The sequence below is a fragment of the Netta rufina genome, assembly GCF_964035555.1.
Source record: "Netta rufina genome assembly, chromosome: 6".
NCBI lineage: Eukaryota > Metazoa > Chordata > Aves > Anseriformes > Anatidae > Netta > Netta rufina.
Window position 1 is genome coordinate 32,866,264 of NC_140129.1, and position 544,223 is coordinate 33,410,486.

Consider the following 544,223-nt stretch of genomic DNA (forward strand, 5'->3'; position numbering starts at 1 on the left):
GCCTGCAAGGTCTGGGATAAGGAGACCGAAGCAGAGCTGGGATAATCTGGGAGGTGGGGGTGTTGCTGAGCACCCCTGCTTCTCCCCAGCCTGCTCCTGGCCATGGGGAACGTCAGACAAGAGTGGTGGCAGCCTGGCATCCTCCCCCCTGCACCCCCAGGAAAGGGGGGTGAACCCCTATGAGCAAATTGGTTAAGGACTGAGGGTGCAGCCTGCCTGGGGACGAGGTGCTGAGCGGCGTGCTGGGGCTGTCCCCGCTGTTGTGCCGTGCCGGGGAGCCCCAGGGCAGGATGTTCTGTGCTCTGCCCTCGCCTGCGCTGCCTCCTGATAGCTGCTGGAGGAGGGGAGTTGCAGCTGCCAGGCTCTCGTGCTGCTGCCTGGATGAGTGTCAGCCCGGCTCGGGATAAAAAAAAAGAAGCCGACAGCTTTGCTGGTGCCCTGCCTCTGTCCTGCAGCTCCCCAAGGCACCCCCTGTTCGTTCAGGAGTGAGCCTCACCCGCTCCTGCCTGGCTATCCCCAGCACGGCCAGCTCCGGAGGTGCTGCAAGGCTTTTGGGGTCACCCTGGCTGTCCCCAGACACCTGCAGCTCAGGGGAGAGGATGAGCACAAGGTCAGGCAGGATCTTGGCCAGGCACGGGCTGACCTGGCACCTCCTGGGTCCGAGGGAAGGGGGAAAACCCAAAGACAACTCAAAGAAACCCAAATCTTTGCAGCCAGCACCCCTACGGCAACCCCCCGGTGCTGTAGGGGAAGCTGGGACGTGGGATCCATGCTTAACCCATGGCACCCACGGGGACATTTGGGGTTACAGGCAAGAGGCTGGCAGCAGCAGGCTCCATTTCAGGTCAGGATCAGCCCCTTTTGGGGCAGCACGGCCGGGTTTTGTCCCGCTGTCGGGGCCGGGCTGGCGCGGGGCCGCAGCACTTGCCAGCTGCTCGCAGGCAGGCTGTAATCCACAGGCAGGAGGTGAGCAGCTGGCGGAGCCTCCCTGACCTTCAGGTGGGATTAATCCCCATGGGAACAGCGGGGAGCAGGCAGGTGAGGCCACGGCTCCCTGCGGCAGCGTGGGGACCCGGCAAGGCTGCCGGGGCTGGGGGGCACCGAGCGTCCCCAAGGCGCTGGGGACAGCTTGCCACCACGCTCAGGCAGGGCAGGTGCTGGGTGAGGGGCTGAGCGTGGCCCCCAGGAACCCCAAGCTCCTTGGGGTGGCCGCTGGGGACAGCGGGTGGCCAGCTCCGGGGCGCAACGGGGACGGGAGCGGTGATGCCCAGGGGACCCCCGTGCCTCAGGGGTTTGTGGTGTGAGTGCTGCGTGTGGGAGCTCATCCCAGGCACATCTGCGGGGCTGTTTGCCACCCCGGGGAGTTTCCAGCTGTGGGGACGGGTGTGTAGGGAAGACGGGTGTGTGGGGTGTGTGCCAAGGCTCCTGCTGCACCAGGGCGCACGGCTGGCAGCCGCCTGGTGGGTGCCCGCACGCGTGTGCCTGCGGCCAGCACGGAGAGGGGGCAACAGGCAGCGGGGTGCAGCAAGCATCAGCTGCAGGGTTTGGGTGCTTTTGGGTTTGTAGGGACCCCACTGGGATTTACACATCCTCCTGTGGCTGTGTTCAGAGCAGCCCTGTAGGGGAGATGCCCGGGGAGGGTTGTGTGCCGAGGAGGATTTCCCCCAGCCTCGTTTCTCTGGGGGAAAAAAGGAAGAAAGAAGGAGCAGCGGGGCTGGGTGGGGGGAACGACGCGCTGCCCCTGCTCTAATCAGCCAGCCCCTGCAAATAAAAGCCACCTGTTTCAGGCCTGGCAGCAGGAAGCCATCCCCAGAGCAAACAGAGCGCCAGGCAACTGGGAAAAAGGCAAACAGGGGCCGGCACCGGCTCCATCTGCTCCCTCCCGGCCCCAACCCTGGGTCTCCAGCCCCTGGGGGCGACAGTGCAGCCCCGAGTGGGGTGACTCCAGGGGTGGCTGTCCCGGTTGCCAGCCCAGATGCCCACAGGGACAGCGGGAAGGGCTGCCACGAGCCCCAGATGTGGTGGCAGCACCGGGATGTCCGGGCAGAGCCGCGTCCCCTCCTGTGGGGCCGTGCCCGAACGGCTGGGGACCGCAGCGGGGGAGCGACCCCATCCCCGGGGCTGGTGGAGAGAAACCCGATGGGGCTGGCGGAGGGAAACCCGATCTGTTTTGCTGCTGCAGGGAACAGGCTGAGCCGGGAGGGACGCGGGGACCTTATTAAATTAGCCTATGCAGCAGGCCCTGGGCGAGCAGCTGCCCTCCTGCAGGCTCGCTGCCTGCGCCCCACAGCCCCTGTCCCCCTCCTGCTGGGGGTCCCGGGGGCTGTAGGGTGACCGAGCTGCCACCTGGGGATGCTGGGTGGGGATGGGGAGCACCCAGCACCGCCGGGGGTGCTCAGTGGGGCGCAGGCTGTGTCAGCACCCTGGGGTGCCCGGGGGAAAGGGCTCCGGGCACGGGGAGCCCCCCACCAGCTGCGCCCTTCTGGGGGTGCCGAGGGGGCGTGAGGCACATCCCAAAGTGTGGGACAGGGCAGAGAAGCAAGGATATGGGGCACAGCCTGCAGCTGGAGGTGGCTTTCTCCTCTCTGCCCTTCTCCAGATGCTTTTGCTTAAAGGTTTGTATGGGGCTGCCTGTTAGGGCACAGCACCAGTGCCCTGCAGATCCTACAGCACCATATCCAGCATCCCACACGCTCCACAGCACAGCTCACACCCCATATATCCCACAAAACCCATTGCAGGGGCAGGGTCTCCATCACATACCTCACAGTGCCCCCCACCCCGTCACCTCAGGCTGTCCCCACACCCCATAACACCCCATAACACCGCCCCACACCCCTGCTCTGCATCCTGACCCATCCTCCCCCAGGCGATGGGGCTGCCCAAATCCACCCCACAAGAGGATTTGTCCCCCCACAAGGGGACAAATGGGGACGTGAACGGGGGCAGGGAGGTGGATGGAGAGGTGCGGGGGACCCAGATGGATGGACCCCAGCGGGATGGGGTTGGGGTTTGGGGTGGGGAATCGCTGCCATCCCCAATCCTTCCCCCACCCTCTGCTCCCCCCGCAGCTCCCATCCAAGGTGGCGCAAGCGGAGGGGGTGTCGTGTGTGTGTGTGTGTCCCCCGCCGCCACCTCCTGTCCCTCTGCTGCAGCCAGCTCCAAGCGCTGCCAGGCTGCACCCTCTGCTGGGGACAGGAGGCAGCGGCAGGGGACAGCCGGGGGGGGACACGGGGGCAAACTGCAGGGAAAGAGGTGCTGCCGGTGCCTGGGGGGGACGGGGACACGAAGGTGACCGGGGGTCCTGCTCCCTGCTGTCACCCCTCGGTCCCCAGCCCTGGCTGAGCAGGGGACGGAGCCGCCAGGTGCAGCCGTGCGGGGACACCGCGAGGAGCACTGCCACCAGGACCCCTGTTTGGTCCTCAGCCAGCCCTGGTGGGGCTGGGAATGTCCCCGTGGCACCTCTGTCCCGGCTCTGGTCCCCTCCTGCCGTGTGCCATCCCCTGCTTGGGTGGGAGCTGCGGGGACCCTTGGGCACGGGGACGCGCCCGGCGCATTGCAAGCGAGGAGCGGGCGGCAGGGCACGGGGCTGGAGGAGGGGGGGCTGCACGGCTCCCCGAGCCCACACCGGCCAAACGCTGGCAGTGCCACGTCCTCACCCAGCTCCTGGGAAAGGCAGCAGCCCCTAATCCCCGTGCCGAGCGGGGGCATTGTGCGGGGGCAGAAAGGAAAGCGGTGCGTCAGGCCCTCGGCCCATTGTGCCCCTGAGCCCCTGCGCAAACACAGCCCGGCTCTTGCATTGTCAGCGCTGGGAAGGGGGGGGGGGGAAACAGGGGGGGAGCCGCTCTCGCCACGCTGCCTGAGTGGAATGGACAGCGGGTGGGCACCCCGGCACCCCCCCACCCCGCTGACACAGCGCCTGCCCCCCCTGCCACCCCCATTTCGCCTATATAGGGCCTGGGGAACAGCCGGCCCCCGGCACCGCCACCTTCGCCTCTGTGCCCTGCGACCGAGTAAGTACCAGGCTGTGCGCCCCCCCCCATGCACAGCCGCTGCCATGCCACCTCTGTGCCCCCCCCAGGAAGCCCCCGACCCTTTGTGCACCCCGGGTGCGGGGTGCTGCGCTCCCTGCGTGGGTGCAGGGGGGGTCAGCCTGGCGAGAGGTGCTGTGATTTGGGGTCACGGCCACCCCCCCGCTGGGTTCGGTGAGCAGGGTGGCAGCACCCGGCTAAATCTCATCACGGGGGGGGAGCAGAGAAGTGGTGGAAGCCCCCCAGGCACCAGGGGTATCACACGGAGAGACGGGGTGCTGCGAGTGCAGCGGGAGGGAAGGGGGCTGGTGGCACGGGATGGGGACGCCCTGCCCGGGTGACGCCGGGGCTCTGCCCGCAGCCGAGCTCCCCGCATGACCAGCGAAGCCATGGACACCCTGGGGCAGTACAAGATCACGGTGTGGGAGGAGGAGAGCTTCCAGGGCAAGCGCTGCGAGTTCCTCATGGAGTGCCCCAGCATCATGGAGCGCGGCTTCCGCAAGATCCGCTCCATCAAGGTGGAGTCGGGCCCGTAAGTGCGTCCCCCCCTGCACCTCCCCGGCACCTTCCCTGCCACCGGGCTCCCCCGGGGGGGACTGCTCGGGAGCTGGGATCATCCAGCTCCTCCCTGGGCCTCACCGTGCAGCCTCCCCGCCTTGCGCCGTGCCTCGGTTTCCCCGTTTGCCGAGCGGGGCCGCGTCCCTGAGCGCCACCCCCCCCATCTCCTCTCCCCTGCAGCTGGGTGGGCTTCGAGTACCCCGAGTACCAGGGCCAGCAGTTCATCCTGGAGAAGGGCGACTACCCCCGCTGGGAAGCCTGGAGCGGGAACAGCGGCTACCGCACCGAGCACCTCCTCTCCTTTCGGCCCGTCAAGTGTGCCGTGAGTGGCGGGGGGCTGGGATGGGGACAGCGGGGACAGGGGGTGGGTGTGGGACGGACAGGGGGACGTGGGGATGTGGGATGGAGGGGTGGCTGTGCGCATTGGCTCCCTGCAAGCATCCTGAGACGAGCTTCGGGTCCAAAACGCAGCCCCCCAAACCATCCCAACTCCTGCTCCGCGTGTTGGGGACCCGCCTCCTGGGATGGGGTCCCCATATCTCACCTCCCCCCCCACAACCCTGGCTTTTTGGGGGGAGCAGAGAGGAGCTGAGGAGATGCTCGGGGTGCATCCTCCTCCCCCCCGGGGTGCCCGAGCAGGCGCAGCCTCTATCTCTCCATCTGCAGCGGTGCGGGTGCTTGCGATGCCGGCATGTCTGCGCCTCGGCGCGGGGCGCATCGTCACCCCCCCAACCCCCCCAACTTTTAATAATCCCCAGGCAGATATGCTCGGGCTTTAATAAAGGGGCCGAGATAAGATCGCTCCTTGCTGGCAGGGCTGCTCCGCGGTGCAGATGGATGCGCATGGGGGCTGGGAACATGGTAAGGGGGGGGATAGGATGGGGAAGGGGGGGACAGTGCGCATCGCTCAGTGTCCCAGCTGTTAACTCCTGGGTTCCCAGCGCCCAGCCAAACCCTACAGAGCTGGGGGGGGGCTTTTTCGGCAGCCTGCATTGCCCTGCAGCCTCGGGGAGCGGGAGGATGCTGGGGGCAGGAGCCCGTGTGGGTGCAGGGGATGTGGCTGCCGTCACCAAAGCCTGGTCCCCCCCCCGGTGCTATGCTTGGGGACCACAGGGACACAAGGGCAGCATCCTCTGGGCAGCCCGGGGGTGTCCTGGCGAGGCTGAAGCACCCCCCCTGTGGGCTCACAGCCTTGCAAAAAAGTTGGGCACGGCCCCGAGGTGCACCCGGGCGTAAAAAAACCCCAGTGCCACGTCCCCAGCCGCCCCGCTGAGCCCAGCCCCGCTCGCCCCGCAGAACCACAACGACAGCAAAGCCACCCTGTACGAGGCCGAGAACTTCCAGGGGCACAAGTTCGAGCTGAGTGACGACTACCCCTCGCTGCAGGCCATGGGCTGGGGCAACAAGGAGGTGGCATCCATCAAGGTCAACGCTGGAGCGTGAGTCCTGCTGCCGGGGAGGGGCGCAGAGGGAAGGGGGTCGGAGAGCACAGCCCCACGGATGGGGGACCCCAAAATGAGGGGCACTTTCCTGCTCCCCTCCCCTTGGAAATCCACGCCCTGGGGGTGTTTCTGTGCTCCCACCATGGGGACGGAGAGGATGGGAAGGGGGAAGGTGGGAGCGGGGCTCTGAGCCCGGGCTGTCCCCGCAGGTGGGTGGCGTACCAGTACCCGGGCTACCGGGGCTACCAGTACGTGCTGGAGCGGGACAGGCAGAACGGCGAGTACAAGAAGTACAGCGAGTACAGCAGCCAGGCCCACACCAACCAGATCCAGTCCATCCGCCGCATCCAGCACTGAGCAGGGGCAGGGCGCGCGCCCCGCAGCCCCCCCCCGGCTGCCGTGCCAGAGACCCGTACCTGGTAGCGAATAAAGGCATTTGTCAAAAAAAAAAACAACAAAAACACAACAAAAAACACACAAAAAGGGGTGTTCCTGCCTTTGCTCTGCTCCTCGGGGGCTGTGGGACCCCCCCCGTGGGGCAGGGTGCCCCCACCCTGGGCTCTCCGCACCCCACCTGGGTCCCCTGGTCCCCATAAACTGGGGGGCGGAGGGGCTACAAAACGGCTCCTACCCCTCGGATGGTCCAGCTGGGGAGATGGGGGCATGTTGGCCTTACTGGGGGGGGGGGATTTGGGGGGGTCGTGGTGCTCCCAGGGTGTGTGCTGGGGAAGGTGACGGCCACAAAGCCTTTGGGCACCAGGTCCCCAGGGTGGGAGAGGGGTCCCCAGTTGGGGCAGCGCTGGGGGTGCTGGCTCACAGAGGGGGTGTCCTGAGGGGTGCTGGGGGCCAGCAGGAGGGGGCGCAGGGCAATGTCCCATTCGAGGTGGCAAAACCCAGGGCTGGGGGGACGTGGGGGCAGGCGAGGGGGCTCAGCTCGCTGCTGCCAGCACCCTGGGGGCCGGGTCCCCCGTGTCCCCCCCCCCAGCCCGGCCACGCCACCACATCCGTGCCAGCATCCGGCTCCGGCTCCGCCTGGGCACACCGGGAGCCCCACCCTGCCTCCTCCTCCTGCACCCTTTCCCAGCCTCCTCATCCTCTCCCATCTCACCCCACAAGCTGTCCCGGGGGCGCACAGCTCCCCTCGGCACCCCGAGGTGCCCCCCACACCCAGGGCACGGCAGAATCACCGGGTGCCGGGGTACCCACATGGGTGGCCTTGGGGTTGCGCCCAGGGGAACGTGGGGCTGGGGAGGGGCTGGGATGGGTTTGGGGTCTCAGTCACCCCGATATCGATGTGCACACCCTGTACCCACACCCCCCTGCATGCGTGCACGTGCATAACCATGCGTGTTGCACGCGTGAGCTTGCACACCAGCGTGCACCCCCCGTGCGACCCGTGCCAAGGTGCCAGCGCCCCACACGTCCCCCCAGGGCCACGCTGTGGGGCTGCGTGGCCGCCACCAAGCCTTTCCCAGCCCTCCCCTGTCCCCACCCCGCCACGGCCCCACGCAGCCCGGCCTCTCCCCCCTGCACAAACACATTCCTGCACACCGGCCGGGCTGCGGCCAGCCCAAGGCCACGTCAGCTCGGCGCTCTGCTCCACGCCGCCGGCACCGCAGGTGAAGCTGTCCCGGGCTCCGACCCGCAGGGCTGACACGGGGGAAGATCCGGGAGGGGGGCCCAAGGAAATGTGGGGGCTGCTCTGCCTTGTCCTCAGGGGGTGAGAGAGCTGGGGGGGGGGGAATCAGGGGGTAAACTGCCCGGGTGCCGCTGTGGGTACGGTCCCCAAATCCCCCCCTCCTTGATTTTCTTTCCCCATCCCTTGGGTCCCCATCCTCCTTGCCCCTAAGCCCCCAGGCCGCCCCCAGCCCCCAGCCCCATCACACCCCAGGTGTCCCGCAGCCCCCCACACCCAGGGGTCCCCATCTCATGCCCCCAGCCCCCCCCTATTTCCACCTCCCCCGGCCCTAACACTGCCCAGCACGTTCCCTCTGCCACGCAGGTTCCCTGGAGCGGGATCCTCGCCACCGGGGCCAGCTCCCGAGGCTGCCGGAGGGGAGTTGTGGTGGCCGTGCCCCCCGTCCCCACCCCACCCCGCCGTGTCCCGGGCTTGTTTTCCGTTGCCTGCGGTTTGTTGCAGTGACTCAGGCAGCGAAAGCAAGTCTGGGGGGCTGCGGAGAGGCTGCACGGTGTGTTGGGAGGGGATCGGGGGGCTGGAGATCACCCTAAAAAGGCTGGGGGAAATTTGGGGAGGCGTACAGGGGGCTGCGCTCATCTCTCCCCACCAGCGTCTGCTCTCTGTCCCCGATGGGGATGGGAACTGGGGTGGAGGGAGGGGGCTGGCTGGGCACCCACGGGAAGCCCAGTTTCAGCCCGGTTCCCAAGTAATAACCATGGGTCTGGCATGAGCGCGTCCCCCTTCCCATCGGGTTCATGCCTCACGAGGAACATTTTGGAGAAATCCTGCCGAGCCTGGAGCCAGAGCTTTAACAGACATCAGCGAAACACCGCGGGAGGCTTCGTGGGCTGACCACTGGCTCAGTCCTGGCCGTGGGGACGGAGGTGGCGCTCGGAGGTGGCCCCGGTGGCCACGGGTGTCTGTTGGGAGCCAGCTTGCCCCAGCCCCTTTCCCTGCTGCGAGTTTCTCCCCGAGTCACCCTCCTGTCCTCGCAAGGCACCCGAAACACCTCTGTCCCTGCACCAAGCTGGCCAGAGAGCGCTGGCATCTCCCGGAGCCCACAAAGCCCGATGGCAACAGGACCCTGCGGGTTCGGGACGGTGCGCGGAGCCGCAGACCCTAACCAAGAGGGGCCAGAGGTCGGGACGGGACCGGGGACCCCAAGGATGCGCCAAGGCCGGGGGGCACGGGGGTGACGCTGGGGGGTGACATGGGCACGGGGGGGCCGTGGGGAGGCCGTGGGGAGGCCGGGGAGGGGAGGCCGGGCCACGGCGGTCTCCAGGCAGTGCGGGAGCCCCGCTCGCAGCCGGGATGGCAGCGCCGTGTTTGCCAAGAGTTAAGGAGGCGGAAGAGGCAGGAAGCGGCCCGAGCCGCTCTCCATAGAAACCCGCGGCCGTGATTAAAGTCTGATGCGGGCCCGATAGCGGGCTGGGGTAGGGGGGGGGGGAAGGACAGCGCCCGCTTTAATTACAGCGGAGGAAATTGCTGGAGCCGGGGCCCCGAGCCCCTGCGAGTTGCTTGGAAACTCCCCCCCCCCCCTCCCCTACACCTCCCGCCTCCCCCCCCCCCCGGCCCCTGCCCGTCCCCTGCCCGTCCCGCTGCCATTTATTCGCCATCAGCTGCTCCCTGATAAAGTGGAATAATAATAATAATAATAGGGGCAGGAATATTAAAACATGCAGCCCGCGGGCCGCCCCCACAGCTGCCATGAGACGCGGCGCCGGAGCGGTGCCACTGCTGCTCAACATGTACCTGCCAGGTACGGGCGGACCCCCCCCCCCGCACCGCAGCGCACCCCGGCCCTCGCCCGCCCTGCCCCGCCGTGGCCCCGCGGCCCTTCCCCAGCCCCAGCACCCACCCGCCCACCCACCCATCCCTCCGTCCCGCTTTCCGTCCCCTCCATCTACCCGACGGCCCTTCCATCGCGCCGTGCTCCCGCCGCCCTACCCGTTGCCTGCTCATCCATCCTTCCACCCTTCCACCTCCGCCCGCCCTTCCCTCCATCCCTCCGTCCACACGTCCTCCCTCCTCGCCCCCCGCCACCCGCCTCGCCTCCTTTCCACCCTACTTTTCTTTCCCTTTCCCCACCCGTGCGCTCCCTTCCCTCCGCGCTCGTCCCTCCGTCTCCCCCGTCCAGCCACCTCCTCCCCGCAGCTCTCTCCCTCTCTCCCTCCCACCGCCCTACCCCAGCCCGTGGGATTTTCTATTCCTATTTAAAAGCTTCCCCGGCTCTGTCGGAAATCGGATTTCCTTTTTCCTGGACGCGTTTCCTGGCTTCGCCGCCGCGGCGGGGCAGGCGAGGGGGAGCGGCCGCCCGGGGGTGGGCGCCGGGGGGTCTCGGTTCCCCTCCCCACCCCTCCCCAGCACCCGCTCCCCTTTTTGTCCCGCAGATCCAGTCGGGGAAACTTTGTTCAAAGACGGCAAGAGCCAGGCGTGGGGGTCCCTCAACCCAGGCGTGCAGAAAGGTAAGAGCCCCCCTGCCCCTTCCCCACAGCAGCAGGGACCCCCTGGGCACACGGAGCCCCCCGCGCCCCGTGGCCAAGCCACCTTCCTCTCCGTGTGCCCCATCCATCGGGGCTTCCAAAGCTCAGGCCGGGATGATTGCCACCCAAAACCAGACGGGGAAGGGGCCGAGCCCCCTGACAGCCGTCCTGGTGCACCAGCGGTGCTGCCAAAGCCCCATGGGGCAGAGCACGGTGACCCCGGGTCCCCCCCCCCGGTGCTCCGGGAATATCTGATGGAGAGGGAGCTGCCGGCCAGCCCTGGAGCTGAGGGGGCTCCTCCGGGCTTGGGAGAGCTGGTTCGGGGAGCAGGAGAACGGGGGTGCAACTGGGGAGGGGGCTGCTGGGGCATGGGGCGGCTGGGAAGTGATGGATCCCCCAGGAGCTGGAGCCTTCCCCTGGGAAAAGCCATCCAGGGACACGAGGAGCAGCCTGGAGCCTCCTGGGGGGGCGTGGGGTTATGTGGGGCCAGCACCCGTTCACCTGCCTGGAGAGGGGATAGGGCTCGGGGCTTGCTCTGAGCTGCAAAAGGGGGGCCCTGGGTTCGGGGTGGGAGCAGGGCGAGGCTGGGGCTGGGGGGAGCCCTTTACCTCCGCATTGCGGACTCTGCCCGGCCATGCCATGAGAGCAGAGCCTTTTAGGATCGCTGCAGGATCCCCCGGGGAGCCGCAGAGGCAGGACTGAACCTCGCCACCCCACCCCAGCCCACCCCACCCAGCCGCACCCCCAGCACAGGGTGGGCGCACCGGAGAGGGGAGAAACACCGAGAGGTGCAGGGGGCGAAGGCGTGGGGTGGTTCCTGGTGAAGGCACGGCCTCGGGGGGTCCTGCAGCGGGGTGGCTGAGCGGGGCTGGGGGTGCGGTGACCCCAGAGGGGACAGTTCCCCTCTGGAAACAGGGGACATTGGTGCCCGATTCAGCCCCACGGAGGGTCCCGTCTCACCTGCTCTCACCTTCCCCTGCACCCGCTGGGCAGCCAGGGCTTGGCTCGGGGCAGCATTGCTCCCTGGTGTCAGCTCCCCCAGGGGGACCCGTGCCCTTGGAGGTGTCCCGTGGCACCAGCCCATCTGTGGGGACACGGGATCAGGCCCCGCTGCGGCTTCTTTCGGCCTCCAGAGCCCCCGTGGGGTCCTCTCCTCCTGCCTCGGGGCGCAGGATGCCGCGGGGATGCTGCGAAGGAGATGCCAGGATGCCAACACCCGCGCCCCGAGCGCAGGAAAAACGCACCTGGGGGTGGGAAGGGGGGCGACGTGGCAGGGGGCGAAGGGGCACATCCCGTCCCCGTGCCCTGACGGGGAGCTTTGACCTCTCCGGGGCAGGCAGCGGGCAGATCCAGCTGTGGCAATTCCTGCTGGAGCTGCTGTCGGACCGGGCCAACCTCAACTGCATCGCCTGGGAAGGCACCAACGGGGAGTTCAAGCTGATCGACCCCGATGAGGTGGCGCGGCGCTGGGGCGAGCGGAAGAGCAAGCCCAACATGAATTACGACAAGCTGAGCCGGGCGCTGCGCTACTACTACGACAAGAACATCATGACCAAGGTGCACGGCAAGCGCTACGCCTACAAGTTCGACTTCCACGGGCTGGCCCAGGTCTGCCAGCCCGCCGCCCCCGAGCACGCCCTCTACAAATTCCAGGGCAACCTGGCCCCGCTGCCCTTCTCGGGCATCTCCAAACTCAACCTCATGACCTCCGGGGTGACGCCGGCTGGTTTTTCCTACTGGCCCGGCTCCAGCCCGTCCCTCTACCCCGGGCACAGCCTGCAGCCCTCCGCCCCCTTCAGCGCCGTGGCGGCCTCCCACCTCAACAACATGAACAACCACTACCATTAGGGGCTCGGCCGCTCCAGGAGGTCCCCGTCCCCATCCCGGTGCCGTCCCCGGGCGCTGTGGGGCTCGGGGAGCTCGGCGGGGTTATTAGAGGGGTGCAGGGGGGTGGGATGCTGCGGCTCTGCTGGCGGTGCGGTTGAGGTTCGGAGAGGGGCGCGGGGTGGCCGCGGGGCAGTAGGGTTTCTTCTCCCTGCTGTGGGTGGTTGGAGGGCAGAAGGCGTCTGGATTTTAGGGTGAGGGGGGAGCCACGGTTGTGGGAACGCACAGGGATGCCTAAAAGAGGGGTGTGAACGGGAGGGAAAAGCGTGGGTCCTTCCCCAACCACCCCCCAACCCACAGCCCCCGCTGGTGCTTAGCTCTGCCCCCAGCCCATGCCCACCCTCCTCCCTCTCCTCACCTTGCCCGGGGGTGAGGGGCCCTCCCTGCAGCCCCTTGGCCCCCCCCAACCCATCTCCAAGGCACGAGGCTGGGTGGAGATGGAGCAGGAGAAGGGACCCGAGCAGGGCTGGGAGCGCAGGGCACCGAGGGGTGGGCTTGGGGCTCTCCCCCCACCCCGTGCCCGAGGAGCTGCCCCCCTTCCAGAGCAGGACTTTGAGCCAGTGGCTGGAGAAGAGCCGGGCTCTGCCAGGCAGGGAGGGATCTGGCTTCAATAAAACCGAGAGGTGCTGTCACCGTGTCTGCTCGTGCGCCCAGGGGGCTGGAGAGGGGGGCGCAGCCCGGCACACCCCTCCTTGGCAGCCACAAGGTGTCCCCCAGCCCCAGGCAGGGCCACCAAGCCCCAAAGTGCTCAAGGGGACAGCCCAGCCTGCAGCTGGGTCCTGGGGGAAGCCCCCAGCCCCTTGGGGAGGTGGCCAGCCCCCCCAGATCAGGGCAGCCCCATGGGTGGTGGCTCCGTGCTGACCCCTCTGCGTCCCTCCGGTGTCCGGTCACACTCGTAGCCCTGCTGGCATCTGCTCAGCATCATCCTCGCGGCCCTAATCAGCTTAAGGGAGGGGGAGCTGATGGCAGAGTCTCCTCCGAGGAGGGCACCGGGGACTGGTGCTGCCGGCACGGAGCCCACGCGTGGCACGGGGGGGAAGGAAGATGCAGGGGGGGCGGGGGTCCCTTCTTCTGGTGCCCCTGAGCCCTGCACAGGCTGGTCCCGAGGGGACCAGCTGCAGGGCTTAGGTAACAGCGTGACGCAGGGCAGGACGGGGATTAAGGGATGTGGGTCACTAGGAGCTGCCCCCCCCGCCACCATCCCGCTCCTGTCCCTCTGCCAGTGCCTGCGCTGGGGAAGCCCAGGTGAGCCCCTGGCCCCAAAAGCTCCCCGCTGGATCAAATCTGGGGGCTCCACACCGCACCCCGACGCAGCGGGCTGATGCTGAGGGCTCGTCCAGCTCTGCGCTGTCCCCAAAAGCTGGGAGGTCCCCCCGCCCTGTCCCCAAACGCACCCGGCGGTGACGGCAGCCGGCAGGAAGGTGGGGGCACCCACGCAGGACCCGGCGATGCTCTGCCCGAGGATGCAGCCAGCATCACCATGGCAACTCGGGATGCTCCCAGCGCACGCAGCCCCCTCCACATCACACTTTTTTTTTTTTTGGGGGTGGGGGTGGTGTGAGGAGCATCGCCCCCACCCCGGCGCCCTGGGCTGACCCTGCCCAGCAGCAGCGCTGCTCTCATCGCTCCCCCGAACCGTGGCTCGGAGCAGACTGCAGCAAAATCCTGCCAATGGGCGAGCGGGGCCGAGCCCGGCACGGCTCCGGTGGGCGGCAGGGACCGGCCCCGGGGTGCTTGGCCCGGGGGGGTGATGTGGGAGCATCGCCCTGGGCAGTGGGGGGCTCGCGGGGGGCACAGCCCGGGTGGCTCGGTGCGCCCACCAGACCTACCCGCTCCTCCCTGTGCCCAAATACACGGCACGGGGAGGGATCGGTGCCTCATGGAGGTGGCTGAGAGGATGGGGATGAGCTGGAGGGGGGCACAGCGCTGCCCCCCAGCTCTGCTGCTCATCCAAAATGTGCCCCCAGCTTGCTGGAGGGTGGTGCTGGGAGCCCTGCGTGGGGGAGCGGGGTCCCAGAGGGCTCATCCTGCGCCGAGCTGGGAGCAGAGCACATGGCCTGGGAGCTTTTTGTGCTGCTTTGTGATTAAAGGCAGGAGGGTTTTTTATATATATTTTATATATATATATTATATATCTTTTTGTCTGGCTTCTCTTAGCCAGCAGGAGGGCAGGGCTGAGCCTCGCCTCGCTCTCAACACCTTGCCCAGGAGGCATGGGGACCCCTGCGGTGCCCCCACATCCTCCCAGCCCCACAGCAAGGGATCGGAGCGGGGGTGCTGAGGAGCCCCTCTCCTATTTTAGCCGACGTGCATCATTCCCCGTGACGTGTATCGAGCCCCTCTCCTATTTTAGCAGCTCCCCCATCACACGTATCCTTCCCCATGCTGCCCAGAGCCTTCGCAGCACCGCCAGGTCCCGTCTGCGCTAGGGAACCGTGGGCTGGCCGCGTCCCCACCCTCCTCCCCCCCCCAGCTTTCCAAATTCTCACTCCTTTACCCTCCTCCCCGCCCCACACAGCACCCCCCGGCAGGCTGCTGACTCACATCCTCTCTCCAGACGCCACCTCCCCTCCGCCTGGCTCCCTGCGCACGCTTCGTGACTTAGCGGGGCTCTGCAGGAGCAGGCGCTGGGGCTCCAAAACCTCCAAACCCTCCAGGGAAGCAACCCTGGGGTTTCCCAAAGGGTGCTGCTCTCCCCCTGGCATGGCGTTGGGGTGCTGGGGTCTCCCCGAGGCAGCCCCTGGAGCTGAGGGGTGCTCGTGGGCACGGTCCCAGCGCCTCCTGTGCCGGGGCTGGGACCCCCCTGTCCTCCCCAAAGCACCACCTCGCTGTGGCTGCTCTCCCCCTCACCCCATTGCCCAGAAGGAAGGGAAGGAGGCCAGCCAGCACCCAGGTTTTTGGGCAGGGACCGCTGGGGAGCTCCTCGGTGCTGCTCCTGCCCCGCTGTGGCGCTGAGACCTTGGGCCGGACTCCGCCGAGGGCACGGGCTGGGCTGCGGGGAGGACTGGATTAAGGCGCTAATGCCAGATTAAGCTGTAACGCAGGACTTCTGACGAGGGAGAGGCACCCGCTCCAGCCCTGCGCCCCTCCAGGGCTTCAGCTGTGTGAGGAGCTGGCTCCTCGGGGTGGCACGGGGCAGGGAGAGGGGCAGCGCACGGCCACCGCTCTGCTGCGTGTCACAGCAGGGCTCCCCGGCTCTCCCCACATGCCCCAAATTCTCTGGGGCCAAGCAGGCATCCGTGGGGCTCACCTCCACCCACAAACCCTCCCCGGTGCAGCAGAGCAGCAGCTCGAAGCCGTGATGCCCAGGCTGCTCCCGCAGGGGCAGGCACCCTCCTTCTCCAGCTGCCCTCAGGAGCACCTTATCCATCGTCCTCGCAGCCCACCTGGGCACGGGTTCAGCTCTGGGCAGAAAAAACCCTTTTTTGGGGTGCTACCAGCCCTATGGCTCATCCCCCCTTGGCCTGGGTGGCAGCAGGAGCTCCCCGCTCCCCCCGGCAGCGGCACGAGGTCCCCTGGGGGAAGGGAAAGGCAGACATCTCTCCCCCCAGCAAGGCTCCTGCTCAGCCACGCTGCGTATTGAAATGCACGGGAGCACCCGAGCTCGTCTCTCATTCCTTGACATTTCCAGAGACTCCAAGCTGGCTTCAATTACCAGCCTGCAATTAGCTCTTCCTAAATCCCCCGGCGAGGGCCTGGCACTCTTAATCAATGAAACACAAGGGAGGAGGGGAAGGACGCGGCCTCTCTGCAGCTGGAAGCGTTTTAAAAGGCCAGGACTTGGGGCTGGAGGGACCCCGAGAAGGTCTCTTAGGGGATTTGTAGGGTGGGAAACCTCTGTGAGCGTTAGCGCTTGGTTCGGCTCCGGAGCAAGAGGGGCTGAAGCCCCGCTGCCAGGGTAGAGGAAGGAAGGGGGATAGCCAAAAGTGGGGTGGGGAGGGCTGGTGGGCATATTTTAGTGCAGAAATCTCCCCATAAGGTCACCGAAATGTGGAGATGAAGGAAAAAAAAAGCACAGGGGAGGGACGGGGAGGGTGGGAGCAGCGCAGGGTGCGCGCAGCACCCTGCCAGGTCAGGCGCCGTCACGGGGACATCTGTGCCGTCTTCCTGGCCGTGCAGCTTTGGCTGAATGAGCCAGATTGGGCCTAATTAGCAGCTCTGCTGATGCACACAAAGGTAGGGAATCCAGCTTACCCTCCGTGACCTGCAGAGCCAGCACAGCCCTTCCTGGCTGAGGGGGGAGGACAGGATGGGACGCGAGCGCCTGGGGAGCACCGGGTGCCGACCCCACCAGGGGAGCAGGTGCTGGGGATCCTGCTAAAGAGACCCCAGAAAAATGGGTACCTGGAGTGGCAGCAAGCAGCTGGGAGGAGGAAAAATAAAATAATAATAAAAAAATAATAATAATAAAAAAAAAAAAACCTTCCCTTTCTCCACCCTTTCTCCCCGGGGTGCGCAGAAGCGCAGGGCTGGCAACTGGGCTGGCACCAGAGCTCGCCCGGCCCTGCGGAGCAGAGCAGAGCAGAGCAGAGGCAGGAGGCGAGGGTGGGGTTGCTGGAGGCGAAGGAAAGGAGGTGACGTGGGCCCTGGGATCCGGGTTAAATTCGTCGCAGCAGGCAGCCGCCAGGCGGTCCCATCTGCCACGCAGGAGGCACGGAGAGCGCCCGGGGAGCCAGGGGGGCACCCGGGAGGAGCAGGGCTGGGCTCGGGCACGGCAAACAGCAGGGATGGTGTGTGTGTGTGTGTGTGTGTGTGTGTGTGTGACCCCACAGCTCGCACCGGGGAGGAAGGTTCCCTCTGAGAATGGGCTCCCCGCGCCCCCCCCCGGGCAGGGGTCACCCCCCAGCACCCCCCCTTGCACCCCAGCAAGTCCAGGGAGCCACCGCCAGGCCCATCCAGGCCGCCTCTTTATTCTCCAGTGAAGCAAAGCAAGAGGAGAGGGCCCCCCCCCTCCCCAACCCCAGCAGCCCCCCCCTCCCCAGCCCTCCTCTGGCACATACACCTTTCCCCGCAGCAAGCCGAGGTGGGGAGGGGAGGGGGGGCGAAGAGGGAACAAGGGAACACCGCTCACCCCACAGGTGCCCTGGCTTTGGGGAGGGGGCTCAGCAGCAGGGTGGGGGGGGGGGGGGGCGAGGAGAAGGGATGCTGCAGCCCCCCCCTCAGCATCTCAAACAAAGGGGCGAGCGGGCTGCTCCCCCCAGCTGAAGGACCCACCGGATGGGGGGGACCCCCCCACACCCCGCTGCCTTCCCCCAGCAGGGATGGAGGCGGCAGCAGGGACACAAAGCCCCGCGCCCCCCCCCGTCCCCCCCCCCTTTCCCCGCCGCCCTTTGTCTGCCCGGCTCCGCCGCGGCGGCTCCAGCACCGCGGACAGCTCCGGCGGGGGGGGCCCGGCGCTGCCGGGGGGGGGTCCTTGGGGTGCACGGGTTACCAGGAGCACCCCCTAGCCCCCCCCCCCTCCTTCCCCTCCCCACCTATATATATATATATATATTTTTTTTTTCCAAAGAAAACATCGGCAGCCTGCCCCCCCCATCCCCACCCCATCGCCCCCCCCCGGTTGCCCCCCCCCAGCCTCCATCCCGGTCTTCTCCGCCGTGTGGATGTCCCGGAGAGCTGGGGATGGAGAGAGAGGAGGAGGGGGGAAAAAGCGGCCGGATCCGGAGCAGGGAGGGTCCAGGCAGCATCTCCACGGGGAGGATTTTTTTTTTGGGGGGAGAGGATCTTGAAGGGGGGGGGGGGGGATCCAGCAGTCCTTTTGTCCTCCCCCGCCGGGGGCCCGGTACCTCCCTAGCGGTCCAGGCTGATCGTCCAGTGCTTGGCCCCGTCTCTGGCCTCGCCCTCGCTCTTGAGGTCCTGGAAGAGCTGCGTGAAGTAGTGGGGGTCCGCGTTGATGCGCAGCATCTTGGCGCTCAGGCGCTGGATGATGCCCAGGCAGCGCTCCCAGAAGCGGCCCTTGTCGCCCTCCACCAGGAAGGGCTTGAGCGGGTAGGAGATCTCGTTGCCCATGTAGGAGTAGGCGAGATAGAGGCAGGTGAGGAAGGCCGCCTGCAGCTCGGCCTGGCTGCCGATCTCCTCGCCGCGCAGCGCCTCGCGGCACAGCAGGTAGACGAACACCAGGTTGGCCGGGGTGATGAAACCCTGGTCCTGCCAGCCCTGCAGCAGCAGCGAGCGGTCCACGCTGCGGAACCAGGCGATGAGCTCGCCGGGGCTCAGCTCCTTCAGCCGGTAGCAGCGGCGGCACACGAAGTCCCCCAAGCAGCGCAGCAGCTCCCCGGTGGACGCCTGCACCACCACGCGACGTGGCGAGCCCGGAGCCCGGCTCCCGGCCGGCGGCGGCGGCAGCGGTGGAGGTGGCGGAGGGGGGGGCGGCGGCTGCTTGGCCCCCCCGGAGCCCGGCTGCAGCTCCTGGGGCGCCGCCGAGGGCACGGTGGGCACGGGCACGGCCAGGGGGCCCTGCTTGGCTCCGTCCCCCAGCGACTTGCGCAAGTTCTCGCGGTTGCGCTGAGCCACCAGCGGGTCGGGTTGGCCCCCCGGGACCCCCCCCGGGGCTCCACCGCCGGGCTTGGGCGTCACCTTCTTGGTGCTCTTCTTCTTCTTGGCCGAGGCGGCCACCAGCCGCTTCCAGGTGAGCGCCGAGATCAGCACCCCGGGCCTCTTCAGCCGGCTCTCGCCCTTGCCCGGCACCCTTCCCGGCTGCGCCTTGTCGCCCAGCAGCCCCCCGCCGCCTCCGCCGCCGCCCCCCTTGCCCGAGGAGGCGGCGGGGGACAGGGAGAGCACCGTGCCCATGCTAAGGCCGAGCGGGGCCCATAGGAGGCCGGCGGCTGCGGCTTCGGGCTGGGGGGGGGATGCCGGAGAGGCGGCCGGCACCGGAGCCGCGGTACCCGAGGATGCTCCGCTTCTGGGCTCCGTGCCCGCCGCTGCAGCCAGCCGCGGCCCCGCCGCTCCCCGCCTCCCCGCCGCCAGCCAATCCGTGCCGCACCGGCTCCCGGTGGGTTCCGCCTCCCCCCGCCGCTAGGAGGTGGAATTGGGGAAGGGGGGGGACCGGGGGGAGCCGGCCCCGAGCGGCCGCCGCCCCGCCGTGACCTTCACGGGGCGCTCCCGGTCCTTGCGCTAAGGGGGGACCCCGAGGGTTAAGGGGGTACCCGGGGGGGTTGGGGGCATCGCTGAGCCCTGCCTGGTCCCGTTCTGGTGGGGTTGGGGAGGGGCACGGCTGGCTGCAGGGGTGGGGGAGAGCCCCCCCAACGCACACACAGCACCCTGTGCTCGCACCCTGCCTGGCTCCCCAGGGCTCAGCGCCTGCTGCACGAGCAGCTCGGTGCCCCCCCCCCCGCCCCACCCTGCGTTTTCAGCCCTTTTTGGGGGAGATTTCCCACCACCGGCATCAAGAAAAGTCGGGGATTTTGGAGAGAGGGGGGCAGGAGGGAGGGGACGCTGCGCTCCCCTCCCGCAGCGCTGCAAAATGGTGCGTGGCGAAGCAGGGCTGCTTCTCCCCCTCCGGATCTGAGCGTGGCACTGATGAATCCTGCCCCCCCCTGCCTCCGTGCCCCTCGCAGGAAGGTCCTGCTGTATTTTGGGTGAGCTGGAGCGCGGCTCCTGCAGCTCAGACTGCCAGGCAGCCCTCAGGAACAAAGCGCCCCGCTCGTGTGCAAAGTGCCCGAGAGCAGCTGGGGAAGGTTTCGGGGGAGAATATATCGATGATGGGCTTTGATACAGCGTTTTATCTGTGAAATGAACACGTGTCAGTGCCAGGATGTGGCGGCGGCTGGGTGGATCCGGGCTAACAGGCGGTGATGAATTATCAGCCAGGAGGAGCTAAAGGAGCCCCCCCCTTCCTCCTGCGCTGCTGATGCTGGAGGTGTTGGAAATGGAAGCGCAGGCTCAGAGCTGGGTCTCGTCCTTCCAGCGGGGCCTGGGGCTGATGTGGCACGTCTGGGGCAGGGCGGAGGCTGTGCCCTTTGTGCCACGGCAGGGAAAAGGGCAAAGCCCCGTTCCCGTGTATCGCCCGCTGCAGCCGGCCTCACGCTGCTGCTCCCTTGCAAAAAGCCTCTGCAACAGCACGCACGTGTGCAGAGAGGCACAGGCATGAAGATTTGCTTTGGGAGAGGCCGGAATCAAAGAGGAACTGGGCCAGCATCACCAGGCCTGCTCAGGGTGGGCTGAAAAAAAAATCAAAATCAAAATAATAATAATAATAATAATAATAATAATAATAATAATAATAATAATAAAAATACGAGAGCATTTGGTGTCAAAACAAGAATACAGGGTACAAATGAAAAGGAACAAAGTCAGGACAAGCTTCCTGATGAAGATTAAGGCAGCTTTTCCGGACGTACAAAGCCTAGCAAAGAAGATGGAGGAGCCCTAGTCCTCGGGAAGGGATCAGGAGCCCGTGGCTCTTCGCACGCATGAGGATGGGCTGATTTGCCGTGCACAAACGCGGTCTCCCGAGAAACCCGCAGCTGAGTTTTGCAGGTGAGGAAGCAGAGCCCTCCCTGCCTGCTGCCTGCTCCTGCTGGAGCCAAATTGCTCGCAGATCGTTTCATCTGAAGCGCATGAAACCGCCCCCGCCTTCCACCAGCGCTCCCAAATTGGCTTCCCCGAACTCGTTAGGAAGGGCTATTTGTATCTGGCTCCGACCAGCCGGGCTCTGCAGCCTTTTCCATGGAGGAGCATGCAGAGAGCTCCCCTGCCTCCCCCAGCTGGGCTCCTGGTCGCCAGCCCCGAGCAGTTTCCCTGCGTGTGAGCCTCCTGCTGCTCCCAGGAGGGGAGATTTGCTTGAAACCTGTATAAAACCCCCCAGCCTGGGGCCGTTCGGTGACACAGCTCGAGGAGGCTTCAGCTGGGAGCAGCAGACGAGCTCCAGGACCTGCTTGTGTCCTGCTGCGGGGTCTGGTCAGCGAGCACGTTGTCCTTCCCCGGGCTGGTGGCCCCAAGGTGGCCAGCAGTGTGGCAAGGGCTTCCTGCAAGCGCTGCGGAATTACCCAGGCCCTGCAAGAGCAGAGGGACGTTTCTTATGCAGGTAAGGAAGCAGCTTTGCAGCTTACTTGGGAGGCAGCTGCTCTTCCACGTGAAAGAGGAGGATCTTTTCTCCCCCCCCTTCTTCAGTTTTACTCTTCAGGCTCCAGCCCCGAGGCTGCCAGGCGATGATACAGCACCAGCTGTGTCCTCGGGCCCATCTCTGCTTGGCTTCTCCTTCGGCTGCTCCCTTCCCAGCAGTTTGGGGCAGCTGTGGAAGGCACGGCGCAGGAGGAGAGGGCAGCACACGGCCGGTCCCAAAGCTGCTCTCAGCATCCTCCAGCCGTGGTGGTTTGGCTTTGCCGGGCCACCACGGGCACACAGAGGTCCCCTCCTCCTAGGGGTCACCCCAGCTAGCCCAGCATACACAGCAGCTGTGGGCTAGTGCCAACGAAGGGATGGCTGCCTGTCGATTTTGCCCTCGATTTTGAGGGCACGAGCCTTGTGTCGGGTGCTGGCTGGAGGCAGCTGGCACGTCCTCCTGCCTGCTCCAGGATGATGAATGAGCGCCCGCCTGCAGGCTGGCTGGCTGGGGCTGCTCTTTAATGGCTCGCTTGCTGTGCCGAGGTCTGTCTGCACTGGCAAAGCCAGCCGGGGACAAGGGCTGCGTCGCCCTGGCAGCGGCTGGGCTGCGGTACCCGTGGAGACGCAGCTCGCAGCCTCAGCCCGTCTCTGGCAGGCATCTCTGATAGCTCTGCCGCTCCTCCCCGAGCCCGTGCAGCACGCAGACAACCTCTGGCAGAGCTCCTGGCTCAGCTGGCTGCCCCTTGGGGCTGGGGAGCCCCAGAGAGCCTGGCTGGCAGCTCGCCTGCAGCCCCCAGGGAGGAGAAACCTGCTCGTGCCGCCAGGTACCCCAGCACCTCTCCATCTCTGCTTCCCCCTCCAGCCTTCAGCCCTTTTCTGGTCCCCACGGGAGAAGGGCTGCAGCTGTGGCTCCCCAAATACTTCAGCAGCTCGGGGTTCACCCCGTGGTACCCCCTTAGCGTGGAGCTCGTGCAGTCCCTGCCCCGAGGTGAGCCCCGGGTTCAGGCAGCGGCACGGAGCGGAGCACGGCAGCCCCAGGGGAGCAGCTATTTCTGGCCTGCCATTTGCCCAACAGCAGCGCTGGAAACAGCTCCGAGGCGGCGAAACGCAGCTCCTCTGGGTGGAAACCGTGAGACGGAGCCAGGCCTCGAATCGATGAGGCAACACCTCCGGATCCCTGGGCAGAGAGAGGGGCACCGGGCAGCCCCCAGGCTGCCCCTCACTGCCATGGGGCGAGGATGGGGATCGCTGCTGGGGCCACGCTTGCAAACTATCCCCCCCCCAGGGCAAATGCTGTTAAAGCCACCGAGAGGAGAAGCTCCCAGCTGTGCACAGGACAGGATGACACACCCCAAAAAGCCCAAACGTAGCCGCAGGTGCCCAAACACCCGTCAGAGCATCCCCGCAGCCTTGCAGCAGGAGGAAGCCCACCCAGCTGCAGCTGGGCAGTGATTAACGGAGGGGCTAATTACCCCCACACCCTGCAGACAACCAGGAGGAGCCGGGCCCCCCCAGAACCCCCCAAACCCCCCGAGACCCCCCCAGCAGCCGCTGTGCGCCCCGCCGCAGCCATGCCGGGTGCCGCAGCCCCGGGCCGGTGCTGCCCTCTGGTGGCACCCGGCCCCCCTCCGAGGGTCCCGGGGGGGCCTCGTACCGTGATGGATGAAGGGGGGGTCCCCGTGGGAGGGGTGCTGCCGGGTGCTGTGTGCAGGGAGCATCCCGGAGCAAAGGGGTTTTGGGGTGCGCACCCGCAGGCAGGCGCTGCCCCGGCACCCCCAGGCGCAACGCAAGCCCCGGGGTGAGGCTGCTGTCACCCCCCCCCGCCCTGTTTGTCAGCGGGGACAGGGAAGGCAGAGCCGCAGGGTCCAGCTCTCGGGGTCCCCCTGTCCCCTGGGGTGGTGGGCAGAGGGAGCCGGAGGCGCTGGGGGGCCGGGGGGGGTCTCGCTGCCCACCAGGTGGAGCTGCGCCCCGCGCTTTGCTGCTGCTGCCGGGTGGCTCTGGGCCAGCTCCGGGCTCCTGCTGCTCGGCCCTGAGCTGCGAAGGAGGGATCCTGGCTTCCCGGTGGGTAAAAGGCTCCCATCCTGCACCGATGTGCTGGTGCCAGGCCCCCAGTGCTGACCCCACTATCTCCACCAGCTCAGCAGCACAGCCAAGGTGCTATTCCCCCCGGGGAGGGGGTCCCAAGGAGCTGCCAATTTAACCCCTGGGGATTGTGAAGCTGGGGTTAGGAAGACCCCTGGCCAACAACCCAGCTCCTTCCCCAGCCCCGGGCAGGGTGGGAGCTGTATGGGGTCTGTCCTGTCCTCGCTCACGGCCCCCTGCCCGCTGGGATGCCGGCGGTGCGAGGGAGGCAGCTGTACAGGAAATAATCGCGGCTCGTTGGAGATTAAATCACCGGCGGGAGCGCGCGAGGGGATAAAAGGAGCCGTCTGTCGTTAGAGGGAATATTAACCCGGCCGGGAGGGGGGAGAGTTTTGTCCCCTGTGTGCTCAGGGCTGGGCGCTGACAGCAGCTCTCAGCGGGACACGCGGCTCGGCCCGGCACGGGGGCGAGGGAGGGATGGGGATGATGCTGCGGGCACGGAGGGCTTGTTGGGGAGGTGGGGAAACTGAGGCAGCACCCGGTGTCATCCCGCTGTGTGCCTGGCACTGCCCGGAGGCGCCGAGCCCCCCGGATCCTCCTGCATCGCTCCTGCTCTGCCCCGGCTTCGTGGGGCTCTTGGAGATGAGCTGAGCGTGGCACAAAAGGTTCTTGTTTGGTCTGGCCCTTATCAGGGACCTGCCTCGGGGTCCTTCAGCGGGGAGCTGCAGCAGGTGGGGCCGGGCAGCGAGGGAGAGGGCAGGGAGAAAACAAGAGACCAGCTGCAGAGGGGTGAGCCGGCGGGGAGATAAGATAGAGGGAGAAATGCAAAATATGACGGGTGGCGGGCGGGAGGGAACGTGGGAAACTGCGGGGCACCTTGGGGCAGAGACGTTGCGGGGGTGCCAGCCGGCCGGCCGTGGTGACAGCTCCCAGCCCCTTGTCCTTGGGCTGGGACCTGCTTTGGGGTCCGAGACTCAGCCCCTGAGACCCCAGCGCTGCTCATCTGCTGCGGGGATGTAGGTGTGAGGGCAGGGACACCTGCCCCTGCGCACCTTCTGCTGGTGCCCATGCCCCCGTTCCCCTCTCCACAGCCCCATTCCCCTCTCCACAGCCCTGTTCCCCTCTCCACAGCCCTGTTCCCCTCCCTGCAGCCCCATTGCCCTCCCCGCAGCCCCGTTCCCCTCCCTGCAGCCCGTCCCAGCCCCGCTGCAGCCAGGCAGAGCAGCTCTCCACGGGCCAGCTGGGGGCTGTGCTTTATGGGCTCTCGTGCGCCAGGATAAACAGAGCCGTGGGGTTTGCAGCGAGCGGTTCATGAAAGCCTGCAGCATTTTGCTCAGGGTTTCCTTCCCTTTGATGGAGGAGCCCCGGTGGTTTCCCAAGCAAGATTCCCCCCTCCTTTCCCCTCGCCCCCTTTCTTTCTCCCCCCCCAGCCTGCTCCCCCTCCAGCTGAGGCTGGAATAGGACGATCAGCCATCCTTGGCTGCCTCCCCATTCCCAGCCCTGCGGTACCCCGCAGAGCCAAGCCCTCCCCTCTGCACAGGGCCGGATTTTGCCACATTATCATCCTGCTGCTGCTCCGGGGAAGCCATCTGAGGAGGGGCAGCGTTGGGAATGGCCCCGCACTGGGGCTGGATGGGGCTGGACGTGCCCCACAAGAGACACTTGTTGCATCCTCGGTGTGCCGGCGGTTGCTTCTGGTGGCTGTCCTGGCCAGGCTGACCCCAAGCACCGGCCCCAAAACTTCTTCCCCTCTGCTCGGGGGTGGATGGAAACCCTCCAGGCTCCAGCGGGGGCTCGTGCAGGCACCTGGGGAAGGGCTGGCCCCGCTGCACGCTAGCCCCAGGAGGCAGCCGTTGCCAGGACGCTGCGATTTCCAGGCTGACATCAAAAAGCAGCTGGGGATCGGCTGGGGAAGGCTCCCACACAGCACATCCTGCGCGTTTTACGGGCCGTGCTTTACAAGGCGAAGCGCTGCTATATTAAGCCACGCGTCCAGCTGGAAAAGCAGGAGGCGGCGAGGCGAGCGGGGCTCCCTCTGCGCAGGCTGCTGCAGAATGGGGCCGATTCCCGGCCTTTTGGGTCGGCTGCGGGATTTCAGGGGCTTCGGGCAGGTGCTCGGCCTCAGCCGGGCTCTGAGCAAGGGCTGGGTGTTTGGGGAGGTGTTTGGGGAGGGGTGAGAAGGGGCTCCCTTCCCCAGGAGAGGGTGCTCGCCACCCGCAGCTGCGCCGCCGCCCCGCCCCGGGCTGGCAGGAGGGATGCTTTGGGCTAACCCAGCCTCTCTCCGCTTTTCCTTCAGTCTATTGAAGATTTTGCCCAAATTGGATCTGGTTATCGGGACCCTGGCCCCCCAGCCCTTGGCTGTGGGGACGGATGCAGCGTGGCCGTGCTGTGCCCTCCCCGGGGATGGCAGGGGGCTCGCTTCCTGCCTCGCACCCCTTGGCAAGCCGGGACCCCTTGCAAGCGAGCGGTGGGGGTGATTTATGCTCCTGACATCTCTCTCCCGCTCGGGCAGGGCTTTTAATAAAGAGTGAGTGATTTATGGCTCCTTTTAAGTGGGAAGGAATGTTACCTAAGGCAGTCCGCCCCCCTGACACCCCCGCCTCGCTGTCTCGGTGAACCCCCCAGCATCTGGGCTAGCGGGAGATGAGCGGAGAGGGTCTGTGCTCCCATCTCTGCCCTCCCCACAGCCCCAGCATCCCACCCCATCCCTGCCCCGGGATGCCCCCAGTACCCTTTTGGGGCCAGCGCTGTGTCCCCCGTGAGCCTGCCCCGGCAGCAGCGGTCTGGGGGCATGCAGCAGCGATCCAAGGAAAGCTGCTGCCCCCAAACCCCTCCGTGAGGACCCCTGTGGTGGCTGGCCTGGGGACGGGATAGACAGCTCCTGCCAGTTGTCATGGTTACTGGGTATTAACGGATGCGGGCAGGAGCGCTCCTCCGCGATGAGCAGCCCAGGAGGGACGGGCTGCCCCCTCCCAAGGGGGGTCTTGGTCATGCAGGACCCTCCCCAGCCCCTCCAGCCCCCGAGCCAGCGCTGGCCAAAGCCAGGAGTGCCACCAGCTTGCTGCTAAAGGGGCTTCTTGGGGCCTCGCACGACTGCGGGGTCTCCCAGAGCGGATCAGGGAAGGGAGCTGTCCCCTCTCCTCCCAGTCCCGCTGCCTGGAGAGGGCTGCAGGAGGCCACGGGGCTGAGGGACGTGGTGGCCAGCGGGAGCAGGGCTGGAACAGAGGCAGAGGATCCTGCCAGCCAGCCCCTTGCCCCTCTCGGAAGGGCTAATGAGTGAGGACAGGGGATAAGAGCAGGGGCGGAGGAAGCAGCGCCCAGACAAAAGCCGCCCCGAGAGGCTCCCAGCTGCTAATGAAGATAAAGCGCCCGGCTCCTTTTCTCCTCCGAGTGAAATCTGGTGGCTAAGGGGGAAAAAATGCTTTCAAGTGTGCTCATCTATAACACGGCCTGGGAGGCAGGGATTCCAGCAGCCGGAGCGGCGGCCAGCTGGGACACTGATCTCACCCCAAACACACGTGCGCACACGCATGTGCACGCACGGACACACACACACACACACACACACACAGGGAGGCGCGGCGTGCGTGAAATACCTGCAGAGCCCAGCACGCGCAGACATCAAACGCACGGGCTCTCTCTCTCTCCCTGGATCCAAACCGCCGCGGCAGATGAAGGCGTGTGTTGAGCAAAAACACGGCCAGCCCACGCAGAGCACGCGCGCCCGCGCCGGGGCTGCCGGCTGGCACACGTGCCCGGCCGTGCACGTGGCAAGCGCGGCGCAAACACAGGCGCGCGGCACGCCAAGGACCTGGCACGGGCGCGTGCACGCACGCACGCACGCACGCAGGCAGGCGGGTTTTTCCCCGTCCTCTGCCTGGTGGTTGTGCAAACGCAGCCGCTGTCGTGGCACCGCGGTGGGAGCTCCTCTGCCCATCGTCCTGGAGCAGCAGGGCTGTGTTGCCGCAGTGCCCATCGCCAGGCGCTCCGGGATGGGTGCTCTAGGCACAAAAGCTGTTATACGATAAATGAAATAAGCCCGGGGTTGTTCTCTGCCCCAGAGGGCCTCTGCCATGGAGCTGCCCACCTCCAGGGTGTTAAACACATCCTGCAAATGGTGTGCCAAGCCCTGCCGGGACTGTCCCTAAGCCGGGCTAGTGCCCAAACCTGGAGCAAAAAATTGCCTGCATCAGCGGGAGCTGCCCCAAGCCAAAATCACGCCAGGGCAGTGCTACAAATTCCCATGTGGACAGTCACGCTGCCGTGCCTGGGAATGCCCTGGGACTGTTTGCTTTGCAAGTGCAGACGTAACCAGAGATTCCCCCTCTCCTTTCCTCCAGAGGCTTTGAATTAAGCGGCCCATTTTCAGAGCGGCCGCAAGGGAACAGAAGGCAAGGCGGGGAGGGGGAGCGGCTCCTCCCCAGCACATTCGGCAGCTCGATGCACCCTGAGACCCTCCCGAGGCCCTGCAGGGAGCCAAGCACTTGCTTGAGACCCCCAGGTGAACAGGGGTGCTGCGGGGAGAGGCTGATCCGGCCTCATGGACACACCACTGCCCTGTGCCAGCATCGCTGTGGTTATTAATTAAGCTCCGGCTCCTGGTTATTAATTCATACGGAAGTGTTTGGCTGGGGCTAGGAGAAATCAGCACTGGCTGGATAATTACACAGCTCCCCCTCCCCAAAGCAAATAATGGGGAGGGGGAAGAGGAGCCCGCGAGAAAGGAAAAAACCACGAGGTCTGGGAGCATCTGGGAAGCTCTTGGCATGGAAAAATGAGCTCAGAGCCAGGGGCCAAGGGATGGGGGGCAGAAAATAGCCCCCCAGTCAGAGCATAGCAATACCCATGGAGGAGAGTGGGTGGCACGGAGGAAGGAGGCAGCTGTGGGGTGTGTGGGGTGGAGGGAGGCAGAACCAGAGCTTCCCAGAGCTCTGATGGGGGCTGAGCTGCCCGGGCTCCCTCAGCAGAGGGCAGTGGATGCACACACACGTGCACACCTGTGCTGCACACCCGTGTCTGCGTGCGTGCAGGCGCACGGAGCCCTGGCACGACCTGGCACACGGGCCACCAGCCGGACACCCTGCTCTGCCCTGCAGCCACGGGGTGTGAAGGGGCTGCTCAGGTGGGACCCCAGTGCCCCCCAGGGGGCAGCAAGGGCAGGGGAGGGCAGGAGCAGGGGGTCCCCATCGCTGCGCTGGCCTCACTGGGCTGGGTCAGCCAAGGACACCGTGCTCTTGCTGGAGGTGATGCGTGCTCGTGGCAGGAGGAGGCTGGCACGCTTTCGGCACCTCTCCCCATTGGGGACCGTGCTGTGGGCACGTGGCCACCCTGCGTGCCCTGCAGCAGGGCTCCAGGAGAGGGGCTCTGCCCCTCGCTCTCCCTTCCCCGCGCACCCCAGCCTCTCCCTGCCAGCCCCAGCACCCCAGCCTCGCCGCTGCCAGCCCCAGATGTGCTGGGCAGAGGGAGGGAGCAGCCCCGGCAGCTGCAGAGCACCCGGGCCAGATGCGCCGGGCGCACTTTGCAAGCCCTGCGGAGGCTGCCGAGCCCCAGGCCTGTACTTATCCAGCCGCGACGTGGCACGGGAAGAAAGGACATTCCTCCCGTAGGAACAGCCTGCACGCATGGCGTCATCCCCTCCTCACTGCGAGGGAAGCCACAGGGAGGGTGTTCCCGGCCCCCCAGCCCCTCCGCAGCCCGGGCTGGCCCCAAGGAGCCGTGCTGGGATGCTGCCTGTGCCACCCCATCCCCAGCGGTCGCTCCCAGCCCCTGCTGGCTGCCAGGGCAGGAGCCGTCCTGGCCCGGATTCAGCAGACTCAGCGTTTTGGGGCTGAGCCCGGCTGTCACCAAGCCCAGCTACGGCAGGAAGAGCGCATCAGAGCCTCGCTGGATGCCGGGGTGCCTTCGTTTGCTGCCCCACTGCAGCCTGTCCGCAACGGGCACGGGCAGCACTGAGCCTCCAGGAATGGTTTTCCCGTCTAAATGATGCAGGGGAACCAAGCTGCCCCACCAGGGGGACTGCTCGGAGCTGTGCTGAGATGGGAAATGTGCTGTGAAATGGGATGGAGCAGTTTGGCTTTGGAGCCAGGATTTAAAAGCTCGGAGAGGTTTGCAGAGATGGGGAAAACCGGGGAAACCTGGAAAGCAGGCGTGAGGGTTTGCTCCTGGCTCTGCTGGGGAAGGGTATCAGCTCCCAGGAGGCAGACTCGGTGATTCAGAGCAACAACAGGGGAGGGAAGCTTGGATATGTGATAGGACTTGCCTGAAGCCAAAGGATGCTCGGGAGCCGTGAGACAGAAGGGAAGGGCAGCGCATCGCCGCGCTCTTTGGAGCCGGTTTCGTCCTGTCTGAAGCAACGCCGCCCGGGTTCCCCGTGCGAAAAACACCCCACGTGCTCGCTGTCTCACGGCCCCGCGCCCTGCCGAGGGCAAACCCCGAGCCGATACCCGCAGGTGGACGCCGAGGTCCTCGGCTGACAGCTGCCGTGCGGGGAGGAGCGAGGCCAAGCCCTGCGCGAGCGCTTCCAGAGACCACAAGCCGGCAGCCGCGCCGGGTGTCGGGCAACATCAGAGCACGTGTCTCCTGTCCGCACAGGCGAGAGCGGCGTGTGGGCGTCGGGACACGCCTGGCCAAAAGAATCCCGGCAAATTGCTGCTCCTTGAAGTCTGCCGGCTCGTCACGGCACAAAAACACGGCGCGCAGGAGGCTGGGGTTGGGAGAAGCGCCGAGGGAAGCCGGGGCCGGGCTGCTGCCAACTCACCTGTCACCCCTCGCCTGCGCCCCGGGGCCAGCGGTCTGGGGGAGGCAGGTGCTGGGAGCCGTGATGCCTCAGACCAAAGGGGCTCGGAGCCAAGCAAGCTGGCACACTCCTGGCCCTTTTTTTGTAGGGTTTTAGCTCCGAGACGCGCGTTGTGCCTGGGTCACGGCAGGGGATGTGCTGGGGATGTCCCCGCAGCTCGGGGAGGGGGCTCGGAAGGCAGCGCAGGGCTCTTGGCCCCTTGCTGGAGGGTCCCGAGGACATTTGTGGGTTTGCGTGGGGCAGGGCAGGGAGGTGACACCTCTGCTGGCGGTGAGCAACGCAGAGCCACCGCGGGTGTGCGAGGCAGCGCCGGGGGCGAGGACGAGGGCAGGTTCTACCTGTGGGACAGGAGGCTCCGCTTCGGTGACGTGTGACACTGCAAAGGGCAGCCCAGGAGCCAGCACAGCACGGCGGGCACCCCCTGCACCAGGCTGGGGCACAGCAGGGCTGTCGGGAAGATGGGGTGGCCGAGGGTGCCCCATGGCCGGCTGTGCCTTGGTGCATAACCCAGGTGTCCGTGGACCCCGGCGCTGAGATTTGGCACAAGAAACCTGCTCTGTTTGTCCAGGGGATGTGGCGGCGATGGGTCTTCCCTTCCTGGTGGTGGCATGACATGCAGAAAAGTCCTCCCCTTGCAGGGAGAGGCCACGTCCCAGCCCCGTTAGCCATCGGGATGTCACCTCCCGTGGGCACAGGGACTTACTGGGAGGCCTGAAGGCTGAAGGACCTTGCTGCAGCTGCCGGCACCTGCCTCCTGGGCACCCCTCACCTGCCCATGTGCTTCCAGGGGACCCTGGGGACTGGGGATGCTGTGAGCTCTTGTGCTCCTTGTGGGACCTTATGCCCTTGTGGGACCTTGTCTGTCCCCTCCGAGAGGCCCGAGGCTGCTGTTTCACAGCGGGTTTGGGGCCGGCGTTAGGGATGCACCTGCCGTGGCCCTGCTGTGCCCCTTCCCCTGCCCGCCGCGTCCTGCTGAGGCAAGGGCGCTGGGGAAGGTTTTGCAAGGCTCTGCAAAGCAGCCGCCCGGCTCCCTGTAATCAGAGCAGCACGGGGTGTTAACTCACAGCCACGAAAGCCCGAGGAGATAATGAACAAAGCCCAGCTTGTGTAAACCAAGCCAGCCCCGGTGAGGTGTCTGCCACCTCCCTGGCCTCCTGCCCTCCCCGCTCAGCCTATCTCAGCCCACATTTAACAATTACCTCCTCTCCGCGCGGCTCCCCGAGTGCTCCCGGTGCTGCGGGCCAATTCCCCGCTGGCAGCTCCCAGCACTTACGTCAGCGGGGAGCCGGGCGCGCATCCTCCCCGCAGCACCCAGCGGCACCCTCCCGGCAGGCTGGGGGCAGGCTGCGCCTTCCCGGGGTGCTGAGGTGGGCACGGGTGCTGGGAGAGCATCCCCGGGAGGCGACGGCTTCCCGTCCGCCCCCAGCCAAGGGAAAGAGGGCGTCCTGCTCTGGGATTGCAAGGAAGGGGGCTCGGACGGGTGGCCGAGCTGGATGTGGTCTGGAGCGGTGGATTGAGCACCCATGGGTGCATGAGAGCGTGGAGCCAGTGGGGCATACAGCAGCGTTTCCCCTCCTGCCACTCTTCGGGGTGGTGCCGGCCACCACCCTTGTGCCCAGTGCTGTCCCCTTGCACGCACGCTGGGCACGTGGTGGCTGACGAGCAGGAATCGCTCCCCCAAAACCAAAAAGCGAGTGTCCTGCGAAAAGCAGTGCCCGGAGCTGTGCCTGGCTGGCTCACGAGTGCTCAGCCTGGCAGTGCCACGGGTGGCGGTGGCAGCATGTGCTGTCCCCTCCCTCCCTCTCCCGGCTCTGGCACAGCTCCTCCTGCCCTGGCAGGACACGTGCCACCTCCTTCCCCACAGGGACCCGGCTGCACAGGGCTCAGTGCTGGAGGCTTCCCGTGCGAGTGGCAGCAGCAGGGCACGGAGGAGAGACAAGGAGGTGCGTGGTGATGGTGAGCCGGCATTTGGGCTGAGGGTCCCAAAGCTTGGGAGCAGCCATGCACAGGGTTGGCACCTCGGGGAGAGCTGGAGGGGCTGGGAGGTGAGGGGCTCCTGTACCCACCTCTCCCATCGCCTCTCCCAACCCTGCACCCACCCAGCCTCTGTCTTCTACTCCCCATGCATCTCCTCACCCCTCCAGCGGTGCCCGAGGGACCTCCAGGTAGGGCTGAGATGGGCGCAGGGGTCAGGACAGAGGGGTGCAGCCGGGATGTGGCATCATCGTGCCAAGGGTGCCCATCACCGAGGTGCCCTTGCTCTTGGTCCATCGGCTCTGGAGCAGCCGCAGCCCTGGAAGTGGTGGTTTGAGGGAGCTCCTGGGCGTCTGGGGCAGCCCTGGCCTGACTCCTGCCCTGCACCTTCACCCATCCTGGCGAGGCAGAGGGAGCTGGTGGCTGGCCCAGGGGCTGGGAAGGGTGAGGAGGCTTCAGCGCCCCACCGGGAGGTGGAAAACGGCCCCGAGCAGGCGGTGCAGCGAGGTGTGTTGTTGCCAGCTGCCATCTTCTACCCCTGCCCTGCATCAAAAGGCCGAGATGAAAGTCTCCGGCCGCAGCCCTCGCCGCAACGACGCGCGGAGCCCCCCTCCCAAAATTGGAGGTTGCTTTTGCCCGAGCGGCGGTGGAGGAGAAGGCCGTGTTTACACACCAGGTTTCAAGCACGGCTCGCCAGCTGCCTGGCTGTAATTACAGTTGTTAGGAGAAGATGAGTTGCTGGAGCTCGGCGTTTGTTTGTTTGTGTGCGGCCCCGTGCGCAGGCAGCTGGCGAGGGAGCCCGCTCTGCCAGCAGCTGGGAACCAGGCTCGCTCCCGCGGCACGCCAGGAGGACGGGGATGGAGCCGAGTCCCCAAATCCTAAAGGGTTCTACCCACAGCAGCAGGAAACCCACCCGTGGCAGTGACGGGGGGTCACAAACTGGAACCATCCCGTGCGCATGGTGTGGATGTGCCGGTGGCACCCCACCGTGGGTACCCAGCGTGATGGGAGGGCATGGCTGGGGACAGCGGGGGTCGTGGGGAGGATGAGCAGGGTTTGGGCAGAGCAGTCGCGGTTTTGGGGGCTCCTACCCCTGGTACTCACGCCCTGCCTGCTCCTGGTCCTCAGGTGAAGTGACAGAAGCGTCCCAGTTCCTGGCTGAAAGCCCTCCGTCGTCCTCATTGCTGGGAACGTGCCTTCTTGCCAGCCCCTAGGAATCCAGCTCGAATCCTGGCTTCCAGGAGAAACAGGGAGGTCTGGAGCACACCAGTAGCCAGCACAGGGCTTCCAGCAGCACTCCAGCCTCAGCTGCCCCCCAGCAAAATCCCCTTCCTCCAGCAGGTACTGGAGACCCAGCCACGGAGCACACGGCTCAGAGCTGGAAGTCCTGGGGAGATGCTGTGCCCGGGGCTGTGCCCGTGGGCTCTGCGCTGCCCGGCTCGCAGGATGCTGCTGGCAGCCCCATGGCACCACCTCGCTGCACGCAGATTCGATGACCTGACACTACCCAGCAGCTGGATGTTTTGGGGTGAGGATGGAGCCCAGCAACCCTCACTGTGTGCACTCCAGACCAGCTCTGCTCGTGGCAGAGGCTTTGCACTGGCCGTGCAGTGGTCCAGTCCCACTCATGGACAAGCAGCTGGAGACTTGGGCTTATTTCCTCGTTCTCTAATTGGGTCAGCCCTTCAGGGTGCCCCGGGGATATGTGCCTGCACCAAAACCACAAGTGAGCAGGGGCTGGGGGCTTCTTGGGAAGACAAGGACCTGGCTTGGTGCAGAGGGTGAGAATCACCAGCAGCAGCAGGTTGCAGCCTGGCACGCACCTTGGTGTCCTGCAGGGCCACGGGGAGCAGCAGGGACGAGGCTCACATGGCTGCGTCCCCCTGCCTGTGACAAGCATGCTGTCCATGGTGGCCAGGCGCACTGCAAGCAGCCAACGGAGACACGTTCCCAGGGATTGCCACTTCCACTTCTCCATTCTTGTGCTGCCTTGCACGGCTCCTGCTTTCTGCTCCTAGCGCAGCAGCTCCCTTGGCAGCTCATTCAAGCAGAGATGCGAAGGCTGGAGGGACCCGGCGAGGCCACCCAGCCCAGCCCAGTACCCTCCACCTCGGGCCAGGCCCCGTTGCACCCCATTTTCCGGGGAGAAAAGGGGCATTCCCCCCCACGAGGCCCGTGCGTTACGTGCGGAGTGTGATGGAGCAGCGGGTCGCGGGCGGGGGGAGCTCGCCATCCACCCGGAGTGGGAGGGCGCACGGGGAAGAGCCTCCTCTCCTCTCCTCTCCTCTCCTCCGGAGCACCGCCGCCCAGGCTTGACGAGGCGTGTGCTCCCGCGCCACCCGTACACGCCTTGGGTGCCTCCAACCGCCTGGGACAGGTATTCATGGTCCGGCGGAGCGTGCCCTATCATGCCTTCATGCCACGGCGCTCTGCAAGCGCCTCCCCTCCCTGCAGCTGCAGCCGTGCCGGAGCATTCCTCTGGGGAGGGCTGGCTGCTGCCGGCCACCCCCTGCACCCCGGGCGCTGCGCTCTTCCCTGCCGTGGCACCCCGCAGTGGACCGAGGTGGCCGGTTTATCCCCTGAGCTGCTGGCTGGCACGAGGAGCAGCTCCTGGCGGCGATGGCAGGGTGTCACCCGTGCAGGTGTGCGGAGCACCCCGGGACGGCTGCGCCCCTGCTTTCATGTGCGTGTGGCTGAGGGTGGTGTGAGCCTCTGCAGAGGGCGTGGAGCCCAGCTGGGCATGCGAAGCAGGAGCAAGGATAGCAAGGAGGGTGCGTTAGGGCTGGGCAGGACCTTGGTCCCCCAAGGAGAATCCCTTTCCTTGCTGAGGGAAGGATTGTGGAGGGAGCTGGGGTACTTCCCCAGGTACCCAAACGGATGGGGGTCGTGGGGATCTCCGTGGAGGGACAATGCCCATGGGGATGAAATCACCAAGCCCAATGAGAACCTTTGGAAGGGGAAGGTCCTATGGGGGATTAAATTCTCCCCGGGGCTCAGGTGAGCTCTGCTGCCAAGCACCCATCTTTTGTCCTGAAGGAGCGCAGAGGCAGGAGGGCCAAGGCAGCTTCTGGTGCTGCTCAAGCTCAGCCAGGGTCACTTCCATCAGAGCCCACCATGCTCACACGGGTGCACAGGAGAGGGTTGGCACAGGCAAACCTGAGAACAGGGGAAGGGAGAGGTGTGGGGGACCCCCATGGGAACCAGCTCTGCTGCCCCCGATGCCCCAGACTGAAGGAGAGAGCCCAGCATCTCCACGGAGACATCCCTGCAGTGCTGGGCGAGTGCTGTCCAACAGCAACGTCCCTTTGTGAGGGCAAAAACCCTGCTCCAGTGGCCTGAATTGGGCACAGAGAACAGAGGTATCCCAAATCATGAGTCTCTTGGAAAGGCTGCTTCAACTCCTCTTGTGGCATGGGCTCCTGGGTTGGTTTTGAGCAGTAACACCAGTGACCCGGTGACCCAGCAGGATGGGTGCCAAGTCCTGCTTCATCCCTGGTGCCCAGCGCCAAGCCTGGGGAGCAGGGGGTGCAATTCAGCACTGGAAGCAGGGGACAGGGAGAGGCACAGGGCACACGGAAGCCCCCCACTCCCCATATCCATGCCCTGAGGGGGTGCCCTATGGGACCAGCACGACGTTGCCGTGAGCGACGTCTGATCCGGGCTCATCCCGACCCTTGCACACGTGCGTAACCACCTTGGAGCAATGCCCGTCGGGGTCATACCCCTTCCCCTTCCCCGCTGCTCCCCGGGGCAGGAGGCAGCGTGCCTGCGGCTGGCCCTGGCCCTGGCGGGGTGTGCGCCGGGGTGCCCCCGGACCCTGCATGCGCCGGGCTTCGCAGGCGATGGTTAAGTCATGTGTTTTGTGTTGGGCTTCTCCCCCTCCTGGAAAGTCCCTGTGCGGAGCGGTGGGGCTGAGCCGACCGCACACAGCTGCGGGCCACCACATGAGAGGAGCCAGCTCCCCGGGGATTACAGAGCCCCGGGAGCCGTGGGGAGGAGGCAGGAGCACCCGCGCCGTCGCCCTTTCATCTCTCCCCTGCCTCGCTCCCCCTTTCATGTCTGCCTCTCTGGCCACGCTCTCTTTTCCTCCGCCGCCTTTGCTCTCTTTGCACTTGGCCTCTTTTCCCTGCCTTCCCCCCACCCCTTCCCCGCTGCACCTGGCTGTGCTGGCTGCCTCTGCGCCTCTCCTGTGTGTCCCCCCCCCAGGACCCTGCGCTTTCATCCCCCGGCCACAGCCGCCTGCTCCCACCTCCCCTGCTCTGGCTGCCTGCCCCTCGCCGGCTGTGCCCCTCTGTGATCTCCCTCCCCATCCCCAAACCTCCCGTTGCTTTGGTGGGAAGGAGGGGGTGGCACAGGCAAAGTCCCCTCTGGAGTTCTCCCTTCTCCATCCGAAGAGCTTTCCTCCCTTTCTCCCATCCTTCCCCTTGTCCCCACCAGGCTGCCTCTAGGGCCGTGTGTGTCCCAGGCACCCCCTTACCCCATCTGCCACGTGGAAGGAGTACACTGGGGGTGCTGGGGGACCCCGATGTCCCTCCCTGTCCCTGGAACCCACCTTCTTCTTCTTCAGCCCCAGATGGAGACCAAGCGAGGGCACCCTTCCTGCAGCAGCTGGTGTCGGGCACCCCTTGCCCAACCAAGGAAAGTCTTCGGTCAAGGGATAAGGGAAAGAAGCAGGTGTCCTATTCTCTTGGCTCACAGACCCATGCCCGGGACTGCTGTGCGCTCCCCAAAAGGCCTGGGGAGCTTCTGGTGTCAGCCAGGGGCAGGGGGCCGTGTGTGCTCCAAACCTACCCAAAACCACTGCAGCCGGGTCTCACCTCGAAGAGGTGAAATGATGCTCTTAAAGCCTTGCCTTTGAGACCACGGGCACCCCGAGGAGCCCTGGTGCCCCCCGCCTGCCCGGCTGGGACCTCAGCCCCCTAATTTTGGGCTGTGAAGGTGCGTGGCAGCGCCGTGCCCCAGGCCACCCAGCTGAGCCGTGGTGCCTTGGAGGCTGAAGTCCTCCCGGGCGGCAGGGGCAGCACGGATGGAGAGCAGCCTGCATGTCCGCTCCCTCAACGAGCCCGACACGGCGGTGGCTGCAGATTAAGGCCACTTTTTGTAGGCCAATGCCACCGGGATGCTGTGCCAGGGGCCGGCGGGCAGGACCCTGGATCACAGGGCTGCTGGGCTGGGCTCCCGAGCCAGCTGCTGCCTCCCTGTAGGTACTCTGCCTCGCCAAGCAGGTCAGTTAGGGCCAAACTTTTTTTTTTTCCTATTTTTTTTTTGTTCAGGGGGTTGCACGGGTGCCGGTGCCAACACAACATGTTGGGGCTGAACTCCAGGAAAGCCTCGGAGCAGCGCCGTGCCGCTCAGGTTGCAGCACGGTGCCGGGCGGGCTCTGGGGAAGGGGCTCAGGGCACGGCCACCTGCCTCCCAACCCGAGCAGGGGCAGCATGGGGGCACGCTGCCCACCCCAAGGCCATTTGGGGTCTGCCCAGTAGCCCAGCAGCTAGATATTGCTCTCTGGTGGCTTCCCAGAGAGCAACGTCAAGAGCCCAGCACGCTCCGGGTGCCACCAGTGGCAGCGCTGCCAGCGGGTGCTGGTGGCCGTGCCCATGTCAGCCCGGCGTGGGGACAGGATGGGACGGGGAGGGGGGACAGGGAACCGTTCCCTCGTGGCTTTGCTTCACGGCTCTGCTGGGAGCAGGAATGGAATTTGGATGGGGCTGGGCGTTCCCGGGTAGCGATTCCCCCGGGCAGGATCTGGCTCCGATGACTGTTCTGCGCGGGGAATAAATACCAGAGGAGTTACTCACGGCTCACTGGGGCATGATGTAGCAACTCCTCGCTGGTTCCCCCCACCCTCCAGCCAAAGTTCCTCCTGTGATCTCTTGGGGAAAGTCCCAGCCCCCCCGTTTTTCCCCCCCTGCCACCCCCAGAGACCTTCCCCACCCTTGCTGGAGCTTTCCAGAAGCAGGAGACGAGCTGGGGCTTTGGAGAGCCGGGAGAAAGGACCGGAGCGACCTGCCACACCGGAGGGCACCCACTGCCCCCCGGCTCTTCCACGCCGTGCCTGCCGATGGGCACAGGGCCCGGGCTGAGATAGCATCGGCTATCCCGGGGTATCCGCACCCGGGCAGCCACGCAGCCGGCTTCAGCCCTGGCAGAGGCACGGGGGTGAGCGCACCGGTGCTCAGGGCTCTCTCCTGCCCTCTCGGCGGTCACACCAAGGTCAGGTTTCCCCATCGCTCTCCCCAGCCGCACGGGCGAGGAGTTGCATCTGCTTTCAGTTTGTTTGAGGGAGCTGGGGAGCTCTCCTGCTGCTGGGGCTTCAAAGTTTGGGGAAACCACCAGGCTTTGCACGGCTCTGCCAGAGCCACGCGGCTGATGGTCCCTCTGCAGGGACCCCCGGGGTGGAGGGACCTCCCAAACACTTCATGGCACTGGGGTAAATTCCATCTGTCCTTGCCAGCATGGGCCCTCTGCCATCTTTGGAAGCCTTCACTGCCCTTTTTGTGCACGTGAAAGCAATGTCCATTTTTTTTTTTTTTTTTTAAGTTGGGAGCTTCCTTATTAATTTGCATCTGAGGACAAACGGGAGAGCCTTGGAAAAATTTGGCCTCCTCTGGAGGAAACCACCTCAGCCATCTACCAAAGCTCATCTACTCTGGCGTTCATCCCTCAGTCCTGGGCAAAGTGCCTCCAATTTTCCCATTTCAGCAGCATCTCTCTGTGCAGTGCAGGGGGACCATGGACCAGGAGGCGCAAGGCTGGAGCAGCCCAGTCCCCCCACATGTGAGAAAATGGGGCGTTTTGGTGGGACTGGGGCCACTGCCACTTGTGGGCCAGGAGTGAAGCATCAGACATCACCCCTTTCCCCTGAGCTTTGCCAGGACACACAGGGCATTTCTTTTCCAGGGAAGGAGGGGAGATTTGGGATGCAGAGAGCCCGGTGCTGCCTTGCAAATGGCTCTGGAGGCTCAGCTCCATGTGGCGAGGAGGTGTCCTGGATAGAATGGGTGCTCGGAGGCTGGTTACCAGTTAGCAAAGCACAGGGACACTGTCCCTGCAACCACAGGCTCTCTCTGCTGCCTTGCCTGCGGCTCGCAGACACTCAGCAAGGGAAGCCGCAGAGCGGATCCCGAATATTGGTTTGTGCTGGGAGCCAGCTGGCCCCGCCAGCAGAGGAGCTGCTGCGAGCAGGCAGCCCGTGCCTTGGAGCCGCCTGCACCCCGAGCACGCTGCCTGCAGACCCCCGGAAAGGAGGGTTTGGAGAGGGCAGCTGGGCACCCGGAGAGCACACGGCCCCTCAGCTGCCTCTGCAGGATGCTCAAAGCAGCCCCGTTGGGGCTGGAGCCAGCTGCCAGGGACAACGGCGCAGCACGAGGGATGTGCAGAGCCCCACCGCCCTGCCCTGGGGAGCACAGCTTGGGGACACGGGGACTGGGACAGCCTGGGAAGGAGCAGGGAGCTGGGGTGGCCAGATGGCCACACGTGGGTGGGTCTCCAGGAGCTCCCACGCTTACCTCCATCACCTCCACCACCCTCCTTTGCTCCCGAGCCCCCAAAACGCAGCCAGCTCCGGGGCAAGGACCTCATCCAGCCAGTCCCTCCTCGAGGGGCAAAGCCAGCCTGGGCACCATCACGTCTGGGATGGCAAGGACAGGCACCGTCCCACCCAAGGACACGGAGCTGGGCTCTCCTGGCGTGCTGTGGCAGTGCCACCACGGCTGTCCCACAGCCTGGGGACAGCGGCTGCACGGGTGCCCAGAGGAGCGTTATGAAACAAGGGCGCAGGGCTCCTCCCCGCTGCACCTGGGCCACTTGCTTCCTCCCAGCCTGCTATTTTCCTCCTCGATTTGTGTTTTGCTTTTTTTTGTTTTCTTTTCTTTTTTTTTTTTTAATTCTTCACTTGTTCTGTTATATTTTTTGCATAGCCCCGAGGGGTGCAGAGCTGTGGGAGGAGCGGGGAGGTTATCAGCCGGCAGATACCAGCGCCGTGATTCACTGCAGGTCCCCGCGGGCTGCCACGGCCGGGTGGGTGCCCCCCTGCCACCAGCACGGGGCTCAAATGCCACCAGGGAGGGACAAATTCAGCCCCCAGCGCCTGGCCCTGCCTGGTTGCCTGCTCCTCTCCCTGCTCCCTGCCCCGAGCATCTCTCCAGCGGCGCAGGGGGCAGCGGCACAGCCACAGGCATGGGGCCAAACGCAGGGATCCCCGCGGGCTGGAGCGGGTGCAGGGCGTGCTTGGCCTCCTGCCCGTCCCCAGACAGCTGCCAGGGCTGTCACTTTGGGATGAAGGTCACTATGGGGTGAGGGTTTTGCGCACCGGGGTGGGCAGTCCAGAGGGTCCCCGAGAGCAGGGCGCCGCGCCCCTAAACACCCAGCGCTGTCTCCAATCCACTTTTATTCACAATCAGGAAATAACTTACCATACAATAACACAGGCACGCACAGCACAGCCCGGGCACCCTCCCCTCCGGCCACGACAGCACCCCCCTGCACTACAGCTCCGTCCTGGCAGAGGTGAGCTCCAGCTGGGGGGTGCTGAGCCCCCGATGGATGCCCAGCCTCCATCCCCACCCCACCGGGAGCGCAACGTGGCCGGAGGAACCTGCGCACGGTGCCGGTGCGTCCCCCCACCCTCCCACCCCGTGCCCCGCTGTCCCCACCCCACCCCACCCCGTCCCACCGGGTGCCCCCCCAGTGCCCACCCTGCGCCCCCCGCGCGGTGCTGGTGTCGGCGCTCTGTACAGCGTGGCCGTGCGCTCCGGGGGCCGCCAGCCCCGGTGCCTCGGTGCGGGGCTGGGTGGGCACCCTCCCCGGGTGACAAGAAGCCCCCACCCACCCCGGGTGACGACAAAGTGCTGGTTTCGGAGGGCCGGGCCGCCCTCGTGCTGAGCATCTCCTCTCCGGCTCCGGAGCGGAGGGAAGCGGCCGCCGCGGCTCCATCACCCCCCCCAGCGCCGGTCCCCGGGGCGGGCGCGCTTTGTCCCTGGCACCCCGGGGCGGGCAGGGGGCTACTTGCAGACGCTGACCCACTCGGTGATGCGGCACTCCTCGCAGGCCACGAAGCAGCACCAGTGGAACTTGCAGTTGCAGCGCTCGCTGCGGGTCTGCCGCAGGATGTTGTGCCCGCGGCCGCAGCACAGGCTCTCGCAGTTGTCCATGCCCGGGCTGGTCTTGTTGCACAGGCGCCCTTGGGTGCCCAAGGAGTCCAGGGCCGGCTCCCTCTCGCAGAAATCGGGCGACTTCTCGAAGTAGACCAGCTCGCTGATGCCGGCGCGGCGGCGGTGCCGAGCGTGGCCCGGCTCCAGCTGCCCCGCGTTGCGGTTGTGGGGCCGGATGAGGGTGGCCCCGTAGAAGCGGTCCTTGAGCAGGGACCCCACGAGGCGGAACTCGGGGGTCACCTGCCAGCAGGTCTTCAGCTGGCAGCTCCCCGAGGTGCCGTGGCACTTGCATTTCCTCCTCATGTTGTCCATCACCACCTGGGCGGGGAGGGGAAGGCGAAGGGGTTAGCGGGGAGGATGCGGTGTCTGGGTGATGGAGAGGGGGACGTGGAGATCCCGGTGTATGGGCCATGTGGGATCACCACGGCACACCAGGAGGTGAATTTCAAGCAGGAACTGGAGATGCTTGCGGTCCCAGCTTGTGGTTTTGGGAGGCTGCAGCAGGGCCATTGCCACACGTCCGCCCCCGCGAGGGACGGCGCTGTGGTTGGGAGTGTGGCCGACAAAGGGACGAGAGGGACCACGGTGGTTATGCCAGGAGGAGGGGACGGTGCTGGCATCCAGGGCAGGCGCTGAAGGGTCACCCAAAAATGCGAGGGATGCTGATTTGGCCGCACCAAGGCAAAGAGCTCGAGCCCAGCGACCTCCAGGGGCACAGAGCACACCTCAGAGGGCCGCACTTGGTGCCACCCTCTGCTCTGACCCCACAGGGGGACAGGGCTGCCTGGCTTGGGGACCGAGCATCTCCTCCGAGCCGTGCCTGAGAGCAGCAAGGAAGGCAGCAGGCCTGTCTCCCATCCTCCCCCTCCGCACCCCTTTGCCCGAGAGTAACAACGTAATAAGGGAAATTAGCCCCAAATTACAGAGCGCGGAGAGATTGAAGGCAGCAGGCGCTTTGAAGCGCTTTGCCACCAGCTTTGTGGTGGTTGGGAGACAATTTCCTGCCCGGCCCCAGCCTCAGCGAGCAGGGACAGGGATTCCCCATGGGACTGCCTGCCCCCAGCCCCACGCACTTGCGTGGGCTCCAGCAGACCCCCTCCCACGGAGACCCCCGGACCCCTCGGGGTGCCTCAGCGGGGCTGGGGCTGGCGCAGAGCAGCCCAGACGTGCTAATGCAATCCCAGGCTGGTGCCCCCCGGGGGCTGGGGGACACGCAGCCCCACATGAGGTTTCATCCCGTGATGTCCCTGCCGGCCTCCTGGCTTCGTGCCTGTCACAGGTCCCCTGTTCTCACCCCCTCCCTGGTTGGGGGCAATGCAAGAAGTGCCTTGTTTCGGTAGGGGCGGGTATTTTTTTGCTGCTTGTTTGCTTGTTTTTGAGTAAATCTCCCCGTTGCTAAGCACTTATGTTAATGAAGGCAGGTCAGGGAAACACGCCTGGAGCTCGGGGCACACGGCAGAGAGGTCTGGGCTGGGCTGGAGTTTGGCTTTCATCCTGCTGAGAGCCCTGTCTCCTGCCGGGAACAGCCTCCACCTCGCAGGTAATGAGCTGCCCGTCCTCTCCGCCGTGCCCTGGGCGTGCCGGCGGGGAACACCAGCTGCCTGGCATCGGGATCCCATCTTCTGCTGCCTCCCCTCCCGGGCCTGGACCAGGGAAATCCACACCGAGTGCCGCAAGGTCCCCGCTGGGACGGAGGGGATGGGATGCTGGTGTCCCCATCACCCAGCGTGGAACATCCGAGCCGTCACAGCACCGGGCATCCCAAACCCCTGCGCCGCAGCATCCCTGCCCGTGGGCAGCCTCTTCTCCATCCTGCTTGGGGAGCAAGACCCCGCCAGGCCCCGGAGTGCCTTCGCCACCACCTCTCCTCGCACACCCCTGCCCAGCCAGGTCCTTCTCCCATCTCACAGACACCCGGGTTCGGCACATGCCTGAACTCGCTGGTGCTTTCTTTCACACATTCCCAGCTCCTCCCAGACACGCTCATAAGAGCTTTATCGGAGCCCTTTGTTGTGAGGGTAATGGGTAGTTCCAGGCTCCCTGCCTTTCATCCTCTTGCTCTCTGATCTGGCGGGCGAGGAGGGCTCGCAAAGCCTCCTGCGTGCGTGCTGGGGTCTTGAGTTTGCACGGGAAGCCTCACACTGGGGGGGGTGTGAGCTTTTTTTTCCTTGCCCCCGTGGCTTCCTGCGCAAAGGCAAGGCAGCGAGATGCCCACGAGGATGCTGCTGTGCTGTGCATCCCCTCCCCGGCTTCGGAGCTGGATTTAAAAGGGCATGTTTCTGCCTGGTTTCGAACCAGGGACCTTCCGCGTGTCAGGCGAACGTGATAACCACTACACTACAGAAACCCGCGTCCCTGGGCCACCAGGGCTGGCTGTCGCTGGGTTTGTCACCTCCCCGGGCACTGCGGGGTCCGAGCTGGGAGCCAGGCACGCGTCGGCCCTACAAACATGCAGGGTACCCTCGGGGGGCACGTGGACCTCGGGGAGGATGCTCGGGGCTTGCCCCTGGTAGAGGAGAAGCGCACAGAGCTGCTGCACCTGCTCCTTTCCTGGGACAGCAGATCCTAAAGGCGCTGCGTGGTGACATCCCCCATCTCTGGGGTTTCCCTTGGCGTTGTGCACCCGGGAACGGCAAACACCATGCTGCTGGGGTCCCCCCTGCACCTGCTGGCAGCGCGGCCGGGCAGGGGAGCGCAGCCAGCTTCTGGTCCCCTCCTGCTTTTAAACACCACTTCCCAGACAGAGAGCTACTAATTAGCACCTTTAACGAGACCTGACATCATGAGAACGGAGGGGAGGCAGCTCTGCTCGCCTGGGCGTCCCCACGGAGCTGGGGGACAAGGCTGCCAGCCGCCACCCCGGCTCCCCAGGGGATGCCACCCTTCTTGGGTGCCTGCTGCCCGGCTCAGCCCAGCCTCACCTTGCCCCATCCATCCTGCTGCACTGCCAGGGACAAACTGGGGGTGCCTTGGGGACAAGCAGCCTCAGGCACTTGTGCCACCCCAGCACCAGCCCCTGCATCCTCCTGTGCGTGTCCCAGGGATGCCGTCCCCACTGGTGTCCCCATGTCCCCCCCAGTGGTGCCGCTCACCTGCCGCCCCACGCGGTTGTTGTGCAGCCTCATGCGCGAGTGGATGTCCCGGTAGGTTTCCCGGGAGTCGAGGAAATCCTTGGAAAACTTCTCCCCATAGTCCACGTCGGGGCTGCACCCCCCCCACTCCCAGGAGTCCTGGAGGCCGGGGGTCTCGGCCGGCATGTGCTCCATGTGCACGCCGTGCACCATGCCCTTGCCGCGGTTCATGGCCTCCAGCTGGAGCCGGTGCAGCTTGCGGCGAAAAGCCTCCTCGTCGCCCCGCCGCTTCTGGTCGCAGCCGCAAGCCTGCAGCTTGCCCAGGGCGCAGGCGTTGGAGACGGCGTGCACCACGCCGGCCGCCGCGATGGCGTAGGCGAAGGCGCTTTCCCGGAAACCTGCGGGGAAGGAGAAAGAGGGGGCTCAGGCCAGGCTCCTGCTCTGTCTGGACCACGAGCAAAACCCCTCCGGGTGCCCTGAGTGCCGTTGCCAAGCAGGGCACAGCGCTGCGCCAGGTGCCAGCCCTGCCCGGTGCTGGGTGCAGATGGCAGGACCGCCACCTGCGCTCGCATCGCCCTGTGGAGATGCCACCGCGGCATCTGGGGCTGGTGGGAGAGGAAGTTATTGCCTTCCATCACATCTGAGCTCCCCAGTGTATAAAAAGAAGGAAGGAAGGAAGGAAGGAAGGAAGGAAGGAAGGAAGGAAGGAAGGAAGGAAGGAAGGAAGGAAGGAAGGAAGGAAGGAAGGAAGGAAGGAAGGAAGGAAGGAAGGAAGGAAGGAAGGAAGGAAGGAAGGAAGGAAGGAAGGAAGAAAAGGAAAGAAAGGAAAAGCAAAGCAAAGCACATTGGCTGAGGAATATTTCTGGAAGGAATAGATCCCACACAGCTGGGCAGCACAGAGTGGGTGCAGGCGTCCTCCCCAAACAGGCGGCTGTGCCGACAGCACTGCCCAGACAGCAGCAGGCAGGATTTGTCCCTGGCTGAGGCGGGCAGCAGCACTCCCCACCAGCTGTGGGTCCCCACGCACAGCACCAGGACCCCAAATCACGGCCCCGGGGCGTGCGGCACTGCCCGTCCTGCCCTATCCATCTGCGCCAGCCCGCTCCTTCCCCGAGCCCCGAGCCCTGAGCCCTGCTGCTTCCTGCTGAAACCTCCTGTAAATGTGATACGGCGCTGGAAAAATTGCACATCCCCGACCGCACCGTGGGCTGCCAGGGCCGGCAGCTGGTTGTCGTTAAGCGCCGGGGAGCGAGGACACCCGCCAGTGCCATTAGCAGCCGGTGGGGCGGACGGGGACAGGGACGGGTCCCGTGGGGCTGCGGGCAGGGGCTGCTTGAGGGCTGCTCGGCTTCGCTGCTGCGCAGGGACACAGCCTCCCCTACCTGGGACCGTCTCTTTTCGTTGTTGTTTTAATGCTAACTATTATTTTCCTTCCTGCTGGTGCCGGGCCAGGCGGGGAGCCCCCAGCACGCTTCGCTTCGCTGCGCCCTGACCGGCCCAGGAGCAAGGAAGGAGGGAGGGACAGACTTTCTGCGCTGCCTTCCCACGTGAATAAATACACGGATGGGCTTTGCAAGCCCCTCTCCCTCCTTTGGACAAAAAGACCTTGGACAGCCCTGGGTTTGCTGAACGTTCAGGAGGTTTGGGGGGCTTTTCCCAGCGAAGGCTCCCCGGCGGGCGCGCTTGGCGCGGGCGATGCTCGGCAGCACGCATGTCTCCTCCGTGGTTCCCTGCCGCCTGCTGAGCCAACGCTATGATCTTATTAAAGGGAAACGAAAACGCATCTCGGAAACCTGCATTTAAAGCCGTGCTGCTCTTTTGTGTGCTAATTTGACACTGGTGCATTTAAAAAATTAACGAGGCGCTGCTTAAAAGCAACCGGGAGCCTCTCCCAGCTTCCCCTCGGTGTCGGACAAGCTTGCTCTGAGCCTGTCTCTTCCAATGCACAAGTTGAACAACATTTTTCACTGGGCAGGTAATGGGGCAGCTGGTGCGCACGCTGTGCAGCCTCCCCGGGGGTGGCAACACACCCACGCCACGATCAGCCCCCGCCACAGGGGCTGGGTCAGCCCCTCTCAGCCCCATCCCTGGCCGGGGAGCATCTCCACATCCAGCCAGGGAAGCTCTTGATGCACAGCAGCAGCTTGTCTTTACTACAAGGACCTCATCTTCCCCTCTCCACCAGCCTGCGCCACCTCCCTGCAAGCTTCCTCGAGAAGCAGAGCCCAAATCTGGGCACTTCATCCCTCGGGCGTGCAGTGCAGGATGGAGAACGAGCCCCCGGCACCCCCAAACCCCATACATCACCCTATCAGCTCTGCATCCCGCTGCTGCCACCCGCTCGCTGTCCCCGGCTGCTCTCCCAGCCCGTGCCCAGGGATGGCAGGAGCAAAACCCTCCACCCGGTGCCACGCTCTCCTCTCCAGCCCTGCCTTTCCGTTAGCCTCTTTCTCACCCGTTTCCCCAGCCTAACTAATAATTTCCCATGCGGCATCTCCTTCAAATCCCTCCTGGAGCCCAGACAGAAGCTCTACCCCACCCACGGTGTCTAGCAAGCCCGTCTCCTTGCTGGTGAGGAGGCCAAGTTGCTTTGGTGCCCTCCATGGCTGGGAACCCCTTGTGGCCAAGCCCCAGCCCTTCTTCTTCCCCTGCTGCTCTCCAACCAGGCGTGAGCTGATGGACAACGCACGGGTGCACGTCCCTGGAGCCTCCTTCCCTCGGCAGCCGTGGAGCCAACGCGTTTCTGAGCCCAGGACCAGCTCTGCCCAGGCCATGCCAGAACCTGGAGGATGCAGCAAAGCAGAGAGCGAGGTGGCTGCAGGTGACAACCCTGGGCATCGCGGTCTCGGCAAGGGTGGGATGTTCCAGGAACCTCAGCCAAGCACGGTGAGCATCAGCTGCTCCCCGAGCCCTTTGGAGAGAGGGACCAGCTGCCCAAGGCTCCTAAGGCCTTGGTGGTGATGCCCGAGTCACCAGGTCCCTCTGGAGAGTACAGAGGAGGTCGTAGCTGCAGGAGATGCGAGAGGGGCTGTGGGAAGTATCCTGCTCTGCACTCTTGCTGCCTGGTCCGGGGGCACCGTAGGGTACCCTGGGGATGCCCAGGGGGGCTGCCAGGCCCCCGTCCCCGCTGGCTGGCGAGGCGGAGGAGCGCTTCTCCCGCGAGAGCCAGCCGGTCCCGACACGCCGCCTCTCCCCCAGCCCCGCTCCCTCCCCTCCCCTCCCCTCGCCCTAATTAAACTGCAGGTGAACCTGCCAGGCTCTGGCCCCGCGCCAGGCACTAAACGGCTCCCTGCAGATCGCGACTTGCCCTCCCTGCACCTCCCGAGCGTGCCGGGGACAGCCTGGAGCCCTCGCTGCGAGCACGCGGCTCCCCGTCCGCCCACGGCGCTGCGGGCCAGGAGCTGGAGCTGCTCCTCGGTCTCAGCCCTGCGCCTCCGGGGATGCTGCCCGCTCCCCGAGGGCACCGCTTTGTGCCCGTGCACCCGGGGGGCACGGCCGGGGGCTGCGGGCACCCGCAGGGCTGCAGCTGAGCACCCGAAGCACCTGCGTGCGCGCGCGCGTGCGGGTGCGCTTCGGGGCCGGGTGGGCAAAGCCCGCAGCTCGCCTGGGGGCACTGAAAATCCCTGCCAGGATCCCAGCTGCAGCTGTGCTGGGCTGGGAGCTGCGGTCTGCGGGCGCCAGAGCTTGGCTGGGGCTCTGCAGAGCTGGGCGCCGGGGTCCTGTGCTCGGCAGCATCCCTCGGGATGGCCCTAACAGCACCAGGCACCCGGCCCTGCCGGCCTCCAGGGAGTTCCCCCTCTCCTCGCCAGGCTTTGGCCGGGCCCCCACAGACCCACAGCAGCCAGGAGGCTTTCTGAGGAGGGCACAGGCTGGCAAACCTCACCCTGCCTCCAAACCCTGCAGAAGGAACCGGAGGGATGCTGCGCTCCAGGACAGCCCAGCCACAGACAAATGGGGTTGGGATGAGCCATGGGCACAGGGAGCTTCTGTGCCCCACAGCACCCCTCAGGGCTGCACCCCGCAGCCCCCCCAGCAGCACACCCCACCATGGATCCACTTGGAGAGGCCAGGACAAGGGCTCAGCACCCCTTTGCCACCCGCAGTGGGTTTTGGGCACGCAGCCAGGCACAGTCCTGCCCAGCCAATTCCTGACAGCCCTTGGACACCAGGGGAACCCACAGCACTGCTCCATCCCTTTCCATCAACCCCTGGAGCCCACCAGCATCCCTCTCCTCAGCTCTTCTGCCCAGAAACCCCCTTCAGACTCCCACCAGGTCCTGTTTGAAGCCTCCCTGCTCCTCCCTGGCTCCCCAGGGCTTGCATCAAGCTGCTGGGATCTGCCTTGTGGGCTCTGCTGCGTGCCTGGATGCGGGGCAGGAGCTGGGATGCTGCCACCTCACTAGGGGAGATGTGTGGGGTGCGGGGGGACAGGGCGGAGGCGGGAGCCGAGCAGAGCAGGGAGAGAGGGAGAGAGGGAGAGATGGAGGGAGGGAGAAAGCAGCTACAAATAATTTAAAGTGAGGTTCACGCACGGCTGAACTGATGGCAGAAGAAGTGGGAAAAGGAATGAAAGATTAAAGGGGTCTGTCACTTCGGGTTACAAACCACGATCCTGCCAGCACGCCGCGTTCCCAGGCACGCCAAGGATGGGGCAGGGCGCGGAGCGGAGACCCGGACCCCGGGGACCAGATGCATCAGCGCGTGTGGCACGGAGCCTGCACCCCTCGCTTCGCCTCTCCTCCCAGCTGCATCCCTGCTCTAATGGCTCCCCTCTTCGTGTACAGAGCTGTACGGAGAGGGGGACATCCCCACGGTGCCTGGCGCCCTGGGGCTGAGGACCTTGGGGCAGCTCCTTCCCCGCTGGGCTTTGCACCCTGCTGCTGCTGGAGCATCTCGCCCGGCTCTGGGGGTGGCTTGAGACAGCGAACTGGTGTCTCCCGCTGCCCGAGGAGACTGGAAATACCACGATGCTTATCAGGGCTGACGGTCCCCACCCTCCCTGCCAGGCCCTACGCTCGGTGCTGCTCCTCCAGGCACCCGCACCTGCCCGCAGGCAGCACCCCCTGCCCCTCTGCCCTGGATGTGAGGGGCTTCCTGGCACCCACAGGCTGCTGCGTGCCCTCTCCAGCCATCCCCCTACCCTGCCCGTGCATCCCTTCAGAGGGTTGACACCTGCTTGCCGGGGGAGCCAACACGAAGGCAGGACAGCAGGGCGATGTGCTCACCGACCTACAGCCCGTTGTGCTTCTGCTCGCCGCGCTGCGCTGAGACACCATCCCCAAAATCCAGCACCAGAGCGGGAAGGAGCCAGGACGCGCGGTGCATCCACCAAACCGAACCCCAGAGCACAGCACACACCTTCACACCCACCCCAAGGTGCTCCCTAAGGCTCCCCATGGCACCACCAGCCTACAGCACGCGGGGGGAAGATTTTGGAAAGTGATGGGACCTCGGAGGAGTCTCAGGACAAGCTGGGCATGGGCACGTAGCTCAGGACAAGGGCCAGAAAAAAGGTGCACAGGGAAGAGCCCAATTTGCTGCTGCTCGGTCTGGCAGATCCTAAGGGTTTTAGGATCCAGCTATTTCTGCCTTCACCCATGGGGATGCTGAAGACCTGTCCCGGTGCCCTGCTCCAGGAAGGAGTTGTGCTCACTGGGAGCCGATGTGGGCCCCCGAGAGCGGAGTCTGGGCAGAGGAGGAGGAAGACGAGGGGTGCCTTACCTCTGCTGAAGATGATGCTCTCGTAGGGGATCTTGTTCTTGGTCTCGAGGCTGGAGCAGTTCCAGCGCTGGTCCCGGAACTGGTGCTGGCACTCGTGGATGGCGATCTGGATGCCCTGGATGGCCGAGGCCGTCACGTCGGGGTGGCGCACGCACACCTCCAGCTGCCGCCGCGTCAGCCCCGGCAGCGTCAGGCACACCGTGTTGGCGTTCAGCACCGGCTCCGACGGCAGCTTCAGGCCCAGGATCTCATTGGAGCAGGAGCTTTGGGGGAAAACGGAAAGCCGTGAGCCCAGCGGATGCTGCAGAGGCTGGGAAACCCTCGGGCTCCGTCCCTGCTGCCGGCAGATCTGTGTCTCCTGGAGGAGAGGGGGGAAGCAGAGGGACCGTCCTTTTCCCAGCAGCTCAGCTGGGAATTTCGGAGCTCAGCACCCTGCTGAACGCTCCCAGATCCATCCACAGGCACAGCCCCGTGGCTGTGGTGCTGTCACCGCCAGGAACAGGAGGCTGGCAGGTGGATGGGGGCAAGAGGAGGCTCCGTTTGGGGGTACGGGGTCCTTACACAAGCAGAGGTGCTGTCTGGGGAGAAGGGAGGTGGATGGAGCGTGGCGAGATGGAGAAAGCACGTCCAGGGACATGGCTGGAGGTAAGAGAGGGGCAGGCAGGACAAGCAGGCATGAGGAGGGAGACGGATGAGGGAAAAGAGTTGCCTCACTCCAGGGCACAGCCTGGGGGCCCCTGGCACCCACAGAGCCCACGCAGAGCGAGCAGCAGGCAGCGGGGTGCCGAGGAGCATCCTGCACCTTGCAGCAGGGTCCGCCAGGGGCTGAGCACTGCCCCTCTCCTCGCTCAGGACAGCTCCATCCCCGCGGGAAGCTCTCCCTGGGCAGGGCTCCCTCTTCCCCAGGAGCTGGGTGCCAGCAGGAGCAGGGCGCAGGAGCCCTTCGAGCCTCGATCCGGGGAGGGAGGCTCGGAGGAGGATGCTGGAGGAGGGACTGCAGCTCCCTGCTGGAGCAGCCAGGCCCCGGGGAGAAGGATTGCTCCCGCTCTGCTCCCCCAGCTCCTGCTGCAGGTACGTGGAGAGAAGCAGCTCAGGGGACAGGGGCTGCCTCTGAGCCCTGGAGGAAGGGCTCAGCCCCAGCATCCCCGCTGAATTACAGCTCGCTCGGGGCGGGGGGGGGGAAGGGAGCTGTCAGCGTCACGCTGCTGCCGTCTCCAGCTTCCCAAGTGCCTTCATACCCATCCCACCACTGCCATGGGGCGAGCTGCGCGGCTGCCACGGCGCGAATCCACGGGGACTGCGACGGGGGGAGAGGGAGAAGAAGAAGAAGGGCAGAGGGGGAGCACAACCCTCCAAAGCCCCTGCCCGCGAGGGGAATCCTCTGCTCCTCGCCCCAAGGATGGGCAGCAGCCCTGCAGCCACCCCAAGGCCACCACAAGCTCCCACCCCGAGCGCTGCGGTGACCTCGTCCCCTGCCTGTCCTCCGCCAGCCCCAGCGCCTGCCACCTTCACCCACCAGCATCCCGGGGGGGAAAACAAGGGGGTAATGCGGTCGCTGTCCCCGTTGCACGGCAGGGAAACTGAGGCAGGGGCCTTCATCCAGGGCCCAGGGAGCAGAGGGCAGGTCCTGCTGCCTCTCGCTCCTCCCAGGGCTCAGGGGACCCGCACGGGGCTGTCACTGTCACCGTCCCTAGGAGGACGCGGCGCTCTCCCCCCCCCCCCCCCAGCTCTCTCTCTTCCCCCCTTGAAATCTGGATTTAAACTTGATTTCACGGTGACAAGCCCCCAGGTCACAGGCTGCAGCGGCTGCCGCTTTAATTAATACAAGTCCCAACGTTAACAAATTATATTTAAAGGGGGCTGGAGGCAGGGGGAAGGGCGGGGGGACCCCCACACCCCCCCCCCTTTTCTCAGCACCACGGTTAACCCCTGGCTGCCTGCGGCGCACAAGTTTCGGAGCAGGCAGAGGGGAGCTCCCAGTCACCCGGGGGAGATGGAGACGGCCGGGGGTGGTGAGTGAAGGAGGTGAGGGGGGGCGATTTCTGGGAACCAGGAGGCCCCCACCTGCCCCCCAACCCCCCCTAGGAGGCCTTCGGGCTCGGCAGAGCCAGGGATGGGGGGATGCTGCTGGATCCCGGCTGCGGGGTGCCGGGGCTGGGGGCTGCGCTCCCCCCCCCCCCCGCTGCTGCAGCGGCACCGGGCGCTGCTCCCGCATCCCCAGGCCTCCTCCGGGCACAGCGGGGAAACTGAGGCAGGCCGGGCCGCGCCGGGGTGGCTCCGGCCGGGGAGGAAAGCGCAAAGCTCCGCGTTTTGGGGAGCCGCGCATCCCGGCGGGGAAAAGAGGGGGGAGCAGCAAAACTGGGGGGGGGGACGACGGCGGCCCTGACAGCGCCCCGAGCGCGGGGAGCCGGCCGTGAGAGGCCACCGAGGGGTCGGGGGGGACCGGGGGGAGCCGTGCCGGGGAGAGAGGGACCCCGCGGAGCCCCCTCGGCCGCCCGCCCCCGCTGCGGGGCTGCGCGCAGCGGCTCCCCGGAGGAACCGGGGCGCCGAGGGTTTGGGGGGCCGCGGGGCTGCGGGAGGTGGGGAGGGGGGGGGGGCGTAGGTCCTACCTGGGTACCCAGAGGCTGAGCAGCAGCGAGCAGAGTCCGTGGGCCAGGGCCGGGCGCATCTTCGCTGGGGCAGCGGCTGTGCGGGCTGCGGGCGGGCGGGCGCCTTTGGGGCAGGGGCGGCGGGGCTCGGCGCTGCTCTCTGCCCGCTTTGTTTGTTGTGGGTTGTTTGCTTGTTTGTGTTTTCCCCTCTCCTCCCTCTCACTGGCTCCCTGCGCGCCGGGGCTCGGCTCGCCGGGGCGGCTCTGCCATCCTCCCGGGATGCCCCCCCCGCCGCCTCCCGCCGCCCCAGCGCCCTCCGAGGGCTGCGCGCCCCCCCCGGGCTCCCTGCCCTCCGCCGCCGCCTCGCCAAGCTCCGCGCCCCCCCGGCTCAGCCCCCCATGGCCGGACGGGCCGGGGGGCCGGGGGGGCCCTCGGCCCTCGGGGCGCGCTCCCCCGCCGCTCCCCAGGGCGCCCGGGGGCTCCGGGGCCGCGGCGGGCGTGGGCAGGGCGCCCGGGGGGTGTCGGGGGGGGGCTGGCCGGCCGAGGGGCGCTGCGGCTCCCGCGGGGCCCGCAGGCACATGGGGAGCCGCGGGCCCCCCGCCGCCCCCCGCCGGTGTCGCCGGGTGGCCGGCGGAGCGGGCAGGGTCGCGGCCGGAGCGCCCCGGGAGCGCTGGGCGCGGAGCGGCGGCGGCGGCGGCTCTGGCTGGGATCGCGCTGCGCCGAGCATTACTCAGCGCCCGGAGCCCGAGTCCCGACACGTCCAGACAGGAGCCCGCGGGGGAAGGACGGGGCAGAGAGGGTGGCAGCGGGGCGGGGAGGCGGCGTGTCGCACGCAGGCTGCCGGGGAGGGAGCGGCCGGGGGGGGCGAGCGGCGGGCGTGGGGAGCGGGCACGGGCGGCGGGGGAGCGCTGGGGAGCCGGGCAGGGCGCGCGGAGTGGGAACCGAGGGCGTGGGGGGGGGGCGTGGGAGGGAGTAGGGGGCGCGGGGAGGGGGTGCGAGGGGAGCGGGGGGCGTGGGGATGGAGCGCGGAGGGGGGCGAGTGGGCAGGGGGAGCGCGGAGCACGCGTGGAGTGGGGCGAGTGCGCGGCGCGGGGTGGTTTGGAGCCGGGGTGCTGCGCGCAGCCTGGGGAGGGGGGTGCGCACGGAGATTTGGGGGGGGTACGGGGTGCGGGAGCGCGTGGAGAGCCCGGTTTTGGGGCGAGGGTATCGGCTGCGGGGGGAGCGTGCACGAGGGGGTGTGCAAAAAGTGCAGGTGAGTGCGCAGCGGGATGGGGGGGAGTGTGGGGTGGGGGGTTGCGTGTGGTTTTTGTGAGTAGGGGGGAGTGGGTGCGGCACGGGGGGTGTGCAGCACGTGGGGGGGATGCGCAGGGCACGGGGGGAGTGTGTGTGGAAAGTGTGAGTGCACGGCGTGGGGGAGAGTCCACGCGGAATGAGTGTGCACGGCACGGAGGGTGCGCAAGGTGCGTGGGGAGGGGGTGTGCACAGTGGGGTGTGTGTGGAGAAAGTGTGAGCAGTGGGGCTGCGAGCGCACCGAGTGTCAGGTGACAGCGGGGTGAGTGTGCACGGGGCTTGGGGTGAGCGTGCAAGGGGTGAGGGAGTGTGTAAGGAGCGTGGGGAGTGTGCCTGGTGGGGGGTGCGCACAGGGCACGGGGTAAGTGGTCAGTGTGCACGGGCCAGGTGGGTGTGGGCTGGGTATTTAGGGTGCGGGGTGAGCGTGCATGGCAGAAGTTAAATCCGTGGGGCACGGAGCGAGTGTGCGCACGGTGTGGGGTGCGCACAGGAGGAGATGTGGTGGGGTGTGCACGGGGTGGCAGGGGACGTGCGCGGGGCTGGGCTGTGCAGGCAGGCAGGTTGGAGCGCCCCGTGCCTCAGTGTCCCCACAAACCTTCCTAGGAGAGCAGCCGGGACCCAGCTGCAGCATCCTTGTCCCCACGCCCTCTCCCAGCTCCCCGGTGTCCCCAGCCACCGCGTCCCACGCCAGGATGCAGTCCCCTTGCTGCAGGCTGGCTGATGGCAGGCGTGATGTCTGTGCTGGACAGAGCACACCAAGGGGCTTGGGGTGGTGGTGACGCACACTGGGCTCTGAAACAGGGTCACTGCTCCTGCCAAGACCCCGTTCCTGCGCTCCTTTTCTCCCCAGACCCCAGCACAGGCAGCACCCTGGTCCATATGGACCAAGCGCGATGCCCTTGGGGCCGGGGAACTCCCCTTGGGGCTCCCCCAGTGGCAGCAGGGCTCCTGCAGCTCTGGGGATCTCAGCAGCTGGTTCCTGGTTCCAGATGTCTGTGTGCTCCTGCGGGGGATCCGGCACACAAACAAGTGCCAAGGCAAACTGGAGGGGGGACGCTGGCACCCTCCTGCAGCCCCTAAAAACATCCCTGCTTCCAGCCTGGCCTTGAGCACCTCCAGGGAGGTTCTTCCAGGCACTCTTTGGAGCGCTGGGTCACCTCTCCGGGGCTCTGGGACATCCGAGGGCAGCCTCCCAGTGGTGTGGGAGGACGAGGCAGCTCTGCCAGCTCAGATAGAGGTGCAGGAGAAGCACCAGGAGCATGGTGCAGCTGGAGGACGGGCAGGGATGGAGCACCAGCGGGACAAACACCCAGCCTGACACCACCAGGAGGGCACGGCTGCCACCTCGCACCGTGCAACGGACCCCACCGCCCCGCTGGGAGGAGGAGGAGGAGGAGGATGGCGAGGAAGGAGCCCATGTGTCTCAGCATTCCCCATCTCCCCAGCACCCACGGGACCGGAGCCACGGCCACGAGTGAGTCAGGGCTCGGGGCGGGGTGGGGGGTTACTCAGCGGCGGCAGAGGAGCCCCCAGCACCGCTGCCCTCCCGCTGGCACGCGGCCGGCGACCTGCCCGAGTCTGCTCGCCGTGACTCAGGAGCGCACCGCCCGGCCACCCGGCCGGCCCGGCCTGTCTTCCTGGCTGCCCCGGGCTGGGGAGCTGGCGAGGAACGGGGCGGCGGGTGCGTGCCCAGCTCCTGCACCCTGCCACGGCCACGCTGCCCCTCGCGTCGGGGCGGAGGAGCAGGAGGCGGCCGTCTCTCCCCAGGAGCATCCTCGTGGGGATCCCCAGGAGCTCCTCCGCTCCTCCTCCCGGCAGCTGGCAGGGGATGGAGGCAGCTGGAGATGCTCAACAGCGTCAGACCCGCATCTTTTTCTTTTCCTCGCTCCCACCCGGCAGGTTGTCTCCTGCCTTCCCCCAGCGAGGTGCAAGGATGGGGAGATTTGGGGACGTTGCTGTGGGTGTCACCAGACAGTCCCCATGGGGACTGGTGGGACGGCGCCCAGCCTGGGGCCACGCCAGGAGCTGGGGGTGGCAGGGAGGTGACCAGATAGGGATTGACCAAGCACATCAGTGCTCCAGGTGCCCCCGCCAGGGCAGGATGAGCGTGCCCGGGGTGGGTGGAAGGTGCTGGTCCCCAGCCGGGGTGAGGACATGGAGCGCTGGGACACGGTGGGTGGCTCGGCACGGATGGGACCCCACGGGTGACATCTGTCCCTGCGGCTGGAGGGAGCAGGGACAGAGCAGGGCGGCTCCCTGGGGAAAAGCAAAGGCTGGAGCAGGGGGTGGGAGGGCGGGGGGGGCACGGCAGGAGCCCTGGCCACAACTTGCTGGAGGTTTCGGGTGGTTTCGGGTGCTGCCCTCCGAGTTTTCCCTTGGCTCAGCTGCTCTCCGGGTTTCTCAGCCTCCCCCTCGCGGGCCTATCTGTATTGGTCCAAACTTTCCTAAAAAGCTTCTTTTTTTGGAAAAAGAAAAAAAAAATCTATTTTTGGTCTCGGTCCAGAGGGATTTTTTTTCCCTGAGTTTGCTTGAATTAATCTGTCCGGCTGTTTTCAACCCGAGCGATTGAAGGGGAAGTCGTGCTCTTCCCATTGAAACAAAAATAAAAATAAAATAAAAATAAAAAAATGAAGCCATTCACATTACAGACTTCGGGGGTTTATTTTTTTTTTGACCCAAATTTTATAAACTTCCCTTTTTCCCTTGGTAGCTTCTGCCCAAGCCCCAGCATCTCTCCGTGCACCGTGGCACAAATCGCCCCCCGTGCACACGCTGTGCCCCCCACACGTGTACGTACCCCCCGTGGACACCCCGGGACGCCCCCCGGCTCCCCCCCACGCCCTCCCCAAGCCTCCCCCGGACCCCCCCGGGCCGTTCCCGGCTCCCCCTGGCGGCCTCGGGGCGCTGCGCACAGCGGCCCCGTCCCGCATCCCGCGTTGCCACGGCGACCCAGGGGATGCTGCGGGCTCCCGGGGGGGCTCCGAGGGTCTGGGGGTGTCCCCAAGGGGGTCCGAAGGTTCTGGAGAGATAGGGGACTTCTAGGAATCGGGGGGGGCTGGGGAAATGAGGGGGTCCCAGGGCATGGGTCTGGCTCTGCCAGCTCAGTGCCAGAGGGAGTGGTGCCCCCAGTTGGTGTCCCCCCTAAAGCCGGGCAGGGTGCTTGGAGATGTGCTGGGGGTGCTGAGGAGTCACCCCACAATCGGTGGCCGTGTGTCTGTCTCCTTGTCCCTGCCCTCACTCCGTTTTCCAGCTTCTTTTCCTCCGCGTTTTTGGCTTTCGTGGTTTCCAGCCTCCGGGAGCTGTAATTTTGGCAACGGCACGGAGGCCACACAGGTCAGAGCCCCCGCTCGCAGAATTACCTGCCTTGCCCAGGCTTTAGCCGTGAGCCAGCACCAGCCCAGGGTGGGGAAACTGGGGCAGGGCCCAGCGAAGGAGCTGACTGAAGGCCGTGGCTGGGATGGAGCAGGAAACATTGCCCCCAGCCCCAGGCACAGCCCCTGCACTCCGACATCTCCCGGGGAGATTCAGCATCCCCTGGCACAGCTGCCCACAGCCTGGCATGCTGCAGGGGCAGAGCAGAGCAAGACAAACCAACACGCTTGCACACAGGCACGCAGGGGGACAGGGTCACCGCCAAGCACCCTGACGATTCGACCCACGTACATGAACAGACGTGCACGAAGACACGTGGGGAAAACTGCTTGCACACCCACGAGGGGCTCACGCACGCGGCGGGGGGGGGACGTGCACACGAGATCAAAAGCCCACGGCGAGCAGTGAACATGCAGCAGCGTGTTACCTGAGCGTGCACACACACACACACACACACACACACACACACACGGAGCTGCCTGCACGCACAGGCGCCTTGGCACGCACCCTCACACGCACCCGTGTGTGCTCCTACGCGCATGGCCGGGAGTTCCCGGGCGCCCCGCGTGCCTCCCCTCTCCCCGGGCCAGGAGGGAATTTCCAGCTCTAAAGCTGCAGCTGACAGATTTAGAGGCTCCCGCCCCAGCGCTCACCAGGCCATGTTAATGCTTCGCCACCACCCTGTTTCGTCCTCGCTGCCAGGGCTGGGTGAGGAGGGACCCACCGGGGTATTTTTTCGGCACCGCAGCCCCCTTCGCCTCGCAGCGTGCCCACGCCACGAGCCCTGCTCCTGCCCTGCCTGGCAGTGCTCTCGCTGCTGCTCCTCGTCCCGTGTTTGCCCAGGAGGGTACGGGCTGATCGTGTTACCGAGCCCTGCCTGGCGCCGTGCCGGCCAGGTGAGGCTGCACGTGGCCCACGGCATGCCAAGAGAATGCCTCGCATGCCACCAGCCCCACGGTGCCAGCGCCACGCGGGGCTTTGCTATGCCAGGTCCCCGCGGCAGGGACCGCAGCGGAGAGAAAAGAACAGGGGCCACCAAAAAGTCCCAGCTCGTCACCGTGGTGGCTGGTGGGAGGGGAAGGGATGGCCGTCAGCGCTTCCCAGCCCTCCCCAGGAAGCGCTGGAGCACTCCGGCTTTAAATAGCTTTATTAGTGGAAGCTCTGCACCCGCAGCCCCCCCGAGGGGCCGTGGGGACGCCGGGCAGCCCCGCAGTATCCCCAGGCAGCGGGAGCATCCCGCACGCAGAGCTGGGCTCCCCCTCCACCAGCCCAGCCTGCTGCTCTCGGGGACCCACCGGGTCACCTCTCCGTGTCCTGGTGCTGCAGCGCGCCCGCGGCACAATCCCAGGGGGGTGTCCCCCGAAGTGTCCTCACCCCGCGGGGACCAGCGGGGCGGCGGAGGCCGTCAGACGCAGAGGCTGAGCTCCTGGCGGACGGAGCACTTGCGGCACTGCACCACGCAGCACCAGTGGAAGCGGCAGAGGCAGTTCTCCTCCAGCACCACGGTCTCGTCGCGGTGCCCGCGGCCGCAGCACAGCAGGTCGCAGCCGCTCGTGTCCATGGCCGTGCTGTTGCAGACGCGGCCCCGCGTGCCCAGCGAGCCCGTCTTGCGGTTGGCCGAGCAGAAGTCGGGCGAGTCGGCCGAGTAGATGAGGTCCTGCTTGTCGGGGGGCTTGATGTTGTCCCCCACCGGGATGAGGGTCTTGCCGTCGTTGCCCCCCATCACCTTGAAGGCGCCGTTGAAGCGCTCCAGCAGGCGGTCCCCCACCTCGCGGAAATGGGGCATCTTCCGCCAGCAGGTCCGCAGGGTGCAGGAGCCCGACAGCCCGTGGCATTTGCACTCTGTCCTCATGTAGCTGCGCACCGCCTGCGGGGAGACAGCGGCGCTGAGAGCCCCATCCCCTCCCGGTCCCCTCCTGGCCCCCTCCCGGTCCCCTCCCGGTCCCCTCCCGGTCCCCTCCCAGCACCCCTGCCCGGCATCCCCAGCCCATCCGCGCCACCCTGGTCCTGGAGAGGACGCTGAGGAGGGGATGAGGGGCTCCCAAAACACCTCCAAACGGCCTCTGAAATGTTCTGGGGTGTGTTTCACCCAGGGGTGCTGCGTCCTGCCCGCAGGGAGCCTTACCAAGCGCCCGGCTTCGTTGTTGTGCAGGTCGATGAGGGCGCGGATGTCGTTTTTCCCTTTCTTGCTCTTGGCGTCCATGAACTGCTGGGACTTCTCGTAGCCGAACTGCACGTCGTCCCCGCAGCCCCCCCACTCCCAGGCCGTGCCCTCGGTGCCCGGCCCCGCCGTGGGCGAGGGGGGGGCCCGGCTGCGGGTCAGCTCGCAGCCGCACTGCAGCAGCTCGCCCATGCTGCAGGCCTGCGTGATGGCGTGGCTGACGCCGGCCGCCGTGATGGCATACACGAAGGCTGTCTCGCGGATATCTGCAGGGGAACAGCAGGGCTGGGACTTGGGGTCAGCTCTGGGTAAGGCTCTGCAAGCAAAGCACCCCCTCGCCTGCGCCCGTGGGTGCTCGGATCTCCCCCTCTGCTTGGTGCTGCTCCCTGGTGATGCGCCCGCCCCAAAGCAGGTCCTAGGGGCTGCCGGAGGGACACCAAAACTCACACCTACCCAAGGATGGGGCCCTAAAAAGGAGGGCTGGCTGCAGGCAGGGAGGCCTGGGTGCCCAGCTTGTACCAACAGCGTCCTCACAGCACCCTGCAACGTCCCCCCAGACAGCAAAATGCCCTCCCTGGTGGCACCCGGGGAGCAGAGCTGTGCCACAAGGGACACCCCGGGTGCCACACGCGCTCTGTCCTGCCTGCTCTCCCCCCCTGTACCCACTTTGCCACAGGGCGATGCCTGCTCCCCCCCCCCCTTTCCCTGCACCGGCGCAGCCTCCACCCTGCAGGATTATTTATTATTAGTATTTGCTCCTGTCTCTCTCTGCTCCGGGACACAAATTCCAAGCATCCTTCCCCTGCCCGGACCTGCCGCTCGCAGCCGCAGCCAGCGGGGGATTCTGGCAGCGGGGGCGCGGCGCCCTGCTCGGGGGGATCCCACACGCACCCCCCCCATGCCAGGCGGGCCCCTGGGTGCCCGGGCAGGGGTGGCCTGGGGTAGTGACACCCAGGATGTGACCAGGGCACTGAGGGTGGCACAGGCTGCACGGGGGTGGGCAGGGGAGACGGGGGGGTGTCTGCAGCCCATGGACAGAGGGGCTGGGGGAGATGCTCTGGGCTGGAGCCAAAGATGGTCACCGGGGTCACTCCTGATGCCAGGCGAGAGGCTGAGCATCCCCTTCCCTCAGCCCCGTGGCAGGTTTTAGGGGTTGATCCTGCCCCACTGCTCTGCCCTGCCCCACACAGATCCTGACCCAGGCGTGTGCAACACGTGTGTGCGTTGGAGACGTGCCACACACGCACGTGCAGCACAGGGTGCCGAGCCCACAGCCGTGCGTACAGAGGTGTGAGAGCACGGGTACACCTTCACCCTCATCCTCAGGAGCTCTCAGGTTGCCAGCACAGCATCCTCGCTGGGAGAGAGGCTGCCCCCAGCAGCAGGCAGCTCAGCCTCCAGCCACCCCGCCGTGGATGGAAGGTGCTGTGGGGAGGGTTTCCCGGGGAGCCCTGTCCCCCTGGGGGCACAGCTTTGCTCTCGGCTGATGCCTGCAGCTGTGGGGTGCCCAAGGTGCCCTGCCCTTGCCCGTCCCTCCAGAAAGGAGGAGGAAAACAGCAAAATGCTGTCCTCGGGGCACCGCCACCCTGACCGAAGGGTGTACCTGCTCTCTTCTGGTGCATGCCAGGGAGATGCGGTGGCCAAGGAGACCGGGGCTTGTGCCAGGACCTTCACAGGGAGCTGACAGTGAAGGACCCTTAGCATCCCCTCCACCCCCAGCCCCCCAAAGCCTTCGGGCATGGGAAGTGCGTGCAGGGCGATGTCAGGGTGCCCACCCTGCTCCGAGGGGTCTGCAGGCTCTGCACACCCGCGGGGTGAGGGGCAGCTCCCCAGGGCCACCTCCCCGCCAGGCCCCTTCCCTCCCTGCACGCAGCGGGGTCCCGGGGGGGGAGCAGTAAATCACTGCCAGACGAGGGTGCATTCTTGGGCTGCGTGAAGCCCCGCGCTGTCTGGGAGCATCGCTAATTGCTTCATTACAACACGGGGAGACATGTCCCGGCAGTAAAACCTCAGGAGGAGCACCGAGCGAGCCCCTCTGCGCGCGCACACACACACACACACACACGCACGCACACACAGAGCTGTGCACGGGGTGCTTTTTGGGGGAGCAGCGAGGCAGGGGAAGAGGTGGCCTTACCCTGCTGCAGGATCTTGCCGAAGTACTTGCTGTGGCTGGTGCAGTTCCAGCGGCGGAAGCGGAATTGGTACTGGCACTCCCGCACGCCCAGCTTGGTGCCCTTGGCCACCTCCTGCACGATCTCCGGCTCCAGCTGGCACAGCTCCGCCTGCTTCCCCGCCAGCCGCTTCGTCTTGCGGCAGATGCTGTTGGGGTCCATGACCAGGGGGCTCCCCACTGCCCTGCAGGAGGGACAGGGAGCAGAGCAAAACCAGCACCCGAGCTGGGGGGGCACGGCCAGACCCACTCCCGGGGACGTTGTGGGGCCACGGGGCAGTGCCAGGAGTGTCCCGCACACCCCAAGGCACCTTGGATAGCCCTGGGGGTGATGGTGGTGTCCCTGTGGGGTGGCAGAGATGCTGTGCTGCTCCCCAACTCTGGCACCGACCCGGCACAGCCCTGGCTCCTCAGCACGAACAATGCCCCGGGGTGGTTGCTGCTCCTGGCACCCCACGGGCATCACCTCCCCGGCTCAGGGCTTTCTCTCTGCTTCACCCCACGGGATATGAGCCCAGAGACTTTGCCGGAGATAAAACCCACGGGCTGCAGGCCAGGCTCCCTCCCCAGCTCCCACGCTCGCCTCCCCTTCCCGGGCACCCACCCCGGGGAACGTGGCCGCGGGCAGGTGAGGGAGGGATGCGCGCGGCATCAGCCCCGACGATCCCGGTGCGGGAGGGCAAGTCCCGGCTGGGGCCCTGCCAGAGCTCCTGCTCCTGCTCCAGCACAGCTGGAGAGAGCTGCTGCCTCTCCGGGCTGCGAGGCAAAGCCTGAGCACGACGGCACGCCGCTGGCTACAGAAACCTCCTGTACTTCCCCCACGCCTTTTGCCCGGTGCCGGGGCGGGCGCTTGGCGCAGCGGTGCCGCGGGCAGAGGGCAGGCACGCCGCGTGCCGCCAGCCTCCTGCCCACGCCGCCCGTCCTGCAGTGCTGAGCTGCCTGCAGACGGCGTGTGGCCCCGGGCTGCCCGAATTCAGCCTGCCCCAAGGTGCTTCGCCAGGCTCTGCGTGCCCCCAGCAGTTTGGGGTGCGCCAGGGCTGTGAAAAGAAGAGCGCAGATATCCCAAGGCTGCACGCAGGGATTTTTTTTGGGGGGTCTCGTGCACACCAGAGCTGCTTTGCCCCAGGGATGCTGCGAGCTGTGTGCCAGCAGCCTCCCAGTGCTGCGCCAAGGATGCTGGGCTGGGCCAGCAGGGCCGGCAAGGTCCCATCCGTGGCACCGAGGGAGCCGGGCAGAGGTTCCCCGGCCACATTTTCGGGTGCAGCAGCAGGGCTGCCCCGTGCTGCTGGCGGCCCCGCTCGCTGCCGAGCACCAGCTGCAGCGCCGCTTCCAAACCCAGACAGGCCTTTATAGTCTGGCCAAGCCCCAGGGGCTCGAAAAATCGCAAGATGAATCTCTGTGTGCAAGTACGCTCTGGGTTTCCTTTCCTCTCTCCCTCTCGCTCAGCTGGGGGGCTGTGCTCAGGACACCGGGCTGCGGATGCCAGGCTGCGGGAGCCACGAGCCCCCTCCTAGCCCCGGATTTTCAGCTCGAAGCCCTTCCCAGGCTCCCCCTGCTCCACGGCAGGCTGCCAAGCCTGGACCAGGCTAACCCATCGCTCGCTGCTCGCCCTGGGCTCCCCCTGGGATGAGCGGGAATGGGGCCGGGCCGGGAACAGCCCTGCTGGATGCGTCTGCGAGGGAGGCAGGGTTTGGGAGGATGTGTCCTCTCGGCCTGGAAAAGGAGCCCTGATGCTTTGGCTGGGGGTTTGAAGGCTTAAAGAGACGCAGAGCCTGGAAAGGTGACCTCCCGCAGGGGAACGGAGGAAAGCGTTGCTGGGGAGCTCGCAGCTTCGTTTCTTCCCCACAGCCCAGCATCCCCATGCTGGCACGGCACGCTGCAAACTGGGGAGCAGCTGGGGAAGCACCGGGGGGACCCGATGCCCTCCCTGATGCCAGAAACAGCCCAGCGCGTCCCAACACCACTGCTGGATCAGGAAACGGAGCCTGCCCCGTGTCCCAAACCACGCCGTCCTCAAGGGCATCGCCACCTCCGTGCCGGGCTGCGCCGGGGCCGCTTGGCTGGCGGATGGGGCAGGGTGGGGAAGCAGGGGAGCCGGGGCCGGGACTTTCATTAAGAGAGGACTCTTTGTACTTGTTATAAAAACGATGCGCGAGCCCTCGGGCCCTCAGATCAAATGCTGAACTGCGGCTCACCCCGGATCAGACGGGGCCGGCAGGACGGGGAGAGCTCGGCCCCGGAGGGCTGGGGGCTGGCGGCACCGCGGGGGTCCCCACCCCGGCCGGGCTGTGGGGTGGGCTCCTTAAGCCCCGCGCGATATTAATTTCCGCTGGGCTCTGCTTTCTCGCCAGGGGAGGCTGCCGGGAGCCCGAGAGCTGTTTTTGCTTTGTAGGATTGAGGTGGGGGGGGGAAGCTCGTGAAAGGGGGGGGGGGAGACGAGGGCAAGAAAAATGCTGCCAAACTGCTACTGCTTTGGCAAGGGCTTCGGCGCGGGGCCCAGATCTGCCTGAGCTTGTCCTGCTCCAAGGCCTCCCACATCTACAATTAAGGTGCCCCACCTCTGCCGCCGGGCACTCCTCCCCCTGCCCTGGTGATGGAGCCGGGTCGCCAGCGTGGAAAGGGGAAACTGAGGCAGAGGAGAGGACCTGGAGCTGCCCTATAAATCCGCACCCCTGCCAGCTCCTGGTGCGAGCCCTGTGCTCCAGCACGGCCGAATGGGATGGGCTGTGCAGCAGGGAGAGGCAGCCCTGGAGGAGGGCGCAGGTGCTAGAGCCGCCTGCTCCTGGGTCGGGTTAAATCCCCCGCACAGCCGTGCCTCAGCTCGCTTCAGAGAAACCCAGCTGCACCCCAGCGATGTGCTCGGCGTCCCTGATCCCCAGCCTTCCCCTAAAACCCACGTCCCCAGCCCAGCAGGCTGGTGCCACCCTGCCCGCGTGCCCTAGCAGAGGTTGCCGGCCATGCCTTGGGTTTCAGCGTGCAGGGTGACGTGATTTCCTGCAGCTTGCTTGGAAAAATGGGGGGCCTGGCTGTGGGGGAGCAGAGGCACGGCTCACCTCGCAGCCAGGTCTCCATCCCTGCCTCTGGATGCCTTGGGCTGCGGGGACGCAGCACCCAAGGGTGCCCAGCCACCCCCCTGAGCCCAGAGGTGTTTCTCCACCTGTTTGGAGAGGCGAGATCTGCAGGATGTGAGCCCAGGGATGCAGAGACCCTGCCACCCCACGGCTCCATCACCTCCCAAGCCACAACCACCAACCCCCAGCTCACGCCCAGGGGCCGTCCTGCAAGGAAATCTCAGCCAGGAGCCCAACCTTCACCCCAGCAGCGTGCCCATCTCCTGTGCAAGCAGGGTGAGGGGGGGACGTGGGTTTTCCCCAGCCTACCTTCCCTTCTTCCCCACGCAGATGCCCTGCGAGTGCCCGGCTCCTCCCCTGGGGATGCGCGTGGGTGCCTGGAGCTGGGTTACTGACCCGGGAGGGCTGGGGGGGTGCTGGAAGCCGAGCAGGAGGAGCACAGAGGGGTGAGTAAGCAGCAAGTCACCAGCCTGGGGGGCACAGCCAGGGCTTGGCTGCCGAGCAGCGCCGGGGGCATCACGGGAGCTGGAAATCCCATGGGCATGGCAGAGCTGCGGCACCCCTCCCCTGCCCTCCTCGGGGCACCAGGGGCAGGGATGGGATGCAAATCTCTGGAGAGGAGGCTCTCGCACGGCAGGGACCTGCTGGCTGCGGGGTCACGCTAGGCTGAACATTTTCATGCTAGGCAGGAACGTTTTCCCTTTGGAAACCCCAGCGTGGCTGCCCCAGAGGGTGCCACGGGGCAGGGCTCCCGTGCCAGGGCAGCCGGGGCCGGGGCATGCCCGGGACAGCCTGTGGGCACCCTGGGGGCTGTGGGGTGGCGGGCGTGGGTCAGCGGGATGGCAGGTGACTCACGGCTCAGCCAAGGGCATGCCAGCCAGCAGCCTGCCCTTACAGGCTCGGCCATGCTTCGTGGTGCTGGGGGTGCTGGTTGGGGTGGTGGAGGAAAAGGGGAGGCCAGTGGGGCACATGGGACAGAGGGTGGGCATGGGGACACACGGCAGTGTGAGGGGCAAGGGACAGCCGGCTATGATGCAGTGCCTGAGCAGTCCAAGGGACACGGCCACAAAATATCTCAGCCCAAATCCTGCCCCGAACATGCTCGGGGCTGCCAAGACACCAGGTTTGCCCATGTCCCTGCTGTTCTGGGAGCCCCAAATCATCCCCACCTGCCCTGTTCAGGGAGGAATGGTTACACGAGGAGCTGGGTGACAAAAGTGAAAAAATGGAGGGAGGAGGAAGAAACAGATTTTCCAGGGGTGGTGTGAGCCAGGGGAGCTGATTCCCTGCAGCCTGGTGCAAGCCAAGGGCCCTGCAGCACGTGAGCAGCCCATTTTCCCCCTCTGCCACGGGAAGGTACGTGCCCATCCCTCTATCCCTCTGCCTCAACTCCAACACGGGGGCTCAGGGGGTGGAGGATGTGGGTGCCTGGATCCCCAGCGACCCACCTGGGGACACCCTGCTGCAGCGAAGAGGCTCTTTCTCAGGCTATGAAGCCATCAGGGACACAGAGCATCCCTCCTCTGACACCGCACCAAACCAGCACCTGTCTGTCAGTGCAGACGGACCCACCAGCCACCCGCTCCCACAGGTCCTTTGTCACCAGGATGGCAAAAAGCACCTCAAACAGGCAGCTCCTGCACTGCGCCCGCAGGTGGGCCAGGGAGAAGGGTGAATGAAGCCCTCCCTTCCCTGCTGGGGGGAACGTGCCCCTTGGATAAGCACCCACGGGTGCCCCTGCGGCACCTTGCAGCCAGGCGAGTGCGCACAGACGGAGAAACGAAGGCACGGCACCGAGATCCCCATGTGCTGGTGACAGGGACAGCAAGGGATGGCTCTGCGGGGTGGCTCTGCCACTGCCAGCACCCCCTGGGTGCTCCAGGAGCCCAGGCACAGCTGCACCAGGACGCAGCCCCCTCCTGGGAGGTGGCCGGGTCACGGCAGCAGGTGCGTGGGAAGGTGCCTGCCCGGAGCCTGCTGCCAGGGCCGGCAGCGCCGGGGCTCTCCCCCAGATGAGGAGAGCTCCCTGGATGATCTCAGCCGGGCAGGAGACCCAAGCTCTGCCCCAGGGGAAGCAGCTCGTGAATCAGCCACCTGCCCCATCCTGGGAAGCCCGCCACATCCCTTCGGTGGGCTTCGCCTCCCCCTGTGCGCACCGGTGACCCCCCTGCGCTGCCCGGCGCGCTCGGCCACGCTGCTCGCAGCTGCCTTATTATTCTTAAATTAGAGGTTCCTTTTCTCTTTCTTTTTTTTTCTTTTAAGGGAAGAAAAAACAAGTCTGACCCCTTGCCCTCCCCTGCCAAATCCTTCTAATCTCCCCAACGCCGGCGCTGCCAGCGCACGCAGGGCACAGTCGCAGCACCAGCGGGACCCGTGCGTGGGGTGAGACGCGGCTCGGAGCGCCCTGCCCGTGCTGGCCCCATCAACCCCCCCCCAAACCGAGGGCAAAGCGAGCTCCGTGGGGCTTGTGCCACCGCCGCCCCACAGCTGGGGTGCGGGCCGCGAGCTTGGGGGCGAGGGGAGCAGCGGGTGGGTGTCGGTGGGGCCGGGGTGAGGCCAGCGGGGACGGCCGAAGGGGCAGCCTTTGCGTGCGCAAAGAGAATTAGCCAAGGAAAAAGAACGCAGCTCGCAGCCAGCGGGAGGGAGCGCGCCCCGGGATGGCGCAGATGTCCGGAGGCGAGCGGCGGGGAGCGAGGGATCCCCGGCACAAACCCTGCCCGGCGGGGCCACCCCGCTCAGAGCCACGTTAACCCCTTCCCCACGACCCCAGCCCCGGGGAGGGCAGGATTTGTACCCAGCCAGGCCCCCCCCCTTGTCGCCCCGCGTCCCCGCAGCCGGGGCTGGAGAAGGGGATGGAGCCGGGGAATAAATCAGCGCCGGGCGGGCGGGGGAACGGGAGGGGAAAGGCTTACGGCGAGCTTTATTTTAGGGGTCAAAAGAGTGTGACAATGTGGAGACGAATAGCCGCAGATAATGAATGATAGCCCGGACGGCACGCCGGGGAGCTGGAATCTAAGCACTTAAAACCGGATAAAGACAGGCCGGGTGAAATTCTTAATAGATTTAAATAGTTCATGTTTCGACAGATACCTGGGCTTTCCAAGGCTGGGTCCCGGCTCTGCGCCTGTAATGAATCCCCCACCCCCTCCGGGATCCTGCGGAGCACTGTCCCTGCCTTTGATGAAGGCACCATTACAAACAGGGGTTTTGTCCCCGCCGCGGCCAGGGCACCTCTCGGGGAGGGGACGCCGTGGGGACCCTCGGGCTTTTAATTAAAGTTGACTTATTGGAGGGGTCTGGAGGCCCCCGCTCCCCCTCCCCGCCCCACAGGCACACAGCCCTGCCGGGCGGAGGGCTTGTAGGGCGGCGGGGAGGCTGCGGCTCCTTCTGTAGGATCGGGGTGCCCCGTACCCCAATCCCTCCCCCCCCTTAGCCCTCTGCCCCCCACCGGTCTCCGGCACGCTGGGGTGCCCGGGGGGAGCCCGAACCCACCCTGTGTGCACCCCAAAGCTGGTTCTGCCCCCCCGCCCCGGCGACCCCCGGTCCCCACCGTCGGGGTGTCAGGGGTGCGGGGGCTCTGTCCCCAAGCCGGGCGCACCCCTAAAGGGCTTCGGGACCCCGTCGCCCACCTCGCGCCCACCCCCGGGCTGCCCTTACTCACCACCAGAGCCCGATGATGTTGGCGGGGCAGAGGAGGATGAAGAAGAGCCCCAGCTGGGTCCGGGAGGGGGGCAACATCCTGCCAGGGGCTGGGGGGCAGCGAGGAGAGCCGAGCCCCCCTCCGAGCCCCCAGGAGGAGGGCGGCGGGGCTGGCCGGGGCCCCGCGGCTGGGTGCCCGCTGCCTCCCTCCGCCAGCCCGGGGCCGGGCCGTGCCGGGCCGGGCCGTGCCGGGCCGGGCTGGGCTGGGCTGGGCAGGCACCTCCGGGCGGCTGGAGCGCGGCGAAGGAGGCTGCTCCGCAGAAGGAGGAGGAGGGACAGGGCTGCGAAAGCATCTGCCTCCGACAGGGAAACCGGAGCCCGGGGGGACGGACAGGGCGGGCCGGGCGGGGGGACTCCGGGATGCCAAGCGCAGCGCCCTGCGCGCTCAGCCACGGCCACGGGCACGGCTCCGGCCACGGCTCCGGCCATCCTCCGGCCACCGGGAAGCACCCACGGCTCGCCCGGCCCCGCCGCCTTGCTTGGCACGGCCCTGCCTCACCGTGTCCCCCCCCCCCCGCCACCTGCCCACCTGCACGGCCCCGGGGGTCCCTTGGCCGAGCCTGGCATCCCCGCACCACCCTCTGCTTGGTGTCCTTATTAAGGGCTCTGCCCCGCTCCCTGGCACCCCATCAGGGTGTCCCAGCGGGGGACGCTGCCCAAGGGACACCCCCAAGCATCTCTCGGCACCCCCCCCCCCTCCTCACAGGCAGGTGGGTGAGGAGCGAGCAGAGCGGGGAAGGAGACAGAAGGAGAGGGTGCCCGCAGGCTGCCACCCCAATTTTCACCCCTCCTGGGCTTCCCCTGAGGTTCCCCAGCCCCAGCATCCTCCCCCCCTTCACCTGGGCACGCTGGCTCCCACCGGCAGCATTTGGTGGCGAATGACTCAGGTTTTCTCTGCGGCTTGGCACGGCTCTCCTCTCCCCGTGGGTGCAGGAGGGAAGAGATTCCCACCACCTCCTACCCACCTGCTCCCACCCTGCCCTCCCACTCGGGCACCGGCCTCCAGCTCGGCATCCGTGGCGCTGCCACCAGCCTCGAGCTGCCCTCACCCTGGCATGGGGACACGGGGACCTTCCCCGAGCTGCACCGGGGCTGCTGCATCACCCCTGGGGTCTTCTGCTTTCACCCAGCAGCCTCCATCCCCCCTGCCCCGTGGCTCCCCCACCGCCTTGGGTACAGGGGGCACTCGGCACCAGGCAGCTCCTGGGCAGGGGACATCCCAGCCGGGGCTGGGGACAGGGTGACACCGTGCCCGCAGCACGCAGCTCATCCGCCGGCGTGTTGAAAGTGCCTGTTGTCCCCCCGCCCCGAGCGCCGTGGCCGCCTCCGTCTGCACCGCAAAGGGAGCGCGGGGCAGGTGAGAAGCCTTTATCTGATTTCCTACGGGCAGAAAAATCCCTTTGATTTCAGCCCCAAGAGGGGAGCAGGGAGGGAGGGGGGGGCCCCGTCCCGGCAGCAGGTGCGCCTGGCACACAGCGACTCGCCTTGTCACGTCCCCTGCGTGCGGCGGGGGCTGCGCTTTGTCCCCCAGCCACACGGAAATCCGAGGGGAAACTGAGGCACGGAGCTGCTGGGAGCAGCTCGGAGAGCTGGGGCTGAGAGCCCTGCTCCTTCCTCCTCTGCAACGAGACCCGCGGGCCACATCCTTCGGGGACGAGGTCCCGGTGGAGGTGCTGAGCCGGGGCTGTCCCCACCGCCACCACACCGCAGCCTTCCCCGGCCCTTTGCCTCTGCCTTCCCTCGCCTCTCACGGCTTCCCCCCTGCCCCCCCTCCAGCTTTTGTGTTATTACAAATTATAAAACAATTTTTTCCTGCCGTCCCGCATTCTTCTGCCTCCTGCAAGAATTTTAATGTATTTATTTTTGCTATCAGGGGAAAGCGCCGTGTTCCTCGGCCACCCCTGGCCCCGCTTGGCCACTGATGGAAATTAATGATGTGGGGGGGGGGGGGTGCCAAGGGGATGCGGGCGCCCCTGTGCTCCTGCAGAGTAAATGTGGGGGTCTGGCTGCCCCCCCGACCAGCTGTGGGGTCCCAAGCAGCAGTGACAGACCTGCCACCGGCTGTAGGGAAGCGCACAGATGGCTATGGGGCGTTTTAGGGTCCAGCCTGGGGACGCAGCCTCCCCGCATCGACACCACTCTGCCCCTTCCACCCACCCCAAAGCGCAGGGATGGGGATCTGGGGGTCCCCAATCCCCCACCACCCCCCCCTAGCCACAAAGTGGGGGCTGCGGGAGGGGAAGCTGGGGGGAGGAAGGGCACCGTCCCTCCCCGCTGCGGGGAAAGCGCGGCCACTTCCAAGCCAAACACGGCGGCGCGCTGCGGCCGCATACTTTCCCAGCTTCCCTCCCCTCCCTGGCCGCCCAGGACCCCGGTGATCCAGCCCGGCTTGGCCCCATCCCCTTGCTCCCGCCGTGAGGTCATCGCGGTGCCGGTGACATCGCGGCGTCCCCATGGCAGCGCCGTGTGATGTCACCAGCCCCGGGTTGTGGCCTCGCCGCGGGAGCAGAATGAGCTTATTAAGTCAACACCGGCCCCATCCGCGGCACGGAGGGGCTGGCGAAAAACAGAGGGGGGGGGGGGAGGCAGCGTGGGGACAGCCCCCAGCCCGTGGGGCGCTGCCACCAGTGGGAGCCGGAGGGGACGGGGGCACCATTCGGTGCGCCGAGCAGGGCGCTGAGCTCCCCGACGCATGGTGATGGGGAATTTGGCCATGGGCTGGCTGCGAGGGGTCCCCGCGGGCTGCCCCCGGGATCAGCCGTGGCGCTGCCACCACGGGGCCGCCCGCCTGGGGCCTTATCGGGGCGCAGAGCCCTTTCATGTCAGGCCGGCGGGCGGCGAGCGGAGCTGACGAGGACCTGTCCCCAGATCAGAGCGCCGCCCGCCACTGACAGCGACCGCGGGGCCCCGTCTTAAATTAGACAGGTTTCCCCCCCCCCCGGCCAGCACTCACGCAGCCTCAGCCCCTGCCCCACGGCTGGCCCCATAGCCAGCACCGGGAGATGGTGGGCACAGCCCCAGGAATCCCCTCTGCACCCCCTGCCCGTGGTGCTCCTCATGGCCAGCGTGTCCTGCACCCGAGCACGCTGCGCCCCCGGGGCCCCACTCTGGGCACCCGTGGGCACAGAGAACCTCGCAGCCTCCTGGTGTGGCCGTGGGGGACCCCAAAAGGTCCCCAACATCGGGGTGCGAGCGGTTCCCAGCTCTCCATCGCTGGCCTCGGGGAGCCCCGCACCGGAGAGGTGAGAGCAGCTGGGCCCCAGGGGGGACAGCAGCACTGACAGCACAGTGATGGATGGATGGACGGACGGACGGACGGACGGACGGATGGATGGATGGGGGGAAGGCTAGCTGAAGGGGTGGATAGATAGGTGTGAGGATGGATGGGAAGATGGATGGATAGATGGATGGATGGATGGATGGATGGATGGATGGATGGATGGATGGATGGATGGATGGATGGATGGATGGATGGATGGATGGGTGGGTGGGTGGGTGGGTGGGTGGGTGGATGGAGAGACAGACGGACAGCTGGAAGGATGGATGGCCCTAGCACTCCACAGCGAGCCCCCGTGGCTCTGGATGCTGTTGCTCTTTCCCGACAGCCTCAGTTTCACGCAAGAGCAGCGCAGCCCCAGCTCTGTCCTGGGAGAGCCGGGAACATCCATGTCCCAAGGGGAGAAGATTTGCCTTTCCCTCGGAGCAACAGCTTGAGGGCCTGACCTCGTGCCGCCGCAGCAGCCCACACTCAGCGCTAGCACGGCATCCACACTCCAGAGGGGAAACCGAGGCTGGGGAGGGGGGGACCAGCAGATCCGAAAGCACCCCCCAAGGCAGGAATGATGCCGGGGTCGGCCCCGCTCCCCCCAGCTCCCCCTGCGCCGTACTGCCCGGTGCAGGGAGCACGGGATGCTGTGCAGCTGCGGGCTGGGATGGACACGCAGGGCTCGGGGGGGGCTGGGAGCAGGGAGGGGGTGTCCTTGGGCCCCCGCGGGCCGTAAACATGATGTCATGTGGCGGCGTACACAGCCCGCTCTGTGCGCGGGTCCCCCAATGGGCTCCGCAAGTGCTGCGTAGGAGGCATCGGCCGTGGCCCACGGCCAAGGGAACTGCAGCCGGGAGATAAAATCAGGTTTGCTTTGGGGCTGGAGCAAACAGCCTTTTGCAGCGGGAGGAAGGGACGGAGAGGGGCGGCCGGAGCAGGGGAGCACCCCCTTGCCACGCAGGGCTGCTTGGGGCCGCGGGGAGCAAGGCGATGGGGTCGGCCGGGTCCCAGCCCTCCCTCGCCCGACGCCGGTCCCAGGCTGGTGAGGTCGGCTCCCTTCGCGCCTACTTGACTTAGAATAACTCTGTAGGCACTTGAAGGCACTAATCAGCCTGGCCCACTTGAGAGCAGCCCGGGCTGCCTCCCGTCTCCCCGATAACAGCCTGCCTGCGCGCCCGGCCGGCAGCCCCAGGGCTGCCCCAGCCTCCGGCCCCACGGCCTCGGGGCAAGGTCCCGGCACCCCGGGGCCCCCAGGGCACCAGAGCTGGCTGCTGGGAGCTGAGCCCTGCATGCTGGGGCTATCGTGGTGCTTGGTTCGAGGCTTGTTTCCAAAGCTTGTGCTGTCCCCTTGGTCACGAGGGGGCTGTCCTGCCTCTCCACGGGAACGGGTTCCTTAGGGAGAGGGGCGAGAGGGCCCTGCTTGGGCACCTGGTGAGGGGGGACAGCAGCTGACTGCAGACCTGGGACGTGTCCCGGTCCTCCCGGATCTCCCCGTGTCCCCCCAGCCAGCTGTGCAGCCCCGCTGACCCCGGCACAGCCCGTGACTCAGGCGGTGTCAGCGCGGTGACGCACGGCTGGCGTGACGGCAGAGCAGTTATGGGGACCCCATGCGCAGCCTTCTCACAGCCTGGGCTCTCCTGGGGTGACTCAGGGGATGCCCTCCCAGGGGATCAGCCCGCTCCCAGCTCGGGGACAGCAAAAGGGGGTGAGGCGGATGCAGCCCTGGGAAAAGTTTCCAGCTCCTGGGTGACTCTGTGCAAGTCACGTAAGGAGAGCTGTCCCTCTGCCCCGGCGGCCAGGACCCACCGCGTTGCGAGCAGCAGCTGGTGGCTGGGTCAGGGGGACAGAGCGGGGCAGGGGTCCCACAGCGCCTGTCCCTGCACCCACAGGTCCCATCCAGCGTGGGGAAGGGTGGCCCGTGGCCACCCCCATCTCTGCGTCCCCACGGATGAACGCTCTGCTGCCTCTGCCCTGCCCGCCGGGATCGATCCCCGGTGCAGGGACACCCCACGACGCCATCCCCACCAGCACGGCCCCCGCTGCAGCCCCCTGCCCACCCCAGCGAGACGAGGGACCCCTACAGCAGCCGCTGAGCTGTCCCTGGAGCTGGAGAAGCCCCAGGACCCCTGCGGCACCCTCCGGCTGGGGATGTGTCATGGCCCAGCCACTTCCTTTTGGAAGTCCCCGCCAGGCCGCCGACGGCGCAGCCTGACTCACCCGACCCCCCTCCTTCCCGCACGCCCACCCCCACAGCCCCCGCAGCCCTGGCAGCCATCCCCGTGGCCTCGGGCCTCTCGCTGTCCCCTCCGCCTGCTCCCCCCCGGGTGACTCAATGCGCGCCCCCCCCTGCCACCGGCCCCCGGGGCTGGGAGACCGGGGCAATACCGGGCTGGAGAGGGGGAGCTGAAGGAGCACCCTTGGGTGCCGCCACCCAGGGCTGCTGGGGGCTCAGGCGGGGACCCCCCCGGGGCTGCGGGGCCGCATCCTGATGCGGGCAGGGCACGGGGCTCGGCGGCGCTGCCGGTGCCCGGCGGCTCCCCGCGGTGGGAGAGGAGGGAGCACAGCCTAGCGGCTGCGGCGAGAAGGAGCCGGGCACCGGGGTCCCCCTCGGCTGGGCCGGATTTGGGGACAGGGGCTCCGTCAGACCCCACGAGGTCGCCCCCTGCCCTTTGGGGTCCCGCGGGGGCCGTTTCCCGTTAGCAGCTCCCCGCTGCGGGGACGGGGAGCACCCGAGCCCCAAGAGCTCCTGCGGGGTGCCCGGCACCCGAGCCCCCCCAGTTTGCAGGACAACAGCTCTGCAGGGACCTCAGGAGCTGGGCGTGCTGCAGGAACACCCCGCAGGGACAGGGGCAGAGCTGTGGATTCAGCAGCCTCCTTCCACCCCGGGGAAGCCCCCAGCCCCACCAGCAAGCCCCCCCCGGGACGTGTCTTGGCTCTGAACACCCCCCCCAGCAGCCAGCCCCAGCGGTTGGGGTCCCCCAGCTGGCGTTTGCCAAGGGAAAGAAGGGGGCCAAAAAGCACTCCCCAGCAAGGGGACACGGGCGAGGCTCTGGGGGGGCGCAGCCCGGGCTGGAAACCCCCCCGTGGTGCCGGGGGTGTGCGCCCAGGCTGGGCAGCACAGGCTGCGCGCAGCCATGAGATGGCGGCAGGCGCTCACACTTGTGCGCCCCGGCTCTGCCGGGTGTCTGCTGGCTCACGGGGGCCCCTGCCCAGCGCCCCCACAGCCCCCCGGGACCACCCAGCCCCGGTCCCGCTGCTGCAGGGCACGTCGAGCACCTGGAGCCCAGCCTGGGGTAGCTCTCGTCCCCGAGGGGGACAAGGGACACTGCCACCCCCGGGGCTCTCAGGTGTCTGCCGGCCCTGGGGACAAAATGTGCCCGTCCAGGACTTTGACCTGATAAGGGCGGTCGATGATCAGCAGTGGGGCGGCCCAGTACGGCACGGGGCCCCGCTGCGGGCAGAGCAGAGCCCCCAAACCCGGTGGCAGCGCCAGGCCGGGCAGAGGGAACGCGTCCTGGGCACCGCCGCAGCAGCGACAGCCCGTGGGCTGGCAGGAGCCGGTGCCACGCTCCCACTGCCGCGGTGACAAAGCAAAGTCGTCCCTAAAAAGGTGCCACAGCCACGCTGGGTGTCCCCATCCGGCTCCCTTGTGGGGTGGCTGCGCCCTCCCCGAGCTCCCAACCCTTTCCCCAGGGGAGGGATGAGTGCCAGCACAGCGCAGCCTCCCAGCACCTTCGGCACTGTCCCTGTGGCCTGGAGCAGGTCCTCCCACACCACACGGCTGCACCAAGGGACACTTCGGGGGGACCGGAGGGGAGCACACAGGGGCGGGGAGCGACAAGGGCAGGGAGAAAGATGGGGAGAAAAATGGGGCAGGAACAGAAACAGGGAGAGAGAACGGGGACGGGGACCGATGGGCGAGGTGTCACCGTGCCCGGTGCCGGTCCCGGTGCCATCACCCGGCACTCTCCGCACGGTGCCCGGGGCGCTGCGCCTCCGGTGCCAGATCGGGGGCCACGGTGGTGCCTTTACGCACCCCCCCCGGTGCGCGGTGCCCGGCTCCCGGCGCGCACAAGCGGCTCCCGGTGCCCGCTCCCCGCTCCCCGCTGCCGGTGCCGCCCCCGCGCCGCCCCCCGGTGCCTCCCCCGGTGCCGCCCCCCGCCGCCCCCCGGTGCCTCCCCGCACCGCCCCGTCCCGTGCGCTGCCGACGGAGCATGGCGGGCCCGAGCGGCGGGGCTCGGCGGCCGCTGCTGCCGCTGCTCCTGCGCCCTCGCCCTTCGCCGCCGCCGCCGCCGCCTCCGCGCAGCCCGGGGCCGCCGCGCAGGGCCGGGAGCTCGGCGGCGGCGGCGGCGGGGCCGGCTCGGCTGAAGGGCCCCGCGGAGCTGCCGGGGCCGGGTTTGCTCAGGACTTTCTTCTGGCTCTTCCTGCGCGGCTACCTGCTGCACACACACCGGCTCCAGGTGCCCGGGGCGCGCGCGGTTTGGCCGGCTCGGGGGATGCGGGATGCCCCCCGTGAGGTGGGGGGGGGGGTTGGCTGCGGGTCCCCGAGGGTGAGAGGGAGGTGGGGAGGATGGCACGATGAGCTGGGGGGGGTTTGGGGATGGGTGGTGGGGATGGGGTCGCGGCGAGCTGGGTGCCCGCGTGGGGGTGAGCCCGCGAGTGACAGGGTGGGGAGCGCCCCGGCACCCGTGGGGGGATACTGGGGGGGGCAGCGCGCAGAGGGGCTGGTGGAGAAGCGGGTGGCACCCAGAAGAGCCCACCGGCTGCCTCGGAGTGCCCGAGCCGGGCAGGGCCACGCGTGCCTTGGCTTTCCCCCGAGGGCCAGGGGCTGCTCGTGGGGTCCCGGCACCCCCGGCCAGCTCCAGCTGCAGCGAGCAGCAGTTTGGGGGGCAGATGCGGGGGCATGTGGTGCCCGGGGATGCAGGGGAGGAGCAGGCAGCTGTTTGTTTCCTTCTGTCGGCACTTCCTCATACGTCGGATGAAGCAAGCCATGGGCTTGGCTGGCCAGGAGCCAGGCGGGCAGCCTCCAGCACCCTGGAGCTCCGACCCACCACGGCTGGGAGGAGAGTGCAGGATCAGGCCTCCGGGCACCGCAGAGCAACGGGCAGGGGCTGTGGCAGGGGAGCAGGGGCTCGGGGAGAGCAGGCACAGGTCCCTGCTGCTCCCCTGGGGCTCTGAGCGTGGCCCAGCTTTGCAGACAGCTCCGGAGGTGCCTTCCCCTGATCCCAGCAGCTTCTCCCAGCCCTGCGCTCCAAGGCCCGAAGCCGTGCCGGGTCCTGGCCATGAGCTGGCATGGTCCTGGCAGCAGGCTTCGACCCAGGGTGCAGCCACCCGCAGCCCCGTGTTCTCAGGGTGCACCACGCCTGCGGCACCGGGGCGGCCGTCCCTCCCCCTCCTCCTGCCACCGCGCGCGAGGAACGTCTCCCCGCGGTGACGAATCCAGATGAATCCGGGCTCAGGCTGCGATGCAGTCAGTCACCAAGGGAGATTGTACCACGTGCATCCCTGCAGCCACGGGGAACCGGGACCACGGCTTCCCTGCTGGGTCCCCGCAGCCTCCTGGGCTTGGTCCCGCTCTGCGGGGGCTGTGGCGGTGCCCGGCGAGGTGCCACAAGCCCTTTGGAAGTGGCCCTGTGGCTTGCAAGGGGCTGATGCTGGTGGATGTCCCCTGGGTGGTACGGGAGCCCAAGGCCACATGTGGCCCCAGCGCTTGGACACCTGCCCCGGGAGCAGCCCGGTGCTGATCATTAACCACCCCTTATCGGCGCCGGGTTCAAGGACCCGCTCCCGAGCGGAGCATGGATGGCCAAGCCCCGTGTGCGTGGCAGCTGTCCCTGTCCCTGCTGTCCCCTCCTGGTCTGTGCCACCCTACAAGACCCGCCGGGCTCCCCACACATCCCTGGGATGGCTGAGGGAGGTGCCTGCAGGGGGTCGGTGCCTCCTGTGCCCGGGCACTGATCCAGCCCCGGTGCTGAGCGCTGCCCCCACCCTGATGCCCCCTTCACCCTGCCTTGCTCTGCTGCCTCGCAGCTGATGTCGCGGCGCATTTACGGCCCCATCTGGAAGTCGACCTTCGGGCACTACCAGAACATCAACATCGGGAGCCCCGTGGTGCTGGAGCAGCTGCTGCGGCAGGAGGGCAAGTACCCGATGCGCAGCGACATGGCCCTGTGGAAGGAGCACCGGGACACCCGGCGCCTGCCCTACGGACCCTTCACCGAGTGAGTCCTGCCCTGGCCGTGCCCTGCGGGGCAGCAAACCCCCTGCCCCCTTGCCCCGGGGTGCTGCGGGGTCGGGGCAGGAGCTCCCAGCGCTCCCTTTGCCGGCGGGCGGAGAGCCTGGCAGGGCTCGGGGCGAATTTGGCACGGCGCCGGCTGAGCCCGGCTCCCCTTGCAGGGAAGGGGAGCGCTGGTACCGCCTGCGCCAGGTCCTCAACAAGAGGCTGCTGAAGCCCTCGGAGGCGCTGCTGTACGCGGACGCCATCGGCGAGGTGGTGTCGGACCTGATGGTGCGGCTGCGCGAGGAGCGGAGCCGCAGCCCCTCGGGGGTGCTGGTGGGGGACGTGGCCAACCTGCTCTATCGCTTCGCCCTGGAAGGTAAAGGGGGGGGGCCCGGCCCTCGCCCCCGCCCCGCTGCGTCCCCGCGGGGGTCTGGATGCGGTCTGTTCCCGCAGGGATCTCCTATATCCTCTTCGAGACCCGCATCGGGTGCCTGAAGCAGCAGGTCCCCGCCGAGACGCAGCACTTCATCGACTCCATCAACCTCATGTTCAAGAACTCCATCTTCGCCACCGTCCTGCCCCGCTGGAGCCGCAAGGTGCTGCCCTACTGGGACCGCTACCTGGACAGCTGGGACACCATCTTTGCCTTCGGTGAGCCCTGGGGATGGGGTCAGACCCCACAAGGACCCTCACGAGGGGGGCAGCCCCCCCAAAGAGAGCCGCCGAGCATGGCCAGGGCGCGTTCCTTTTTGGCCACCCGGGGTCTGCCCGCCTCTCCGTGCACTCTGGGTCACCTCCTCGTGGCCACCTCTGTCCCCGCAGGCAAGAACCTGATTGATCGGAAGATGAAGGAGCTGGAGGGGCAGGTGGAGAGGGGCAAGGAGGTGTCGGGCTACCTGAGCTACCTGCTGGCCAGCGGCAGGCTCAGCCTGGACGAGGTCTACGGCAGCGTGGCCGAGCTGCTGCTGGCCGGCGTGGACACGGTGAGGGCCAGCCCCACACTGCCCCAAAGGGCTCAGGGAGCCGTCGGTGCAGCCCCTGTGCTCCCTTCTGCCACCCACCCGGCTCCGTGCCTCAGTTTCCCTCCCGCTTTCCCTGCGCACGGGGCTGTCTGGTGCCACGCTGCTGCACCGCCAGGGTGTTCTGGTGCCAGCCCCATCTCCCTCCCTCCCCTCTGCTCCCCCAGACCTCCAACACCCTGTCGTGGGCCCTGTACCACCTCTCCCGGGACTTAGGCATCCAGGAGACCCTGTACCAGGAGCTGAAAGCCGTCGTGCCCCCGGACCGCTTTCCTCAAGCCGAGGACATCCCCAAGATGCCGATGCTCCGGGCCATCATCAAGGAGACGCTGAGGTACAGCCTCACGGCTTTTGGGGGTGCTGGTGCTGGGGACACCGGCCAGGCAGGGCGCAGAGCTGGGTTGCAGCCCCCTGGGGCCCACCCACATCCTCCCCGGGGTGGGACGGAGCCGCCGGGCAGCGGGAGATGTTCCTCCTGGCCCTGCCTTGGGGCCCAGGTGGGAGCAGCTCCCGCACCAACTCTCCCCACATCCCGGCCCAGGGTCTACCCCGTGGTCCCCACCAACGCCAGGGTCTTTTACGAGAAGGACATCATCATCGGAGACTACCTCTTCCCCAAGAACGTGAGTTAGGGTCACTCAGGGAGGGGACCCCGCTGTGCCCCGCGGGGCATTGACCCCCTTCCCACCCCGCAGACCCTCTTCGTCCTGGCGCACTACGCCATGTCCCACGACGAGACCTACTTCCCCGAGCCCGAGCGCTTCCTCCCCCAGCGCTGGCTCCGGGGCTACGGCTCCCCCCACCACCCCTTCAGCTCCATTCCCTTCGGCTACGGGGTCCGCGCCTGCGTCGGCCGCCGCATCGCCGAGCTGGAGATGCACCTGGCCCTCGCCAGGGTGAGTAGGGCCCCCCCCAGGCCGTGCTGGGTGTTTTTGGGGGGGGTCTCGAGGCACCGCCACTCTCCTTTTTTCCCCCCTCCAGATCATCCAAGCGTTCGAGGTGCGGCCGGACCCCCGCGGCGTGGAGGTGACGTCCGTGTCCCGCATCGTGCTGGTGGCCGACAAGCCCATCAACCTGGAGTTCATCGCTCGCCCGGGGGCCCCCTGAGCAGGAGGCTGGGGGCTTTGCTGTGCCTTTCACACGCTGCCAGGGGTCCCCCCACCCCCAGCCCCAGCCCCGTCCCGTTCCATCCCGTGCCCCCCCGGGCTGCGGCGGGGACCCAGGAGCTCTCCCTGCCGGGGTTGGGGGGCGCAGGGAGGGGGCTGGCGGCCGTGGGGTGTCTCCTTCGTCCCGTGATCGTGTCGCTGCGCGTGGATCTGTGCCTGGGGCCAGGACGCCCGGGTCCTGTCTCAATAACTGACCTTGGCCCCAGCCCCTTCTCCGTGCCTCAGTTTTCCCCCCACACGCACACCTCGCGGGGCAGGATGGAGCCGCCAGCGGGGTTTTGGGGGTTTTGGGGAGGGACAGAGCCAGCCCCGGGGAGTAAAACTGCAGCTGGCAGCAGGTCCCCACCGTGGGGAGGGGGCTGGCACCGTGCCCCCCGGCAGTGCCAGCCAGCGCAGGGGGCGTGCATCACACGGGACCTCTCGCTATCAGTTGTTCCTCCCCGGAGATGCTGATAAGGGGGCACGGGAAGGGGCAGGGTGAGGCAGCAGGGGGGGAGGATGGGCTCAGCTCCCACTGTCCCCAAAGGCCACCGAGCTGCGTGCCTCAGGGTGTCCCCATGGGGGCAGAGGTGCCACCCATGGCTGTCCCCAAATGGGCACCCCCCAGCACCCCCTCCCCAGCCCCAGGGAGCTGTGCCAGGCTGTGTGCTCAGACAGGCGAGGACGCCCGCGGTGCCTGGGGCAGGCAGCTTTATTCCAACAAGGCTGAGCAGACCGGCACATAAATAAATACCCCCCCCAAAAAAAATAGTGTGCAAGGTCCCCTTGCAAGCACCGCTGCCGGGGCGCTCCAGCCCTAGGAGACCCTACAATAAACAAGGCTGTGTGTGTGCAGCTGAGCCACGCCACCACCGTGCCCCCTCCTGCGCCCGAGCCCAGCCCCCAGTGCCGCTGCAGCCAGCAGGACCCAGCTCACCGGGGGCTGAAGCACTCGGATCTGGCAGCAGTTTGGGATGGGACGGGTTGGAGGTGGCCAGGAGGGTCCCTGCACCCGGCTGCGCAGCCCTTCACGGCACGGTGCCCGTCAGGCAGCCCCACGTGCTCGCCCTTGGTCCTCCGCGAGGCTGGAGGGAGCTGGCCCCGGGCTCAAGACGAGTCCCAGGAGTGGGGCGGGTGGGCAGCACCCCCGTACGGAGAGCCCCCGGGGCCTGAGCCTCCTTCCACGGCCCTGCCAGTGCCTGGGCCGGGCCAAGCAAGAGGCCCCGAGTGGGACGAGGCGGCGGCAGCACGTCCCCGGTGTCTTCAGTCGATGCCTGTGGGGTGAGAGAGGGCACAAGGCCATAACCCCATAACCCCAGCAGGCGCTGGTGCAGGGCTGCGCACCCTATGGCATGGCACTCTGTCCTGCCCCGGTGGCCACAGGGCATGGGGATGGCACAGGGGACATGGGGACAGTGCAGGGGACAGCAGGGACTTGCAAGGGGACGGGGAAGGCACCGTGCTGGGGAGGTCCCAAGCCTGGTGTGTTTAGCACCCTGCCTGCACGGGGCAACTGGGCGCTGCTGGGATTGTGTGTGTGGAGGCATCCCAAACCCATTCCCGACCCAAAAAGTGCCTCAGTGGGGTGTGTGCGGTGACAGGGACCCAGCGGTGGGGAGGGGGCAGGCACGCAGTGGCGGGGGAGGGCAGCGCCTACCTGAAGTGGAGAGAAATGGAGGGTGCGAATGGAGGAAGATGGAGCGTCGTGGGCTAAGAGTTAAGAGCATCGATACCTGCGGGAGTGAGCACCAGGGCCTGGAGGATGTCGGAGAGGGAGACGATGCCCCGCGGGTACTGGTTCTCGTCCACCAGAACCAGGCGATGGACCTGCGGGCACGGGCAGAGCGTCACGGGGTGTGTGTGTGTGGGGAGGGGGACAGAAGGCAGGGAGGGGGCTGGCGGGCAGCAGGGACGCTGCCCGGGAGCTCACCTGCTCCTTGGCGATGCGGTCGATGATGTCCTCCATGGTCTCGTGGGGGTAGCAGGTGAGGACCCCCTCCAGGCACACGGTGCGCTGCCGCAGCGCCTCGCGCACGCTGATGTCCAGGTTGTTGTAGGTCTTCTGGGCAGCCAGGTGCTGCGGGAGAGGCGGTGCCCGGGTGCATGGGGTGCCGGCACGCGTGGCCACCGCACGTGGGATGGGTGCCGGGGTGTGAGTGCCCCCACAGCCCGCTTTTTGGCACGTCCCCACCGTCCCCACGTGCAGGCTCGTGCCACCGCGCTGGCGCACGGCCGTGCAAGCCTGCCCGGTACTCACAATGACATCGAACCTGGAGTAGAGCCCGACCACCTGCCCTGCGAGGAGACAGAGCAGGGGGGCTCAGGAGGGGGTTTTGGGGCAGGAGGCACCGCAGAGGGGGTGAGCAGGGGGCTCTCCGCCCCGCGTACCGGCGGCGTTGATGACGGGCAGTGCGGAGACGCGGCGGTCCACGAAGATCTCCAGGGCCGTGTAGATGGGGGCGGTCTCGGGCACCACGGCCACGTCGCGGAAGGTGCCGACGCACAGCTCCTGCACCGTTTTCTTCAGGAAGCGTGGCTTGGGGATGGTGGAGCCCTGCTTTGGGGCAGGGCACACGTGTGTCTGTACGCGCTACGCGACCCCGGCGAGCAGCGCGCGCACCCTGCGCCCCCCCCGTGCCCGCTGCCCCCCCCTGCACTCACGAAGATGTGGAGGAATTTGAGGATGCGTTTGTGCGTCAGGATGTGCAGGACGTTGCCCGAGGTGGGCTCGATGACGGGCAGGCGGTGGATCTTGTGCTTGATCAGGGAGTAGACGGCGTCGAAGAGGCTGCAGGGGACGGCGCGGGGGGACACGGCTGTGCCTGGAAGCCCCCCCGGCACCTCCCCGTGGGGAGCAGGGCTGCATCGAGGGCAGCCGGGTGGGCGTCCCAGCAGCTCTCCCCCGCTCACCTATTGCTCGGTGAGATGTAGACCAGCGGCTTGAAGGAGCCCTGCAGGTACACCTCTGCGAAGGGAGAGCGGTGGGAGCGGGACCCCACATCCCCAGAGCCACCTCCACGCCGCCCCCAGCCCGGACACCCCCCGTCACCTCCCCCTTTTACCTCTCCACGTCTCAATCTTGTGCTCCTCCACCTCGTAGATCTGAACCTGAGGGCAGGGAGAAGCCCCGGTCAGGGGGACCCAGCCGGGTAGGGGGGGGGGGGGTTGGGGGGCTGCCCCTTTCCCCAGCATCCCTCCCCACGGGGTCACATCACGGGGACCCTTTTGGTGCCCCGAAGCGACACCAATCCCTGGGATGCTCCAGGGCAGCTCCTGGGCTGCCCACGCAGCTGGGGAGCGGGAGAAGCAGCGGCCACCCCCTGCCCTGCCCCGTGCCCGACCCCGTGGCACTCACCAGGGGCGAGCGGTAGTAGCGGTGGAGGATGTTGATGAAGTCGGTGATGGTGAGCATCCCTGCGGAGACACGGGGTGCTGGCCGTGCTGCCCGCACCCCGCAGCGGGCCCGGCAGCACCCCGGGGCTCCCGGCACTCACCCACGAAGCTCTGAGTCTTGCTGTCCCACAGCGGGGCGGCGCGCACCCCGTTGGCCACCAGCGCCACAAAAGCCTTCTTGATCTGGCAGCAGAGCGGGGAGGGAATTGGGGTCAGGGGGTCCCCGATTCCTCTCTCCCCCACACCCTGGGCTGGTCCCCTGTGGCCTCACCTCCAGGCTGGTGTCGAAGACGACGAGCTTGCAGCTGGTGGGGACGGCGTCGTAGCAGCAGTGGCTCCGCAAGAAGTGCATGTAGACCTCGGCGTCGGGGGTCTGGAAATCCCCCTCGGGGCCCAGCCCCAGCACCTCGGGGCCCAGCGTGAAGGTGACGGGCCTGGGGCTCCTCCGCCCGTCCTCCTCCTCCTCCTCCTCCTCTTCCTCCTCCTCCTCCCTGGGGACCTCCGGGAACCCTAGGGGCAAACCTGCCCCGGCTCTGAGCCCCGCTGCCAGGTCCCGGTGCCCCCAGACCCCTTGGGGCCAGCAGACCCCCCCCAGACACCCACCTTCGTCCTCGGGGCGGGCGGCAGCATCCAGCAGCGCCATCTGAGGGGGCACGGAGAGATTGGGGGGGTCAGCAGCACCCTGCACAGCCTCGCCCCCACCCCAGGGTGCAGGTGGGGGGCACCCGGACAGCACAGCCCCTTTTGGGGGGGCAGCGGGGGTCCCCGGGGAGGGCAGGGGATGCGGGGCCGTGTGGGTGCTCCCCGTGCCGTGGCAGCCCTGCCCCGGCCCCCAAGGTGTAAATCCTGCTCCGGCTTCCTCCGATGCTGGGAGCCTGCAGGTATCGGAGGGTCTCCGCGCCAGGAGACCCTACAATAACAAAGGGGCAGCCCCTACAATAACAAAGGGGCAGCTCCAAGCGGGAAGGGGGGCGAGCAGGACGGACCGCCTGGCCCCACGTTCTCCCCTAATCCCCCGGGAGACCCTACAATAACAAAGCAGCACGCACCGCGGGCAGGGCCAGCGGCAGAGCCAATGTTTACATGCCACCCTACCATAACAAAGCTGCGTGGGCTGCTCCCTAAGGACACCACAGCTATCCCCGGCGGGGAGGTGACCCTATACAAACGCCCCCCACCCCAACCATTCCCTGGGGCTGGCAGCACCGGGGCAAGCAGGCGGCTCGTGCCCTGCTCCGTACCCTTGCCTGGCTATGGGAAGGTGCCAGCAGCCCCCCCGGTGCCCCCCACCCGCTGTGGCCGGTCCCCAGGCGGTGCCTTCCCAGCCGTGCCCCCCGCCCGTCCCGGGGGTACCTGCGGAGCAGCGGGGCCGGGGAGCTGCTCCATGCTGACTGCAGGGCAGCGCTGCTATTCTGGGCCCGCTGCTGGCCGGGCCCTGGCAGATAGGGTGTCACTGAGCAATGCCAGCCGTGCCCCCGCCGCCGGGGGGGCCACCAGGCAGCGCCACCCTGCCACCCCCAGACAGGCACCTGCAGGGCGCTGAGGCCCCCGGGGGTTTGGGGAGGCGAGGGGAGGGTGACGGGGCTGGGGACATGGGGACGGGGTGGGGAAGCTGCCCCCTGCCCGGCCCCCGAGGGATGAGGCAGGAGGAGCAGGGGGTTTCGGCACCCCGAAGCCCTGGGGATGCTGGAGGAGGGATGGCCCCGGTGGCAGCCAGCAGCTGTGGGGACACGGGGACAGCCGGGCCGGGCGCTTTGTCCCTGTGGTGGTGTCCCCAAGCTGTGTCTGCCCCAAAACCTCCTTCCTGGGCCACCCCTCCTGCCCCACGCTCGCTCCCGGCTCCGTTTCTATTTCAGGAAGGTTGAAGGAACGCCTGGACTGCTGCCGGGCCAGCCCCGGGCGAGCAGGCATGGGGCTGGCTGTAGGGACGGAGCGGCTCCGTGCCCCCCATGGGACGGGGTGGGGAGCACAGCCGTGAGCCCCCCCAGGTCAGGACCCATGCGGGAGATGCTGCCAGGCAGGGCCAGGCGGAGGGTTTTAAATCACGGCCGACAGCTTCCCAAAATACCCGCGGGATGCTGGGGCCAGCTGCGAGCACCCCCGTGCACCCCGTTAAGGAGCAAAGGCCTCGCTCCCGGAGCGCTACGGCAAAGGCAGGGCCCAAAAACAGGGAGGAAGAGGAGGGAGGAGGCAGGGGGCTGGGTGCTAGGCACAAACCAGCAGGGCCGGGGTGCCCCGAGGGCCCCCCCCAGAGCCACCCCGCTCCCCTGTGGCCCCGGCACGCAGCTGGGCAGCCTGGCTCCAGGCTGGGCGCTGCGGCGGTGCTGGCAAGAGGCAGCTCCGCTTTCGGTGGCTATTTTCAGGTGCTGGAGAGAAGCCGAGGAGTGATGAGATTGTCACCAAGGAGACCAGAAAACAGGGCCCAGCTCCGGGCACGGGGGGCTGCGGGGAGAGGGGAAGGAAGGGAAGGGGTTTCTGCCAGCCCCAGGGCAGGCTGAGGGGGCTGCCAGGGGTGGGGAGGCAGCAGCTGGAGACAGAGAGAGGCCACGAGAGCAGCCGAGTGCTGAACTTTAATGGAAATCCTTGATAAAAACGAAGGGAAAAGAGACCAGAGCCCGGGAGAACAGCACCTGCCTGCAGCCCCCACGCACTGCAGGTGCCCCCGGAGGAGGGACAGCACCGAGGGGATCCTCCTCCAGCACCACCGCTGCCCTCGTACCGCCGGGAGCCAGGCAGGAGAAAAAAAGGGGCAAAAAGCCCAGCTTCTGCCCAAAACCCAAGGCTGGCAAGGGGCAGGAGGGTGGCACAGGCATTCAGAGAGGATAAAACACATGGGCTAGGAGGGCCAAGCCCTGCTCCTCCCAGAGGAGCAGTGTGGTGGCCAAGGACTTCTCTCCAGGGCTCTCCCCGCTCTGGCCTGCAGTGAGAGGGGAGCAGACTCAGCTCCCTGGGGCTCCCAGGGGCTCGGGGTCAGTGCAGGGTGACCCAGGCAAGCACAGGCTCAGCCCATGCTGGTCGGGGAAGGGAAGACCAGGCTGACTCCAAACTCACTCGCAGCTCCCATGCAGCAAAGAAACCGCCCCCCCCATCCGGCTCGAACATCAGCCACAAGCCCAACTTCAGCAGCTCCTGCCGTTTGTTTTAAAAAAAAAAAGGAAGTCACACAGCTCTCCCCAGCAAAACATCCCTCCCTAAAAACAGCCTGCAGGCAGGCGTGCGGCTCAGGGGGCTCCGGAGCCAGCTCCTGGCTCTTCCTTTGAGGTAGGTTGAGGCGTCCCCAGGGAGGGACGGCAGCTGCCCGGTCACAGCAGCAGGGCAGCATCAGAGGCAGGCGGCAGGCTTCTGCTCGGCTGCAGCAGCGTGCTTGGAGAGAGGTAAAGTTGGAGCAGGGCTGGGCTCCAGGCATCTCCTGAGGTCCTCGTCGGCTGGAGGCAGGAGTTTGCTGCAGGAGAAAGGAGAAGCTGTTTGAGACAGAGATGGGATGGCCACGGCAGCCACTCCCCAAGCACCAGGCAGCCCAGTACGCACGGGGCGTACGGCGCCAAAGAGACAAGTTTGGTCTTGCCAACACCCCGCCAGCCCGACCCCGTTGGCTCTGCAGAAATCAGGTGCTGGCGTCAGACCCCGTAAGCCTTCTTCCTCTCCCCCTCAGACAAAGCTGGCCTCCCTGCTGCCAGGGTGTCGGCCCCAAAGCCACGCTGCGAACAGCATGGCCAACGCCAACTCACCCCAGTCCTCCCAGTTCCAGTTTGCTGAAGCCATTTGACTGAACGCCGCTTTTCTGGAGGAGGAAGGACTTCGGGAAGGACCACTGCAGGAGGAGAGAAAGACGAGCAAATGGCCCTTTTGCAAAATCCCCTCAGCCCGCTGTGCCCAGAGAATAGGCTGGGATCTGCAGTGGGCTGCCCTGCCGTGCTTCAGCTTCAACTGCCTTACACTGCTGCGCATCGTCACTGCCACCAGCCTGTTCCCAGAATAGCAAACGGAGCAGTCTCTGCTCTCTGCTTAATGAATCCCTCTGCTGGAAGTGGGAGCAGAGCATCTTGAGGTCAGGAGAGTGGGTTTCTTCGCTAGATCAGCCTGCTCCAAGGCACAGGAGTGACAGACGGAGATTGTTCCCTCACCAAGGGGAATAAAGGGCAGGCGGGATGCTAAATTTGTAAGGCTGTGCCCAACGCATCCAAGGAGCCTCAGATGCAGAGTACTTGCAGATCTGATTTACTGCATGGACTTTATGTTAGCGAGGGATGGAGAAGTGTGGGTTTTTCCAGACTGCTGGAGGCCTCGGCAGCGAGGGAAGAACAGTGCAAACAGGTAGGGCAGGAGCGGAATGCGCAGCCAAGTGCTTCTGAACCAGACAACTGCAGATTTGTGGGCTCTCTGCTCCCCTCTTCACATGCTTTGGAGCACAGAACCACCTCTCCCTGGCTTACCCGTAGCCATACTCACCATCTGGGCCAGATCCGTCCCCGCCCCGGTGTGGTACCCTTTCACACACCAGTTCTTCAGCAGCTCCAGACCTGGGCAGCGACAGAACAGACAAGAAGCAAGAATGAGCAGCAACCAGGCAAAATCTCCCCCAGCTTGGGGCTCACAAATACGCTGCAGAGCGTGAACTCACCCCGCAGTACAATGGCACGCAGTAACTGCCTGAACACGTGCCTCAGCCCCAGCAAACACGGGGTAAAGCGAGGGCGTTCACCCTTTGTAGGAGCAAACAGCGCCGAGCGCCAGCACGTGGGCTGCCGCAGTGCTGCCTCGCTGCCGGGGAGCCAGACGCACCGAGCAGCAGGCTGAGCCAGGCAGGGAAACTGGGGCAAGGCAGGATTTGCTGATTTGGACCAGACTGGCTGTCCCCCAAGCCCGCTGCCTGCCGACAGCAGCTCAGGTAGCCTCCTCCTTGCACAGCAGCGGCCGCAGCAGCTCGGTGCATCACCTCCTACCTGCCTGGAGACACCACAGACACGCTCAGCTCAACGTGGGCTCCATCCCCGGCAGGTGCCAAGGCTGAGGTGCCGTGAGAGTTAAGAACCTGAGGACCAATGGCCAGGAACTTGATGCTGCCCCAGCTGGGGTTACTGTGGCTTGCTATACGATACCAGCCCTGGCTATAGGAGGAATCCTTGCTGCCCAAACTGTGCTCCTCGCTGACCTTTCAGCGAGCCCCAAGACCTCAGGGGGTAAAAAATAAATAAAATGTTGGGGGCTGAGGGCAGCCGGACAGCCCTGCCCCAGCTCTGTGCACCAGGCAGGGCTCTGCACCTTGCTGGCCAGGGAGAGAAGAGGACAGCGAGGAATGTATGCCGCTGGGAAGGGGGCACGGGGAGATTGGGTTTTACTCAGGGGAAGGCAACGGGGCAGAGCAAATCTGCTTGCCGGGCTGCCAAGGGGATGCTGGAGCTCTGAACCAGGACCCAGCCCGAGCAGGGCAGCACTTCAGTGCGGATGATGACAGGACCTTTCCTCCAGCTGATGGAAGAGCATCCTGAAAAGGCATTAGCGAGGGAAAGAGTGACACATGCTGATAGCACAGCTGGAGAGGGCTGCGAGGTTGTTATCGCTGTGTGAAGGACAGTCGCTGACCCCTTTGATATTTGCTTAAACAGCAGTGAAGAGTGACAAAAGCGCTTTTTTTTCCCCCTTTTTTTCTTTCCTCTACATTACAGCCACACCAGGAGCGCACATACAGCTGTGTCAGTTGAAGGCTGACTCCTACAGAAACATCTCCAGCGAAGTCAGGAGCTAGATGAGCCACAGGCTCACTCCTTTGCGTTCTCCAACTCCTCACACTGGAACTCTGCTAGTTCTCTCTCCTCAACAGCCTCTCCCACTGTCCTGGGTGAGAAGGAATCGGTCTGGCCCAGCAAGCCTCACTAAAGGCCAGTTTTTCTTAAAATACAGAGCTGTCCTGGAAAGATGGAAATGACAGCTAAATTTCCAGGGTTTAGGAAAAACACCCCTTTCGCCTGCATGTAGACACTTTTTCATTGACTAAAAAGCAGCAGAAGACCAGGGAATAGGCCCAATTTTCCCTTCACTTCACAGATCAGCTGTAAGGAACAAACCCCAGCAAGCCCAGCTGTTTCTCCCTCAAAAGAAGGAGGAGGTATGCACCAAGAGGCCTACAGGTTGAAGGCAGAATCCAGCCTGCTTCGGTTGGATACCAGGAAACCCTGAGGCCCCTAGAAGTGCTGGTACTGAGTTTAGCACAACCAACATCTGTGATCGGCTCGGAATAAGCTTTTCCTGGCATGCGAAGCAGCCTGGGAGGGGAACATATTTCCTGGGTTAGTGTGGAGGCAGGCAGCTCCCTCTCAAAACGTTCAGAAGCCTCCCACGACCGCAGGCTGGAGCCTGCCTGACTCGGGTAACCACGCCAGGCCCTCGGGTGGCACTTACCTTTGTGTTTGTTCGAGTAGTACTTGAGCTCCCACTGGGTCACCAGGATGTTGAAGTAGCGAGGCTGCTCGAAGAAGCGCAGATACCGCATGGAGATGTGGGTGGGGAACACCCGCTCAAACTGCCCGCGCCGCGAATACTCGTCCTCCGTTTCCACGAGAACGCGGACGTCATCTGGGGTCAAGATGTCCAAGACAGAAGAATAAAAATCCTGCAGACAAGAGCAGCCCGGGGTCAGGGGGAAGCGAACTACGTTTTGCCAGTCCCCTTTCCCACCTCCCCTACTCCCCAAACCCTTCCAGGCAGAGGTAAATATGTGCCTGTGCAGTAGTTTAAGCAAACCTGACTTATTTCTGATCAGCTCTCCTGCAGAGATCACGCCCAGAGGGGAGCAATCAGAAAAAGGGCATAGGATGGACACGTGGGATCGTTTGGAAAAGTGGCTTGGCAGTACAAATAGCAGAGGAGGTTGTGTCATACCTGGTCAGGTACCTTCTGTGTCAAGTAATAGGCCTTCTTCATCTTCTCTGCTGTGAAATGCTCAGAGGCTGGCCTGGGCTTCTCCTTCAAAGCGCTGCCCAGACTGAGGACACACACACAAAAAAAAAAGTGGTAGAACATTTAAGCAGACAAAGCCAAGTACTGCTGTGGCAGGGCTGCTCCCAGCAACTTTGGTGTGATCATGACACCCTTGGGAAAGTGCTGTGGAGGACAGAATGTTTTCTCCACGGATTTCACTAGTTCTGAGATCAGTGATGCATCCGCAGCCTTGTGCATCGGCACAGGACCCAGGCAGGATGTGGGCTAGGCAACGAGGAGGATCCTGCCAGCTCCTCACCGAGGCACTGCAGCATTCCTTCATCTGAAACGTTAATGACCACCTCGTACCCACAAAGGATGCGAGAGGACCTGATTCAGAGCACACACAGCCTGGAGGGATCACAGATGTACATCCCACTGGGGATGCAGCTCCCTAAGTGCAGGGACAGGCCTGGGTGTCCTGGTACTCAGCACTGGGACTGCACGAGGCAGGAGAGCACCGCTGGCTCCAAGACTTCCTTATGCAACGCCCGAGAATTCCCAAGCCTTGGTTTCAGCCACAGCTCCACATGCCATGGGAAATCCTGGCCTTTTGTATGATCTGACCAGCAACCATCCGAACTATTCGAAGCACCCAAATGAACCATTTGGGGATGCCAGAGCCTGGGAGATACTTGTCCAACACCTTTTAACACTTATATCAACACAGCTAATTTGTTCTGCCGCCACAAAAATAATTAGAAGTGCGCAGATCCAAACAGGAAGAGCAGAGCCCTGGGGCTGCGCTGCACGGTTCTTGGGAACATCCAGATCTACTGGAATTATGCCCGAATGCAAAAAAAAAACCCCCTTCGTATCCTTCCCAGGGCAGGAGATACAGTTTAGCAAGGCTGACTCTGGATGCAGGAACTCTGGTAATGCATCATCTGAACCATGTTAAGGATCTGGTTAATCCCCCGCAGGTCCCTCCAAGGACACCTGCCCTTCAGCACCTCTGTTGCAAGCCGCAAATGAGCGCGTGATCAAAGCGCCGCGCACGAGCTGGCGAGAGCTCCCTGGGCTGGAATGGGCCCGCGCTCCAAGCTTCTCCCTTCGCTCAGGGCACACAGCAGGCAGGAGGCAGGAGGCCCCTCTTCCTCCGTGTCTGCACATCACCCCTGCAAGCTGCCCCTTGGGTGATACAGGGCCAGCAGCCTCCCTGCTACTGCAGGGCACAGGACTGGTCTTCCCCACCCTCTGTCAGGTCTGGAACCAGTGAAAGCCCCAAAGCGTGGTAAAATGCAAAAGGAAAAGGGGCTTGGGTGGGCACATGCCCAGGAATGAGCCTAACGCAAAAACAAAAAGAGAAAAAAAAAGAAAAAAAAATAATAGTCACTTCTATTGCAAGACAAAACTGCACACCCACAAACATGTTCTCCATCCTCTGACACCTGTAATTCTGCCTAAGGAACAAATTGCTCCAGCCTTTGCAAAATAACAGGTGCTCCTCCAGCTCAAGGCGGCAGCACGTCAGCTCTGGGGGATGGGGTAAGTGGATCCAGCCCCAACACAGCCAGCCAGCCCTCCAAGCAGATGGAGAGGCAGCGTGGCTCAGCATCACGTTAGTTCTGGCAGGGGGGAGGAAGACTCGACTAACTGCAGAGCAAGCACGAATTACCCTGGCCGGGCCTCACTTCCAACTATGGACTTGCAGATGGGGCATAAATCCTTCTGCCTGGAAGGGACCGCAGGAACCAGATACCCATGTGATGATGCAAGTCCCTCAGACCCACAGCTGAAGGACCAGCAAGCACGGGCTCTTAACAGCACAGAAACCAGCATCTACTGGGCTGAAAACAGCCCCCAGATGAACTGCCCCGGGAGAAAAGCCTGCTTTGCCCTTCTGCCCTGACAGAGAAGGGGGCTGACCTGCAGGTGGAGTCACTCCTGGTCTGCGGCCTCGAGGCTACGCTGTCCGTGCTGGGCAGAACGAAGCCAGCGAGGTTGAGCAGGTCCCGGATCATCTGGCCCTTGATGCTCACATCCAGAGGGGAGTTGGAGTGGAGGCTGCGGGAAGGAAGCATCACAGCAGTCAGAGCTAAAACAAGAGGTGCTGAGCCCCGTGTCCCCCAACATCACGCCCTCCTTCACGGGGGCTCCCCACCAGAAATGGTTTGCTTCACTGCCTCTGCCCAGCGGGCTGCTGGAAGGGAGGACTTTGCAGCAGGATTGCTGCAATCGGGAGAGGGAGGCTTCAAAGCCCACCACCGTTCAGCACAGGGTGCAGGGGGCATCACAGGCCGAATTCCCTTGGTGATAAAAAAAATTCGTCCACCCTGCACCAGCTCCAAGGCAGACTTTGGAGGAGAAACTGCTTTACCTCGGGGAAATGTTGACCTCTAAGATCCAGGGCTTGAGGTTTTCATCCAGCATGATATCAAACCCAAAGAGCTCATGGCAGCAGTAGGGCCGCCGCACGTACATCTTCACCAGGCTGTTCACGTAGGGCTCAGATCTGCAAGCCAAGTGAAAACGCTCGTTTCCACCAGGCAGGCAGCAGAGATCTGCCTGTTCACAGCACACTGCCGCTTCTGAGAGCGCACGCAGCCACACGCTGCGGGAACGGGTGGGCTGAACGCCTGCAAGCTGCTGCTGCACTGCGTATGGAGCCGCCATCAGATCCTGAGCGACCTCCCCGCCCCCCCCAGAGCTGCCCCCACCCCAGCCTTTGTCACACAGGGCCTGCTTCTGAAGGCAAGGATTCCCCCAGCCCCGAGGGACTTTTATTCTCAGGCGTCCTGCGCAAGTGGTGCAGCGGGTGGCAGGCACGGGGCAGAGTGCCAGGTACGCTGCGCCCTCCTGGGCACCACCCCTGCGCCGCAGGCAGAGCCAGGAGCTATGCACCCCTTGCAGCTACTGCAGAAAGAATGTGGGTAACACGATAAAAGGAAGGATCTGGAGAGAAATACTGAAGCCAACGGCGGTGGCAGCATTTAGATTAAGAGGAAAAGGACCAGGTTGAGAGGGAGCTGAGAGGAACAGAGCAAGGGGTGGCAGGACTCACGCAATGATGGTTTTGATAACGATGTCCTTGATCTTCTCCCAGATGGCCTCGCTGTTAACTCCTTTCTGGGTCAGGTAACTCCAGAGAGCTTTGAGTGCCCTGGGAGACAGAAAGCAAAGGAGATGGCTTTGTTGCCTAAACCTGCTAGGGAAGTGATAACAGCAACGGGGAGCGTTGACAAAGCTCTTCCTCAGCAGCAAGCCAGGGGGCAAATTTCCACCTTTCCTGAGTGCAGCCATCCTTCTGCCATCCCCAAACCAGTCAACTCCTGGTTGCAGCCCTCCCCAGCCTGGCACCTCATCTTGCAGGGCCAAGCTACCAGCACCATAAATCTGTCATAGACTTGTCCCAGCATTGGAGTAATAAGTCCCAAATTAGCACATGAGCGAGGTACATCAGCCCCAGATCTTCTTTTCCCTCCCCCTCCGTGTCCTTAGCAAACCTCCCCTTCCTGCAGGCCTTCTCCAGGAGCACTGCAAAGCAGCTCAGCAGGAATCCAGCAAGACCCCCGTAAATCTTTTAGCTCGAGTCATTTCGCTGAGGCTCTGGGGGTGGAGAGATTTCATTTATTTTTATTTTTATATTGTGGAGAAAAGGATGGTGGGGGAGAGTCTCTCTGCTTTTTATGAGTTTCCCACACCACACCAAGCGCTGCGAGTTGCCCTGACATTAAGCCAAGGATGCTCAGATGTTGCTTAAATGAGACCGTGTGGCCAATGGCCAGGAATCCAAAGGTCACGCTTCCTGCATACAAGATGGAGTTGATTACAGCCACTCTCATCTTCAGCGTGGGAGCAGCCAGCTTGGATTTGCGTGGCGGGACCAAAAAACCACACGATCCCACCGCCAGGGGATGCCAGCTGCTGGGGGACAGCAGCCCCTTCTCAGTGCACCTGTGGAGGGACAGACCACCGGGTCCAGGTCCAAGAAAGCAATCCTCTCACAGCAAAGCACCTCTCGCAGCTTCCCTTTGAAGTGAACCAAGTAGCCCAGCCCAGGCCCACAAATCGAGAACTCTAACCTGCACTATTTTTAAAAGAGTTTAAACACCACTGTGGAATCAGAGACAAGTGCCTGAGCACTTGGATCAGTCCGCCCGTGGGACAGCGGGGAACAGAAACTCCTGCAAGACTGCAGCCCTGCTCTGAAGCGCCTAGAAATGCACCACTGCTCCTTAGCAGCATGTCCCCTTCACGCCGATTAGCACACACATTACCCATTTTGTACCAAACCTGCTCCGTTCCCTGGCTCCGCAGAGAAGCGTGCGATGGGCAGAAGCTCCCACCCAGCCCACCTAGCTAATTTAAGCGTCAGAACTGCCTATCAAGTTTCTAACAGGAAAAAGAAATATATCAGACTCAGCCTTAACCACATCCCATCAACCCCACACCAGGACAAGAAGATGAATGAGCACAGATGAGAGCAGAGCTTGAAGCAGGGAACAGTGCAGGCAACAACCACAGCTGAAGCAGCAGTGGACAGGATAAATCACAGGCCAGGACAAACTCATTCCTCCAAGCAGGAGGAGAAAATACAGGAAGCACCTTCGAGTTTTGGGTACAAATACCAAAAATAAGGCTGACTTAACAGGAAAAAGAAAGAGCTGCCCCTGTGCCCTGAAAGCTCCCCCCCCAAGCACCTACCATTTGTGCCCCTGACAAGCAGTCTCATCCGAATTGGACTTGTACTCCGTGTTCTTCTTGTTCACGCTGTAATTGGTCAAGTGCACGAATTTGTTGCTGAGGCTCTTCATCGAGGAGGAGTACCTGGAGGAGATGAGAGCAGGACGAGCAGTCTGCAGCAGCTCTGCTACCTTTCCTCTCGGCCACCCGCTAGCTCTGCTGCTGCCCTCTCCCAGGGTGCCTGGAGCAAGGCCTCCTCCACAACTTCTATCCCCACAGACCCAGAGCTGACTGGATTAAGGATGAGGCACAGAGCAGGCTGCCTTGGGGCCGAGGGATGCAAAAGATCAGAGCATTGCTGAGCAAAAGCAGTGAAGGAACTGCAGCAGCCCAGTGCGATATAGCCCAAACTGGATGGGACATCTTAATTTATGGTACGTCAACTCCCAGCACAGGCAGCACGTTTATCTTGAGCTGAGCTTGCTTTGGGAAAGGTGGATGAATGAAGCATCCTCTCTGCCACGCAACCTACTTGCAGCTAGCGAAGCGAACCAATCCGTCCTTGAACAGGTAAACCCTGAGGGGATCGTAGCAAGTGACATACACGTAGATCCTCAGGTCGAATTTCCTCCCGCCAATGAGGTAGGGTTTGTGCAGGTACCTGCAAGGGGAAGCAAGCACCAGGAGAGGGTTACAGCTTCTGCGGATGTTCTGGGAACATTTAAGAGGTACAGCGGGCCACAGATGGTTTGGTTCAGTGAGCAGAAACAGCTGGAAGTTTTCGCCCGAACCATTTCATTATTCACCCCACCCCAAAAGTTCATGATTTTCCATAAAAGAGCCTATTGCTTCACATGGGAGGCAGACAAGCCAACACAGCAGCTCCCCGCCTGCCAAACAGCACAGTGCTCCTGCCCTCAGGAGAACCTTCCCAGAAAGCAGGCACAAACCAAGATGAGCTACTCCATTTTTCTGCACAAGGAGAGATTTTGAGAATCCTCTCATTTCAAGACAACCCTTTGGCCAATTCCCAACTCCTCCCAGTGGGCTTCTGGGCACCGGGTAAGGTTCGTGTGCCTCTAAAGACACCAAACCCCAGAGGTCAAAGCAGTGGGAGTGGGATCCCAGCAGAGCTGAAGCTGGCTCACCTGCCAGACAGAAGCTCCAGAACACCTGTGGAGCCAAACTAAGATCTAGATTGTACCCAAGACCACAAAACTTCCTGCAGGGACAGCAGCACTCCTGTAAGCCCAGCTGCAGCTGACAGAGCCAGGCTTCCAGCAGCAGCATTACGCCCAGGCAGCAGAGAAGTTTCCAGATGCAAATCAGATGCTTCTGCTCTGCTGGCTAGTGGCCAGATCTGCCCAGATCTGGCCTGAGGGGTGAGGCACTAGGAAGTCGACCTGTCAACCTTGTTTTTCTTCCCTCACCTCTGCACCAGCAGCGGTCTCCTTTTGGGGAGCTGGCTCCATTTGTGGATAACCTGAATGCCAATGCCTCTTGCTGATGCTGGCTGCAAAACATTAACGAGAAGGGATCAGACGTTCTCCCTGCAGCTACACAGGGACAGGGAATCGTGTGCAGCTTTGCCCTTACTGGTTTCACAATCCATTTCTGCTGGCTAGCTCCTTCCTCCCATGCTTTCCTGAGTAATTTGATGTCCTGGGGCAGGATGAAGGACTGGGGGAAGAAATTAAACTCCTTCTTTCCACAGCGAGTCTGCATCTTCAACAGGTTGCGCCACAGCCGGTCTTTTCTCCCAATTTGAAACGAACCAGGGAAGTGGTTTAGCTGGAAAGGAACCCAGATCCCGTGAGATCTCCCCGACACCCCATGCTGCTCCCTGGCCAGGGGATACATCCTCCCTCAACCCAGTGCAAGGAGGCATCTTCCTTCCTCCCCCAGCAGGCCTGCACCAAGGCAGGACCCGCCTGCTCTTGAAGCTTCGCAGTGACAAACAGTTCTGGCTCCGTTCTGCCAGTGGGAAGATTACTTTAAACAGCAATAACTGGGTTTTATTAGGCAAAACCACAAGCAAACAGAGCTTAGCTGCAGCCTTGGTCTGTAGCTGGCCAGCAGAGCTGTTCGCTCAGCTCCCATTTGTGCCTGTCTCCTGGGCTCATCTCCCAGCACAAAAATACCAGCTGCCACGCGGGGAAAGGGACAGGGCAAGGACAGTTTGCACAGCAAACACCTGGCCCCGAAGGGAGGACTCCCAAACTGCTCCCAGCACACTTCCCACCTACGTGGACGGGGTCAGCCCACACCATCCCCTACCTTCTGGTGCTCCCGGATGGCTCTGAAGCCGGGGGATTTCATGTGGTGGCCCCAGCAGCCCAGCCAGTCATTGCTCTCTGCAGGAAAACCAGAAAAGTCCGTGACCAAGCACCCTGCCACCCACAACACCCTCTCAACCCAACAGCACCCCGTTTCCTTGGGCTGCTAGAAGTGTTCCAGGGATAGTGCACAGCGATAGCTCAAAGCAATCACAGTGGTTATGGCAAAACTGCCCAACCAAAGGCTGTGAGTGGGATCCAGCCAGCCAGGAGGGTCACATCCCTACAAACAGGACTGCTGTAAGGGTCCGTGCAGACATGGTCAAAGAAATAGCTTTGAACCCCCAATATCCTATCCTTACCTTCCTTTTTTTTTTTTCCAGCAGGCAAATAAAGCAGTTAACTAATCAGATCTGCTCTGCAGAGGGATGTGTAGGATTGCACGACCTGTTAGGTCTTGGTCTGCCCAGCGTGTCTCATTCTATCCCTAAAATTAACTGAGCAGAGGTCTCCCGATACACACAGGAGTCCTGTAAATACTTTTGGGAGCTCACCCTGCAGGGGAGGGATAAAAGCTGCGAATGCACAGCGCTTCCTCAGCCCCCTCCTACACATCTCTTCGGTGCCAAGATCCCACCCCAGAGAGCTCGCCAGCTGAGGTCAGAGAGAAGGCCATCATCTTCCTCAGCACGTGGGGACGAGGGGCAGCGGTGCTGGGCTTGGCACCAGGAGAGCGCCAGCCTCCTTAGCGTGGCAGCACCATCTAGAGGCGCAGCTCAAACAAGCCAGATCCCGGCTCTGCTGCCCCACATGCTGCCCCAGCTCCTCCCAACATAGGAGGATGCCCCCGTGCTCCACACCAGGGACAAGCCAAAAGGGAGCCTGGGTTCTGCCGGGACCCACAGAGCTCAGATATAGCGGGTCACGCAGGCAGAAGCAGGAATCCAGCACCCTACAGCACCCAGCCTGTATCCTGCTCTGCAGGCTGCCTCCTCACACCCACAGGCTGGAGGCGAGAGAGGCCACGCCGCATCAGCTGCTGCCAGCCTCCCACAACTTACTTTTGCTGACTCTGAAGTGAGACCTGCCAATGGTTTGCTTCACGATGTTCGGCGTGACCGTGCACATTTTCCACCGCAGCAGCTTCCTCTGCTCCCAAGGCAGCTTTTCCACTAGGGAGGCAAAAAGTTGAGGACAGGAGGAAACCAAACACGATACCTCGATTTTCTGCAGCTGTATCCAGGGCAATTCTTATGTTTGGTTGCAGGTCTGCAGGGAGGGGGTGTAATCGTGTAATCCGCTTCCAGAACTAGCATGGAACAGAAGACCCGACGGCTGGGGGAGGTCCGGGATGCTGGAACACGGCCTGGCAACACGCCCCAGCTCACCTCTCTCATCCCGCGTACTGAAGTAGATGGTTGGAGGCACATTAGGGAACAAACTGCAGACAAGAGCTGGCTTGAGCACCTTCTCCTGATCCTCTGTGGGCTGGGCCAGGCACTCGATGCATTTCCTAGGAGAGATGAAGCAGCAGGCGGATGGCTACAGGTGAGAAACAGCACCGGGAGCATCTACACGGGCAGCTCCACAGAGGCCAGTTTACATCTCAACACCCATAAACTATTGTCCACAGTTGCCATGAACCAAGGAGTTTCTGGTACCTTTGCAAAAATATATTGCAAAGAGGGCAGTAAATACAAGAACAACATCAGAGACAGGAAAAACACTAGAGCCAAACCAGACACCCAGGCAGGAACCAAGAGGAAACTCAGGAGGAGGTTATGACCCTAAAGGGACCGTGCCTGTGGAGGAACCTACACCAGAACAGTCAAGTAAGGAGCTAGGAACAGCAGAAGAAATGGAGGCACATCACACTGAGCAGCCTCCTGTGCTGCCCTCCTCCACAAGAGAAACATGCAACAACACGTCTGGAGATCAGAAAAAGGAGAGAGCTGGGCTGTTCTTCCTAAGTGGCTATTTCTATCCATCCATTATTTTCACTGCCAGAACCAGTACAAGTTTATTCACCAGCAATAAAGCAAACTGGTTGCAATTCCTCGACAAGAAACTGTTCTGCTGTGGCCCAAGACTGCAGCAATCAGGAATTTGCATCATTGCAGCGCGGTGCAAGCAGTGGGCGTAAAGGCCAGCAACCAATCTGCAGGGACAAGGGGTGGAGTTTGCACCAAATGCGTGTGCCAACTGTTGTTATCTCCTTCTGGGTTTTGCAGGGGCACGGGGTGGGGTTTGTTACACAATAAAACCTATAACCAGGTCGACAGGAACGTGGGGTAGAGGCTGTAATGAACACGTGGTTAAGATGTTGTAACCCTCTTGGTTTTGGTGTGTTTAGATTAGATATAAGGAAGAAAATCTTTACTCTGAGGGTGCTGAGGCACTGAACAGGCTGCCCAGAGAAGCTGTGGATGTCCCAGCCCTGGGGGTGTCCAAGGCCAGGCTGGATGGGGCTTTGGGCAGCCTGGCTTGGTGGGAGGGGTCCCTGCCCACGGCAAGGGGGGTGGAATTAGGTGGGCTTTGAGGTCCCCTTCCAACCCAAACCTTTCTATGACTCGATGTCAATCCCTAATAGCTGGGAGGAAAGGGAGCACCGATAACACACCTCTTGCTACACACACGACGATGCTATCAGTAGGGTTTATAACGAACAAGATTCCCACAGAAGTTCTGAAGTGTTTTGCAGAGGTGAGGTCTGGGATGGACGGAGCATAATTGGCAGGGCTTTGGTAGCAGGTGGCCTCGGGAAGGAGGCGAGGGACTGCCCAGTGCTGAAGGCATCTGCCTGAGTGATGCAGGCTCCTTCCCGGGGGCCAGCTGCTCCTCGTGTTGCCTCCCCAGGATGTTTTGCTGTCAGCTGGGTAATAGAGAGCTCAGAGTTCACCTGGCTTGACCTTTGTGGACTGTTGCTATCTTCACTCCATTCCCTCACACATTACAGCTCTCCTCTGTCACCGGAGAGGACAAAGACGGCCCAGTCTGGACAAAGATGCCAAGTTGCAGGGCACTATTTACAGCTACTAACCTGGACGGGAGAGCCCCAGAGCCACGAGATGGCATGCCAGCGACAGAGGAAGCATCCGAGTCACCTGCAGGAGGAAAGAGAGCCGGGTTTTGCCTCCGTGGGGAGTGAGTGCACACACAGTTAGAGAGGGAGGAGAGAAAACAAACGGTCCTGGGGACAGACAGACCCTTCTCTGCTGCCCCGAATCCTGGGGTCCCAAGTTTTATCTGCTAACTGAACTGGTGGCACAAAGCACAGGGCAGGGGGTGGAACCAACTGCCCTGCACGCAAAGAGCTGGGCAAGTGTTGCAGCAGGACAGTGCTGAACCCTAGCCCGTTTCCCAGAGGAACCCACACAGCTCCCCCTTGCTGCTGAGTCACATTTGGGTTCAGCACAATCTCTAGGGTCCCAGGCAGCCCCCCCTGCACTCCCCACCCTGCTGAGGCACGGGGCACAGCTCCCTCGGGAACGGGCACTCACTGTCCTCTTCCTCGTCTGTGCCACAGCTCTCATCCAGCCCATCGGGAAGCTCTTCCTCCACATCGTCCTGGGGGTGGCTTGGCTCCAGCAGCGCCTCCCCAGCAGCGACACTGGGACAGAGGACATCAGGTTAGAGGGAGCAGCACGTGCTTTCTGGCTCCAAGAAGCCCAGCACCCACAACGCAGCAAGAAATATTTGGCCAGAGGAGTGACAGCTCTCCTCTCCCCAGTGCTCACACGATCCCAAGCTAATAAGATGGACAGGCCCCAGGGAACACCAAGACAGAGGCACCAGGACCCCCTCTCCCAGCGGGATGAACGCTGGCAGCACCACAGCAACTGGGATCGTGCCTCCCCCAGAGCTCTCGTGGCCAAAGGAGGAAGGTTTCGCCACCACGGCCAGCCCAGCTCCCCTCACCACAGCCTTCCTCCCCTCCTCTACTCACTCGGGCTTCCCTGGGAGCACAGCCTGGGGCCGCTTCTCCTCCTTCCCCAGCGTGACAGCAGACATCTGAGCCGCCACCTGGGAGATGGCAGCCGGGTGCTGAGGCTCCGCCGCCCGCTCCCTGCCTCCCAGCGGCCGGCAGTCAGTGCCACGCTCGGGAGAGGCAGCTCGGGAGGCCAGGAGGTGGAGGCCGATCCTCTTGGTGCACGCAGCGGCACCCTCGCTGCCCGTGAGGCCCAAAGAACCGGCAAGGCGGCGGCTGCTGCCCGGCTCCAAGTTGAGGGGGGCGATGGTTTCCTTGGGGGCGAGCTGCGCTGCCATGTGATGCCCCCACCTGCTCCCGAGGGGCACCCCGCCTGCCATCGTCCTGCCGGGGCTTCTCACTTCCCTCCCAAAGCTGCAGGAGGTGGCCGTCTGCCCGGCCAGCCGCTGCGCAGCCCTTCTGGGGCTGAGCTCTGGCTCCTTCTCGCCGAAGCCGCGCGCTCTCCTCTCGGTGTCCCCCAGCGGCCAGGAGCAGCGCTCCCTCCTCAGGGTCAGGCTCAGGGAGGGGACGCAGCTTTGCTCCTGCTCGCTGCTTTGCGCCACGGGGGTGCTGGGGCAGCAAGCCCCCTCGTCCCTGGAGCAGGGCCACGAGACAGCAGGGAAACCGGGGGCGTTCTTCAGCTTCTTGATCTCCGGTGGCTGCAGCGAAGGCACTTGGGTGCTGAGTGGCCGCAGGAAGGAGTTGTTGTTGAGCACCGGGCGGTAGGAGCCGGCCGCCTGCCGAGCCGAGCTGAGGGCAGAGCCCTTGACTCCAGAGCCTTTGTGCTCCTCGGGCAGCGCAGGCAGCAGGCAGGGCTCCATCAGCACGGAAGACATCGCCCCTGCCGTGGCAGAGCCGCTGTCCCGGGGGTTTTGGAAAGGAAACCTGGAGCTTTCCAAGCCCGGCTTGGCTCTCAGGCAGGAGCGGCGGTGGAGCAGCGCGCTGCCACACAGCTCCGGGCAGGGCTGCGAGCGTTCAGCGGGGTGCGTGGGGCATGGCGAGGGCGGGTACAGGGAGCTGGACTGCTGCAAAGGGACCCCCGAGGGCGGGGGGCTGCGCTCCTGGCAAACGCCCCCGTGCTGCCCCTCCAGAGCCCAGATGGGTTTCGCCTGCTGAGGAGCGCTGCGCCAGGCCTGCTGGGGTTGTGTGTGCTCTGCTGCGGGGCTGAAGCTCTTCTGTTTGGGGCCCAGGTTAGAGGGTTGCGGGCCTGCAGAGGCCATGGACAGCCATAGCACGTGGGGCGAGAGCCAGGCGGTCATCTACGGTCATCTACAGCGGCATTCTCGCTGGCCTGAAAAGAGAAGAGAGCACAAGGGGCACGGTGAGCCCAGCAGCCGGCGCCGGGAGGAGCAGGGGCAGCGTCAGAGACAGAGCTGGCAGCTCAGGCGAAACCAAAGCACAAAGAACGACTTGCAAAAGGCCCTGGGAAAAAAAGTCCTGTGCACACAAAAGCTTTGACTTTGCAAACACAAAAGGTTTCCCTGGCTGCCACAGCAAGCCTGGCCTCAAGGCGAGACAGCTCCCTGCCTGCCTCAGGGCTGGCACCACAGCCAGGGCCCATCCGTGTGGCCCTGCGCCTCCAAATCCCACTGTGCCACCTCTCTGGCCTGCACGGAAAGCCCCTAAATGCTTCTTTCTTTCTTTTTTTTTTTTTTCTTTCACTTCTCGTTCCCTTAAAGCTTCAGCTGCCCAGGTTACATACAAAAAAAAAAAGCACGGGGCTGCTCTACCATCAGCCCTGTGGTGGCACCGCACACGTGCATCCCCCTTAATCTCAGCCCTGCAGAAGTCTCTCCGAGCGGCAGCCGGCAGCCCACAGACCTGCACAGACGTCCTAAATCCTGCTGAAAGTGTTCTGCCACACCTGCACGATCCCTTTGTGCCTGAGGAGAAGGGGAAGAGGAGAGCTGTGCGCCAGGTATGCGGCTTGCCTTAGCACGTGCCTGGAGGGCACGCTGAGATCAGAAATTGTATCCCGAGCAGGCTGAGGTGCTGCCTTCCTCTGCAGCCAGCCTCTCAGCTCGCGCGAGCCTGCAGGTTTAAAGCAAAAAAAAGGATAAAAAGAAGGGGAAGCAGAGCATTAACCACCCCCCTGAGTCTCCTTGTGATACGCACACCTCCTTTGTCACCTGCAAACCAAGCGTGGGCTGCGGCAGCTGAGGTGTTGCTGCCAGACCCCAGCCTTGCTCGGGGGCACCAGGAAAGCACCGCGGGGCTCGCTCAGAGCGAGCTGCAGCCCTCACACACCTCCCCGAGCTACGAACCGGGCCCCTGAGCTCCAGCACAAGCTCCCACGGGGCCAGCAACCCCCCCGCCCTGACCAGATGAACCCCGGCCGTGCTGTGACATTCGCAGCGATTAGCACAAAGCGGCTCGGATGCCGCGAGCCGCCCGGCTCGAGTTTCCCCGGGTCAACAAGAGCTCGGCGTCCACACCAAGCCGCCGCGTTGTGCCCAGAGCACGAGTGCACTTGAACGCAGCCCGGCCCTGCCGCCAGTCCCCAGCCCCACAGCAGCAGAGGGGACACGTGCTGTCACCCAGGGGCTGTGTGACACACCAGGGCTCGCCGAAAGGACACCTTGAAGCAGCCAGGAGAAGCAGCGGAGACGCAGGCACCCTCACGTGCCAGGTACACCCCCGTGGGACGCAGCTCAGGGGGGTTCTCCTCGTGTTTGGCTCACCCGTGCCTCCACCCGGGAGGAAGGTGACAGCTCGGTCACTGCTTCTGCCAAGCCAACCCTCGGGCACCAGCTCTAGAAGGATGCTCGGCAGGTTTTTTTTGTAGAAACAGGAGCTGGGAAAAGCCCAGCTCCGCTCCCAGGGCGAATTGGCAGGGCTGGGAGTCAAACCCAAACATCGTTACCCATAATTAATGCATTTTGGCTTGGCCTTACTGCCGCACAACAAATATCAAGGCCAAGGTTGTCGCTGCTAGCGGACGCCCAGCTGCACCTGCTCACAACTCTTGGGTTCGCACCTTTTATTACAGCCACAGCCCTGACAAATGTCACCTTGCCCCGACCCCAGGGCGCTCCACCGAGCCTCGGGGGCTGGAGGGAGCTTCTCCCCGCTGCACCGCCCCAAATTACGGGCGCACAACCCCAGCCCCCGTCACGTGAGTGGAAGCAGGGAGGTTATTTTAAGCCCGGCTGCGGTGACACGCTTAAAATAACGAGAGCTTGCAAGGGGATGAGCTGCACGCTGACCTGATAACGCGCCGTCAGCCTCGCGCATCCACGAGTCACAAGAGGGGTAAGAAAAAAAAAAGAAAAAGAAGTCAGAAAAGTGTGATCTGCTGTGATTTCCTACGCCACTGCAGGGCAGAGCTGCAGTGCTCTTTGCGATGAGAAAAGGTAAGACTGGTTTCTAAAGGAGATCTGAGCTCACGCCACATCCCTCCCTTGGAGCTGCGGGGCTTTGATTAATGCTTGAACAGGAGAGTTCGCATCAACGCAACACAACCGGGTTTTAAAACCAACAGTTTCAAAATCAGGGCTTATTCCCCTTCCAAAAATGAGAAAGCTTTCAACAAAGCCCAACACCTGAATCCAAGAGCAATGTATGGAGCGTGCCCAAGCTGCTCGCACGCCTGGTAACGAGACGCAAGCTCCAGCAGCAGGGAACCCACCCTCGGCTCCAGCAAACAGGCAGCCTCGGCCCCACGTGGGTCACACAGAGGCACCCGAGCCAAAGCAGCACGAGGCCCCACAAAAACCAGGCGACGAGGACAAGGCGGCACAGCGACAGCTCCGTCACCGCGGGGACGCCTGCGTTATGGGGGCTGTCCCAAAGGAATTCATTCTGGGGGCAAACCCAGAGGCACGGGACGATGATGAGCAGCCTCTCCCCTGCTCTGCACAGACTGTAACGTGCCAAGTTTGTGTTTGGCCACTTGGGTCAAAAAAAAAAAAAAGACCAGTGAGAAGCCACGGCCATGAGGGCACGTTGGCAAATTCCCCTGCATCCAGGGCCACCTCTGTGTTTCTCGCTGCCCTCAGGACGTCAGCGCCCGGTGCCAGCTGAGCTCAGGGACTCCGGCGTGATGAGGCAGAAAAGCTGTGGCTGCGTCATGGGGGGACGGCCGAAATCAAGGGCTGGCCCGACCCGACCCGCAGCCTGCCTCGGGCTGGCTGCCCTCAGTCACACTTTCTTATCCTCTCAGCTATGCCACGCCACCAGCCTGAGCAGGGCGATGACTCTGGGTTAAAAATAAGCAGTTCCAGCGCGGGGTGTTGTACAGCTTTGCGTTTCAAAGCGGCACAGGGGCAGCGTTCTTCATCCAGCCGGGCGTTTGGGGAATTTTTTCGGCTGGAGCTGGGGATTTCGGCCAGCAGAGGAGGCGGCAGGCGGGCAGCGCAGAGCAGCGTGGTTGGAGCCAGCCCGTCCGCGCTCAGCCTGGGGCGCGGAAACAAACCGGAGGTGGAAAACTCACCGGGAGCGCTGCAGGGACAGAACAGCACGGCAGAACGAGCAAACGAGAAGCGTGCGGTTCATTTACAACCCTCCAGTGCTTTATCCAACCTCATTTCTGTGTCATTTTCCTCTGAAAAACAGCTGGGAGTGGAAAAAGCCGCCTCCGGCACACAGCCGGGCACAGCCCTGCCGGGACGGGACACCCCCGGGTGAGGCCTCAGCGGGGCCCAGCAGGCCCGACAGGCCCGGGGCCTGCAGGGGGAGGGCCGGCGGGCGCCCCCCGGCCCAGCCCCGGGTTTGAGGCCGTGCTGAGGCCGCTCCCGGTGCTACCGGAGCCCGGCTGGTGCAGGGGGGGGTGCAGCGGGGCCCTCCCACCCCCATCCCGGGGGTCTGGGCCCCCCCCTCCCGGTACTCACCCCCGCGCCGCCGCCCAACCGCCCGCCGTTGCCATGGCGACCCCGCGCCACCACGTGACCGGTAGGCCCCGGCGGGAGGACTACAACTCCCAGCATGCCCCGCGCTGTTCCCTCCCCCCCCTTCCCACCTACAGCGCCCCCTAGCGGCGGGGAGGGCCGGAGGGGGGCAGCAAGGGCAGGGCCCTGCTGTACGGGAGGTGGTTATGGGGTTAGGAGATTCCAGGCACTTTTTTTCCCTAAAAAGCCACAAAACCCAGAGTGTTACGGTCCCAGTGAGGGCATAAGATGCGTCTCCGTCCAGCCCTGAGTGCTACGCCCCGCTTATAGGGCTGGGGACGTGCAGGGTGCCCTTGGGGTTGGTGGGGAGCCACTCGGGGTCGGGGCTGGAGGAAGCCGTGTCCCTGCTGTCCTGTCCCCGCTGTGGGGGTCCCGCAGGTGCCGCCGCGTCCTCAGCTGCTGTGCGAGGCCGCGAGGAGGCGGAGGAGCTTCTGGCAGTGCCGTGCAGAAAGCCAGGGGCTGCCACCAGGCGCTGCGTGCGCCGCCAGCTTCTCGCCAGCCCCCAGCGACAGCAGCACCTGCGGGGCACACAGAGGCACGGGAGCCACCAGTCAGCCCAGTAGCATCCCCCCAGTGCCACCAGCAGCCCCACAGGAGGGCGAGCGGTTACCTGCTGCACCCCAGGGTGCCGGCTAGCAGCCCGCAGCGCCAGCAGGGCTCCCTCCCGCACGCTGGCCTGGGGGTCCCGGCAGGCCACCTCCAGCAGGACACGGGGGGCTCGGCTCTCCAGCAGCAGCTCCCCCAGCTCCGCCGAGCAGCAGCACAGGTTCCCCAGGGCCGAGGCGGCGTTGCGGCGCGTCCTGGGGTTGGGGTCGAGCAGCAGGCGAGTCAGCCCAGGCACGGCGCCGCGCAGGGTGCGGGGCGGGGAGGCCGGGTGGCAGGCGGCGTTGCCCACGGCGAAGCTGGCTGCTCTGCGGACGTCCCGGTCCCGGTCTGCCAGGCACGCCAGGAGGCTCTCCAGGAGGCTCTCCAGCTGGTTCTGCAGCGCCCGAGGCAAGCCGTGGCCGTGGCGGAGCAGGTTGCCCAGCAGGCTGCAGGTTTTGGCACGGATGGGGGGCTCCCGGTGGCCGAGCAAGCGGGTTAGAGGCTGGTGGGACGCGTCCGAGCCCCCCAGGACGCTCTGGAGGAAGGGCAGGTGCTCTGAGGAGACCCGCGCCACGTGAGTCAGGAGAGACAGGAGGTCGGTCAGCAGCGGGAGGCTGTCTGAGAACAGGACGGTGGTGAAAAAGGCGAGGATGGGCTCCGAGGCAGCAGCCTGCTCTACTACTTGAGCCACGACCCGCTCGTCGGACACAACGAGGTGGCACAAGAGGCTGACGGGGAGCTCCGCGGCAGGGAGCGGCAGGTGGTGACAGCAGGCCTGAGGAGAAAGGAGACACGGCAGGGCTGAGCTCCTCGTCCTGCCACGAGGGGCAGGGAGCAGCTGAGGGCTGCCCGAGGCTCAGCGCGGAGCTGCGTGGGGCCAGGGGGTACCTGCAGGAGCCGGGCGGGGAGCTGGGAGTCTCTCACTGCTGCCACGACCGAGGCCAAGGTGTCTCCATCCACATCCAGGGCGAAAGGGAAGCAGAGGAGCTGGCAGGCCTGGATCACCACTGCTGGGACGAGTTCTGTGTCCCCGTCCTCTCCTGCTTGCCTGAATTTTTGAGAGAGACTGGGCTTGATACAGGCAATGAGAAAAAAATCATCAGAGGCAGAGAGCAGTCCCTGAGGAGAGGCTCTGCCGGGGAGCTGTGCCCTGCAAGAGCCAGCTCAGGAGCTCCTCAGCCCTCTCCAGCCCTCCCAACTCACGTCTGAGCCAGGCAGGCCAGGAAGGCAGGGGACAGCAGGCTCCTCAGCGTCACCATGAGGATGCTGTGGGACTGGGTGAGCTGCGGCAGGCAGCGGTGGGACTCGCGAGTGAAGAGGAAGAGGGCCAGGCTGAGGAAGAGCAGCGTGCCTGCAGGGGAAACAGTGCAACGGAGCCAAAACGAAGGTTGAAAAACCTCCTCTTCTGTCTGCTGGTGCTGCAGACAGCCCTCATGCCGTGACACAGATGGTGAGAAGAAAAAGGAGAAGAAAAAGGAGAAGAAAAAGGAGAAGAAAAAGGAGAAGAAAAAGGAGAAGAAAAAGGAGAAGAAAAAGGAGAAGAAAAAGGAGAAGAAAAAGGAGAAGAAAAAGGAGAAGAAAAAGGAGAAGAAAAAGGAGAAGAAAAAGGAGAAGAAAAAGGAGAAGAAAAAGGAGAAGAAAAAGGAGAAGAAAAAGGAGAAGAAAAAGGAGAAGAAAAAGGAGAAGAAAAAGGAGAAGAAAAGCCCCTGAGCCACTCTGGCTTGAGGGCAGAGCATGGAGCAGGCTCCAGAGCAGACGCTGCTCACCCCACAGCTCCTACCTTGAGGGGAGAGGAGGTTCCAGTCTGGCTGTGCCGTGGGGCACTGTCCCCCCGGGGCTTCTCCCTCGGGTTCTGCCCCCACGCGAAGCACCGCAGCCACGCCGTGCCACAGCACGCTCCACAGCTCGGAGGCAGCAAAGCCCTGCTCCACAGCCCTGTCCTCCTGCAGGCGGGGAGGGGGCGTTGAGGGGCTCTGGTCTGTGCCCCTGCCAGCCCCAAAGATGGACACGGAGCCAGCAGGGGATGAGGAGAAGGGAGAAGGGAAAACTGGTACCTGGGCGAGCAGCTTCAGCAGGAGGAAGATGAGCCCATCGTAGAGACCGGCACCCAGTGGTGGGGGGAGCTGCAGCTGTAAGAGAGCGTGGGGCAGGCTGGAGATGAGTCTGAGGGCAGCAGCACCAGGCCCGCACCCTTCTGGCCCCATTTTTGCCTGTATTGGGGTGAGAATGTGGCCTCTCTGCCCCTCTGTCCCCACCCCAGACCTCAGCAGGCGTCCTCAGGGCGTTGGTCAGCGCCGGTAGGACCTCTTCTTCCCTAAGCACCACGTCCACCCCGCGCTGACCGAGCTGTGCCAGGAGGAAGGCTGCAGCACCCTGGGGGAGCAGAGATCGGCACCTTTGGGACCTTGCTGCCCACTGGTGGCTCAGCACCTGCCCCAGCCCGCACTGCCTGACCACGAGGAGGGCCCCGACAGGGTGTGGGGCTCCGCAGCCCTCCCCGTGGTGCCTCTGGCAGCACACTCACCACTCGGGAGGCGACAGGAGACTGGGTGAGGACATCCACGGCCAGGGAAAGCACCTCCTCGAGCCTGAAACACAGGGAGCAGGGGAAAGAAACACCCCCAGGGCTGGGCAGTAGCCACCGTGTGGGAGGAGGGCGAGCCCTGCATCCCAGAGCTTCCTTGGCCATGCTGGGTGTCAGGATCGGAGGGGACAGCAGGAAGAGGAGCCCAGCTCTGGGCAGGACAGGCTTTGTTTGGGGCAGGAAACGTTTTTATCTCGCCCACGGGTGCTTACCTGGGAGGGCAGGCCTGGGGCTGCAGGGTGAGCAGGGCCAGCAGGTACAGGGAAGCCTCGCAGGACACCCCCTGGGCCGCCTCTGCCACGGGGACCTGCCGAGGGAGCGGGAGTCACAGGGCTGGGAGGGGAGGAGGGGATGTTTCGAGGCTCCAGGAGGAAAATAGCACCCACTCCCTCCAAAGCGAGCTTCCCCTGGGTCTTTTCTCCACGCAGCGCCCAGAGGAGCGGCTCCTGGTTGCTGCCCTCCCTCCCTCCCCACCTGCAGCCAGCCCTACCTTGCCCTGTGAGAGCTGCAGGAGGCAACCCCACGCGTGCTGGCTCCTCCCCAGCTGCTGGCACAGGCTCGGGCTGGCGTGGCAGGCGGCGTAGAGGATCTGCGAGGCGGAGGGGAGAGATGCAAGCAGGCACCTCCGTGCACAGATGGAAAAACAGGCAGAGCTCTTACCTTCAGGACGTTCAAGGAGCAGCCTGGGTGCTCCAGCCTTCCCAGCAGCCTCCCAAGCTGTCGGTTCTCTCCATCCGTAAGCTTTTCAGCTACCCTGCGAGCAACCTGCAGAAAGCACAGCCTGTTGGGCACCCCGGGCGCAGGAAGCGGTGCACAGACCTAGCAAGTTTCATACTCTGCTTTCCTCACAGTTCAGGGTAATGATCAAATGTAAATCTATTCCTGAATTCCCTCTTTGTCAGTGTCATTCAGCTTCAGATTCCCTACAGCTCCTATCACAGACGTTTAGGAACTCTTCGTGCCTTCTCTGCATTGCCTATTTATTTAGGCAATAAATATTTAGGCAATAAACATTTAGGCTTCCCCAGTGTGAGTCTTTTAATAGATTCAGGAGCCCTCAAACTCCTGAAGCTCAGCTCTTGGACTTCAAATCTTGGACAGCAAAGTTGGAGAACCCCGGCCCTGCACTTCACTGCTGAAAAAGAGATTCTCCTGCTGCCTCCAGGGAGGCTGTACACCCGTGCCCTGCAAAGAGAGCTGGCCTGACCTGCTTCTTGGCATCCCGATTGCAGTTCCTCGCCAGGGGGATGCTGCAGGCAGCAGCCAACGCGGCCGTGTAAAGGTCTGCCACACGCTGGCTCTGGTCATGGGCTGGTTTGGCCTCCATCGCTGCACCTGCACAGGGACAGAGCCTGGCTGAGGGGCAGTTTGGGATGGGGCTGGAGGCCAAGAGAGGAAAAGTCAGGCTTGGGTGATGAGAAGGGTGAGATCTGGGAGTGGGGGAGAGAAGAGAGAACAGGAGAGCCCTGGGCAGCAGGGGTTTGAGCAATTTGGGCAGCCACTTTCTGCTGGAAATGGCGCTGTCAGTGCTCTGGGGGAACTAAAGGGCTGGAGGGAGAAGGGAAACCCTCGGAAGCCCCAGGAGGAGAGGGAGAGCTGCCACCAGTGCTACCTGGCAAAGCGTGATGCTCTGAGAGGGATCCCTGGAGAAGCCTGTCCAGCAGGGGCTGATGCTCCTCTTGCAGGCTGGCGTAGAAAGGAGCAGAGACAGAGGGGCACGTGGCATCCAGGCTGTCACAGAGCAGCGTGAAGCACTGGGGGAGACACGGGGATTGCCGTCACAGCGGGTGGAGAGTGAGAGCAGAGAGACAAACAACCGTGGAGGAAGCTAAGCGGGGAGAGCAGAGGTGGGAAAAGGGCCCAAATTCAGGCACCAACGTCCCCTGCAGCCACCTCAGCCCCACTGCTGCCGTGTGGCAGCCACAGGCTGGCTGCGGGAGGGGTGCACGTGGAGGCGCCCCCCCAGAGAATTCCTTTCTGAGATCCCCACAAAACAAACAAAACAAAACTACCAAAACCAGGGGCTCAGACAGCTTGCCCTGACTAGGATGCATCAGGTCACACAGCTGGCAGCGGGCTCCTCAGCCTGCTCTCCCCCTAGGATGCACGCCCAGCCCCACAGCTTCTGTGAGGGGAGGAGAAGGTGGGGAGAAGGAAGACAGGGGCACCCTTACCAGGAGGCTTTGCTGGCAGAGTCTCATCTCACCGTCGGCTGGCTCAGCCAGCAGATCCAGCAGCAGGGCTAGGAAGTGGCTGGCACTCTCCTGGAAGGCCTGCAGGCTTGGCGAGGCAGCAAGAGCAAAGGAGAGCAGAGAAAGGTGGTCGCTGACTGGAAGGACAAGAGCTGGCCGTGTCCCTACAGCCCTGGCTAACGGAGCAGGCAGGGCACATCAGCACCGTGAGCAGGCAGCACGACTGGGCTCATCATTTGCCTTCCCCACTCGAGGGAAGCACTTCTCTGACAGCACAGTGATATTAGTTGGTGCTGCTTCCTCACGGGACAGTTCCTCTGCCCTGCCTACTGCTGGGTGCCCACGGTGACCACAAGAGAACACCGCCTTGTCCCTACCTGTCCTTCTGCCCGCTCTCCTCCAGGCTGCACGCACTGCCGAAATAAACCGTGGTCACCCTGACGAGGTCTGTCAGCACTGCGACACACCAGGGCTGCTGCAGGAGAACAGAGAGAAACAGCAAGAGGCAGATGCCTGCTGGCCATTCCAACACCACCGCAGAGGCTTCCTTCCTGGCCACGACCTCTCCCTCCTCAAGGGGGCCAGGAGGAAGCACAGTGCCTGTAAGCCAGCACCTGTAGGACACAAGGAGCTCCCCAGCATCCCCTAATACAGCCACGCTGCGGGACTGAGGGAGCTTCAGGCTGCCTGGGGCCATCCACCCACCTGCTTCGTGCGTCCGCTTTGCAGGATCTGCTTGGTCAGCTGCAACAGGGCCAGCGGCACGTTCAGCTCCAGGCACAACCTCTCCAGCAGCTCGGAGTCGCAGTGGGTAGCCAGGAGGTTGCCCACAACACGGAGCACGGGGCGGAGGTGGGAGGCTCCCTCTAGCATCCCTTCTAGCACCTGAGCACGGAAAGCCAAAAAGGCTCGTGCTCAGCAGCAGCCCCAGCCTCTCCATCACCCTCTGAGGCAGGGGAGCGGCTGATAAGTTAAATATGAGGCAGCTCCGCTTCCTGAGGAAGCCGCGAGACTCTCCAGGACAGAGTGGGGGCTCTCCTAGTGCTCCTGCCCCAACCCCAGGAAGGAAAAAGGCCTCCACGCCCCTCACCTGCTGAGCAGAGGCTGCAAGGCGGGCCCGGAGGCGGTGGCGGAAGGCTGTGTCCCTCAGGAGGCTCAGCGGCGTGGCCGAGGGCTCGGTGGCCTCGATCAGGTGCTGCCACTCCTCATCGCTCTCCAGCTCCTGACCCCGGAGGAGAGAAGGCTGGAGCCAGGCCCCGCCTGCTCCAGGGTCTCTGCAGCAGTCCCTAGGCAGCGGGCGCTGCCGTCCTCGCTGCCAGACCCCCACTCACCTCGCTCTCCAGCTCCACGGCCTCAATGCTGCGCCTGCCGTGGGGCTCGGCCCTGCCAGCAGCAGCGTGCGGAGGGACTCCTGCTCTGCCGAACTCCTGCTCGTAATCGTGAGTGATGCTGTGCTCCCTGGCAAAGGAAACGACCCATTAAGTGAGCTTTCCCCTCTTCCTCCTCTCCCAGCCCCAGCCCTGCCTTACCACGGGCCAGGAGGAGGCTCCTCCAGCTGCTGCTGTGCCACGCTGCTCCTTCCTTGCAGGACAGCGGAGTTCTTCTCTTTGGAGGCAGCTGCTGGCTCCCCCTCCCCTAGGGCTGCCTTCCCAGGAGCTGCTCTGGGTTTATGCCCAGCGTTTCCTTTGCCAGAATCCTTCAGACATGCAGTATTTGCCTTTAGCTGCTCCTGGGTGACGGCAGAGACGTTTGGTCAGGGTTATTCAGACAGCCAGATGAGCCCCTGATGCCCCCCCACACACCAAGGATCCCACATCCTGCCTTATATAGGGCCAATAAATACCCCCATCATGACCCTGCACCTTCTGTCTTTCCCACCAGGCCCTGTTCCAGTGCCCCTACTTTGCCATAACAATGGGGCACAGTCCAGGGAACCCCACACTTTCTTCTACCTTTTTCTGTGCCTCCTCAGCCATCTTCTGCCGGGCCTTTCTCAGGATCCTGGACTGGCCGCTCCTGGGGGCCAGGGAATGAGCTTGCTGCTCCTTCAGGGCCTGCAGCTCCGGGGGCAGCTTGGTGGTGAAGGGGTTTGAGATCCCATGCTCTTCTGTGTCGTCGATCACTGCGAAGGTGAAGGCAGATCTTCAGCAGCAGATCTCCCCTGGGACACCAGGAAAGTGACCGGCTCTGTGATCCCAGGGGAACCCCGGGGGACTCTGAGCAACCCCAGGGGCAGGAGCTAGGGGTTGGTGACTGGAAGAAATTGGGAAGAAGGAGGAAAAGACCAGAGAAATACAAGAAATCAGGGTAGGGTGGTGGTCCCGTTCTGCAGGCAGTACTCAGAGGAAAAGGCCCTGTCCCAAACTGGGAAAAACAAACTTGGTGCTCACCAGTAACCCGGCCAGCAATGAAGGGGTGGGAGAGCAGCTCCGGCCACGACAGGCGCTGCCGGGGGTCCTTCATCAGCAGCCCCTGCAGGAAGCTCTACGGACAGCACAGCGCCAGGGTCAGACGTGCTCAGCGTGACACAGCGCTTCCCCCGGCCTCAGAGAGGGAGCCCAGGGCCCCTGGGTTCTCTGCACCGTTCTGAGAAAAAGTGGGGCTGGTGCCAAGGGTAGGTGTGCTGTGGGAAGGCGCTTTCCCTTCCCAGCCCACTAAACCACTGCCCTGCTGCCTGCCTCAGTTTCCCAACTTAGGAAGGGGCAGCAGATATGATAAGAGCCCCCAGCCCAGGAGGCCAAGCCCTCAGCCCTTCACTGTGCTCTCAAATCCCTGCTAGGGGGAGAGAAAAACGAAGCGTGAGCCACCGGTGCAGCACACGGGGCCATCAACTCCCCAGCGGGTCTCACCCCACAGGCAGGGCTTCGTCCCTTTTGTCCCCTTACCTTGAAGACCGGGCTTATGGCCTCGGGCCATTTGACAGGGTCCTTGACGATGAGGCTGACGAGCTGGAAGATGCTGCTGGTGTAGAAGGGAGGGGTGCCCACGAACAGCTCGTACAGGATGCAGCCCACCGACCAGAGGTCCGCCGTGTGGTCGTACGGCTTCTCCTCCACCAGCTCAGGGGACATGTACAGCGGGGTGCCCTTGATGGAGGTCAGCACCATGGTGTGGATGCTCATGGCACGGGCAAACCTGCTCGGAGCAAAGCACAGGTGCCTATTTCGGGACACACAGGATCCAAATCCCCTTCCAGACGCCCCCTTCTCTTCTACAGCACCCTTTGGCTGCCACCAGCTCCACGTGGCCCCCTCAGCTCGCCGCCAGCACCCACCCGAAGTCGCAGAGCTTGATGACGCCGTCTTTGCCCAGCAGGATGTTCTGGGGTTTCATGTCGCGGTGCAGGATGCGGTGGGAGTGCAGGTAGTAGAGAGCAGAGACCAGCTGGGCAGCTATGGCCTGGACCTGCAGAGACACGGGAACCTCACCCTGCAACCCGTGGACCAGCCCCAGCTTCGGGCTGGCTTGGCTGACACAGGAGGTGCCAGCAGCTGAGGCAGCAGCCTTGTGTTGTGGGAAACCTGCTGTCACCCGCTGCCACCTGGCCCTCTTTGCATCCCTTCAGCTCTGCCAGGCAAAGCCTCGGAGCCCCTCTGCCTGCTGACAGACAAATCCCATTCCCTATATCCTGTGGCAAAGCATGGCCACTGCCTTGCCACTCACCTGCTCCTCGGGCAGGCTGCCGTCGTCCTCCAGGATCTGGAAGAGCTCTCCCTCTGCGTACTCAGTCACCACCACCACCTGGGGGGGGAGAACAGCGTGGTGGCAGCGGGCACATCCCCACCGAGCCCTTGGGGCTCTGTTTGCCTCGTGCCCAGCCAGCGGGAGCCCTAAAGGGCTGGGATTGGGGTCTGTGCTCACCCAACCCTCACCTGGTGGCCCTGGGGAGATGGGGAATGCCCTGAGGGCTGAGGACCCCAGTGTGATGAGCTGGGGGAGGGATAGTGATATTGTATAAACTCACTTTAGGACTGAATAAATCTTGTGGTTAAAAAATAATGAGAATAAAATAGATGTCATCTTGTTATCTGTCAACCTTCTGTTATGCTGAAGCACCTTGTTAATTGACACATCCCGTTATCTGCCGACCCTCAGTTAGGCTGAAACTTGAGGTAGCTTGAGCCAACTCGGCATTTCTGCAGCTTGGAGAACAACTGAGTCAGCCAACCTGGCGTTATTTACGCAAAAGGTGCAAAGTGCATCACGAGGAAGACCTACGGTCCCAAAGACCACCGCCCACGTCCCGAAGACCCCGGCCCACAATTCTTGGAAGGCTTCGTGCAAGCACAAGGACTGATAAGCTAATTAGCATACGAAGCGAGAGTAGGCGGGGTTAGGTAATGAATATGTATAGGCATTGATGGAATAGTCATTGTTTCACTGTATAAATATGAGATGGTTTGTCACTTCGAACATGCATGTTAGGTGGAGAGCTCCCCCGTGCATCCAGCGCTGCAATAAGGAATTAAAGGAATTTCGGCTTCGATCTTTGAATCGATGGGCGTGTGGTGGGAGCGTGGCATTCAGTAGGGACGGGGACAGAACGGGGCAGGGTGGCTGGAAGGAGCTCGGGAGGTGCCACCAAGCCGTGAGGGGCGGCAGGTGACAGCCCTTAGGGTGTCACATAACCAAGGAGAAAGCATCAGCCCGGTGTGTGCTGCCTCACCTCCTGCTCGGTCTCGAAGCTGTCGAGCATCCGCACGATGTTGGGGTGCCGCAGGCCCCTCATCACCTCCATCTCTCGCCTCAGGCTCCTCAGCTCCTGCCGGGAGCGCCCCACCTTGGGGATGAACTTCATGGCCACCACCTGCCAGATGGGGCTGCGTTAGGGGAGGGGGGGGGGCTGCGTTCCTCGCCCCCTCACACCCCCTACACCCCACGCACCCCCCCCCAAAACCCCGCAGCGTGTTGTTTAAGGGCCGGCAGCCTCTCACCTGGGCGCTGTGCCGCCTCCTCGCCTTGTACACGGTGCCGAAGGAGCCTCCCCCCACGGCGCCCAGGACGCGGTACCCCTCCATGGCGGCGCCGCGCCCGGCAACCGCCGCTTCCCGTTCCGGGCCGGCCCTAAAATGGCGGCGGCCGGCGAGGAGGAGGAGGAGGAGGGCTGGTAACGGCGCCCCTCGCTTTTCTTTCCTTCTTCTCCCATCCCTTCAGAGCCCCTCTGAGTGTCTGCTTCTCTCCCTGCAGGGCGCTGCCTGCCGAGGTGGAGGTGCTGGAGTCCATCTACCTGGAGGAGCTGCGGGTGCGGCGGGGCCGTGGCAGGTTGGTACCGGGCTCCCCCTCCCTCACAAACCCACCTCAGCCCCGGTTCTCAGCCCTCGGTCCTGGGTCCCTGAGCCCGGTGCTGCCCGCAGGTCGGAGCCCTGGGAGGTGAGCATCACCCTGCACCCCGCCACAGCACAGGACCAGGACTCGCAGTTCGTGTGCTGCACGCTGCTGCTGGCCGTGCCCCCACAGGTAGGCCCATGGCAGCGGTGGGCACCCCCCCCCCCCCTTTTCCTTTCCCCTTTCCTCTTTTTCCTCCTTTTTTTTCTTTTTTTGTTCGTTGTGTTCTTTTCTAGTATCCCAACGCGGCTCCGGACATCGCCGTCAGGAACCCGCGGGGGCTGTCGGATGAGCAAATCCAGAAGTGAGCGGTGGGAGGGCAGCACGGGGGGCAGGGAGGGAAAAACCCGAGCCCAAACCCCGCCTTGCGGCCCCTCAGCTCGTGTGTGGGGCCCAAAACCACCGTAAATGTGCAAAAATCCTACACAAACCACTCTGTTGGACACCGGGGAATGGGTGCTTCCCCTCTGGCCCACCTGCAAGGTGACCTAAATCTGCTGGGCCTTCAGCAAACTGAAGGGCGCTGGGGGAACTCAATCTCGGGCAGTTTGGGACAGATTTGGGACAGTTTCAGTCCTTTCAAGACAACAGCTTCCTGAGCACTGGTCACGGGGAGCTGGGAAAGCCCAGGGGTGTGTGCTTATATGTGTGTTCATCCCACACCATAGGCAAAGCCCCAAGGCCAGCGCCTTTTCTGTGTATTATGGGGCAGGAGGTATGTGAAAGAGTGCAAAGGGGCGCCTAAGACCGTGTTTAAGTATTTCTGCTGCTTTGCTTCAGGATTTTGCAGACCCTCAGGAATATTGCTGAAGCCCGACTGGGGACAGAGGTGCTGTATGAGCTGATTGAGGTGAGAGTTGGGGTGAAAGGGGGTGGCCAGACACAGACACTGCTCTCTGACACCCCATGAGCTGGGAAAGCCCTCAGCCTGTGCAGGGGCAAGTGAGCAACGTGCTGGCTTCTCTGCTTCAACAGAAGGGGAAGGAGATTCTCACTGACAACAACATTCCTCACGGCCAGTGTGTGATCTGTCTCTACGGATTCCAGGTAGGAATGCGTGTCCCAGCCCTGCCAGCTGGCTGAGAAGAGAGACAGGAGGAGGGGGAGCCGGAGATAGCTGCTGGGGCATCTCGGTTGGTCTGTGCTGGTCAGACCCGACCTGGAATTCAGCACACAGGTGGTCGGGAGAGACTGGGGCATGCTCATGTGGGTGCAGAGGTCTGTGGGCTCAGGGGAGCTTGTCTTGTCCCAGAATGTGAGGAGAGGTGATGCCTGCCTAGGAAGGAGAACGTGTCAGATGAGAGGATTGCTGCAGCAACACGTGCGGGGAAATAGGTCACAAAAACCTTGCAGCTGGATACTAGCGGTGTTTCTTACTCTCAGAGCAGGGGCTGGTGGCCCAGTAAGAGCTCAGAAAGCAGAGATGAGGCCCAGTGGAAAAAGTTCCGTGCCTCTACCATCAATAACACCAGCTCCCGGCTGCCAGTGCTGACACTGGTGTGAAAACCTGCCTTAGCTGGGAAGGTTACACCACACTGTGCTCAGAAACCCTTTAAAGCTGCCCTTTCCCCTCTGCAGGAGAGGGAAGCCTTCACAAAGACCCAGTGCTACCACTACTTCCACTCCCACTGCCTGGCCCGCTATGCCCAGCACATGGAGGAGGAGATCCTCACGCAGCAGGAAGAGAGAGAGCAGCACCTGGCTCCTTCTCCCAAACAGGTACCGGGAGACACTTTTTCTGTAGCAGTCGGTGAGATCCGGACATTTTCGTGGTGCTGGAGCCTCCCTGCTCTGGCAGGAGAGTGTTTGTGGTCAGCTGAAGCGGGCTGCCCTGTTGCACTGGGGATGCTCTGGCAGCGTGTGGGCTGGGGGGCTGCCCGGGCTTGGTGTCACCTCTTGCCTCCCTGCAGGACGCCGGCGTGCAGTGCCCTGTCTGCAGGGAAACCCTGGTCTACGACCTCTGTGCCCTGAAGGCAGCGCCACCCCCGCAGCACACGCTGGTAAGAGGCGAATCTGCCCAGCTCTGCCCTCTCTGGGGAGCTTCAGCTGGGATGTTTTAACAGAAGAATGACCAATATTGGCTGGAGCCAATTTATCTGTGCTGCTGCTGACACACACGAGCACCATTTCCATCTCGTGTGCTTCTCAGAAGGGATCTTTGCAGCCCCTCTGCCCTGGGAAGGAGGGCTCGCCCTGGAGGATCCAGCTTTGAGGGCGATAGGTCAGAGGGAAGCAAAGGACCTTGGCTGTCTCGTGAGGAAGGGGCAAGAATGTGTGGTGTTATCATCCCGACGGCCCTAAGCAGATGTGGTGGGGGAGAGGCGATTCTGTCAAGGGACAGGGAGTGCCTGCATGGAATTTCTGTTTTTTCTGCTCTAAGAGAATTACTGTAGCTCTCCTTAAACACCTCCCTGTGCCCCCTGGGATGTACTCAGGGTGATGCAAGCGATCCTAGCTCACAGCAGAGTTCTGTGCTTCCTGATTTTAGCCGCTCTGCATCTCACGCTGAAGCAGGAGGTCCCAAGGCAGTCACTGCAGGGAACAGCAGCTCGGTGGCAGCGTGTTCCCCTTCCACCCAGGCAGTGTGCGGGGGTCTGTAAGCCTGGGGAAATCAAATGCTGCAAGCAGACAGGTTGCCAGGGTGCTGCGTGATCAAAGCAGGGTTTGGGGAATCGCTCGTAGTGCTGAGAGAACCCTGAACCCCTCTGTCCTCTGCCGCTCAGGAGCCATACAGGCCGGACGCCAAGACGCTGCAGCACCAAGAAGAACTGCGCTTAATTTTCAAGAGGCAGCAAGAGAAAGGGGGCATCATCGACCCCGAAGCGGAGAGGAACCGCTACTTCATCAGCCTCCAGGCGGTAGGGCGCCGAGGGCAGGGATCTGCTGAGCTGCAGGGCCAAGCGGCGCCTGCTTCGGGACCCTCCTCTCCCTTTCCTGAGCTCTCGGCTTCTTTCTTTCAGCCTCCAGCTGCCGCTGATCCAGGCCAGGCAGCCGCTGCCTCCGAGCTGGTGAGCGCGAGCGCCGTGGATGCGCCCCAGGCACCCTGCCAAGCCTCGGCCCCGGAGCCAGCCAGGGCAGCGCCTGCGCAGCCCGAGAGGCCTGCGGTGCCCGGGGAGCCCCAGAGCAGGAGGGAAAGGCACAGAGGGGAGAGGCCAGGCCCCAAAGGCCCGGGCAGGCAGACGTGCAGCGGGTCCCAGGAGGCTGCCGAGGAAGCCTGTCAGCAGCTCCACGGCTCCAGAGCACCCAGGGGCTTCAGTCGGAGACCAGAGAGGAGGCCGGGGGGGAGGCACAGCCACGAGGCTCCAAAACATCCCAGCAGAAGCAGGGCCGCTGCCTTGGCCGAGAGAAAGGAGCTGTGCCCTGAAGCCCCCTCACCAGAAACGGAGGCGGCGGATTTGAAGGAGGAGCAGCGCGACGCGGAGAGATGGACCCCGGAGCAGGGCGCTGAGGCCCAGGGCGGGGAGAAGGAGAACCTGGCCTTCAGCTGCAGCGACCGCCGCTGGCAGGGCCACCCCCGGCCCTGGGACTGCGGGAGGTGGGAGAGGTCCAGGGCGCAGGAGCGTGGATCCTACCCCAGAGCGCCGAGAGGCCGAGGGGCGCTCCGTCCCAGCGGGCGCCGTGAAACCCAGCTCCTGGAGAAGGAGAGCGGCTCCTAGCAGCTTGCGGAGGGGCTGGGCTGCGGGGAGAGCAGCAGCAAGGAGGCACCGCACACCTGGGACGGAGGAGGCAGTTGGAGTGTGGCACGGCTTGGGACAGGCGTCTCCAGGGGTTGCGTGGAGCGAAGCAGCCCGGGGTGAGAGCAGCTGGCGGTCACCACCCGTGGAGGAGCTGATTTCTGGTGGCTCGCAGCAGCCGCGGTGTCAGAGGAAGCCTGGAGCAGGGAGCGGCACCCAGCGCCCCTTCGTGTGAGCCAGGAGGACAAACAGCGAGCCCCGCGTGGTGCCACGGCACAGCCGAGGACCTCGCCTGGATCTGAGCGTCCCCCAGAGCCGTGGGGGCAGCTGCTGGACATCTCCCAGCTCCGGCCAGAACGAAATTCAGCTCCAACAAATCCATCAGCAGGTCGGGACTGTCCAGGCGTTGAGGCTTTGCGCTGGCTCCTCTTCACCCCCCAGGAAGCTTGAATTTAGCTGCAGCTCCCACCCCGTCCTTCTGCTGCCACTTCAAGATTTAGACCGCGTCCACCTGCAGAGACATGACAAGACCCCGAGCCTCCGAAGCGGGACGCTGCGATTAAACCAATTCCTTTGGCCTTCTCTGGAGCCCTTTGTTTTCTCTGCTGTGTTCCGAGCAGCGTCGATCCTTGGTGTTGCTCCCTTCCCTCCCAGCACCCAGGGGCAGGCTCCTGGGAGCAAAAATCACCGTGCTCTCAGGGACTGGCCGGAGCTTTGGGCGAGATCCCGAGGAAAGCAGGAGGGCACCTGCTGCCTGCTCGATTCCCTTCTCACATGAACGGCACAGAAAAGCCTTAACCTGCCTGGCACCCGCTGCTCTGCACCCCCCTCTCTTGTCCTCGTGGTGTTGGTTTAACCCGCTGCTGGTTTTTTGTGTTTTGAAGACCCTTGCTTAGATTTTCCAGCACTCTCGTGCTCTACCAGGCATCCTTTTCTCTGGCTTGAGCCTCTGCTGCTTGTCCTGGGCTTGGGGAGCTGAAAATCGGCCCTGGAGGGGACAAGCACTGAACGCTCCCCGGAGCATGCCCTAATTTCTCTTCAGCACTTGTTCAGTCCTCGATTTAGCCAGTTTTTGGGTGAGGGGCCTGTCTGCATTTGGGTGAAAAGGTGTAAACTGAATTTGCTGCTGGTGCTGTGAGGTCCCTGCCCCTCGCAGAGCTCTCACTGAAGCTCCTGGGCTTCCTCCAGCGAGTCAGATTTTCCCTCTCCTCAGTCAAAAAGCCCTCGAGGCGTGTTCGGAGCACAGGAACTCAACCATAGCAAGCTGTTTGAGGTCTCCTGCACCCTCACGCTGTCCCGTGGGGCTTGGCAGAGGGGAGTTTTTGCTCCTGGGAGCAGGCCCTGAGGAAGGGCTCTCACGTTTCTGACTCGCTGCTGTTAGTCTGGAGCAGAGGAAATTTTGCACCAGTGTGTGGAAATTGATTTGAGTTGAATAAAAATTCAGAAAAAGCCTCGGTGGCTGCAGTTAGAAGCTGCCGAGGCTGTGCTGGGAAGGATGGGAGGAACTCCTGGAACCCAGCCAAGGGATTTTGGGGTGCTGTGGGTCTGAGCCAGCTGCGAGCAGCAGCCAGCATTGGGTTTTTCAGGGGGTTATTTGGGATGAGGGAGGAGTGGAGCCTGCACCGAGGCTCCTCGCTGGGCCCTACCTTACGGGGCTGTTGTGAGGCTCAGCTGGCAGAAAGGCAGCATGCGGGGCTGTGGCACTAACCCCATTAAAAGCAAGCAGAGTGACGTGGTGCTGCCTGTGCTCTCGGGGTCGGGGCCAGCACCAGGCAAAGGGACAAAGCTGACCCTCAGCAGCACGCGCACAGAAGGGACGGGAGAGCCAGGAGCTGTGTTTTACGTTTCACTGAGAATATTCACAGCTCCGGGAGCTGCTGTCCCGTCAGAGAGCAGCAGCTCTGTCCAGCAGCACATCACCTCCGTGTCCTGCCCCGGGGATGTTCCCCTTAGGGCTCTCACCCCCTTTGTGGGGTGGATGTGTCCCGGCTCCACCTCCAGCAGCCCTGCACAGTCCCAGCACGAGGGAGGCGAGCGGGGTAGCGCCCAAACCCACCCTGGGGTGGCTCCATGTTAATAAAACACCGAGGCAGAGGCGAGCAGACACCCAGGCAGTGTCCCCATGAGGATCTGGTCCTTGCGGCAGGGCTCACAGCAGCATGGAGCCCACGTTCTCGACAGCTCCCTCGGGGTCCTCCTTGTAGAGCATGAAGTGGCCCTGCACCTGCGCGGCGCTCAGCTGCTCGCACACCCCCAGCGCCCGCTGGGCGAAGCGCTCGGCCGCGGCGGGGGGCTGCTGGGGGTAGAAACGCAGGAACATGCGGGCGAGCTGCCGGGGGGAGCAGTGCCCCACGTACTGCTTCAGGTCCACGCGGCCCGGCCGCACCAGGGCTGGGTCCAACCTGCCGAGAAACACGGGGCTGCCTCAGCAACCAGACCCCAGGGGCTCAGCAGCGCCATAAATACGGGGAGCAGCTCTGTCCCTGGGGTCTGAGGAGTGAAACAGACCCGAAAGAACCCAGTTTTCCCCCTGGGTCAGCAAAAAAAGGCTGCCAGAAGGATGGTTTTACCCGCGTCCCACCTCCCAGGGGGGCAGCTCTGACCTGTCCACGTAGTTGGTGGTCATGAAGACAATCCTGGCCTCCGTGGAGGCCACGCCGTCCAGGGCGTTGAGGAGGCCGCTGAAGGTCAGGCGCCCCATGCCTTGGTACACGGCGGGGTCTGGGGACAGAGAGGGCTGAGCTAACACCCACCCGCACAACGCAGGGCTGAAACCGAGCTCCCTGCTCCCTCCCTCCCTCCCACAGACCCTCTGAACCCAAAAGGAGGATGGGGGAAGGCCGCCTCCTTCCTCACGCTGGGCAGGACAAGTGTCTTTGCCCAGAATAACACACCCACTGCTCCTCTCCCACAGCCTAGCCAAAAGGGGGTGAGCTCCAGCTCGGGGCTGCGCCACCCCAGCCCCTGTTGGGGCCGATCTCCCCCCGCTGTTTGCCCCGGGGACAGGGCCGCCGCTCACTCTCAGCAGCGAGGTCCCGGCTGACGAAGGCAGCGTCCACGTCCTCCAGGAGGATGATGCTCTGCTGCGGCGCCACGCTCAGCAGGTGGTTGAGGCGGTCGTCGGAGAGGCTGCGGTCGCTGAGGCTGAGCAGGCAGATGCTGTACTGCAGCTCCCCGGCCAGGGCTGTGCTGGGAGGGACACAAAACAAGGCGCTGAATCACAGCGAGAGCGCCCGGAGCAGGGGGAGGCAGGGCAGGCTGCGGAACGGGCGCTCCCTGCCCGCTGCCTTCCTCCCCAGCCGGGAGCAGATACAGCACCTGACCTGCAGCAGGGTGAATGCTCCCTCCTGGCACGGTGCAGGAGGCAAAACCTGCTCCTGTCCCGCTTCATTTCAACCCCCATCCCACCCAACTCTCCCTCCAGAGGCTGCTGCACCTCAGAGGAGGCAGCAGGCAGAGGCTGCTGTTGCCCAGCCGGTGATACTCACATGAAGCTGCTCTTCCCGCAGCCCGGAGGGCCGTACAGCAGGTAGCCCCTTCGGTACGGGATCCCTAGGGAGACAGGAGCCTTTTAGGAACCTGCTGGGTTGCTCCGAGCCCTCTCCCTCAGAGCCACGGGGCCGGGCGGAGCACACACAGGGGATGCACAAAGCAGCAGGGCTCTCTGCAGCTGTCCCAAGGGGCTTCGCAGCCCCCAGCCGTGCCTGCAGAGGGTAAGAAGCCGCAGCGGGCACTAAGGGAGCCTTGCCTCTCTCGCTGTACCACTTGGGGTTGTCGATGAACTCCTTCACGTCCTGCACCAGCCTCTCCGACACGCCTTCCTCCAGCACCACGGAGCTGAGGGGCCGGCGGCGGCGGGGGAAGCCGAACTGCCGCCACTCTGCCCCCACGGCCGTGTACATGATCGTCCTCCCCTCCTGCTGCTGCAGAGCCAGCTCCCGGGCTGCGGAGAGAGGCAGAGGGCAGAGCTGGCAGGGAGCAGGCTCTCTCGTGAAGCGCCTCCGGGAAGCCTCCTACAGACCTTCCTGCAGGATGTTGAAGAAGATCTCCCGGTCGGTGCCCAGCGCCGTGAAGGTGACAGACTCCCAGGGGGTTCCCGTGTGCAGGTCGATCATCTGCTTCTCCCGGCTGCGCTCGATGCGAATCCACTTCCTCCGATACCTGGGGCAAGAGGACGGGGCTGGGGGACAGAGCCCACGCTGGCGAGTCCCCAGCCTGCCTTTCCCTCTGCCCTCGCTCCCCCTTACCAGATGAAATGGTTCCCGGGGCTGGGGACGAAGTCAAACTTGGTGCTGATGCGCCCGCTCTCGTGCTGCAGGTACGACGTCTCCACGCTCAGGTGCTGCGTGTGCTTGGCGTGGTGCGAGATCCAGTTCAGCAGCCAGTGGTAGCTCTTATCCTTGCTGGGCACCTCCAGCGTGATCATATAATGGCGCCTGAAGGCCACCAGGCCGAACTGAGCCCCTTTCCTCGCCAGGGCCAGGGCCGTGCCCACCCCCACCAGCCCGAAGCCGGCCCCGAAGTAGGGGTTGTCCTTGAGGGCCACGACGAAGTCGGAGAACGGCATGGCGGGGGCTAGGGGGCTGCCTCCCGCAGCATCGCCCCGGCGGCTTGCGAGCAGGCCTGTGCGGGCAGGGACAGAAGGGAAGCAGCGAGGTAGGGGGGGGCAGCAGGGAGGGGGGGGGGGGGCAGCCCCGGGCCCGTCCCCGTGAGGCGCCCCCGGGCCTGGGGGCTCGGAGCAGGCCCCGGGCGGGGGGAGGCCCCCAGGGCGCACCCGCCGCCCCCTCAGCCCCTCAATTCTCACCCCGCTTCTCCTAAATCCCTTATAACCCACCCTCCGCCGCCATTATCCCAATTTATCCCCAAATTTACCCCCCTGAAGCGCCGCCCCGCTGCCGCTGCCGCCGCCCCTCACCCTCGCGCCGCTCTCTATGGTTCCCCCCTCACCCCCTCCAACTTCCGGTGCCGCCGCTTCCGGCCGGCTCGCAGCGCGCACCATAGAGCGGAGCCGGGCGGGTGGTGGGGGGGGGTAGAGCGGCCCCGCCGGCCGCGCAACAAAGGGCGGCGCTCTAGGCCGCGGGGCGAGACCATAGAGATGAGGCCGGCCGGGCCCGCAGGTGGCGCTGGGGGGGGGGAACTGGGAGCACTGGGAGGGAACTGGGGGGCACTGGGGTGTTGGGGGAGAGCTGGAGGGCACTGGGAGGTACTGGGGGAACTGGGAGCACTGGGAGGGAACTGGGGGGAACTGGGGTGTTGGAGGAGACCTGGAGGGCACTGGGGGGAACTGGGGGGCACTGGGAGGTACTGGGGGATACTGGGATACTGGGAGGGTACTGGGGGGCACTGGGGTGTACTGGGGGACACCGGGATGTACTCGAGGACACTGGGGTGTTGGGGAGAAACAAGGGGTACTGGGGTGTTGAGGGGCACTGGGATATACTGGGTGTAACTGGGGGGCACTGGGAGGTACTGGGGGGCACTGGGATATTGGGAGGGTACTGGGGGACACTGGGATGTACTGGGGGACACTGGGGTGTTGGGGGGAGTACTGGGGAGCGCTGGGATGTAATGGGGAATACTGGGGGACACTGAGATATTGGAAGGGTACTGGGGGACACTGGGATGTACTGGGGGACACTAGGGTGTTGGTGAGCAACAGGGGGTACTGGGGTGTTGAGGGGCACTGGGATATACTGGGTGGAACTGGGGGGCACTGGGATGTACTGGGGGCACTGGGGCATTGGGGGAGAACTGTGGGAATCTGGGATGTACTGGGAAGCACTGGGATGTACTGGTGGAACTGGTGGATCCTGGGACATACTGGGGGACACTGGGATATTGGGAGGGCACTGGGAGGTACTGGGGGGCACCGAGACGTACTGGGGAGCATGGGATTGGGGCACGGGATGGGGGCTGGGGCCGAGCCCCCGCTGGGTGCTCCCAAGCATTTGGGGCCGGGTGCGGGCCCCTCACAGAGCCACCCCTCCCCGGGACCCCCTCCCCTTATTGTCCTGTTCCTTTTTCCAGCTCCGGAGCCCCCCCTGCCCGGTGCCAGCAGCAGCTGAGGGGCCATGAGCACCGAAAAAACGCCCACCCCCGGGGCTGCGGGCGAGGAGCTGGATGCCCCCTGCCCCGAGCTGCTCCTGCCCACCCCGGGACGGGCAGTGGGGGCCACGGGGAGCCCCCCCACAGCCGGCAGCGACCCGGAGGGGGCTCCCCCACCGGCCTCCAGCCGGGAGATGCTGCTGGCCGAGGCGTCGATGCCCGGGGAAGGGGCTCCTGGTGATGGAGGCGAGGTGGAAATCTTCATCCAGGCCGTGGCCGGCAACGTGACGCTGAGCAACGCGCCCAACGCCGCCGGTACCGGGCATGGGGAGGGCGCTGGGGGGTGGAGATGGGAGGAAAAAAGTGGGGAGGGGGCTGCGGCGCCCCCCTGCAACACCCCCGCGTGCTGCCCCCAGGTACGGCTCGCTCTGGGGGTGACCCCGGCTGGCGGCTGCCTCCTGCTGCAGCGTGGCCGTCTCGGTTTTTCTCCCCCGAAGCAGGAGGGCAGGAGGTGGCGGAGAGTCGCCAGCCCGGCTGGGGAGACGCAGAGGAAGGAAAACCAGCAAAACCTTCAGGCACTGCGGAGGAGGATGTGGAGGAGCTGGAGGCTGGAGAAGACTCGGACAGCGGCGGGGATGAGGCCCTGGGGGAGAACGGGGAGAGCCCCGGCGAGGACAAGCAGCATGGGAAGGAGGCTCCTGAGGAAGCCAAGGGGCCCCAGGCGCAGCGTTTCAAAGGTAGGAGCGTGCTGGGAGCTGCCGGGGCCTTTTGGTTATGAAGGAGCGGGGTTTTTTGTCTAGGTGGGGGCTGCCTGGCTCTGATTTAGGCTGTGCTGGGCCACCCCAACCCCGATGGTGGCTCAGGGTGGGGACAGCCCCTCCGAGTCCTCGTCTTCTGCACGATTCAGCCCAGCCCGGTGGGATCAGGAGGGAAATACCCGCCTGTGCTCATCCTCTCCCTCCCCTTGCTCGCAGGGGACGTGGCGGAGGGCTGCGAGCCCCTCTACAAGACCCACATGTGCCCCGAGTGCAAGCGGTGCTTCAAGAAGCGGACTCACCTGGTGGAGCACCTCCACCTGCACTTCCCCGACCCCAGCCTGCAGTGCCCCAACTGCCGCAAGTTCTTCACCAGCAAGAGCAAGCTGAAGATCCACCTGATGCGCGAGGCGGGCCAGAAGGCTCACCGCTGCCCGCTCTGCCACTACAGCTCGGTGGAGAGGAACGCCCTCAACCGCCACATGGCCAGCATGCACGAGGACAGCTCCAACTTCTACTCCGACGTCTACTCCTGCCCGGTCTGCGAGGAGAAGTTCCGCCTCAGCCAGGCCCTCAAGGAGCACCTGAAGAGCCACAAAGCCGAGCCCAAGAGGCTGAGCTGCTTCCAGGGGGGCTGCGACTACTGCGCCGAGGACCGCAGGGAGTTTGTCCGCCACCTGAAGGAGGCCCACGGCGTCAAGGCGGTGGAGTGCCGGCACCACGCCTGCTCGCTGCTCTTCGGCACGGCCGAGGCCATGGAGGCTCACCGCAAAACCCACTACGCCTTCCACTGCCAGCAGTGCGACTTCATCTGCTCCAACAAGCACCTCTTCCGCAAGCACAAGAAGCAGGGGCACCCGGGCAGCGAGCAGCTGCGCTGCGCCTTCTGTCCCTACGCCACCTTCAACCCCGTGGAGTTCCACGACCACGTGGGCAAGATGCACGCCAACGAGAAGGTCCACAAGTGCGCCCAGTGCGCCTTCGCCACCGCACACAAGCGCGTGCTCATCCGCCACATGCTGCTGCACACGGGTGGGTGTCTGCCGCGCCCCAAGCCAAGCCGGCAGGTCGGGGTGGAGGTCGGGGAGGGCTGGGTGAGGGTTTCTGGGCTTCCGTCCCCATCCTTGTCGTTACCCCAACCTCCTGAGCTGATTTTCCCTGCTATGCTGCCTCGTCCTGCCGCGGCACCCAGTCTGCTCGTGTCCCCCCCCGCAGGAGAGAAGCCCCACAAGTGCGAGCTGTGCGACTTCACCTGCCGCGACGTCAGCTACCTGTCCAAGCACATGCTGACCCACTCCGACGACAAGAACTTCATGTGCACCGAGTGCGGCTACGTCACCAAGTGGAAGCACTACCTCAACGTCCACATGCGCAAGCACACCGGAGATCTCCGGTACTGCCCCCGGGCTGCCCGGCCTGGCAGCAGCGTGAGGGCTCCCCAAATTCTGCTCCGGGAGCTGCGTCAGGTTCCAGCCTCCCCCTTCCTGGCAGTGGCTGCTGCCTGCTCTGTGTGGCACGTGGTAAACGCGGTCTGAGCTCGTGGGTGCTGTGCAGGTGAAGCTCTGGTGTCTCGGCACCCCCACCACGTTGCTGCAGTTCTGAGCTCGGCCTCACGCACTCTGCTGGTGTTCGTGGGCCGAGGGCAGCTTGGGTTCGTGCAGGGCTCTGCCAAAAACGTGGCTTTACTCCTGTGTTGCCACCTCGCTGTGCTTTGACCCAGCTGCTTGCTGGGGTGCCCAGGGACTCCTGTCCAAGGGCTGGGGATGTGGAGCACCAGCAGTGCAGCGGGGAGGAACTGCTTGTGGTTAGAGCTGCCCAGATCACAGTTCCCCGCTCCTCCTGACCGATTCTGCTCTCCCCACAGGTACCAGTGCAACCAGTGCTCGTACCGCTGCCACCGTGCCGACCAGCTGAGCAGCCACAAGCTGCGGCACCAGGGCAAGAGCCTGGTCTGCGAGGCGTGCGGCTTCGCCTGCAAGCGCAAGTACGAGCTGCAGAAGCACGTGCAGGCCAAGCACTCGCAGAACTACCAGGTGCCCAGCTTCCAGTGCCGCTACTGCGCCTACCAGACCAAGTACAAGCAGGCGCTGCTCAACCACGAGAACTGCAAGCACACCAAGCAGAAGGAGTTCCGCTGCGCCCTCTGCTCTTACTGCACCTTCAGCAACACCAGCCTCTTCTTCCACAAGCGCAAGGTGCACGGCTACGTGCCCGGTGACAAGGACTGGCTGGAGAACTACGCCAGCAAGGAGCTGGAGATCTCCTCCTCCTCCGAGGCGCTGCTCGGCTCTGAGCTCGGTGCTGCCCTGCGTGTGGACTCCAGTTCCCCTCTCTCTGGCAAAGAGCAGTGGGCGAAGGCAAAGCCAGCCCAGCTGGAGCCCCAGGGGGATGAGGGCTACCAGCAAGTGTTCGTGGTGCCCCTCCTCGGGCAGGACACGGCGCTGCCAGGGGACAGCAGCAAGGTGCAGAGAGCTACGGGCCAGGGGGAGCAGAGCTGCCCAGTCACCGGTGACGCCCTGGGAGATGCCTGCATGCAGAGTGGTGCTGCCGCGGGCTCGGCTGAGCTTGCTGCTGCGGGGGAAGAGGCAGAGAGCTGCACGTTGCACCTAGAGACGCTGAACGTCTCCTCTGACCCCATCCTGGAGCACCTGGCTGGAGGAGCCTGCACGGCGCAGCCCCAGAGCGTGGAAATGCTGAGCTGCAAGGAGCCTCCTGCAGCCTACCAGGTGCTGGGTTCCCGGGATCACCTCGGCTTGGAGGACAGCGACGGTGCTCTTGGAGACATCCCGGGCTACAAGGAAGAGGAGTCAAATGTCCACGAGGACGAGGAGGTGAGGCAGGAGGACAGCGTAGCACCGGGTGCCGGCCAGGACAAAAACCCCATCAGGGAGGCCGTGGGCCACCTCCAGGGCGCTCCTTCAGCCCCCTGCAAGCTGGTCCCAGACGCGGAGCTGAGAGAGACCGGCCCAGCTGAGTTGCCAGAGGCCTGGCTCAGCGTGCTGAAGACCCCTGAGCAGAGCCCCCCACTCGTCCCGGGCGCTGCGGCCACCTCCAGTGACGACGCCAGGAGCGGCTCGGAGTCGGTGCTGAAGGCGCTGCGGAAGCAGGACAAGGAGCAGGCGGAGACGCTGGTGCTGGAGGGCAGGGTGCAGATGCTGGTGGTGCAGTCGGAGAGCAGCCAGATCTTTCGGTGTGAGAAATGCTCCTACGTAACCCGGAGGGAGAAGTCCCTGTCCCTGCACTCCAAAGCCAGCTGCCAGAGCCGCCGCGCCCCGCTCGTCTGCTGCGAGTGCGGCGCCACCTTTAAGCAGCAAAGGGGGCTCAACACCCACCTCCTCAAAAAGTGCCCCGTCCTCCTGAAGAAGAAGAACAAGATCCCCAAGGCTCAAGTTCAGGAGCCACCTGGCTCGCACCAGCTGGGTGACAACGGCACAGGAGCAGCAGAGAGCGACAGGGGGGGCACGGAGGAGTCAGGACATCCTGACCCCAGCTGGGGAGCAGGAGTGCTGGCTGATGAAACGCAGGCACCGGACAGTCCCTCAGCTGGGGAGCAGGCTCCGGGCTGTCCTTCCCCAGAGCAGTCCCTCCCGGGTGACAGCAGGGAGGTGCCAGAAGAGCTTTGGCAGCGAGGGGATGGGGCTGAGCCCAGCGGAGCCGCTTGTCCCTCCCAGCCCGGGAAGCCCTCCGAGAAATACCGGCTGGAGGGGGGCAAGCTGCGCTGCAACGCCTGCTCCTTCGTCTGCTCCCGCGTCTCCACCATCACCTCCCACGTGGAGGACGGCTGCCGGCGCCTGGAGCAGTTCTGGTGCTCGCAGTGCCCCGAGGCCTTTCGCTCCCAGCGGGCCCTGAAGAGCCACCGCGCCGAGAAGCACCTCGCGCCTCCCGAGCGGGACGGACCCCAAAACACCCCGATCCCGGGGGGAGACTCGCTCAACGGCGAGCCCCCAGCGGGCGCAACCGCCCCAAAAACCCCGCTGCCCAAGCGGAGGCGCCTGTCCTGCCCCAGCTGCCCCTTCACCTGCCAGCAGGAGCGGGCCATGAGGACGCACAAGCAGCGGGGCTGCGTGGCGCTGGGCGAGTTCCGCTGCGCCTCCTGCCCCTTCACCTCCCAGGCAGCCAAAGCCTTGAGGCTGCACCGCCGGCTGCACCGCCAGCACTACGGCAAGCGGCCGCAGCTGCAGTGCCGGCAGTGCGAGTTCACCTGCAAGCAGGCCCGCTGCCTGCGGCAGCACGTGCGCATCAAGCACGAGGGGGTGAAGCCCCACCAGTGCCGCTTCTGCGAGTTCAGCACCACCCGGCGCTACCGCCTGGAGGCCCACCAGTCCCTGCACACCGGCGTGGGGCGCATCGCCTGCGGCAGCTGCAGCCAGACCTTCGGCACCAACTCCAAGCTGCGCATCCACCGCCTGCGGGTGCACGAGAAGACGCCCACCCACTTCTGCCCGCTCTGCGACTACGGCAGCTACCTGCAGAACGACATCACCCGCCACGTCAACAGCTGCCACCGCGGCGAGCTCAACTTCGGCTGCGCCCGCTGCGAGGCCCGCTTCAGCTCCGAGACGGCCCTCAAGCAGCACGTCCTGCGGCGGCACGAGGAGAAGGTGGCCTACGGCTGCCCGCGGTGCGGCTTCGTGTGCCACAGCGAGGCCACGCTCAAGTGCCACCTGCAGAAGCAGCACCCGCACCTGGAGTGCGGCACCTGCAAGGAGAGCTTCCCCAGCCGGGAGGCGCTGGAGGAGCACAAGCGGCAGCACTTCGGGCACCGCTGCGAGCTCTGCAGCTTCGCCGCCAAGGAGCGGCAGCAGCTGGTGCGGCACTACGTGGAGAGCCACGAGCCCGCCGCCCCCCAGGACAAGCCCCTGCGCTGCCCCTTCTGCGACTTCGCCTGCCGTCACCAGCTCGTCTTCGACCAGCACGTCAAGGGCCACGGCGGCACCCGCGTCTACAAGTGCTCGGACTGCGCCTACAGCACCAAGAACCGGCAGAAGATCACCTGGCACATCCGCATCCACACCGGGGAGAAGCCCTACAAGTGCCACCTCTGCAAGTACGCCTGCGCCGACCCCTCGCGCCTCAAGGTGAGCGCCCTGCTCGGGCTGGGGGGCGCAGACCCGGAGGTTCGGGGAAGGATGGGTGGGGTTCTGAGCTACACCCTGCTTCCCGCTGCTGGAAACGAAGGGGGTGGCAAAGCGAGACTTGAGCAGCTGGCTGAGTTCATTTCTCTCCCTGCTGGCAGCTCTGAGTGCTCGTGGCCGTGCCCCCGTCGCGGGGCAGCCTTCGTTTCTGGAGGAGGTGCCCGTTCAGGGCAGCGTGGCGCTAGGGGACGGTGTCTGCATGCTCTTTCTGCTCAGCTTTGTAGGGGATGATCACCCTCCCACGCAGTAAAGGGCCTTTCCTAGAACAAGGGAGCCGGGCGTGGGGTAATGGAAGGAAAATGGGCTGTCTTTGCTAAAAGAAGTATCGACTTTTTTAATGGCCAGGCTGTGCTGGAGCCCTCGAGGGCCTCCTGGGCAAGGCTGCCGTGATGCACTCTGCTCTGCCGGGCTCTTTCTAAACCTGCACTTAGTCCTAAATGCCAAACGTAGGAAGAAAAGCCCGTGGAGGCCACGGGCTGGGACAGAACAAGCCCTGCGTGCCCCCGGGGCAGGCGGCACGGCCTCCCCCTGACCGTGCCCCGTGTCCCTCCCCTCTGCCCAGTACCACATGCGGATCCACAAGGAGGAGCGCAAATACCTCTGCCCGGACTGCGGCTACAAGTGCAAGTGGGTGAATCAGCTCAAGTACCACATGACGAAGCACACGGGTGAGTGTGGCCACGGGGCACCACCAGCACTCCTGGCAAGGAGGGGGGGGCGTGGGGACACCCCGCAGAGCACGTCCCTGAGTGCTGGAGGGTTGGGGACAACGCGCTGTGGAGGCTGTGCCTCCCCAGAGCCAAGGAAGGGGTGTGGGGAGGGACAGAGAGCCCCGCAGAGGTGCTGGGCTGGAGGCGTTGTCCCCACCTGTGCCCCCTGTCACCGCAGGGCTGAAGCCGTACCGCTGCGACGAGTGCGAGTACCGCACCAACCGGGCGGACGCGCTGCGGGTGCACCAGGAGACGCGGCACCGCGAGGCGCGCTCCTTCATCTGCGAGCAGTGCGGCAAGGCCTTCAAGACCCGCTTCCTCCTCAAGACCCACCTGAAGAAGCACAGCGAGGAGAAGCCCTACGTCTGCAACGCCTGCGGGCGAGCCTTCCGCTGGGCGGCCGGGCTGCGCCACCACTACCTCACCCACACCGACCAGCACCCCTTCTTCTGCCGCTACTGCCCCTACAAGGCCAAGCAGAAGTTCCAGGTCATCAAACACATCCAGCGGCACCACCCCGAGCGCGGGGCCGCCGAGGGGGTGGGCAAGGACCCCAGCACCCCCACCGTCCACCTCCACGCCGTGCAGAGGGACGGCCCGGCCGCGGGGCGCCCCGAGACGGAGCGGGAAGGGGGGTGCCCCCCCGGGAAGGAGGGCGCCTTGGCGTGAGGGGGAGGTGGAGGTGTGTGTATAGGCATCTGTGTATATGGGGTGTAGGATACGGCTGTATAAAAGGGATCTCTCGGCTCCTTGTAGTGCTCTTGGTCGGGGCTGGTTGGGGTCCTGCTGGCTGCGCTGGGGTGGGGGGGGTGTGAGCTATGGGACAGCTCCAGCTGGAAACCCCTCCTTGTGTCCAGGACCCCAGAATCAGGCTAGGAGCAGCCCCTGGGGTTTGTGCTGAACCTGAAATCCTCTCCTCGGGATGCTGGCAGGGGCAGAGCAGCCCTGGTGCTTGCACAGCGGGGTCAGGGTGTCCCATACACCAGCAACACCACCACACCCAGACCCGTGCCTGCCTGCCACTGAACACTTTATTAGGGTGCTTACATCGAGAGGACACGGCCAGGGTTAATAACGTGGTGCTGGCCAGGAGCATCCCTGGGGCTGTGGGGGCCGGGGGCTCTGAGGGCGCTGCAGGACGGGGGCAGTGAGCAGCGGCTCCTCTCCCAGCTCTGCCCAGCCCCGGGGTTTGCTTGGCTCCAGCCTCGCTTCCCCTGGGTGGGGGGGGACCAGCCCCCGGCAGAGCCTGGGCGCCCTGCTCCAGCTCTCCTCCTCTCCACCCTCTCCCAGAGGGTGGGAGAGATCCCAAAGCACCGCTGGAGACACCAGTGCCTGTCCCCAGCCCCCAGAGGCCACTGCAAACACGGGCACAGCAGCGACGACGACACAGGGACGACACAAACGGAGCGACGAGGGGGTGGCGTGCTCAGCCCCGGGGCCCCAGCTCTATGGGGCCAGAAGCGGGCCGGCCCTATGGCTTCTATCCCGATCCCACGGGCCCCGCGGGTCAGTCCTGCTCGGGGCCGGGCGGCTCGGTGATGCGGATGTGGACGAAGAGCGAGGAGGGCGGGATGCTGGTGCCGTCCTTGGAGAGGAGGTGGATGTGGCGGTAGCCTGCAGGGGGGGGGACAGCGAGGCCGTGGCTGAGCACCCCACTCCCTAGCACCCTTCCCCAGCACCCTACACCACCGGGCAGTGACCTCTCACCGGGTTTGATGTTGGCGAAGGCCAGGGTGAACTGCCCCACGAAGTCGTTCCTGGACGTCTTGTCGTAATCCTCCACCACGAAGCGGACGAGGGCCAGCTCGGGCACGTGGAGCTGGAACTGGAGGGTCTCATCCCAGCGGGGATTAAACCCTGGGGAGGGAGAGAGAAGGGGTGCTGGGGGGTGGCGGAGGGCAGGGACGGGGCATGGAGGGGTCCCCGGGACCCCCTGCTCACCGTTGTTCTCGATGTACTTGGTCTCCTGGTGCGCCTGGTCCGCGGGCACCCCGTGGATCTCCACGCGCACCAGCGGGTCGATGATGGCCCCGTCCTTGCTGTTGGCCACTTTGGGCAGCTGCTGCCCGCTGATCACCTGCGGGGAAGGGCAGGGCCCCCCAGGATGGAGTTGGCACCCAGCTGGGAGCAACAGGGCCCCCCGCAGGGCTCCCCGGGGTCCCTCCTCTGCCCCTACCTGGATGGTCAGCGTGACGGGGCCGGGGCCCTCCCGGGTGCTGGGCTCGGCGGGGTTGAAGAGGGTCCCCTCGTCCCTCATGAAGGGCGGTTTGAGCACGTAGCCACAGCGGCCGTTCTGGCTGAAGAGCCCGTCGCACAGGTCCATCTCCGTGCCGGCCGTCTGGAAATTTAGGGCCACTGGGGGGAAGGCAGGCGGCGGGGAGATGGGTCGGGGTGGCATGGGGCAGCCCCGCGGCCCCCCCAACGGCCCCGGGCCGTACCGATCTGGCAGCCCGCGTTCCACATCTCCTGCGGGCTGTAGTTGGAGGAGTCGGTGCGCATCCCGCTGGGGTAGATGCGGGTCAGCTGCCAGGCGTTGTGCCGGACAAAGTCGTTCCCTGGGGATGGAGGAGGGAGGGCTGCTCGTGAGGACATCGCTTGGCCTGCACCGCCACCCTGACCGCGTGCTGAGCCACCCACCCATCCATCCACCCATCCACCCATCCATCCACCCATCCATCCATCCATCCATCCATCCATCCATCCATCCATCCATCCACCCACCCACCCACCCACCCATTCTCCTTTTCCCCAAGGCACCCAACCAACCCTACTCACCCCTCAAGAGCCGAGCACCCCAGTTCCAGCCCTGCCAGGACATCTTTCTCCCGGACAGGGAGGATGCCCGGTGCCTGGAGGCCCTCCCCCTACACCCAGCAGCCACCCCCCACCTCCACCCCGGACCCCAAACCTCACCCGCGTCCCGGATGAGCTTCCTGGCCTTGGCCTCGGCGAGGGAGGAGATCTCGGAGGGCCGGGAATGGCTGCGTGCCTCCTGGAAGCCCCTGAAGGACACGCTCTTGCAGTAGACGACGCAGTCAGACAACGCCTGGGCCAGGCTCTCCTTGTCCTTCTGCCAGGCAGAGCCCCGTCAGGACCCCCAGCCCCACGGGAACGGAGCAGGCAGGGGGTCCCCATCACGGTGGTGCCAAAAGGGGGCTGGCATGGCCCAGAAATGTCCCCCCCCCCTTCCTGGTGGTGTCCCACAGCTGTGTCCGGGGGCTCAGTGCCGTCAGGTCCCCAGCCTGGGCCACCCACCTTCATCCTCCTCCTCTCCTCCTCTGCCTCCGCCCCGTTGTCATCATCGGACACGTCGGGTGCCTCGTCCCCCGGCCCGTCCAGCACGTCCTCCAGCCGCCCGATCTTCTTCCCCTTCAGCAGGATCTTGTGCTTCAGCTCCTGCAGGGGTGGAAGGGGGGGAACCCTGAGGTGCTGGGCTCCGCGGGGCTCAGCACCATCCCCCGGGACCCCGCGGTGTGAGGGAGCGGTGCCAGCAGCATCCAGGAGGGGCTGGGGCGGGTTTTCTTTGCCCCTAACCTCCGGGGACGGGAGCTGGGTGGGGACGCGCCCGTCGATGGTGGCGGTGAGGAGCTGCTCCCCCAGGATGTCCCTGAGCTGCTGGGCCAGCACCTCCTGCTGCTCCATGCTGCAGTGGTTCTCCAGGGACAGGATCACCGGGTAGGGGGACGCCTGGGGAGCAAGGTGCCAACAACGCTCCTGCCCCGAGCAGCAGCAGCGTGGGGGGGACAGGGGGAAAGCAGCCACCCCCCCCGAGCCCCCTTGCCGCCCCTCAGCACGCCCCCCCCAGCCTCGCGGCGCCCTACCTGGAAGGCGTACTTGCCCAGGGTGCTCACCACCTCCCTGAAGGGGATCTTGGAGGTGAAGGTGTGGCCGTGGTACACCATGGGCTCCCCGTTCGGCCCGTCCCAGCAGTCCACCTCCAGGCAGCGGCAGCCCCGTTTCAGAGCCCTGCGGGTGGGCGATCAGCCCGGCACCAAGCAAACCCCCCCCCGCCCTCCCTCCGCTGGGGGTGTCCCCCCTGCAGGGCCAGGGGACGAGGGAGGCTGGCAAGCAGCCCTCGGGGCAATATCCCTGCTGCCCCACGCCCAGGGGCAGCTCTCAGCCAAAGGGGCTTCTCCTCCTGCTGCATTTTCCCCCCGTGGAGCTGCCCGGGGCGCGGTGCCGGGGGGCCCGGGGACGGGTGTGAGGGAGCAGCCCGTTACCTGATGTAGCCCTCGATGCTGCTCTGGCCCCGGATCTGGTCCTCGATCAGGTAGGTGTTGTGAGAGGAGGAGATGAAGTAGTGGCAGAGCGGCTGGGTCATGTCCTGCCACAGCCCCTGGTGCCGGGGGTTGAAGATGGAGCCCTCCGGGGAGCAGAGGTACATGAGGAACCCGTCGGCGCTCAGCGCGTGGCGAGCCCTGGCTGCGGGCAGACGGGAGAAGAGGAGATGGGAGACCCAGGGCAACGGGGCTGGGGCAAACGGGGCTGCTGGTGGCATCCTGCAGCAGGCTGGGGCACCAGGAGCCATGGGGGTGCCCGAGGCAGCAGCCTTGGGGAGGCAGGCAGCGGGTCCCCAAGCCGGAGCAGGCACCCCACAGCTGCCCAACCTCCCCCGGGAGGTAAAACAGACCCAAAAAAGAGGGGCAGGAGGGGCAGGGGGTGTCTCAGCGCTCCCCTTCCCCAGCGCAGGGCGCAGCTCCGGGCTCTCACCCGTCTCCGACGGCTCGTACTTGTCGATGAGCTCCATGGCGAGCTCCTCCGTGCCCTCGTCCTCCAGCTGCTCCTGCCGCAGGAAATCCACCAGCTCCAGCAGCGTCAGCTTCTTCCCGTCCTCAGAGAAGGCCTGGAAGAGGCTCAGCACCTCCTCGCGCTCCGTGAGGGCTTTGTAGAAGAGCACGAACTCTTCCCCTTCCAGCGTCCCCGACTCCGACTTGTCGGCAGCCTGCGGGGGGGCTCGCTCAGCACCGGGGTCACCCGGTGCCAGCAGAGGGATTTGGGGTGGATCGAGGAGGGAAGGGAGGGAGGAAGCCCTGCTGCAGGGAGGTTGTGCAGCCTGCCCCGGCCCCGCAGGCGGGCTGCGTGTACCTGGAAGAGCCGCAGGGCATGGTCCTCGTTCATGTCCACGTTCATCATCTTGAGCAGGCGCTGCACCTCCTTGAAGTTCATGCGCCCGTCCTTGTTCTTGTCGGCCTTCTGGAACCAGTCCCGAATCCACGTGCGGGAAGCCGGGGCGGGCGTTAAGGGAAAGGACCACGGCTAAAGGGAGACGGAGCCGGGGAGCACCAAACCTCTCCCTTTTGCTGGGGGCTCTCCCCGGCCTGACGCTGACGGGTGAGACCCCGAAAGACCGAGCACGTGCTGGGGACGCAGGGAGCGCGGTGCGGTGCCCGCGGGAAGGATATTGGTCTATCCTCTCCCTCTGGTCCATGCTGGTGGCCACCTCGATCAGCTGGCGCAGGCCCCGCACCCAGCACTGCGCCTCCTCCGCCGAGCCGGCGATGAGGTCCAGGTTGCCCCGGCGGCCGTAGAAGACGATGGTGAAGCAGCGCTCGGCGGGGAACTCTTCGGCCAGGCTCTGCAGCACCTCCGACTGGTGCCCTTCCCGCACCGTCTCCACGTCGCTGATGGAGACTGGGGCAGAGGGAGAGGAGCTCTGTCCACGGGGACGGGGACTGCAGGGCAGGGGGCACCCCCTGCAGACATCTGCCCTTCCAAGCACCCCTCCTCCTGCTGCTCCACGTTCCCATCCGGAGCAAACCCAGCCTCAGGACTTGGCGCGTTCACAGCCACGTTCACTCTGAACCCTACTGATGTCCCCCCCCCCCGCCCCGGCCACACCCCAGCAGGGACTCACAGGCGGACTCGGTTTTGCCCGTCCTCTTGGACTGGTACCAGATGGTCATGCAGTCGTCCTGCAGCTTGAAGTAGCGCTGCTTCTTCCAGCCCTTGGACTTCACCTTGCGCATCAACGCCCCTTGCTGCATCTGCTCCAGCGTGTCCGTCAGCTGGATGCCTTGGGGGGCAGCGGGGGCTGCGTCACGGGGGCAGCGCTCCCTGCACCCCTGGCACCCCGCACAAGCCCTCGGTTTGGGATGGAGGAGGCAGGACCCCAAACAAGCTCCCTTTGCCACAAGAAGGGCATGCAGGGATTCCCCATGGACCCTCGGAAGCCTTCACCCTGCATTTTGGAGCTGCCAGCCCCCGCCCTGATGCCCACAGTGCCCCGGTGTAAATCAGGATCACCCAGCACCCTGCCCCACGCGTCCCCCCCTGATGGAGAGCACTCACGGGCGTTGCACGGCAGCGATGCCATGGCTCAGCCTCCTCCTCGCCGGCACTGCTGGGGAGGGAAGAAAAGGGGCGGCTGGGGAGCGGTGCAGGCGAGAGCACCTGCGCCTGCCTCCTCCCAGGTCACCGCTTTCGTGAAGTGTCAAGTTCGTCTCGGCGTGCCCATGAAATATTGATCGCATTACCGGGAAGCCAGCGCTCGCAAGGTGTTGGGGGGAAAATGGAAAAACTTGCCAGAGCGGCCCCCAAAGCCAGGAGGGGAGCAGAGCCCCGCTGCTAGGAGGGAACTAACCCTGGGAGCTGGCAAAACTGCCGGGGAGAGCCCCCCACCGCCTGGCAGCCCCCCACGCCAGCAAATTTGGGGGTGACGGTGACAAAGCCGAGTGCCAGCACCACGCAGCTGCAGGCAGGGGCTCCCGGACCCTTCTCCCTGCACCCCGGGGACGGCAGCGCGCGGGGACGAGCGGGACTAAAAATGCAACGGGGACTTACAATGGGTCCTTGATTAGGCTGTCAAGACTTTAATTAGGCTGATGAGAAATCGCTGGGATGTGCCAGTCGCCCGGATGCTGGAGCAGCCCTCGAGGGGCTGCAGAGCGCAGCTGGCAGGCCGTGCTTTGGGGGCGGGGAGGGGCACATCGCTGCCTGGGGTCCCCCTCGGGGTGAGGGGCTCGGTGCAGGGGTGCCGGCCGTGCCCCAGGCCCCTGACTCAGCACGGCACCGGCGCAGCGGGGCTGGGAATAGCCGGTGCCGTCAGCGTGCAGGCAGCTGCCAAGCCTGGCTGCCAGACCCTTGCAGGCACCCAGGCTGCCCCGTGCCCCCTCCCTCGATCAGCAGCAGCTCCCGGAGGGCTGGGAGGGTTTGGGGAAAGCCGGGCTGGAAGGAGAGGTGTCAAGGAGACAGGGACCGGCCAGTCCCTGCTGGCCTGCTGCCACCAGCAGGGCTGTGCTCTGCGCCCTGCCACGCGTGTGTGCCAAGAGGCGGCGTGCAAGGGGGCTGCTCGGGGAACAGAGCTGGGATTTTGGAGACCAACTAACTGATATCCCACAGCGCCAGCTCCTTCTCCGTGCAGACACGGCCTGAAGGCAGCCAGCCCTGCCCCAAGCAGCAGAGCAGACCCCTTCCACCGCGGGGCAGCCCCCCCAGGCACAGGGGCAGTGCCCCCAGCACCCCAGCCCCGAGCCCCTGCAGCCCCCCTGGCCCTGGAGAGCTCTGCCCCTCGCTCCTCTCTCGAGGAGAGTGGGCCGGGAGCCAGGGGCTGCAGCCGGAGCCCTCCTGCTGGAAACCCAACCCGAGGGCTTCCCGAAAGGCTGCTGCCCCCTGCCAGAGGGGGGGGGCTGCGTCCCCTTCTCCCCTTCCCACCCTGAATTGTGGGGCCGCAGGCGGCCGTGCCCACCCTCAGCTCCTCACCCGGAGGTGACAGCCCCCAGGCTGGGCTGGGGAGGGGGGTGGGGGGCACACCGGGCGATTTTCAATCTCCCCCCGGGAGATTTCAAAGCCTCCGTGGCCACGCAGGGAGGGCTGAGCCCCCCCGGGCACCCCCACCCCGCTGCTGCCCCGCTTTGCACGCACACCCTGCCGGGGTCGGGGGGGGCGCCCCTTAAACCAAAGCAGGGGGGCAAGCCGGCACTTCCCCCCCCACCCTGCAGCCCCCGCTGGGGAGGCTCAGCCCCCTCCGGACCCCCCCAAATCCCCCGGTCCCGTACCAGCTCTCCGGTACCGCTCCGCGCCTCCGGTGCTCCGCCGATTGCGGCCGCACGGGGCCGGGGCAGCCCGGGCTGCCCGCCCCTTGGCAGCGGCGGGGCGGCGAGCCCGGCCCCCTGGTCCCCCCCCACAACCCCCCCAAAACCTTCCCCGGTTCTCCCCTCCCGGTCCCGCACGGCCCCGAGCCCCGCAAGGTCGGAGCGGATTAAGGTCACCGGTGCCGCCGCTGCCGGGGGGGGGGTGCCGGAGCCCTGGGGGGATTTAAGGAGGGGGGAGGATAAAGAGCGGGACCCCCCCGGAGCGGCCCCAACCGCAGCGCTGGTTTTGGGGCCGGGGTTTGGCAGCAGAGGAGCGGGGATCCCGGGAATTCCCCGGGAATTGCCACTTGGCCGTGCGGCAGGGCCGGGGCTGCCCAAAACCGCAGCGCTGACCTGTGCCCCCCCCGGGGCTCCCCAGGTCCTGAGCCAGCCCCGCGCATCCCTCCCCTGCCAGCCAAAAAGGGCAGCACGGGCTCTGGCAGGCTCCTGCTGCGGGGCCGGGGTGGCAGCGGGTGCCAGAGCGGCTGCAAACACCCTGCAAAGAGGGAGCGCTGCCCCACAGCCCAGTTTCGGCACCCTCGGGGAGAGCCCTCAACCCCTCTGGGTGGCACCGTGAGCCAGGCAGCACCCACAGCTCGCCTTCCCCTCACCTGCCCCGAGCCCTTCCCGAGAGAGCAGGCCGGGAGCAAGCTGTGCTGCCTGGGGTTTTATTATTTATTCATCCGAACTTACAAAAAAAAAGAAAAAAAACAACAAAAACCAGAAGCATTTTCACACCCTGTCAAGGTCAGGGGCCGGGGAGAGGAAAGGAGGAGGCAAGGGTTATAAAACGGGACCCCGGGGCAGGGAGGAGGCTGCGCTCTGCCCTCCTTACGCAAGGCTGCGCGGGGAGGAGGGAGGGGAAAGCAGATGGGATTTGAGACACCGTTGGCACAGGGCTGCGGATGATCAGCAAAATGGGCTGCTGGAAGAGGGGACGAGAAGCTGCCCAGGCCTGCGTGCAGCTGGGTGCCAGCGGAGCTGCCTGCTGCATGCAGCACAGCCCAGGAGCCCGCCCCGCCGCAGCCACAGCAAGCCCTGTGTGCAGGGAAGGGGCTGCCAGCAGTTTAATCGTGCTGGGGCCGAAGCAGAAACACACCGAGGAGGGTTTGAGAACTGAAACGGCTGCAGCGGGCTGGCAGAGAGGAGCTGGGAGGCACGGGGAAGGTCAGGACAGAGCTGCCTGCAGGGAGCTGGTGTACCTGGGGCTGCAGGATGTAGCTCAGAGCTGTCCTGCTGGCCGTAGCGAGGCAGGTTCCTTGATCTGAGCTCTGAGGAGACGGCAGCCCCGCCGGGCAGGAGCTCTGCTGGAGCCACGGCCGGCACACATCAGCCCCCTGGCCGCTGCTTAGCGCTGCGCCAGGAGCTGCACTATTTACAGCACAAGAGCCGCAGCCCCGCTGCCTTCTCCTCCCCCAGAGCCCTGGGAAGCAGGCTGATGAGGCACGGGGCACAGCGAGCCATCCCCCCTCCTCTTGGGGCGAGCACCGAGGTGGCCCAGCTCCAGCCACGGCCTCTGTGCCAAAAAGAAAGGAAGAGCAGCTCGCCGTGCCAGCCAGGAGCGAGGATGTGCTCGCAGGGAAGCTGTCCCCACGCTACCTGCAGCTGAGCAGCGCTCTGAAGAGGGGAGAGAACAACAGGATCGGCTTTTACTCAGCTCGCTCATCGAAACAGAGGTGTAAACAAGGAGTGACAAGGAAGTGGAGGGATGTGGCACAGCGCACCGTGCCACACAGCGCCTGCATGGAGACCGAGCTAGCTGCAGGAGCGCACACCCGCACCACCCCGCCTGCGGGTGCAGGGACAGCTGCCAGCCAGGCCTCCTGGAGAGATGGGATCTTTACAGATAGGTTTTTTATTGATTTTTTTTTTTTTTTTTAAGCTGTAGTATCAGCATCTGCTGGTGTTATGATCTCCAGAGGCATGCTGCATTGCTACAGAGCAGCCCTTTGGCCCGATGGAAGGCTCCGACGAGCTGGCGGACGGAAAGGCGGCCGGCACGCCCGGTTTGTTGCAGAAGAGGTCAGCGGTTCCTGGGTCTTTGTAAACCTGAGCTGTTTCTTCCCCAGCCCCCCGCCCCCCCCAGCAGTCACTGCGGAGGAAGGGGGATGCCCCGCGGGTCGGTGACTTGACCCTCCTGCAGGTTCTTGACGAGCTGAGCCAGCCAGCGCTTGGTGGTGGTGTCGTCCTTCAGGACCTGGGCGAAGGTGGTGTCCTTCAGTTGGTCAGGAAGGCACTGCCTGAGAGCTTCACGTGCCCTACATCAAGAGACAAGAAACGGGGCCCAACAAATAAACTCACAGGGGCAAGAGGGGAGCAAACCCCACTGGGGACGTCAACGCTCGTTTGCCTGGGGGGACCAGCCAAGGAAAGCACGGAGCAGCAGCACGGCTCCCATCCCTCACGGGAGATCCCACCGAGCAAAGCCCCGTGTCCTGATAGCCTTTGCTCAAGAGCAGCGCCGTGCCAGAAGAGGCAGACACAACAAACACAAACACAGCAGCTTTGGGAAGTACAAGCTGATTTCACGCCGAATTTCATCGATTGATTTTTACTGCTCACGGCCCGCACGATGCAGAAGAGCGAGAGCACAGCACAGCTTCCGACTCAGGCCTTCCCTCACACCCAGCCCAAGCACCACTCGAGCTCAGGCAGCTGTAACCTGCACGGCTTGAACCCGACCAAACTCCAAAGAGCCAGTTTCTACCATCTATCATAAAAACTTCTGGGGCCAGCAATAAAAACAAGCGTTTTTCACACTGAGCTAAGGCTGATGTAAAGGCAGATGAATAACCCTGGCTCCAAGCAGGCACCGGCAAGGGGAGCTGCATTTCCAAGCGGGTGGGAGAAGCCCCTGCCCACACTCCTTAAATGTTTACCTGGGGTTATCGGAAAGGCGAAGGTAACAGCGGACGACGTGCTTCAGCAGCCGTGCTGAGGGCTCCTTGGAAAGCTGCAGGACCATTTTACCCTGTTTGACAGAGGCCAGTGTCACCAGTTAAAGCGTCTGTGGGGACAGCTTCACAGCCAGCAGAGCCTGGCACAGACCATTAAATCACAACACGTTGTGTTTCTCACAACACGTAGGACCCTGCACGTGGCTGCAGCCTGAAAGCACCCAGCTCAGGAAACTGCATGGATGCCTTCATGCACCTGCCCCGAGTCATGTTTGGGCATCGAATCAGATCTGCTCAGCAAGATTTCCCTCCCCCAACACCAGTGAAACTATATTGGCTAGCACTGACCATTTTCCCCATTAGCTAAATTCACCTGTATTTGGATATTTAGTCAGCCAGCAATTAGTGGGGCCACCTCACCTGCCCTTTTGCAAGCTTCCTGTTCTCAGCTATCCCCTGGACACCAAGATTTCTTCAAAATAAGGAACAACAGGTCAGAGAGCTTCTCAGACAGCTCCTAGACAGAAATTGCTAACTTGCTCTTCTAAAAGCCTCTAATTCTTGCAGAACATCTCACTCACTCATCAGCGGACCAGGAAGCAAACCATCACTCTCATGAGACAGGAGTGCATTATCCGAATTTTTGAAATACAGAAACATCTATGAACATTTTCATCTTAGTGCTGTGGAATATTCAGTGTGTCAGTGCTTCACCCAGCGGTGAACAACCAGGATTTCTTCCACACTGTCACAGCTTAACCCACCCACGTTCTTCCATGTCCATACCCTTCCCCACTGCATTCTTCCTTGGTCTCCTTCCCTCCCCTGCCCCAGGGTTTCTGTTTCTAAATGCTTGCTTGACTTTGCCCGAGCCAGATGTACTTCCTCCAAAGCTGATCCCTTTCTTGACCAGGAAAATCCTACCACATTGGTTATTTTGGACATCAGCTCACAAGCATTCATATTTTGCTGTTCACGTGAGAGTTAGGAAAACGTTTTCTTTACATCTGGGAAAACAGACCCACAAATATTCCCAGTGAAAGCATCAACATTTAGGCACAGAACCAGGGCTGCAAAATGCTTAACTTAATGCTGCATTTTCTTCTCCTGAGACTGGCTCTTTAAAAAGCAAACACAAATACATAAAAGCAGGGTAATGGCTATTCCAGGGCAGATGTATTCCCCTTGGCAAGCTAAAAGAAGCATCCGAGCTGGGCTATTACTCCTGGGATGAACAAAATACAGGTACCCAAACCTCTCCTACACAGGGGACAGCCAGAGAGCAGTAAAATAGCTGAAGAAGCTGGCTGCTAGAGAAAACATTTAACTTTTTATAGGCAGAAGAAACAAATAATCTTACCAGTATCATGGCAACATGGGAGAACCGCTCGTAAGTCTGACAGATGTATGCCAGTCCCGTGTCATCCAGGAGGATTTTCTGAAGGATAAATGTAGCAACCTGGAACAGGGAGAAATCAGAAAAGAGAGAATATAAACGTCTACCCCAAAAAAAGAAGAGTCTTTGTGCTGTACTCTTTTCATGGCAGCTCTTTTTCTTTCAGCAGTGCTGAAAGGCCTTTCAGCAAATGTTGTACTTGATTTAAAGTTTAAAGCCAAAAAGAAAACGCAGGACAAAACCCAATGGTTGGCATCTTTGGCTAAAGAAAAGAAGTGGAGACGAAGCAGTGCACACAAGATGACTGGATGCAGGCTGAAGGAGGCAGCAATTACTGCCAGGCTGCACGGGACAGCCTCAAGATTATGGCTACACAGTAGGCCTGATGCAGTGAACATCCCCATCACCACCACCACCACCGACTGCACAACCTCTGTGCTGTGTAGTTACAGCATCTCTTCTCTCAGGCCAAAGATTAATCCAGCTGAGCCCTGGGAGTTACTCTGCTGGGCTACAAAGGAGTATGATGTCTGCTGAAAACAGCAAGACATTTCCCAGCAAAACTACCAGACTCAGAATCTCTCAGCTCAGTTTGGTGGCGGTTTAGTTTGTTTCTGAGGATGGGTGGAGGTAAAACCCCACCCAGAGCTGCCCCAGCATTTACAACAGGAAACAAACCAACTCTGCAGGTTACTGACTGCCTGGTCGTTTGGATATAATCAACAAAAAAGTCTTAATTAAGAAAGAAATGTAGATACCGTCTTAGAGAGTTCACTGCCAGACTCCATAATGCGTAAGCACAGGGGGATAATTTCTGTTGTCAGTAAGAAATTTATCACTTCTTGCTCATCGGTTTTCACCAAGGCCCCTTGAAGGAAAAACAGAAACCCAAATCAGTAAGTGATACATTAAAAACAAAACTTGCCTTTCAAAGATGGCCTGCATTGTGTCCTGCCCAGGAATCACTGGGTCTGAGTGGCTGACAGAGCAGCTGCCATCCCAAACGTGTTGCAGCACGTGGCTGGAGAAGAGCTCGTTTTGGTAACAAACGTAATTAAGCTGGGTTTGGGGGCTGTTCGTTTTTCAGCAAGGGATTCATTCTTGGCTCTCCCCCCGGTGGTAATACAAACCCAAGAGGCTGCCAGCCTCTTGACATCAACCTCTGGGAAGAAGACATGCACTTCTAGACCCTCTTACTTTATACACTGAGAAGTGTTTGGGGCAGAAAAGAAGGAAAACAGCATGTGGGGATGACAGGGCGAATAAACTCAAGCATCAATCTCGCTGCTTACCAATCACTCCGAGGCTCGTGAGCCGCAGGTACTCAAACGGACGCGTCTTGCTAACTGTGTGCAAGAAGGGGTACAGGAAGAGAGGGATGTGAGCTGCCAAAAAAGCTGACCTGTAGGAAAGGGAGAACACCCGTGAGAGACAAGGAAAACAAAGCGAGCACAAACCCAGTATTATCACACACAGCCTCTGATTATTCCTGAGGGACAACGTTGCTGCTGCTCCTCAAAAGTGGGAACAGTTTGTTCCCTGATGGGAAGGTGCTGAGGTAAATCCTGCGCTGGGCCACTTTTCCCCAGGAGCCCACAAACTGCCTTCTGACAGCTCTGAAGAACACAGCCTGCAGGGAGAAACCTGGAGATCGCTCTGCTAGCCGGGAGGGGAGCTCTCTTGCACAATCACCCGACATTCTTCATCTGTTTTCAGTTTTCAAGCTTTAATTGTAAAAGCACGTGGTGTAAAACTACCCTATTTCTTTGGATATTATCTCAGGAAGGGTTGTTGTTTAACGCTACTTTGTGGCAGCTGGAAAACAAATTCAGCTACCTACTGCTTCCCTCAGCAGGAACAGAAGCATGAGATCATGGCTCTCAGGATAGTTTTCTTCTGAGTATTAGCTACTGGTTTTGGCTGAACCAACATCAGCTTTTCCCTTGCTGACACGTGCTGGACAGAGACTGAGAAACCCTGAAGTCAGGCGCTGGCTGGGGACCGCAGGCGTGGCTCTGATACTGCTCCCTTGCCACACACGGTCTCAGGGAAAGGCAGCCCTGCTCATTCCACTCTCTGTACAGCTGGTCCAAACAACCAGAAGCTCATGAAAACAGGGATCCCGCGTACAACGCTCAGCACAAAGGCACCCTTGTCTCTGGCTGAGCTCCCAGGGGCTGCCACAAGCCAGCAGTTTGGGAATTTGCAGGATCTCAGGACGATTCAAGGAATGCCACGCATTCAGGACCACCATAAAGCTGTCATCCTGGTAATCCGTGCAAACAAGTGAAAGCAGCCAGCAGCTGCTTGTCTCCCAGCTCTCTCCACTGCTCCACTTCTCTTGGTAAAAGAGCAGAAAGGAGCTCACGTGCTTCCAGAGTGAAACTGGCCGAGCTGTCAGCACCAACATCCCAGCAAACTCACGTACTCGGAGACACCCACCTGGTTTCAGGGTGAGATGCGACACACTGCAGCAGAGCTAAAGCATTGCAGACTCTGTTGGACTGATGGGCCGTCAAAGTCGGAGGGTTGATGGATGGATAGATATTTACAATTTCCTAAGAATTAAACAGGTGAAGAAAAGTTAAGGGAGAAAACCATCCAAATGCACAAGAGCATTTGCCCAGCAAGCAGTGACGCTGTCAAGAAGTCAGCCTGCTCTCACCAAGCATCACCCTGAAGTTCCGTGGCAGCCCCTGTGCTATGAAGAGAAGGGCAGAGCTAAGTCAGAGCCAGTTTGACAAGGAGCCATAGGGACGTAGTCAAACTTTAATTTCAGTTAAAAACAAAAGAAAAAAAAGGGTTCATTCGATTTCCTGGCTCTTTGCGGATGTGGGGACTGCTTTGTTTTGAAGTCCCAGAGCAAACAGGAATGTTGTTCCTGTGCCTAGAGGCAGAGCACACCTACCCCACTCATACCATAGCTGCTGGTGCTCTTCTAACCGAATACGAGGGAAGCAGCGAACGGGGGGAAATCCAGCTTGGAAGTCTGCCTGCTTCCAACTACAGCTCCCTTATAATCTTCAGTTGTTTCAGAGCCACTCTGGAACAGTTTGGCACTGCCTGTCCTGCACGACTTTCCTTCCTTCTTTGAAGGAGATGACTAGATCCACCACAGAGATGGGCAGTCATCAGCTGAGCCACTCAGTTTGTCAAGCAACGCGGGTACTTTCCTTCCCAGGGCTCTCTAGAGGAGGGAGCAGCACTCCCACACTGCCCTTCCTGCAGGCTCTCTTTAGGGGCAACCTTTTGACCAGGCAACGCTCAAGCTCACGCAAAGAAAAACCCCAAACCAACCAACCAACCAAAAAAATCACTACCAGAGATCTTTAGGAGTAAAAACGTTGGCTCTACCCACCTGAAGGAGCGCCGCAATCGTGCCAAACGAGTGCCACAGCATGGGGGCCAGGTCGGGCACGGACTCGCGCTTCTTGCTGAGCTCCAGCAGCGCATTCTCCCTCGTCTCGGGGCTGGACAGCTCATTGATCCACTGGTAGATCTTCTCGCGGTCTACCTGAGCCAGCGCTGTTGGCACAGGCTGGGAAGGAGACAAGAACACTCCCGTCATGGCTATTCCACCCAAGTCTCACTCAAAACCATCCCACAATGTACATTTGAGAAACATTCACGCAAACACAAGGAAAAGAAGGGCAAGGAGCGAGCCTCTCAGCGAGTCCGCCTCGTGCCTCTGCTGGCCCAACAAGCACTCAAGGGGCAAACGCTCACCGAACGCTTGCTGGGCTTCCTAGAGATAACCTGGTGATTCAGACCAAAACTCTGAGGCAAACCTAAGCTTTAAAACTCCCAAATAGCGGCTGAGAAGCCGCTCAAGCCTTCTGCTGCAGCAAAAGCTCCCTGCCAGGCCGCACACAACCCGCTCAGCAGCCTGGCTGGCCACAGAGGCAGCCCATGTTCCTTTACTGCTTTAAACCCAGACAAAAACCCTCCATGTGCTTATGGCACCAGGCACGAGCACTGCTTGCACCATGCCGACAGCAACGCTGCTACAAGAAAACCAGAGAATTTGGGAAACGAAAGCAACCGGAACCAAAACTGAAAGCGTCTGTCAGAGGCAGGCTCCCAGGGCTGCTGGAGGGAGACGCCTCCAGAGCTTGCTGTTTCTGTAAAGGTTTCCCTCCTCAGCACAGCCACGGCCCTGTCCTACAGATTCCTCCTCAGATTGGGGATTTATGTTAGGCTGAAGCTCGAATTTCTCTCCCTGTAACTTAGTCCATACACAAGGTTATGCACTGTTATCAGTCCCTACATTTCAGGGCTCAAAAACCTCATAGCTGCAGAGCTTTCATCCTACCCCCTTTTCCTCATCTACTCCATTTTATTTACAAATAAAATAAATTTGTTCTGGCCTGGAACAGACACGACAGACAAGCAGAGCCCATTCGTTTCTATTTGGGATGGCGGAGGGACAAGCAGTGATGTTGTTATTATCATTATCTGAAGCTCCCATCTATTTTTCTAGGCTCACTGTGAAGTTTCAGTTCACAAGCTTAAACACAGCAGCCCTTTAAAAGCACAATCACGTGGCCGTGATCCCCAGAGAACTCTAAGCAGATTTTCCACACGATTAAGTTTTTTTTTATGCCCCGTATTTGTCTTAGCAAGAACCAGCTGCTGTCCACAGGCCCTGCAGTTGCTCTCTCATTCCAGTTTAAATCGGGAATCGGATTTTTCCTTGTTTTGTCGGCGTTTCCCACCTCCCAGCCTAAAATTCTGGGGGACCCCGAGGCCGGTGCTGGAAGCGCTGACCAAGGGGAGCAGCACACCCACCGCCTGGCTCCTTTTTAAGTCCTTTTTAAGCAATTTTGGAGGATTCAGCGCCTCCAAACCCAACGGGAGCCCTGAACTTCAGCAGCAACGGATTAACCGCTTGGGGCTCTCAACAGCACGCTGATGGCTGCTTTAAAAATGCATTTATATTTAGTTTAAGACGCATTTATACTTACGCACAGAGTTTAAATATGCAGATATACTTACATAGAGAGAATTTTACATATTTTAAGGCCATTTAATAAAATTTTGTAAATTTTTTTTAAACATTTTATAAATGTTGGCCTCTCCTCCAGCCTGCACCACGCTTTGCAGCCTGCAGGCGCGGAGCCTCCCACCAGCTCCACCCCGGGATGCCACGACACGCCGCGCGACGCCCTTATCGCGACAACCTCCCCGCGACCGGCCCCCTTTATCGCGACAGGCCCGGATCCGAGCCGTGCCGCAGAGAGGCCCAACCCCTCCCCCAAGCCCCGGGAGCCCCCTCCCACACCACCCGGAGGCTCTCACCGCGGCCGTGGCCAGGCTGTGCATGGCGGAGCGGGGCCGCCCGGGGCCGGGCCGTGCCGTGCCTCAGGCGCAGGCCGCCGCCATCCCCCCCTGAGGCAGGGCCGCGCCCTCCCCCCTCTCTCTCCGCCCTCGACCGCGAAGGCTGCTGGGAAAAAAAAAAGTGGGCGTGGCCCCGCGGCGCGCAGGCGCGCTCCGCGCAGGGGCGCCGCCGCCCTATCCCCCGCTGCTGACGTCAGCGGGGCGCGCGCGCGCGCCTGCGTGCCCAGCGTCGCGCGCCGTCTCGCGCCGCCAGCCGGTTCCCGCCATCCGCCGCCCCCCCCCCCCCCCCCCCCGCGGACCCGCAGGTACCGGGGCTCGGCCCCGCCCCCTCTCCCCCCCCCCCCCCTCGCGGTCCCCCCCCCCCCCGCGCCCCGCTGCCCCGCGGGGTCCCTGTGCCCCCCCCCCCCCCCGCCGCCGGCTGCCCCCTCCCGGGACCGCCGCCGCTCGGGCTCCTTTCTTTGCCGGGGCTTTTTGACCGCTTTCCGATGCTTTCGCAGTAATTCCTGATCGGTTTTTAATCATTTGTGTTGTTTTCGGGTATTTCCTATTGGCATTTAGTTCGATTTTCTATTAGTGTTTATCATTTTCCATTATTGTTTATTATTTCCTATTATTTCCCAATATTTCCTATTATTTCCCAATATTTTCTATTATTTCCTATTATTTTCTATTATTTTCCATTATTTTCTATTATTGTTTATTATTGTTTATTATTTTCTATTATTTTTCATTATTTCCTATTATTTCCCGTAATTTCCTATTACCTTTTATTTCCTATTACCTTTTATTTCCTATTACCTTTTATTTTCTTTTACCTTTTATTTCCTATTACCTTTTATTTCCTATTATCTTTCCATATTTCCTATTATTTTCCCTTATTACTTTCCATTATTTTCCATTACTTCCCATTTCTCCCCATTACTCCCCATTCCTTCCTCATTGCTTCCAATTCTTTTTAACTTAAACTTTTAATTATTTTTATTTTTTATTATTCTTTATTATTTTATTATCTTTATTATTATTGTTTTATTATTGTTGTTGTTGTTTATTACTGTTATTGTTTATTATTATTTATTATTATTTATCATTATTATTATTATTTATTATTATTTTTATATTTTTTATCATTTTAATCCCTTTTGATTATTTTTTATCACTTTCTACCTCTTATTCTTTACATTATTCCCCCCCCAGCCTTCCAGCCCAGCCCGGGGACCCCCCCCTTTTCCCCTCCATCCCCACCCCCGGTACGAGCCCCCCTCTCCCCGCAGGCGGCGGGGCCGCGGGCATGGCCCCGCTGAAGGTGCACGGGCCGGTGCGGATGCGCAGCATGCAGACGGGCATCACCAAGTGGAAGGAGGGCAGCTTCGAGATCGTGGAGAAGGACAACAAAGTCAGCCTGGTGGTGCACTACAACGTCGGGGGCATCCCGAAGACGTTTCAGGTAGCCCGGCCGCTCGGCGTCGCGGCCCCTGTAAATTACCCCCCCCAGCCCTGTAAATCACTCAGGTTTGTTGCTAGAGGGTCTCCTGGGCTCGGCGGTGGGGATGATGGTGGATGGGGAGAGCCAAAAAGCAGAGGAAAAATTACCGAAGCCGTGCCCTGCGTGCAAAATTCTGGTGTTTTTGGAATAAGCCCTCTGTTATCGGGATGTCTCCGGTAGGGCTGCAGAGCCTGGAGCTGAAGCCCCATCAGACCCCCAACATCCACCTCAAATCGCTTTTTTTTCCATTCTACGCTAACTTTCAGGTTAGCCTTTGTAGGACCTTTTCACTCAAAAAGCCCCAAATGCCAAGAGCGCGAAGGAAGATTTTTCTGTGAGAGATCTCCACCTGCAATTAAAAATAATCCTAATTGCTGTATCGCCGAGTGGCGGCGTTAACAGCCAACCTGAATGCCAGCTGCTTCTGTTTCGCTCCACGGCTGTTTTCCTGCTTTTTCCCAAGCCTTTCCCTGAGCTGTTTATTCCTGCGAGCAAAAAGTTGGCTTTGGGTTTGAAAGGTGAAGTTTTGCTGCCCGAAAACTCTCAGGAACGAAGCTGACAGCCCGCGGCGCCTTGGAATCGGGGCGTGAGGAAGTCGTCAGCCCCGGACACATCCTGCTGCTGGCAGCGTGGGCTTGAAAACCCGAAAATTGTCCTCGCTGAGAGGCCTGGATTTTCCCCTCTTGTCTTCCCTGGGCGCTCCTCGCCGCTGGAAATCGGGGTCTGGAAGGCCGGGATGCCCAACCACGGCCTCGAGGGGCAGGTTGTGCTCCTTGCCCCTCATATCTACGGGCTCTGGCGCTCATGGGATGATCTCCGTGGGCTCGGAGGAGGCTTTGTGCTTGAACTGAGTCCGCGAGGCCTAGCGGAGAGGGCGGCGAGGAGGAGGCCGCGAGCACCTGCAGGCCCATCGCTTCTGCTGTTTGTTTGTAATATTTGGGTAGATCCTGGGATATATTATATTATATTCCTGCAGCACCTAGCGTGTCGTCACATCTCGTACATAGATATTTCCCTACTGATGTTACAAAGTCTTGAAGGAGTTGTGCCAGACACCACCTGCGTCCTGCAGGGGATGTTTCTTTTCCCCCCAGCTCTCCAGACGCCGTAACGCTGACCGGATGGGAGCAGGTGCACCAAGAGTCCGTGTGGAGCCCTCTCACGTTGGCATCGTGAATTGAAATGTCTTGCTTTGCACCGAGGTGCTGGAGTCTCTGCGTGCCTTCCGCACCGACCGCAGTGTTTTAAGAGAAGATGGAAAACTCGCAGCCCGCTTTTCAATGCCTTGATTTTTTTTTTGAGGACATTTTTCATCTGCATTAAAGGAAAGATAAAAAGAAGGATCGAGCGCAAGCTATTACAGAAATGTAGTTTTCCCAGCAAAATATACCCTTAGATTGAGGTGGTTTTCCAGCCTGTCATGGACTGCTGTTACGTCTAGATCATCTTGCAAAGAAGCTAAAGATCTGTAGGGGAAAAAAAGAAATCTTATTGACAAATATGATGTGGAGGAATCTTTATTTTTTTTTAACTTGTGTATAATTTGAAGGAGGTGAAACAGCTTATAGAGAACTGTGTAGTGAAATTTTGGTGTTACTTCATAATTAGCGTTGGTGTCTATTAAATCAGCGGCATCGCCTAGATCAGTGGTGTGGCAATCCGCGGGTCAGGCCAAATTAGGAGAAGGCTCCAATCTGATGGGCAGGCTCGGCCTTGGCTGTGGTTTCCAGTCTTGCAGTATGGCAATCCCCTGGCGTGTAGCTAGTGCCTGATCCTTAGGCAAAGCTAAAGAAGGGGCAGCAAAGCGAGTAAGTAAGTGAAAAATGACGAGGAAGTTGAAAATAAGAATATGCTCGCAAGCCAAGTGTCGAACTTCCACAAACCCTGCAGATGTGAGGTGCTCTTTTGCTTCATCTGCTTTAAGAGTGGCTGGCAGAGCCTTTACTGAACGGCTGCTCCGTGTAGGTGACTTAGCAGGAAGCCGCAATTATGTAATGGCATAATAAAGTAGCAGGGGCATTATTAGCGAGCACAAGCTCTTATTAAAAGTATTCTTGTGCTTGACCATAACCCTGAAACTTCAGACACCATTTAATGGTTATAATGTTGTATTTAGGCTAAGCATGTTTCTTAATGACCTACTACCCGGCAAAAATTTTTAAGCTGTGTCAAGTCTGTCTTCCCTGGGAGAGAATTGCCAAGTGAATGGAAGTTTGTACCTAACATTTAAATCTCAGATCTTTTAAACTTTCCCCATCTTAAAATGTACGTTTCAAACTTGAGGTAGAAGTTTCAGACGGCTAACCGGGACGGTGTGAAGATCTTTATTCCCTTAGTTCAGAAATGTCACTCAGCAGCAGGGCAAGTTTCAGAAAGCTTACCCAGGCATGCGGGGACTGTGGAGTGGCAGTGCCACCGTCCTTTCAGTTGTGTCAGCTCCCAGCATCACTGAGTGCATTAATGCCACGAGGCTTACTGTTTGCTCAGAGCGGAGCTGGGGGAGGTGTTTCTGTGTAAGTGCCTCTTACCCTCTCCATCTGAAGTGTTTTGTTTGAATTTGTAAGTATTTTGGCCTTTCTAAAGTGGATTTATGTTTATACTCACGTCTTTGTTTTCAGCTAAGCCATAACATTAAAACTGTGACCTTACGACCAAATGGTAGAAAACTGTGCTGCCTGATGCTAACACTAAAGGATACCAGCTTCCTGACGATTGATAAGGTGCCGTTTAAGGATGCGAATGAAATGCGGATGTATTTGGATGCGGTCCATCAAGACAGGGTTCACACTGGTAAGTGCGACTGTTTTAAGTCACATTAATGACAGCTTAGAGGCGGGTCAGCGCTGTGCTTTCTTTTTTCACCGTTAGCCACTTTGTCCTCCTTGTGTGGCTTTCTGTGCGTGTTATATTTACGTAAACTCTTCTTGCTGTCCTTAAACCCCAGTTTTTGTTACGTACTTTTCTCATAATGTGCCTGTGTTGTGCTGAACAGTAACAGATAAAACGTGCAGGAGTTGTTTCTGTTGTTAGCGTGTTGATATCTGGAAAACCTTGTCTGTTTATCACACCTGTGTAGTCTCTTTCCTTTTTATTTTTCAACTTAGATTGTTTTTTTTTTTGTTTTTTTTTTAAGGATAGGAATTTTACGGCACCCTAAGTAAATGACCAGTGTAAGGGATATCCATAAACACTTGCTCATGTCTGTGCGCTCAGAATGTTGCTCTGTCTGTTGGCAAGAAATCTATTGTGCCTCTTCCAAAATCAACTGTAAAATAACATCTTATGTAGGAATGCCGATCAGTTAAATGGCCATCAAATCAAACGTTGTGTACTTTTCCTCTCAGCTGGGAAAGCCTCTCAGGGATCTGGCAGCTTTGGAGGTGTGCTGGGCAGCAGGACCACACAGAAGGAAGCTAACAGGCAGTTCTCTTACATAGAGAATCAGGTTTGTTAAACTTCGCGTTTTTCCTCTTCTCTAATTTTATTTCCTTCATTTCCTCCTCTCTCATTGCGTGTTGTAAAAGCGCTTAAATACTTGGTTTGCATCCAAAGTCTTTGTAATCCAGAGGGCTTGTGCTGGGCATGCACGGGATGGTTGGCAGTGGTGCGTCCTGCTCGTGAGGAGACTCGTCCTCCGTACGCGTTCAGGAGTTCAGCAGCTGCCTGCAAAAGACTGAGTTTGTTCTGTGTGCTGAGCTCTCAGTCAGGCAAAGAGCAGCAAGAGAGGAAAAGCACGTGGTTGAGACTTGATTTTCTGAATATCCTTGTTTGCACTGAACACCTTAAATCCACAGCAGCTGAACACGGTGTGAACAGCAGAGGTCTGACTGACTTTAGTAGACTTCAGCCAAATGTGTATCTTGAAAAGCTGATGGTCGAATTTTTGTGTCAGAGAAGAGTTCCTGAATTTGTGCCATTGTGCTCATTTTTGTGTGTGTGGATTTTGCAAGCTTTTACCTGGAAGTGGTTTTCCTTCAAAAGGCTTTTGTTCTTCCTTTTCTGCCTCCATAAGGCAGATTTCATGGTGTATCTCCCAGCTTTAATTTACATTGTTATCTCTCTGAATATATTTTTATTACGGCCCTGAGGGCGAGTATTTTTGACATTGTCCCAAAACAAATTTTACATGTTGCTTAGAGGCAATCTCGCAGTAAAAACTCGAAAGCTGTGTATACAGTGGTAAGATTAGACATGTTTAGTTTTCAAGTCTAAAGTTGACCAACATTCCTTAGTCAGCCAGCTATTAGCTCTTTTCATTGCGTTGGCCCTAGGCTGTCAGGGCACTGTTCTAATTGTGTGGTTTTTAATATGGCTTTTTTTTTTTTTTTTTTTAATACCACCCAGGATTGATCTGAGGGCGGTTAGGAGTTGCGCCTTGGGTGATTAAATCTGAGAGCACGTAAAGGGGATTTTAAATACAAAAGTCCAACTGATTTAACGTTGGAAGATGGAAAGGGAAGTTGGTTACTGCAATAGTTTCGTGCTTCTGACTTGTATTGATACAGTGAAAAGTTTGCATCCATCTAGTTAGTGCTGAACCTCTTATTCGAGTATCGTTTTTCTGCTGTTGGGTATTATGCTGTGTCAACTCCAGCAGTGTAAATGCAAGTTTAGCCTCCTGGTAGTTGTGTTTTTCACTGTTTTGATTGTCTCCCTGCCCCTTTCCACTTGGGTTTTGCAGCCTCCCCCCAAACGAGTGACCGTGGAAAGTAAGGATGAAAATCCATTCCGCAAGGTGCTGGGTACCCCAGCCAGAGCACCCGTTAAGAACTCTGCTGGAACTGGAGCACCTAGCAACAGGGTGAATGTCACAGCGTCGCCTGCCTCGTCCACCCCTCACAGAACAGGCTTGCTGGAGAATCGGTAAGTGTTAGCCTGTTATCAAAGTGAAAATTGCAGAAGGTAAGGGAAAAACACGTAGAAAGCATTAAGAAGTTACCTGCAGTTGGAAGAGGCTCGTTTACTGGCCTTCCTGAAAGAATGACCACTGCAAAATTTTTCTGTTATTAGTGAAAAGAGGAAAAGAGCACAGCCTCCTGGTTCAGAAATGAGTGAAGATTATCCCAAAGAGAACGATTCTTCAACGTAAGTAACTGTTGTTTCTAGTTTTTGGTGTAAACTCTGATGGTTTGTAAAGGTCATTTTTTCTGAAAAGAGTGCCTGGGTCTTCTCTGTCATGGCAATGTGACAGGCCAGCCACTCGTCTACTTCTGAACACCCTGAATGCTTGAAATGGGGTTTGCATTCAGGGTTAATGAGGGAAATGCAATCTGATATAACGACTGATTTACGGGAGGATGGCACATGCGAAGTTTGTGTCTCCTTCCTTCTGTCAGCTTAATCTGGGTTGTCCCACGTGCTGTATGCACACAGCAATAGGTTGCTTCTTTCTTGCACTTGTTTTGTTTTTTTCAAGACAAAATTCACAAAGGGAAATTGTTGTTTGTAAAGTGATGTCTGTGTGCATATCGACATTTAATCATAAGTTAGAAGTCTTGTGTAAATGAATGGATTGAACTTATTTGTCAGCAAAGTTTACCTGTTCTATAGTCAAGTATTAAAGGTGATAGGACATAAATGCTTTAAAATAAGTTGTAAATTGTCAGCCAGGAGTATACTGCATTTGCTCTGAGTTCTGACTTTGAATGCTGTATAACTGCAGGAATAATAAAGCCTTGAGTGATCCAGCGTGGAAGTACTTAAACAGCAGCAGAGAGAAACAGTTGAATCTGAAGCAAGCAGAGGAAAATAGGACATCAGGTAAAAAAAATAAAAGTAAAGCTGGATGATACCTGTTTTTTCCTCTGTTGCTATTAGCTCACAAAGTTGCTGCAGATGTTGTTTCCTAATCTGCTTTTCTTGTTCCACTAACTTTCTTGCTTCCTACAGAGCCATATCTGAGATGCTAGCATCTTGCCTTTGTTTTCAAAGCCTATCCTGGCTTATCTGTCACTGTTGATTAGTGTGACCCTGAACCCTGTACTTGGCTGCCAAGGCCAGCTAGTGTGTTAGCTTGTCAACAAGCAGCCTCACACTTTGTTCCAAGTTGCCCTTCCCCGTGGGAGGGGATTCCTATGCTTATCTAATGATTCCTCTCACTCTTTCTTGTTCGCCTTTAAAGCTCTTCTTTGCTATTAATGCCCACACAAATTGTAGGATAATTTTTTTTTTTTTGTACTGAAAATGCATACTGTTTGCTTCTACCTCCCTACCTCTTCCCCAGAATTTAGAGGGGGAGCTTTATGGGGCTAGGATTTTCGTTCTGTTTGTACCAGAATTCAGGTGGATGCTGATGTGTGACAAGGGCTTATAGGCAATATAGTAATATGGACAGAACGTACATAAGCTGGTAGTGATCACAGCTCTTTGATTTTACTTCTTAGTACTGAGTCTTGTTCCCCATAAAGAGGAATGCATTGAAGGTTTTGCTTTTACGGAGAACATTGCTGAATGCATTCTTTTTTTTTTCTTTTTTTTTTTACTGCAGCTCTGATGGCACAAATATATTGCTAGGGGAGGAGCAAATAGTGTCAATGTTCATCTCTGAATGAAAATTTGGTTTGCTCCTTAACGTCAAAGTCAGGCTCTGTCAGTGTATACCTGCAAGTTCAAAGAGTGGTATTGAGAACCTCCTTTCCTTTATATGGCTGCATTTTTGAATGTTGCACAGCTTCAACCATTCCAAGCTCAGATAGAAGTAAACGTTCATTTATTTTCCAACCTAACATATGCTGTGATTCACCTCAATAGATGTTTTTTTGTTGGGTTTTTTTGACACTTTGAGAGCATGTTTTTTATGCAGCACTATCCGAGGTGTTAGAATCTCAGGATCTGACACAATGATTTTAAGAACGATGAAACAATCATATTTTGCAACAAGTGTATAGTAATTTGCTGTGGATTTTGAAGCGGGAAGAGAAGCTGGTTTCAATTCTGCATATTTAGTTTGAATTTTGAGAGAACTGTACAGGGAATTATAAGCGAGGTTGCTGTTTTGCATACCTTATATATTTGAAGAAAAGGTGGTAATTGTTATCTTTCAAATAGTTAAGGCCTTTTAAAAGTTAATAATTGATGATAGTTAATTATTTTCAAGTGTTATATGTTACAATTTGGGCATGATAGGGATTATGGTGTCAAACACAATTTAAACTCCAGGGTGTCTTTACGTACATATTATTAACGTTTGCCTTAGTACTTCTCAGTAGGTGCATTTGTACTGTCTCAAACAAATCTTGAAGATAGTATTTGAAGATTTAGAAACCTTTTTAATAAATACTTTTAAACCATTTGTGTATTGCATAAATAGCCGAGTTACCTGGAACAAAGTGACCTACCTCTCTGTTTTTGTTTTTTAGGCGTTTTACCACTGCAGTCATCATCCTTTTATGGTAGTAGGTCCTCGCCAAAAGAGTACTCTACTGGCAGTTCCACCCTGGACAGGTAGGACTGATTCACTGGTGTGAACTGTAAATGACAGTCCTTTCCCTGGAATTAGGCTCTTTGGTTTCCTGTGCATCCATCACATGCTGTGTGGCTTTTATGCATAAAACGTGTATAGTTTAAAATCCAAGCGTTCAGTGCAGCTACAATTGCTCTGACACCTACAAACTCCGGTACTGCTTGCAATAGATGGATTTTCTCAATTCATTCAAGTTGATTGTAGTCATTGTGAGTGACTGATGTAGATGATAGCTACACTCTAGTTGGTTCAAATGACATACAGATTCTGGAACTTCAGACTGAATCTTTGCTTCTTATTTCCCGAGTAGATAAATGCCACAAAACTATTTTAACAGTATTTCAGTAATACTGAATCCCTCTGAGGCTGGGATTCTTCTGTGGTAGATGCTGTGTAATCAGACTGTCAGCCTCTGCCCTAGATAGGTAAGATCCAAGATCAAGGAAGAAAAGAAGCATTATCCACGCTTTACACGTGAGGAGCTAGAGCCAGAACGATTAGGTTACAAGACCATGAGGCTGAAAATGAAGACCCAAGCCTAGATGTGAATTTTAAGCATATCTTATGACTTAGGATCTTGTGCTACACTGTTGTTCCTCCTCTCCTTCACACAGCCTGGTGAATTGGCGGAATGTCTTAAAAACAAAAGACCTGGTTACACACCTGTAGATGTAAAGAAATCTAACCAGAGAAAGTATTTTGTGTTCTGGGTAGAAGTTTGCCATTTCATACAGCTTCAGCTTTGATATGTGCCACTTGTCTCATGTGACTTTACCAGTCCTTGTCATCTGTAGTGAAACAGTTTCAGTGTCATGCACTATTGCTATTGAAGGCAGAGCAGTAGAAATCTTACACTTCTTATTCTTTAATGCTTATAGGTCTGGTGTATCCAGCCAGAATCCTTCATCCAAAAGGAGCCTGGGATTTCTTTCTCAGCCTGCTCCTCTTTCTGTTAAAAAGATGAGATCTAATCAAGATTACACAGGGTGGAACAAACCCCGAATGCCCCTTTCCACCCATCCTCAACAACAATTACAAGGGTAAGTATAATTTTCTTTATCTACCATGCATGCTTTTATCATTAGAACATGCGTATTCTTGTTATAATTGTTTCATGGGAAAAAAAAAATCCTGAAATCAATGAACACTGAGACAGGGAGCACATCTCCTAGTTTGGAAAATATGTATTCCTCGAAATTGACTTCCTCGAAATTTTAGCTATATAATAACTTCAGGTAATTGACATTCCTTTCATATGCTTCCATGGTTCATTTTTATATCTTGTGTATGTACACACACATTTTAGTATTTTGATTGTAGAAACTCATGGATGCTTTCCTGACAGTTGCTGCCTCTTATGAGCTTTCAATTTAGTCTGAACGGCAGAAGGACAGCTCCAATTAAAACTGCCTGGGGAGTGTCTGGGGTGTTGAATGTCCTACATGATAGCAGTGCCGTGTTTAACACTGGCACGTTTACACATTTACATACATACCATGTTTAATTTTCTGTTTTTCAGGTTTTCAAACTTAGGAAACACCTGCTATATGAATGCCATTTTACAGTCCTTGTTTTCAATCCAGTCTTTTGCTAATGATTTGCTCAAGCAGGGTATCCCGTGGAAAAAAATTCCACTCAATGCACTTATCAGGTAAAATTCACTTTCTGAAAAGGATATTTTCTCTTTGGTTACTGAGAAGCTAGCATTCCCAGTCCTGAAGCACCTTTGTAGAGGGTGATGTGCATGTGTCCGTAGATGTGTGAGCTGATGGTGCTTTCCTTAACCTCTGGATAAAATATAGGGGATTGTCAATCCTTTTTTTTTTTTTTTTTTTTTGCTCTTAGAAAAGTAAGTCCTAGACCTCTCTGTATTCTGGAGCTTTACTTTAGAAATAGGAAGTAGGCTTTTAGGATTTGCAATGTAGAGTAGTCCTTTATGTGTTCTGTTGTATTTCTAGTGGTAGAGTAAAATGCTTTAGAAGTGCAAAACACTTCGTAGTAGTTGCAGAATAGCTTCTTGAAACATTATCAGCTAGTGTTTAAGCTGATCACTAACTACTTGCTAAGTGAGGGTTTACGCCTTTTTTTTTGAAAATCTGCTTTGTCTAGTAGCTGTGGAGAGTGTTTGTGTTCTGCCAATTTAATTTTTTTTCTAAATTCAGATGAACTCTCGGTTCAGACAAACCTCATGTCAAGAAACTCCAGAGGTTTCTGAAATATGTAAAGCACTCTTTTCTCTTTGAAATTTTGAATTCATTTGCCATTCAGATTCTGTTGTATGTCTATCGAAAAGACAGGCTGCCATTTGCATATGCACTGTGCTCTCTGCCATTCAGGATTTTTATTATATGTGCTTTTGTGTACCTCCTTTTCTTTTCCTTCACCAAACGAAAAAGATTCAGGATACCAGAACCATTCCTGTTTCCATTTCATCGCCCTTTATATTGTTTGGGGTCATTTCGATTTTTGCTGTATCTTCTTGAGCTCTTCCCCCACTGCTTGGAATCGGAGGCTGTTCCATGTGCCTTTTTGAAATGTCCTTTTCCTAAATTTTGTAAAAAACACTTCTGAAGCTTGTGCCTCATCTACCTAAAGGCAAACTGTGGGTAGAGCTAGTGGTGGAGTACATCTGATGGAAGGCAATGTGTGATCCTGGCTCAAGTACGACAGGTCAGAGTTGGTAGTCTCTAGTTTGGTGTCTACTGCCTTGGGTATGGGCACTTAATCTAACGTGGTAAATGTTACTTGGGTTAACGACAACTCCCTGTCGGCTGTTTTGTGGTGAAAAAGGTGTTCCCTAATACGCTTCCCTTAGCAGTTGTAGAGGCACAGACTTTTGCTGTAGCTCAGCAAAACAGTAGGAACTTGTTGAGCTGCGAGGAACGGATCGGATACTTTGGGTAACTGGGTACTAGGTGTTGGTTTGGAGTGGGAGGGCATTGCACGGGTCTTTCTTTCTATCTTATTTTTTGGTTTGTCATGGAACACCATGGAACATCTTCCCATCATCTTCCAGTGTATGTACCATGACATAAACTGTTGCATATGGAATGTACCAGTGTGTATTTCTGTGAAATTGCAAAGCAGTTAAAAAAGATAACTAAATTGCACTAACTGAGAGGCAGGTAAAGCCGATTTCAGCAGTGCCTTTTAACATGGTTTTTGGTTACACTGTGTAGCTTGAATCAAGGAACTCCTCCTGGCTCTTTTTATTACAGCTTTTGCTCTATCCTGTTATAATGTTTCACTGCCAAAGGACGTATGGCTTTAAACTGAGTAGAGTGGGAATCTTTTAAACAAACACACAAAATCTTTGCCCGTAAAACTTGAATTTAATGATTTATGTGTTGCTTATTTGGTGCCACGTGATTTAATATCTCCTATCAGTATTTCAGTTTTCCAAAAGCATTGCTTTTTATCTCATTGTAAAAGGTATTGCAGAAGTAAGTTTATAGAGCTTGATAAGGCTCTTCTCTTTATCTTAGGAAAAATCTGGAATTCTTTTTTTTTTTTTTTTTTTTTTTTGGGTCCTGTGCCAATGGTGATCTCAAGTTAGAATTCAAAATACTTGAAATGTAAAAGGCTATTTTCCATTTTCTGAAATATTTTCGTACAAAATCCCTGCACCGCTTATCACAGGGTAAAAGCTTTTAGGAACTCTTAAAATCAGATATCATGAGTTTTATTGCATTTCCCTGAAGTTGTGGACAACCAATCAATGTTTCATCGCATTGATTTCTGCAGGCGTTTTGCCCATCTGCTTGCTAAAAAGGATGTCTGCAGCCCTGAGGTTAAGAAAGAGCTGCTCAAGAAGGTGAAAAGTGCCATTTCAGCTACCGCAGAGAGATTTTCTGGGTATATGCAGAATGTAAGTATCATAGCATTTAGAAACAATTGTGTATGTTGTTCATTGTTTGGACTGCATTGTCAGGCTTCATCTCTGTTTGACAGTGACTTGAGCTTTTGATTGAATGACTGCCTTTTGCCTGCTGTTTGTTAAAGGAGAACTGTCTTAGAAGTGCTGAATGCAGTAGATAGAAATGTAACTTCTCTCATCTGCATGTGTGAGAGGCACTGAATGGAGTCGTAGAAAATAACTTGTTGAGCATACCCTGTTTCTAGGATGCACATGAGTTCTTGAGCCAGTGTCTGGACCAGCTGAAGGAGGACATGGAAAAATTAAACAAAACTTGGAAGAGCGAGCCAGTCCCTAATGATGACAACTCACCAGGACGGGCTTCTGATGACCTCTCAGCCACCAAAGTTTATACTTGTCCGGTTATCAGTAACTTAGAGTTTGAGGTTCAGCATTCTATCATTTGTAAAATGTAAGTATGCTTCAGAACCTTTCTCATACTTATTTAAATGATTGGGAAGAGTTTGCATTTTCTAGGACTTTATCTGCATACTATAACTAGAACTAACTAGTAGTACATTTTTTTTCCCAAAGCCAGATATTTATAAAATATTATACAGTCTAGAAATAACGTAAACCTCACACCACACTGCTGTTGCAGACCTTCTTTAAATAGTCTCTTACCATTTAGTGCTTCATTACATATCCACTGGAAAGCTGTTGTGCTTTTCTTTTTTGTCTACGGCTTGCATGAGTATAGGGAGAAGAGGGTTCCAGCCAAGCAATGTCTTCTCCTACAAAACGGGAAGCTGTATTTTTCTTGTTCTTTCTACAGGCTTCCGAGGAATGGTGTTTTCTTTGGTCTCTGCAGGTTATTGCAGTTATAAACCAGTGTCTCTTGCCATTTGTTGTTTATGACCTGTGCAGGAGATTCACATACTGGATGCTTGTATTCCACAGAATTCTCATTAACACGGATATTTGGGAATATTACTTTCAGAGTGTAGTGCATTAGTTCCCTAAAATAACTAAAAGTAAATTGCATGCAGATAATAATGATTGAAGATAAATGACTATAGGATCCTTAAAAATAAATAAATAAGGTCTTGTTTTAGGCATATGGACTATTACTACTTTGTTTTGAAAGAGTTACAAAGTATTTTGGGGCTTTCCATTTTTCTAGGGCTGGTCTCTTTTTTCTCCTAACAATGTTGAAGGGAGACTACTTGTTCAGCTACATGGCAGTCACTTTGGTTTGTCATATACTTGGTCACTTGGCCTCTCCAAAGCAGTTTTCACAGACCAAGTTTTTTTGTTCTTTCTCCTCCACAGAAGTTGCTTTCAGTTTCTGAAACATCAAAGTGAAATCCCAAAACTCAGCTGTGTCATAAGCATCAAACACTTTCATTTTAATACGGGTAAAAATAGGTTAAGAGAGATGCATATATTTACTGGGAAGTTACTTTAGCCTAAAAATATATACCTTGTCATTAATTTCAAGTTTATTTTTCGTCACTTTCATAAGCGTGTTTCTTTTTTAGGTGTGGCGAAACAGTCACCAAACGAGAACAGTTTAATGACCTCTCCATTGACCTTCCTCGAAGAAAGAAATTGCTTCCATCGCGATCAATCCAGGATTCCCTTGACCTCTTTTTTCGGGTACATAGTTTGTACTTTTTTTTTTAAATTCACCGTGGAGTATGTGCAGATTCTGTACCATATGGAAATTTTGATTGCATAGCTGATCATTAGTTCCTATGGCAGTGATTGAAGATCCGTGAAATAAATAATGTTGTGCTCTTCTGAGGTTGGGACATTCAGATTATACAGGAGCTCTTATGGTAAAATGCTATGCAGAACTTAACGAATTTTTATAATGCTGCTGTGAAATAAGTGAATTTCCCCGTTACATGCTGGAAGCGTTGAGGCACAAATGAAAACAAACAAAAGAAGGGAGATTGTCAGATTGAAGTAATCACTCAGAAATTGCTGCTTCCTCTTCCGGGCTAAGATGCTTCAACAGTTTGTGCACTGATCTAAACTGGCATGGAAGAGCGTCATTGCACAGATCTATTAAAACAAACAAACAAACAAAACTATGATGCATGCTCATCTTGTAAGTAGACTTGCAAGACAAGGTTTCTGAAAGCTAAAAATGAGCCTTACCTATGTGATTGCGTTGTGTTTTATCGTATCTTGAGGGAGGCCTGTGTTTTTTCTCCTAGTCCCATTTACAGATGGTGTTTTTGACAGATTGAATAATTGATGTGCTTGTTTTTCTAACAGCTAGTGGAGGTCTTATGCTTATGATTTAAAAAAAAAAAAAAAACTAACCCCAAAAAGATTATTAAGATTATTGTTGCGTCATTCATCTTCGCACAGAAAACATCTGTAAAAATGCTTGGTGGCTGAGTCATGTAACATCAGCGTCAGCGATAGTTCTCCTTTTCATGCCTGTTCAGCTACTCAGCTGCAGCACATCTCTGACAAGGTTAGATGAGGATAGCTTTTGAGGAACAAAGCTGAGGTTGTGAACAAGAGAGAGGACTTGATGGTAAATTATCATCAGCCAAAAGCGATTGGGAAAAAAAACAGCTGTATGTGTTAAAGAAAACAGCAAGCCTTGCAAGATTATCTTCTCTCTTTGAAGGCTAGTTTGTCTCAACTGAGGTTATTTCAGTGACCTGTGCTATAGGTTTGTGGGAAAAATATTGCTTCCCTTTCCTCCTGTATCAGTGGATATATTGTCAAACGGTGAGCTTTATTACCTGAGCTCCTATTGGATGCCCTCTTGTTAGATCATGCTGAAGGTGAATATAATTTTTAGTGTGGCTGCTGTCTTGAAGAGCTTCTATGACAGCTGAAAGCGAAGTCCTTTCTGCTGAGATCTATTTGATGCATCTTTTCTTCCACTACTCATTTTTCTGTTCTCACGCAGGCAGAGGAAATTGAGTATTCCTGTGAGAAGTGCAATGGAAAGTCAGCTGTTGTCACACACAAGTTCAATAGGCTTCCCAGGTAACTGTTGGCATCTGTTCCTTTCCTTCTTGGAAATGTGTTGCAAAAACCCCTCAGATTAAAGCTGGAATAATGGATGGGACACCTTGTGTGGTGGTCAGCATGTAAGAAAGATGCACGTGCAGGCAGTAGTTTCTTTGTGCTGTTCTTCAGTTTCCCTCTGAAAACCTTCTGCGTGCTGAGCACCCTCAGCAACACTTCTTCCTCCCTGTCACAGCACAAGGAGGCATGAGTTTTCCCTTCCTGCTTTCAGTGGAATTTTGGTAGCGTGAGAACAGTAAATATATTTTGTAAGCTTGATATTCTGTGCTCAGTTGACCTGATGGGGGAGACTGAGTTGGAGACATTCCTACCAGAAGTTATCTTCGAAGGTTTTGCTTTGGTCACTTCTTCCTGCATTGATCCCTGTTATCTCTCAGTAAGCAGAGTGCTTCAAGGAAGAACGGGAACACTTTGAGAGTTAATGGCACGCGCAGTAGTTTAGTTCATGACTTGAGTAGAAGTGTTTGGTGGTAGGGATTATTCTTGGATTTTTTTTTTTCCATTTTCTGTCTTGAGATTAACCGTGCCATTTGTATTTCTTTCTCGACTTTCAGGGTCTTGATTCTCCATCTGAAACGATACAGCTTCAATGTAGCCTTGTCTCTCAACCACAAAGTTGGGCAGCAGGTGGTTATTCCGAGATACTTAACCCTGCTTTCACACTGCACAGAAAGCACGAGGCTGCCGCTGACGCTGGGATGGAGCGCCCATTCCGCAATGTAAGTGTACGGCTCGTGATTGACCTGTGCCCTGTGTAGTGCATTCGATGAGGTAGGCATTGTCAGGTCTTCTCTGGACAATGTCTGGATAAAGAAACGCTAAAATCATGCGGTTTCAGAAGCAAGATATCTAATATAGCCTATTTAGTGCACTGTGCTAATTTGTAATGTCGTGAGGACACGGCATGTTCTCATGGCAAGGAAGCATGATAGAAGCAGTAGGAAGACTTGGTGGGACATAATCCAGGGAACATTTGGTAAGATAGAATTCTTCACTGTTCTTGAAAACAGATTTATATCCTTTTTAGAAAAACTTTTGTGAGTAATTCATATAATTTATGCCTCCCAGTCCAAAATCTAGATTACCTTTTGTTCACAGCACACTTACCTCTGCTTAGGAGATACAGCATCGTCTCTTTTTCTGCTAATTTCCACTTGCATATCTTGTACTGTCATTCATTTTTCATTCTTTACTGTGCCGCTATGGTATTTGAACGCTTCACAGGCCGAAAATACTCTCTCCTTTTCCCTCTGACAGTTATTTCTGTACAGCTGCTTGTCCTGAGACACAGAGATTAAACCGGGCCAGTTGTCACAGAGGAAGTTTGTGGCAGAATAAGGAAAAGATACCCTTAGGTCTCTTGTGGTCCCTGCCTGCTGACATAACCACGGTAACTGTGGTGAGATAGGACACATCTGGTGTGTATGTTCAGCAGTACGGCCAGCACATTTCTCGTGCTGAATGTTTAGAGGAGTTTGAGAGTTATGCGGCAGTTTTCCAAGAGTTTGCTGTAACAATAAAAATCTTTACCTCTTAAACGTAATGAACAGCATAAGCTTACCAATGCAGACATACTTTAAAATATATTTAAAACAGCCTTTCAGTGACTTTTTTTTTTAGTCATTGAAACCATTATGGCTTACCAGAAAGTGAAAGGGTGAGTAAGATGGAGAGAAGCAGCTTTGGTTTGAGGGGGAAGATTGAAAAAGATTTCTGCATTGGCAGCTGTTTGGTAGATGTGTGATAGCAATGGGCTTTGAGGAGCCTGTGAAAGGATCAAGGGGACCAGGAGGTTTGTTTAGAAGGATTTAGGTAAGGAAGGAGAAATAGAGGCATGGGACATGCCAGAAAACCGGCTGATCCAGACAGCAACAGGAGACTGTGGTTTTGAGAGCAGGAACTCTAGTGATGGTGGGAATAAAATAAAATTTAAAAAAGAGTTGTCTTGACATGGGATCCCAAAGCCTTTAATTTATGAGCTTGTCCCTAAGGGTGCATCACTAAGAAGTGAATCAAATCTAAAGGATTACATATGGTTTTGAACAGCTGTTGTATATTTATGGCATCGTAGAGATACTACTCTAAATGTAAGCAATTAGCAAGTACATGATGTTGTTCTACATGCTTCTTTGAACATGGATTTGCATGCACAGCAGACGAGTAAACACTTATTTTTTGAAGACTGTAACTGCTGCAATAAATACTTTGCTTTTTTAATAGTTCCCGTCCATTGAAAGCCTCCCAAATGGTGAATTCCTGTACTATAAGCACTTCCACACCTTGTAGGTGAGTTATAGCTCTGAAATGCCCATTGCCTGGCATTTTATGGGATAGTGTTCAAGGCATTTTAGAATTTTATAATTCTTCTTTTTATTCTTTCTACTTACTTTTTTAGTTTAATTTTTCCTCTTTTAATAAATTGTTTTGGCTACTCTTTTTTTTTCATATCTGAGCTTTATTGGTGTTGCATGTTAGATGAAATTAGCATTAATGGTGCAATTTGCCTAGTTGACATAATCCTTTCAGCATTTCTCTTGAGAACCTTTGGGAGCTTGTAAGCAAGTAAAGATTTTATATTTTTTTTTTATGCAGAAGGCTCAATGAGAGAGATTTAGTTTACACAGATGATTTATCAGTGCCAGGTATCTTAAACTACCTTCTATTCATCATTGCAAGCTATGTATATAAGAAGCAAAGTGGTTTCTAGTTCTGCAATCTAGCTTTTTTCCAACAGTATATATGGAGCCACAACATGAGTATTGCAAACAGGTGGTTTGTTCCTTAGACTTATTTGTAAAGATGAGGGGGCATTATTTTCGTAGGCCATTTTGAAAGGACAGTTTTTGACACTGTCGGAAATGTGATATTGCTCTGAGTGGTTTTGCACTGTGGAATACACTTGGAACAGATTTCCTGATTGACCAGATATCCCAAACTTCACTGAAGTCCCTTGTCTTCTGCTCTAAAGAAACAGTTTATCCCAGTGAAAGAGCAAATGGGAAAAATGGGGGGAAAAAAAATTGTGCAGACTTGCAACTTTATATCCTAGTGACGATGTGGGAAGTCCTGTGTCCAGCTTAATAAATTTCATAAGTCAAATAAATGATTTATGCTGAGTTCTACCTGTCACTGTGTACTCAACTCAGATGAGTAGGTTAACGGTTGGACTTGATGATTTTAGAGGTCCTTTCCAACCGAAATGATCCTATGGTACCTCTCGAGGGTTGCTTGGTAATAAAGTGCAGAATCTTGTTTTGTGAACTCAATTCTGCTACATCTTAATATCCTGCAAAAGAAAAAAAAAAAGTAACGCTTGGTAGTGTGGCAGGTAAACCATTAAGCGTGTGGTTCTTGCTTTTAAAATGTCAGCTGCTCTTGCAGACTTGAAGAAGGTATGCCAATTAAACTAGTGAAAGATACCTTTTCTGAAAACCCTGCTTCCTACGTTAATAAATTTTCATTTTCAACAGTTGCTGTTTGTTCCCTAAATTGTACTGCCCAACAATCTGAACATTTGGCGTAACAGTTCTTCAATGGTTACTGTGAAACAGATTTGTATAATGCTATGTAGTTTTATAGCCATATTTCTAATTCACAGAAAATACACTTTCAAGTCAAAGAGCCCTACAGCACTCTATGTAGATTCGGACAGTGATGATGAGCCATTGAAACGCTCTGTTGCCCATAGTCAAAGGTTGTGCAACATACAGACTAGAGATCAGCAACAACTGCAAGAAGAGCAAGAAAAGGTAAGGGGAAGAAATACCAACTTTTGTCTGCATAGATCCGATATGTGCTTATGGTTGGCTTGTGCTTTTGTTTGCATAGACTGTGAGTAAAACTGATGCAAGATATTTTTTTTCTCCTAATTAGCACTGTGTTGCTGGAAGGCAGTGTTTTCCTATGCCAGCTAATTGACCTCTCTGTACAATTGCATTGGGTTCCCACTGGGAACAGAGGTAATTGTGTTGTAACTGCACTTAACTTGTTGGGTTCTGTGTGCCAGCTGCTTAGCAGTTCTGTCAGTCCTTTGGGCAACTGTCATTAAGGATGTTTCCAGACTGAAATAAAATGGGCTGTCAATAATAAAATTATGTAGTAAAGCCCTTGATTAAATTAGAGCTAGTACAAATTGGCCTAGGCAAAATACTCAATTGAGAAAACTTCTTCCACGTCTGATCTGTGTCCCCTTTCGAATACAGCTTTATTAAAACCTTTTTGGACGTTAAAGCTATTAGTCCTTGGAGGTAGACACACAGAAGTGTGTAGAGATTGAGCTCCTTGGTGTAAAGGCACAGTAAACTTCAGATAGCCTTTGAGGTCTTCGTTGTGACTGGTGTTAATGTTTTAAGATATTTTTGCCTCTACCAGGGCAATGTATAAGCAGGTAGGTGAATTGTCTGGGGAAAAATGATGATGCAGAAGGGCAAGCCGGAAACTTAGAGGTTTATCTTGCAATACCACTTCGTTCTATTAGGGGGTTGCAGGTCTAGTGCTTAGAACAAGTGTCCTGCATCTCAGCTTCTCGAAAGCTTTTGACAGTGTTTATGGGGTTATTTTAAGCAAGCAGAAAAATGTGTACTTGATTATGACACGGAAGGATGGGTGTAAAGCTGGCTGAATAACACTTTGTGGAGAGGTAGGTACCTACAGTTTCTGGTCTGATGGGAAAAATCAAACCAAGGGAGGATCCTGATCCATTTGGTATTTAATAAATAATGAAATAAATGATGAACTCTAAATTTCCAGAACAGACAGAGCTGGTAAAGAATGCAAGTGTGTTGAAGTTCAGGGCTACAGTTAGAATGATCTTGATAAATCTGAGAAATTGCCTAAAAATAGGAGGGGTGGTTCAGTAGGAGCATGCTAAAGGTGCTAATCTTAGCAGGACTAATTAACTGTAAATGCAGGATGGGAACAGCTGGGAAAGCAGTGGCCCTCTGGAGCAGAGCAAAGGGTGACAGTCGGTCACAATGTCAGGCTGACTGAAAAGGCAAATATATAGACAGAGGCATAGCCTGCAGGTTATGTACAGTAATGCTTAATTTTTTTCTCAGCGTTGAGCTCTAGCTGGAGTGCCGTATCCAGCTTTGAGCTCCAGACTTCAAAAGAGTTAGAGATTAATTGGAGAGGGGCCAGAGGAGAGAAATATGAATGGGCAGAGGTGTGGAAAGGAAGATTTGTCGGGGAAAGTACAGGCAAGTGAACTTCGGTCCCTTAGTCTAAGGGACCTAAGCCTAAACAGGGTGTGTATCTTCAAGGAAAGGAAAGAAGCAAAGGGAAATACTTCAGCTGTTTTCTGTGTCCACAGTTGATAGAACAAGAATAGACTGAAAGGAGCTGGACTCGATGATCCTCATGGGTCCCTTCCAACTTTGGATATGCTGTGGTTCTGTGAAATTGCAGGCAGAAATTTTTAGACTAAATATTAGGGAAGACTTCCTGATATGCAGGATATGAAGCGACGGACTGGATTGCTTTGGGGGAAAGTAGAAACAAACCTTTGCTGAAGGTCTTGGGAGCAGGGGAGGCAACCACTGTCTTGCATGACACAGCTGTGGCAGCTGTGGGTGGGGGAATTACACCGGCTTGCCTTTGAAGTCCTTCTTCTATAAAGAAAAAGCATTCCAAACTATTCTAAGTGATTCTTCCTCACGTTTTGTTTGTGAGGAAGTATAGGTAGCCTCTATCACAGGGGCCCCGGGAGTGCAAAAAACGTGGGAATAAAGCGTTTTAATTTGAATAGCAAATACACGATGGGCTTTCCAGCCTGCTGTGGGAATGAGACAGTGGTGGTAATGACTCCTGTGCACGTTGGCCATTCCTCGACCAGCCATCCCTTCTCATTAACCAGATCCCCCGTGTTGTCCCGGGAGGGCCGGGGCCTGGGCCTAGGCCTCGGCGCGGCGTTACTGCTGCTGCCCTGCGCTAACTACTTTTCCGATCCACTTATTTAAAGCAGCCTGTGCTAGAGCCTGAGCTGCTTCAAGGCTATGCAAATAATTTCTTGTAGAAAAGTTGTGTTCAAATAATGCAGGGCTGCTGCCAAGTCTTTAAAGTCCAGCCGCTGCATTTAGTGGTAGTTGTTGGCAGCGCGCCTGGAAGTGGAGTTTACTCGAAGGGCTAAGCCAGTTCTGAGAGCAGTAGGCTACAGGTGCAGGGCGACATCAGAAAGCTTAAAAAGCAGGTCCTCTGCTTTCCTTATTCAGTGCCTGAATAACTGTGAGGATTTATTGCTTAAAAAGTGATTTAAATTTGTCAGTTCTGATTCTTGGAGACTGGTGATTAGAAACAAACAGTTGAATTGGGAAATTCATTGCATAATCTTTTGATAAGCCAGTTTTAATGCAAAATGCTTGCTGTATAAAACTTAAGGTCTTATTTATCAAAAGCTTATTGTGTGTAAATAAAAAGCAGCAGTAAAAATGTATTTTTGTTCATTTTAACAAAATCCTGAGAAGCAGCCAAATGCTGTTTGCAGTAAGACCTGGATACACACATTAATAGAAAAGAAAAACAAAGCAACAACAAAAAAATGTGTGATATAGAAATGAAAAAAATAAACATATGGTAAGTAGTATAATTGTTTAAATATGTATTCATGGAGGTTAACTCCCGATAAACAGTTAAGATCAAAATAATGGGTGAAAAAAAAATAATGGAAAACCTCAGACCAAGACCAGAGTGTTTTAGTGTTTTTACTTTCTTCCAATTTAAAGCCATTCTGTTCTCCTTAGGAAATAATAACTTCCCCCTGCCCTTACCTCTTGGATTAACTGTTTTCTTACCCTATTTGCCTAGCCCTGTGTTGTGTTCCTTACCCCCACAATTTCTTATTGCAAGTCTGTTGCACCAGATCTAGTATTAATTCCTCTTCGTACCAGCCTGATTTCAGTTCCTGTTCTTCCATCCTCGCATTCAAGTTCAGTTACGGTCTTCAGTTGCCATTTCAGCCTGCTTTGTTGTTAAACGTGAAATTTTGCTCCTTGTGCCTCAGTATTCTTGTACCGACTTGCCAGAGGCTTGAGGATTCATCAGAGCCCAAAGGTGGAACACATGTATTGAAGGAGATGGGAAGAGTTGGCTTGTCTGTGTTAAGCCACAGGGCCTGTAAAAACTGGTTGTAGTTTATATTTAAATATCATTCCTTGGAGTGAATGTAGCTACAAAGGTTTTGACTCCATTGAGTCTCTCATAACTATCTGTTTAATGTTGGCAGAGCCAAACTCCCACTCCCTGGGGTTAATCAGCAACAGCAACAAAAAAACTCTCCACAGAAATGTAAATCTGATGTTATATACCTGTTCATTCAAGCATTTAATCATAACTCCATTCATCTCTAGGGTTCAAAAAGAAGCAAAATGGAGGGTGATAAACCTGAGCTGGGTAATGCCGGTTTTGATGGGATGAGCGAAGATGAACTGCTAGCAGCTGTCTTAGAGATTAGCAAAAGGGAAGCTTCTCTGTCTCTGAACCATGACGAAGATAAGCCCACAAGCAGCCCAGACACTGGTTTTGGAGATGATGAAATTCAGGAATTGCCAGAAAACCTGGAAACTATGGAGATGGAAAAACCCAAAGCAGCATTAGAATCAGGTAAGGTGAAGTAACCATCTTAAACTGGACTATAGTGAGCTAAAGCAGATTACTGATAGCAGCAGGTTAGTAACATTTGATGGCAGAAGCTGGATGCAAGTGCACTGCTGAAACCGCCTGACTTAGAGTTTTCTCACAGTTTCCCAATATCTAAAGCTCTTAATTCATTGAACTGGAAAAATGTATTTTCTTGTATGTCTGTCACCTCTCAGATAAAGGAAGGTTGTCTTCAGAGTTCATTGCTGTTGTTTTCTCTCCTGATCAACACATGCTTCCACTCATTGTCTCACCAGACAATTTAAATTACTAAGATTTGGCAATGTCTGGAACTTAATCCTCCATAATCAGAAGGTGGTTGTGTTTCTGTAGCTGCTGCAGCCTGAGCAGCGTGGTGACAGTGTTCAGATTGCTGGTGTGTAAGAGTGAGGTCTGGGGTATGTAAGTCTAGAATTCTTCCAAAAATGTAGTTATTTTTTCATTATTTAATAATGAATTTAACTCCATCTCTGTTTTTTTCTAATACTTCTTTTTCATTTGAGAGTAGTGAGCATAAGAGACTCAGCATGCAAATCATGGCCTCTGACCCAGATACATAGTTAAGTATGAGGAGACTTTTTGATCTTGGTATAGGGAAATTGTGTGTCTTAATTGGCTGAAGGAAATTTAAGTGCTTATCGCTTGTTGTATGCTACATGCTTGCACTCAGATTTTTAATTCCACTAGTCTGGAAAAACAGGGAAACAACATGCTTTCCTTCTCGTATGAGAACCAGGAGGTTAAATATTAATAAACACAAAAAAGAAACCGACTGCATTACAAAAAAAAAAAGTAATTTCACTGGATGACTCTTGACAGTTTTCGTGTTGGAAGGCAGAGTGTAAGAACAGCAGCTCTGTGGGTCAGCCTTGCTTGAGGTCTCCTTCATACATGCTGTTACTTATGGTTGTGTGAAAGAGCTGTGAGAGTGTGGCTGCAGAAATGTGTCTCTTCAGGTTCCTTTTAAAAGGTATGATGCAATTATTTGGGGGCTGCAGTGTGACATTTAAGTAAAAAGTAGATGTTTAATAGAAGTTTCTGTGATTTCTGATTAAGAATTTGGTTAAACACTCAGCAATGTCTTCAGCTTTCTGTATTGTTGAATGGCCAAAAATCCAAGTGCTATTCAAAGCATGTGGTTTGTTGTTCAGATAAGATATGTATCTATGTATTTTGAGTTGCCAGATATGGCAGTCAAATGTAAGACCTATTGAGTTCACAGTCCTATGTTTTATTTAAAGGAAGCTTAATTGCAAAGGATGCTTTGTTATATCAGGCAAAGTGATTCTAAACATGAAAGATTTAACTTGGTCCGATTCTTATCACTAGTAATCTTTTTTTTTTTTTTTTTAACATTGAATTATTTGTGGTACTTTCCAAAAAGGTAGAAAGTAAGACCCTGACTACTTTACATACATGTATGACAGATGACCTCTCTTATACAAGACACTCAAATAAAAGTTTTGTGAGTTGAGTGTTTCTTACAGTAGAAACACAGTCTGCAAAGATCATGTAATAAATCCTGCTTTGTTAGTCATCTGAAGAGGATTAGACTGATGGATTATGGTTCTGGTTGTCTTATGTTTAAGAGGTCGTAGATACTGAGACTCTGCCTTGTGTAATCCTTGCCAGTAACTAATGAGCAGATGTTGAAGTCTGCACAGGGCAAAACTGCAAAGTTTCACATGTTGCTGCACGATAGCTCTTGGAGCAGGTCTTGACTCCTTTTCAGCTGCAAGCAAACAGGAGAATGAAAGTGTCCTACAACTAGAGGAGATGTGCTCAGTAGTTGAATGAGCATTTGTTCCAGAAGATGGAACAAACCAAATACCTCCCCCCCAAAATCTTCAGACACAGTGTTCACTTTAAAGATTGACTATGAGGTTTTAATCTTCATGCACTTTTAAGGATACAGGCAGTGTTCACAAGATTGAACTCTTACCTGAAGCAAAAAAGCTGAGAGACTGAAACAAGGCTTGAGAGTTGTGCTTACAAATGATTTGGCTTTAATTGTAGCTTTGCCTGTTGTACTCTGAGGTATAATATACAATGCAAATCTATTTTTTTAATCCGTGGTTCTTTCTAGAGAAATTCAAGTGTCAGCTTCGTGGCTGCAGAAGCCTGGTGGTGTGTGACATCTTCCTTTAGTTGAAGTCTCTGTTTGAGTGAACGTAAAAGACTAAGATGACGACTAGTTCAGGCATTAATCAAATGATTCATCATACACCTCTTAAAATAAGAGTCCCCTTTTGAGCTTTTCCCATTTGTCTTTTTTTGCTTTTGTTTATTTTTATTTTTTGTGGCTGATATCTCCTTGTCAATAGATGTCACTGTGCTGCTAGGATTGTGGTTAAAGAGGACTGAGCTAGTAACAAACAGAAGACCCAGAAAAATATAACTGTACTTTCTGATTCTTTAGGTCCTGCCAATTTCACTGAGATAACTAAAGATTTTGATGAGAATAAGGAAAACAAAACTCCGGAAGGCTCCCAGGGAGAGGTTGACTGGCTGCAGCAGTACGATATGGAGAGAGAGAGGGAAGAACAAGAACTTCAGCAGGCACTGGCTCAAAGCCTTCAAGAACAAGTAAGAGATAAAGTTTGCTTCCTTGACTTGTCTCCCCCAGCAGCGGAAACCTGATAGCTGAAGAAAACCTTGTGTTCAGACAGCTGCAAAAGGATTCTGCTGCTTCTCTGAGAGAAGCAGATGTTCTAGCTCCACTGTACAGTGACAGCACTGGATAGATTTGGGTGCGTTTTGTATGTACTTTGGAAAGTACAAACCCACAGATTCCTCAAAGCTTCTGTGCACATTTATACGCTGGCCTGTAACATTATGTAAAAATTATGATAAATGGAAATTATGATAAACTAAACTCTTGGTAGCTGTCATCTAGAACTGACATGCTCACCCTTAGCTTCCCTGGCAGTTGCTTCTTGCCTGAAGGACCTGCAGCAGGGTCTGCCAAGAATCAAAGGGAAAGAAACCGGTTTCAAAGCAAATGCTAGGAATAGCTGTACCAGGTCAAGTTAAAGATCTGCCTAGTCTAGGACCTTGTTTCTGGTAGTCACCAGCAGGAGATGCTTAGTGAAGGGTATTGAAAAGGAGCAATGACATGACACTTCCATGTTAGAAAAAGGATCTTGAATAATTTGGTCTAAAAACAGTCCTTTAAATTGAACTTGAAAAGAATTGGGATCTTGGGCTGCCTGCTAACCGTCCGTGTTCCACTTGATTTACAAGGCCCGTGAGTGATTTCTACAAGTTTAACTCTGCCCCTCAGAGTGAAGCAGACTCTCAGCCAGGTCTTTCTTTAAATAGATGCCCTTGTCTGCTCTCTATTAATACTAAAGCTGTCATGGTTTTCCTTATGAGATCTGGTGTTTCCATGGCTCTTGGATTTTCTCTCCCGTTGCTCATTATGAGGTGCTGGTTGGTATGTTCCACGCCAGATGTAGCTTTGATTCAGCAATGCTAAGCAGTTGAACAAAGCTTCCCCAGCACTTTAGAAACTGTGAGATAAAAGGCCTCCTGCTAATAATGTAAAACTGCCTTTTGAGTGGTGGTGTGCTACAGTTCTGAAATGAAAATCTCCTATTCTGATGATTCAGGCATGAAAATGTGGTGGCTGTGGTTATCTTGATTTGAAATACGTAGTTAGGGCTTTGCGTTCAGGTGCACAGAAAGCGTTCAAGCTCTGAATCAAGCCAGCACATTAAATATTACCGACTGGCTTGCTGTAGCTTTCAAGAGTGGTGGAAGGAACACGAGCATAATACTACCCCCAAAAATTAGAAGGGTTTGTTGACAGACTCAAGGTTTCTTTTCTACTTGTTACTGGTAATATTTTTAATACCCTTTTGTTTAGTGGTGTCTTTTTTTTTTTTCTCCATCGCGTCTCTGTGAATTACAGCTGTTACATAGAACATTTCAAACGGCTAAAAATAATAAAATCTGTCAGAGTTTAATGACTCTGTCTGCAGTTGGCTTTGGGCAGAAGTCTAAATTTTGCTGAAGTGCGAGGAGCTTTGTGTGTAAGTGACAGCTTTCCTTAGCGGAGGTTACAAATTCATTCTGATGCTTTTCAAATTAATGATCCAGAGAAAGTGGTCGGTGTTACTAGAGACTTGCTCTGCTGCATACCAAACTTCAGAAGCTTTGACAAGCCTTAATGAAGGTTTGTCCCAGGTTCTGTTGGACGGGAACATTGGACTCTCGCTGGTTGCAAACATTCCTTTACACAGAACCTTTAATTTACAATGTCAGGTTTGTTGTAGAAACCAGAGCAGCACACTTTCAATGGAAAAAGAGCACCACAAGAATTTTAAACAGTGAACTGTCTCATTGAGCTAAGTTCTGTTCTCTTCCCATCAGGAGGCACGAGAACAAAAAGAGGATGATGACCTCAAACGAGCCACGGAATTAAGTCTGCAAGGTGAAGCTTATTTAACTTATTCCAGTGTGTTGCTTTTGAGGGGAAAATAGGTCTGCATGTGTGAGTACAGCTCCTGCATGTCTGTACGACAGCTGGGATTTTGTGCCCTTTTGGTGGAGGCTCAATTGTATTTGGCTTTGGTTGGGTCAGCTCTCCTTGCTCTCCATTGTGGAAGCAAATGCCTGAAGAAAAACTTTGTATAAAAACTGACCTATTTAATTCTCTGAGTTCTTATATATTACATATGTAGCAGAATGGACCTTGAAATTCTGCATTCCCAGCAGAAGCCAGCACGCTAATGGCTCTAGTCACAACTTAAGCATCATTTCATGCTTGAATTGGTATTTTAGTGCTCATTAATGCGCTGTCCTTGCCCAAGAAAATGAGTAAGTGCCCGATCTGTCTGACAGAATGGGAGGGAGATGGACCTCATTGCAAGGTATAGCAGTTGTGGAGTGGGGGGAGCACACAAAATACACTGTCCTTTCCAAATCTAGACAGTGTGGTGAGCCTCAGGCACTGTTCAGCATTCGTGTGAGGCTGGCATGCGAGTGATTTCATACAATCTGGCAGAGCAAAGCGTAACAGAGGGAAACTTTGTGCTCTAGAATGGGAGAGGGAGTGGTGATGAAGGATTGTGTTAAGGTGCTCTTAGCTGCTTAGGCACCTTTAAAGGCCCTCAGCTGTTACTGAATGAACCCGTGTCTGCTTCTGAGGAACAGTGAGCTGAACACTGTGCAAACCCACGTCAGGTGGCCTGGGGGAATATAAGGCTAGAAATCTGTCCTCCTTCGGATTTGCAGTCGCTTGACTTACTCATGAGCATTGCCTTGTGCTTCTCAGCTGGCTACCGTGCCATTTCTAAAGCCTCAGCCAGCAGTTGTTTAAGGAGATGCTAATAATCTTGAGCATGGAGCAGGCAGAATTTGTCTTGGGTTCACAGTGGTGCTGCCATCAAAGACCCACTGGTCATCCAGGAACAAATTTTATTCAGGAACTGGTGAAAGGGGGGGCCTAGCAATACCTGTGGCAAATGCTCCAGAGACCTGCCTGCGTGGCTGTGTTTGGCAGGGGGCAGCAGTCTGGCTTACACAGCCTGTATGAAGCGTGTGGAAACCAGCAGTGAAGTACTCTCACTTAAAGGGATTAATCTATGAACTTGGCAGCAGATTATACTAATCCGGAGTCTCGTGATGTAACAGTGAAAGCAGAGTCTCTTTGGCAAAACATTTCCATCACAACTGGCATGGTAGTGCCTTAAAAAAAAAAAAAAAAAAAAAAAAAAAGATAAACCAGTTCTGAGCAACGTCCTGTTCATCACAACTTCTCATCCACCCAGGGCTTCATAGCTTTAATTTAGGTGGCGAAAGCGCAGCCGCTTCTCCTAATGAGCACTGTACCAAATCTTAAATTAGTCGGGTGGCTGCAAAATCCCAGGAAGTTTGGAACAGCGTGTACAGGGAGCAGCGCTGCCTTCCGGCTCTTTGCAGAGCGCTGCCTGCATTTTGCTCAGCCAAGCAAGCTGGAAGTTCCCGTGGCGAGCAGCCCTCCTAGCAGGGAAAACAATGAAAAGATGCCTGCTGCCAGCAGGAGCGACTGGATGCCAGTTTTAATTGAAAAATGCACTTTGTTAATGCAACTTATAGTTTCGAAGTGTAATTCGTAGCTTCTCGTCGCTGAGCTTACAGTTCACTGACCAAACTGGCTGCACTTTTAATGTCGCCTCTGGCTGCAGACCACCAGTGCTCTGGAGAGCTGGGTGTTTGACTGCTCTTTTGTCACCCATCTGTCCCCGTCCTAGTGCACTTCTGGAAAAGTATTAGGGATTATGCCCAAATTAATTCTGTAGTCCAAGACGCTTTCCTTAATTAATGCTTTCACGAGCTGGGGAAGGGGGAGATTGTTTTTATTTGGGAATTCCGACAAGCTTGTAGCCTTAGTGTTTTATTGTACCTGTTTCTGAAGGCAAATATACCTCGACCTGTTGTGAATTCCTGTGTGCACTGCGGATTCTCACACAACGTTGTTGTTTCTGTGCTGTTTAGAGTTTAACAGCTCTCTCCTGGACAGCGTTGGTTCTGATGAAGACTCTGGAAACGAGGATGTCCTTGACATGGAGTATTCAGAAGCTGAAGCAGAAGAGCTGAAAAGAAATGCAGAGGTGTGATCTACGATTCCAAAAGTTTAACTCAGAAATATGCCCCCTTCTACACCATCAGTTCAGTGTTAGAGGTAGTTTTAAAGAGCAGACGGACTTGCTTGGTCTTAGAAAGCTCCTTTGTGATGAAAAATGGAAAGACAGAAAAATACCTAATTGTCTTTATATATTTTTTTACAATTCTTTACGAATTTTCTTTCTTTTGAAACGAGAGTTACTTTTTAAGAGCATCGTCAGTGAATCATATCAATCAAGTTTCCTGGTCTACGAAGATAAAGAAATGATTTGCAGAAGCCAATTACCATCATTTAGTTTTATTGTCAGTGAATAGAGCACATCTCCTGCATCCCAGGAGAGCACTGTCTGCTGACATTACAGGTGCAGGATGAGAGAGTCTGGGCCCTATATTTGGTATTAGCTGTCAAATCTATATCCCATTATCAAGGGTATATCTTTAATATTTCAGAAGTAAGTGTGCTGTTCCCGTTTTGCTTTTCTGTGTTTATTTGGTGGATTGATTCTGACATCAGTGGAAGTTGCTCAGGAAGTGGTTGTTTAGGAAAACTTTGCAGTGTAGAGCTCATGCCGGCATCTGTTCTGAGGTCAGCCTGGCTTCTTTGCGTTTTTATTGGCTTGCTGAAAGATAAAATATGATGAGGAACTTTTTCCCCACTTTTCAGAATATCCCAAGTTGGAAGGGACCCACGAGGATCACTGAGTCCATCCCCTGGGTCTGCACAGGGCCACCCAAAAATCAGACCGTGGCTGGGAGCGTTGTCCAAACATTCCTTTAACTCCAGCAGGCTCGGTGCTGTGACCACACCTCTGGGGAGCCTGTCCCAGTGCCTGAGCACCCTCTGGGTGCAGAACCTTTCCCTAACCCCCAGCCTGACCCTCCCCTGTCCCAGCTCCATGCCGTTCCCTCGGGTCCTGTCGCTGTCCCCAGAGAGCAGAGCTCAGCGCCTGCCCCTCCGCTCCCCTCGTGAGGGAGCTGCAGGCCACCATCAGGCCTCTCCCCCATGGTTTTTTGCCCTCCTTACACTCTGGTGAGGCCGCAGCAGTGCAGGGCAGAGCAGGACGGTCCCTTCCCCTGGCCGCCAGCAGTTCTGGGGCTGCTCCTCAGCCTCCTGTCCCCTGGTCTGTGCAGATAGCTGGGGTTGTCCCGTCCCAGGTGCAAAATCTGGCTCCTGGAGAACTCTTCCACTGGTCTGAACCAAGGTGTCTGTTTCTGTAATCCTTGCTGGGGTTTCAGCTTTAAGGCCCAAAGCCCTTACCTTGGATATAAATCTTCCTGTCCATAAGCTACGTGGGACAAAAGGGAATGCCTAAAAGCTGTAATCGGACTTTATTTTTAGACAGGAGAGCTGCCTCACTCCTATCGTCTCATCAGCATCGTCAGCCATATCGGAAGCACATCATCTTCAGGTAAAAGCTACTGTATTTTATTCTTCGTCACCTATCGAGATTAAAAACCCGCGACACAGAATTAGCACAGCAGGGTTATTTGCAGAGAATTTGGGCAGCAAAAGCAGATCTTTCCTCATTGCTCGCTGGCAGGGGAGCGGAGTGGGGATGTTGTGGTACCTAATGGTGGTGTGTGAAGTGCTGCCTATGGGATCTGTGGCATTGCTTGAGCCAGCTCTTTGGCCAGGAAGGGCACAGGGCCCCAGGATCCTACGGGTGTTTTTGCATTTAAATCTGATGAAGGGTGTTGGACCGGGGTGTCTAGCTAACCAGCTTACTGCTCGAACTGCAGCATGAAAAGGGAAGTGTGTTCTCTGTTTCCAAGGTCACTATATCAGTGATGTCTACGACATCAAGAAGCAGTCCTGGTTCACCTACAACGACCTGGAAGTGTCGAGAACTCTGGAGACCACAGTTCAGTGCGACAGAGACCGAAGTGGCTACATCTTCTTCTACATGCACAAGTAGGTGTCCTGGGGAGTGATGGTACTGGCAAGGATACGCTGCCTGTGCCGTGGTGTGCTTCTCTCACCTCTTTGGTGGGATGCAGAGCGTCTCCGTGTATAGGGCAGAAGACATTCTAGTCAGAATTACATGCAAGAAGGACAAAATCAAAGTGCTGTGAGTTCAGAGGCGTAGAATTTCATGTTACGGCTGCATAAGGCTTTAAAAGGATGCACTAAATCATCTTGTAAAAAAGGGATTTGGTGTCTCAGTTGAACATTATTTGCACCGAGAATCGCAATGGAGATTTATTCTTTTTTTTTTTTCCTTTCCTGGCTGCTAGTGGTTGTGTTGTTGCAGCTCTGGCCATCTCAGGACACGAGCAAGATGAGGCTTGTAGATAGAAGTAATGCTTTTTCAGGCACACAACTGAAGAAGGGCTTTGTGCCTCAAAGTTTGTCCCCTTTTTCTGTCGTTACTGATTGTTCCGGTAAAAGATGCTACTTGATCTACAGACTGCGTCTTGTGTTCCTTCAGATCCTATTACTACCCTGGACTTACTTTCTCTCTTGTTCCTGTTCTCTGGGGCTTACCAGCTATCTTTGTCATAGTAATAAATGAAAAGAAGTGTTTGGGGATTCAGGGAGCCTTACTTAGAAACGCCAGATAAGACACTTTTTTCTGCCAGAGCCCGTGACGCTGAGTTCGTGGATTTAGTCCAGTTGCTGATTCCCTCAGGGCTGTGTTGTGTGGCAGTTTCCTGCTGTACGTAATTTCACTCTCGCTCTTTCCCTGTGTTCTAGGGATATCTTCGATGAGTTACTAGAAACAGAAAAAAATGCACAGCCACTTAGCATGGAAGTAGGAAGATCAATTCGTCAGCCTCTGTGAAGAGTAAAACACCTTGTTCCTCCCGAGGAGCAAGAAAGATTCTGAACTTGTGCCAGACACGCAGGAGTAACAAACAGCTCAGGGCCAAAACAAGAGACAAAAGTTAGAAATATGGGACACTCGGTTTCCTGAACCATCTGTGCAAGTCCTGGGCCCGAACCACACTTTTAAACCTTGACATCCCAGAGCAATCCTCCTGTGGTGAAGTTTTTATTGTTCCTCAAACGATTTTGTCAGCATGGAGCCTTAAAGAGTTGCATCAAGCCACAAGACTACAGCTGCTCAGAAACTGATTTAAAAACAAAGAAGTGCAAAAAGAGACTCAACTTCAGAAGCCCATTCACCCGCGAGATGGGAGTGGGGAAGATTTACATATCACTTTTTTTTTTGTTTGTTTGTTTTTTGTTTTTTGTTTTTTGTTTTTTTCTCCCCCCTCCAAGAGCAATTTAAGCAATAGATTCTGTAACCTGGCGTGTATTGTGTTAGTAATTTTCACTGGAAACCCAGATCACTGAGTCCGCTCTTGCCAGTCGTTTTGGAATCCCTCGAGCTGCTGCCTTCTGACATTCGTGGGTTTGTTTGCGAGTGCTCTGCTCTTTCCGTGCGGTTCCAGGAAACAAACTATCGGTGCTGTGGAATGTATTGCATCCCTGGTGGGCAGCTCTGTCTTTTTTTTTTACACCGTTCACTGTCATCCTTCTTTAGCAATGAGATTATACCTGTGATTTTTCTTTTTACTTCACGCGCTCCATCGTTTGGTTGCGTTTCCTTCGTGGCATTGCTCCCCGGGGCCCTTTGGAGAGGAGGGGGCTCCCTCGAGGTGTGCAGCACTTCGCACTGCGGTTAGAGTGCTTAGGGCTGCTTCCACCCAGCTCTGATTGAAGCTGCTGGGGTAGATGAACACCCAGAGTGGACGGAGAGCAGGAGCAGGAGGTGAACCACAGCCACTTTTTCGTCTGGCCTCCTTGGAGGCTCTAGCGTTACCCTTGCTGTGCAGCCCTGGGTCACCGTGAGATGGAAGCGGTGAGAAAAGGCGAGGTCTGCAGGCTGGTGCTTGACACTTGAATTTCTCTGTAATTGAGCCAGGGTCTTGCTGTGGTCTTCTCTCATCCCGGGAGCGAAAGAGGGATTGCACGGCAGCTCTGTGGTGGCTGTTCCGAGGAGTACAGAGTGCTCAAACTGTGAAACTAAACCAGGTGGAAAGCTTTCAGAAAGCTCGTGTTCAGCATTAGCAGAGCACGGTTACAAAGAAGTGTTTTATTGGGTTTAGAGACACGATGCTCATTTTATAGCTTGTTTCGGCAGGGGGGAATAAAAAAGCCTAGTGACTTAATTTTTTTAGCACCTTCGCACTTATTTAGCAGGGGCAGATGTTTCCTTCGTTGGCATTTACTCATTTCAGAGAAATTGTCGCTATTAAGCGGAGTAGTTACTCTTGTTTTGGCCTCTAGTTCTGATTTTTGCAGCTTGAGTTTTAGAGGTGAAAGACTTCTTTAAAAAAAAAAAAATGCTGTCGAGATAGCTTCTGTTTTGTTTTTTTTTTGTTTTTTAAACTATCGTTACGAGTTTCTCAGGAATAAATCAGCTGAAGCAAAGCGGACAGAACCACCGATGTAGAACAGACAGCAGGTACATCTCCCCCCAGGGCTTCTCCTAGCGGGCTGGCACGGGGTTTTGCTACCTCAGTGGCCTCTCCTCACCTCTGTGCGCAGCAAAGAGCAGCAGCCACCGCCGCTCACTGTCCTCCCCGGGACCTCTGGGGTGGTGAAAAGACTGACTGGCCTTCCTTCCAGTCCTGCTGGACCCGGCCAGGGTGACATCTTTCTGGTTTCCGAGCTTGGGTTGCGAAGATGCCGGAGCGTTTATCTGGCGAGATGCAGCCGAAGTGGTGTATGTGTTAATTTATTACAAAGCATTTTACTTTTCTATTGTCGATGCTAATTTTGGTAGAGCTGGGGGGCAGTCGGAAGAGGAGGTGATGCGGGAGCTGTCCTTTGAACTGGTTGCCCCTGGAAATGTGACAAAGGGACTGCTCCATCCCTTGGGCAAAGCTGTTTCCCCCGAGCACACTGTGCTGGTGCTGTACAGAGCCAGCATTGCTGCAGTATCAGAAGTCAGCTCTGCTTTTTTTGGGTGGCAAGGATGTTTTCCAGGCGCTGCACTCCAGCTAATTTATAATAAAAGCAAACATTGCCCGACTTCCCCGTGCACTAACTTGTGTTTAAAAGCAGTTTTTCTCTGGAAGGAGGTGAGCAAGCTGATGCTCGAAGCCAGCAGTCCTTGTTTCGTGCAAACCAACTTCTCATTTCATATCCTAGCCGCTAAGAATTTGCAAACATCTGTGAATTACTTTCAGCTTGTTGTTTTTTTTTTGTTGTTGTTGTTTTTTGTTGGCACGTGGCAGCTCAGTTGCACCATCGCCCTGGCAGGAGTGCCCGTGGAGCCCTTTCCTTGCTGGAGCCAGCTTTCTGTCCCCCCCGGGAGCAGGATGGGTGCGCGACCACCCAGCGCCCTGCGCTGGCACCTCCCCAGCGCTGTGGAGGGGGCAGAGAGAGTTCAGAAAGCTCGGCCCCTCCGGGTGGCAGACCCAGCCCGGGCTGAGGGTAGGTAGAGAAGCTCAGTGGCTTTTAGTGCTGGCTGTTGGAGGGGAAATGACTCGAAAGCCCTGCAAACACTCCTGGCCTGCACAGCTGCGAGGTGCGCACCCGGCCAGCTGAAGAGCGCAGATTTCCTCGGGTGGCAGCGGAGTGGGGATGGGTCAGGCCCGTCTCTGTGAAACCCTGCCAGGCCTGACACGTTACCAACCCTTCCTGGGCTTTTCCGCAGTTGCACGGAGCCGTGGTTAAACATTTACCCGCTCCTGAATCAGCTTAGTTCAGTCCAGGGGTGATTCAGCACAGAAACGCAAGGAGCTGCCCCCTCTCGCCTTTCCCCTCTCCTCCTCCTCGTCTGACTGCTTAAGCCAGGAGTGACTCCTCTCTTCTTTTTTCTTTCCACGGAGCTCTCACCCTTGTCATCGCCTGCCAAAGAGAGAAAAAGGGGTGCGGGGCCCCTGGCAGCTACCGGCCGTGCAGCGAGGCTGCTGGACCCCAAACCTGCGTGGTGACAGCGGGGCTCCCAGGGACCTGCTGCGGGGCCACCACGTGCCCGGCTCGGGGTCTGGTCCTTTTTACACTGCTGATGTGGAGCAGCACTTTTCTCTGTGTTTTAGCAGACCTGTTCCTCTCTTCTTCTTTACAGTTTTTGCTCTCGTTCCCTCCTTCCCCCCCCCCCTTTTAAACGATGTGTAGATAGATTTTTTTTTTTTTTTTGGTGAAATTAAAACCTCTTTATTAACCCTCTCTCTGTCAGTGTGGGATCTTCTTTCCTCGGCGCCGGGCTCCCCACGCCTCCGCCCCGCGTGCGCCGCTTATCTGGGACTTTGCTCCGGTGCCTGGTGCCATCCTGCCCGCGTGTGCAAACAGCAAACAGCAGCCTGGAGAGCACCCCAAAACCCACAGCTGCGCCCCGTGGCACCTCCTCCGTGCCTCTGCCCTCCCACAGCACTTCCCCTTCGCCCCAAGGAGCTGCCCTGCGCCTGCTGTCCCCAGCAGGTGCTGTCCCCACGCTTCCCCCGAGCCCGGCTGGCTGCTTTTACCTTTGGTACCGCGGGTATTTACCGAGGTTTATGCAGGGGCTGGCTGATAACGCAGGGAGCGGCTGGGGCTGTATACGAGACCTTTAGCCCGGAGCAGGCGCCGAGGTGGGAAGGGAGAAGAGCCCCAGCAGGGCTGGGACAGAGCGGGGGGCACTGGGGCGAGACCAGTTCCCCCCTCTGGGCAAACTGGGGCTTTTGGGGAGCGAAGGGTGGCCGTCCCCGTGCTGTCTCGGTGCCGAACCAAGAACTGCTGCAGCCTTTACGCGCCCCCAGTGTCTTTTATTCACCAAATCAACCCCAGAACGGGTCCGTAGTAAGGTCTTTGGGGGAGACACAGCCCGGCTCCAACCTCATTTATTATATCAATAATAAACCCCGGGGCCGCCATCCTAGAAGAGTCCTTTCTCCTTCTTCAGGTTCTGCTGTTTCCACATGGGCAGGTTGCCGAAGGCGGCGCGCTTCATGCCAAAAACAGCCTGGAAGTCCTGGTCGGAGAGGTGTTGCTGGGGGAAGAGACGAGGCTGAGCTCAAGCCGCGGGGCTCCCCAAACCCGTGTGGCCCCCCCCGGAGCCCCCCACCCCGCTCACCTCCTTCCTGCTGGGGTCCACGCCCTGCGGCAGGTCCTCGGCCGCCGTGTTCACCAGCACGTGCAGGGGGAAGGTCTCCAGCTTGGCGGGGGTCAGGGTGGTGGTGGCCGTGAAGACCTCCTTGGAAGTGAGCCCCTGGAGTGGGGAGGGGGGCACGGGGGCAGGTTGGGGACAGGGGCACCCTGTGCTGGGCGCTGCTGTCCCCTCGCAGCTCCTCGTGCCACCAGCGGTCCCCCCCTCCCCGTGACACTCACGGACACGAGCTGCCCCATGTTGCTGGTGTCCCCCAGCTCGGCTTTGAGCTCCTCGTAGGATTTCTTGTCCTGGCAGGGGGGACAGAAGCGCTCAGTGCCCCCACCAGGGCCAGATCCCAGCAGATCCCCCCCCCGATCCCCGCCGTCACTCACGCTCCAGCAGAGAGGGTCCCAGGCCACGAACCAGCCGGTGAAGGTGGGGGGCTCGCAGCCCTGCTTCACCACGATGATGGGGGTGTCCATGTCGCGCCCGCTGGGGTCGCTCCGCAGGTACTCCTGCGCCATCACCGCCGCCGCCTCCTTCTCCGAGGCGTTGGCCCCTTTCCCGAGCCAGAAGAAGACCTGAAAAGGGGCACCGTGTCCAGCACGGGGGGGGGGATGAGGCCCTAAGGGACCCTCGGCCATCCCTGGAGCTCGGGGGCTGGATAAGAGCAGCGGGGAGGGGGTTTCCAGGCTCCCACCCCCCCACCTCCGGTGTCCTCCACCCCCTTGGGGACATTGGGGGATCACAAAGCGCCCCCAGCCCCCTGCGTTGCCCCCGGCGCACCTGGTCGAAGGTGTCCAGCAGGTAAATGTCGTTTTCGTCCAGGTCATCCTGCGTGAAGTCTACGATCTCGGTGGCCAGGAACTTGCCCGTTTTGTTGGAGCACTCGAAGAGCCGGGGGGGCAGCGAGGAGTTCTCTTCCTGCAGCCTGGAGGGGGGCACACGGCGGCGCTGGGAAGGGGCCAAGGGATTTGGGGACGCGGCGGGGCGCCGGGGGCAGGGAGCCGGTACCTCTTGTTGTTGGCGTACTGGGACTTGCCCCCCAGGGCCACCCAGAATTCGGGGGGCTCCTGGCCCTCCGCGATCACCGGCTTCTCCGTCTTGGAGATGATGTCGGCCACCGTCTTGGCCATCTCGCGCTCGTCCCCGCTGCAGCCCTGCAGAGCGAGCACGGCTGCCCCGTCACCCGTCCCCACCCCGTCCCCTCAAAGAGGAGGAGGAGGAGGAGGAGGAGGAGGGGATGAAGGTGTTCCTCGGGGGCTGCAGCCCCCCCCGGTGCCCGGCGGTACCCACCTTCCCATACCAGAGGTAGCAGCAGCTGGGGGTCTTGAGCACGAAGACGTCGTTGGAGTTGAGGGAGGAGGCGCGCACGGGCACCTCGAAGGCCTTGGTGTTGAACTCGTTGGTGCCGTGCACTTGGAAGAGGCGGGTGGAGGGCATGGGCTCCGTGCTGCCCGCCCGCGAGGTGCCACCCTGGGGACGACGGGGAAGGGGACAGGGATGGGATGTCACCCCCGGTGCCCCTCCAGCTGGCCCTCCCGCTGCTCCCCCGGCCCCCTCTCACCGCGTAGACCACCATCCTGCCCTTGAACATGGCCATCATGTGCGCCGGCTCCTTGCCCATGGTGACGCGGACCTGCACGGGCTCGTTGTTGTACTTCTGGTCCAGGATGACGGCCTGGTAAGCCGAGGCGGCCAGCTCGTCCGTGCTGGCTTGGCGACCCTGGGCAGGGAAATTCCCCCTGGTTGGGGTACCCACGCGGAGGGGGACGGCCCACGGAGGGGCTGTGCACGGGAGCAGAGCCCCCCCCCAAGTTTTGTGTCCCACGGGATGGTGGCACCGTGGCACTGGGGTCTCACCTGCCAGATGTAGATGATGCGGTTCACCTTGGGCCCCACGTAGTAGGTGTAGAGCACCAGGTAGCAGTCCCCGCCGTAGAAGTGGCCCAGCCACCGCTTTTCCACGGGCACCAGCTCCTGGTTCTCCACGCGCCACACCTGGGGGGGAGCGAGGATGGCGTTGGTTAGGGTGGTGCACCCTCAGCCCCACCGCCCCTGCGCCCCAGAACATCTCCTGGGGGTGCCCCGGGGGGGTCCCGCGTCCTTCCCACAGCCTCACCTCCACCTCCCCGGATCCGTCATCCACCATCTTCTGCTGGGCGGCCATCTGGGGCTTGGCGTGCAGCGAGGTGGCGTCGAACTTCACCTGCTCCACCTTGGCTGCGGGGGAAGCGCGAGGGCTGAGCCTGGGGCGTGGGGAACCCCCCACCCACCTCCAGCATCCCCAGCCTGAACCAGAGCGTCCTGAGGCACGGGGGGGGGGGGTCCCCGGGGGCACTCACCCACTTTGCCCACGGTGTGGGTCTTGCCCAGCCCGGTGGTCTGTGAGGGGACCGTCCACTTTTGGAAGAGCTGCCTGAAGACGGCCGACTCGGAGCCGTCGTTCTCCGTCTCCACGCTGGTGCTGGACGGGTAGTTCTTGGCTTTGATGAAGCCCTGAGGGGAGCCAGAGCCGGCGGATGGGTTTGGGGTGCCTGGCTTCTCCCGGGGAGAGGCAAAATCAACCAACCCACCGGGCCCAAAAGCTCACCAGGGCCCTGCTCATTGCCTGCTGCTTCTCCTCCTTGGTGGAGTTCTTGCCCTTCCAGACGAAGATCTTGTGCCCTCCGTAATCCAGGATGTAGCAGTCCTGGGAGAGGGGACGGCGGCAGAAATTAAGACCCGCCAAGGTCCTAATTAAGCCGCCAGGGAGAAGGGGCAGCCCCTCCCGAGCACCCCACGGGTGCCGCACCTCATGCTGCAGCATGTCTTGAGTCAGGGGGCGAATGGCTATCTCCTGTATCACCAGGTTCCCGCTGGCATCGGAGACACTGGAGGGGCGAGAGAAAGGAGGAGAGGTAAGGAACAGGGCTGGGAAACCCCCTCCCCAGCCCCACATTGGGGTGGCAGGGCTGGGGACCCCTTCCCTGCCCCCTTCCCCACTGCCTCCCCAGTCCCAGCTGGTACCCCCTTGTCCCCCCAGGGCTGCAGGCAGGTTTGACACCCGTGAGCATCCCTGTACCAGCACCGGGTCCCAACCCCGTGTTCACCGGGGGCTCCCCCTGCTCCAACAGCACCCCAAGGACCCGTCCCCACACCCTGCGGTGGCTTTGTCCCTTCAGGGATGGGACCCGTGGGACCCCGTGCAAGGGATGCAGGGTGCTGCGCCCCCGCCGGCACCTCGCAGCCCGGCCCCAGCCACTCACTGGTAGAGCTTGAGGGAGCTGTTGTGGATCTGCTCCACCTGGTTGTCGGGGATGGCCGCCTTGATGTCCCTCTTCTCGCCCAGCACTTGCAGCAGGACCTGCACCAGCTCCGGCGTGGCGCCCTCGTTCTCCCCGTCCACCACGCCGACCTTGGCGCGCCCCCCGCGCTCGCGGTCCCGAATGTCCTTGGCCAGGGTCATCGCCTGCCCCCGGGGACAGGGTCAGCACGGCTTGGGGGTGGTGGTGGGGACCCAAAAATGGGGTTGGGGGGCTTGGGGCAGCCGTGTGTCCCCCCCACAATACCTTCAGCCTCTCGGCACGGTTGCTCTCGGGGCCGTTCCACTGGATGATGAGCTGGCCCAGGTCCAGCAGGAAGACGTCGCCCCGGTTGAAGCTTTTCCAGCTCATCTCCACCTGCAGCGGGATGGGGGGGATAGGATGTGAGCCCCCCTCTTCCACCCGTCCCGTTCACGGGTGCCTGCACCCTGACAGGATGGTTTTGGGGCTGAGGAGGGCGGTGAGCTCGCTCCCCTCGCTCACCTCTGCCGCCACCACGTTCTTCTTGCCCTTGACGTGCAGCAGGCGCTGGACGTTGTAGGTGTTGGTCTCCACGTGCTTCATGCCCGAGGCCACCCCGCCTTTCTTATATCTGGGGGGGGTGAACGTGCCGTGAGCCCTGGACCCCCCTTTCCCACCCCCTTGGGGTCCCCCTCACGCCTCTGCGCACCGGGACCCCCTTCAGCAGCACGAGCGAGACCCGCGAGCAGAGGCACCCCCAGGGGGGTCCCGTCCCCGCCACCCCCTTTTTGAGCCCCCCCTCCCCGTTGAGTGCCCCACGTACATGAGCCCCTGCTTGAAGTACGCGCGGAAGGTCTCGCTCTCGTGGCCCTGCACCTCGCGGTGCTGCACGGCCACGGTGCCCAGGTACTCGTCCATCTGCGTGGTGTAGATGGCGGCCGCCCCCTGCTCGTCCTGGCTCGACTCCTTGCCCAGCCAGTAGTGGACGTTGTAGCTGAAGCTGCTCCCGGATTTGCGCGTCTGCAGGACAGGGGACCCCGCTAGCACGGGGCTGGGCACCCCGTGTTCCCAGGCTGTCACAGCCAGGGGCACCCCGCAGCACTCCCGGTGTCCCCTCCCCGGCACCCTACCGAGAGCAGGATGTAGCAATCCCCCTCGTAGAAGTTGCCGTAGCTCTTGGTGGGCACCGGCACCATCTCCATGTTCTGCGGGACGAAGGGACCCTGCGTCAGAACGGGGGGGGGCAGCCCGCAGGCACCCCAACCCCGTGCCCAGCCCCAAAACGCCGTGCCCAGCCCCAAAACCCGACCCTGAGTGCTGCGCCGACACCCCCAAAACCAAGCACTGGTGATATACAAAGCGTTGGAGGGGGGGGATCTTCCCTCTGCCCCCCCAAACTGCCCACTCTTAGGGGTCTCCAACCCCTTTGGAGGCACCCAGGGGATGCGCAGGCGATGGGTGCCCACGCTGCGCCCCCCTCCTGGACCCTGCCTCCTCTTTGGGACCTGACACATGGCACAGCCCCCCCAAAAAAGCCCCGGGACCCACCTCGATTCTCCATATCTGGATGCCCGGCGTGGTGATGTTCAGCTTCCTGGTGACCTGGGCGCTGAGCTCCGCCATGGTGCTGGCTGCTGCAGGCGAGGGGACCTGCGGGGCGCCGCCAGCACCCTCGTTAGCGGTTCGGCCTCATTAAGGGGCTGGGCTGCAGCCAGCCGGCCGGGCCATCTGCCACCCTACAGCCCTAAACCCCCTGCGGGGCTGCGGGAGGCGAGGGGCACCTGGAGATTTGGGCACCGAGCGGGGCGCAGCCCCTCCAGCAGCGCCCCCCACACCTCCCACCGCGCACCCCCTGCTCCCCAAAAGCTGTCCCCACGCCACCCCAATGCCATCAGCAGTGGTGGCACCGGGATGTGCTGTCCCCTTGTCCCCATCCCCTCACCTTCCCCGCGGAGCTGGGCACTGGGTGTGCGCGTACCTGAGCGAAGTGCCGGGGTGCCAGCAGCGAGCAGACCTTTGTCCCCGAGTGTCCCTGCCCGTGCTCACCATAAAAGGGCAGGAACACCCCGGAGTCAAGGTCCCCGCATCCCTCCAAGGCTTCGGGGCGCCTCGGGAACCCCGTTACCCATGGGGTAATGACACCCCCGGGGCCTTGCTGGGCTCAGGGTGGCACCTGCTGCTCGCACCGTGGGTGGCACGGGGAGGGGACGAGGCCAGTGCCAATGGACGCGTCCCCAAGGGAGCTGGGGAACAAGTGGGACGTGTTGATGCTCCCAAACCCCACCGTGGGGGATCCTGGAGCAGCCAAGCCCTATGGAGCAGCCCCTTTTAGCCCCCCCAGGCTGGGTGAGACCCCACAGAGGGCTGGAAATTGCCCCAAACGCCCCATGAGCCTCACCCAGGCTTGGGGCTGCCGGAACGGGGCGGCTCCTGCCCGTCACCGCTCGCTTTCTCTTTCGCTCCCCGTTTGGCTCCCCGGCCTCGCACGCACCCAGAGCTGCCACCAGCCCTGGATGTGGCCGGCGGGGACACCCCAGGGACACCCCCAGCTGGGGACCCTCCAGCAGTGCCAGGATGAGGCTCTCCTGCCGCCCCCTCCCCAGCTCCAACCCACCCACGCGCTGGGGCTGAGCCGGCCCCGTCCTTTGCCCCCCAACCCCGAGGACGTCTTTGGGGACGCGGGGGGGGCACCCCATAACGCTGGCAGCGGGGACAGGCATGCCCCTGGCATCGCCCATCCCGTGCTTATCGCAGGATTATCGCAGCCTTATCGCCCCCGCCCTGCTGAGCCAGCACCGTGCCGCATCCTGCGCCCGCGTGGCCCCGGGGAGCCCCAAAGGGACACCGAGGGCTCAGCCACCCCGGGGGGGACCAGCCCCCAAAAATGGGTGCCCCCTCAACCCCCCACCCACGCCGTGCCCCCCTTACCTGGGCGCAGAGCCCCCCTTTGGGGTGTGGGGCTGAGTTTTTTTTTTTGGGGGGGGGCGACCCTGGTGGCCGCTCTCCGCTCGGTGGCCGCGTCGCTGGTGGCACAGGGGTGAGGGGGGGGGGACGGACAACAGCGGGGAGCCCCCTCCTGGGCCCCCCCCCCCCCCGGCCAGCCCCGCAGGCAGGGCCGCTAATGAACTCAGCAATTAGCGCAGCCACCGGGGAGGACAGAGACTTCATTAAGGAGGAGAGGCGTGGGGCCAAGCCACGCAACACCCCCCCCAGCTGCCCCCCCAAGCCTTATGGGGGCCCCAAAACCTCACTGGGGGGGGGGGGGGAAATTGGGGGAGCTCTGAGCCCCCGTGGGGAATCCAACCCCCCCAGTGCGCCCCCAGTGCCCAAGGGACACCGAGGGGGCACGGAGAGGGGCTGGGGGCCCCAGGGCGCACACGCATGTGCGCATGCAGCCGGGCACCCGTGCACGGGTTTGCACCCCCCCCCTTGCACCCCCAGGGGCTCAAACACCCCCCCTTGCACCCCCAGGGGCTCGCACCCCCCCCCCTTGCACCCCCAGGGGCTCAAACACCCCCCTTGCGCCCCCCCCCTTGCACCCCCAGCACCGGCGCGTGCACACCCACACCGCAGCTCGGGCCCCTTCCCAGGAGGCTTGGACAGCTTTAATCACCCCAAGGCACTTGGATCTGGTCCCCAGCCCCCCCCTTCCCACCCCCCCACCCCAATCCCATCTCCGCACGCCGCCCCCACCCCCCCTCCAAACCCCCCCCCCCCCCCCCCCCAGGGACACCCAAGGGTGCCCCCCCGGGTGCCGGTGCCGTTTGACTTGTCTAATAAAGTGCTGAGCTCGCCGGGGGGGGGGGGGGGGGCCAGGATCAGGCCCAGGCGGGGGGGCCGAGGTGGGGGGCAGACCCATGGGGACCCCCCCTCTCCTCCCCGCTTTGGCCCCCAGCATTTGGGGAGGGGCAGCACCCGCGGGGGACGGACGGACGGACAGCAATGGAGAGTTAAAAATCCCTTATCCTCAGCCCCCCCCCCCCAAAAAAAAAAAAATATAAAAGGCCCCCCCTTTTTGCCCTGGCACAGCGGTAAAAAGGCACCCTTGAATTTTGGGGAAACCGTTGCTTTTTCCCCCCTAAAAATATACCAGACATTGTCCATATAGCGACCCTAAAAAACCGCACCCCCCCCCCTTTCCAAAAAAAAAAAAAAAAATAATAAAAAGAGACACCCCCCTCCCTGAGAGCCCCTGGCCCCTCGAGGCTGGGGTGAGGGGGGGCCCGAGGCTGGTGTAAGGCCGGGGGGGGGCCGGGGGGGGCACGCTAAGGCTTGGATGGGGTCCCCCAAACCCCGGAGTCACAGCCTTTGGGGGCGCCGCGTGGAGACGGGGGGCACGTGGCCCCCCCCGAGCCGGAGGGGCTCCCATTGACGCAGCGTAACTGGGAGGGGGGGGGAAGCCACCAGACAGACCCCCCCCGGGGGAAGAAACTGAGGTTGGAGGGGGTGATTTAGGAGCCCCCCCCCAGGCAGGCGGCCCTATATTGCTGGTGGGGGCGGGACACATGGAGACTTGGCGTCCCAAGGCACGTGGGGGGGGCGCTTACAGCCAGGGGCTCAGCCCAGAGGCCGCGCTGCCCCCCCTAAAAATCCCCCCCCGAAGAGGTGGGGGGGCACCAGAAGGCACAGGGGGGGGGTGGAGACGTGTGTCCCCCCCCCCAGGTGATCACAAAGGGGCTGGGGGCACGGCGGCCGCCCCACACCCTGACACCAACAGGACCCACATCGGGGGGGGGCCAGGCACATTCCCCCCCCCCAAAAAAAACCAAGGCAGTGGAAAGCAGCAGCTGCTGCCCCCCCCCTCCCCACTCCACGGTGGGGAGCAGGACCTGAGAACCGTTTCGGGGAGGGGGCACGGGATGGAGAGGGGAGGCGGGGGGGGCGGACGGACCCCCCCACGGCACGTCCCCAGCACAGCACGGCAGAGGGGCCCCCCCCCCCCGGGACCCCCCCTTTCTGCAGGGACAAGGGGGGCACCCAGCTCCTGGCGGCCGTCACCGCGGCGGCGGCAGCGAGCGAAAGGGGAGACGGGGAGGGCGAGCGGGGCCGGGGTGGGGGGGGGGATAAAAAAAACCCTGTCCCCCCCCCCCTGAGCTGCCACCGCCGGGTCCCGCGGGACACTAGCTGTTAGTCCGGTGTTTCTTGAGCACTGTGTAAACGTCGTCCACCTTGCTGAGCCTCTCGAAGAAGGGCAGCAGGTCCAGCAGCTCCGTGTCTGCCATGTTGTCGAACCACGAGGCCACCGGCACCTGCGGGGGCGCACAGGGAGGACACGGGGATCAGGACCTCGGCGCCCCGTCCCATCCCGTCCCCAAAAAACAACCCCAAACCCGCGGCGGGGTGACGTACGGCGTTGTCCGGGTGGAAGATGTAGGAGGCGGGCGAGTTGTCCACGATGATGATGCGGCGCAGGTCGCGGCCCAGGCGGCTCAGGTCCTTGACGTAGTTGCCGCGGTGGAAGACGCACGACTCGCGGAACAGCCGGGCCCGGAAAGCCCCCCATTTATCCAGCAGGTCGGCCACGGGGTCGGCGTACTGCGGGGGGGAGCCACGGGTCACTGGGGACACCCCCGGGGCCAGGGGGGGACAAAGGGGGACGCGTGGTGTCCGTGGGGAGGGACCCGCGGTGCCGCCAAGGGGGACCCGCGGTGCCCAAAGCGCCGCGTGGCCAAAAAGGGGGACCCGCGGTGGCCACGGGTAGGTGGCCAAAGGGGACCCGCGGTGGCCACGATCTGGTGATGCCCGTGGAGAGGTGGCCAAGAGGGGCCCCGTGGTGGCCGGCACCCCGCGGGGAGGGGACAAACCCATTTTTTTTGGGGGTGGGGGGGGGTGTCACCCACCTTGGCCAGGCTGGCGGTGAAGAGCACGCACTCGAAGAGCTCGCCCATGCGCTGCAGGAACTCGTCCACGTGCGGCCGCTTCAGCACGTACACCTGCGGGCACGGGGAGCTGAGGGAGCCCCCAAAAATCCCACCCCCCCCCACCCGACCCCGTGCCCACCCCTTTGGGACCCCCTCCCCGAGCGGGGAGAGGGGCCGCGGGGCTGGGGGGGGCCGCGCGGTGACCCCGGCACCTCCTCGGCGAAGCGTCGGGCGGGCTCCGGAGCCAAGTAACCTAGAACAGGCTGACTGCCAGCACACAGCCTATCCTGGATTACTTGAACCCGGGGCCGGCCTCTCCTGGGAGAGGGGGGGGGGGGACACGATTTGGGGGTGGGGGGACACTATTTAGGGGGGGGGGGGCACCCCACCGGGACCCCCTCCTTCTCCTGCCCAGCGGTGCGCCCCGGTACCTGGTGCATGATGCCGTCGATCTCCACGGGAATGATGAAGTCGGCGTTGTTCACCGGCTGCGGGGGGGGGGCACGGCAGGGTCAGTGCGGGTTGATTTTTATTTTTGGGGGGGGTCCCAACCTTAACAGCGTGACCCCCCCCCCCCCCCCCAGGACCCACCTTGAAGGAGCTGTGCACCAGCGTCTCGTCCAGGTCGATGACCACGCACAGCTTGCTGGCGTCCTGCGGCTTCAGCTCGGGCAGGAGGTGCTTGGCGGCGGCCTGGGGGGGGGGGGGCACAACGCGGGGGGGGGTCAGGGGGTCAGGAAGGACCCCCCCACCCCATGGGCGAGCAGGAGACCCCCCCTTTTTTTTTAAATTTCATTTTGGCACGCGGGGGGGGACGCAAGGTGGCCGGGTACCCCCCACGGTGCCGCGCCATCCCCGTTTCTTTTCGGAGTCCCATTTTTTTGGGGGTCCAATTTTTTTTGGGGGGGGTCCCCATTTTTTTTTTTTATTTTTGGGGTGGGGGGGGGGTTTACCTTGGGCAGGGCGCCGTTCTCCTCGGCCAGCAGCGGGGCGTTGTTGTTGACGGAGAAGGGCTCGGCCTCATCGCGGCACAGGCAGCAGAAGAGGGACTGGAGGATGCTGCGGCCCCGCGGCTTCTTGGTGGCGGGGGGGCTCTGGGCACCTGGGGGGGGGGGCACGGTAAATTGGGGGGGGGTCCCGGTAAATGGGGGGGGTCCCAGCGAGCAGGGGGGGGCACCCCAAAGAGGTCCCGGGGCGGTGTTTTGGTGGAGACCCTACAATAACCCCCAGGGTTAGGGACCCTATGGGGGGGAGGGGGGGGCACCGCCTGGGGGGGGGGGTGACCCCAGATGGACCCCGTGGGGGGGGGCAGTGGGCGGGGCCTGGCGGTGGGGGCGTGGCTTGAAGCCCTTTGCCCCGCCCCCTGCCCGCAGCTCGGCCTCCCCATTGGCTCCAGCTCCCCCCCCCAAGGGTTTTGCCCCCCCCCCAAAGCCCCAGCAGGGCCCGGGGGTCTTCTGGGGGCACTGGGATCAATGACCCCCCACCCCCCCCAAAACACCCCCAATTTTTTTAGGGGGGGTCCAACATTTTTTTAGGGGCTTTCCAATTTTTAGAGGAGTCCCAATTTCTTTAGGGGGGGGTCCTAATTTTTTTAGGGGTGTCCCAATTTTTTTAGGAGGGTCTCAATTTCTTTGGGGGGGGTCCCAATTTCTTTAGGGGCATGCCAATTTTTTAGGGGGGGTCCCAATTGTTTTAGGGGGGTCCTAATTTCTTTAGGGGGGGTCCACAATTTCTTTAGGGGGGGTGGTCCCAATTTTTTAGGGGCAGCCCAATTCTTTTTAGGGGGATCCCAATTGTTTTAGGGAGGGTCCCAATTTCTTTAGGGGCACCCCAATTTCTTTGGGGGGGGTCCCAATTGTTTTAGGGGGGGCACAATTTCTTTAGGGGGGGGTCCCAATTATTTTTAGAGGCATCCCAATTTTTAGGGGGGTCCTAACTTTTTTTAGGGGGGGTCCCAATTTCTTTAGGGGGGGTTCCCAATTGTTTTAGGGGCACCCCAATTTCTTCAGGGGGGTGCCAATTTTTTTTAGGGGGGGTCCCAATTGTTTTAGGGGCATCCCAATTTCTTTAGGGGGGGGGGTCCCAATTTTTTTTAGGGGCATCCCAATTTTTAGGGGGGTCCTAATTTTTTTTAGGGGGGTCCCAATTTCTTTAGGAGCACCCCAATTTCTTTAGGGGGGGTTCCCAAGTTTTTAGGGGGGTCCCAATTTCTTTAGGGGGGGTCCCAATTTCTCTAGGTGCACCCCAATTCCTTTAGAGGGCGTCCCAATTATTTTAGGGACATCCCCATTTTTTTTGGGGGGGGGTCCCAATTTCTTTAGGGGCGGGCCCCAACTTTTAGGGGGTGAGTCCTAATTTCTTAGGGGGGGGGGGTCCCAATTGTTTTAGGGACACCCCAATTTCTTTAGGGGCTTCCCAACTTTTAGGGAGGGGGTCCCAATTTCTTTAGGGGGGGGTCCCAATTTCTTTTAGGGGGGGGTCCCAATTTTTTTTAGGGGGGGTTCCCACTCCTTTAGGGGGCGCCCTAATCCCTTTGGGACCACCCCAATTTTTTCAGCGCCCCAATTTCTTTCCGGTGGGGGGGTCATCCCACAATTAACCCCCCCACACCCCCCCAACCCCCCCCAAATTTACCTTCCCCCCCCTCCCCATTTACCTTTCTCCTGCAGCGGCGCGCTCCCCTCCTCCTTGCTAACCTGGGCGATGATGGACTGCTGGTCCATGGGCCCCGCGGGGGGGGGCGGGGGGGCCACCGACACCCAATTAAGACCCCGCTAATGACACCGGTAAGGGCCGAGGCCGAGGCCTGAGGAGGGTGGCGGGGGCTGCCCCCCCCCCCGGCGCTGCCCCGCCCCCCCCCCGGGGCGCGGAGGAAACTTTGTTACAACATGGAGCGTGCCTGCGCGGGGCCGGCAACATGGAGCCCGCCGCGGTTTCAAGGCCCCCCCTTAAAAGGGCAACGCCACCTTCCCTTTCACCCCCCCCCCTTCCACGCAGCGGTCCTCCCCCCTAATCCCTCCCCCATCCCATATATCCCCACACCCCAAAGCCATCTATATTTTTAGCTTCGCCCCCCCCGGACACTTACACGGAGAGGAGGGCACAGCCGCTGTGTTTTTTTTAATTAATTAATTTATTTATTTTTTAGGGGGGGGCCACCCCTTGCCCCCACGCCCCTGCCGTCGCCCTTTTAAGGGAGGGGAAATTCTTCACATAAACAAGCGCGGGGCCGAAAGGGGGGGGGGGGGAGAGGGGGTAAAAGGAAAGGAGGGGGGGGGCGCAGGGGCAGCCCCGACCCCCCCCCCAAAAAAAAAATAATAAAAAAAAATATTTTTTTTTTTTTAAAAAAAAGGGTTTTTGGGGGCTGTTTTGGGGACGTGGGGGGGGCCTTGAAACGGGCGGGGAGCGTCTCGTAAGTGGGGGGGGGGCGGGGGGGGGGCTGAACCAGGGACCCCCCCCTGGTGTGGGGGGGGGGGGGGGGGAGAAATTTTGGGGAATGGGGGCGGGGACCCCAGCACCCCCCCCCCCCCCCCCCCCCCCCCCCAAACCCTGCATCTGTGGGAAAAGGGCTGAGACCCCCCCGGGACCCCCCCCAAGGTGTCTGTGTCCCCCCCCCCCCCATGTGTGTCCCCCCCCTTCCCCAATTTGCCCCCCCCCCCCCCCCCAAAATTTGTGTCCCCCCCCCCCCAGGGGTCCCCAAAAGGAGCCAGGCGCAGGGCAGGGTGCACAGATCCCATTTATCAGCCCCCCCCCCCCCCGCCATAAGGGGGGGTCACACACACACATATATAGGGCCCCCCCACCCCCCCCCCCCCCACCCCAAACCGGGAGGACCCCCCCCAGGGCCAGCCCCAGGGTGCCCGGCTGCTAATTAGCGGGCCCGGGGGGTAATTAGCGGGCTGCCGGAGCGCTAATTGGCAAGGGGAGGCTGAGGCACTTCAAGCCAGGCCCCCCCCACCCGGTAATCCGCCCCCAAACCCCCTTAATCCGCCCCCCCAATCCCTTAATCCGCCCCCAAACCCCCTTAATCCGCCCCCCCAACCCCTTAATCTGCCCCCCATCCCCTTAATCCGCCCCCCCAATCCCTTAATCTGCCCCCATCCCCCTTAATCCGCCCCCAAACCCCTTTAATCCGCCCCCCAATCCCCTTAATCTGTGCCCCCATCCCCTTAATCCGCCCCCCCAATCTTTAATTCGCCCCCCCATCCCCTTAATCCGGCCCCCCCCCACCTAGGGGGGGCTCAGCAAATTGGGGTGCACCCCAATAAAAGAGGGGCAGTGTAGGGTGTGTGTATTTGGGGGGGGAACAGTGCCAGCGCCCCCACCCCATCACCCTGACCCCGCCACCCCCGGGGGGGGCTCGGGGGCGACCCCAAAAGCGAAGCGGCCGTGGCGGCCCCGAGCCCAAGCGGGGGCTCCGTGGGCGATGCTGCAGGTCCAGAGCTGCAGGGGGGCAAACGGGGACCTCAGTGGGGTGGGGACAAGGCCACCGTGCCCCCCCCAAGGGGGTGTCCCCCCAAAAAACCCTACCAGGTAGGCGATGAAGGCCAGGTAGGCGGCCAGCAGCAGCCCCAGGGGGGCGAGGAAAGCGGGGCCCCGTAGGGTGGGCAGGAAGGCCACCACGAAGTAGATGTTGATGGCGCACACCAGCCCCGCGATCAGGGCCATCAGCACCTTCCCCAGGCTGGGGGCGCAAATTTTAGGGGGGGGGGCACGGCCCCGGCACCGTGCGCCACCCCCCCGGTGGGTGTTTTCCCCAATAGGCCACCCTATAGCCAGCCGTAGGGGGCGTGCAGCGGGGTTTTGCCCACCCAGGGGATATGGGACGGGGGGTTTTGGGGATATAGGGGTTTTTTGGGGTGTCCCCCCCCCTCCCCAAAACTCACAGCCCGTTGGCGAAGTCGTGCATGAGCGGGCGCAGGCTGGTGAAGGTGAGGACGGGCAGCACGGCGAAGGGCAGCTGGGAGGAGACGGGGTGAGGAAGGGGGCATTTGGGGAGGGTCGGGGGGGGTCCCGGGGGTGCCCCCCCCTCACCAGCAGGCTCTGTAGGACGTTGAGGAGGTCGTTCATGCCCGTCAGCTGGGTGACATCCCGGAAGGCGGCCACCAAGAGGGTGGGCAGGATGGCGAAGGAGCGGGTGAAGAGCACGCGGGCGAAGCGGGACCAGTGCAGCCGCAGGAAGCCCTGGGGACACCCCAAAAAAAAAAACAAAAAAACAAAAAACCTTCCCCTCTGCGCCCCTGGGGTGCCCCGCTAGATGTCAGCTCCCGCTCATTAAGCTTAACGAGCTCATTAGGGAAGCAGCACCCCGTGTAGGGCACCCCCAGGGACGGGGCACCCTTGGGGATGGGCACCCCTAGGGTGGCACTGCCCCCATTGGGGCGCTTGGGGACCCCCAGTGCCAGCCCCTGGGGACACAGAGGGAGGGCAAAACTCCCTGCCCAGCCCCCCCCAGGGGATATTTGCCCCCCCCCGGGGGATATTTGCCCCCCGTTGCCCTCACCTCCATGACGAACTGCCCCGCGTAGGTCCCCGTCATGGTGGAGCTCTGCCCCGCCGCCAGGATCCCCACGGCCCAGATGTAGAGCGCCGCCGCCCCGAAATAGCAGCCCAGGATGACCCCCTGTAGGGGGACCCCAAAACTCGGCACAGGGATCCCGTAGGGCCAGCGGGGGCCACCCCAAGGCCGGCTCCCCGGTGCCGCTCACACCCCTGGTAGATGTCCACGGAGACGGTGGCGTTGTTGAGGGGGAAGATGTTGGCGTAGCGGCTGACGCTGCTGTTGATGCACTTGTTGTGCTGGAAAGCACCACGGGCACGTGTAGGGCACCCCATAAATCCGGGGGGGGTGAGGACACCACCCCTACACCCATGGGGTGACCCCCCCCCCAGCCCCTCACCACGTCCTCGTTGCGCTGGCGGTAGAAGGCTTGGCCGAAGACGGCCACGACGAAGAGGTTGATGAGGAAGGAGACGAAGAGCGCCAGGCAGGACTCGCCCAAAAAATAGGTGTTGGCCTCCCGCACCTCCTCCTTCTTCGACCGGTCGATGGCTCGGGTCTGGGCACCGTGGGGCGACCCCATAAGGTGACCCCATAGGGTGGCACCGCGGGGTGACCCCCTCACCGTGCGCCTTCCCCCCGAGTTTTGGGATTTTCCCCACCCCGGTCCCTGCTCACCTTGACCAAGGAGGAGTGGAGGAAGATGTTATGGGGCATGATGATGGCCCCCACCATGCCCACGGCTTGCAGCAGCTCCTCCCGCCCGCAGCCCGGGCAGTAGGGCAGGAAAATGCCCCGCAGCACCTCCAGCTGCGCCGGCCTCACCACCACATACTGGGACGGGGAACCCCATTAGCAGGCCCCCCCCCCCGGCAGCACCAGGCTGGGATGGGGATGTCCTAAACCCCCCCCCTAAAAGCTTTTACCTCGTAGCCGAAGGTCAGGGCCATGATGGTGATGAGGAGGCCGAAGAAAGCCTCCAGCTTGCGGAGCCCTGTGGGGGTGGGTGGCTGGGCTGGGGGGGCACCGGTGCCGGCCCCAAGGGGGGAAATCCCCTCCTCGGTGTCCCCACACCCCATAACTCACCGTACTTGTCGAGGAAGAGGAAGAAGAGGGTGTCCACGATGGTGATGAGGACCCCGCCCCAGAGCGGGATGCTGCGGGATGGGGACAACGAAAAGGGGTCGGGGGGCCACCCCGGTGGGGTGAGGGTGGCGGCACCCCAAAAGGGTCCCATTGAGGGGAGGGGGGGTTACCGGCCGGCCGAGAGCAGGCTGAAGGCGATGGCCGTCCCGATCACCTCCTGCATGTCCGAGCCGATGATGGCCACCTCGATGGTGAGCCACAGCAGCACGCGGGGCACCTGGCGGGGACGGGGACATGGGGACACGGCACGGGGACATGGGGGACACCACGTTTGGGATCTCAGGGTGCTCCGGGACGGGGACAAGTCCCAGCTTGGGCCGGGCAGGATCCGCCCTGCTGTGGCTGCTGACGCCGGGACGCTCTCAGGTGTCCCCAAACGGGACGGGGACGCTGGTGCCGTGTCCCCCCCCCCTTCCCGGCCGCTCACCTTGGGGTAATAGAGGTGGCAAATCTCAGCCAGGTCCTTGCCCGTCACGACGCCCAGGCGGATGGCCAGGCGCTGGCACAGCAGCCCCAGGACGGTGGCCCACAGCAGCACCCACAGCAGCTGGGGGGGGGGTTTGGGGACAGGAGAAGGGCAGCGGGGGCCGGGCAGGGGACGGGATCGGGATCCGTGTCCCCCCCCCAGCCCTAGGGCTCACCTTGAAGCCGGCCACGGCCCCGCACTGCAGGTCGGACTCCACGTTGCCCGGGTCCAGGTAGGCGATGCTCATCAGGAAGCCGGGCCCCGTGAAAGCCCAGAGCTTCCTCAGGCTGAAGCCAGGCTGGGGACGGGAGCGCCACCCCCCCCTCCCAGTTAAAACCAGTGGCTCCCAGTTGCCACCTCCGCCTGGTGCTGGGGAGCCCCGGCGGGCGTTCCTCCCCCCCCCCGCTCCCTTTGCGCCAACCTGGGCAGCGGGACCCCGATCCCAAACGGGATGGGGATCCCAAAAGTGGAGGGGGATTTGTCGCAGGCTGTTGGGGGGCGCCCCCCTCCCCAAGAGGGTCCCGGGGCTGCCGTTAACGGTGCCCACGCAATCCCGAGCCCTTTCACAACCCCATCCCTTCCCCTTCTCCCTTCCGCCCTTGGAGAGCCACTGGGGGGGCTCCCACGGGGCTCGGCGTCCCCTCCCCGTGCCTCAGTTTCCCCCCATTAGGAAAGCTTCAAGGCTCAGCCAGGGCTCGGGGGACACCGAGGTGCCCAAGGGTGGGTTCCCGACCCTACACCCCCAGCCCCACGTACCCCGCTGCTTTTGGGGATGCTGACGAGCTCGTCCAGGTAGGGCTGAGCCGTGCGCCCGGGGGGCTGCGGGGGGCCGGGGGCATCGCCAGAATCACCTTGAACCCGGTTCAGGGACCCGGCGAGACCTGGGAGGGGAGGAAGAGGAGGAGGAGGATGCGGGGACGAGGACCCCACTGCTCCCCAGCTCCATCCCACAGCCACCCACACCCCGGGGTCAGCCCAAAGTGGGACGACCCCGCTGCTCCTGGCAGCGATTGGGGCCCGGAGAGGGCAGCAGCCCCCCGGTACCCCCAACCCCAGCAGCCCCAAAGCCACGCACGCCTCGGGGCAGGGCGGTGGGGACACCACGAAGCTGTCCTTGTCCCTGTCCCTGCCCCACCAGCACCCTGGGGTGCACCCCGGGCAGCTGGGTGGGTTTTTTTTTTGGGGGGGGGGGCGCTCACCTGGCTCCAGCGATGCCACGGTGGGGTCGGATCCGGACATGGTGCTGGGGCCCTCGCCTCGAAACTGGGCGCAGCGCCCGGCCCCCAGCTCTTAAACCCCCCCCCGAGGAAGAGGAGGAGGAGGAGGAGGAAGAAGCGTGTCCCCCCCCCTCGCTGACCCAGGCTGGGAAACGGAGCCCTGGGTGCTGCGGGTGCGCACGGTCTCAGTTCCCCACCCCACACACATTATATTTTTTTTTTGGGGTGGGGGCACCAACCCTGCGCGCACCCCCGCGCAAACACGGGGCACCCAAGGGTGGGAGCGTGCCCAGGTGTGCCCCCCTCCCTGCACATCCTTGGGGGGGGTCCCACTGCCTCTCGGTGCTGGGGAAGGGAAGGGGGGGGACATGGGGACGGTGTCCCACGGCTGGGGGAGGGCGCGGGGGGGGGCAAGGTCCCTGCTGGGGTAGGGGAAAGGGCAGCGGAGAGGGAGCGAGGAGGAAGCGGGCGCGCGTTGCACAAGCACAGGCGGCTCCAAACGCACCCTGGGGTGGGGGGGAAGCGGGAGCAGGGGGCCCCAAACCGCTCTGGGGGGGTGGGGGGGGATTTGGATGCAGCCCACCCCCCCTCTGTGCCTCAGTTTCCCCAAAAAAAAGACACCAGAGCAGGGCGGGCGCAGCACCGAGGGCTTTAATCCTGGGGGGGGCTGCGGGAGGAGGCGAAGGGGGGGCCGGGGGGGTGGCGGCGGGCGAAGGGGGCGAAGAAACGGGCGGCGAAGGGGAGGGGGTCGGGGGGCTGGCGGAGCAGCAGGGCCTGCAGGAAATCGGCCAGGAGGGCGGCGAGCTCGGGGTGCCGCCGGGCGTAGGTGCCGTGGGACGCCTGCAGCTCCTCCTGCGTGTTTGGGGGGGATGGACACGAGGTGGGCACCCCCGTCCCGCGTCCCCGTGCCTTTTCCCAGCTTTTTGGGGGGTTTTGTGGGGGTCTCTCCACCTCCGTGCCACCCCCCAAGACCCCTCCTCACCTTCCTATCCAGGAACCAGGAGCGCAGCTGGGCGTCCTCCTCCCACTCCAGGGGCTGCTTGGGGAACGCGGGCTGGGGCTCGGCCTGGGCTGCACGCAGAAGGCACCTCGTGTGTGTGTGTGTGTCCCCCACCCTGACCCCCTCCCGGCCCCCAAAAAGCCCCCAGCCCCGCTCCGTACCCCTCTCGCTGAGGACATCCTCATCCTGCAGCACCGCCAGCACCGGGCACCCGACCTGCAGCTGCCGAGCCAAGCGCCTGCGGGACGGGGACCCCGCTGGGTGCCAAACCCCACGGGTGTGCCCCCCCCGACCCCAAATAGGGTCCCCCCAACCCCGGCCGTACCCGCTGGGGAGGAAACTGCTGTGCCAGACCGCGGGGACGCCCTCCTTGGTGCGCACAGCTCGCTCCAGCACCACCACCTCCACCTCCGCCGAGCCCCCCGGCTGCCGCTGCGCACCCAGGGCACGCTGTAGGGACACCCCGTAGGGTCACCCCCACCCCATAAAACCAATCCTTTCCCCCCAAAACGCCACCTGCCCAGGGGCCGGGCGGGCTCACGTAGGTGACGGTGCCGAGGTGCCCCTCGCTGTCGATGGCTGGGAAGATGAGGCCGGGGGGGGGCACGGCACGGCGGCGAGCCAGCACCCGCAGCAGCAGGAGGCTGGCGGCCTCCCCCAGCAGCCCCCCCAGCGAGGCCCAGCCGTAGGAGAAGTCCCGGGAGCGGGGCTCTGCCTGCGGAGACACCAAAAACCCCATGGGGCACCCCACAGGGTGGGCAGCCCCCTCTTTTTGCTCGGGATGCGCCCCCAGGCACCGTAAATCTCTTGGAGAGGGGGGGGGGACCCCGCTGCGCCCCCCCCAGCCTCACCTTCCCCTCGCGGGTGCTGACGGTGACGGCCATCCCGCGGGGCTGCTGCACCATGCGGGTCCTCCTCTCTATGGGGTGCGCTGCGAACTGTGGGGTTTTGGGGGCAGAGCCACCCCCACGCCATCCTCAATGGGGCTGGGGGATCCCGTCCCCAAAGTCCCGAGGCCAAGGGGGGGGTTTTGGGGTGCTCCCTCCCCGACGGGGCTGGGGATGGGGACACGGGGCTGGGTGCAGTGCCCCTAAATCCAGGAAATGGGGGGGACAATGGGGTCGTGCCACCCCCGTGGGGGCCACGCCGCTCACCTCCAGGCTTTGGTGCTGCTCCTGCTCCAGGGTCTCCAGCCGCATGGTCACGTACCCTGGCACGGCACAGCCCCGCTGCCACCCAAATAGGACGACCAGGACGACCCCAAATCTGGGGGCGCCACCCCAAAACCCTTCCCCCCCCCCCCCCCTTTTTAGGGGTCTCACCTTTTAGGGTGCTGCAGAAGGGGACGCCGTCCAGCGCCCCGCGGCACTCGGCGCGCACCAGGAGGCAGCTGCGCACCCGCTGCCCCTCCCGCTTGTAGGGTGCGTGTCTGGCGCCCACCCAAAGGTGCCCCCCCCCGCGGCCCCCCGCCGCCACCAGCGCCAGGGTCTCGGGGAACAGGCAGCTCTCCAGCTCCTCGGGGCCTGGCCCCAAATACGCGGTCACCCAGCTGGCCCCAAATCCCCCCCCTCCGGACCCTTCCCCGGGACCCCCGACCCCATATGGGGTCAGGGTGTGTGTGTGGGGGGGCACGTCCCAGGGAGGGCAGGGGGATGGGGACACGGGGGGGGGATTGGGGACACGGGGGGGGGATGGGGACACCCACCGATGCGCTTCAGGAACTTGGCGGCTCCCTCCATGGGGTTGGGGTCTTCTGTGGGGGCACGGGGGGGCTGATCCCAAAAATCCCACTGTGGGGGGGCGCAGGGACCCCCAGCCCCCCCAGCACCCCCCCAGGAGCCCAGCCGTGTAACCCTATAGGGGAGCAGAGCCCCCCCACCCCGTGGCCCCACTGCCCCCCAGTGCGCCCCAAAATCCCCCCAAACCCTCCCCAAATCCCATACCCTCCCCCAAATTCCCCCCTCCCGACCCCAAACCTGGCCCCTCCAGCCGAGGCGCCCCCCCCACAACGCTTCCAGCCGTCGCTATGGCAACCCCCGGCCCTGCCTCTTAAAGGGGCAGCGATCCCATAGAAATTTTGGGATGGAGCCCCCCCCCCAAACACAGAGGGAGGGGCTGAGCGGGTACAAATCGGATCCGGGGTTTTATTTATAGGGTTCCGGGGTGTCCGTCCTGCCCCCAGCACCGCGCCCCCAATGCCAGTGTGTGTTTGGGGTCCCTCCCAGCCCCCCCCCACCCCAAAAAGGGGGGCGCACGGCGCTGCCTGGGGAGTGGGGAGGGGGGGGCCCTGAGCTGGTGCGCTGCAAATTGGGGACTCCCAGAAAAAAACAGGGGGGGAATAGGGGAAAAAAGCCCTTGGTGCTGTCCCTACAGTGCCAGCACTATGGGGTGGGGGCTGTGACCCCCCCAGGAAGGGGCCGAGGTGCTCCCAGGTGACCCCAAGGCGCGGAGAAACGGGGAGGAGAGTCCGCTTATGGGGCGCACGCTTATGGGGTGGCACAGGGGGGGCTCCATCCTCTCCCCCCCCACAGGAAGGGAAATTCACAGCAACGACGGCACAGTCCTGGCGGTGAGGGGGGGTCCCCATATCCCGGGGTGGGGGGGGTGGGGGGGCACCCCCTAGGTGGCTTTGTAGAGGTCCTTGCGCCTGCGCAGCTCCTTGAGGACGCGGGCGCGGAAGGCGTCGGGGGGCTCCCCGCTGCCCCGATGCAGCCCCAGGGCCTCCTGCAGCTCCCGGCGGTGGGTGCGCAGGAAGGGGTTGTAGGTCTGCTCCTCGCCCAGCGTGGAGGGGCACTGGGGAGGGGGGGGGGACACCCAAAAAAAAAAAAGAAAAAAAAAAAAAAAAAAAAAAGGGTGTGGGGGGGATGCGCTCAGCCCCGAGCGCCCCCGGCACCCCCTCTCCGACCACCCCAATCGCAGGGCGCAGCCCCCGGCGAGCGGAATTTGGGGGGTGGGGAGGCACAAAGGATAAGGAGGGGATGTGGGGGGGTCAGGGGGTGGCCCCCCCCTCGGTGCTCACCGTGCTCCTCTTCTCCTGCCGCTGCTGCGTCGCCCACAGCAGCTTCTGCTCCAGCGCGGGGTTGTCGAGCTCCAGCAGGCTGGCGAAGCTCAGGCACTCCAGCGCGTACTCGTGCCCTGGGGGGGCACCCTCAGCATCCCCCCCCCCCGCCTCCCAACGATGGGAACGGGCAGTTTGGGGGTGCGGGAGGGGATTTTGGGGGGGGTTGATGCTCACCGGGCCACAGCAGGGTGTCCTCTCCCAAGCCCACGGCCGCATCCAGCGAGGCCAGCATGGTTTCGGGGGAGCCCTCGAACAGCCTGCCTGGACCCACGCGCACTGCCCATCACCGGGGCGGTCCCCCCCCAAAAAAAAAACCCCACTGTTCCCCCTCCCCAGCCCAAATCCTGGCTGATTTTGCGCTTTTTTTTACTCACCGCAGCCGGCGAGGAAGAGCAGGTCCCCGGAGAAGAGGCAGGGGGGGCCCCCGAAGGGCCCCGCGTCCAGCACGAACGCCGTGTGGCCCACCGTGTGGCCCGGCGTCGCCAGCGCCTCGAAGGTCAGGCAGCCACCGTCACCTTGTCCTTGTCACCAAGGGGGGCTGCGCCAGCCGCGGGGGGCACCGTCAGGGTGACCCCAAAACGCCCAGCACCCCGAAACGGCCCCCCCAGGGCATCCCCAGCCTCTGGGAACGGGTGTGAGGGAGGTGGGGCAGGGACTGGTGCGCACCCTATGGATCTGTGGGGTGTGGTGGGGGGGTGACGGGCACTGTGGGGTGCAGTGGGGGGGGTCACGGGTGCAGGTATGGGGTCGGGACTTACTTGGTGAGCTCGGGGATGGCGTCGAGGGCGCTGCCGTACACCCTGCAGGCGCCGTGCCGCTGGCGCAGCTCCGCGTTCCCCCCGCTGTGGTCCCTGCGGGCACAGAGGTCGGTGCCCCCCCTAAGTGGGGTAGGTGTAGGGGCACCCCCAGCAGCAAACACCGCGCCCCTGGGCACCGCTGCTTGCCCCCCCGAGCCCCCAAGAAGCCTCTGCTTGGGGGTCCCCACCCCACCCCGAGGGGTCCCCCAGCACCCTTTTGGCGCACGGAGAACCCCCCCTCGCCCCCTCCTTTCCCCCTTACCAGTGCTTGTGGGTGCAGAGGATGGCCTCCAGCGTCACCCCCCCCTCCTCGATGGCAGCCTGGCAGGGCAGAGATTTGGGGGAAACGTTGGGGGGGGGGCACCTCCCACGCACCCCAAATCCCCTCACCATGCCCCGTGCGCCGAGGACTGCGGGTTAGGGGCGGATTCGCCCCCAAAAAGCCAGAGAGCCCCCTCCCCGAGGGCACCCAAACCCCATAGCCGGGTTGGGGGGGGGTCTCACCTGCACGGCTATGGGGTCAGAGGGGTCGACCACGGCGGCGCGGCTGGAGCCCGTGTCGATGACCAGGTAGCTGTAGTTGTTGGCCAGCACGGGGGATGGGCACGATTTTCACCCCTGGGGGGGGGGCCGGGCGGACAGACAGACATCACAAAAAAGCCCCTAGATGCTAGGGAAAAAAGGGGGGGGGGGGGGGGGGCGAGGCCGAGCATCCCCCACCCCACACACCAGCCCCGAATTGGGGTCGGGGTCGTAACTCACCGCGGAAGCCCAGGGGCTGGGCCACGGAGTGGCCGTGGGGGGAAGCGCTGGCGAGCCTTCCTCACCTGCCGCTGGTAGAAGAGGAAGCCGAGCCGCGTGCGGGCGTACAGCCTGTACCTGGGGTGTGGGGGGGGGACACCCGGTGAGCCCCCCCGGCCCCCAGCCCATTTGGGAAGCGCTGGGAGCACGGCCAGGTGCTTGTGGAGGGCATGGGGGGGTCCCGATGCGCTCCTGCTGCTTCCCACCCCCGTTATCAGGGCGTGCGCACGGGGCGGGGGGGTTATCGCAGCACCCAGCCGCCGCCTCCCAGCGTTGTCCCCAGCCACCCGGTGTCCCCCGCTGTCCCCACGGTGCCACCGGGGAAAAGCAGGGAGCACGGGGTGCCCCGCGGGGAAGGCAGAGCAGCAGGGCTGGAGAAAAGGGAAGCGAGAGACAGCGCGGTGGCACGTGCCGCAGCCAGCTACCACAGACCCCGAGGGTGCCCGGACACCCTGTTTATAGGGCAGCTTCGGGGCTGGGGACAGGGACTGGGGCCACAAAGGATGTGCAACGCTCGGGGTTGCGCCAGGCTCCGTCCCAGCCCAAGGCCACCTCCCCGGGCACAAAGTCCCCCTCGCTCGGTCACCGGCCACCACCTCACGGCCCGGGCAGGGGGAGCGGGGAGAGATGAAACCTTGGGGTCAGGTCAGTCCCTGCGGCCCCAAGGCCGTTTCTGCCCCGTGGTGGCAGCAGGACGCGTGTGTCCTGCACACCGGGGCTGCTGCCTCTCCTCTGGGCTCCCCAAAATCCCCCCGGCACCCCCCGGCAGGAGAGGGGCAGCCCAAGGAAATAGGGCAGGAGACAGAGGGGTGCAATTAGCAGGGCAGGTGCAATTAGCGATTGCATCATTAACGACTGCAATGAGCCCAGCCAGGGGACAACCAGCAGTGGCCAAAGGTGCCCATCGCCACCCCGGGACACGGGGAACGGGGCCGGGTGCCAGCCCCACAACCGGGGGCACGGAGCCTCCCTTCGCCCCCTTACCCCGGGGGGCTGCACCCCGAGCCCGGAGGCTGGGGAGGGCCCCGGGGGGGGGCTGCAGGAGGGCTCCGGGACGGCGGGGGGCGGGCTCGCCGCTCCCTCGGCCGGAGGCAGAACAAAGGCGGCTGCAGCCGTGCCCTCACCCCCCCGCTGCCCCTGGGCGGCGGCCGGGGCTCTCCGGGAGCTGAAGGGGGGGGGGGCAGGAAGGGCTCAGCCCCACCGGAGCCCGGCGGGGGGATACCGGGGGAGGGGGGGCACGGACCGAGGGCTGGAGGGGCACGGAGCGGGGCTGAGACACCCCCAGGGCGGTGACACCCCCGGAGCTGAGCGGCACCGGCACCGAGGGGACCAGCACCGGCACCTCCCCTGGCGGCTCCCCCCCCCGGTGCCGGTGCCGGTCCCGGTGCCGGTGCCGCTCCCCCTGCGTTCACTCACTCACCCCAGGCGGAACAGCAGCGGCCCGGCGAGGGCCATGAGCACGGCGGCGAAGCGGCGCAGGGCCGGGCTGAGCCAAGCGGCCGCCCCCAGCCCGCACACCCCGCCCCCAGCCCCGCTCCCGGTGCCGGTCCCGGTCCCGGTGCCGGGCGCCGCCGCCGCTCCCCGGCAGCGCGCCCCCGCCATGCCCGAGGCCACGCCCCCCCGCTCAAACCACGCCCCTCTCCGGCGCGCCACGCCCCCCCGGCAGCCAATCGGAGAGCGGCGCGCCCCCCCCCCCGCAGCGTTTTTCCCGCCAGCTCCGCGCGCCCCCTGCCGGCGGCGCGCGCGCCCCTTTGTGAATGACGCACGGGGAGGGGGGTCCCCTCAGTGACGTCACAGCCGAGACAGGGGGTTCCCCCCGGTGTCCCCCCCCCCGCGCCCCCCGTTTCCCTGCCCCTGTCCCCGTCCTCAGCCCCGGGGGGGTCCCCGCGGTGCCCCCCCCCCGCCCCGGGCACCGGGCACCGAGCGCCACCGCCAGGGGGAGCGGAGAGGAGCGGGGAGGAACCGGGGGGGGCCCCGGGGCGGGTCCCGGTGGTGAGGGGGGGGGGGGGGCTCCGGGCAGTGACCGCCCCCGCCCCGCCCCGTCCCGGTCCCGGCGGAGCGGCCCCAGCCCGGCGGAGCAGCGCGCAGCAGGTAGGGGAGCGCCGGGACCCCCGGTACCGGGACCCCCCCCCCCGGCACACCGCCCCCCCCAGCCCCGTCCCACACCGCCGGTACCGGGGGGGGAGCGGGGGAAGGGGCGCGGAGCCCCCCCACGGCTTGGGTGGAGCCCCCCGGCTGTCCCAGCGCAATTTGGGGTCCCCCTCCCCCCGGTGCCAAACTGCCCCCATCCCATTAACCCCACTCGCCCCCCGGGGATCCCAGAACTGGGGGGGGGGGGGTCCCAGCACGGCACCGGGTGTCCCGGGGGGGTGGTAGGGCGGTGGCGGGGGGGTCCCCTCCCTGAGCCACAGGAACGCGCCACTCCTATGGGATTTGGGATTTTTGGGATTTGGCCCTGCGAGGTGTGGCCCCAGGCTGGCGCCTTCCTCTGCGCCTCCTGGAGCGGATGGGGGGCAGCTTGGGGGGCCCGGGACTGGGGGGGGCATCCCTGTGTGCCCCCCATCCCTTTGTCCCCAGGGGGTCACGGCCCTATTTGGGGACCCCACGCCAAGGTGTCCCCACGGTGGCAGCAGCCCCGTGGGAATAGGGCTGCCACCCCGTTGCGAGGCAACCTGTGGATCCCAATAACCGGGGCAAAGTCCTACTGCGTGTGCCCGCTTGGCACCGTGGGGACAGCGGGGTCCCGGGGACAGCGTGGGGGGAACGGGGTGAGGTTTGGGGTGAGCCAGGTTGGGGACACCGCTGGGACACCTCGGTGGCCTCCTGGGCACTGTGCGGGGTGTCCCTTGGGGTCCCCATCAGGAAGTGGCCTTATGGGGTGAGGCCGGGCACTGCGGGGTGCCGGGGAGCGCAGGGGCGCGCGGGTCCCTGTGGTGTGGGGACAGGAGGTGACAAGTGTCCCACGCGCCTGGCACCCCCAGGACGGGGCTGTGAGGGGGCAGAGAGGGGCAGCTGCGGTGCTGAGACCCTACAGACGTGTGTGGGGTGAGCTGGGTGGGGGCGGCGAGCCTGGGTGTGTATGGCCCCGTGATCCGAGCCGTGCCACGCCGTGCCACGCCGCGCCGTGCCAAACTGGTACCAGTTCCCAGGCTCTTCTGGGAAGGCAGAGCCCTTCCAGAGCCGGGGCAGTTATGGGGACGTGGGGACCCCACCTGGAGGCCCTGCTCCCCGCGCCCTACTGGGCACCCCGGGGTCCCCGCTGAGCTGGTGGCAGGGCCTTGAGCCGGGTGGGTGTTGTGGGGAGCGGGGCAGGGGGCCCAAATCCCCCATTGGGGGCCCAAATCCCCCATTGGGGGCTCAAATCCCCCCCCCTGCTTATCAGTGCTGAGTCACGGTGCCCTGCACGGCCCCATCCGTGGGCACCGGGGTCTCGGTGGCAGCCAGGGGAAGAGGAAAAGGGGCAGCGGGGCCGGACCCCGCTGGTGGCACGGCTCCTGTGGCAAAGGGCACGGGGAGGTGACCCCGCTGCTGATTTGGGGTGGCCCTGGGGACGCAGGCGTGCCACGCTGTGGGGCTGCCGGGGGGGTGGTTATGGGGCTGGGCGGGACGCAGGGGGGGGTTTGCGTGCGGCTGGGTGCGGCCGGGACCCGTTGGGCTGGTTCCCTCACCTCTGCCTCGGGTTTTTTCCTGGGCCGGGCTCGATTTTGAGGTTCTGGCCCCGTTTCAAGCTCCAGCCTTCGGTCCCGGCCAGGAGGGGACCGGAGAGGGACCAGAGGGGGACCGGGGGGGGGGAATGTGGGGTGCGGGGTTGTTGGCCGAGAGGTGCCAGCAGCTTTTGGGGAAGCAGCCGGGCAGCGAAAGCAAAAGTGTGGGGTCACCACGTGGCCGGGTTATTTTCGGCAGCGCGGTGGCAAACATGACGCTGCGGCCGCCCCCACCCCGAAAGGGACGCACGGACAGCGGGGTGCTCGCCCCTCGCGCCCCTCCCCGCTGCCGTCCTGCCCCTCCCCGGCCTCACGTCACCGCTGGCACGGGGTCAGGGTGGGGGCCTGGCGGCGGTTCATGGCAGCGCTCTTGTTTTCCTGGCCTTGGAGGTTCTGCCTTCCTCCTCCTCCTCTTCCTCCTCCTCCTCCTCCTCCTCATTGTCCGGGGCCGTGCTGCTGGCCTTGAGCCCAGGTGGCTGCCAGAGGCTCAGCGCGGGGGAGCTCAGCGCGGGGGTCCCGTCCCCTTGTCCCCCTCGGGGGTGACAGTGGCGCCCTAATAGTGGCTGGCACGTCCCCGGGGGGCACCCCACAGCCGGGGGGTGGCCCTGGAGGTCACGTCCCCGCCGTCACCTGAGTCAGCGCGGCCGTGCCCTGCCCTGACGCGGGCAGCGGGGACTCAGGGCGCGGGAATGTGGGATGGGGACGGTGACGGGGACGGTGACGGGGCTCCCACTGACCCGATGGTGCCATCGGGGCCACCGCCGTGATCCCCAGCCCTATTAAAGGGCGGCTTCTGCGCTGGCAGCTTGGTGATGTCCCCATTTTTCCCCCCCCCCCTAGGGTGCCCACGAGGAGCCGGCATGGCGCAGCCCAACGCGCCCCCCCCGTACGACGACAAGAACCCGCTGTACCCCCCGCCGCCGGGGGCTTACCCCCAGCCCCCCCACTACGGGGGGGGGTACCCACAGCCGGGGGGGTACGCGGCACCGGGGGGGTACCCGCAGCCGGGGATGCCCACCATGCCCATGCGGTTTGGTAAGCGGGGGACCCTTAATTTTGGGGTGGGGGGGGTGGGTTATGGGGGATGTCTCGGTGCCGGGGGTCTCCCAGGCGCTCCGAGCACCCTGTCCCGGGAAGGGGGTGTCCGTGTGGGGGGGTCCTGCTGCCACATGGGGTGTCACCGAGGTGTGTCCCCCCCCCTGGGGCAGGTGATGGCTACGGAGGCGAGGGCATGGGGGGCAGCTCCCCCTTCCAGGCGGCCGATTGGGACGACAAGAGGGTCCGGCACACCTTCATCCGCAAGGCAAGTGTGGGGCCGGGACGCGGCCACCCCCTTTTTTTTAATTTTTTTTGGGTGGGGGTCACCGCGGCCGGGTGCTGACCCCCCCTCCCCGAAATCTCCCGCAGGTCTACGCCATCATCTCGCTGCAGCTGCTGGTGACCGTGGGGATCATCGCCGTGTTCACCTTCGTGTGAGCTACGGGGGGGGGAATCGGGGTTTGTTTGTTTTTTTTTTTTGGGGGGGGGGGGGCGCACGCCACTTAATGCTCGTCCCTGCCGCCCCGCAGCTCGCCCGTGCGCTCCTTCGTGCAGAGGAACGTGGCCATCTACTACGCCTCGTAGTGAGTATGGGGTCCCCGAGTGGCCCCCACCCCCCTGATGACCCCAATGCCATTTTTTTGGGGGGGGGCGCTGAGCTCGACCCTCTCCTTCTCTCCCCAGTGCCGTCTTCCTGGTCACCTACCTGGTGCTGGCCTGCTGCCAGGGGCCCCGGTGAGCGCTGGGGACCCGAAAAAAAAAAAGGGGACAGAGTTTGGGGACCACCCCCAAAAAAAAAGGGGAACAGAGTTTTGGGGTGTGTGGGGGGGTCCTCTGGGTATTGAGGGATGGGGCGTTTAGGGCATGGATCCCGGTGTGGGTTTGGGGCCAGCCCCTGTGAGCGAGGCTAAGGGAGGTGGGAGGGGGACATATGGGGACATATGGGGACGTAGGGGGGGTTGTGGGGGGGTTTGTGGGGCTGTGGGGGGTTTTTGGGGCCGTGGGTGTGGGTGTGGGTCTCACAGCTGCCCCCATTATCGTCCCCAGGAGGCGCTTCCCGTGGAACATCATCCTGCTGAGCATCTTTGTGAGTGGGGGGCTCGTGGGGGGGGTGACACATTGGGGACAGTCCCGTGTGCCCCCCCCGTGCCATTGCTGAGCCCCCCCCTTGTGTCCCGCAGACGCTGGCCATGGGGCTCATGACGGGGACCATCGCCAGGTACTCACCGGGTGTTTTTTTTTTTTGGGGGGGGGGGGGGGATGGATGACACCCGTTTGGTGTCCCTGACTTTGGGGTGAGCTCGGTGCCCCCCCCCGTGCCCGCAGCATGTACCGCACCAACGCCGTCCTCATCGCCATGCTCATCACCGCCATCGTGGCCATCATCGTCACCCTCTTCTGCTTCCAGACCAAGGTGTGTGGGATGGGGGGACATGTACCCCACGGGGGGGGGTTTGGGGACACCGTGGGACACCCCCGTGACACCTTTTAACCCCCCCAGGTTGACTTCACGTCGTGCCCGGGGCTCTTCTGCGTGCTGGGCATCGTGGTCATGGTGACGGGCATCGTCACCGCCATCGTCCTCTCCTTCAAATACGTAAGTTTTGGGGGCGGGGGGCTGCGGGGTGCCGTGCAACCCCCCCGGCCTCCCCCTCCCCGTGTCCCCAGCCTGTCCCCGTGTCCCCACGCAGGTCCCCTGGCTCCACATGCTCTACGCGGCCATCGGGGCCATCGCCTTCACCTTGGTGAGCCGCCGGCGGGGAGCACCCTTGGGTGGGGTGGGGTGGGGTGTGTGGGGTGGGGGGCACCAGCACCTCTGCCTGACCCCCCCCCGTCCCCCGTCCCCTATTATTTCCCCCAGTTCCTGGCCTACGACACGCAGCTGGTGCTGGGCAATAGGAAGAACACGCTGAGCCCCGAGGAGTACATCTACGGCGCCCTCACCATCTACACCGACATCATCTACATCTTCACCTTCCTCCTGCAGATCGTGGGCCGGGATTAAGCCCCCCCCCTCCGCCCTATAACCCCCTCCCCGACCCCAAAATGCTTCTTTTTCCCCCCCCTCCCTCCTCACCCAACCTGCTCCTCTCTCCGCCAGCCCCTCCGGGGGGGGCGAATTGGGGCTGGTTCCCATTATGGGGTGGGGGCGCATCCGCTTGTAAATATGCTCTGAAGCCAGTGGCGGCCCCAAAAACGCTTCGGGACCCCCGCCCCAAGGCTAGCCCTGGGGGGGGGGCTTCCCCCATTCAGTGCCTTAACGTGGGCCCCCCCCTTGATGTGCCGTGGGGTGGGGGCGCGCGGCGTTATAAACCGAATAAAACCACTTTAATTTTCCACTCCGCGTGCCCCAAACTCCTGGCTCCTTTTGGGGTTTGGTTTTTGGGGTTTTTTTGTTTTTTTTTTTCTTTTGGGGGGGGGTTCCCGGCTACGCCCTGCGGTAGCGCTCGGACTCGTAGTGGCCCTCAGTGGCTCGCTGCATGTGCTGGCGGGCGCGCAGCTGCTGCAGGCGGCTCCTGTCCACCTCCCGCTTCACCAGCAGGAACAGCACCATGCCGCACGGCAGCCCGATGGCCCTATAGGACAGAACAGGGGGGGGGACACAGCGTGGGGACCCCCCCGGCACACCGGGACAGCACCGGGGGGGCACCGGGAGGGCACCGGGACCCTCTTAGAGGGGGGTATCCCCCCCAAATCCCACTCACCACGCCAGCCCTATGGGCTTCATGGGGTTCTTGCCCTTTTTCCGCGTGGGGATGTACTCCACGCCCTCGGGAAGGGGTCCCGGGGGTCGTGGGGGGGGTCCCGGTGGGGGCCGGTGGCAGCCCCGGGTTGGGGGCGGCCCCCCCCGGAGCCCCCCGGTGGCCGCTGCCAGGAGCCCTGCGGGGACGGAGGGGGTCGGGGGGGGGCGCCCGGTGCCGGTCCCGGTCCCGGTCCCGGTGCGCGACCCCAAACCCGCGCGCGGGGCGTGGCCAAGCCAGAGGGGGCGTGGCCAAACCGGAGGGGGCGTGGCCAAGCCCCAAAGGGGCGTGGCCAGCCCCAGTCGGCGCGCTCAACACGAGGGGGCGTGGCCTATACACAAAGGGGGCGTGGTCAACGCAACAGCGGGCGTGGTCAACGCCACAGGGGGCGTGGTCAAGGCTATAAGGGGCGTGGTCAAAGCCCAGGGGGCGTGTCCTTGATCCCGCCCCGGCCCCCGTTCGCGCCCCTCCTGCCCCTCCCGCCCCCCTCCCCCCCGTCCCCGCCCGCTGTCCCCATGTCCCCCCCCCCCCCACCCCGTCCCCTTCCTCGCCCCCCGGTCCCCCCAGGTACCGCGCAGGCCACCGCGCGCCGCCGCCATGCCGGGTGTGGCCGGGCTCCGCTCCGCCCCGCTGCATGCCGGGAGCCGCAGTGCGCCCCGCTGGGGCTGGCAGCGGGAGGAGGCGCCCCCGGGACTACAACTCCCAGAGGGCCCCGCGCGGCACCAACAGGAAGGGGGCGGGACGGGGGGGGGCAGGAAGCGGAAGCGGAAGCGCGGCGCAGCCGGCATGGAGCCCGCCGAGGGGCCGGGCGCGCTGGGCTTCCACGGCGACGAGGAGATCATCGAGGTGCTGGAGCTCGGCCCGCCCGGACCCGGTGAGGCACCGCCACCGCCACCGGCACCGGCACCACCGCGGGGCATCGGGCACGGCGGCCCCCGGGCAGGCCCCGGGCCCCCCAGGCCCTGTCAGGCCCCCCCCGGGCCCTCTCGGCCTCCCCCAGGCCCTGTCAGGACCCCCCCGGGCCCCCTCAGGCCCTTCCCGGTTCCCCTCAGGCCCTCTCGGGCCCACCCCGGTCTCTCTCGGCCCCCCCCGGCCCTGTCAGGACCCCCGGCCACCCCCAGTCCCTTTCAGGTCCCCCCCGGTTCCCCCCGCTCCCTCTCAGGTCCCCCCCAGTCCCTCTCAGCCCCTCCCCGGCCCTGTCAGGACCCCCCTGGTCCCTCTCAGTCCCCTCTGGGTCCCCCCCGGGCCCTCTCGAGCACCCCCTGGTCCCTCTCGGCCCCCCCCAGTCCCTTTCAGGTTCCCCCCAGTCCCCTTCGATCCCTATCGGCCCCCTCCCAGGCCCTGTCAGGCCCCCAGTCCCTCTCAGGTCCTCCCCAGTCCCTATCGGCCCCCCCCCAGGCCCTGTCAGGCCCCCAGTCCCTCCCTGGTCCCCCCCAGTCCCTCTCAGACCCCCCCCGGTCCCTGTCCCTGTCCCCATGTGGTCCCCCAGGCAGGTTCCCGGCTGTCCTGTGCCATGCGCTGACCCCCCTGTCCCCGCAGATGACCTGGCCGACGAGATGGAGGACGTGGACTTCGAGGACGAGGAGCCCGACGGCCCGGCGTGGGAGACAGAGGACGACAATGACGACGAGGAGGAGGGGGGGGGCACGGACGGCATGGAGGCGCAGGACGACAGCGAGGTCACCTTCGCGCTGCACTCGGGTGAGCGGGGGCTGCCGGGGAGCCTCCAGCCTCCTCCTGGCTTCCCTTGAAGGGAGGAGGCACGGGGAGGGGCCCACCAGCCTGCCCTGCAGCCCCCCCCGTCCCTCTGCTCTTCCCTGAAGCTTCTGTCTTCTGCGTGAGCCTCGACCCCAAGACCAACACGCTGGCGGTGACGGGCGGGGAGGACGACAAAGCCTTCGTGTGGCGCCTGAGCGACGGGGAGCTGCTGTTCGAGTGCACAGGTGAGGAGCACCGGGGGGGCACCCCGTTGTTCGGGGCTGGCCAAGCCAGCAGCCACGTCCCCGATAGCACCTTCTGCTCCCTGCCGCCCCTAGGGCACAAGGACTCGGTCACCTGCGCCGGCTTCAGCCACGACTCCGTCTTCGTGGCCACGGGCGACATGTCCGGGCTCATCAAAGTCTGGCGGGTGGACGCCAAAGAAGAAGTCTGGTCCTTCGAGGTGGGGGACCTGGAGGTGAGCTAAAAGGCTGGATGGGGGGGACGTGGGGCTCCTTCCCCTCCTCCTGGGGGCTGCTGCCCCGTGACGCTGCCCCTCCCCTCTCCGCGCAGTGGATGGAGTGGCACCCCCAGGCCCACGTCCTCCTGGCGGGCACGGCCGACGGCAACTCCTGGATGTGGAAAATCCCCGGCGGGGACTGCAAAACCTTCCAGGGCCCAGCGTGCCCGGCCACGTGCGGCAGGATCCTGCCTGACGGTGAGGCGTGGGGACCCTCCGGGGAGGGGAACCTCACCGGTTCTGGCCGTGGGGAAGCTCTGGCTCAGCGCCCCGGTTCTGCCTGGCCGTAGGGAAGCGAGCCGTGGTGGGGTACGAGGACGGCACCATGCGCATCTGGGATCTGAAGCAGGGAACCTCGCTGCACGTGCTGAAAGGTAGGGAAGGAATTCATCGCCTGCGGCGCGGCGAGGAGGCAGCACCCTGCTTGCTGCCCACGCCTCTCCTCCTTGCCCAACAACAGGCCAGGACGGCCACCAGGACCCCTTGACGTGCGTGGCCAGCAACCAGGACGGCAGCTTGATCCTGACGGGCTCCGTGGACTGCCACGCCAAGCTGGTCAACTCCGCCACGGGCAAGGTGAGCCCATGGAGGCTTCTGCTAGCCAAAAGCAGCCTGCGGTGGCCACGGGTGGCCAGCAGGAGGCGTGCCTGGCCAGCAAAACCAGCAAAACCATCGCCTGCAGCCTGCTGGGGGGGCTCACGGGGTGTCTCCCCTCCCGCAGGTGGTGTGCGTCTTCAGGATGGAGAGCGCGGCCCCCAAGGCCCCCGCCGGCGAGGGCGAGGAGGCCGAGTCCAACTCGGTGGAGTCGCTGGGCTTCTGCAACGTGTGAGTGGGGTTGGTTTCCAGCCCCTCGGGTCGTCCCTCGTCGCCTCGGGGCTCTGCGGGGCCTTCACACGCTCCCTTCCCTGCCTCCCCCGGCCCCCCGTGACGCCTGCTCCCCTCTCCGCAGGATGCCGCTGGCTGCTGTGGGCTACCTGGACGGCACGCTGGCTATCTACGACCTTTCCACGCAGACCCTGCGGCACAAATGCCAACACGAGGTACTGCCCTACGCCCTTTTTCGGGGTCTGTGACCTTCTGCGGCCCTAGCCAAGCCTGTCTTAGAGCCCAGGGGCTTTCCTGGCTGGCCGGGGGCTGGTTCCTGCTTTCTGCTTCTCCCTTGGCCCTCGGGTTTCCCCTGAGGCAGCTGCCGTGCCCGCAGGGGATGTGCCTGAGGCCGTCTCCTCTCTGCTGTGGGGGCACGGGGGCGCTGACCCCGCTGCCTCCCTGCTCCCGTGCCGCAGTCAGGGATCGTGCAGTTGCTGTGGGAGGAGAGCTCGGCCGTGGTGTACACCTGCAGCCTGGACGGGGCCGTGCGGCTCTGGGACGCCCGCTCGGGGAAGCTGATCAGCGAGTACCGGGGGCACTCGGCCGAAATCCTCGACTTCGCCATCAACAAGTGAGCGGGGAACCCCTGGGAGGTTGGGTGCTGAGACCCCAAAAACCCCCAGCCCCCTCTGAGCCCTGTCTCCCCCCCCAGGGATGCCTCCGTTGTGGTGACGACCTCCGGCGACCACCAAGCCAAAGTTTTCTGCGTGCAGCGCCCCGACCGCTAGGGCTGCGGCAGGAGGAGGGCGCCCCGTGGACAGCGGGACAGGGGCGAGGGGCTCCCTCCTCCTCCTCTTCCTCCTCCTCCTCCTCCAGCCTCTGCTTTGTAATTTTCCAGCCTGCCCCGCTCCGCCCTCGCTGCCTGGGGGCTGGGGTTGGGGTTTTGTATGAAAATGTCTTTAATTATATAAATTATTTCACTTAACTCGCCCCCCCTCCTGCTCTGCTTGCTGGGGAGGGAGAGGAGCTGGAACTGCCCCCACCCACCTCCCCCAACCCCAGGAGCTTCAGGAATTCACTGCCCTAATGCTTCCTGGGCTTCCTTCGGACCAGGATTTGATGTGGCTGCCCTGAGCTGAGGGGTGGCAGCAGCTGGTTTTATTGGGGTCGGGCTGGAGGCAGAGCCCCAAAACCCCCTCCTGGCAGGAGAAGAGAGAGGGGCTATGGAGTGAGGGAGGAGGGAAGCTCCAGGACACGGTAATTTCCCCATGGTTAGCTCTAACTCCCCCCCCCCCGTGCTTGTCTTTCCACGTGCATTGACAAGCCAGAAGCCCCCCAGCTCCTTAAGATAGAAAGATCTCCTTTATTAATGAACCCCAAACAGTATTTCTTCAGATACAGGAGTTTTGGAACTCAAATACTCAGAAGAAAACAAGTTAATATTGCATTATTTTCCTAAGAAATACTGCAACTTATTTCCGGTAACATATTGCAAAGCGAAACAGCTTGAAAAGGAAAAAAAAAAATTAAAAAAAAAAAAAAAAGAAAAGAAATTTAAGTCAATCAAACTGGAATTAAGGTTTGTTTTCTTGGAACGATCGAGTCCTCGCAAGCACAGCTCGTTTCTGCAGATTACTCCCCAAACTGTCGTACAAACAGACCCCGATTGCTTGAATTCCTTATGAGCCCACAGAGGTGCAACATTAAAAGCTACGATTATCGGGTAGCAAGTGCCCCAACCTTCATCCTCCACAGCAGCCTCCGTGCCCCGGCTGTTAACGGGTTGTGAACGTCTTCCCCCTGCAAGGATGGACGCAGAGAGAGGTCAGTGCCTGTTCCGGGCTGCCTCTGGCTGGCTGCTGAGCTCCAGGGCAGCTTTTTGGCCAGCAGATGCTTGCCCTGAGCTCTCAGAGACACAGGTAGGGGCAGTTCAGGGCTCAGGGGTGTTTTATATGGCACCGAGTGCAGAACAAGCCCCGTGGGAAGGCTCCTAGCCCCGCTGAGCTGCTGGCCACAGGCAGGAGGAACCTGCTCCGGCCCCCAGCTGCTCAGAGCACCCCCCCCGTCCCCGTTTTCCACTCACGTGATTGTTTTCATTTCTTTCTTCTCTGCGTCTGGACGGGCACGGTTCAGCACCTTGAGGAAATCCGATGTTTTTGCCCTCATGCGCGTGTGAATATAGGCCTGCAGAAACAACGCGGGGACGCTTCAGGATCCTGTCCTCAGGGCTGAGGTTTTCGATTTTGAGTCTTTCAGCCAACCACAGCTCAAACCTCCCCTTTCCCCCCCCTGGCCGCATCCCCTCGGTACCTTTGAGCACTTGATGTGATAGTGCAGGTAGTCCCGGAACGTGTGGATCAGGTTTATGGTGTTGTCTCTGGCAGCAGCGTTGGTGTGACGGGGGAACAGCACTGAAAGAAAAGCGACCACATGACCCCATTACCCCCTTCCTGACCCCATTATCCCCTCCCGACCCCGTTATCCCCTTCCGACCCCGTTGTCCCCTCCCGGAGCTACCAAAGGGCTTCAGGATCCTCCGCTGCTGCAGGCTTTTGGACTCGCTGCCCTGGATGCCTGCTTTGCTCCCTACAAAGAGCCCGTTAGCGCGCTGCGTAAGCAGGATTAAGCACCACTTGTGATTTCAAACACAGGGCTTAGCAGCGCTTTCCCACCCACTGTCACGTGCCCAAGGCTCTCTCCCAGCAGCCTGGACACAGCTGGAGGCCAGGCCGAGTGCCCAGAGGTGACGCCACCACCGCAGGGAGCTGTGGCTGTGTCTGCCACCTCGGGGCCGTGCCCCACATCCAAGGGCTGAAAGACCTTTGGTCTGCGCTCCAAACCGCAGCCACGCCGGCCTGAGCCCTCCCAGCAGCTCCAGCCAGGACCACCAGGTTCTCTCCCTTCAAACAGGAGCAGGGTTTGGGCTCCTCAGCTCTGCTGCCCAGGAGGAATCGATGCCTGCTGGCCAGCAAAGCGGTGCCTCCGCAGGCAGGGGAAGGTGTTTCGGAGACAGAAGCATTTGGCCGAGAGCAGAGAGGAAGAGCTGGAGACACAGAGCTCGCAGCCCCGCTCCTGCCAGTGACTGCCGGGCCAGCACTGCACAGCTGGCTGCAGCTGGAGCAGCCACAGCTACAGCCACATGCCCGTGAGAAAGAAGCCTCTGGTTTCCCTGCTCTCACACCAAATTTCACTCTGTCCCGACAGCGTGTGGCTCGCTGCCCGCTCCCCAGCTCATAGCCCCGGAGCCGCCCGCTTACCGAAGGTGATGTAGCCGATATTGTCGCCGACGGCTGCGTCGGTGTCTTTCAGCTCCAAGGGTGGCTCCCTGTGGCTGAAGAGCACCTGTGGGGCTGTGTGACTGGCCCGGCGACCCTCCTTGAACTCCTGAAGAAGACAAAAAAATCGGGTGATTCCCACCGTGGCACGCCAGGAAAGCAAATTGGGCTCCTCTCTCCCGCAGGGTCACTGGGCAGAGGTTTCCCAGCTTTCCCTGCCATTGCAGAAAGCATCTCCCACCAGGTGGCTTCACCTGGGCAGGAAAAGGCACCTATGGGGTTTGGAACTCGTGCGTGAAGCCTGCTCCTCCCAGCTCTTCTCTAAGCCCTGAAACAACGCCTCCAGGCAGATCTTTTCCCACTAGGGAACCTCTCAGGAAGCAGCAAACACTCGATTCACGTGGAATGAGCCAGCTCTGCATTGCAGGACCGTCTCTAAACGGGGCTGGGAAAATCCAGACCCCATCTCCTGTCCTGAGGCAGCACAATCTCCCCCCCTCTGCCTCACAGGCAGGAGGACCCGTGCTCCTGTTGGAGAGCCAAGTAGTTCACTGGGGTTTCCTTCACGAACGCTTAGCTTGCACTTCTGCCCGCCGATACCAGAGGGGATGGCTTCACTGGTTGGTTAATGGCCAGGTTTTTCTCCATGAGAGCCCAGATAAGCAGCTGGGTGTTACGCAAGAGCAATAGCTGGAGGGAAGGAGCCAGCGTGACTCAGAGTGGAAACTCTTGTGGCCAGGCAGGAACTGGATTTGCTGTAGTGAAAACCAAGAACTTGGGACACGCAGACTCTGGGACAGCCACTCCCTTGAAGTCTTGCCCTCTCCCCAGGAGCCTCACAAACCCCGTTTTGTTCACTTCACACCTCCCTGCTGGCTTATAAAGCTCAACTGCAGGCTGTGGGCAATGCTGGTGGGGAACAGCTCAAAACCAGAGCAGATGCCCTGCCCACAGCTAAACACACAGACAGCAGAGCCGTGAGATAAGATACCCACTGCTGCCATCACAACACACCCCGTCGCAATGATCTCCAACGCAGGTGAACTGGTATCCAGCAAACTGGGCCAGTGTCTCGCTGCCCGCAGGCCTGTCAGCAGGCAGGAGGGCAAAAGCTCAAACCCCAGACCCTTTCTCCACGATGCCCGTTTCCATACCTGCATGAACACCTTCCCAATCACCACGTCGTCATCATCCTTAAATACCGTGCTGAACACAACCGTGACGCGGTCCTTTTTTGCCTCCACATACCTGCAGGGGGGGGGGGCGGGGGGAGAAAGGAGAACCCGGCTGTGAACAGAGCTGCTGGAGCTACCACCGGACGAGGAGGCAGCTGCGTGACGAGCTCAGGTAGATGCAACAAACCCTCACGGGCCCGCCTGCTGGAAATTTCCCCTCCCAAGATTGTATTTACAAGGAGCAAAACATTTCTGTTGGGAGTGGCCGATTCCTTTCCTGCGTGCAGCCACAAGCGCTCCTGCTAATAGAGGCTCTTGTATAACGTCTCTGCAGCCTGAGGGGTGAGCAGAACCCTCCCAGGCTCCTTACAGCCTAGGACAGGCCCTTATTACCACGACAAAGCACAGAGCAACAGCGTTTCCTGACTTTCCACCACATCCTACAGCTCTGAGCAGAGGTCTGCCTCCATTCCTCGAGCACTTACATTGTCTCATCGTCCCTGTAGTGGATGACGGCTCTTTTCTCTCCTTCTTTGCCCTCTTCTTGGAATTTGAAATACTTCTCAAAGACCGAAGCAAAACAGTTGCGCTTCAACATGCCGGCTTGGTGCACGATGGCATCCTTGTCCGCTGGGAGGTTCTCCAGGTCGTAGAGCAAGGAGACGTTGTAACCTGGGGAGGGCCAGACACTAAACTTCAGCATCTCAGGGCCTTACTGCAGCCAGGCACACGTTTTCTGCAAAGAGACGCCCACAGCCCAAGCACCCCGCCACCACCTGTCCCACCTTTGCCTCGAGGCCTTCCAAAAGCCCCGGGGGCGACCGCTTCCCACCCCCCTGCTGCCAGGAGCCGTGCCCGGTGGCCACGGTAACATCACCGGGGCTCCTTCCCCAGCTCCCAGACACACGTGCGGGCTGCGTTTTGTGCAGTTTTGTGTAGTGAGTAGGAAGAGAAGCTGTCACAGGTAACCATGGTTTTCCTGTGCCTCACAAAGCGTCTCTGCGAAGAACAAAGACCCAGCCGTGAGGAACAGCGGCTTCCCGGGGGAGGGCTGCGCTGAGCGTTACAGCTCGTGCCGCGAGCTGCTTCAGCCCTGACGTGCACAAGGCACCCTTCGGGTTGCCATTCGCTGCACAGAGACGCAGACATCGGGCTCAGGAAGCGCAGCCTCCATCTGAGCGTTTCCGAGGTGACCTGAGTCACTCTGGAGCTGCACGCACACACGGTGTGAATATTACAGCAGGGTTACCTGATTCAGGATTTACCAAGTAGCTCCCATAGACTTTCTTCAATACCTAGGAAAGAAACGGACAGGTTTTTTTTTCCAGAAGTTTGAAATTTAGATTTTTTTTTTCCCCCTGGTCAAACGGAGTGTGGCCAAACAGCTAAGTCACTGGCTTCTTGTTGTATTGCCTCCTCCTTCTCCCTGAACCCCGCTGGCAGGGAACAAGCTGCAGGGCAGGAGGCAAAACCAGAACTTTTTAAAGTTCTTGCTAGTTTTGAACTTCTGTGGACAAGAATCCCCCTTCCACATGCCTCGTGGCTTCAAAGAACGGTCAGCGGAGCTCGGCATGGCAGCTCTGAGGGCTACAACCCCCCTCCCACCCTGAGGGCAGCCCCCAGGGGTTTAGGATGCAGAAAACCTTGCAGAGCACGCCCTGGTGCTCTCCCTGCACGCTCTGAGATGAGGTCAGGTGCAGCGTGGCCGAGCGATCGCCTGCCTGGCCTCAGCCCATTCCGTGGGACAGATGGGGATGGAGAGGAGACTGCCAGGCGGCTTGGATGCCTCCCAGAAGCAGAGCCGCCCACGGCACAGCACAAACCTTTCTTCGAGCATAATCACTGCTGAATTTTACATCAATGGCAATTTTCAGCTGAGCCACGGCTCCGTGGCAGTGAGGGGGCCGGGAACAGGAGGCATTTCGCAGAGAAGCACAGAACGACGCTGTGGCAGAACTGGCCCTTCTGGGCTGACACCCACCAGCACCACGCAAAGAGGATGCACGGGCTCTCTGCACGCCAAAAAACCTCCTCTCAGCAGAAAGCCTGCCTGCAGCGGCCCGGGGAGATGCTCTGCCTTAGCAGGAACTCCACTTCGGCTTCCCAGCGGGGTTTCACCGAAGACCGAGCGGAGGAAGTGCCGAAACAAGCTCCGTCTTCTCCAGGGAAGCACGGAGAGAAGCAGTTTGTTAAACAGCGGTTTAAAAATGCAACTTCTATTTAGTCAGCACTCCCGAGGCAGTCCTGCAGAGATCCCATCTTCCTCTCAGAGCTTGACAAGTCGGCTGGCAGCTGCCCTCACTGCCAGCACGGCACCAGGGCCTGAGCACAGCAGCCAGGGGCAAAGAGGCCTCGTTGCAACCTGCAGGGATTCACTTTGGGCTCAAACCTCCCGTTTCTCGCCCGACTCTCTAATTCCTGGGCCGGTTTCCTCGTTTCCCTCCACGGACAGACACCCAGTGGCAAAAACCTGCAGGGTGCACCCCGTTTGCTAACGGGAGGAGATTTGAAAATTGACTCAGGAACTGAGTCACACTTCCTGCCTCGCCACCCAACCACGGCTCAGAAAGGCTCCTGCTTTCTACCATAAATGGCCCTCCACAGCCCGAGCCCATTCAACAGGAACTGAACCTGCTCCTTCGCACAGCAGCAGCAAAAAGGGAAGCAGGCTGTCTGCAGATCAAGGTCTGCACACACGGCTGGAGCCCATCAAGCGTGGTTAGAGTCAGACGAGCAGCGCCACGGGACTCTGGAGTTGTCTTGCTGCCTTCCTGCACTAGAACATCTGCCTGGGAAACTGCTTCTGCCAGGCCTCGCACTCCTTTGGAAGGGATTTCGGAGTTAGTGATGCCTTTTTTGCCTTTCAGGCTGTGGGGTCAGAAAAGATGACTGCTAATTCCCAGGAGAATGGGAGCGTGCTTTGTCTTCTAGCAAAGCGGGACTCCTGTTTGGCACAGGAGTGTCAGCACAAGGTGGAAGCACAGACAAATCCAGACACTTCTCTGCAAGTCAGACCCTAACAACATCCCAAGGGCACTGCCTGTGCTGATGAAACCTCTGTAGGCTCAAGGCACCGGATGTCCAGAGATACTCACTCACCTCGTCAGCACCATGTTCCTGGAGTTCTTTGTAGAATTTCAGAGAAATACTGACCATCACTTTTGTCTTATCTCCGTTGGGGTTTGAAATATGGTAAAGGACTCCATCGAAGTCTGTGAAGCAAGAGAGAAAAACGTAAGGAACTTGAGAGGGAGCGTTTCCTATTTCTGGGGAACTCTTTCCCTGTGCATTCTAGGAATTCCATGGGGTGACACGTTTCCTGTCCTCACAGATACACCACGAGAAAGCCCTCACTGGGTAACATCACACTGTTATCCTTCAAAGGGCTGGAAGAGCTTTGACATGCCCAGCACAGATCACAAGATCCAGCCTGGTGCCACTCAGCATCCCCGGCAAATCTGCTCGCCTTCAGCGCACAGGGACACAAACGCGCGGGGATGGGAGCCGTCTGGATGCCAAGCACAGCAAGCGACTGACGTGCCCACCAGGCCACAGCTGCAGCCTGGGGGAGAAAAAAAAAACCATCAGCAGAGCAAAGGCAGCTCAGGCACTGCCTGCTGAGCTTCCACTTCGCTGCAGAAGGGGCAGCGAGGGCAGGAGGGGGGCAAGGCAGCCCTCCGGGCACCCAGCACGCTCCGCTTGGCCGCGGAGCCCCGCAGCTCGCACAAATTCCTGGTAACAGAAGTGAGACATCGGCTGCTGGCGAGCACTTGTGCTTCCTCGCTGCTTCTCATCCTAGAGAGGAAGCTTCAGGCTCCGAATTCATCTCGCCTGACACCCCAAGCCAGCTTTCTAACAACCCTGAAGACCTAACAGCAAACAGCACCACGTCTGGGGCTGGAGAATGGGCGAGGTAAAAGCCAGTCAGCGCTCACACCAAGCACTGTGACTGCCAAAATCATCCCTGGGGGCTAAGCCCCGGGGAAGGTGGACGTATAGAGAAAACACGGGGCAGCCTACAGGAGGCTTGGCACCCGCAGCACACAGCTCTGGGTGTTCCGAGTCTGTCCCGGTGCTGCTCTTCCCTCTGCCAGTGGTGCTGGGTGAATTTGGGTGCGCCAGGATAACCACAGGCAGGCCACAAAAAAAAAAAAAAAAAAAAAAAAAAAAGAAAGGTGAGGAGAACTCAGCGCTTACCTGCAAATGTTACTTCTACTGCCTCTGGTTTATTTCTGGAAAGAAAAAAGGACAGAGAACAAAGGAGGTAAATGAGAAATCAAACAGCAGCCTCCAAGCTGTGAAGAAAAGAGGATTAATTTCCAGTGCTGTATTTCTCCCAAGCAGCTCTGAAAAGCCTTCTAGCTCCTGCTGGTCGGGTAGCAGGTAACCTTTGACAAGAAGCCTCGGCTCACTCCCCATTCCTATCAGAACCAGTCTTACCAGAGAGGGTATAAAACAGGCCTCGAAGCTGGCAGAGATGGCTGTTATTTGGAGTTTAATAGATTTGGAGATCAGACTGCAGATTTCAAGTGAGTTAAGGGACACTTTTGGGGACAGTGCTGGGGACTAATGCTACCAGTGCCTTCTTTAGGATCTCGGAGCAGCACCAGAAGCATCTCACACGCCGTTTGTGTTTAGGTACGCGGATTTAATAACCCCTTCACAAAGGGTATTTGCCAGTTTGCCTGTGAGAGTTTTTTTTGCCAAAACTCGCCCTGCACAAGTGTCCCGCTGGGTACCAGGCACACCGTGGAGCATCACCAAGGAAGCAACAACTCCCTATTTACCTTCTTTCAGCTTATCCCAGAGAGGCTTTCAGTTTTTTTTCCCTGCTCAGCAGAAAGCATTGTTCTTCCAAGCGCTTTCCTGCAGGCAGTCTCATTCCTGGAAGCCCCGAATGACCACAACGTGCTCGAATCAGCAGGCAACGCAGAGCCCAAGGCACCGAGCAGCACCAATCCCAGGCCGTGCACGGGGTCAGCTACGCTTTCCGTGGGCAGAAAGGGAGGAATCATCCCCCGGGCAGGGATCCTAAGTGGAAGGGAGGAGGCGGTGCTGCTTCCTGAGAGCCATTAGCTGCGAAAAGCAGCATCCCTTCTATTTGGGAGACCGGAGAGGCTCCGTCCGTGGTGCTGCATCCCTGAAGATGAAAACCGTGCCCCCGAATTATATCTAAACCGCTGCTGCTCGCCGAGGACTGCTCGAGGCAGAGATGGGAGAAAATCCCCGCGATCCCACACGGTCAGGCGACGCAGACGCGTTCCTCTTTTAGAGCGCCACGCTCAGACTCCGGAATCAGCGCGGATGGCAATAGAAATTTTTTTTTTTATAAAAAAAGCAACCCGTGTAGGAAGCTTTAAAGATAGCGCAGTCAGGCACACGAGAGCTGGGAATATTAAAGAGGACGCATCCTCAAAGCTGGGCTCCGTCTCCTGAGAGTCACAGCGCTCAAAGCCCAGTCCCCAAGCGCGCGGAGCTGTCACCTCCTGGCTCTCGGCAGCCCCTCCAAACACAAATCTCACCGTGAGGAGCGAGGGGAGCACCTGGCAGACAATGAGCAATGGAATGATTTTGCTGAGGAAGGACAATGAGCCCCAGCACCAAGGGAGAGGGGAAAATGACTTGTCAGGGTATTTCAGAAGCTGAGATCGCGACCCGAGGCAGGTTAGGAGCTTTGCACGCCAGCCTTTGTTCTGCACACAAAAGCTCCAGGCGGGCACGGCCCCATTTCCACTCGTTTCATCACCAAAGCAACTTCTTTTAAGGCAGATTCTCCACACGGGGCTCAGCTCTCTGCCCCGGGGCTGGCGGTGAGAAGGGCGATGCAGGGGAGAAGCGGGGAACCGGGCGCAACTCCCGGGCGCTGGAAATCCAGCGGCTGCCTGGAGCGCTCACGTGAGCCGCATGCAGAGCTCCCGGCGGCCACGCCGTGCCGCAGGATGGCTTTCAGCTTCCAGTCTCGTGCAGGGGGAGGCAGGGAGGCTCCCGGCCCTCGCAGCCCGGCAGTTTGACCACCCAGCAGCTCAGCTCTGAGCGCTGCCTTCTGCCCGGCACATCCCAGAGCGCAGGGTGCCCGTGGAGGGATGGCAGCAGGCACTCAGGAGCAACAGCAAAGCTCTGCTGGGACAGCATCGCCTCAATTTTCACGCAGCCGACTTCCAAACTTCCCTGCCTCGCTCTCAGATATTCTAATATTTTGCTCCATAGGAGGGGAAGAAAACAAAAAAAAAAACAAAAAAAAAAAAAAAAAAAAAGGGGGAGGGGGGTGAGGAATATGTCAAAGCTGAGAGCTTCCAGCTCCGAGCAGAGCTCGCAGATCGCTGGAGTCGACACGCAGAGCGAGCCAGATTCGGAGACAGACTGCAGGCTCTCGCTGCAGAAAGGTCACCCCAATAAAAAAATGATGAGCAACGGCTAAAATTATCCACACGGTTCCTCCACAATCCAGCTCCTCCACCCGATTCCTGCACACCGCTCCCCGGGAGGCACTCGGGAAGCACTCCTGGGGGTGACACGGAGCGGGCCCCTCACGGGAACCCGAGCTGCAGGGCACAATGCCCTGCCTGCTCCCTGTTCATGCAGATTTGTTTTCTTCTGCACGGTGGGCAAGCACTAAGGCACGATTTGGGATAGCTGATTAATTTGCCAGCAGTTCAGGGCAAGCTACGTGTGGCTGCAAAGCCACAGCCATGGAAACGAGCCCCGTGCCACACCTCCCCTGCTAAATCAGAGGGCAAATTGGGGTCAAGATTCACTGGGCACAAAGACAGTCACCAGCACTTCACACCTAAACCGGGCTGTTATTTTTCTCTCTGTGCACATAGCAAAAAAAAAGACACGAAGATGAAAACCCCGAAACTGGCAGAGCTCACTTCCTCCCACCCCGTTTCTCTCTGCAAAGGGAAAACCCGAGCGTGCCTCCAGCTCCCAGGCAATTCCTCGAGGCGCAGCGAGCCGCCCTGCAGCCCGCGGAGCAGTTTGCTCCCTCCACACCCGCAGAGGCTCAGCCGATGCCCCGCGGAGCAGCCAGGTATTCCCCCAGCTCGGCAGCTTTCAGCACCGAGTCGCTAACCGCAGGTATTTTCGCAGCGGCTTCGGGCCACGGTTTAAAGACGTTTGCAAGACGTTGGTTTAAAACGAGAAGTTAGAGAGTTAAATTTAAGAAGCGTCACCCCCAGAGACCTGAGAAATCAAGCGAGAGGGGGGAGCACGGAGGAAATGGCCTCGGTCACAGGGCTGCGAGAAGCAGAGCGCTTCTCAAGTGACTCGAGGATAAAGGTGGCACAGAAAAGGGCCCGGCCGGGGGTCCCTTCCCCGAGCAGCCAGGGCAGGCTCCACCCCACGGATGCCAGCGCCGTGCTGGGCTTCTCCAGGCTTTGTCCCCACACAAAGGTGCCCGGTGCTGCTCCTGCCAGCAGTGGCAGCGAGCACAGGGGCAGCTGGGCTGCAGATGCAGCCACCCGAGGGCCACCCCAGGGGCTGAGGCAGCCGGGCAGTGCCGCAGGTGCCCCACAACCGGCCCCGACACCGGCACACCCCCAGCCCCGTGAACCCAAGGCTGGGGCTGACCCAGGGGTGTGACAGGAACCCGCTCCCCGCCCCCAGGCGATGGCTGCGGGCTGCCGCTGCCTTCCTGCCCCTCACCCCTACTCCAGCCCCATCCTCACTCCCTCAACGCCGCAGCCCCTCCCCACCCCCGGGCCCTGCCCATCCCCTCCCCACTGCAGCCGTGACCGCCCCCACAGCCCCCTATACCCCTCCATAGACTCCCAATCCCCCCCATAGCCCCCTATACCCACCCCCACAGCCCCCCAATCTCCCCCCACACAGCCTCTCAATCCCCCCCACAGCCCCCTATGCTCGCCGTAGTCCCCCAAATTCCCCCCACAGCCCCCAATCCCCCCCCACAGCCCCCAAAATCCCCCCCACAGCCCCCAATCCCCCCCAATTCCCCCCTATAACCCCCAATTCCCCCTATAGCTCCCCATAGCCCCCAATCCCCCCCCAACAGCCTCCTATACCCCCCTCACACCCCCTAAATCCCCCTATACCCCCCCCCATCCCCCCAATCCCCCCTCATAACCCCCTACAGCCCCCCCCATCCCCTCCCCCGGCCCATCCCCATCCCCCCCACCCCCCCATCACCCCCCTTACCCCTCCCCCACCCCCTCAGGCCCTGAGGCCTCCCCCGGGCCCCTCCCCTTCCCCCCCCACCCCCCCTCCTCCGCTTCCCCGAGCCGTACCCGGCGGCGGCGCCGTCGAACTTGAGGGTGAGGGTCTCCTCCACGATGCGGTTGTTGACCTCCAGCAGGATCATGGCGGGGCCGGGGGGAGCCGAGCTCCGCTCCGCTGCGCGCACCGGGGGGACCCGCCCGAGCCCTGCGGCCGCCGCTTCCGCTTCTCCTCAGCGCCTCGCGCGTCACTTCCGGCACCCGCCCGCCGGCGGGAGGGAGGGAGGGAGGAGGGCGCATGCGCGGAGGAGCCGCCGGGAGGACACGCCCATCTCGGTGACGTCACGAGAGGGGGCGTGGCTACGGAGGGGGCGGGGAGAAGGGAGGGGAGGGAGGGGAGGGAGGGGTGGGGGGGGTGAGGGGGGTTATGGGGGGGGGGGGGCAGGGAATTTGGGGGGGCTCCAGGGAAATAGGGGGGGCCCTGGGAATTTGGGGGGCCCCAGGGAATATAGGGGTGATCCTGGGAATTTGGGGTGATCCTGGGAATGGGGGGGGTCCAGGGAATTTAGGGGGGCCCTAGGGAATTTGGGGGGGACCCAGGGAATTTGGGGTGCCCTGGGAATTTGGGGGGGCCCCAGGGAATGTAGGGAGGCCCCAGGGAATTTGGGGTGACTCTGAGAATGAGGGGTGCCCCAGGGAATGTAGGGGGCTCCAGGGAATTTGGGGTGTCCCTAGGAATGAGGGGGGGCCCAGGGAATTTGGGGGGGGGCAGGGAAATAGGGGAGCCCCAGGGAAATAGGGGGGACCCAGGAAATTTGGGGTGACCCTGGGAATTTAGGGGGCTCCAGGGAAATAGGGGTGACCCAGGGATTTAGGGGGGCTCCAGGGAATTTGGGGTGAGCCTGGGAATTAGGGGGGCCCCAGGGAAATAGGGGGGCTCCAGGGAATTTGGGGTGAACCTGGAAATTTGGGGGGGCTCCAGGGAATTAGGGGTGTCCTAGGGGTTTAGGGGGGCTGCAGGGATTTTGGGGTGACCCTGGGAATTTGGAGGGGCCCCAGGGAAATAGGGGAGCCCCAGGGAATTTGGGGTGACCCTAGGAATTAAGGGGGCCCCAGGGAATTAGGGGTGCCCCAGAGAATTTAGGGGGACTCCAGGGAATTTGGGGTGCCCTAGGGGTTTAGGGGTGCCCCAGGGAATGTAGGGACGCTCCAGGGAATTTGGGGTGACCCAGGGAAATAAGGGGGCCCCAGGGAATTTAGGGGGGCCCCAGGGAATTAGGGGTGCCCTAGGGGTTTAGGGGAGCCCCAGGGAATATAAAGGGGTGTGCCAGGGAATTTAGGGGGTGCCCTAGGGAATATAGGGGTGTCCCTGGGAATTTGGGGTGATCCTGGGAATGAAGGGAGTCCCAGGGAATTTAGGGGGGAGCAGGAAAATAGGGGAGCCCCAGGGAAATAGGGGGGACCCAGGAAATTTGGGGTGACCCTGGGAATTAAAGGGGTCCCAGGGAATTAGGGGTGCCCCAAGGAACATACATGTAGGGGGGCCCCAGGGAATTTGGGGTACCCTAGGGGTTTAGGGGTGCCCCAGGGAATGCAGGGAGGCCCCAGGGAATTTGGGGTGACCCTGGGAAGGAGGGGAGCCCCAGGGAGATATGAGGGAGCCCCAGGGAATATAGGGGTGTCCCGGGGAATTAGGGGTGTCCCAGGGAAATAGGGGAACCCCAAGGAATATAGGGGAGCCCCGAGGAATATGGGGGTGTCCCAGGGTATTAGGGGTGTCCCGGGGAATTTAGGGGACCCCGGGGAATTAGGGGTGTCCCAGGGAATATAGGGGAACCCCAGAGAACATAGGGGTGTCCAGAGAATATAGGGGTGTCCCAGGGAATTTAGGGAAACCCCAAGGAATATAAGGGGGCCCCAGGGAATTAGGGGTATCCCTGGGAATTGGGGGTGTCCAAGGGTATTAGGGGTGTCCCTGGGAATCTAGGGGAGCCCCAGGGAATTTGGGGTGTCCCAGAGAATTTAGGGCATCCCCGGAAAGAGGGGGTCCCCAGGCCACCGGAGCAGCCGTGGGGATGCAGGAAGAGCCCAAGGGGTGCCCCAAAATCCCAAAGCAAGGGGAGGGGGGGGGTTGCCCAGGCTGGGGGGGCCGTGGAGGCTGCCACTTCCCCTTGGTGGAGGAGATTTTGCAACCTCGCTTCCTCCCCGGGCCCCATAAAGCTGCTCCTCGGCACCGGGGCGGCCGGCACAGGTGAGGGACCCGCTGGCGGAGGCTCCCCCGGGCACCCCAAAGCTGCTTTTGGGGGTGACGGCCCCAGAACGAAACCCACAGCCGGGGCACGGAGGGGAGAGGGTTGGGGAGATCTCCCCAGCACGGCTGGGAAGGGGAGAGGATTTTTGGGGTCCGGAGGAGGCAGCTGATGGAGGGTGAGTCCGTGGGGTGCTCGGCTTTGGGGTGGTTTGGGGACACCCCGCTCCTCCTGCGGGGAAGGGGGTGCTTGGGGGGGAGCCCCCCGAGCTCCAGGAGGGGTCCTTTTGGGGTGAGCCCCCTCCCCAGGGGGGACCCCGGTGTCCCCAGGAGGGTCTGTGAGTGGGGTCGGGAGGGGAAGCGGGGGGTTTCCCCTTTTTTTGGGGGGAAATCCGCTTCCTCCGGGGGGGGGGGGGCGCAGAGGAACTGCAGGGATTGTGGCGGCCAAAAATAGGGCGAGGGGAAGCGGGGACAGCTCGGGGGGGTGGGTTTGGGGGGAAATCCCCCCCAGCCCGGCCAGGAGGGGAAGGTTGCTCCTGGGGTGAGCGTCGGGGTTCAGCCCCGGCGCCATGGAAGGGCTGGGGTAAAAATGGGGTCGGAAAAGGTCCCAAATCGTGGTGGGGCAAGGCTGGAGCCCCGGTGGTGTTTGGGGACAAGGGGCAGGGCGTGGAGGTGTCCCCAAGGGCCAGGCTGGGCTCCACCTGCCATTTCCCCATCGCGGGGGCCGCGGGGGTGCCCGGCAGCGGAGGAACAGGAAAGCCAGAGACGTGAAATCTTCCCAAAACCGCCCTGCAAAGGGTGACACATCTTTCCGTCCGGGGGGTGCAACCTCTCACGGGGACAGGACCGGTGGGGAGAAAGGGGTGAAACCGCCACCAAACCCGCCCCGTGCTCGGGGAGGTGCCACGGGGTCCCCAAATAGCTCCGAGGAACACCCCAAAAATGGGGTTTTGGGGGTGCTGGAGGGGGCGGGCTGAGAGGAGGTGGCTGGGGACCCCCCCCGCCTTGGGGACGGACGTGGAGGGGGCACGGGATGGGATGAGGTGGGGTGGGTGGGGGGCGTTGTGCCGGGGGGACGCTTTGGGGACGGCGTCCGGGCGCGCCGTGCCTGGCACGGGGGATACTCAGGGTGCCCGGTGGCTCGCAGGCGGGATGGACACCATCTCCTTCAACGGGGACCTCTCGGATTTGCTCTACAACTACACCTACGACTACAGCACGGCCCTGCCCGACGCCGCCATCCTCTCGTCCCCCTGCCGGCCCGACGGCTCCGTCCTCAACAAGTACCTGGTGGTCTTCGTCTACTGCCTCGTCTTCGTCCTCAGCCTGCTGGGCAACGGGCTGGTGGTGCTGGTGGTCACCTCCTCCCACGCCAACCGCTCCGTCACCGACGTCTACCTGCTCAACCTGGCGGTGGCCGACCTGCTCTTCGCCCTCACCCTGCCCCTCTGGGCCGCCTACCGGGCCCACGAGTGGGTTTTCGGCACGGTGATGTGCAAGGCCGTCTCGGTGCTGCAGGAGGCCAACTTCTACAGCGGCATCCTGCTGCTGGCCTGCATCAGCGTGGACCGCTACCTGGCCATCGTCTACGCCACCCGCGCCGCCACCGAGAAGAGGCACTGGGTCAAATTCGTCTGCCTGGGCATCTGGCTCTTCTCCGTGCTGCTCTCCCTGCCCGTGCTGCTGTTCCGCGAGGCGTTCGTCTCGCCCAGCAACGGCACCGTGTGCTACGAGCGCATCCGGGGCGAGGACACGGCCAAGTGGCGCGTGGTGCTGCGGGTGCTGCCGCAGACCTTCGGCTTCGCCCTGCCCCTCCTGGTCATGCTCTTCTGCTACGGCGTCACCGTGCACACCCTGCTGCGCACCAAGAACGCCCAGAGGCAGCGGGCCATGAAGGTCATCCTGGCCGTGGTGCTGGTTTTCCTCGTCTGCTGGCTGCCCTACAACATCACGCTGGTGAGCGACACCCTGATGAGGACGCGGGCCATCGCCGAGACCTGCGAGCGCAGGAACCACATTGACACGGCCCTCTCGGTCACCCAGGTGCTGGGCTTCTCCCACAGCTGCCTCAACCCCATCATCTACGCCTTCATCGGGCAGAAATTCCGCAACAGCTTCCTCAAGATCCTGGCGCAGCGCGGGCTCATCAGCAAGGACGCCGTGGCCCGCTACGGCCGCACCTCCTACGCCTCCACCTCCGGCAACACCTCCACCACCCTCTGAGCCCTCAGGGCAACCCCTCAGGGCACCCGGGTGGCCATAAATTAGGGCTGCCGGTGGCTGGGGGTGCGTGTGGCCGCCCGTGTGCGCGGTGCCGTGCGGCGGGGAGGGTGGCAGCGGGGTGACTCTGAGCCCTGGTGGCACCGCGACGCCGTGGTGAGGTGTGAGGACACCGAGCATCGGCACAGGGGGGGACCCCGGGGAGGTGCCGGGTGCTGCCCGCCCTCCCCGCCCGCCTGGGATTTTGGGAACCCGTGGCCCCCGTGTGACAGCTCAGCAATAAAGGAGGTGGCGGGTTTGTCACCCGTGTGTGGCTCCTGTTGGCCGGGGGGCTGGGGCACGTCCCCGCTGCGCCACGCTTCCTGGGGACAGCGGGCACAAATCCCTGCAAGATCCCCTCCGTGGCCCTTCTCTGCCCGTGGGGACAGCGAGCTGGCCCTGTCCCCCTGCCCCCCCTGAGGGTGGCAGCTCCTGGGGCACCCACCCTGTGTCCCCCCGGTGCCGCGGGGCTGGCCCGTCGTTGTGCAAGGAGCCGGGAACCTGGCCTTACACAACCTGTGTGGGGTGGAGGGAGCTTTTCCGCCCCAGCTTGGGCAACCGGGGCTGGCAGCGGGGCGAGGAGGGGGCTGTGACCCTGCCGGGGTCCCGCCTGCCACCCTGCTTGTGCCCAGCATCGGGGTTTCTGCCCTAGGGTCTCCCCAGGAGGGTCCCACCTTGTTCTTCTGTCCCCCCCGCTCCGAGCTCCTGGGGAGCCTTAATCCCGGGGGGCCTTAATCCCGGGGGTGTGCAGGATGGGGACAGCTGGGGACAGGGCACGGGGGGGTCCCCCGCACCCAGATGCACGGTTTGGGGGGCTCAGGGCGGCTCGGCAGGGCCAGCCCAACACCTCTGTGTCTGGGAAAGCTCTTGCCCAAGCGGCGCCTTGCAGCCCGGCAGGAAACCGGGGCTGTTGGCCAAGAGCCCTCAACGCCAGGACGGGGCAAAGCCTGGGACACCCCGCTAAGGGACAATCCCCGTGGGGAGGGCTCGGACACCCCCGTGCCACCGTCCCCCTGCCCACCCCACCCCACTTGTGCTGCCGACGGACAGACGACACCGGAGGCGCTGGGCTGGCAGGACCGGGTTTGTTTCCCTCTCCACGGGCCGGCCGTGAGGAGAACATCTCAGCCCCAAAACCCGGGGTGCCAGGACCTGCCCGCAGACCCCGTGCCCCCATGCGCAGGGGGACAGCCCCCCCTCGGGGCTCACGTAGCCGCCGGGTGCCTCTGCTGGTAGCAGAGCAGGCAGCACCTCCCCTGCTTGCCCACGTCCACGGAGCACGCGTGGCACACCTTGCCCTGGCACAGCCTGCCAAGAGGAGGGGGTGCGGTGAGGGCCGTGCCACCCTGGCACGGCGTCCCCACGTCCCCCGGTGACCCCCGGTGTCCCCCGGTGTCCCCCGGTGTCCCCTGGTGTCCCCAGGAGCCCACCTGCAGCTGTAGCGCCGGGAGAGGAGGCGGAAATCCTTGTGGCAGCGGGCGCACAGCCCTGCCTCGCGGGGAGCCGGGCTGGGTGCCGGAGCATCGATGCCCTCCGTCTTCTGCCACAGGGCGTCCTTCTCCCTGCGGGGAGGGAGGGGACACGGGGAGGGGACACGTCACCTGGGCTGGTCGTGGGTGCGTGCGTGTGCCCGTGCGGGTGACGGGGTCCGTGCAACAGCCCCTCTGCTGCTGCTGTGCCCAGGTTTGTGCCATAAGCCACGGGTGACAGCCTCGCTGCTGCTGTCCCCGCACCGTGGAGGGGGTCTGAGGGTGTGGGAGGCTGTGGGAGACCCAAGTTGGGCACCCGAGGGTGGCACGCCAGACCCCTGGGCTCTGGTGCCCTCCTCTGGGCGCCGGGATTTGGGAGCCCTCGCGTGGCCCCGCGTGGCCCCGTGGCTCACCGCAGCAGCTCCAGCAGCCGCCCCTTCATGTCGCGGATCAGCTCCTGCTGCCGCGCCTGCTCCGCGCCGCGCGTGGCCTCCCGCTCCAGCGCCTCCCGCTGCGCCCGCTGCAGGGCCGCTGCCCAGCGCTCCCCATCCTGCCGGGCCCTGCCACGGGGCGGGCACGGCACCGCTCAGCCCCGGGGGTGGCCGTGGGGAGAAGGGCTCCCCTTCCCCGGGTGCCTGTCCCTCTGTCTGTCCCCAAAGCCAGCCGGCTCCCCGGCCCCACAGCTCGCCGTCCCCGCACCGTGTCCATCCGTCCCTCCCCACACCCGTCCCTCTGTCCCTCTGCCCTCCCAGCCATCTGATCGCCCCAAATCCATCCCTCCAGCCTCCCCGCCCATCCCTCTCTCACCCCAAATCCATCCTTACCCCCCTCACCCCACCTCCATCATCCCGCCCGCCCCCCATCCCTCCCTCCCTCCACCTCCCCTTCCCCCTCGATCCCCAAACCCCTCCCTGCCCTTCCCCAGCCCCCCCAGATCTGCAGCGGGGCACCAGGGGTCACCCCTCCCGCATGCCCGTGTGCTTGTAGGGCCGGGGGTCCCCACGGTGTCCCCCCCCCACCTGCTGAGCTGCTCCTGCAGCCGTGCCACCTCCTCCCTCTGTGCCTGGAGCTGCTGCTGGCTCTGCCGAGCCTCCTCCTGCGCCTCCTTGGCCAGGGTTGCCAGGCGCTGCGGGACAAGCGGGGCTCAGCCCTCACCCCCTGACCCCCCACCCCACAGCGGGACCCCCCCAGCTTGCCCGTACCATCGCCATATCAGCGGCCGTGCCGGGGTCCCCCTCTCCCTCTCCATCCACCGTGGGCTCCTGGGGACCCCGGGCGAGCTCCAGCGCCCTCCGCAGCACCTCCTGGAGCGCAACCACCTCGCCCGCATCCTTCGGGGTGCCCTCATCTTTTGGGGTGCCCTCATCTTTTGGGGTGCCCGTCCGTGCCCGCTCCTCCAACGCATCCTGGCAGTCCTGCAGGCGCGAGGCCAACGCCGCCGCCTCCCCCAGCGCCGCGGCCAGGCGGGCGCCCTGCTCCTCCGCCACCTCCCGCCACCTCCGGGCCTCCTCCTGCGCCCGTGCCAGCGCCCGCGGGCCCCCCGCCTCGGCCAGCGCCCGGCTGAGGAAGACGTTGGTCTCCCGCAGCGCTTCGGCCTCGCGCTCCCGCAGCCGGGCCTGCCGGGCGCTGCTCTCCTCCCGCTGCCGGTGCCGCCGCTCCTCCCGTGCCAGCCGGGCCGCCAGCGCCCGCGCTGCCTCCTCCTGCCGGCACAGCTCGGCACGCAGCCGGGCCACCAGCAGCGACGCCTCCGGCCCGGCCGTGAGCCCTGTGCCGGGTGGCGGTGATGGGACGGGGTTGGCACCCAGCTGGGGGACCTCCGTGGTGCTGGGGATGTCCCCTTCTTCCTCCTCTGCATCCTCGTCCTCCTCCTTTTCATCCCCGTCTTCCTCCTGTTCGTCCTCATCCTCCTCATCCTCCTCATCCTCCTCTTTTTCATCCTCATCCTCTTTTTCATCCTCCTCCTCCTCCTTTTCATCCTCCTCCTCCTCCTTTCCATCCCCATGACCTTCCTCTTCATCCTCCTCTGTATCCAGCTCCCTCTCCACGTCCTCCTCCTCCTCCTCACCCCCCACGGCTGGGCTCGGTGCCCTGCGTGGTGCCGCGACGGGCTGCGAGGGGTCACGGGCATCGCAGGGTCCCCCCGTGCCGGCACCGCCGGGCTGCGGGGCTGTCTTTGCCACGCTGGGGCGCACCAGTGTCCTGGAGGGGACACGAGGCTCAGGGCCACCGAGGCCACCAGGTGTCCCCCCCTACGAGCCACGCTCCCTGTAGGGCCCAGCACTGATGGAGAGGGCTGAGCGGGGCGCGGGCGCGCGGTTGGCACGGCCGGGGGGCCCTGGATGAGGGCAGGGAGGGGATGCTGATGACCGAGAGCCTCCGGTGTCCCCCCCAAATTGTCCCCGTGCTCACTCAGAGAACATGGGCCAGGCGGTGTCCAGGTCAGCCCTGCGCAGGGCCAGCTGGAAGGTGACGCCGTCCAGCTCGTACAGGCTGCCCAGGATCTCCGCCCGGCGCTGGGGGCTCAGGAAGGGGCTGCGGGCGTAGTACCACTCGCTGCAAGCACACAACGGGCTCGAAACCCCCCCTGGCCGTCACCCCACAGCCGCACCAACCCCCCCGGTGCTCTCACCTCAGGCTCTCGGGGTCGAGCAGGCAGAGCTGCAGCGACTCGGCCAGCTGCCGGTGCACCAGGCAGTAGCGCAGGAAAGCCCGGCCCCTGCCCACGGGGGTCTTCAGCTTTGGGGGGGGGGGAACGAGGGTTAGCCAGACCCCACACCCTGCTGTCCCCAAAGCCCAGTGCAGGGGGGGCTCTGAGGCTGGTTTTGGGGGCTCAGGGGGCAGCGGGGGCACTTATGAGAGGGGAGGGAATCGAGGAGTGCGCGAGTGCCCGTGCGTGCGGGGGGGGTGCGCACACATGTGGGTGCCCCGTGAGCCCCCCCCCCCCGTGGGTGGCCCGTGCCCACCTTGTCCAGTGAGGTGACAAATTTGACGCCCTCGTGCTCCTGCCGGCGCCGCGCCAGGCCCTGGCACAAGAAGTCCCAGTAATCCTTCCGCTGCCCAAAAAAACTCTTCTTCTCCTTCAGGTCGAACTGCCAGGGACACGGGCTCGGTTGGGGGGTCCCCGTGTCCGTCCCCGTCCCCCCCTCAAGCTGTCCCCCTGTTTTATCCAGCTGTCTCCTCCAGTGGGCACCCAGTGCGGCTCCTCGCGGTGTCCCCAGCTTGGGGACAGCCCCGGGCGCCGTCTCCGTGCCTCAGTTTCCCTCGGGGCTACCTGCAGGAGGAACTCCAGCTGGGCGCAGAGGCTGTGCAGCTCCCGGCTGCCGTCGGTCACCGGCCGGTTCTGCTCCCGGTAGCCGCGGTTCAGCTCCCCGATGGTCTCTGCGGGGCGCCGGGGATGAGCTGGCACGGCCCTACCCGGGCACCCTGCCCAACCCCGCAGCTCCCAGATCCCAACCCCGGGGATTTCTGCCCGCAGGTGAAAGAGGAACCCGGGGAGGGAGGCGCAGGGGGGAGCAGCGGGAGCAGGGGGGCACAGGTACCCGGCGGGCGGCGGTGGCGGGGATGGGTTTGGGGGCACGGGGGAGCTGTGTTGGGGTGCCAGCGGGATATTGGGGACGTGGGGACACGCTGGGGGGGTCGGCACGCTGCCACACTTACTCTGCAGGTCCCTGATGACACGGTTGAGCTCCCCGTCCCCTGCCATGGCTCCGTCCCCCAGCCCGGGGGGGGGGGGGCTCTGCAAAGGCAGGGTGCCCGTGAGGGGTGCCGGGCCTCTCTCCACCCCACAGACAGGGGTTAGGGGGTTATAACCCCCCCGGCTCCACCACGGGGCTGCCTTCCCTTCAGGGAAGAAACGGGGGTGGGCTCAGGCACCCATTAACCCCATTAACCTGGGTATGGGGTGGGCAGTGCCGCTCCGTCCCGTGTGCCCTTGGCTGCCCACGGTGCCACGTCCCCAAAACCCTTGGGCTCTGCCACTGCCCGGTTCCTCAGGGTGCTGCTGGTGCTCAGCCACCCCTCCCGTCCCCGTCCCTGTCCCTGTCCCTGTCCCCGTGTCCCCCAGGATTCAGGATGTGGCTTTGGCACAGGGGAAGCGCTGCCTTCGCTTCTGCTCTCGCTTCCCTTGCGCGCGCCACGAAGAGCGCGGGGGGCTCCCGGCACGGGGCAGGGGGGGTAGGAAAAGGGGACACCACCCCAAATGCAGACCCCAAAAATGAAATGAACCCCCTGCTTGGGGCCCCCTGGGGGCAGCTCACTGCCACGGGGCTTTGTGGGGACAACAGGGACACCCGGCCTCCTGTCCCCATGCCCTTGGGCGCCCTTGGGTGCCCTTGGACGTCCCTGTCCCTCCCTGCCCGCCCTGCCCGTGCCTCAGTTTCCCGGTCGGAGCTGCCCCCCCCCCCCCGTTACCTGCAGCCCTGGGGTGCCCCCGGGGTGCCGCCGGGTGCCGCCGGGTGCCGGCTGCTCCCCGCTCCCACGCCGCGCCCTGCTCCTTCTCCTTTTGTACCTTCGCCCAGGAGGAAGTGCACGGGATGGGGGTGGCCGTGTGTCCCCCCCCCGGCACCCCGCACCGAGCCCCACAGCTCTGCCCCCCCCCCCCAAGCAGCCAGCTCCCTGCACCATGGGGGGTGTTGGTTACGTAGGGACCCTCCTGGATGGATTTCTGCAATGGGGGGAGCACCCCGACACCCCCCAAAGGGTGGGCACAAGGTTTTGGGGTGCTTTGAGGGACCGCCCCCGTGTTTTGGGGAGCGGGTTTGGCTACGAGCAGCCACGGGGGGAACAGCATCCCTAAGGGACAGAGCCCCCCCCATGCACAACAACCCCGGGGGGAACATCCCCTAAACACAGAGCCCCCCCCAGGAGGAGCAGACCCCCCAGCAAAACCCATAACCCCCCTTAGGGTCCCCCCCCCAAAGTGCTGTGCCCAGAACCGGGGTGCAAACACCCCCTCCGTGCACCCCAACCGTGCCCCCCCCCTCTCCATCAATGCAGGACCCGGGGACCCGCTGCCACCCCGCTCCCCGGGGGGCTGCCCCCCACGTCCTGCCCCCCCCCCCCCAATCCCTCACCATCACCCCCTGTGCCCCTACCTGTGCCACGGGGGTCGGGGGGGGGGGGGGGGGCACGGCCACCCCCAGCCTGGCCTCGCTCGGCACCAAAGCGAAAGTAGGAAGTGCGGCACCGAGCGGGGCCTGCCCGGCCCCCCCTCGGGGTGCCGGCATGTGGGGTGCCCCCCCGGCACAGGGCAGAGCCCCCCCCATCCCCACCACCCCGCATCACCCCATAACCACCCAGCCCAGCACCCTAAACGGGTGTCGGGGAGGGGGGGGGCACAGCCGTGTGTCCCCGTGTCCCCCCCCCCCCCCACAGCATCCCTGTCCCCTGGGGGGGCCACCCAGCAGCTGTGTCCCTCCGTCCCTGAAGGGGGGGGGATTTTGGGATGGGATGGGGTTGGGGGGGGCTCTGGGGGGGCCGCCTGCCCGCCCTTGGCGCGGGTGCAATTCAATTAGCGGGGCCTGGTGCAGCCAATAACGCTAATGGCCCCGCACAGGCCTGGCGCTGCCTGGCTTTCGGGGGGGGGGCCGGGGGCCATCTGCTAATTAAATGGGGGTGGGGGACAGCGTGGCCAGCGGTGATGTCACCCCCATCACGGGTGGGGGGGCACTGCGCCCTGCTTGCCCCCCCCCAGCCCTCTGCGCACCGTGGGGCGCATAAGGGACCCCCCATGTCCCCATCCCATGTGTCCCCCCCCCCAATATTTGGGGGGTTTAGGGTGTGCCCTGCGATGAGGAGACCCCCCCCGGTAATGCCGGGGGGCTGTGGGGGGGCACCCAAGGGGGGGGTGCACCCACTGGGGGGGGTCACCCCTGAAGCATCATCCCAAGGCTGTGGGGAAGGGGTTGGCTCAGCTGGGGGGGGCTCTGGGGGGGGGATCCTGGCGGGGGGTGCCAAAGGGAAACTGGGGGGCACGATGGGGGGTGGGGGGGGCAAATCAGAGCCAGGCATCCCCTAAATGATGGCTGGAGGAGGGGGGGTGCTGCCAGGATCCGGCACCCACCCCACAGCGGGAGCTGGTGGGCGCAGGGGGGGCCGGCAGGGGGCACGGGGGGGGGGGAAAAGGAGAAGGAGGAGGAGGAGGAGGAGGAGGAGGGGGGGGGGGAGCGTGCTGGAGCTGGCTCCCACCCAAGCACTGCAGGACATGGGCGGGCACGGTGCTCCCTGCCTGCTGCCAGCGCGCAGGCGACGCTGGGGGGACCAAAGTGGGGGGGGGACACACACACACAGGGCCTGGGGGGGACCGCAGCCCCCAGCCCCTCACCACCGCACGGCCCCGTGCCCAACACCAGGGCACCTCGCGGGCACCGCAGCTTGTTGCGACCCGAGGGCACGGCTGGATTTGGCTGGTGGCCCCCCCCCCCATCCCCAAAAAGTGTCCCCGTCCCCCCCCCCAAATCCTGGGTGACCCCCGGGTAGGGGCACCATGACCCGGCTGCGCTGGTGCTTTGCCACCTTGGTTGGCTGGGGGCGATCGCTGGTGTCCTGCCTCCTGCGTCGCCACAGGGAGGTAAGGGGGTGCCGGGGGGGGGGGCCACGGGGGTGCCATGGCAAGGCGGGGGGCGCACGGGGCTGGGGCAGCTTCTGGGGGTGCGTGGGGCTGGGGGGCAGCCTGGCACTGCTCCTGCCACCTGCAGATATCGAGGGGTTAAAGTGTGCCGGGGGGGGGCCCTTGTCATTTATCCCTCCTTGTGTGCCCCCCCCCCGCATGGCACTGGGACCCCCCCCCTCCCCACCCCGTAACCCCTGCCCTGTTGGGATCCCCGTGCCCCTTATGGAGTGGGTGCTGAGGATAAGGGGTGTCCCCGTGTCCTTACAGCACCCAGAACGGGGGGGACCCCATCTCCACTGCGGGGGGGGGGCGGCCTTGTCCCTAAAAAGCCCCCAGCCCCGGAGATCCCAGAACGTGCCCGGTGTGCGCAGGATCCCTGTCCCCAAAAAGCCCCCGGCCCGGGGTGCCCCCCAGGAGCAGGATCCCGGTGCCGAAAGTTTGCCCTGCACGGGGTGTCCCCGTCCCCGTTGTCACCCAGGGTGGGGGGGGGGACAGCCCCCAGCGGGGGGGGCACCCACGGGTGACACGCATGGGACGCGTGGCGCACCCGGTCATGCGTGTGCCTGGTGTGTGCACGGGGAGGGGGGGGCACCGTGGGGGCACCGCTGCTGGAAGCAGGCGTGGGTGGTACTTGGCTGTGCCGGGGGGGGGGGACACGGTGGGCCCTGGGGGGGGGGACAGGGCACACAGAGGGCCCCTGTTAATGCTGTGGGGCTGGGGTTTTGGGGGGGGGGGGATGCGCCCTCACCACTGGTACCCATGGGGTCTCCCTGTGCTCTGTGCGCCCCCCCAGGGAAATGAGCCCCCCCCCCGAGGCTTGGGGGGGCTTCCAGCCACCAGCCAAGCCCCCCCAGTTGTGCCAGGGCACCCAAATCCCCCCCCCCACCCCCCCTATAAGCACTGCCGAGCGCTCGCCCCCCCCCCTGCGAGGCCCCCAGCTCTGCGCAGCGTGGCCTTGGCACCGCGCTGCTCCCTCCCCGGGACCACCCAGGGGACAAGCGGGGGGCCCCCCCCCGGCCAGGCCACCTCCACAGCGTGTGTTTTTTTTTGGGGGGGGGGTCTCCCTGAAGGCGCCTGCCCCCATACATCCCCCAAAATTGCCCCTGGGTGCTGCGAGGGGGGCTGCGGAAGGGTGCGCGCTGCCCCCTTCTCTTTGTCCCCAGCTTGGAGAGGGGGGGGAGGCCGAGGGGGGGGGGGGCTCGGTCCTGGGTTGGGGGGGTCGGGGGGGGGGTCGGGGGCGGTCCGGGCGGGCGGAGCGAGCGGGGCCGGGCTGCGGGAGGTGCGGCGGGGCCGCCGGGGCAGCATGACCGGGCTGTGCCTCTCCTGCCTGCTTTGGGTACGGGGCCGGGGGTACCGGGCTCTGGGGGGGGGGGTGGGGGGGCGCACGGAGGTGGGGAGAAGCTGGGGGGGGTTGGTGTTGAATTGGGAACGGCTGGAAAAGAGGAGGGGGGCGCGGGAGTTTGGGGAGGGGGGGGGCGGTGGAGGGGTGGGAGAGGTTTGGGGGAAGTGGCTGCGCTGGCACCGGGGTGCCCCCCCCCCCCCCTTGAGTATCCACGGGGGTCTCCGGGGGTGGGGGGACCCGGGATGGGGCCAAGGGGAGTACCGGGGAGTGGGGGGGGCACCGGACCGGGACGGCTGCAGCAAGGGGGGAGCGGGCGAGGGGGTTGGGAGGATGCGGGGGGGACACGGGGCTGGCCGGGGGGCTCTGTGGGGGTGTGTGGGGCCCCCCCCGTTACGCGCAGCCCTGGCCCTGTGCTCGAGGCTCCGTGGCGCTTGGAGGAGAGGGGGGGCACTGGTCAAACTGGGAGGTTCTGGCGTGTGCTGGGGGCTCGGGGGCTCTGCGCCCCCCCCTCCCCATCCAGACCAGTCGGGCTCCGAGGCTCTGGGGGTGCCCGAGGCTCCGGGGCAGCACCCCCAAAAATGCCCCCTCCCACCTCAGCTTTGCGGCCCCAGCCAAATGGGATGGGGGATGGAGGAGGCGGGTGTCCCCCTTCCCCGGGGTGGGGGGGGGACATTCCCTCCGCTGTGCCCCCCCCCGCGGCTCTCTGCAGTGCTGGGCAGTGAACCCAGGCGTCCCGGTGCTTGATCCATCTGGCACCTCTCCCTGGGGCCTCATCCAGCCCAGGACACCTGGGTCCCCTTCCAGCCTCCTTGGGGTCCCTCTGCCGGATTTGGGGACCCCAGGCTCTCAAGGTGACAGCCCCAGAAGGGCTCAGACCCCCCCCGTGTGTCCCCCCCCAGCCCCAAAACGGAGCTGGTGCCCGGATCTGGCCGGCAGGGAGCTGGGATCCCATTGTTTCCCGGGACTGGGGGCACCTCCCCGGCGCGGGGACGGCGTTGGCACCGTGACAAGCGCAGGGGGGCTCCGTGGGGTGGGAGCAGGGGGGGCTGCGCTTTCCCTAATGAGGATAATTGCCCTTAACGAAGCAGACCCCAGCTCCTGTGCGGGGCCAGGCTGGTGGAGCTTGGGGGGGGGGGGCGTGTGGGAGACGGGCTGGCATCCCCGGGCATCCCTGGGAGCGGGGGGCAAAGCCTCTTCCCGGGGCACCCTGCAGCGGGGAGGCTGCTTTGCATATGCAAATGAGCTCATGGCATCGTTAGGCCTCGCTGTCACCCAGCAACTCTGCAGTGGGAGCCCCTTGGGGGGAACACACACACACAACACGGACAACTTGGGGGGGTTTGGGCACCACCAGGGGACGTTTTGCCTGCAGCCGCAGGATCTGGGGCCCCCACCCCTCACTGGGGAAACTGAGGCAGGAAGAGCAAGGTGGGGGGGGGCAGCACGGACACTTCGGGTGCCCGGGGGGGGGGAGCAGGGTGAAAGGGGGGTGGGCTGTGGGGCCTCAGCGTAATCCCATTAGTTCTGGGGCGGTTGGGGTGGGCACCGGCTGCTCGTGGCCGTGCCAGCACCCCCGTGCCGGCACCCCCGTGCCAACACTTGTGCACGCTTGTGCACACACACACACGCTTGTACACGCACAAACACGTGTGTCCACGCGTGTGCACACCCACACGTGGCCACACGCCGTGCGCGTGCACGTGCTCAGGTCTCCGTGTGCACCCCCGTGCGCGCACACCCACCCTGCGTGCGCTCACACGCGTGTGCTCCGCCCCGGTGCGCGCCGCCAGAGGGCGGCAGAGACTCTTTATAGGGCCCGGGGGGTGTCGCAGCCCCCCCCCGGCACCGGTGGGGCGCGGGGAAGGCACAATTGGGGTGCCCTGGGGTTGGGGTCAGGCTGTGCCTGGAGGGGAGCTGAGGCAGGGTGAGGGAGCGGGGGTCTCGGTGCTCCCCCCGCCCTGCTGACGTGTCCCCGTGTGTCCCCCCCCCCAGCCCCAGGACCTGGAGGCCCCCCCGGCGCACGCCTTCAAGATGACGAGCTTCAAGAAGGTGAAGGCATGCGGGATCTGCCGGCAGGCCATCACGCGCCAGGGCAGCACCTGCCGAGGTGAGCGGGGCGGGCGTCTGCGCGCGTGGCCGAGCGTGCAACAAGCGTGCAACAAGCGTGCAACAAGTGTGCAACGCTGCCCGCTTGGTGCACGCGACGCCACCCCGCACGTGCGGGCACGGGCACGCTCACGGCCCCGCTGCCTGCTCCTCCCCTTCGCTTTCCTGGTGGCCGCTGTCCCCCCTTGGCGAGGCCGGGGCGCCCGGTGGGACACGCGGTGACGTGGCCCCTCGCACGTGTGCGGTGACGCCGAGCCCCGTGCGAGGGGCGGCGGGAGGAAACGCTCCCGGCCGCGGGAACAATGCGCCTTCCTGTGTTCCCTGCGCTGCAGGAAACCATCCCGGGGTGGACGGGGTCTTGGGGGGGGGCCGTGCAGCCGCGGCCACGCTGCGCGGGGACCCTGGCGTCCCCTCGGGGCGGCGCGCCGGGGTGCGCCTGGTGTTGCCCCGCTGATGGGTTGGCGTCCTGCACGGAGACTCGCAGTGCGTGTGCACAGCTGCGTGGGTGTGCGTGGGTGTGCAAGAGCTCACAAGCAGAGTTGGCACCACGCGCTCTCCATCTGTGCCCCCTACCTCCAGGCACCGCGGTGCGCACAGGCACACGCGCCCCCGGCACGTTGGCACCACGGGGGGGGACGTGTCCCGCGTGTGGGGCGCACGGGGGCAGGGTTTGTGCATCTCTGTGGGTGCACCCGCAGTCCTGGGGGGCTGGCGTGGTCCGTGCCCCCTCGTGGGTGCAACCCTGCGTGTGGGGTCACCGCGGGCTGCCCCTATGTGTCCCCTCTAACGCCCTGTCCCCTCCCGCAGGCTGCAAGCTCTCCTGCCACACCAAGTGCCAAGCCAAGGTAAGGCTGGTCCCCTTTTACCCAGGAAGGGGGGGTCTGGGGGCTTGAGCAGGGGTTTTGGGATCCGCGCCGGCCATCCCCAACCGGGCGGGCACCTGGATTGCTGCCTGCTGACGGCGGCACCGCTGTCACCAGTGCCAAAGCGGCGGCGTGCCACCCCGCTGCCCGTGCCTGCCCTGCCAGCGGGGCTGGGTTTTGGGCTGCGCATTCCCGAGCCCCCGGGGAGGGACGGGTGCCAGGCGGCTCCGGGGCTGGCATCTCTGGCGGGAAGAGGCTGGCGCGCCCCGGGCGGGCAGCGTGGGCTGGGACGTGCCCGTGCCCGTGCCTGTGCCCGGCCGGGTAGGGAGGGAGAGAATCGGCTCCGGAGCCCCGAGGCGGCCGTGCCAGGGGCTGGGCACGCGTGGCGCTTCGCAGCGTGCCGCGGTGTGGGTGGTGCTGGAGCAGCCCTGGCACCACGCCGGGGGCTCAAGGGGCTGCAGGGGAACCTTTGGGATGTGCCCGGCACCCCAGGTCCCGAGCGGGCAGGGTAGAGGTGGCTGGGAGGCTCGGCAGGGCTGTGGGGACCCTGTGGGGACCCTGTGACAATCCGGGGACCCTGCGTCACCCCGGGGACCCTCCGCCAAGCGCCCTGGGGCTGAGCTGGGGGAGGCAGCGTGCCCTGGTGATGGGGAGAGGGAACGGGGATGCCTACAACCCGGCACGCGGTGGCGGGGAGCGTCTGCCAGCGTTTGCAGGCGGGAGGAAGTGGCTGGTGGGGATTCTCCGCTGTCTGCTACGGGGTTGCGCGCCCGCAGGGCCTTGCACCCGGGGCGCTGGCTGGGTGCGTGAGGGAAACCCGCTGCAGTCGGTCGGCCTCCCTCCCCCTTCCCACGCTCGTCGGGGGCTGGAGCTTCCCCCCGCGGGGGTGCTGCTGGGGCGGGGGGGTGCGTGCGTGGGGCCGGGGCCAGGGGCCTTCTCCGCGGCTCCGCTGGGCCAGCGCCCAGGGAGGGGCTGCTGCGGCCAGGCGAGCAGCCAGCGGGCTCACGCCAGCTCGTTCCTTTAGGGTCTCCAGGGAGGGAGCGCGCGGGGAGGGGGCTCAGCTCAGGGTGAAAACGGCCTCGTGTCCACCTGAAGCCCCTCGCCTTTAACCCCTGCGCCCCCTGGATGCTCGGGGAGTGGGGAAACGGGATCCCCCCCCCCGAGGTGCTTGGTGCTGTTGGCCCCAACGCTTCCTCCTGCTGCCTTGGAGATGCTGCTGAGCTCGTGCCCACCCCCCCCCGGCTGCTCCTGTCCCCGCTGCCTTCGTGTCCCCTCCCTGTGGTTTCCCCAGGGGACCTGCCCCGAGCCCTCCCGCAGCCCCCTGGATTCCTCCTGGCCCCATTTGGGGAAAAAACCCCATGTAAAAGCCCCAAACGGACGGGCTACGGTGGGAAGGGGGATGCGGAGGTGCTGGTGGCACCGAGGGGGACCTGGGGGCGGCGAAGTGGCCGTGCCCCCGCGGTGCCAGGCGAGGCTGGCGGGGTGCCCACAGCCCGTGGGCGGCACTGGGGGGGCCGGGGCAGACGCACAGACATCATCTGGGAAGCACGAAGCCGTTCCCATGCCCATGTAAGGCCCTTCTCGCGCCCGGCCCCTCCGCTCGGGGGATTTTTCCTTGCTTAGCAAACCTTCCCCCCTTCGGTCTGAGGGGGACGGACGGACGGACACCGGCGTGAGCTCGAGCCCCCCAGCCTTCCTCCTCCATCCCTCGCTGTGCCGGGGTCCTCAGCCCAAAGCTGGGGGGGGGCTGCAGCTTCCTTTGCAAAAATGGGGAAACTGAGTCACGGGGGGGTGGCCGGGCACGTGTGAGCCCCCGGGGGTGCGTGGGGAGGTCCCGTCCTCACCCCCCGGGGCTGTGGTGCAGAGGTGGGGGCCCCATCCCGTGGGTCCCACCCTGCCAGGGTGGTGCTGCTGGGGGTGACCCCAAGGTGCTGGGTGCAGGGGGGGCCGCGCGTGCTCCGGGGACGTGCCGGGGGCCGGCTCCATCCCCTGCTGGCCCCGTTCCAGGCTCGGCTTGTTTGCCAAAGTGCCCCCCACCATGGGGTCGGGGAGGGGGGGGGTTTGTCCATCATTAAACCGGGCGCTGGAGCGGGGCCAGGGCCGTGCAGCGAGGTGTGTCCTGGCCACAGCGATCGCTCCCGGTGCCCGCGGCACCTCCTGTGCCCCCGCACGGGGACGGGGTCCTGGGCTGTGGGAAGGGGGGGACGCGGCGGGGACGCATCCGGGCAGCCTGGATTTGGGGTGCTGCTGGGTGCTGTTCGGGGCACGGCCGGGCCCTGTGGCTGTGCCAGGAATGGGGGACACGGGGAGGGGACAGCAGTGGCCCTGCTGCGGCACACGGCTGTCCTGCTGGGCTGCCCCCAGCCCCGTGCCTCGGGCTGGGCGTCCCATCCCCGTCCCCGATGCCCCCCGTTAAAAGCCACCCTGCCTCCGGGACAGATAATTAGCAACACCCATGGTCTCCACAACACAGCACGGGGGAGGAATGCGGCAGGAATGTGTCCTTGGCCCTGGCACGGGCCCAGCCGGGGTGCGGGACGGGGGGCTGCAGGGGGGCCAGCCCTGCCCGGCCGCTGTGCCAGCTGGTGTTGACGCAGCGGGTCCTGGGGGGGGGTTTGGGTTGTGGATTTTTTTTTTTTTTTTCCTTCTTCTTCTTCTTCTTTTTTTTTTTTTTTTTCTCTTTCCTTTTTCCCCTTCTTTACGTCACCGCCGAAATATTCAGCCTCTGTCTCAGCTCTGGGGGGTGGGGGGGGGTCGCTGGAGCTGGGGCCCGTCCTGCACCCTCCGGGTGCTGAGCCCGCCCGCGCTCAGGGCAGGGGGGAGCGCGGGGAGGCTCCCCCCCGAGGGCTGGTCCCCACGTCCCCTTCCTTCTGCCACCCTGGGGGTGGGTGGGGATGCTCCTCCCGGGCTGGGTGCGCTCCGGGATGGCTGTTTTGGGATGGGGATGGCTGTTTTGGGATGGGGATGGCTGTTTTGGGATGCGCAGGAGCTGGTTCAGGTGGGGTCCATCACCGGGCCCAGGTTTTCCTGTGGGTGCCTGGGGGGGCTCCACGAGGCCACCGGAGACACTGGGCCGCCTGCTGGACCCGTCCCCCTGTCCCGTGTTGGCTCCGGGATGTTTTTGGTGGCTGGCGGGGGTCTGAGTTCAGAGACGCTTTAAGGACTGGAGTGGCTGCGCCCTGTGGAGGGGACGCGTCATCTCCCCGAGGGACAGCTCCGTCGCCTCCCTGGGGACAGCTCCTGCAGGCAGGGGACAGGGCCGAGCTGTCAGTGCCCTCCGCTCACCCCCTGGGATGCCGAGCCTTCCCCATCTGGCCCCGGCTCTTCCCACACTGGGGTTTCCCAGGGCCTGGGAGCTGCCCCGGGGCCGCGTCCTGGGGAGCCGAGATTTGTGCCGGGTCCGGCTCCGTGCCCTGCTCCTGGGCTGGGGGCGTTCGTTGCTCCCCTGCCCCCTTTCTGCTGGAAAGCCCCCAGCCCCCCGAGCCCTCCGAGGGCACGCAGCCGCCCCGTGCCTCGGTTTCCTCACGCGCCGGGGGCTCTCTCCACGCTTTCCAGGAGCAGCGGGTGCAGGTGCCAGCGGCGGCTGCGTGGGGCTGAGGAGGAGCGGCCCCGGCGTGGCGCAGGGGATGCGATCAGCGGGATGCTCGGGTCGGACGTGGAAAGCTGTGTGGCCCCGGGGGGAGAAGGCAGAGGGCGAGCCCCTCGCTGCCATCCCGTCCCATCCCACCCCATCCCACCCCATCCCACCCCATCCCAGCCCCTGGCTCCAGGCAGAGCCAGCCCTGGAGTTTTTTTGGCTGGGCCCGCGGCGCGAGGACGGAAACGCAAACAGGAACGGGGAGGTGTTGGGCGAGAAAATGTCAACAGTGCCGGGCCCGGCGGCTGGCTCGTGGCCCCCCCCGGCCTGTTTGCCTTTCTGTGGGCTCGCCCCCGGCCCCGCTGCGGCCGGGGTTTCCTTACACCACGGCCCCTCTGCGCCCGGGTGTCCTGGCACTGACCACTTGCTCGCACGCCGCTGCCGGCACCCCGAGGAGGAGGAGGAGGAGGAGGCTGGAGGGAGGTGGGAGGAAGGCCAGGGGGACGTTGGGTGTGCCCCGGTTTTAGGGCAGGCCAGTGGGGGGGCTGGCAGGGTGTCGTGTGCCACGGGACAGCGCCGGCAGCCAGTGCTTCCCCATCCTTTTTTTGGCATTTTTGGGGGCAAAGCTTCGCTGCCCCCGCTCCGGCACCAGCGGGGTACCCAAGAGCCATTTTTCGGGCATGCAGGGCGGGGGACCGAGCTGTCCCCTTTTTGGGGGGACCAAACAGAAAGACCCCAAGCCGAGCCCCGTGCCCGTGCCCCTGCCACCCCCCCGCCAAGGGCACGGGGACGCCACCAGCGTCACGCGGGGCGATAAGGCCCCGACCCCGCCGCCCGCCCGGGGCCCCTTGGCACGGGGACGTGCGAGGCGCTGGGCTGGGCTGCTCGGGGAGGGGGGCAAAATTTGGATTTGGGGGTCGGGGAGGGGGGTGTGTGTCCCCCCTCGCCAGAGCCCCTTGCCTGGGGGCCCGGCTCCCGGTTGCCTTTAAGGGCGTTTTTGGGGGAGGCGAGGGGAGCGGGGCTGGGCGTGTGCGTCCGACTTGGAGCGCGCCGGAGAGAGGGAAGAGGAGAAGAAAGAGAGGGAGAAGGGAGAGGAGGGAGGGGAGCGGTGGAAAAAAGCCACCCGGGACCCCCCCCCGTCCTCCCCCAAGGCCGGGGGCCGGCGCCCCAGGGCTCCCCCCCGGCAGCCTTGGGGGTACGGAGGGGCGAGGAGGGGGGGGGGTTGCAGGGCCCCCCTCCCCGGCTCCCCTCCATCGCCGGGGTCCTGCCTGCGGGGAGCGAAACCCTTGGGCTCTCCCCCCCCTTTTTTCCCTCCCTCCCCTCCCTCCTCCCTCCCTCCTTCCTTCCTTCCTTCTCCGGGCTTGTCCCGGGGAGGGAGGGGGGCTCTGCCTGCAGTCCGCCTTCACGCCTGCCCGCCCGGGCGACGCTGGGCTCTCGCCTGCCCCCGGCCCCCCCCCCCTCCCTCCCCGGCAAACCCCCCCCCCCACCCCAACCCCAGCCACCCCCAGAGCCCCCCGGCCAGGTGAGGCTGCGCTGCCGTCCCCCTCGGATGTAGGCAGGCGAGACCCCGGATGGATTTCGGGAGCGTCATGAACCAGGTACAGCCGGGTGCCACGGCACGCGGGGGTCCTTGCCCCCCCCTTTTCCTCCCCCAAAACCCCGTTAGGGGGACAAACGCTGCGCGGGGCGGCATCTCCTGGGGGCGTGGGGGGGGGGTCCGAGCGTGACAGCCGTGCGGGGAGGGTGCTGCGTGGCTGGGGGACCCCCTCCTGCGCCCCCCTGCACACTCCGGGTTTGGGGACGCTGCTGGGGGTCGGTGCCCGGAGGGGGTCCCGCAGGGGGTGGGGGGCTCGGAGGGGGCAACGCGGGGAGCAGCGTCAAGGGAGGGGGCCAGGGAGGGGGTGCAGGGTGTGGGGGGTCCCTCCTGGGCACCCCGTGCCCCCTCTCCACGGATGTGTCCCCACGCTGGACCGGGGGGGTTTGGCAGCCGGGTCCCCTCACCGGGGGGGTCACGGGGTGGGCTGCGTGTGTGTGGGGACAGCCGGGCAGCGCAGGGGTTAATCCCCCCTCCCCGTCCTCCTGCGGGACCGTCAATGGTTAAACCCCGGGTTAATGAGTGGTGAGGGGCCTTGGGGAGGGGGGGGGGGACACCACGGTGGCCTCCTGGCCCCCCCCTTCCCACCCCGCCGCCGCCCGGGCAGGCAGAGGGTTAAATTCGCCAGGGCAGGTCCCGGCGGCGCAGATGTTTTTGGGCTGTGTTCCTGGGAGAGGAAACGGCCGAGCGAGGCATCAGCCGTTTTGTTTTTAAGGGGAAAACAACAAAAATAAAAAAAAAATAAAAAAAATAATAAAAAAAGGAGAACTGCGCAGCCCCGCGCGGGGCCGGGGTCCGTCCCCGGGTGTCCCCCCCGGCTGTGGGTGGTGGGGACAGAGCTGGCAGGGGGGCGGCGGTGGCTGCGTCCCCTGGGTGCTCGTGGAGGGTGCTGGGGTGCCCTCAGGTTTGGGGACGCGTTTTGGGGTGCCAGGGGGGACCCGAGCACGCGCCCCGTGCCCCTGCAGTGTGGGGACACGGAGAGGGCTGCGCTGTCCCTGCTGGGGCACGGCGCTGCCGGTGGCCCCCTGCTCGTCCCACGCCTCCCTGGTCAATGCCACCCCCGTGGTGGCACCCCCGGGGGACACGAGCCCCCGGTGTCCGCTTTGGAGCCTCCCTAGGGCAGCCTCTCCGCGGGCCCCCGCTCCAGGAAGGGCAGGGCCGGCGGTGACGCTTCGTGGGGCCCCACTCCTCGGGGCTGTGCTCGCCCGTGTCACAGACTTTTGGGGTCCTGAGCCTCACCCCGGGGCCTCACCCCAAACGCCGAGGGCCGGTGGCTCTGTTTGCACCCCGGTTTGTTTGGGGGAGCAGAGCCAGAGGGTTTGGCTGGTGCCACCCTCCCGCTGGCTTTGCTGTGCCCCGTGGCCAGCCTCGTGTGCCCTGTCCCTGTGGCACCCCAAAACGGTGGCGCAGGGGCACGTGGCACCCCAAAACGGTGGCAGAGCCCCCCAGGTGGCGCAGGAGGGGACGGTTTGGGCACGGGGATTGCGGCCCCATGGGGACCGGGGGGCACCCACGCGGGGATCCACTCAGCGACCAATCCTGTGCCGGGATCCCTGCCCTGGCCAATCCCGTGTGAGTATCAGGGATCCAACCAATGCCACGGGGGGATCCACGTGCCGACAGCGAGGATCCACTTGCCGACCAATCCCTGCAAGGATCCAGTCGCTGGCCAATCCCGTGCGAGGACCTCTCCATCCCAGTCGATCCCCGGGGCCGATCGGGGTCCCCGGGGGGGGACGAGAGCTCTGGGGTCCCCCCGCCCCGGTGGCTGGAGCAGGGCGCAGTGACCCCGCTCCTATCCGGGGTCCCCATGCCAGGGCAGGTGGCACCCTGGGGACGGGCGTCCCTGCGCCCACGGGTGGCAGCACCCACGGGTGGCAGCACCCACGGGTGGCGGCCAGGCTGGGAGAGCAGCCACGGGACGGGCGCTGGGGCCGCAGCCAGGCAGGCGCTGGCCTGGCGGGGCGGCCGGTGCCGAAACGTTGCCTTTTTAGGTGCTGGAGCACAGCACGGCCCTGCCCGTGGCCGGCCCCGTGCCGAGCCCGGCGCCCGCAGGAGGAGGCAGAGCAGGGCCGGCCCCGCTCCGGGGCACGCCGAGGTGCCCGTGCCGTGCTGCCGACCCCAAAGAGCCCTTTTGCATCCCAAGAATGTCCAAGGGCACGGCTTCTCCTCCTTCTCCCAGTCCGGCCGCTGCAACCCCTGGGCCGATTGCTCGAAGCCCTTCGGAGCCAGGAGCTGCCCTTATTTGGGTTAAACCCGGCTATTTTGGTTCAATCGAAACCAGCCGGAGTTGGAGGCCCCGCAACTTTCCCGCGCGTCCCCTTCCCGGCTCGGTCCCCACAGCCTGACAAGTGACACGCCACCGGGAGCCCTTGGGGCTGCCAATCCTCCCTGCCCCTATTGCCACCTTCCTGGTGGGACACCGGGGCAGGGTCCACCCCATCCAGGCTCAGCACCGTGGGGCGGCTGCGCGGCGTCCCGGCAGCTCTCCGCTGCCTTCCCTTACATGGTCCCCTCGGGTTTGCTGCCCCGAGCCACGGCGCTGGCAGGGGACGAGGACTTGTTGCCACGAGGGTGTTTACGGGGCCAGCGCCCGGAGGTGTTTGTTGGAAATAGCAGGGGGCGGTGGGAGGGGAGGGATCCTGCGCTGGTGCTGGGCCGGGCGCACGTCCCCCGCCGTGAGCTTAACCAGGCACCCGCGTGTCACCGGGGTGGCTGGCGGCCCCCGGCTGCAGCAGGGCAGCTGGGGATGTCCCCGGGCTGTGCCATGGAGCCACGGCTCTTGGAGCACTGCGGGTGCTGGTGGAAATCAGTGCTGACCCCAAGGAAGGGCGCTGCTGGGGTTTTGGGGGTTTGGGGTGGCTGTGGTGGGGTGCATGGGGACGGCGTCCCCTTGCCTTCGCCCTGCCCTGGGGTTGGTGCTCATCCTTCCCCTGTGCCTGGGCACGGGATGAATCCTTTCTGTTCCTGACCCACCTTGTGGCTCCTGTGGGGTTTTAGTGGCCTGAATCGAGGAGGCGTGCAAGGGAGAAACAGGAGCAGGGCGTGCGGGTGCTGCAAAGGGTTCGCCCCGCAGCGAGCCTCCGGGCTGGGGATCGGAGGAGAGCGCTTCCCTCCCCGGGTACCGCCAGCATCTCTTGTGCAACGGCTGCAGGGACACGGTGACGCCCAGCCCGTGGCCTCTGCCCTGCTCTGGGAGTGCCTCGGGGCCGGGCACGTGGTGGGGCCGTGGCTCTGGGAAGGGGATGCTCGGAGCAAAGCCTGGGAGCAGCGGGACCTCTGCGCTCCGGCGTCCGCCCAGCTCCTGACTCACCCCCAGCTCCTGACTCATCCCGGCCAAACTGGGGCTCCCGGCACGTCCTGCCCGCAGCTTTGCGGGACCCGGCTGAGGGGCAGAAACCCGAAAAGCAGCCGAGCACTTGCCGTGCTGGGGCGCTGAGCCCCGTTTCTCGGGATCCCCCCGCGAGCGGCTGGGTGCGGGCGCCCCGAGGCTGGCACAATGGGGTGCCCGCAGCGCACCGAGCCTGGGCAGGGTGGGGCTGGGCCGAGGGGGGGAGCGTGGCTGGAAACGTGCCGTCCTCCCGCGGGGGACTTGTTGCATAAACAGGAGATCGGCTGCGGCGGCGAGAAACGCACGCTGTGAAATTTGGGGTGGGAGCAGGGAGCGGGCAGGTGGCCGGAGGGGCGCTGAGCCCCGGGGTCGCTCCCCTTCGGATGCGGGGGTGCCACCGCTCTCAGCCTTGTCCTTTTGGGGAGGTGATGCACAGCTGGGACGTGGGGTGACGCACAGCTCGGGTGACTGTCCTAGGGGGACTGAGGATGCAAAGGGTGGGCCGGGGTGACTCCTCTCCACGCATCCTCTGGTGCCACCCCAGCCGTGTTCTGCGGGACAGTGACTGAGCCACTGAGCCACTGAGTCACCGTCCTCTTTGGCAACTGCACGTCCCACCCTCTGCCCAGCTCTTGTGGCTTCACGGGAGGGGATCGTCCTCCCCATGGCCCCGGGGGAGGCCATGTGTCTCCCCTCTGCGTGTCTCCACCGTGCCAGGGAGCGCACCGGGTGCGCTCTGGCTCCCGCCGCTACTCCTGGCACCGCAAGGGTCAGCACCGGCCCGGATATCAGACGGCTCGGGCTTGTTTATCAGAGCTCCTGGGGAAGGGAAAAACAAAAACCGCCACCCAAAGGAAGGGATATGCGTCAGCGATGGGCCTGTGTAACCCACCGGCAGCTGGGCGGGCTGTGCCACGGGCCGAGGGCCAGTGCTTGCCCGGCCCCGGGAGCAACAGCTCAGCATCCTCGCGTCCCGCAGCCCAGCCAGGGGACCCTCGGAGTCACCGCGGGTGTTTGCTGGTTGCTGGATGTCCCAGGGGCATGAAGTTTCTGCAGATGTTGTGCCAGCAGGCGGCTGGAGGCAGGGGGAGCCCCTTGGCACCCCCCAAGTGCCGGATGTGCTCCGTGCCCAACCCTTGAGGAGACATCAGGGAGCCCCCACGGGGCGTGTTGGAAACTTGGGCTGGGCTTCACCTTTGAGGAGAGGCCGGGGTCTCACGGCGGGGACCTTTCGGAAGGGCTGCGACCTGGGGGGGCGCAGGGCTTGGGGGTAGGCGGCCGCCCCGCTGCGCCTCGTTCCTCGCATTCCTGGGCAGGGCTGCCGGGCGGAGGGGTCGCGGCGGAGGGAGCCGGGCGGCAGGAATGCAAACACCGGCAGGGGGGGGGGAGAAGAAAGGCGGCTGTGTCTGCTGCAGCCCGGCAAACCTGGCCTGGGGGTGCACGAGACCCCCTGCCTTATCCCCCAAACCCCGGCAGCAGGGGACGTGGGGGTCCCTGGGGATGGCGGTGGCGCCGCCACCTGCGTGGTCCCCGAGCGTTTCCCTTCGTCTCACGGGCGCAGGGGCAGGACAGGCAGCGAGGGGCAGGGGGATGAGGGGATGGGAGCAGGGCTCGGCGTTGCCAAGCCCGGCTGAAAGCTCAGCCCCTTGCTCGCAGCCCCGCTGCCACCAGCTGGGGTGCCTCGGGGACAGGAGGGATGCTGCTGTGCCGCTGGGTCGGGAGCTCGGCTTCCGAAGGAAGGGCTGTGCTGCCCGGCTCGGGGGGCTGCTCTCTTCTCCTTCAACCCAAAAGCTCGTTTTAGCCAAGCTGGAGAGGGGCAGAAACTTAAAATGGTGTTGGGCTCCCGCCGGCCTCCTAAAACTGCCTTTCTGGGATGAGAGAGAGACAGGCGGTGGCGGTGCCTCCTGTGAATGGGAGGAGAGGTGCCGGCTGAGCACAACCCCATATTAGTCATCGGAGAATCCACCGGGGCAGGGAATTATGACCACGGACACCCCCTTGAAGCTTCTGCAGCTGAAGGAGCATCTGGAGCCTGAAAGCTTGGCGCGGAAACCCGAGGGCGGGTGGGCACGCGCCCTACCTGTCCTCAGCGCCCTTGTGTCCCGTGGCGGGGGGAGCGGAGCGGCTCCCCCTGTTCCCCCCATCGTGAGCCTCAGGAATTGGGGTTCTGGGGGTGCTGGGGTGTGGGGGAACCTGTGTGAGCATCCCTTGGGGTGTGGGGGGGGGCGTGTGTGGGGCGCAGCGTGGGGCGCAGCGCGGCCCCGTGCCGGCCCCGTCCGCGGCGGCTCGCTGCCGGAGAACATTCCAGGGAGGCTGGCGTGGGGCCAGCGCCGCGGGGCAGGGAAAGGGGCCTTTTATGGAAGCGTTTCTGCATTAGAATAAAATCATAATAATAATGCGCAGGGGAAGGGAGCGGGAGGAGGAGGAGGAGGAGGAGGAGGAGGAGGAGGAACCCCTGAACAAAACACGAAGGCGGGACGGGAACGCTCCGGCGGCTGGAGAGGGAGGGGGCACCTTTAGGATCTGGCTGCTCACAGTGGGGTTTTGCCCCCAAACCTGCTTTTTGCAGCCCGTGGCAAGGGAGGAAGAGTGGGGTGCAAGGGGTCCCCGTGCCGTGGTGCTTGGGGACCAGCCCCGGTGTGGTGTTGGGTGCCAGAGCTCATCACCTCGAGGCATCAGTGCCTGGGACGGGGCAGGGGGTGGCTTAGTGGGGTCACTGCTTCTCGGGGACACATGTGGGGAGTATAGGGGACGAGGTGCCCTGAATCGCAGCCTCTCACCACCACCAGCATCCCCAGTCCTCCACGGGGCTGCAGCAGCTCCTGGTGCTGCTCCCGGCCCCGACAAACAAGGCGCTGCCTCTCCCAGCGCGGCGTGCTGCTGCTTCCCAGCGCGCTGGGGCGCACGCAAAACCCAAGGTTAATTGGCAGTAATTGCCGCTGGTAATTAAGGTAACAATAGCTGGGCTGTTCGTCTGGCGTCTGCAGAAGTGCTCACGAGGCCGGGCTGGGTTTTGTTCCAAAAACCTGGGGCTGGGGCTGCCCCTGCCCGGCCCGAGGACGCGTGGCACTGCCCCCGGCACAGGGCGTGGGGTGTCCCCTAGTCCTCCCCTGTCACTACAGGAGCCCTCGGGACGTGACCTCGGGACGGTGCCTGTGCTCCTGCCCGTGGGTTTGGTGTCCCCATCGCTCCCTGCTGGGTGCTGGCTCTGCCCCGGGGGATGCTGCGCCCTGTCCCCTTCCCGTGCCGGGATTAATTCGTGCCCTCTCTGTTCCCTTGCAGGCTGCCACCCCGTGCGCCCCCGCGGTCAACTATGAGCTGGTAAGTGCCCCCTGCCCTGCGTGGAGCCATCCCCAGACCCCCAGAGCTGAGACTTTTTGGGGAGAGGGCTGGCACAGGCCCTGAGGAGGACAGGCGGGTGGGACGTGACCGGCTCAGGCTCTGGTGTCCCCTGGAGCCGGGGGCCTCCCCTCCCGGCTTGGAGCGGGTTTTTTGCACGCCCGGAGATGGCTCTAGCAGATGTGCCTTTGGCTGCGGGCGCCCAAGGCCGCACGTTAGCGTCCCTTGCTATTGTCACCCCTTTCTTTTGTCCCTCCCGGGGCCGTTTGTGAGCGGACGGATGTGCACAGAGCTGGATGGAGGCTGGGGGGCGTCTGGGGTGACACGAACCCAGCGTGGCAGGGCTTTGGGCAGCCTGGTACGGTGCCAGGTGCCTGCGCCCCCCCAGGGGCCCCGACCGGGCACCCCGTGGCACAGAGGGTGCTCAGCAGGGCCCCTGCCAGCTCACAAGGGCAGCGCGTGAGCAGGGCCCCCTCCGTGGTTATCTGCCCCGGGTTTAATCTCCGCCTGCACCGCCTCGGGCACTTATCGTTGGCAGAAACGTGTTGGCTCCCAGCTGGGACCGTTACTGCGGCTTCGGGAGGAAATCGAGAGGGCTTTGCCCCGCTGCCAGGGCTGGAGGTGGCAGCGCTGCCCCTATCCTTGGGGTCTGGGCACTGCTGGCCCCTGGCCCCGGCCCTTTTTCAAAGCTCCAGAGGCCGCAGGAGACGTCTCACCAAATGTACCCCTTCCTCAGCATCCCCTGCCCCGCGGGATGACCCCCCCGGGGTGACCCCCGGCCAGGCAGTGCGGGGCTCGTGCCGTTGTTTTCCCTGTTGCATCGCGGCCCTACAATGCCCAGCGCCTGCTTTGGGGGCCACGGCGGAGTCTGGGGGCTGCTTTTCTTCTTGTAAATCACCGCAGCGCTCCCTCCCCCCCCGTGGGTTGTGGGGTGAGGAGGGATGTGGGAAGCATCCAGCCCTTTTGGGGGATTTGGCCCTGGGGGACGCAGGAGGGGTGTTGGGGTGTGGGTGCTCTCCGTCCGTGACTGCAGCCCCGTGGGGGGCCAGCTGCTGCGAGGCAGGGGGGCAGTGCCCTCGGCCCCCATCAGGGCTCCGTGTCACCCCCGTGCCACGCTTGGGTTTCGAGGGATTCCCGGCTTTGAGGAAGAACGGACACGTCCTTCCCACGGGGCCGCGGGCAGGGAAGGAAACGGCACGGCGGAGCGCTTCCTAGGAAGGGCCAGAAATAGCCGGGGGGGAACTTCTGACCCCGGCCTCCACTCTCTGTGTGCGTGTGCGCGCGGCTCTCACCCTCTCTCTCTCCCGTTCTCTCCCTCTCCCTGTCTCCTTTCCCTCGTTCCCCCCCTTCTCCTCCTCCCTGTCCGCCCGCAGCCGTCCCCGGGGGAGAGCATCACCCAGCAGGCGGACACCCCGGTAAGTGCCCCGTGCCGGGGGGGCCTGGCCTCCTCCTGGAGACATCGCTGGGGATCCCTCGTGCCTGTCCTCTCGCCTCAAGCCACAACCCCTCAGCCTGCTCCCGAGGTCCCCCCCCGGTGCCGTGGGGACCCCCCCATGCCCGGGGCCGTGCCCGGGGCGAGCGGCGGAGGTGGAGGTGGCAGAGCCTGGTGGAGAGGCCCTGGAGAGGAGGCCGGTTTTTTTGCCGCAAAGCCGGCTTTCCTGTGCAAGAGCTGGGGATACGTTATTTAATCTGTGGACATGAAATTGCTAAGACAGTGTAGACAAACGCCCTGCCAAAGTCAACGCAGACGGCTTCCCCCTGCTCGCCTGCCTCCGCGCGCACCGGGGCTGGGATGGAGCAGGCCCCGATGGGGATGGAGGATGGAGATTGGCCGTGAGGAAGAGGAGGTGAGAGCCTTCCTCACCTGGGAGGCTGCTTGTCCCGTCCTTGTGGTGGTTCAGGTCATGTCTCCAGCTCTTGATGAACAGGAGAGAGGGAACCCAGGGCTGGGAAAGTCCAGCGGGGAGCCAGGAGCGCTCTTCGTCGGCTTTGCTTCTCCTGGGGAGTTTCCTGGTCTTCCTGCGCCCTTTCTTGCGGCTCACGTTTGCCCTGCAGCAGTTGGGGGCAGGTGGGACCTGTGGGTTTCGCATGGTGCCAAGAGCCTGGGGACATGCTGAGGTGACAGGAGAAGAGGCAGCTTGGGATGGGGACCCCAGGTCCCCGCTCCCGGGGGTCTCCGCGGCACCAATTCCACCCAGAGGGGCTCGGGCAGGGATGCTGAGCCCCCAGGCAGCTCATCGGGGAGGCCGTCGGCCACCCCAAGCCTCCCACGGAGCTCCACCGGGCACCGTGACCTTGACGGGACCGGCTGGGGACGCAGGAGCCGCAGCGGGAGGTGATGTTGGTTGCACGCCGCCAAACCTGCCCCGGGCTGGGTCATGTTTTGGGACCCCACGGGGTGGTGGCACGTCCCGCAGCTCTGCATCGGCCGGTGGATGGGGTTCGGGTGCTTCCTGGGGCTCGGGAGGTGCTGCCCGTGCGAGATGAGTCTTTAAAGGCCACCTGCTCGTTAGCGGGAGATACTAAAACTAATGAGGTGTGAGTGTGTTTTCCCTGAGCGGGTTTTTTTTTGGAAACCCTGCTTTGTTTTTCGGCTGAGGTCACGCAGTCGCCCAACAAACCGGCTGCAGATGAAATTCTTGAGGCCGGAGAACACGCATAAATAGAAGTTTCCTGCTCGCAGAGCTCAAACATTTCCTCCCGGCGTTCGGCGTGGTGCAGCCGGGGCCAAAGCAAACGGCGGTGCCCGGCCACGCGAGCCTCCCGCGGGCTGCAAGCCCGCCCCGTCCCCTGCTGTCCCCTGGTGCCATCGCACTGTCCCCGTCGTGCCCGGTGCTGCTGCTCATTGCTGTGCCCGTGGCGGGGGTGGCAGCGCGATGGGGTGCTTGGTGGCACCGGGATGGGGCTTGGTGTGCCGGGGATGGATGCGCCGGCCTTGGCGTTGCCCCTGGGGACGTTCGGCCCCTCCAGAGCCACGGCAGTAACTCGGTTTTCCTCTCTGTTTTTTTAGGACACCACCAAATCCCCCAGGGGCGGGCAGTCACGCCGCAAAACGTCCAGGTAGAGTCCACGTGGTCCGCGTGGGGACGGGGACCTGCGGTGGCGGGGCCACAACGACACCTGGGAGCGGGGAAAAAAAAAAAACCACGGGAAGCCCGACCCCAACCGTGCCGGCTGGGCAGTGTCACCGCGTCCCCTGGGTGCCACGTCCTGACGGCGGTCCCCTTCCCTCGCCCAGGAGCATGAGCGTGACGGCGGCGATGGAGAGCAGCTGCGAGCTGGACCTGGTGTACATCACGGAGCGCATCATCGCCGTCTCCTACCCCAGCGCGGCCGAGGAGCAGAGCTTCCGCAGCAACCTGCGCGAGGTGGCCCACATGCTGAAGTCCAAGCACGGGGACAACTACGTGGTGAGGGGCCCTGGGAAAAGGGGCTGGGGTTTTGAGAGGATTAAGGTGCTGCATCCTCGCCGCCGGCTGGTCTCGATGCCGGTGTGCTGAGCCGGAGAGGGAGGCTCTTTGCACGGAGGTGGAGGTGTTTTTTTTTTTTTGTGGGAGGGTTACCGGGGAGGAAGGTGTTCCCTCACCCTGTCTTTCCTCTTCCCTGAAGCTTTTCAATCTGTCCGAGCGGAGACACGACATCAGCAAGCTGCACCCCAAGGTGGGTCGTGCCTGCGGGGGGCACGGGGCTTTGGGGGCTGGGGAAATCTGTGGGGCCAGCTCCTGCTGCAAGCTGCTGGGGGCGTGGATGTGACCCCCGGCTGTGTCCCACCCCCCCCCCCCCTCCCCAATTCCTCACCCAGGTGCTGGATTTCGGCTGGCCCGACCTGCACACCCCGGCGCTGGAGAAGATCTGCAGCATTTGCAAAGCCATGGACACGTGGCTGAACGCGGGGGCGCACAACGTGGTGGTGCTGCACAACAAGGTGGGCTGCGGCCCGTCCCCAAAACGGGGAGGGACACGACGGGGGGGGGGGGGTCCTGAGCATGCCAAGGGATGCAGGGAGCCGGTGGCTCGTGGCTCGGTGTGCCAGCATCCTGTGGGTGCACGGTTATATGGGATGGAGCGTGGGTGCTGGGGGGTGACCCCAACCCCCGTGCTGTCCCTTTTTGCTGTCACAGGGGAACCGCGGCCGGCTGGGGGTGGTGGTGGCAGCCTACATGCACTACAGCAACATCTCAGCCAGGTGAGAGCCATACCCGGCCCCGGGGCACCCCGACCCGCTGCCCCCACGTGGGGACGGGGACGGTGCCGCCGCCTCCCTTCTCCCCTCACCGTCTCCTCGTCCCCGCAGCGCCGACCAGGCTCTGGACAGGTTTGCCATGAAGCGTTTCTACGAGGACAAGGTGGTGCCGGTGGGCCAGCCCTCCCAGAGGAGGTGGGTCCTGGGGGGGCGTTCACAGCCCGGCTTTCACCCCGTGGTTGTGCCAGGGGGCGGCGAGGGCTGCGGCACAGCCCCCGACCTCCCCATCCCGTCCCCTCCTCGCAGGTACATCCACTACTTCAGCGGGCTGCTGTCCGGCAGCATCAAGATGAACAACAAGCCCCTCTTCCTGCACCACGTCATCATGCACGGCATCCCCAACTTCGAGTCCAAAGGCGGTACGTTGCCCCCAGCCCCATCCATCCCCATCCATCCAGCCCCATCCAGACCCCGAGCATCCCTTTCTGCCCACCCCAGTGCAGCCCCGGCTGTTGCCCGTGGCCGGCGGCCCCAGCGGGGAGCGGCTGTTTGCCTTGGCTCCTTCCCTGTTTGGATTTCTCCCCCGTGACTAAGCCCTGCCCCGGCCCCTCCGCCCCGCCGGCTAACAACGTGCGCCTTCTCTCCCCCGCTGATGTCTTCCAGGTTGCCGGCCCTTCCTCAAGATCTACCAGGCCATGCAGCCCGTCTACACCTCGGGGATCTAGTAATTATCCTGGGGAAGGGGGCTCGCATCTTGGGGGGGTGATGGAGACGTCCAAGACCAAGCCCCCTGCGGTCCCGCTGCTCAGCCCTTTTGGTTCCCACCGGCCTCGGGAGAGAAAAAAAAGAGGCTCCCTGTTTTCTTAGGGGCTGTAACTGGTTATACTGGGCCGTACTGGGCTGGCCTGGGCAGTGTTGCTGTGGGGGGGGGCTGTAGTGACTCTGCACATCAGCAGAGGGAGCCTGGGGCTGTGCAGAGCCGGGGGCCGGGGACACCTCGCCCTCCCTGGGGACACGGAGGCGTTAGGGCCAGAGGGATGCTCCTCCCGTGGGGCTACAGAACGATGTGCCGTGACATGAGGCACCCTCCCTATAGCAATCCTATAGGGCTGACACCCTGCCAGCCCCCCATCCCTCATCCCCATCCCTTGGGTGCAGAGATCGCCGTGAAGAGCCCCCCCGGGGGCCTTCTTCATCCCAAAGAAGAGCTCCCCACAACTTCACCTCCCCACTCTTCACCCCCACACCATGTCCCGCTGCTGCCACCCGGGGCAGGGTCTGTGCCCCCATTCCCAGCCCCACCAGCACCAGGATCCCAAGGAGCAGGCACAGGGGAAGGCCAAGGAGCTCATTTCCCAGCTGCCCACGTCCCACTGCGGGTCCCCCCGGCGCCTGGCCCCCTTCTTCCCGCATCCCCCAGCACCAAACGTCGACACCACCGCTCGCAGGCGGCCCCCGGGGTGTTTGTGGGGTGCAGGAGGGGAAACTGAGGCAGGGAGGGCAGCTGCTGGGATGGAAAGGGGCAGGAGGAGGCAGGGTGCTGCGGGGTTTGTGCGCTGCCACCCGTGTCCACGTGCCGTCCCTCTCCGCAGCAACGTGCAAGGGGACAGCCAGACGGGCATCTGCATCACCATCGAGCCCGGGCTGCTGCTGAAGGGCGATATCTTGGTAAGGAGCCCGTCCCCCGCTGCTCCTCGTGTCCTGGGGGATCCCGGTAGCTGGGGAGGACTCGTCCTCATCCCCGTTCCTCCCGCAGCTCAAGTGCTACCACAAGAAGTTTCGCAGCCCGACCCGCGACGTGATTTTCCGCGTGCAGTTCCACACGTGCGCCGTGCACGACCTGGACATCGTTTTCGGCAAGGAGGACCTGGACGAGGCTTTCCGAGGTAACCCCGCTGCCCGCCGCGCCGCCTCCCTCCTCCCTCCTGCCAGTTTTCAGCTCCTCCTGCGGCCCCGAGGCTGCTCCCGTTGCTGGGATGCCTGGGCACCCCGCTGGTGGGGAGCGCGACCCGTCCTGGCAGCATCACCCCAAATCCGGGCATCGTTGCCCAAGGAAATCCTTTACCAGCTCCTCTCCCTGAGCTGGCCGGGGCAGCTTTGGGCACATTTTGGTTGGCGGGACGGATGGGGACGGTTCCTTTGCTCTCTCCCTGCCAGATGACCGCTTCCCCGAGTACGGGAAGGTGGAGTTCGTGTTCTCCTACGGCCCCGAGAAGATCCAAGGTACGGCTCACCCTGCGGGGAGCGCTCCCTGCCCCAAAAAGCCCAGCCCTGGGCACGCTCTGTCAGTCCAGCCGCCTGTCCCCAGGCGACCCCAAAAGCCCCAGCCAGCCACGTACACCTCGTCTGTGCGTCCTGCTGCACCCCCCAGCCCACCCGTCCCTCTTGGTGCCCCCGTTCCTATATCTACACCCCCCACTTCTCTCCCAAAAGTGGGAGAAAGCCCCATCCGTGACTCTCCTCCCTTACCCCATGTGCCTCCCCCTTTTTCCCTCGCCCCATCCCACCCGTGCCCTCATCCTCCCAGGCATGGAGCACCTGGAGAACGGGCCCAGCGTCTCCGTGGACTACAACACCTCCGACCCGCTCATCCGCTGGGACTCCTACGAGAACTTCAACATCCAGCGCGAGGACAGCGCCGAGGGAGCCTGGGCCGAGCCGCCGCTGCCTGCCAAGCACCTGGAGAAAGGTCAGGGCCGCGGGCGGCTGCCGGGGCCACCGGGGTGTTGCCGTGCCTCGGTTTCCCCATGCCGGGGACGAGGACGCCTCGCTGTCCCCTCGCTGTCTGCTTGGAGCTGGGAGAAGGTCCCCGAGCCCCCCGCTTGGCTGCTGCATGCTGGCTGCCCTCGCCTGCTCTCCAAGGACAGGGCGTGCTTGTATTTTATACATATTGAGGGTGCCGAGCCCGCGTCCTGGTGGCCAAAGCACCTGTGGCCGAGCAGATGCCTGAATTTTCCTGGCCGTCCCCGGGGCAGGGACAGCTGCGGTGCCCGGCGTCCCTGAAGGTCACCGGCTGTGCCGGATGGGAACCTGAGTGGCTTCGCCTGCCCCGTCCCCGCAGGGGTCTCGTCCTGGCAGGCTGCCTTTGGGGTGGGGGCGCACAGCTCTGCCCCGTGTGGGGTCTCCACGGAGAAGGGGGACCCCTCCACGATCCTCCTTCCGCTGGCTTTTGGTGGCGAGCCTCCTGTCTGGTTGGCAGCGGGGACCTGGCAGTTTTGCCGTCTCTTTCCCCCCCCCCGTCTCCAGCTCGGTTTCCTTCCTCCCTCGCTCTCCAGCGGGTGGGCAGGCCGGCGGGGCGGCCGCGGGGGCCCACGTGCGCCATGGGGCCGGGATCGGGGCCGGCGGTGCGAGGGGTCGGTGTTTATGGTTGTTCTGGCCTTATTTGGGCAGGGAATCGCACGCCGGCATTTTTTGGCACACCAGGCGCGAGCGAGCGAGCGGCGGCGGCGGCGGCGGCGGCAGCGGTGGGGCGGAGGGGTGAGAAGGGAGGGAGGGGGGGGGGGGGACCGAGGCTGGCACGAGGCGTGGGGGGGGGACGGGACCAGAGCCCCGGGGTGGGATCAGCAGCCGCGCCGCTCCTGTGCCACTGCCGCTCCCCGCCGCCCGGCGAAGGCTCCCCGAGGAGGTGGCAGCCAGGGAATTCGGGATCGCCCGCGATCCGGTGGGTTCCCCCCGCCCCGCGCCGCGTCTCCGCCACCCCCCCCGTGCCCGCCACCCTCGCCGTGGCTCTGCTTGGGGACCCGGCTGGGCAGCGAGGGGGGTGCTGAGCTGGGTGGGATGGGAGGAAGGGCCCCAAAGGGCAGGAGGATGGTGAGGGGAGGGGGTTTGAACCCCCAGGACTGGGTTTTTTGGCACGGAGGGTACCCAGGCACGGGCTGCCCCGTGAGCCCCCCTGCTGGCCTTCTCCAGGTCCCTGCTGCCCTGTGGGTGTCTGTGAGGTCGGGGTGCGGGGGACACCCCCGTCCCCATCCTGCCACACCTCATCTGCCCCCGCGTGGCTCCGCCTGCCCTCCTTCGTCCTCCTCAGAGGGGTTGTGGGCTTGGTGCCGGCTCCGTGCCGAGTTCCCACCAGCGTCCTGGCTCTTCCCCGTGGCTGTTTTTGGGGCAGGTGGGCAAAGCTGGATCCGTGATGGTGCAGAGGGGGGGGGACACCGGGCTCGGGACACCCCTGGGGCAGCGCGAGGTGATGCCAAAGGGCCACGGATGTGTCTCCAACCCCGTAACCGCAGCCCCTTGGACCCACTCGCCCCGCTGCACCCCTTGTCCATCCTTCCCCTGCCTCCCTCCTCCGTACCAGCCCTGGGGCCAGCCCTGCCCGGCCCCGCTTTGTGCTGCCGAGGCCGGGCCAAGCCCAACATCTGCAGGGGACTTGCTAAATCCCCACCTGAGTAATGCTGCTGGCGCCGCGCTCGGCCGCGCTCACGCGCGTGCGCTCCCCTCCTGATTGATGTACCCTTCGGCTGGCTCGGAGGGGACTGGATGTACCCGGGGGGGGCACAGAGAGGGGGGCACCACCTCCCCAAGGTCAGCCCTGGCTGAGAAACCTCCTGGGGTTACGCTGGTGCCCTCCTCCTCCTGCCTGATCTCCCCATCCCGTGCTGGGAGCAGGGTGGCGGACACCAGCGCACCTTTCCGCGGGTCACCGCGTCCCCAGCTGGGGTCACCGCCACGGGTTTGTCCCCCCCCGGGTTTGTTTGCGGGGCTGGATCCTGCCTCCAGGGGGGCCGCCAGGACGGACGGGGAGCGCGGAGGAGCGGGGAGCCACCCGGGGCCAGGCCGGGGCTGTTAAAGCCATCGGAGTGGAGCTGCCGGGCTGCGGCGCTCCCCCCGCGGCTGGCTCCGTCCCCTGGCCGGGCTCTGCGGGGAGGGGAGCCGCTGGCTCTGCTCTCGCCTTCGCCAGCTGACTAAAGCCGAAAGAATCTGCTTCCCCCTCCCCAGCCCGCCCATCTCCACCGCCCTGCGCTCCGTCCGCTGTGAGGTAAGGGCTCGGCGGGTGGGTTTTTGGGGGGGGGGCACGCGGGGCTCGCACCCTGCTGCTGGGCAGCGGGGACCCGGCTAGGCTGGAGCTGGGTCGGCGGGGAGGCTGTCCTCCTTTCTGTCGGGTTATTCCCCGAAAGGGGGAAATGCTGGAGCATCCGTGGGCTCGGCTGGATGTTTGGGCTGGGCAGGCGAGCCGGCAGCTGCTCCCGAGGCAGGGGCCGTCCTCTGACCTGATATTTTGGGGTGGAGAAGCGGGGACTGCGGGGCTCCGGGCCAGCAGGGCGCACAGCAGGGATGTGGGCTGGGTGCCCGGCAGGCACTGGAAGCTCAGCCCCTTCTCCTTCTCCTGTAAAGAGTCCTTAAAGTCCAAACCCGCTGGGGGCAGGTGTGCGTTTTTGGGGTCCTTGGCCTGCCCAGGGCTGTGGGACCTGGGGGAAAAGAAGAAAAAGGTGTAAAACGGGGAAAACAAGGTTTGCAAGGATGCTAGCTTGGTGCCTGCCGCTGTCTGGAGGATATGGGGCTCTGAGTCGGGGGCCTGGCTGGAAAAGGGAAGGTGGGAAATGGTCATTTTGGGGGGAAGAGAGTGCAGAACTTGCATTTTGGATGGATCTGGAGCGTGGCCACTGCAAGGGGAGAGGGGCTTGGCCGTGAGGGCTTTCTGCTCCTCTTGAGCTGGGCGTTTATGAAGGAGAAACTCAGGACTCCAGCCCCCTCAAAGCACCCCGTGGGGCCCGAAAGGACATCCCCCTCCCACCCAAAATGCGTCCTGGCTTCCTGGGGACAGGTGTGACACGGCGTGGGAGCTGGGCAGGGCTGGGGGGCTCAGCCTGGGGGGTCCCCAAGGGGCTGGGGTCCCCTCCAGCGGGGTGATGCGCTCTGCGCCAGGCTGGGGGGGGCCGTCCGTCCGTCCGTCTGTCCGTCTGCGGTGCCTAAGAAATGGTTAACGCAGCGCTGCCCGTGGAGGAAGTAGTTAATATTCATAACTAGGAGTTAATATTCATAACTAGGAGCCCTCCGTCTGTCCGGCCGTCCTCCCTGCCCTCCCTGCCCTCCCTCCGTGGCGTCTCGCCCCTCGCCGGGTTAACCGGGGCTGGGGCTCGGTGCCGGCAGCCCCCGGGCACCTCCCCGCTGCCTCTCCCCGGTGTGGTCTGGGCGGAGGGGAGGGATCCGACACCTCCTCGCCTCCAGCCTCCTCCGTCCTCGCCTCCAACCTCCTCCGTCCCCGTCCCACTGCCTCCTCTCCTCCGTCCTCCCCTCTCTCCCCCGCCGGCCGCCGCTGCGCCCAGCTCCCGGGGCTGAGCCCCCCTCCGGTCCCCCCCTTTTGCGCTCGGGGTGCCCCGAAGTTGGCCCCGGGGACGCGGCGCTGGGGAGGGGAGAGCTCGGCGAGAGGGAAAGCAAAGCCAAAGGGACAAACGCCAGCCAAAGCCAGCCCCAGCCGTCGGCTCCTGTCCTGGACGGACGCACGGAGCCGGCTGCGGACGCCGCTCGAGCTCCCCTGGAAGGCTCTGGTGCTGGAAGGAGCGAAGGAAAGGGATTTTGCCGCCCGCTCCTTCTCTTCGCCTGGGATCTTTTCTTCCCTGTGCCCTTTGGTAAGTCCCGATTCTGCTTTTCTTTCAGCCGGAGGGGCTGAGGGGGGGGAGGGCAGGGGCAGGGTGGGATTTATGGCCGCGGTGACCCCTTGGCTCAGGGGCTGGAATTACTTCTTGCCATCTTATCTGGGCACACGATGAAACCAGAGCTGGGGGGGTGGTGCTGAGCTCTTCCCGTGGGACTCAGCCTGGTTCCTCCATCCTCTGGAGGGTCCTGAGACCCCACAGACCTGCCCGGAGGCAGAGGCAGCAGGTGGGATGCTGCTGGACCAGGGGGGCCGCGGCGGTGCCCCAGCCTCATCCTCTCCAAGGGCGCAGAGCCCCGAGCAGGATTTGCTGCCAGATGCGTGAGAGATTTGGGAACTGGGGTCCTTCTTCCACCCACTGGGCTGAGCCCCCATCCTCTTGCCACTTGTTGTAGACCGGGTTTGGGGTTTTTCTCCTGATCTGAGCTGTGGGGTGCCGGGGAGGGGAGCGGGGCCGTAGGGCTGGGCTCGGTGGCTCCCCAAAACTCTCCCCGAGCTGCAGCGGGGGCTGAGCCCGGGCAAACCTGGCCCTGGCAGGCTGGAGCTGCGCTGACCTTCAGGGACAGAGCCTGACCTTGCAGGGAGCTGCAAGCACGCTGCAAACGGGGACCTGGTGCCCCGCTGTTTTGGGGACATCTGCACTGCCTGTGGCAGCCCACGCCCCTTCCCTTGGTGCTTTCTGGGGCAGTTTGCTCAACTTCTCAGGTGACAGTGATGGGCAGCTGTCACAGCGTGGCCCAGGGGTGGCGTGGGGAGGTGGCAGGGGGCAGCGGGCAGTCACCTCGTGTCACCACAGCCCAAGGGATGCGTGGGGACAAGGACGGGGAGCGCAGGCAGGTATGGGGCGGAACAGCCGTGGAACGGGGTACCCGAGGGGGCCTGACCAAAGGCCCCTTCCTCGCTTGGTGCTGCTCTTGGGGGTCACCAAATCCCTGTTTCCCCGTTTAACTGGAGGGTCCAGGATGGGTAGGACCGGGCACTTGGAGATCCTTTGCCCCGCCGCGGGCTGTGCCCCACGCTGACCCCGCTTTCGAGACGTTTCGCCCAGCCGGGGGGCGGTTCCCAGCCTCCAGCCTAATTAAAGCCTTTCTCCTCTATTTTTTTTCCCCCTCGGAGCCACGTGCTTTCATTTATATTTATTTATTCCCTTTTTCCTTTCCATTCCCTTGCCCTATTTATCCCAGCCCCCCCCTCGGCTCTTGCCCTATTTCCCGGGACCGGCCAGCACATCAGACGGGAGGGCTGGGCGATGTCCCGACTCCAGGCGATGTCTCAGCCTCTCCGGCGTTGACGCGGCCCCTGGACACGCTGCTTTTTTCCTTTCTCCCTCCCCTGGAAGGGATTCCCTCCCTCTCATTCTCCCTTTCCCTGCTACGGGAGGGGTGGCCGAGTCGACCGCTGCCGGTTCCTGGCTACGCAGGGCGCACCGAGGAGCGCCGAGCCCCCGGCAGAAGTCACCGACACCTCCTCATCCCTCCACGCTGGGTGCCCGCAGGAGACCCCGCTGTCCCTGCTGCCCTGGGGCATCTTCGAGGCCGGGGCTCCCTGGGCTGCCAGCAGGGAGCCGGGAACGGAAAATCGGCATCAAGGGGGCTCTTTCCGGGGCGGGAACAGGCCGGCTGGGTAGGTGGTGTGCCGGGCGGTATTTCTGGCGAGGAGGGGTGGTGGTAGGGGGGCGAGGGCGTCCCCGCGGGCAGGCAGGGACCCGGTAAGCCGTCCCCGCACCCCGGCTCGGGGGCTGGCTTTCGGAAGTGTTTTGCTCGCAGATAGGAGCGCTCTGATTTCACACTATCGCATTAGGGCCGTCTTCCGTTCCTGAGTCAGCCGCCTGGCCCCCGGCCAGAGAAGAGTCATTTTTTCCTCCAAAAGAAAGTGTTTAATGCTGCTCGCAGCCCCTTCCAGGAAACCTCGGCGGGGAGCTGGAAAAACAAGAGTCTGCAGCCCAGCCGGTGCCGTGCGTGCTGCTGGGGGGGGGGGGGAAGAGCGGGCACGGCGAGGGGGGGGCTGTCCTCGATGCCACCCCGGTGGCTGGGCTCCTGGGGACCTCGCTGCGTTCCCAAAAGCTGGGCAACCCCTTTGGGAAGCTTTAAAGGGTGAAACTGGTGGCTGTGGGAGCTGGGGAGCTCGGAGCAGGACGCGTGCCCTGCGGAGCTGGTTGTGGGGTGGCCCGGTGGGGTTGTTGGTGGGTGATGTTGCTTCGAGCTGTGGGGTGTCCGGTGGCTCCCCGGGGAGGAGACGCCGTGTGCCCAGGGCTGGGCAGAAATGCTGCTTGTGGGGGAGCTCTGGGGAAGCGTCCGGCCGTGAGGGAAGGTCCGGAGCAGATCCACCCACCCTGAAAGAACAGAAAGGGTGGGAGCCTGTCTGCAGCCAGGGAAGAAAATGTCAAGGATGGGTGGCTGGCTGGGTCCCTGCCTTGTCCGGGAGGGGAGTGGGAGGTTGGAGCAGGCGGGGAGGGGAAAAGTGGGTCCTTGGCTCATCTGCCCTCCATCCCTGGGCCGAGAACATCCACCCAGCTGGAGGCACGGAGACCCGTGAGGCCAGCTCCCCACTGCTCCCCCTGTCTCCTGAGGCTTGTGCGCGTGCATCGCCCCCACCCTCTGCGCTGCCACAGCCCCCGTTCCCCCCTCCCCGATACCCTGTGGCCCTTTGGGTGCAGGCTGCGCCCCGCAGAGCCACGGGGCAGCAATTAGGCAACAGCCCACGGTACCGGCAGCCCTGACCCTCCCCGTCGACGGGCCCAGGAGGAGAACTGCACGGACTTTGCACGGCCCCGGGGGGGGTGTTTGCTGGATGTCGGCGGAGCATGCGGTGCTTGCGGGGCAGGGAAGGACGGCGCGCGGAGCCAGGGCCGTGCGGGGGCACGGGGAGGGGGTCCGGCCCCGGTGTCTGTGCATGGTGGCGCCTGCGGGATTGCGGAGGGTGCAGAGGAGACGGCGATGCCGGTAGCTATGCGTTACGGCGGCACGGAAGAGATCGAAACCACCGGCTAATGGGACCCATTAGCTCCGTGCAGCGAGCCAGCCATTGATCTGGGCTCTCGTGTTCGTTTCTCCCCTTGCAGAGGTTGGGCACACGCAAGGGCCCCTGGACGGGAGCCTCTACGCTAAAGTGAAGAAGAAAGACTCCCTGCACGGCAGCACCGGCGCCGTCAACACCGCCGCCCGCCTCCCCCTTTCGGCTACTCCCAACCACGTCGAGCACACGCTGTCGGTGAGCAGCGACTCGGGCAACTCCACCGCCTCCACCAAAACCGACCGGACGGATGAGCCGGGGGCGCCCGGGGCGCCCGGCGGCCACGCGGTGCTGAGCCCCGAGGAGAAGCGGGAGCTGGACCGTCTCCTCGTCGGCTTCGGCTTGGAGAGCGCGGCGCCCATGCACAACCACGCGCCCGGCCCCGTGCCCGCCCGCGCGCCCGCCGTGCCGGGCCGCCACGTGGTGCCCGCCCAGGTGCACGTCAACGGCGGCGCCGCGCCGCTGGTGGCCGAGCGGGAGACGGATATCTTGGACGACGAGCTGCCCAACCAGGACGGGCACAGCGTGGGCAGCCTGGGCACGCTCTCCTCCTTGGACGGCACCACCACCGCCAGCGAGGCCGGCTACCACGAGGCGCCGCGGGTGGGCAGCCTCTCCTCCCTGCCCAACGGGCCGGCGAGCTACAACGGGGCCGAGAAGATGCTCAAGGAGGGGCTCTACGAGGCCGAGCCGCTCTCCAACGGCACCTACCCCTACGGCAACCAGAACGCCCTGGTGGGCCACCACCTCCGCGACCCGCTGGCTCACTTGCGGCCCTCGGCATCCGCGCAGGAGCACCTGGCCGCGTACCCGCAGCGGCCACCAGCCACGGCCTCCCCAGGCTGGCTGCAGCCCCCGGCACCCCAGTCCTACGTGTACGGCTACGACCTGCCCGGCGCCCACCGCTCGCAGTCCTTCCCAGCCGTCGGGACGGCCAAATACGAAGCGAACCCGGTGCTGCCACAAGCCCCAGCTCGCAGCACCAGCAGCCGGGAGGCCGTGCAGCGGGGCTTGAATTCCTGGCAGCAGCAAGGAGGCAGCCGGCCCCCTTCCCGGCTGCAGGACGGCGGCTTGGAGAGCCACAGCCCCAGCTTGTCCAGCTGCAGCCCCCAGCCCAGCCCGCTGCAGCCGGTGCCCCCGCACAGCCACAGCATGCCCGAATTCCCCCGGGCGCCCTCCCGCCGGGAGATCGAGCAGTCCATCGAAGCGCTCGACGTCCTCATGCTGGACCTCGCGCCCGCCGTCCACAAGTCGCAGAGCGTCCCCACGGCCACCCGCCCGGATAAACCGGCCGCCTTGCTCTCCTCGCTCTCGGCGCAGCCGCTTGCCAGCCACTACGCCCAGCCGGCCCCGCAGGTGGCCCAGCCGAGGTCCTTTGGCACCCCCGTGGGCTCCGATCCCCTGGCCAAAGCCTACTCTCCCGGCCCGCTGGCTCCTGTGGGACGAGGCGCGATGGAGCCAGACTACACCGTGCACGAGTACCGGGAAACCTATACGCCCTACAGCTACCAGCCGGTGCCGGAGCCCAGGAGTTACAGCCACGCTGTTGCGCCGGCGAGCGTCCTCCCGCTCAGCACCTCGTATAGCCCCGTGGGGTCCCAGCAGCTCCTCGGCTCCTCCCCGCCGTCCCCCACCGTCCCCGCACAAAGCCAGATGCCCCCCAAGGGATTGGAGAGCTACGAAGACCTGTCGAGATCAGCGGAAGAACCCTTGAATCTGGAGGGCCTGGTGGCCCACAGGGTGGCAGGTAGGACGCTTTGATTCCTCGGGGTGGGGGGCGGGTGGGAGGTGGCGCGGGGGCCAGCTCGGCGGTGGCACCATGCGTGGTGGTGACAGGGACAGGGGACGGTGACACCTCGGCTGTGCCAGACCCAGGCTGAGCCCACGGAGGGCTGGTGGAGAACCCTGGTGCAGCTCGCCGTTTCTGGGGGAATGATGCAGCCCCCTCACCCTACAACAGGGCAGGAACGGGCAGCGGCACCTTGCTGGCGGCGATGGCTCCGTGCCGCGGAGGGGAGGCTGTGTTCCAGCTCCCTGCCCGCCCTAGGCTCTGATTTGGGGTTTTCAGGGCCACGGAGGGTCCCAGCTCCCTGGGAAGGAGCTGCTGAGGCTCTGCGGCACCGCGGGTGCCCTCCCTCCCGTTCTCTTAGCGAGCAGTTGTTTAATTGCGGAGCGACATTTGGGAAGGGTTCGGGGATGTGTCCAGGCTCGGGGCCAGCTCGTGATGCTGGGGCTTGGCAGCTCCGTCCGTTCCAGCTCTGCGCTCAGTCCAGAAACTCGCCCGGTATTAGAGGGAGGGGGAAGAGGCTCGGCTGGAAAAATCCGACAGCACCAACCCACCCGGCGCTGCGGCTGAGTCACCGCTGCCCCAGGAGAGGGGGGCAGCGCCACGGGGCAGGATGGGGGGCGCTGGGGGCAGTGGGGGCGGTTTGCATCCATCCGAACCCCGTTTTGGGGGGTTCAGGCCCACAGAGGGGTTCAGGGAGCCAGGGTGAGCCAGCAAACCCAAGGATACCGGGATGCCCAAACGGCGCTGGGTGTCGGGGCTGGATGTTGTAAGGAGAAGATCCCGCACGCCCCCAAACCCATCGAACAGCTACGGGGAGGGGAAAAAGTAGGATGGAAAAAAAGGAGAGCCCTGAAAAGAGGCTTTGGAACGAGTGGGAAAGGGTCGCTTGGTGTCTGCTGAAAATCCTGCCCCCGGTGCTGGGGCTGGGGAAGGGTCCTGGGTGCGGTGCTGGGCTCGGTCCCACCCCACAGGCAGGAGCACAGGCAGGAGCGGCGTGCGGGGACAGCCCCAGCCCATGTCCAACTGTCCCCGTTGGAGCCTGTCCGTCTGTGCCAGCGGGGACAGGGCGGGTGGCCGGCCTGCCCTCTGGCAGGAACGAGGTGTCCCCGAGGCAGCAGCGTGGAGCTGGAGGGGACGGCTGACGGGAGCGGGGCACGGCCGGGTTTGTTTTGCATTCCCTGCTGCTAAAAACTGCCCGCAGGACCCGGCGCAGCCAGGAGGAACGTCCTGCATCCCCTCCGTCCTGCCATCCGGATGTCCCTGTCCCCTTCATCAAGGCAGCTGTCCCTTTGTCTTATGATGGGGGGGTCCCTGCCCGGTGCCGTGCCCAGGGGAGATGATGGCAGGGCACCAGCGGCGTTGCACAAGGCCACGTGTGGCTGGGAGCCACCGTTTCTTCCCCCTGGGGGTTTAAGCAGAGGTGAAGCAATGTCCCTGCGCTCTGGGTGATGTGACAGCACGTCCAAGTGGGGCCTGAGCTCCCTTGGACCCCGAGCAACCCCGGGCTCGTCTTCCGGAGCCCAACTAATTTTCTCTTGTTTTCTCTCTCTCTCTGTCTCCCTTTTGTATCTCGTGACATTTGTCCTGTCTGCCCTCTCCTCTCCCCGTGGGGGGCTGTGTCTGTCCCCTGTGACCCCCCCACCCTCCTTGCACCCCGTCCTGGTACGCTGGCAGAGTACAACGCCAAGCTCAGGGACCTCAACAAGAGCACCAAAGCCCCCCGTCCTCCTCTGAAACAGCAACGGTCCTTCTCCTCCTCCGGTTCGTTCAGTCCACCTCCCTCCTTCCCTCTCCTCACGCCTTCCTCCTTCTCCCTTCTTCCTCCTTTCCTTCTCCTCCCTTCTTCCTTCTCTTCCCTGCTCCCTCCTCCCTCCCCTCTCGCCCTCCTTCCCCGCATGCCGAGTGCTCCGTGTGTTGCATGGACGTGGGATGGAGGGAGGACGATGCTCAGGGCCCCCCTCCGCCTCCCCTGCTGGACTGGGGAGCCCCTGGCCCTGGGTTTGTGCCTCATTCCCATGGCTTTGTGTCTGGCACATCCTCTCTGAAGAGGTTTGAAGCCTCCAAGTCCTTGGCATAGAGTAACGTGACCAAAATGCTCCTGGGGCTGTCCCTGGCTGGGCTGGACTCTGGTCCGTGGCGTGGCCAGGGACGGGTTGGGAAATTGAAGGCGCACCCTGGAGCGCACGGCTTGCAGCAGGGACCGTGCCTCAGCCCTGCAGTGCTTTTTTGGGGTGAAACATGGGCATTCACATCCATGAGGCACCCCAGGATGGAGAGGGGGGAGCTTGGGGAAGGGCTGGCAGCGTGGGCCGCACGGGGGGATGCTGCTGTCCCCCACTTTGGCCGCTCTGGGTGCGCCGTGATGGGGACACCCCGGTGCCGCAGCCCAGCGAGGCGTCCTTGGGGAGCTGGTGCTCGGCCGAGCCGGGCTGTACATCTGCAAGGGGGCACAGCGTGGGGGGAAAGGAGGGTTTACTTTTCAGGCGTAGTTTCCAGCACATAAATCACCTGGGGGTCGGCGAGGCTGTGCGCAGAGCCTGGGTTTCCTCCAGGCTTCGCTCCGAGCAGCCTGTGAAGTTTCCCACTCTCCGCTCCCGAACAATGAGTCCCTTTTTTTTCCCCTCCTCCCTCCCCTCCCCGCCGTCCCCGTCTGCTTTCCATTTCTGGGGAGTGGAGCAGCGAAAATCCCGTGAGCTGCCGGGCGTCCTGGGCACTGGGGCGGGAGCTTGGCCACCGAGGCTGGCCCCGTGCCGCCCCTTGTCCCCCGCCGCAGCCTGGGGACCTGGGGACACCCCGGCACGGCACAGCCCCGGGGAGCAATGGGCTCCCCAAATTAAAAAAGCCAACCAGTGCAGGCGTGAGCGAGTGGAGGAGCCCAACCCCTGCCTCTCCGCGACGCGAGGAGCAGGGCAGAAGGTTTGGGGTGCCCCTTCACCACGCACGCCTGCCGCACGGCTTCCCGGAGACCCTCCGGGTCCCCCCCGTCCCCACCAACGTCTCTTTGAGCTGCTGGCCCCCGAGCACCTGCAGAAGGGATCGGGGAGTTGTGTTTCAAAGCTGCTCTTAGTGGAATTTTCCAGGCCGCCTCCGCGGCTCGAGCCAGCCCCGTTGGCTCGCGGCCCCCGCCTCTCAGCCGGGCCGCTGCTCCCCAGAGCGGTGATTTTATTGTTGCTGCCATTAACTGCGCTGATTAGTTCGAAACGCACCCGGGCCACCTCCTTCCCTCCCTCCCTCCCTCCCACCCCTCCTCCCTCTCTCCCTGCCAGCGGAGCTGTGAGGCCGCATCCGCGGCGCTGAGCGGGCGCAGGGGTGGCTGGAGGAGAGGTCAGCGGGTGCGAGGCGCGGAGCCCTGCAGGGCAGGGGGAGCAGCTGACGGCCGGTCGTCCTCTGCGAGCCCGTGGGAAAGGAGTTGGTGTTTGAGAAGTGCATTTCCTGGAGCGTGCTGCTGGCCTCTTTCTTTCCTTTTTTTTTTTTTTTTTGTCTCCTTTTCTCTCACTTTTTTTTCTTTTTTTTTTCCCTTCTCCACCGCAACGCCTCTCTGAGCAGGGCGCATGGGAAAGGTGGAGGGGACGGTGCTGTCACCTGTACCTCTGCCCCCATTCCTCAGCTTTCTCCCATCACTGGGGTGAGCCACCCAGCCCCAGGCAGCCAGCACAAACCCGTGGTGACTTGCTCCCTTCTCTTTGTCTGCTCTGCGAGACCCCGAGTGCTCTGCTGAGCAGCGTCCCCATCCCCTTGCTAGTGGGGCTGGCTCCCCGGGCTGCTCACAGGATACTCACAGGATGCTCGCAGGATGCTCGCACCCCTCACACCCGCTGCTGCGGGGATGCTCTGTCCCCGAGCTCAGGGCTCGTGGTGCTTGGTAGGGCTAACGCAACGAGCCGGCCACTAGCCACAAACCTGGCTTGCTTTTTCCCTTGTCCCCGCGCCAGATCTGAGCCAGCTTAAAAGCAGCTGGCCCAGGAGTTTGGTGCTGCTACGGGACAGGAGCAGGTGAGTGCTGAAGCTGCCACCTCTGCTGGGCAGATCTCCCTTTCCAGACCCTTTTGGATCAGCCCCGGAGCATCTCCCACTGGTCCTCATCCCGCTGGCCCCCTCTCTCACCGCCCTGTGCTTGCCCGCAGGGGTGCAGTCCCGGGAGAAGCCCCCGGAGGAGAGCTCCGTCCCCGCCCGACGGCGAACCCCAAGCGACAGCCACTATGAGAAGAGCTCGCCGGAGCCCAGCTCGCCCCGCAGCCCCACCGTCCTCTCGCCCGAGGTGGTCAGCACCATCGCGGCCAACCCCGGAGGGAGGCCCAAGGAGGTGCGCACCGGCTGCCGCTGCTTGGGGAGGCTGGCGGGGAAAGGAGGCTGCCTCCGGGGAGGGGGAAGGCTTGGAGACGGCTCTGGGACTTGTGGCATCCTCAGCGGTATTGGGGATGAATGCTGCTTTTTGGATAGCTGGGAGGAGGTGAAAGCTTTCCTCCTCGAGGGGGGGGATCCCGGAGGTTTGCGCCCGTTGTATGGACGGGGCCAACCCTTCGCCCTGCTCTCCCCCCCAGCCTCACCTCCACAGCTACAAGGAAGCCTTCGAGGAGCTGGACGGTGCCTCCCCCAGCAGCCCAACCTCCGGCGGCGGTGAGATTTCTCCCCCCACCCCAGCCTTCCCCGTCTCGCCACAAACCCCTTACTCTGACCCCCGTAAGTGCCGCGGCTCCGGGAGGCTGAGGGGCTTGGTGGGTGGCTCTTGTCCAGCCAGAAAGTCGCCAAGGGTCAGACAGCTCCGGGCTCCACACACCCACCGCCACGAGAATCACTCCTCCTCTCCTTCCTCTTCCCTCCTTCGCATCCCACCTCTCCACGCCGCCCTCTGCATCCCACGCTCGCCACCCTCCTCTCGGCTTTTCCCCATCCTCCTTTCTCCGGGGTGTTTCTCCAAAAGGGATCAGGGAGCGGGATGAGGAGAGAGGAGGCAGGGTCTGAAAGGCTGCATCGTTTTTGCCCCATCCCCTTCGGGCACATCCCCACCTTTCCTCCTGGCGTGGCAGAAGGGCAGCGCTGCTGCTGTAGGGCAGGTTATAGGGGGCAGGAGGGGGCGCAGACAGGAGCAGGGTCTCGGGGCGACCCCTCGCATGCTGATCCACTTCAGGGGGGGCACGGAGCAGGGAGGTGCCAGTGTGGGACTTTGCTTGCCGCCTGTCTCTGCCCCTCTGGCTCCTTCCTGACTAACCCCAGTCGCGGTGGGTTTGTGGGGACCGGGTTTGTGTGACCGGGGCTGGCGGCGAGCCCTGATGTGCAGCCTCACGGGTTGGATCGGTGCCACGGAGCCGCCGGTCAGCTGGGAAACCCATCAAAAAGTTGTCAGCCTCCCTACGCCCCCCCCCCCAAAAAAAAAACCCCCACCTGTGTGGGAGCATCCCTGGAGCACTTGGCAGCCCCGAAATGGCTCCGTTGTTCCTGGAGACCCGAGGGCTCCGGCCGGGGCAGCATCTCCTTGGCAGAGGGACAGTGACTCATTCTGGGGATGAGGCACTCGGAGAGGTGACAGAACAGCCTGGCTGATGGAGTCCCGAAATGAATCCTGTAGGATGAATCCTGTAGGGTGAATTCTGTAGGACGAATCCTGGAGGTGTCTCCAGGGGGGGCTGGCAGGCAGGGCTGCTCACGGTGCTGCTGAAACACAGCATCGGGGCGATGGGTCAGACCCATGGGGCGGGAGGGGACGGGAGGTGCGGCCATGCCCTACAAACCCTCGTCACCCTACAACCATGCCATCGCCATACATGCATAGGCGGCTCCCCGGGTATGTATGTATGGGCACGGGGGTACAGAGCTCACCTGTGCGTGGCCACCCTTCGGGGAACGTGCTCCGTACCAACATCCTCATCTGCCCGTCGAGCTGTTTTGGGGGTGGAGTGGGGTTTTTGGCAGCCCTGCTGCCCTTTTTATGGGGCGGTGGGACAGCCCAGCTCAGCTGGGTGTGGGGATTGCCAGAGGGGGCTGGTGGGGTGGGAGAGCTTGGGGGGGAAATGGGGTGAGGAAGGAGGCTCTGTGCCTACAGTGGGATCGTTCCCTTATGGGGACAACCTTAAGAGGTGGGGGCTGGGCCTGCCCTGCTGGGAATTGCCCACTTTCCGTCCTGCCAACCCTAAAACGGGGCAGGCTGCTTGTGCGCTGCCCTGTGTGCGTCCTCGGGCGGAGATGGGGACCGGCGCTGCTCCCCGGGGTGTCGCTTCAAACGGGGGCATCTCCTCCTCCTGGCAGCCCCCGGCTGCAGCTGGCGGGTGGGATGGGGCATCCAGGGCGGCGACAGCTCCAGCCCTCGTGCAGCTTCACCCCCCTTTAACGCTCTCCTTTCCCTCCCCGGTGCCGACAGTGCGCTCCCCGCCCGGCCTGGCCAAGACCCCGCTCTCAGCGCTGGGGCTGAAACCCCATAACCCGGCCGAGATCCTGCTGCACCCGGTGGGAGGTGAGTGCAGGGCAGGGGCTGCGGGTGGTTTTCCTTGGGGGACATCCGCGAGGAGCCCCTTGGGAGGGTCCCGTGGCTGGAGGAGGCGCTTTTTGCCTCCCTGCTTTGGCCAGGTGGCTTTGGGGACCTCGTCTCTTCCCATCGGGATATGGGGACGTGCCGAGCAACCTCCCAGCAGGGGAGGCTCTCTGGTGGTGGAGGCTGGAAAACGTCAAGGTCCTGGCTCTTCCTCACCCTTCCTCCTCCTTTCATCCCTTCTCCTCCCAGCGCAGCTGGGTTTGCAGCCCCGCCATCCAGGCCTGTCAGCCAGAACAGTATCCAGAGCCCTCTCCATCCCATAAAGCGCTCCCTGTCTTCTTTTTTTTTTTTTTTTTTGTGTTGCTTGCCGGGTTTCTGGGAGCAGCCCTTCATGCTGGCTCCTCGCTGGGCTGTTCCCTCGTCCCCACCCCAAGCCTGGGGTCTGGATGTCACCTCTGGGGTGCCCAGGTTGGGCGCTGGAGGTGTCTGGGGTGCCGTGGGGCTCTCCTTTGCTCTCTGCGCGCTGTCCCAGCCAGGCAAAGCTGCTTAACTCGGATTTCTCTTTCTCTCTGCCTCACGCCTCTCTTCCATCTCTGCCCCCCTCCGTCTCTCAGAGCTAGAAGGGGAGGCGGGAGCTGCCTCTGCGGAAGGTAAGGAAGGCTTTTCCTTCTCTCTCTCTCTTCCCTGCTCGTCTGGCTGTCCGTGCCCAGCACTCGGAGCACCTGAGGATGCCCTGGTCTGGCCGTGGGTGCCCAGGTACCCATAGGGTGCTGCGGGCTCTGGGGTGGCCCCTGGCCAGGGGACAGGGCACCTCCAGCTCCCCCGTGTGCCTCCTGCTATCTAGCAGTCGTTGGGTGGTGTTGCTTTCTTCTTTAATGAAACTTTGGGCCCTCGGGGCCAGGTTGGGGAGCTGTTTGTTCAAGATCCTTCCCAGGGAGAGGACGGCTCTTCTCTGGGTGTTTGCTGTGCTTCCTGCAGCTCCGCCAGTCAGCGTTTCTCCCTTGGAGTTCCTCAACAGGCAAACAACCCCAACCTGCACGTTGTGTAACGCTGGGGAGAGCGTTTGCTTGAGGAAAACAGCACAAATGTCCTGTTTCCAGAGCCGATTTTTCAGGGATGGCTTCTTGGATACACCAGAGGAAGAAAAGCTGGGATAAAACCAGGCTTTTTCCCCCTAGCCCTCTCCTTCCCACCAGCCCCTCAGGAGCTCAGATTGCCAGCTTTGGAGAGCCTGAGGGCTCAGACAGCACCTACCCATGGGCAGCAGCCTGCTGGTTTCCCATTTGTTTGCTCCACACACGGGAATCGGGGATGCCTGTGACCATCAGGGCACTTCGCTGGGAGCTCCCAGAGGTGCCCAGGTTGGGACCGGGATCCCCCAGGCAGGAGATGTGTCAGGCAGGCTGTGCCACTCCAAAACTGGTCAAAGAGTCCGCGGGCATTGTCTGGGGAGGACGCTTGCACCCCCAGTGACTCACGGCCTCTCCGTTCCCCCGCTGTCTTCCCATCTCCGCAGCCTCTTCCAAGAAAACACCAGGAGGCCAGATCTGAGTTTTCAACCTAAAAAAAAAAATCTCTCCCGAATCTTCCCAGTATTTTTTTTCCCCCCCGTGTTGAACCAAACAACTCAAGCACGTGCCCGTGGTGGCACATGGTGCTGTGGCACACGTCCGTGCTTACACGTGGGCTCTCCCCCCGCTGCCCTCGCCCCCGAGCCCCTGCCCCTGCCCCGTTTCAGCCTCCCCGTTTGCAGGAGGGGCCGGTATTTTTGCAGCCGTTTTGGTCTTAACCTCTTGCAGGCTGACTCATATGTGCTGTCTGGCTAATTTTAGGCTGGGGTGGGGAGACGGGTGGGAGATGTGAGTAGCTGTGAAATTAATTTAATTGCCCAAGCGGGCGATGTGTTTCTCGCAGCTGCCCTGGCTGTCCCCCTTGGGCACCGCCTTGTCCCTGTCGCTCTCACCCCGTGTCCGGCCGGCTGCTCGGCCCCCTCTGATGTCCTCGCTCTGTTTTTGGCTCAGCTCTTTCCTGGGGTGGGTGGTTGAGCAGGGCTGGGCGGCGAGAGCAGCCCCATGGGATCGATTCCTGTGTCTGCAGGTGGAGGGGATACTCGCGCAGAGACGTGGCGAGGCTCAGGGGGGACCCGTGACCGTCTTTTTTCCTTGCAGCCCCGAGCACAGAGCTGTGCGTTGGCCTTGCTGGCTGTCAGCGGGGCCGTCTTGCCTGCGGGCATAGCCAGAGCCTGCCTGTTATGACTAATAATAATAATAATGTTTGTAATGCTAATTACTGCTGCGGAGCCGCCTCGGGCACGGCCAGCCTGGAGCCGGCCCTGCAAGGAGCTTTTGGAGCTGGGGACCTGCAAGGACGCCCGGCCCGAAGCAAATCTCCCTTGGGGTGCTCCGGGAGCATTGCTAGGGATGGACCCCATCGTTTTCCCCCTTGCTGTGCACCAAAAACGGGGGAGAAACTCGCGGGGAAAGGGAGGAGGCAAGGAGGGAGGGCTGGGGTGACGGCTGCTCCTGGCACGGGCCAGCTCGGCGGCTCCAAAGGAAAATTGCTTTTGTTGGGAGCGCTCACGGGCTGCAGTTCCAAGCAGGGATTGGGGAAGGCGTTGGATGGCTCCGTGGAAATAGCTGGAGCTGCTCTCTGGTCGCCGCTGCTGGAGGTGGCTGGGAGAGGTGGCCGTGCACGACGTCACCCTCTGTCCCCCCGTGAGTCAGCGCAGGCTGGGCCGTGTCGCCGGCTCTATTTTTAGGGGCTGAGGATGAGCACGGAGCACGATGTGTGCCGTGTGGTGTCCTGTCTGGGCAGGGACACTGATTCAGAGCTGGGTGGGGGGGGGGCCGTGGCGTGGCACCGAGTGAGGCAGTGTCCCCTGAAATGGGGATAAGGGCACGGCCCCGTTCCCGTGCCGTTGCCGGCGGTGTGAGCTGTCAGCTCATCCCTTTCCCTTTCTCTTTCTCCTCAGAGCCCAGGAGCTATGTCGAGTCGGTGGCCCGGACGGCCACGACGGGCAGGGGGGGGACCCTGCCGGCCGCCCAGCCCGGGGGCCTGGAGGTGCCCACCAGGAACGGCGCCTTCGGCAACTCCTTCACCGCCCCCAGCCCCGTCTCCACCAGCAGCCCCATTCACAGCGTGGACGGGTAAGCAGCCTGCTGGTGCCGTGCCTCGGTTTCCCTCGGTGTGCGTGGAAGAGGGGTGCCAGCCAGCAGTGGGAACCGCTGTGGGGCTGAATCCTCCTCTCCCCATCTCTCCCCAGTGCCTCCCTGCACAGCTACCCCTCCGAGGGCAGCCCCCACGGCACGGTGACGCCTCCCCACGCCGCGGCCGAGCCAGCCTACCGCTCGCCCGTCGCCTCCCAGATGCCCTCTGCTCACAGCAGCTACCAAACCCCGTCTCCTTCATCCTACCAAGCGGCCACCCCGGGCTCGCTCTACGCCAGCCCCGACTACCCCGATGGCCGAGCCGGCTTCCAGCTGGACCCCCAAACGCGGCCGCAGCAGCAGCAGCAGGTCAACGTGGTGGGCGTCCACGCGCTGCCGGGGAGCCCCCGCACCCTCCACCGGACAGTGGCTACCAACACGCCTCCCAGCCCTGGATTTGGGCGAAGAGCCGTCAACCCCGCTGTCGGCGGTGCTCCCGGCAGCCCCGGGCTGGGCCGGCACGCCGTAGCCCCCCACGGCAACCTGGCTGTGCCACCAGGGAGCCCAAGCCTTGGCCGGCACCAAGCGGCGGTGGCGGCGGTGCCACCCGGCAGCCCCGTTTACGGCTACTCCAGCCCGGAGGAGAGGCGCCCGACGTTGTCCCGGCAGAGCAGCTCGTCCGGCTACCAGCCTCCCTCCACGCCGTCCTTCCCCGTCTCGCCGGCGTACTACCCGGGCACCAGCACGCCGCACTCCTCCTCGCCAGATTCGGCCGCCTACCGGCAGGGCAGCCCCACGCCGCAGCCGGCGCTGCCCGAAAAGAGGCGGATGTCGGCCGGGGAGCGCGCCAACAGCCTGCCCAACTACGCCACCGTCAACGGCAAGGCCTCCTCGCCTCTCTCCAGCGGCATGTCCAGCCCCAGCAGCGGCAGCGCCGTGGCTTTCTCCCACACCCTGCCGGATTTCTCCAAGTTTTCCATGCCAGGTGAGCGATGCCGTCGCCTCCCTGGCTCCTCGCCACCCCCTGTCCCCTTCTCTTCAGCGTCCCACGAGGAAGGGGTTGTGTCCTGATTTACTCCTGTCTGTCTGCGAGCCCGCGGCACTGCCGGGGCTAGGGCCATTTCCTGCTTCTTCTGCTTTTCAAAACCAGTGAATCCAAACAGGAAAAATACCGGCTCGGCACCGGGACCATCGTGCTGGTGTAAACAGCGCGGGGATTTGTGTACAGGGAAGATCAAAGCTCCCGGAGGCAGCTCGCATCCGCCTGGCTTTTCTCTGCCGTGGGGACGCGCCGACCTCCTGGCCCCGTTCCTGGTGTTTGCACCCTGGGGAGCCCCCGCGGCCGCGCTCCGTGCCCCCTCCTCGTTTCCAAAGGGGTGCCGTGCCCTGCGTGCTGCTGCGCCTGAAGCGCTGCCCCCTGTTCCCGTTACGAGATGCCTCCGTGACGCCAAGATCGGGCTGATAGGAGCCGGGGAATAAAGCGCCGGGGCAGCCGTGGCTCCGGCTGCCTCTCCGGTTTGGCTGCCAGGCAGGTGGCCCTTTGTGGGCTCGCCGGCGCCTGTGCCAGCCCCGTGACTCGCGGTGGCTGGGAGCCACCAGGGGAGTGGGGACCTCGGAACTGGGAGCGCTGGGGCGAAGCCATAAGCCTGGATTGCGAAGGGCCAGCTCCCTTTTAAATGTTGAAGCCCTGTTTTGTTTCTGCCTGTGGGGCAGAGGGGCTCTTCCCAGCCCTTCGAGGGCGAGCTGTACATGCCCAGGGGTGCCGTGTGCTCCAGGTGAAGCCCAACCTGGCCCTGTACCGAGCAGCAGGTTGAGGTTAACACAGCGTGCTGGGGCTGAAAGGAGGTGAAGGTACCAAGGTCAACCAGCCGTGCTGCTCTGCAGGCAGGATTTGCTGAGAACTCATGCAGGGTTTAAGATACAGCCTCTTTTGATTTCTTTCCTTCTTTCCTCCTGCAGACATCAGCCCCGAGACTCGTGCCAACGTCAAGTTTGTGCAGGACACTTCCAAGTACTGGTACAAGCCGGAGATCTCCAGGGAGCAAGGTGCGTAGATGGCACGGGATGGAGGACTCGGGAGCTGGGGTGTGCCTGGGGCTGAGAGAGCTGCAGCTCCATGGGGTTTAGCGAGGGTTTCCCTTAGGGGCTGGGCTAGGAGTGAAGCACTGTGGATGGAGCCCGGCTCAGCTGCTGGCTCGTGTAATGTGGGCTCCCCAAACCTCCCCGCTGGGCAGGAGCAGTGGGGCTGTGCCCTTTGGGGCACAAATCTTGCACTGAGAAGGGTGAGATGTGCCCCTTCCTAGCCACAGACCCACTCGAGTCCCCGACCCAGCTGGTAACGTCGTGGTGCCCAGCGTGGGCACCCCGTCCCGGCCCACGTCGCTGGTTTGGGAGGGCACGCTGCCTCCGGCTGTGCCAGGTCTCAGGTTTGCCCTTCTCTCCCACAGCCATCGCGCTGCTGAAGGACAGGGAGCCGGGGGCTTTCATCATCCGCGACAGCCACTCTTTCCGGGGAGCCTACGGCCTCGCCATGAAAGTAGCCTCCCCGCCTCCCACGGTCATGCAGCAGAACAAGAAAGGTATTGTGCGCCCTCCTGCTTCCCACGCCGGGATGCTTGCTATTGTTCAAGCCCTGGACGAGCAGGCAGGCGGCTCTGCTGAGCCAGACGTGCCCTTGAGTATGCGCTGATGTGGCAGCATCCCTCCCTGCCAGCCCCTGGGGGACATCTGCAGCTGGGCTTTGGCACGGGGAAACTGGCACAGCCTCCCCGGCCCCCCAGCACCGTGGCTTGGGATGGACCCAGTGCAAAGGGTCTGATTCCGGTGGAGAGCCCTCCCTCGAGCTGGGGGTGAGCAGGAGGACTGGTTTCCCTGGGGGATTGCTTTGGGATGGCCTAGGGAGGAGGAGGAGGGTGGCTGTGGTGTGACGATGTCCCATCCCTTCCCAGGAGACATCACCAACGAGCTGGTGAGACATTTCCTCATCGAGACCAGCCCGCGGGGTGTGAAACTAAAAGGATGCCCCAACGAGCCTAATTTCGGTGAGTGCCCAGGTGTGGTTCCCACCCAGCCCTTTGGAAGCCTTGCCTTCGCTGGGCTGTCCGAGCAGAGCAATCAGGTGTCCGGGAGAGCCCCTGCCCCAGCTTCCTGGGGGCAGAGCAAGAAAAGGAGAAGGGATGATGCTGGGCAGGGTGAAGACGAGCCCCTGTGGGCACAGGGGCTTCAGGAAGAGCCCCATGTGGTCCTGTCCACCCAGAGCATCAGCCTGACAGGGCAGGCTCCGTGCTGACTGTCTCCCTCTCTCCCCAGGCTGCCTCTCGGCTCTGGTCTACCAGCACTCCATCATGCCCTTGGCCCTGCCCTGCAAGCTGGTCATTCCTGACCGAGGTAAGAGCCACGGCCAGCAGCCTGGGGTGGCATTGTCCCTTAGGGCACTGCCCCTTCGGGTGTGCTGGGGGCTTCCCTGCCAGCCAGGAGCCACGCTCGGGGCTGGGTTTGCCCCGTGGGGCCAGCCCTTGGGGACATATCCCTCTCCTCTCCATGCTACGGGCTGTGCCTCCTGCTGGTTCCTGTGCTCAGCTGGTTGAGAGCCAGGCTGGGTTTTGCTCTTTATCCTCGGTGCCCCTTCAGCACTGGCACACGATGCTCAGCAGCTGGAAAGGGGACAGTGCGTCTGCCCCCACCGCCCGCTGGGTTTCCAAGCAGGGAGCAGCAGTAACGTCCCATCTCTTCTAGATCCCATGGAGGAAAAGAAAGACGCCGCATCCGCCAGCAACTCGGCCACAGACCTTCTCAAACAGGGTGCGGGTGAGTAGAGAGAGGCTGCAGTGAGGCGAATGCGGCCCGGGGAGGTGGCTGACCCCACGCCTGCTTCTCCTTTTCCAGCCTGCAACGTCCTTTTCATCAACTCGGTGGAGATGGAGTCGCTCACGGGCCCCCAGGCCATCTCCAAGGCTGTGGCCGAGACGCTGGTGGCCGACCCCACGCCCACCGCCACGATCGTCCACTTCAAAGTCTCCGCGCAAGGCATCACCTTGACTGACAACCAGAGGAAGTAAGAGCCCCCCCAACACCTCCCCATGTCCCCAAAGCCTGGGCACACGTCGGGTGTGTGTGTCCTGCTGGAAGGATGTCCCCATGGTGGCGTGGGCCTGGGCGTGGAGCAGTCCTGGGGTGCCCAGGGGACCCTGGGGCAGCTGCGGTGGGCAGAGGTGGGGGGCTCGCTGGCCGTAACACCCCTGCCTTGTGTTTCAGGTTGTTCTTCCGACGGCACTACCCTCTCAACACCGTCACCTTCTGCGACCTGGACCCCCAGGAACGAAAGTAGGTGCCCTAACGTGTGGGGAGCACGTGTCCCCTGCCCCTTTCCCTTCCCCAGGCTGCTTGGAGCAGGGGCTTTGCTTGCTCTGCCCCCATTACTCCTGAGGAGGGCAGCAATGGAGGGTCCTGGTGGATACCCTGGGCAAACACCAGCATCTCTGGTGACTTCTTGGTGTCCCCAAAAACACCTTCATGCACCAGGTAGCCGTAGGTCCCTGTCTCTGCGGTGTGCAGGAGGCACCGTCCCTCACACCTCCTCTTCTCCTTGCAGGTGGACTAAAACTGACGGCAGTGGCCCAGCCAAGTAAGTGCTTGCTGTGCTCGGTTCCTCCCGGCCGCTGTTGGGGTGGGTCCCACCGCTGTGTGAGCATCACCCCCAGGAGAACCGTGCCTGGTGGCCCCATGGTCACCCGAGGGGTGGGCTCGCCTCCTTGCTGCAGGAACATCTCACCCAAGCACGAGAGCGCAGCCCCAGGAGCTGTGCCCAGTTCCAGGGGTTAATTCCCCCTAATTTTAGCCATTGTGTTAGCGAAGGGGTTTTTATTAGGATGTCCAGCTGCCGGGACATTTCCCCTCTCCAATTAGAAACGCCGCAGCCTGAGCCTGTCTCACATTCTGTTCCCCTTATTTATAACTGGAGTTTTGCATGTTCTAATTAAAAAAAAAAATAAATAACAAAATAAGAAGGGCATTTTCTTTACTGGGGGGTGAGACTGACGGAAATAACCACATGGCCTCATCCAGCGTTGTGGGCGGCAGCGCGTGGGTCTGCACGCCCCGTGTCCCCGCGTGGCCTTCCCAGCTCAGTTGCGCGCCCCAAGGTCCCTCCCTGGGGGGACGGTGATGGGGAGGGTGGCGAGGGTGGTGGTGTCCTTTGGGTGAGGAACGCTGGCCAACCTCTCGCCTTCTCCCCACCCAGGCTCTTCGGCTTTGTGGCCAGGAAGCAAGGGAGCACCACGGACAACGTCTGCCACCTCTTCGCGGAGCTGGACCCGGAGCAGCCGGCTGCAGCCATCGTCAACTTTGTCTCCAGGGTCATGCTTGGCTCCGGCCAGAAAAGATGAGCCGGCGCTCGCGGGTGATTCTTGAATTTTGGAGAAGGACTTGGAGCTGATCCGAGAAGGAGTGTGAGGAAGTGCATTGTGGAAGAGGGAAGTGAATCGGGGGGGGGGGGGGAAAGGGTTGGAATTTTGGAGGAAAACAGCAAACAACAGCAACCAAAAAAAAAAAAGAAGAAAAAAAAAAAAAGAACAAAACCCCTAAAAACTCAACACAAGCCAAACACACACGTAGAGGAATCAAAGCCATGCACCTACGTACCAGAGCCACGAAGTCACGCCAAACAGGGAAGGTGACCAAGGCGAAGGCGGCGGTGAGAGGTGTTCCAGCTTTCGGCATCGCAGGTCCTGAGGCTGCACCGAGCGGTGATGCTCGCTCTGGACCGAAGGCGGGATCATGACTGATATCTTCTATCTGGAAAGAAAAAAAAAAAATATAAAGAAGAAACAAACCGGCAAGAGCCATGGAAGAAGCTTCATCGGCGCATGCCTGCTGTGTGTTTGATGCAACCCGTAGGAGTAACGCCCTGCCGCAATGTGGGACAGGTCTGCAGGACACCGGAGGAGATGCCCTTGGAAACATTCCCTTGCTGTGCTGCAGCGGAGGGTCTTGCCAGCCCCTGTGCCGAGCCTGAAACCTGCTGGCTGCCTCGCTGGGGCATCCGAGGGCTTGATCCCAAACCCTCTTATGCCCTGGGAGCTCGGCTTTGGGCTGACCTCAGCAGCTGGCCCAGAGCCTGCTCCGATTCCAGCACCGCTCACAGGTGAGGCAGCACGAATCCACCTGGAGAGGGGCACCGCAGCCTCTCCACGCCTCCTGGGGTGCTGGTACCCGGGCAGCCCGAACCCATGGGGGCTCCTGCTGCTCCACGCCTGGGAGCAGGAGGATGCTCCCCAGGGACATCCCGGGCTGGTGGAGAAAGTCGCCTCCTCGCCCGCCTTCCCCTTTTCCCTCCCATCACCAGTCCTCTTTGGCAGTCTTATCCTGCGGCCTGTCACACATTCTCGTAACAACAACAACAAAAAAAAAAAAAAAGGAAAGAAAAATACTGTAGTAATAATAATAATTATAATAATAATAGCGGATGCTTGCACAGTTTCCTGTGCAGAGCAGCGGACCCGTGGCTGGCCCTATCTCTCTTCGGAGACGTGCAAGCAGTTTTTAAATTGCATGGACGTTCAAGTTGCACGAAAGGCGAATGACTACAAGTAACTCAGGCGCTTTTTCTCATTTTTATTTTGGAGGCCACGTTAAAAAAAAAAAAAGAAAAAAGAAGGAAGAAAACATATTAAAAAAAAAAAAAAAGGAAAGGAATGGAATGGAATGGACCAGCAGTTGCTGGGCTACTTTGGCTCGGTGGGGAGGCCCCAGGTCCTCTGAGAGCCACCCTCCGCCTTCCCCCACGGCCGAAGGCTCGTGCCCCCCGATGCACAGCGGGTTTTGCAGCAGCTGAGGCTCTTCCCTTTGCCTGGGGGTGTGATGAGAGCCAGCCCTCGCTGGGAGCCGAGCTGCTGGCCAAGGGTCCCTGTGCCCTTGGGGCAGGGTGTCACGGTTTTGGGGAGCAGAGGTCCCAGCCCCAGGCTGCGAGCATCCCCTCCGAGCGGGGGGCTGCGGGGCAGCAGCTGATTCTCCAGCTCTGCACGGGGCAGGAGCACGGTGAGCGCAAAAGCCGAGAGCATTTTATTTTTTTAGTATTTTTTTGGAGAAGTTTCAGTGCAAAGTGGCCCAGATAGCCTGTTGGGGGCAAAATTTAGAAACTTAGTAGTGCAGTCCCCCCGGCGAGCTCGCCTCCCTCGGACCACCCTTGTCTTGATAGCTATAATATATATAGGAGCTATACCGACGAAATACTGTAAGCTAACAGAATTTTAAGGAGGAACAAAGGTTAAATTTACACTCCAAAAAATATTTATTTTTGCCATATTGCTTTCCGCGCATCGTATCTCCCCCGTTAGATCCGCCTTCCCCCCCAGCCCTGGAGAAAAAAAAAAACCACCCAACACGTTGAAAGCAAACCGGGTGCGAAGAAAAACGCTGGGGTCGGGCGTGGGGGGGTCCCCACTTGGTGGTGGTGGTCGGGGGGGGCGTGCGGGTGACATGCGTGTGACCGGGGGCGCGTGCGTGTGCGTGTGTGTGTGCGTGACAGAGCGAGCGGCGTGGGCGCGCGGAGGGGGCCGGCGTGGCCGGAGGCTGGTGTATGGCGAGCGTTGGATGCGTAGCGGGGATTTTGGGTGCGAGACTGCGGCGGGATAAGGGGGGGAAGGCGGCCAGGGGGGGGTTTTCTCCCCCCTCCCGGCTCCCCCCTCTGCCCGCACGGATGCGGAGACCTTTTCATATATATATATATTATTTTTGGTGTTTCAAAAGCGATTCCCTCCTTCTGCGAAATTCAAGCGAGACGAGAGACGATCTCACCCGTAATCTCCTCACCCTGCCGTTAACCAATTAGAGAAAACACTGTGTCTATAGATATATAAATATATATTTTTTGAAAGTCTCTATTTTTCAGACTTCGTTTTCTCACTGCTAAGAAAGAGAAGAGATGCTAATGATGTAACTTTATTTTAATCTGCTGCCTCGGAAACCGGTGCTTGAAACTCCCATTCATCCTCCCCTCCCTCCCCGTCCAAGGAAGCAGATTAAAGCACCCCAGAGATGTCGAGCACAGCAGATACCTGCCGGCAGCATCACGCCTGCTTCCAGCTGGGACCTCACGGCTCCCGCACTAACCCACTCGCTGAAGCCAGAGATTTACACCGCATCCCAACCTCGGACCCTAACAAAATCGCCCGACGGTTATCTCGTTTTTTTTTTAACACAGAGCTTCCGATGATGTAGCCGGGTGTTTGTCAGCTACCTTTAAAGGCACTTTTCTTCTTTTAGCTCCTTTTTTTTTTAAAAAAAGTTATGTTTTTAGGTGCAGCTCCCCTTTCTGTCCCCAGTTCACGTTGCCTGGGGCCAGCGGGGACCCAGCACCGCGGTGATATTTTTCCTTATGAAAGGGATGGAAAAGGTTCTTTGGTTTTTCTTTGGCTTTTCGATGCAGTCCTGGTATTTGAGAGCCGAGCTTGTGCGAGTTAAGCCCAGCATATGTTTCGTTGTAATCACACTGCCGTGTTCAGCAGCCGGATGTTATCTCTCTCACACACACACACACAAACACATCCCTCCTTCCTGCACAAAGAACTGCATATATTCTTGCCAAAGATATCCTTAAAAACGCACTTTTCCCCATATATATATATATATATATATAATTTTTTTTTTCTGTTTGTGTACATTTGTTGTACGTGCCCTTTTTGTGTCGGTTCGTTCTTCGGAGAGGAACCCCCCCTCCTCCTCCCTTTGCTGTCCCTTTTGCTGCCCATTCACAAAGGCTCCCCGTGGGATTCAGCTTCTTGCCTGTCCCCAAATGGGGACCCCCAAGCAGAGCTGGCACTGGGGACCTGCAGCAGGGCTCCCATTCAACTCGCTGCCTCCAGTCCCTATTTTGGGGGATCAGCCCCAGGGGTTGTCCCAGCCCCCAGGTCCCACCTGGATTTGGCTGCAGCCGCCAGGCATCAATTTTTTTTTCTTTTTCCAGCCCGTTCAGCAGCCCGAGCTGAAGCGCAAAGTGTGACGGCGCTGTGCAGATCCCCACCCAGCAGGTCGGGCAGGTAACAAACCAGTTGCCCCAAAAACCCAGACGGCAGCATCAGCAAAAGTCATACCTTCCCGTTGGAGCAGGCAGGGAGATCAGACAGCAAAGGAGCCCGCAGGGGCTTGTTTGATTTCGTTCGTTTGTTTTGCAAATTGCGAGGTTGGTTTGGGGTTACTATTTTTTTTTTTCTTTTCCTTAAAAAGGAAAAAAAAAAAAAAGAAAAGAAAAAAGGAAGCAACCCGATGTTTCTGTTGGCGGATCCCGTGTTTTGTATGTTATTTTTTTTTTTTTCCCCCTGTTGTTGTCTTCGTTACTTTGGGAACGTTACAGATTTATTTGCTAATCAGTGTTAATGAACAGTTTAAAACTTTCAGACTTGCCCATTTCTGTGTATTTATATAGATGGAAAAATACGTTATATTTTGTATCTCTGTGCCCATGATGTCGTCGCGCGTGTAAAGGTGACTTCGGTCTGCGTGTGAATGTGACTCTGCTTTCGTCTTCCCCTTTGTACAGACGTCTGATTCTCTGCAGTTCATTGTATGGCTTTATAAAGTGGTAAAAACGAAAATCAGTTATATAAAATATACTGTTGCTTGGAATGCCAGCTCGGTGTCTGCATCGCTGGGGATATATCCTGAAATTTCAGGGAGTGCAGGAAGATACGCTCTGTTCTTTTTGCACAGGGGGAAACAAACAAACAAAAAAACCCACCACCAACAACAAAAAGCCCGACAGCTCTGTCCCTCCACCCCATTCCTCGATGGCAGGCTCGGGGCTGGCAGTGGGTGTGGGAAGACGGGGCTGTGCTGCTCCACATCAGCCTTAGCCGCAGCCGCTGCTCTCCAGATGCTGCTTCACCGGGGAGCCCGAGGACTGCCTACAGGGCTCCAGCTCTGCTTTATGGCCTTCGTTAGCCATGAGGGACATCTCCATCTTTCTGGGAGCCCCTGCCAGCACTGGGTGCTCTTCACATCCCGCTGCTTCGTCCCAGGTTGTCCCAGGCACCGAGGAGGTGATGGATGATGCGCCGCTGCGAGCTGCTCTCTGGTCCCTGCCGACCCCATGGGGGTCTTTCACCTTTGCCAGGGTCATGGTTTGGGCCGAGCTCTGCGCCCCTCAGACCCTACGTGCTGCTCCTTTTGGAGCCATCCTGCCTGCTAAAACAAAGCGACTCCCCCCCGAAGCTGCAGCCCCGGCTTTTCCCGCGCTGCTGCCGGAGCAATTCCCAGCATCTGGCGGAGCCCTCAGCCCCCAGCTCCCTGGCTCCGCTCCTTCCCCTCCTCGCTGAGTTGGTGGCCAAGACCCGGCCCCCGGGATGGATTGAGTTTAATTATACAAGAAATATCAGCCAGAGCAGCGGCAGTTTCTCTGGCGCCAGCGCTGCTGCGGCTCAGAGGCTCGGAGCTTCTCCTGGGAGCCGGGAGCACTAAAAATACCTCCTGCCTCTCTCCAAAATAGCTGCGGGGCGAGGAGCGGATGGAGGGGGCTGCTCGGAGGGGACCCCGTGCTGGGGGGCTTGCGCAAAGGCGGGAGGGGTAAAAAAAAAAAAAAAAACGCAAAGGGGAGGAAAGGGGATGGTTTCTGGACCCCCCAAATCCAGCCGTGGGGCTGTGGGTGGGCACCAGGCGATGTGCACCGGAGCCAGGCTGCTCGGGGGGACCTCGGGAGGCACCGAGGGGTGCCGAAGTGGCACGGGCAGGCTGCTTGCTGCGAGCCAGAAAATGCCGTGCCTGCCCTCCTCCCCTCCCTACCCACCCCCTTTTCTTCTGCAGTTAATTCCCCATTTCCTTTCCAAAATTCCTCGGGAGCTTCTGGTTTGTGTTTTTCCTCAACATGTTCTTATCTGCCACCCGCGCTCCCTCGCCGGGCTGTGCAGCGCAGGCGCTTCGGGGGCTCCCTCTCTGCAGCTCGCCGCTGTCCCCAGGCCAGGCCAGTGGTGCCACCAGCAGGGACAGGTCCCACCAGCTCCACGCCAGGAGCCCCCATCGCCTCTCCCTGTTCCTATCCAGTCCCTTCCTTCACGTACCTAAAGCAGAAAGTTTTTATTATTTTTTTTTCTCTTTTCAGTCCCTGCTCTGGAGGCTCAGGGCCACCCAGGGAGTGGTTCTGGAGGGGCTGTGGGAGAGCTGAGGGCTCTCAGCCCCCCCTGTCACCCACCCACCTCCAGAAGAGAGCTTGATGCTGGACAGCTGAGCTGTTGGGAAGCCATGAGTGGGCTCAGGGCACCAAGCCTTCACAGGGGGCACATATTTCCAGCTGGCTTGCTTGGAGACATGGTCAGGCACCGGGCAGCCAGTGGTGGGGATGGGGCAGTCTCCTCTTCTTTCACTTTCACCCTCTCCCAGGCTTGCCAAGGGTGCTGGGGCCCCTCAGGAGTGACCCCGAGGGGACAGAAGGTGTGACAGTCCAGCTTTCCATCAGCATCGTGTATGGGCAAAAGCCAGGGCCAGCCAGCATCCCTGGGGTGGGACGGATGGAAAGGATCCAATGCAGGCAAAAGCCAACCTCAAGTTCGGGCTGGGGCAAACACGCTCACGTCCTCACCCTGCTTGGCAAAGAGTGGCCCCTGTCTGTCCCCGTTCTTGTTGCAACCCCTGAAGCCAAGCATCCCCTGCCAGCCTGAGCCTGCATTTGCCACCCAACACACACAGCACGGAAGGTGAGGGATTTGTCCACAGGGATGATGCCAAATCCCTGCCTTGCAAGCACCCGCATCCCATTTCCCAGCCTGGCCCAGGCTCTGCGGTGTCACGGGCAGGATGAACTGGGATGTGACCCGAAGACCTTTTGGGGTGCTTTGGGGAGCTTTGGGGTGCTGAGTTCACTGGAAGGTGCTAGAAAGCCTGCCCTGGCACCAACACACGTGTGCGTGCACACACGTGAGTGATGGTGACACCACAGCCCACGGGCAGAGGGGCACTGGATCCTTGTCCAAATGCACAGGGCTCCTCTGGGCACACAGACTGGGGCTGAGCAGCACAGCACCCCAAAAATGCCCCGTGGCCTTCCCTGGGAGGCGACCAGGATGGCTTCAGGAGACACCATGGCTGAGTGCCACCACCCATCCCAGCAGGGCCTGGGGAGGTCCGTCACGGGGCTGTGGGTGGGAAAAGCCACCCCAGAAATAGCTATGGGGGCACGGTCATCATCTCGGGGGGGTGTTGCTGCTTGGTGGGAGGTCTGTGGGGCAGCACTTTCCCATTCTCCATGTCCACGGTGGATGGAGAAAGGCAACAAAAGGATTTGGGGTTAAATAGTGAACAAAGAGGGCCGGTGTGCCATGATGGGGTTACTTAGAGAGCGGAGTGGAAACCCTGGAGGTCTTGGAGGGGAAAGAGGGGCTGAGCTAGAGCAGGGTGGCCTGGAAGAGGTCTGGGCTGTCCCTTGGAGAAGGGCAGGACGGGTCTGTCCTTCTGCCTTGTGAGGTTCTGGCTCCATCTACAGGGATGTGCCTCCAAGTGATGGAGGCCTGGGACTGACGCATGCCCAAAGAGGGCCGAGCAGGAGGTGAGGCCTCCTCGCCTGCAGCCAGCTTCTCCCGTAGCTCACCTCCTGCAGCCCACCTCCAGATTTTGCTCCTCTTCCTCGGCGGTGCTGGGGCAAGCTCAGGTGCAGGTGGGGTTGGGGGTTGGTGGGGTCAAGGGGCTTGGAGCTTGCCCAATATCCCAGCCCCAGGGGCACCTTGAGGGTGCTGGCCCTGGGCTTGCATGGTCTTCAGAGCCTCTGCCAGACCCTGCCTGCCTCTCACCTGAGCAAAATGTCCCTGTGAGACCCTTTGCACCCCTCCAGCAGCACCGTGCAGCCTTGGATCCTGCAGGACCACGGCTCCCAGCAGACGATTTTGGCCATTGGGGATGAAGGGGACAGACACAAGGTCCTGGGTGCACGTTCAGGGCTGGAGCCCAGAGGAGTCCCCAGGGGGCTGACCTATCCGGCAGGCAAAGTGAAATCAGGGGGGTGTCTTAGCAAGGCAGCCTCATTCACACGCTCAGGAGAGAAAAAGGGCTGAAGGGAAGGAGGGATGTGCCTGTCCTGGGGACAGTGGGACAGCTGTGTGGCCGTGCCATGTGCTTTGTGGCAGCTTTCTGGTGGTGGTGCTGGGGGTCCTGCTCCCGGTTTTCCTCCCTGAGTCAGGGAGTCTGTAATTATAGGAGGAGCTGGTAATGGTGACAGTTCCCAAAAAGGGACATTGTGAGGCACTCACAGGTACACTCACAGGCATCTCTATTCACTGCAGGGCAGAAATACCCCTCTGATCTTTTTTCTCCCATCTCTGCTAACACCACCCTCCAGTGCTACCCACTCTTGACTTCCCCCTTCATTCCTCATTTTTTTATTTTTTTATTTTTTTTTTAAAGAGAGCGAGAAAGAAAGAAAAGGAGAAGGGGAGGAATGCAATATTTGCAAGCTCATTATTTCAAGCCTCCAACAACTGGATGAAACGAGTCACCAGTGAGCAGCTTCTCGTGACTGTGCACAGAGCCCTTGCCAGAAGAGCCAGGCTCTAATGAGATCCGCATGCGGCAGGGAGCCGGCGTTTGAGTCGGAGCAAGAATTCAGCAGCGCCCTCGGCTCCTCTGCAGCAGAGCTCTGCCGGGACACACTGCAGCTGCTTGACAGAGATAGGGGGGAGAGGAAAAGAGTGATTTCTGGCTGGAACTGGGTGTCCAGACTCCTTGCTGCCTGTGGGGTGGCTTGTGTGAGAGCGGTCTGTCTTCTTTGGAGATGCTTGGCAACCATGTTTGGTTTTAAAGAGATCTTTATTATTTTTATTTTTTATTTATTTATATATATTTTTTTCAGGGCTGCCAGGTATCTCTGCTGAGCATCTCCTTCCCGCTGGGAGAGCACAGGGCAACTTCGTCCACCAGCCTCGGGGCAATCTGGAAAGGCTCATGTGGGCTCCCTCTCCGGGCTGGGATTTTGCAAGTGCACTAAGATCAGATGGGCAAAAACAAGGACAAAAAAAACTGGGTGGGGTGGGAGAAAATGGTTGTGGTGACTCAGGATTTAGTCTTTGCAGTCCCTTCCCTTTGAGACAACCTGAGTTGAGCCCACAGTTTGGCCAACGCTGTCCTCAAAATACCTTTACGTGCGTGTCCCCAGTCCTTGTTCCTGGTACCTCAGCCAAGACTTGCTCCTCGGCTGTGGAGATGGAGCTCAGGGCCTTCACTGAGAGGAGCAGGGAGAGGCTGGTGGTGGAGGCAGCAATCTCCCTGGGAACACCGGAAAGCTTTGTAGGAGATGCCAGGGATGCCTGGGACATGTGGAGCAGCCAAGCTGACATTTTGGCACGGTGTTGGCTCAGTAAGACGTGAGGAGAAGCAGGAACCCGTGCCAAGGTCCTATTTTAAAGCAGACCCCCCTTGAACCCTTTGATATGGATAGTGCTGGGGATAGGGTTTCACACATCTTTATAGCTCACACTTCCATGTGAGAGAAACCTCAGCCTTGCTCAGGCAGCGGGCTGCTCTCCACCTCGGCCTGATGGGTTGCAGCAAAGTCTGTCCCTTGTTCCCAAGGGCTCCTGGCTCCAGCCCTAGCCCGGCGAGAGGGAGATCCTACACACTCTCCAGCAAGAAAAAGAGCTCGTCTGTGAGCTTTAACAGGGCCCTGGTACTCATTCCTGGATTTTTTTCTTCTTCACGCTGCTGGGAAGCAGGGGGACTTCCCCTCTGCAGCCACTCCAGAAACTGCTGCCCAAGCAGAAGAAGAGTGACCACGCGCAGCACAGGACGAGAATGAAGGACACCAATGACCAGGCCACTTGGCCTACAACCCCCCTCCAGCGTCAGCACTCTGCTACCCAGTCTCTGCTCTCTCCTGCATCATTTTCACCAAAAGTCATCTCAGGGCCACCAGACCTTGGGGAGCACCAGGTGGAGATGCTGAGGGGTTGGTGATGCAGGTCCCAAGGCAACGCTGGTGACCCGAGCCCTTGGGGCTGCTTCCCCCAGTTCCTCTCCCACCTATTTTATCCCTTTGCTGCTGTCTCTGGAGGTCCAGTGCCAGCCTCTCCTGCTTCTCCCCATACATCTCCAGCCATGTGGGACCTTGCATTCTTCAGGGGAGAAAACCCTGCACTTGTAAGGTGCTGTGCTGTGGATCCAGCCTCCTGGGCGCTGTTGGTAGCACTGTGGGCTCACACCACTAGAGGTCGGCCGGTCCCTACCGATGGGACTGATGAGAGCAGGAGGAGGGAGCAGCAGGCCAAAGATGACTTGGCTGATGGAGCCTCGTGTGTGTGTGTGTGTGTGTGTGTTTGTGACAGATACTTCCTCTCCTATTGACATTTCTCCCGGCCCCAGGCCAGCTTTCCAGGCTTGCTGCTGCTCCTCATATAGAGCGGTGTATTTGACACGCTAGAAGAAAGGCAGGTTTTGAAGGGCAGGGGAGCGCTGGGATAACTGGAGTGCCAGCTTTTCCTGGAAAAAAAAAAAAAAAAAAAAGAAAAAAAATAAAAGGGTTCAAGCAGTCAGCCAGTGCACACAGAGCCCTGGCAGCCCAGCTGTTGGAAAGGTGAAGGGTCTCCCCTCAGCCTCATGGAGAGGGGTCTTGGCACTGGTTGCGCTATTCCCATTGCTCGGTGACCCGTTGGGGCTGGAGGCTTCTTGTCGTGCCCCCAGGAGCTTGCACTGAGTGTGACACCCCTGATCTCCAGCAGGTGCAGGTCCCACCCGCTGTCAGTGCAATTAGGACTAGGAATTCACAGCAGGGGAATGGCCAGGGGGCTTACTGCAGATCCAGCCCCCGTTTTGCTCATTTCTCTCCATCTACAGAGTAAGGGAAGAGCCTGGCGTGGCACACCCTGCAGCTGGGCTGAATGCTCTGTACTGCTGGTGAGGGCACAGGAGGCGTCAGATCACCATCAGACCGTGGGCACTGTCTGGAGACCCCCTCCAACCCAGCAGAACTGTCAGCAGAAGGTGACAGTTTTACTGGGAACGTTGCATTAACGGGAGGTAAAATTCAGGGGCCCTCTGCCCTTTCTGGAACATGACACCCAAAATGTCTGCACAGGGGGTTTTGTGTGCTGCCTGCCCACAGCTAGGCTCAGCTTCGAGGAGTCTGCTTTTACATTTATTTCTTCACAGGTTGCTTGTTTGCTTGCACATCTGAGGTTGCATCTACCACAGCCATTGGTTTCTCGGCTGCCTTGCAGCGTTCATAAACCACAGTTAAACAAGGAGCCCATGGGATGATTTTCCACCAGCTTCTCAGGTCTCAGGGAGTTCTCGGAAGGGTGATGTGGTAGCTCCCTAATTTACCTGTCTAGGTTTCAGGTGGAGTGGATTGCTTGGAGGATGTGCCTCAGTCCCTTGGGTAGCAGCCAGCCCTGATTCCAGCCAGACGCCCTTCAAATGGCTTTCAGATGTCCCCCCTTGAGGAGAACAGTTCGGTACCTAACCCCCAGTTTGGTGCACGGCTCAGACAGGCTGCTCCCTGTCCAGTGCTTCCAAGAACTCAGCGATCCAGCGGCTTCCTCCGGTCGCCAGGAGCTCGGTCCTGCCAAGCCTTCTCCGAGGAGATGGTGATGACAGAGTTCACTTTACGGAAGGGGAGAAGCAAACCTGCCTAGCTCCAAACGTGGTCCCTGCCAGCCAGGGAGAAGTGGGTGAACCAAGTTCCAAAGCACTGGAAAATCAGAGCTCTGCGCTGGTCGTGGCCGTTCCAGCAGCAGAGGAAACCTTGTTGGGTGGAAGTCAGCCTTCTGCTGCTGGGCTCGGCTCCTAACTCCAAAAACCTTAGCTGGTTTGAACTCAGTATCTCAGTTCTTCCATTTGTAACCTGAAGGAGGCCAATTTCTGTAATTTTTGGAAACTCGTTTCATGTAATCATAACCCTACGGTACAAGAAAAAAAACACACAAACTTTAAATAAATACCGGTGTGTTTTGTGACACAAAAACCAGATACAGTGTATGGAAAATATAACCTCCTTCCATCTGGAAATGGCTTGGGATTATCTACTTGTTCTTGTAACTCATTTTCTACATGTCTCTGCTTCAAGGGTGATTTACTGCAAACATCTCCGTGTTCTCTTTGCTATATTGATTCATAAGAAATCCTTTCACAATGAAATCATATTTTCCATGCTCTAAAAAAAAAAAAAAAAAAGTCAGATAGAAGATGAAGAATATTATTGTAACAGGAAAATGGTTAGGACAAAGAAAGCTTATAATTTTGTAAACAGAGGTTGGGAGGAGGCTTTTGGGATTGAGTTTCTGGGCAGCGAGTCAGAGGGTTTTTCTTTTCTTATTTTGAAGACTCTACTGGCAATGTCTCCAACCCAGAAAGAAATAAATATAAACAATTCCCCCCTCCAACACAGCTTTGATAGCTCAATTAGCAGAATTAAGAATGTAATGAAGGATGCGCCCAGGAACATTGGCTGTCTTGGACAAGTGTTTTGAACTTAAAGGTCCTGTCCCACCACCGACTGTTTGCCAGAGAGGATATAGCTAGATGCTATCTTCTACTGCTAAATGTTTAAGAGACCAAAGCCAAATGATTTCATGCCACAGATGGGACGGTGTCACCCATCCGGGGGGTGGGGGGCAAAGAAGAGGCAAGGAGAGCACTTCCAACTAAAATGAAAGTTTGAGAGTTAAAATTGTCCTTTTTTTTTTTTTTTTTTTTTTTTTTTAACATTTTAATTTTTTTCCATTGGAAAAAAAAAAAAAAGCAACAATTTCTTTCCCCTCCCATTAGTCACAGTGAGTAAGTGGGTGAAGTGGCTGATGGTGGCGGAAAGGAATGATATTTGGCTAAGAAAAACAGTTTATGGTATTTGCAAACACTTAGCAAAGCAGGTGATTACTGTTGTTTTGCTTGCTAAAACCATTCTTCTCTTTTGGACAACCCAACATCTTTTTTTTTTTTTTTTTTTTTTTTTTTTTGTGGAACAATCAGAAAAAAATGTGCAGGAAATTGTGAAATTTTTTTTTTCCTGCTATTTTTGTCCAGTGCTGCAATTGCCAGTGATGACCAATTTGGTTTCTACACATTGCCACTCTGCTGGGAGAGCTGATTGGGAAGGCATGTGTGGAAGGGCTCCTCCCGGGGGAGCTGTTCTGCGTGGCCTGTGAATCCTCAGCTCCAACGTGTTTTGGCACCGAGGAATGTGGAGGCAGAGGGAGGGAGAAACGAGCGAGCAACTTCTGGGCAGCTCCACACAGCTCACCTGGAACTGATTTTCAAGGGACTCATCGTCATCTGATGTAAATCAAAATAGCTCCATCCTTGCTTGGTTGGGTTATTTTCCAAAAGTCTTGTATCTGGGCAAGGAAAAGTCATGCATGTCATGGTCTTTCTGCGGCTACTGTCCCGCTTGTCCCTCCTCAGGCTGTGTCCTCCTCATGTACTCTGAGATTTTATGCATGTGCAGAAAAATCCTGCTTGGGCAGAACCAGGGAAATTCCTTTCTGGGGCACTTTTGGAGCTGCTGATCTGGGGATCTGAGGCCTTGTAAGCTCTGGTTCTGGTTTCACAGCTTTTGTGAGCTGCCTTGGAAAAGTCTCCAACCTTCCCATCCAGGTTCACCACCTCCTTTCCCAGCTGTGAAAATAACCCAGGGTGGGACAGAGAGCTACACCCTCTCCCCTTCCCGTGGACCTCAGCAGATGTCGTGATGGATGGTGAAAGCCAGCTCTGTGGAGGTGTCAATGGAATTTGGCTGCGGAAGGAACTTGGTTTATTCTGTCATTCGTCAGGGCTGTGATCGCTGCCCGACAACTGGCAAAATCAGCTCATTTCGTTCAACCAGCAGTGAAACTCTAGATCTTTCTCTGCACTCTGCTTGGAGGCCTTTCCAACTGTCTGCATGCCCCTGTTCTCCAGCAGGCCAGAAAGTGAGACTTCAAACGGGTGATGAGGTTTAGCTCTGATTCAGGCAGATACAAGGACAATCAGCCTTTGATCAGCTTGACAAAGCTGACAATTCAGATTATTCCTTGCCTTTTGCCTCCTTCCCTGCGGATGTTATTTGTTGAGGTCAGCTGTGATCCAGAGATCTTTCCAGTGCAGGAACCATTCTCAGGAGATGGCACTTCCCATGGTGACTCGCTGGGACTCTTTGAGATGGCTGTCAGAAACCTGTGCCATGTTCATCCATCTCATATCACAGCCGATGCACCTGAGTTTGGCCTGAAAAGACAGCAGGCAACCCAACAGAGGGCTCAGGGAAGCTGCCTAAATCCTGCACATCGATGAGGTCTCCACGGCTTTCCCCCTCCAGCTCCTTTTCTAGTTGTAGTCCCAGTGAGACTGTGTGGGTCACAAAGCTAAGACGTGACAGAGCAGTGAAGCCAAATGCAGAGTGTCGCAAGGATTCTCGATCCTCCCAGCTCCTTATTTCATCTTTCACTTTGCACATCCTTGGACATGGTGATATTTTGTTTTGTGAGGTCAGGCTGCCTAGCCTGCTTCCCAAAGCTTGTAGTCTCAAGCTCCAAGCTGATGTTTGTCCTTGCTCACTCTCTTGTCATCACTCGTGATCAACACCCAGGGCTTCTGAGGGAGAGATAAAAATATTATAATGCATATAATTGAGCAATACCATAATATAGGTATAGGGAAATCCCATGATGCTGCATCTTGAGCCCAGGCTAGTGGTTTGGAAAAGGTTCATCAGCTTTGGATGTTTTTCAGGGTCTGTTCTACTAACAGGATCCCTGTTCATGTCAGAAGATGTGCCTCTTAGTGGATCTGACAGGCCGTGTGGGCTCGTGGTCAGAGCACTTCCTCGTAATTGCCTTCACTCTACCCGTGACCCCGATCAGGCCCGAGACCTCACTGAACTCCACATTTCCTGAAGCATCTTCTCGGCTCAGCTGCCTCCAGCTCTAAGAAATGGATCTGCTTGAGTAATGTGGTTTCCTTCGGCTGCATGACGAGGGCGGACATGACCTAGCAATGCGGGAGAGGTTCGGGTTGTCCCGTCCATTGGAAGCATGGTAGCTGTAGAGAGGAAGAAGACAAACCTGGCAGTGAAGGAGCTGCTCATTGAGGCCTCTCAGTTGCAAAGGTGCCTGTGTTCCTGCGGCATCTCTGTGTTATTACGATGAGACATTTTTTAAATGGCATTTCTTAGACAGCCATGTGAGGAAGTTCCTGGAGAGCACGTATCAAGCCAAACCCCAAGGCTGCAACCCAAGCCTGACTCCCAGCGTGCTGGTGGCTTGTGTGATGGCCTGCCCATAACCCTAGCTGGGACCAGTGGTCTGAATCCCTGTCTCAAAAGTGCAGGAAAACTCATGGATACTTGGTAGAAAAGTTTCATTCCCAGGATAGATGTAGCAGTAACCCCCAGCCACAACCTACACGTTCAATCAAAGCCAGAGCAGATGGTTTATTTGGCTAGGAGGTGGCACTACCCCCTCTCTCTCTTGCCTCCTTGATTACAAGGGCAGCCTACGGAGAAATACAAGACTGAAGCATGTATGAAACCTCCTGGGACTCCCCCTGTGTCTCAAAGGGAGCCCTGCATCCTCCATCAATTGCTGTCCCTAGAGCAGGCCCTGAACTAACCAGGTCTCCACCCCTAGCACTCAGACCTGCTTCTGTGGAAGTCCAGTCACCCCGGTTCTGCTATCCTCCTTCTTTTTCCTTTTCTTTTTGTGCTCCTTTCCCTTGAGCACAGTTTCTGCCCTTCCAGCCTAGCCTAGAGGCCATTGCAGCACGTGTTGTGTCATTAATTATTAGCAAATATATCGACATCTGTCAAATATCTTCCTGGAGACCTGCATTAATTCAAGCCTGACTTTAACTCTAGACAGAAACTGCTGATCACCTACAGAAAGTCCTAAAAACATCACATGGAGGGAGGAGAGCCTCACAGGAGGAGATCCCAAACACTGAGGTTTGTCCTCAGTGCCCACCAAAGTCTTTGAGTGTTGCATCAATACAGTGACAAAGAAGAGATTTGGGGAAATCTTTCCACAGTCCCCAGGAGGCAAGGATTCAAGTTATTAATGCAAAAGGAATCAGGATTTCCTGCTTAGACTCTTCATCTGATTGCATGGCCAGGGCAAGTGCGAGCCCTTCAGGGGGCAGGTGCCGAGCACAGCCCATTTATCCTGAGCTGAGGCAGTACAGCAGGCTCCTGGCAGGTTGGGAAGGGTGCTTCAGAGTCAAGTGGTGTGAAGTGCCTCCAAGTGCTCAAAAGGCTGAAGAAAATCTTATTTTCATCACTTTCTCAGGCATTGTTGAAAACCCCACTATAAACTAAGGAAAGATCACGAGACGTAAATGTAAATGAAGATGACAAGGTCATGGGTAAAAGCAACATTTTCAGGGCACAGCATGGTGTAAAGGAGAACTGGCAGTCAGGAAATGATAGAAAGATCAGTGTCAAAGGAGGGACAGAGGGATAGGTGCTAAGGATATTGCGGATGGAAGAGTGAGGATAGCAGTCATGATCAAGGTAGAGAGGGAGTACATGGCATGTGCAGTCCTCCCTCGTAGCTGATATGGGAAAAATGGTTGGGAGTCCTTCAGTCTCCTCTGGGGATGCTTGGGATGGTAGAGGTGGTGTATTGCGAGGACCTCACCTCTTTGTTTCAAAACCCACCCCATCCCCACGTAGGACAAAGAGGAGCTGTTGGTGCCCAGCTTCAGAGAAGCACCCCCTAGCCAAGAAGTACCTGGGAAGCTGGCAAAGTCACGGCTGTGACATGTCTCCCGGCAGCAGATGCCTTTAAAGAAAAACAAAACAAAACAAAACAAAACAAAACACAAAAAAATGAGCAAAACAAAACAAGCCCAACCCAAATCCTACAGGCTGGGGGAAGAAAGCAGAGAAGTCCCTCCAGTTACTGAAACTGCCTCGTCAGCATCCACGAGTGGCTGGCTGGCTGGCTCTGACAAAAATTGATGGGGACCATGTGGCAGTCAACACGGGAGAGGGTGGGAGGGTGCCAAGTTTTCCGACGTATGTGTGTGTGTATGTGTATGGGAGCGTGTATTTATTATCCCATCCCCTCTGCAGTTGCCTGTGTGACTTGTGCCAGCACGCTGCGGAGATGTGGCCTTTCCCTGGAATGAGGAATGCGTCAAGGAAAGTGCGGTTGCATATAGTTATGAACATATGGAGGCCCTGGAGTCACGCCACATGGTTTGCCACTAATTGAAATAGGCTGGCTAACCTCTTATTGTGGCCACCAGGAGCAACCCTGGGGGAGGGATGGCGGGGGGGAGGGGAGCACGGTGAATGGGTGCAGGATGTCTTGCAAAGCATGACTCGGGGAGGAAAACACCTCCCTTTCCTCCTCCGCCTCCTCCGGGATGGAGGTGCTGCAGCGGGTCCAGAGGCAGAAAGGGGAAGCTGTGCCCCGAGACCCAAACGTGGATTAAGGCTGTCCAAAAGTAAAAGTCTTTTGTACCTGGGTTAGCTCCACGCATGCCTGGCCTCCTCCCTCAGAGATAAAGTGCTGTGTGGGCAATAAGAGATGGGGAGAGATGGGGAAGGGATAGGAAGACAGCAAATAGGAGGCAACTCATAGGAACAACTAGGGCAGTTCCCAAAAGGGATTGGCATGAGCTGATATGTGGGAGAAGAGGTCCAGCAGCATGTGGGGTGTTCTGTGGACACAAAAAAACAAACAAAAAACTCCTGAGTGTTCAGATACATCCAGATTTATGTGCTCCAGTAAAGGTTGAGTCATCAGCTGCTTTGTTTCTTGCATGTATTGCAAGATGTAGCATTTAAAGTGGTGGGGGTTGTTTAATTTTTATTTTATTTTATTTTATTTTATTTTATTTTATTTTATTTTATTTTATTTTATTTTATTTTATTTTATTTTATTTTATTTTATTTTATTTTATTTTATTTTATTTTATTTTTTTATTACCTGTCTTTGGTCTATATTGGTGACGTGAATTCTTGGAGTGAAGAAAGCTGAAGTACTTAGGTTGAGATCTCTGGGTTGCCCTGGACTCAGCATCATGCCCTGTTGGGCTATCTCCCAACTACGGAGTGGAGGATGTCCTTTGACAGCTATCAACATCTCCTGCTCGTGGACTCCTTGTGGAGCTGTATCACCCCTTAACTCTCAGATATTCAGCCTACATCTCTTGGCCATGTGGAGATCTGGGTATATCAGAAGGCTGGCTGCCTTTGGGAAAATTCTTTCAAATGAATATTGCCTGAAAAATACCACTCACATTACCCCTGCTTCTTCACAGCTATGATGAGGGCTGAATCCCCACCGCCTTCTTTGCTATGGTTCCTTTCCTGCCTCTTGTGCTCACTTCAGAAGAACTTTGTCCCTCAGGACCAACTGTGGGAAAACATTTGCTAGATAACCTGCTGCAAACTTGTAGAGCCCTGCTGAATGCCTCAGGCCAGCAGTATCTGTGCAGGCTCAAGGCATCTCCAGATCAACGTCCAGAAGCATTTTTCTTTCTTTCTTCCTGTAGAAATGGAATAGAGATAGAGATAAAATTGGGACAAGTTCTGAATTACCCGTGCAGTGAGGATATAATGTGTGAGGAACAAAGAAAGTGTATTATTCTAGAAACAAAATTCACCGGAACATAAAGAATTTATATAGGAAATTTCCAGCAATCAAATGGGATGTCATCATGGGAAACTAAGCTTCTTAAATACTGGTTTGAGAAAAATAAATACTTAAATAAATCAGAAGTTTACATCTAGAACAAACTGCTCTTGTTTCATTATTTGCTCAGAGACAATCACAAAAGGCCCCCCACGTGATTAATTGTTTCAGTGTAAAGGGAAACAATATGCAAAGTGCTTTTCTATCTTATTTACGGTTCTTGTAACAATCTGAATGAGTACTTGCCAGGAGTTCCTCTAGGAATTTCCTTACTGAAAAAGACTAACATCTGATTTTGATGTATAACATTGTTAGAATATTTTAATGTAGGTTCAAAGGGTTTTCTAAAGCATATGCAGGCTGACCCGTTCATCCTCAGGCACTCAAGATGTGCCCAAACTGTTTCAGGGTACGTCACTGGTGGTGGTGTGAAGCTGTGCTTTACAGTTCTTTAACTCCTTGTGCCTTGGGCTGTTGAGCCCTGGGTAGAGCTCTAACTTTCCACTTACATATATCAGCATATGGAGCCTTTGAGTAGAAAAGAGCACATAAACATGATTACTAATATATATATTAGGAGGCAGACGAACACTCCTACATGGCCATAAACATCCTGATTGAATCTCTGTGTCACACAGCTCTAAAAGATGAGAGGCAGCAGCTGGATGATGGGGCAAGTAGGAAGGGGGAGATGACAGAGGATGGCTGGCCAATAAATAGGATAGGACGTGCAAGTCCCAGCTGGCAGGGGACAGTAACCACAGCTTGCTCTCTGCTCACAGATTACACTACACTTCTTAACTCACAGCACACATTGCCAGAGTTTCTTTCATCATTAAAATCTTTAGATGATACAAAGCAAAGGGCAAGAAAAATAAAAAAAAAATAAAAAAAAGAAGAAAAAAGAAAAAAGCCTTCCCCATCACTCCTTCTCTTTACACCCATATGTTCCAGGTCCATAAGGAGATCAGGGAAGGAAAAGGCTTGTCGCACTTGGCATAGCTGCACGAGGAAGCCCAGGATAAAGTAGCAGAGGTGGCATTCCAGACATTAACACGCGAAGAGGATCGGGTTTGTGATGAGAAGCAGCAGGTGCAAAAAGGGGATCAAGTCCTCTGCTGTATATGGCCACACACTAATTCTGGTGGGTCTCCTCTTGCATCAGACTCTGGAGGGGAAACTGGGGGAAGCTGAACCTGTCTGCCACGCCAACGACCTCATTGGTGGAAAAAGGGGTGCCAAGAAGGGGAGAGGGGGGATTGTGCCTGCTTTAAAAGCTAGGAAAGAATTTTGTTCGGCATCAGTGCTCTGGCACCTCCCCAGACATATCATGCCAGATGCTACCATGAGAGTTGTGCTTCAGTGTTCCTGTGTTAGCACCAGCTACAGTCATTAACACCGCTCTGGTCATCTTGGGTTTGCAGCTTTTGCTCAGTTTCCCACATTTCCTTCCTCACTACCCAGGCCACCATTTGTACCAATGGCTGTGTGTTGGTGTGCACGTGCACATGTGTGCTTGTGTTAGGATGGCACGGTGCTTCTAAGAACGATGGCCTGCAGCATCCATTTTGAGATCTCTTTTTCAGCCTTATTTAAGTTCTTTTTTTTTTTTTTTTTTTTTAAATACTGCTTTTTGTTCCAAAGGAAATTGCACTGCATGTATAAGTACATGTTTTCTAGGCAAATAGATTCCTTTACATTAGAGCTTGCGGGATGAAAAGCAAACAAAATTCAAACGCAAAAATGAGATGAGTGTGCCCAAATCTGCATCGTTCTTTTGGGGTTTAAGAATTATATGGATTTTTCCCTTGCTCCTTTCTGAGCATGGGCTCCACAAGCCTCACCTGCTTATGACCTTGCATGTCCTGCACCGTAACATTTTTTGGGAAGGTTTAATCCATCTCTGGCCTGACCTGAACAGACAGATGCACTGCATGATAAAGGAGATGAGAGGGGCACCTCTTTATTCATCTGATGCTTAAGGATGCCCTAAGTCATTGTGTGGAAAAGGAAGCTTTGTTTCTCATCTGCCTTGAAGGTGAGCATATTTGTGGGTTCTCTGATGCCTTGTAAAGCTTTGAGTTCACACAGCAGTGGGTGTTTTTATTAGACCTCTATTTTTTGTTCCGTTTGGCCAATAATTTTCATGAAACTAATAGAAAGATACTATTTTGGAGACCCTGGTTATATTTTCTTAAAACTGGCCTGTAAGTTAAAAAGTTATGAAGAAGGACCAGACAGATGCATTGGCAGGCTAAAAGACGCTGTGATCTCACTTGCCTGGTTTCCTAAGTAAACCTGTCTGAAAGCCCCACGGATCATTACAGCGCATCATCTGGTACTTCCATCAGCCTTTTTTCAATGCAGGACTGTGATTTCTCCCAGAGCAAATGGGACCTGGCACCCTGTTAGAAAGATTTCTTTGTAGTGACCCGTGCAATTTTCGTTTATCCCCCTGGAAATGGTGAAAAGGAAAGGTAGCTCTTTTTTTTTTTTCCACATGTCCAGCTATTTTGTGCAGAGCCAGCCTGCACGAAATCTGCTGCCTACTCCTGATACTCACCACGACTCCTGTGGCTGTCTGATAGCTCAGCAGCCACGGGACATGTTCCTTCAGCTGTTGTGACACCAGGGAACCAGTCCTCTGGCACTCTCTCGTGTCTGGAGATTTCCTCATCAGGCATATTTTGGAGCTCTGCGGGTTTATTTGCGGGAAAAGTCCTTGCAGAAGTCGTTCAACAAGTGGCAGAGGTGAAGCTGGCTGACAGGTGCCCCCGCGGGGGATTTTAGCTGCCTTGGATGCAGCTCCAAGAGAAACCATCTCTAACGCCTGGGTGCATCTCTGAGAAGTGCTTGGCTGCACTGAAACCTTTCATCCTCTCACCAAGCAGGCGCTTCACATGGGTCCAGCCTAAAGAAGGCAGCTTTCCACTGATCTCAGTAGGAACCAGAATAGCCCCTGTCACATAAAACACACAGGAGGCCCAACGATGGCAAAAAAAAAAAAAAAAAAAAAAAAGGAAATATTTCCCATGGCTTTTGCTGAGGTTTGAGTTGTGTTTTGGGCAAAGCTTGTTTCTGCTTTTCGGATTGTTTTTGTCCCAGCCTGATGACCACATTACATAGCAAAGCCAAATTCTTAGCCCTCTGGCCTGACTCTTCTCCTCTTCACCTCTTGTTTCTTCATATGCAGATTGCCTCAGTTCCCAGCCAAAGCATACCCTGGTCCAAGCTTGCTCAGGAGGTGCTTTCTGCCAGAAACTTCCCCTGGGAGATTTGAGAAACAAACAAACCGAGCAGCCCTCACAACTTCCCGCTAGCAAACAAACAAACAAACAAACACACACACACACACCGTGTTCCTGAAATGCCATTTGACCCCCCCCCTCTCTAGACCCTGGGGGCAGGAGACTTAGTTTGTGATAAACACAAAACACTTGTGTCAGGGTGAATGTTTGGAGCAAACTGCAGATCGCTGCCGTCTTCCCTGGGGAGGGCTAAAAGGAAAACTCCAGCAAAACCTGTTTCATGGGTCCAGCTCGTCTAAACCAGAATGGGAACAGGCTGTTGTTCCTACAGCCGCCATTTCCTAACGGAGCCAGTGCTGGTTTCCTTCACCTCGCCTCCCTTCTCTGTAAATGAGCTGAAAGCCATTTCCCCAGCGGTGTTAGCTCTGTCCTGGACACTTCTTTCTCCACCACTTGAGGCAAGATTGACAGGACATGTGTTGCAGGGGCATCAGCTCACACGCCATGACCGAGGGCTACTTGTGTGCTCCTGCTTGGAAAGGCCCGCGCTTTGTGTTGTGAGTGCTGGGGGTTTAACAAAAACCTTATCTCATGGAAGAAACCCCATCCCTGCTTGTTTGAGAAGATGCTTTGGACAGTCAGAGGGTCCTGTCTCTGCTTTCCAAGCCCAAGGTCCGTGAATTGAGGAATCCCAAGTGCTGTGGTCCTGTGCATGCTGGGTGGATGAGGGTATCACACCAGGACGGTGTGGTCCTGTATTTTCTGTACTGAGGAGCACATGAGCTGGGTGCTGTGGTGAGTGTCAGACAAAGAAGACTCAAGTCAAGGCAAGACAAGTCAAGCAAATTATTGTCTACAGCAGGGAACTGAAGTGCAGAGCAAAAATGCTGGTCCATCTGCATCTGGAGGAAGGACGAGGTTTCTGTGCTTGTGGCTTTTCTGCAGCCCAGCTCTTCCCAGAAGGGCAGGCACTGTCCCTACCTCCCACCTCCCAAGGCAGCAAGGTCAGCAGAAGCATCTTTCTGGGGCTCACCTCCAGTTCTCCATCCTGTCCCTGCATGTCTCCACTCCTCCTCTGTCAGCAGAAGGAGCCCACAATGTGGCCTTGGAGTGGCAGCACGCAGCCATGTCCAGCCTCCTGCGACGCCTGGGGCCACAGCTTCAGGGAGACCTGGAGGAAGGACACTGTTGCCTTTGGAGGTTAGGAGGACACTGTGGGCAGGAATTCATTCTGGATCAATTAAGCACACCCCCTTTGCTCTCATGGCCACAAAGAGGACGAAGCTCCATCCCAGGTGGCAGCTGAAGTGCTGGTGTCAATATAGAGGCATTATGCATCGCTTTCAGTATTCCCCTTGCCAAAAATAAAGCACCTGTAGAAAAAAAAAAAACAGTTTCTTCTACCATATTTATGTGGGCCAGGACATTCTGGATGCTTTTGAACCATGAGTCTGAGTGTTTTGGGGCTATTTTGACCCATATGTAGGAAACAGGGGCCTCTTGCAGATGTAGCCACAGTGCCTGGAGATCACTCCTCTCTTGGCTGGGATGAAGGAAATGATTTTGTGAGTTGTTCCAGCGTGGGGTCAATGCTTTACTGAAATTTCTCCTCTTCTCCCAGTGCTGCTGTCTCTAGCCTCCCTTGGTACCAAAGCTCTCCTGCCAGGGTGCTGAGTGTACCCATAGTTGTTAGCAACCCTAAGGGGCCTCACCTGGGACCACCACCACACCCTCCAGCCATGCTCCAGGAGCCCATTTAAGCTCTGCCTGGGTTCCACAGTCCTCTTTTGAGCTCTGTGGTTGCTGTGCCTGCCTGCAGCCCTGGCTCTGCTCCTGCCTCCCGGACAGATGGTGGGTCTATGCTCCAGGTCTCCTCTGTGTGTGTCCTCGATGTGTGCTATTGCTTGCCTCCAGGCACGTTTTTGGCTCCATCTCCTTTTGTTCCTGATTGTGCTCTTTGCATGGACCCTGGATCTGGATTGTTTCCCTCTTCTGTGGTTGCTGATGGACTCCATAACTAGTGTACTGTCCTGCTCCCAGGCATAGCTCCGAAATCTGAATCCTCTGATGACAGCTCTTGCCAGTGTGTGCCTTCCCTAGGTGAAAATGCCTTCAGTTGTTCCTGCAAAGTCCTTTCACCCTGAACTTTGCTTTTCCCCAACGCCAAGCCTAGCCCTGTTTATTATTTATTCATTTTGTAAGGCATTAGTTCACTTTATTTTTTACGTAGAAAGCCTTTTTCTGGGCATATTTGGAGGATTTCCTGCATTGGACTGGGATTTCCTGTAATACAGTCAATGAAAATACTGATGCCTCTGCATGTAGATTTTGTTGGAAACATGGTTATGGCCTTCCACTAGGGCTGTCCTGGGATGAGGAATCCATGATAGAGCCCGTGCTTGGTGATTTAGAGGCCACAAATGTGTCTACCCCCTCCAGGAAATGCTGAATTTACCAGACCAGGATTTGTTGGGTTCTTGTCTTCATGTTTCACTTGTGATGCTGATTCCTTCTATGCTCTTGTGCTGTGGGTGGTCTGGGTGTTGGGATCCCACTGTTGTGGGGAGAAAGTGGTAGGAGAGGGGACCAAGAGCCATTCCCTGGTTCATCTTGTGCCGCAAGCAGGGTTGGATAGAAGACACAGGGATAAATAAATGAGTAAGGAGGTGTGTGGACAGAAGAATAATATGGGAAGAGCTGATCGCTATCCCCAGCAGAGACCCCCTGTGTCTGCCCCACACCATGCCCCTTCCAGACTCTGAATCTCAGCTGAAGCTGCCCTTTTTGGGGCAGGCAGGAGATAAGCAGATGTGGAGCACACAGTGAATTTTATAATAACACGGTGGTTATAGACAATTGCCTAATGGGGACCAGATGGTCAGTTTTATTTTAAGTTGCCCTTTAACAACATTCCCATCTAAGCTGTGTTTTTTAAGTAATAGATTTTTAATGAGATGCCCATAAGATCTTACAACACATCGGGTTTTAATCACGCTGGCCTATTTAAATGGCAGTGTATGTCTTTAGCACTCCTTCTGCATTTTTATGGTGTTTAATTCCTTCCCACCACCATCCCTTACTCCAAACCTCAAATGGGCTGTGTCAAAGGGACCGTTCCTCCCAGCGCTGGATGCTGCCCTTGCTGAACTCCTCCCCGCCTTTCCACGCTGGGACTGAGGACAGACCTCCTTCCAGGAGAGGAGGCATGTCTTGAGGTCAGGGTACAAATCTGCTTCGCAAAATGAAAAGCTCCGATCACAAATGCCGCTTTTGGATGGGAAAGGCAGGGAGCGGTGTGATTCATCTGGAGCAGATACTGTTATCAGGGCAAAGTAAGTGTTAGCTTTGGAGTGATGCCTCCAAATTCCCCGGGCATCTGTCTGCAGCACGGCCACACAGTACGCCTGGGTGCCCCAGACACACGTCAGACACTTTGGTGATAAGCTGTGAGGAGTCACGGAGAACATATAAAGCCATATCACTGGATTCTCACATCAGGAGGGGAGGTGTCACCGCATCATCCCCGCTTCTTAGGTGGGTGCACAGCAGCGAGGTCCCTACCCCGTGTGTGAGGACGAAGCAGAAACTTGGGTTTCTTGCTGCTCTGCCCTCTACCACAGTGGCACAGTTGGGCTCTGTGTAGCACATGCAGCTCACATCATCTCTGGAAGCTGTATTCCAGTAACCCCAGGTCCACTTGCCCAGTGGACAGACTTTTCTGGCTAGAACACCGCTGGCTCACTGGGGCAGGGAGGGGACAGATGGAGACAATCAGAAAACATGGCTTATTGACAGTGCCAGATGAGCAGAGCTGGATGAGATCACGGCTCCCCCACTTCCCAGCTCAGTGTGAGCCCCAGGGGTTCCTGCTCTTTACCTTTATGATCCGTGTCAGCCCACCAAGCCTTCTGTGGCGTTACTGATTGGCACCAACAAGACTTGTGCTTCTCTTTGCTGGTGCTCAGCCTGATAAGGAAAAATCACCTGGACCAAAATCAGCCAGTCTGCAGCCAGGTTGAGCAGAAAGCCTGCTGTCAGGATTCAATATTGCTTTTATTTTTTATATATATATATTTTTTAAACCAAGCAGTTCTCACGTGGGGTCCTTTCCTTCCTGTCCTGCTCTTACAGACCTCAGCAAACCTTGGACAAAGCCATGCATGACTTTCACCTCTCGCCCATCTGGGGATTTTATTTTTCCTGTTGATGTCAGAGGCTCTGTGAAAATGCAGATGAAATCAGGCTTTGCTTTCCTTCCTGGAGTCTTGGTTGCCCTTTGGCAGAGCTCACACAGAGATTGTGACTGTGTTGGTTAAATGACATCAGCATGTTTCAAAATTGTTATTTGTTTTTTTGGGGGTATTTTTGCATGTTTACCCAGTTACCTTCCAGCAATCTCAAACTAATGCTTTCCACACATGGGTGGGTGGGGGATGCACAGTGTGGATGAAGGACACAGGTTTGGGGAGGCTTTCTCAGCCTTTCCTGCATTTGAAGTAGTTCATTCGAAGTCCGCTCCAAGAAAACACATCTTCCCTTCACACCAGGCATAGCACTGTTTGCTCAGCAGCTCTTTGGCCTTTAAGAGCTCTTGTGGGTAGACAGCTGGAGACACCAAGAGACATCTTGTGCTGGACGCAAACAAAAGGAGCAGAGGAGAGACTATAAGGAATGATTCCTTACTGAGAAGTTTAAGTCCAGATGTGACCTTGGTCACACTAGCAGGCTGTGGCACAGGTGGACACTGCAATCAGTTCTCACAGTAGAGCCTAAGTCATTAGGTTTTCTCTTGGAGGAACCCTGAGAAACTCAGGCTTTTGAGATTGAGTTCTGAGCAATGGTCGTGGTGGTGCACGTACAGCAAAGGGAGATCCAGCAAGGTTGGAGGCTGTGGGCAGGAGGAGCTGAGGTGTGAATACAGCCAACAAAGGTCTGCTTAACACCAGCCTTGACAGCCCTGGCCTGGGCTGGGTAGCAGTACATAAAGGTTTCAGCCATGCTGGGGGTGTAGACAAAAGATTTCTGCATTTTTATCTAATTTGAAGGAGGCGATGGATGCACTAAAAGTGTAGATCTCTTGAGAGCCCTTCTGGCATCTGTCCTCAGGCCAGGCTTAAGGGCAAGATATTTTGCCTGGTCTGTCACACCAGGGAGGAGGGAAGTCTGGAGTCACTGCTGCTCCCTTTTCCCCTGGCAAATAGAATAAGCATACCAGGTCTTTCTACACAACCTCCGGAGGAACAGACAATGCTTCTGGCAAATTGGTTCTTGATGGCTAATGGCTTTTTTCTTTCCAAGGCTCCAAGCCAAAGCCTGCGTGTCCTTAGCCTCAAATCCAGTGAGATTTGATCAAGAAAATAAGAGCTCTCCTTGGAGGCACTGCAGCCCTGCAGGGAGAACAATGGCAGTCAGAGGGAGCTCTGTGTGTGTGTTTGGCACGGAGCTAAGCCCCTGTTCTCCTCTCCCCTCCTTTGCCCCAAGTATAGGGCATGCATCCTGCAGACTCATGGAATCGGTAATTTGTGGTGAGCTCCGCTGCCTGGTGGCAGACGGAGGAGCCTCAGCACAGCTGGGAATGAGATGCACAAGGAAGTGGCAGCTAGGGAAATGGAGTTTGGCTGGCAAAGAGGCAGAAGTGGGAAAACATCGGAATACTGACGCTCTGGAGGTGCTGCTTGCCAGGAAGGTGGCTTCTCTGAGCCACTGCAAGATGCTGCTTCATGCCCACAGCACTCACACCTGTGGTGGTGCCAAAAAAAGGGCCTGGACTGATTGACCTTGCACTCCCATGGTGGTGTGAGACAGCTGAGGGGCTCATTTATTTAGCTTCTCGATGCTGCAAGACAAGGGTGGCAGCTTGGGAAACTCATTCTCAGCTGATGGCTCTGTTTGGGCACATCAGTGAAGTCCCCAAGGCAAACGAAAGTGCTTGAAATGGTCTTGCAAAATGAGGGAGGCTTTAACAATCTGGTGATGTCAACCCCAGCATTGCTGGGGCCTGAGCTTTGCAGCTGCAGGAGCAATAGGATTCTGCTGGAGAAATGAACCGTGGAGGGGCTGGCGGGGAACCACCGTGAACAGTGCAGGACCTCTGGCCGAGTGGCTGGGAGTCCAGCTGTGCCATAGATCCATGCAGCAGCTTGTTTTCCCCTTTGGTGATGACTGAAACATTGCACCATCCTGTCTTCCCTGTGGGAAGAGAAGGGAACCTGCTTCCCATCAGAGAGCGAGACCACCAGACAGCCCTGAGGTGCAGGCGCATGAAATGAGTCTGTGAGGGACATCCCTGTGAGCTGCTTTCTAGGGGCCGGGCCAGAAATTTCAGTGGATGGTCTTTATTCCTCTTTTGTAGGGACTTGCACTAGAAACGAGTCCCAGAGCAGAGCACCTATTTTGAGCCCAAGCTTTGCCATGCCTTTGATCTGCTCTGTTGGAGATGGCATCCTCTCCAAGAGTGAGGCCACCCAAACACAGCTGCCAGCTTCTGCTATGCTCTTTGTAAGGGCCAGCAGGCTCTGCCTGCCCTCTGTGGAAAGGGAGAGTCCTGTCCCAGCAGTCGGGATGCTCATGGTGAAGTCTTCCAGGCTAGGACAGCTTTGGCACCAAGTTCAAGTCCCGCTTGTGGATGCTGGCAACTTCCTTGTGGCTGTTTTCCTCCAGCAAAGCCCTTTTGTTCTACGGGTTGCTCAAAGACCTCTCCAAACCCCTCAGTGTCTGGGCCCGGGGGCTGGCAGAACCTCAGATGTGGAGAGCGTGGCGTGGTTCTGGCTTGTTGTGTGTTATCTCACTGAGCTTTGATCAAGGCTGTGACCGCTGGGGCCTTAAAGCCAGGACAGAATAGCAGCAGTGCACCTCTGTGTGCAGATCTGTATGGTTCAGTTCAGCTCTGTCCTCAGTGGGATCCCTAACACAGCCTGTCTTCTGTCTAGGTTCTTATTTTCACAAATTCAGCAGTACTGCATATCTTTGAGATCTCTTCCCTTGGAGCAGACTTGGTGGAAAGGGTCTGTGGGTTTCAGAGCGGCTAATGATGGGGGGAAGCTGAAGAGTGACACGCGGATGATGAGATCAAACAAGCCCATTCATTTAGGGAACCATGTTTAAAAAAAAAAAAAAAAAGGCACACTGTAAAGTAGGAGGGAGTGGAAGGTGGTGTTCACAGGAAGTCTGGCAAACATCTGAGTCTTTGATTGCTTGGTTTTGGAAATATAAAGGAAAGTTGTCAACAAACACTAGAATATGAGCCCTTGCCACCCACCCCTCTGTTTAATCCTGAGGATGGGGATGTGGAAACTTTCCCTTTCTGTTACTGTTTCAATGGAAACACTTTGCCCCCTTGACCCTTGTCAGAAAGGATGCACCGTGCATGTAATTAAACCTCTGCACAAAACCTTTTTCCTTCCCTAGACAAAGCTTTTCCGCTGCTATTTGGCTTAACTAGAATGATGCTTTTTGCCCTGCCTCTGCAAAACCCTTGGACTGACCACTTTTTTTTTTTTTTTCTTGCTGTCTGGGCATGCTCTGGTGCTGCTGCTACTAACCATGCTCTGCATCACCCTGCATCCACCCAAGAGGTCGTTCTGCCCTGTATCAGAAAGGGCCAGGACACTGGGTATCACTGCCTCACAGCTGCAGTATATCAGAAGGGGTAGGTCCCTGCTGAAACTTGTCCCATGGCTGAGGTTCTTCAAAGGATGTCTCGTGTAGATCTGGTGGCTGATTAGGGTTGAACCCCCCCCCTCAGCAATGTGTCCCTTTTAAGAGTAAGATTCAGTTCAAGATGAATACACCTAAATGCAGATGTCAAAATGTGATTCTGATCTCCCACAATGGAAGCTGGTTAAAGGTTTTTAAAGATTTTTTAATCAGCTGGGTTAAAAATTAACTTTGATAGAGCGAGCATGCATGATAAGTCACATTTCTTTGAAAGCCCAGGGGATGGGAGGTAGCAGACAGAGGGAATGGCTCAGTCCTGGCTGCTGCCTGTGGCTGCATGGCACACGGTGAGCATCAGCTCTGAGATGCCAGTACACCCCTCCTGGGGGCTTGCAGGTGATGTGCTTTGTCCAAGCTGAGCAAAGCCAGATCTTTTTGTTTATCCTTTGTCTACAGGGACACGTGGGATGCTCTGGTTCTCACCTTAATGCCACAAGTGGTTTGGCTGGCGCAGCTGGTCATGACAGCTGAGGCTGTGTTTGCATTGCCTGCGGGACAGAGAGCAGGCACCAGAAACCTCTAGGAATGCAGAAACTTGTACCGTGGTGGAGCACAGATGTGCATGCTCATCCTGTCACCTGAACAGGCCTGCAAATGCACTGCAAGCCTGTGTTTGTAACCCCTCTGTCAAGTCTTTTAGCAGCCATGGGTTGGCTGCTGTCTGTTCTGTGACCGCTTGGGATGCGGTGTGCCTGGGAGATGCAGCTAACAGACGTGAGGAGGACTGGAGTTTGTACTGACAAGCTTGGCAGGTTCTCGGGACAGGTTTTGACTATTCATGTATAAACAGGAAGATGTAAAATCTTTTGGCTCCAGAACTGGGCTGGGGAGGCTCTGGAGAGCTGGGTTCTGTTCCTGCTCTGGCTGTTCCTCCGGTCTCATCAGATATTTAAGACCTGCCTTGCCTCAGTTTCCCCTGGCCTACTCTCACAGTCAAATCACAACCATAATGACAGCCTCCCTCACTGGGGGTGATGATCAAGATAACTGGCAGTGCACTGGCAATCATCCCTGTGGCATTCAAACCAGTTGGCCTCCGTGTCCTTAGCTCAGCATACATATTAGATGGAAATGGGCAACATATTTTTCCCGGAGGGACTTCTGGACCCCTTCCAGACATAGCTGAAAGCCATTCCCCAAGCCTTGCAGAACTTTGCACGTGCCAAGGGCTAGCTGGCTGCCTCTCGCTGCTCAGAAGCTCCCACCCTGTTCCTGGGCCTTGTCTGATCACACGTTCTGCCTCTGTGCCGGGATCCTATCCAGGGCTCAACAACTGCAAGATCACAATGACATTGATAGGAAGCCTTGCCATGGTCTGGAGAGTGCCAGCCTTGTTTTTTTAACAGTGCTCAGCTCTTTAGGTGGAGGATGGCAGAGCTGGGTCACAATCCGTCCTCTCAGAGGCTCCCATGCTTGGAGCAAACGTGGACAAGAGATCGCTCACTCCATTGAACCCAACACTTCTGCTGCACCCTCCTCAGCGTGGCAGGATAAATATGGAGTCAGAAACACTTGAAGGAAAGAGTGAAGTCATGAGGTCTCAGGCATCAGCAGAGGGATCATCCTGGGAGCCAGAAAGGAATTAGCCCCTTCCTCTGCTCCTTTCAGCCACATAAAATTGGCCAGGTGCTTTGTGGCAGTTTATTGCTTTCCTCTGAGGCATTAAGTTTTGGCTGCCATCAGAGAAAGGATATCAGCATGCTGGTTTGGGATGGAAATCTCCATTCCTGTGAGTGGAAGCACCAATATTTCATTGAATAAGAAGAAAGCAGCGGGGCCAGAAAAGCTTTTGTCTCAATGACTTCACTTCTACCAGGAAAGGTCAGTCTGAGGGGAACATCCCTTCCCACCCCATCGCTTCCTACCTGCCTTGCTGGGCGAATGTAGAGCATAGGGACAAATAATGCTGACCCTCAGTCCTTGCCTGAGCTGTTAGCCACTTAGCTATGAAACTGAGCCCCTTAGTTCCTGGCAGGGGCTGTACAGACAGTTAAGCTAAATTGACAAAGATCCCAATGTTTTGAAATACTTCCTTTGTCAGGAAAAGCCTGTGCTTATGTTGTGGGTTCAGGCCTATGAGAAGTTCAGGGCATTTCACTCTTCCCAATTTCTCTTGCTGTTTGACCTTCTCAGATTTTGCTTGTTGTCTTCTGTAAATCAGTTTCGGCATTGGTGTGACTGTGTAGGAGCTGGTGGAGTTACTCCCAGGCTGGATGTTTACTTTTTAGCCTCCTGTGGAGGAAGCAGTTCATATCCCCCTAAATCAAGGCTGTATACAGTTCTCATGTATTTCACTTCAGCCCTTCAAAAATAAGAACAAACACTTTGGGAAAATGTGAGATGAGTCATCTGAGTACCTAGCTGATTCCTTTTCACTGCAAAATTCATGGGTTTTGGCTTTTCCTCCCAATTGTGTGTTCACCCTGTGAAGCAGCAGATCAAATTGGTTTGCTCACTGGATAGTCACATTGCCTCACTTAGGAAAGAAAAGAGCAAACACCAGAAATCAAGCTCTGTAGGTAGCTCATGTTCAGCCCTGAACCTCTGTAACCAGCTGACCCATCCAAGTGAGGCAGCCCCAGAGAAAATCTCAGGTCCTACTGCTACAAAGCAAAGGGCAGAGCAGCTTCCTGTCACTTCTAGATTTAAAGAACAAAGCTCAAGACAGTTTGTGTGGAGATGGAAGTGGAAATCCATAAAAAGGATCTGTGCTGTCATCTCCCAGGTGCCACTCACCCCTTGGGGCCAGTGGGAGAGAATGTGTGTCCTGCACCCCTCTGCCATGGCTCACCTTTTCTGGAGGGAATCCTAACCTGCCTGTGCCAGTGGTTTCTGCTGCTGTGGCAGGATTTGCTCCCTTTTAAGATGCTGGGGCAGGGAAGAAAGCGTCACTAGCACTCTAGATGTAATCTGTCAGACTTCTGAGATGAGTTTCCCTGTTTATTTCACTCTAGAGATCACCTATCCTTTGACATAAGGCACTGATTTTAGGACTGTAGGAGTAGCAAGTCTGCAACCTAGGATCCATCTGGTTGAGATCCTGTGTCTGTCAGCTGCATGCACTGGAGACTTTGGCATTGCCAGCCTGAGAGTGACCTGTTCCCTGGGTCTGGTCCCGCTTAGCCTGGAACAGACACTGATTCCACCCCCTTAGGGCATGGGGCAAGATCTCATCCAAAATGCTGGATGCTGATAGACTGGGCATGGAATATAGCAGGTCTACTTTCTTCATTGTTTTCTGGTTTAGTTTCCTGCACTATTCCTGCTGCCCAGGCCAGTAATCAGTAAAACTAGATGCAGTCCTACTGCAGGTCTTGTTGTCCTGCAGTGAGTGAAGGGTGGAAGGCAGGACTGGTTCCCAGGGAGGAAGGCCAGCACAGCATTGACTTTGCCTCTGTTTGAGTTCACAGGCTGGTAGACTGCAAAATGCATATAGAGTGCATCAGAGTTTAGCATCATGTCATGCAACCTTAGAATAAAGGAAAGTAAAAAAAAGAAAAGTAAGGTATGTGATGGTGGACAGTAAGAGTTCTGAAAGAAAGAAGGGAGAGTAGGCATAAAAAGAGCAAAAGCTGGGTTTAGAGGAAGAAGAGTTGGCTTGCCAGGTAATTTTTTTTCTTCCCAAGTGCTCCCCAGCCTTAATTTATACAATATAAATAATTAAAAGCTGTGCAGGCCCAGTGCTAATCCTTGTGGTATTCCACAAGCAACTTCCTTCCCGCTTAGAAAGGATTCCATTGAGAATTATCCGATGGTTCTTGCTCTGCAGCCAATTTTCCACTCCCTTCCACAAGTCAGCGAGTAGAGCCTGAGCTCTCCTTTTCCTTGGTTCAGCCTCTCCCAAACTGAATGGCAGAGAAATCCCAGTATGTGAGGCCTCTAGCGAGCCTATTTCCTCCAGTCCTGGAGCTATCTGTGCTAAAATCTCACAGCATACCTGGAGGGGAGAGGAGGAGGTCTTGCAAAAAGCTGTGACTTCTGAAGCCAGCTTCAACCACACCACATCCATTTGGGCACGTAAATCAGTCCTGCAGCGGTTGTGCCATACCACTGCAGCTGAAGTTTGACAGTCGAAATTGATATGGTAGTGTGGTATTGTCCCAGAAGTTCAGGTCACTAATGGAGACCAGTTTAGCTTGCGTGCTGTGGGAGCGTCAGTAATGTGATGGAGACCCTGGAATAAAGAAGGGGTTGTTCTCTCTTCCTTTCCCTGCACTAAATTGTGACAGCAAGGCACATCCAGTCAAGAGTATTGGTTTAGAAGGGATTATGGAGATGTGGTGAGTCTCAGTGACATGTATCCTGTATATAAAATGGAAGACTTCCATTGTGATTTAGGCAAGGCTGAATACTTCTGGTCTGAAAAGAGGAGGAATGTAACCCTAGAGAAAGTCTTTGTAGCTGCAATCCCTGTTCCTTAGGGATGGGGACACAGTTCAGTTCTAGTCAATCTCTTTGAGACAGAGCCAAGCCTTGAAGACTATCAGCAATGTGTTGCTGGAAAGACACAGACTTCGTGTTTGTGCCAACATTTTGCAATGGGTCGGAGGAAAAAAAGGCATATTTGGGGAGAACAGTTGCAAAAGCTGAAGGAGGCTTTTTCAAGTAAGAAATTACCTGACTGTGGGCAGGGGTAAGATTATCACATATTCAGGCATTCAGGATCCTTGCAGAACCGCTCTGCTTAGGCTTCCTAAAAGAAAGGGAGTAAATTCCCAGTTGCTGAGTTAGAGATTAGAAGTGAAGAATTTGATATGAACTGGCTCAATCACAGACATGTTTTCAACAGCAAGTTTGAAAACAAAGTATTTCAACAGCCAGTTCTCCAGGACTGCACCAAACAGCCTTGTGCTGCTAGTATTACCCTCTGCTCTTATGATTCAATTTTGTCCAACACAGAGTAGTTCAGGAGCTATTTCCATCTGGGTCAGACTGTTGTGGTATAAACAAGAAACAAACTAGAAATAAATTACATATGGACCCTGGATGACAGAGCAGCAGTCTCTGTGCATCAGGGCTTCTCTGAGCTCAGATAGATGGCCAGGTCACCATGTAATCCTTGAAGGATGTGGCAGGTATCTGGGAGAAACAAATATATTCAAATAGTCTGCCTGGTGGGAAGGACACGCTGGGTTTAAAGAGGAGCCCCAGGTGCATGTTTTTGCAAAGTCACATTCAAGACTTGCTTGTCACCAATGACAGACCAAGACCTGCTAGTCCAGCGTTGCCTGTGGCACTCCTTATCACTTACACATTTGGCAAAGCAAATTTAAGAGGAAGGCAAGACTGAGGAGTCAGTCAGGACAGCAGTGAGGCTGGCTGTACACTGAAGCACACCAGGGTTTCTGCAGCGAAGACAATACAAGTGCTCCCATAAAAATCCAGGAGGTGTGCTGCTGCATGCTCTGGCCAGCCGCCGCTAATGAATCATCCAGCTCCTGGATCATTCCCATGAAAGGGATGGAAAATGGATCCAATCCAGAGATCTTGGGAGTTCATTGCAATGTGATAACCCTGTTTACTACTTTAAGACCTCCAGAAGTTCAGGAGGTGCTGGCAGAACATCTGCTTACTGCAGGATCTTGCCAGCTGCTCTTTGGAGATATCTGTGCTTCATTTGTTCATTTGGGATGCCTCAGTGTGATGCTATATCCTAAAGAGTAAATGGGTCTGGAGAGGAGCAACCCTGCTTCACTTCTCAATGGAAACTGAAACCTCTGCTAAGCTCCCAGCAGACCCAGCTCAATTCTCAGAGGGCACAGCAGCTGGGAGCTGGGGTCATACTGCCTTTACAGTTCCCTTTTCTCGCTGATCCACTTGCAGAAACTCTGAAGCTACTGGAGAAAACATACATATGGAAGACTCCTGATCAGACCAGGAAGCAAGAGTAAGAATCAGCTGGTGCATTTTTTTTTTTTTTTTTTTTTTTTTTTTCAAGAAGCTGTTATAGGGAGGAAGTAAATGGGGGTGAAAACCCTGGGGTTAGTCAAAAGATGATACAGGCACCCTGGGAATAGATGAAAGCCTCCCTGCATAGTTTGCTTTAACAGTTTCTGCCTTAGCCACCAAAAGCTAGGTGACCACCACCTAGCTGCTAGGCAGCTCCCTGTACATGTGTCTGTGTATGTTAGGCTGGAGAAAATGCCTTTCTGGGGCCTTGGGTCTAGCTGCAGGTTCCTGCTTTCCTACAGACAGCCTGCAGGACCTCTAGCTCCTCTTCTCAGCCTGTATGGGGGGTAAAAAGGGCTGGGGCATGGACCTGAGCCCTGTAGCTCTGACCTGGGGCCATCCTGAGGATGAGCTGCAGCCGTGCAGTGACCTGAGCACCACGCAGGAGAGGCTGGTGCAGAAGCAGAGCTGGGAGCAGAAGGGGAGCCGCCTGGGTGCCTTCCCCCTGCTCCTGGCATCTGCTTGTTCCCCGTGGATCACGGGGACAGGCTGTGCCCACAAAAGGAGCAGAGCTGCAGTGGAAGAAGCCCCTGGACAAACAGGGATCCCACTGCGATGGTGGTGGAGAACAACAAGAGCTGGCTGGGCAGGGTTTGCCCCCAGCCTCGTGCCCTGGAAGCCACGAGAGCGAGGATGCTCGACAAATAAATGCTTGTCCCTTTGCCCTGTTGTCAAGGGCTGAGTTCCTGCGTGCTTCCCAGCCGCTGAGGATCTGGACTCCTGTCAGCCACATCTGCAAAGCCAACCTCACGCCTGCGGGCAGCTTTTCACTCTCGGGGAACTGCTGGCTGGAGGCAGGGCCCCCGCAGGCTCCTTTCACAAAAGGCAGGGTGATGCAGCCTGGTGCGTGCTCCTCCCTGCCCTGCTGCCCAGGGAAGGGATGCTGGAAGCCGGAGGGCTCTGCGGCCGTTTTGGGGAGCTAATGTATCATTTAAGGTCAGCCCTGGTGCCATTTGGAGTGGAGCTCGTATTTCCTAAACTGAAACAGCGAGTTCTGAATGTAATTACAGGATTAAAGGCGTGTTCTGGGGCTGAACACATGATTTATAAGCAAAGGTTACACTTTCAGTCTGTTTACAATGTGCTCTTGGCCCTGCTTAACCCTTTCTTTGCTTAAGATAAATGGTTTTGTATTTCAGCCATGTGATAATTTTCCAGATAAAAGGAAATTCAAAGGGTAATAACTTTACTCCTGTTCCGGTGTTTGTGCATGATGGTGAGAGGGTGGAGCAGGGAAGAAAACACTTGTGGTCTCCAGCGGGGATGAATCAGGGAGCTGTTGGATATGTTCATCCTACAGCAGGGGGAACTTAGTGTTTTGATTTTTTTTTTTTTCCCTTTACCTGTTAGCTTCTTAGTGTACCAGAAAGCTAAAGCTGTAACACCAGAATTAAGTCCCCAAATAGCCAAAGTTTTAGCTGACAATCACTTCCCTAGTTGAAGGTCTCCATAGCATTCCTCAGTTCTTCCCAAAGCTGTTCTCGATGGTGGTCCCTGAACAGTAAGTTTGGAAAAGAATTATGAAGATCAAGCCTGATACCTGACAGATGAGCCCTGGACAATTTTCTCTGTCAGTTCATCTGAATCCACTAGTTTTTGGTGAAGCCAAAGTTTATTGCTGACTGAGGAAATCAGAATTCTTACTCTTTTTGAATGCACAGCACGTGCAATGATTAAATAAGGCACAGAGTAGGTCATGTGAATATGGACCCAATCTTGCTCCAAAGAAAGGAAAACCTGTTGCCATCCCAATGATCTTATTCCAAAAGAGGCTATAATATTCAAGATTCGCATTTTATATCCAGAAAGTTGTCAAATTTTATTTCCTGCTGTTGGCTTTAGGGTTGACTCTCCCATCTTGCTGCTTAGCACAGCATTTCTGTAAGAGCTCCAGTGGATTCAGAGCTACCCACAGCCTACATTGCTGCTACTTTAGATGGAGCTGCACTTGTTGAAGACCTCTGGGTTACATTTTTCCAAGCAGGAGCACAGATTAGAACCAACATTCTTTTCATCTAGTTCATAATTTGCTATTTTCAGATGGTATGAGATACCAAAGCAACTCAAGTATTTTGCTGCAGGTCCAGGGCTATGAGTTCAGCTTTTCTTTTGAACTTATTACAAAGGTTTCCTGCCAAGGTGGGAGTAAAAATGTGCCTTATTGTTCTCACTGGACAGGTCAGAAGCGGAGTGGATTAAGTGTCTGATGTGAAATTAGGTATGTGTGGTGTGGAGTGCTCTGTGGACATAGTCCAGGCCATGAGAAGCTTATAAATTTTGTAGGCAAAGAAGGTCTGGAAAGAAATATCTACAGTTTACAAGTATAAATGGGGTTTATCGATATTCCCTGAATGGTGTATGGCTCAGACAGGAGTAGATCCCCTGATGTCAGCCATGCGTCCCCAGTTCCAGGAGACCAATGATCCAGGACAGCAGCATGTGGAGTGTGCAGAGGGATAATGAAGTGTTCTTGCAGGAAGGTCCTAGATAGGCCTGGTAGGCTGGACACCAGATGTTGAGCAAAGAAAAGCTATGCCAGGCTTGCACCAAAGAAATTTTTCTTCTTTTCCTCCCTCGAAGATGAGCTTCCTCTTCTACATCACATTTCTGGAGCTGCCTCTAGCCCCAGGGAAGAAATGTCCCTACCCTTTCCCTGGCTTTCTCTGTAGTCTTTGTGGAATGAGGACAATGGGTTATTGCTAACACAATCTCACAAGAGGCAAAGAGGAGAGGAGAGATGCAGGCCTGGGAATTCATGTGACCACTGGGCCAAACTGATGTCGTGCTTCAAATGTGAGAATTTGTGTGGAATCAATGCCTGGAGCAGGTTCTGGTCTGCCTAATGTGTGTTATCTTCCTTGTGTTTGTACAAAAGGAAAGGATTGATGGAGCTGGGAAGCCTTGACATTCTTATGCAAGATAAAGAATGTTATCAATGCTAAGACAGGGGCTGTATCTTGTGTTCACTTTCTCTGTTTAGATTGCTTAAGGTTTGTCTAACTAACAACCCAGAAGCTGGATCCACGTCCCAATATCCAGTTCACAAGCAGGCTTACCATACTGGGGGCATGTTTTGTGTTTGTAGGTGCCACGTTGACCCAGGTCAGGCTTGGTAGGTTCATTCAGTTGCAGTTTGAAGTTGCATCTGCCTGATCCCTGAACACCTGGCTGGGAATGCAAGAGTTTCTCAAGAATTTAGAAGTTAGCCATTCCTGGCTTAAGTTGTAGCATTGCTCAGCTGTTTTTGTTGGCTTGGCAAGACTCCAACCATCTAGCCACCCATCTATTTTGTTACTATGGCACCAGTGCCACTGGAAACCTAGAGCACCAGGTTACAATCAGGAAGACCTGGACTTCCAGGGAATGATGGAGCAGAGGAGACGAGAAACCCTATCATTTGTGTGCCAGGGTAATGTTGTCATTACCACAAGTTTGAAACCCAGGCTCAACCCCTTGGCTGCTAATAACCAGCTGAACAACGATAGTTGGTTGCACGTGGAAGTGGGTTTTAACAGGGCCACATGCATGGTCATATTATCTGTGAACAAAGAAGGAAAGGCAAATTGGAAAAAAAGGAAAAGCTGTTCTCCCAAAGATGGTGACTATGCAAAAGACAGGGTTTACAGTGAGTGTCCAGCTGAATACACATTCCTGGTACAATGATGTGGTTAGAAGAGCTGACACAATCCTTTGAGTTACAGAGGCATGAAGGAACTCTACTGATATTATACCAAATAAAACTGAAGTGAACAGAATGCTCTGCTTGCAAACTTGAAGTCAGGAGATCAGAAATGCCTGGAGACAGGTTTCCTGTGCAACCTTTATTTGGACACCCTGTAAGCATTTTTTTTTTTCCTGTGAGGTCCCTGAATGACTTGGTGCACAGTGGACATTACTCACCTCCCCTTAAGCTCAGCTGCAGTTTGAGTGCTCAGCATTGCCCTAACCCAGAGCCTGAAGGTTTCCAGTGGGTTGCCAGGAGCCAAAGAACACAGGGTGGCTGCTGGTGAAAACTTTTAGATGGACTTGCCCAGCTTGATGCTCTCCCATCCAGGGTATCACTCATTTCAACCTCTGATTGCACCTCTCTTACTTGACGACACTGACATCCTGATGATGTGCCGGGCTGGTACGTTCCTTTTCTGAACCTGCAGACAAAATAGGATGGCTGCATTTTTATTTTTATTTTTTACTGGTATGGAAAGAATCTTTGTACAGGATAAAGAAACCAGACTCCTGGGTTTCTTGCATCCAAGAGAAGCTGACTACAAGAAGGTGGAAGCAATGGCAGCCTTCCTTGGGCTATGCCAGAATAGCAGTGTGGGGCCTTTCCGTGTTCTGTGCTATGGGGATGAGCCCCTACACCCCTTCAGTCCTTCTGGCGGGGATGTTTTGGAAGCCTATCATGCCTGCTGGAGCCTGGTATGCTGGGGAGCTTGCAGGCCCTTGGGTGGGGTGATTGCAGGAGGGGGAGGATTGTTCCTGTGGCTCAGCCACTAGTCTGGGTCTCGGGAGCCGTGGGTTTATTTCCTGGCTCTACTGCTGGCTCCCAGCAGGCAAGGCTTGGAGAGGTACTCTCCCTAGCTCTGTTCCCCAACTGTTCATTGCATGCTATCATGTTATTTTAAAACCCCAACCCAGCTGCAATAAAATGCCTCATATTACGTGACAGCCCACAGCTTCATTTGTGTCTTCAATGGGTAATTTGCAAGGGGACGTAGGCCCCAACCAAAACCCTGAAGCCCCCGGTCCCCTGACATTGGAGTCTGAATCCTGCAGCTTTTGTGCAATTGCAAATGAGGTGCTGCAGTGGTTGAGTCAGCGATCTCTGATAATGCTTTTGTGGTGAAACTTCCCTCTGTGCCCAGAGTCTGCATAAAGCCTGCTCAGTACTTAACCCTCACTTCATGCCACAAAGTATAGCTTGTTGGACTTGAAATGGAGCTCAGACCCTGATGGGATGGGATGTGCAAGGTCTGGGCTGGTGAGGTGGGGTTCTCTGTTAAAGGCTGGGGGAGCCAGGCTCCTGGGGATTCTTCCTGTCCTGAATATCCATTGATCTGGAGTGAACCCTGAAGAACCTAATTCATCCCCTTCCCAGCTCCTCTCCTTTTGCCTGGTGCTATTTCAGCTCCCAAATTAAGAGTAACACCCCATACCAGCGAATTTACCATCTCAAGCAGGACAACATGTGGAGATGAGCACAAAGGCATAAGACTGTATGGTCTTGAGGCTCATGAAGATCTTCGAGCACCTCAGTCTCGGAAAAATTTAGGGAAGGGTTTCTCAGGGCTGCTGCTAAAGCCAGACCTGGATTGTAACACTTCGCTGTGGGCATTTTGCCTTGGTGGATGGGCATAGTCAAAATGAGAGGGAAGGCAATCAAAAAATCTGGAAGTGAGCTGGAGAAACTGTGGAAGAATGAGGAGGAAAAAATCAATTAATTGCATGGCAGTTAACAGGGGAGAGATGTGATGGAAAGTTGTGCAGTGAGAAGAGGACTTAAGCTTATTCAGGTGGTGCTGAGAGTCCAGAAAAGAATACAGTTTAAGGAAGGGGTTGAATAGATTAATGCATTGGTGCCAAAGTCAAGCTTCTGTCAATACAAACCATCGTGAACTGCACGATGGCAGTACCTGTGGGCTGTAAATGGGACCAGGGACACCTTGTAGCTGGCTTTGGGGCACCCATGGTTTTGGTGCTCGAAGATGTGAGATGTGGCCCCTGTTGATGTGGGAGAAGGGTGGGGAGGAAGGAATTAGGCCTTCACAACAGACACCCCTGAACCTGACCCTACTGTGTCAAAAAGAAGCTGAGGTCTGAAGGTGACTGAGGGAATAACAAAAACTTACCCCCATGGACAGAAGCAGAAGATCAGTCTCCTGCTATCACATTTTCTGCAGAAACCTTCCCTTTTCCAGGGAACTACCATCATTTGAGCTATTTTAAGACCAGACTGGATTGAGTTCTAGGAAATATACAGTAAGAAGCTGCCCCAGGACTGGCAGGGAAAGATGCCAGCTGGTCAAAGCCTTTTCAGTAATGTCGCCATTTGTACAAATGTTTATATTTCCTCGCCAGCCCTGTGGACAATTAAGAAAAGGCTTGGCTGAGATGTGGGCTATCATTATTGGTCTAGACGCTGGATTGGCTCCACATCATAAAAATCTTAAAGATGGAGAGATGTATGAAGCAGTCATTTGCAAACTGTAGAGAGCATTCTACAAATCTATAAATATGACCAGTGAAAAGAAGGAAACAACCCCGATGCATCCATGGCCAGCAGCTTCACTGACTGGTCACACGTCAGTCACTGGGAGGCCAGTCAGTAGCTCCACTTTCTATGCACATGCTTCCACTTAAAAAAAAAAAAAAAAAAAAAAAAGGCAGTAACTCAATTTTCTTCTTTCTCTGGCTTTGTTCTGAAAACTTGTTGAATGCCTCTAACTCCTGTTGCTGTCAAGGGGTGCTTAGCACTTCCCAAAAATTGCTAGCACTGGAACCTTGTCTATGGTCAGCACTGCTAAGCCTGACCACTGGAGAGAGGGCTGTCCCTCACTTCCACACCTTTATTTAGCTACATAAGGTGGAAGAAACTTGGGAGGCGAGGCCAAAGGGAAGCAACTCATCAGAAGCCACTCAACCATGTCAAAGCACTGCTGGGGACCAGGAGATAAATCTGTGATAAGTGGAAATTTGATCTTTTCTCCACTATTTGGCTTCCTCCTTGGCTTTGGGGACTGAGTTGTGTTAGCACTCTGTGGTGAAATTCATGGTTCAGGGGCTTGTTTTTAATTTCCTACTTCCATCGCACCAGTTAGCAAAACTTCCACCTGGAGAGACATCCAAAATTTGCCTGGGGTGAATGACGTCAGCCTGACCTCATCGCTGCTCATTTATCCGCACCGGTTATCTCTGGCTTCAGTCTTAACTCATTCAGATAATTGCATACACTTTCCCTTGGGACTCACGAGTCCTGCCATCAGTCTTGCCAGCAACCCCCCTCATGTTATCTCATTATTATTCATGCTAACAAGGAGCAGGAGGAAACAAACTCAGGCAGACTGAGGCTCATGAGCCACTTTATCCCTGCCAGTCTATCCCTGTTTCTACCCCACTTTGTCCTGTGGAGATTCTTTAACAGTGCTATTCACTTGCACACTCTTAAAACCATGCTTTGGCCCAGGAGACAGTCTTGGTGGATGGCTCCATTAATGTTAGGATAATAGGTTTTAGGTATTTGCTCCATTAATCAACCTGCTGACTTTGAAGACTATTTGCAGGGTAATCTGAGAAAATGTCTTGCTTTATGGTTTGTGTCCTGCCTTGTTCCCTCAGGTTCCTACCTATGCTGTGAAACCATTGGGGCAGAGATCCCCTTTATAGATACAGTTGTATTAGATAGAGATGTGTGGTTTATGTATAGATATGAGCTCTGCCAGAGGGGAGGTGTGTGCTGCCTTGCTCTGCTTCCCAGAGGCATCACGTAGGATGATGGATTTCATACTTGTTTCCACAAGACTTTATCTCAGGCTCCTTCAACAGGGATGGTCAGAACCAGAGAAATAAGCAGACTGGAAATCTTCAGCTGGGAAATAATGTGACCAGCAGAGGATTCAACAGACATCTTTAAAGGTGGGAAAAGTATAAAGGAAGCAAACAAGAAAGCAAAGATATAATAAAAACAAACTCAGAACCCCTCCTGTAAATTAACCATAGGAGCTCATTCCCACAGGAATCTATGAAAGCATAAGAGCTGGCGTGGGTTCAAAAACTGACTGGAAAAATAAAGGGCTTTTGAGCACAAAGCAACCATCTTTGATCTCCGGAGGGTGGGAGAGTGTTTCAGGGAAGCATCACTATGCACTTGCCTGGTCCTTATGTTCTTCACTGAGCACCTGTTACTGCCTCATGCAAAGAAAAGATATTGGGCCCTTTGGGCTGGTTGGATCTGGCTGTACTCATGCTCTAATGAAATCAGCACAATTCTGACCATGGAGTGAGTGCTGGGGAGCTGGCCCAAAGAGTGTTCTGCAAGGTAGCTTGGAGCAAAGCAGGGAAATAGATCTCGCTTGCTTAAAATCAAAACCAGGCTTAAAAAGTAATCTCAGAGCAAGAGTACCGTTCTCCAGGAAAGCTTCCAAAACCAACTCCTGGCCTTGGAGAATAACATGGCAAACCACCAATAAATAAATAAATAGATAAAGAAATAAATGCAAAACCTGTGTAGTAAGCTCCCTGAACAAATGGCAAAAATATTTCTAGTTTTCAGGCCACCTGCTTGTCATCTATCACTTTGAAAAAAAAAATGAATGTTCTTTAAATATTTATATGGGGAAAACAGACCCACCCTCCTGGGTTTGCATGGTGATTTATGCTGTGGCATTTTCAAGGTCATCCACTGCCTAAATCCCCCGTCTGTCTGAGACCTGGGTCCTGCTAGGAACCCGATCCCCATGATCATCTAGATTAGAAGGGGCAGGGCCTGTTTCCATATGTGTCTTAGTGCTGGCATCTGAATTTCAAATGAATTTGCTGATTCCCCACTCTGTACTCAGACACCAGCATTCTCCTTTGGCTGCTCCAATGAAGTTTTTTCTATGAAGAGTTTTCAGTTGAGGGGCTTTCAGTGGCAATACTCTAAAAGACACATCCTCGAGTCACATTTCAGGCTCTCTTGGCCAGCTCATAAACTCTCCCTGTGGACTGGAACTTGATGCATTCACGTTGTGCTCCTCCTCCATGAGGAAAGGGAAAAGGAGTCTTTTGACCCAAGGGGAATCAGGAATAAGATAAAGTCAATGTTTGCATGCACTGGGAGACTGCTTGCTTGCTTGCCTGTTTCACTGATCTGGTGTATATAGACATGTGATGCTTGGCATAGGCTTGGGATCAATGAACGGACAGTAGATTGGGTAGACTGAAAGGATTCATCCTCTTTCAGGAATGAAATAAGCAAAGCTGGATAAACAGATCTTTGGAGTTGGTGATCTCTACCTAAAAACAGCTGTTGGATAGGTAGATCTCTACCTAAAAATAGATGTTGGATAACTTTAATCAATTCTGCCCCAGCTGATGGTAGGTCTCTGGAGTCCTGCCATAATTTGGGACCTAGAAACAGGTCTAATCAGGTTAAATCTCTCTCCTCACCACCCTCTACTGGAACATCTAGAAGTTCCTTCTTCTCTAACATGCACAGGGTATTCATAGATTAGGCTTTACCCTGGAGCTCTCAGCAAATGAGAAGGGCATGGCCAAATTCAACTGCACAAAAAAATACACTGTTGCTTGTGGGATTTCTGTTGCTTGTAGGATTTGAGGTCAGCACATGAAACGTTGCTGGAAGACCAAAGGGAAATGCTGCATGTGTTGATTTCAGACAGTAATTAACCATCTTGATTAGAAAAACCCCAAATGCTGTACCCACATTTACCTTGTTTCATTTGTTCAAGTAGGAAGTACAATAGAGGGGAAATCCCCAGTTTTATTTTTTAATTTTTTTTCCCCTCCCGTCTTTCTTACTCTCATCAGGCAAAAATCTGCCTTGTCAGTACTTTTTTCCAAGCACCCTAATGAGAGAGAAAATATACCTACCTGTCGGCGACAGGCCTCTCAACACAGACTTCTGTGTTTTGCTTTGTATAGGGTAAAAAAAAAAAAAAAAAAAAAAGAAACTGACACCACAACAGAACTATTAACTCTTTCAGGACTAATGCATCAGGTTGCTATGAGGTACAAAGCAAGAGAACCTGCACACCAGATCCAAAGGAAACAGTCATGGACGGGGAGCAGAAGAGCAAGGCGGTCCCAAGAGCAAGCGTGGACCAGGTAGCTGTGGAAAATAAAAACAGGTAGCACTGCAGCTCCAACTTCCTTTGCCTTCAGCATGGAGGTGGGGTCAGAGTAGGCATGTGGCTACAGGCATATTACTCCTGGGGCAATTTTTCATGGATGAATAAGAATGATCATTCCCTGAGCTCTGCACATGGATTTTGCACTGTCCTCCAGCAGAAGTCACACCACAGGCAGAGAGGACTGACAATATGCTCTCTGTTTTATTATGCTCCCTGTATTATTTTTCCTCCCTTATAAAATACAGCTTTAGAAAAATTGGCTTGTTTGGCTGAGTTCAGACCTCTGGGCCTTTCAGCTGAAGCTGGCAAAAATGAAGGAATTTCTTCGTTCCCAGCATTGCTTGGCCTTAGCAGCAGTGCGGAAGCAAGTTTAGAGCACTGGAAGGGAAATGCTGTTGTTGCCGGTTCTGTACCTGCTTGTGATGACCACTTAAATGGACATTCCTTGGGCTCCCAGGCTTCAGGTAATGAAATTTCTCACATTAAACATGAAGACACAGACGGATCCTGTTTTATACTGTCTGAACTGAATGCGTATTCTTGCCTACTAGGCTAACTGCCTTGTGGTGTAACGCCCATCACTCTTGCTACACTATGACTTCCCCACCAGATTCCCCATGTCTTTCCTTGTTTCTGCGCTGGGCTGGATTCGTGATAGCAACCAGTCACTTTGCCTTCAACGTTGCAGGTATATGGAAAGGGAAAGGAAAAATATTCAGGTGTGAGGGGGGCAAAACAGCACGGGTCAAATTGAGATGATGGGACCCCCTCATGACATAAACAAACACAACCTGCTTTCCCTGCCATACTGAAGACCCAAGAATTTTACTTGTGATTTGGACTTACTGAGGCCAGTGTTATACATGTATGTAGGAGGTTGAGCTGTAGGCATCAGGCATTGCAAAATCAGTCTCTTTTCCCTATTCCAAGCTAGGAAGACATATATTCAACTGCTGTTCCTCTGAAATGTACTTCACCCAGAGCCACCTGCAAATGAAGGGTTGTCCTGTTGCATTGAACTTAATCAACAATGCTGAGGTGGGATAAGATCACAGTTGTGCTGCCTGCCGTATGAGGCCCCCAAACCCCAGTCAGAACAGCAAATCAACATATGAACTGCCCACCTCCTGTTTTTATCTCTTTGTTTTTATGTGTATTTGGAACTGAGAAGAAGCCAAAGAAAATAATTCAAAAGTTTTATCCAGCCATGTTTGTTTATTTATTTATTTATTTTTTAACTCTTCTCTACCAAGGTTGTACCTAGAAAATTTGAAAAGTTGTTCCTGATTTCTGTAATATTGGGTGGAAATCTGAATTGAGAACTCATGTTGGACTATAAGTTCTACACAGATTTGGACCATATATGCCTTTGGTGTGGCATTATCTTTCACTGTGAACACCGCTATCAGGAAAAAATGTGAAGGCCAGTCCATATTTTCTTCTACACCAAACCATTACTTTTGGTTTCTTCACCTCCTGAAGCTTCAGCTTTTAACATAGCTGGAGCACAGTATTGGTCCAGCCAGGGCAACGTGGGACTAAACATGGCCTAGAAAACCCACCTCAGAAGTAGGGTGAGTTACCTTATGCCGTGCTCTGCTCTGGCACAGCCGGCTGTCACTAAAGACTACCTCTACACAAAACTGCGGTCACCATAGCAGAGTTGCTTTAGAAAAGTGGTGTCCACCCTCCAGAGGAACATCAGGAGGGAGCTGCAGAGCCTGTCCGTGTTTCAGTGGGGCTGTGTGGTCTCTCAAGACACCCAGGGTGCTCTGGATAACCTGATACAGGGGAACACGAGACCAGTTTAAGGAGGATGGAATAGATCAAGGATTGAAAAGAGTGAATATTGAGCTTGAGGCCCACACGCTGAGTCCTTCTCAAGCACAGAAGGAAAGGAGCCTGTGAGACAGAGCCTTTGTATGGAAGAGATGATCACTGGAGATGGCAAAGAGACACAGCGTGGGGTCAGCAGACAGGTGGCTATCTTCACCCTGCTGTGTTCCCATCACACGAGCAGGAGGAGCAGAGCCTTCAGAAGGAGGTCTGTGGAATACCTCAGTGAGCCTTGCTCTGCTGACTTCCCGGGCTCTCCGGTTTGATTTCCCTCCACTTTGGGATTTGGCCCAGATTGTGCTTGGACTGTGAGTGTTTCCAGATGTTCTCAGCCTGCAGGGGGACAGAGGCACGCCAGGCTGTAATTGGTATGCAAGCAAGCCCCGTGCGAGGGGCATATAAAACATTACCTATCCCTTGGCCAGTGCCTCCTGCCTGGAGGCCTCCTGGTTGCCAGTGGCAAAGGGGAAGGAAAATATCACAGCCTGGTGGAACGGTTTCTTTTATTACCATATCCCTGGGCAAAATGGCCGGTGCTCTAAGTGGCACCTGGATGGAAAGGCAGGAGAATGCAATAGGAGGAAGCAATGAGAAAGCAATCCAAGCCAAAAGCATTAAAAACCTGAAAGAAAACATTGCTTCTCTCACTGCTGCCAAGTTTATTTCAGTATGTGGCAACCTGCTGAAGTACGTTCCTTTATAGAGGAGGAATTAGAGAGGACAAGACCTTAAATTCCTCCCATTTGCTTAAGAACTCCAGCAAACACCTCCTCCTTCTTCCCCCTCCTGCTGGTCCAATTTTAAGGAGATTTTAATTTGAGCCCAAAGTGCTGGAACATAGACAGGAAACAGCTTATAATTTGCAAAAGTGTATATAGTTTCATGGAAAAGCAACATATATACCGAAACCTATGCCTTTCAAATTCTTCCCAGCAGCCATCTCTTCTGGCCTTGGGACAATGAAGTCTCTGTGTTCAGGTCTGTTTTCGGTCGAAACAGTCCATGACTGCTCTTTTGTGACCAAACAGAATGCAAGGGCGAGCCGGAGTGAGCGCTCAGTGCTTTAATTGCTTTGGGTCACATGTCTACCTCTGCTGCTGCAAGTGGCAGAGCACATGCAAGCGAGGAGCATCTTTTCTGCTACGGGTAGACTTGAAAAAAGCCACAGAGGGGAAATTCAGGCCTCCCTTGGAAATCAGAGACAAGGCTCCCATCAATTTTGACAGGACCAGGACTTCAGCCTTTGTGCTGGGACGAATGGATGTGTACTTGCATTCATGTTTACGACAAGGTCGTTGTGAGATAGAAATGCCTTTGGCTTCAGCTGCTAAGAAAATTGGGAGTCCCAAAGGCTCTTCTGTCCAGCCTTTCCATTTGCCCTAGAAAGTCTGAGGCACAAAGACAGAGTAAGCAGACAATGACTTGCTTGACTGGCAAGCACAAATGTGAGCTTTTACACGTACAAAGGACTGCTTGTGCAAGCAAAAATTACATGCAGAATGAGGAGCATGTGGCCATGACAGGAGGGTCCTCAGACTGGAGAAATCATATCCAAACCCATCACCAGTTTGATTAAGGAAATGAGGGCAAAATTTTGAGTGGCATGTAAGCTGGAGTGAAAGAGGTCTCTTGCCTTGGGTGACCAGGAGCCGCATTAGCTCTTGGACAGTGAGGGCTGCAGGAAGCTGACAAGGCTGTTGTTCACATGGGGACATTTAAAAGAAACCATCCATATAGAAGGAAGGCATGTTATTAGAATATGGGCCACACTGCAGCCTGCTGAAACACTGATGGCCTGATACTGTTGGCAAGCAGTAGCCTGGAACCAGATTCTCAGACAGTATAGATGTGCAATTGTGCATGCAAAATGCATGTCTAATTGCTCAACTAATTGCTGTGAAGCTATCAGAATTGCATAAAATGGGGAATAAACAGGGACTTTGCTTACTCTTTGCCACTACACTTGTAGCAGTGGCTCGTCTATGCTGGAAGTTTAGTTGTGCCCTTTATTAGACATCTCAGGCAAGGTGTGGATGGACCAAAGCATTGTACTGCTGGTGGAAGTGAGAGAGACGGGGCTGGTTTTCTGGGCTGTGATGTTATTTGGTTTGTCAAAGATAATTGCCTGAAAACTTTCAAGTTCCAATTTTAAAATGAGTTCTGTAGAGTCCAAACTCAAAATGTTGATCATTGAAACATTTAGTGCCCTCTCTTGTATTGGAAACTGAGGGTGATTATGCCTAGCTATCCTTGTCAATTAGGTACACCTTAAACATGGGTGAAATATCATGTTTTCCCTTTGGAAGGGATCTATTTCTCTTCAATTTACAATTCCCTCTTGTTGCAGCTGAGTTTCAGGTGGCCGCTTCGTGAGCTACAGCAAACAATGATTTCAAGCTGCTCTCTATGACCTCAGCCACCATCTCCTAGGAGACACCGGCAGCACCGTAACATCAAGCCTATTTGAAAGCATGTGCTGAAACTCAGAAGGGGGATGCTTGGAGTTCTCAGCCAACATTTTGTAGGTGAGCATGCAGGACTTCTGTCTCACCTTGAACAGCATATGGTGGTATTGAGATTCTGTGGCTTTCCTTGAAAATGCTCCTCCACCTAACCGTGAGTAGAGCTTAACCAATTCATAAGCCCCAAATTAGGAGTTTGAAGCACAGATTAAGAAGAACTAGGCATGTAAAGTGTTCCAGGTTAGTTGCTGAGGATGCTTTTGACTTGAGTGAAAAGGTACAGAGATCTGGATCTGGAATATCATAATTTCTCATGGGCCTTGAAAAAGGGACTGGGACACACTTCACCACCTAATTCCCTGCAAGAAGAAAGGCTGGGGCTTGGCTTTGCAAATGCAAAATGAACCATTATGCAAAATGGACTCAGAATTTAAATCAAAAGGAAAGTCAGATCTCTGTGGCTTGAGGGGTACTTTTCTCTGCTTGGATTGTCTGGGCTGCTTGAACATAAGATGAGAGGCTTTGTCTGACCCGTGAGCACCCCACATGCCTGTAACCAGAGCACCCACTGGGAGGGCGCAAGGGATGCTCATAGTTTTGGACTTGAGACAGGCCAACTCATAAATTGGGTCTACTTCCAGATTTTAGAAGCTTTGGAGTCCCTGGACACAGCTCTGTCATTTCTAGTTATTGTAATATGGCTCAGATCTCCAAAGAAACCAGATGAGTCCCAGCTTTCAGCAAAATCCCTCTTATATTTCTGCTGAAGAAAAGTCCAGGGACAATCAGTCCATTCACAAATATCTATTATAATGAGAGGGGAAAAAATGGATCAAATCCTAGCCCTGGAAAGCCACAGAATGGGTTTCCTGATTCTTATTTCATTAGCCTGGGTAACCTTCAGAAATAATATCTGAAATTATACAAAATGTCACAGGAAATAGCTCATTGACTCTGTGGGACTTCTGCACAAGCCACCAGTTGCAACAGGGTGCTGGTGTTTGCTGACAAGGGACATGGCTTCTTTTTGATGCTCTAGTGACATGTAGCTGGTCATGGTGACATTGAAAGTTTTGTATAACAGGATGCCTGAACAAGTGTCCTTGAAAAGAATGACAAAATGTCTTGGTCCTTTCGCAGTGAAGAGCTGGAGGTGGAATCTTAAAAAATACTATTTAATGTCTTTTCATTGTTGGAAAATAGAAAGATATAGCACTTCTGTTCTAAGCCAAATGCTGCTGGTTATCCTTTTTTCCTTTCTCTCCCACCCCAAATCATTCAATTATTGGTAATCACATGAAAATCCAAGCCCTTTCAATGAAAATGCATGTCAAATACATGTCAATTGTTTAAGCTCTCTAGGTTTTGGTAGGAGATTTTACTTTCAACCTTCTCTACTATCAAGAATGAGATCAAAAGATTCAACATCATGTTCTTGGAGGTCTGACCTATGAAGTATCTTAAAAACAAGCAAGGAGGTCTTTAGCCACTTTCCACTTCTACTGGCATTAGCCAGACCTACAGTGCCATTTAATTTAAATATTAAATGAGGTACCTCTCTAACCCTGCCCCCTACTTTCATATATATATATATATTTTTTTTCCTAGTTGTTCTTAACCTGTATTGGCCAGACTCCATCCTGGTCAGTTTTTTTCAACTCCACTGTTGTAGGAGCTGCAGAAAGGGCTGAACTAGGGTCATAAAAAGTTTTAACTCCATCATCCAGTTAGGACATTCTGATATGCTGGGTAGTGGTAAGTTTATGGAGGTGTTATGACCTGGTAGCCTCCCATGGTAAAAATCTGCATTACATAACACAGTAGGTCCCTTCATATCCTTGTGCTATTGCAGGCATTCAGCATGGGCCTGGCTTCAAAACATTGTGACAATTAATGGAAGCTCTGCAAACACGCAGAACTTTCTCACTGCCTCTAAGAGCAGCTAGACTCAGAAGATGGAGGAAAGGCTCTTCTTTTTCTTTCTAAGCAAAACATAATTTAATCTGTAATATAATCAGGACACAATACTATACTCCTAAGTGAGGAAGGGGAAGGGACAGTAGAAAAAATAGTTGTTTTTTGTTCCTGAATATAACAGATTTTAGTTGCTTTCCTTGAGTTTTAGCTTTGAGATTTGTGTGATCTTCATGTGACCAAGCTCTTTGCTTTAGTTTCCCGAGAAAGGGAACAGATTCTTAACTTCTGCAATAAGGAAGAAAAACCTGAGTTAGTGAAAAAGGTACCCAGAGTACAATAAGCAAATTCAACATCATTTTGTGTTCTTGAGATTCTTGAGAAGTTTCATGATGTACAAGACAATTCTGGGATTTTCAGTTCCTCTCGGTGTAGGAGAGCTCACCCTGCAGTGGTCCTGGGCTTATGTCGGGAAACAAAACAGCTGAGGATCTACACCAGCCTTGGTCTGATTTTAGCCCTTGGACCTGCTACAACCTCCTTCCAGAGCAGAAGAGTGGTGAATCAAAGTGATGTTCCTCTCTCCAGATCCTCCAGATGTGGGGACACTACCAAGCCTAGGCAGGCTGGTCTGCGTAACAGGCCTGAGAGCACTGCAATGGCCTGGAGGCTGTGGGGAGCTGGGAAAAGCCTGGGACCCGAGGGTTAGCTGGTGCTTTGCCTCTTTCCACCTCTTCTCCCTGAGACAGGCCGGGCAGGAGGCAATCCACAGCCTGTCTGTGCTCTGAGCAGGGAGCTGTAGAGGGTGCTCTTGCTCTGCCTGAGAGCCAAAACGTTGTGCGCCTCCCGGCCCGTCTCTTCCCTCCCTTCCACCCCCCTCCTTTGAAATGTAAGCAAACAAGTGAGTCTGCTGCTACGTGAACTTTGCATTGGAACAAAGGAGCCAGCGGTGACGAGCCGTTTCAAAACATCCCCCCCCCTCCCCTGCCTCGCTGGGGGAGGCTGGGATTTACGGCAGAGCTTGGAGGGGCTGCGCACACCAGGCAGGGAGGGCAAGAGGCTGCTTGTTGTAAGCTGTCAGCAGCAGTGGTGCCTGAAAGGAGAGCTGTTCCCTCGCTCCTGGCCTGGCCTGGGGCAGAAAGGCTGCCCTGGGAGGCCTCGAGCTGGAGGTTCGCTCTCAGGGTCGAGGGTCTCCTCCAGCTGTGCTGTCATCGTATTGCTGCTGTGTCCAGGGGAGGCCCAGCACGCTGATCCGCAGCAGAAACCTGCTGTTTCTTAACCAAACTTGGGCCAGGGAATATGCTAAAGCAGCTTGGGGGTGCCTGAGCTTTTCTAGCTGCTGGGCACATAGGTGACGTGCATCCTGCTGCCGCGTGCCCGTTCAGGGAGCTGCTTTCTCTGCCCCAGGCTGGGGCTGGGGCTGGCATCAGTGGAGGCTCTGTTGCTCTGGGCTTTCGAGAAGGAAGTACCAAGACACCCACAGGCATTCATCCCCATCAAAATCTTGTCCTAGCAAATCACACCTATTCTGCATATATTTACTCAGAGTGCTGCAGTAGCCAAAAGCACTACCTGTGGTGGATTTTGCTCGTCCCGTCATGATAATGACAGGGTCTGCGATGATAACGATAATGAAGGTTTGTGTTTTGGCCACCAGAAAAAGCACTCAGCTTTCCAATCAGGAAAGGCAATCTGTCAAGAAAGTGTTTACCTGATGTGCTGCTTACCTGTGGAACACCTTGGTACAGGCCAGCTGTTGTGTGCAAATGCACCTCAAATCTTTCAGAAAATAGGAAAATTTTACAGCCACAGAAAAAGGGTGGGAAGGATCCTGAGAGACAGTTCAGTGTGCTGACCTTCCCCAAAACAACGACAACTCAACTGAAAGCAATCTTTGCCTGGACTGCTCTTAAAATCCCCCAGTGATGGAGATTTCACAAACTTTCCAGGCCATCTGTTCCAGAATTTCACTCTTCTTACTTTGGTGGTAGTGTCTGGATTACATTTCTCATTCCTGATGCCTCTTGGCTAATCAGTACCAAAGATAAAGAGGATTTTCTCCCCTCCATTGCATGGATCTGCACAATAATTAGTAAATGGTAAATCAGTGCTGTGTTTTGGATCTGTATGCTGACTTAGAGACAAGCTTAATATGCTTTGTGCACATCAGCACCATGCATTTCTTGATGTAGAGATGGGCATGCCATTGAAATGTAATGTTGCTGGCAATGAGGACACCAGTTAGTGAAGGGGCAGTGTGTTGAGGTGCTAAGGGTCTCCCTGGGAGTTGTGGAGGCTTATCCCTTCTAAAAAAATGGTGCTCTACAAAGATCTCAAATAGGTTAGGGACAACCATGTTTGATGACACACAGAAAATAAAACTTTCTTTCAGTGCAAACCCTTGTAAGGTCAGGAGTGAGAAATGCAGCACAGGGTGAAATTCGAGGTGGAATTTGTTTCACAACACTTTATCCTAAGCTTTAAACAAATATAACATTTTCTAGCTCTCTAGGCTCATTACACACTCAAAGGTAAAGGACTGGTACCTCCAGAGGCAGAGTTTCTCCCTTCTAAAGTGAATGTTTAAATTAGCTGGTAACGGAAGCAAAATGGAGACACATCCCATATATTTTCTTTTTGTGTTACAATATAGACTTCCAAGGTTCATAAGGCTTCCCATACACTTATTTCTGTTTAGCCAAACAGTCAAAAGCTATCAGTAATCTAAAACAGTTGGAGATATTAATAATTCATGGAACAGAATTTGCTTGCTTAAGAATTTCACAAATAAATCCCCATTCTGAACACTTCTGAGAATACTGTAGTCTTGCTCATGACCATTTGGTAAGAGAAAAAGCCGCAGTCACCAAGTAAATCTCTTGTGCATCATTTAGACTTCTATTATATGTAGCTAGACCTTGAAAGCAAGCTGCTTTCTGCCGTCCCCTGAAGACCTGTGGTCATGGAACATTCATCCATTTTTCTACATGATTTCAAAATGTATTATTATTTACTTTGATGAACACTCAACATGAGTACCATGTTTATGGAATCGCTTATATCAAAGTAGAGATTTAATAAAGCCATTTATCTTCTCATCTGTTCTTTCTGTCCACTGAAAGGATGAATCATTAATTATTGCAGCCATATGATTAGTTTAGCTTGCAGTGTTTTAGAAAATGGGACCAGTGGGTTTTTTTCCCTCTTGGGGGACTAATCTAAGGTCAAGTCATTAAGTCTAAGGATGTTTGTCTTAGATCTTTTACCAGGAGGCATACTATGCTACTTCTGGTTAATCCATTTTGAAAGTGGCACAGTAAAAATACTCTTATGAAGGACAGCATTATGCCTTTGTTGTATTCCATTGGTCCATTGCATGCTTTCTCTTGGTTTTATTTGAAGAAATAAAAAATTGAAAAACCAGCAGAACCATTTTGCTACTCCAAAACTTTCCCTGTCAGCTGCGACCAGCTGGAAATTTCCATTTTTTGATTTATTTCTACTTACTTCCATCCCGGTGCAGAGATTATGGCACAATATTCTTCTATATCCTTTTATATTGCAGAAAGGAGTTACTTTCTTGCCAAGTCAGACACACACTTTTGGCAGAAACAGTCACACCTACCTTCTCTCAGCAACTTTCAGTCCATCATGCTGTAGCCAGTAACCTACACAGGGCAAACACCTCCTTTGTAATGTCAATTTTTATATACCAAAATCCAAAATCTTCAGCTGGAAAGTCTTAATTTAACACCCTGAGATAGGATTTGAAATTAAAATTTACCTTGGGTACCCAAGCAGTTCCTCAAACCTGCTCATTGTCCATTGTAACTGCAGGTGTTTGGATCTTTGACTGCCTATGCAGGAACCTGAGAAAAGAGGAATGTGGTGTTTTTGAAGGATGGATGGATAAGACCCCCATATACTAGGGCTAAATGCTCAAGGGTATCATGACATAAAGACATCTGTTGTATACATCTACTTGTCTAGAAGAGAAGGAGTCAGTTAAAATTGTTGGGTGTAGGACAGTCACATCTGGAGACACAACACAGGCTTTGACCTCTTTAATTTGGGGATTGGATAAAGAGGGATTGAAAGAAGGATTAGAGCAATATATTTAGGATCTGGTCCTGGCAAGATCAGGGCATTCTATAAGCCCCAATTCTTAGTCTTAACCTCAGTCTTAAGAAGGCTTCATATGATTAAGGCATCCCACAGATTTCTGAGAGAAAACCTATAGGAAGGAGAAGATGAAGGGATGTTTCCCATCTTTGTTTCTTTTCCATCAAGAGCTTTGCTCCTTGAGTCTGGAGAAGCATCATACCAAAATGGAGTCTTCCTTCCACTTTCATGTCACCCCTTTACCAGTTCTGGTCAGCGGGAGATGCTTCTTCACAAGGCAAAATAATTTCAAAAAAATCTGAGCTGTGGAAAGCCAGAAAGTCTCTGAAGCACTGAAGCCTGGTGACTGCTCTTGCAACACAAAGCACTTTAACTCAATTATTGCAAAGCAAATAGAAGAAAGGTGGGAATGGGCTGTGCAAGTTTACCTGCTTCCTTATCTCTTCAAAGTCACTGTAGCCCTTCTAGCAAGGGGAGGCATTCAGTGTACCTCACATTTCTAGCTCAAGCTTTTTGTTTGCTGAGTCACTTGCGTCTCAGTCAACAAATTTCTACCTGCAGCTTTCCAAAAGCAAAGATCCCTCATGAACTCCAAGCTCCCCTAAGGAAACATAGGGCAGATGTCAACATTGCTGAAGTTATTCACCTTCTGCCAAAGCACACACATGACTGGGGCAGCAGAATTGCAGGAGTAAAATCCAGTGAAGCCAGCAAACAAAGGCAACACAAAGTCAGTGTCTTTTACTGAGTCCTCTGGCACAGGGACAGGTGAGAGATCAATAGAAATTAGCCAGGTTCAGATCTCTCCCATGGGAAACCTTTGAACAAATCCTGTTTGTCTGGGCTGCTAAATATCCTTCTCAGTGTGTTCGCATTGGTGAGGTGGAGCTGGAAATTTGTCAGAATGGACACAGCTTTAACTGACAAGAGGACCGACTTTTAAAATAAAACATTCCTAGAGAGACTGTCCAGCCTTTTTCTCTTGAGCAAGATCTGAATCCTGCTCCATCAGTCCTGTCCCAGCTTCATTTTTTATATAATGCTTCCTCGGGGATCTCTGTAGCTGGCCTCTAACGCACCTCGTTTCTACATCCTCCGCAGCCATGGGAGAGGCGAGAAGGACAAGCCCTGCACTTGAGCAAATCCCTGACCAAGCTTTTTTGGTCCAAGATGAACTTAAGGAAAAGTGATGAAGAAAATGGGTGGGAGAAAGTATGTCTGTTCCTAACAGAAAGGAGCAAGGGGGCATGAAGTGTTGGCCATGGGTTTGTCATCTGCTGAGTGCATTTTCTCACTTGTCAGGCATGTCTCCAAAGGGCAGATGCCTATCTTTTCCAGTATCTTTTCCTCCAGTTTCTAAGTCTTTTTCTGCTCCCTCATGCAATAGCCCTCATGATTCTTGCATGTAGTGGGCCTACACTGGTCTGTTTTATTCTGGACTTCATGCTCCTTCTCCTCTCAGCAGCCTGTGTGATCGATAAGAAGCAAACTAACCAGGGATTTTCCCTCTCTGTCTGGCCCTGTGACAGCTTAATATACTGCTGAGGACTAAGCACAAAGATAAGAAATAAAGAAAGGGGTATTTAGTGATAAGACATTTCTCTTGCTGGAGGACCTCCCACCCTCTCGGTGCAGAAATCACTTTGCACAGAGGAGAACTGCTGCCGGGTGGAATGTGTCAGCTGCTTACCAGGTCACGGGCATGTTACACAGCCATTGGAGAAGCAAGCTGAAGCGGTGGTATGAACGCAACCATATGCTTAGCGTTAAGCCAGTGAGAAATTCCACTGAAGTCAAGGGGGTTTTTGCACGTGCTTAAGGGCTTTACTGGATTGGGGCCTACGGAGGGAAGAACGGACTGTTGGTCCATCAAATGGGATTGGACCAAGAATCTTGCACCCTTCCTCTTGCCAAATCCTGAAGGATGCCTCTGATTCATAAGTGGTAGCAGAGAATTGGGCCATTGAAAAGAAGGAAGCTCCGCTGATCAGGTGGCCATAAGCTCCCTGGTTGGATGCTGCTGTCAGATGACTTTCTCTTATGGCCACCTGGGTGCTCCTTGTAGGGTTTTTGTGCATTGTATTTTTTTTTTTGCCCAACTACCCAAACTCAGGTAGCTTACATGATGGAACACGATCCCTAATCATAGTTGCTTGGCTGTTGTTACAGATGAAAAGCCATCAAATCCTGATTAACAATATTTGCAGAGTCAGCAGCTGAGTTCCCTGACCTGCTACAGTTGCAGAGCAACAACATTGCAGCGGGCAAAAGATTAACCACAAAGATTGTTGAAAAGAAAAGAAAAGAAGAGGCTGGATTTGTCAGATCAAAGAGAATAAACTTGATGATACTTAGAGATTAAATTGTCTCAGGATGATATATGTAGCCATAAAAGTCTATAGGAATAAACTGGAACTCAGCTGCCGAGGAACTGTCAGCAGCCTAAGGACATTGTGTGGTCTTGACTGAGTAACAAAGAGGCTAAGAGGAGAAGAGGCATTCGTAGCCTCAGATCCGGAGCTGAGTTGCTCCATGTCCACAGACACATCGCTTGTGGCTCCCTTTCTCTTCTCCCAGCCAAACCAGTAAAATGAAGAGATGGGAAAACTGATTCCAACAGGAAAATTGCTTCATGTTTCCTACTCTTTTTGGGTCCAAGTCCTCATACGGTTTGTCTTGATTTCAGTGACACTGCTGCACACAGAGAAAAAGCTCACTAATTATCTTTGGGGTGCTTTGCAAACCTCTTCATAATTCCCTGTAAGGCAAACCTTGTTTTTCCTTCCAGAGGTCAGTTAGAGAGAGAGAGAGATTAATCCCAACAGTAAGATTTCAGCCAATATCCTAAACCAGGAGGAAGAACTAGGGTCAAAACTAGCAAATGAGGTTGGAAGAAATAAGTTCACGGTCAGTGTGTTCTTTCATGAGCAGATTACAAAGGTTTTGGAAACTCTCTCGTCACAGACGTAGTGAAATACTGCTAGTTTGCTATAAGCAATGTTTAATCTCCACCCCCTCCATCCTCTTGTGAAATTAAAAATACAATCACTAAGGTTTCAAATAACTGATGAAGAAACAATGCTACTTTTCCAGCCGTTTTGTACAAAAGGAGAAGGGCAAAGTGTTGACACTGTGTGCAGAAGCACAGACCTGTGTAAGCTCGGCTTTCAGGCAGTGGAAGTCAGCCATGAAGATAGTACTAGCAAAAGTCTGACAAGCCATTTAGCTCCTTGTGCTAGCCATTTGCATGGGATTGAGTTTCATCCTGTGGGGACACTGTAGCATTTAAAGAGACAGGGCTTTGGATGCTGAAATTTTGTTAGTTTTCAACGACCCTCTTTTGATCATAAAGTCTTCTCTTTACTGTTATGAAGACTTCAGTGTGAGAATCCTCTCTCAGTGGGTCTACTCAGCGTACAACTCATTTGTCTCTGGATTTTTGCTAACTTTTTGTTCATTATGGTAATATTAACCATTACACCCTGCCACCCAAACTTTAAAAGTACTGTCAACCTAAATTGTTCCAAATTTGTTTCTGTATAGAACACTGGAGCAGAAGTGCACATTCCTGGTCACTTCAGGATGTAGATACTGTAGGACAGTGTCTATATGGCAGTGCAAATGGCCTGAGCATCACAAGCTGAACAATGTTTGCAGTGCAGGTTGCAAGGAAAGCAGAGAGATCTCCAGGCATTTTGAAGCAGAGGTATTTCCAGGCATTCTGAGTGTCACATGTTGCTTGTCTGCACCTAGATGAGTGCTCAGCATCTCACTGCAGCACTGAGAACTCTGTGGTGCAGGTTTATACAGCCTCCTACTGCACACTCAGCTGTTCATACAGCGGACAATGAAGAAAAATAGATCTTTGTCTTAAAGACACGTACCGATACATAGCAGAGGGACACGGAGCTCCTTTCAGTCATTAAAAGCAATATGGAGCAATGTTGCAGGAAGAACTTCTGTTGCCTTTACCTGACTCCTGCCCGGGTAATGGCATATTGCTCTTCTCAAATACAGACTTCTTGTCTGGTTGGAGGAAGTACTTCTGATTCTTTGGGTTAATCCCCCCTATAAGGTTGAAACTGTGGTTGAATAGCCAACAGGTCTCACCACTGTGAGATAGATGCTCTCCAACAGAGAGGAGAGGGCTGCTATCAAAAAAGGGGTGTGGGATCACTTGGGATGGAGGCTGTTGTGGGAGCTCAGTTCATCCTCCTGTGTGGAAGGAGAAGGGAAGAGAGTGCCTGCTGGTCTTGCCTCTGTGTGGTGGTATCCCACAAAGTTTGGGTCTCAAAGTTGATACTTATTAGATCTTAACCTGGAAATACCTCCTTCCTAAATGCCCCATATGCTGTGCAGATTTCTCCAGATTTAGCCTTTGATACATGTGGGGGCACAGACAATTGCAAATGACTCAGACTCAAGAGCTGCAGAAAGCCATTGCCTCTGTTTCTGACAGTAATCCCCCGAAGCTTCATATTAGCAAAAATCCCTGTGATTTCGTCCGATGCGGTGTCACAGAGACATCTCCCCCCAGTGCTGTTTTGGAAATACAATAGTCATTTTTGTTTTATCTGCTGTGCCATCAGCCCCCCTAGCTGGGGACTCAAACTTGCATTAATTCTGCTTACAACTGCCAGGAGAGTTTATTATGGCCAACAGCAAGAAGCATGTAGGAATCTGTGAGGTGTGTGCACTTCTGCAGAAAAAGAGCCTTGGTCCCTGTTTGCTGTCAGCTTTCATTACAGCAGGAGAAACTTCTTGCTGGAGAGGGGATCATCCAGTAGGCAAACATTGCACAAGAGGCAGAGAGATGCCAGGACTGGCTCTAAGGCTGGGCTGTTGCAAAGGGAGCAGGGAAGAAAGAGAAACCAGGACCTGAAAGGCAAGAGGAGAGATGAAATACAAGGTAGCCCTCAGGAGCTTCGAGAGTTAGGCTGACAGGACGGTTAGCTCTTCTGAACGAGGGCTTCTTTTTATTTTTCATTTAATTTTTATTTTTGTTTCTGAGAGAAGCCCTTTTGTGTTGATTGGCACAAGTTTGGGAAGGATTAAATAAACCCAACAAATGGAGACTGACTTTTCCACCTTCGCTGGAGGCAGCTGTCTTTCAGCAATCAAACCTGTGCATTGCTGCGGAGGCTCGGCATATCACTGCCTGATTGCATCCAGACAGCGAGAGCGTCGTGGCACATATCCAGTGATGGAGATCCCCTTGGAGGGTCAGAGCACTGAAATTTTCTTTCCTTCTCAATGCAACCAAGGCTGACTTTCTACACTATTTCTCTTTCTACTGCATTTCAATTTTCAGTCTCTCTATGGTGCTTTTAATAATGGGATAGTTTGGGTTGAAAGGGACTTCAGGGGGTCTCTAACACGATCTGCTGCTCAAAGCAGGGCTGCTTTCAAAGTTAGGGCAGGTTACTCAGGGCCTTGTCCAGTCCCATCTTCTGCTTTCTCCCCAAGGTGAGCAGCACAACACAGAAAACCTGCAAGCTTCCATGAAAGGCTGGAAATGGGTCAAGACTGGGAGTCCCTAAGGGCAGGGCTCTGGCAAAGCAGAATTGGCTGTTTCAGATGCAGAACAGGAGTGGGTGACTTCTCTGAGGGAATCATTTTGGGGAGGCTGTTATCTTGGTCAGCCTGGTTCCTATAGCATCAAGACTGCACTATGTGAGTTTGCCTTTCTTCCCCATAACATCATCTCGTGTACTGGATTGTACACAATGTGAAATGAGCAGCTGGCTGCAGGAGGTAAACTCTTTCAATGCCTATGTCCAGGGAAAGCCAAGGCATGGGCTCAGCCTTCTCAAACATCAGCTAATCAGAATGGGTGATGACTCATAAGGCACAAAGCCATAGGAAGCCAGGATTCATCAGTCATCCTGTCTGCCAAATGACCTGCTTAGCTACTCATTACCTGCTGGCTAAGCTAGCCTGGCTGCAGCCAGCAGTGCCAAGCACAGGACACTTGCTGGGATCTGAAAATCCACAGTTTTGTTGTTTGGTTTTGCCTGATTGGAATTGGCATGGGGTAGATGATCGTGATTTAGTCCAACAGTGCTGCATCAGACCTCACACTTTCTCATCCATAACATCACTCTCTGAAACTCTGGTCACTGCTCTCACTGCTGCTGACAAAATTTTGACCGTTTTATGCCCTACAGTTGATGCAAAAGTCAAAATGTTGTGCTGATTTCCACATCATTCAGTGCTGAAGTCAAGGGGCTACAGAAGGTACAAATCCCTTCTGTTTTCTTAACATTATAACTAGATCCTTGATACTCAGATCCTTGGCAGACAGAGGAACCTGTCAGTGGGAACCGATGGATTCAGACACCTCACTGCTTCGTGGACCAGGCCTTTACTGGAAGGTTACTTCCAGTCTCCCAGGAGCCAGCCTTGAAGGTACAGCTCACACCCCCACAGTGCTGGCTTCTTTTCTCTCTTGGTAACTTGCATCTTTGCAGTTTCTCCTCCTGCAGACATGGTTTCAGTCTCATCTTTGTCCTGACTTGCTGCTGTGGAATGTGAGGCCTTTATTATTATTTTTTTTTTCTCTCTGTAAAACAAAAATACGAAGCTAAGCACATCATGTCAAGACTTCAAGCTTGCAAATTCTGCCTGTGTCCTTTATAGAAAAGAAGAGCTGCGCCTTGTTTTTCCCTCTCCTCTTTACCTTCCCTTTGTCCGCCTGCTCTCGGAGAAGATTTATGCCCTGTTGTGAAAGCGCTGTACCTAACACAGCCAGCTCTCACAGTTTCACTTGCTGTGCAATTCCAGTATGATCTTGCTTCAATGCATACTTGATTCAAGAACACTGGGGTGTGTTCAGATGGATGGAGCTGATCAAACATGAGCCAAACTCTTATTTTATTGCAGTTTATTTCTTTAGGAAGAGCCAGGGTTGAACTAGGAGTTCATTGAGTTTTAAGCTAACACGTTTGCTCTCTCAGCAGGAGAAGGCCATCGGCATATATGGTTATTTACAGCAGCTCAGCTGAGGGAGAGTAACCCATAAATAGCAACTCCTGGTGTTTGCTCACAGGCACATATTCTTAGAGAAGGCAGAAACCTCACGTTCCGGCCCATTCGTTAACATTCAGCAATAGGATTTTTGAAGGAAAATGTCTCCCTAGGTAGGATATCCTATAACTCCTGACCACAGGGGTTTCCTGCAGCTTCACCTCCAGCATCTGGTGTTGTCTATTCTCGGAGACAGGCAGATGGGGTAGATGGACCCCTGATCTGATTCGGGAGGACAGCAACTCCCATGAGCCAAATGCAACACCGGAGAAATATGTCAAATGCATTCCAGATGGGTATCCCTGGAGAGAAGCATCTTAATTCACAGACCAGGCGAAGAAACTCAAAGAGGAAATGGCTTTCCCCCATCACAGTGGGGAGCCTCTGGAAAGGAAGGGCAGCTCACCTTTCTAGGCTGAGCTCGCAGGCCTGATCTGGTAGCTTTGGTGTCTCTGATCTGGACCGACTGATCTCTTCACAGGGATTTCACAGTGATGCCTACAAACAGTCCTAATGGTGTCCTCTTTCCATTACTGGTTAATCTGGAGCAGTGTCTTAACATCCTCTGCCATGAAAGAACTCCAGCGAACTCTGCCTGTTCTGCTTTCTCTGATCAATAGTACATCTGATTTTAGAGGTGAATTGTGCCAAAAGCAAATATGTAGGCAAGTTCTCTTCTCCCATGTTAACTCATCTTTCCCTTATTTACAGTGACAGTACCTTATTTTCTGTCTCACATAGATGGGCTGTTCTATGGGAAGGAATTACTTTGCTGCCAATTCTCTACCTAACCTTTATTTTTATGTTTAATTTTAAATTTTTAATTATTCATATATCTGTGAGATATCCTAGACATCACATCCCCCTTCTCTTTAAGCTACACATTCATATGTTTTGTTAACAGGTAGAGTAGACAGCTAAGTTTGGTCATCTGGCCAGCTCTCTAATCATGCATTGGCAGTATTTATTACGTTTCCATTGATTATTTGGGAGCTTAGTTCCATGCCTTGCACATAGACCCTCTTCAAAGGGCCCACATCTGTGAGCAGCATCCCAGCCTGAAAATATGCAGACAATTCCCCAAAGCAAACTCCAACGTGATACTGTACTGCAGTGATTTCTATTGGCATAACACTTACAAGCTCGTGTGATCAGTAAGGCCCTACTGTGTTAGACCCTGCACATAACCAGGGAAAGAGGCTGAACTCTTCATCTCAGTATTTATTAGTTAAACAGGTGGAGCTGGAGAATAAGAGGTTCAGAGTCTAACTCTGCCCCTCTGACTAGAATAGCACTCACCCAGGGAATAGAAAGCTTGTGAAAAATATGATGTATTACAAAAATCTACGTCTGTCCAGTGGCAAATGCAGAAAAACTCCTACACAGATGAAGTGCCCTCAGTAACCTCATTGCTGTCTTCCAAACAATTAGGTCATGATTGTAGCAGCTGACGATTGACGTCCATTGCAGCAGAAAGGCAAGGCACAGCATAGGCTCATTCAAACACTGCACCATTGATGAGGAACAGATTTTTCACTGGTAATATTGATTCAAGCTATGCCAGACACTCAGAGTGGAAAGGATTGATGGCTCTTAGGAAGCACGTACTTTGGAGCCCCTATTGCTGCTGGCTAGTCTCGATCACATTTCTGTCCTCTCTCCTTATGGAAGCATGTTTTTGTGTGTAGTAGCAATGCATTTTTCTTCTCATGGTATTTACAGATACGCGCTGTTTTCTGGCAGGTTGGTTGAGGATGACAGGTTGGGAAGGATTTCACTTTGCCTATGTTTTCTCTGTGGGGTTAGACAGTACGTGGGGGTGGTGTTAGATTCCCCATCTTTTCACCGAGACCTTGTGTTAGAGGATCAGGAGGATCATTGACAGGTGCTACAAGACGGTCCTCTAAAGGGGATTCTGTTTGTGTACTTGTCAGGTCAAGCGGTGTTATTTAAGCATATGTACCGTGGTGGGTGTTGCAAAAAGGTTCCCCTGAGATGTTCACAGCAAGGAAACCATTTCAACTGACTTGGTAGTGTTGCAGTGAAACCATCTGCTTGCTCAGAGCTCTTGAGTAGGCTGCAAACATTTTGCACGGTTTTCAACACAGAGTCTTTCTGATTGCCAAGTGTCATTTTGCCCTGTTAATGCCCATTCTCAATGCCCTTGCTGAGATCACAGTCTTCTATCTTGACCAGGTGGCTGCTCCATTCAGAAGAAAAATAGCCAAGAGCTTCTTTAGCTACGTCCAGCCTCACCCAGTCATGCTCTTCACAGGCTGGTGGAAATATGGAAATGGCTCAGATAACACTGAGATAAATGGTGATTTAATGATATGAATCTCCAAAGCTTCATGCAGCATGGTGGCTATTTATGATATGTGTAAAAGGTCCTGGAAAATCTGTGCGTTAGTTCAGGATCCCATTTTATCAGATGTGCAGGAGATAATTCTATGATTCAATTAAATTCACAGGTTAACAAACTGGGTGGGTTGTATGGGAAGGGGATACCTATCTATTTCTCTGTATCTGAAAACATGACAGTCAACTGTTAAATAAGAAGTCTGAGGGAGTTAAAGATGCCTGTCCAGTGCCATTGCACCAGAAAATGACTTTTTGCCCTTATAAATTCAGTACTTAAAAATTTCCTGTGTCTAAATAGACCTTGTCAAAATGTCTCAGATAAATACACGGAGTGGGATCCTTGCAGCCTCAGAGAATACTAGGATAAGGTGTGAGAGCTTAAAGCAACTAAAAGAAATAATTGCTGGCTTGAGGAAATGGCAAAATCAACAGGAAGGGTCCATTTTTTGTAGTCCTGATGACAGCCAGGAAAATTTCATTAGCCTTAAGAGCTTTGCTTTATCCTTTTATTTCCACCAGAAAGCTGAATTCCCCCTGCACATGTGTGGTTAGGTTTTTATTTTTTTATTTTAACTGAAACTGCGTTGTTCTTATGGTATTTTATTATTTCTAGTACAGTTGAGGTATTGCCTCTGAGCTCTGTGTGAGGAATGGCTTTAGCTGCTAGGTGCTGTACAAGCTCAGAGCAAAACCATGATCCCCATCCTAAAGATCTCACATGTAACACAACGTCTGGGGGCACAGGGTAGCTGCGGAAAACAGGAGGAAGCAGGGCAATGGGTGAAAGGGTCGCATGCAGCCCTTTCACAAATGCAATGAGTCCATCAGTTGTGTTTAGATACAGTTGTCTGCAGCCACCTGCTCTCATCCTGCTGCTTCAGGACCGGGCGTTTTTACACTAATTTTGACTGCAAGCCAGCACTGGTTATTTCAAAAGACAGAGCCCTTTCCCCCTGTGCTGCTCAGCATCATAATTCAGCCGGGCCTTGGCATCAGCGCTGTATGATGCAGGGGAGGAAATTCTTGCCTGATCCCAGCTGATGGGCTGCCCAGGCCTAGGAACACGAGGATTGATGGCCTCCGTAAATGTCTTTGCCTCTAGCTCTGCTGTCTGTGCTGCTGAAGGATCCCTGCCTGTCCCCCCAGGGCCCGCTTCTCCCCTTCCTTGCTTGGTGCTGACGCCTTTTAGCAGCTGATAGATCACCATCCCTTTGCCTCTTGCCCCAAGTGAGATATATTTCACTCGCAGGGAGTTTTCAGCGTGAGGAAGGCTCTGAGACCCAAGCCTCATCCCGTGGGGCATTGCTCTGCATCTGGGGTTATTTTTTTTTCTCCCTTTCTGTTCTTTTAACTAGTGTTTTTAAGAGGGATAAGAGATGAGCCCAGAAGGTATTTATTGAGCCCAGGGGAGGAGCATGCATCTGTAAAATATTATTGAGATATCATTGATGAGTTGGTTTCACCTAAAGGCTGGAAGAGGTATAACGTTTACATGGCTCCTGGGGGATGGCATGGAGCAGGGGAAAGGGCCCTTTGCTTAGTGGTACCGCTCCGCATTCAAGGGAGGAATGGCACAAGGGAGGAATGGCAGATGTACATGCTCCAGGTCTCAAAATACTGAGTCTTTTGGCTCCTGATTGCATAGGGTGGTAGGCAAAGCTGCACCAGCATCACTCACAGCAAGATTTCAGCCACTTTTCCTGTCTGATAAAGGTTCTGTGTTTGCCTCGTCCCTCTCGTGCCTCCTACAGAGATCTGTCTACTTGCTAAAGATTTTAGCTCCCAAGCTTTTTTTTTTTTTTTTTTTTTTTTTTTCTAAATGATTTAAAGGCATATCTAGATTTTCTCTTCAGCTACTTCACTCCCAAATGTTATCTTCCTTGGCATGAAAGCAAGCCTCACTGGTCCTGCTGCTCCTTAGAGTGCTCCCTGCACCCTACCAGGCTTCAGTCTTCTGCTGTGTGATCCCCAGGTGCTGTTCTCATCACCTGCACAGTTATTAAGCTGAGCTTAACCTGTGGTGGTGAACCAACTGAGCTCCAAGCCTGTGGAAGACACTTGTTCTTGTAAGCTTAACTGTTTCTGGAGGAAGATGCAATCTGGAATCCTAAGTGACACCTCTTATATTGTGTCTAAGCATCTTTGTCTAAGCTGGAGCAAAAGCAGATGGATCCAGCCAGCAATGCTCTCCAGTCAAACCAATCCAATTGAAACAAGGTCTCTGAAGAGTTCCAGGATATTTCAGAAGCACAAGGTTTCCCGAGAGCCAACAAGAGGCAAAACACTGGAACCCTTTGTAGCCTGCCTTCTGCCAGCACTGAACTCGATCTGACAGATCAGCACTGATCTCACCCACGTAGGTTGGATTTTGCAAAAGGCTGTGTTTGAGGCCACCTTTATCCTTATACCCAAGTATCTTGATGCTCCCACAGCAGTCAGTGAACAGCACTAGGCTAGTGCAGCACATCCTAAGACAGAGGCTTAAGACTGAGGGGATTAATCTCCTCCTGAAGCCACTCCTCTCCTCCCACTGCCTATGGAAATGATCCGAGGGCTAGCTGGGAATAGATCTCTGCCTCTCAGATAACCTTGGTTAGGTGGGAGAAATCCATCATCCCTAGCTGTCCGTGCTTATCCCAAATGACTTCTCATTCAGGGTGCAGCTCTCCCATCCCAGTTCCCATCCCAAAGAACAGTTCACTGGTCAAACCACCGCACCACCTTCTGAAGAGAGCACAGAAGATTCCTGCATCCCAGGCTAACATATAAAACAAGCTCTTCCTGGATGAGACCACCATCTGATATGGATGCTTTCAACCTCTCCCCTGAAAGTTAAATAAACAGTAACTACAGTCCTGTTGTGACAGGAAGCAATTCCAACCCTCTGCTCAGGAGAAGGGAAAGTGTCTTCCATCCTCTGGGCTTTGATTCTCTTTATGTTTATGTAATGACTGAAAATCCTGACAGTAGAGTGTAATATTGAAACCATAGAGAGGTGGGAAAGGGGAGAGAAATTCATCTTTCAAAATGGTCTCAATATTCACCTGATCCTTTCGGTGCTTGCAGGGGGGAACCCATATCCTATCACACACCTGACATTGCCCCCAGCAAAATTAGTCACGATGGCCCCATGCAGGTTTTGGATTTATTGTCTGCAAATTTGGCTGGTCCGACCACTGGTCTGAACACCTGTGGAGCCTCAGAGTCCAGACTATTAGATTAATCTGTCAGTCACTCTATATAACAGCCTGTCCTCCTCTCCATCCTGGTCTGACACTCCCTTCCCAAGCTTGGTGTATAGCTCCAAGATCCAGTTTCACCGGAATGTAAACAGTGTCTGAATCCCCCAACTTCCCCGCTTTGCTTCCGCTGTGAGTGCACTTCGGGTATATCGGCTGCTTGAAAAGTAATTATCCTCACTTCCCACCTGATAAATTAAAGACCCCCAGGTTCTCTGCTTAATGGTGCAGAGCGATCCAAAAGTGATTCTCCTGCAGAAGCTGTTAGGAGAATGTCCTAGCAACCCCACACCCCTCTGGACCTCATTGTGCCGGGACGACAGCCCATTAATCAGCCCGACCTGGCTTGGAGATGGCAAAGGTCGTGCTGCGTGGAGTCTAATCGGAAAAACAAATTCCACCCCTCTGGAGCGCTTCCTGGCAGGGACGAAGGGGGAGACTCGCTTGGCTTCACACTTAAGTACCTTAAGTATTTTTCCAAGGCTAGAAGACAACTGATGTAAAGGGTTTGTACTTCAAACAGAGGAGCATTTCCCCTGGGCTGTGTCTACACTGCTCTGAAGTGTGTTTTTGGGAATGACGGGGAGAATGAAGAGCTCCCAAATTGACCCACTTTGTGTCTGCTCAGCTGCTTCCTGGGGAAGCAGGGATCAGACCTGCTGGAACACATTTGGCCCCAGATTTGGTGAGTACGACCTTGTTCAGTGCTGGCAGATTTGCTGTCTACAAGCACAGATGAAAAGAGTGTTCTCCAGCTTGGGATAGTCCTGAAAATTCAATGTGGCTTGTCCGTGGTTTCCACTTAAGAAAGTCTGAGCCACATCAAACCAAAAGTCCAGTTACCCCAAACCTGCTCACAAACAGAGATCAGTAGTAGATGTCTGGGGAAATATGATGCTTCCCAGTAGCTCAGAGGTACTACATCTGTGATTAGGACTCTTTGATGGATTTTTTTTTCCTATTTATCTGTCCATCCAGGTTTTAAGTCCATGTAAGCTTTTTCTTCCATGTCAGAGCTACATTGTTCAATGACTCATTACATGAAGAAGTGCTTCTTTTTCTTAATTCTGTACCTGCCTCCTTTCAGCAGTACATTATGAGGGCCAAACTACAACCATTCCCTATTCGTCTTCTCTGTTTAGATCTCTGCAATAACCTCTTTCATTTGTAGAGACGTGCTCTTTCCTTACTTGTGACCATATCGGAAATTTACATCCTTTTTGATTTCAGTCTGTGCTATGCAGGAGGCTGGGATAGTTTATTGCAGCGGACCTTAAATGCATGAACCCAGGAAATAGTAACATAAATTAGGTGATCTGTCCATGAAAATATCTCCACCCTGGCAGGTGGTGTTCACAGTCTGATAAGCCAAGGTAAAGTCAAGCCAGGAAAAACAATGGGTAAGATGAAATATGTTTTTTTGTGTTGGCTTAGTACAGGGAAAAACAAAACAAAACAAAACAAAAAAAAAGCACCTCTGGTTGTCTCATATCATGCTTGATCTTTCTGGCCCAAGAAAGCAGTCCTGTAGATGTAGGACTGAACACATTGGCAAGCACAGAAGTTGCTGCCATTTGGCTCCCTGACAAGAATAGCATTGTGCTATAGTTTGTTGTTTTCTGATAGAGTATGGAACAACTGTATGCAATTTATCTGCTGATCCTTTGGCATAAAGTGGCATGTTTCTTCATCACTAAGAAAACAATCCTAACGCTGACATCACTACAGCTGCATCACCCTACCCACTTTGTCCATCCACTCTGGCAAGGGTTTGCGTGTATGTGGGGGTGACCCCAGCAGTGATGTTTTCATTGTAAGGGAAATAGATCAGCACTTTATTATTATTATTATTATTTTTGTGCTGATTGGTTCAGTGTGCACTTTTCCTTTAGCAGTTTAAGCCCCTTGTCCTTGCTGCAGCTATAACAACACCATCAGGTTTGTATGAGCAACGTCTATGATGCTAGTTTCTGATACTGAGTTGTGCTTTACCCACCTATCCTCCAATAGTATAAGGACAACTTTATTCCAATATAAGAATGACAGATGGCAAATCTTGCATCAAGTCTTTTAGTCTAGATTTTTTAGTCTGATTTTACATTTCTATCTCTGTTTCTACCGAAGGTTCTTCTCTTTGATTTTGTGGCCATCTTGAAGTTCTACTTCACCTTTTGCTCTTGAACTCCCTGTTCAGGAGACAGTAATGACCATCCAGCTCTAGTGTGCTTGAGACAGCCAGGCAGGGAATGAGGGTGTTGAATGCAACCCTCAGCTCTTTCAGCAATCCCATATGTGATTCAAGTGCCCCAAAGGCCTTGGAAGCTGGAAGTCTCAATTGCTCTCTTGAACTCTGACATCCCAGTAGGCTTTTAACCCTATTTTAGGTGCTGCGGAAGGCAGCCAGGCTAGGTCTTATTGTGCCTCTGCTTCCTTAGGTGAGCAGTAGCCCTGCTGTATTTCAGAAAGGGGCTAAGCAGTCATGTCTCCATGTAAGCAGTGAGGTATTCACACAATAGCACTGAGAATCAGAGAGAAATATTCCATGTTCAGACGTAGCCGTGTCTAACTGCCTTGGCACAGCATTATCTCTGGAGCTTAGGGCTTTGCCACCCATCTTGCGGGGAACTGACAGAGAGGAGAGAAAAAAGCAAGGATTGGCATTTGTGGAGGTGTTAAACGAGTGAATAATGTGAAGAAGAAGGCTGCCCTGGTTCGTCGGGCAAGAGGCTTACCAGGAAATTTCCCAAGGAATGGTTATGGCTAGGCACGAATTTCCTGTGCTTCCTGTAAACTTTTGGTGGACTGGATTTTAATGGTATTTGTAGGTGGTGGATAGCCAAGCAGTTTGCTCATGTGTGAATCCTGTTTTTGTGCCTGCTTTTTTTTGCCCTCTTTCTTGCTCCTGGAGGCTGGGAACATGTTTGTACCTCTGGCTTACAGCTGTACTTTGAGCTGTCCCAACAGTATCTCCTTTCTAACCTAGCTTGAATTTCAAGCCCATCCCCAAAGAAAGGATGTCCCCATTGCTACAGGCTAAAATACACACAGGCAATCCCGTTCTGTCCTGTCTCAGGTGAAGGACAAAAGGCAAAAGGAGCATTTATGGAGGGAAGGGAAAGCAGAGACAGTCTACAGGCTAAAGGCAAGAGGCTGTGGCAGGTGCTTCTCATCTGGGAAGGGTGGAGTTGCACAGAGTCATGTTCTGCTGCCACTGCAGAGAAGAAAAGCTCCTGCCAAATACCGTCACCTCAGCTCTGCTATACTATGTCATGTTCCTGGCCTCCTGAGCGTACTGGGATGCTTCTGCAGGCTAACAGCACCACTATCCATAGCTTGTGAGCAGGGTGGGGAGCTCTGGAGTTTGTGATAGCAGTACTGCTTGGTACTTACATGGAAGACATTGGTGTGGGGAGAACTGAGTCACAGCTTGTACTCTCTACTGCCGACCCTCCCAGCTGCTGGCTCGCAGACTATTGCTGATCCATGAGAACTCAGAAGATGGCCCATGAGATAGCAGAGAAACAAACCCATAGTTGTCTTCTTGCAGAGCCAAGGTCCAGCCTCTTTCCTGGGAAAACACAGAGGAGGTCTGGAATTCACTGGAGCCTGCCAAACATGAGGGGTAGCAGTGAATGGGTCAAGGTGCCAGTCTTTGCTGAGGGCATCGACACCAGCTAACCACAAGAGAGAAAGGAGGGGGTTATGGGGAAGAGCCTGCCAACGAATTAGGGAGCTGGAGGGAGATTTCTGAGAAGCCCAGAAAGTATTTTGGAAATGGAGACCCAACCCAGCGTGGCAAATGCAGCATGACACTCTTTAACACAGCATGGGGAAAGCAAAGAGCAGCCCAGCTGCTTGGATACTCGACACCAGGATCATGCTCAGCCGCTCCGTTCCCTGGTGCTGCTTGCAGTTGATGACTGAGGGCCATTTCCAGCATGGGATTTCATGTACGGAGCCCTTTCAGTGTATGGCAACTGCTGAGACTTTTGGAGGGGGTGACTTGGTTACGGGCCAGGAAATGAGCACAGGGAACTGTTGCTAGAAACCAAACTGAAGCACGTGAAAATAATAAAATGGATGTCCAAACTGGGACCTCTCCTGGGGCCGCGCAGCGCTGACAAGCTGACCCTGGATGTGTCGCATCTCTCAGCTTCACAGCTCCTGACGCACGGCACCAGCTCTCCCATATGTCAGGAGTCACATTCCCCGCTGCTGGAATGCAGCCACCTCTGGAGCAGAACCCAGCAGCTGTTTAAAGAATTGACAGAAACAAACCAGGGACAGGATGCGAAGACACAGCCAAAGTGCAGGGGAAAACAAGGGAGGGAAAAATGTCAACCAAGTCCACCGGGTGAGTGTGATGGTCATAATAGCAGGGATGGAACTCATAATCGAATGATAAAGAGCACGGGAAGTTACCAGAGGTAATGTACCCATTAGCTGGGTTTACCCATTAGGTAATGTACCCACCTGCTTGTTTCCAACTGGCCTGAAGCAAGCAGAGGAGTACAACTTAGCTTAGACCCTTCTTTTACATATTAAGCTCTACTATGCATTGTACATGACACCACGATAACCCAAAGAGAAGCACGACCCCTCTGTCTCTGCTGGACAAAAAATGTGGGTTTTGGTTTCTCCCTCCAAGCCAGGCTCACCTTTAGCTCAAGCCGTTAACCTGTTTCCAGTTTTCACAATGCTTCCCTTGAATGCTAGAAGAGGGATAGCTTAGAAAATAACATAGAAACACCCTAAAATGCCATTCAGTCAGCAGCGATGCCGCTCAGTCAGGCTTAGTAGCCTGTCATTCAGAGGTGCTGGTGTGAGTTTTATCTGCTGAAACACGAACCATGCAAAGGAAGGACCACTGCATATGAATCGCTCCCCAGTAACCTGCTCCTGTCTCTTTTTCTGCTGCAGAAAAGAGACCACACCGGATTGTAGGATAATTCATACTGGAAGAGTCCTCGGGAGTCCTGTGGGTCTGCTTGTTGACTCTGGAGCACCAGTGGCATCTTGGTCTGGCACAGCAGAGCTCCTGTTATATCCTCCTGTTCCAGCCCAGTCCTGGGTATTCATTAGAGTCAGTCGAGAGTATCTGGACTGGCAATTACCTCCAGACTCCAGTTCAAAAGGAATTCATTAGAACGGAGACTGCTGTGCAGAGACATCCGGGGCTTTGTGTGGCGGCGCCCATCTGAGCAGGCTGGCCCTTGGAAAGAGGTGGAGCAGGGAAGGCTTTGGGGTGGATAAGGGCAGAATGCAGAGACAGGAAGCCCTGAATACCCACACTGCCACTGCCCCTGCCATTTCAGTTGAGACAACATCTCCGGCTCCCTGCACAAGGACTGCCCCTCACCACCATTGTATCTGGCTACCTGGAAAGCCATTTGCAAGCCTTCCCCATTGCATCCAGTGTGCAGCCACAAGAACAGCAGCCATCTGGATCCCCTCCAGCTGTCCAGTGAGAGAAAGGGAAAAGCAGTTAGTAGTAGCAGAGAAAAGGGGAAAAAAAATAAGAAAAGGCCAGAAATCATTTTTCCTGGCACACTATGACGCACAGATTTGGGAATGAGGGTTGTGAAAGCTTTTTGTTTAGCTTATTCTTCTCTGGTCTGACAGCTGATAAGTCCCACAGCTCAGAAACATCTGACAGGACTGGCTGAAGTCAATTCATCTTTCATCTGCCCATCACGCTCCTGAAGCGGAGAGTGACAGGGCTGCTCCTGCTCCATCTGAATGCCGCTCTCTCTCCTTCTCCCTCTTTCGTGTGCTGTTGTTTGGATCTTGGGAAAACCAGTTTCCTTCCTGCCTGCAGTCCTCTCCCCAGGTTCAGGGCAGCGTCCGTCTGCCCTTGCACCTGCTCCGTACAGCTGCAAGCTGCCTCTGCTGCAATCATTTGCACTCGACCCAGCAGCAGGCTGATGGGGCCCCTCCGGCTTCCCCTCAACTCCTTTCCCTGTCATATTTTCCTTGCTGCTCTTGCAATTAGCGCGCTTGTTCGTTGCTCCTCTTGCTAGCTCCTTCTGCTTTCCTGGCACGCTCTCCTGTCAGCCTCCCCCAGCTCCTCATGCATTCCCTACACCAGCAGCACTCAGATGGGGTTTTCAAGGCACCGCTCCCTTGCTCAGTGCTCGGTCCCCACAAACTGCAGAGTATCCACCTTGCAGGTGCAGAGATGTAGTCCTCGTGTCCTTGAGCATCTTCCATGGAATGGTTAGATCTTCGCTGGCACATAGTAACCCGTGGCATTGCCTCTTCTCACTGGGGAGAAGACCCTGGTGTTGACCAGCTGCACCCTTTAGGTTGGATCAGAAAAAACTTTTCACTTGAGGCCATGTATCATCTAGCATATGATGTGTAGGTTTTTGGTGGGGCACTGGCATTTCCGCTTGCTGATGGACGAGAGAGAAATATTACAGGTAGCAAAAGAAGAGCCTAAGACCCCAAGTTACTGAAAAGGAATTTTTTATTCCAAAGGTGGGTTTCCTGGCCATAGACTGCTGGAAAACAAAACAAATGGAACAATTAAGGAAACAAACAAACAAACAAACAAACAAAACCCCAAACACATTTATTAATGATTGGGATTATAAATGGTACTGTACTTCTACATAAATTTTCACAGTTAGGAAAAATCTGAATGATACTTAAAAACAAGAACAACAAACCACTCTCCAGGCTGCCGGGAAATCTCGGTTTGCTTCCTGCAGCAGAAAATCAATGACTTGATTTCATTTGAATTTGACAGGCTGCATCTCCCAAATAAGGCACCCCATTGGACACACTTGTAAGGCTGTTTCAGCAGACTCCCTGCTTTGCATCACAAGGCAGTTGTTCGGGTCCCCAGTGATTTGTTTTCTCATGCAAGTGTTTTGCTGGAGAAAAACAAGCACCTGTTTTGCGAAACAGGACCTCTAACATTTAATTTACTCTTTTCTTTTAACAGGCTCCACATCGTGAATTTATCTGCTGTGGGTTCTGCAGCCTGTGCTCCCACAGCTCCCCCACTCATCATCCCTTCCCAGATTCAAAATTATGTGGCCGGGTTATGTCTGGCCACCAGCTGGGCCCCAAAGCCCTTGGAAGAAGCTTGGCTGAATCCTCCCCATATCGCATGGTTGGTCTCAGAATATCTGTTTATATCCTGCAAATTTGCACGATGCGGCCCCTTACCAGGATCCCCACAACTTTACAAGCAGTGACACAAGTCTTGCCGGGCCAGCCAAGAACTTGTATAGACTGATAAAAGTGGTGGTAAAATCAATCTCTGCTCAGTGCCCTTGGTTGTATCTTTCCAATGCGGCTTGAACAACAGAGGAACAGGGAAAGAAAGGAGCAGGGGGGGAAAGAAAGAGCCTCAAGTATTTTGTTGAGTTGCCGGATCTGGTTCAGCGCCATTAAGAAAGAGGATATTGAAGAGTGCTTTTCATTCCACCATTTTGCAGTGGGTAATTGCTTTCCACACGGTGCATTGGGTTTTGATGTGAGTCCAGCTGCAGTAACGCAAGTTACGGCAAGGGCTGTTCCAGTGCAAATGTGTTATTTGAGTGTCTCTTTGCTCACACTATGACTAAACAGAAGCAGCTGTGGCCAGAGGGCCATCAGTGCTCTGTATCACACAATCTGGCATTTCATGGAAAGTTTTCATGTTTTCAGTTGGAAAAAATTTCTTTCATCCATGGCTGGAAGTTTTGAAGAAATTTAAATTTTGCATGATACACAAAAATGCCCCAAGAAACAATTGTCCTTTCCAGAGGGGATACATTGCTGGCACCATCTCAGCCTCTCACATATTATAAGCCTCAGCATACCTAAGAGCCATCACTGTATGTTGGTCAGGAAAGATACCTGTGTGTTTCTGGAGGACATCAGTTTTAAGAAAACATGGTAAAACTTGAGTAAAGGCAGTTTGGAATAAACAAACTACACTGCTAAGTCAGGGCAAGAAGATCACATCAGTATGTGGCCTTATAATCTGTGGGGATGAGAATTTCTCACAGTTCAGCTATTTCAAAACTAGCCTGGAGAAAGCACTGAAGGGAAACAAGCTTGCCTTAGCAAAAGTTTGATAAATGTCTCTACCCTGCTTCAGCTGTAACTTGCACGAAGTTTTAGCTATCAGCAGCAAAGAGCCCAGAACTTTGGGCGAGCAGCTCTGATTGTCTCCAGGGGAGTCGAGCAAGAAGGGCAAAGATACAGGGTTGCAGCATTTGCAAGATCTGGGGCTGGCTCACAAGGAGCAGCAGCCAAGTCTTTTGGGAAAGATTTTGTACATGAATCCAGGCATCTCTAGACTTATCTATATGTTTTAAATTATTTAATTGATTTATTTATTGAGGTTATTTTCAGGCCCTCAGATAAAGAACATTATTAGAGGGTCTATTTACAACCTGGACTGCATGGCAAAGCAAGTAAACAAACAAGCAAATAGATGGAAACATGAAGATGGGCCTTTTACATAGGCTCATTTTACATTTGCTACCCTCCTTAGAAAAAAACAAGGAAACAAGAAAGATCTACTGAAGAGAAAATATGGTTCCCCCAAGGTCTCATATTCCTTAATTGCAGCTAGAAGCAAGTGACTTTCTCAGGTTTGATGCAATGAGCCTTTGGGAACCACTGAGATTAAAACTCAGGATCTTGAATCCAACTTTTATTTCCCCCTTGAAATCCTAGACCACACAGCCTTCTGCTTGCAAGTGTATGGGCACATCTATGCACATGGAGGGGAAGCTCAGTAACACATAGGTGGTCTGCTCTCTCTGAGAGGATACACACGGTAATGGAGATGAAAACCATGAGTCACTGTAGGGAAGAATGATGCTGGTTCTGACAAGCCAATCAGCTGCCTGTAGCTTTTGCCCTATGTACCTTATGTCTTTCATTTTCTTATTCAATCTATTTTTTTGACTGGCCTTGATGCTTAAACCATAATTTACCGATAGCTCTCCTTGGTAATTCATTTCACACGTTCATTACAGTCCACTTGGCTATAAACACATATGGATTTCCTTTTTAACTCTTCATTTCCTAAGTTTTGGATAGAGAGGTTCTAAAGCTAAACCACAGGAATGGTCTGTGCAGCTCCAGTTTATTAAATCTACCCCACTGTGTCAAGTGTCTACAGTGCATACAATTATTTGGGCCATGCTACAGTTATGAGAGAATTCATTTCACCCAAGGGTGGATTAAGTCTGTAGGTGTTTTGTATCAGAATGGTGATATTCATGTTGCAACACGAGATGGAAATACTGAATTCTTAGGGTCTCCTCAGATCTCAGAACACGCTCAGGAGTTCATGACTTCTAAAGCCAGGTTCAGCCAACTACTTCCTCTCCACATATACTGCATAATCCATGTGCATAAGACTACATTAAAAAAGCTGTATAGCAGGCAAAGGTCAAGGTCCTTTGGGTACTTCATGAGAAGTAAAACCAAAGTGCAATTAACCCAAACAGGCAGAATGTCTGAATGCAAGAAACAACAGATGGAAATATGTACAGTCAGCTTTATCAGCAACCTTTTTTATACCCTCAGATGTTGAACATTTTAGACTAGTCTGATCAAGTTAGACAGGAAAAAGGACGGGTAAGTTGACAGTATCTCAGTCTGGCTATACACAGTATTGAGAGGCCAGCAGGCAATTGGAACTACAGGTTAGAGAAACTGCAGAATTCTGAGAGAATACCTGTGATTTGTACCTGGAAGTGATCAAGCCCCTGAGGAGTAAAATGCTAGGAGATTCACAGCCTGAAAGTTTTCCTAGTCAGACACTTCTGCTATTGACATAAATGGATAAGGAAGAATTCAAAAATCCATTCAAAAATCTGTCTTCCTTATCCCAGGTTCTCTCATGTTTCTCACTTTCTAGTTTGGAACACCTTTCCCATAAAATAAGGTGACAAAAAAGCACGTCCTTACAGTGGATAGTATTCATAATCAGATGAATACTATCATATGTTTGGTTTTCTTCACTTAAGTGTTTGTTTATTTATTTAGTTATTTAGTTATTTATTGGTTTATTTTTATTTTCCCCCTAGGAATGGGGAGCATTTACTGACCTGAGTTTTATCTTAGTAAAAATCTTCACAGGAAAGTGTCCAAGAAGATACTTCTAAAAGGAGACCTACTGTAGTTATTGAGATCAGACTGCATGGCAAGTTTAGAGAGATGGTTCCTGGCTAAACATGAATCTGAGACTTAGGAGATTTAAACTCAATGAGGATTTATTACGACAGACAAGGAAAACAGGACAAAATCCCCAGAATCTTTTTTTTTTTTTGAGAGTTATCCAGTAGAATCCACAATGATCCATCCAACAGGAAATTTGGGGGCCCAGAAGACAGATTCCTCTTGACGAAACACATATTTCACTGGTTTTCTTCTTATGCGCTGGTGCTGGTGGATGACTGAAGCCCAACTTCCTGGCCACCGCAGTGGCTGACTCTGCTGACTCATCTTCAGTTTTTATAAATTCCTTATATTGCTGGCTCATAAGTGTCCAAAGGACTTCAGATGGAACCCCTTCTTGAGTAAAGAGTGAGAGGAAATGATGACTTTCTTTAATAATTTAAAGTCTACTGTCTCACTGTCTCCTTGGCTATTGCTCCTTTTCATAGACAGTCACTTAGAGCTGCTAAGTCCTGTGCAAATCTCTTCTTATTTGCCCCCAAACTGGGCTGCCAAAGAGTCTCTGTCCATCACGGTTACAGGCTGCAAAGACCTTAGGATTTCCCAGTGGTTTCGACGGTTTTGGCGAGACAAATTTTTGCTGTTGCATGTTGCATTAAAGCTCATTAAATCAATAGCAGTGATTCACCAGGGAGGAGGGAGACTAGCCAGTTGTCTAAAACCTAACCTGTAAATATCCAGGGTTGTGTTATGCTTTGCTTTTAGCTGCCAGAGTAGACAAGCAAAAGGATATGTTTTTTTTTCTACTTGTCTTTGGAAGGAGATAGATTTCCATATGCAACTCATACCGTGTAAAACTTAACCTTCTCCCTCAGCCTGGACAAATTTTGTGATAGACAGAAATCATCTTAATGGCTCCTTCTGTCCATAGCAGCCACAGCTCCCTCCCAGCCACAGCTCTGAGTCTTCTTGAGAGTCTGCCTCTCTCACAGGAAATGTCCCACTGCCTGACAAGCAGACAGCATTAAAGAGACAACATGTTCTCAGATAAAATGTTCCAAATATAACAAGTCTATTTTTATGAAATTTGACCAAAGGCCTCCCTGCTTCCTAATCAGAAAGCCTGATTTGCTAACTCCCGCAGACCTAGCTGCACTGTCTCGCTACAGCTGTATCATGAGATAGAATTACATTTTCATAATGACTCAAATCTTTTCCCAAGTCCTTAAGTGTTTTCACAAAAAGGAAAAAAATAAGGAAAGGAGGAAAAAGAAGAAAAAAAAAAGGAAAGAAAAACCCCACACACCCTCCCGTAAAATCCAGACACCAACCCTGAGTTCTGTGTGGTCTTTTTTTTGTCTTTTCTTTTGGCTTCCCTCAAGACACAGCTTATTGCATTGGTCTGGATAGCGTCCTACCAGCACAGTGAGCTGGCCAAGCCCTGATCCCAACAACGAAGTCACCTTGGCAGGTGCCAAAGTAAACGGCAGTCTCCAGCTACCTGTACCCACTGCCTACACTGTGCTGTGCGTGTGCAGGATGCATGGCCGGAAAGGCAGTGCCTTCGCCCTCCATCCCTTTGATGTGCATCAGACCTTGGACTTTGTCTTTTTTTATTCAGGGCACTGCAACCTGGAGAGCTATAATAAATGCCTTTTATTTGGAGAAGTGTGAAGTTGTACAGAGAGAACTGGCTGTAAAATGGACAGAGGATGGAAAACGTGTGTGCACTATAGGGAAGCTGCATACGTGCAAACATGGTTCATACTTTCTATATTTCTGGGTAACTTTAGCTCACGAGTGTATGTGTGAGCATGTCCTCATGTATACAGTGTATGGGTTGTGTGCCTGCAGGATTTCATCAAAGGGACCCATTTCTGATGTCAACTCTGCTGCTCACAACTGGAAGAGCTCCTCTGGCAGCCAGTCCAAAGCTTTTTGATCATACCGTTTCCATTGGATTTACAAGGTGCAGCTAAAATCAGGAGCCATTCAAAGTCACGAATGACATAAAAGGTAAAGTTACAGCTTGTGCTGAAATTGCTCAGAAAATTACAGGGGTTGAATGGGGAAGGGGTCCAATGCAGCCCCTTGCATGCACCAAAGGGGCTGGTGCTGGCAGGCGCACAGGAGCACTGCTTTGTTCCCCTTCGTTTTACAAGCTGCGGTGGTTGTTTTTCCACATTCCACCATATAAAAAATGACTGGGTCTCAAAGACCTGCTTCAAAGTCAGTTGAAAGACTGCTAATGACTTGCTTGGACTACAGAGCCTTCTTTGCTCGTATGGCTTCAATTTGACTCCTGCTTTTCAATTGCGTGAGTGGGCAGACCTGACTGGTTTGGGAGACTTGTCCTGTCCTGGAAACATGCCACACCTGCCCAGCTGTTTCTCTCAGTGTCTGCTAGAATCATTCCTTATAAAAGATGAATATGAGTTAAAACAAACAAATGCAGAGGGTCTAGAAAAGCCCATCTCTTTCCCTGCCCACACCTCAGTAGATCTATTTAAGGTTGCCACATTTTAACAAGTGAGGACAAAACTAAGCTTTGGAGATGACTTCCAAAATGCATGCAGATGTTAAAGCGCAGTACAAATAAAGATAAAAGCGAATAAAGAATAGTCCAAAAATACAAAATTAACAAAAGGGTTGGAGGGAGGAAAGAGAAACAGCAGTTTCTTTTTTCCCCAATGACTTGTGGAACAGCTGACTGAAATGTCAAAGGGAAACAGGTTTTGGAAGTTGTATTTCAGCTCCACGAACTTGTTTCTGTACCCTTCCCTGGTTCAACATCTGCAACCCATATTTCATCCCTGTAGCGCTCATTGGAGGACTTCATTTCCCAAGAGCAGGGAAGGTGACACATTATGTTCAGGATACACAGTTCAAATGTGGATTGGAGTTCACAAGGGGAACAGCTTAATGGTTTCAGACAAGCAGCAAGACCTTCAGTTGATGCTGGGCCCAAGCATAACACTCTAATAGCAGGTTCAGAAATCTTACCATGAGTAGAAGCTGTTGTATGATTTATACTGGGTGCATGGGTTTTTCTGATTGTTTTTTGAGCCTTCTTTCCTAAAGAAGCAAAGCTTATGCCAGCCCACTTGGTGTCAGTGCCTGCATGGCTGTGTGTGTACCTGTCTGTCTGTCCAACCAACTGCGCCATACCCAGGACTTGCAGAGTCCTGGTTTCCCTTCCTTCCATGAGTGAAGCAGAGCTCTCAGCAATGTTACCTTCCTAAAAACTTTGAGAAGACTTGGCAGCTGGTGAGAGCAGGGCTCTCACTGCTGTGCAGGCAAGAGCATGAGGATGCCTTGTCTTAGATACCACAGAGACATTTTGTCTCATCTGTGGGGAAAACTGTGATGGGAACTTGCACCTTAAGGGGCAGTGGCAGAGAGCAATATTATCTGAAACCAGCATCACTAGTGCCAGCCTTTACAGAGCTGCTGTGGACAACACGTACTGGGAATTACAAGAATACAAGAAAAAATGGTTGAAAGGGCATGCCGGGTGCTGAGCCCCAGGAGTGGATGGAGGGCTTAGGTTCCCAGGCCACCAAGATGGTTTGGAAAGTTTTATTGCTAGTCCATACAGACCCAGAAGCAAAACTGCCAGGATTTATTTTCTTCCTGGAGAGATGCAGAAGAGCAAAGTCCAGAGGCAGTTAACCCAGAGCCACTTAAAAAAGATAAATCTGTTGAAAGTTAGTATTTCCTTAAAGAGCTGGAGGGAGGCTTTTTTCTTTAGGAAAAAAAAAATCTATTTCATCAAAAAAGTGCAACTTTTGTTTAAAAAATGAAGATTTTCTTAACCTGATTTTCCCACACTTTATTCCCAGCAAAATAGCAAATGTTAGTGTTTAAATCTGTATTTTAATTTTCTAAAGTATGAAGGAAGGAATAATTCAGTGTTCAGTGGCAGGAAACCACAACAATTTGAGGAGCAATCAGGTTGCTCCCTAAACTAAAATGCATGAAATAAACAAAATAAGTGAATGCATGTTTTTCACATAGGAAAACCCCAAATCACTTCCTAATCAGATGGAACCTACAGCATTTCTTGTGGAGAGAAAACTGTACAGTGTTTTTGCTGGATGCCAGGAGCTGCAAGACTTTTCTCCTGGCCCACCTTCAGCTCTTTCGTGAGGAAGCAGAGTTACCCTGTCAAGTGGATGCAGTTAGCTTCAGTCATGTCACAAGCAAACTTGGTATGTCTCTGGGGAGCAGAAGGAAGGAGTTCATTTCTGAGACAGAAGGCAGCTGGCAGGCAAACTCCAAGAATAGCCACAGGGTCTTCTGCAGGAGAAAGTTCAGGCTCTCTTTACTTGGTTCATTGGGTTTGTTGTTATTCTTTCTTGAGAGACCAGTAGAGCCCCAGAAAGACACAGTGGAGCTGATGCCAAAGCAGAAAGCAACGGTGCAAAGTCCTGCACAAAGGAGATGTCCAGGTTTCCAGGAGTGCACCCAAAAGCTCCTGGTTGGGGATTTAGGTTTTGGGAGCCTGGTCTGGCAGCCATGCGTCCTGCATCAGCTGACAGTTTCATTTCTCTATCCAAACAAGTGATTCTTTGCATTTCTGCAGCTGAAAGGTGATATTGCAAGAGAGGAAAAAACAAATCAAACGAGGGAAGTGTGTTTCATTTGACAATGGGTCTTTAGAGCCTGCATTTTTTAGAGCTAGACTCTTAGAGTAAAAAAAAAGAAACAACCCATGTCTGAAATATGTGCAAAATATAGCTCAAATCTAAAAGCTGTAACTGCGTGAGAAAAGTCAGATGTTAAACAATCACAGTTTTATTCCTCCCAGCAAGACAGCCTGTGCACCTGTAGCCATTATTGTCTCTACTGTATAAAGTGAAAATGAATATCACATTGTATTGAAAACCCTCATGGAATACAATTACTCAACAGGAACTGTCCTAAATCTATCAGCTGTAACTCACTTGTAATTTTGTGGGACTAATGCAGAGAAATGTTTCTCCATGCCTAGTTTGCCCCCAGCCTTTCCCCCCATTAATATATTTCATCCACTTTTGCTTACTATGGCTAAATTACTTGTAAAAGATTAATTACCTATGGGAAGTGTCTGTTTTGGTCTGTAGGAATGACATTATGCTGAACATTAAATGCTGACACTATTAAACTCTGCCGGACATGTTTTGATATAATAACTCTGCAGACCACAAGTGAAATGGGTCCCTCACCAATTCACTACCTCATTGTTTTTCTGTCATCAGCAAACTTTGGGATATAGTCTCAGCCGATGTAGCTCAGAGTTTCATTCATGTCAGCAGAGTAGCTTACTAGGGCTTTTTATTTCCCTGGAAGTTTTTCTGAGTTACCAGATGAAGATAAGAGTCTTTGTTCACCAGTAACCTTGAACTGAGGTACAGAAGCTGCCATTTTCCAGGCAGAAATGCAGGCTGGTTGGGAAACCGAGGCTTTTTCAGTTGAAATCAACAGTTCAAAACAAAACACATTTTCCTTTCAGAATTATATTTTCCCACCTTAGAAAGAAGAGAGCTGTTTTTGAAAGAATTGGTGGAGAGACTCTAACATCTCCCCCCCACCCCCCCAGTGTGAAAAAATACTTTAAAAATGCTAAGAGATTTTAAAATCTGATTTCTTTCCCTCCAGTCATCCCATTTGTATTTAGCTGGTCTCTTGTCTTTCACTTTAAAGGAACTACTTTCAGCCCTTTTTCCTGTTGATTTGCTGACCTCTCCACACTTTCAGTGCAGGAGTGAACCCTGCAGAGTAGCTTTAGGCCACTGGATTTTGGTTGGTCTCTGGCTCTTCATGGTAAGATATCCATGTTGATCACAGGTTGAAATCTCCTGACTTGAGAGCAAGACACCTCACCCACAAGCCTTGTCGTATGGATTTTCTTTCAACAGGAATGAAGAAATGCAGGACACAGGAATCCCATGTCTTTGTTAGCATTGCCACATATGGGAGCTTTGCATTTTGGGACTTTCTCCACAAAGGACTGGAAATCAGCATAGCTTCAGCTAAATCAACTAAAAATCAGATTTCTTGATGCCAAGAGGATGTACGTGGCCTCCTTTGAATTACCAGATGAATTTCTTATACAAAGTACACCATCTGGGCTTGGAAAATCTACTTTCAAAACCCAGTCAGCTCCTCTCCTAACAGCTACATTTCTCCTTACCATTGTCCAATCCACCCATGTTCAGGGCACCAGTGACTGCTTTTGATCTTTCCCTGCCTGCACTCCCCAAATTCTCATCTGCTGTGTATATGTAATGCTCACCCCTGACCCCACACTGTCTCTCCTCCAGCTTTATCCCTTGGAGTTGGTTGAAACTCCTCTGGCACCTAGGAGGAGTGGGTGTATTTGGTGGTCTCACCACACCAGCATGGTACCCACCATGCTGCATTGCGGGGCCCATGATCACTGTCCACTGACATGTATGTGCGCAGGTTTGCAGACTCGACGGTAATTAAAACCAGTCCCTCTGACCCTGACCCTGAGTAGATTAAGCTTGGATCCTGCCTGCCTGCAAATGTACTTGTATAAAGCAAGGAGTTGAGGTGAGGAGAAGAGAATATGGTGAATCTTTCAAGGATCAGCATTTTAAACTGCAAGCCCTTTTGTTCTGTAATCTGGGATATTCCCCAGCAGTCCACATGGAGAAGAAAAGGGGCATTGTCTGGCGAGTGGCTTCATTACTAATCTCTCCTGGATGCATTTTAATTCATTTTAATGACTCTGCCTCCTGTCAGACCTTTCATTTGTTAAAGGGGTTTGTTAAAGAGATTAAGTGCAAGGGGAATTTGAACCTCAAAACACTACATCCCTTCCCCCTCTCCCAACTCCTCCTCTCTCTCCCCCCAAGATTAATATTACACCAGAAGGAACAGAAAAGGCATTTTCTGTGAAACACATTACAAGATTTTTAGGAAGAGAGGGAAGGAGGAGGAGCAATGGAGCATGCTGGACTCTTAACCCATGGAGGAGCTGGATGCTGGTAGTATTGATGTTATGGTTTTCCAGCTACATTGTTCCCCATGCATATGTCTATTGAAGCTTTGTGCAAACACAGCTGTTTATTAGGAATGCCAGCTTAGGGAAATAAACCATCTGCCTCAATTTGATTCTACTTCTGGCTTCTACTCATGTGGGAGCTTGGAATAACCTCCCCCACCCCTGAAAAACAAATGTACCATGCAGTAGATGTACTGCATAGAAACCTTTCAACTGAAATCCAGGCCTTCAGCCAGCTGAAGAAATGAGAGAACTTCTTGGTTTCCTGCATCAACTTCCTACCCAAGGATCTCAAAGCCCTTCGCACAGTGTGGGAAGTGGCAAGGTCAACAGAATCCCTGCATGGAACTATGAGTTTATTTCCAAAGTTCACAGTCTCAGTAGACATCCTTTGAGACATGTGTTTCATGGATTTACTAGAAAAATTCCCTCAACTAGGACAGTGGACTATTTCAGTCCTTCTCTCAGTCCGCAAGTCCTGAAAGCAATTTTTATAGCCCTATGGACTCTTAATCTCCTTAGGACTGAATGGGCCTCAGAAGTTCATGAAAAGGATAATAGAATTAATTGCCACGCAATAGCAGAATGGTGGATTCTGGTCAAGAAGATGGCTTTCTTCCCTACATCCCTCAATTTTCCTCTAATGGCCAATTGGTACATGGTACTATGTGAGTAGCATGTATTTTGTGCAGAATGCTTACACAGAAGATGCATCACATCCTCATTTATATTCTTTCTGTAGACTTCAGAGTGGATAGGGTCAGGCTTCCTTGCAGAGGGAAAATCATAAGCATTTCAAAAAAGAGACATGTAGGATATTGCCTTTAAGCAGAATGATCAGTTGAGTTGCCAGAGAATGGAGTAGGGCTGCTTAGAACAGGTTGGATATTGGACATAATCCAACACAACCACGCTTTTGTGAAAGAGGCAAGTGACATATTATGATGGATAAGTGGGAAAACTACCTGTAAGTATGAAGGAATTCTTCCACTCTTCTTGGTATTAGTAGGGACTCAAGATGAATACTCTGCACAGTTTTGGTTACTGCTTTTCAGGAAAGATGTAGACCAGCTGGAGAGCAACAGGAGTGATTGAAGACCTGACTTAGAAAGAAAAATTAAAAGAAGTAGGGTTGTTTAGTCTAGAGAAGAGAAGCTGAAGAAATCTATGATAAATGTCTTCGTGCACACACAAATTTGTAAAGGAAAATGAACAACTTGTTTTGCCTGTCAATGCAGACAGAGTGAGAGGCAATGGGTTAAAACTGAAGCAAAGGAGAAGAGGTTGGAAATAAAGGAAACCTGCTTAGTATTATGTACAGAAAGACAAAGGACAACATTAGTGACTTGTGGGAGACATGTCAATTACATGGGGAGATACATCAGGACTTGTGGAATGGCTAGTCCTAAGAGCTGGAAGAGGAAATTATAAATGGCACAGGTATAACCATTACAGGGTGGAATGCTGTGATTCTTCTCGGTGACTTCTGGGGATCTCTAGCAGTCTTGTTTTCTGATTCTTTGTATTTTCTACATAGATAGTCTAGAGAGTCTGATAAGCCCACTGGTGATCTAGTTTCAGGGCTGAATGCATCCCTGAAAAAGGACATAAATCATTATGGATTGATTTTGGATGAAATGGTAGATAATCAAGAAACAAACCAAAACCATAAAAAGCCCAATGGAGAAAAAGAAAAAGTTCCCCATCTATTATATTCCCTTGTTGTATTTTAAGTTTCAGGGACAAATCCATCCTGCCATCATGCAACAAATCTCCACACCCTCATAAAACCAATATAATGAGCGGAACATGGTAGCAAATCCTCTGGGTTTTGTTTTAGTTTGGAAGGCATTAGAGAAAAGTGTTGTGCAGAGGGAATGGAAATGCTGCCCGGGTGCCAATTCCACAAGGGCGTGTTCTTCTAGAGCCAGGTATGTCACTCAATGAAAAGCAGTCAGTGTTCAGCTCCTGCCATGGTTTGGGGGTTAGCCAAAGAGGTTGGAGAGGGGTGGCTGGAAGGAGAAAGAAGCCTGGTATTTTTCACTGCCAACTTTCTGCTTTTTGTCCAGCTTCCTCTATACAAATGACATCTGAAATGCAAGCTGGCCCCTTTCCGTTATGGAAACCTCAAACTGAATTTAATAGTAGGGGCTTATATTCAAGTGTCCCATAAAGTGTTGTAGAAATTGTATCATCACTGGAGCATTTTGTGGTGTGGTCCAATCTCTTCAACATGAAACTTTCCCCATCATAGAATTTTAGACTAGCTGAAGTGATTTGGATGCATCTTCTGTTCACTCATACAGACATACTTTTATTAAAAATTATTATTACTTCAAAAATCATTATAAATTCACTGCTTTACATCTTGTGAACAGAGTGAGAACCCATTCTTCTAGACAGAGGCTAAGCAATAACCACATCCCTTGAGGCTGTAAATTGGTGTACATAGCAATGAATGAATGTACAATGGTAAATTGGTGAGGAACCCAGACAAAGCATGGCAGTGTTCAATCTGTAAGGGAAAGATCAGCCAGTAGATAAAGGAGAACAACTCAGCACCTTCCCAGCTTGGTCTGGTTGTAGCTTGGGCTCAGAACAGGCAGCACATAGATGGCACTGGATGTCGGCTGCTGGACTGAGCTGTAGTTTGACATGTGTCAGTGATACTTAATTACTAGGACAATGGATGCATCTCAATGCTCCAGTCAGTTTTGGAAATATCAAGTACTGGGGCATTTTCCCTCCCTCTTGACATCCATAGGATCTGAGAGCAATTTTCCTGCAATACCACTCAATCCCTATGGAATCCCACTGCTTTCACCCTTATTACGTGCCAGAAGACTTTCCCACAAGGGTTTAATCTTTTTCTGCCTCAACTGAGAAATCTGTGGAAACAGAAAAAGCACAAGACAGACTAAAGAAGAAAGAAAACACAGTCGGGAATTGTTCAGCCTTGTTCCAATATGCCCTGTCTCCCTACAGCTGAGATTCTTCTGAAATTCACTGGTACTAACTAGCATTCATCACTCCAACCCACAGCAATTTACTGGTGGCGATTTTCCGCTTCCAGCTGGTGACTTCCTGACCTCAGAGGTTAAGACAATTTTTATTCATGCTACTGAACTTGGCATCTGAATTTTAATGTCATGCTTTTTGTCTCCCCGCCTCCCTGTTTTCCTGGTGGAGGCTTACAGCCTGTAGAATATTTTCAGGGGAAATGGAGAAGCAATGTGCCATCCCCAAAGCATGACAGTACAACATGGCAAAAACATTGCCACACAGTAGTGCAAGCCTCATGCTTTCAGGTGAGGGTGGTGTTGCTGGGAGAAACTGCAAGCCAGATGCCTACATTCTTAGGGTTGAGTTGAAGTGGGTCTCCCATTGAAAAAACATTTTCTATTGTTTTTAATTTATCACAACCAACAGAGAGCCATCATTTTGTAGTTCAGTTGTCTGATGTCTTAGGTATGGGTGGAAGAGATGTGACTGTATATAGCACTCAGCAAACATTAAGAAAAAAGTCCCAATAAAAGATGGAATCGTCAAGACACTGGGATACATTTAAAACAAGTTCTTTTTATGGTCTCATTCAGTCATCAGGGAGCAATGAGCAACAGTGACAGGTAGACGGCCATCATATGATCATTCTCTGTGTAGCAAAACACAGGCAGACTTAGACACTGATTGAAATGGGAACTTGATGACTAAATATCTTTGCTGAGCTGCAGTCATAGGTTTCAAGGTACTCTATCAGGCCAGTATTCTCATAAAGTCCTTTCCAAACACTGGGAAAAAATCCAAACACTTGAGTGACCTTTCCCTGACTCATCTTCTGTTCCACCTTACCCTTGTCCACAGTCCCCTTTAAGTAAGGTCTTAATCACTGACGATAAAGAACTTTAAGCACTCCCAGCTCAGAAGTAGGCTGGGTATATTTACATTTGTTTATTCAATACTTGGTAATGAGGCTGAGGATGGCTGATTGCCATCAGTCACAACATATGTTGTCAACATCACACAAAAAGAGTATGAAACTACTCTTCTGCCACTACTGTCCTTTACTTAATGCCTTTGTGTGTTTCTTCTTTTCTTTTATTTTTATTTTTTTATTTTTTAATTGGTGTCATGCTCTTCAGCATCCAGAGTTCTTATCTGGGAATGTACCAGTATTTCTGCAACCCAGGGCAAAGCTGTCAACACTGCCTGCCTTTGTTAAGCTGTACCAAAATATAAAGAACTGAGGTCTGAAAATTTCTTCCTTCTCTGAGATGTCCATGTTGCTGACACCAGTTGCCCAGCCATGGGTATCATTCAAGACCAGCACTTTCTGAATTCAGCAGATTTTTGTGAAAGAAAAAGCCTGAGCAACAACAGCAACAGTTACTAATTTTTGTCTTTCACACTAAACAGAAGATTCCCTTTCTGTGTTAAAGCAGAGTCTCTGAAGCTGTGAATTTGAAATGAAAACATCCATCTGTGTCTCCATGTGTTGCCCTGGCCTTCCTCTCTGCTCCAGAGTAGCTGAATATCAGAACAGATCAGCCCTGGCAAGAGAAACAAATGCCCCAGAGTTTGGATGGGAATCATTCAAGCTTTGCTGATACCGATTGAGAACAATACAAACAAACAAGAAACCCAAGAGTCTGCTGGGAGAGAGGAGTAAGCTGGCCCTGAAGACTCCTTCAGTTATTTTCTTACTCATTCTAGGTATCCCTGGTAAATTAATCTCCCAAAATGTTTCCTTCACTGTGGACATGTCTGCAGGCCAATGTCAAGGTCTGAATCAGGGTCTTTGAGAGTTACCAGTGTGGCTCTTCACATGGTGAAGGAAGAACCAAGCTAGAACTCAGACAGAAGGGTAAACTAATAAATTCCCCTCTCTGAGATTCATGAATTTCAGCACAGTGAAGCGTTCTCCATATTTTCTTCCTCTGCTTTTACGTTTCTGTCCTTCCACTGCTAGCGAGAGTTCTCTGAATTTCCATTATTTTGAAAATGGTTAGCTTTGGACATGCTTTGTTATTAACTTTCACCTGGTGCTGTCATTTAAGCTAGAGCTAAATGGGTTGTCATGCACTCAGAGATCAGCATAAATGCCCTGGCATCAAAGGTTCATGGCCACAATAACCCAGGCTGCTTCTGAAAAGATGCAAGGGTCAAGTCCATTGCGACGCAAATGTGGCCGATTCCCTTGCTGGTGTTTTGTTTCTGTCTGGGCTTAGAGAGGGGAGGCTGAGGACAAGAAAGGAAATGTTCTGTGGGAAGATGATCTGGCATTTTTTCTCATTCTCCCCACACACGCATTCCAGAGAGTTACACACCAGATAAGCAGCAAGCACTGTTTGGCTGGCTAACTACTGCACAAGCATTATGGACCATCTGGGGACTTACAAAGCCTGCAGGATATGAGTAGAGGTTGTGCTGGAAGTAGAGGCTGAGCTGGTATCCTGTGTCTAAATACCAACACAGCTGCTTGGAGCAAGAAAGGGGAACCCTCCAAAGGAACAGCAGTAGGGGCTCTTCTTTAGGAAGGATATTACTCTTGAGTAATTGAATTGATAGTGACTCCTCCATTTGAGCCTGTGAAATAAGATTCCCTCCAACAAAAGGAGCTTGGGGGGGGGGGGGGGCACAGCAGCAGACCCAAAGGCTACTATTATTATTGTTGTTGTTAATGCCCTTGCTATAATTTTATTTCTTAAAGAGCCTTTGAAAGTGTACTTCAGTATCTTGAGATGTGTGAACTCCATATAATATGCTGGCCCTGGAAAAGAATCAGCGTGCTTCAGCTGAAGGGGGGCTGGAAAGATAGCATTTTCCCACAGTCTGAGGAGAACCAGCTTGTTGGCTTTCACCAGGCAGCCGTGTTTTGGGACAGGAATGCCATGGGTACATTTTCTCGTGAGCTTTTAACAGGTGAACTGGGCTTACTGGGGCAGAGGAGTCACCCCCAAAAACAAACACATGTATGAGCTTGTGGTGTTTTATGGACAAGAGATATACTCAGGGCTCTGGGGTGGAGGGAGTTAGATCTCAAACAAACAGGGTCTTTAGTCACGTCTGGAGACCTTGTTAAAATTCTTTCTGCTTGCAAATCCCTCTGATAAAAGGGAAGCACGCTTACCTCCAATGTGACCCCAGGCCAGGGTTTCACCAGGGTGAATTTGCCCCTCTGTGACTATTTTCTGAATCCTAAGCACATACTGACTTTTAAAAGGCCCTTTCTCAAAGCACCGGGCTTTCTACTTCACCCCAGCTGTTCAGCGTCATGCTCCAGCCCTGCCTCCCCCTTATGGCTGCTCTTCACCAGTGTCATTCATCCAAATGTTGTAGCCTAATACCATTTCTAAATTGAGTCAGTGCCTAAAGCGGATCCCAAGGACAGTTGAGGCCTCGTTATGCTGTGTGCTGTGTGAGAACAGGGCAGAACAAATCCCTGACTTGAAGTGGCTTCTTACAAGGAGAGAAAGGAAGTGCTCCAGGGAAATAAAGGGAGGTGCCCAAGATTACTTGAATCCCCGAAGATTACTGCCCCCAAATCTGCCTGTTCTCAGCCCATACCCTTCTACCCTCAGTTAACAGTTGTATTGGAAAGAAGTTCTTTAACCAGCTACTGCAGACAACTGGCGTCACAAGAATTAGTTTAGGTTTTACAAGCAGTCTGCTTTTGACTTGGACAAGAAGCCTGGTAGATCACATATACCCTGAAACCACTGGGGTTCAGGTGAAACTACACGACACACTGAATAACCTTCTGTCATCTTTTGTTCTTCATAAGCGTTGAGTGATTTTTTCAGCAGAGACATGTCTCAAGTTCTAGGGAAACCCTCAGCCAAGAGGGGATAAAAAAAAAAAAAGAGAGATCAGTCATCCGTCATATCATTTCCAAGTAATATTTGAAAAACAAACATTGCAGGGCATACATCTTTTGCGGACAGATTTCCAAACACCTAAAGTGAGAGATCCAGCCATACCCAATGCCAGCGCACTTCAGACGCAGTCTCTGCAGAATGGTTTCAGATGGAGTGCAGAATTTGGTCTCCCTGCCCCACCAAAATGCTTATGGGTTAGGGCCATTGTAAGTTTTTGGACAGTACTTCAAAAGGCACTTCAGTTGAAGAAATAATTATTATATAAGTTACAGCTGAGCATTTATAGCATAATTGCCTTTCCAGAAGTGTACCTCTAACACACCCTGGCATTGATGTTTTCAATTCTAGGGTGAAGACCAAAACTAAATAAGATCAGCAGGAAATCCATATTCATTTCAAATTCATTTAGCTACCCCAGGATACAAAAATAAAGTTTTATACAGTCAAAGACAGAAAATCATTATAATAAGAAAAATATGGGCTAGATGAAGGCAAGTGATTAGGTATGTTTAGGCAACTACATTTTTTTTTTTTTTCATATGGAAATCAGTCCAGATCTTGTCTTTATTTGCAGCTTCCATGTTCAAATAGAGCTTATTATTCTATATAAACTAATTAAAAAGAGCTTTTGCATCTCATTTAGGTCAAACATCACAAGTAAAAGAAGAGATAGCCAAAAGGTGGAATAATTGGAGGGTATCATACAAAATTAAAAGGCAAATATAAAACAAACTAACAAAACCAGAAGATATTTGTTCACAAGAAGTACTAAGCTCTGGAATTTCCAGCTGCATGTTGCTCTGTGCTAAAGATTTTTCTTCCATTAATCTGTTTAACTTCTCTTTGAATCTATTAAGGAGTTGCTAAGGAAGTCCACAAGCCAGAAATGTCAATAACTTGGGGTAGTGTTCTGGAAAAGATTTAGTACATACTTGCTCTTTTCTTTTGTGCATCTTCATTGATCTACTTCATTGCTCATGGCCTGCTGGAGATAGGGCCATGGCTGGCACTGGACAGCTCCAGACATTCCCACAAATGTTCTCTCTCCCTGTACTCCCCCCCCCCAAGAAATAAAAAGGAAAATGAAAGCCCTTTTAGGCTTTGTATATTGGTACTCTCTTCAGTCCGTATTTCCTCACCTCAACGATGGGGCCCCTTGCTTACATTTTCCCCTTTTCATAGTTGCAAGTGGAGAGGTTCGATGTAGGACCACCAAATGGAGCTGATATGGGACAGGATATCAACACCTGCTTCTCCACAGTGCGGAGAAGGCTGAGAACGTGCTTTTGGGCCAGAAGCAATATATGGTGGGAAAAAGGTGTCAGTCCTCTGCACCAGTCCCAAGATAGCTTTGTGTATTTGTGAAGTCAAGCTTTCAGGCTGTGCAGAAAAGATGATCCAGAACAGTGCCACGTGGGCGTAGCAGTCATGGGATTGTAATAAGCTTTGGAATAGTCTTTGTGTAATGTGGGCATCCTCAGAGAAAAACTCTGTTTTGTTTCTTAACCTGGTGAGAGAGGACATGAGCTCTGCTTGGAGGTTTTGTTTGGGTAGTGGCCCTTTGACTGACTACCGGGTTCTGGTGTGTTCCCAATAAGCTGAAGCTCTCTCTTGACAAGCTGATTTTGCTCCAGAGAGAATTGCTGCCCTAGTCTGGATAGAAGGGCAGGGGATTACGTTAGAGTTTTAAAAGAGCTTTATGGAGGATGAAGGTGAGTAGGCAGTGTAATCACTGTTACGCAGATGGGGAAAAGCTCTTGGCTCCAGATGGATTCCCTGGAGAATCAGATAAGCCATTTAGAGTACTTGTTGTCTCTCCGTCCATTTAAACTGCTTTGCAACTGGGTGCTTCTCCCAAGGACTTTGGAAAGGCAAAGTATGGGGATAGGTCAATGCCACGAGTTTAACCATGATGTAGGATTTGCTCCCAACACATGGCTGGGGCTTGCTCCCAAAAAGAAATGCACTCAGTCAAAGACTGAATAATGTTTATTAGAGAGGGGAGAGAGTGGTGGTGGTGCTGCCTGCTCAGAGGTAGCAGCAAAAGAGCCTGAGAGTGTTTTTCAGGCCCTGCTCTGCAAGAAGGTGGTGAAATGCCCTCCTAGCTCAAGTTGTGAATTAATATGGTGTTTTGAGATTGAGGCAGGCAGAACAGCAGCTACAAAGACTTCCTTCTGGGCAGCATATTTCACATGTCAGTGGCAGCAGTAGCTGCTGTTTCTACTTTCAGACTCAGGAAGACCCAGAGGAGTTCCTCTTCCCTTACCTCTGTTCTGGCTTTAGGCAGAAACCCTGCAGGAAAGGGCAGAGTTTGACAAACATCTTGATGGAAGCAGGCAGGTATGGTTGTGCCCTGGGCCAAGTCTGTGCATACAGCAACCATGGCCACCACAGGTACTCCAGGCACTCTGGGTGATCTCTGTTGGTCTTGAAATGTTACAGACTGCAGCATCACAAGCAGGCACTTGCATTTAAGGGATGCCACCTAATTCCTATACTCAGCAAGCAAAGCATTATCTGGAAGTAGGAAGTTTGAGAAATATTGAAGACACCAAAGTAGGGGGTCAGTAAGTGGCTGTCCAGACTAAGCAAGCATGGGAAAGATGATCTGATAAATGGCCCATCAGAGTGGAACATGACAGCTTTCTCTTCTGTTTTCTGTACCTGTAAATCACATCAACCACTGACATGATGTTTTCTCTCATTCTGAAGTGGAGAGAAGGCTCCTGGAAGCACAGGGAGCTGTGCAGGTCAAAGCAATTGTTCTACGGGATGTTGCGCTTGCTAATGTCATGATAGGAACTTAATAACATTATGCTGATTGCCCCACACCCCTGCCCCCCAGCTCACTCACTTTTCTTCTAGCTTTCCTGCAGCCTTAAAAAGGAAACAAAAATGCTGCTTCTTATGCATGAACAATCACTTTCAAATGCCAGATCTCAGTCCAGAGCCTTCTGGAAAGGAGTCAAGCTCTAAGGAGTCTGTTTTCATATATTTTCTCTTATCAGTCCCCATCACAGATCGGGGTTTGTGGTTTTACAGCTGATGGCAGGTTGCCTGCATATCTCAGGGCTGAAATGCAAAAATAAGCCAAGCATGAAGACAGTATCAGCTTGACGCTACATGCCTTTCTAGGGCTATTAGATAAGAGATACTGTTTGTACAGAGCAAACCTGTTACCTCAAGAAAACAAAACTGCTTTTAACTGTGACTTTCTTTAACTCTCCTCTTCAACAAATGTGCAATGTATGATTCAAAGAAATGGACAGCCAGATATTCAGCTCTATACCACTGACCCCAGAATACCAGGAACAAGCTGTCAGTGTGTTGAAAAGATTGCTTCCCAGGACAACTAGTGCTGTCCCCCGTGTTTCTGAAACCTTCCCACATGTCTCTTCCTAGGAGCTTCCATTCTGCCTCTTCTCATCTGCTGTCTCTCACCTTGAACCTACACTGCAAGGTGGTTGACCCATTGGCCTTTTTTTTTTTTTTTTCTTTTCCTGTTTTGCACATTTACAGCACCAACTGCAGTGGAAAGCCTGGTGCTGAGGCACTCTGCAAATGACCACAGTATTTATCTTCTGATGGGCTCACAACCAGCTTGGAGAAGACCAATCTTCATTAGATCTTAAGCCCAAAGACCCTTTAATAGTGAAGCATTCCTAGAAGGTGGTCCTGTTTCCATAAACAGTATGTGTGGGAAATGCTCTGGGGCATTCTGCGTGAGGAATACACACTGGGATCCTTGTTTCTTGATGGACCATCCTGAGAATACACTGGTTCCCTTCTGGCCCACATTCCTGGTTTTCTTCCTGTGGAGATGATGGTACTGGGGCAGGAGAGAGGACTAGTGCACACAAAGATCTCTCTCCAAACCACATGGTCCAGATTTGTCCAGGCATGCTTTTGCATTCCCCAATTTAAATATAGCCTGAGTGCATGTCTGCTCTGAATCACTCTTTCAGAGAGTCCCTCTCTTTCTCCCTCAAATCATTCACTCTAGGTGACACGGAGACCTCCAAAATGTAATACAAGCCTTTTTATGCACTCAGTCTTCTTATACATTACCCTTTAGGCAAATAACATTTTTTTTTTTTTTTTTTCTTTACCACAGTTAGCTACTGCTTTAGGAGCCATCATATCCCACATCATAAACCACAAGAGGTTTTCTTATCCCAGGTGAGCACATTTCTATGGGAAAAACTGGATTCTATGTTCTTTTGCTCCACCTGTAACCCCCTCCCTCCCTGCACACAAGATGCTCTGAAGCTGTATGTCCATGGAAATATAATTTTTGAACAGTCATAAAAATTTCTGCTGAAAGATGAGTTCACTGGACTGGTGTTTGTTAAAAATTAAGTTAATTTCCTAACTACCCCAGCATCTCATTTCATTCTTAAAACCTAATAGTATATGTGCTGCTCCAGTTGCAAAAGCAGAGCAATAGCTTGGCTTAAAATGTCTTGGGGTCAGTCCTCTTTCTCAGGGTTTTACAGCTAAACTGGGTATGATTTTATATTTGTATTTATCATAAGAATTTTTTGACTTGTGCTGAACTTAAAAAACCTTACTCAATACACTCATTTACCACATCAAAACCATCTGCAGCAGGAGATAAACTTTATAGATTAAGGCTGACTAATATTCACAAAAGCTCTTGGAAGACAGTTCAAGTGATTTGGCAAAGCAGGTAATGACTTAAAACAGATATTCAGCCCTGAGTCTCTCAACCTGGTGTGAGGCGATGCAGTTAGATGGTAAGCATCTGAACTGATACCAGGCAAAAGTGTGGGTGCTATGACTGATTCTGAATTTGGCTTATCATGTAAAAAATGTCTTAAGAGTTTAAACCCTTAAGTTGGCTGCAAGGTTTCAGCTCTTCCATCAGTATTAAGGTGGTTTAAGAATTTAGTGTCTTAAAAGCAATGTGATCTGCTAAACTGCTTTCAAGATTTAGGAGGACTTAATTATTTAAACCGGTTTAATATCTTAACGTGGCTGAGCCACTGCTGCTGGCCTACAAAGTTAGCAGAGTTGAGGCTAGGTGACATTGGAGGGACGTCTTTTTGCAGAAGATCGGATTAGACCAGTGCAGTGCAGCCTTCTGGCTTTCCAGTCTCTGAATCTGCTGTATGTTTTTCAAGGTCATTGCTCAAACAATTCCAAGCAGTTGGCAAATAGAGACTGGGACTGTTTGCCAGTCAAATCTAGTTCAAGTATTCTTTGAGTCAATATCCAGCCATTGTGTTACTTATTTGTTCTTCTAATCTTCCAAATCCCCCATAAAACCTATATATTTTTGCTCTGCCCTCCTCCTCTTACATTTCAATGACAGCATGTCTGCTATTTCTGGAGCTCCTTGAAAATCCAAGCCAAGTTTTCTATTGATGCCAGGTTCGTCTCCCACCCTTATGCCTTCCTGTAGGAGACACTCCCCTTTATAACTTGCCTTTTCACTCTGGGATCATGATCCTAGCTTTAGGACCTGGTGCCAGACAATAATAAAAAAAAAAGGATAAAAAAGGGTGAATACTAGGCGGGCAAAACCGGGTGGGTATCTGAAATTTTCTTTCAGGGCTTTCTTCTGTTTTTCTCTGTCAGGTCATTTGTACATGCCTCCTGCTGAAATCAGGAGGACATAGGGAACTGCTGGTTCATTTGAACAATGAGGTTGTCTCCAGTGATGATAGACACTTTTCTCCCTCTGTACTGGGAAAATTCCCAGCAGCTCTAAACTAGGCAATGGCTTAAACCTTCAGCTCTCGGCATCTCAGTCTTCCTGTGGCATTGAGTCCCAGTGTCCCATGAAAACAAAACGTTCATTTCTTTTCAGTAAGATGGAATTTGTCACTTTTCTGTTCCCCTGGCTGAGCCTTCTATCATAAAAAAGGGAGACAGATTGTCTCCTGTAGGTTTGTCCCTACTTTTTTTTTTTTTTTTTTAAGTGTTATTTTAGTTTACCTAAGCGATCCTATTCTCTTCACTTTCTTTTTCTGTGACCTCAGTGAGTCCCAGATGTTCTCAGGATCTTTGAATCTGATTTCTAGGCATGGAAATAACGGCCCCTGTTTAGGTACCTTATACTGGAAATTGAGGCCACAGCTTTACTCTCTAGAGGATAAACTAAACATAATGTTAATGCGTTTATCATGAAACGTTTACACAATTTTAGTCCCTTGCTCCTGGTACCTAGAGTTGCTGTAGAGGTAGAGTTACCCACCACAGTATTCTCACTTCAGCCATCTGAAGTCTGATTGTGCCTGTTTTAGCAAGTCTTAGGGAAATGGTGTCTCATTTTTCTTAGACAACTCTGGATAGGGTGAGTTGCTTCCAGAGCTGCTGAATCTATGCTAGAAGCCTGATTTTTGGTTGCTGAATTAGAGGAGATGATGAAACCTTTCCAACATGCACTCTGGCTCCAGGGAAAGATGCAGCCCCTTCTGTTGGCTAGTTCTGGGATGTGTCCCAGTTCAGCAAGTGGATTGCTGGGGATGACCCTTGAGATTGTGTGAAACACCACAAATATCTATTCATAGGGATCTGGGATCAAGCTTTACCTGAGTCAAGAGTAAGGAAAAAATATAGTAAAATTGTTTAAAATCTAGCTTTGAAACTTGCTGCTTAATTATCACTGGGGTCTGTTTATCAGCTCCAGAGAAAGGCAGAGCTGTCTGTCTGGGTCATTCAACTGTGCATCCTCTCACTGTCCTATGCTATGGTCATGGTCCCTGAATTCATTGTCCTGTGCTTTCCTCTGCCCTGAACAGGCTCAAAAATTTTCCAAACTGCAGCTCTCTAAAGAACAGTCAACAACCGCCTCTTCTTTCAGGGAAAACAAAACAACCTCTGGCTTTTTTGTTTTACTATAATCAGAGGCTCCCTTTTTAATCATTCCAGTTTCTAGTCACATGGAACATGAACTGTCTAAGAAAGCTTGAGAGTGAGGGTAAATGAGAGAAAGGAAGGGGAGCTTAGACAAAAAGCTTCCTCACTGAGGACAGGAAAGCTCCACTGCAAGACAATGGGGCAATGACCTTTTGCCTTGAGGTCACGGTTTCAAATTCGTTCATCAGTTAATCGTTTTGGGAGGTTGTTCCCCTAGACTGAGAGGAACATGGAATGGACAACATTTGTCCTTATGCTCTGGTTGGGTCCTATCTTGAAATCCTGGAACTCAGTTCTGGGTTTCATCACCTGTGTAAATCTCTCCCTTTTTTTGCTGCTGGGTGATTTGTCTGCAGAGACCAACACAGATTTTAATGTTACCTGTGAGAAGAGGGAATAAGGAAGAACATACAGATCTCAGAACAAACTCCAGACTTTTAATTTATTCATTGGAGTCTGGAAATTTACTTTCCTACCTATTTTTACAGTATAAAGAATTTTTTCCTTTATCCTCCAGCATAATCAAATCTTGGGGTCAAAACCTAAGCTTTTCTGGAATGACCCTGGAATTTCACACATTCTTCTTAAAGGCTAAGCAAGCTTTGCAATCATGCTGGACTGAAAGGTTTCCTAAGGATGGAAGGCCCTCTCCAGCACTTAATGGACATGTCTGAAAGATGAGCCTGGGGTAGCAACAGCTTCTTTGTAGCACAACCTTTATAAAGAATGAGAGCTACCTTGTCATTCCTTGTCCATTCAACATTGCCTGGTTCACTTAGTGAAAGATCTCTCAGAGAAGAGAAAGAGCAGAAAAAGCTATTTTTGATGCTTTTTCCTACTTGAAAATCACAAGATTGTACATGTGGCTATATGCTTACCCTCACTTGTTCTAGCAGTTCACCTTCAGCCTGGTAACTTCTTTCCCTAACAGCCTGTACATCAAACCCCTGGAGCTGAAAGATGACTCTCATTTCCTTTAGCAGGGTCCCAAACCCATGCAAATCACTACGTGAGGCCAAAGACTTTTGCCATGCCAGCACAGGACCTCACTTGAACAATGCCTCAGGTCCCTTCTTTGTGAGCCAAGGAGCTCACGCTTAGCCATGTTTAGCAGCTATCAGGAAGGCTGTACATGTAATTTCTCTCTTCATAGTCTCCCATTTGGTCTCCATGCCTGCCAAATGTTTGTGAGGCTTCCTCAGTCCCGCTCAGCCATGCTGGTATGCAGGCTAACTCCAGCTGTGACCTGTGAGAGAGGTGGGCATTGCCCCGTGGCTCTGTTCATGTATACACAAATCCCTTCCTGCTCATACACACTGAAAACAAGTCCTTCTCTCCAGCTTTGGAGAGGTCACACAGCCAGGACACAAGGACACCAGGGTGATCATGGTTACTTCCCAGAGGCCTTTCAGGCTGACGATCTGGAAGACATCACTCTCACCAGTTTATCTGGCCCTGTGGTTAACATGGGATGTAATATTTCATGTTCGTTTGGGCTGGAACCAGGGATGTCATCCCGTGGCTCCAAATGACAGAAAATCCACCCCGTCCCTTGGGGTGCAGCTCTCCCTGCAGTGCATTACTCTTCTGCACAGAAACGTGCTGCGTATTTCCTCTGTGGGCTTTGCTGATTTCCAAACTGCAGCCCATGCAGTTGCTCATGCCTCTGGCTGCAAGATCAAAGATTCATTTTATATCAGAGTTTTTCACTCCATAAGTCCCCTAATCACTTATTAACCTGTTAGCCCATGCGCCATCTCACAAATTGCTCTCCTTTCTCCTCTCACTGGTAAGTATGTTTGCCAGACTATAAATCATTCTGGAAGCTCTTCTTTGAGCTTTCTCCAAGTTTTCTTTTTAAAGTGCCAGCTCCAGGACTGGACACACAATTTTCTTCTCACATGTTTGCCAGAGCTTGGTTTCACAAACTCATTTGGTAAATAGATTTTCCTTCTATATATTTCTGCCAGTTCTGGGTGAGAAAAGGGAGAGGGAGAGTGATAGCGTATGGTGTTGTTTCTTTTAATGATGTGATCCTAGTATGAAGGAATCCTTTTTTTTTTTTTTTTTTTTTTTTTTTTTTCTTTTTTCTTTTTCTGGGGACCACCCAGTGACTCTTGGTGTAACTGCAAGTGACAGTTACCATCTTATCTCTTTGAGCAGATGTCCAGAAAGAAGCTGTTTTTGACCAAAATCAACATCAGTCCCACCTTTTTCTCCCACTCTGTCCAAAAGAATGGTTGTCTGTGTTTGGGTGCACCATGCCTGGTCGGGGATGCACTCCACAAGCCTCTGTGCAGGCTCGCATCCTCTCCTGCTCCAGTGATTGCTGCAGGGCCACCAGGCATCTCCCCTCTTACCTCTGGGGGAAGAATGACTTCACCCTCCAGAGCCTTTAAAGAAAGGATGTTAAAAACAGAGACAATGACATTGTAAGGTCAGGCTAGGCTGAGGACAACAAGCAGTCTAGTCTCTAAACATGGCAGGGAAGAGAATGTTTGCTTTAGATTTATTTTTATTTTTATTTTATTTTATTTTATTTTATTTTATTTTATTTTATTTTATTTTATTTATTTTATTTTATATTTTATTTATTTTATTATTTTTATTTTATTTTTTAACTTAAAATGAAAAAAAAAAAGGAAATGTTTCTAGTAGTCTCCCTTCCTCTCTCTCATACATATATATATATATGTATATGTATGTATTTGAAAAATGCAACCCACAACTTTTGGTTTGAATTTGATCTGACAGTATCCCTTTAACGTGAAAGTCTAAAGCCGTAATTGATACCCCAGTTGGACATTATCACAGATTATTTCCTGTCTGTGTTTTGACTGTCCTGGTCGAACGGCTTCCAAACCTAACACAGAGTCAATGAAGAGAAACAACCCTCAGCTACTATTATTCCTGTTACTCATTCTACCAAAATAATAAAAATAATGAAACCGCAGCCTGCCTTGAACAGTAAAGATCTCTTAAAAGCCTTTCCTAAGCTGAGCCTTGACGTACCTTGCATATCTTAGGGAAAAAAAATAAATTTGGTAGGTTTGAGGGAGGAATTACCAGTGATGTTCCTTGGCCGGGCTCATGTCCACACTGCTCATAAAGCACTGTTTGGGTGCAGATGTGAGTGTTGGGAACTCCCCGTCCCACCCAGGCCTGACCACCCATCTGCTATGTGGCTAGCCACGCATGGGCTCTGCCACGCCACCGCGGGCACCATATTTTCCATTATTTGCCTTGGAAATAGGTCATCATTTAAAAATAAATTAATTTACCTTTTTGTATTTTATTAGTGTTTAATGATGGTTTACACTGAATTTAAAGTGTTAGTATAAAAAAAAGTCTGTCTATTTTAATTCCTATTTGGTAAAAGTCTTCTTAAAAATTATATTTAACAGAAAAGGATATTTGTGGTTGTTTTTAGTTTTTGTTTTCACTCTTTGTTTTGTTTCATCAATCTAAAATAAATCCAAGAAATCAGAAAGGGGAAAATCAAATCCTATCCGCATCTTCCCACCTGTTCTGAAGCCTGTCTATGAAGCTTCAGATGGGACCTCTGAGTGATGTGGCTTTCCTCAGCTCTATTTGGTACATTTGCTTCCCCAGCCAGGGACCCTTTCTGTAGCCTGGACAAGGATGTCTCAGCTGAACTGCTCAAAAGCTACAATGCAGCTATTCTGGATCCTAGTTTAGTGCAAAAGACAAAGCACAAGAAAAAAAAGAGTGTCAAGGAAAGAGACCTTGGGACACAGATCCAGACCAGTCATTTGTGTTAGTTTTACCCCAGCCATGTCATAGACTAATTACAATTTTTCAAGAGAAATGTAAAAGAAACTGCTTTCCAGTGAGGTATTCAGCTCTTTCCTCTTTTCATCTTCAGACTTACATTTCTAAGTTACTCACAGACTGTCTTGAGAACCCTACTTAGACATGACCTGAAGGCCAAGATTTTCCTCCATGAAGAACATTTCCCCAGACCTGAAGAGCAAAACGATGCAAACTGCAGGAATTTTTTTGGCTCAGTGTAGTAGGGTGGAAGGAACAGGGATGATCCACTCCGATACCATTCAGATGCTTGGCTGTTGTTTCAGCATCTGGCAAAGGTTAACAGCTATCTTAAACTGGAGCTGCTTTTAGAGAGAGGGGACTTAAAGCACACCCAAACGAACATTAAAAATTGCACACATGTGCATGCCCTACAAAGCCAACCCCCCGACATGCAGATGAGGAACTCCTGAAGAGTGTTCCATCCAGTATTTTGGGCTCCTGTATGTTAGGTTTCTTTGGATTAATTTTCCTTTCTTTCAGGAAAGGTTCCCGAGAGGCATAGCCATTTATATTCTGAGGGTATAAAACAGAAAGGCCAGTTTCACACTGGGTGAAATGACACAGTAGTGATGTTATAGCTAGTAGAATTTGTCCACAGTAAGTTAAAAGTGGGAAAAACTTTCTGAGAGAATTGAGTTTATAATTCCTCATGGGAATGGTCAGTGGTGACCAACGGTGGAGGAACTTCAGAGCAGCAGAACAAAAGGGAAAAATGTTTTCAGCTCTCACAGTCTTAAGGCATGGAGGGACAGAGGTTGGGGAAAATGAAATAAAGTAAATAGGCATCACACAAGGAACAGTAAGAAGAGGGTTGAAAGAAGGTGAGATGGATAATTAAGCAATAAGACATGACAGGCTGTGCATTTCTGGATGATTATTGCATGCCTGCTATGATGTTCTCTAGGAGAAAAGTTTCACTGCACAAGAACAAGAATCACCCCCCAGGGGCTGGCTGGTGGGAGGGTTTAATTGCTGTTATTACAAAATTCATTTGGAAATTAAAATAATAATAATAATACAAAGAAAAAGGGACAATCTCCCCCTGCACTGTGTTGTTTGTTAGGATGTGTTAAAGGAAAAGAGATGACATCACCCAGGGCTGTTATTTGGGGGGAGGGCAGTGATATCACTGCCAGCCAAGTCCCAGCTGGGTCCTGTGGCCATGCCGACTCTCAAATGGCTTTTCTTCTTTCTTTTTCTCATTCCCTGGCCTAGGCTGCCTGCCTTCAGGTCAATAACTTCTTGTATCAGGAACTTCTGTCTTTCCTTTAGCCCCTTCAGAAAAATCTTAGTTCTGCTCCTTGCCTTATTCTCTCTCCCACGTTTGGTAAAAAAAGTCATAACTCTTTGATATGTGCAAAGTAATGCATACCATGCTTGTGCTCCAGAATCATGGTATTTCTTTGGGATTTCCTCTCTGAAGATCTTTCTCTCCTTCTATTCTGTCACCCTCCAGTTCCTGCCTACCCACCTCATTCAGCGAACCTGTAAATAATTGGGTACTATGTCTTCATTAGGAAAGGAAGGTGATGTAGCAGAAGAGAAGGATTCTTCTTCCTTAGCTAGATAGCAGTGGATAGCATACATGGAGTTTCATCAGCACTGAGTGGTTTATTTTTTTTTTTTTTTGCACACAGAAATTCCCTCTTGAAACAAATTTGGTTGGGAAAAATTCCATATTAAATACTTTATGTTTTCAGAACAAAGGCTCCAATTCCTATGTTTCTGAGACTTCAGAAATCCTCATTCTAGAGAAATTCAGTAATGCCAACTTTTTATTATTTTTTTATTCCATTTTACAATGGAAAAGAGATTCTGAGATTTCCCTAGGAGTGGATTTACTTTTCTTTGTAGTGGCTGGTTTTAGTTCATACCCAAGTAATCTGCCATTCTAACAAAAACTTCTGGTCAGATGACGATTCAGGAACATCTAGTTGCTTTAGGGGTATGTATGTGAGAAGTTCTAGACTTAGAGCTTTCACGTGGCCCTGAAATTTTCTTTAAAGGCACGGATGAAACAAACAAAGCAGTTTGACTCCTTCAAACTGATCTCCAGCCTCCACTGTCATTCATGCCAGCTGAGACTCCAATATCTACTGGGCAGCTCTATATCATAGTCTGATGAGTGGTGCTGATATCAGGACTCTCCTCGTGATAGCTGCCATACAAAACAGGAGATAAGCTAAGACTAGATGAAACAGAGGTCAGCAAGAAAAGAAGATGCACAGAGAAGTGAAATGACATACTCATGTTCACACCAGAAATAGTAGCAAGATCAGGATTACATTTCAGGACTTCTGAAACTCAACCCAGAACTGTGCCATTAGCTGATATTTTGGTTTGTTGTCATGGGATATAGGGGAGGACAAATCCTCTCTTCCAAAAATCAGCCCTGCTCATGTGAGTTGTATTTATCAAATTGATAAGTTGGTAAATAGAATTGTGTTCTCAAAAATGGGGCTTTGTTCAATCAATCAATCAAAAAAAATATATTAATTTAAGTTCTATCACTTCATTGTGCTTGCTACATTAGGAGATGTGAAGTTTTTCACATGCCACTGCATATTACCAACATTTTATCAGAGGGATGAACCTATGACCTTTAACATCAAAGCCTGGGCTTCATCACTAGAGTTAATGAAAGACCTGCAATCCATGTTATCCTTAGTTGACCCAACAAGTGTAATGGGAACAGGACATTATATACATGTATTTATATACATACACACACACACATATATACATAAATATATATATAAACATACACACACACATGCATATATATACTGCTGTAGAAAGAAGGGGAAAATGCATCTCAGGAGAGTAAGAGTTAAATGAACCATCAGTAGGTGAATGCGAAGTTGCTTATGCAGACATTTTCTTGTAAAGATCTGGTCTCTGTCTATACATTAAGTACATGCAGAGACTCGCTCTATCCAGGTTGACAGCTCTGGCATTATACATCTGTGAGGAAAGGTTAAACAGCATCATGGCACCACTTGGAAAGACTTAATAGATGGAATTGTACCTTTCTAGTCTCCCACATTGTCAAAGGTAAACTGAAGTGGGAAATTCCAAAGGTCTCATAAACAAATTTCTACCTCATGGACAGCGTTAAGCTGTCTTGTCAAAAGACTGGGCTGGGGACCGATACTCCCAGATTAAAGGGAAGAAAGAAAAATAGGCAACATATATCAAAAAAGGTGATTCTTTACCTTTTCTGGGGCAGGGAAGAGGTTCCCTTGGCTCCTTCCACGCAGTCCATTCTCAAGGAATCAAAAGAAGTAACTCCAAAGGAAATAAAAAAAAAGAAAAAAGAAAAACAAACAAACAAACAAACAAAAATAGGGTAAGATAAGGGATGGGAGGGAAAAAGAAGAAAAGCTTTCTAAATGTCAGTTGAGGCATTCAGAGAAATGAGTGCAGAAAGATGATATTTGCCATCCTTTTCTGAGTACAGCTTTACAGAAAGTGAATGCAGAGTTTCTTTTTACTGGGACACTGTGACACTGGCTGAAATATTAAATTTCTGCTTTCCAGGGTCAGTTCCCTGCTGATGTACACTAAGTGATGCTGTGCAACAGGTGGAGACGTGGTCTTCAACATGCTGAACTCATGACAAGGGTCTTGCTCTTTCCTTTTGCCATTGGCCTCCCACCCTCCATGCCTACCTCCACTTGGACCCTTTAGGGAGCCTCTTGGTCTGAGGCACCTGATTAGGTCAGGCTTGAAGGTCTGCAACATGGCAAGGCAGGTGTATTTAATTTTGCAAGGTTTCAGCCCCACTGGCTCTGCAGGGGGCACTGCTTACCAGCTGCCTCATTTTACCAAGCAGGTCCTGCTCAGCACTGTGCAGGGGGAAGCTTAAAAGGGAGCTGCATGAGAGGAGGATGAAGTGGGTGAGTGGGGAACCTGTTCCACACTGAAAGGCAGAAGAGGAGATAGTGTAAATTGTATATTTATTTCCAAATGCTGCTTTCATTTCCATTGTCTTCTGTAAAATGACGGACTTGTTGCATGTCAAAGCAAACTAATCAAACCAAAGCATCCAAAACAAGTTCAGTATATAAAACCTTCTCCTCCCTCTTTCCCAGCATCCATGCCTTCCAGCATCTGGATGAGGGAGTGGGCATGCCCACAGGCCCAGGTCTTCAGGGTGCCCGTCAGAAATCCCTTATCTGTTTGTGGTGTTCAGGCAGCAAGTGCCAAACAGGTTTCCTCCGTCTCCATCAGATCACCTGGCAGAGGTGTTTCTGCCTGTCGAGGCAGGCGGGGCAAAGAGAAAACAGAATCGAGCCCCAAATTCGGTTCAGTGGAGAGGTGCTGGGTATGAGGTGTTGCGTTTGTGTTGTACTTGGGCTCTGCACATGGGCAGCGCTGCCAGAGCGCCTGGCATGCTGGGCAGGATGGTGCAGCGGGTTCTGGCTGGGAGCCAGGGCAAGAGATTAGGCAACATTACAGCAGAGGACTGTGGGTTCATCCTGTCTCAGAAACCTGGCAAAACAGACCTAACATCAGAGACATCTCCTCTGGTCAGGCTTGCTAACACCTCAGAGCAGTCTCTTCTTTCTTCTTCTTTCTTGAGAGAAAAATCTACCAAGATGTCTGCAAAACAACGTAGCAGTTGAATGTGCATGTCAATTCCCACTAAATAAATTATTCTTGAAAACTACTTTTGTATTTTTTTTTCCTTATATGTTTTGTTTTTTTTCCTGGTGTCACTTGCATCTTGTCTGAGATGGTCCCCCTACTCCCTTTTTTTCCTCCACTTTCATAAAATTGTTTTGTTCTGATAAAACTTGTTCTGATTTTCTTCCTTCCTCACTCCTTGAGGCTGGAACTAAACCAATTCAACTTTTACTGGGGAGCAAAATAATAAAGAGAAACCCCCAAAGCAGTGAATCCACCAAAAAGACAACCAGCAGCAAGAAGCATCTCCCTCCCTCCTTGCCCCCATCAAATGGTTCTCATGATTCTTAGGTCAAATGTATATGTGGGAGCTTCCATGCATCAAATTTCCATTTTACTCATTCAAGTAAATTTTCTTTGCAAGCTTTCTGTGTAGCCTGAAGCACACAGCTATTTTTGATCTTTCTATCTTTTTGAGGGCGAGGCAGAGTCAAGTTACCTTGTCATCAAATTCTCATTTTGGCAAGGAGGGTAGTGGGGGTGAAGAAACAGAGGACTTTATAGCAATAATCACTAACCAAAACACTTCAGAGTGCCTGAACTTGTTACTGCGTCTGTTCAGTTCTTCGACAATATGTCAAGCAGAAAGAAAACAGCTTAATTTTTCACAAGCCTGGTTGCTTTCTGAAGCTAATAACAACACGGCAACTTGTTTGAACTAGTGAATGGAGGGAACATGCTATTAATACCAGAGTCACAGTGCCCCGTCCCCCACAACTCACCAGATGTCTGAATTTAAACTGTCACCTCACGTATCACATCAGTTTCTATGGACAAAATCTTGGTCTGTGTTCCAAATGCCCTAGAGGCACAGAGCTGTTCTTGCATGGTCTTTGATATGGTCTGTTAGTAATATGGTTGTAAAATGCCATGTGCATTTATAGTGCATTATTATTAATATAGCTTCTGTTCCCATCATTTTTTACTATTATTTATGCATTTATTCCCTTTCACGCAACTTGATTGCTCTGGGGACTGACGCATTGTACAAATCTTTTCACCTCTCTATCATCAGTATCAGCCCAGTTTAGTAACCTGCCTGCTCACTTTGCTGGTAGATTGTATGGCGAGGTTATGCATTCACATCAAACACTGAAATTTATTGGAAAACAGAGAAGGATTCTGGGAAAACTCTAGAGGAAAATGAAATAAATCCATTCCCCCTGGAGTTTGGATGTGGAACTTTTTGAATGTCTTGTCTTCCCTGTCATCCAAAAAAAGACTCAAAACCCCCAAATGTTTGGGCCAAACCCTTTTTGGTCTTCATCAAAAAGTCAAAATTCCTGTGGAAAGAAGACACTTTTCAAGAAAATGTACATTTAATCAAAACTGCAATTTTCCAGCAAAGCCAATGTTGACTACAGCTGTGCCAAAGCTGAGAGAGGCTGCTGGGCTCCACCACCTCCTCCTGCCAGCAGATTGTCCTGTGCCTCCTGACCTGGGCCTCGGTGGGGAGAAGAAAGTCAAGAGCTTTGATTTTCTGAGCAGTCAGGTAATAAGCGAGAGCATGGTTTATGGAACTGGAGACAAAATAGGGCCTATGGATGGTGGAGAAATTGCAGGGAGGCAAGAGGCCAAAGGGATGAAAAAGGGTTTGCATGGAGTGAAGCTGTCTTGCACGCTGCCCTGGGTTTGTGTGAGTTTATTCCAACTCTTTGGGTTGGTGTAACTTCTTAAACAGGTCGTTCACTCCCATGGTGTACAACTCCCCTGGGATCCGTCTCTGGTGAAGTCACCCACTACAGTCCCAGGAGCCTTTTCCCCAAGGCAGCTGAAAGGCAAAGTTAGCAGCTCTGTTTCCAGAGACCTTGTGCACATGCATACCTGTACATAGGGGTCAGCACTACTTCCAGACACATTGTGCATTTCTGCATTCTTTATGGTTTCTTTTTTCTTTTCTTATTCATTTTTTTTTCTTTTCCCTGAGATCTAAAATTAAGACATCGTGCAGATGGAAAACATCTGCCTGTTCTTTGTGCATGGAAAACATAACACATGGCAGGGATGATAAATAATAATAAATAATGATGATGATGAAAGCATTTTGAGAGGCTCAATGGTTTGATTTGTCCGGAGCAGGCATCACACACTCTCTGTCAGGCCTAAGGAGGATAAATAGACTGCTGTAGTTTAAAATTTTGCAAATGGCAACATGGTTTTGAGACATTTAGGAGGAGCAGCTGCTGAGCATGGCTTGTTTTGTCATGGGTTTGTTCTTAGTGCAAATATAACCTGCATTCTCCTGAGTGCAGGCCTGTCTATGTACAATTTGCAAATCAGTCTCTCCTAAAACTAACACAGCTAGGCCCAAAATGACACACACTCCCAATGACGTAATATTTCTCGTGTCTACGTTGTTACCTGATACAGGGTTATGAGATCCAATCCATATGACAAGTCATATATTTGCTTCCCTGAGGTTATCTCAAAAAAGTTGTAACTTTTCACCCAGAAGGCATAATTTTTAGTGTCTCCCAAACATCCATGCAGCAATCAGCTCTAATTGTATCCCCATGGACCTCGCCTAGACCTTCACCGGGGTCCACCTAAAAACTTCTTCCAGGGCTTGGGTTGTGCCTGGTCACCTCAGACTGTAAGTAATGACGCTGTAAAATCCTGTGAGTGTTATCTGATGGAGGGGGACAACAGGGATTATTTAATGAGATGCTGAGTCTCAGCTGAGTTTCCAGAATGCAGGTGCTCAACTTAATATCTGCCAGCAGGTTGGTGCTCTCACTGCCTTTGTAAATAACTAGGCCCAAATGACTCTTAATTTTGAAAACATTTCAAGGAGTGATATGTCTACAGACAAAAAAATGAAAAAAAAAGAAAAAAACAGATGGTGGAGGAGTACAGTGTACTGTCAAAGGAAGGTCCATATCTCAGTAAGAAAAGGTATTCAAGGTATTCTGTCCACAGATTGATATATACATATGCATGCAGGTCTGAATAATGGCAAAGGGAATGTGCCAGGACTGGATATATTTGCTTCGAACAATGTGACATCAAATTTTTCAAAGGACAGTAACTTACCAGCAATTTTCATCTGTTCACAACACATACCTCTAAGACTCTGAGATCTCATCTTCCAGGGCAACCATCCCGTCATGTCTCAGGCAGGCTGATTCACAAAGGGAAGAATCACTGGAAAAAGCCCACCACTATCCTCATGACAACGCTGTGTGTGTATATTTGTGTGCACTTTGACGGCATTTTTATGTAAGCATTCAGAGCGTAAATACAGCATAGCATTTCCTCTCTTTTTTTTTTTTTTTTTTTTTCCCTTGGTCTGCTGGAATGCTTGAAGCTTAAGACACCAAAAAAAAAAAAAAAAAAAGGCGAATCGGAGCTGAGCAACAAGAGAATGATGATGCAATGATATTGCAGCAGCAAAAGCAAAACGATCTGCTAAAAATACACCAGAGGGATCTAAATATTTCCATAAACAGATGGAGGTCAGGGCCCAAAAGGAAGAAAAAAATGCAAGTAAAGGAAATTGTATTTGACAACCATAAGGGTCTTATAGTTCTTCTGTGTCTTTTATCCCAAAAGGTTTTTTTTACAGATGCTTACAGTTGGGTAAAAGAGGAGTCTGATCCCACAATGCTTTACTCAAACGAGTAACCCTAATTTATGTTCATAAACTCAAAGGGGCCAATGGAACTACCATGTGAGCAATAGCTTGCATGAGCTCTTTTAGAGAAGGCATCTGGCAGTGCTTTATAGTGAGGGCTGCAGAGCAGTTTCCATGCTAAACCTCTCTTTTATTCATTCTCATAATTATTTTTTTTTTCTGTTTTAGAGCATTTACATTTTCAGCTGAAGTTTTCCAAACGTAGTCCATGCCTGAATGTGAATTTTATTGCAATGCATGAGGAAGAACAGTTTTCAGCCTGGCTGGAAAAATGTGTTTTCTCTTAAAGAAAAAAGTCTGAGCCTCTTCCTGCACCATCCTCCCTCTTTTATCTAAAAAAATAAGAAAGGGCTAAATATTCATTTGTGGAATTGTCCTATGGGGAGTCAGGGATGTTGAAATCTGATGAGCTTTCAGCATCAAAAACATCCCAGAAATGTATTAGAAGGTAAGTTAGTAGGTAGCTGAAATCCAGAATATGTTCTGCGGGGGTGAAAAGGTACCAGAGAGCTGCATGGCACATGCTCCTTTGAAGCCAGAGGCCTGTGCTCAAGCCTTGCTTTGATCTTTCTTGCCCAAGCTCACCCAACTGTGAGTGGGAACCTGGCCTTCTGAACGGGAAACCAAAACCAGGTGTCATACCAGCTGTAGCATTTCCCTGTGGCCTTGATGGACCACCATGACTCAGGACAGGATCAGGATTAGTAAGTAGGACTAGGGAGTGGCAGCATAAACTGCTCTCCTGGCTGGAAGCTGCTGTCTCCCTGTATGAACCCAACACAAAGTCTGAGAGGTGCCCACCTGGGAAATGTTGGTTCTTCAGTTGCTGCAGCTCATCTTCCTGGTGAGGATGACACTTTGTGAATCTGCAGCAAGAGTCATTCTCAGCAGAGGCAAACAGAAGGAAGTTGAAAGCATCTGCAGAACAAAAAACTTCATCTGTACAAATGTTTTCTTCCGGACAAAGCAAAATAGATCACATTCATAAAGTAAAAGTTGTGTTGTTTTTTTGTTTTGTTTTAGTTGTTCAGTTTTCATCTCTCAGCCATGTCTGATGATCATCTTAGTTACAAGGGCTAAAAAGCAATTTCAAAATAAATAAAAACTAAGCACACTAAAATGATATATTTTGAGAATAGTTGGCTTTAGATTTCTGAATTTCACACTTTCTAAACAAGAATCTGTCCAAACCTAGACATTTCTAGGAAAATGTAGTTCTTTTAAATAAAGTTTTTCAACAGGAAAATATCTTGGAAAAAATTTGTCCTGATCTCTTTTTTAGACAAACATTAGTGACCATTCCATACAGCACTAAAAAGGCCAGGTTATCCTATCCAGCCATTCATATGTACGCCTCCAGATAGTTTAGCGAATATGGTTTTACTCAGATTAATCCTTGCTTTGTACATTGCCCAATTCTTCCTTGGCACATTGCATGAGTGTCGTAAGCTATAGGAGTCAGACCAGAAGATCTCCCAGGTCCCTTCCAATCTAACTTTGTGATTCAAACCACAGCATACCATATAAAATGCAGTAAATCCATCCAACTCCCTGTGTCCTGCTGAGGACAGTGCTGTAATTAACTATGTTCACAATGACAAGAACTACCTGTAATTACACACCCTAAAAAGAAGTTGAGATTACCAGATATGAGGCTTGAGGGGCTGATTACAAGACATTCATGTTAAAAGGACCTCAAGCACAGTTTTAAAGTTATGAATAATCAGTGCCATGCTCCATGAAGATACCAGAGGAACTGCAATTTCATCCCTTAAAATGTTGTCTAAAGCCAAACTGAACACACTTCTGTTTGTCTGCTGGGGCAATAACAGAAAGGAATGCTTTGGCTTCTTGGGTCTCTCTCTCTCTCTTTTATTTATTTATTTATTTATTTAATTTTTTATTACTTTATTTTTATTTTTGAGTGTGGTTTTGCTGAAATGCAAACTGTTTGCAACCTATAAATATGTCTAAGGTTCTGTTCTAAGGTGGAAGTTTTCTTCCACTGCTCTCCACAGTGACAGGAGGAGTGGTCAGACCTCCTGTGTTACTAAAATGAAATTTTCCTGAGCCTCTTTTCTTGATGTTTTCACTGCTGTGAAGCTGAAGATAACTTTTACTGTGCCCACTCTACACTCTGGGTGCCTCATCCCCACTGGCTGATATACTCCAGGCTGTTGCTGTAACTTTAGTAGGAAGAAAGCTATATGAAAACACAGCAAAAAATGTCGGTGATACCCTAAAGCTTTGTGCTGGGAAAGCCCCAGTTTGCTGCAGATGGCTCCTCTCCCTTCACTATGTACTGAGGTAAACTCCCAGCCTGGGCTTGGCTCACTCTGCCTTGTGAAGAGTCATTGCTGATGTTGATTTATTTAGCGGTTGAGTGGTAGGTTTTGGAAGAGGCAGGAGGAAGCTCTCCCTTCCTGTTCACACACAGCTGTTCTCCTCTGAGACCCATCTGGATTCACTGGAGGACCACTGGCCTCTTTGCCAGAGCTCTATCACAGGCAGTGTTTACAGCTGTCCTGCACGGACAACCAGTGTGTGGTCTGAAGCTATGGATGAAGAAGCGAGACAAGTGCATTCCATGGAATTTATTCTCTCCACATCTCCCAGAGCTCCGCGAACTCCCTGATATCAGCTGTCACAAACCCTCAGACCTGGATGAGGCAGGACAACACAAGACTGGTTGTGCGGTGCTACCGGTACTCCTTGCAGGAGCTGTTGTATTGTACACAAGATGTATCCGTCGGGAAGGACTGCAAGCCAGGCTTTGCCTTCAGAAGCAGCCAGCTCCCATGGTATTTGGAGCCTTAAAAAAAAAAAAAAAAAAAAAAAAAGATCTGAGGCAGAGAGGAAGCCGAGTGCATACACGAGTTCTCTGTCTCTGTGGCTGGAGAGGTATGGTAAGGGTTACAGGAGCTTCTGGCATCTGCCTTTTTTAAGAAACCTGCCAAGAAAAAAGGGCTCTGCAAAGTTCATGTCTTTAAAACATAAGAACAAAATAAAAGTATCTGCAAAGCTTCTGATCTGTGCAGATGAGGAAGGACTGGCAGCAAGGAATTCACCTGCGGTAATGCCATGGAGGAATACTGCCCTCACTCATCCTGGTGCAAGACAATGATACCACCTCTTGGCCCACCCTAGAGGCTACAAATGGGCCTGATTTCAAACCCTTTGCACACAGGACTATCAAAACCCTGCTGCTCACAGTGGTTAGGAAACACTATCCAGATTCAATGGGTGGATGCTTTCAAGCTGCTACTACCATACTATTAGTAGTGGCTGTAACACATAGGTAGATTCAAAGCCTTTTGAAAAGCATCAAAACCTAAAAACTCTTCAGGTTTCTGAAGCCAGGCTTCCAGTACAGGTGGTGGCTTATCTCTCGTAATTTGTGTGTCATGTAATGCCTGCTCTCCTTCTCAGCAAAGTGGGTAGGCATGCTATTGTAAGCTAAGTCACCAAACTGCTCACATTTCTTTGGGACATTCTGCCTATAGCTGCCTATAGCTGCATACATTAAAAGGCCTCTGTTGTCCTGATTCAGTTTTTATTTTCTCTCCATTTGTTTATTTATTTATTTTGACCAAAGGGAGACTTGTATGATGAAGCCAGAAGAGCTGGGGAAAAGATTCTGATTTCCTGGATTGTTTTAATATCAGGACCTGGGACAACTGCAAAAGTTCATCACTGCTCTCCAAGTCCTTCACAGAACTTTATCTTGCTTTACTTGTAATTTATTTTCAGTAAAGGACTGCAAGGAGAAGATGAAGGCAGATTTCAGTATAAACTGGGATGTTTGTGGAGTTGAGCTCAGGCCTCAGTGGCATGGAGTTGCAGTAGAGAAACTTGCACAGCTATATCTGAGTTCTCTTCTCTTCTCTTCTCTTCTCTTCTCTTCTCTTCTCTTCTCTTCTCTTCTCTTCTCTTCTCTTCTCTTCTCTTCTCTTCTCTTCTCTTCTCTTCTCTTCTCTTCTCTTCTCTTCTCTTCTCTTCTCTTCTCTTCTCTTCTCTTCTCTTCTCTTCTCTTCTCTTCTCTTCTCTTTTTCCTTCCTTCCTTCCTTCCTTCCTTCCTTCCTTCCTTCCTTCCTTCCTTCCTTCCTTCCTTCCTTCCTTCCTTCCTTCCTTCCTTCCTTCCTTCCTTCCTTCCTTCCTTCCTTCCTTCCTTCCTTCCTTCCTTCCTTCCTTCCTTCCTTCCTTCCTTCCTTCCTTCCTTCCTTCCTTCCTTCTCAGTGAAATCCATACTTTGACGAATACACCTGAAGCACGCTGATAACATGAGCTTATGGGAGCCTGCATGATGGATTTCAATGGATAGTCCTTCCACCAAGCCAGAATTCATAAGAAGTTCGCTTCTGTCTGTCAGGGGACTGGCTGTAGCAGGTTCATCCATCTCCAGTTTAAACCACTCTGTTTCACGCAATTGTGGTCCAGTTCTGCTCCGAGTTACACCCATTGACTTGAGCAGATCCACATGAATGTTAACAACAAAAAGTAAACAAAACAGAATTTAACTCTATTGATTTTCCTAATACACTCATCAATGTATGTTACAAATGTGAAATCCCAGAAGCGTTAATTCTGGAAATATCTGTCCACAATAGTCAACATAATTCACCAAATGGAAAGATGGAGATTCTCCAGGATTAATAACATGGAAAAGTATGTTATTTGTTGTGATAAATATTTGGAAGGCAACTTTATTGTCAGGAGTATAAAGACCCACCCGTTACTTGGAAAATCAGTACAAAGCAACAGAATATCTCACTTTAAGAAAAACATCAAGGAGAAAAGAGGAAGTTATCCAAGAACTGGGGAAACTTGACCAGGGTCTGTAGGGATTTTAAATTTCAAGACTGTTTGTTGTTTAAACTGAGTCACACCGATGCAACAGAGAATTTGTCCTTGGCAACAGAACTGTTAGAACGGAGAGTTAATGCTCCCTTGTGTCAACCCACTGAATCCGGGTCATCATGTCTTAATTAAATTGTACATGCTATGAAATACCATTGAACGTCAATCCAGTTCCTTAGTGTATAGAATATTATTTTTATTTATAGGGTTTGGCAGTCACTTCTGGAAAATAAAAAAAGCTATTGAAATATAAAGATTGCCCATTAACAAGAGAAAACCACTGTCATGCCCAGTTGGGTGAGACTTCTGCCTATGGGCCATCTTTTCACACATTAAAGATCTTCACTGCCTTGGCCATGTGCAATTCGGTCTTACTGGGACGATGATGCATGCATAGATAAGGTAGGATTTTTGTTTATAATAACTTCACCATGATGCACCCAATTATGCAGCATGAAGTAGGAAACTATTTTCAGATTTTCTTCTATTGAAATCTCTCATGGCTTGGGGGTGCCAATCAATTGCCTGAAAGTTCAGATACCTGAGACAAAGGAAAATGCTCTTCCCTCCTCTCTCAGGCTGCATCTAAAAGAACCCACGCTGTGCATATCTGGGTGACTTGAGCAAAATTTTAGCAAAGCTTAAACATTCAGTGCCCTCAAAATCATTCTCTGAAATTTGTTTCACAGAGGATGGACAAAACAGCAACTGCATTAACTCTGCCTATATAAAAACATTACATATATCTAAAGAATAACTATTCTAGTGATGCAGCCAAGAATAACAGCAGAGCAAGTCAGATTGGTAAAGATGGGATAGATAGAGAAGATGCCAAACTAAACAAGGTTTGGTTATGGCTACACACTGTCCTCTGCCTTCAGCTTTCTCTTGCAGAGAATTTCCTAGAAGAAGGCCAGAATAAATGGTACTGTCTAGCTTGGTAGTTCACTGGATTTAACTCTTTCCTGGATTGTGGGGTTGTGTTCCTCAGTTGGCTTTAAAACGTATGCATACATGTGTCAGCTAAGTTCTGCTGATGTTTTTGAACAAAATGTCAATGTTTTTATTTTTCCTTTGCGGAAAAAAAAAAAAAAAAGAAGTAGTTAATAGAAAGTCTCTTTCACTTGTCCTGTTGATGTTATGCACTCGGGATGTTTAAAACCAGGATGAATAAAACCTGCAGAACACTGAAGTTGCTACAGTGACCACAGAGTCTTTCTCTGAATCCCCATCACAGTAACCCAAGATGGAAGTAACAACACAGAAAGTGTTGTGTACCAATGTTCTTAGCCTGATTTTATTTATTTATTTATTATTTGTTATTTTTAAATTTATTTTTATTGTTAATTTAATTTAATTTTATTTATTTGAACTCACTAGTGAGAACATATATATATTACCAGGTAGTTTTATTTGAACTGGTTTGAATTCATTTCTGGGCCAGTGCTAAAGGAACCAGTCCCCAGGACAAGGTAAAGGGAATCATGTTGTGCACTGTGCCTTGTCTGAAATGGCCACAGATGCAACCCCTTGCAGGGTGCCTGTGAAGGTGGGGTACCTAGGTCACAGTAAAGCCCTTCTGCGACTCCTGCAACATTTCTGCATTCACAGTAGCCTATGAATATCGACATAAAACTCTGGATTGCCGTGAGAATAAGCTTAAACTTCTGCTGGACAAGAAGGTGTCTCCATCAGTCAGTTAATAAATGACACATAGTCTGTCTTCCTTCTGTCCCTGGCCAATCAAATTAAATACATAAAACCAAACTCTGCTCTGTCTCTTAAAGAGTACTTTTCCCAACAGTCTGAACTGGAATAATGAGAACAGTGGAAGGGCAGGCTCAGGAATGATTCATTAACTGCAAAACAGGGGAAAATTCATACCAAATGTTCCTTGTAACTGCCCTGCTGCTTCCAACAGCCTTTCTTGTGTCCTATAACTGAGGGGTCAAACCTGATGTTAAACTTTCACATAAGCTCTGTACACATAAGCATGGGGACCGTGTGCCTGCAAGATGCTTCCCACAAGCACATAAAGCCTGCTGAGCGTTGCTTAAGTAGTCAGCTCCTTTAGTTGCCAGGTCTCTTTGGGAAGCTAAGTATGGGCATGCATATTCAGCCAAATATCCATGTAGACAAGTAACCAGTACATGCTGAGGGAAGAGTGTAAGACCATGGAAAATGCACAGTGACCCATCCTAAAGGCAAGTTTCAGTAATTTCCAGCTTAGGGAAAATACCACAAATTCATACCTGGGAAATTCTATGCTAGATGGTGGATTTAGCTTGCAAAGTTGAAGAGCATTAAAGACTTTGAAATGCTTTACTCTCAAGGTCTTTAAAATTGTGGCCAAGAGAACTTTATCTCAAGACGTAAGCTAGGCAATGTAGCAGCTGTAATTTCTGAGCTGAAAAGAAACATAAAAGAATCAGAATCCCTGAAATCTGTGCCTGCTTTCTGATAGTCTGTAGAGAAAGGTTGAGGTAGGACATCTTCAGGAGGCGACCACCATTAGAAGTAGAGCAGATCTCATTTTTGTGCCCATCCTCGGAGGAGGGTGGTGGTGGGAGATATCTCCAGGTCATTTGCAACCTCTGAAGCCCCAGTCCTTCTGAGCACAGCAGTGTTAGAACGACTGACACGTCTTCAGAGCTAGAGCTGCTAATAGAGACCTTATGCAACACTGTAGCTGTTTTATGCAAAAATCCATAAAATTATTAAAAGCTTCTGCAGAATCAAAGAAAACTTAAGATGAGAAAGGCCAACAGTTTCTTGGATCAAGCAATATTGTCAGCTCCAATCTTGTTGCCAGGCTTGCCTGTTTCTCTGCTCTCTCTATTAATTTGTTCAGGCTATTTTGAAATGAGTCAGTGATGGTGCTTCCCTCAAGCCTGCTCTGTGGCTTCATAGCTCTTGCTGTGAGGAACGTCATCCTCATGTTTGGCCTGCCTTTTATTTGATGATTAACCCAAACCTACGCCCCTCCATTTTTCTGTCTCGTGCTGAACTCATCAAAAATCCCACCCTATCTCTTTTCTAATGTCTCCAAGTAGCTCATGTTGTTATTACTTTTTCCCATCACTTAGAACATTTCTACACAGAGAAATCAGAACATCTTTCCTTCTTTCTGGTCATTGCTGAACTAGAGCTTAGGGTAAGAAGCCAAGCGAGGAGGCAGGATATGGCTTAGTTTGAAAGCAATACTGTGTTAATGCATATATACAGCTTCAGAACTGTAACAGGGCTGTTACAGTGACATCTAAGGTTTCCCTTGACATTCCTGTTCTTTCCACCCTGTAATTTTATATAGGGAGCCAGTAAAATAAACGAAGAGCAGACACAGCAAATCTGCCTGGAAGTACGGTGATCCTAGGACTGAGGATCTGGACTATGGTGATTTGCTTAAAAACTGCTCTTCAACTTTTCCGTACTCATGAACTCTCCTCCTGATTTCATATCTGTTGAAGGTACTTCTACATTTTTTTAAAAAAATTTTTATTTGTAGACTTAGAAGTAGTCCACAAGTTGGAAATGTAGCCCACAGAGGTAAATCATCACTTAGCCACTGCCTGTTTCTTTCTTGTTCTCCTCTTTTTGTGCTGAAGGCTTCACAGAGTGTTAAGCTGGCAATTAAAAACAGAGCAGCAGTTTTATTAGCCCTGCATGCCATCTTGTTCTCCCAATGTTATTTGCTTATGCTAATTGGTCAGGTATTAAAGAACAAACCCAGAAATTAATTAGTGGTCTGACAGGAATTATAAAGAAATAAAGGCCTTCCATGGGTGTCAGATTTGAGTCACTGACAGAAGCTTACAGAGTGAAAAAATGAAGAAGGATGAATCACGGTCGAAAGAAGCATTTTTGGCCATGGAGTGTGGCATCCAGATGTGTGAGGACTGACTACACTTTTAGTTCAGGGCACAGTGAGTCCTTGAACAGGCATTTCTGCTCTGTAAGGGCTCATCATTAGGCTTGGCAAGAGTGGTGAGCCATGGAAAGACTGTGTTCTTCATGGAAATAGGCTTGATATGGTGAGCTCAGGTGTTGAGGCAGTCATCCTGGGAAAAGACAAACCACCTTACCCTTAAAGCAGAATACGTGTCAAGGACAGCAAGAGCTGCAACATGGCTTCATATCTCAGCTGTTCCTGGATGAAATTGTGTGTGTCCTTTTGTACCCACTGCTCTTTTTCCCTCTTGCAAAAATAAAAAAATATAGGGAGATCTCTTCTGCGCACTCTTCAGAATAAGGTAATTTTATTTCCCTAGTGTGAAGAATAGAATTTGCAAATGTTAAGGAAACAGTTAGATCATTCCGCCTTGGCAGCAAACATCCTCCAGAGTTGTCACTCCTCTTTCTAACACAGACTATACCTTTTTGAAGGTCTAATTCACCAATGGGGCCACACAATTTAACAGCGGGGGCAAAAGCAAAAATCTCCCTTTGGGAACGCTGAAAAGGGTTTGTCCCATGGATGGGGCTTTGTTTTCTGTTCTTTCCAGTCTTGTATTGTGCTTTAATTGATCCCTAGTGAAATACTGGATAAAAACTTTTCCTGTCCTGTCACCTTATTCCACCACTTTCTTTCACCTGTGGGCTAGGTCTGCTGGTTTTAATTCTCTGCTTGCAGGTGAGTTGGGATCACTGCATGATCTAAAGAGGAAGCTGTCCTCTCTGGATCTGTTTTTCCCATATGGATCAGTTAACCCATTTAGTTCCCACAGGAGGCTAAAAGTTTACACTTAAGGTTTACACTTGTAGATTCATGGGGATACTGGACAAGGTCATTGGAGGTAATTGAACTTCTTGTAGAAAAAAAAAAACACACTCCATGAAGGTATTTAAATACAAAGCTGTCATATTTGGTCCATGGGATCCAGAGCTTCCATGGGATCAACTGGGATCTCCACTGGCTGGAGCTTACAATGCTAGAGAGGGAAGCACAGATGATACTTCTGTTCTAATGTCCTTCCATAAGCATCTGCTTTTGAATATTGTCTATGACATTTCTACACTGAGCAGTGGCACATCGTGGTAAAGATAAAAGAATCCAGATTCAGAAATAGGTGCAGAATCTTGGATGGACATGCACTGAAAAACAGGACTTGGTATTTTGGGAGTGACTGTGTTAGTAAAGCAGGCTTGGATAAAGCCAATATTTCTGCAGGGCCTTATGCCATGTGGATGTCACATCTGAGGTTCCTAGCTGAGGTATCCCTGTCCTTCGCTTGTTTCATTGAAGTTGTCTTTTGGGAGAACCAATTGCTTTTGAAGTCTATGACAGTTTTATTGCTTATTGTTCACTGTCTTTGATGATCATTTGGGAAAAGAACTTCCACTCCATAATTATTGGCCCACTGAAGGATTGTTAGGATCCATTTTACTACAAAAAACATGGGAAGTTTTACTGAGGGAAGGCAGACAAGTGCAAACTTGCATCGAAAATGCAAGCATCCACTTAGGTATGCAAAACCCTTACAGTCACCAGCCAACACTCACAGCTCAATACATGAACAGCTCAGAGGTTATTTTAGGTGATTCAAAATGGTCCTTCTTGGCTCTGTAGTCCATGACTCCACTATAGAAAGATTTCACACTAAAAAAAAAGCCCTCTGGTAACCAATTCAGGCAGATAATGAGTCACCCCAGAGATAACAACCAATGATGCCCAGGAGAAAACAGGATTTCAAGTAGAGGCTTCTGATGGCTACAGACAGCAGGAGCCAAAGCTGAATGATGAGATATTACGCAGTATATATGCATACATGTCTCTGAAATGAACAAGTTGTTTCAAACGTTAGGACTTTACATTTTTTGGCTGCTCTAGCTCGGAGTCTGCGGCTGCTCTAGCTCGGAGTCTGCAAAACCTCTGCTGAGCATTTGAGCATGCTGCTGCTGCTCTAAAGGAAAGCAATGAGGAGAACCAGAGGAATCTGGCATATACATTGCCGGCCAGAGCACAGTGCAGACATCACTGGATACGTAACCCAGCAATGACCCGCCAAACAGCTGAGAAGAGTAACAGATCTGATACTCACCCAGGGAAAGGTTGCTAGCCCCATCTGTTGCTACTGTTGCTGCTACTGCTATTTTTCAACATCCCTTCTCGCCAGGGTGTTCTCCAGCCAAACACCACGTCCTAGAGAACAGCATGGCATCTGCAGAGCTGCCAAAGAGACAGCAGTGAGCACATCATGGAAAAGTTCGAGGGGGCCCTTCCTCCTGCTTCTGCTGCACATGCTGTCTGGGGAGACAGATCAGTCGAGGAGACGAAAAGCAACCAAAAATTTGACCAACCTCAGAAACAAAACAATCTCCCACCCAGCAGAGAAGCCAGAGAGAGGAGGTCTCAGATGTTCGAGGCTGTGCCTGAGGATGGCATGAGTCAAGCGAGCATTGCGGTGTCGGGGGCAGAGGTGGAGCCAAAGCTGCCCCTTTCTGGCAGCGACAACCCCCTTGCGTTCACGGCCGTCCTTGCCTGTGCTGACAGCTCCTACAGAGATCACCTCTGGTGCAGCGTGGAGTTCCCATTACTGTCCTTGGGAGCTGAAGGAATGAACCCAAATAAAAGGTCTCGGCTCAGTAAAAGACTTCAGAGGATGTGGGCCAGAGAGCAGTCAGAGAAGCGGTGCTTTTCTGAGGCGGGCAGCTGTTGCAACAGATGAAATCCATGCTCACATGGGTGAGAGTGTTGCTATGACTTCAGCACTAAGAAAGTCTGCAGACTTTTTATTTCCTGTTTTAACATTGACATGGCTATTAACAGGAAAATTGACATGAAGTTAAGGCAGACATGAAACAAAGCCTGAAATGAACATGTAAGGTTTTTATTTTTTTCATTTTACCAAGACAGGACTCCAAGGAGTCTGCTTTCTTGGTCAGCTCCTGAAGAAGACTCCTTCCCTTTTATTCACATTCAGCTTGTTAGCAGACCGAGACTGAATTAGGTCTGAAGAAGGACTCCAGGACTTATCCTTCAATGCAGGCAAACCCAGCTCAATCCAAGAGAAGCACGTAGTTTGTTTGTGGGAGAGAGCCTCGGGCACTCTGCACGATCCATTTGAGATGGAAGCAAGAGCCTCATCAGAACAGGGAGAACTGAAAGAATTGCCAATGCTGGAATTTAGTTGTGGCACCAATTTTCTTCCCACTGTGAAAAGCAGGAGAGGAGGCATGTGATGAGCATTTTGAAGGTCTCCCCCCCTCCACCCCCCCCCCCCCCAAAAAAAAAAAGACAAAATAGCTCCCCTGTCAATGCTAAAAACCAAAAACTACAACAAAAAAAAAATCTCCCTGAAGAAGACAATCTACAGAATCATAGGTACTTTTTTTGACAGCACTGTATTCAGGCATTAAATAGGCCTGACATCGTTAGTATATAAGAGCTGATGTTTTTGCAGCTTGTAGTGGCATGGCTGGGAGCCATATATAGAATTATATAGACAGGATTAAATGTTTCCAAGGGAAAACATGCACAATGAGAATATGCTCTGTTCTTCCCTAAAGCAACAGGCAGTGTTGCCAAGCTATGCTCAGTCAAGCTGCTGTACGTACCAGGAAATAGGCTTCCTTCCAATGTAAAGCTATAAAACAAGACAGATAAAAGGGCTTGAAATCAAAATAAAGAGAAAGTGGAAATCTTTCCCTAGCTTATATTACTCTCTAGACAGGGCTAGCGTTTGGAAGATGCTTCCAATACTATCTGCACCATGGGATCCATGAGCTTCCACCATGCCAGCCCATGGCCTGGCTTCTGCAGGGCGAAATACCATATGGCCATTCCAAATTGAGTTTACTTTGGAAAGAGGGCAGGTCTGGCAGAAGCCATGCTTTCCTCACTCAGGTGACAGTTTCCTGTCTCTTGATCATGAAGGAAACAGTATGTCCCCCAAGTACATTAGGACATGGTAAAAGTCCACGTCATGTGATATATTTTCTTCTGAGTGATATTTCCCAGTCACCAGTTTGCTGAGGTGAACTGCTCTTCAGGGTGCAGCCACAGGGTACCAGTTGAGACTTTAATTTATGTCTTCATTGACCTTGCCCATCTCCTGCAGCTCAGTAGATGACCACCTATTCCACATGCCTGTGTAGCATTTTGCTCCGATGCAAGATGGTGCAGACCAGCACCCGTGAGCTGGTAGTGAGTGCCTACCTAGCTGGGAATGAGGAATGACTCTCCTGAAACAGACCTTTTTAATTCCATGGCTTTTCACAAAGTTTTGAAGGGAAAAGATGAAGATATTGGCTCTTTACATTGTTTCACATGGAGTGCAAGCATAGAAGTCTCATCTCCCGTCCCTATGCTTGTTTCTTCATTTTCTGTTGGGTGTGAATATTCCACACAGAGCACTGCATGGATAGAAGAGTTGGTAATTGCACAGCAGTCTTGGCATGGCAGGTTACTAACACACCATCATTAATATTGCTGTGTCCTCTTTTCCCCCAGCATTGGTTGAATTCCAGGATGAAGTGAAGGGAGGCGCATGCTGCACACAGACGTTCACTCACTTCCCTGCAAAGTTCTTCAGAGCTTAAGCATGGCATAAATCAATTATTTGCTATTAAGCATAACTGGTTCAAGACAGTGAAGTTGTCTTTGCATAGACTGTGATACTATTAACAACAGGGAGGGAGAATGTGTGAAGAATATATTCTGCCGTTGAGGGGAAAAGTTGATTTGAATGAAGAAAAAATCTGCCCTGCAGAAAACTCTGGCATTTAGACATTTGTGTTCCACCCTGAATCAGTCCAAAAAGGTCAACATTTCTCTATTTCCCCCTCTCCCCCCGAATAAAAACTTCCATTTTAAAACACCAAAATGACACAGTTTAGCGATGCCAAAATACTATACTAAAACATGAAATACAGCAATGCAAACATTGTATAGAAAGTACCAATACACATGGCACTCTCTGATCAAATATAAATGTGAGCTGGACAAAAAGGAGTTGGAACTGAACGATTTAAGAGACTTGGAATGAAATAAGTCATTCTTGCTGTTATAGCAGCCTGATGTTCTTCAGTCACAAATTTACTCAGCATCACACATTCCCAAGAAACATTTCGCCTCGAAATGGCCCTTTCCAATGGAAAACAGCTTCTGTCACATTTTTTTCAGCCAGCTTTGACTGTGGCCAGCAAAGTCCCATGGGGATCATCTGGGGAAAGAGCTCAGTGTATTTGCTTGGGAGTACAGCATCCCCTCAAAAGATGGTGCTACAGATTAAGAATAGACAGCATGGGCCCCAACATCTGAAGAAAAAAAAAAATAAAAAAAGAGGAGGAGGATATTTTTTCCTTTTCATTGGCATTGTTTCAGTACAATGCCAGGGTATTCTGAGAACTTCTGTCAGCACTGCTCTCCAAAACCCAAGGCGCATGCACACATGGCTGAAACTGAGGTCTAACATCTCAAGAACCAGTGCAATCCCAGTGGAACTGAACCATGAAACAAAGATTTGAAGGAAATTAAATAGGTTTTGAGCAGTGGAATTAACAACTCAGGGACATTGATTAACAATCAAGGACACGTAGTCTCGGTAAAGGAGATTCTTTGAATACTCTTTTGTTTAAGGAACTGCACACTTGTGTTGGACTGATTTGTGTCTGGGACTCTCATGAAGTCTCTGAATCCTCATTTTCTGATGGATAGGAAAGGTTTTGCTCCCTTGCAGCCAGTCTTGGGGAAGGACTAACAACATGTTCTTGGTGTTATTCTGTAAAAAGTCATAAAGAATTGGACACTACCACTTCTTTGTCCTCTCCACCACGGCACTAAGAATTTCTCTGGAGACAGTGGATAGACAGTCCAGTTGCAGGGCTGCAGATGCCTGTCTTCTTTAATTATCATATTAACAGTGGGGCATTTGTGGATGGGAAAGACAACGCCAAGCTAGCCCTTGGACCGATCAAAGTTAGGACAAATGCTTGGGCGTGCAGACCTTTCCGATTGAAACCAGCGGTGATTTTCACTTTTATGTTTGTGTGTATATGTCTCTATCTACACATACCTCCCACTGCAGCTGGAGGAAGGCTACAGAAGGTAGCCGGGAGGCAGCTGCTAGTCGGTGCCACGAGGGTGGGAAACAGCCTGACATTGTCCTAACTGGTTTGTGTGGGACTGAGTCAGAACAGTGCAGGTTGCAACACGGAGCAGCCAGTTCCTCACTCAGCGGCTGGGAGCTGCCAGAGCATCCCCCAGGCAAAGCAGCAGGGCAAGCCCTGCTCTCCTTTTCCTTGCATAACCTTGCTGCAGATGTGTAAGGGGCCAGGATGCACACAGAGCCATGACTCAGCGTGAGAGCAGGCCAGCGGAGGGAGGTGAAGTTGAGACTGTTTCAACAGCAGAAGCAGCAGAGAGTCCACAGGGGTAAATGATGGGGGGATCAGACCTTCCACCTCTGCCCAGGAGGGCTTTCTCTGCACTGATCTCTGTTGGACACATGGGAGGTGGTGGGAGGAAAGTTGGGGTTGCTCATCTAGAAGTGGGGGACATTTCTGAGAACCTCAAAACTTTCAGAGTGTCTTCAGCTTGGAAGCAGAGGAAAGGGGGTGACACAGCTGCTTTGATCAAAGCCTTCATGTGAAAGTTACTCTCGGAAATTTGGCTCCAGCTGAGAACAGGCAAGGCAACCCCCAGGTGCCTGCTCTGCAGGTGGGGGGAAACTGGGCAAGAATCCACCCCAAATCTGGAACAAATGTCCCTACTGCAGCGAGCACTGTGATGTGACCTCTCTGAGGTTACGCCAAGGGTGGCTGGAAAGCAATGGAAAGCACTCAGGAGGAGGTGTAAAGCTGAGGGATCCTGTGTGCTGACAGTGCACGCAGAGGGAGGCAAGCACAGCAGAAGACATGCAACTGTAGGAGCTGCTGTAGGCTTAGGCCTGGGCTTATTGCAAAGATTTGATTTACATTTGGAAATCAAGAGCTGCACATGCCTGGGGTTTTCCTACTTGCACCTGCACTATGCTACACAGAAAGCAACAAGGCATTCTTTTAACAGGCTTGTGACCACTCGAACAGCACTCACCCTCTCTCATTTTTGGAGGTGCCAGGAGCAGAACAGCAAAGGGGAGTCAGGGAGGTGTTCTCCATGCCTATTTTTTGAAGCCATTACTATATAACTTTTTTTTTTCTTTATTTCTTCCTTTTTTTTTTTTTTTTTTTTTCTTCTTGTTCCTTTTTCTATGCCAAGCCCCAGGACACACATATAAAGACAATGTTGTGGAGTGAAGCAGTATAAACAGGTGAGAAGTGAGTCTGGGGATGTGGGGCTGAGGTTTGCTGGTGGAGAGCTTGTCTTGTGGTCTGATGCCATCACAAAGGTTTGTTCAGTTTGTTAATCAGCACTGACAGACTACAGAAAGAGATATGAGCCCGTTATGAGGGAAGGGTGAGTGACAGGATTTCACTTAGGAGTGACAGAATCTGAAAAAAAAAATAAGAAAAGAAAAAGAGGGGCTTTAAAAACTGCAACCTATAATTAATACAGGGATTGGGCTTGCCTGAGGCTGACATAGAGGCCCAGTGCTTAGGAGAGATAAAAGAGGATTAGATACTTCACTTGTAAGAACAGCATCCATCAGCTCCAGACGATAAGATAATTAGTTACAAGGACCGCCAAGCCTTGTGCCTCCGGCATTAGCGGCACTGACGGGCAGCGTGAGTCAGGTTGCTTCCTCGCACCCACCAGCAGTGCACAATTAGCTAGGTGCTGCAGGCAGGGCTGGAAAAGAGAGCTGGAGGCTGCAGCTGGAGGCCAGAGACCGGGAGGTGAGTCCATTCCATCAGGGTAATCGTTGGCATGGAGGGGTACGGGACTGATCCTGTCTCCCCGCCTGCACTTTACAGAGCGGAGGAGCTAAGAACTTGGGAACAGTGATTCCTTTCAGTGACATGAAATAGTAATGCAAGTTCAGAACTGGGATAATTTGTATGTATTTGTTAAACACAGCATATAGGCAAACTGCAGAGCTCTCTGCCATGGGATGCATCTCCACCCAAGAATTAGCAAAGATGAAGGAAAGCAAAGTTTCTGCTTTTTCTATTGAGCACAAGCTAATTCAGGGCTACAGGATGGATTATTGTGATTTTTGAAGGGATGTTAGACCCAATACCACACAGCACTGGACAACTTTGATCATTAAAGATCAGATGAAGATCCAATTTAGGCTCTGTGGTTGTTTTATCCTCCGAGGGAGATTCTAGCATTTTAGTCCTTTCTGGGGCTCTGCTGATGCCGCTGACTCTTTGAACCAGGAAACGGCATTAGACAGACCTTGGTTCTGCCCTTATATGTGATCCTATGAAATAATCTGGCCTATCTCTCTAGAGAAGTCTGAACGGCAACTTCTGCGGTTAGGTGATATCATGTTTCAGGAGTCGCTCCCTGGGTAGCTGCTACCATTTACCTGGCTCTGCAACCCCAAGACACGTCACCGGTGGGAATTCTTCTTCCCACTGTCAAAACCTTTCCTTGATGTCACGGTGCTTACTCATTGCTTGGAAACCTGCACATGCTTTGCCCTCTGAATCAATTTTTAGAAGTGGCTTGGTGCCATTTGCCCTCCCTTGAGCCTTCCAAAAAAAGAGATTCCTTCCAAGCTGGGCAGCTCTGTCTCCCTTTGTCCGGCAAATTATTTATTTATATATATATTTTTTTTCAGGACACAAAATCCCTCTGTCCAGAGCTATATATATTCGGTGTGCCCTGTTCTCAGATTAGGGCTTGCATAAAAGGAAAACATCTTGCTGTGCTGGATCAAGCATTTCGCAGCATCGTGCCCTGGCTCCCAAGACAGTTTGTCTCACTGGCCAGCTGCCTCTGCATGTGGCTTCAATTGCATCAGCACCTACTCCCGCTCAGTAGTCAGTGGGCCAAATTCTGTCTATACTTGGATCAGGGGACAGCCTCAGCAGAGCTACAAAGGTAAAAACAGAGCTAGAATTGGGCCTCCTCTCCTCCTTCCCTCCCTAAAGAAGCAGGAGATTAACAGGAGTTTGTTTTGCCCAGTGTTTTCTGTCTGAGAAAAGCTATTCACCTCCTGGGACTGTCAGCCCAGGACTGCTCAGACCAGCGCAACCATGCTGGTGCTTCCTTTCTCTCCAGAAGAGTTTATTTTGTGCATGTACATGTATGCTAAAGCAAATTTCTTTTAAAACATGCATGCCCTCAAATGCTTGTACTGCTGTGTCACTGCTGGGGATTGGGAGGTCTGGAAGTTTATTTCAATGCATTGCTCCTGGAAGCAGGTGATTCTCCACGGATTTCCATTTTGTTTATTGGTAGCCTGCATAGCTTCAGAGGAAATCTTGAAGGGAAAAAATAACCCCCTTGCAACTCCGGCACTGGAAGGAAAGTAAATCTCTTCTATCAAATGCAATACTTTTTGGAGTCCTAAAGCTATTCCAAATTGACTCTTGAAGAGTTAACAGTGAAATAATTTTGGTGTTCAATCTATCTCCTTAGTTAAGAATTTACTAGCATTGCATAAGCTTCCCGTAACAAGGTAACCAGATATAAATTAACTACTAAAAATAGCTTTATTGCGTTAGTCAATCCCTAATTAACTTGCTTCAGCTGTCTTCAAAGTTGCTATTTAAATCCATCCATCTTCTGGAGGCGTGGAGGATACTGATACACAGACAGGGGTGCATGTCAGCTCATGATAGTTTGTGTAAATTACTGGGTTATATGTGTGTTTGAACACAGTTCTGGGAGTGATGGAAATCAGCCTGAAGCACAGAGTTTGACATCAGGCTTGTTCTGTGATTCTTAAGAAGAAAAGAAAGATAAACTGAGATATTGAAGGGAAATGGTTGAATGTGCTTCCAAATTCTGATTTTTGCAATCGCATTAGATATGCAGTACAAGGACTGTTTTGCTTCTTATTGGAACCAGATTTCTTTGAAACTGTCCCCTTGTCACAGAAAGTCATATATTTTGTTTTCCTATGGATTTATGCTCAGTATCACCCTTTCACTCCCTCCCATGCTGCAATCTTCCCTCTTCTTTGTATATTCTATGAATATTTGCCACGTTCCCACATTCTGCAACCCTTTCCTTATCTCCTCTCCTGTTCCTAGATCTCAGTAAGTGGTTGCATACCCGTGGCTGGTTCCAAACTCTGGTCCTTCTGGCCAAGCACAATAGATAATTGCTGAGATCATGCTGTAGCTTTTCTCTGGGCAAGAAATCATGAATCTGCCATCTAGCTCCTCTAATCTGCCATTATCATAATCTCTTTGGGATTATACTCCACTGTTTGAAGCTTCTTGATTGAGTCAAATGGCCCAAATAGAAGCATAGGCTTGAAGACATTCATTTTGAGATCATCAATATTATTTCCATTTAGAAATCAAAGCTACGAGTTTAGAGCAAACTTGGGAGGCCAAAGCAAGGAAAACAATGATTCTGTGAAGGTGTTTGGAACAGTCATTTGAATATGATCGGTTTTTATTCATTTATTTTTAATACTCAAGGGACCAAACCCTGGAGATGTTAAAAAATAACATCAAGGCAGCCTAGGGGGAGGGTTTGACTTGCTCATAAATCACGCTTATCTATCATTGCTAGTGGGACAGCATTTGCTTTGGTTGTCCACACTTCAAAAAGCACCTTGAAGAACAGAAAGGAGTTAAGAAAACCTCAACTTTCAGAATCAAAATCTAAGAAGCTTGCTTTAAGTGAGAGAGCAGACAGATGCTGTCTGCTTTGGTGATCCATAAAACAGCAAACATGACTCATGACTTTCAAATACCTGTATAAGGACTATATTGCACAGCAAATAGTGCTCTGATGTAGTAGAAACAGAGCAGAAGACCTAGAAGATACAAGACAAACTTAGACCAAAACTGAGGGATGCTGCATACACGTTAGTGGATTGGATGCGCAAAGCATAATACCATGATTTTCTGAAAAATCTTCCCTAAGAAACAAAACCAGTCTTTTTTATACCAGTTTCAGGTGTACCCTGCCATTGACTCAGAGGTCCTTACTGTGAGCTCAGCACCGAAAACTTTACACTGCCACCCGTGGGACATTCAGACAGCATCTTGTTTTCACAGCAAGGTTCCCTCCTGTCCTGACCCCTGCTTCAAGATGGGTTTGACTGTGGCAGTCAGAGGTGTACGAAGTGCTTTTGGAAGGCTCTGCAGAGTGACTCAGCAGCTCAGCTCTGGTTACGTGACCCAGAATCGACTTGGCACAAAACCTGCCTGTTCTCACTGCTGGGCCACGGCTCTGCCAGCTGCAGGTCAGCTCACGCTCACCCTCCCTCACCCTGTCCCTTCCTCCAGGAGTCTGCTTTGCCTTCATTTTTTTTATTTTTTTTTAAGGCACCAAAGTGGTTCTTTGCTTGGCCTGGGCTCTTCCCTTCCAGTTCTTCCAGGTAGGACGGATCCAGATGAGTTCTGGTCCTGTCTGAAGACAATAGGTGGAAGATATCTTTCCCCCTGCCTCCCCCTGCCCTTCCCACCCCCATGCTCCTGTTCTGCATCAGCCCTTTGGAATTCTTTTAATCTCCAACCCTTGCAACTCAACTGCTTCTTCCTGTCTGGATCACAGTTGAAAGCTCCATTTGTTTAATTTGGCTTTTAATTGACCTCATCCAACAATTGTTGATGTCTCAGCTAATCTGTGTTTCTCTGCTGTCTTATCTGGTGCTGTCCTTTGAAGTCCCCAACATGATAAAATGTCCTGTAAGAAGAGAGAACAAAAGATGACTGTGACAAAATTTTTCTTTTAGCTCTCACTGTCCAGTCAATATTTTAATTGTCCCTCAACACTGGGACCAGAGGGAGAAGGAGAAGGACTACCAAGAAAATATATAATAATTTATATCAACCCTATTTAATGGAGACTTTTGTGATAATCTCTTCTAAATAATTGCATCATTCAACTCTTCATCTATCAATAAAAGCAAGTAGCATGAGCCTGCTCTCAGCAGAGCTATTATAAAGCCCAAATCCCTCAGAATTTATGAAGTGTTCAGATGTTGTTGGGTGGGATGGAAGCAAATGTGTTGCTGACAGTGCTGTTTGCAGCTACCAGGATTGCCTAGGGCAGCTGGGGGGAGTTTGATGTAGAAATGTCACTGAAATGGCAGATAGGGAGAAAAGATGGATGGACGTTATAGAAAGCACATAAGGCTACCTACTACCTGACATGGTAGGTAAGCCATTTCCCTTCACCCTGCTATGTTTGGAGGGGCTGAGTTGTGATGGGATTATGATGGGGGTTTGTCAGCCTCTTTCACTTGTCCATGGTTCCCACCAAAGAGCAGGGCCAGGTCTGACTTCTGAGCTGAATGTCTCTTCATCCAGTTGAATGCATTTCTGAGGTGGTGAAAACTGTCCAAACCCGTAAAAACGGGTGCCACCATCTCAAGGCCTTTGGCTTGCTCTGAACTCAAGTACATCTACTGGATTCCACACAGACATAGACAAGAAGCATGGATTTAAAAAGGAGCCTTAAGAACCTTGGACTGCTGCTAGGTATCTGAAAAACATTACTTAAGAATCTGCTGTTAGTGCCTAATGTCTACTAAAAACTAATGGGATTTGGGCTCCTAAGTGATAGTATGTGTTCTTGCCTTCAAATATGAATGTTTTAAAGCTTCCAATTCTCAAAGTTTGAAAGTGCAAGACAAATTCATCCCTAGTGTAATGGATACAGATCCCATTGATTTCAGCTTTTGGGAGATTATAGTTATGAAAGTGTTCTGTCCAAACTTTGCAAAGAAATAAAAGACTTTGCAGAGGCACAGCAGGGAGCATTACAAATCAAAGGATACATTCTGCAAAGCTGTTTGCTCATGAGTCATTGCATGAACTGAGTCCAGGACTCAGAGGAAATGAAAGGGTCTTACTACAAGCAATATACCATTGAGTATGTTTGTATATGTGTGCAAACCTCAATCTTAGCTCCAGAACCATCACAAAGATTAAAAATGTCCATGGCAGGAATTTAACTCAGTTCTGTCGGATACAAGCCTGTTATTTTCATCTTGAGACACTGAACTCCCTGTGTTCCCTGTGCAACTCAATTCTGAGTTCAAGAGCTTGACATTCTGAGCTATTCATTGTTGATGCTATTGACTCTTAAAAATTACTGTCTGACAATGCAGAGAAATGCTCTAAAAAGTGCAATGCAATGGAAGCATAGGATCAAACTCAGACACGTGCCAGGAAAGGGAAAGACCCTACCCCCAGGTATTCTCCACATATGCACAGCTAGGCATTTATAGATTGAGTCATATGCATTTTTTTCTTAATCTTATAGATCCTCATGCAATTTTTTTGACAGAATTGCAGCATAAAAATCATTGCTGAAGGGCACAGTGAGAAATGTTTCAGCCAAAATAAAATGTTCTAAAAGCAGTTTTCTGGTGAGTCATTCAATGTCCACTCGAGGACTTAGAAAAATTAAAAGAACTGCATAAAAAAAAAAAAAAGCAAAAAAAAAAAAAAAAAGCTCTGCTTGTCACCTTTGCAACATTCAAATTGTGATCTCCTGAAACAGGTCTTTTCTAAATGGCAGCCTTTTCAAATTCATTTGTGGTGTGATTTCTGGATGAAAAAGAAAAAAAAAGTTTCCTGCCTACATTCCCCTTCAGAGATACCATCTGGATTGCAGACAATTCACCCAAATAGAAAATTAAGCTTGGCAGGGGAAAAAAAAAAAAAGACCCTTGAGTATCTTTCCAAATTGATATTTCAGTATCTCTGTTTTGCACCAACAGAAACAAGCCCAAATTCTCTGGTAGAGAGTGTGTGCTAGCACGGCCTCTATTTTATTAAGAAAAAAAAAAAAAAATCATGGCAGTCATTTAGCTGTAAAGGCCAAGATATAAAATGTCAGTTTTATTTATGGCAAGTAGCTGGGTAGAAAATATGTCCTGGCATCATTTGAGATTTCAAGAACTTTGTTTTTCTTTTTCTCTTGCTGCATGAAATAATGCTGTATTCTTAACAAACAAACAAAGCAAAACAAAGAAGGAGACAGCCCTTCCCAGCAAGAGAGATCATGTTCTTCTCCTCACATAACCACCTCCAGAGTGAGGGGATCTGCTAGAGACATAGGGATGTAAAAGTCAAATCAGATACGACAGGGGCTTAAACCCACACTTTCCATCTCCAAGTTCACATGCTAATCACTCGAGAAATGAGCACTCTGGATTTGCTGTTTTCTGCTCTGTTTTTGACTAAAAATTCCATGCTGGACCTGAAAACTGTTCTTGTCAAAAGAAAAAAAAAAAAGAAAAAAGGTGTCACTGAAGTCATTCCACCCTTGCCACGTGTGCAGCTGTCAATGAACCCACATTTTCCGACAACAAACACTTCCATCGGAAAATTCCTCCCCAGTTCTCAATGATGAGCAATAATTTATTCCTTTGCTGAGTCCCCAGAGCTACTCAGAGTCAGCAATACCCAGAACATGGCCTGTAAGACAACAGCCACACTGAGGCTAATGAACAGCAGTTATCTGGCTTTGTGCAACCAGTACGTGAGTGTAACATGACCATGGCTGCTAACTTGTGCTTTGATAAGCCTACACAAAGGTCATTAAATCATTAAAACACCACCTGAACCAGCTTTCTAAACAGCCCTGATTAAACTTAACCAGTTAGCAGCAGTTCTGGGTTTTGCCTTTTTATTTTCAGCTTATAGTTAAATTCTCTCCACTATAATCAATTATCCCATGGTTTACGTTTGTATATTATATATCTCTTTCCCAAAGGAAACCTCCTTAAGAGCTTACCATGCCACTGAACACAGAGAACTAGAAAGCTAACCTGGCATGCTCCTCTTATCTGGATGTGAAAAGTGACATCAGACTGAGCCCTGCCTCTCCTAACACTGGCAAATTAGACAAGCCAGGTTCTGTAAACACTTTTTTTTTTTTTTTTTTGGTGCTTCAAAGAGGCTTTATCAGTCCAAAAAGAGCCGAGTATGGATTTCTAAAAGCAGGCTTAGATCTTTCAGCCAAGCACACTCTGAACCCTTGCTTCTTCTATCCTATGACAGCAGAATTATAAAAAGCAAGGCAGTGCCTGCTACTTTTTAGCTGCTGCTTCTACTGGCATCCCAGGGTTTCCTTTTCCATGCCAGCAGAATTTTGGCTTAGGGAAAAAAAAAAAAAAAATCATCCCCAGAAAATGGATTCTTGAAATCTGGATCTGCACAGAGTGTAGCCCGTTTCTATATCTCTGGGCTGATTAGTCTGGAGGCTAATGTGACTTTGTTAACAGAAGGGCTCAATGGGTCTCCTAGATGCTTCTGAGTGAGCAGGCATTTACTTCCGAAAGCAACTTGCTTTTTCTTCTGTTAATTAATGTGTTGTTAATTGCAGTGTTTTCCTTAGAGTGAGAAACCTCATCGTCTGCAGCATTTGCCAGACCTCGTGCGCAAAGGCTAGATGTGCCAGGCATTTTCAGCTCCTGTGAAAATGAAGCAGTTTTTGGAGTTCAATACCCAGGGCAAAACCACTGGAATCCCCACGGGAGTCAGAGACCCACTTGCTGGCAGTGGGGGTTATGAGCTGCTGGTTACAAAACACTTTGTACGTAGGTGTCTACTGGTGCCAATTTGAAGTATGGTTCTTGAAGAGGCGTCTCTGTGAGAAGGTGAACAAACAACCACACCAAACCATCAAGAAGGAACCTCACTACTTTGGGCACCCAAGACAGATGCCCAACAAATCACAGTGCTGCTGCACCATCTAAGGCAGGGCTTCCTCCATAAAGAGCCACCACACCACCAAAATAGCTTAAACGCATAAAACACACTGAAGGATTATGATTGATGTAGTAAGGAGAGATCTTGCTCACAGGCCTTGTGAGATTGTGCAGTCACCACTGCAGAAGGTCTTAGAATCAGCACAGGCAGAGTGAGTGGGTCTTACCTTGGGGCAGGGAGATGAGCTAGAGGATTTCTTGGAGTTTATTCCGTCTTCGTTTGTTAAAGTCTTTTATTAATACAAGACTCGGATCTAGTGAACATAATCCAAGCGCTGAAAGCTCAGTGACAAATTGAGGGCAGAAATAAACTGCACATTTTTTAACACTGGAACAGTTTATCTAGGAACGGCCTGGGTTTTCTTTTGCTTGATGCTTAAGTTAAGATTAGATAGCATGCTGTTAGTTACGTGGTAGCTTAACACAGACTAATGAGCTTGACACAGGATACATGAGGTCTGCCTCTCACCTTATGTGCTATTGGGGTTTCATTTTTATCTTCAAATGAATTATTGTCCCAAATGAATTCATTGCTTATAAGAGGACCACGAAGAGATTGCAGTAGAAAGACTGAACTAGAATGATTGTGGAAGCCAGACTTGCCCTTACTACAGAGCACAAAAACCAGAAGATTTGGTTGAGAAGAAAATGTTCCCCTCACCAATTTCTCAAAAGCAGGACTCTGTGTTACTCTTAAACCAATGGACAGAAACTAGCAAGGGTGTTCTCCAAGATCCAGAATAAAGGCATTCCCCTCAAGGCCATGCTTCAGTAATTATCTCAAACAGCAATCGTCTAACATAACAAGAACAACAACAACAAAACCAAATGCTCACATCTCAACCACAGCTGATGCCTAACATGAATGGCTGGAATATTTACAAGGTCTGAATTTGTACTGCAGTCTTCCCAGTTGCTTTCCTTGGTATTACAGACCCATTTACCATGGTAAATGAATGCCATTTACCATGGTAAATGAGTGAGAGAAGAATTTGTTAGGTCATAAAAATCATGGATGTACATGTTATGTGTGGTGAATGGTTGGGGAAGAACAAGCATATTCTCTGATGTTACCCCACCAAAACATCATGCCTGAGCCACAAGGACTGATTTGAACAAATTAAAGGCTAATTCCATGTATTTGTGCAGTGCTTAAGTACAGAATATTAACAAGTTCAGTGACAATGTACAGGAATGTATCTTGGTAATAATGTGAATCACTTTTGTGTCTAAGTAATCTGAGTTTTACTGAGTTAATAGGTACTCTAAATCACATCATGTCAGTCTAGAGCAAGTGATGAAGATATGCTGATTATGCTGCTGTTTATGTTCCTGATCCTAGTAAGCAAAGGACAAAAAATAATTTCATTTTTTTTGCTGTGCACCCACTTTTAGGAACATGTTAAACCAAATTGCAAAATACCTGGCTTAAATTGTTGTTGGTTTTGGTAGAGCCATCAAAGGTAATACCCTATCTCTTAACTCCTGTGGGGAGACATTTGCTCAAAGAAGATATTTTGCAGCTTGCAAAGGGCCAGACTAGACATAGTTTGCAGAACAGGCCACAATAAAGCAAGCTTTTGTTTCTGGAGATCAAAAATGCCTAAGAACTACAGTTCTGGTACCCAGAGCAAGGGTTTTCTGTGTTGTTTCAGCTGAAGAATTGCCATAGTTTTAAGACATTTTTCTCCCCCTTAGGTCTTGGTTGAGCAAAATGCTTCAGCACGTGGTTAACTGTAATCACTTAAGTCATCTCATTCAAGTCAGAGCTTAAACACTTTGCTGAATTGTATTTAAAGTGGGGAATGAGCGCTTGAATTTTCAAAAGTGTCTAATTGCAATTAGCTATGCCAAGGGTAATTTTTCATCTTATTTCTGTATTTGGTGGACAGTTTGGATTAGAGAAAAAAATGACTGCAAATCCTGTTTTATATACAAAACCCCTCTGACTACATGTGAGACTGTAATGCAGGATTTGTTTTAGAATAGTTTTGCCCTGGAATTTATTCCAACCTTCCAAAATAGAAGCCAAAGTTATCTTAAAATTCCAGTCTGCTTTATGAAAGCCTTAGGTCTCAGACTTGTAATTAAGATACTGTGGCTTAACAAGTTACTAAGCATCAGCTAAACTGAGGTAATTGTCTGGATGCAAACCTTACAGCAAATGCTTAACCTAAATGCTGAGTCAATTCATCCCTGGGCAAATGCAGAATAATTTAATTTAACACTTCAGAATAAGCTAAAATGTATCACTGCACATTTGCCACGGAAAAAGAGAAGGCAGTTGCTCCTACTGAGGAGAGACATGGTAACTCACAACCCTAGTCAGAATGGGTAACAACTGATGCTTGGCAGTGACATTCTCCTACAGGTGTTTAACAGTGTACTGATCAAAGGAGATAGTTCAAATCCAGCACACGTGGACTGAAGTGACCATTTGAAGACACATAATGAGGCAGATGGCTCTCAGTCCATTTCTGGAGTATGTGCATTCATCACAGAAATTGTTGTGATGCAAGAAGTAGGAAGGGAGCAATTTGCCTATCTGTAGGAAGCTAATGAGGTCCTTGGAAAAGAGGTGCAGATTTATGAATACCTTTGAAAGGATGGACAGGGACTAATTTTCTGCTGTCTTGCCCCATTCAAGAGCTAAAGGACATCAGAAGAAACTAAATAAGTGGCAGAACAAAAGGAAGTGGATAAGATGCTTTCTCACACATTTTGCAGTTCAGCTATGGAACATCTTGCTGTACATTACTGTGGTTGTAGAAAGTTTACTGGAGTTCAAAAAATATCTAGATGAATTCCCAGGAGTAAAATCTATCATTGGGCTTTAATAAAAAATACTATCTTGTCTCAGGGGGTCAGTGGACCCCAAATAATTTGGTTTAGAAGTACCTTAAGAAGGAATGTGGCAGAACCTGGCTCTGTAGGTGAGTGAGTGCATGTGGACATGAAGTGGAGGGCAATCAGAGAAGTTTCTGCAGTCCTCATAGCCTTTAGAAGACACCAGTTTGTTTATAAAATGGAAGCCTCAGCAGAGAATGAGGGCCAGGACAGGGCCACAAGGGTGAATTCATCTTTCATTTTAAACCGGAGGCATTTTAAGGAAGTAATTCCTTCAAAGCATGGGTAAAGCACTCTGATGTGGTGTGTGTGGGGTGCTATTCTACTGGGAATTTGGCACATTGAAGTACATACAATCATCTCCCAGGCCTCTGGGGTTTGCTTTTGGTGGGGCTGAGAGGCAGCTGTATGCAGATGCATGAGTAATGAGGTCGGGAACCAAAGCAATTCCTGCCAGATACCTTTGCCTGGCAATTTTATTTCTGCTTTGTAAGCATCCAGGAGAACTTTTGTAAGGTATTTATTAGGAATCAATATGTCTGATCTACAGACCATAATAACAGAAGATACCGGAAGTAAGAGAATAGTCTTTAAATATCAATTTGCTCTTAAGAATAGGAAAAGAAATTGTCCAGTGTGGTTCAATAACAGACACAGAGAATCTTTTAAATTATTATATTCTTAATGATAAGGGACTGATATGAACAAACTTAGTATCACATGAATCCCACAGAAGTCAAGGACATGCCTAATGGTGGGAATGTGCCATGTTTTTTAAGTCTACGGGAAGACAGCTGGTGAACAGAGCATGACATTCAAACATCTCTTCCAATGGTCAAAAGGTTAAATGTTAAAAGTGAGTTTAGTCTGAACTTTCAGGATTTGAGAACTCTATCCGAAATGAGCTACTAGGACAGAATATCAGAGACTGGGACAGGAATTTGCCAAGGTTTTTCCCAGTTGGAGCAGCGGGCTGAAATAAACATGATTTCTTTCCTCAAAGACAGGCATAATTCTCCACTTATGAAGGGATATGCAGTGGCTCACATGGGGAATACATAAGATGGAGAATAAACAGCAAAGCAAAAGTTTTGTATTCCCCAGTGTTAGTTTGGGGATTCCAACCAAATGGGAGACAGGACTTCAGGATGCTATGGAAAATGGACACATAAAGAGGAACATCACCTTGCAAGGTGTCTAAAACAATAATTTCTGACTCACCATCAATAAAGTCTTAGCTGAAGTACCATGTATTTTTATAGACATCACACTTCAAAAAGAGGACAAAACCTCTAGTGAGATCCAGAGGAAAAAGAAGCAGCTGATCAAGGTTCTGGAAAACTCTAAAGGAAAGACTGAAAACATTATGGTGTTCAACACACTCTCTGTCTTCATGTTTTAAAGAGGAATGCATATAGATGAAGATGATAAATGGTTCCTGGGGTCTGTGGAGAGCAAGAAGAGAAACTGCAGGCTTAACCAGGCAAGGAAAATATCAGCTTTGCAATGGGAAAATAGAAAAGACAGCGAAGCTCCGAACTGCCTGCCTGATAAGCTGGGGTGTCTCCATTGCTGAAGGTTTGTAAGGACAAATTTGACAGGTATCTGTGAGAAGTGATACAGGCAAGGCACGTGCACGTCAGCCTTCACACAGGGAGCTGCTGGGCACAGGTTACTGCTGTGGAGTCATTCCCTCCCGTACTCCGTTCCTGTAGCTGACACTTCTCTGCTGTACCATTTAGAGCGGGCAAATTTGTTATTTAAGATGCACTGACACCAATCTCAATCCTGAAGCCATGTGTGTACTAGGAGGCACTTCCAACGATTTATGCAGCTTGTGGCCTGATGCCAGGACAAAGAAACAGTGGGAGAAAAAGCACCACTTTTTTTTCTCTTTTTGCCAAGTTAATATTTTCAAACTTTTTAGTTTTAACTTTCTGCCATGTCAGAGGCCCCTTCACAGTATCTGATTGATAAAACACTTTTTCATTTACTTTTTTCATTTACTTTTGTTTGTGTGACCTCCCTATTCGTGTGATTTGTTGAAGGTGTCAGAGGCGACACATTTAAGCCACCCTCAGTGACAAGTGCTTGGATATTTATAGGTCACTTTAAATCAGCTCCTGTCCTTGGGTGCTATATATTCAGCTGCATAACCACTGTCCTGCTTTCTGCATTCTGCAACTGTAAATCTCCTGGTGTCTATGGATAATGTTTTTATTTTTTCTCACATCAGGCCACTGATTTCGGCAAGACTTTAAGACGGGTTGTAGACACTCTGATGGAAACTCTTCAAGGCTGGGGATAGGGAGACATGGTTAAGTGTCCAAATTAAACCTCCTCTTGTTCTGGGTGCTCACACCAGGAACAGTCACTACAAACACTCCATAAATGTATTAGCGAGCTAAAGAGGGATATTTCCTAAGGGATACATATATAAAATAGACTCAATTTTGAAATGTTAATGTCACTCGACAGTCTACGTAGGGATCCCTGTTGGATAACACTCATAACATGGGAACCTAGGTTTTAAGCATCTTAGAAATGACAGTCTGAATCCAGGTTCATGAAATGGTTTACAGAAATTAGACTTTTGTTTGTTTCCTTTTCCTAAACCTGCACCCAAAAAGGTCAGCTGAGTCACTTTATGTCTTGTATTAGGAGTCTTCCCCTCCAGACTTCGGATTTCTCTCCCTCCTTTGAAGGCAGTCTTCCTAGAGACCCAAAAAGTCTTCCTAGAGACCCAACACTACCTTCACTGGCTTCCTGTCATGTATCATTCCCAAGGGGTTGGTACTGAACAAAAAATCAGTGGTATCTACTTGTTCAATAGAAAACTTGACTATTCCTCCAGACGCAGTGTTTTCAGAGGAATTATACTTATGTCTAATTTTAATCTCCATCTGCACTGAGTGGGTGCAGATAGGCACGTAAGTGGCATAGTGGTGCGAGCAACTTCTGGTGAAAGCAGAGTTGCAGAGGAAAGCAGGTAAATGTGACAAATGCTGTCAGAAAGGAAAAAGCTACACATTTCTCATTCCTTTCTCAGGGATAACAGGAATGACCACTCCAACTTTTCTTAAAGTCATAGCTTAACTCCAGGATACCCCAAAACAGACATTGGAGGGTCTAGGTGGTGACAAACCATGTCTGCATTGTTTTGGGGGTGTCCTGGTGTTAAGCTGTGAGAGTTACTTTCAGTTTGACCACCCAAAAGACTATTTTACATTCAGAAAGCAAAGTAGTTGTTAAGTCTTGCATCTGTGGGGTTCCGTCAGAGAAAAAATGAGTGGTTATATCTTTCAAGAGGTGTAATAAAAATGTGTTTTATTTTCTATCCTTTGGGACACCGTAGGGTGATCATCATAAAAGTTCGTGGATCATTCAGTTTATGGCTATGATGGAAAACCTATTAAAAGTTCCCCATGTGATGATAACATTCACTGGGGTCTCCAGCCCCCTCTCTTCCCTGCTGTCAGTCTCTGGTGATGAGTTCAGGTGCAGCAGGCATGTCAGAAAAGGTAGTGTGACAGCAGGTTTAATTTCAGTTGGGGACTGAGATGGGGCCAAAGCCATTAAAGGTGATTTAAAGCAGGTGGGGTTGAATCTGTCATGAGTGTTTCATAATGCTGTGTTATTCTTAATGTATGATTACACTAGTCCCTGTGGATCATCTCTGGATTTACAGTGTTTGCATAAATGTTTGGCTGTAAATTAGAAGATGTTTTTGAGTGGTGCTTCACTAGCTGGAAGCCATAGATTTGCAGTCCCTGCTGAGCCATCAACCATCGCAGGGGAGATAAACCAAGAAGAACTTGACTCCTGGGCTCAGCAGCAGTGATGAAACATGCAGGACTGTCAACATTTCTGGAAGAGATGATGTCTATTTTGCAAATTAGTTGTGTGTTTGGGCAAGGAGAAGGAGGGCAGGAGGCATTTGGTTCCCCAGGTACCTCTTTCTGTGGTTAAAAGGACAACATGACTGAGAGTGGAAGGTACCTGAATTCCATAGAATTGTTAAGGTTGGAAAAGACCTCCAAGATCATCTGGTCCAACCATCCCCCTACTAAACCAACTTGTGTCTTTGGACCCACAACTGAAGAACTGAACTCTTGACTGCAGTGTGAAGACCATTTCCAGGGGGCACACTTTCAGGTGTGTTGCAGGTCCTGCAGGGTATTGTGGCAGTGGTTGCTGGGTGTGATGGCAGTTGAATTTGTCTCTCAGGCTACAGAAACTAATGCCTAACAGTGCTGCCCCAGTCATCTACTGAGCCTCAGGCAGACCTTTGAGCTATTTGTTCAGCTGGGGCAAGTTTTCCTTCTTAATCTTTTCAGCTTGGCAGGAGCACTGCTGAGCACACAAGGAAGCTCATCAGCTGCTGGCTGGATGTTTGGACAAGGGGATAACTCCTGCTGAGGCTGGTGAGCTCCAGTCCTGTCTAATTTACATTGTTATTTATTCTGCAGGCATTCCTGTGCTTCCTGAGTACAAGCTGGCTTTTCAGCACGTTTACAGCCACACTCCCACAGAGAGCCCAGCAGTGACAGACAACTACATACAGAAGCAACAGCCCCCTTGCATTAAGGAGGACTGGTGCTTGTAGGCTAGCAGTAAAAGGCCACCCCATTCTGTAGAGAATGGAAGAGAGGATTGATAAACCAGGGCACATTTACTTCATGTTCTGGGGCACTATATTTTGTTCAGACTACAGCAGTTTTCAAAGCCGCAGTTTTTCAGGTATATGCCATTCCCAAATAACCCTGGAAATGAGAAATGTATTTGCTCCCTATCTTCCAGATGAGATTAAGGTGACTTGGTCAAGAGCCCATAAACCACCTGTGGTACAAAGCATCACTATATGTGACCTCTGGGCCTCTCAGAAACTCAGAACTGCTTATTTCCACCCTGCAAGCTCAGCTGGAGAGGTCCTTCTTGGATGCATGGGCCTGCATGACAAAAACACGCACAGCATTTGAAAACAGAGCTTGGTGAGCCCTCCCCAGCTGGCAGGAGGTCATCTATGCAGACTGACAGCATGGCCAGGAGCACACACTGCTTTCAGAGTGGCACATAGCCAAAGTCTCTAGCCTTTAGCTCTGAGAAAGGAAGCCTCATCTCTCTAGGGCTGATGTCACATCTGAGGTTTAATTAAGCTGTAAGGAGCACAATGATATTATAACAAAAGACATTTGTTGGTGCCAGAGGGAACTATTTCCACCCCTGGTAACACATGTCACAAACATGCAGGAGAGGAGACAGGAATTCTTCATGGCTTCAGCTGAAGGGCCTTGCAGGAGCCCGAGTGTTACCTGGGGCTGGAGGAAAGAGGCGGAAAAAGGAACAGTGGCTCTGTTACTCCCACAGGCTCTCCATGGGCCCCTGGTGCTTGTTTCAGCCACACCTGCAAGGTGCTGCTGCTAGGAATTCACAGTCTGCCAGACCTGTGTGTATAGCAGCAAGGGTTGGGCACCTCACAGCTAACCAGGGAAAACATGTGGATAATGGGTCCTGGGGTGATGGAAGATCAACACCTTGAGGGATCTCAGTTTAGCTCCTAATCTGTATCTAAAATCTCAGTGTGGCAGTCCTGGGTTTCCTATCTGCATGGTGAAATGAGTGTTCCTCTACCCTAAGAAGAGTGTTCTGTAGGTAAAATCCATTTGCTGTCTCAAAGTACTTGAAATCCTTCAGTGCTGTGTGTTCATCTGAATGCCTATTTAGATATTTTCCCAAAGGAATGAGCAGGAAGGAAACATCACTGTAGACTCCCTCACCCAGTAAAATACATCCTAGAGTCTGACAGCAGTGAGCAAAACTTGTGCTTATCTTTATTCGCTATCACTACCTCCTCTTAGACTGTTGCAAGTCAGAGATCGGCCTGGGGGTTGTCACAGTCCCTTGTCACTGGGAATGGAGAACAAACCTATGGGCAGCACTTTGTGTCTGCTGGGATGGAGTCAAACCTTGATCGGGGAAACTGCTTTGGTGTCTTCTTTGGCAGCCAGCTGAACCTGTCTGAAAATGATTCCAAGACCATTAGGAACTGGTAGATGAAATGTCACAGGATGGACACAGCCTTCTGTGAGAAAAGAAAAGAAAAAAACAAAAACCAACAACAAAAGTTGTCTTTTACAACAGCAGCTGCCAGTGTGGACTTGCTGCTCCAAGCTGATTGCCTCCTGGACTAGATCTGCCTGCCACGTAGTGCTCACGACGGGCACAAGCCTCAGACCAGGAACTGCTGGTCTCAATAGAGTGTCACCTGGGAGGTGACGAACACAGACAAAGGCACCTCTTTAATTTTTATAGCGCTGCTAAGCCCTCTCTTTTGTAGGGTTGGATTTAGCACAGAGCCCATGGCTGCCTGATGACGTGTGAATGGGATGTCAGAGAGGAACTGACCTTAGAGCTGATGACAAGTTGTACTGGCAAAAGCTGGTGTAGCTGAGTGAAGGCTGAAACCCTGCTGCAGAAAAACCAAGGCAAAGTTGGCACAGGGTGAAGGAAGCAGGCACAAATATGTGGCATGGCAACTACTGATTAAGACAGCAAACACCACTACACAGGGGTGATTAGGGCATGGATGGCTCAGGAGAGGATAGCATCTTAGTAAAAGAAGCAAAACCAAACACACAAGGTATGGGACTGTGAAAACTAAGCTGAGTTGCCGTAAGGGCTGTCTTTATATTGCACTTCTAATTTAAGAGATTTTACAGCAAGAATTACACTTTTTGCCTGCCTCCTCCTCTTCTTATGGAAGTACTTGTTTTCCTTTACCTGGGAACAGAGAACCCCGTACATAAATCTTTATGGCTCTCCTGCTGTTTTATGTCATTGTGTAACTGCAATACCCTAATTTGTCCCTGCCTTCTCTCGGGAAAATTTCCCATGTTCAAATTTCTTTTCAAAGGCAGCAAGGATGATACTGCTTCATATATCCTTCCTGTATGCTGGGCAAGGATTTTCATGTCAGCTACAGAATTAATTTGTGCGATTAAACATACATGCACATAGCTCCACACAGGCTTTTGCAAGCAGGCAGGACATTTTTTGCCCACACTGCAAACTGGTCCAACAGCTATGGAAATGCAATCACAAGGTGCTGAGTGACAACTAATATAGCATGCTTCTCACAAGCTCTTATTAGCTGGGCTCAGCAATGCACTAAAATGACTGCACTTCTTGCCACATGGAGCTGGTTGGTGTGGGGTCAATTCAGAGCACAATATTTCAGGCCTGACATTCCGTCCCATGGGGTATTGGCTTCCTTTAATGAGGTTTATCAGATTCAGATAGAAAAAACAGAATCACGGGAACAGAAAAATCTCCACAGACCACCAGCCTGGAGATCTTAGCTGAAGAACATTTGTGTGAGGACTAGCAAGACCCCAAAATGAAGTGAACAAGACTGATGTTGACAGTTTATTACAGTTCTTGGCTGGATTAGTGAACACATATATACTTTTTTTTTTTTCTTTTTTTCTTTTTTTTCCTTAAAGGCATTGTGTTTTAAGCCAAAATCTGACGTGATTTACGTATTACTTAAAATTTAAACTAGAGCTCATTGGTGTATTTTCAAAATAAGGAAATTTCACAGAAGTGTAGTGTTCTGGAGCCAGAGCATGTCACAGAGATGTGTCTGTCTCTGACTACTACCATGACTCAGGGTGAACTACACCAGGGTGAACTAGGCCAAACCTTTCCCTAGGAGCGCTGTCTAGGTCCATGACACTGTGGTCATGTCTGGTCACCATGAGAGAGAGACAATGATATCAGATCTTTTTGAACCTCAAATAACTTGTTTAATACTATTTTGTCCCTCCAAAAATATTCCAAATTATTTTTTTGCAAGTTTGTGCTGCCATCAGCTTTGGTTTCAAAGGATGGTGAGCTCTTGCAGATTTCTAGGGTGAACTGCACCTGGTGTGTTTATTGTTGGTTTGGGAAAGGAAGCAACCAGCTTCACTCAACTTTCCCATTGAAAAAACCTTTCATGGCAGCATTTTCCTCACACTTCACAGTGTTTTCTCCTGAAACCCCCAAGGTTTCAGGATCTCTTTCCAGCAGCTGGTTTGCTGTGACCAAAACCCTCCCCATGTAGACATGGAGGTAGCTGAGGCTGTAGCTGTATCCCAAGAAGGAATTTGTAGGTTCTGTGAAGCTCCCTGGAACCTTCCATTGAGGTTCTGGTAGTGCTTTCTTCCTCTGTCCATTCTCAGGGAGTCAAAGGATGACTCCTTCAGTAATGATGAGGCCAGGACCAAGCTGGCCATCCACAGAGGTGGGAGAAGTAGAAAGAAGGGCCAACTGTGGGATCTATAACCGGCTTTCCTGACCTAGACTGATTACCATTGGGCAGCACTGACAGATATCTTGGACCTCTTCATGGAAAAGTCAGGTGCTGCATGTTAGCTCTGCTCTCCTGTTCTCACCCCACCTTCATTTTTTCTATTTTTGCCCCCTACCTGCTACCAAGTCATCTTCCCCATGGAAGGGCTTCATTACTTCTTGTTTGGACAGGATCTGGCTTCATCTCTGGGAAATTCAGCAGAGTCTGTAGTTACCACAGATGCCTGTAGGGCTGCAACAGGACTAGTACTCAGAGATACTGTAGAATGAGACATATCTGACACAAGGTGTACAAGGAAAACTATTTGTAGAATAAAGATCCCCAAACTGAACTGATCCAAAGCTTCTGACTTCTCTGAACTCCAGACTTGTCTTATCAGTAGGAGACAAGAATGGTCTGAGAGTTAAAACACAGTCCATGACCTTGGGAAACCTGGTTGCAATTCTTGGCTTCTCCAAGAACTTCCTGACCTTTTCCTAGTGCTTTCATTCCTTCTGTGGGTCATTGCTTATTGACAGACTCTCCTCAGTATTGCTTAAACCCAGGCCTGGAAAATGGTGACTGTATGACTTACTTTAGATATTTGTTAGGTCAAGATAGACCTGTTAGGTATTTGGAGGGTGGAAAATGAACAACAAAAAAACAATTCAGCTTGAAGGCATATATCCAGCATAGACAGCCTGAACCCAAACATTCAGCTTTGGCAAAACCATAAACAACTGAAAGCAGCATGTGTTATAATAGGAGGCACTGGGGAGCCTTGCAAATCGGTCAGCCTGTAATAAAGTGACTGAGTTTCTAGCACAACACCCTGATTTTTTGCTGAGGTTTTTCAGTGATGGTGCAATGCAAGTCATTCCAAACTACAACACACTATGGACAGAAAAAAGTACATTGTGTGGCAGAAAATAAACCCCATTTTGATAGTTTCAGGTCTACATGTATAAACCTGTAGTGAAAAAAACATATTCAGAACTGCTTCTTGTCTCCCAACAACATTCATATACACCCTTTTGAAGCTTGGGATCTGTTATATAAAGCTAAAAGGGTACAAGGACAGTCATGAACTTTGGATGAGAGCTAGTACAGACTGTTCTCCTGGTTCCTTCACTTTTGGAAGGAGTTTGTCATGGTGGGAGTCCTAAAGAACAAATTATAATCCTACTTTATGAAGAAAAACAAGATCTCTCCAAACTAATCTGCACCAGACCTGAGCAATGGAAAAAAAAATATAAATCATTCCCAATGCCAAATCTAGCAATGGGTTTAATCTGGAGGTTATGAGTACTCATACCTGCTGCACTCCAGAAGATATTCTCACTACCTCCATCAGTACTGGGATGTTTGCCTCATAACCTGTCTCTAGCTGAACCTCAGCCCCAAAGTACCAGGAGAAATAAATGGGTAAAAAGAGATAGAATTAGTAACTATGTGTCATGGGAAACAAAATGTTCCTTTTCCTTCTGTGTAGCTAATGTGAGTCCCTTACGTCCTCCATACACAACAGTGCAAAAAGGATCAGTGATTTGGCAACAAAACCCTCTCACCCTCCCTTGCAGGAACACATAAACCACCCAGGCATCTCCCCATCAAAATCGTTCTTTTAGCTCCAGAACTGCCCTGATCCTGCCACAGGATCCTCACTTGATCAGGGTCCTCTCTGAAACCATGCACCTTCCCTTCCAGAAGGGAAAGAGGCATGCAGGCTTACAGCTGTAAATGTTTCACTGCTTGTTTAGACTGCCACTGACCAAGAAGCATCTGCAATGATTTTGTATGGAGGAGGCTTGGCAGCAGTAAATTACCATCTGACCTGATATTGTGGTTGTTTAGCTTTTTTGCTTCTTTTTCTCCTGTTCCTCCAAGGAGATCTGGGATCCGGGACATGTTAAACATTATTTTGCTGACTTTAAATCGTTTTGCAATATTGCAGTCAACTTGAATGCCAAACTTAAGCCTGTAAACTCTATTTTTAACCTTGACTTTGTCAGTGCAATGGATACTGTCATATCAAAGTATTTAAGGGTTTGTGGTAAAACTTCCTCAAACCAATTTTTGCTCAGATGAGAATAGTCTTACTGGAAGTCTATACAGATAGGAGCTATAAAAATTGGGTTTAAAATTGAATCAGGCTGCAGGAAGAAAACAATCCTTTTGTACCACAGCATAAAAGCAGGCTTTTTTTTTTTTGGAACAGGGATGGGCTCTGTTCATAGCATATACATCAAAACAGCCAAACTCCAACACAGTCCTGAAAGGATCCCGTGAACGAAAACTGTTCTGCAAAATGGTGCTTTTGGGCTGTATTCACGGAGCAGAGCTACCAGCTGTCGGCTGAGCCAGCATGGCTATTTGCCTTCCTAGCCTTTCAGAAGACACAAGCCAGGTTTCGAGCACCTTTGTTGCAAGGGCCTGTTATCCTCAGAATTATGAGAAGAGAGGCATACCCCAAGCACGTGGCTGGCTGGGATCACCCATGGCCAAAGGCAGTGCTGAAGAGCCCACACAGCTCACATTTCATGGCTGGTCAGCAGCAGCTGGGCAAGGTGCCAGCCACGTGGAACTCTGCGCGTGCATGAGCCGTGCCAGAAAGTCAGTAACACCTGCCTTTAAATTGAGGTAAATGTCTCTTAGTTTATAGGCACAGAGTGTGGCCTGCATGGAGGCATCCAGCTATCGTCTTCTGGAACAAGGAGACAACTGGCTACCAACCAGGGAGTCTGGGCACAGGTGCACGTCTGGTCATGGATCACTCCCATGGAGATAGCCATCTCTGAAGCATGGCAAGCACACAATCCAGTAATTTCTTGCAGGAGCTCAGGTCTACTCTCCAGGAATCATCTACAAGAAATACGATGCCACATGAAAACCTGGAGCTGTCAATGCAGCAGAGTAAAGCTGACAACTGTGGTTTGAGCCTTATGTAGTCTTAGACACAGGCTGGAGGACTAGAGAGTTGGATGCTATTCATCTCCAGGAATATCACTGGGAAGGTTGTCTCTGTTGGTTATTTTTGTTTGCTGGCTTGGTTGTTTACTCTCTAAAATACAAACAAACTGGGGAATTAGAAAGTTGAGGACTAACAGCTTTTACCTGAGAACCCAAAAGCACCATTGCGGAATTTGATGGATCTTGGCCTTGCCTGGAAAATAGGAACTTTTTCCAGCCAGATCCACACATCTACCCAACAATAAAGAATATAAGTAAGTCACTTATGATTACAGCAAAACTGGGAAATACTGATGGCAAAAATGTGAGACACAAAGGTGAGGAAAAAAAGATATTACTGATGAAAAGTTACCTTTGAATATCACTTCAATTTATTACCTACTTAAACTGCATAAGCCTTTCAGGATATCCTAGCAGGATGAAAGGATACTGCTGTGACTAGATTTTATTGCTGATATTATAAAGGAAAAGGCCAAATAAAAAAAAAAAAAAAGATGCTGAGATCAGGAATAACAACCTGAAATGACTCTGAAGAGCATTCTGCAAGTTCATATACTCAGGTTTTCATTTGGAAAGACAGATGATAGTTTGAGGTCTGTTTCAGCTTTTCTTGGTGCTAATGGGGATGCAGATACCCCATCTTGATATTTTAGGTAACTTCTCATTCACACTGGGCACAGGCAGCTTTCAGTTTGGGATTGACCCCCACCATGTTTTGGCTACATCTATACAGCTCTCATTCAGTAGACCAGAGAGCAACCAGAGAGACAATGTCATCCATTTCAAATACTTGGCTTCTTTATGGACAAGCTTCAGATTGCATCTATTTTTGTCTTCCAGCTCAGTAGATCACCTCACAGACTGTGAAGGCATCAGTCATCTTTTGATGTGGAATGGTACACAGTCTAAAATACACTTGGCACAGTCTAAAATATACTTGTATTGTAAGATTTGTTGGCTTATTGTCTGAAAAGAGACTCTAGCCCATGTATAAGCGCGTTGTTTCAGAACAGGACTCTAGCCGAGAGTTTGCAGGACAGATGCAAATGCTACTTGCAGAGCAACAGACCCATTAGAAGGAAATAGAGCAATTAAAAGGTCTTGCCCTGCAAAATCCCATGTGTTCAAGCAGAGAGCATGTGCATCCAACATAGTATGCCCAAAACACACATTTGTGCTTGCAAACTGTGCTTACGCAAGAAAGTGCTTAAAACCTGGCCTAGGTCAAGTCTCAACTGGAAGGAATTTAGTGAAATGATCCATCTGGAGGTGTTCATCTACCAGACTCTGCTTCTCGGGTATAAGTGTTCCTGGCTTTGGGCACGCATTCACAGGCAAGTCTAATGGTGCACAGCTGCATCACACTCCCATGAGAAGAAGGCTCACATCTCACATCTGGACACCAGTCTGTCAGACCCACCACCTTGCAACCTGGCTGTGCTAGGTACACCTTTCGCGTGTTTTCCCTCAGTCTTCAATGACTTTATGGCTGTCACTTTTGATGCTATTCTCAAGCTACGTGTGACAGAAAAAGTTGCATTTTCACACGTTTACGCAATATCGTGTCCTCTTACTGTCCAATGAAATCCCCAACACCAGCCCTTTCTCAATAAACTGAAAAATGACAATGGGAGATTCACCTGTCTCCTGCTATCACAAGGTCATGGTTTTCTTCATTGATTTTGGGCTCACCAAATCGTGCTTAAGTAGCTTTCAGGACGATTCGCATGTGTGGTTTATAGTGTCTGGATTCACATCAGTAAAGCTGCGGCACATCATGCATGATGGCCATATTTTATTTTTCATACCAGCACCAGATGCCTCATAAACTGGACAGTTTGTGTACACGCTGAACCTCCTCTTTTCTTTAACCTCACCACAATTCCATCAGCACCAAACAGGCCGAAGCATTCCTGTGAAGTGACCAATTAAACCACATTAATTATTTAAAAATAAAAATAGACAGGGTGTATTTTTTTCCCCTTTATGTCCTCTGAACCAAGTGCCAGGAGGAATTTCCACCCCCAAAATGAAGATTTATTCTTTGAAAAAGCTTAAATAAGAAAAAAAAAAAGCAAAAGACAAAAATAAACTCTTCTCTTTTTGTCTTTCCAGCTAGCATTGCCTTTGAGTAAATTGGAAATCATTTTAGTTGGAGGTGTTGATAGCCTGAGAGATCAAACTTGTGTGCATCGTCTCTGACTGCAGGGTGCAAAGGTCTATATTGTAACTTTCCTGTAAGAACCTGGTTTGAAGTATTTTTATTTATGAAGGGACAGGGAACAAGCAAAATATATGGTCATATCTTTAATTGCTCTTATTTAGCAAATAACAGAGCTTGAGGAGTTCTCTTTGTTTCTCTTATTAAACAAATGGCTTTTTTGTTTGTTTGTTTGTTTCTGGTAAAGAAAAGAACCTATAAACAATGCTGGGAAAACAGTGTTGGGAACACATTCAACAGGCACAGACAGCCTCCTTTGTAGGACTGTGCAGTCATTAGAGGTAATACCTAGCAGGGAACATAGTATTTAAGCTCTTCAGGTTAATACACATTCAGAGCAAAGCAAAAATCAATAATCAAATTTTCATTGAACAGTAATAAAAAAAAAATTAAGAACTATTTTGGAATATCTGCCAGGCAGAAATTTTGGTTAGGCAAAATTTGCGCATATTTTCTCCAATTTATAGCAAAATTTCCACAGAATTTGGGAAATCTGACACTCCAATCTCAGTGACATATTAGGAGAATGAAAAATCACCCACTTGATATCAACATCTTTGAGATCTTTATGTACATGATCTTCATAAGGTATAGTTGCTCTTCCACAGCCTTACATCCAAACCTTCCCGCTAGAAATTCAGAGAAGTTTGGATCTGATGCCCTCAAGTTGTATGTGCAATGGTTTGCACTATGGACTCCCGTGGGTTTCAATTTCCATGGGCTCAAATTGCAGAGAGCTAAGATTCATGACTGCGCTTCAAAGGTCACTCAGTTGTGCTTGAAGAGGCACACAAAGAGTTGTACAGGGAACTGGCAAACACCTGAGATGTAAAGTAAGCCTGGGCAAATATTTTACACCCAGAAGAGGTCTCATCTGAGCCAGTCAGATTATTTGAAATGTGCTACTTTTGCCTCACAGATTCAAACGCTCCTCTTGCTTTCCTTCCCCACCACAATAACTGAATACAAGGAGGATATGTCCTCTTTCCTTCCTGAGCGTAAGCCAATGGAAAACAAAAGCGCTCATTCAGCGAGCATCCCTAGGAGGAAGCATCAAGAGAAAGGGGCAAGTTACAGACAACAGCAGTCTGTGTAGAACTGAACTGCTCCTGATGAGCAAATGTTGCAAGATTTACTGGAAGACATCAAATGCTTTTATGCACTCCCATTCTCCCCTTACATTTTTTCTCCCTCATCTGGCCACAGAGATCTCATTCCACCCTCTTCAATTAATTCCCTTTACTTTTCACATCTCCCCGAGCTGGGTGTTGGGAATTTGCTAGACCAGGCTCATTCTATTAGTCTATTTTTGTTATTCCCTAGCTATCCCCATTTTAGTGTGGGATGTGCTGCAAGTTATGGTGCTTACAGCCAGTTGCTACTCCTTTATACAGGTCCCAGGGCTGTCTGTATTCACTCTGAATATAAGTGCTCAAGTTTTATGGGGAGGAGAAGAAAAACCCTGGTTCATTTTTCTTTCTGTCCTTGCTTCAAGACAAATGTTTAGCTGCCTTCCTGTTAGCAGCATTCAGATAACCCTCAGAGGGTAGGTTTTCAGCACAGACTGGGGGGAGAAGATGAGAGTACATATGGAAGGGTCTCCAGACTCTTATTAGCAAGACTTGCAAGGTTAATTCTCTGTGGTCTTTCCTAAAAGTTTGGCTCTGAATATTTTCTTTTTCTTTTTCTTTCTTTCTTTCTTTCTTTCTTTCTTTCTTTCTTTCTTTCTTTCTTTCTTTCTTTCTTTCTTTCTTTCTTTCTTTCTTTCTTTCTTTCTTTCTTTCTTTCTTTCTTTCTTTCTTTTTCTTTCTTTCTTTCTTTCTTTCTTTCTTTCTTTCTTTCTTTCTTTTTCTTTCTTTCTTTCTTTCTTTCTTTCTCTTTTCTTTCTTTTTCTTTCTCTCTCTCTCTCTCTCTCTCTCTTTCTTTCTTTCTTTCTTTTTCTTCTTCTTTTCCTTCCTTCCTTCCTTCCTTCCTTCCTTCCTTCCTTCCTTCCTTCCTTCCTTCCTTCCTTCCTTCCTTCCTTCCTTCCTTCCTTCCTTCCCTCTTTCTCTTTCTCTCCTTCTCTCTCTCTCTCTCATTCTTTCTCTCAAAAAAATGTGTATTAATTTAGCTCATAACTTGCTAGTTCTGTCTCACGAACATTGACCTGTTCCTTCATGTGTTCTCCAATAATGCAGCAGATTGAAATTTTACCCTCCCCAACCTGCTTGGGAATTCCAGTCTTGTTTCTATTCCTGCTTCCTCATCAAGTTTACCGGAGGTTTTAAAGAATACTGTAAACTGGCCATGGACACAGAGGAATGCATTGAATAAGCAATTGCCCCAGCTATCCAAACAAGTTCCCCCATTCTCAACCCCTGCTGGGAGTTTATGGGTCTCCCCCAAGTACAGGCGCTCTCATGCACTATTCTAGTTTTAATTTCAGTGACCCAAAGACTCCTTTTCCAGTGAAAAATTCATGGAAAAACACACAGCTGGATGGAGTCATAGGCTAATGTAGAGGATAACTGAGTGAGGACATGGTACAATGTGACATAACATGTGTTTGCATCCCTGAAAAGACCTGGCGGGGTGAACCTCTCACCATGGATATAGGTGCCTTTTGGTTAAACCACATTTGCATAACTTTCTTGGTCCTCTGGGGCCCATATTCTCAGAGCTCAGGACACAGAAAAGGCTTTATCCCAAAGTACCAAGGTGTACTATGTAAAGATACACCACACAGGTGTTACTCCTTGGGGAAGTTGCAGCTGGACTCTATTAGAGCAACAGCGTGAAGGTGCCTCATTAAATCCCTGTTGTTCTGCAAATATCATCTCTCCCCCAAAAGTCAGGGTCCTAGTCAACAGTGTTGGGATGTTGCTAGATACAAGATGTTACCTTCCTCAAAACAGGCAGAAGTGTGAGCTGATCAAATTTCTGACTGATTTCCTTTTCTAGGACCGTTTGTAGCTGTCACCAAGCTAGTTGCAGAGCGGTGATTAGGTATTGCTCAAACCCATCAACAAAGACCCACCAGTTCTCGGTAGTGAGGATGCAGCAAAACTCCTTCAATACAACTGAAATAACCCAAAATCATGGACCTGTGGAGGTGATGCTGTTTGTCTTCATCTGACCTCAAGCTATTGGCTTTAGCAAGCCAGGTGTTTTTGGCAAGCTGCTTTCCTTGGTGATTTTCACTGAGAAGCTACTTCTCAGACATGCTTGCTTACACCCTTGATTCGTTATGCATGTTGGGAAGAGAAGATGAATTTCTACAACTTCTTTCACCAGGATACATCAGCAGCTGGTATGAGTTGCCTTGAATTTTAATGGTTGTGTTCCTTGTACTACTGTTGCTCTCAGATCCAAGTTCTGAATTCAAATGCTCATAACTTCTTCTCCTTCATCACTGTAGTTTGTGAAATAAGTTTGATTGTTGGACTCCATATGAGTTCTCTTCATTTATGGTCTAAACTTCATGCTAAGGAATCAGCATTTAATTTATTTTGGCTATATGGGCCCTAACAGGGATAACTTAGCTATCAGAAAAAGAATCCCCCAAACATTTCTGGGTGCATCAGTCCTTCAGAAATCAGTGGCAAATTAGGAATGAGATTATTTAAATCCTAAACCTAACAATCTTTAACAAGCCTAAGGATTCAGATGTCTAGACTTCACTTTGTCTAGACTCACTTGACATCACTTAGCCCATTATCTTGGGTTTCCTTACTCTTGTTACATTCTTGCTTCAGGTCCAGGTCATTTGAAGCATGTGACAGGACAGCCCCTTGGTTCAATCTGGATGATGGATAAATTCATTTCTAAATCTCCCAGAGAGTGGGATTGTTTAGGCTGTGCAACAAGAGGGACCAAAAAAAGCAGACGTGTAAGTGCAGCCCTTGAGGTAGCCAGTAGAAACATATAAAGGTCACAGTGCAAGAAATGGTATTTTGCAGACAGCCAGGATTGTTGACTAAATATGTTGTCATTAGAAAATGTTGCTGTTTCAACCCTCTTCCCTCACATCTTTTTGCAAGAAAGCGTTATTGTAAAATAAAACAAACCCAAACATTCAATAAGGGCAGGTTTCTCATGATGATGGAATTTCTGATCAAATCTAGATGCTTTCCATTCAGAATAGTTGTTGATACAGAGGGTATATGTCTTGGAATAAGCGTGACCAAGTCTCAGACTAGGAGGATGATATTTTGGGGTCTTACCACCTCATTCATAATTATAAACAGTTGAAAGATCATCTTAAGCCTCTGTTGACTTCACAGGGGTAATGGTTCCCTCCCCAGCTGATCTCTTTGCTATTTTAGTCAGCTGACTCTTTTCCAGAGAGGAGAGACTGTTTTTGTTTGTTTGTTCAGAGGGAGGGAGGGAAGAGAGAGAGAAAACCCCAAAAATCTCAACTAAATGAACAAAAACCACTACAAAAGGGTTTGGGTTTATCCTGTGGTGGGACATGAAAAAATTTTTGAAGTCTCAGAAAGTTTCACAGAATGAGAAAGCCATTATCTGAACAGATTTATTTGCAAAGAGACATTCAAGAAAAAATGAATCTGTATTAGCTTTTTTTTTTTTTTTTCAAACAGATTATTTAACTCAAAATAACTTTGACAAGTCCATTTGTTCCCAAGATCATTAAAATACCATCTTACAGGCACTTTTTTTTTTTTTTTTTTTTTTTTTTTTTTTCTCCTCCTAAGATTTAAGTCATTAACTTCAGTTCCAAAGTGAATTAAGGTAAATCAGATGGAAGCCACATTCATTCCAAATGAGATAGTCTATCCAGGGGTTCAATGCAGTTTAACCACCAACTTTAAATTCAACCCACTAGTTAATTCAGGTGAACCATTCTGCATGCCTCTGTGTAGGCAAAGCTGTTCCAGGAGCTTCTGACAGTCTGCTGAAGTTCAACAACATGCGATATCCTTTCCTGCTTACTTACACCCTGCGAGGAATGTGGTCTGGAGCCAGCACTAGTAAATTATCAAGTAGTCGGCAAGATCATGTCAGATTCTTGTTTGCAGCCATTGTTATTCCCTAAGGGTAGATGGTGGTAACCCTTGTGCCTTTATTGACCTTTCTGATGATTCCCATTAGATTGTGTTACCTTACTTACTTTTTCTTTTGGATATATATATATGCTCTACTGGCTTTTCCTAGGCTATCTGTAGAACTTGAGTCTGTGTATCTCACCATCACAGAGGCATGGTTGTCAACCAAAGTTTTGTCATCTTCAGTAAGAGCTTAAGCATCTGGGATTGCAACAGTGAATCTTAAAACAAAAATGAAATACGTCCTACAGCTGTGGGACGAAAACCATTCTGACTATCAAAAGTCTCCCCATAACCGGTGGCTTTTGTTCATGAGGTTTCTTGCGCTTATCTCGGAGCAGCTGTCACTGGTCAACATCACCAGACAGACCAGGCCTCAGGATCAAGAGCTTTTTGGTGTGGGGCTGTGCAGCCTGCCAGACTTCCTGTTCAAGGCTAAAGCCATAACTGAATGCATTAGACCTTGATGTGGCACATCTCAGAGGACAGCCTGTTTGCTGTGGCACATGGCTGAACTTCAACAGTCCCCCCCAGGTCAGGATCACAAGTCTCAGACATGTTTTCCTTACACTACCAAGTCCAAAGGCAATCAGCTTAGTGCTCCGGCCTGCTAGTGCAAGGGAACGTATTCACAGCCTCTTTTTAAAGTTGTCTCAGTGACATTTCCTATTCCCCCATCTACTTTCCTTTTTCTTGAAAAGCAGAAAGTTTTGTCAGAGAGAAGCTCCCTTGGGCCTGCAGTATCAAATCCAAATCTTGTTTAATAAAAACTTGACACGTGAATGTATTAGCAGATTCTCTGGATAATGACTTGTGTCTCTCATGTTTGGTTTCTGTTTAATAGTCTGCCAATTCTCACTGCTTTTCAGTTTTTCCTTAGTGTAACACACTTTCTGCTGACAGGGCAGAAGCTGGCATCAAAAACTGTTCCTTTAGTGAGGTCGGATATGAAATATCCAGGAAAAATGTTGTCCATCTTTCAGAATTCAGATCTTTGTGCCCCAGCCAAGGGTGGTCACAGGGTAGACACAACCTCAGTCTGAACCGTAGAAGGAGAAATATCATAGCTGGTCCCAAGTGGAGCACTAATCTCTCTCTCTCTCTTTTCATTTATTTATTATTATTTTTTTTAACATTTATTTCCTTAAGAATTTTACACTCCTGGTTTTAGGCAGGGTTAAGCAGTCAGACTGCTCCGTAGTAAAGAAAAAAGCTATTAGATGGAATTGCCTAGTTTGCAAAACCGTAACAGATAATGGAGGAATGGATTTAAAAATGAGGTCTTTCAAAATACAGAACAAAGAGAGGAAATTCTTCTCTGCCTGAGCCTGCAGAGTGCTGCACTGTTCAGGCTGTGGATCCCTTGGCTACCAGAGGTAATCCCAAGCATCACAACTACAGCTGAGAAAAAATTCTGAATCTCCAACCCTTGGGAAAGTCTGACATTTTCAAATTTGCTTTAGGTTCCAAAACATGAGGTTAAAGAAAAAAAAATAAATCCATAATTCTTATTCTGTGGAAATGTCAAAAGCTATTTTTTATTATTATTTGTAAATGTCAAAATATCCTGCTTTGACATTTAACATGTAAACAACGAAAACACTTCAGTCCTGAGACTGCCTGTATAGGATCCCTTCCTCTGAGGTCCTACCAAGACTTCCTGTCATGCTTCACCAATGCATTGCCTTCTGGGAATTGTGGTCCCAGGCAATATATTCTCCTGTGGGCTAGTAACCTCAATGCAGTTAATAAAATGCAGAGAAACCAACATCTAGAGAGGGAGAAAGGGACTTATTGGGAAGGAGCGACCCAGTTCAGCAACTCAGTGCCAGAGGACAGAGTCTAGAAAGCCAGAAGGGGGAATCCCAAAATATCAGTGCTGCATCTCCATGTGTCCCACCAGATGTCCCATCATTGCACATCTGCATGGTGGGTCAGATTACTGGGCAAATTCCTCGCCTTCAGAATATAGCAAGGATTAAACCATTTCCTCTCTGAGTAAAGTTAACTGAGAAGAAAACATGTCAGTGGAAACTAAGATTAATTCAGAAAAAGAAACTATTCCTTGCTGGATTTGGACAGCAAGAAAAGTGTGGGAGAAAGACTTTTTTAAAGATTGCATGTTTTACCTGGCATGAGCTGCTCACTAGTGAGCTGTAGGATTGATTTGTATAGTATCAATGACTATAGAAACACAACTGCAGGCAGGATGGGGATTCATCCCATCTGAGTGTAAGTGCCTTAATAAAAAAGCTGAAGACTTCAACCTAGTGCGCCAAGGCTCTACCTCTGTCCACAGAAGGAAACGTCATCCTCAGAAGGTGCAAGACCAAAGCAGAAAGTTGCAGCTGATCTGGGTGGAAAATGTAGCACGTGGGTGAGGAAAGCAGGTCCTTTGAGTAAGGATGGATGATCCAATGATCTTCACTAGAGTGCAGCTGGCTGTGCCATTAGCGCTTGATTTAGGGCTGCCATCAAAAACAAACGAACGGATCGAGCTTGTAACTTGGAGCAGGTCAGGATGATGTGAAGGAGAAGCAGGAGCATCGCACTTGTTCACATTGCCTCTCTGGAAGAGGAAGAAGCCATCCCCTATTTCCCAAGCAGCGCCTGCAGACTCCTCCAGCCCTGTTCCAGCTGACCTCCAGCAGGATGATGGGCCACCAGAGGCCCAACGAACGCCAATGGCTCAGAGCTGTCCGCCAGCAGAGCTAATGGCCCAGGCCTTGCTGGCGAGAGAGCAGAGAGCAATAAATGTCCCAGAGATGCTGCTGAGTCGATCCGTTTCCTGCACGCAAGCTGCACATTGTAAAAACCGAGGCTCGGATTCTTTTTCCTGTTTGCACTGGAGCAGACCGCAGAAATTGCACAATCCTCCAGGCCAGACCCAAGGTGAATCGTGAGATGATGGATTCCAAGGCAATATTTCACACTTGCTGAAAAAGCGATACAGCCCAGGGGAAGGGACTGTAATTAGGGAGAGCAGTGACAGCCCACAGACAAAGTAGTTCCATAAGCAGAGGAAGAAATGAAAGCTCGTTTCCAAAAGCTCTGACTTGCATGGATTCTCCAATGTTCAATAAAAGGTGTGATCCCCAAGCAAGAGAGTCTCTCTCCTTTCTCCACTTGCTTATTTTGATGAAATATGATAGGCACAATATTTTTAGGCGTTCTCCCCTGCCTGTCAGGTTACAAAGCTGTTAGCTGGAGGTTGTATGGGCTGACACATAAACAACATGATCACATTAAACCCAGTTTCCTGAGGAAGCCACTCTAGAGTAAAAGTTTTGATTTGGTGGAGACATCTGCAGGGGTGATGGAGAGGAGAGTAGCAACTTTCAGAAAAATAATGGGAGGGTTAAAAAGAAAATAAACTTGCTTTTTCTTTCTTTAAATGTCTTCTGGAGGGACTTTTCCTGAGGGCTTTCTAAAATGTTTTTTATTAATGTGGTAAAAAGAAGAAAGGAAAGCAGGATAATAACAGCAAAACATTGATGGTAAGGTTTGTATGTTTCTCAACAAATACAGATGGACAAATAGATAAATGGATAGATAGATATAAATTTATAACAAGTTATATAACTTTAAGATATTTACAACTAAAAAGTCATCCAAACATGAAGAATAGAATTATTCGAAAAGGATTTGCCTTATGTTTTTTTTGTACAGCCTGGAAAGAGCTGCAGAAGCCATCCTCCAGAATAGTAAGCTCCCTCAGCAGCTACAGTGCCTGACTGCTGACCCAAGAAGGGCCAAAACATCTTTGAGAAATGCCAGATCATTATATGAAAAGTGATTTACTATCTTGATCCTGAAATGTCATTGTTTTCTCCATTCCTCCTACTACGTAAAGGTATCCACAGATCTGCTTGGTGATGAAGTAGTACAATGACTTTAGAAGTTCTCCTTTACTACCATCTTTGTCTCTCTGACTCTTTGGCCCACAATGCTGCTAGCACTTCTATTCCCTGTGCATCTGTACAGCCTGTCTGCAGCTCTCAACTCCACCTGGCAGGTGCAGAGAACCAGAAAAAAAAAATCAAATATTGTGCTAAGATAAAGAACAGGTGCTTATCCCAGTCTTGGGGACTCATATCTTTTGCATCCTCTTGCAAGCCAGGGCTGTCCATTCGCACAGGGACTGTGTGCTACTCAGTGGACAGGGGGATGCAGAGACTGGTTTCTGAGCCCCAGATCTGAAATCGTGTGTCCTCCTGGAGCATGGTTGATTGTACACCCTCCCTGAAGTATAAGACATGCAGCAATGTCAAACCAGAAATGAACACAAGGGTGGGAAGAGGACTGATGTAGCAGCATGCTTGAGATTAATTTCAAAAGTTTTTTGTACCATTCTGGCTGTGAATGGATGGACCTCAGAAAATACAGATAGTGGTTGACAATGGTTTGAAGTTGGAATTCTAGACAAAAGGTTTTCTCTTGTCATCTCTGCATGCATAAAGTGCCATATATTGTGTCCTGAAAACCTATTTTTGGCAATGAAAAAACTTGAAGTGTCTCCCTCTCTCCAAAAAAAACCCGAGAGTAGACGAAAGAAAAGTCTCTGCCAGAAACCATGATGGGACAAATCTCCAGATTGCAGGAAGTCTGGGGATAAAATGATTGTCATAGATGTCAACAGGCTGAGTCTTTGAAAAAATGAAAGGATTGTGTATGACCAACACAAGAACCAGTGTTTCCAGTAACAAACTGAAAACTGGAAAGTTGTTTGACAGGGTCAATAAAAGCCCTCTCTAGAGAGGCAGTTTCTGAAGAGAAGATTAGCATTCTGATGCTAATACCTTACACAGCCTCTCCTCTTGAACAGGAAACCTTTTTGATAACTAATTCATCACATATGACAGACACATTCAGAGTGTTGTGTCCTTCCCCCCCCACCCCCCAATCTCTTTCCCTTTCAATGTCTGTAAAGCCCAGCTCTTTTGCACTAAATATTTGCTTTCAAGGGTGCCTTGCTAGAAATAAGTAACAATTTTGTAATAGCCAAGCAAATACCCTGGCTCCACATCTCCCTTCCAAGACTCAGTGTGAACGTAAACCAGATGTGATCCCAACAAAAAGGCATCCTCTGATGTACCAGATGGGACTCCTTCATCACTTTCCCATTGACTAAATATAGTTGGGGGGAAACAATAGTACCAACATAGAGCACTGAGGTCGAGTGATATGAAGAAGGATTCTTTCCTTTTTTTTCCAGAAGCTAGTGACAAATCTCTGAATAGACATGTAGTGGGAAATCTAGGAGCAAATTTTCCCCATTTTTTGCCCTATATAATTCTTCGGTCTGGTTGGCCATTATGGACTGCAAAGTATTTCCTAGCTTTGGTTTTGTTTTCAATAGCAATTTTCATCCCCATTTCAACCTTAACTGCTATTGTGGGTCTTTGCTACTGCTGTGCTATAGACAACAGCAGCAGTAGGAATTTTAAAAATAGAGCAGGAAATTTAACAACTGTAAAAAAACTCCTTACCCCAGAGAACCATTGTTTATCCTTCTTCATGTATGCTAGCAATAATTATACTAAAATCTGCTTAGGAAAAAGGGTCCATTTTACATCAGAGGAGAATATGTAAATTTTTTCCTCAAACTGAATACAAAGACTGTTTCAATAAATGTGGCTTTCTGTTTAAAAAAAAAAAAAAAGGAACAAAAAGTCTACCCATAAAAATTACCATTTGAAAAAAGCCTTCTCCATCCAAAAATCCAAACAACTGAATACAAACTGTGGATCTCTTCCTTTAAAACGGGGGAAATAATCCAAGTTGACCTTAGGTTTCTCTGTGTTATACAGGGCTTCTGGTTGAGAGACACGCCACAGGACTACCACATACTCCAACCTCCTGGATGTGTTGTCCAAAGCAGGAATGCCAGGCTCATCTTTGCTGTATTTCTCTAGTCTACTCTTATTGATGAAATTACAGGTTTATTGTGGGCATACACCAGCCCTGGCGAGCATGTGCCCAGAAATAACAGTGAAGCAGTGGGAGGTCTGTGGCTGAGGGGAATGATACAGCATTCAAATAGCGACGGCAGCCTCACAGACTCAAATCGATATTTACATACCTTCTTAGCCTAAAGCAGCTTTTCATCATCAGGTTGGTAGAACATTTCCCAGCTCTTCAAACAGAACTTTAAGGGTTGACGGCTTCTCTTCCCATTTCAGAGACACGTTTCACCATCTTGTAAGACACAATGCAAAATCTTTTTGTTGTTTGAATGGAGGTGAAGGTTTCACCCAATATAACGACCTCTTCTCTAAACTCGAAATGGCTTCTACTGCACTAGAGCAATTAAGTTCCACTTTGGGTGAAATGATTCATGCTTCAATAAATTCAATTTCAACAAGACATAATTATGGTGAGTCACATAATCACAGATTAATCACAGCACCTCCCATTTAGCAGTCAAAACAGTGGAGGATTCCAAATGCAATGCATATGATGCTGCTCCACAGCTTTTGCTTCACTTAATTCCATTTCTGCTTTATAAGTTGATCTTACACAAGCTCACGAAAGCTTTAAGGGTTGCACATAGATGTGTAAGAAAGCATGGAGAATTCTCTTACTGTTTTACACCTGGAGAACGAACCTGAAAGAATGAATGCTGCCAATATCAGTGACTTCAGCAAGAACCTGAGGGTCTCCTGTTTGCTACTGAGCTTCCCTTGACATGATGAATTGTTAGTGAGGATTGAAGATACCCCGTGCCTTCGATAACTGAGCCCAAGTGGTCCCACAAAAAGGAGAACGTTAATTCTCATGAATTCTTCCATTGACTTAGTTCTTCAGAGCTGTAGGGGATTGGAAACCTCTCCACGCTAACTTCTGAGCATCCTCTTCCTATCCAACATTATCAGGATACTTAAAAACATCTGTTAGGACTTTCCTACTGCTCAATGCTGACCCTGAGCATCTTCTGTCTACACTGGCTCCTGTCTCACTTCAGGTATAGTACTGTCTCCTTCTTTCTCCATACTCCATTTTCACTGCTACTGAATCTAGAGACTGCAACAGGATCACTTAGTAGAGCCTAGCTCAGATTGTCTCATTTGAACATCACTCGTAGCCTCACGTACACTTGCCACAAACCAATGAGGGAGAAATTCCTTCTTTGTGATCAGACAATTTGCGGCTGCCCTTTACCAGACCTTGGGTAGGAACGTATGCAGTGGTTTTTCCAAATGCTGTAACCCAGCTTATTCTGTGTGACCAGCTTATTTTGAATTGCTGTTGGATCATTTTATGGAATTGTTTTGCTTTCAAAGCTTTCATTCTCCAAAGTGGTCCAAAAGGGGTTTATTTTCTTTTGCTTTTTATTGCATTTATTTTTAAGGTGCGAGTGGTGGTGGGAGCAGGGCAGGAGGGTGTGTTTTTTGACAAGAAAAGTGAGAGGGAAGATTGTTTTCTGACATTTTGTTTTGTACCACCACTGATCAGTATAAAGTTTGACAAGCTGAATTTTTTTTCCCCATACATCTTGCGAGTTTTCTCTAGAATTCAGTTTGGTTTTAAATGTTGGCTGAAGGATCTGTGGAGCGGGTGGAGTGTTGATGGAGATGCTGGTAAATTAACATTGTCAGAGAATTAATAAAACCTTTAAGGGAAAAGCCTTCAAGGGCAAATACAAGGTTTCTTTAATCTTTTCTCTCTCCCCCCGTTCCCTTCAAGAAATCCTTTCTTCCCCTCAAAGAATCAACAATTTCTTTTTCTTTTTTCTTCCTTTCCTTTCCTTTCCTTTCCTTTCCTTTCCTTTCCTTTCCTTTCCTTTCCTTTCCTTTCCTTTCCTTTCCTTTCCTTTCCTTTCCTTTCCTTTCCTTTCCTTTCCTTTCCTTTCCTTTCCTTTCCTTTCCTTTCCTTTCCTTTCCTTTCCTTTCCTTTCCTTTCCTTTCCTTTCCCTTTTTCCTTCCTTCTCTTCTCTCTCTCTCTCTTTTTTTTTTTTCTTTTTTTTTTTTTTTTTCTTTTTCCCTAGAGAAGATTAGCATATTTTTCTGGACACAAAAGGAAGACAAACAGTAGAGTACAGCATTTCTGGAGAATTAATAATGTTGTGACAATCAGCAAGTGAAGGTGAATTGACAGGAATTGAGGCTAGATGTGTGCAGAGGACCAGAGAAGGAACAGCGGGCAATTCATGTATACAACATGAGTAAGTGCGTGTGCAAAGCAGGGTGCTGAACAAAGGAGCATAGCCTTTCAAATGAAACAAGATGTGAATGTGAGATCTGACAGGGGCATGGCTAGCCCTTCAACAATTCAGAAAGCAGAGACCCACCTCAGTCAGCACAGATAATCTGAATCTATGCAATTTGCTTGGCACCATAGCCCCTGAGGTACTGGCTCCCTTGTGGGGCTTCAGGGACCCAAGTGGTCTGCAGGCTTCTTTGTAGCCATGACCATGGTGCCTTTCAGAAGTGATTTGTGTGGTGGCCACAGCCAGAGGTGCTGTTGGGTACCTCCACACTGGGAATTTCTGAATTGGATGGGAAGAAACCAGAGGAAGTTTCCAACTGACTGTTTATACTCTCCCGCCAGCAAGCGCAGGGTGGGGTTTTGAGTGGAGAATGTTGCTCAGGACAACTGTAAGCCTAAAAAGCCACATTTATTCCATGGCTTGAGCCTGTATCCACAGTCCCAGGAGATTATATTACTCACAGAAAAAGCTTATTAAAATCTCCCATGCATCATAAGATATGCCACCCAACAGGAGGCCATGATTCTGTCCCAGTCTTAGTGGCAAGTGAATTGTAGAGAAGAGGTGTCCAGATATGACTGTATGCTCCCAGAAAGGCCTTCTAATTTCCTCGCTTTTGCAGGCTACGACAGACCTCCACGGAGAGGTCTGCCTTGGAGATGTGGTCTTAGTAATCTCATGGATACAGCACTCTCTCAAAGTTAAGTCTGACCCAATGCTAGGGTAGTTTCAGAAGCACTGTGCAGTGAAGAGGTCTAATGTGGTCCTTGAAAGACAAGATACTTATTTTTTTTAAAACAAGAGTTGAGATGTCATTCCAACTAAGCTGCATAAATTCCATTATAAACAATACCATGTGCCTCCTGAGCCCTCTATTGTAATCATTTTATGGATTATTCCACTTTGTTTCTTCCCAAATCACTCACTGGGACTGTTGCACTCTACAAACCTCCAAGGTTTGTAGGTTGCATTACACCTCCAAGATAGCTATCTCCTAGCTGAGATAAAGATAGTGACAAAATGACCCCGCTCCTCAATTTGTCTATGGAGCCAATTCTCCCATCAATTTGGCTCCGTTTTTCCTGATGGGACTTTTGCTCCATAAAACATTTTGTGTCTACTTCCAAGTCACAGGTCCATACAAACTGAAACAATTCTCAAAATCCTTGGAAGTGGGTGGAGGGTGGTACACAATCACTGAGCCAGCTCCACAGTCTAGTATCAAAAACAAGAGCAGACCTGGAAAAATATTACAAAACTCTTCCACTGGCACCAGCGGGTCAGTGTCATTACAGGCAGCGGTGTTGTTCTCAGATACTATTTCTTTGGCTTCCTTCTCCTTTTTCCTCTCCCTCCTCTGAAGCACATTTTCTTTCCCTTGTATTGCACGGTAGGGTTGTATCCCTGGAGATTCACAGCGATGAGGAGGAGTAGGCAGAGATCAAAAGCACTTCTAGCTTTGAAAAGATTATTCCTGGCCTCAAACCAAGTACGGCAAGCTCCAATCCATCCATCTTATTCAAACAGTGTTTCAAAACTGGTCATCCAACCCTTTTGGATACTGCTTCCCTTTCAACTTTATATGGCACACAGAATTCTTTGATTTTACCTTTTAAAGCATGGCACCAAATTCTTTAATAGCGCAGTGGACTGCTCTTATTTTTTTAAACCTGATGCTGCAGACTTCTGTTGTGTTTTCTGTCTTGCTCAGCCTTTCAGGGCCAAAATCTCTCAGTTGCTTTACAAACCAACTACACCTATTTTACCTTGGCTCATTGACCCTTCTAGAGAAATAAATCTAAAAATGTTTTCTGTATTACTGTGGAAATTCTCCAGAAATCTAAAGTACCAAACAAAAACAAAAGAGCCAATGATAATTACAAGAAGTTGGCCAAAAAATGGACGTGGTCTGTTTAGAAGAATGCCAAGATCTACAACACTTGTTCAAAAGATCATTTAATTTTAAGAGCTGGGTGGGGATAGTATTGTCAACAGCGAAAGATGCATGAGTTGAGTAAATTCCTAGTGTATATAGAATGTACTGTACTTTCAAACAACTTTGACAGGATGAATATCACACAGGAAGGGATCAACAGGCTTCATCTTGTCCATCTCTGAATCACAAGTTTAGACAGTCACAAAAGGAATCAGATGTTCAGGAGTATGCTCCTTGGCAGTAAGCTATCAGACTTTCAAAAATCACAAACCTTTTTACTTTTGTATTAAAAGTGTTCGTAGCTCTAAGCCTCCTGAAGTAAGAAGTGCTTAGTAGCCCAGCCATCCATTCATGACTGTTATGACTAGTTAAAACAAAGAGGTTTGGTTGGCTAGTTCTATCTGTGTATCACAGTGCATAAACAAGTGCAAATGGAAGACATGTCTCAGTGTCACATCTGCTGGATAAAATAGTAGAACGCATCCTGCAAGTTATTCCAGAGAGACGGGTCACAGTCTGACCATGCACTAGTGTGTTTGGAAAATGGATGATTATCCAAAATTGCCTAGCTTTTGGAAAACAACCAGAAAAAACTAAGTTGCTCAAGAAAACAACAACGCTCTCAAATTCAAAATGTTCTGAATGGATTAGAAAGGAACAACATCAGTGAAACCAGTCATTTTATTTCTCCCATATGCCTTGGAAAGTAGTAGGTCATGAATAACGCTTTGTGGATTTTAGGGATGAGATGTGCACACATATCTTGGTATGAGCACCAAGAACTTTCAGAGAATGTAAAAACATTTTCAATACAAAGTGCATCTAAAATGTGGCTTCTCTAAAGACAGTAGCATGTTGGGAAAAAGGGGTATCTGTGGAAAGCAACAAAGCATGGGCCAGGCTAACATGATACTGCAAGAGTATGGAGAAGGCCATTCACTTTCTAATTTTTTTTTCCATGCAAGATAAATCTTAGACATTTATAGCCAAAAACTTAGCTAAAAAACAAAGATAGCCCAAAAGTACACTCCGGATAGATACTATTGAAATAGCCAGTTATTTGCTCTTGGCTTTCCTCAGCCCAGCACACAGTCACAAAAACAGGAAGATAGATCAACAACAACAACAAAAGTAATTTCTATAAGAGATTGGATTTATTAGCAGCAGATAAAGACATTATTAACTACTGTCATTAAAGCTTCAGTTTGCATCAAGTAATATCTGCAATCCAGAATGTCAGAGCCCCCCACTAAGACTGTTACAGCAGAATCAGCTGAGCTTTTCATTTCAGATTGTCTTCCACCTGGAAATAAGGAAATAAAAAAAGAAAGAAGGAAATAAATAAGTAAACAAACAAACAAACAAACAAATAAATCATATAAATAAGCATTAGCTGTGCTAGATCACTTTGTAAGGTTTGTCTTAGCCTATTCAACTACCAGTAAGTCAATCAATACCCTGGCAGCTAAACTTTCAATGACTGTCTTTTAAGGCGTTTTTCCCAAGAGGATTAACCACAGCCAGGATGCAGAGGTCAAATATAATTTGTTCAGAAGGTTACTGTACTACTGTGAAACTAAAACATCTCACATAGTCCTGTTCAGTACCAGGCAGTTCTTAGTTTTACATTCTCTGAATCTAGGCCAGACCATTAGAGCTATCTGATTTGACTGCCTGTATATTTCATGAATACAAGTTACAGTTTTTTTCCCCAGTCACTATCTAGTAACAGCCATTAATACTGCTCAGTGAAACTGTTTTCTAGAAAGACGCTCAAGTCTTATTTGGAGAAGACAAGGCATGAGAGAGGGTTCACTGTTTCTGGAGGCAGATTACTCCAAATAGACTATATTTCTCCCTTCCCCCTCACTGTTAAATAATATGCCAACTTTTAATTCAACTCCAAGCTACTGATTCTTGTTCTGCATTTCTCTGTTGAATTAAAGACCTCTTTAGCAACTACTATTTTTTCCTTGGGAAGGTAATTATAGAGTAATCAAGTCACCTCTCATCTCCCCAGTTGCCTTCATGATTAGTTAAACAGATTGATTTCCTTAACTCTCCCATGGTGCAGGGATTTCTCCAGACCTAAAATAATCATGTGGTTTTATTCTGCAAAGTCTTGTTTTTTGTGTCCTTTCTCAGGTGTGGATTCAGAACTGAATGCAACAAGCTGGCATCAGTAAATGTCATCTGAAGAGGTAATGTCATCTGTTACCATATTACTTCTCTTTCAACATACCCTATGACCTCAACCACCCTGTTTAACTTGTTTTCATAATCAGAGCGAACAGCCTTTTGCTAAATTCTGTCTTAAGCTAAAACATTTGTCCCGATGGATAGTCTTTCTGTAGGCATGATGTACTTACTGGCTTTCCCTAAGGCAGAAACTTTTACTGAAATATTTTCATTTGAATATACCAAGTGATTAATTTCACTATAAATCATTGCTCTAGCTATGTTTGTGTCACCAGTATCCTTCATCAGCAAGGATTTTACATCTATTACTAAATCAGTGATGAAATTACATATCTGAAATGAGCCTCGTCCTAGAAGAGCAGCACTAAAAATTCAGTCATTAAGTCTTTTCCCATGGATTGAAATTTTGAGATCTGTCAGTCAATTTTTAATTTGTTCCTTCTGCATATATTGTTCAATACTCATTTGTTTTAAATCAAAATATGGAGCACTAACAATTCAGTAAAACTAATGACAGTAATCCAAACATACAACATCTCCAATGAGCTCTCTAATGAGCCGTGTTTAATTAACACTGTTATACAGTAACTAGATTGTGATTGCCATTTTCAGAAACCATACTTAGAAGTTTTGCTTAAGATTTTAAAGGATTTCTGTCTTCTCACTGGGGACACAACCACTTTTCTGTGATGGGGAAGTTTTTTTTACATCAATATCCCTGTGTTTGGAGGGCCCACACCAAATTCTTCATAGCCATGCCTGGTTCTCAGCTGTGTCAAGTATCAAATATTATATCACAAATCTTTACCACCTTGTTCTAACAGAGGATGTTGGATGGCAGTGTGAGATCAACTGGGAACAGTACTAGTTTTCCTGCTGACTTATCTCATTCCTTGGAGTCAGACTTAAACAGTAGGGTACCCTACAGAAAGACATCGAGGTTGTTTGATGAGACCTTTGTCCAAAATGGTTTGCTTTTAGGATATTTCTTCCACAATTCTGTAATCAAGCTATCTTACATACCAATTATTTATTTATTTATTTATTTTTATCACTGATACCAATTTGGTAAATTAATAGCCCTACGAGGGCAAAAAAAAATGTTGAAATAGATTCTGTTGGTTCATCAGAAGTGAGTTCAAAGGAAGAGAGACATTAAGACGGTGCCTGGACCTGAAGAGATGCTACAGTATTCAAGTCACTCTATGAAAGGCTACCACATTTTCTCATTAGGGGTGAAAGGTTCACTGTAAAAAAAAAAAAAAAGGATCAATAAATCAAATGATGGTAATGGATTAGCACTGAAAGATCTCAGACATTTGATATTCAAGATTAAAAAATAATTATAATTAAAAATCTGAGAAACTGACAAGAATATTTGCAGGAAAACATTCAGAAGAAACTGAGCAAACTGCCTTTTGGATGTGTGAATTCATGAAGTGACTGTAGAGCTTGAGAAATGAAGATAGTTTGGTTTACATAGTAAAGAACAGAAGAGGGAAAAGGAAGGTTGCAGGTTCCTTCCGGTATTTTATTCCTTTTCTGTTTGTAGCCTGAATATAATGCTAGTTCTACCAGCTTTTAGCCCTGTATATAATGAAACCCATACCAGCTGCTGGAGAGAGCACAAGATGATCTATGCCATCGGAATCTGTGAACAAGAAGAACCAAACCTCCCTCAGGTAGCAGAAAGGAAGACTAAGGCCCCTGCAGATTTGTCATCATGCTAAGAGATCTCTGCACAAATAATTCATTCATGTTGTGGGAGTGAAGCTGATGATCAACACTCATTACTCAAGCTGTTGAAAGACCCAAAAGTGAAACAAGACACTGGGGAGGATGAAACTGTGATGATCTCTAGGAAATGATGAGAAAGTGTTTTGATTGCCAAGACAGACAGCCCCAAGGATAGTGGCAGGTGATCACTTAAAGCTTGTTGTGTGGACAAAAGGGAGACACAAGCAGAACATCCTTCCCAGCAAAGTACAATGGAGAAGGCTGCTCTGTATGATTCAAGAGCAAATACTGGCACTCTGCAAGAATCCTTCCTGTACGTAGTGGAGCTCTGTTCTCTGCATGCTGCCAAGCCACACCAGATAGCCATCTCTGTTCCTTGTACCATTCTCTTACTGATGTTAGACCATCAGCTTCAGATAAGAGGCTGACTTGCCACTAGAGACTATGATGGGAATGCAGAATTACTTCTGTACGAAAGCTGCAAGGTGTCACCCTGTTTCACTCCATCCCTCTCTGAGGAAATGAAGGACAGCCTTCATTCAGTTACTGCCTGTGGTGGTTTAAGTACTCACTGAAGGCCAGCGACTTTAAATCTAGCAGACTTTCCTAAGCACCTAACCATCTGTTCAGTGCTTTTGACAATGTGTTTATGTTGTCAGTTACACGGGAGAAAAAAATCAAAGTGCTTCATATTTTTTTGTTAATAGAACATGTTGAGATGACATTAATCATACAGACAGGGAGCATTCTACTTGTAAGTGAATGCATGCGTTAAATACTGGGGCTGTTAAAGGACCCTGTTTCTGATCACTGCTGTCATAAATGATAACAGGCCCGAGGCCAATTAAACCACTTTTCATATTTTTCTTAAGGCAAGGAAGCACTGGGAAAGGATCCTGGCACCAGAAACAGTGCTGAGGTGAGGGGCTTAGTGCTGCTGTAACGTGATCTCTGTCTGCTCAGATGCTTCCTCACTCCCCTCCACTGCTCTCTACCCAAATGTCTGTTGGGAGCTCAGTGTGGGCTTCTCTTCTTTAAGGACAGCACAGGCAGGAGCAAGCATGGAGCAACATAAGTGTGGGGCTCGTGGGAATGAGGTCCCTCCTGAGGAACAGAGAGGTGACCAGCTGCATTTGGGCACTTGAGCTCAGCACTGGGTGATAGTCCAGTTGTGACCTGGAAGCAGCACGAATGCATTTTCAAAGCACTCCTGCTCGTAAGTCGTGTCTTATCTTTATATCTAAAATACAAGACTTCTGATTATTTGACTGGCATCCCACAGAATGGCTTGGGATGTTCCACATCACTAGACAAAATTTTCTGTTTTCCCTATGGACAATATTGTCAGTGGAAAAGAGAAGATGCATTCAAACAAGCTTAAAAACATGGTCACCCTGTATTTGTAAGATCCTTGCGTGTAGCTGGCAGTAATAAAAGGCAAGCTATTTTTCAATCTGAAGGCATTTGGTATTAGTGTATTTGCATGGTAGCTTGGACTATGTTTGGAGTTTGAAAGCTAAGGCCTTAGTCATGTAATGCTCACCACTGTTCAAAACCTATGCATATCCTCATTCACTCCTCTACAAGGTACCATCTACAGATTTCAAGGCAAAAGGAACTTGAGATATGGATCCAAGCACTTCTCTATACTCTCCTCTCCTGCCCTTCTACCAAATTAAAGATTATATCTGCCAAACAAACTCTGAGTTGGGATGGTAGCTAGTTTCGCTGGTATGAAGAATGCTGAATTTTTCAGCAAGTTGTGAAAGCTGAAGTCCTTGCCAATTTTCCTTTAAGCTTTTTAGACCCAGTGTTTGCATTTGTTTTCTGTTTCAAGTGGGGAGAGATGTGACAGGCTAGCTAGGTTCTCAGTCCCTTTGAAAATCCTACAGTAAAGTAGCATATTAAGCAAACACTGGAAAATGATGGGAATCACTTGCTGATACCTACCTCCTTGATCCGCATGTCTTGCATGTATTTCCAAGCTGTAACTGAATATAAATCAAATTAAAAAATAAAAATCAAAATCAAGAAAGCTATAGAGTCAAACACTGCTCTTTCCTTATATCAAATCATTTTTAAAACAAAACAAAACAACCAACCCCCCTCTCTTCCCCCCCCCACCCATATTTTACGTGAGACACATTTTAGGTTTGTTTTTCTTGCCTTCCAGGTTTTGAACTTAACTTCGTTGTTTGAACTAATATAAACTGTTTCTCTCATGAAGGTTACACCCCCAGAGGTCTTCAAAATCTATTGCAGATTTGAAGAGTCTATTTAACCTTTTCTGACATTTAAAAGAAAACAGAAAGCAAGCTCCTGCCAGCTGAAAAGTGAGTTAAAGGAACCAGTCCAGTTTGTGTCCAACTGGATGAAGAAAGGATAGTCAAATTCCTTCCATTTTACACATAGTTAGTCATGAAATTGTACAAGAGAAAAAAAGAAAAGACAATAAAATACCCTTATTGTAACAGCTGAAGCAAACTTTGGGTAACTGTCAGCAGTGAAATGTCCAGAGAGCATTTGTACCATTCCATTTCATTAAGCTGAAGGGTGGGATTGCAGACTGTAAAAGATTATAGCAGAGCTCTTCAAAAATTTACAGCTCACAGTGCAGCAGAGCACGGGGGAAGTCTCCCTTTCTTGTGTATGCAACAGGGAGCCTGGGTTTTGTCTCTCCAATGATGATGATGTGTAGAAGGAGGTTGCCAGAAGCACCAATGGAAAATAAAATGTGCTCCGTGAACACTTTTTTTTCTTTCCTGTGGCCTACAAAATGCATTTAATGCAGTCAGTTTTATTTGCTTCCTGAGCTCTTGACTTTGCGGGCTGGATCAGGACAGGAAGCTTATGGTTGGTGTTCAAGACAACATCAGGTGCTTTGAGGGTGCGATGCATAACTGCAATGAATGCCTTGGAAGGGGGTACTCTTACCTAATTTCAAACAGTACAACCAGCAGGAGCTACTCTGTTTTGTACCAGCTGAGAATCTGGCTCCAGGATCTTCACTTAGCTGCAACACGAAGCTTAAATTCTGGGTAAAATAGCAATATGTCTACTGGAAATGCAGCTCATTATAACAGAACAAGTATACTGGGAAGTTATGTTGTTTCTCAGAAATCTCTTTTTGTTTTTAGCCCCTTCCCCCCTTTATATGAGAGCAAACCCCCTTATGCCAGTGCAACTCCTGATAATGTGCTGTAGAGTAAGAAGTTTAGGATAGCAGTTATTTGTCAGCAGAAGAGTCACAAGGCTGGCAGGTGAGAGTTATGGTAGATGCGTTAAGAATCTAACAGCCCTAAATACTTTTACTGGTGAAGATGGCTATAACAGCTACATGTAATTTCCTTTGGCTCCTTTTCACCTATGTTGATTCACCAGAATTGCTGGGTTGTGCTTGTTCTTGCCACAGCAGAGAAGGTATCTACCAACAGCAGAGGTGGTCAAGAGATTTCCACTGTTTCGGGTTTCCAATGGGATTAGCAGTGTCCACCAAAATAATTTCCCAAAGTGAAGGATTTTCAAAATCACAATAGAGATGATGCAAAATGAAGTGTTGCAATCTAAATGAAATGCAATTCAAGTTCAGAAAGGCTTGGTTTTCCTTTCTTTTAAATAAAAAAATATAATTAATTTTTTTTTGTCTTAATTCACCATGACATTCAATTTCATTTCCTTGTTTGTGCATTGCTTTGTGGGACTTATAATTCACAACTCTGTTCCCTGCGTGGTCATTTAGGGGACTGCAGCTCCCAAGAAATAACATGCATTTAATGTGGCCTGAATTCTGTGCTGCGCTGGATACTCATGTGATTCTAGTGCTGTATGGAAAGTGTAGCTTGGACAGAAAAATTTAACCATTATGAAAATCTGGGGGTTCTGTCCTTTTATCTACAAGGCCAGAAGATGGACCCTCACAAAAAGTGAAGATTGGTATTAACTATATTTCAGGCAAATTGAGCATGTTTGGCAAACCTAATAAACAAAAGGAAACCTATTACCTATATTTCAATATAGGTAATTCTCCATTCCCATTTCTATTTAAGAACAATGAAAACATTGGCATTTCTGAGCAGGAATTAAAAGAAATTTCAGTTTTTGTGCAAATTTATTACTTTGGAAGTACTTGCTTCAGCTTAGAATAATAAGCTTTGACACGCTGGAAGTTCCCAAAGAGTAGGAATTCCAACTTTCTCACTGCTGCAAGTCCACATTCATTAATTTTTTTTATATTTTTTTTTTTATGTGAAGGCTCTCCTCTGTGGGTTATAAAGGCTTGAGCAGTAAAGCCAAAACCTTTACTGAGGATTTGTACATGGGTAATTGAAGGATTTAATTCTTAAAAGTGGAATTGTGCTCAGTTTGGTTTTATAACCTTTTTTTTTTTTTTAATATAAATTGTATAGGTCAAAGGAAGTGTTCTCAGTTGTGCTGCAGTGATCCCACCAAAAGCAATGTAAATGGATGAAAGAACCACCGAAGTCTATAACAGAGCAGAATTTGGACTCCTCTACAACCTTTTTTTAGCTTTATGCTGCAAATGATTAGTGGTACAGGCTTCTTGTGCAAAATTTTCAGTTCAGACTGGTTTCATAGCTAGATTTGGGATATGTAAAGGAAAATAACAACAAACATTGTGTGCAGTGCTGTGGTTTTTTTTTTTCTTTTTTGTAGGCATAGTTTTTTCTTTCAACAGATCTGTTTCCATATTGCAGAAGTGATCATTTTGATCACCAAAAAGACTCCAGAGAATTCTGACAAGCTCAAGGACTAGTTCCCATCCTGCTTATTATCAGTTTGAATCCCCCAAAGTAATCTGTTCCATTGTCAAATCTGGATTTATATGAAATAACCTTGATTTCAGATCAACCCTCCGAAGACTTTCAGAGATACAACAATGGGCACAAATTACTAACTGTGGATGATTTACCCTTGGGAAGTTCCTTTTCTGCAAGTGAACTTAAAGGACTTCTAAAGCCTCAGGAGCTGCTCTGCCCTCAAACTTAAATCAACTATTTAAATGATGCCAACAGAATTGGACTATTGAGAGATTAGTAAAATATGACAATAAAGATTACCAGTTCTCTCACAGGACTCTTCATTTGCCAGCCTGGGTTTTGGATATGATATCAATCAGAGCTTAGAAGATGCTGAGGACAAAGGGGTGAAGTCATAAGCACTCACACTGGCAGAATCAGACCGCTGTCCCTCCAGTCCTTTATGTTATATGCCTTTTTTCTAGGAATTGAAGGACAGCCTCCTTTAAAGGAGGATTATTCTGGATGAAATGTGAAAATACCAAATTTTGAGGGATACTTGCCATTTTGAAAAAGGCAATAAGGAAGCCTATATTTTTTTCTTTAGAATGGCACACAGATCTCTGCACAGGGGTGAAACTCTTTTAGACCAAAAAAGAGGAGGCCAAAGTTTATAATGCAAGTAAAAAAATATACCTCATTGATTTTCATGAGTTCCCTGGATAGAATTTATCTCAAGATGATCCTTCAGATCTTAGGGGGACAAAGCTAATGACCAGCCTACAGGAAATACAGGACAAGTTCAACACAACAGACGTGGACAAAAAAGAAATCTTCCTTCCCTTTCCTATAAAAAATGATGCAATTTTGTACATAAAAATTCCTGTCAAACCTGGAAGCCTTCTGGTATTTTCATGGGATATGAGAGGTACTCAAGAAAGGTGTACACTTTCCACTAAAGAATTGTATTGGGCTGAAAGTCTTGATAATTATCATTTTCCCTTTTTTTGCAACAGATCATTTTGAAGTTGGTCTCACAGTGTTGCACAGGTTAATGACAGGACATTCAAAATATGGGAAGAGCACTGACATTTTGATGTCTCTGGAAAACTTGTTCAGTCTTGAAGACTATTGCCATCATTGTATCTTGCAGTTAGAGTACTTGAGATCAGGTTTTCACTTAATTATTCCCACAGTGCACCTTGCTCTCTACCAGTCAATTGTAAGATCAATTGTCTGGTAAGAGTCCCAGTTCCTCAGCCTGAGCAGATTAGAGATCAGCATTGATGCTCCATGTCATGGGACAGATTTGGCCTACAAGCATCCAGAGACCAGGTCAGATAATTCTTATGAAAAAGCTCTGCTCCTGTTGGCACCTAAGATTTGTAGGAGGCTCAGTAGGACAGTGAGCACTGAGCTAGTGGATGAATGAAGAGCTCTTTACTGAACCCCTATTTCCCCAAGAGAACGGAAAATTGGGGCATTGGGTGTTTTGTGGAAAGCAAAACAAAAACATAACCTTGACTCTGGCCTGGATCCAGCCTTGTAACTGTTTTCCACTGTCTCTTAGAATTTATGTAAAGAATAAGGCAAAGAATGTAACCGTTCCTTTGCAGTTTCTGCTCTGAATTTGCTCCTAATAAATTCCCTTTCTTAACCCCATCTAATCATCCATCCTACACTGGCACTCACAGGGTCTTTGAGACTCAGAGATCCCAAGCATCTGAAGACAAAGCCAGTGTTAAATGGCATTTCACATTCCAGGAAGCTCCCAAAGAGCCACCAATTTCCCCTCACCCCAGGAGGTTTTGCAGAGTCCAAAGAACAGCTCCCACTTTTCTGGGGAACAAAATCAAGCCTCAGCACCAAACAAGCATGGCATTGCCAAATATTTTCTTTTTGTCTTGGAAAAAAATAAATAGAAATATTTCTAGTTTAGTGAATTTCACATCTGTGATGCCAAGGGGATGGAAAGGATACTTTGCTTCCATTAATAGCAAGGTACTAAGACACCAAAACTAGAGCATCTCAAATCCAAAAAGGAAGGGTGGGATGGAGTCCCTCTCTGGGAAGAGGCCAGTTGTCACAATCAAAATTGGGACAAGGCAAAGCAATTAGATAAATGGCTAGCTCAGACTCAGTTTATGCTCTGGGTCACATTAGTGTATTCTGTTGTTATTGCTTTCTTTTTTACACTATTCATGTGTGCCAATAATATGCTACTATTTAACTTCTCTGCTCCACCTCCTGGCCACCACTTCCTACTTGTCCCTCAGTGGAACAGGAGTTAAAATTCATTTGAAGTCCATTTAAAGGGGGAAAAAAAAAGAAAAAAAAAAGGTAACTTGGATTTGTATCTGCCTCTCAGATCTGCATCTGTGACTTGCTCCACCGCTCTCTAATAAGTTATGACAAAATCCTGGATTCTAGGAAGCTGATGTGGTCCTCAGCTCATTATAGAAGATATTGTACAGATAACTGCCATCTTCACTTGCAGATGACCGTGAGCCTAGAGAGGCTGCTAACTTGGAGGTCAAGCCCTAACCTCAACCTCCAAGATAAAAAAGATGCCACTAAGGCTTCAGCGGGACTAGATTTCACACCAAAACTGCTCCATCTTCCTACCAATGAAAACATTGTGCTTCCAAGTCTTTATCTGGATGGTTTAGGGGTACACAGAAACAATGCTTCCTCCACTCTGTCACCAAGAGACATGAGAAACCCTCCTATTAGAAAAAGGAACGAAAAGTATTAGTTCAAGCAAGTGGCTTCATTTAGCAAAACTACTTCTGTGTCTGCTGGCTTCTGGAGCAGATGGGGGCTGAACACGGTCTGTCAGGAGCCCAGACACTGTGGCGTGGAGCAGAGCACAAGTCCATACCCCTGTTTACAGAAGTGCCCCAAATGCTCGCAATGAGCATTGCCAATCATTGTTTTGTTCAGAGATGCATCAGTCCCTTCCTAGGAAAATCACTCACGGAGTGAGTGATTTTTCTCACGGAGTGTAGCACTTGGGCTCAGCAGCACAGGGGTAACCAATGTAGTTTCAATTAAAACCCACCAAAAACAGCTCTTACTATGCTATAAATTCTATATTTATCCTGCAACACTAGCCCCATCCTGAGTTTTTCTCCTCCTCCTTTAATTGTTTGCAGAAATTTTTCCATTGTGTTTTTTCTTTCTATTTTTCAGGACCAGTATTGCAATATAAATAGTCTTTATTTTTTTTCCCCCCCCTCTCTCTCTTTTCTTCTCTTTATTTTTGCTAATAGTTTGGTTTCTCTACTTGGCTGAATGCACATGACTGAGGTTTTGTGATATAATTGTGTGATTACTTCCAAGTTTTCCAACCAATGGGGCATCTAATCAGTTGAAAAAAGTTAATTATCCACTGATATATGATGGAAAGAAGGCAAAAAAAAAAAAAAAAAAAAGGTTTATTTGTGTATCATTTATCATTTCCTTCTTACTCCTTCCCCAGATTTAACCTTCTCCCTCTATGCTCAGAGCTGGGGGAAAGTCAGCCCTGCTGCAAAAAATGTGACTACAATTCTGTTAAGTGTTTGTGGTTGTACCATGCTCCTTCACATGGAGATAATCCCTTCAAATTAGACTCAAGGACACTCCAGTTTAAAAAAAATAAAAAAAATAGGGTCTGATGTATGGTATAGAGACAGGTACTACCCTTATTTCCTAGGGATCTGGTCTCTGGCCTGAAATATCTGATTTCATCTGATTTGGCTGTTTTATTCACCCTTGCATTTACAGCCCAAGAAAAAAGAGATTTTTTCTTATGTTTGTTATCTAATTTTCCCTCTTATACTTGGTTAAGGGTCTCTTTGGCCCTGACTTAATTTATTTACCACACAAAAACACTCCAGAGAAGCCTGCAACCTTCCATGTGCCATCATTTTTCTAATGAGGTGCCCAAATTCAAGACTCTGCCATGTTGAGCAAACAGGTTAAGATTATTGGTTAAGAATAAAAGACAATGAGGGGGGAAGGAGCATCATAATATCCTCCTTTGTCTTCCAAAAAAAAAAAAAAAAAAAAATCAGCTTTAAAAGATGTAAGTAAACTTAGTGAAACAGGAAAACTCCTCTTCTCTGCTTCTCTTTGGCCTTGTGAGAGTAAAACATAACTTTGGTCTGTTTGGGGTCATTGCATCCCCCTCCTCATCTCCCAGAATTGTCCCAGGGGCCGTAGATACTGGAAGAGACATGAACCCACAATCCTTTCCTCCACTCATCTCATCTTCTGGCTGTGAGGAAAGCATAAAGTGTGGAAACTAATTCCTCCTCAAATTGCTATTTAAGGGTCAAAATCTGAGTGCAAATTTTCATATCATTTGGTCAGACTATCTACAAAAAAACATCACTATCATCTCTCAAAGTTTATAAGTACATGCATTTGCACTGTCTTGCACAAGCTGAACAACTTCAAGGTGCAGAATTTAACCTCACCCCCAATTTGTCTTTAAATTAAAAGTAACTCTTGAAAACTGTAGGTTTTCACTTAAAATGAAGTTTGGTCCTCGAATTCACATAAAAAAATCCCCTTCCAAACATTTTATAAAGAAAATCAATTTTCTTAATTTCCTTGAACAGCTCAAAAAAAAAAAAAGATCAACTTCTGGTCAAAGTTAGGATTAGTCTAAAAGTCTTACTTTAAGTCATCAGCATGTTTCATATATGGTTTCTCAGTTGTGAAGCATGAGCTCAAGTGTATTTATCCACCTAAAATATCAAGAAGTCATTTACTACAGGTCTTTCTGAACAGGACTTTTCTATTTAAATATTCTTTGCAGACTGCTCTCTGAAGTGCCCTGGATCTCATTAGAAGTGTGGTATTTTCCTCTTCCTCTAAAATTAAATTTAGTTTCCAATTAAAAGCTGGCCCCTCTGACAGAGGCTTTGTTTCACTTTCAGGTCCAGATTTCTTACCATGTTGACCCTATCAAATGCCTCCAGTGACTTGTAAAAATAATAAGGATTATGCACAGCTGCACGGATCAAAAATCTCCCCAGCATTCAATCGCTATCATGAGTCTTTTATCAATCTGCTCTAGAGCAAAGAGAAAAACAATTTTCCCATCCCACATAACTGAGATTTCATAAGTGTTCCCCTTCCACCTTATGATGGAAAAAATCTTTCAAGGTTATAGATTTTATTTAATTTTTTTGAAAGACAGATTCCCATACTACAGGGGTATGCTAACCAAGTGCTTAGGAGATTCTCCTGGGCCACAAAATAGCATTGAGGCAGGATTTCCACCTGTAGTTCCAGGCTACATAAAATGAGAGAAGTAAGTTCAGGATAGCCACACTAGTCCATCTCAGACTTCCTTCTGTGTTAACATGGGCCAGTCCTCTCAGCTCCCTATTCCTGAATCCCTGATCTCTAGATTACCTGGTCTCCCCTTTTCAGGATGATCATTACATGTCAGGAATGAAGACAAAGCAAAAATGTGGGCATCTATCACCTAATATAGATCTCACCTCCTGAGCCTGAGGTGACAACAAAACCATGTTCAGAACTCCTGGCTCTTAAGTAAACTAGACAACTTCTTTAATATGTAATTGAATAGTGCCAGCTAATTATTAGAAACATAATAGCCTGTTACATAATCACAACAGCCTCAATAAATGTGGTTTGAGTTATTACATAGTACTTTATTAATAGACAAATACAATCTTAAATCTAAATTAAATCCTCATTTGGTAGGTACTTTTTTTTGAAAGGGCATCAGAACATGTCAGTGAAGTAAAATGTCAGCATATTTAAAGTCATGTGACAATAACAAATCCTCATCCAGATGTTGTTTCAGATCTTGTTCAAGGGACAAGTGGAAGAATGTCCTCGGAGAACAGTTTCATACAGTACAGTCTTGTCTGTTGCTGACACGCTTTGTCTGAACATTTAATCCCTACTAGCACATAAGCATTCTGGAGGTCACTTCTGGGCAATAAGCTCAGGAGGCTCTGAGGCAACAGCCAGATGGTGTGAGAGCACGTTGGTATTTCTAGCTGGATGACCACCCAGTTCTTGCTATAAGGATCCTATGAATGTAGGAAACAAAAGCAGAGAGGCTGAAAGCCTAGAAGTTGTTTAAAATACGTGTCATGGTTAACAGCAACAAGATGGAAATTGCAAATTTCCTAAAAACAGATTCTCATAAGTACTCCTGAATATGTTCCACCTCAGGGGCTGTAGGGCTACAGTGCCTTGGTTCCTGGCAACCAAGTAGCATCACCCATGGAAAGGGCTTTCGTATCATTGCATCTTGCAAGGCAGCTCCAGCTGTTGCTTTCTGTCGATAACCTTCCACAGTAGTTTATGAGATTTCACAATGCAGAGCTGAAGTACTGTCATCTGCTCTACCAGGGTCAAAATCAAGGAAGGTGGGGAAACTGCAGACTACACAAAAAAAATTGTGAATAAACCAGGAACTGATGTGAAAATGTATTTCATCTTTCCACATAGACCTGATGGCTAGATTTCCACGTGCTTTAGAAATTTTCTCCAGGCATCTGTTATGGTGACAGTCAAGTCAACAGAATACTCTGCAAGTATTTATTCCCACCAGATTAATTTGCTTTGAAGAAGTTCATTTTGTTTCTTTGTACACCAGTAGCCTGGCAATAGAGGAAAACAGTAGCAAAAGCTACAAGTCCTACTATTTGTCCCACTGCTGTTTTCAGGAATGCATATGCAAAAAAAAAAAGAATAATTAAGATCAACAATTTTTTTTAAAGGCTACATGGGACTGTTCTGATTACACATGAACCTCCAGAGAAGCCATGTAAGCTGGACCTTTGAAAGAAAGCTAGCACAGGTAAAAGTTTCCTTGGGTACAAAAAGTAGGCACTACACAGATGGGTGAGGAGAATCTAGATGCATCTCCAATGTCAGCAGAGGACCTACTAGCTCACAAGGAGAGGGTGGGATATTAGAACAAGGCTAAAAGCTGGAGCTGGTTGAGTGGAGCTCAAGGCTTCAGAACTAGTCTTATTAAGTAGGAAAGGAGACCACATGACTGAACTCACATGACTGAAATAGAGTGCATAACCACATGGAAGTGAATTTTAACAATCGATTTAGAAACCATCTGATTTTGACAGCCAGTTCTACTAAGTTAGATTTCCCACAGGTCTGTTTTAAAGGTAGGGAGGAGGAAAAAAAACTGTATGGACACATGGTTTAGGTGTTCAGGTAGAGACAACGAGAACCAGACCTATAGGAGAACACAGAAAACTTACTGTTTTCACTTCACCTGTGGTAACAGTAATTTGTGTAAATGCTAGGTTTCAGCCTAAGCTCAATTCTTAGGTAGTGAGAGAAACAGCATAATTAAAGTCAAATAGTAAGTAGCAAGTCTTTAACACTGACTGTTCTGCAGTTCCATAAGTTCAGAAGGAAAGAAGAGAAGGAAGAAGTGAACTGCTCAGCTGCAGACCCTGCCTCGAAGCAGGCACGATGAGGTGTTAGAACATGGGGCATAGGAGCTGATGGAAAACTTGAGTAAAATGCAAAACAAGCTTAGCAACATTGGGTTCCAGACACATCCAGTGAAACCCTTGAATATTACACACTCTTTCCTAAAGAAATACATATATGGTCAGTGATAAGTGTATAAGACCATCCATTAAATTGGTTAAATGCAAATTTAATCCAAATTTGGCTAGAGGCTAGTGTCTGAATCGAATCAGCATCTTTCCATGGAGTTAGTGGAGGTAAGAAGCCTTTCTGAATAAGATGCGTATGATTTATTTCTGCTAATACATGTAGGATGTCATTGTATGCAGCAAAAGAGAAATTTCTTCAGTCCTAGGTCTGTAGGCACATTGTGTGCCAGAGACTGTCAGCCAGTAGTGCTGGTATTAAACCCTAAAACTTCTGTCCAAGGCCTGCTGTTTAGGAAGGAAGAAGCTCAGTCTGTAACACTGGTGTCCTGGTCACTTGGACCATTAGCACTTCCTTTGGGAACTCATTCAAGCAGTAGATCACATGCAGACTTGGAAGAGAATTTCTCACATACTTTGAGCTCGTAATGGTCTGGTAGGGATTTTAATAAAATGCAGGCTCATTTTTATTTCCTGCATGCAAATGAAATGTCCCTGGCATTGCTGCAATGTGTTTGAATCACTGTAGCTCTCATACCTCAGTCCACCATGATTTTGGTCTTTGTTTACCAAGGAAAAGACTTCACCTCCTTTCCCAGCTCCCCAGATTGTCTGTATAATACTTATGAGGCTGTTGGCATGAAGGGAACACATTAACAATGAAACAGGAAACACCTTCAAATGTAGCATGCAGGGATATGCCAAACTCTGCAGCAAATGCAGAAGGCATTTGCACTGGGGATCACAAGAGGACAGATACAAAAGCATGGAAAGAAATCCATATCTGTATTTAGGGTCCAATCCAAGGCCTTGCTGGCATTGATGGAAAAATCCAATGGGCTTCAAATAAGGCCCTTATTCCAGAAAGGGGGAAGAGTTTAGAAAACAGAATAAAACATTAAAAAGCCAAAGGGAAAAGAACAGATAAATAAAATTTCCCCAAAACAAACCAGATGTTTCACCTCAAATCCACTTTCTGTTTCCATGAGAATAAAGACAAAGAAAATCATGGCTCTTTCTTCAGGCTGGGCCATGGGGAGCCAGTCAGCGAAGGGCTCTCATGCACGTGGCCCTCACTAGCGCCCGTTGTCACAAATGACTCACGGCAGTAGCATACTCAAATATATTGGAAAGAATAATGTTAGTCTAAAGGGTTTGATTCAAGCAGTCAGAGGCAATAAAAGGCAAAAACATCTCCGGCTTGCCTCAAATGCACGTCCTTCCTTTTTCATATACATGTAGGAAAGCTCAGTTTCATTTTCTGCCTCAATCAGCCATGTGTTCGGGAACCCAGAGGAGCGCTGGAGGGTTGTTGGCTGGAGCCATTGAAATTGCAGTCTCTGTGGAGCTTTTAATGTTGCTGAGGAAGCAAAGCCACCAGAGATTCCCAGAGATGACAGGACAGAGCAGAGCTGTGGGCTGCTGATGGTGCATGCTCAGGCTGTTTTCATGGGACTTGCCAGCAGTCACCAAGCCACAGCCAAGCTGGAAAGAGTCTCTGGGTCTTCTCATCCTTAACAACCTTTGGTCCCTCCCAGGAGTGGAATACAAAGACAAGACTTTTTTTTTTTTTTTTTTTTTAAATCCACATTTGCAGGCAGCAAATCTTCATTTAAACATGCTCCAGGGTCCTTGAGCTCTCAACTTTGCATACGAGTTCAGATTTGGGGTGAAATTGGTGTTACTCCCACAAAGAAAGGGAGAATATTTGAATGCAGCTTCCTGGAAAGCCTTATCAACTCATTTTCCTGAACATGCAGGCAACACAGACTGCATCCAACTTCTTTTCCTCTTGCAGAGGCCTCTGCTTTACCACTGGTTTTAAAGCTACCACGCTAAAATGGCTCAACCTGAAATTTTCCATTATACAGCATCTGCTTCAGAATAATTTCCTTTGAAGTTTCTGCTAGAACAGTTCCAAAGTGACAAAGGCATCCTTTTGCCCAAGTGAAAAAAGAAATAACAGTTCCATTGAAAAACCTTGAAAATGCCTTTGCTTAGAATAGGAATGTAAAATTTGACAGAACAATTGCCCTACTCTCAAAGATGGCACTTGCACCGTCAACATAAAAACAAAAACCTATATAAATGTGGTCAAGTTGTAAACTTCAAAAAAACCACAGACTCAATAGAAGACTTGCTAGTGTTTGGCAGCTAATGTTTTCAGGCAGTTCAGCATACAATAAACATGCTCTGATCCCCTTGCTTCACAGATGCATTCTGCATGCTTCTGATTTGCAAGACATCAGCCGAGCAGGGCTTTCCTGCACAGGCTGCTGGGGACCACTGTGGCACTTCATGGCAGGTAGACAGTCTCTCCTATGCTCCATTTATTCTCCTGCTAATACCTACACAGACCAGAAGAGGAGTAGGCTCCTTCACATGAGAGAAATACAATTAAGACAATTGGTGATCATTATATGAAGGTTGTGAGAATTCATTAAAAACACTGAACCGTGCTTGAGCAGGACATTTTTACATCTGGCTTTCCTTAATTCACGAAAGCTTCATTTTGCTGCTTTCCTGTTACCTTTTTTTTAAAAAAAAAAGCCTCCAGCTTTGGCTGTTTCATAGCCCTGAAACACTGGAGGCTGAAATCTAGATTGAAACTAGAAGCAAAACCTTTGCATCTATAACAGGTCTCCCCACCCACCACAAATGATTTTTAGTTTGTTTTCATAAGGGAGTTGGGAATATTCATGGTGCCCTGTTGCCAGCAGTTCAATGGAGAATTTGTCTTTTTCCCCACCCTTTTCTGGGTAAGATGGGTGAAGCTTCTTTTGCAAGAACAGCCTCTGGCTGGCCTTCTGGTAGCCTAGTTTGTTTGACTTTGCTCTTGGGTGACTGCCTGCAAGCAAGCAAAAACGTGGAAGCAGAAAGCAAGCAAGCAGCAAGCTGATGCAATGGACAGGGCCCTCTGGGATCAGCTTTACTAGAGCTAAGCAAAATCAAACAGAATTGAAACAAGTTTCACCAAACATAAGTCAGCGGGCAGGTTTCCCTTCACCATGCAGCCAATTAGAGCTAACACAGGGCATCTAAAACAATACCTAGATGAGTGGCCTGAACATTGGCTGGGTAGGAAGGGCAAATATGCAGCTGAAGATAACACAGAAACATCTACAGATCCCAAAACACAGTACAGAGTAACCCGCAGGTTGATGCTCAAAAAGAGGTGCTTTCCCAGATAACTTTGTCTCTCCAAAGCATCCTTGATGCATAACAGCCTTAAAAATATTTTATGAAATGCCCACTATCCTGCTATATTGGTGTAATTGGGGCTCATATTAAGTACTTTAACATGACAACTTCCATGCTGCAAACACACAAGAGGTGCATACCAGTTAGAAGACCTGGGACTGATGTTGGATTCCAAACAGAGCCATTCCAATTCTCCCCTTCCTTCCTCTCTTTTGGGATACATAGAAAGGAGAAAGCCAAACTGATCAGGACAATCTGTATGGTAAGTTATCTCTGAACATCACAACAACTAGATACAAGTCAAGGCATTCCTTCAAGATCAGAGTTACTCCTCTGGAGCAGAAGCCTTGGACAACACCATGAACCTGGTGTTGGTTCAAGCAAGGGGGTGGGGGTGAGGTGGTGGTGTTAGGCCCTAAAGCATTAGATCATACAGTGTAGATGCTCGTTATTGGTCCAAACAGACACATTCCTCTATAGCCCTACATTGCACATTAGAATCCTTTGAAAATGAATTACAGCAATCAGTAATGTGTGCCACAGCAAATGGTGCCTCTGCCTTGTCTGAAGTTGTTCACCTTCCAGTGCAGACAGTCACAGCATTCAGTCTGAGCCCCACCAAATTTTCCCAAAGTCAGAGGTAGTCCTTTCTGGTGCAGGGAGTAGAACCCTTCCCTTAGATTTGACCTGATTGAACTGCAAACTCCACAGCTAAGTAGTAACAGGAGAATTCCTTAACAGCAGTGATGGACAGCAATTCCTCTCCTTTCACAGCTTTTGTCCCTATAGACCATTAACACAGCCCACTCCAAGCCAACACTTCCACCTTCAGCTTATTTTATTTCTTCAGAGAAGAGTTGTTCACTTTTCAGAGGAAATTCCTGGCTGCCTGAAGACCCTCTGTATAAAACCCACTGTGAGCTGCATTCCACAGGTCTCACTAGAATTTGGGCTTTTGTTGCCCTCAAAAGTCTGCTCTGAGCTCCAAAAAGGAAAGGGAAATGATTGGAGCGTTTGTGTCTTGCAGAAGCTGAAGTGAGACATGCTTATTTTTAATACAGGATATAAGGGATTCTTTTGACAATATCCATTCATTCTACCAATGACTGGATTTTAAAAAAAAAATCTTTATTACCCCTCTAGTGGCTGCTGCAGAAAATATTTTTGCAGATGTTGGTCTGGTTCAAATTGCAACAGCACTACAAATGTTGTCAGAGTTGCTCTGATTTTGGGATATCCCCTTCCACACAAAGCAGATGAATCCACCATTTTTTCCTGAATTGTCTACACTCTCCCCTTTTTAACCTGTATACTTATTACACCTAGTGTACAATTATGGCTAGCCCTGTTCAAGGATGATGAAGCAGGTGCAGGAGACAGCTTACTAAAAGTGAAGTTAGGCTTACGTAGTGCTAGACTGAAGCCATTCATCACGAGCAGAAAGGAAGTATTTCAGCCAAAGTGAAACACATTTGCTCAGAGAACAGTATAGGGATAAACCACCTCCTAGGAGCGTGTCAGGTGGAAAATGTGAAAAAGTTACTTTAAAATAACAGATTAATAAGACCCTTGTAAACTTATCTAGCAGAAGAAAAAAAGATGCAAGAAGCAGTTATGTTTGGAAGAGCTGGAAATTCCCAGACATGAACGATGCTCTCAGCAGAGATGACCTAAGGTCTTTCCTGGTTCTGAATTTAACATTCAGCCGTCCTTTACTGACATCCAGTACAGGTCCAGATGAGGGATTTGCTCTCCTGGACAATGCTGTTTAAATCCTCCCCTAAGAGTCGCATTCATCCTTCATTTCTACATCTCTGGGAAGCTGTAGCTGTGTATTTCCAGTATGCTGCCAGTCCACTGGTCAGACTGTACCTAGGTCTATTGACAAGGATGTTTATTGCCAAATTGTAAGTCACCACCACTTCATAGTCCTTTGATCTGGATTTGGACTCCATGGAGGACATTTAGCAGATGTATTTTGGATACCAGGCAAGGAGCACCAAAGTTCCTTTTAAATCTTATAAATGTGCAAGTCAACAGGAAGAACACTGCCTGCAAAGTGCTTAAAGCACTAGATGAGGTATGAAGAACTGGTGTTGCATAAAATTACAGAATACAGAGTAAGGTCTTGCTCTTCTTATGGTGGGAAAACTGAGGCTCAAAGTCAAAGGGTTCACCAGGCACTGATCCATAGTATAAATGTGTACTCCTGGCAGGTACAATATCCCTAACACAAAACATAGTGGAACTTCTCAAAGCTTCTCTGGCGTAGAAAAGCATATCCCATGACTTTTCCTAATTTAAGTAGTCTTGTATCTCACCTTCCTTATCTGGAAAGGTGTTTAAACCCTTACCATGGCCCAACATTGAGTTACTACCTCAGTGCCTGAAAGAGTTCCACCAAAAAAAAAAAAAAAAAAAAAAGAAAGAAAGATTGTCAGGAAAGTGAGAAAGGCTTTTTAGAAATTAATTGGCAAAAAAATATTTGAGAAGCACAAATGTTCAGAAAGCATTTTTTTTAATTGCTAATATAAACATAGCATAGAACTGCATGGGCTTTGTGCACCACCCAATATAGAACACTCAAGCTATACTGGTCAAGTAGCCATGGACAGTTTCTTCAAGTACCCTGGATATCCAAGATCTATAGCTATCATTTACTGTATTGAATAAAGTAAAGAGCTTTCAAAGCTGCTTGTAGGGGCTCTTAAATTTAAAGAACAGTGCATCTCTGGCAGCTGACCATACATAGGGAAGCCTCACCCCAGAATATTAAAGGAAAACAATTTCAGCCTATCAGATCTATTTGTACATATATTTATAAACTTGCATGATTTATGCTACTAAAATTAGATTTAGATCAGCATCCAACTTGCAAATAAAATCAGTTCAGTTGTCAGTGGGACATGGTACATGATCCAAAATACACAGGGACAAACATTTTGGTCTTAGGCCTAGCATCCAAAGGAAATGACAATTCTGCAGTCATACTGGCCAGCTGTCCCCCCCTCCATTGGGAATTTCAGCCAGTTTCAACATTGTGACAGAAGTATCAGAACTAGTCCATTTTACTTGCATCTGAAAGCCTTCATGTGATCAGAAAGATACCTGGCTTGCCCTCATAGAGGCAAGTCAAAAAGCTCAATAACATCAAGGTATCCATGCAGAAGAGTAGCTTTTTTAGTTCTACTAGTCAGAGTCGCTTGTTTTCTTAATGACCACTGAAAACCAGAGGTATTATAGCACAAACCCTTTAAAAAGGAGCAGAGGTGGAGGAGCTACTGCATGAACGTAGCAACACAGGATCATCTTGCTTCAAAAACATTTTACTGTTTTGAAACAGTACACAAAGTCATAAAAAATAGCAATGGGCTTTGCCAAAAAAGCATCCAGAGGAGAAGAGGCAAGGAAAGAACAGAAGGAACAGTGGAAATAAATCTTTCCAAACAAAGTGACAAGTCCAAAAATAATGAGAACTAAAGTTCAAAGAAGAAATCTAAACTGAAGTAAAGAGAACAACCATACACAGGCAGCAGGAGGGGGGTGCATGTATGCTGGTCAGGGGGTGCATAGCAAACATCTTGTGCTGCTTCCTCAGCTAGCATTAAGGGTTCAAACTGGGACATCAGCACTTGTCAGATGTTATTTAGAAACTCATGTTTATATATTCTGCTACAATGTCTGGCCTTCAAAGTTTTCAGATCCCATCTAATACTTAACCATCAGGATTGCTTTCTCCCTACACCCAGTTGACTTTCCAATGCCTTTTTAGCCTGCACAGTGACAGTATCTCGTATTTACATTATGACACCTTCCAAGTTGGTGACAACTGGGTGGTCTGGCTGAGACATTGTGTTTTCCCTTCCTTAGCCACACTTCCCAATGCTTCCCCTCTCACCTTTTATTCTCTCCACAATCAGAACAGAAAGAAACAAAGAGCAGCACAAACTGAGCACACATCACACAGAGGATGTGGTTAAAGGCAGAGCTTTTAACCATAGCTTCTGAAGCAGACCACAGGGACACAGGCAATGGATTAACTTCTTAGGAAGGCATTACATTCCTTCATTTTTTCATCAGAATAAATACAACACAGGTGACCATAACACAAGTGTTTTCCCTGAAGGATTTAACAGTCTTAGAGGAAGCTAATTTTGTAGCATTAGCTGTGTTCAGAATCTACACTACTCTGCAGAGACACAGAAGTGAGGGTGCTGAGTCATGATGCCTTGCTTTGGGTGCCTCTCACTTCAGAAAACCAGCTATTTCCTTTGGAGAGCTCAAGGCAGTGAAGATTTCCTGCATACCAGGCTGGGTTACAATAGTTGTCAGAGGCAGCTTAACCTCCCTCACCCACTGCACCCAGACGTTTCTTCATTACCACCTCATGGGCTTTAACTTTTATAGCATCTCTACTTTGTGCTCTGCCCCTTAACTCAAAACAGAGGGATGCACAACCAGCAGAGGGTGAATCAACACACACACAAAAATATCTCTTAAGATTGAACATGTTAGAGAAGAAACAAGAACTAGTCTGAAACAATATTCTCATTATTAAGTTAACACCTTCTTATTGATAACCTGATATTTCTGTGACCTCCTTCAAATTCATACAGCATAGATGCTAGAGCAGCAGCACAAAAAATAAGAGACAAAATTTGCCTACAGAAGACTTTAGACTTCTAGGACATTTTTTTTCCCCTGTTCTCACAGAGAGCCACCATTTTGCTACAACAGACCACTAGCTACAGCTCTGCAGAAAGGAAAAATATTCTTCCTACCTTTTCCCCAAGTGAAGCACTTCCATTTCTTCCTTTCCCCTCCCCCAAGTGCTCCCAATCTTTTTCCTTAGTAAAGCATCCCATAAGCTGCAAACCAGCCTAAGCTGAGGGTTTATATAAGAGCAATGAGCCACAGACACTGAAGATAACATTAATGATCTACAGATGTTACCAGGTCCAGCTTTGATTTAAAAGAGATGAGGTAGGGGGGTGGGGAGCTTTTAGGGGTTGAAAAGAAAATGGGGGCCCTAGAGCCTTGTGTGACTAGACAAAGGGCTGTGCAATAAGCTAGGATTTTTTTTTCCTCTTTTCTCTCTCAGAGTCTATTCTTTTACTATCAAGCCTAAATTCACATGGGGTATGCCTGACCTTATATATGGCTATCCTCTGTAAAGCTGCTCAGGTACAGAATATCTAGGTTAATTCTGTGGAGCATAAACCTAATGTAGAGCTGAGGGTAAACTGGGTATCTAAATCTAATCTTAAATTCCTTACTGTGGCTTGAAGAGGTTAAATCTACAAGAGCCTCAGGCTTGATCCTGGCACAGCTGATGGAACAGCTATCTTAGTTGCAGGGGTGAGATAGCTCAAATGCTTGGAAATCCAGGCATGAAATGCAATTTATTAAGGCCAGAACTTTTTCTCTTCTGTTATTTGGTACCAAAGGATAGTTTTAAAGCAGTCTTCTATATAACATGTGCTGATTTTCCCTATGAAACAGGAGACTAAGCTCTCTGGGTTACTAAATCAGTTGTAGAGGGACAACAGAAATGTCTTTATTTCTGCTTTGTAGTGGCAGAAGAAAGAGCCATATGTTGGCTGACTTTTTTTTTTTTTTTGCGTTGATTGCTCACAGTCCTTGTTATAAAGGCTGGCAGTTTTATTATTGCATCTCCTCAAAATAACAATGCTCTGCATGGGGGGGGGGAGATTTCTGACTTGAATATTATTTCTATTAAAGTAGTTCCCAGAGGCACTGACAAAATCCAGGACTCTTTTATGCTGGTTGAGGTAGGAATGCAGGATAAGAGATGGCTCTGTTGTAATGTTAATATTTGCTTATGCTATAATGAGACGAGTCATGAGGCTGGGGGTGGAGCTGGGGATCATTTGTGAGGGGCTGAAGTGTAGGTGGACTAAGTGATGTGCCAGAGGTTACATGAGAATTTTAAGGCAGAATGAGGAGATTAACCTGTACATCTTAAGCGCAAATTCATGTGTTACAAAAAGTCTTTTTTTTTTTTCTCCTTTAAAGGGCTCTATTTGTGCCCAACCACTGCCTTAGCTCTTTAAAACTGGTAGCTGCAAGTAATTCAATAACACAAATGTTCTGACAAAGTCATTTTTAGCTTGTTAATTATTCCCAATCACACATTCTTTCCCCTTCAAGTGGAGCTAGATGACATCAAAGCTGTTTGAGGGATGGAGGAACACTTGAAGTATTAGCAAGAACAATGGAACAGACTACCCATTTTATTCCTATTCATTTAAAGGGGAAAAGACTGGATTTTGGCCAAGCTTTACCTTATGAACTGATGGTAGGAAATGATATGAAGTGAAGGTCTTACACTTGCTATTCCTTTGCAAACCTTTCTTTTGTGGTTCCCAAATTGCAAGTCTCTGCTATGTTATGCTAATAGTCTAGAAAGGCATATGTGGGTATGAAACTCATTTGGAAGTGACAGGTATCCCAGGCCTGGTGGGCTTCAATAAAGGCATTACCCCACTTATTGTAGAATCTAGTATAAAATTGGGAATTATGCAATTATAGAAGAAAATATGGAAAGAAGAATCCCCATTACAAATGAAGGCTGTGTTACTTGAAGCTGTTATTATAGATAGAATGCAGAAAGTAGAAAAGGAATGTTGGGTAGAGAGGTAGGATCTAGAGCATCCAGCTGGGATGAAGAACCCTGCTGGGAGGGTTCATGAGACTTAGGACCTTTCTGGATTTCACTGCCAGCTGGGGTTTGCTCTTTAGTGGTGGATTTGCCTTTTGGGGTCTGATCTCCTAAAACCTACTAAGAACTCATAGACTACATAAAATGCTGTCTGGATTGGCTCTGCTAGCAAAATTGCTGTGTTAGGATTGAAAAGGGTCCTGTCTTCATTTCATCCAAGTGAGCTTTCTAGTGCTGGAATGAGCTGTGCTGTAATTAAGGAGAAAAACCCTCTAAGAAAGGTTTAGAAACACTCATCACAGAATAGCATGCCCAAGTACATTACTGCCTTTACCTTTCTGCTAGCACTAATTTGGTGGAAGAGGGCAAAAATGTACTTCGTGGAGAAGCAGGGATCTCTCTCTTCTTCAGTGTGGCTTTGATGTGGACATGTGAAGAACACCTTGGTGAATCATGCAAGGCCTAAATGCAAGTCTAATGAAGTCATCTTACCACTGGAGCTGGGGAAAACAAATTAGTTCTAAGGAGAAGCAGTTGAAGGAAAATTATGGGAAGTGAGATGTGATAGGTCATGCTTTTATTTGCACTAAGAAATTTTCCATTCTTGCCTTGAATCCTTGTGTTTTTCAATGCAGAAGGAGACAACTGCTGTTAGGAAAATGATAATAGTTTTTCTACACTCCACAAACTGCAAAAGAAATTACTTTTTGTTTGATTTGATGGGTGATCCGCTGTATGCTCCAATAAGGCAGAGCATCAGATCTCACACTAAATCTTGTTGATAGGCTTCTGAATGCACATCTACAAATAACACACTCAGTCTGGGCCAGCGGTCAAAAACAGTCCATATAAAGTTCTGGTGTACAGCCTGTTCACCTAGCCTAGGAATTACACAATAGTATGGAGATTCCTGTTGAAAGAGACAAGAAGTTAATCTACTATGCAAGGTATGCGAATGCTTTCCAAACTCAGACAATGTCTGTGTTATGTGGGTTCCTAAGGCTAGAACAATCTCTTATCAGAACCTTTCATCTGGCCTGAATCTTGGGGACTTAAGCATCTCTGAGCTGTTCCTATGCTCTGCTTAAATAAGGGTATGCCAGACATTGACAGCCAGGGTTGGCTGTATGCTGAGAAGCACAAAGCAAGATATTGTTAGGTGATAATATTGCTAGGTGTGACTTCATAGAGTTAGGCTTCAAAATTTTAGGGGCTAAGACTTAGCTGGAGAGTGGAGCCATTTGTGTTATCATTCTTACCAAACAACTCTTTCTTGTGCAATGTTTTTTAATAGGGGAAATCTATAAATAGTTTTTTTTTTTTTTTTTTTCCTTAATGTTATTGACAAGAAACATGCATGGAGAATATTACAAGTACATGCATCAACACCACTGAAATGAAAATAGGACTGTTTGAAGTACAGTCTAAATGACTAAAGGCATTTTGTTTCTTTTCAGATCAAAATGGCAAGAAAATGTCAACAGCAGAACAGTTGAATTTCATAGTTGAGTGGCATCATTTTACACTAATTTCTGAATTTCTGGTTACTGGCTCAGCTGTCACAGTAACGTGATCAAAATGACAGTTCTGCTTCTTTTTCAGTCTCAGGAGCTGTTGTTCAGATTGCAAGTTCTTTAGCTGCTGCTTCTGTAAAGATGGACATTTGAAATTAATTTTTGATTTTTAACATTCTTAAATCTTCTGCCAATAAATAATGCAGTCTTAAAATAGCCAAGGTATTTGATCGATAACAATAGGGATCTTTTAAACATAACTATTTGGTAACTAGGGGTGAGAGTCTGTGGATATGGAGACTGCTGCAGAATTCCAGCTGCACCCTTTATAAAACAGAACTTTACTTTCCTTGTTTAGAAAAGTTAAAAAATCAGGGTGTTTTGTAACTGGTATTTCATTCCATCCTTCTTGTAGGTTGTCATTGCAATGGAAGTCAAATCCAGGCCAGCCTTAGGACCTAAAATCTCAGTGTAATTACTTCAGGCGGAAAAATGGGTATAAGGCCTACCTCTATTCTAGAGAGCCACCAAACATGAAAGAGGAGGTGTTTTTTTTTTTTTTTTTTAATTTTTTTTTTGATTTTTGCAAAACCCAAAATGCAGCATGAAACTATATACTTTGGAAACAAAACAGAACTAGGAAAATGGTAACAAGCCAACTCAGACCTTTACAGAAATGTCCCCACCAGAGTGGAGAAAATAACACAGCTATACTGAAACACAGAGCCTAGAAGTCTGAAGTTTTAGTAGGATACAAACTAGGAAACATGAACTGGAAGTAGTGTCAAATTCAGGAAACAGAAATTAATAAAATGGCACAATTTTTGTATTAGCTCTGGTGTAAACCTGGAATTACTCAGTGAAGGCCCTGGTATTAAAGACACCTTATGACTTTCATTTGGATCTCAGGATGATGCACCTCAAAGCTACCTCTTTGCATACCAGAGTAGCACCCTAACATGAATACAAGTAAGGAGGACACAGGCTAGAAACACTTCAGTAAGCTAAATGACAGCTGTAGCCTTGGTTGGCCTTCCATATATTTATGGTGTAAACTTTGTTTACTGAGCACTAAAGCTTCACACCCATCGCAGCAAAAGAAGGTAGGAGAAGAGGACTATGCTGCTAAAGAGCCACTAACTGAATCTGGACAACACACAAAGAAGCTTTTAGGCATGGATATGGGATCTTTGGAGGTGGATCTGAGCAAGTGGAGGATGGAGACAAAGTCCCTGCAGTGCTCTGAATTGTCAACATGACTCCCAGCAATGGGGATAAAAGCATCAGGAAATTTCTGGGAAAGTGATTTTCAGTGGTTGCTTCTGAATCCAGCTGCGATTTGTTTCACCAGAACCTGTTTTTGTTGTGGGAAGTCATCTCCTATACATCTGCCTGTATCTGAGAGAAAACAATAACATTGCAATAAACCTGGAAAAGGATTAATCTCCTCTTGTTCCTAGCAGCATTTTCTCATCCAACAATTCTTTTGTCCTTAGAGTCAAAAAAGAATAATATTATCTTGCACCTTCTTCCTTCCCATGGTGATGGAATTTTGTTCCAGTAGGCACTCTCCTGCAGAGGGCCACCAGAATATAGTTTTTTCAAGAAAAAAGTTATTTAAAAAGATCAAAACATCCAGAAGGAATTATCTTGGCTGCCCTTTAAAAATCTTCCTTTCTCATCTTCTTCCTTTCTTATTTTTTCTCATTCTCCTCCTGTAAAATGAAGCTTTCTTGGCAGAAGCAGTGGCAGATCTGAAATGTATGAGCTGAGGACAGGATATTGGATCCTCGGCAGGAGAGAGACGGAACCCAGTGCCTGTGTCCATGTCTCCCTACTATGTTCAGCAGGGAAGTGACCACAGTGGAGCCTGAAATTAAACACACTGTTGTTGCTGTTAGTTTTTATTGTTGTTGTTACAATTATTGTTCCAGGGCAACAGAGCTATACAGGGAAGATGGAACAGAATATGCTGCAGATGGAAGGAAACTTTAAAAAAAAAAAAAAAAAAAGTATATTTTGCAAATTAATTTAAGAGCTAGGAACGGTCCACCAGGCAGGCTATCAAACCACAGTGATCTGGAGAGCTTAAGGCAATTTGCTGAGGTATAGTTTATAGCTCCCATGGCCTTCCAAGTTGAGATTTTGCCCAAAAGATAAGAGATACATTCTTGATGTATCTTCAGGTAAATTAAGGACACCCAGAACCAAGAAAATTCGGAAATGGGAAGTAATGCAAGATGGTATGCTGGATTTCAGGCATGGCCCTGGAGTTTATTGTGAATTCAGCATCCAGTCAAGGTTAACCCAGACTAACCAGTCTTCTGTGACTAAGAAGTTTTAGTCTGGGACTGTATGAGAAAACAAGTTCTCTCCAGCACAGCTGGTCTCTGGCATGATGTTCAGGATGAGATAGAGACTTCAGATATACTCGTGGTGGCTCGGCGTAGGAATAGGTGGATATAATGACTTCCAGATCCGGATATGGAAATGCTGGAAATAGATTGTCCCCACCAAGGAATCTGCCCTGAGGGGTGCTGGAACAGCAAGCTGTTTGTTTAGCTATGTTGCTGTAACACTCCAGGAGGTCACTGCCTGTTGGTCGTGAGTGGATACCATGGGATCAAAGCTGCCCCTTCTGTCCTTTATTGCTAAATAGATTGGAAAGGCAGTCTGGCTACCCAGGTGTTTTTATTCTGCAAGATATAAAATATTTTGCCTTCTACCTTCTGTCCTGGGACAAATTCCATTTTGTCACATTTTCGTTGTGATGGATACAGTGCATCAGGTAAAGACTGAACAGTTAGCATTTCTTCCTAGCTCTATCACTGTCTGGCTAGGCAACTAGAGGTCAATTCTTTGACCTCCCTCAACCTCAGTTTTACTGTCTGTACAATGGCAATGCTGATATAAGCTCCTTTTGTAAACAGCTAGGAGATAAGGGCTGATAAGAACTATCTGATAATAATCTTTCAATTATTATTATGAATTGTTCCTCTGTTTTATTTGCTTTTAAACTATCTTAAGTCTCGTCACTTTTTTTTTTTTTTTTCCCCGTCTTGGTTCAGCAGGGTTCTGTATAAAGGGAATGTTCTGGGACTAATCCAAACCACACGTCTTCATCTTGCCCTATCAAAGTCGAATCATTTTGTAAGACATTTTACATTCATCAAGGCATAGTTGGTTTTAAGCTCATGAAATTAAGGGAAGCAGGGGGAAAAAGGAAGAGTGGGAGGAAAGGTCTTCCTTCTCCACGCTGTGACTTCACAATGCGGTGGGTTGAGGAGTCCCACCCAAGATAAGGTAACTCAGACTGAAGAATGCCATGTCTAGGAGATAGCCTCCAGGAGGATATCTCCTCTGGGAGATAGGAGATAGCTGCTGGTGATTCTGCTGCAATGCCTGGGCCTAGGAGAGTTTGCTTTCCCATAACCATAGATGTCATATCTCCTGATGTCTATGGTTAACAAAACCACAGACATTGTACCTCCTGACATCTAAAGTCTTCCATTTGCTCAAGGACGTGTCTGATTAGGACCAAGCTGAGAAATGCTGGCACTGCCTGGTTCAGGGATGACTTGTGTTGCACCTACCTCCCTGAGGGATGTCTGGCCTGATGAATCCTGCTGGGATATTGCCTTCACTGCAGGGAGATGAGGGTTTGAGCCCTCTCTGGTGAAAAAGGCACCTTATCCTTGTGCTTCCTCCTGTTCTGTTCTAGTGCAAAATGTCCAGTGCTTAGCCATTAGAAGAATCTCTTCCTGCTTGTTTTTTTGTCCTGCCTCATCCCTGGAATTTTCCAGAAAATATTGTTAGGATGAATTTTAGTTAAATTAGCAAACAGTTCTTGCAACACCTGGATTTGTCTTTCCAAACTACTCCTCAACAGTACCATTTAAAAACCAACCAGCCAAACAAACAAATAAAACAACAGTTTTGTTCCCTACCACTTACATAATGGACCCACCCTGAACTGCATCCAGCTGAAAGTCTGCCTTTGAAAGATTTGAGGCACATCAGCATTCAGAGATTCTCAAGGTACAGAAATTTGGCAACATCAGTGCATGCTTTCACACTCCAATGTCCTCCCTTGAAAGGTGAAGGCCTGCCAGTTATTGAGTATTATTATACAATTAACCCTGTTGGGAGAAATGTCCACACCATTGTGGATTGTAACTGCAATGCTTGTAACAAATCATCACAATGTAATCAACCCTACCCGTGCTGAAAACCTTTCTGGGGCACTTAAAATGTCATTTGCTATGTGCATTTTTCCCTTTATATGCTTTATTAATAATAATAATACAATAATGATGAAAAGATCCTCGAAGAAGCCTCAGGAAAGGAATTTTATAAACATTACCGTGGAATAAAATAAGCGCATTCCTTTTTATCAGGACATTTTCCATTATAAATGGCCAGCTTTCTCATCACCCTGCCAACAGCTTTGCCTGCCATCTGTTCACTGATGTCATACTATAAAGTTCACTTGCAAAACTGCTTGTTGGGAAGCCCAGGGTTGTGCTAGAGAAGTTTTGTTTAGGAATAAATATGCTGGCATCTCTCACAATTTCTTTCTTTCTTTCCTTTTTTTTTTTTTTTTTCTTTTTTTCTTTTTTTCTTTTTTTCTTTTTCCTTAAAAAAGAATGACTTTTTTGTTTGTTTCAAAGCTCAGATTGCTGTCTTCACTATGCAAAGATAATGACCAACATTTTGTGAAGTTACTGGAGTTTTGGCTAATTCTATTATGGAAGGATTAATATGGGACATCTTGAGATAGAGAACACAGGAACCCGTTTTCAAGAAATGCTGTATATTTGTCTTCTGGAAAAGAAACTCAATTGAAGCAGGCTAAGTCGGGCATCTGAAATCCCTACCAGTGCCTCAGAAAATACAGGTCAAACAGAGCTGGTTAGGAAGTGAATTGGGTAGGGAAAGAGATATTTCCCTCAGGAAAAATGAAATTGTCATTTGGGGAAAGAAAGAAAGAAAGGAGAAGAAAATAATAAAGAAAAGAGTGTAATAAAATATGCAAGCAAGCAAACAGCTTTCCCCTCATCTCTGCAGTTTCAGAAAAAACAGAGAAATTTCAGGTGGGAAATGAAAATAGTATGCATCTAATGCTTCCTCTCTCCCAAGAAAAAGAGAATTGTATTTGGAAATGATGATGAGAACGTAATGGAAATGATGTCAGGTTGCTCCTATGGCCAAGCTCAGCCTTGGCTGGACTGCACTTTCCATCCTGCTGTATTGGGTTTACGTGGCAAGGGTTTGGTAGCAGGGGGGCTGCAGGGGTGACTTCTGTGAGCAGAGCCCAGCAGCTGCCCCGTGTCAGATCAGAGCCAGCTCCAGCTGGCTCCAAAAAGGACCTGCTGCTGGCCAGAGCTGACCCAGTAAGTGAAGCTGGTTGTGCCTCTGGGAGCACAGATTTAAGAAAGGGAAAAAAAAACTAGCGCGCAACAGCAGCTGGGAGAGAAGAATAAGAAGGAGCCCTGCAGGCACCAAGGTCCATGCAGCAGGAGGACAGGAGGTGCTCCAGGCACACAGCAGCAGTTCCCCTGTGCAGGGAGAGGCCCCTGGTGGAGCAGGCTGTCCCCCTGCAGCCCATGGGTCCCACATGGAGCAGATCTCCACGCTGCAGTCTGTGGAGGAGTCCCTGGTGGATGTGGCCTGGAGGAGGCTGCGGCCCATGGAAAGAGAAGTAGGGGGGAAGGTGTTTTTAGTTTGCTTTTAGTTCTCACGGCTCCAGTCTGTTTTTAATAGGCAATAAATTACTTTAATCTCCCTATGCTGGTGTTAACTAGTGAGTGATCTCCCTGTCCTTATCTCAACCCATGAGCCTTTTTTTTTTCACCTTATTTTCTCTTTCTGTTCCTCTGAGGAGGGGGAGTGAGCGCAGTGTGGTGGAGCTTAGCTACTCATCAGTGTGAAAACACCACAATGCATCATCACCACTTTCTATGTTTCTCAGCTCAGAGAAGTCCACCCTTTTCCTTCACTGTCCTAGTCACAGAAGCACTCAGAAGCACCCAGACCTATTGTTTCCTTGCTGTTAACATGAAGAGGTAAGACACGAACTCCCAGCCTACATCATGGAGGCTTGGAAGAGGTGTGGAGATAAGCCCAAAAGGGTGCATGTTGACAATCTTAGGGTGCTGTTCTTTGGTGTAGACCTATATAAAACACTTCAGGCATAGCCAGGAGAAGCCCCTTCTGAGTTTTTGCCCCACAGGACTCTCTGCCAGGTCATCCACCCACCAAATCTCATCCTGGATGTTATGGCCTTGAGTGGGTACCTGTAGCCAGAGCTTCTGTTTTATGACTACACTTGCCACCTGTTTGTGTATACATTAAACATGAGGTTAGCATAGGAATAAAATAGTTGGGCCCAAGAAGAAAAAGGGCATGAAGACCCTGTTTCATAAGAGAAAACAGGGAACTCTGCTTGCTTTTTCTAGGAAAACAGAGGTCAGGAAAGAATGGCTTAACTTTCCATGACTACGCTGAGGTTGGAGAGAGTAAGAAGCCAGAAAGGGGAAAGAGCTATTTAAGTTGAAACAAAAATGCTTCATACCAAAACACATGAAGATAAACGGGGCCAGAAACAAACTAAAACTGGAAAGAAGGAGAGGGTTTTGGACCATGTGAAAAAAATAAATAAATCTGGCCTCCCATAAAGAAGTGTAGGGGTAAATAATCCAGCTTTCTCTCCAGTGAAACTTTCCCCTATATATGAAAAGGAGAATGCACTTTTTAGCAGGAGACATGCTGGCCCAGGACTGCTGCATCTCAGTCTGTTTGGGCTGAAGGGGATGTAATGTCTCCATACTTTCTGTTCCTCTGCCACAGAAAGCCAAAGTGTTTGGCCCTGACTTCTGAACCATCTCCCTTCTGAATCCAGCATCATTGTCTATCTAAATTGGAACACCACATTTGTAATTAAGTCTCAGGCAAGATCTCTATTCAGTAAGTGGCCCTAAAAAGCCCTTTTTTTTTTTTTTTTTTTTTTTTTTTTGTCCTTGGCCAGATCCCAGATCACTGAAGAAAGAAGCACAGAAACTAAAAATGAGTCAATTTTATAGAAAATGGGAAATGTTCCTGGGTTAAGTGTGCATCTGTGCCTCTTTATATAGCCTAGTCTAAATATAGGTGCTCTGAGGGCTTGCTACAGATAACTGGAGAAAGGAAGGTGAAAAGAAAGAAGTCACTTAATTTCCTCTTGCCCTTCCCCCACCTTACATAGTGTTTTCAAATGCCTGAGCTGTTCCAATTTAACCTCTTAAAAGCTCAGGATAGTGAAACTGCAAAACTGGGAGGACTGGAGGAAATCCCACCTGCAAGTAGAGTGGCAAGGAGAGGCCTTTCAGTTTTAGTCTCCCTGCTTAATCCTGCCATTCCTAAACACTCTCAAAGGCTGGAGTTGGTCATTTGTTTTCTTAAATTACCATAAATTGGGATTTATGGGCCAGGTGATTCTCTTTGAAAAGGGTCCTTGTGTGCTAGGGAGGGGAGGGTGGGACTGACCTGTCAGCAGGGAGCTTTTGGGCTACTCCAAAAGCAATTCTTTGTTGTTCTCTCTTCCCATCAATGTTCCCCCATAGAAAAATAAATAAATAAAAGCCCTTAACCTTCATTTAACAGCTGCCCACAAAGATTCCTTTCTTAACACTTTTTTTTTTTTTTTTTTTTTTTTTTTTTTTTATTGGTCCTTCCGATTCCTTGGCACAGCAAAAGAGAAATAAGAGAACTCTAGAGACAGTGGGATCCTCCTGGGGACACCTTGTTTTCTGTTTTTGTTTGTTTCTTTTTAATATGGACTGGTTTGGGAATAAGATTTTTTTTTTTTTTCTTCTTTCTTTTCTTTTTTTTTTTCCCTCAAGGAAGATTGTTGTGTTATACCTTTTAGTGAGGTATATGCTAACATGTTTTATGTTGTCCTGCCTGGAGGTAAGAAAGGGAATAAATTGCCTTCTGGGCCCCCAGTGGATTCCACAAGAAGTAGTGGAATTAAATTGCACTGAGGAGAAGTCAGATTAGACATTAGGAAACACTTTTTCAGGGTTGCAATAGTTAAATACTGGAATACATTGCCTCAGGAAGGGGTGGAATCTGTGTTATTAGAGATTTTTAAGAAGACGTTAGAAAAGTACTTGGCAGAAATGCTTTAATAGAGCTGAATCCTGCCTTAGGACAGGGGATTGGACTCAACTGGTGTTCCTCAGCCCCTGCTTACCCTCTCCCAGTTCGTCCAAGGATGACTTCACCTTTCTGATCTAGGAGGAACCACAGTTAATCTAGCACAGTGTTGCTACAATAGATTGTATTTCCAGCCTACTGCAAACTGAACTGTGTTACTGTCGTCATTACCACCCCCCTCCCGCCTCCCCGTCCCCCCTCCATTTCTTTGCTTGCTCCCACATGTGGAAATGAGTGCATATGCTGACAAATTAAGTTGTTGCAAAGTATCTGGGCTACTGCCTGATGCCTACCAGACCATGGACCACAGACTGAAGAATGTTGGCTGTAGTGACCTCCTGAGGTCCATTCCAGACCTAATTTCTCCAATCCTAGCAGTGCTCATGTGGTTCATCATCATGGCTTTAATGACACATGATAATTTGAGCTTTTGTAATAATTATGCTCCTCAGCCCTGGGAGAGAAGGGCCATCTCATTGGTGAGACTGACAGTCTGGAAATGGGGCAAATAACTTAAAATCCCAACCCTTTGATAAACCTGTTGTTGGAATGCTTGCAAGTCCCTTAGGTCTAGATTTATCCTTAGAGGCTGACATCCACTGAATCAGACAGCCTGCCTTTCCAGCCTCAGGCTGCATGTGCTATTTCTGCCCAGGGACAAGGGATGTGTCTGAGATATTGCATGCCACCTGCAATGAATTGCAGAGGCATTTACTGAAAATGAAAAAAGACATAGATAAAATTGGTATACTTATCACTTATATTTACATATGCACGTATCTAGCCAGGTTCTTCAAGTTTTTAAAGGTGTGATGTAGTTCTTTTGATTAGTAAGATCCAGGTGAATACTTATCAGAATATTATCTACCATTAGTATTTTTTTAGTCTCCCCATAGAGAGACCCATCAAAGATGTTTAAGAAATGTTTGTCCTTTTTTGCCTTCTTAGAACTTCATTCTTGGGAGATGGGTTTATTTCATATGAGTTTTTTTGGGAAGGAAATCTGAGGTACACATAAATCATCAACCAGTCTTGTGTTTTGAAACATCTCCCACTTATATAGCTGAGATAGAAAGCAAGCAAAGGGTGAGGGAGAAGTTAGGCAGTGGAAAAGTCCAGCAGGAGCATGATACTGCTATGTGTTTCACACTTACAGAGAAATGAGTCCACTTTCACGCTCTGACTCCAGAGGAACCTGAGAGACTGCCATTTGCTCCAGAGCTGGGTCAACAGTTGTCATCATACAAGAGGTATGTTTGATACTGGATATATATCTGGATATTTAAAGAGGTGATACAGCTCATATAGCCCTTCAAGAAAGAAATACTTTTTTTTTTTTTTTTTCCTGCCAAACTCTCCATCATCTACCCTGCAGGAATCTGATGTATCCAAATAAATATTGCACGAACCGTGATTCTCCATCCAAAGCCCTGGGGGCTCTTACTTCTCCTGTGCTCCAGTTCACCTGCCCACACCTGCTCTGCTTTTCCTCTGCCCTTACGTGTTTTCCCTCTGTCATACAGCTCTAATAGTTTCTGGATGCTCCCTGTGAGACAGGAATGATACAGCACAACAGACCTCAATCCAGGAGTCTGGATCAAATACACAAAATCAAGCCAGATCCTCATAGACTGGAAATGGGTTTGAGCTCTGAGTGACACAGAGCTCTGCTTTTTATACTAAAAAGAGACATGCTTCTTTTTTCCTACCCTGGGTTAGGAACACTTAAGATATAGGATTTACATTGTCTGGGATATGTTTGTGGATGTCTATTCCTTTCTTCACACATCAAATCCCTCAGTTTTAATGCCACAATTCCAGGCACAGAGATTTGTGCTCTTTCCTTGTGTTCAACACCACTGGGCGTAATTTCTAGTAATCTCTGGAAGAATCACATGCTTGCTGTTCCCTGACCCAAGGTGACGAGAGGTGTAATTCCCTCTGTATGTTTCCAGCAGCTAGAGGCCTTTGAGGTCTTTGCATCCTGGAAAGGCTGTAGAGTGAGGTATGTCATTTCTCTTTTGCCTCTGGGCTGTGCTTTCCCTTTGCTCTGCAAGGGAAACCTGGATGTTTCCCAAAGACAGGGAAAATCATACATGGATGAATGTATGCAGGCTAGAGAGTGAACGATGCCTTAACAGGGAAGTCAGATAACATTTGAGTGAGCTGACTGAGTGGCTGATATGGCTGATGCAGGCACTGCATCTTCATGTCTGAACTAGATTCAGAATTACCTTTTTTTTTTTTTTTTTTTTTTCCCTCTCCCTTCTTTTTCTGATGGGTCAGGGTTGCTGGGCAGCACAAAGGCTAATGGAATACCCCATCATTTCTGGAGCACAGGAAAGGGATTTGCTGACCTTCATAGAGGAAGGATGATTTTATAGGGCAGGCATTTGGATGGGACTCGTGGGACTCCAAGTTTTGCCACAGATGCAGGCTAGTCACTTAGGCCAAGACTTTCAGAAGCAATTAATGAAAGAGGAAGGAGAGTAGCTCAAAATGGCAGTGTCCCCATTTAAAGTGGAAGCTATCTTGCTTTGGGGACAGACAACAGAGTTTGAAAAGTAGAAGCCCAAAGGCAACAAGGAATGAAGAGACTTTCTAAATAAAGGAGGAAGCTTGACACCTTTGCTAAGGAACCATGATGGACTGGGATGACTGAAGGCTTGAAATTACCTCAGTGACCTTTTTAAGACAGAGGTTCCTTTGATGAACCTCCAGCAAAGTTTATTTTTTAATACTTTTTGTCTGATGCTTGTTTTTCCCTAATAGCTAAGCAATGACAAGCTGCCAACCTCCCTTATTAGATACCAGGAAATATGCATGGTGAAGAAGTCATGACTCACAATATAATCTCTTTCGCAAACTTGAACACTGTTTGTGCAAGTGGCTTTTCTGATGCCCAATACAGCATTATGCTTACATTTCTAAGCATTGACTAAGTATTTCTTCTGTAATGGGTCATCTATTTGTATCCAGTTTAACATGTTTTGAGACCTCTGCTTATCAGTTTTAGCTGTTTCATGTCTCTAATAATTGACCAAAGCGGTCACAGTTCAATCATGTAAGTCTTGTCTCTAGCAAAATAAACTAAAGATTTATGTATGTATATGACTGTTTTTAGTCATTGCCTGGGATAAGGTCAGTGCCTAGGAAAGGTCAAACTTGAAGTTCCTGCTCTTTTGTGGTGGAGCCTGAAATTACAGGCTGGGTACCATCGAAATACAGAGAGGAGTGATTTACCAAGAGAGTCCCTTTTTCATTGCATCTCTCAGCATCACTTGTTGTGATATGAGCAGTCCGAAGATTCCTGCATAGTGAAAAGGTTATCTCCACAGCCCAGTCTCTGGTCTTCTCCCCGAGTGCACAAAGGGAGCAGGCACTCTGAATGTCACCCTTCAATGCCAGGGCAGACACAGGGCTTTTGGCACCTCCTCTGAGCACATCCATACAAGATGTGGCTTTCCAAGGGCAAAAGCACATATAACACCTGCTGCTTTCTCGTCTGCAAAATACCTGTCCCTGTTCTGGTTTAAGATCTCCTGGTGGGTAGGATACACTCTGCTGGGAAAAGACAGGCATGACACAAACAAGAAACTATCCTTCAAACTTAATTTGCATGACAATGCAGGCCTGAATATCCAGAAAGTTTTCATGTGACTGTAGCAGGAAATTATTCATTGATTTGATCTTTGTTTTTTCTTTTTTTTTTTTCTTTTTTTTTTTTCTTTTTTTTTTTTTTTCTTCCCTCTTGAGCACCTTGGCTCATGTGTGTCTGTTTTACTCCACTCACATTTATACCAATGACAGATTTACTGGGGAGCAGGGTGTCTTCATTACACACTGCCTTCAGCACTCCTCTGTTGGCCTTGGCCTATTCAAGCTCTTTCATATAAAAGGGAATGAGGGCCTAGGTCATGACATATCTCTGTCACCATCACGAGTTCAGCTGCATTGAGCTCCATATGCTGACCAGCTCTGAATCATGAGAAATACCTCAGGGTCATATCCTTAGACCTACTAGTTTCCAGATCAGAGGCCAGACTAGTGAGTCCTCGAGCCAGTATATCTGATTATAGCTTTTGAGAGTAAGTAACTGATTAAATCTTCCAGAGCATGCCAGTGTCTGAATAGAGATATAATGCTAAAGGAGGGAGAGGACAGGGAGGGGAAGGAGCTCTTTGAATCTTTGGTGAAACAGAATATGTTGTAAATAAAGCTACATACCATTAATTAACTTAGCATAATTACCCTGTAATTACACTGATAATCATTTATCTTGGGCTCAGACCAAAAACCTTAATGGGGAAAATCCATCATATCCAATTTTTGTCCAGATGCTTAATTCCATGACTAAACTAATCCTAACGGTTCTGTCAGCTTCATTATGGTGCCATTAGAGATAGAAAAGTTGAAAGTGCTCGTAGCATCTCTGCCTCCCTCTCATATTTGTTCTAACTGATGGGGAGAAAGAATGGAGGAGAGTTGAAAAATGCAGCTATGTTTCTAACAAGCCTTACCAGTAGTTGTGCAAAACCTGTTTGGCAATACTTTGAAAGGAGATCATAAGTAGGGGACTGATTGATCACTGCTGGCACTGAGTGAAGAAATCTAGAGATTGATGTTAACCCCAGGTGAAGGGCTGGCATGAGGAAAACAAACTGCAAAGGCCTCTAAAGCCGTTGCAAAGATTCAGATCTGGCAGCATGGAAAATAGGAATGGGATTAGGCTTCAGTTAGGCTTCCTGGGAAAATGTCATTTTTCTTGGTACTAACCTTGGTCAGAAGTTCCATGACTGTAGAGCAGCACTTTTGGCATATCTTGATTTGACCGCTTTGTTAATTACAAGGACATGGTAGAACAGGAAAAGAAATTGTCTGTAGGCCACATGAGGAATGGATAATAAAATAGGCCACATGAGGAATGGATAATAAAAATGACCATTCTTTTACATCCTCAGATAGAAGCTGCTAGTTAATACAATTATCTGCATAAATTTATAGTGTATATAACTGTTGAAGTCGCTGAATACTTGAATAGGTTAGCTGAATAAATTGCTAACTCAAAATTAATGAAGCTCTTGTATAAAATACATTAAATCTCATAGTTTAAACTGCCAGTCATAAAGGTTGTGTCCTGTTATGAGACCAGATAATTTTGTAAAAGATCCTCCCAATCTTTCTAGATTTTTATCTTACCTTGTAAAAAAATTAGTACATGTCATCTATGTATAGGTTAGACTCTATTTTTCCATGCTAGTTTTAAAGAAAGAGCCGTTGCAAAATGAAGTCCTCCATTGAAGGTAAAGCTCATGTTCCAGAGAGGAATTTGAATGCTGGCAGCTTCTGTTTCTTTTAGGACATGCACCCTGTTGCTTATTATTCCCCAGTAAACATTAGTAAAGAGGTCATATACACTGATGAATGCATTCAGGTCTCTGCAGTTAATTATGGCTCTAAAAATGAACCAGCCTTCAAGGACCTGAAACACATCACTGCTTTCTTGAAAAACAACACCTACTTCAACTTCAAATGCATTCATGCTATGCTCCTAAAGTGAATTCTAATCACCTTCTGCCTTGTCTCCTGCTTTTATTATATTTTAGAAAGTCCAAGGTAAGGAAACCACTGTTTTCTCCCAAAAGGAACGCACTGAGATTCAGTTTGTTCACTTCTAATTCATAGATCCAGCTGTCTGAATAAACAGACAGCTTCTTTGTATGTTGTAAGAAATAAGGCTTCCTCCACTGGAGAGTGGGTCTGAAGACCTCAACTGTATACCAGAACATGACTGTCTTCACCAGACAGCCAGGGCAATGAATGGGAGAGCTGAGCTCATGAAGGCCACGCTGGCGAACACTCCGTGTGAGCTAGAGAAACACTAGTCACTGCTGTCAGCCTCTGCAATCTGTGAACCTACGGAAGGAAAAGCATCCTCCATGTTGTAGGATGGAAAATTACACTGTAGAGTGATATACAGAGTATGGATTTACTGAGCCAGAAGCTGTCTGAATTTTTCTTCTATTAATTTGTCAACAGAGGTCAGCATTAGCTTCCTCTTCATCCATATTTTCTCCAAGAGGCTTCATCAGCCCTTCAGGGTAACAAGACTGAAGAGGCTGGAGGGTGTGTGTTTGGATGGGCTGTTGTACATGCCCATACAGAGACCTTGCTGCTCTTCCTTCCGTCCAGTCCTGATGCTGCTGTGGTGGAAGGAGGCAGACAGCTCCGCAGGCTGACCAGGTCATTAGCTGCTGTGCTTGAAGAACCCAAGGCATCAAGATGAAATGTTTAATTGCGTATAGGGTGTGAATATGCTCACAAGTATATTACTTATAATAGCTGACACCCCTGCGGCTCCATGTTCCAAGAACATGGTATCACAGCTGAGGCCTGGTCACAGCTAGGCCTTCCTGGTCATCTCTGGACTGCATTTGCTGCTGCCACTCTGATGCTTAATAACCTTTTCCTAGAAATTTGCTGTCCTCTCTAGAAAGCTGATGACCTGATATGAAACTCTTTCCCTCTCTCTCCTCACTCACACATACACACAACGCGGAGGTGATCAATGGAGACCTTACTGGGTATTTATTTAACAAGAGAAACAAACCTAAACACAAAGAGGGATGGTTAAAAAAAGAATTTTTAAACAAACTCCAAGAACAGCAGCTGATCCTTCTCTTTTGTAAACAAGGCCTTACTGTAATCTTTTAACTCTCACCACAAGCCAGATTTATCTTTGGACATCCTGCCCAGAAATCGTTGCACTTCTCTGCAGCAGAATAAACACTGAAGGGACCTGGCCACATAGAGACACAGACACAGAGGAGGGGAGAGAGAGATCAATCCAGTGCAAAAATGTTTCATCACAATGGCAAGTTCTGGGCTAAAGGAAAAAAAAAGAAAACAAAACATGAAATCAAATCTCTGCCTTGATTGCGTGTGGGTGGATAACTCACTTCCTTCACACACTTCTTATCCACTGATCCCGCATGCAGCACACGAGCACTCCAGCTCCCTGTACCTTCCCATCATTTACTCCTTAAATCACTGCAAATATATACAGAAAAAAAAGCTGCGAGATAAAGCTGGCACATGGAAAGAAATGCATCTTCCACGGCAGAGTTGTGGCAGTGTGACAAGCTCTTGGACCTCATCCAGAGGCTCTGAAGTTCAGGCCTGGAGCTGCTGTGAATGCTGCAGTGACTTCAGGGGGCCAAGGGGACACTTCTGCACACAAAATGTATGTGTTGCTGTATGGGCACGGCCTTGGGGCTGCTCCACTGTGCCCCTCAGCATCCCGATAGCACCAGGAGTCACCCAGAACTTCTTATTTTTAGCTTCAATAGTAAACTTCTGTCCAAGTACCCAGACAATCAACGCTAGGTGCAGGAGCAGTGACCAATTAAAGTTCTTTTGTGTAACAGTAATAATGAGATCCCTATACCTTTACCAGAAGGAAGCTCACTGCTTTTCAGAAGGTTTATATTAGGTACTGTCATGGTCTTAGTAAAACCTAAAATAATGAACCTTAACACAGAAACTGATGGTGGAGAGTGGAGTTATATGCTGGTAGTTGCACTCAGTTGAACACCCAAAATTTTTTCAGATTTTGTCAGATTCTGAAATAATCTCTTATTGGTTTCCTATCAGGACAGGTGAGCAGGAGCCTAGAGACAAAAAACATGTGAGCCTCACTCTGTAAAACAGTGTGTGTGCAATGTGTGCAAATTTGTTCTCTTACATATCAGAGGTGTATAAGACTGAATTGATCAGGAATATAGTTGGCAACATGGGACCAATTAGGAAAGAGACAAGTGAATCAAATGCATTCGGTCTGGGCATAAGTTCTTGCACTCTCCAGACTGGCCACAGGCCTATTGGGAAGGGGTTCCCAGGGCCAAGCATGCACTGCCAGCATGTCATTAATTACCGATAAAATTCACTTGGTGTTACACTTGTCCCTGGTGCCAGCCTCTGGCCAAGAGTGACATCATTTTGTCTGCGATCGACATCAAAGAAAGGAAAGAGAGGCCTAGGAAGCCCACATAAATCTGAATGGAAGCAAACAAAGATGTGTCATCAACTCTGGGGATGGCATGGTGAGGAACAAATTTTTACTGCCACTAATTTTGGGAGGACCTGTGCAGCTTGCTCATGGCTCCGTGTGACTAATGTGGTTGTCCTGCATCCCCGACAGTGGAAAAAGAATAATTATTCTGCACTGTCACATATTTCCTCCCTCTTCAGTGGGTGAGCTAAAAAGCATCACGGATTTCTCCAGTTCCAAGAACTGTATTTTTGTCATTCTTTCATTGGTGATCTGCTGTTTGCATCAGAGCTTCCTGTTTCATGACAGGCCATTGATGGGGGCTTTCTCTGTTTTTCATTTTGTTCCTTACAGATGCAAAACTTGGGGAATCTTCACAAGCAATCTGGAGGAATGAGTCTGCGGTAGGAAGGATGGTGCCTGTGAAATGGTTACTTAAAACAGAGTTCAAAGTCTCAGGATGTTATCCTTGTGTGACCTGGGGAGGACTAAACTCCTACATAGCTGAAGAGCACATGACGTTGACTGTTGTGAGGAAACTTGCAGCTGTGGGATAATGGCCTGAAACTTTTTACTGGGGTAGCTTCTTTGCCATTGGAATTCTTCCTTACTTTTTAACTCAAAAGTCTCCCTAACATTCTGCATATTTAACTCTTTAATTTGTCTTTCTGGTTTCATACAACAAAATGGATATTTTTTAACTCTCCAGATTTCTCCAATGCCTTCAAAGAATGCATGTTGCCTCAAAGATATTTTTTTCCACATTTTTTTTCCATATTTTTTTTTCAATATATAAATCTATAAACAAGCCATGAAGAAATCCATCCTATAAAAATAGCTGGTGGTGGTCAGGGCATGTGTTCTGCTACTCATGCAGAGAAGAGAAGCATCTGGTTTGAAGAGAAGGCTTCAGTGGCTCCAGAAGCAATTTATAGTTATGGAGCTGTCAGCTTGCACCTGCCTTGTAAGCAGTAAAGGAGAAGGGGAAAAGAATGTCTCTTATTTTAAACTCAGAGTTATCTAATAGAAATCATTCTGGTGCCCCCCACAGTCTTAAAAGGCCCAAATTCAAAACCATGGTGACTACACTGAGATACAGTAGCTTGTACGTGCTCTTCTGTGGTTGTGTTGGACTGATCTTGAGAGTGGCTGGGTTGTAGGCTAGGAAGAAACAGGATTTACCAGGAATGAGGATTAATTTGGCTGTGGTGCCCCAGTCCTACTAGCTTCACAAAACACGGCTCAGGGCTGTAGGAGAGTCAAACTGACCTATGTCCTTTTTTCCCCCTCCCTCCTTCTGCACCTCTTTTCTTCTGCCTGTCCCCATACTTGTGCCATCCACCTGATGTCTGCACCCAAGCCCCAGTGTCTGTACCAGTAGCTAGTTGATATGAAGGTGGATTTCACTGTCCAATAGCTTTCAGTTGTATAGGTTTCCCGGCAAAGAGGAAATGGAGCCCAAAGTTTCAAACTACAGGAGAAAAGACTAGCATAGCAGGGACCGAGGGCTGGTTTATGCTTCTTAAGCTAAAGAGCTTTTCAGCAATGCCATTGGATGAAAGGTCTAACTGGTGTCTGCAGCAGGAGTAATGCTTTACTTGGATCCAACTTCAGAATCAATTTTGAGTTGAACTTTACAGGTAAGGCTGTCAGGAATGCATTTCACATCCAGTCAGAAATCCAGAGAGGAATTAAATAGATTATCTTGGATTCATACAAATAATTAAAAACTCAGTTGATATTTAGAATGAAACTACTGCAAGGTCTTGACTTTTGAAATATCAAAACTTTTTGTTATAGCTCATACAAAATATTATGCATTCTATAACAAGACATATAAATGGCTTAAAAAGTAGTTTTAGCAATATTTAAATGCTTTAACTTCTATAAAAATAATTCAATTAGATGACAAGGTCAATGAAATGTTCCAAGGATGTCCAAATGCAAGTTTAATTTCCAAATGATTTATTCTTGTTGAAAATATATAAAGCAAATCATGTCTGTTTTGACAAAATGTCATTTCCTAATGAAAAAATACTTATATCCTTGGTGATTCCACATTTTCTGGTTATTGACCTGTTCATTTTTCTTCTAAAATTGCAGCTTCCTTTTTAAGGAGATTTTTTTTCCCTCCAGCTCATTAGAGACAAGTAAGTTGCAATTAAATTTCCCTAGTAAAAAGTCAAAGCTGCTCTGTTTAATCATACATCTTACAAGATTTGACTTTTGTCAAAGAGATTTCAAGCAAGAGATATTGCCTGTGGAAGAAAATGTAATAATGTGCCAGGAACACAGAGAGAGATTCACAAATAAAAAAATAAAAAAGGTAGTGAAAGAGAGAGCTCGTCTTGTAGAAGCACCGTTTTGCTTTGGCCTGGGAAGTGAAACACCCAACATACCATTTCCTCTGTTAACTAAGAGGGGCAAGGATTAATCAGCCCTTGAAAAAGTAATAATTTAAGCAAGTGGAATGCCAGCAATGCTCACTTTCAGGGGAAAGTTTATAGTGCTTATATCCTGTCTGCTTTACTTTAATAAAATGTAAAATACTTTCAAATAAACTATATTTAATGGACTAGAGATACATATCCCCTGGCATTTTTTCCCTCGTGTTCACATCCTGAAGTGTGTAATTCAGTATTTTTCATGTTGTACAATTTCAGTGTTTACTCTGTCGTACTTGGCTCTTGGGGCCTGGAGTTAGTGTTCATTCACGGCAGTAGCATTGCTCCTCCGGAAAGGAATCGTGGTGAGATTGGGAAGGTCCAAACTGTATCCCACAAGCTTGTTTTGATATGGCTTTATCTCTTTGCAAAGTTCATGTTGTTCTTCATCAGAGAGCACTAAATCTCACAGAACACAGGAAGCCAACACAAAAGCAATATGTTCATTATTGTGTTCTTTGTCAAAGATAGTAACAGAAAATATAATTGGTTAACTGATTGTAACCAATTCGTAGTCACAGTCCAGCCCCCCAGATTATTTATTTACTGATCTTATTTATTATGGTTGTGCTCAAAATATATCAAGGTGCCTTTCTAACAGCTCTTGGGAGGGCCTTCAACAAGACAAGGATCCTGCAGTAATAGGAAGCAGCATCAGTGACAGTAGATATTAACGAGGGCTGCCTGCCCTTGGTGATGAGAACTTCATGTTAGATAGCCTCTGCGTTGTCAGGGTAGGAAAAGAAGAGCCCAAGGCTGAAAGCTGCTTCCAGTCACTTTGGAGGAAAGGAATATGAACTGCAGGATGGAGAGGGTCTCTGAAAGTCCATCATGTGTCATCAACTACTTAAGTGAAGCCTCTGTAACTGGCTCTGCTTTACTCCAGAGATAATCTAGTTTTAAAACCATAGAAGCCTGATATCTGTATCCAGCAGTTGGAACCAAAGATTTGAAACGATTTGCTGTTGTGCAGTGGGGGAAACTGTTGGCTTTTTCTTCTTCTCTTTCTTTTTTTTGCACAACTTAGTTAAAATGCTGCTCCAAAATGCTGCTAACAGGATTCAGGAAGAGAGACTGACTTTGAATCTCATGGGGTCCAGGCTTATCCCTTGTACACTGAAAAACAGCTAGTTCAATGCTCTTGATAAGCACACTTGCACTAGACTTTTAGGTGATTGTTCTGTGCATGGCTTTCTTTGAGCTTGTCCTCTGAGAAAGTAATGACTACCCAGATCCCCAACACCTCAATGGGGCAGTGTTTGCAACAGCAGGCATCCAGAAAGGTCCCTCCTGGAGCCTTTGTCCCCTGCACAGCACCAGAAGATTGGGTAGTGTGCCCCCATTGCTAGAGCTGGGTAGCTGCTGATCACGATGGAGAAAGGAGTGAGTTCTTTGCTAGTCTCTCCACATTCACCTAGTTTGGAGATAATGCAGGATCCCACTGGAGCCAAGCCAAAATATCCTGTGGGCAAAAAGGACAATTAGAAAGTTAATCTGTTCTTTCCCCATGTATCCAGTTGTCCATGTTATGGTAAACCATTTGTATTTAAAAGAAATGGGAAGGCGAGAATCCCTACTGGTATCCTGGAGGCCTTATCATCTCTGTAAGGAGAAAAACCAGAGCAGTTTTGAAAGGCAGCAGTTGTGTTTATTTCATTCTCTTCAGATAGCTGCTAAATCTCCGTGTACAATGAGGTTAGTCCCTGGCTTTCATCTGGCTATTTTAATGAAACAACAAAGTCACAGGCATATGCTGGCTGTGAGGTGTACGTCAAGACTCTTCCTCTGCCTTGAGCTCTTTACTGTTGTGTTTTGTTCCCAGGGTATTCTGCACCATAAATTGGAGGGCCTCTTTTTTTTTGCACAGCTCTTCTCTCATGTCTACACCTCTGACAACTATTTCCTATTTTGGGTTTAATAGCATTCATGGCTTCAAGTAAAGGGTACCTTTACCCTGGTTTATAGTCTACCCTGACCTAAACTGTCCTGGGACTTCTGGTCTAGATATAGGGGTTGTAGGTTGCACTAAAAGAGATTATGGGAAGAGAGGCCAAAGGTATATATGAGTTCTTTCTTCTGTGGCAGTCTGAAGAGGATAGTTGCTTGTTGTATGTCTTCAGATAAATGGCTTAGGGCTGCTCTTGGAGTAAGCTGAGAAAAGAACATGGTTACCCCTTCTGCTTTCATTTCTATTAGAAGAGCAAAACTGCAGACAGCATGTGGGCATCCCAGTCTTTTCTCATAGGCATACCCATACCATGAAAAGGGAGAACTTAGGGCCTTTGTTGTGGTGGAAAGTATTTACATATATATATATTTATATATATTTCTGCAATAAGGGTGATATTTTCTGTATTGAGAGAGATTTAGGCCAGGTAATGTCTAGCTCAATCCTTGCCAGCTAGCTGTGTCTCTGTTGCTGCGGATGGGTACGTAGGGTACATCTCTATTGCCCTTTAGAAATATGTTGCCTTGAGAAGCCAAAATATAACTAACGAGAAAAAAATGCTCTGCACAATAAAACAGAATGCCATAAAAGTGTCAGTGCTTCCAAACCTTTCCCTGGTGGGTCACAGCAGAAATATCCATCGTTCCTGTGGGACATGTCTCCAGCCATCTGCTTCTCATTCAAATTCCCCCTTGTGCCACCCCTTGGGAGGATTCTGGAAAGGATGACTTGGCACCCACTGCCAGGAGATCTGCATCCCATGTTTTGATTTGAAGGGTTCCCTTCTCTGAGGGAAAAGTTGGCATTATCCAGTGATCCAAGTTAAAAAAGGAAAACAAAAGGATACGCCCAGTTCTGCTGCAACTCTCAAATTGATTTCTGAGATTCAGGTGAAAGGCAAGCCAGTGTTTTTCCACTTGATGGCTAAGAAGAGTTTATCTCTCCTAGCGGGAAATATCTGTCTCTGTGGCTCATTTGTTTCAAAGCTGGCTTGGCCTGGCTGTTTGCTGGAGCTGGAAGTGGTTTTAGCACTTGTGAAGGTGACCTGTTGCCTCAAGGCAGTTCTTTGAAGCATGAAGGCTATTTCCAGACTCTTAGGCCAGCCCAGAACTGTGAGTTGCGACCCTCTAAAGTCCCAATAGGTCTCTTGTGCCACTGTGGTGGCTCCCTTGCTGTCTTAAACCAATCCGGTTCACCACGTGGCACAAGACAGAGCCACTGGCACAACCCTGAATATCCCCTGGGGTGGGAAGGGGTTGAGTGATGTGGCTTTTGCAAACCTGAGCCCCATGCTCTAGGAAAGCTAAGGGAGGTTTTAATGCCAGTGTGTCCCCATCTGTCTCTGTCCCAGTCTAACCTGGGAGAGCTTCTCACTCCATTGCTGACAGACCTGTCAGCCTGCTGTCCCAGAGGAATCCCCTCCCGGGCCTTCAGCTGACCAGAGGAGGTGATTTCCTCCGCAAGGAGCCAGCCCAAGAAATCCGAGCTTTTCACCCACCCTGTCCTGTCACTCTTCCTGCCCCAGAAGAGATGGGTGTTATTTTCCAGCTGGATTCTGCCTTTGCCATCACTTTTTTTTTTTTTTTTTTTTTTTTTTTTTTTTTTTTTTTTTTTTTTTAGGGCAGTAAAGCAGTGGCAAACTCAGCCTGTGCTTGTGTGTGTGTTTGTGTGCCTTTCCTGTATGTCACAGGGAGGCTTGATAAACCCCGGCACCATGCGGAATTACACAAGGTTTTCCTGTGTTGCTGCCCTCACAACTTTTGTGATTACAGAAATGACAAAGATGTACTCAAAATACAGTCAAATATAATCGGGGTTGCCATGACTCCTGCACAGTTTACCCATGTCTCTGCACAAGCATGGCAAGGGAGGGGGCTATAACTTCTGCACATCTGCGGTCCAGTCCTTGTAACCTACTGCTGACAAAGTGGGAGCTCTTAGGACAATGCTTCTCATTAGGTGCGGTATTCGTGCAGCTTTAGTTTGCTTCATTCTTTGTCTTCTGGATGCATGCAAGTGTTATTTATCCCTGGGATTTAGATCAGCATGGAGCTCAGCAGTCTAGCTTGTGGGACAAGCTCCCACTGTCCTGGCAGCTGGGCAGCCACCCTCACCCAAGAGAGCTTCTCCCTGCACGTAAGCCAGCAGCTTCCAGCAGGAAGATGGAAGGGAATGGAGACAAAAAGTCTGCCCAGAGCGTGGAGGAAGGAGCGAGCACAAAGGAGGAAAGGGGAGGGAGCAGATGCCGTCCATGTGCATTTGCCAGTTCCTCTCAGGCATGCTGTGATGAGCTCCCACTGCACAAGCTGCGCTCGCAGGGAGCTCACAGGGGAACCAGCTCTCCTGTACATACCCTCCATTTTGGCCTTCCCAGAAGCTGGAGCTTGGTCTCAGGCAGATGTCATCAGGCCAGGCTGGCAAAATACGACTCTCCCTCTGGCAAAGAAGGACTAAAAGCTGCTTACCCATCCCAGAAGGTCTGGGTTACATGTAGCTGCCTTGCAAGGGAGTTGATTCTAACAAGTGGTTAATTAAGGCCTTGTACTTTATTATTGGTCTCTTCTGTGAACATCAGGGTGTTATACAGCCGAGTAAGTGCTGCTCATATGCACTCTGAGAAGCTGGGATGATAGTTAAGATAGGCAGCAGGAAAGATGTGTTTTACAGCGAGCTGGAAGTTGCAGCTTACTTTCCTGCCTGTGCAACAAGCAAGGATCACTTTCTATACCTGCCCCAAAGACAGAGCAACTGTGGGAGGCTTCAAGGACTGCTACTTGCAAGCTGCAGCTCTACCCCACTGCCGAAGGGCAGTTAGCAAAGAGCCTGAAACATATTTCTCAGTCCTGATGCAAACGATCCCTCACCCTCCCCTTCTGAGATTTTCATTTTAGAGCTAGGGAAAAATGCACTGAAGGAAGAGAGAATTCTTGGCAAGGCGTACAGCTGGCTGCCAACCAGAACTTGGGCTGCAGCAAGGCGACCAGTTTGAAACCAGACTGTCCCGCATGGAGGACGACACTTGGCGAATCCGGTGGGATTTCATTCAAATGGCTAGGGAGGGCAGGCTCACCAGATGATGCCGATTAGCATAGCTCAGCATTACCCCTCTTTGTAAGCGCCAGGAAATCTGTCCTTTATTGTCTAAGCAACCAAATACACACACACGCACAATAGGTCTCTGGGAGGACTTGTGTTGATGACAGGGTTGAATGCTTGGTGCAAAAGCTTTTGTGCCCAGTGGACTTTTGTGGTCTTTCCTGAGATGCTTATTTATATGTTTGTTTGTTTGCTTTTATGAAAAAGCTCAAAAGCTTTTTACCTTGTGCAAACACAGATGATGATATCAGCCCACACTCACATCATGCTTTTGTGGGAGTCTGTTCCTTTTTGCAAACAAGCTGTTTCCAGGCCTGAGTCACCTGCCTTCAGTTTGAATACCACAGTACACAATGTCCGGACAAATATTTAGACCAGTAAGGTAAATGCAGAGGTCCCAGTAACCCCTTTTTGTGCTCAGCAGTCAGGATATCTTCTGTTATGCAGCTTAAATCCTTCTCCCAAATGCTCCGATTTTGGATTAAACAATAACAAATGTATATAACAATTCAGCAGAAAAACTAGTAATTGTATTAAGCCATTGATGACGCAAATACCTTTCAAGCATATAACCAGTGGTGGCTGGCAGGAAGAGCTTTGTGGGTCAGGGTCCATAGCTGAGAATTAGGGGTTTCTCTCAGCAGAAAAGTGAGGAAATGTTGGGAGTTTTGCAGGTGAGGAATCGCATTGTGAAGCCCCTGGGGACTGCCACAGCATACAGACATCATGAGTAAAACATGGATTTAGCTCTCAAAAATGATAACTCTTCCTAACTCTTCCAATGGCTACATGTACTTGGGACAATCATGTCCCTCCTGACCTCAGTTTCCCCATCCGGGAGACCAGGATCCTGTTTGTCACCTCCTTGGTACACTCCAAGATCTACCTATGGCAAGTGCTATTGCATAAGTTAGTTCCAGGGATAGTTTTGCTCCCAAGTGTTACGTTCAACTCAAATATTTGCAAATGTTCAAAAGTAAAACATTTGAAGAACACAAGATATATTTTTCCATGAATGCTTTACAGACATCTAAAAGAAAAAGAAATCAAATCAAATTAAACATACACTCTCTGCTTTTGCTGAACATCATACAAACATTAGAGTAATTGCAGTGTTAATTGCCATCTGAAAGCCTTAATAACCTTCAAAACCAGATGTGATCACCTAGAGTTATTCTTGGTTTTGTGTACTCTCACCTTTACAATTATCAAAATGGTACAAAAATCAGGACAAGAGTTTACAGAGACTTTAAGAAGGAGAAGAAAAATCTTTCTTTTCTTGATATAAGCTTAAAGCCGGTACTGAGAATCTGTTTCAGGCTTTTATTTTCTTCTTGCCTCCTACTCTGCACCATTTTCCCTTGTGCAACAAGACTATACATTGCTATCATTCAAAATACTGAACATGACAGGTTTTTCTTGCATTGCACAGCAGTTTGTCTCTGTGCAAACTGGAAATATTAGACATTGGCTATCCATTGAAGCCAAGGAAAGGAACTTGGATAAAGTGTGTCTTTTTTTTTTAATTGAGTCTTGGTGACACTGGTGTGCTATTAAAACCTGCCCCAAAGGTCTTAAAGGAGAATGAGCAGTAAAACAGCAGGCTCTGAGATTTTGAATGAACAGATTTGTGTGTCTGCTTGGGGTTACAGCATGTCCCTAGCCCAGACTCCAGCCACTGCAGTTGCTAACTGGAGGAGGAGAAGAGGAATTAGGAAACTTTGAGGGTTAACTTTTAGAGGAGTGGAGGGGAAAAGAGAAAAAAAATCTTTTGCTTAGTGGGTAAAATCAGAGCATTTCTTCTTCCTCTCCTCTCTCCTCCCCAGTCAGGACAAAATAAATACTGTAATTTCTAATGAAATCAGGAAGGGGGTAATAGTTCCTGGAAGAGGAAGAGAGAGACTGCTAGGAGATCCCTGCCAATGGTGTTCAGTTACTACAGAGAGAGCACTGAGCAGCCCCAGGAAAGCACTTTGTGGGACAGATTCCTTTGGCTAACTCTGATTAAATTTCGCTTTTTCATCGGGCGACAAATTTTTTCACTTTCTTGCACTGCAGCATGTTCCTTCAATGCGTTTTAAAGCCCGGCTGTTGCAAACAGCCTCATTTTGTCGTTTTGTGCACGCCTGCAAAATGAAACACCATCCCATCCCTTTTTCTCTCCCTGCTGAGGTGCTCTGGGGGGTATATTGCCAGGAATCGGCAGTGCTTCCTCAGAAATGTTAATGATACCAATCAAAGCCTTGTTTGCAGGCCCCACACTGAGCCTTGGAAATTCTGGGACTCAAATAATAGGGATGCCACCGCTAAAGATCAGAGAGAGCATCTGGGAGGGACTGCAGTGAGGACAGCAGCATGATCTAGTATCTCTTTGTAGTCTGTGAGCACTGTGACTCCCAGCACTTCTAGTAAGTGATGCTGGAGCATTTCACCCAGTCAGCAAACTGCTGACATCCGTGCATCACTGCCCACTAGCAGCTGGGCTGCAATATTTCTTTTCCAGTTTAGTGGCCGGGACCTGCAGCACGGTGAGGAAAAGTCAGAGCCTAGCCTCCATTGTTTCACTGCAGCATTATTTATCACAGTGGCTGGTTTGAATTCATACAGCGCCCAGGGGAATGCTAAGCCATGAGCCATTCTGTGCCAGATATTGTAGAAATGCCAAAGGAAAAAGACTGTACCCCAAGGAATTCATGACTGAAGCAAAAGGCAAGGGTTAAGATATTCTATAGATAGATGGGGAGTACGCACAAACCAGGAAACTACATGTTGGATATTGCTCAACATCATATTCAGCAGGATGTGATGTTCACAAAGAGATAATATAAGCCATTGGGAGAGCTAAAAGTGGATTCTGGATACCCTCACCCCTCTTTTTGCTTTAACTCCAAAGTGAAGATTCTCCCTTTCTTACATCCTGAGAGTTCTTTTAATGGTAGTGTTCAGCTTCTCCGAAGCTTTGAAGATTTTCTTTTTCAGTCCAACTGGAGTAATTTTTCCAGGTCAATGTCTTTGTGGAGTATTCCTGGCTCACCTCAGTGACTTCTATCTGGACAAAACATCCTCATTCCAAACCTTCACAAGTGACTCTCGTGTGCATGGAAACACACAGAGGTCACATACCACTGCCATCAGCCTGATTCTTTCTGGTTCTTTCTGGTAGCAGCAGGTGTAAGAGGGGAACCCTCTCTTCTGGACCAGAAGAACATGCTGCAGGATGGAGGCCATTCCTAGGACAGCAGGGTGATGATATATTTTGAGAAGGAAGCGACTGTTTGGGCTTTGTGGGTCTCTGCACTGAGCTAACATGACACTATCCAGTGGGACACAGGGTGGAGTGCTGGGGGATTTTGCAAGTCGTGGGGGAAGACAGTGTGCCAAGTTGAGCAGGGAAGGCATGAAGAGGAGGGGGAAGGTTTCACCCAACTGCATGTGCAGTGCACACACACACACACCCTGTTACAGCCCTGAGCTTTGGAAAGGATTGGAGCCACACGCCCGTTCCATTAGCTGAAGCACAGAAAAGGGAGGTGTGTGTACAGGAGGGAGGGGGGAGAGCAGAAATAATGCAGCGCATTAATGAGATAAGAACTAGACAAGGACAAATAATGTATCATTACACTCCAGAGACAAAAGGGCAGCATCCAGAGGGCTGAAGCTTACACTCTAATCATCTTGACTTTGTAATGTTATACAAGTAGGGGCACATTCTGTGGCTTGGGAGACTTTGCTGAGTAAAACCCTGCAAGCCACAGAAAAATGCTTAAGCAGCCTTTTAAAGCCTGGCAATGTTCCAGCCCTCTTCCATTCCCCGCGCCCCCCTTCCTCTACCCCCACCCCACCACCGTAACCCAGCCAGGGAAGCAGGAGAACCCTTGAGACATTCAATCTTTATTGGTGACAATATAAAAAGCTTTTAAAGACAATGGGTGTATTAAAGCATTAGGACCAGTGGCAGCATTCTTGTAAGTGATCAGGGTGGCAACAAAACATTTACGACTTCGGGTTCAGTGAGGAACAGGGGGGTGTTTGGGGGGGAATGGTTCCTGACCACGAGGTTTGATTTGTTTCTTAATGGTACAGGGCTCAGCCCCTGCGTGCTGTCCCCCGGATCTTGGTGGGGGTGAGGAGAGGATGGAGGAAAGGGTCAGGCTGTGCTGAGATGCGTCTTGATGGGGTGTGACTTTGGCACCCAAAGGCCATCGTGCAGCAACCCTCACTCCTAAATGTTACCCTACTGCTCCTGACCTCAGCATGCTGCTCTTGCTGGTGCTGCTATTTCAGGAGGTGGCAGCTCCCTCCACGCTTGCCTGGAGCCACCAGCCTGTAATTTGAAACAGCAAAATCCCTTTTGGTTGAACTTCCCACTCCAGGATAAGGCAGGGCCTGTTCTCTCTCAGCTGCACAGTCACTCAGCACTTCCCTGGCTCCTATCTGCAGCGCCCCAGCTCTCAGCTCCTCAGGATAAGTGCAGCACAGTCAGCTCCTGACTGTACCAGCCACTGCTCCCTGCCCTGCTGTCATTACGGCACACTTTGTGGGGCTGATGTATACCACCCTTGTGCTGGCACTGGTGATGCAGGACGGAAAGGTTGCCAATGGGAGGCAAGTTTTGATGACGTGAGGTGGAGCTGTGCCAATCCAGAAGAAAAAAAAAATAAATAAAATAAAAAATCCAGATATATGCTGGACTGGTTGGGATATGTGCAGAGCTTGGGGGAAAACAGACACCAGGAGGCCTGATGTGGTTCCTCCAACCTGACTCCAATGCCGAGCAAGTCTAGCAGGAGTTTCACGTCTGTGTGCATGAATTTGCTGAAAGGTTAGTACTGCTGATGCTCTAAGGATCCTCTTGGAAAACTGTTGAGAAGAGAAAAATAGGAGCCACTATATGAAACTGTGAAGGGACTGTACACAACGTGAACAGGTCACAGGTAACCAGGGACTGGGCTGCAGACTCACAAAGTACCTGGATTGTTTTCTGAATGGCAATACTAGCTCTCAAACACTCCCCAGACAGAAAAGGAAAAAAAGGGATAAGGAGGAGAGTCAGACCTGCTCCTTGTAACTAAAAATTTCACCATAACAAGTAATTTCAGAAGACATCTGTGTTTCTTTGGTCAGAAGAAGAGTGGTTGCTGAATTAATTACAAACTACTCAATTTCCTCTGGTTTCAGACCAATACCCTGTCGTCCTTCTCAGCACCCAAGGGCTTTCTGCTCCTGTAGGAAATGTCTTGATTAAAAAAAAACCACACAGACAACATTTTTCATTTTTGATTTCCAATGGCTTTTTTTTGCCTTCTGATAATTTTGCTTCCTTTTCTTTGTTAAAACAGGAAAGGGCCCTTTTCTGGTTTTGGGCGGTGGTATACTGAAAATTATCAAACTTACCTTGCCTTTCATAGTACAATCAATTCTGAGTGCTTGATTTGTGCCTAAATCTGCTGCACCAAACTTTCAGATCTTTAGTGGTTACTTTTTATATTTTTTTTTTCATTTGTGGATTGATGCACCCTAACGTTTGTTTCCTTTCCTCCCTCTTTTCTTTCCTCTCTCCCTTCCCATACTCTTGCCTTCAAGTGAGCTAAGAGAACATATTTCTGCTGTCTACTCTCTATTCTTATGATAATGTTCATAAGTGCTGGCACACTTTCCAGTTCCATATTAAGCATTGCAAAGAGCAGGGAAGAGATGGGAGTAGTGGAACATCATGGTTGGGGAAGGCTTATGTAAATATGCATACATTCCCTCATATTTACACTGCAGGAGGCAAGAAGGAAATCACTTGACGTGTAAATGGACCTGAAGGTGGTGAGGTTTGGGATGGTTCTCTTGTCCTGTGAGGATTTGTTTCAAAGTGTTGGACCCACTCCCGGAAAAAGTTCTGTGTCTCTTCCACATGAAAGTTATCCTTATGGTAGAAAGCTCTGTGGTTCCAGGGGAACAAAGTTGTCAGACATCTTTCATCTTTTGCTAGTAGTGTTGCTATGGCTGTGATGGCAAAAGGAGATCATTGAGACTAGATTTGTCCGGAGAAGGAGAGATTTTCCAACTATAACTACTTCCTGACGCTACATGTCTGGCTTCTCAGCCCTGATCCTCCAGGGAGACTTACAAAATACCCTAGAAATCTGTTCTGGAAAGCTAAAATCCATAATTCTACTGTATACCAAAAGTGGTGACTCCAGAAGATTTTCTTGGTGTGTCACATAATACACTTTTATATAAAATCATAATTCAAACGGTATCCTGCTGGGGACAAGATTTCAGTATCTCATAAGCAGTAATTGTGTGCTAGGGGACAGATAAAGACAAGTGCCTACCTAATCAACTTTCCTGTTGATAATCATATTTTCTTCAGGAACTGAAGGCTCCTGTCCCCTCAAAATGTCTAATCAATTAAATGATTTTACACTTCGGGCAATGTTTCCCTATCCGTGCATGCCTTGAAACCTGTAGCTTCTACTCTACATCAAGGCAAGGACTTCTTATGATAAACATGTGTAGTTTGTTTCCAGATACATTATCAACTCTAACAAAAAGAGACTGTTTCTATCTCTCTCTCTCTCAAACAAACAAACAAACAAAAACAAACACAAAACACCTTTGTCTCAATTACCTGTTAATCAGACTTCTATGCAGTCTTTGCCAGTATTTTGAGTTTATTTTTATAAATTGAAAAAACAGTAGTTTTCTCTATGTTTCGGCTAGGTGATCCTACATAATAGACCAGAATTTAGCTTGGTATTCCTACACACATAAGAAAAATCTTATCAGAGACATCATTAATGTCATATCCACCCTAAAGTCAAGCTCAGTTGGATTTGGTCTTGTGGACTTGCCTTGATCATTCTTCTATTTTTCACTTGGTTGGGATGAACTTATTTTGTTTGAAGTTTTGAAAAAGATGAAGTTCTCATATCCAGGTATGTTCTTTTGCAGCAATCTCTCTGGTATATGGAATATACCAGGGGTGAGTAACACTGGATTGCTTTCTGCCAAAAGGACCTTGCATCTCCTGGATAATTACTGATAGCTGAAAACATTAATCATGTCTCCTGCTATATGAAATGTACAACCTATTTGTCCAAGATTCCTAAAGAGATGTTCACTGGTCAGTACAAAGTTCAGCTGCTAAAAACAGCATGGAGCCTGCAAACAGCAATTATTTCTTGTTTCCTGCCCTCTGTTTGGCCTTGAATTACTTCAAACTTCAACAACCTGTTCTTAAACTTTGGGATGGATCTATCCACAAGCTAGTTCAGAGATACTCAAGATTCAGACTGAGTAAATTTAGATTCAGATCTCAAAGATTTTGTTTAAAAACCTTAGTTAAAGATATTGAGAAAATATTAATGAAAAAGAATAGTGATACTCTCAAGCGTTTTCTTCACTAGTAATAAGGCAGGACAGATTAAGACAGTACCTCGGTTTTTGTGGCTTTAGGAGCTGAGAACATCCTAATTAAGGATATACAACCTAAACAGATTGGGTCTGAAAATGACTGAGAAGAAATAAATCAAAAGTCACCTAGTGTCACTTTTTGGGCATAGTCATTTTTCTGATGGTGGCTATAACCACACTTCAAACTCTGTTTACTTCAGTCCTGGATCCATTTGGAAATTTAAGAACAAACTTATCGGGGGGGGTTGGGGGTAGGGGGGGTGGGAAGGAGGGCAGAGCAATCTTTTCGGTAAGTGACTCACTTCAGGGAAGATGATTTATCTTGTGAAGAGCTGTGTGACACAAACAGCAAGGGATCAACAGGGAGATATTGTATGTGAAGTGTTTCCATATTTTCTTAGCCTACCAAGTGGTTATGTGCTGGGATCATTCTGTTAACCAGTAGTAGGCAGCAGGGTGAAAATGTGTTGCTATTTTTTAATGGTATTTCAGAAATTGGACATGCTGGTGACTGAGGAATGATAGTTGCATCAGCTCCCTTTGAAAAGGTTAGTCTTGCTATTCTTAAGTACTTTATTTTAAGTATCTTTTTTTTTTTTTTTTTTTTTTTTTTAATCCAGCTCTGTGCCAGAGGACCTGATGCTGTGCATGGAAATACAACACTATGTATAGTACATCACCACAGATATGTCCCACACTTTTCTTTCTAAGGTCACACAGCTCTGGCAACACACAGAGTCATGGTAGATGGGGATGGAAAGGAACCTAATTAGCTCATCTATCTCCTTTGAAGGCTAACTCCCTGCCAAACAATTTTTAGGAATTTAGTCCAATATAACTGAAATGTTCCAAGCATTTAAGTTCTCTGCTTATCTCTTGGGAGACCACTTAAAGGTCAAATACATATCAAGAAGCACTATGATAATGCTTAAGCCACAAATTCCAGTTAGCTTCACCTTTTCACTAGGAACGCTGCTCCCCTGGGCTACCCTAAGTAATTCCTTTCCTTCCTTGACCCTTTCATGCCCTTCACAAGATTAGTGTAGTGCTATTTATAAACTCTTCAAAGCAGAGACTGGATTTTCATCTGTTCTGGTGCTGCAGGAAAAAAAAAAAAAAAGAAAAGAAAAGAAAAAAAAAAAGAAAAGAAAAGTGGAGATTATCATCACAAATGGCTAGAATTAATAATTCTGCCTTCCCAATATATATTTATGTTTCTTCTCCAATAAATTTCTTAGTTGAACATTTTATATGAAGGCAATGTAGAATCCAGAAATAATCACTAAGTGGGTCAGTGGAAAGTCAGAGGTTCCCAGCTTCCTAACTACTGGCCATAGACACTGGCCATAGACACATAGTTTCATCTGGCCTGCCATTAACCATCTTTTTAAACATATTACTGTATAGTAAGGGCAACAGGATCCCATGGACTTCATGAATGATCTAAGTAATAGTTTCTTGGTGAGAGTCTGTAGTATTTAAAAGAGAGAAGTACATGGCACTAAGCCTGACAATTACTTTTTTTCTTGATGCTAGGATATAGATAAAGTGGCTGTAGCTCCGGGCATTGTGACCACACGTAGGAAGTCAGCTTCTGTTGCTGTTTCTTACAGAGGTAAAGCACAAGGTATGCACAATCAATGTCTGCCAAGTGTCTACAGTATGGGGACACCCCAGGAATTGAACCTCTGTTCCATTTCAAGAGGTATCTGGAAAATCCTAGAGGATTGCCATTACCGCCCATATAGCCAGGAGGAAAGAGGGGATGGGTGGATGGATGGGTGGATGGATGGATGGATGGATGGATGGATGGATGGATGGATGGATGGATGGATGGATGGGTAGATAGGTGGAAACAAACCAGGTGACCCTCAGAGGAAGAGCCTGCCATGTGCAGGCTGTACTTGCAGCTTAAGCATGCACCATGTTCCTCCTCAATTTCACTACTGTCTTGACCAAAGTCTATTGATAGGATGAACCGTATCTTATGAGAGTTCCGAGGACAAGAAAGCATTATGTCAGCAGGGTTCCTCACAGATATAAGGCCTAGTATCCAGTAAGGCTTCTTGAGTCCTTGTGTCTAATGTCTACCCTGTGAAAGATCAGGTGAAAATGGGTCCTTCCTAGTGTCATTATAACAGTGACTTTTGATCCACAGCCAAGCTTAAAACATTTCCTACTCAAATCTGTCAAAATGTTCCTGTGTTACCTGAGCTCAAGTTTCAAAGAAAGAGTGGTAGAAGTATAGATTAAGTTTGGAATATCAGACAAATCTGTTTGAAATTGTCTTGTTCTGTTTGTGCTTTTAAAATATTTATGGAGTTTGTGCCTTGTTCATTTCTGAGGGTTACTAACTGAGCTGGGGGAGCCAGTTTTTTTCTTGCATTCTAGTACCCAGATGTTGGAAATGCCATGGGGTGGTTAGGTTTCATATCCGTTTCATCCCGTGAATAACTCACTGAGGTATCAAAAGCAGTTACAGCAGTTACAAATACCAAGAGCAAAGTATTTCATCTAGATTTGAGCAAATAACATTATTTTCAGAGTCCTGTGTGGGGATTCTTCAAGAACCAGGAGGTTCAGTCCTCAGAAAAACTAAATAAATGATAGTTATATGAGGGGAAAATTCACATGGGGATTACCTGGACTCCACCCAGTGCATTTTTAATCTAGTAGCACCATATGCAGCTCTCCAGAGGCAGAGAAAGAAGAGTTTCCCTCTTCCCACACTGCTGCTAAATGCGTGGTCTTCCTGAGCAAGCCCTAGAGAAGCAACATCACATGAAGACTCAAGCCAAGGTGCCACTGCAGGAGACACTGCCATTACTTTCTGCTCAGCAAGCAGAATATTCTTTCAAAATTGCTATGAACTAATGTCGCAGCTGAGTTTGAGACCGAAACTGCATTTGTAGGCTTGTGCTGGGTTCTGTTGCAAACACACAGAGAGGAACTGTTGTAATATAATTTGAGGTTGTTTAAGCTTAGGGAAAACTGCTCAGGGAATTTTCTAAAAAGCATTGATTGTTATTGGAATATGTATATTCATCCAAATGGATGATTTTGGGGGGGAAAAAGCTTTTTTTTTTTTTTTTTTTTCTGCTACAACTAGCAGATTTGTTGAAAGATCCTACTCCAACATTTTCAAAATGAAAAGAAGGCGGGATATTTGTTTGGGTTTGAAACTACTCCCTGGCCAAGCAGGTTTTATATGTTAAAAGAAAAACAAGGTTTACAATTGGAATAGAACCAACTTTGAAATGTTTCAACTGATGCAATGTGAATACTTCTTACATAATGGGCTTTTGAGCATGAGATTTTTGGCTTTGTCCTCATTTAGAATTGGAGGAAAAAAAATTAAAGCTCTTGAGAGCTTTTGGGAGAAGAGGGAGAGAAAATTCCATATGTATTCCGCTTATAGACATCGTAGAAATTAAATATTTCTAAAACACATCTTGCAAAATACCCAAACAATGACCAAACATTGCTTAAAAATCTGAGCTTATCATTGGAGATATTGATATCACATTTTGTATAGAACTCATCCTGTACATATTTTATTGTGATGTTAAAACAATTTGTGAGAAAAAGTGGACAATACTATACACAGTGGCGTTGAAATATTTTACTTGCTTTTGTTCAGATCAATCTACTTTATCCATATTTGAATAAGCCACTGCCATTTCTTTAATGACATAGCCAGCTGCTATCATTATCTGTAAGGACATTTACATGAGCAATCTGTAACAGGTAAGGTTATAAGGTGATCACGTGTACTTTCTGTGACTTTTTCTCTTTCACCCTCTATTCTATTACAATCACCATTCTGGCCAAGTAAATTGCCTCCAACATCTGAGTCATAGCACAGCACTCTCCAGATGTCTTCAAGTCAAGCCTTTTATTCCAAGTTATTGAGATTTGATTTGACAGGCTTTATGGGAACATTTCAGGGAGTCTTGAGTATGCATCTAGTGAAGATTTTATTCCTGCTCCTAGAAGAACCCTCCTGTTCCTCTATAGAGGCCATCAGGATTTTGTACAAGGCTGTCCCCCTGCTACCCAAGGTCTGGAGCACTGTGAATTAATGCACTGAGCCCAGGAATTTGGGACAGGGCAGTTGGTTTTTCTAGGCTAGCAAGGGCAGACAGAAGAGCAATGACATCATCATAAAGGGGAGAATCTTCTCCCACAGCTTTTGCTCTGGACAGTTCATCATTCTCAAGTCTATTTGGTATCTCTGCAGGACAAATAAACAGGCTTATTTCAGATAGGGATGAGTCATTATATTGAGAGAATAATCTCTCTCCTTTGACTTCTCGGGGAGCCTAGCTGAGTGGCTTAGCCCATAGGCCTAACCTTAGATCCATTAGTGCATTATGAGATAAAGCTAAGAAACATAAACCTCTTTCAGCCATCCTGCCATCGAAGAGCTCTCTTTGGCTAGTCTTTCTGTTCTTTTTTCTCTTTCACCTTTCCTCATAGAGCTCTTTAGAAACATGTCAATACCATATCATACTGAAAGGCACCAGAACCTTTAATCATTCTATTAGACCTATAAGACTAACGATGCTTAGAGAGAAATGCATGTCTTGAGTGTTCTAACTGAACTGAGGTTTTCTGGTTGAATCACACATTCCTTACAGGAAACAGGAGTTTATCATGACGTGCAACAGGGAAATCAAAGTCTTGGTCATGAGGAGAAAAGATATCTGCTCAAGGGGATTACATCCTAGAAAGTGGCGTTTCTAAGAGAGATTGTTAAGATATGCTATCAGTATGTCTTTTCTGGGGTTTTGTTATCAAATAGATAAGCTTCTTAAAGAGATAAATAGATGTCACAAGGAAAAGGGTGAAGTGATATTACTGTAGTAGAAATGATACTGGAACACCAAGTCCAGTTTGGGAGTTCAGACTGGACTTTTCAGTAATAAAAAATGTAAGAAATAAAAAGATTTCATAGCATATGCAACAGAACCATAGGAATTCCTGCGGGGCTGCAGAAGGACACTTAAAAGCAATGTTTCTTCAGCTTGCACTAAAATGGTGGTAGGGGCGTGGGCTGCCCCAAACTAAATGGTAGAGGCTGAACAACTACATTTCCCTGACCATGTCAGGTGATGCAGACATATGATTACTTCTACCGGTGGTACCAGGATGTCTGTGGAAAACCCATTGTTTTGTAAATGTTCTTGTAAAATTTTGGCCTACCTGGAGATGTGTGTTTTTTAACAGATTTAGACGTAGGCTGAAATAAACTGAGGAAATATTTAAGAGAGATTTTAATGGGACAGGATTTTGATGCTGAAAGGTAAAAGTTTTTTATTTGTAAAGGAAGAATGAAGGTTACCAAGCAGTATGGTATGAGATCAAAGGTATCTACAGGACTCCATCCAGCTCATCTTTTTGCCATGTCACTGCATGAGTAGGAAAATCCCACTCTATGCAAGTAGGGCATCATTCTAATTAAAAATAGGTATTAGCGCTTGGGTGCTACAAGAACTGATAAACCTCAGACCTCTCCAAGATCTCATTGTTCTGTGTCAGTCCTTGTTTTTGTTGGAGTCCATTGCTGTCTTGCAAACCTGGCTACATTCTAAATGAATTACACGAATAACAGGAGAAAAAGAGTATTTGGACCTGATGTTTAGATGATTATCTATCTGGTCCCATCTAACTGAAGTGAGTGAAACTGTGGCAATTTACACCATTGCGGATCTCAGTGCCCACAGGTTCCTGCATTGCAAGTACACGTGGTGCCAGTGATAATTAATTAAGAGACTTTTCACGTTGACTGTATCCTCCAATTATTCTCTGAAAACTTTAAGATTTGATAATGATAAAGTATAAATATTCATTTTTATATTATTTCTGTTTGGTCTTCTTGCATTGAAACTCTTTTTCTCATTTTTAATTAAGATGAATGTGAATCCTTAAAGGTGCTAGGACAAATTTTCATCAGGTGGTAACAAGCATCTGAACTGATCCAAGATATCAGAAAATGAGATCTTTTACCATGCTGGGAACACAGTCTGTGATATTAAAGCAAAGAGATATCATGGCAGGTCCTGCTTTGAGCAGGGGGGTGGAATAAAGCCTTCCTAAGGTTAAAGTTTCTTCAACCTCTAATTGTTCCGTGGTTCTGTGATCCCAAAATTTTAAGTACCATGCATTCTTTGTACATGTATCTCCTGTGCTTTTATTTCAGTACTGTGTTGCTCTTGCAGTAGCCCACCTTGCTCAGAGACAGATGATGAAAGAGATGTTAAATGTACTTTCTTACTGATGTACAAGGAGTTGCAGAAGGGAAAAAAGCCTCTCTGTGATCCTCAAAGCCAGATGCAATCATGATACTAGATATTTGAGCCCAATACTGTGCAGCTACCGGTGTGTAGCCGCTTCCTCACTGGAACCCCAGGCCCCCCTAGGGATGGAGCTGAAGGAATACTTTCTAGCCCTTTACATTTCAGAGCTTGTTGCTGCAAGAGTTGATGAATAGCCCTCATTGTGGACGCTCCTTCCCTGCCGCGGCTCCCACCCTTGTCTCAACATTCCCATCTGGATATAAATCTTGCTTTTCCCTGTTCCCTTCCCCCACTCTCCTCTTTTTCTCCCCCATAGCCCTCTCCATCCCCTCCACCTCCTCCCCCCCAGCTGCATGCCCTCTGTGGAAAGCTGGAAAGCTGATAAATAAATCATACCTGCCTAGCTGACCAGAGTGATAGTCACCCAATCCATAACCAGTACACGATTTCCTTTGCCAAATGTTGGAAAATGAAAAACACACTGTCCTTTTGAACAGATCAGCATCTGTGTACATATAGAACTGTTATTGTGGGACTACCAGCATATCTGTTTTAGGGTCTATCATTTTCCGCCACGTACTGACCCAGGCAAAAGCTTTCATTGAGCATGACTTACAATTCACTAAGGGACCCACTGTTGACTCAGGTTATTATTATTATTTTGTAGATATTCCCTGGTCTCTGCCAAAAGAAAAAAAAAAGTGTAGGAAAGAAAGTGATTTAATTGAAAGCTACACAACTTTTCCAACTTTGCCACCATGCTGAAAACTATTTAAAAGATGAGCTTCGAACGCAATCCTACATGCAAACATTTTTGTACTTTTGCACTCCAAACCTTGGAAAGGCGTTTGAAGAGCAAAGAATAAAATGTGGAATTTATGCCATATTTTTGAACTAGCCCTGAAAATTGCATCTACCCAGTGCTCTTGATCAGGTCTAGTTCTTCCTTCTATAGCAAATGGAAAGGACACATCTACAATATTAGGTACTGTCCAGAGCCAGATTTTGAAGTTCCAGACTGGTGTCTGGTGCTGTGCATTAGCCACATATTTTCAGGGAATTAAAAAACAAAACAAAACAAAACAAAACAAAATAAAATAAAATAAAATAAAATAAAATAAAATAAAAAGCACGCAAAATGATGATCCTGAGAAAGGGCATGATGTGGAGAAAGCATAATTTGGAAAGGGACATTCATGTTGCATCATTTCCTAAGGGCAAGAAGTGCCAGGCTGCAGAACAGTCTCTGGAGATAAGTGGTAGATGAGGTATAGTTGGGCTATTTTAAAGGATGACTGAACACTACTGTGGTGGAAAGGGAACATTTCTCATTACTTGTAGATCCTGCTAAAGTGAACTACGTGCGTACAGCTTGTTACTACTGCTGTTCCAGGAAACAGGGCTGGTGTGTATGTAGGAAATGAACAAATTGCAACAATTTGCGATTCCACATCACTGTTGTGCTGCATCATGTGAGAAACTGGCTTAGATAGTTCTGAAATCTGCTTCCACTTGCAAAAAGATAAGAAAAGAAAGTACAGCCAAAGGGAATATACCAGTCTACAAGACTAATTCGAATCTGGTCTTGGGCCTTTCCTCTAATTATCTGATATTCAAAAACAGTGAGGCAAAATGTAGCCTCCATTTAACTCACTGACCCACCAAGGGCAACTTTCATCAACAAGACTGATATATCTGAAAAGAGATTTCAATTCCCAGGTAGATGCAGTCACCCCCTGCAAGTTCTCTTTCAGCCTGGGGAATGAATCTGGGACAATTATGCATCTAATTTGATAGTTCAGGTAGGTCAGATGAGCCTAAGTCCGTATGCACAACTGAAGTATTGACTGCTGGCAGGGGAGGGGAAGAGAAGATTCAGTCGTTGGCATTTCAAGGGGAAACAATCATGCCAATAGAGATGGACAAGATGTTTGCTTGGCAAGAAAACGACTGGGTTGTATTTGTACCCAATGGCTAGCTGGGAATATTTGTGTGGAAATTGCTTGCCAGTGTAAGAGCACTTCATCTCCATCTGGCCCCAGTTCTCCAACTTGAACTTCCCTCAGTTCCTTGCTAAGCCCTGTGCTTGTTTTTGCTATTTTTGTTTTCAATGAGAATTTATTTTGCAAAATGTAGCTTTGTTACAGATATGAAATTGTCAGCTGAGTGGATACACTGAAACAGTTACTGAGCTCAGCACAATAGCCCATGCAGTGATGCCACTTTACACTCTCCAGGGAATGGGTCCAATTTATTTAGACAAGCTTTCCTTAGCTTGAGAGGCAGGGAAGGGGGGGGGGACACTTAATTTTTTTATTCTCTGGTGGAGGTTTGGAAACAGGCTGCACTTTTCTGGAATGTGGTAGGATCTTCTGCATGGTGACTTGTGATGTGATAAAAAGCAGGCGAAGCAATGTGTGCATGTAAGCACACACACGCATATGCACGCACACACACACACACAGCTCAGCCTGCTGGGCAGCCTGCCCACTTAGCACTTGATGCTACAAGCCATGATGCTTAGCAGAGCTTCCTCCTGCAGCCTGCTTGATAACAGGGAGATCGGCATATACAAACACACCTTCAGCTTGAGGGCAACAGTATTTACTTTGTTCCGACCAGGCACTTACAGATCTCTTTGCTGTGACAGCTGACAAAAGGAAGGAGAAACAAAGCATTAATAAAAGATGATGTTTCGGGGTGAAAATGTCGGGAATGTAAAAATAAATAAAAAATAAGTCAGTAAATACAGTCGTAAGGACTGTATGTGCCAATGTAGTTTGTATATGCCTTCTTGGTTAGACTAGCAGCCATTTTATTTCTACCATAAAGGGTCAGGATGTGATCTCAGTTACTCTTGCTACTCTGGATGAACTTCTCAGCATTCATGCAAAGTCACTGGAGTTGCTCGGGTCTTACACTGGACCAGAAGACACTGAGATTTATCTCCCGGCTTCTTCCCTCGCATCCCCTTGGCAGTTACTTAACATCTGTCCATAGCACTTCCACGCAAAACCCCTTCCATGAGCTAAACTTTCCGTCACACCTACTGTTGAAGCAAGGATGTTGACGGTGTAGCTGTTGACTTATTGAACACATCCCACTTCAGAACACAGGAGCACATTGGACGTCAAGGTCTATTGGACATCTGGAGCTCCGTGGATGGGCTACATCTGCTCCACATACACTTAGTGTTGGCCGATCAGAAGGATGAGGAGGAGGTGGTGTTTGAAAACTTGAGGCTGGTCTCATCCCATATGCTGAACTGAAACATAGTCTTTAATTCATTCCTTTTTCTCTTCACCTTTTATTTTTGATGGCTTGTGAGCAGAAAGTTTTTGCTTCATGATGTGTGCATATGGCATCCTGTACACAGGGAGCAGTGGTCATGTTTCTCCTGTGCAGATTTGAACACTCTCTGCTGTCTCTCCTGGCTCTCCTGAAGGAATTGTGTCATTGGCCAGCAGCATTGAGGCCAGTGAGAGGAAGAAATAAGGGTGGGTTGGAGGAGGAACTAACAGCCTTTTCCTCCTTTGGTAACCTGTGAGTAGCGAACAAGGCAACATCATTGGATTAACTCTTTCACCTTCCACTGAGCCCTACTGACAGTTTTACAGGTGCCTTCAGAGGCATTACTGTGAGAAAACTGGGTTCTTTTCATCTTGCTCTAGGTCTGTGTGATCTACAGCAATTCTCCAGACATCAGCTGCACCAGTAGAAAGTGGAAGGAACAGTTGTTGATCTTCAAAACAGCACAGGCCCACTGGTACAAAGCAGCAGAATATGCACACACTAGTGGGTTGTGCAGAAGATATATATATGAAAAATCAGAACTACAGATATGAAGACATCTTTTCATCAGGACAATTTGCTGGTTGGTATAATTTCACACAGGCATTGCTGGGAGCTCTTTCAGTATTAGTAAATGGAGAAACTGCACCAGCTGTCCTTGCATCTTTAATAATAATAATGTCAAATGTATCTTCACTGAAGTCAGAATTGAGTGTGCACAGAAGCCCAGGACCAGGGTTTTTCATCCAATTAAATTTTGAACGACAAACGACCTCCCACCTCCCAAAACATCTGGGGTCTAAATTTGATGTTAGTCCTTGGAGACCCAGAAAAGCCTTGAGTTTCACCTCCAAGGGACATTGAAACTGGCTAGGACTTAGCAAAGCACAGGACAGTCTCATCACGAAGGCTGAATTTCCTGCCCAAGACTGCATTAATTCAGTTTCCAGGTCTTCTTCAAGCTTCAGACTTTACTGGCATGCCAATTTCAGGTGTTAGCCTTACAGATAGCTGTTTCTACCCTCTTCATCACCCTTTAGAGGAGCAGAAGACCGCAGCCAGTGCTTCTCATGCAGAGCCAATATCTCCAGAAATAATAAGTTGTTGCCTGAGCAGCTGAACTATTGAAGCCAGATTTCCTGTGGAATTGTGTCCTCTTTTCCAGATGTTCCGTTCTTCTACCTCCTCCATAATAACCTCATGTTTCTTATGTCCTTTCCACCTGGCAAGAGATGATGTGCATTGAGGCAGTGTGCCTTGAGAAAGTAAGAAAGATATGATCTTTGCATTCTGATCAGTCTAGGGGAAATGATCTCTCCTAAAGCAAACTGCCATGGGAAGAAGACGGTTCTTTTGAGTGGGGGTGTTGTAAATGACAATTTCAAAACTGTTCATCATTTTGTTATTCTCCTTCACTTTGTTTATATAAAGCTTGCATATGAGCTTTTCTTTATTTGAATATATTATATTCAAATATATATGTTTCATAATATATTATGAAAGTCTAAATGTATCAAATGATTCAACACAACTTTCATTTTTACCTCATTGAAACGTGTTTTCATTTACTGGACAGCATACTTTGATATTATGACAATGAAAACTTTCAATAGTCCCCTGTTGAAATTTTTAGTGTGTTCCTTCCACAAGAAATTTCACAATGTTGGCTTTCTATTCCAATTTGGAATACAAACTCTCCTCTTTCAAATGCCAGAGTATCCTAAGGAAAGGAAATTCTGGTTTCTGACCAGCTATAATTATATTCCAAAAGCAGCAAATATTTCATCAGGAAAATAATACTATAAACATTGGGTTTCTAGCAGGGAGGAATGGTAGTTAATAAAAAAGACTGAGAATTGATTGAAAACCAACTAGCAAAGCCGTTCTGACTTCATTCTCCATATATAACCTTGAGATGAAGACTATAGCAAAACATCCCTCAAAGGGTGGGTCTCTGTCTTTCCAAACATTTGAAGTTTTTGAGAGCAGCGGGGTATTTTAGGCTGCATATTCAGAGAGACAGTTTTAGGTACATCACCCTTCCAATTTGGGGCTCACGTTTGCAGTGAGAGAGGTGCTATTCAGGGGGCTCATCTCTAATCAGATATCAACCTATATTCCTTGGGTTTCAGAGCCCTGCATTATCATGGAGCTCCACCTTAGGGGTAATATCCAAAGAGAAAAAGCAACGTCAGGACACTTGACAGGAGAGAAAGTGCTGGAATTCTCCACAGTCATTTTGCCTTCTGTATCATATGAATTTTTGATTTTTGTTTTGATTTGTTTATTTTGTTTTGATGTTTTGTTTGTTTGCTTGCTTTATAGTCTAAATTTTCCCAAGGCAATGTATTGTGATTTTAGTTTAATTTGTTTATTTACTGCCTACACAGTGTTTAAGTCTTTGAACATTACATGTGGCCAATTATCTTTTTTTCAGTAAATGTACCTATTTCCTACCTGAGGAGTTTCTGGGTTTTGGCTTGAAATCACTGTTTTAGTTGTCTGTAAAACTTCACTTCATGTATTCTGTGCCCATGTGTCTCTTCCAAAAAATTGTGGGAATCTGCTATCCCTTCTTGCTAAAAAAAATAAAAAATATCCTTTTGAGATTGGTAAATAGTCTCACAGTTTTAGTTGGTCTGGTTATGAAGAAAAAACAGTTTTGAAATTGTGAAATATATATGTAAGTAGGTGTGTGAGATTTTATATATATGTGTGTAAGTATTTCTAAATACAATTTTAAAATATTTAAACTTGACTTTTCACTGGAAAAATTGGAAACTGTAGACCAAAACAGAAAAAAAAAAAAAATACTGGGTGGAAATTCTTTCTTCTTTCCTCTCAAAACCCCTAAAATGTATTTTGAGAAATAATAATAATAAAGCAGTGCTTGAAACCTGAGTTCAAAAGCTTATTTAGGCTGGAGCGAAAAAATTAATTTAGTGAATCTACTACCAGCACGTTTGATCATTTCTGCACATCAGAAATCCATCATGCAGGATTGTGGCCTTTTTCTCAACAGAGGCTCAGAAATGGTCCATCAGAGAAGTCTGTCACTCATCAGGACAAATATCCAGTGTATGGACAACATCATATGTAATTTTGGCATGGGATGGGGTTGCTGTTCTTAATGTTTGGATTAACATGAGTTGCCAGTGTTGTAACTAGGGTTAGACATGCAGTAGGGCAAGAGTTTGGAGGAAACTGCCTGTTATTTCATGTTCAGCACAAATGATGGCTGTGTATGTTTACCCCTTTCAAAGACTCATTGCTGCCATGATCTTTACAGCAAATCTTATTTATTTATATACAAAACATCTCTAAGAGTTGCCTTACTGCCACTTTCCTAAAATTAGATTAATTTGCCATTTCTACCTAAGAAAAGAATTCAGTGAAATCCAAAATATCTTTCAAAATAAGTACTTTCATATATGGTGCTTTTACATATATATATGCATGTGCACAGACATATATATACAGATGTACGAATACATATTTCCTTAAAATCATAAAGTGCAAATCCAAAAGAGACCTCTGTGATTGATTACACCATCCATGTATCCCTAACACAAGTCAAGAGGTTCTCTAAAATTAGTTTTTGCTTGAACTAGATCATGTAAAATACTCTTTAAAAAGTCAGTTCAAACTTGACTTTAAAACTGATGGTGAGGAAGCCTTCATCATAGTCCTGGTTTCTACAGCCTGTGTCTAGGTACTCATATGTGTACAGATATAATTGCTTAGTGACTTTAAAAAAGTGACTTAAAAATACTGCCAATGGTTCAGTAAACCAGGAGAATTTATCAAACACAATAAGCCTCTTCAGGCTCCTAAACCATTCCTAATCTTAAAATTATAACTGCTCTTTGCCAGGTCAGAATATGTGAGAGGTTTCAGAGGCAGACTGAAACCTGCAGTCCACTTTGTGTCTCTTCAGTTTAAAGTCATATGATAATACTAACCAAAAAAGAAAAAAAAAAAAAAAAGAAAAAAAAAAAAAGAAACAAAAAAAAAAAGAAACATCTGGTAAGAGGGACTGAACTTACAAAAGCCCATCCTGCAGTTCCAGCACTTGGACAGCGATGGGAAAAGGGAAATAGACTTCACACCCCCAGCACGCCATCCATCAATGGAGTGTGAAAGAAATGTGAGGATTACTGCCCCAGCCTTCAGGTGCCAGGCATAATTATCTAGAGATTACAAAGTTCAGTTTTTACTCTGCTCTGCTTATATAGTTGAGAGCTCCCCTTCCTCCTCCCGTTCCCTCCTCGGCTCCTTTCCAGCACAAAGGTGCTTATGGAGGTAGGAGGGGGAAGGGAGCAAAAACAAAATTAAAAAAAAATAAAAAATCCAGCTTTGAAAAGAAAGCAGATGTTTCTGGGATCTTGAATGAAGCACTTTAGCTATGGGTCTTGCCTGGGACTTCCAGAAAAGCAAATACCAGATCCCCTGTTTATTGGCTGTTTCCTTGCTCACACTGCAATATGGCTTCCAAATGGAACAAGGCACTGAGCCAAAACTCAGCAGAATTGGCTCAGAAAAGGGGGGATTTTTATTTTTATTTTTTTTTAATTTTTTTCGAGGGAGGGAGCAGATTGTTGCTTTCAGAGAAGAAACCCTCCTGCCCCCTGTGAACCTGAAAAATAGAGTTAAACCCTTGGCATATCCCACTCTCTCCTTGTGGGAGAGCTGTGGTGAGGGAGACCCTAATCGAACCATTCAATAAAGATGCATATGTCATCACTTGTTTTATTAGCATCTAATCAGGAACGTGTGGAAAGAAAGCAGCGCCCACCAATGGTAAATGCTACAGCTTTGGCGTTTGTCAGGAGAAGGAAGAGGTATTTGGATTGTAAAGCTGTGAACATCTTGCCAGAAGCATTGTTTTTTTCTCTAGCTTTCAGCATCAGTTTTCCTTTCACTTTTCCAATTTTCCGGACAAAGCAACCAGCTGCAACATCTTTGGGGTGTGAGGGTATTGTCTGTTTGAAGTTTCCCCTAAAAGACTTCCATTTCTGCTCTGAAGCCAAGAAATTGCTAAGCAAATCAGGGGTTTGCAAGAAACAAGCCAGAGCCTTCATCCTAGCTGATTTGAACTAGCTCACATCAGCATCTGGTTGGGACACATCCACAAAATCTGCAATATTTAAGAGAATGGACTCAGTCTTCCTCAAGGTGAGGCCCTTTATCAGCAGTTTGTCTCTCTCAGTGTACACTCTCATTTTTCTTAGCACAACCTGACCATACAAACCCTGGGTGGTGGCCTCTCTGGGCAGGCTGTTGAGACAGGAGGGGGACCATGATTCTCTCAAACCACAATTTTCACAAGACACCATGGTGGCTGAAGAGGCAGTGGCTGAATATTTATTAAAGTCAATGGAATGAAATGAAATGCTTCATTTAAGGAATGTGGAAATATTTTGTTTTGGTTGGAAGCTGTGGCTCTCCACTGAAAATGTCCTTATAGCAGGCTTGCAGTGATTGACAAAAGCTGGTATTCTCTACAGAAAGCAAATGATTCTTTCACAATCAGGTTTTCCATTGAAGTAAACCCTCCATTTTCTCACAGAGAGAATAACAAACAGTTGTGATTGAAAATTATAACCAGATCTAATAAATAGCTCTCTTGTATGAAGCACAACTGATCACCCTGTGTGAGGCTGCTCTGTAGCAAACAGTTTTCAGCTGAGCCTGCATCTCCACGATGCCTGCTAGAAAAAGACTGCTGCAGAATGCTAGGTGGAGGGTCATGATGTTATTGTAAGTCTTCTACAGTGCTGTTCACTCGGAAACTGTAACATGTTTTTCAAAGACTATCTAAATGCATTTGAATTAAGTTGGAATCACTATCAAAAGATAACTCTGTGCCTCCTGAATGGCCACAAAGAATGCTGGTCTAGTTCACCTGTCACAGGGCATCAGCGAGACTTCAGACTGAAGCTCAGGCAAAGATGACTGTGAATGTCTCCTAGAGTTAGAGTTACAAAGCAAAGCTCCTCTGCAGATGAAAAACAAAATTTATTGTAACCCCAGAGGTCAACATTAGGACTGAAGAAATGATTTTTCTGGCAGCTTGTGTACATAGCTTCATAAGAGAGAAGTCCAATGCTAAGGCTTATGTGATCCAACCATCTACTAATAAGCCATATCAGCATTAATTACCTATATCTTACAATGGAGAAACATATAAAATCACAGAGAGTTCCATAACACACCATGGGTCACAGAAGGAGTCACAAAGTTACCTGATTCTCATGTCCCTCCATTTTCAGAAGGGGAGATCATGGCCCTTAATGCACAGAAAATGAAGGACACAAATGAAGTATTAATGAAGGATCAATTTAAAATTTTCCTTCAAGCTTTCAAATTACCATACCTTATTAATTGTTGACAAGGGTGGCAAAGATTGGAAAAAAAGAATGAGAAAGAGAAAGCGTTCTTTTCTGTGGCCCTAGCCAAGAAAAATACACCTAATGAAGTTATGTACCATGACTAGCAAAGGCCTATTTCAGCACAGGAAAGTATAGGTTGGCTAAACAACTCATCCATCTTACCTGAGCATTTGAAAGCTGTCATAGCAAACCCTAGAGGTCTGTCTCCTGTATGGTAACTTGCCCTTATGTGTCATCTCTTTAGGGAGCTTTCTTGTTGCATCCAAAATATTTTTCTTTCCAGAAAATTAATGGGCTTCTATTTGTAATTGATAACCAGGAATACATAGCTGGAGGAGGTTGTGTCCACAGTTCACTGAAGGTAGAGATGGCAGCAGGGAAGAAAGGAAGCTGGTGGGGAGTTGAATTTTTTTCAGTGCATCTGCAATTTCCATTTGACATAGAGGTTAAGACCAGTTGTGAGAGAAGTGTCCCCCTTTAGGTGTGAATGCACACAAGAATGCACACATGTATTAGTTGGATACTTGGTGAGTGATGCATAATGATTGTTTTTCCTCTGAACACCTCTTTATTTGCTTGCTGAATTTCTGAAAAATAAAATCATCTTTAAAATTTCAAGAGGATTTGGAATTAATAACCGTAAGGAAAATAAACTTTTAATTTTTTTTTTTTTTTTTTTTTTAATTTTCTCTTTGCTGCCTGATCACATATATATTCTCATAAGATATTTAATATATTTCATTGAAATTTGACAGAGGTGGAGATCTCAGAGGTCTTTCAAATTTACATTTCTGCTATGAAAAAAAAAGTAATAGAGTACAGTAGTTAGTTGCTGTTGTTATCAATAATTTTCTCTATTTTTTCTCCTGACTGGTCAGTTAGCAAATATTTAGAGTCATCGATAATGTGTTGACTTTTTCCCCATTGGTAAGGGAAGATGAAGGTATGTGGAAGAGAGTTATTAGATATAGGAATGAACTTGAAGGTGTGGTGGACTTCAGGGATGAAACATTGTGAAGGTACACTAGGGACTCGGGAATAGGAGGTAAAAAGGGGAAAAGCAGGGTTGTTGACAGTAGGATTTAACGGTGGAGGACACACACCTGGAAGAAATCATGTCATTCATTTCAGTCTGGCACCCACTGGGCTATTTGCTTCATTTGTCAGGGAACTCCCATCCTGAAACCTCCAGGCATTTTGGCAGTTACTGCTATTGGTATTATGACAGCGTTTGAAGTCCCTAGGCAAGAACTATCTTTTGCTTATGGCTGTATATACTAAAAGGCTGAAGGCAACAAAGTATATGGGACAAAACAAAGACATACAGACCAGAGCACAGAGTCTGAAAATGACTTTGCTGAAGTCTTATGGAGCATGGGATGTAAAAGGAGTGCCAAATCCATTTTTGTCTCATTTGGGCCATATAAAGTATTTGATATTGGTCAAATCACATGGAACTGGTTGGTGTTTACTGGAGAGAGATGCCTGAATGACTTAGCTGTTGAATTTGCCTCAACTTTGTTTGGGCTCTATTTCCTGTGCATTTTCAAAGGTATTAATTTTACTTACTGTGAAACATTTTATAGGTCAATGAAATTTTACACAAATATTGCAGAATAGCCACTGAGTGCAAATTTGTTATGATTATTCATGTTTACGTTTGGTGGCTAATCCTATGGGCCACACACAAGCACTACCACAAAACCTATATGCTGAATTATAACAGCTTCGAGCTCTGACCTCCAGTACTGCTAGTGATCGGGTTTTATGAAGAAGTAAATAAATAAATAAATCCACTAATGAGGTGCACAAAATTAAATGGGATGCACAATTAAGTCCATTAAAAGCTTTTCATGAGTCCACTTAGCCTACACATATACCAGAAAAGCAAAGAATGTTTGGAAATATTTTCAGGCACTGCAATGAGATAGTTTGTACTGTTACACTGTTAGAAAGGTCCCTGTCATCATTTTGTCCATGCTGACTAATACTCTCCAAAATTTATTTCCAAGTGTCATTCAGAGACTGATCCAGAAGCCTTTTGCAGAAGGCGCTTTTCAAGTAGCTAGCATGTTTTGGGGGTCTGGGAGTGCCTGCAAGGCAGTCATTGCATGCCAGTTGATTTCAATGCCAGAGAACATTCCTGGGCACATGTACGCACTTTATTTGTATCAGTATAGTTGGGTTTTGGGTGTGTCTGGCTCAGAGGCTTAGTGTTAATCAAGTTGCTGGGACTGGGGACAGAGGGTAGTTTTTTCCCATGGTCACATTTGCCTTTGTGTTCCTTTATAGCAGGGGACAAGGTCTATTTTTGACTATCGTGACAAACTTCTTTTTAGACTAGGACATCCACAATGGCTTCTGTTAATTTGTGGCAGCTTCCCATCTTTTCCTACAGATTTCACTTTGCTATGCATTGGGAGAATCCTGCAGCCCCTTCTGTGTGGGAACATACGGAAAGGAAGATTTGTAGTCCTGCTAAGTAAAAAGGTTATTGAAAAGCTGCTGCAGTCGTGGAGACAGGACCTAGTAACCTGGGAAAACTATCTGAGGCCTCTGTTCCCAATTTCAGGGAGGGAAAAATCATGATCTGTTTTTCCTCAAGTCATAGAATTTCAGAAAAGACTTAATCCAATTAACAAAACAACTTGAAATACCACAAAAGCTTTTTTGTTACCAAGACAAAAGCTTAAAGGAAACAGGTTCTAAGTAACTCCATGCTTTGTAATCAGACCAGGCTAATGCCAATGCATGGTAGACACAGTAGTTTCCAAAATGCAGCACTTTGGGAAAAGTTAGCTTAACACCTAATTTTTGCAGCTGTAAGTAATTAGTTGGCATGATTATTATTTTTGAGGCAGGTAAATAATGGGAGCAGGGAAAATGAGGTTTTCTGGGATTACCTGTGGTTTGGGATTTTCAGTTGTTACCCAATGTTTAAGATTTTTATTTATACCTCTAACCACCACAGCTGACAATTTGCCTTTTGAATATTTGTCATCATGGAAAATAATGGCAAGTGTCTTCAGCTGGCCATCTAAACCTTTAACCACTAGACCTTCTTTCATCTCTACATTTGTATTGAAGCAAAAGAGTTGTGACTGAGTTCAGACTCTCTGACTGTTTTGCAGCAGTTTTTGCTGTAGAGATGTATGTTTTCTTTCTGTGTTCTCAGCTTACTTTTCATGTTGGTGGTCCCCCTTCCAACTGAATCTCCTCTTACTAACTCTGTGCCGATATAAAAATCGACAAGCCAAAGAAAGATATTTTTGTAGAGAGCTTCCAGCATCTAGCTCTCCCCTCCTAAGTTTCAGCTGCCCTATAACTGCGGTATGCCTGAGCAGACTGAGTTCAGAAAAAGATGCAAGAGAATGTTGCACTCAAAGGAATTATTATTATTTTTTCTTCTTTTTCTGTTTCTCTAATCTGCCCAATCAGCAGAGGAAAAGATCCAAAACTTCAGAGAAAAGTGCAAGAGGAGGCTTAAAATCTCATTCCCAAAGAAGTCAATTTATCTTTCAGGGTTTCAGGATTTTTTTCTTCTTCTCCTCCTGCTATGCCTAAATTTGGCCTTCTAATAACATTTTTATAATATACCATTACACAAAGAACACAGCAAAAGCCCATTCAGCTCAAGCCCAGCTGCTTGTAAAGGCTGGATGAATGAGCTGTTTTTTCTTCGTGCTCTGCTCAGTGTGTTTCTCAACACCTCTGAATTTAATTTTTTTATTTTTTATTTTTAAAGGGAGGAATAGGGACAGGATTTTCCTGTTCATTTTATAGGTCAGTTACCTTTCACCAGCCCTGCTCCAGAATTGTGAGGAAGCATCTCCTGAGCTCAGTAGCTGGTGATCCAGCAAGCACTTTAAGTAATATTGCAGTCTCTTGCAGATGAATACGCCTACAGGTTGTCATTTTCATTAGTCTTGTTTGTAGGCAAGAGAAGAAAATGTGGGTGTCTTTGTCACACACAGACATTGTACAAAGAGGAATCAGCTGGAGATTGAATAGCTGGGATGCTACGGTATATTCTCCAAAGTGTATGTCTTCTGTAGTCCTTCATCATATCCACTAGCCCCAAGAAGATGTGTTTGCTACTGTAGGAGGTCAAATACAATACTATTTCTGTGTTTTAGGCACATGACAAATCCCAATGGTAGGGGAATATCAGCCCAGGGTGCATGAAGAGAATATGCTCAGTCACAGAATCCCCTGTACGCATTTGTTTATATAATTTAATCTAGTACAAAACTATAGTTTCCAATGGACAATAATGGAACTGAAAAAATTGTTCAACACCTCTGCAGGAGCAGAGAGGATGCACACATGGTTATTACACGTGGAAAGAGAAATATGATTATTGGCATGGTGATAACAAATAGAGAATGCCCACTCTTTCATTGTTTCAGTGAACATCTTCTGCTTCTAGAAGAATACCAAGAGGCAAATTGAAACAACCAGAACTATGTATTTCTGTGCACAAGGCAGAAGCTATGTAATCCATGACCACAGCATGCTGTGGATAATACAATTTACACAGCTTCAGGGAGAGTTAAACTGAATGAATTAATGGAGGAAAAAATCCATCCTGGGCTGTTTAAGATTCTACCTCTAGTTCAGGTGTACAGTGAAGAAAACATAGCAGGAATTGGGGTACTTCTCATTTTCTTTAACTGTTCCTAGGCTCTGCTGTGAGCTCCTGGCAAAAAAGAACACCAGGTGAGATGGATTTCCTTATTTTCTTAAAGTTCTGTCCAAAAAAAAAAAAAAAAAACATTTTGAAAAGTCAAAATGTTTCACTTCCACTTGCCAACTTAAATCTGTTTTGTTTTACAACTGAGTCAACTTCAGACTTCAGAAAACATTAAAAAAGGTTTTATTTCACAGTGAATTAAACATTCTGTGCTTTACTCAAGTGGATTTTTTTTTTTCTTTTTTTCCTCTTTTGGAAAGCAAAACCGACATTTTTGTTTGGGGGTGACATGAAACTTCTCTTTTTCTTTATTGACCTGCCTCCCCAAATTAATTATATTCATGCAGCTGTCCTTGAGAAAAGAGCTGCCTTTTTTTCCCATGCTATCAAATTTGCTATTAAAACAAAACAAAGAAATAATAGCAATGGCCTAGAGAAATACTCACGGAACATTGGAAACCGAAAGGAAAACATTGCCAATTGCAGTCAGTTTTCAACCTTGAGGGGGATGAGGGGGTGAATATCATTATATAGCTTGCTAAGTCACTTGTAAAGCACTTTGGGTTGCTCCAGGATGAAAGACATTATGTGAACACAAGCTGTTGTTATTAGCACTTGTGAAATGTGAAGACATTATTGAAGGTTGTGGTCAAATTTCCCTAGGCAAAAAGAAATTCCCCCATCAGTTTTGCTCACTCCAATTGGATGTTTACAAGGTGCTTGTAATTGGCTGATTCCCTTCTCAGTGTTAAACCCCATTTCAGTGGTCATGTTCCTTTTCATTGGCAGCATGTTATTTAATTTCTCGGAAATGAGTTTTACTGGGCAGTTCCCAGTGCTGCTGGATGTCAGACACCCAGTCTTAATCATCATTTGCTATTGACATTTCTTCTCTCATCCTTGAGGGGTAGAGCTGGATGCTTCTTCTTGGCTGAGGTCTTGCCACATGGGAACATTATTCTCTGAGGTGAGAATGATCTAAAGGCAGACCTTTCCCGTTGTCTTTCCCAGAGTGTAATCAATGTAATCAATCAGTAATCAGTAATCAATGACAGTGGGCAAAGACAGTGGCACCTGCATGTTCTGCTCAGACTCCAGGTACAACCTGTAGATTTGATCAGAAGAAATAAGTTCATCTGTCCTTCCTCTTTCTAGAGGTGTCTTCTGCCAAAAAAAGTGCATGCTAATGTTCATGATTTGGTGCACGGGAACTTTTATTCTACCTGCCAAGCATTCCCATTACACCAGGTTTCTTCCTGCCCCATCTCTGTCCCAGGCTTTAAAGACTGACAGTGAGGTTGACACTCTGACAGGTCTTCTTTGAAAATTACCTCCAGCATAGAAGATAAAGGGCCTGGATTCAGTCCATGTTTACCTGGAGAGTTGCACATTTAATAGTAAATACCACAGAGATAATGTGCTGCTAAGTTTTACAAGTAAATTCACCCAGCAGCTAGCTTGTGGTTTCTGGCACCCGCCCAATGCTGCTCTCCCAGAGGGTCACAACATGTGAAAAGAAAGGGACAAGTTATCATCCATTTTACGTGCCAGGCTGAGAGGGAAAGGGGATATGTACAACTCTCAGGTGTGTCTAGGTGGGGACTGCTTCGCTATATCAATTCAGGGAGACTCTGAGGAAAAAGGAGCTGAGCTGAACTTTTGTACGAACATGTCAGTTGGATCTCCAGATCCTGGAACAGTGAATGGAGGGGCTCTTCTGATATGTTTACCAACAACCTCCCCTCAGTAACTTGCCGGATGCAGCTAGAAGTTGCCGTGTGTTGACATAATGAAATCATTCTGTCTGACTTTGCACTGTCAGTTTTTATAGGCCTAGAAAGATGAGCACAGTCAAGGAGTCTCCTGGCTCTTTAAAGTGCAAATCACTTGAAATGAAGCAGCAGCCTGGGAGACAATACTGGCTGTAGCACATTTTCCAGTCTGCTGGCAATGACTTCAGTGCATCCCCTCACAGATGTGCAGCATGTGCATTTCTTTGAGTTAGGCCACAGGTTTCTAAAGGAATAGTGCAAAAGGCTCAGCAGACTGAGGAGCACATGGGGGTCTTTATTTTATCTGTCTCAGCAGAGGGAGAAGCAAATCTGTTGCTGCCACCTGCCCTCAGGTGTGACATTTTGCCAAACCTGGGGCCTAAAGGTCCTCAGCAGCCTGAGGGCTGCCGAAGCAGAGGCCACAAAAAAAGTCACTGCGACCCTCTGTCCCTCCTTAGATGCAGCAGCTGCCTGTCCATGGAAGAAGCGAGGGCCTCTTCCCTGCTATCCCAATCCTTTGTTTCAGAGTTGAAATGATCCAGGATGGAGATTGGGACCTGTATTCACTCCAGGGTAGAAAGGTGGGTGAGGAAGCGGGAGGGGGCTTTGGGAGAAGCTCATACTGTAAATTGATTTAAACTGCTGTTTTAGGTTCTTTGAGGTAGGGACTCAACAAGCTCCTACAGTGCTCTTGCCATCTTTGAATGCAAGCACTTTAGGCTATTTTAAGCCTCCGCAAAAGGAATAACAGAGCAGCATGTAAAATTTTCTCAGCTGACGCTCAGGGGAGAGGAAGCTGCAAGTAAGGAAGAAATAGCCTTTGAAAATTCCTGCCTCCTCCACTTCGAGCCTCCACCTCCGGGGTTGAATTGCATGACCCACTGTGCTCCTCACATAGCTGTGGAAAGACCCCTGAGGTACTTGGTGGAGAACTGCCAGAGCCAGGCATCTGATTTGGAAGATGGTTGTTCAGCATGAAGATCGCTCCTCACACAAGGGGAGGAGGTGATCACTAATACCTTGCTTTGCATTAGTACATTGCAATCCCAAATGAACAGGGGGTAAAACCCAGTCAGCTCCTGGTCTGCAAGTCTTTTCTTCTCAGTCTCTACATCCCTTTGGAATGTCAGTGTATTCAAGGAATCTTCCTCTGCTTTGGTTTGTCTTTTTGCACACTCCAGCTGCACGGTTGCCTTGTGAAGCCAGGAAATGGGCCTGTAGGACATCTCTATGAACAAAAAGAGGACTGTGAAACCATTCCAGAAGGATTCCTGTCACTGCCAGAGAGGTAGAGAGATATTGAAGGTATTGCTGTGTGTGATATGCTCGGTATACTCTTGAAATAAAAAAGCTGCATTTTCATCCATGTGAGAATGTGCTTCTCTTCAGGCCACTGCACATAGCCTTGGCTATAAGAAACTTACTGGAGAGAAAAGGGATTGTCATGCCAAAACAAAACAAAACAAAACACACAACCAAAAACAAACAAACAAAAAAACCCCACACAAACAAAATAAAAAACAAAACAAACAAACAAAAACACAATTAAAATAAGACATGAAAAGACCCAACTTCTGAAGAAAATCTGCAAAGATTAATTTCTGTTACAGGTGATGAGAAAACACTTGCTGCTCCTGAGATTAATGTCCTGAAATTGTCACAGACCTCCCAGTCCTGTTTGCACTTAATATAAATCCAGGGTTGTGGCAGGTTTATTTTAGACACCTATTTCTAAGGTACTTCTAGAAGTCAGAATGGGATGCCACTACCAACCAACATCTCTTTGAGAAATTAACTCTGTTAGAATATGCAATTTTTGATACAACTCTGTACCTGAATTCAGTGGATTCAAAAAGGTAGGAACATTGCTTTTAGATTCATTTACATTTAGCAGAGCTTTGTCCATGTTTACACGGCTCTGACTACAGAATGGACTACATAATGTTAAAAGAAAACAAAACAATAAACAAGTAGGCTACAATTCTGAAAACTACTTAATCACCTGTGCAATTTGATCTCACTGATTAGTCTGTATAAAAGTTATATGGAATGCTTAAATATGGGATTGATACTTCAGCTGTGATATGTATATGGCTTTATTTAATGACATTTCATTGAGTTAGGGCTCATGCTCCCCCTAATTCCTGGTTCAGCAAGGATAGAGTTTCTCAGCCTCCTTAGGTCACAACCCCTTTGTAGAAGTCAATCATTTTTGTGACTCCCCATAAAAGTAAGAGTGAAAAATTTGCTAGTGATAACATGGTGAAGTCTCTCTAATGTATTTGTACTCAGGTTTTCTGAAATCTTGGCAGGGAATATTTGACCTTGGAGATGAAGCTGGTACAGGGAGG

General features: G+C 53.7%; 26 protein-coding genes across 54 annotated transcripts; 10 read left to right on the forward strand and 16 right to left on the reverse strand.

The window, feature by feature from the left end:
• Window positions 1–4,405: 4,405 nt before the first annotated feature.
• On the forward strand, window positions 4,406–6,388 carry CRYBA2 (crystallin beta A2; the record flags this gene model as incomplete). Its single annotated transcript, XM_084288644.1, has 4 exons — window positions 4,406–4,563; window positions 4,770–4,911; window positions 5,886–6,028; window positions 6,241–6,388. The coding sequence occupies 4 exons, from the start codon at window positions 4,406–4,408 to the stop codon at window positions 6,386–6,388; spliced, it is 591 nt and encodes a 196-aa protein (XP_084144770.1).
• A 3,028-nt stretch (window positions 6,389–9,416) lies between these two features.
• On the forward strand, window positions 9,417–12,040 carry FEV (FEV transcription factor, ETS family member; the record flags this gene model as incomplete). Its single annotated transcript, XM_084289573.1, has 3 exons — window positions 9,417–9,468; window positions 10,100–10,174; window positions 11,529–12,040. 3 exons carry the CDS (start codon window positions 9,417–9,419, stop codon window positions 12,038–12,040), a joined length of 639 nt encoding a protein of 212 aa, XP_084145699.1.
• Window positions 12,041–17,866: 5,826 nt separating this feature from the next.
• On the reverse strand, window positions 17,867–18,865 carry CDK5R2 (cyclin dependent kinase 5 regulatory subunit 2; the record flags this gene model as incomplete). Its single annotated transcript, XM_084288814.1, has 1 exon — window positions 17,867–18,865. One exon carries the CDS (start codon window positions 18,863–18,865, stop codon window positions 17,867–17,869), a length of 999 nt encoding a protein of 332 aa, XP_084144940.1.
• A 22,110-nt stretch (window positions 18,866–40,975) lies between these two features.
• WNT10A (Wnt family member 10A) lies at window positions 40,976–52,585 on the reverse strand (the record flags this gene model as incomplete). The annotated part of the gene is made up of 4 exons (XM_084288938.1): window positions 40,976–41,443; window positions 44,218–44,594; window positions 49,918–50,180; window positions 52,527–52,585. 4 exons carry the CDS (start codon window positions 52,583–52,585, stop codon window positions 40,976–40,978), a joined length of 1,167 nt encoding a protein of 388 aa, XP_084145064.1.
• A 5,987-nt stretch (window positions 52,586–58,572) lies between these two features.
• WNT6 (Wnt family member 6) lies at window positions 58,573–68,310 on the reverse strand (the record flags this gene model as incomplete). Its single annotated transcript, XM_084288609.1, has 4 exons — window positions 58,573–59,034; window positions 59,293–59,594; window positions 61,466–61,686; window positions 68,234–68,310. The coding sequence occupies 4 exons, from the start codon at window positions 68,308–68,310 to the stop codon at window positions 58,573–58,575; spliced, it is 1,062 nt and encodes a 353-aa protein (XP_084144735.1).
• A 7,427-nt stretch (window positions 68,311–75,737) lies between these two features.
• On the forward strand, window positions 75,738–80,135 carry CYP27A1 (cytochrome P450 family 27 subfamily A member 1). Its single transcript, XM_084289534.1, has 9 exons — window positions 75,738–75,996; window positions 77,567–77,757; window positions 77,933–78,132; window positions 78,210–78,407; window positions 78,579–78,739; window positions 78,943–79,109; window positions 79,317–79,398; window positions 79,471–79,671; window positions 79,757–80,135. The coding sequence occupies exons 1-9, from the start codon at window positions 75,751–75,753 to the stop codon at window positions 79,880–79,882; spliced, it is 1,572 nt and encodes a 523-aa protein (XP_084145660.1). The 5' UTR covers window positions 75,738–75,750; the 3' UTR covers window positions 79,883–80,135.
• A 180-nt stretch (window positions 80,136–80,315) lies between these two features.
• PRKAG3 (protein kinase AMP-activated non-catalytic subunit gamma 3) lies at window positions 80,316–83,956 on the reverse strand (the record flags this gene model as incomplete). Its single annotated transcript, XM_084289535.1, has 12 exons — window positions 80,316–81,194; window positions 81,578–81,747; window positions 81,851–81,997; window positions 82,178–82,215; window positions 82,309–82,474; window positions 82,582–82,708; window positions 82,831–82,885; window positions 82,983–83,028; window positions 83,276–83,334; window positions 83,415–83,496; window positions 83,585–83,835; window positions 83,917–83,956. 11 exons carry the CDS (start codon window positions 83,954–83,956, stop codon window positions 81,631–81,633), a joined length of 1,128 nt encoding a protein of 375 aa, XP_084145661.1. The 3' UTR covers window positions 80,316–81,194; window positions 81,578–81,630.
• A 1,980-nt stretch (window positions 83,957–85,936) lies between these two features.
• Window positions 85,937–105,726, reverse strand: TTLL4 (tubulin tyrosine ligase like 4). Of its 5 annotated transcripts, none has more exons than XM_084289055.1 (19): window positions 105,593–105,726; window positions 101,140–102,451; window positions 100,694–100,803; window positions 100,234–100,297; window positions 98,582–98,706; window positions 98,255–98,365; window positions 97,195–97,271; window positions 96,514–96,708; window positions 96,348–96,430; window positions 95,450–95,578; window positions 94,939–95,061; window positions 93,296–93,394; window positions 92,612–92,746; window positions 92,161–92,298; window positions 90,193–90,295; window positions 89,713–89,923; window positions 87,763–87,833; window positions 87,042–87,124; window positions 85,937–86,755 (listed from the first exon to the last, which is right to left on the reverse strand). In XM_084289055.1, exons 2-19 carry the CDS (start codon window positions 102,417–102,419, stop codon window positions 86,635–86,637), a joined length of 3,258 nt encoding a protein of 1,085 aa, XP_084145181.1. In that variant the 5' UTR covers window positions 102,420–102,451; window positions 105,593–105,726; the 3' UTR covers window positions 85,937–86,634. The 5 variants fall into 5 exon arrangements, 4 of the variants coding, with proteins under 4 accessions (XP_084145181.1, XP_084145182.1, XP_084145184.1 ...); XM_084289056.1 differs by lacking the exon at window positions 105,593–105,726 and adding an exon at window positions 102,982–103,385; XR_014618558.1 differs by lacking the exon at window positions 85,937–86,755 and having other exon boundaries at window positions 87,082–87,124; window positions 89,713–89,886.
• Window positions 105,727–106,427: 701 nt separating this feature from the next.
• STK36 (serine/threonine kinase 36) lies at window positions 106,428–116,437 on the reverse strand. 4 transcript variants are annotated; one of them, XM_084289050.1, is made up of 26 exons: window positions 116,342–116,437; window positions 116,074–116,187; window positions 115,071–115,148; window positions 114,682–114,812; window positions 114,293–114,542; window positions 113,798–113,891; window positions 113,360–113,529; window positions 112,937–113,136; window positions 112,739–112,865; window positions 112,498–112,629; window positions 112,113–112,292; window positions 111,785–111,882; window positions 111,390–111,495; window positions 110,828–110,969; window positions 110,423–110,550; window positions 109,876–109,980; window positions 109,706–109,804; window positions 109,428–109,522; window positions 109,156–109,219; window positions 108,894–109,004; window positions 108,686–108,760; window positions 108,412–108,574; window positions 107,835–107,982; window positions 107,520–107,679; window positions 106,657–107,406; window positions 106,428–106,564 (listed from the first exon to the last, which is right to left on the reverse strand). In XM_084289050.1, the coding sequence occupies exons 1-26, from the start codon at window positions 116,423–116,425 to the stop codon at window positions 106,439–106,441; spliced, it is 3,930 nt and encodes a 1,309-aa protein (XP_084145176.1). In that variant the 5' UTR covers window positions 116,426–116,437; the 3' UTR covers window positions 106,428–106,438. The 4 variants fall into 4 exon arrangements, with proteins under 4 accessions (XP_084145176.1, XP_084145175.1, XP_084145174.1 ...); XM_084289049.1 differs by having other exon boundaries at window positions 111,785–111,879; window positions 116,074–116,214; window positions 116,342–116,428; XM_084289048.1 differs by having other exon boundaries at window positions 116,074–116,214; window positions 116,342–116,428.
• RNF25 (ring finger protein 25) lies at window positions 116,435–121,866 on the forward strand. Its single transcript, XM_084289059.1, has 10 exons — window positions 116,435–116,514; window positions 116,595–116,669; window positions 116,762–116,864; window positions 116,969–117,036; window positions 117,513–117,582; window positions 117,708–117,779; window positions 118,311–118,451; window positions 118,643–118,732; window positions 119,456–119,590; window positions 119,693–121,866. Exons 1-10 carry the CDS (start codon window positions 116,477–116,479, stop codon window positions 120,386–120,388), a joined length of 1,488 nt encoding a protein of 495 aa, XP_084145185.1. The 5' UTR covers window positions 116,435–116,476; the 3' UTR covers window positions 120,389–121,866.
• Window positions 121,867–122,446: 580 nt separating this feature from the next.
• On the reverse strand, window positions 122,447–125,342 carry BCS1L (BCS1 homolog, ubiquinol-cytochrome c reductase complex chaperone). 2 transcript variants are annotated; one of them, XM_084289513.1, is made up of 8 exons: window positions 125,322–125,342; window positions 124,654–125,029; window positions 124,428–124,567; window positions 124,155–124,349; window positions 123,895–123,958; window positions 123,426–123,595; window positions 123,010–123,127; window positions 122,447–122,808 (listed from the first exon to the last, which is right to left on the reverse strand). In XM_084289513.1, the coding sequence occupies exons 2-8, from the start codon at window positions 124,971–124,973 to the stop codon at window positions 122,556–122,558; spliced, it is 1,260 nt and encodes a 419-aa protein (XP_084145639.1). In that variant the 5' UTR covers window positions 124,974–125,029; window positions 125,322–125,342; the 3' UTR covers window positions 122,447–122,555. The 2 variants fall into 2 exon arrangements, with proteins under 2 accessions (XP_084145639.1, XP_084145638.1); XM_084289512.1 differs by having other exon boundaries at window positions 125,279–125,340.
• Window positions 125,343–125,386: 44 nt separating this feature from the next.
• ZNF142 (zinc finger protein 142) lies at window positions 125,387–133,770 on the forward strand. Of its 2 annotated transcripts, none has more exons than XM_084289596.1 (8): window positions 125,387–125,523; window positions 126,434–126,766; window positions 126,949–127,188; window positions 127,426–128,238; window positions 128,422–128,599; window positions 129,071–132,284; window positions 132,904–133,009; window positions 133,230–133,770. In XM_084289596.1, exons 2-8 carry the CDS (start codon window positions 126,478–126,480, stop codon window positions 133,718–133,720), a joined length of 5,331 nt encoding a protein of 1,776 aa, XP_084145722.1. In that variant the 5' UTR covers window positions 125,387–125,523; window positions 126,434–126,477; the 3' UTR covers window positions 133,721–133,770. The 2 variants fall into 2 exon arrangements, with proteins under 2 accessions (XP_084145722.1, XP_084145723.1); XM_084289597.1 differs by having other exon boundaries at window positions 126,952–127,188.
• A 294-nt stretch (window positions 133,771–134,064) lies between these two features.
• PLCD4 (phospholipase C delta 4) lies at window positions 134,065–141,126 on the reverse strand. Of its 8 annotated transcripts, none has more exons than XM_084288971.1 (16): window positions 141,046–141,126; window positions 139,340–139,391; window positions 138,906–139,064; window positions 138,454–138,682; window positions 138,137–138,266; window positions 137,762–137,993; window positions 137,272–137,473; window positions 136,873–137,017; window positions 136,586–136,738; window positions 136,307–136,447; window positions 135,965–136,121; window positions 135,490–135,606; window positions 135,228–135,406; window positions 134,993–135,128; window positions 134,759–134,908; window positions 134,065–134,665 (listed from the first exon to the last, which is right to left on the reverse strand). In XM_084288971.1, exons 2-16 carry the CDS (start codon window positions 139,362–139,364, stop codon window positions 134,559–134,561), a joined length of 2,262 nt encoding a protein of 753 aa, XP_084145097.1. In that variant the 5' UTR covers window positions 139,365–139,391; window positions 141,046–141,126; the 3' UTR covers window positions 134,065–134,558. The 8 variants fall into 8 exon arrangements, with proteins under 8 accessions (XP_084145097.1, XP_084145096.1, XP_084145095.1 ...); XM_084288970.1 differs by having other exon boundaries at window positions 136,586–136,765; XM_084288969.1 differs by having other exon boundaries at window positions 138,137–138,307; window positions 138,411–138,682.
• Window positions 141,127–142,955: 1,829 nt separating this feature from the next.
• Window positions 142,956–150,851, reverse strand: CNOT9 (CCR4-NOT transcription complex subunit 9). Its single transcript, XM_084288639.1, has 8 exons — window positions 150,712–150,851; window positions 148,772–148,951; window positions 147,856–147,971; window positions 146,706–146,815; window positions 146,172–146,281; window positions 145,378–145,476; window positions 144,000–144,091; window positions 142,956–143,378 (listed from the first exon to the last, which is right to left on the reverse strand). The coding sequence occupies exons 1-8, from the start codon at window positions 150,733–150,735 to the stop codon at window positions 143,210–143,212; spliced, it is 900 nt and encodes a 299-aa protein (XP_084144765.1). The 5' UTR covers window positions 150,736–150,851; the 3' UTR covers window positions 142,956–143,209.
• A 1,161-nt stretch (window positions 150,852–152,012) lies between these two features.
• On the forward strand, window positions 152,013–186,897 carry USP37 (ubiquitin specific peptidase 37). Of its 2 annotated transcripts, XM_084289574.1 has the most exons (23): window positions 152,013–152,194; window positions 154,852–155,023; window positions 155,578–155,678; window positions 156,915–157,096; window positions 157,244–157,318; window positions 157,896–157,993; window positions 159,592–159,676; window positions 160,574–160,735; window positions 161,215–161,346; window positions 163,440–163,563; window positions 163,818–164,023; window positions 165,093–165,210; window positions 166,490–166,569; window positions 167,166–167,330; window positions 168,832–168,897; window positions 170,210–170,360; window positions 173,955–174,207; window positions 176,663–176,829; window positions 178,618–178,678; window positions 180,724–180,839; window positions 182,192–182,261; window positions 182,626–182,764; window positions 183,548–186,897. In XM_084289574.1, the coding sequence occupies exons 1-23, from the start codon at window positions 152,039–152,041 to the stop codon at window positions 183,633–183,635; spliced, it is 2,967 nt and encodes a 988-aa protein (XP_084145700.1). In that variant the 5' UTR covers window positions 152,013–152,038; the 3' UTR covers window positions 183,636–186,897. The 2 variants fall into 2 exon arrangements, with proteins under 2 accessions (XP_084145700.1, XP_084145701.1); XM_084289575.1 differs by lacking the exon at window positions 168,832–168,897.
• A 749-nt stretch (window positions 186,898–187,646) lies between these two features.
• VIL1 (villin 1) lies at window positions 187,647–192,809 on the reverse strand. 2 transcript variants are annotated; one of them, XM_084289539.1, is made up of 19 exons: window positions 192,689–192,809; window positions 192,271–192,345; window positions 191,964–192,160; window positions 191,663–191,771; window positions 191,426–191,536; window positions 191,123–191,325; window positions 190,669–190,747; window positions 190,468–190,566; window positions 190,220–190,373; window positions 189,997–190,097; window positions 189,738–189,875; window positions 189,442–189,600; window positions 189,181–189,350; window positions 188,889–189,026; window positions 188,661–188,805; window positions 188,267–188,455; window positions 188,114–188,182; window positions 187,860–187,994; window positions 187,647–187,775 (listed from the first exon to the last, which is right to left on the reverse strand). In XM_084289539.1, exons 1-19 carry the CDS (start codon window positions 192,761–192,763, stop codon window positions 187,662–187,664), a joined length of 2,460 nt encoding a protein of 819 aa, XP_084145665.1. In that variant the 5' UTR covers window positions 192,764–192,809; the 3' UTR covers window positions 187,647–187,661. The 2 variants fall into 2 exon arrangements, with proteins under 2 accessions (XP_084145665.1, XP_084145664.1); XM_084289538.1 differs by having other exon boundaries at window positions 188,889–189,034; window positions 189,171–189,350.
• A 2,124-nt stretch (window positions 192,810–194,933) lies between these two features.
• Window positions 194,934–199,849, reverse strand: CTDSP1 (CTD small phosphatase 1). The gene is made up of 7 exons (XM_084288775.1): window positions 199,658–199,849; window positions 197,955–198,103; window positions 197,593–197,694; window positions 197,433–197,489; window positions 196,981–197,073; window positions 196,490–196,675; window positions 194,934–196,389 (listed from the first exon to the last, which is right to left on the reverse strand). Exons 1-7 carry the CDS (start codon window positions 199,722–199,724, stop codon window positions 196,261–196,263), a joined length of 783 nt encoding a protein of 260 aa, XP_084144901.1. The 5' UTR covers window positions 199,725–199,849; the 3' UTR covers window positions 194,934–196,260.
• Window positions 199,850–201,330: 1,481 nt separating this feature from the next.
• SLC11A1 (solute carrier family 11 member 1) lies at window positions 201,331–205,352 on the reverse strand (the record flags this gene model as incomplete). The annotated part of the gene is made up of 15 exons (XM_084288610.1): window positions 201,331–201,444; window positions 201,532–201,685; window positions 201,888–201,961; window positions 202,036–202,185; window positions 202,505–202,624; window positions 202,681–202,800; window positions 202,902–203,060; window positions 203,180–203,335; window positions 203,428–203,495; window positions 203,588–203,658; window positions 203,758–203,864; window positions 204,075–204,194; window positions 204,289–204,411; window positions 204,870–204,994; window positions 205,313–205,352. The coding sequence occupies 15 exons, from the start codon at window positions 205,350–205,352 to the stop codon at window positions 201,331–201,333; spliced, it is 1,701 nt and encodes a 566-aa protein (XP_084144736.1).
• A 629-nt stretch (window positions 205,353–205,981) lies between these two features.
• CATIP (ciliogenesis associated TTC17 interacting protein) lies at window positions 205,982–208,069 on the reverse strand (the record flags this gene model as incomplete). The annotated part of the gene is made up of 9 exons (XM_084288616.1): window positions 205,982–206,182; window positions 206,313–206,401; window positions 206,492–206,568; window positions 206,656–206,780; window positions 206,872–207,045; window positions 207,182–207,268; window positions 207,485–207,540; window positions 207,653–207,853; window positions 208,036–208,069. The coding sequence occupies 9 exons, from the start codon at window positions 208,067–208,069 to the stop codon at window positions 205,982–205,984; spliced, it is 1,044 nt and encodes a 347-aa protein (XP_084144742.1).
• A 558-nt stretch (window positions 208,070–208,627) lies between these two features.
• PNKD (PNKD metallo-beta-lactamase domain containing) lies at window positions 208,628–219,260 on the reverse strand (the record flags this gene model as incomplete). The annotated part of the gene is given in 14 exon segments (XM_084288617.1): window positions 208,628–209,123; window positions 209,350–209,465; window positions 209,566–209,652; window positions 209,766–209,914; window positions 210,150–210,242; window positions 210,451–210,509; window positions 210,693–210,785; window positions 210,787–210,806; window positions 210,951–210,990; window positions 210,992–211,067; window positions 212,410–212,475; window positions 218,161–218,307; window positions 218,437–218,611; window positions 219,044–219,260. Coding segments are annotated over 14 exon segments (1,512 nt in total). The 3' UTR covers window positions 208,628–208,949.
• TMBIM1 (transmembrane BAX inhibitor motif containing 1) lies at window positions 212,994–218,070 on the forward strand. Its single transcript, XM_084289670.1, has 12 exons — window positions 212,994–213,080; window positions 215,534–215,728; window positions 215,902–215,996; window positions 216,101–216,165; window positions 216,262–216,315; window positions 216,416–216,466; window positions 216,779–216,818; window positions 216,913–216,950; window positions 217,058–217,145; window positions 217,233–217,328; window positions 217,423–217,476; window positions 217,593–218,070. Exons 2-12 carry the CDS (start codon window positions 215,554–215,556, stop codon window positions 217,734–217,736), a joined length of 900 nt encoding a protein of 299 aa, XP_084145796.1. The 5' UTR covers window positions 212,994–213,080; window positions 215,534–215,553; the 3' UTR covers window positions 217,737–218,070.
• AAMP (angio associated migratory cell protein) lies at window positions 219,243–222,482 on the forward strand. The gene is made up of 11 exons (XM_084288992.1): window positions 219,243–219,346; window positions 220,012–220,173; window positions 220,296–220,415; window positions 220,509–220,648; window positions 220,744–220,888; window positions 220,981–221,064; window positions 221,151–221,266; window positions 221,412–221,515; window positions 221,640–221,730; window positions 221,974–222,128; window positions 222,210–222,482. The coding sequence occupies exons 1-11, from the start codon at window positions 219,259–219,261 to the stop codon at window positions 222,283–222,285; spliced, it is 1,281 nt and encodes a 426-aa protein (XP_084145118.1). The 5' UTR covers window positions 219,243–219,258; the 3' UTR covers window positions 222,286–222,482.
• A 355-nt stretch (window positions 222,483–222,837) lies between these two features.
• Window positions 222,838–234,374, reverse strand: ARPC2 (actin related protein 2/3 complex subunit 2). Its single transcript, XM_084288993.1, has 10 exons — window positions 234,191–234,374; window positions 230,145–230,179; window positions 229,047–229,159; window positions 227,197–227,242; window positions 226,433–226,619; window positions 225,927–226,020; window positions 224,755–224,881; window positions 223,808–223,908; window positions 223,581–223,681; window positions 222,838–223,297 (listed from the first exon to the last, which is right to left on the reverse strand). Exons 1-10 carry the CDS (start codon window positions 234,262–234,264, stop codon window positions 223,273–223,275), a joined length of 903 nt encoding a protein of 300 aa, XP_084145119.1. The 5' UTR covers window positions 234,265–234,374; the 3' UTR covers window positions 222,838–223,272.
• A 2,076-nt stretch (window positions 234,375–236,450) lies between these two features.
• On the forward strand, window positions 236,451–238,804 carry LOC311210792 (C-X-C chemokine receptor type 2-like). Its single transcript, XM_084288981.1, has 2 exons — window positions 236,451–236,545; window positions 237,514–238,804. Exons 1-2 carry the CDS (start codon window positions 236,539–236,541, stop codon window positions 238,587–238,589), a joined length of 1,083 nt encoding a protein of 360 aa, XP_084145107.1. The 5' UTR covers window positions 236,451–236,538; the 3' UTR covers window positions 238,590–238,804.
• Window positions 238,805–239,830: 1,026 nt separating this feature from the next.
• Window positions 239,831–243,797, reverse strand: RUFY4 (RUN and FYVE domain containing 4; the record flags this gene model as incomplete). Its single annotated transcript, XM_084288618.1, has 11 exons — window positions 239,831–239,933; window positions 240,056–240,187; window positions 240,508–240,654; window positions 241,114–241,220; window positions 241,297–241,859; window positions 242,100–242,293; window positions 242,504–242,647; window positions 242,724–242,830; window positions 243,058–243,183; window positions 243,366–243,472; window positions 243,752–243,797. 11 exons carry the CDS (start codon window positions 243,795–243,797, stop codon window positions 239,831–239,833), a joined length of 1,776 nt encoding a protein of 591 aa, XP_084144744.1.
• Window positions 243,798–256,113: 12,316 nt separating this feature from the next.
• Window positions 256,114–297,663, forward strand: TNS1 (tensin 1; the record flags this gene model as incomplete). 11 transcript variants are annotated; one of them, XM_084288874.1, is made up of 32 exons in its annotated part: window positions 256,164–256,190; window positions 262,800–262,838; window positions 264,230–264,271; window positions 265,867–265,916; window positions 266,095–266,266; window positions 266,466–266,516; window positions 266,659–266,781; window positions 266,978–267,042; window positions 267,151–267,234; window positions 267,346–267,458; window positions 267,703–267,763; window positions 268,632–268,707; window positions 268,796–268,925; window positions 269,197–269,262; window positions 269,567–269,728; window positions 276,696–278,393; window positions 280,110–280,196; window positions 282,560–282,738; window positions 282,977–283,115; window positions 284,791–284,883; window positions 285,516–285,551; window positions 287,873–288,047; window positions 288,164–289,032; window positions 290,007–290,093; window positions 290,495–290,626; window positions 290,996–291,088; window positions 291,357–291,434; window positions 291,783–291,854; window positions 291,933–292,101; window positions 292,302–292,370; window positions 292,639–292,671; window positions 293,287–297,663. In XM_084288874.1, the coding sequence occupies 32 exons, from the start codon at window positions 256,164–256,166 to the stop codon at window positions 293,429–293,431; spliced, it is 5,415 nt and encodes a 1,804-aa protein (XP_084145000.1). In that variant the 3' UTR covers window positions 293,432–297,663. The 11 variants fall into 11 exon arrangements, with proteins under 11 accessions (XP_084145004.1, XP_084145007.1, XP_084145003.1 ...); XM_084288878.1 differs by lacking the exon at window positions 264,230–264,271 and having other exon boundaries at window positions 256,114–256,190; window positions 291,783–291,848; XM_084288877.1 differs by lacking the exon at window positions 264,230–264,271 and having other exon boundaries at window positions 256,116–256,190.
• Between the last annotated feature and the right edge of the window lie 246,560 nt (window positions 297,664–544,223).

Bases quoted from the DNA above. Each gene is read 5' to 3' on its own strand.
- CYP27A1 (XM_084289534.1), top strand. From the start codon at position 75,751: ATGGCGGGCCCGAGCGGCGGGGCTCGGCGGCCGCTGCTGCCGCTGCTC. The intron at 79,110-79,316 runs GTACAGCCTCAC...ATCCCGGCCCAG, and splicing joins ATCATCAAGGAGACGCTGAG to GGTCTACCCCGTGGTCCCCA. The intron at 79,399-79,470 runs GTGAGTTAGGGT...CCCACCCCGCAG, and splicing joins ACTACCTCTTCCCCAAGAAC to ACCCTCTTCGTCCTGGCGCA.
- TTLL4 (XM_084289055.1), bottom strand. From the start codon at position 102,419: ATGACCGCCTGGCTCTCGCCCCACGTGCTATGGCTGTCCATGGCCTCT. The intron at 100,804-101,139 runs GTGAGTAGAGGA...CCTCTGTCCCAG, and splicing joins GTGCTCCCAGGGAAGCCCGA to TGTCGCTGCTGGGGAGGCGC. The intron at 95,579-96,347 runs GTGAGGGAAGAA...TTCCCCTTGCAG, and splicing joins AGACCGCTGCTGGTGCAGAG to GTACCTGCACAAACCCTACC.
- STK36 (XM_084289048.1), bottom strand. From the start codon at position 116,425: ATGGAGGGGTACCGCGTCCTGGGCGCCGTGGGGGGAGGCTCCTTCGGC. The intron at 111,883-112,112 runs GTGGGTGGATGG...GTTCTCCTGCAG, and splicing joins AAAGCGGACGCACGAAGCAG to CAGCCCTGGTGTGTCGCAGT. The intron at 107,983-108,411 runs GTAGGAGCTGTG...TTTCCCCTGCAG, and splicing joins GAACCTCCTCTCCCCTCAAG to GCACGCTGCTCTTCCTCAGC.
- RNF25 (XM_084289059.1), top strand. From the start codon at position 116,477: ATGGCGGCGGCCGGCGAGGAGGAGGAGGAGGAGGGCTG. The intron at 116,515-116,594 runs GTAACGGCGCCC...CTCTCCCTGCAG, and splicing joins GAGGAGGAGGAGGAGGGCTG to GGCGCTGCCTGCCGAGGTGG. The intron at 117,583-117,707 runs GTGAGAGTTGGG...CTGCTTCAACAG, and splicing joins TGCTGTATGAGCTGATTGAG to AAGGGGAAGGAGATTCTCAC.
- BCS1L (XM_084289513.1), bottom strand. From the start codon at position 124,973: ATGCCGTTCTCCGACTTCGTCGTGGCCCTCAAGGACAACCCCTACTTC. The intron at 124,568-124,653 runs GTAAGGGGGAGC...CTCTTGCCCCAG, and splicing joins CCCGGGAACCATTTCATCTG to GTATCGGAGGAAGTGGATTC. The intron at 122,809-123,009 runs GTCAGAGCTGCC...GTTTCTCGGCAG, and splicing joins ACCACCAACTACGTGGACAG to GTTGGACCCAGCCCTGGTGC.
- ZNF142 (XM_084289596.1), top strand. From the start codon at position 126,478: ATGAGCACCGAAAAAACGCCCACCCCCGGGGCTGCGGGCGAGGAGCTG. The intron at 128,239-128,421 runs GTGGGTGTCTGC...CCCCCCCCGCAG, and splicing joins CCACATGCTGCTGCACACGG to GAGAGAAGCCCCACAAGTGC. The intron at 132,285-132,903 runs GTGAGCGCCCTG...CCCTCTGCCCAG, and splicing joins CCGACCCCTCGCGCCTCAAG to TACCACATGCGGATCCACAA.
- PLCD4 (XM_084288964.1), bottom strand. From the start codon at position 139,364: ATGGCATCGCTGCCGTGCAACGCCC. The intron at 137,994-138,136 runs GTACACGCAGCC...GCCCCCCCGCAG, and splicing joins ATGCCCTGCGGCTCTTCCAG to GCTGCCGACAAGTCGGAGTC. The intron at 136,122-136,306 runs GTGGGTGGCCCA...TCTGCCTGGCAG, and splicing joins AGGAGAGGAGGAGGATGAAG to AAGGACAAGGAGAGCCTGGC.
- CNOT9 (XM_084288639.1), bottom strand. From the start codon at position 150,735: ATGCACAGCCTGGCCACGGCCGCG. The intron at 146,816-147,855 runs GTGGGTGTCTCC...CCTTTCCTACAG, and splicing joins GCATCTCACCCTGAAACCAG to GTCAGCTTTTTTGGCAGCTC. The intron at 146,282-146,705 runs GTAAGCAGCGAG...TTTTCCTTCAAG, and splicing joins CACGAGCCTCGGAGTGATTG to GGGCCTTGGTGAAAACCGAT.
- USP37 (XM_084289574.1), top strand. From the start codon at position 152,039: ATGGCCCCGCTGAAGGTGCACGGGCCGGTGCGGATGCGCAGCATGCAG. The intron at 152,195-154,851 runs GTAGCCCGGCCG...CTTTGTTTTCAG, and splicing joins GCATCCCGAAGACGTTTCAG to CTAAGCCATAACATTAAAAC. The intron at 167,331-168,831 runs GTAAGTGTACGG...CTTTTTTAATAG, and splicing joins TGGAGCGCCCATTCCGCAAT to TTCCCGTCCATTGAAAGCCT.
- VIL1 (XM_084289538.1), bottom strand. From the start codon at position 192,763: ATGGCGGAGCTCAGCGCCCAGGTCACCAGGAAGCTGAACATCACCACG. The intron at 189,601-189,737 runs GTGAGACCCCAG...TTCCCTGCCCAG, and splicing joins GCATCATCTACATCTGGCAG to GGTCGCCAAGCCAGCACGGA. The intron at 187,776-187,859 runs GTGAGCGGGGTG...CTCTTCCCCCAG, and splicing joins TGGACCCCAGCAGGAAGGAG to CAACACCTCTCCGACCAGGA.
- CTDSP1 (XM_084288775.1), bottom strand. From the start codon at position 199,724: ATGGACCAGCAGTCCATCATCGCCCAGGTTAGCAAGGAGGAGGGGAGC. The intron at 197,490-197,592 runs GTGGGTCCTGGG...CCCCCCCCGCAG, and splicing joins TGGTGCACAGCTCCTTCAAG to CCGGTGAACAACGCCGACTT. The intron at 196,390-196,489 runs GTACGTCACCCC...GCGCCCCCGCAG, and splicing joins TCTTCCACCCGGACAACGCC to GTGCCGGTGGCCTCGTGGTT.
- TMBIM1 (XM_084289670.1), top strand. From the start codon at position 215,554: ATGGCGCAGCCCAACGCGCCCCCCCCGTACGACGACAAGAACCCGCTG. The intron at 216,467-216,778 runs GTGAGCGCTGGG...TATCGTCCCCAG, and splicing joins GCCTGCTGCCAGGGGCCCCG to GAGGCGCTTCCCGTGGAACA. The intron at 217,329-217,422 runs GTAAGTTTTGGG...GTCCCCACGCAG, and splicing joins TCGTCCTCTCCTTCAAATAC to GTCCCCTGGCTCCACATGCT.
- AAMP (XM_084288992.1), top strand. From the start codon at position 219,259: ATGGAGCCCGCCGAGGGGCCGGGCGCGCTGGGCTTCCACGGCGACGAG. The intron at 219,347-220,011 runs GTGAGGCACCGC...CTGTCCCCGCAG, and splicing joins GCTCGGCCCGCCCGGACCCG to ATGACCTGGCCGACGAGATG. The intron at 220,416-220,508 runs GTGAGGAGCACC...TGCCGCCCCTAG, and splicing joins GCTGCTGTTCGAGTGCACAG to GGCACAAGGACTCGGTCACC.
- ARPC2 (XM_084288993.1), bottom strand. From the start codon at position 234,264: ATGATCCTGCTGGAGGTCAACAACCGCATCGTGGAGGAGACCCTCACC. The intron at 227,243-229,046 runs GTGAGTGAGTAT...TTTCTTTCCTAG, and splicing joins AGGAACATGGTGCTGACGAG to GTATTGAAGAAAGTCTATGG. The intron at 224,882-225,926 runs GTATGGAAACGG...TGTCTTCTTCAG, and splicing joins TTGGGAAGGTGTTCATGCAG to GAGTTCAAGGAGGGTCGCCG.